This window comes from Rhinoraja longicauda, chromosome 26, assembly GCF_053455715.1.
Source record: "Rhinoraja longicauda isolate Sanriku21f chromosome 26, sRhiLon1.1, whole genome shotgun sequence".
Lineage (NCBI taxonomy): Eukaryota > Metazoa > Chordata > Chondrichthyes > Rajiformes > Arhynchobatidae > Rhinoraja > Rhinoraja longicauda.
Window position 1 is genome coordinate 15,852,273 of NC_135978.1, and position 492,093 is coordinate 16,344,365.

At 42.1% G+C, this 492,093-nt stretch overlaps 5 protein-coding genes across 8 annotated transcripts; 2 read left to right on the plus strand and 3 right to left on the minus strand.

Moving 5' to 3' along the window:
• Positions 1 to 12,108: 12,108 nt before the first annotated feature.
• On the minus strand, positions 12,109 to 60,657 carry dtx2 (deltex 2, E3 ubiquitin ligase). Of its 2 annotated transcripts, XM_078422271.1 has the most exons (9): positions 60,256 to 60,657; positions 40,467 to 41,046; positions 29,486 to 29,544; positions 25,777 to 25,932; positions 18,315 to 18,382; positions 17,245 to 17,403; positions 16,467 to 16,628; positions 15,015 to 15,104; positions 12,109 to 14,068 (listed from the first exon to the last, which is right to left on the minus strand). In XM_078422271.1, the coding sequence occupies exons 1-9, from the start codon at positions 60,578 to 60,580 to the stop codon at positions 13,844 to 13,846; spliced, it is 1,824 nt and encodes a 607-aa protein (XP_078278397.1). In that variant the 5' UTR covers positions 60,581 to 60,657; the 3' UTR covers positions 12,109 to 13,843. The 2 variants fall into 2 exon arrangements, with proteins under 2 accessions (XP_078278397.1, XP_078278398.1); XM_078422272.1 differs by lacking the exon at positions 25,777 to 25,932.
• Positions 60,658 to 65,822: 5,165 nt separating this feature from the next.
• Positions 65,823 to 72,246, minus strand: alkbh4 (alkB homolog 4, lysine demthylase). Its single transcript, XM_078422498.1, has 3 exons — positions 71,582 to 72,246; positions 68,801 to 68,998; positions 65,823 to 67,432 (listed from the first exon to the last, which is right to left on the minus strand). The coding sequence occupies exons 1-3, from the start codon at positions 71,690 to 71,692 to the stop codon at positions 66,794 to 66,796; spliced, it is 948 nt and encodes a 315-aa protein (XP_078278624.1). The 5' UTR covers positions 71,693 to 72,246; the 3' UTR covers positions 65,823 to 66,793.
• Positions 72,229 to 114,462, plus strand: lrwd1 (leucine-rich repeats and WD repeat domain containing 1). The gene is made up of 16 exons (XM_078422496.1): positions 72,229 to 72,367; positions 74,949 to 75,051; positions 76,339 to 76,573; positions 79,200 to 79,319; positions 81,987 to 82,139; positions 82,894 to 82,989; positions 83,212 to 83,529; positions 85,624 to 85,750; positions 88,730 to 88,839; positions 91,426 to 91,630; positions 94,331 to 94,403; positions 96,442 to 96,582; positions 98,691 to 98,794; positions 106,111 to 106,269; positions 110,539 to 110,648; positions 112,283 to 114,462. The coding sequence occupies exons 2-16, from the start codon at positions 74,972 to 74,974 to the stop codon at positions 112,421 to 112,423; spliced, it is 2,172 nt and encodes a 723-aa protein (XP_078278622.1). The 5' UTR covers positions 72,229 to 72,367; positions 74,949 to 74,971; the 3' UTR covers positions 112,424 to 114,462.
• A 12,889-nt stretch (positions 114,463 to 127,351) lies between these two features.
• bckdk (branched chain ketoacid dehydrogenase kinase) lies at positions 127,352 to 196,280 on the plus strand. Its single transcript, XM_078422497.1, has 11 exons — positions 127,352 to 127,914; positions 148,860 to 148,928; positions 152,007 to 152,117; positions 153,421 to 153,468; positions 153,564 to 153,683; positions 157,573 to 157,671; positions 159,124 to 159,197; positions 166,562 to 166,690; positions 169,430 to 169,519; positions 190,962 to 191,117; positions 194,136 to 196,280. The coding sequence occupies exons 1-11, from the start codon at positions 127,672 to 127,674 to the stop codon at positions 194,278 to 194,280; spliced, it is 1,284 nt and encodes a 427-aa protein (XP_078278623.1). The 5' UTR covers positions 127,352 to 127,671; the 3' UTR covers positions 194,281 to 196,280.
• A 1,025-nt stretch (positions 196,281 to 197,305) lies between these two features.
• On the minus strand, positions 197,306 to 346,379 carry LOC144606485 (lysine-specific demethylase 2B-like). 3 transcript variants are annotated; one of them, XM_078422648.1, is made up of 11 exons: positions 345,935 to 346,379; positions 285,817 to 286,041; positions 279,162 to 279,305; positions 273,082 to 273,168; positions 270,396 to 270,557; positions 262,297 to 262,335; positions 255,841 to 256,574; positions 215,229 to 215,392; positions 208,359 to 208,520; positions 206,763 to 206,975; positions 197,306 to 206,423 (listed from the first exon to the last, which is right to left on the minus strand). In XM_078422648.1, the coding sequence occupies exons 1-11, from the start codon at positions 345,974 to 345,976 to the stop codon at positions 206,227 to 206,229; spliced, it is 2,169 nt and encodes a 722-aa protein (XP_078278774.1). In that variant the 5' UTR covers positions 345,977 to 346,379; the 3' UTR covers positions 197,306 to 206,226. The 3 variants fall into 3 exon arrangements, with proteins under 3 accessions (XP_078278774.1, XP_078278775.1, XP_078278776.1); XM_078422649.1 differs by lacking the exon at positions 279,162 to 279,305; XM_078422650.1 differs by lacking the exon at positions 197,306 to 206,423 and having other exon boundaries at positions 206,801 to 206,975; positions 208,363 to 208,520.
• Between the last annotated feature and the right edge of the window lie 145,714 nt (positions 346,380 to 492,093).

Sequence of the window (492,093 nt, forward strand, 5' to 3'; positions counted from 1 at the left end):
AAGCAGGTCATTGTGTACCTTCAACAAGGCAGACTCTGTGCTGTGGTGGGCTCTGAAACCTGACTGGAAACTTTCCAGGATGGTGTTTTGGTGCAGGTAGGGCACTAATTGGTTTAGAATTGCCTTTTCAAGGACTTTTGACAGGAATGGCAGTTTGGAAATGGGTCTGTAGTTGCTAGGCAAGGTGGGGTCTAGGTTAGGTTTTTTCAGTAGGGGCTGGACCACCGCGTGTTTGAAACAGGTTGGAACAGTGCCAGTGGCCAGAGAACTGTTCATAATAGAGAGGATGCTGGGACCGGCTATTGCAATGACATCCTTCAGAAGGGCAGTGGGGGCAGGATCAAGAGGGCAGGTTGCAGGTTTCATAGCGGAGACAAGCTTTGCAAGGGAGGATAGAGTGACGGGTTGGAAGCAGTCCAATTTAGATGAACAGACTAGTGAGACAGCTAGGTCACGGGTGGGAGGGGAAATGTTCATTCTAATGTTCTCAACTTTGCTGGTGAAAAATTTAGCGAATTCTTCGCACTTAGCAGGGGACCCAACTAAGCTGGTACTGGGGGCGGGACATATGACAGAGGTAATAGTGCTAAATAGGACCTTGGAGTTATGAGAGTCTTTGGAGATAAGGTCGGAGAAGTATTGTGCTCTAGCAGACTTTACTGCTTCCTGGTATTTGAGAAGATTGTTTCTCAGGATTTCGAAGGAAATTTGATGCTTGTCACATTTCCACCTCCGTTCTGATTTTCTGCACTCCCTTCTTAGGGTTCTGGTGGTTTCATTGAGCCACGGCCGACCTTTGGGCTTAGGCTTTTTCATTTTAAGGGGAGCGATAGAATCCAGGATGGAAGTGCAAGTGATATTAAATAAAGAGGTGAGATCCTCAGTGCTGAGATAGGGGGGAGAAGCCTCAATAGTGCAAATGTTGGGGGCAGCTGTGAGAGCCTCGGAGAATTTACTGGCAGTCAATGAATTTATGTCGCGGGAGTAACGAACAGGGAGATGAGATTTTGCGGGAGATAAAGGCAGAGATGCGTCAAAAATGATAGCGCTGTGGTCCGATAGACAGGCCTCAGTAGTTTCAATGTTGTAGATTGGGAATCCGGACGATAACACTAGGTCGAGTGTATGGCCTAACTTGTGAGTGGGTCCCGTGGTGTGAAGAGTCAGATTGAAGGACTCAACCAGGTGCATAAATTCACTCACAAGAGGCTTAGTGGGACAGCAAACATGAATGTTAAAGTCACCAAGAATCATGACCCGGTCAAATTTGGGCAAAATGTTAGAGATCAGATCAGCAAATTCGGTGATGAAGTCCTTATGCATTTTTGGTGGACGATACACAAGAACAATGAAGAGGGTTTGGTGAAAGTAAACGATCAGGGTTTGGTGAAAGTAAACGATCTTTGGCATGGCGAGTGGATGTGTAATCTACTGACTATAAGGATGTTGCCGCGGACGTTGATCCCGCCCGCAGGCCCGGATCACCCGCCGCGGACACCGACAGGACCCGCGACCAACCGCCGAGAACGAGGGCCTCGCTACCAACCGCCGGGAACGAGGGCCTCGCGACCAACCGCCGAGACTGTCCAAGAGAGGACCTGGCGGCGAGCGGCCGTGGACGCGCCCGCGGTGGGTGATGGCGGTCAGTCGAGGACACGCCGCCAAGAGAACAAAGAGGGTCCCAGCGTGGGGGGATGGGGGGGAGCGAAAACAATGAGGGCCCACTGGGGACTGCGTTGAACACTTTGTAACTTTGTCGGCGTCCTGTACATGCAACTGTTTGCATACCATGTGTATGGTTCGCAAAGCAAAGAATTTCACAATGACATGTCACATGTGATAATAAGATATCAAACTGTACAATGGCGCTGAGAGCTAACAATCGAACCTGAAGCCCTGGCGGCTTGTGAAATGTAACTAATAACCTGAGAAACCTGTTCTGTTTGTTGGTCACAAACAAGCATTGTGCTTAGCTCCCTCCTCATCGAAGCTTTTACTCTCAGTGAACTTTGCATTTAGATGGTACTTTTTCCTCTCTTTACTCTTTGGTGACTGTGTTTTTTGGTCTTTGCTGTTCTTTGAATCCCAAGATGCAAGAATGGGTCGACTGGACTTGTATTCACTGGAATTTAGAAGGATGACAGGGGATTTTATAGAAACATCTAAAATTCTTAAAGGATTGAACAGGCTAGATGCAGGAAAAATGTTCCCAATGTTGGGGGAGTCCAGAACCAGGGGTCACAGTTAAGAATAAGGGGTAGGCCATCTAGGACTGCGATGAGGAAAAACGTCTTCACCCAGAGTTGTGAATCTGTGGAATTTTCTGCCACAGAAGGCAGTGGAGGCCAATTCACTGGATGTTTTCAAAAGAGAGTTAGATTTAGCTCTTAGGGCCAAAGGAATCAAGGGACATGGGGAAAAAGCAAGGTACTGATTTTAGATGATCAGCCATGATTATATTGACTGGTGGTGCTGACTCGAAGGGCCGAATAGCCTACTCCTGCACCTATTTTTCCGTGTTTGCTGTTAATGTCGAAACATAGAAAAATAAGTGCAGGAGTAGGCCATTCAGCCCTTCGAGCCAGCACCGCCATTCAATATGATCATGGCCTGTCATCTAAAATCAACACCCTGTTTCTGCTATTCCCCATATCCCTTAGCCCTATCAGCTATATCTAACTCTCTTGAAAACATCTAGTGAATTGGCCTCCACTGCCTTCTGTGGCAGAGAATTCCACAGATTCACAACCCTCTGGGTGAAGAGGTTTTTCCTCATCTCAGTCCTAGATGGCCTACCTCTTATTCTTGAACTGTGACCCCTGGTTCTGGACTCCCCCAACATCGGGAATATTTTTCCTGCATCTAGCCTGTCCAATCCTTTAAGAATTGTATATGTTTCTATAAGATCCCCTCACATCCTTCAAAATTCCAGTGAACACAAGCCCAGTCGACCCATTCTTTCTTCACATGTCAGTTCCGCCATCCCGGGAATTAACCTGGTGAACCTACACTGCACTCCCTCAATATCAATAAGGTCCTTCCTCAAATTAGGAGACCAAAATTGCAAACAATACTCCCAGGTGCGGTCTCACCAGGGCCCTGTACAACTGCCGTAGGACCTCCTTGCTCCTAAACTGAAATCCTATGTAAGTGCACAATGCATAACATTGACACGCGGCCTGGGCTTGGCAGTGCAAATGATTAGATTATTCATTTTGACATTACTTGAGGGACAAATATTACCTTCTACTTTGAACTTCAGACCTCTGTTAATAGTTATGAAATGTTCCTAACAATTGTTAGATAAGATAGCTGGGCGCCTGGATTGATAATAATCCAGCATATTCAAGGCAAAATGTAGAAACAAGGAACTGCAGATGTCAGTTTACAAACTCCAGGTAAAATTCAGTTTAATAAAATTGTAATAGAAAACTGGACTTAAAAAGGCTGGTTTGATCCAAGTGATCACAAAACTATCAAATTGCTTCAAGGTTTTGGTTATGGGTCAAAACCTATCTGGCCAGTGTGTGACTAGTTCTAAAATGAGTGTTTAATAGCGATCTGAAGAGGGCCACATGGTTACTCAGTTACCTAAACTTGCAAGTACAGAGGGCAGTAGATGATACATCCCTTGCTAATGGCACAATCTAAAAATCCTAAGGATCAAAGATAGGCCCAGTGATTAGTGAAACCATTCAGGTTGATTCCAAACCTGATCTCGGTGTCCTACAGTGTAAACGGAAACATTTCAGATAAAGACACAAAGTGCTGGAGTAACTCAGCGGGTCAGACAGCGTCCCTGAAGGACATCAACAGGTGACATTTCAGGTCATGAAACTTCTTCGGACCGACAGTCTGAAGAAGGGTCCTGACTTGAAACGTCACCTATCCATGTTCTCCAGAGATGCTGCATGACCTGCTGAGCTACTCCAGCACTTTATGGCTTTTCAAAAAATAAACCAACATCTGCAGTTCCTGGTTTCCAGAGAAACATTTCAAATGTCAGCACAGCAGCTGAAGGAAGTTAAAATAAAACAATGACCACAACACTACCGGTTTGCTGTAAGATCCATGCAGTCTCACTGTAGAGTATTCTGGCTCTGACCTACACGTGACAGGAATCATTCTAAAATGTGATTCAATGTTTACTGTTCTTGGAAATTTATTAACCAGGCCCTTATTTGTAGCAAACCATGATGTTGTCAAAATAAGAATAAAACCAGGGCATCAACCCATGCATAGTACTCACGCTGCTGAGATCTCAGTTCAGGCTTCCAGCACACGTATCCGACAACACCAGCCCTACACCACATGTGCTAGTTATTTGAATCTCTTCACAAGGTGACCCTGCTAAGGCCCGTCACAAATATTGAGATGCACACCTAAATTGAAAAGACGTGACTATTGTCATCACTACGCAATCATCTGGTTCGTCCAATATCCTTGGATTCCCAGTACGATCCCTGAACTTATCAATTTTCAGCAGGCCAGACCCACTGGAGATGGATGAGAGTGGTCCTGGGGAGCATTGACATTGACTGTAAAGCTCCATGAAGTCCAGAGGGATTATGTCAAGCACAGGAAAACTACTCTCACTTCGTGGATAAATTAGCATCTCCTTTAAACTTTGCCCCATCTCACCTTAAAACTACGCCCTCTAGTATTTGATTTTTCTCTCCTGAGAAAAAGTTTCTGACTGTCTACCCTATCTATGCTCTCATAATTTTGTACAATTCCCACAACATCCAGCGTTCCAGAGAAAACAATCCAAGTCTACCCAACCCTGCAGCTAATACCCTTTAATCCAGGCATCATTCTGGTAAACCTCCTCTGCACCCTTTCCAAAGCCTCCAGTCTTTGGAGTGTGAGAGGAAACTGGAGCACCCAGAGAAAACGAGCGTGGTCACAGGGAGAGCGTACAAACTCTATACAGACAGCACCCAGAGTCAAGAACGAACCTGGGTCTCTGGCACTGGGTCTCGCACTGTAAGGCAGCAGCTCGACCGCTGCGCCACTGTGTCGCTCTCACTTGGGCCTCATCTTTGGTAGGAAAGGGGAACGCCCTAGTATGGAACACCTCATCTTGGGCGCAAATGCCCAAGGGAGTAGATGGAGGAATTGGGAGTATGGGACAGAGTCTTTGCAGGAAGCAGGGTGGGAAGGAATGTAGGACCAGCTCCGCTAGGTGGAGTAGTGTGTTAGTAGAGGGAAATTGGATGGTTCTGCGGTCGAGGAAGAAACGGAGGGCCTTAAGGCCTTCCTGTTAGGGGATGGAGCAGCAGAGTGACTGAATGTTCATAGTAAAGATGAGGGAGTGAGGGCTCGGAAAGCAGAAGTCAAAGTTGGGAAGAAACTGTTCCCGGTGGATTTCCATATGAACGCAACAACCATCCAGCTACAAAGGGTAGCTTCCAGATTTTAAACTGATGACAACGTATTCATTTACAGAACACCTTTCATCTGTGAAAATGTCCCACGGCATTTTGTAAGAGTGCAGTAAACATGTATAATTGTGGCTTCGCTGTAACAGGCATTGGACATGGGAGTGACATGATCTCACTCCAGTTAGGGAGGGAGGATGGGTGCTGGACTCGTCCTACCTCATCTTATAGTTTGTCTTGAAAAAAATCAGCAGCCAAACAGCAGGGATTTATGTGACAGATTAGACCGAGTTCTGCTTCATCACGGGTTGATATCCTGGTCCCTACATTGACCCACACCAGCAGGATCAATGTGTGAAGCACATCCCTTTGGAAGTGGGTATCACAAAATGCTGGAGTTACTCAGCAGGTCAGGAAGCATCTCTGGAGAGAAGGAATGGATGACGTTTCAGGTCGAGACCCTTCTTGATTCCTCCCTTTGGAAGTATATCTCTCTACATCCCTATCTATATCGCACCTTTCACTTTCCCCTAACTCTCAGTCTGAAGAGAGTCTCGACCCGAAATGTCACCAGAGATGCCGTCTGACCTGCTGAGTTACTCCAGCTGTGTGTGTCTAACTTCCTTTTTGAGATCTATGGAACTGTTCACTTAGGGGAAAAGCACTGCCAAATCACAGGGACAGACCAGTTGTGGTAATTAGTTACATAAAGGTGTGTGACGTAGACACTTGAATGGCAGAGATGAAATTAGATCTTAATTGCAGAGCATTCTTGAGCATGAGAGGGAGGAACCTGCTTCAGGAAGGAAAGCTAATAATGGCGTCTGCAAATTTTTTAGAAGGTATTTGTGCAGCTTTTTAGTTTTAAAGTTATACGATACATGAAACTCAAGATCATCTACTTGTCGTGCAGGTGTTAGAAAGGATCGATTGTGCTTCATTCTTAAAAAGCACTATTTCCACTGACCTTAGTTTATTTACTTGGGGATGAGTGAGACAAATGTAGCATTGATGTCCCTCGCTCTGGAGAACTACCTGGTCCCCTCCAGCCATACCAATAACTGCATGCCACACATGAACTGCACACCAATAACTGCATTCACACATGAACCGTTTACTGTAGCACGCACACACACATTCATTCCTGCTGTAGCATCATTCCTGCCACAATTCAGTGTATGAACAAAACTCTTTAAATTTCTGAATAAAGTCGCAGTCATGAAACAACATAATACCACGCACTGTAAACCATGAGAAAGATATGGAGACATGGAAAAGGAATTCCAGAACGTGGAATGTCTACTAATAGTGGCCCTAAAGGAATGGATAACGCACAGCAAGCCAGAGTGGAGAATCCTTTGGGGTGGCAAGGATGGAATGGATGCGGCAATGGGGATTGTGAGAGTAATGGAGTTAGGGTGTGGTCGGCTGCAAAGGAATTTTAAAACAACATTGAGAATTTAAAATTGTTTTTTTGGGGGGGGCAGTAACCTTCAGCTGAGGTGGTCAGTGTTGGGGAGGTGGGGGGGGGGGGGGGGTCTAGCTAGGAGGGGTGGAGGCAATGTGTGACTAAAAACTTTTATAAGCAGCAATGTCTAGTGTGAGCTTAGGTTTATGAAGGAATGTTGTCCTCAAGCAAAAATCTTTCTGAAATGAAAGAAGCAATTCAAGGAGATGCACAAACAACCAATTACACAAAACCCTTTTCATTTTGTGATGAGTGAAAATTACAAATCATATGAAATATTATACCAAATTTATTAAGGGGCACTTTGCCAAACACCTTTGGAAAGTCCACAATGTAAAAGGGTGCTTCTGTTTGAGAGACCAAGACGTTATTGAGACATCAGTGGGACTAAGTGTAGACGAAATGTCAACCTGTGTCTTTCCCCTCCTCATAAAACTCATCTGCCACTTCCCCCTACTCCCATTTCCCTCCAACTATCCATAAACCTCTCTCCAGGATTTACCCCTCTTCTTTCCTTATCTGACATCATTTTCACCTCTAGACTTGTCACCATCCCCACCTGTTAATCATCTCCCCTCACCGCCATCCACCTATCACCGGTGTAAGAAGGAACTGCAGATGCTGATTTATACCAAAGATAGACACAAGGTATTTCAGAGTAACCCAACAGGTCAGGTAGCATCTCTGGAGGAAAAGGATGGATGACATTTTGGGTTGGAACCCTTCGTCAGGCTAAGAGTCTGAACTGGAGGTAGGAAGAAAAATCTCTTGCCAGGTTTTGCCCCACCCTCCCTCTTTTCTAGCACTCCATTAGTCAGAAAGATACCAACCCGAAACATTGTCTGTCCGATCTACCTTAACACAGAAGCTGCCTGTAAGACCCATCGAGTTCCTCCAGCACTTTGTTTTTGCTTTGATACAAAACATTTCGAGACTTGGGAAGATAATAAGCACGTCCCTCTGGGTCAGAAGAGTCTAAAATTAGGATTCACAGCCTCAAAATAAAAGGTAGGATAAATGGATGAAGTCCTTCTTCACTCAGAGGGTGGTGCTCAGAGGTAGTTTTCTGTGTTAAGTGTGCCATCTAGGGGCAGAATAATTAGAGCTAATTTGTTGAATTCTTCTGGTTATTTATTCCGCTCAAGGGAAAAAATATTAAGAAAGCTTAACTAAGACAAAATGCAAAAGGAAGGAACTGCTTCTATTCATGATTAACTATTTAAAAACCAAAGGAAGGTTTTTTTTTCCCCCCAATAGACATATGTAAAACAATATTTTGCAAGTTCATCAAACTGGCTTCTAGAATAGCAAGGAAGAGGGGCCTCAACCCGAAACATCAACTATCTATGTTCTCCACAGATGCTGCCTGACCTACTGAGTTACTCCAGCACTGTTTAGTTTATTATTGTCATGTGTATCAAGATACATAAAAAAAGCTTTTTGTTGCCTGCTATCCAGTCAAGGAAAATACCATACATAATAACAGCAGTGTACAGATATAGGATAGAGTAGTGTGTATGAAGGAACTGCAGATGCTGGTTTAAATCAAAGATAGACACAAAATGCTGGAGTAACTCAGCGAGACAAGCAGCATCTCTGGAGAGAAGGAATGGGTGACGTTTCGGGTCGAGACCCTTCTTCAGTCTGAAGGACAGGCCCAATGCCGACAAACGCTCATCATAGGTTAACCTACTCATTCCTGGGATCATTCTTGCAAACCTCCTCTGGATCCTCTCTAGAGCCAGCACACCCTTCCTCAGCCCAAAATTGCTCACATCCCTGTTTTGTGTATACGAACCCTCTTGAAATAAATGCTAGCATTGAGTTTGCTTTCTTGTGTGGATGAGGCTGGATCATTAAGATTGTTGAATTGCAAACAATTTTAAAAGTTGAGCAGCTCTGGAGAGAAGGAATGGGTGACATTATGACCTGAAACGTCATCTATTCCTTCTCTCCAGAGATGCTGCGCGGCCTGCTGAGTTACTCCAGCATTCTGTGTCTACCTAGGATAAAGAGGATAACGTTTAGGTCAAGATAATAAAGTCCGATTAAAGATAGTTCAAAGACCTCCAATGAGATAGATGGAAGGCCAGGACCACTGTCAGAACTGCTCTCTAGCTGGTGAGAGGGCAGTTCAGTTGTCTAATAACAACTGGTAAGAAACTGTCATTGAATCTGTGGGGAAGCATTTTCAAACTTCTCTACCTCTTGCCTGATGGGAGAGGAGGGAAGAGGGAGTGACCGGAGTGGTGTCCTTCATTCCAAGTTTGTCTTGTCCAATCTGATTTTCTATTTGCAGGAACGTAATAAACAGGAGGACAACCTGGCCATTCGACCCCCTGAACATGTTCCACCATTGGGCTTATATTCACTGGAACTTAGAAGGATGAGATGGTATCTTATAGAAACATATAAAATTCTTAAGGGATTGGACAGGCTAGATGCAGGAAAAATGTTCCCCATGTTGGGGGAGTCCAGAACCAGGGATCACAGTGTAAGAATAAGGGGGAAGGCCATTTAGGACTGAAATGAAGAAAAACCTTTTCAGCCAGAGTTGTGAATCTGTGGAATTCTCTGCCACAAAAGGCAGTGGAGGACAATTCACTGGATGTATTCATAAGAGTTATATAGCTCTTTGGGCTAATGGAATCAAGGGATATGGGGAGACAGCAGGAACAAGATACTGCAGACCTCCCAACATTTGATTTTACAAATTCAGAATTTTGATGTCCAAAATTCAGAATTTTACATCCAAATTCATAATATGGCGCATAATGCAACTTTTCAACAAAAAAAGTATGCACGCCAAAAGCGCGTACGCGTTGCGCTACGTTCATGTGTGAAAAACGACTATTATCTCCAACAGGCTGTAGTTCTTGGACTACATGTACAAAGTCAGGCCTATCATGAGTATATTCTGCTATTTATAGAAAGGTTATTGAACAGAAATACTTTTTACAACACAAAGAAAAAATTGTTTTGTTTTCTCTATTTTGCTTTTTCCTTACACAAAATGTATGATAAGCTATGAAGAAAGAGTTTCATTTAAAAATACACAAACCTAATTTCATTGAAGACAAACTTGCTCCAGTGGTCTTCAACAGCAAATCACAACAGTCCATGTCCCCCCCCCCACGATCATATTGAATGGTGGTGATGGCTCGAAGGGCCGAATGGCCTACTCCTGCACATATTTTAAATGTTTCTATTCAACAAGATCATGGATGATCTTGCTATCATTTTCCTGCCCTAGCCCATTATCTCTTGATTCCTCTAAAATTGAAAAAGACAATGTTCTCGCCTTTGAACAAATCAATGGATGATCATTCATAGCTTTCTGTTGGTGAGAATTTTGAAGATTCACCACCCCTACAGTGAAATTCTCCCCCAACCCCACATTTCAGATCTAAAATGTCCTCATCCTTATTTTGAGTCTGTGACCCCTGATTTTATACTCTTCAACCAGGAAAAAGTCATCCTCCCTATATTTATCCTTCAGCCTCCTGGTGCTGTGCCCCTTGGACTATTATTATCCATGGAGTTAGCCAACAGGATGAAAATCAAGAGTCCTAAGAAATACAACCTTCCCTCAGATCAGCACGATAAAGTAATAGATTTCTGGTCCAGAGAATAACTTGCAGGCTTTTGGCTTTCATCAAGCAAAATAAGACAGAAGAGTTTACGTTGATCATAAAGAATCAGCATCAGAAATTTAATAGTTAGAAATATAAAATTCAGCATATTTATTAAACCCCCCCAGCAAGAACACAGGATTGAGTAGAGATGGGATATTAGGTGCTCTGGGTACACACTTGCAATATTCTGCCTGAGGGCCGGGGGGGGGGGGGGGAGAGAGAGAGAGCAAGAGAGAGAGAGAGAGAGAGAGAGAGAGAGAGAGAGAGATGGAAAATGGCAGAGGGAAAGAAGGAATTTGATTTTTTTTAATGAATCAGTACGCTCACAAAAGCAAAGTGGGAGATTAAAAAAATCTTCAAATAAATAAGAGTAATTGGTAACATCCAGAGGTTTCACATCCCTGCTGGAAGAAAGAATTTCAGGAATTTGAAACATTTGCTGGAAGAATTAATGGTTGAGCCACATGGATTACTGTGTGCAATTCTGGTCACACTACAGGAAGGATGTCACTTGCCTGGAGTAGGTGAATCGAGGAACAGTGACATAGGTTTAAGGTGAAGGGGAAAAGATTTAATAGGAATCAGAGGGGGTAAGTTTTTCACACAAAGCTGCCAGAGAAGGTAGTTGAGGCTGGAACAATCCCACCATTTAAGAAATAGATTAGACAGGTACATGGAGAGGACAGGTTTGGCTGGATATGGGCCAAATGCGGCAGGTGGGACTAATGTAGCTGGGACATGTTGGCTGGTGTGGGCCAAAGGGCCTGCTTTCCACACTCTATGACGTGATTGAACAGATGATACAGAGGATATTTGCCAGGATTATACCTGGATTGGAACATTTCAGTTATGAGACTGGACCTTGCCAATTAGTTGCATCAAACACATGGTCATGCTACTTAACATTTTAACAGCACACTGCTGTTCATACAGCTAAAAAATGACTTAAAAAGACAGATGTTAGTTTTTCATTTGGAAGTCTACCTTTTCTGCTGCTGACTCAGTCTGGCATTGCCATGAAAGGTTGAGAACACATCTTACTCATCTACTCCACATTGACCCACCTTGGGGAAAAGGACTGAGAGCCTCAAAGGATTTTCATAAAGATGCAGACCTCGATCAAGGCACATTAATTCTGGTTATTTCTGGACAGCATCAGCTTTTCATTGAGGATCTATGAACGTAAGGATGTGCACAGACAATACCTCCAAGCCCCTAGCTTTCACGCAAAACAAAATTTGCAGTATCTTAAGATCACTGGCATTCAGCTGTTACCGCAATTTGCCTGATGCTTTGACACTTAAACAATATCATTTTGAAATAAATCTCAGCTGACAATCAATTGCACTACCAGACTGCTGAGGTGCCATCCTTTGGACGAGGCATCAACCAAGGCTTCTTGGTCTGCTCTCCCTGACAGAAGTGTTGCTGGAGTATCAGTCTGAAGAAAAATCCTGACCCAAAACATCACCTATTCATGTTCTCCTGAGACGTTGCCTGATCCGCTGAGTTACCCCAGTAGTGTGTCTTCTTTTTTAAGCCAGCATCTGCAGTTCCTTGTTTCTATAAATTGTTGATGATTATCTGATTGCTATCATGTTGCTGTGCGGTACAGGTCGGCTTTATAACGGTGAATGCACTTCACCATACTACTTCATCAGTTGAAATGCACTCGAGTATGTTTTTAAACAGTCAGGAAGGCACTGTAGAAATGTACATTTTTCTATTCCAAGCAAACTTCAAACTCACCAACTGTTTATACAAGGTCATTGTCAAGTCAAAATAATTAGAAGATCAAGACCCTCTTGACAGTTGGTAAATCAGATGGCATTTCTGTCAGTAATGTACTTTATATATACTTTAAATTTCTTTGAAGAGACTACACAGTCCTTGCATTCTTTTTATTAACAGTGGGACAGATCAACCTGTAGACCCAGTAGTACAATTATCTTTATTAAATTCCAAGGAACACCATATGTTTGGTATTACAACCATGATTCAATTTAATGGAAGATCGTAAGCTGCAGCAGATGGAAGATATTTCAAATTTTATTCAAGAGATCGACTGTAAAAACTACAGAAATATAACTTTTCCTGTCTTTAAATTGGGGGAATTAGTTAATGCGCGCCTGGAGACATCTGCTATTGTATCTAAGTGACTCAGGAGACTAGGCACTGTGGCTAACTTGGGGATTGAGGATCCCAGAAGTATCACGACTGACTCATTTAAATATTAAAAATATGGAATATTTGAATATAATGTGCACTTCTCCAAAAATGCTTAAACAACTTTGTTAATCCAAATGCACTAGGGACATACAAGGTACCATGATCACTAGTAATTTACCATCATTACACAAAGTAACTCATCTTAGGGCTTGCTTGAGATGTGAGCAAAACATGGGGAGGTGGAACTAAAATCGTTTGTAAGTAACAAGACGTTAACAGAATACAATTGATGCTAATTATTTTGTGTTTTTTTTAAATGATTTTATTACATGGAAATCATTGTTAATTATTAGGCCTCCCTGAGCACAATAGAAAAGTGATAATTTTTATTAAAAGTCATAGTACCTTGTCACAGGTATGAAATAGGCTACAGAAATGGGCACAGAACTAAACAATTTATGCACACTAGACTCCTCAGCTGCACATAACTAGGATTAGATTAGCAGTGCATGTTTAAAATTCCACTATTTCAACCTACCAGGTTCCAAATCCAGTGCGCATGTTGTGAAGGTCCATTGTCTTATTCCCCTCCAGGGTGAAAATAATAATGTACATTATAATTCTTCACTATCCAACCCTGCTTTGATCACATGGCACTGCATTGGCTCCAAGGTTCTGTTGTTGTCTCCATGTGAACTGCAGACTATTATTTTTAATGCTTATGGTTGAAAGGAGAATGTTGTACACGAGAATTCCCAGTTTCATAGTTCTTAACATTGCTGCCGCTGTGAAATATAATGCAGCAATGCCCAAGAAACTATGAAACCAAACAAGATTAGCCAAACTCCTTGCTGGTTAATAGTTTGCTTACGTAAACATTTGTACTGGAGGTGTTCCTAAGTGCCAGGAAGAGGGCAGGGGTGAAGGGAAAACATGCGAGTCCAGCTCAGCTCCTTCTGGTTTTGATCGGAACATCACCCCCGGCCACCAGTGTTGCAATGGCAGACATTAAGACTTGAGAAGATGCAGCCTGTGCACCCTCGTCTCACTGTTCAAGCTGCAGCAGCTGATAATGCATTACAAAGGATCAAGAAAAATAAAGCACAGCTAGTACTCTAAAGAGAGTGCAAAAGATGGAAGCATCTCCAGAAGCAGCACTGAATCAAAAGTTCATTCCAAATTACATTCAGTTATTGCCCAAGACAGTCCTGTGTCACACCCTGTGCAGCAAGCTCTCCAAGGACATTGTCTAGGTAGTTTGGGTCCGGGAATCCGTGGCCAGAGACATTGGATCCCTTCTCTGTTTTATGATGAATTTCATTCCAAACTACTGTGTCAATTTCTCCGGTTGTGCTTGACGTTCCCACAGTAAAAATCAGCCTTCTGTTCCATGCTACTTTCAGACGCTCCAGAACCTAAAGTAAATGATTCAGATTAGTTTGCATTCATTCTTTGATGGCTATGCATGCATGGCCATCATTGGAGAATACTACAAACGGAAGCCTTGGAACTGATTAATGTTATTAGTTTATCTAAACTGGCTTCCACAACACCAAATTAAGAACATTCTGATTTGACTTCCAATGAGGCCTGGTAGTAAACATAGAAAATAGGTGCAGGAGTAGGCCATTCGGCCCTTCGAGCCTGCACCGCCATTCAATATGATCATGGCTGATCATCTAGCTCAGTAGCCTGTACCTGCCTTCTCTCCATACCCCCTGATCCCTTTAGCAAAAAGGGCCACATCTAACTCCCTCTTAAATATAGCCAATGAACTGGCCTCAACTACCTTCTGTGGCAGAGAATTCCACAGACTCACCACTAGTCTAGTCTCCTAGTCTAGGAGTTTCACCAGAATGCCCACTTCTGAAGGCCACGTGAAGATCTTACTGGTCTACACTGCTTTCCGCCTTCTGGATCCACCCCTGATCAATGTGAAACAGCCCACTAATATACTAATTGATGAGATGTTAAAGAGAGTACCTTATACTGTACAACATTAATGACCAGATGTCATTGTCTTACTCGAGATCGAGTGACAACAACCACCTAATGCACAAAAGAATTCATACCATAGGGGCGATGTGTAAAAAAGGAAGGGTAAATGGCCTAATTCTGCTCCGATAACTTATGAACGTGCAATGTCATACTTTGCACACATCTTAACACGGACACTAGACTGCTGCACCTGATACTAGAAAAACTCATCTTTCAGGAGGTAAACGAGCAATAACATCTTTTAAGAAAACCTATAGTTACATTCTTCCAGTGAATTGCAATTTGAACAACAGTGGGAAATATTTAATAATGGCCAACCAGCAGATAACTCAAGTTCTTTAATTGTTGAAGCATATTGATTACCTGTCTGCCCTTTTCGTTATAAGGCAGGTAGCAATGCCGGGGGAAGCCACGGGCAGTGTATGGTTTTCCTGGATTTGGGTGCTCAGGGCCCTGTGAAAAATCAGAGGCATCACATGAATAAACAGAATATTCCAGCTGCCGTTCATTTCTAGGGGTTTCCAAAGCTTGTCAGACTGGTTTCTAAATGACTGCTCACCTTCAGTGGATTGCCTTAAGTGCTGATCAGCTTAAAGTCACTGGCAGTGTGCAGGTGCGGGGCAGAATCTTGGGGGGGGGGGATGTCAGAGGAATTAAGGGGAATGTCGGGGAAATATTTAAAAATCGTGACACGACTTGATTGTTAGTGCTGACTCAGTGGACTGAAGACCTGCTTCATTACGGCACGACAGCAACTCAACGCATAACCAAGTCTCCTCAATGTAACCTTGCTTAATAGCATTAGAACTTCTCCGAATGAAGTTCAAAAGTCTCAGTAGCTTGCCCAGGTTCCGATCTCCTTATGAAAAACATCGATGTCAAAACTCTATCTAGATCCTGAAGTTGGAAATGGTGCAATTTTTAAGCAAATGGTATTGGCAAAAGCTTGTCTTCACTCCACCCATTGCAATATATTGACAACACGTGTGTGGTAGCAGAGGCAACAGAACATGCAAATATGTTTTCACTGGAATACGTAAGAGCATAAACACAAATTAAAAATCAGCCTGTTATTTCAAACATCGCGTTTGAAATTTGACTTCAATTATTTTCTGATGATTAATGAACGTAGTGAATTCACTAACCGCGGTGAACTCGAACTGAGCTTGAACATCTGTCACATGAACTGTACATCCAAGAGATTACTCTGATCAGTATAGATAACTAATTAGAACAATCCATGTATTGATGGACAAGAAATATTAATTCTGTATAAAGAGGTGAGGAAGAGGGATGAGGCAGGAACAAGGGTGTCCAAGAGAGGAGAGGGGTGGAGATGGCAACAAAGGCTGGGAGCTGATAAAAGGAGACAGCAAAGGTTTGCAGATCATGGAATCTGCTAAATAGTGACAAATGGAACAAGATAAGGGAGTGATACTGGTCAAATTAATTTAATATATTGACTACATCTTCCGACAGTGCAAATATTATACAACCAAAACCAGCTATATACACAGCACTTGGGTCACATTCTTTTTCTATAAATAATTAATCGTTTACCATAAACAAAATCTTCTTATAGCTGTACAATTTCTGGGTAAATTAATGAAGTAGTCGAGGCAGGTATAATGAGAACATTTAAGGAACATTTGGACAGGTACACACGTAAGAAAGATTGAGAGGGATATGGGCCATATCTAGGTAATTGGAATTAGCTTAGACAGGGCATCTTCATCGCATGTATGAGTTGGCCCAAGAGGCCTATATCTGTGCTGTATGATTGTATGATTCTGGGAATGTCTAACAGATGGTTACCTGAATACCATGAGAGATGTTATACACAATTTGTATCGATCCAGTGTCTGGATATCCTGGCAACGACTGTGGTAATAAATAAATATCCATCCTTCCTTTAGGCTGTGTCCCAGTTTTTTCACCATAGATCATCTTACACGAAGGACATTGTAAACTGCCATCCTGAAAAGAAAAAAAAATGAATGCAGTTGTCTAGTAAACATCAGTAATTTGTAAATGATGACTATTTGTGGGACAACACAATTTTCCCTGTTACCAGCCAGCCAATAATTGTACAATCTCCATATGGCACTCTCAATTATGCAAGACAAACAATGCTTTATTGTCTGTGCTGATCTGGCAACTTTTAACTGTGTCAGTGCTGAAAGAACTACTTCTGTCTTGTGATTGTCCTTGGAATTCCTACTAATTTCTCTTCAGTAAAATCAGTGAATGTAGCATGTAGAACATATGAAGAACATTTAGGGGAGCAGTCTAAACAAAAAGTTCTGTTACACTGATCTAGGGCAAATGTTTATCATTTGGAAAACCCCTTATTGAAAAAAAACTCTCTTCCCCTTTGGGGAAGGCTGCAGGATCCTTTAAAAAAGACGACTAGATAATAGAAACGAGGAACTGCAGATGCTGGTGTACACAAAAGAATACAAAGTGCTGGAGCAACTCAGTGGGTCAGGCAGCATCTCTGGAGAACATGGACAAGTGACATTTCAGGACGGGACCCTTCTTCAGACTGGCAAATAAATTACGTTAGATGATAAAGTAGGTCAGTTCTCTGTACCTTGTTCCCATTTTCATACATGGCCATCATACACAGCAAGTGGAAGACATGGCCGCACCTTGAGAGCTTTCCAACTGCATTCGACTGAATGGTCCTTGTGCAGGACATTCCATCGTATCCAGACAAGGCACTCAACTTCTCCATGCAAATGATACAGTCCTTAAACACACAAAAGAAAAGCAACATTATTTAGCTTTAGCAATTCTGAGCAGAATGTCTTGTGCTGATTCACAGTTTGGAGTCTGTGTGTTCGGATGCCTTGGAAAATGAGCAGTACTGCACCAATCTCTTGAAACACTTTTTTTGCACATTAGTGCTCAGAAATTGCAGTTTCTGCAATTAAACACCAACAATAGATTGGTGCCAGTAATTGAGGACAGCGTTAAATGAAGCAATCAGCCTGTAATCTCTTTATTCAGATTAGTACACATCAGGCGGCACAGTGGTGCAGCACCAGAGACCTCAAACCATTTTCTTCAACTAATAATCTCCAATTACGAACAGGCACAGTAGTTAAGAGCAGGACCCAACCATTTGTCTTTTAAACCTTCTCATCAAGATCAGAACTGAAGTTCTACCTCGGTACCACTTTTCTCCATTCTCTCCACTTATACATTTAGTTCCTCAATGTCCAGAAACTTATTGATCTCTACCTTGAAAACACTCAAAAGATTCACCTTCATGGCCTTCAAGGTTAGAGAATTCCAAATATTCACTATTGTTTGTGAGAAAAGACACCAACCCATTTCTGCAAATCCCCACACTAAAATCCTGGCAGCATTAAAACTGGTGAATAATAGAAGACGTGGGGTTTTAGAAAAATAAAAGAATAAAAATAAGGTTTTCATAAAAAGGCATTCGAGATATTGACAAGGACTGGAGGTTGCACACAATGAAGAGAGAAACTGAAAACATTAAAAGTAATTACTTAATTTTATTTTTACATATTTGTGCTGTGCAAGGGGAATAGGCCAACCAAACTGAAACTGAAAAAGGAAATAAGACTTCCTGCTTAAATACGCTTTTTGTTTGCACAAAAAGTCAAAGCTACTCTAATACATTAATTTCACCTCATCCAGATGATCTTCCATTCTTGTCATGTATTTCTTTACTACACCTTCCGGATCTCTTTCGACCTCTGTAACGGAAGAAGAAACGTTATGATGAGACAACTACACAGAAATCTGAACGAAACCGCGCTTGTATCTAATGTTCACTCCAAACTACCTCGATTGTAGGAGACCGGGTAAAATTGAAACAGAATAGCCAGCAAAGCTTTTAAAGCACTAAGATAGGCAGTAACAAGACAAAAAGATAACTTTGAAACATGATAACTGATGGGAATGATTTCAGAGTAAATGAACATAGATGACGCTTCACCATCACCACTTTTCTCTGATAATAGAATGGTTTTGTTCAAAACAGACACAAAATGGTGGAGTAATTCAGCAGGTCAGGCAGCATCTCAGGAGAAAATGAATAGGTGACGTTTCGGGTTGGGACCCTTTTTTATGACTTTGTTATTCATCTTTCATGTCGGGTTTTAAATATTTGCATAAGAACTAAAGATTATTATTTATTACTAGCTTTTGACAGTACCAATGAAATCACCTGCTATCAATATTTGCCGCTGAATCAGATCATAGGAATTCACAGGCCAGATGGAGTCAATCAGCCCACGGTTATTTAGAACTACCGCTCCCACTTTTCTTGAACCATGCTAGGCTATGATGTATGAAATGCCACCATGATTCTCTGTGATATTTGCCATCTGCACCACCCTTGATATGAATTGTTTACCTTAATTCCCTTCCATTAAAGAACAAGGCATCAAAGGTTTGCGTGAGCAGCAGGATCGTTGCCCACATTCTCCACCAGGTGGCATGGTGGCGAGCGGTAGAGCTAATGCCTTACATCGCCAGAGACCCGGATTCAATCCTGACCACAGGTGCTTGTCTGTACAGAGTTTGTACGTTCTCCCTGTGGGTTTTCTCTGAGATCTTCGGTTTCCTCCCACACTCCAGACATACAGGTTTGTAGCTTAATTGGCATGGTATAATTGTATAAATGTAAAATTGTCCCCAGTGTGTGTAGGATAGTTAATGTGCGGGGATCGCTGGGCCGACGAGCCAGTTTCCGCGCTGTATCTCTAAACTAAAGGGCTCTGAGGAACTGCCACGTAGGCGAATTGAGACCTGTGATACATCACCCATGATCATATTGACTAGCAGGGCAAGCAGCCTACACTTGCACTCATGTTGTGTAATTTATCCACCAATTTCCTTTAAGCTAAAGCCAAAGTTATTGAACCCTGTTAAGGAATATTAAACGTGACGTAAACACTATCATGGGGAACACATTTTCCCTGTCGAGTCTAGCTATTTTGTTTTATTTCACATAACTTTCATGTTTTATTCTAAAGTAAATAGGTACAATCTTTCCCCCCCAAATAAAATTCAACCAAGCTTTAACTAAAATCCTCCTTCTCCAAAACAAAATTGTGCTTTAGCAATGGGTCAACTAGTATTTTACAGATTTCATGACAGATTTACTTGTGAAGATGTATGTCAACATCCATCTTATCCACTTCGGTGCACATTCAACCCATCCAAAAAAAATACCTTGCACATCTCTAGATTTAATTCAATTTGCAACGTTTCTGCTCACAACCATTGATATCTTTTCGTAGCTTGAATTTTTCCTCCTCACGATAAACCATGAATTGTACCAATAAATTGTGGTATTCATAAACTTCTTAAATGTGGTATTTACATTTAAGTTCATACTTTGAAAATATATCTTGCAGAGCCCAATCCTAAACAGCTTTCCAATCACTGATGCACTCAAACTCTGATTCGGTTGTTAATTTTGAAATTGTAATCCTCATTAAATCAGCCTTTTGTAGCCAGCAACAAGGATTTCTGGGAACAAAGCTTCTTATTGTTGTGTGCACATAGTTTAACTGGATTAGAGCACAGCAATCAGTGTGAGATACACTTCTTCTCCATATGGACCCACTCCAACTCGCTGCCCTGGATTCCTTTTAATTAAAAACTCCAAGCACAGCTTCTGGTGATGGGATGGAGTAGTCTGGAATGTATGGGGCAGTAACCTGCTGTCTATCAGATCCCAGTGCAGTTTTGGTTGTGACAAAGTTATTCCTTCCCAGAGTACATTATATTGCCGAGTTACACATACAACCTCTGCTTTTTAGTTCAAGTTACTTAACTGAATTGTCTGTTAATTCAAATTAAAATTATGTGCTGGATTCATCAGTTAGAATCAGGCGTAATGGGGAATTATGATCAGATTTCAAAAAACTGCTCATGCTACTTTCCATTAGCTTATTAATACGAGTCTCTGGCAGTCTATTCTCTCATTGCCTACAGGCTACAGCTACAGATGGCCAATAAATACCAGTCTTGACAACACCCAAATTAATATAACACATGTCCTTTCTTCTGCAGTAAATAATCCACTTATATTTTCATGCAATGGGCCACAAAAGATTATTCAGAAAGGAATTAAAATATTTAAAGAAATGTGAACACTTAAGCAAACATGAATGCCATCCTATCACCGAGAGCCGGTACTTCGGGAGAGGAGAAAAACAAAATGATAAGCCTCAAATTAACAATGCCTCAACTTATTTGCTGAGTAACTGAATCCTACCCTGGACCATTGCCCAAGTCACATAAGCCAATTTCAGAGATGTTTTCTATTCTCCAATGTCACGTGATACCCCTGGTAGTATTTATGCGCATTGTCCACCTTAACATCACTAGGCAAAGCACTCCCGCAGGCAATCCCCGCAACAGCAGAAACTAATATTTGCTGTTTTGGTCAAAGCCTCCAAATCCAAACATTCAACAACAAAGCGTAGCCGTTTCACATGGGTACGATCAGGACATTGCACAAATGCATGTACATCTGCCGCAACAACTGAATGTACAAAGCAAATTAAACCCGGTCCATCACGGGTATAGACCTTCCCACCATCAAAGGGATCTATAGCAGGGGCAGTCTCAAAAGGCAGCCAGCATCATCAAAGACCCACAGCGCCCTGGTTACTCTCTTAATTCACTCCTGTCATGGGGAAGAAGGTATAACAATCTGAAAATTGTGACATCCAGGTTAAGGAACAGCTTCTCCCCAACGACCATCAAGCTATCGAACACTACGAATGCCAACTAAACTCCAAACTATGAACTGCCTTGTTGCACTAGGGACTTTGGGTCTTGTTTTGTTTTTTTGAACTATATTGGGCTTTTTATTTATAGAATTTTTAAATGTTTCTTTATTATATTGTCTATTGAGTAATGTGTTCACAGAATTTGTTGTGCTGCTGCAAGTAAGAATTCCATTGTTCTATTTTTGTGACAATAAAACACTCTTGATTCATTGAACAAGAGTTCCTACTAACTGAAAACCATGCATTGTTATTTTCTACAGTCGGAACATTTTCCAGACCCCCACCCCAAGTCCATTTCCTACTCTTCAAACACCAAAGGCGCAGTTTATTACAGCATCAATAATTAGCTTTCTGTTTTACGCTTATCCAAACTTATGGAAGTTTGTCACACAAGCAACGTTTTAAATTGCAAAATGATACACATTATTTGGTTCATTGAAAGATTCTTTGCGACCATCATTAGAACTTTCCATGCAGAATTTGACACACATTTCTCCTGTATGAGCACCATGTATTATTGTTCCATGGAGAGAGATGGGTTGGTTCATCTCCAATTCTGACAAACCTAGGTCCCATGGTATTGAATTTTCTGTCACACTGCCGAGTCTCACTCCGGCTGCAAGCTGACTCCCAAGCATGCTGTTCTACTGCACATCTAGCATGCCTCTCTAAAGCTGACAAGGGGTGCTTATGTTTGAGTTTCATATCAAAACTCTCATTTGCTAAACAGCAGCCAGTGACCAACTTAGTGTACACCACAAGGAGGTTGCTCAGCTGCCAAGTGCAAGCTTTACATTGTTCATACTGTGACATTTCAGGGTCACTGGCCCCATGTGTGGAGCTGAAATCACAGCAGGTGACAAGGAGATCTTGGCAAAGTCTTCAAATGATGATGTGGGCCCAGACAGAACTGCTGGCAGTGTTTATAGTCGCATTATGTTCAGAATGTTTTGTTTGATACAAAGAATACAAATTGACAAATGTTTTAATAATTAACACTTAACTTGTAAAGCAGCAAATATTTTAAAACCAATAATGAGTCCAGACAACTGTAAACAATTAAAATCATTTCAAGCAAATATAAAAGCATCAGTGACAGTTCCCTTCATTTGAAGCAAGACAGACGACACCAGTGTTTATGAGAAGTAATCAGCAATTTTTGGGGGTTCTGGGATATCTGCATTTGAGTACGAGTGTGTGATTTCAATGTAATAGGAACTTCATTTAGAGAATTCATTTGCTATGTACATTAGGTCATTAGATTCTTGGTACATGGTAACGATCTGAATAGCAACTAGTATGTTAATAAACAAAGTCACAAATCTTTGAGAATGAGTGATTTTTAGTTGCAATTAAATTTTTCTTTTTTGCTCTGGTTTATTTTCACCCACATGTTTAGACCGTAATGTTGTATCCTTATTGTTTTGATGTGTTTATGCTTTATTGTTAAATGCATGTTTGTGTTGTCATTTGCAAGCGGAGCACCAAGACAAATTCCTTGTATATGCACATACTTGGCCAATAAACTTATTCATTCATTTATTCATTCATGATTCAATGATGAATCAATGATAGCAATAGCCAGCATATTATTTGGTCAAGCATGACTAGATCAAGCATATTTCATGTGAGAGGTGATTGTAATTCCAATGACAATAATAAGTGGTTAGATTCCGCCATGTTAGAGATGGGTGGCAAAAGCATTAGTTGCCTCCCCAAATGCAGTATGGATTTTGCTCTATGCAGATGCAGACCGCTTCATTTTCTAGTAGAAAGGAACACTTTTCAGCCATTGGCAAACATCCCCATTTCAGACGTTATGATGGAAGGCAAGTTATTCTGTACTGTTAACTGGATATAAAGCAAATGATGAATTAGGGAACACTATCTATATTATATGGACCAAATTGGTTATAACACAATTTTAATCAGAAACTAGAGAAGCATTTAAAAGTTACTTTGAAAATTAACAAATTGAGAAACAAAAAAAAAGGGGAAAAGACAGTTCCATGCATTTTGCTCACAGTAATCGGACACCATTGTCTCTTTGGAAGACTGTTGCTACTTTACCCGCAAGTGGCCACCAAAAATGAAATGCAATCGCTTGTGTTGGATCTTGTGCAATGACACTATTAAACAATGTAACATACACCCTTTAGTATTGTTAGCTAGCAATAAAAAAAAATTTGATAGCTAATAAAAATATGTTTGTTATTAGAAAAATAACTTAAAATAATCCTGTGAGAGAGATAACTTTGTAATTCCAGTCTGAAATTCTCCAGCCTCAAATCCAATTGATACAATTTTCTATAATGCGATGTTTCTTTGGAATGCAACTATCGAGTTAGAACAGAACTACCTGTAGCTGAGGATAGTTAGGCCGAGAACAATGCCCCAAGGAACTCCGGCAGTAATAATTTTTAGGTTAGGATGATTGATCTCCAATTATATTTCTATGTGTGAGATACGATTCTAACCTTGGGATGTTTTCCCCTGATGGCTACTGCCTTTAGCTTTACCGGGGAATTTTGGTCAAATGTTACCTTGATGTCAAAGGCAATCTATATTGCGTAGATGCTAAAATTCAGCTTATTGACTCATCTTTGGAGCAAGGCTCTGATTAGGTTTGCAACCAAGTTGTCCTTGCAAAACCCAAGTTAGGCATCAGTGAGGATGTTATTGAAGAGTGAATGCCACATGACAGCATTTTTAATGACACTATCCATCACTTTGCTGATGATCAAGACCAGATTGACTGGATGGTAATCAGGCAGATTGGATCAGCCCTGCTTTTGTTCACAGGACATACATGAGAAATTTCCCACCTTGATGGATTGATGCCAGCATTGTGTCTGTAGTGGAACAATTGGGGTAAGAGCCACTGCTAATTCTGTAACATGGGTCCTCAATACTGAAAGATCCCATTCAATGTTTTGATGGATACTCTTCAGCTTTTTGAAAAGATGACATTGTGGTTTGCACCTGAAATCTTCAAATATCGATCACATTCATTAAACTATCTAAAACTTTTCCTTCAACTTTATTCAGGAACAAAAACAAATCAAAATATTGTTAGTATTGAATAGTGGATTTGCAGGCTTTCCTGTCAGATGTTTCTATTTAGTTGGCTCATCTAGACCACAGTAACCTTTCCCTTAGAAATAATTTACAGTCAATTTAAAAGTTGTACCAACTTTTTCACTTCAAATTAACATCATTCCAGTTATGTGGTTATATCTGAAAAGCTCTCATTACTTGAGCAAAGGGTTTTACTTTCATCCTTGTGGGGTTTTAAGAAGTTGCCAGGCTTTTAAAAACTTGTCCAAGAGGTATTTGTTCATTTTAGAGCCTTTATTAATGTTGGCCACCAAAGGTTGTCAAGATTGACTCTGGAGGTTCTACTATTAAAAGGGCTATAATTTACAACACTGAGTAATTGTGATGCAATAAAGCCAATGCGTACAAACACACACACACATACACACAAAAGAATACATTTCACTTTCAATCCCCTGCACTTCTGAAGGGTTGCCTGGAATCAAAAGGAGTTTTGATAACTGACATCGGCATTTAGCATGGTGTTTTTACTAAACAGGCAATGAGAAAATTTGATAAATGTACACATTTGAGACCAAATATATACCTTACAGGATTACTTGGAAATACATTTTTTCCCAAAAGGCACTAATTTTAAATATTTTGTATAATAATTTTGCAAAGTTAAAAAAAAAATCAAATGGTTATTTACTCAGGGGGGTGGTAAAATGCTGGCACAAAATAATACACTGAATTCTATGCGAGTGAAAAGAAGCTTTTAATTTCAACCCTCGATGTAATTTGGAGTAAATGGTAATAGGCTAATGAGAATACTTGCATGAGATGAAAAGAAATATAATTGAACCAAAAGTAGACATTTTGAATTCCAAACTTAATGTGGCTACATGCAAACATTTGAGGCAAAGGTAGGTTTTGGTACCTTAGGTGGAAAGTAGGAGAGCCTGCATATGAAACTACTACCAATGCAGCTGTTTGACTAATTGCACCTTTCATCATTTCAATTCTACATGAAAGTGTCATGGCAGGATTTATGATTATGTGAAAATAATCACAAAAATTAATGCACCATAACAACTGGGTTGATGCCAGCAATCTCTTTGGTCCCAAAACTGTACCAGTCAGTGCTGTTATCAGAAGTAAGAATGAATTCATGTGGAGGTTTGAAGCAAATTAGAAGAATAAGGAGAAATAAAATCATGCCATATCAAGCTTAAAACTTGTCTCCAATGGGCAACAGAAAACAGACCAAACTGAAAGTAAATAGGAAATCTTTTTTTAACTACCTTTTTTGGACATTTTCTTCGATCTCTTAAATGACTTATCTCGGTCAGTGCTGAGCTTTTTATCCCTTTTCCTTGAGTCAGCATTGTCTACGGGTTTAGTTGCGCGGGTGAAGCACACAGGCAGTCCAGCAGCACACATCAGAATTGCGGTCATGCCTAAAGGTTCAGTGGTCATCAGCATGCACAGGGGAATGGTGTAACAAAAACAAAATAGAGCACATAAAAGTAAATTTAAAAAGGAACCAGAGGAAATAAAAGAAAGTCAACAGAACTGAAAATCAAAATCACCAAGTGACAAAAATTAATTCATGACACAAAAAGTGGAAGTAAAATGAGTCTGACATTATAGGCCCCTTCACCTCACCAGTGATTTGAAAGAGACTAAATGAACAAAACCCACAGGATAAGTAGACAGGCCTGTGTGGATACCAGGGCAACAGCAGCAGAAACAATGGAATACTATTTTAGCAGGGAAATCCTAGTTCAGATAAACATTTTAATGCCACACAGATGTGGTTCTAAACGAAGTATCTATTTAGAATTTGCAATAAAGTATGAAAGCATCAACGTCTAAGCAGGTCCAATATTCAGATTTTTCACAAAGCACAGTGCCTTGCACCCCTTCCATGCAGCATTCACTTTCTACAAAATCAATGTCTTCATCCTTTGTATTCAGCGTGGGAGCTCCATGTAGGGCTGTTCCCACACCCTTGCTCAATTAAATATGCAATTGAAAATTAGAGTATTGGTCATTATTACACAGTTGTGTGGAGTATTTGGAAGAATTGCCTCTAATTTTAAATCAGATTTTTCACTCCTGCAGAAAATCTCTACAAAGATTGAAAAATTTCCAAGTATTAATGCGTGAAGATGATTATCCTTACATTCTGTGTTTCCTGCTACTGTGATGTCACACAGAGATAATTGAAAATGTCACCTATTGAGGTCAGGATAATTAATGGTCAGTGATCATCAGAGCACAGAAAAGTGAACAGAATTTCCCCAAACTCCACAACTAATCTTGACAAGGTTTTGGAGAGGAAATTCACATTTGGTTAATGTATTTCTGTTTTTATACCATACATTATTTTCAAAATAAATGCTTAATCTTAGAAATTAGGTGACCAAAATCTGAAGGGGTCCACCACCGCGTAAGCCCCCTTTAAAACAGCAAACATTATCAGATAATAGATTTCTATTAACACAGGGGTTGACCAAAAGTTTGATCAGAGGTTGAGGTAAAAAGGTAAGTCGAGGAGAGGAAATTTCAGATCTTAGGGCCCTGACACCAATGATTAAAATCACAGAGAACATCACAGAAAGAGCAAAAGAGCCAAGATTAGGCTCAATAAGGGGGGGGGGGGGGAGAAGAAAACCCAGCAGAGACCCGGGTTCGATCCTGACAGCAGGTGCCATCTGTGCGGAGTTTGCCCGTTCTTCCTGTGACTGCGACGGTTTCCTCCGGGTGCTCTGCTTTCCTCACTCATCCCAAAGACATGCAGGTTTCCAGGTTAATTGGCCTCTGTAAATTGCCCCTAGTGTGTAGGGCATGGACAAGGAAGTGGGATAACATAGAACTAGTGTGAACGGGTGATCGATGGTCGACGTGGACTCGGAGGGCCGTATCTCCAAAACTAAACTGCATAAGAAGATGCTTAAAAACAAGGAAGAGAAATTTAAAGTGAAAAATAAAAAGAAACTACAGATGCCAGACAAAAACAGAAAATGCTGGAAGCACTCAGCAGGCCAGGTTGCATCTGTGGTAAGAAAAACAGAATTATCATTTCATGTTGAAAACAGAATTATCATTTCAGGTTGAAGAAGGGAATCTAACCTGGAATGTTAACTTGGCTTCTCTTCCCACGGATGTTGTCAGGCCTGCTGAGGGTTTCCAGCATTTTCTGCTTTTATATTGAAGATAATTTTTTTAAATTTGAGGGGGGGGGGGAAAACACCAGCTACCCAAATTGAATTGTTAAGTGCATGAATTGTCTGTTGAAAACATACCCCACCTATGAATGCATTTGAATGGCCTGATAAAAATTATGTAAATTTCAGAAGCTGATAAAATTACTTTTAATGGCTAAATAAAATGGTTGGCTAAAATAAATCTTATGTAAAACTAGAAAAAAACAAAACTTTAAAAGTTTACAGCTCTATAATTAAAAAGTGGAGAAAAATCAATAACCTTAGGCAGACGGTGCATCTAAATGGTGTTGAGACAGCAAAGTGTCATTTCGCTAACGTCTATGATAAGGATCTGATTTAAAGCAGTCAATTTGCTTTGGTCAGAAGAATCAGGCGAGGAAGCGACCACAATCTAACACCCTCTTCATTCAGGATATTGACAACAGAAGCTTTGGAGGTAATAAGAATATTGTCTTCCATTATCTGTCCACTGTGTAAATGGTAATGTATGTGACGACTGATAAGTGTATTAATCTTTTGCCTTAATTTTTGATAAATCACGAATTAATCAGCACCTTTTAAGTTTTTAATTTAATCACAACCAATTCCTGGCCTGTAATCTAACAGATGCACCACAGCGCGCTTACATTTATCACATGTATTGTTGGTTGGAGGATTCTAACGCAACTACTGTCAACGTTTTGGCTAGTTCATTTAATCTGAAGTTGCACAGGAATTGTATAATGCATTGATCAGATTTCCAATGGGACCTCCATTTTGGTGGAAAGATGCTATTAAGTATCAGTATATTTTGATATATCAGATTAAGCTAACTGATTCCAAGACTAAAGGGAATGCAGTTAAAGGAAAAGTTTTAAGAAGCTTGGAAATAGACACTGACTAGATTTTCTCCTGCCAACATAACCCGATTCTTCTCCAGCTCCTTGGATCAGACTTAATGACATTTCCCAGATGTGACAACCAACCCTGGACTGCAGCTCAGAATCTGACTGTTTAATTTGTGTTACCTGGCAGTCCTGTATTCCATATATTCTGTCAAATATTCATTTTCACTGAAGTCACCTTAATGGCAAGCGATCTTTTAACAATACAACTTAAATGCAACGATCAATTGCTCCCCACATCTTATCTTTCAAATTATGATTGTTAAATTTACAATGGCATAATTGGGTAGTGAAACAATAATCAAATGAAATGTTTATTTAAAATACAAATTTGGTTCACCAATCCTCTAATATTGAACCATGTCATATCCTCAGCCAAAATCTTTCAATAATGATATATAATGTGTCATAGAATATCAGGGAATGAAAAAAGAGCAAGGCTTACAAAAAACAAGGCGATGATTCAGAAAAAAAGGGGTACTGATTTTGGATGATCTGCCATGATCAGCTGGCTCGAAGGGCCGAATGGCCTACTGCACCTATTTTCTATGTTTCTATGAAATATTAAATCATAAGTTCAAAGTGGTACCTCACATAATTAGTATTCATCACTTAAACATTAATAGAAAACAGGCTGAGCTGTCTTTGATCGATAATTATGTATCCATGATCTTAGTTTATTCCCTCCTCTCAATCTGCTGAAGCTAACTTTGGCATCCCTAAAAGTTACACTTGTTGAGATCAGCTAATTTAACCTTTTAATTATGATTGTGCAGCTTGATATATGTTTTGTGTGTACAATGTGAACTACACAGATATTTTCATCGTTTGGGAAGAGATCTGGCTCTTTAGCTTTATTGAACATTTTATATTTTAATAAAATATTAAACAATTACCTGCAAATGCTGGGAAGACATTGTTTGGACCATTCAGCTGTATCGGCAATGTTGGAATGCTGGCAAAATGTGGGGAAAAAAGTGCAAATTACTGAAATTGGAGGAACTGAATAAGATAAACAATAAATCCTCCCAGTAGCTACTTATTATACTTTAAGAATATCAAATGACCTGGTACCTCAGTTTCTGTAGTGGAAAAGATGGTCACTACAGCTACACAGGGAAAAAAGGAGATCTGTATGTTATAATGTCTTTCACATCCTTGGAGGACTCAAAGTACGTTTGAAGTGCAGTCACTGCTGCAATACAAACAAATGCAGCAAGCTGTATTACCACAGAAAGATTCTATAAATCTCAACAAGATTGATCACCTGCAATCTCCTTTATTTGAGGTATAAATTGATGGCCAGAAAAGCTTCTCTCTGAGCAGCACACAATTTTGTTCTATATTTTTAGAATAGTGTTTAATCTTAATGGCAGCATGTTTGGAGAGTTGGTGGGGGAGGGGAGAGTGGGGGTGGGGAGGAAGCAGAAAAGAGAATATAGGGCTTTGAGCGACAGTACACTGCACTGCAGCTAAACAGTATTGCAGACTGGATTGCACTGGATGGCCCAAGAAAATGTATACACTGCAGTTTATAAATTTGGAATGATCGCCATTTACAGGGATATTAAAATATACCACTTGCTGTAACAAAACCTTTATTTTATATGTTATCGAGAGAGAGTAAAGCGAAAGCGGTACAATCCTTGTACAAGGAACATCAAATTACATTTAAATCTCAGGAACTTACTTTGGAGACAAATATATCAGCCAATTTTCACGCGGCAAAGCCCAGAAGATAACCAGAAGAAACACCCAGAAGATAAACTTGATTTTAATTCATTTTTTGAGATCTGTATGTTGAGAATCCCCATCTGCCATGGACTGATTGCCTCATCAGGCCATGTCACAGTCAACATTGATGGGTCTGGAGTCGCACATAAGCCAGAACAGCCTGAGTGACTCCAAAATAGCAGGTTTCTTTCCCTGAAGGACATTTACTTTATGGATTAATCTTTGCAATACCTTGTGCTCATCATTACAAATCACTTGTTAAAAAATCCACATTATTAACTGAAAAATTCCATAGCTGCCATGAGAGTTGAACAAGTTTTGCCCAAATCCAGTCTTCTTTATTTAGCAGAATCGAGATTGTCACCCACAAACCCTGCTCATTCCTCTCAGCCACCTAGCAGATCCAACAAAGACAACGATGACACCCATCACCCCTTTCAACAGTTTATCAGGCTGAATACAATATAATTATTTTCCACTGACACTATTTTTACAGATGAACTAGGGTGTTCTAAACCTCAGAAATAGATCTTTAGGATTCATTTTCTTAACTGCTGGTTGCTGTTCTTGCTTCAGTCATCAGCTGCCGTAACTTTCACTCACGGGTCTGTATCTGCCAGACCTGATGACTTCAATAACTCCCAGTCAACTTTCCTTTAACATTCTCAGTTTCTGGTGCTCTCTGGTGTGCACTCGCTCGGTTTGCCAAAGCCTGCAATTTCGAGATCTCAGTCATGTTTAAATCCTACTGCATTCGACAAAGATCACGTTGCTTAAATAATTCTGATTGATTCTGCATCATCAATTTTTAACGTTTCAGTATCAACACACATATCATTAACTGCTTGGTCACCAAACTGGGATCCCCTCTCTGAACCTTGTTTCCTCTCTCCTGCTCTTTGAAATTACATAAGTGGTGCTTGCTTTCATGCTTGTCATGGCATTTCTTCCCTGATTCATTAGCTGGAAATACGAGTGAACTCGAGGTTGCACTGGTGAAGAAAATGGGGTGCAGATGAAATAGATCAGTTGTTATGCTCTAAAAGCAGCAGACTGGGAAATATATGCTGGAGATATACAGGCACTACGAACTTCAACTCCGAACTATGAACAGCCTAGGATGCATTAGGGACTTTGGGCTTTGTTTTGTTTTTGCACCATATTCGGTTTATTCATTTAATGAACATTTTATTTTTGTTTGTTCATCACCTTGTCTATCGATTGCTGTGTTTATGACCAGTTGCGCTGCTGCTACAAGCAAGAATTTCATTGTTCTGCTTTAGGACATACGACATAAACTACTCTTGAGATGGTGACTTGGTCTAAGGTCTATAACGCTGCAATGATGCTGGGCAAGAAATCATAACAAACAACCAAGAAAAATTGCATAAGGTAGTACAACTGTCAATATAAATGGAAAATACCAGGACAGTACAATCTTTGGGGTAGCAGCAAAAATTCCTTCAACTCATTTATATTTGTTGACCTAACAGGTACAGAAAATGCTTTGCACAATTATCAAAAGATCTGAAATAAAACAGAAAATGCTGGAAATGTTCACCAAGTCAGACAGCACCTATGAGAAGAGGACCCAAGTTAATGTTTTAGGTCAATGACTTTACATAGGAACTGGGGAAAATTAAAGATAAACAACCATTGCAATGTAGGAATTGGGAGAAGGCGAAAAGAAGGATACTGAAAAGAAGGCAAGATGAAATGACAAAAGGAATGATCGTGCAAATGTGCTATGACATTAAGAGACAAAAATTGGTGACGGTTAAGAAGGAAGTTGAATAATGCCTGAAATTACAGTAAGACTGAGGCTGGAAACCAAAACGAAAGTGAAAAAGATAGAAACGCTCATTGTTTGAGAGTGTTGACCTTAATGTTGAGCCAAGGCAGCTGCAAAACCCCTTGATGAAAGACTGTTCCCCAAGATTACATTGACCTTCAAAGGAACAGGACAAGAGGCCTAAAGAAGAGAAACAAATGGGAATGGGGGAAGACGGCATAGCACAGAGCCACCATTACAAAATGAACAGACATTCTGCAGAGCAATCACCTAATCAGCACTTGTTCTGCTCAATGCAACCAAGACAATTTATGTAGTGTACTATATAATGAGTGCAATGCAGCTTAATTTTACTTGTCCCCTCAAGCCTGTTCCTTCATTTAATATGATCATAGCTGATCTGAATTTAACTTCAACTCTGCATTCCCGTTTACACACAGACACCATTCACTTTCTGCCTATCATGTACAATTATGAGAGGCATCGATAAGCTAGGCAGCCAGAATCTTTTACCCAGGATGGAAACATCAAATGCTACAGGGACTTAGCTTTAATGTGAGGGGGCCAACGTTTAAAGGAGACATGCAAGAATTTTACACGGAGGGTGGCAAATGTCTAGAATGTGCTGCTGGGAGCAGTGGTTGAAGCAGATACACTAGCAGCTTTAAAAAAACTATTGGCTAGGCACATGGTTATGCAGGGAATGGAGGGATATGGGTTATATGTAGGTAGATAAGTGATGGCCTTGGCATCATGTTCAGTACTGACATGGTGGGCTGAAGGGCCAGTTCTTGTGCTATACTGTTCTATTTCCTAATGTCAGCCAGGCAACAATTTTGGCGTTTATTTGACTGTGGACATCATTACCTTGATCCCATCCTTGCTCTAAGTGCACCATGTAGGAACAGATTGAGAATTAAATTTTAGTCAGGACTCTATAAGTAGTAGCTGGAGGTAATCTGAAACTTAAGCAGTGCTCCGATGCTAACCATTCTTCTATAAATCGAGGAACTGTATCCACTTCATTTACAGGACGTTTAACATTCCAAATTGCACGTAGATTGTTTAATATCTCGCCCAAACAACACTATATGGGACCAATCACTCGGCACTGAAGATGTTCACCAGGATTTCTGTAATCGGTACTCAGGAGTGGCACTTGCTCCCTTCCCTACTGTGGCCATGAATGATACAAATGGAGCCACAGCTGACAAAGTAGCCCGCAAATACAGAGACCGACAGGTACATGTGTAAATGCGCACCATCGGAAGCAGTGGGGAAGCAAAGAATACCAGAAGGAAACAAACTTTAAAGGGATGAATTGACAGCAACTTTTATTTCCAGTTTGTTGGGCAATAAATCATCATAAGATCATAAGTGATACGAGTAGAATTAGGCCATTCGCCCCATCAAGTCTACTCCGCCATTCAATCATTGCTGATCTATCTCTCCCTCCTAGCCCCATTCTCCTGCCTTCTCCCCATAACCTCTGACACCGACGACCGTACTAATCAGGAATCTATCTACTCTGCCTTAAAAATATCCACTAACTTGGCTTCCACAGCCTTCTGCGGCAAAGAATTCCACAGATTCACCATCCCTCTGACCAAAGAGATTCTTCTTCATCTCCTTCCTAAAAGCACGATATTTAATTCGGAAGCTATGACCTCTAGTCCTAGACTCTCCCACTAGTGGAAACATCCTCTCCATATCCACTCTATCCAAGCCTTTCACTGTTCTCTGCATACTGATTCTAGAGTGCCTGCGCTACAATGTTGAGCACTTCGTACATCTCTGTGTTCTCGAGCTAACGTCTGTTCCAGAAACTATGTAACGATTCCTGGCTTCCACTGGTCATGTTAGAGCTAATCTGAGACAGCGTGTCTGAGAAGTAGATGTATGGTAATACACTATACTACAGGGTGGTCAAATCTGGGACCTGAATATTCCAGTGTATTCGACATTTAGAAAGGTCAGGCAAAAAAGCAAAATGGAGATGGAGCAACACTTAATAAGAGATGCCATCTGTACAATAGTTAGAAAAGACTTTGGCTTGCCTTATCATAGAATTAGAATTAGCAGAGGCAGAAAACATTAGTGGGAGTTGATTATATGCCTTTGACTAGTAGTGTTATAGGGTGCAGAATAAATGAGGAAATTAGATGTGCATGTAACAAGAGTAATGCAATAATCATAGGGGACTTTAATTAGTACTTGCAAAGTACAGGGCAAATGCCTGGAATGCATACAAGATTCCTTGTGAAACAGACTATGGAATTGGCCATTTAAAATCCAACACATAAGAAATAATTAATCAATAATCATTGGAAAGGGGTTGCCTGGAGAGAATAATCGTAACATGATAGAATTTTGCATTGAATTCAAATGTGACGTAATTTAATCTGAAACTAAAATGCTTAATCCAGATAAGGGAAACTAGGTGGGTATGAGAGGCAGGATGAAAAGGACAGATTTGGAAATAACATTAAAGGATTTGAGTGGCCATGCAATAACTAGAATTTACAGAAATATGACACGAGTGGGAAAAATATACAAAGACACAACAGGGAAAGTGGTTCATCAATGGATTACAGGAGAAGATGAAGATAGTATTAAATACTAAACAAAAAGCTTGCTAAGAAAAAAAACCAGGTTTGAGCCCGAGGATTGGGAGCAATAAAGGATGACCAAAAGAAATTGGTAAAAGAGAGTAAATTTGAGAGGGATATAAAAGCACAGCACAGAGCTTCCGTAGGCATTTATAAAGGAAAAGATTAGCAAGTGTAAATGTGGAACACTTACAGAAATGGGGAAGTTATAATAGGAAATAAAGAAAACAGAAGTGAAACCAGATACTTTGTCTCTACCTTCAAAGGAAGGCACCAAAAGCATCCAATAAATACACAAGAACCTACCTCAAAGTCACAATGTGAAAGTGAAAAAAATCTACTGTTAATAGAAGATGAGCCTAAAAACTGATGAACCCAAGGACTCGATGATCTCCCTAGGGTCGATATTGGATGCTCTGATTATCATTGTTAAAAATGTTAGAGATTCTAGATTAGTAATGGAAGAATGCTGGCATCCATAATAAGACACTTAGAAAATAATAGATCCATGTTAACTCTCCTCGGACATATTAAGAAATCGTTTGATTGATCTATTGGAGTTATTTGAGGACATACCTTGTAGAGTAGATGGGGGGGGGTCAGAGTGTTGGTAAAGAAATCAGAGGCTTTCATAAGATAAGATCCGACACAGGAGGTTGTTAAAAAAAAAATTAGAACACATGGAACTGAATGCCACACACAAGCATGAAATGAAAGATTGTTAATAGATAGAAAACAAAGGGTAAGAATAATTGGGTCATCTTTGGGTTAGCAGACTACGACTGCATGTATTGGTGCTTGGACTCTAATCATCCACAATCTTGATTGAGAATTTAGTCAGGAAGACCAAATGTACCCTTTCAAAGTTTGCTGCTGATGTGAAAGCAGGTAGGGACACAGGTAGTCAGTCATGTGAATTAAAGGGTCTCAGAGGATTTGGCCAACCCAACAATGAGCAACACCATGGCAGATGGAATATTATGTGGAAAATTGAGAGATCAGCTTTGATCGAAAAACCCAGAAATGTGTAAAACAGTCCAGAAATCCCAAGGGCGCGGAATGTGTCTCACTGGATGACCATTCGTTCTCACAAGCCCATTAAAACAACCAAGCACACTGAAATGTTAAAAAAAAGTAACGTGGACATCAAAAAAGGGTGAATTAAAATTGTGTTGGGGTATTAATGGGAATACATCAAAAAACAATAAATGTCCCAATCTGGCACCATCAATTCCCAAGGATGACAAATTATTGAAGTTTTATGATATTCTTTTTAAATGGTAAATAATTGGGCAGAACAAAGTAACTGAAAGTACTTGTACATAATTCACAGGTGCAGTAATTGGGATAGCAATTGGTATACTGGTGTTTTTTTTTTAAGAGAACATGATCGATTCTGCTTAATTTATTGGCCTATTCACCAGGAAGCAATACATTTCCTAGTTCGCATGAAGCTCAGAGTATACTGTAATGATGGATACAGGCTATAAATACAACAAAAAATCCAGAGCAGCATTCTGTGAATCTGTGGAATTCTTTGCCACAGAAAGCTGTAGAGGCCAAGTCAGTGGATATTATTAAGGCAGAGATAGATAGATTTTAGGACTGAGATGAGGAAAAACTTTTTCACCCAGAAAGTTGTGATTCTGGAATTCTCTGCCACAGAAGGCAGTGGAGGACAATCCATTGGATATTTTCAAGAGGGAGATAGATTTAGCTCTTAGAGCTAAAGTAATCAAGGGATATGGAGAAAAAGCAGGAACGGGGTACTGATTTTTAGATGATCAGCCATGATCATATTGAATTGTGGTGCTGGCCCGAAGGGTTGAACAGCCTACTCCTGCACCCATTTTTCTATGATGGGCCGAATAGTCTAATTCTACTCCCATCACATGATATATGACCTTCCACTACCAATGTCAGGCAAAAGGTTTAGTGGTTCCCTGTTTTATCACTCCCTCCTCTCTTAATAATGCAGTCAGATTGGTAGGTACAATTCCAGAATCTATAACATTTTTAACAATGAGCATCCATTATCCCCCCTGGGGAGATCATCGAGTCCTTGGGTTCATCAGTTTTTAGGCATCAACTTCTCTAACAGACAGGAAGGTCTGGAGACTCTAGTTGGTAGTTCCAAGGAAAAGACATGTTCACTGAAGGACACCAGCCAATGGTGGAGACGAGAGAGAAGAGACTATTGGCTTAATATAGAACAGTACAGCACAGGGCCCATTGGCCCATAACGTCCATGTCAAACATGATGCCAAGTTAACCTAATCTCCTCCGCCTGTACGTGATCCATATCCTTCCATTGGTAAATACGAGGACAGGCAGAGATATTCTGGATTGCCTTTTTTCAAAAATCATATAATTATTATACCAATATCATGGAAGCTCGATTTATTAATGTTCAAGAGTATTATCTTGTGCACGATACCAACGCAACCTATAGTATGAATGAAAGATGATCCGGCAAGCTGAAGATGTTATTGAAACAAACCTAAAGGCTGATTCAATAGACAATAGGTGCAGGAGAAGGCCATTTAGCCCTTCGAGCCAGCACTGCCATTCAATGTGATCATGGCTGATACACACAGGTATGAGAGAATAAACACAAGAAATGGGAGAAGTAGACCATTTTCACTATTTAGTTAGATCACAGTGGAATGAAATGGTTGAAGCATTAAGGAGTACTGAATTTCAAAAGACATATGAATCTAGGACTAACTTAGTAAGAGACAAGGTTCTTAATGATTGTGCTCATCTCTTAATCATTGTTCTTTGCTAAGATACAGTCCAAGGAATTTATCTCTAAGCACCGGGATGCATGTCAGCTTTTCCCTTTCACTGGCCACACCACTTCCCCTTTCCAGCAGCTTGGCCTCTGCTCATGCATTCCAAGGGACTGTTTGTTAAGGAGCCCACGCCGAAGAGAAACTGTTTTGTGCAACAGCCTCGTCATCAAAAATTCCTTCAATGCCTGCCACATCACTCCCAGTCATAATCTTCAGTGCCGAATCCATTTAATTGTCAAATTCCAATTAACTCTCAATTCTCCTGAGTTGAGTTCATCCAACCCTTGGATATACCAAATGACACAGCATCCACAGCTGTCTGGAGAAGACAATTACAATGGTCCAGAACCAAGAGAATCTCTTATTCATGCCAATTTTAAAATCTTTATCCCCAGATTAGATCTCCTAATTCAAAATCCCTTCACTAAAAACTACCTCATTGATGACTGCTCAGAATCTTAAATTTCACCAAGATCATATTATATTCTAATCTTCAGTCTGGTCAATCTTGTCCTAAAGATCTCTTAATATCAGGAATTAATCCAATGTGAAACCAAAAATGGTGAAAATACTCAACAAGTCAGGCATCATTTATAATGACAGAGAAACAGAGTTAACACTTAAGGCCAATGACCTCTTGTTAGAACTTTTGAAAGTTTCAGTTCGGATGATAGGTTATTAACCAAACTGTTAACTGTTTTTAGCTTAACACTGTCTGAGCTGTTGAATATTTCCAACACACACACAATTTTGGAAATAGTTTGGTCAATGACATCCCCCCACCCCCAAACTATTGGCGTCCTAAGGACAGGTGGGCCGGAAGGAATCTGTCAAAAAACACGTCAGTGAATCACCATTTATGGTCCAATAATTCACTGAAAGTTTAGAAACAGGACCTTCAGCTGACCAGCTCCAAAATGGGAATGGCTAATGAATTGGTTTCAATTGGATTTGCTCAATTAAACTTCAAACAAAGTTAGACAGAGGTTCACATGCGCCTCCTCTCACTTCATCTACTGTTCCTGTAAATTGGTGAGACCAGAAGTAGATTTGGCGAATGTTTCGCTGAACACTTGCACTCCATCCATCTAGGCTTATGGGATCTCCCGGTTGCCAACCATTTCAACTTCTCTTTCCCTTCCCATACCGTCCTGGGCCCAGTCTATCGCCAGAGTGAGGCTACACGTCAATTGGAGGAACAGCACCTCATATTTTGCTTGGGTAGATCACAACCCAGCAGTATGAACAATGAATTTTCTAATTTTAAGTAACTTCATCTCATTCTCCCCTCTCCCTCCCCCCTTACCCCATTCCTCCTCCCTAGTCGTTTTACCCATTCCACAGTTCTCCACATCGTTTCCCTTGAGATCACACCTTTCCTAGCCAACAATGGACCTACCAGATAAAGCCCTGCCCAAGGACATTTGCGGCCACGCCTGACTTTCAGTCTGAAGAAGGGACCGACCCGAAACATCACCCATCCTTTATCTCCAGAGATGCCTGACCCGTTGAGATACTCCAGCACTTTGTGCCTCTCTTCAGCATATAATGAGCCAGGAGCGGGTTCACTTATCCACTATAGAATCTTTCCACATCTCCCCAATGGAGACACATCAGGCGTAATTCTTGCCAAGATCCTCAACTGAAACGAACTCATTCAGAAAGCAAGACTACATTGTTCCAAATTTCCCCTGGCGGGCAGAATTACCTTAGCTCCGGCACTTTGTATTCTTTCACTTGGGCAGAACAGCAAGTTCTGTCACTCATGCTCTGGCAGGTCACAGCATTCTGCTGCAAAATTAATATTGCCGAACAGAACACAGTGTATTAACGACTGCATTTGATTTTCTCAATGACTTCTACCGTTGGCAGCAAATGGGCTTCCAAATGCCAATTAACCATCCACCCAGAAAAAGGTGATTAATTTAAAACCATCTAATAATTAACCACTGGTCTCATAAATCAATCTTCAGCTGTAACCACCCACACAAGATAATTAGCATGTAAAAGAGCTCCAGAAGCAGGAAGAACATAATTAAGTACCATGTCAGTATGGTTTTGAAAATCAATCAAACCCAAATAATTCTGTTATACTACCTTGGCCAATTACCTACAGAGAGTGCCCTAAAATAACTTATTAAGGAAACAGAGATAGCTCTTTTGGCTGTAACTTACCGTATGAATGAACTTATTGCATTCTATCTTTTCATGCACTCACCACTGCTCCCTAAACAAAGCAATTTGAATAGTACCTTCCACAAGTTTGGGGGTGTTCCATAAATGTCACAGCCCATGATTTATTCATGAAGCATAAGTTTGGGAGCAACCTGTGCACAGTGAGATCCCAGACAATGCAAAAATATAAATGGGCAATATAATGGTTAAATTACAGGACTATATCCAGAGGCCAGAACTATTCATCAAGATATGTGAATTTGAATTCCATCAGTGCAATTGGGGGAATGTAAATATTTGTCAGGCCAGTAGATTCCTCTAAGCTACTCCTTAAAATCTTGTTTTTTGACCATTTGTTGGGATAGGACTACTCTGAAGTTGTTTCAGACTTTTCAAAGGCATTACAAGAATGCAAGGTGTGTTTCATGCATACTAATGCCAGATGTGGCATGAAGATGGGGCTTTTTTGCAATTTGAAAGTGTTCATTCCCAGGGCAACAATCAAGCTGCAACAGCACAACCATATTATTTGCTTCTGTAGTTTCAAATTGAAAGCAAGGTCTGTTTTTTTCCTTGAGCAGAGAAAAATGGGATAAAATGGGTATGTATGTCTTAGGCCTGTTGAGTGCATTCAGTACTATTGAGTTTCTCATGATTTACTACAATGTATTACAATGCGAGTCTTACAGTAAGCTACATGGGAACAATGACACTGTTCACAATGACTGTGGAAATGCAAGTGAAAAAACTGCTTTAAGTTTTAATGCTATACCTTGAACCATTGGAGATGTGCAAATTAGATGTTGTAGATAGCCCTGTTGCAGCTAATGCTGAGCGAGGCCAATTTTGATTTCCAACAGGCGCTGAACCGAGAGACAATGGCCTCTTACTGTAAGGGAAGTATCCATGGTTGGGAGACATCACCAGGGATGACCTGCTAAATGTCTGTTGAGAAGGTCCTGCTAGGTTATAGGCAGCATGCCGACTACGATTTAAAATAGGTCCTGAGCTTGTATAAGATAGACATTGATGACAAGAACAGTTTTGACCAATATGCGGTGGTCCTGAAATGGATGGCGGATAGGGTGCATCCGAATATCTTTGAATTCGTCTCCTGAATCCAGTAGATTTATTTATCTGACATAACCCAGCCAAATCCACCACATAGCTGTAACCAAAGTTTCCCAGATCAGCCACTTGCTGTCTTCCATTTATGCAATTCTCTATGAAAATAGAAATGGTTGTTTCATAGGTTGTCCATCCACCTTCATCGTTTTCCCATTGCCACAATAATCCTTGTCCTGGTGCAGATGACTGAGGATATAATTGCTTCCTAACTCTTCGCATTCTTCCTGCAAATTAAAAAAAATACATTAAAATCCAGAGAGGGAACACAGTGGGGAAATATAAAAGATAAAATAATCAGTATTTTTCATTAGGATACCTTGCTCAGTGACCTAATGGTTACTATATTTTCTCGAGTGTAAATTGTTTTCCGCCAAGCTTATGTAACTGAGGTACTGTACACAATTAAGATCTTATAATATTCCAGAACTGCTCTCTTTACTCATTTCTTCTAAAACAATTAGGAATATACCGGGAAATGCCAATTTGCAATTTCCCCAAGTTAGACATTATGTAGAGAATGAATGATTTTATCTTCTGCTTTTCACTTACATGTGCAAGATGAAAAATCAACCATTTTTCTTATGAGATTGCCCTGACCACAATTCTTCTGCAAAATTATAGTTAATTCTAGGAATCACTTGCCTACCCTCTAAGATGGTGAGTAATCAAAGGTATACAGGTTGACACAAAATGCTGGAGTAACTCAGGGGGACAAGCAGCATCTCTGGAGACAAGGAATGGGTGATATTTCGGGTCGAGACCCTTCTTCCTTCTCTCCAGAGATGCTGCTTGTCCGCTGAGTTACTCCAGCATTTTGTGTCCACTGTGGCGGCTCCCGAGGGTCGGGCCATACCACTCACGACCACCTCGGCACGGGAATGGGTCGAGCCAAGGAGGCGGACTTCGGCCGGGAGTATAAAGGTCAAGGACCGCATGACTCTCATTCCCTTTTGGAGTTCCAGAGATACAGTAAACACACTTTCGTTAACCTTGACTACTTGTCGTTATTTCGGCCTACTTGGCCCACTACATTGGTGACCCCGAACGGTCCATTATAGAAAAATGGACAAGACATGGAGCTCAGCCTTCGCCTCGCTGTCCGAGGGCGCTACACCGGCTATCGAGGCAATTTCTGTAGCCCTCCCTACCTTTTGGACCCACCGGCCCCACGTCTGGTTCCAGCAAGCTGAGGTATATTTCCAGCTTAAGTCCATCCGGTCGGATGATACACGGTTTTTCTACTTGGTTGGAGCCCTGGACCAGGACACGGTCCAGCGGGTAACCGAGTTCCTTGCCAACCTACCGACCCAAGGTAAATACGATGCGCTAAAAGTTCTATTGCTGGAAACTTACCGGCTCCCGAGAATGGAGCGGGCCAAAAGAATCCTCCACATGCCTCCCCTGGGCGACCGGCGCCCATCCGCGCTGCTTGGTGACATGCTCGCGTTGCTGGACGGTCACAAACCTTGCCTCCTTTTTGACTATGTATTTCTCCACTTACTGCCGTCCGACATTCGCATGCAGCTCAGTGAAGGGCCTTTTGATGATCTCCAGGCCCTCGGCAGGCGTGCAGACGCCCTTTGGGCGGCGCGCAGTGATGACGTCATGACGCTGCGCGTCACTCCGGCAGCGCCCGAAATAGCCTGGTCGGGAGGGGCGTTTGTGGAAGGAGTCAAACCTGCGCCCCGGAGGCCTGCACGGGCTCCCCCGGCGGCAGCCGCAGGTACTGCACCTGCTTTTCAACGACAGCAGGCTTCAGACAACACCTTGGTTAAGAACTGGTGTTATTACCACCAGCGCTGGGGTGCTGCAGCCCGACGATGCCGCCTGCCATGCGCGTATCCGGGAAACGCTGTGGCCGGCTGCCAGTAGACCCCGCGGCGGCCGGCCAGATTCACCGCCTTTTTGCTTGGGATCGGGTTTCGGGTAATCGTTTTCTTGTGGATACCGGGGCAGAGTTGAGCGTGCTGCCTCCTTCGATGCAGGACATTCATTCTGGGAAGCGCGGTTCCGCCCTCACCGCTGCGAATGGAACCAGCATTCGCACCTATGGTGTGCGCACAGTGAAGATCACCTTCGGCTCTTGCCACTTTACTTGGCAGTTCACCGTGGCCGACGTCTCCCAACCGTTGCTCGGGGCGGACTTTTTGCGGGCGCATTCCCTCCTGGTGGATGTCAGGAGGCAGCAATTGGTCCACAGTGCAACAATGCAGCCCATTACATTAGGGTTGGTCTGTCCTGTTGCTCGACCGCTGTCATCGGTCGAATCCACCTATGCTCGAATCCTGGCGGAATTCCCGGACATCACGGCGCCACAATTTTGTACGTCAAACCCCAAGCATGGGGTGGTGCATTTCATCGTCACGACCGGCCCACCCCTCCACGCACGAGCGCGCCGACTTCCGCCGGATAAATTGCGTCTGGCGCGGCAGGAATTCCGCGACATGGAATCCTTGGGGATCGTTCGACCATCGAACAGTCCATGGGCATCCCCACTTCACATGGTCCCCAAGGCAAGCGGTGGCTGGCGGCCTTGCGGGGATTATCGGCGACTGAACGCCGCTACCGCGGCGGACCGATACCCCGTACCCCACATTCAGGATTTCAACGCCCACCTCGCCGGGGCTACTATATTCTCCAAAGTGGATCTGGTGCGGGGTTACAACCAGATCCCCGTCAATCCGGACGACGTACCAAAGACGGCGATCATCACACCGTTTGGCCTGTATGAGTTTGTGCGCATGCCATTCGGCCTCAAAAACGCGGCGCAGGCATTTCAGCGCCTGATGGATGGCGTGTGTCGTGGGCTGGACTTCATATTTGTGTACCTCGATGACATATTGATAGCCAGCCGCTCGCGGAAAGAGCACTGTGCCCACCTTCGACAGCTGTTTCAAAGGCTGAGTGAGCACGGCTTGGCCATCAACATCGCCAAGTGCCAGCTCGGCGTGGAGACCATCGATTTCCTCGGCCACCGCGTGGCTTCGCAGGGTGCGGTTCCTCTGCCGGACAAAGTTGAGGCCATCCGCCGGTTTCCCCGTCCCTTCTCGTTACGTGGCCTGCAGGAATTCGTGGGCATGGTGGCTTTTTACCACCGTTTTTTGCCATCTGCGGCCCACATCATGGAGCCGCTGTATCATCTTCTGGCAGGCGGACGTAAGGACATTGCGTGGACCGATGAGGCGGCGACGGCTTTCGATGGCGCAAAGGAGGCCCTGGCTCGGGCTGTGCTGCTCGTCCACCCACGGGAAAATGCCCCGACGGCCCTTACAGTGGACGCATCAGAGGTAGCTATCGGCGCCGTGCTGGAACAACTGACAGACAGGGGTTGGTGTCCCCTGGCCCTTTTCAGCCGACACCTTACCAGCGCCCAGAAGAAGTATAGTGCGTGGTACGTCACTTCCGCTACTTTCTGGAGGGACGTCCGTTCACAGCATTCACGGACCACAAGCCACTAACTTTCGCCTTCACGAAGGTTGCAGACCCGTGGTCCGCCCGACAACAGCGTCAGTTGGCGTACATTTCAGAGTACACAACCTCCATCCGTTTCGTGGAGGGGAAAGAAAACCGGGTGGCCGACGCGTTGTCGCGCCCCGCCGTCGAGGTGGTTTTGGATGTGGCGCCTGGCATTGACTATTCAGCCCTGGCGGTGGCTCAACTGGTGGACGACGAGATACCCGCCTACCGGACTGCCATCTCCGGCCTCCGCCTTGAGGATGTCCCTCTCGGCCCCAATGGAGCGACAATTTTGTGCGACGTGTCATTGGGCCAGCCACGCCCCATCGTCCCTGCTGCCTGGCGCAGGCGGATTTTCGATGTAATCCACGGGTTGGCTCACCCATCCATCCGGACGACAGTCGCACTAGTGGCCACACGGTTCATGTGGCACGGTCTCCGCAAGCAGGTTGGCAATTGGGCCCGCACCTGCGTCGCGTGCCAGACGGCGAAGATCCAGCGCCACGTCCGGGCGCCTCTCCAGCAAATCGGTTTGCCAAACCGCCGATTTGACCACCTGCACGTGGACATTGTGGGTCCCCTCCCGACTTCGAGGGGCATTACTCACCTCCTCACGGTGGTTGACAGGTTCACCCGGTGGCCAGAGGCCATACCATTGACCGACACGTCCACGGCCACGTGTGCTCGAGCGTTGGCTGCAAATTGGATCGCACGCTTTGGGGTGCCGGTGGACCTTACATCAGACCGGGGACCACAGTTCACCTCTGAGTTGTGGTCAGCCATGGCTGAGCTGTTAGGGGTTCGGCTTCACCACACCACGGCCTACCATCCGCAGGCTAACGGCCTGGTGGAGAGGTTCCACCGGCAGCTCAAGGCTGCGTTGAAGGCACGACTCTCCGGCCCCGATTGGATGGACGCACTGCCGTGGGTCTTATTAGGCATCCGGACGGCACCCAAGGAGGACCTCGCAACGTCATCAGCCGAGCTCGTCTACGGGTCGCCGCTCACCGTGCCCGGGGAGTTCGTGCCCTCGTCGCCGGGGCAGGAGGAACCGTCCTCGTCCACCCTACAGCGCCTTCGTGAGCGAGTGGGAAAACTGGCACCCGTCCCTACGTCTCACCATGGGACGTTCCACCCGCACGTCCCGTTGGCCCTTCGGGATTGTGCCTACGTTTTTCTCCGCCGCGACGCCCATCGAGCACAGCTTCAGAGACCTTATGAGGGCCCTTTCAAGGTGCTGAAGCACGGTGAGACAACTTTTGTGTTGGACATGGGGGGCCGACCGGAGGCCGTGTCAATTAATCGCCTCAAGCCAGCGCACTTGGACATTGACCAGCCGGTGCGGGTTGCACAGCCTCGGCCGCGCGGGCGCCCCCCTTTACAAGTGCCTCCAACACCGCACCCGCCGATCCCCTCATCTCGACCGGTATTTGTACCCCCTTCTCCGCCCCCGTTTGTCCCTCCAGCAGTGCCCCCGCCAGCCCCCCCGGTTGTCCCTCCAGCTGAGCCCCCGCCAGACCCCCCGTCGGACGGGTACCGTACACGGTTCGGTCGACTAGTGCCTCTGGTTCTGGGGGGGGGGGTCCTGTGGCGGCTCCCGAGGGTCGGGCCATACCACTCACGACCCCTCGGCACGGGAATGGGTCGAGCCAAGGAGGCGGACTTCGGCCGGGAGTATAAAGGTCAAGGACCGCATGACTCTCATTCCCTTTTGGAGTTCCAGAGATACAGTAAACACACTTTCGTTAACCTTGACTACTTGTCGTTATTTCGGCCTACTTGGCCCACTACATCCACCTTAGATTTAAACCAGCATATGCATTAAACTATAACAGGTTCCTTTCCTTCCCTTACCAAATTCAAACCATGTGCAGGAAGTAAGTATCAGACCTGACACCCACTGTTACATTTTATCTTCTGCTTTTATTTTACATTTGTAGGATTTGTTGCATTTGTTTATTGGGGTGGGGGGAGGGAAGGAAGAAATCTGGGCATTGTTATCCAAACTTGCATTAATTTTCCTGTTTTCCATAATACTTCTGCAGCTTTGCAGTTATCCTGCACCACGCTTGAAGTTAATACTCCTAAATAATGGAAAAAGTGTGAGAGCATTAAGCTTGTCCATCCTATTTTTCTAACAGTGCTTCAAATAAATATGAAATTCCTCGTGAGAGGAAAGGTAGTGCAAATATATAGATCTAGACCAGCAGTAGAGGCAATCTTTGAACAAGCAACATGCATTCTGACTCTGGCATCTATCTTCTATATACTAAAACTCTTTGTTTGTTTGTTTGTTCCTGAACTACAGTCAAAACGGTACACAATAGTGCAACAATTTTAGGCCCACCTTACTCACCGTCGTCCCTTGGATGCTGATGGAAGACATTTCATTGAAATCAGTGTTATATTTTTTAAGTTATTCACAGTTGAAATCTATCTCCTATGGAGGGATGGGGGAGGGTGGTGAAGGGAGGGTGGTGAAGGGAGGGGGGGTGGAGGGAAAGGAGGCAGGATAAGGGGGATGGGATGGGAGGGCGGTTGAGGAGAGAGGGAGGGGAGAGGGAGGGGAGTGGGAGGGGGGTGGGAGAGGGGAGGGGGGAGTGCGGGAGGGGAGGGAGGAGGGAGTGGGGGGGGGGGGGAGAGGGATGGGGGAGTGGGGGAGGAGAGGGTGCTGCACCAATGCAGGAGAGGTTTGGGCCCAACAGGTCCACTTGGTCTAGTTCTAACTACAATTCCCCTGCATCTTGGGCAGAACAGTGGCAAAGTGATTTTTACTATGAACAGCCCCCCAGTTACCTTTAGCCGCAGCGAGTTGTTCCATTGTTACATGCCTAATGCCTGCTGGGCTTCAATAAGCCACATTGTGCCTTCCATAGCACTATCCGGTTTCCACAATAGAATTTATCACTTAAATTTATCATAAACCAGCATGTCATTGGAATGTCAGAGGAAATCGGAGCACCCGGAGGAAACCCACATGGCCACATGGAGAATGTGCAAACTCCACACACAAACACACCACCCGAGGTCAGGATCAAACCCAGGTCTCTGGCACTGCAAGGAAGCAGCTCGACCAGCTCATTTTACAATTGTCTAATATACAGAACAACAATAAAATGCAACTAAACCATTCTATGTATTTAACAATGACCCCCGCACATACAAATTTCCTGTAATTCTATTCAACATCCTGTGAAGGCCAATATGTCAGTGTGCAGACAGTCTATTAAAACCAGCACATACCATGCCAGCTCACAAGTCTGTCAAAGACTTCTTTATCCATTTTTCCGAACAGTCCCACCCTGGTGATTCCAAAACAATGTAACCTTTTTTCACACTTCCACTTGAATGCTCATGAAACAAGACCTTTAAACTGGCAGTGTGAATTTTGAAAATAATCAGTCTCAAATGTAGGAATAACTAGGTTCAGCGTGTCTGATGCAAAACTAGCATCAGTGGATAGTTGAGCTTAGAAACACACAAAGGCAGCTCCAATCAGTCCTCGAGTCCAAATGCCAATCCACCCTACATTTCAAGACAAGCTGGTGTTAAATTGTCAAAATAAGGGATTACAATGCTGGTTTACCCAAAAGGATACCAAGTGCTTGAGTAATTCCACATATCGTGCAGCATCTCTGGAGAACATGGATAGGCAATATTTTGGGATGGGACCCTTTTTCAAGGATGCGAGCCTTTTTCATTTCATGCAAAAGGCTGCCAGGGTAGCTGCCACAGAAGACAAGAAGTATGACAGGCATGTCATCAACAAATCGTTGTATTTAAATGTAAAGGAATGTGCCCATTCCTGGCATTCACTATCAAAGTAGAACAGGCTTTACCATTGCATTCTAGCATTTCATAATTAATGCAAAACAGGACCTTTTTGGGAATTTGCTTATTTTCTCTGTGACCCACAATGGAACATCTTTGGCTTTGAAATCACTTCCTAAATCTACTAAGAGGTTTAAAAGTTATTTGCAACCTCCAAGTTATAAAAGTTCCCTCAAGGTGACTGAAATAGAGCAAGACAGTTGTTTTTCCCTCAGATTGGGAGCCAGGGGAAAGAGAACAAAAAAGAGTGCTCAGGCTGCTCTCATTCTTCACTTGGTTTCGGCTACATGGATTGGCAACTTTGTGGATGATGCTCTCCCCTTGTGTGCTAAGGGAGACTGCAGGATTTTTTGATACTGGGAAGCATTTCTTTACCCAAGTACAAATCTTCTGCATCACCCCTGCTCTCCGCCCAAAGAGCTGCAGGGAACAGACGCTAAAGGGCCTGTCCCAGTTACGTGATTTTTAAGGTGACTGCCGGCGACTGTCAAAGTCGTAGCAGATTGCCGAAATTTTCTTTTACCCTACGACAATGACAATGCCGAGTCAGGTCGATACAAGTTACTTTTTGTGTGAAACTAGCACCTGGCTAAGAGATTACACCGTCTTTGGAAACATCGCAAAATTCCCACGCTTACCTGACCGTCAAACTGTCGTCTCCAATCTACCTGTCAAATGTCCTGACGGTAAATAAATTGGTTAAACAAAACTATCTTTTGGTATCTTCAAATGCCTTTTCTTAATTTAATATTACGTGCTTCTAAATGCATCTGCGACAACCTAGCAAACCTGGGGACAGCATGCGACAGCGCCCGCAATAAGCTACGATAGCTGGTGACAAGCCAGCTGTCGCCAAGAAATTTCTATCTGGAATTTTTTTCCGCGACGCGCTGAGATCCGCTACGATTCATTGAAGATTCTTCACGATCATGCCGCGACACCCCGGCCGGCGGCAGCCTCGTCGGCGGCAATCGCCTTAAAATCGCCCAAGTGAGACAGGCCCTTAATTCAGTTATAATTTTACCAAAAGGCAGAATGGGTTATGGGGATAGAATAACCTATTACTGCTCCAAGATAAAGTGGGATCAAAATCAAATCAATACTCAAATTAAAATCTCAAACTGGCACACATTGCTATAACATATTATTTAAGAAGGATCCACTTTGGGAGAAGGGATGAAGGCGTAGACTTTTTTCTAAATGGGAAGGGGATTCAGAAATCAAAGGTACAAAGGGACTTAAGAGTGCTGGTGCAGGATTCCCAAAAGGTTCACTTGCAGGTTGAGTCGATGGTAAGGAAGGCAAATGCAATTCATTTAGAGGGGGCTAATATATAAAAGCAAGAATGCAATGCTGAAGCTTTATAGGGCACTGGTCAGGCCACATTTGGAATATTGTGAGCAGTTTCTGAGGGATCTGAGGGAGGATGTGCTGGTTTTAGAGAGGGTCCAGAAGAAGTTTATGAGAATACCAGGAATGATTAGGTTACCGTTTCTGGGCTTGTACTCACTGAAGTTTATAAGGATGAGGGAGGAACTCATTGAAAAATACCGGATAATGAAAGGATTCGGATTAGATAGAGTGGAAAGGACGTTTCCAGTAATGGGAGAGTCTAGAACCAGCGAGCACAGCCTCAGGATAAAAGGATGTACCTTTAGAAAGGAGATGAGGAGGAATTTCTTTAGCACTAGGGTGGTGAATCTGTGATATTCATTGCCACAAACTGCCATGGAGGCCAAGACATGGGGTATTTTTAACGCGGAGATTAATAGTTTCTTGATTAGGAAGGGGATCAAGGTTATGGGGAGAAGACAGGAGAATTGGGTTGGGAAGGAAAAATAGATCAACCACATCATTCTACCTCTATGCCATAGGTGTCAGGAAATGAGTGTCTTAATCATTGCGCATTTCTCTGCTCCTTATGTCTTTACATTGCTGTCCAACTACCCCATTCTGACAGCAAAGTGGCATTAAATGAAACAATTGCCTTTTTTAATTAGAGTCTCAATCCGAATGATGAATTTCCAAATTATTGGCCTGCATTTTGCTGGAAAATGTTGTTAGTTGGTCAGGTTGGCATTTCTCAATGTAAATGTCTTTATGATTCAGAACTCCTGAATGAATGCAGTGTTAGAGTTGGTGCATCTAATATGGACTGTGAATCATTGACAGAATGAATGGATGCATTACTTGGGCTTTCAAAGTTTGCGAGAAATGCATGATGTCATTTTAGGCAGATTACTCTCTGGGAATATGAACAGAATGCAAAGATCATGCGCACAGCCCCAGCATGGATCAAAATCAAATCTTCAAGTTGTTTTTAGCAATTTACTGCTGGCAAGACAGGTATTTAATACACATCTTTAATTGCCCATGGGAAATTGGTGGTGAGCTGCTTCCTGGAGTTATAGTCATAGAGTACGGAAACAGGCCCCTCAGCCCAGTTCACCACGCCGACTAAGATGTTCCATCTATGCGAGTCCAACCTGTCCTCTTTTGACCCATATCCCTCTAAATCTTTTCTATCGATGTACCTGCCCAAATGTCTTTTAAATTGGGGTAGGGTATTGACATGGACAGAGAACTGGTTGGCAGACAGGAAGCAAAGAGTAGGAATTAACGGGGTCTATTTCAGAATGGCAGGCAGTGACTAGTGGGGTGCCGCAAGGCTCGGTGTTGGGACCCCAGTTGTTTATAATATATATGAACGATTTAGACGAGGGAATTAAATGTAACATCTCTAAGTTTGTGGATGACACAAAGCTGGGTGGCAGTGTGAGCTGTGAGGAGGATGCTACGAGGCTGCAGGACGACTTCGATAGGTTGGGTGAGTGGGCAGAAGCATGAAAGATACAGTATAAAGTGGATAAATGTGAGGTTGTCCACTTTGGTGGCAAGAACAGGAAGGCAGATTATTATTTGAATGGTGATAGATTAGGAGAAGGGGTGGTACAATGAGACCTGGGTGTGCTTGTACATCAGTCACTGAAAGTAATCATGCAGGCACAGCAGGCAGTGAAGAAAGCTAATGGCATGTTGGCTTTCATTGCGAGAGGATTTGAGTTTAGGTGTAAGGAGGTCCTACTGCAGTTGTACAGGGCCCTGGTGAGGTAGCACCTGGAGTATTGTGTGCAATTTTGGTCTCCTAATTTGTGGAAGGCCATTATTACTATTGAGGGAGTGCAGCATAGGTTCATCAGGTTAATTCACGGGATGGCGGGATTGACATATGATGAAAGAATGTGTCGACTGGGCATGTATTCGCTGGAATTTAGGATGAGAGGGGATCTTATAGAAACATAAAATTCTTAGAGGATTGGACAGGGTAAATGCAAGAAAAAGGTTACCGATGTTGGGGAAGTCCAGAACCAGGGGTCACAGTTTAAGAATAACTGGTCGGCCATTTAGGACTGATACGAGGAAAAGCTTTTTCACCCAGAGAGTTGTGAATCTGTGAAATTCGCTGCCACAGAAGGCAGTGGAGGCCAATTCACTGGATATTTTCAAGAGAGAGTCAGATTTAGCTCTTAGGGGTAAGGGAATCAAGGGATATTGGAAAAAGCCAGAACGGGGTACTGATTTTGGATGATCAGCCATGATCTTATTGAGTGGCGGTGCTGGCTCGATGGGCCGAATGACCTACTCCTCCACCTATTTTCTATGTTTCTATGATTTAGAAATAGTCTTCGGGCTCAACCAAGATTATGATCAAACTTATTGTCCCGGGATACAATTTAAAAAAAAATTGAACACAGATACGAGGTTACAAATGCTGCACAACAAAAGCACCAGATAACTACTAACCCCATCTACTTTAACAGCTGAATCGTGGCCATTCTATATATCTTTCTGGGTTCACAGTGGCTGCAGTTTAATTCAATAGTGTCCCATTGGATAAAAGCATTTATTATAATTGAAATTTTGTGGCACACTGCATTTAGCTCATCATTGATTTGTAAATTCTGCATGTGATCATTATTTGAACTCAATGCCAAATTTCACCAATAGGCACAACCGTTATCTCCAATTTAGCATTTATGGCTTTAACCAACACTTCGTTTTATACTACTTTCTACAAATTGACCTGCTGGCTTCTCAGTTCAAGACTGGAGTGGGTGCATATAAAATCATTTTGCCAAGAACAAAGTGAAACGGCAGGTAAATCTGTACAATCTACAACTGTAAATTAGAGAATTATTTTTCAATCCTCAAAGTTACTTGTTGCGATTCCCGAGTGGATAAACAAGGTGAACAACCCTAAGTTGTTAATGACCATTAACAATCTTTGTTAAGTTGGTCGGTTCTTTCCCTACGCAGAAAGGGGCTATCGTTAAAATTTCATTGCAAATTTATGAAGATTTGTGAAGTGTGGTATTAATTATGAATCAAGTTAAAGCTAGAGCCATGAACAAGTTAAAATATCCATCCCAATTGCATTTCTCATCCACAGCACTCATGTTGTGCAATGATCCTTTTACTCTACCCAATTGACATCTCCAGGCTTATTGCTGTATCCCTACTACTTTGCATTGTCCTTTCTCTGCTCAACTACTGACCCCCTTTTGCAATTACTGCCTCTCACACTCCCTCGAGTCACCCCTTCCCTTCTTTCACATTGGCTCCAGCAATCACATCTTTCAACCCTATTCAACCTCAATGTTTTAAACTGGTCTTGGATAACCTCTCAGAAGACTTGTGATTTTGTCAAATCAGCATTTATTTAGTACATAATCCTATCTTTCAGTCATGACACAAGCACTTTGAAAGTAACAACTTATTTTAAAATGCTAACAAAAGTAGAGTAGATGCGTTGGCGTATGTGATAACTGTGTACACTACAGCAGGCCAAAAAACCATTGTTACTGACCAATAACATTTTGATGGCACTTCTGGGAGGACTATTGGGCAGGATTATTGTTCAGCAAACATTAAAAATATTTAATGACCCTTGGTTTTCTGTCTCATTTGTACAATAGCACCTTCAATGAGCACTTATTTAGTTCTACATTGAAGTGTGCCAACTTCAATTTAATGCCTGGTGCTAGACTTCAATCTATAAACTTCTTCCTACTACCAAATTATATCAATGTTAAAACTTTCGTTTTCCCCCAACCCAGCATACCAGATTGGTTTCACATGAGACACTTTAATTTCCTGCCCAAAGTGTGAAAGTGTAGCACCACAGTGAATTTAATGTAATTGAGTGCATGAATTGCTGTACAGCTGTGCTAAATTATTAGCACATTTGTGTGCTGATGGTCTGCACAAACCATGTAGAAATCATTTTAGACTTGGGTACTGAGGCATAGAAACAATGGTACCAATTATTTTGTGTATGCTTTATTTGGCCAAACACATGTAGACATGCAGCTGCTGGCAACTACAGTCCCTCAAGTGCTTTACAATACTGCTTTCGGCCAAATATTTCAAACTCCAAGTATCCTGAAGGGGCTATGTCTGTCACACCGAGTTTATTATTACTTTGCCAACACCATCTGGTGTTTCTGATTCTTTGTTGTTTGTATTTCAGATTTCCAGCATATTGAAATTTAGTCTGGAGAAATACTATCCTCCAGGAAACATACATTTAAATAGAGCACTGAAAAAAGATCCAGGAATTCAGAGGCACAAAAAAAGATTTTATATTTGGAACTGGAATTGTTTTGTTGTCACATGTTCAAGGTACCAGTGAAAAAAAATTGCATACAGTCACCCAGGCAAACCATGCCATGTACAAGAACATCAAGGTGGTGCAAAAGAGAAAATAAAATGTAGTGTTATAAAATATAGTGTTACAGCTACAGAGAAAGGGCAAATAATTAAAAATGCAAGGGGGACAGCAATGAGGTAGATTGGGAGATCAAGAATTATCCTTAGCACATGAGGGTTCAAGTGTGTAACAGAAAAAAAGCTATTCTTAAATCTGATGGTGCGCTCTTTCAAACTTTTATATCTTGAAAGAATGACTGGGTTGTGCTCTCCCTACTTCTTTGAGGTCCCCACCTGCTTTAAGACAATTGTCCCAGGAAAAGAAAGGTTAGGTTGCGTGTCTTAATGGCTCCCATCCAACGCCTCTGAGACTGAGGAAATTTGGCATGTTTCCAGAGTCTCTTACAAACTTCTACTGATTCACCTAGAAAGTATCTCAGCTTGGTTTGAGAAGATAATATGAAAATGCAAAGAGTTGAAGATGTACCCAGTCCATCACAGAGCAGACTCCCCACCAATCGACTCCATCTACACTGCAAGCTGCCCTGGAAAAGCAGCCAACGTAGTCAAAGACGTCCCATCCTGGTGATTCCTTTTTCTTCCTGCTACCTGGGAGAAGGTATAGAAGCTTCAAAGCACACACTAACAGACTCAGGTACAGCTTCTTCCCCTGTGTTATCAGCCTTCTTAATGACCCTTCTGTGAGATAGCATACTGTCCAATTCACCTCTACTCCATTGGCAACTATGGATTAAGTCTATGGAACTGATGTGCTACAATGCGAAAACTATATTCTGCACTCTGTATCTTCTCCTTTGCACTAACTATTGTACCCGAGTATGACCTGATTGTGTTTATGTATGGTATACCTGATCTATTTATTCACAAAATGCTGGAGTAACTCAGTGGGTCAGGCAGCATCTCTGGAGAGAAGGAATGGGTGACGTTTCGGGTCGAGGAAGACTGGTTTGCGTGATGGACTGCGCTACATTTATAGTATAGGAAACAGTTTGTCTTCAGACTGATGTCAGGGGAGGGGGAGGGACAAAGATAGGATGTAGTCGGAGACAGGAAGACTAGTGGGAGAACTGGGAAGGGATAGAGAGGGAAAGCAGGGACAATCTGAAGTATCTCTATCCCCTCCCCAGTTCTCCCACTAGTCTTCCTGTCTCCGACTACATCCTATCTTTGTCCCACTCCCTCCTGACATCAGTCTGAAGGGTCTCGGCCCGAAACGTCACCCATTCCTTCTCTCCAGAGATGCTGCCTGACCCACTGAGTTACTCCAGCTTTTTGTGTCTACCACTTAAATCTAAACATCATGCTGCCTTAGGAAAACACAATGAACAACCTTTTTCTCTCGTCATTCCCTCTTCTCTACGCTCCCGTCCGGCAGAAGATACAAAAGCTTGAAAGCACATACCATCAGGATTCAGCAACAGTTTCTTCCCCTCTGTTATCACACCATTGAACTGTCCTCCCATAAGCTAGGGTGTACACCCAATCTATCCCATTGCAGACACTGGACTCCTTCTCAGAGGCGGTTATGCCACAATGCTGCAAAATATATTCTGCACTTTGTTATTTTTCTCTTTGCTCCATTCATTGTAGCTGTGTATGGTTTAATTGTATTCATGTGTAGTATTATCTGATTTAATTGGATAGCAGGCACACAAAAGCTTTTTACTGTATCTTGGTGCCTGTGACAATAATAAACAAATACCAATGTGAGTGGTCCTCGATTATGTTGGTTGCTTTGCCAAGGCAGCAGGAAATGTAGATGGAGTTGATCAGAGGAAGACTGGTTTGCGTGATGGACTGCGCTACATTTATAGTATAGGAAACAGTTTTAGCACTCTCTACAGAAGCAGCAGCCAAGCCAATGCATCAGCGTGAAGCAAATCAAAATGCTTGAAACCCTCAGCAGGCCAGGTAGCATCTGCTAAAGAGAAAGTTATTATTTCAGGCTAATGACCTTTCATCAGAATAACAATGGTGGTTAGACTCCCCTCTGTTGAAAACAATCACTTCCTGGCACTAGTTACTTGCCAGTTTCTGCATCCAGTGAAAGGAATTGAACATCTCAATGCACCATGGCAGCAAAACGACTACAAAGCAGCTGAAATGGTCAGGCTAAGGAAATTACACTGATAGACCCCTGCTGTGATATCTTGGAGCAGAGATTGCAAACATTGAAGCCAATAACCTCTCTTAGTTTTTGGTTTCTCCCTAGCTAGTAAAGAATTGTTCAATCTACGCTTAGAGTCGATCCTTCAATTTTAACAGGACTTCTTGATGCACAACCATCCAACAATGTTTTGATGTTAAAGGAAGACACCTATCTCATCTCTGGGCTTCAGATTTATTTAACCCACATTTGGAAAAAAATTTGTGATTAGCTCTGGAGTCAAAAGATCCTGATAAAGTAGACACAAAATGCTGGAGTAACTCAGCGGGTCAGGCAGCATTTCCGGGGAGAAGGAATGGGTGACGTTTCGGGTCGAGACCCTTCTTCAGACTGATAAAGTAGTCTCTGAGTTCAATGGATAATCCGATTAATTTGACTTCTGCGTGATCACAATTCAAAAGTGGAACTTTGGACAAAAAAAACCTAATCAGAATGTCAAAACACTGTCTATCTGGTACCATGCACAACTATTGTGCCTGTCTGTTACTGGGAGTAATCTCGATAGCTGGCTTTTAAGCAGAGCAGACCATCAAATAATTGACAGGGTTCAAAGGAAATTCTCCACTGGAGATGCTATCTGTTATTGTGCAAGAAGGAACTGCAGATGCTGGTTTAAACTGAAGATAGACACAAAAAGCTGGAGTAAGCAGGCAGCATCTCTGGAGAGAAGGAATAGGTGACTTTTTGGGTCGAGACCCTTCTTCGGACTGATTAGGGATAAGGGAAACAAGAGATATAGCAGTTCTGTTATTTTTGCTTTCTCTGTTATTAACTGATTGTCCTCTATAATTGAGTGATATTATCATTGTATGTAGATAAAACAAAGAACTGCAGATGATGGTCAATACACAAAAGGATACAAAATGCTGAAGTATCTCAGCGGGTCAGGCAGCATCTCTGAAGAACATGGATAGGTGACATCGGGACCTTCCTTCTGACTTATTCAGTCAGCTTGGTTACTCCAGCACTGTTTCTTTTCACCCTAATACTAGGTGCCGATGCCCTTCACCCACTGCACAGTCTAGTTGTTGCTGCTGCTCACTCTGTAGCCCCTGGGGACAGCCCTTCTCCAGGCCACCACCGACGGGGCGCGCTCGGTCACCATGGGGCTCCCTCCCCTCTCACCAGTTGCCGCTTCTTCCTGTTGGCTGACACTTTTTCCACTCCCCGCCCCACCGCCGTCACCTCTTCCGCAGTCGCTAATATCTTCCAAGGTAGAGTATGTTAGTGACTGCAGGGGAGAAGGCAGCGGTGGAGGAAGAGGGTGAGAGAACAGAGCGACAGGAGAAGGATGTGGAGGTGGTACAAGGCAATGGCAGACTGGAAAAAGCAGTTGTCGAGAGGGGAGGGAGGCCCATGGTGACCGAGCACAGCCTGTGGCCGTGGCCTGAAGAAAGTGTTGTTCCCAAAGGCTACAACGTGAGCCTCAACAAGTCGCATCAACCGGACCGTGCGAGGGGCAAAGAAGGGCTCTGGTGCACTTTGCGAGCCTGGGGTAGCGTCAGCAGGTCCATCCGCTATAAACAAGATCTGTTACAAAGCAGTCTGTTAAAACGAGGGTTTTATTGTATATGTGAAAATGTTGGTATTAAATCGATATAGCATATTTGGATTTCAAGAATGCATTTGAAAAAAGTGTCACATTAAAGATTACTGCGTACTGCATAGGTTATGGGGGAATATTTTGGAATAATAATCGATTAACTACAGAAGAGCAAGAGAAGATAAATGGGTCAATTTCAGACAAGCAAACGGCAACCACAAGGATTGGACTTGGACCTCAATTATTTAGAATCTATATTAATTACTTGAATTAAGGGATTGAATATACTTCTGCCATTTACTGATCATATAAAGATAGATATTTCACAAAATGCTGGCGTAACTCAGCAGGTCAGGCAGCATCTCAGGAGAGAAGGAATGGGTGACGTTTCGGGTCGAGACCCTTTTTCAGACTGATGTCAGGGGGGCGGGACAAAGGAAGGATATAGGTGGAGACAGGAAGATAGAGGGAGAACTGGGAAGGGGGAGGGGAAGAGAGGGACAGAAGAACTACCTAAAGTTGGAGACGTCAATGTTCATACCGCTGGGCTGCAAGCTGCCCAAGCAAAATATGAGGTGCTGTTCCTCCAATTTCCGGTGGACCTCACTATGGCTCTGGAGGAGGCCCATGACAGAAAGGTCAGACTGGGAGTGGGAGTTGAAATGCGCAGCCACCGGGAGATCAGATTGGTTAAGGCGGACTGAGCGAAGGTGTTGAGCAAAACGATCGCCGAGCCTGCGTTTGGTTTCGCTGATGTAAAGGAGTTGACATCTAGAGCAGCAGATACAATAGATGAGGTTGGAGGAGGTGCAGGTGAACATCTGTCTCACCTGGAAAGACTGTTTGGGTCCTTGGATGGAGTTGAGGGGGGAGGTAAAGGGACAGGTGTTGCATCTCTTGCGGTTGCAGGGGGAAAGTGCCCAGGGATGGAGGTGGTTTGGGTAGGAAGGGACGAGTGGACCAGGGAGTTACGGAGGGAGCGGTCTCTGCGGAACGCAGAAAGGGGAGGGGATGGGAAGATGTGGCCAGTAGTGGGGTCCCGTTGTAGGTGACGGAAATGTTGGAGGATGATTTGTTGGATACGCTGGCTGATGGGGTGGAAGGTGAGAATGAGGGGGATTCTGTCCTTGTTACGAATGGGGTGAGGGGGAGCAAGAGCGGAGCTGCGGGATGTTGAAGAGGCCCTAGTGAGAGCCTCATCTATAATGGAAGAGGGGAAGCCCCGTTATTAGATGGTTAATAGATGGTTATTAAATAATAAGGAGGGTATGATAGGCTTGGAAAGGAATGTGAATAGATTAACTGTGTCACCAATAAGATGGAAAGAAGTAAGATGTTGGAAAATATGAATATCAATATTTTAATGAAAAGATATGAAATATCAAGAGCATGCAAAAAGCATGCAAGTACAGCAAATAAAGCAATGAAAAGATGCCAATTATTGAAAGGCATAGCATAAAAACAGGGAAGATTTGATAACATTTTACAGGATCTTATTGAGACCGCACGTAAAGCATTGCTTACAGCTTTGGTTACTAATTTAAGTCATGATGTGTTTTAATTGAAGACGCCGCAGAGGCATTTCACGAGTGTGATTCCTGGGATGAAGCACAGGTTAGGACTACACTCATTTCAGTGTAGTAGAAAGGGAGGTGGTCTTATTGGAACCAAGTTTGAGGGGGAATGATAGTGTGGATGCTGAGAGAATGCTTTACCCAGTGGAGATATTTAAAATAGGCATTGTTTCAGAATAAAGGGTGAATCATTTCGTTTAGAGACAAGAGCAATTTCTTCACTCAAGCGTTTGTGAATTTGCACTCCTTCGCATCTTCCTTATGATTTGCTAATCATCTATCTTTGTACCATCAGAAAATGGCTGAAGTATAAGTGACCCCTTCATTCAAGACATCTTTAGAATTCTCTTCTCCAGTGAACTTTGGCAATATCATTGAATATGCTCAGTGGAAAATAACGGCTTCAAACTTCAAGGGGGCCAGGGAAGGCAGCAGGAAAGTGGTTGGATTAGGCACGATCTTAATAAAATGGTAGAGCAGGTCCAAGGAGATTACTGAATTACTCCTGCTTCTTAAGTTTCTACATGCAAGCAAAAACAGACTACTACAAACATAGCGTTTGACCTTGGCATAAGGAGATATTGATTTCATGTCTTTCTTCCCTGCTGGTAATTTTAAGGCATTTAAAAATTAAAAGTATTTTTAAACAGAAAAGTTAAAATATTCCCAATGAAACCATTCAATTAAAAAACAAACATCATAAATACACTGACTAATATGTACCGCCTGGAATCTATTATAACCAGGAGAAATGAAGTAATTGGAATGAAATCCATGAACACATCTGTTTCGAAACGTCAATAAACGATGATGCCCTTAATCGCTTATAAATCTTTTAAGCTCAATGTTAAACAAAAACAACAGATTTATTTTACCGGAAAAAAAACGAGAAGTGTTTACAAACAAGTACGTGCTTTTTTTGTTTGTTTTAAGTTTAAGATAGAATGCTTAAATGTAATCATCTCAGCCATAAAAAGCATTTTGAAAAGAAATAAAATATTTTAAGCCATCCTGGTGCAAGGAGTAATGGATATTGAACAATAATTAGACAAGGGGAAGAGGGTTACATGAAATAAGAACATTGGTGATAAATACGAGCGACGACGCCAACAAGAGGTGTGTGTGACCCTACCGGTGTCCTGTCGGAACTGGGTGAGTGTGGGGATATCGATGATGTAGGGTGCCAGCCAAGGGTCGGCCTGGCCCAGTGCGATGCTGTTGGTTCCTTTGCCGGCCGCCGCGGCTCCATGCAGCTGCTGCATGCTGCGCTCGACGTGCTCGCTCACCCGGCTGCTGTAGGGCCTCCAGCGGCCCGCCTCGTCTTCCCATTCCCACACCACCACCTGCGGCCCCTGGCCCCCTTGGCCAACCAAAGGGAAGCCTGGGCTAACGCTGCTGCCATTGCCACTGCCTCCACCCGCGGCCGCCCCTCCGCTTCCGTACGCCGAGGTCGCCATGTCCCGCTCCGTGCCCAGAGTAAACGGCGAGAGAAACAAACGCGGATAACTTTCCGATCCAAGCTCCTCCTCTGCAGGGGGAGGGGAATCGGCGCGCACGCTGCACGTTGGGAAATGTAGTTCCACATCGGCGGAGTTGCCGGAGACTTGACCGTCCTGCCCGTCCGGTGGCGGACCACAACTCCCATCAGCCCCCCTGGCTGCCGCCAGCACCCTCTGTTGACGGTTATCGGCAGGTGCGAGGACAACAGTGGAGCGGGGGGGGACGAAACTTGGTGGAGAACTTTTTATCGTTTTGTTATTGCAATTTGAATCGGGTACCATGGATAGAATTGCGTTTGGAATGCGAACCAGTCATGCGAACTGTACAATTACGACGATTGCGGACGTCAAACAAAAGCCAGACGGGCGTTGGGAATCTAAAATAATAACAGATAATATCCAACAGGCATCTATTGAAACAAGAATAATTTAACATTTGCAGGTCTAACATCTTTCATCAGAATCGCAAAGTGCAACTTTGTAGAGTGGATATCCATCTGTCTCTTTTTAAAGTGATATTTAGTTCATTTGAAGAAGGGTCCCGACCCAAATCTCGCCTGTCTATTCCCTCCAGAGATGCTGCCTGACGCGCCGAGTTCCTCCAGCGCTCTTTTTCCCTCAAGAGTCCAGCATCTGAAGTTCCTTGTGTCCTTAGCTCACGCCTAAAGTGTACACCTTAGTACACCTAAGTTCACCTAAAGTGTACCTCGGTACACGTGACAATAAACTAAACTAAACCTGCTTCCAACTGCATATTAATTATCTTCAGATTGATCCCAAATGTTCAGCGGGTTTCTGTTATTACAAAGATCTCGAAATTGCTTAGCGTACGTGAGCCAGTAAAGTTAACTCTTCAATAACACACATCTGAAAGCAGCAATCTGCTACAGGAAATGTATTCACGTAAATAGAGATACTACAGCGGCTTGTCAGTTCGTGCTGCTGCCCACATATCCAGCAACACAGGTTTCAACCAGACCACAGGTGCTATCTGGGTGAAGTTTGTTCCTTCTCCGTGACCGTGCGGCTTTCCAAATACTCATATTTCCTCCCACATCCCAAAGACATGCAGACAGATCCAATGTCTACTGTAAATTGTCCCTGATGTAGTTAATTATCAACATAGTGAAATAAGAGTATTTGAGCACCTGAGGCAGAATGTATCAGGATGCTGGAAATAAGAGGATAAATCTAATGGGATCACTCTGCTGGGATCTGGGGTGGGCCTAATGGATCTCCTGCTGTGTCAAGAGAGGGGAGGCTGGTTTGTGTGATGGACTTGGCTGGACCCACAACACTGCAGTTTTCTATGGAACAAAGCAATTGCCAAACCAAGATGTGATGAATCCCTTGAGGAGGCTTTTTTTGTGGCATCTGGAGAAATCGGTTAGGGTGCTGAATTTCCTTAGCCTTCTAGAGGCATTGATGTGCTTTCTTGGCTGTAGATTCAATGTGGTTGGACCAAGAAAAATTGTTGGTGATATTTATGCTCAGGAACTTGAAGCTTTCAACCATCTTGTCGACCTGGAATCATCGGTCCACTTCAGCACCATTGGCAAAATTTTCCTGTTAACTACAACCTTGTATATAGAGTTAGAGCAGAATTTGGCTGCACAATCATAAGTGTAAGGGGATATGATAAGGGGCTGAGAATGCATTCTTGTGGCGCACTAATGCGGAGAATTGTCGCGGAGGATGTACACACCTTGCCTCTACATCAGAATGATTTGTACCCAAAACCCCAAAAAAAGAACATCTCATAATTTAGGCTAGTGCAGTACTGAGGATTGCTTAAACTTTGAAGGTAGTAATCTTACTATAGGACTAATACCCCTCTGCAACTGGATCCTCAACATCTTGACCCATAGACCAGTCAGTAACAGGTGACAAGGTGTGCACCATGAAACTCCAGCAAACACATGCCAAAGCTATTTCATTCCTATCAAGTAAATTAAAATATTCCTTTGCCTTTCTCAAAAGAGCAGGAAATCTCTCATGGTGTCCTATCCCATCTCTTTAATTAACACCATCCAATAAGATTGGGATATTCATTTCATGTTTGCAACATCATGCTGCATGCAGTTTCATTGCCACGCTTACTAATGTCAATAAACAATAGACAATAGGTGCAGGAAGAGGCCATTCGGCCCTTCGAGCCAGCACCACCATTCAATGTGGTCATGGCTGATCATTCTCAATCAGTACCCCGTTCCTGCCTTCTCCCCATACCCCCTGTCTCCAAAAATATGATTGTGCCTTAAGATCCTGTTTCTGAAAATAACTACAAAAACATGTAAAAATCTTGGAAACCTCTGGGTTGGGGGAATCAAATTTTAATCTAGATTCATGTTTATTTCTAACAGTCTATTTTATGTTCCTCCCCTCATTCAACAAATAAAACTAATTTTGCCATTTGGTTTGAAAAAAAAAGAATTTTTAATCTTATTTTCCTATTAGCAGCAAACAAATAATATGTTAATGGCTGTTTTAGTGAATGCAATGAAAGCACCCCAACTCCTGCTGCAGAATATTCAACTAGAAATAGCCCAATTGAACTACCAAGGAAAATAAAATAATTTGAAAAATACTGGAGCTTGAAGATCTGAAAGAGGGGGCAGATAGTAGGCAGAGGGGTTCAAAATCTTCATTACCGAGACAAGGGAAACATGAGCTGGAGAATTATCCAAAGATGGGGAAAAATTGACAAAAATAATATTTGGCAAGCCTAAAGATTAAAAAATTAAAAGATCTACCATCTTGCAGCTCTGCAGAGGCACCTGTCGGTGAGAGCCCACAACTACACATGGATGCGTTTTTTTCCCCACCAGGAATCATAGAAGAGGTTGCAGGGGTGTTACGTGACAGGTAATGCAAAATATCTATCTTCTAACATCCATCATAGTGTCAACTAAAGGCTGCTGACTTCTCAAATATCTTGAGTTAAGATGCTTCATACTTCCCACATTCACAAAAGCGAGTAATCAATATTGTCAGTATATACAAGGGGGAAGATTTTAGGAGTTTTGCATAAAATGCTTGAATCAATAATTAAAATTCAATTTTAAATCAAATGTAATTAAATGCGCAGACTACTGAAACCGGAAATGGGTATTTGTGCAGTATTTGTGAGATATACCATTTTATTTTGAAGTCAATGACCTTGATCAAACTAGGAAGATATAGATAATTGCTAATGAGTAGGTACAAAGCTAGAAACAGAGGTATGAAAAAGTGGTCCACGTTTGGGTGGACGAAAAGCGGATAACATTTGTTCATGAGATAATGTTAATTAGATTAACAAAACAATATATGGCCATGAGCAGCAAAGTAGCATAAGTGAAAAATCTAGCTCTGAAGCACCAAGAACATGTCAGCTGAAGATTCCAGGGCCGAGGACTGTGCTATGGACCAGGAACTGGGAGGGATTTTCCCCCCAACCAAACTTTCCTGACTTCCCAGTGTCAAATGTGTTCCAACATTTATGCTTGAACGGCAGAGGTGGTTATGTGTAAGGTTTGTCAAAGTTAAAGTGGGAATACTGTTTAGTGCCTGCACAAATTTGTACGTAAGATCCGTTAACTAAGTTCCTTTAGCAGCTTGTGTAGGAAAGAACTGGAAAGAACTGCAGACGCTGGTTTAAATCAAAGGTAGACACAAAATGCTGGAGTAACTCAGCAGGTCAGGCAGCATCTCTGGAGAGAAGGAATGGGTGACGTTTCAGGTCGAGACCCTTCTTCAGACTTATGTCAGGGGAGGGGGTGGACAAAGATAGAATGTAGTCGGAGACAGTAAGACTAGTATGAGAACTGGGAAGGGGAGGGGATGGAGAGAGAAAGCAAGGGCTAACTGCAGTTAGAGAAGTCAATATTCATACCGCTGGGGAGTAAACTGAGGTGCTGTTCCTCCAATTTGCACTGGGCCTCATTCTGACAATGGAGGAGGCCCAGGACAGAAAGGTCAGATTGGGAATGGGAGGGGGAGTTGAAGTGCTGAGCCACCAGGAGATCAGGTAGGTTAAGACGGACTGAGCAGAGGTGTTCAGCAAAACGATCGCCGAGCCCGCGCTTGGTCTTGCCGCTAGTTTAGGGGAAACTAGAGTTTTTAAGCACCCAGCTCATTATTTCAATAAATGTTATTGATCCAGATGCAAACGTAGGCATGATCTAATTTGAGCTAAATTCCATTGCAAATTGGCCCAGTTTCTAGACAATGCCTTGTTGAAAGAAGCCTTCGGAAGTCGTGGAATACAGAGACATGTGGTTCAGAAAACCAATAGCATCATTATAGGGAAAGGAGAAATCTGGCAAGAATGGAACTGTGGGAAATGGATGAAACACTTTATTAGTGGATTAAGGAGACACCAATCAGGAGGTGTATTTCTGGTGACGCTTCTGGAATCATTCTAGATGAAATGGAGACTGAGAAAACGTCAGTTAATTATCTCGTTTTCCATCCTAGTAAAGACCTAATTTCTTTCCCCAGGCCTTAATAAAAAAGATTCAATTTTGACAAAAGCATATCAAGTCAATTCCTTGTGTCTTTGCTCTTTCTTTAGCCTGATCTAATATTATTCCTTGCACTTATTAATTTTAGTTTATATTTTTAGTAATTGCCAAATTTTGGTTCCGCTCCCCAATCCCATTAACTCCATACGAGTTTTTAGGAATTTAAGCACTTTGGTTTGTAGCAAAAAAAAGTTAGAAGTTTGAATTTTTTGCCACACTGTGTAAGCTTTCATCTTGTGCCTGGGACAGACCAAATGGAAGAACAATGGAGCAGCCCATCTTATGTCAAGTGACAATATCCATCCAATTAATTTGAGCAAACCGAATCGCATTAATATTTGGTTTAATTTGTACCAAAGCTACTGAAAAATTACAGAAATTATTGATTATACATTGAAGAATTTGTGAATGGAACAGTTTAAATGCTGATGTACTTTTAATTAATTTAATTACAAGTGGTATCAGATTGTACAAACTGTCAATCTTGGTTAAACCACTCCCACAGTCATTTTGAAGTACTGTATTTTTGGCAGAGACCAAACTGTAAATTTGATAATGAAAAGTCCATTGATCAAATTATATTACTGGATCCCCTGAAAGTTTGGAGAGAGGCATATCCAGTCAGCTGATCATTTACTTTCGTGAATGTATAGACCTGATTTATTTAAAATAAACATCTGTCAATGTATTCTGGATTAAAACAAAATCATCTTTAATAAATACAAAAAGTCATCCAAAATAGAAATATACAATTTCATGGAGTTCCAACACTAAAACCAGATTTACACTTAATTTAAGTTACTTTAGTATCCTTTTTCTCAACTGGCATATGTGATATGTAGCTGAAAAAGGATTGAAATTAATTTAAACTGAAGGTCATTTGGCAACAGAATTTCCACAAATTCCATTGCTACATTGTTGTACCCCAGGATTGAGGCTCAAATTATACTCGTGTCTGCTACATTGGGCAGACCATGGAACTCACAAGGCCAACATTAGACCCTCAAAACAGACATTTAGTTTCAGGTTGCTACAGCAAGAGATTAGCAGGTGGGAAGAAGAAAACTTGAGAGGATGTTTTCAAAGTCCCATTGAGAAAAATAAGGCTCATGACCCTTTAAATGAAGTCATACACGGAAACAGGCCCTTCCGTCCAAATTGCCCATGGAGAAAGTGCACTGGGGAACGTTGGTATTTGGAGAAGACCAACGTAAAGAGCAGGAGGAAGATGTATTTCATACTACCCACTTAACCAGCCTGCCAGGCATCTTCTGCCAACTCAGAACCTACCAAACCAGAGCGGAAACAAGACACCCTCACTCTCCAGGAATGCCAAAGAAGATTTGCCAATGCAAGATTTGGTGACCATAATGCCCTTCAGTGGCGAATTCTCAATGTTAGTGTGATTGAGGGTGCAAGATTTAGTGTAGAGACAGCAATTTATTCCCAAGTGGGGAGCAGGAAAACTCACATAATTCATAACTCTTGTATTTTTACTTTATGCTACTAAAGTTACTTTATGAAACTATAATAGCCTGGAGGCAGGTATTTAAAACCAGGCTACACGGTACCGAATTAGAATAAAATAACTTAAGCCAAGCTTTTATGTAGATATAACCCAGAGCTAGGTTTATAATAGATACTTTTTGATGCTTTAGCAGTTATATTACCCAGGAACACCTTTAAAGCTTAATGCAATATCCAAAAGCACTTTCCCCAATGCTTCTTGTTTACCTCCCTTGCCAAACTCTTCTGATAGCTCCCTAAAGGTACTGCATAATCGCCTTGACTGGATATCTTGTCTGTAAATTCCATGTTTCCATTTATATCGTGCATTTCCATACAAAACAATTAAAGATCGCCTCGGCATATGAATTGCTACCTCTACATCATTGTAAGATACAGACCTTTGACCTTTGCAATGATCTGAAGTATCTCCATGGAGATTACAAATGCTTTCCGAGTTACCATTTATGGGATCACATTGCTGAGCACTGGGCACCATTTCAGTCAAGTGTAGCTGGATCAAATCCTCTGAATCACAAGTCATTGATAATTTGGTTTCAGACAGCAGATTAATGCTGACTAAACGTTTGCCCCAGAGCCACCAGTCATCAAAGTGTGGATCAATGCCTGAGCCATGTTCTGGTCTGTAATCTAGGTTACATTGTTCCACAGGAAGGAAGTCTTTCAACACACTGTATTGTATCATTCGATCCACGAGCAAGAGGCTAAAGCACGGCAGGCCACTGAAGCATCCCACTTTCAACTTGTGCTTTTTAAAGTTCACTTTTGGGCCATAGTCCTACAAGTTGACAAGGAAATATATTAATAACAATAGATTAAAACAAATAATTATTTATCTATTCACTTGGAATTATTGGATGTTATTCTGACTGGATGTCTGTGACCAGTGGAATTCTGTGGGGGATCTGTGTTAGGATCTCGGTTGTTTTTGATAATATATATATATATATATATATATGTATAAATGATTTGGATGTAAATGTAGATGGGTTGGTTAGTACGTTTGCAGACAACACCATAATTAGAGGAGTTGGTGACAGTGAGAAAGGCTATCAAAATACACAGTAGAATATAGATCAGCTACAGAAATGAGTGGAGAAATGCGGGTGGCGTCAATGTGAGGTGTTGCACTTTGTGATGTCGAATCTAAGGCGAAAGTATACAATTAACAGCAAGACCCTAAATAGTATTAATGTACAGAGAGATCTTCGGGTCTATGTCTCTCCTCTCTGACAGTAACATCAGTACATTGAATGGTAAAGAAGGTGCATGGTATGCTTGCCTTTATTGATCTTTTCTTATTTCCTACAAACCGATCAGAGAATTAAAACATACTGACACCAATATCGCGAAGACCAATGTCGTCAGCGCCCAGATAGTGAAGAAAGTGAAGACAACAGTAAAAAAGGTATTTTGGACAGCATTCAAAATAAATGGATTACGGGAACTTCTTTTGCAAAAGGAAAAATCTGCAGATACTGAAATAAAACAGAAAATACTTAAATAGGTCCAGCAATATCAGTTGAAAGAGATGCAGAGTTAATGTTCCATCAGAATTAGAAATTGACTTTTCTGATGCAATGTTAGCTGTTTTTCTCTCTCTATGGATAGATACTGTTGGGCCTGCTGAGTATTTCCAGCATTTTCCACTAGGTTCATGAAGAAGCAAACATTACACGAGGCACATTGATAGTGCCTCAGTTTTATATAATTCCACTAATGATTTGAATAAAACCATTCATCAAAACAAAAGAATTCCATAAAGTATTTCCAGATGGGGGCATGGTGATCATCATGTTTCATGCTTAGAATCTCAAGGGACACAGTAAATTTCCAAAACAGGAAACTTGGAATGATCGGTTTCAGTCAGTTTATTTTAAATTTAGTTAAGTGTAAAGCATTTGTGTCAGAATGATTAATATTTGTAATGGAAAGTTGGTTTATGCACGCTATCAAGACAAACTGTTAAATACAAAACGGAAGGAAAGAACTAAAGTTAAAATTGGCTATCACATCTCGTCACTTAAAATAGAAGCATTAATATTCTATCATATTATGAAGATATGTACTGCAAAACTGGTATTGTTAATGTTGTCCCAACAAGTGATCTATAAATAGCATGTTCTTCACGATAGGAAAACCTAACCTGTTTCCTTCGTCCAGACTGGGACGGTTTCCACTCATTGTTGTCCATTAGGTTCACCATCTCCGCTTCTTCCTCTTCATTCACAAACTTTTCGGCTAAAAATACACCAGGAAATGGAAAAGCCCAACCAGTCAGACAAGTAGAGTAATCTGCAACTGCTAAGCCTGACTCCAAATGATAAGTGAAGTGGTACTTTCTCTGTAGGAAAAGATTTGATAACAATGTTTAAAATGCACACATAACTTTCAGGAGCACTTAGTAAAGTAAACAAGATGTGAGTCTCATAACATGCAATAAAATATATATCAATTCCACTCCTTCAGCCAACCTGTTCATATAAACCAAACACTGAACCTCAATGACCAGACTAAATAACATATTTAACACGTGGACAGAAGGAACTGCAGATGCTGGTTTACTAGAAAAGACACAAAGTGCTGGAGTGACTCAGTGGGTCAGGCAGCTTCGCTGGAGAACATGGAACGTCACCTATCCATGTTCTCCAGAGAAGCTGCCACATCCATCGAGTTACTCCAGCATTTGTTCTTTTTTAATGGATGTTTTCTCAACACTACTCAAATTTAATCCACTTGGAAAGAAATGCAATGCGTACAAATATAAAATGAAGCACAAGTTCATATTGATAACATCATAGATTTTTTTTGCTGATGTTGATCTGTTACGTATTTCCAAATATTTAACTTGAATTTTTTTCCTTTACACTTGAAGCTCCAGCATTGATATCATTCAAGAGCCAAGTGTTTTATTGTCATTTGTCCCAGATGGAACAATGAAATTCTTATTTGAATTTCAAATGAGTAGCAGCACAACAGAATATGTAAACATAGTACACTGTAAACAATATAATAAATGAGAAAAAAAAGGTCAGTGTGTGTACATACGCACACACACATACGTCACATAAAAAACAAACAATAATAATGCAATGTGTAAGAAGGAACCGTAGATGCTGGTTTAAACCGAAGATAGACACAAAAAGCTGGAGTAACTCAGTGGACAAGGCAGCATATCTGGAGAGAAGGAATAGGTGGTGTTTTGGGTTGAGACCCTTCTTAAATAATAGTCTATGTAGTTCAGAGCTTATTTAAGGTTGTCGTGTTTAATAGCCTAATAGCTGTAGGGAAGAAGCTGTTCCTGAACCTGGATGTTACAGTTTTCATGCTCCTGTACCTTCTTCCCAATGGCAGGGGTGAAATGAGTGTGAGGCCAGGGTGGTGTGGGTGTCTGATAATGCTGGCTACCTTTTTGAGGCAGCGACTCTGGTAAATCCCTTTGATGGCGGGGAGGTCAGAACCCATGGTGGACTGGGCAGTGTTCAACTTTTTGCAGTCTTCTTCGCTCCTGGGCATTCAGGATGCCGACCCAGGCCGTGATGCAACCAGACAATATGTTCTCTACTATACGCCTGTAGAAGTTCAAGAGAATCCTCTCTGACATACCGAATCTCTGTAATCTTCATCTTTCAAAGAGGATCAGGTTGCATAATTTAGTTGTTATGAAAATACAAAAAAAATGCGAATACTGGAAATCTGAAATAACAACAGAAAAGATTGGAAATACTTAGCATGTCAGATGACATCCATGGGAAGAGAAGCAGAGCTAATATTTCAGATCAAAAACCCCTTATCAAACAATCCATGTCTTGTCATGAAGGAATCATAGACCTGAAGCATTAGCCATTTCTCTTCATAGAGGTGGTCTGACATGTCGAGTATTTCTAGCATTTTCTGTAGTCGTTATCAATCCTAGTTCATGAAGTAATCTTGGCATATTTAACTGATTGGTGCTGTTAATTAGAAAATCTTTTCCTCCTTCATCTAAACTGAAAATCAGTGCCCTTTAAATTCAATCCTCTCTGATGCCACACTGGTTATCCAATTCTGTTACAACTCTTTCCTGAATACAAATTGGTTCCATACAAAAGGTCATTCATTCCCTCATGCCATATCTGCCATTTAACAAGATTATGGCTGACTTGGCTCTAACTTTACCACAACAGGTTGAAAGACAGTTTTAATCTTTAAGCCCCTTCAAGAATCCATCAATTTTTGCTTTTAAATATTTAAAGATCCCATATCTACCAACTTTTCAGGAAGTTTAAAAGTTCATGACAACTGGAGGGAGAACAATTTAATCTTATCTGTCCCCAACGGATGATCTCATTTTCAAACAGTCCTAGGTTCTCCCAGAATATGAAACTTCCTCCTCATATTCCCTTCTGTCAAGCTTCCTCGTCTCAGCTCAGGAGTGAAAATCAAGTCCCCTCTCACTCTTCTAAATGCCAGAGGATACAATAATAGCCTGCCCAGACGTTCCTCATTTGACAACTCTCCTGGAATGGCTTCCTGGGTTATGTCCCATGTAAAGTGAAGATGGAGACTCACTCTGTATGTAATCGTGTTTCCACCAATTTCTGACTTCCGATCTCTGACTAAAGACACAAAACGCTGGAATGACTCAGCGGGTCAGGCAGCATCTCTAGATGAAAGGAATGGGTGGTTTCGGGTCGAGACCCATCTCCAGACCCGGCCCGAAACGTGGCCCATTCCTTCTCCAGCACTTTGTCTCTATCTTCGGTGTTAATCAACATCTGCAGTTCCTTCCTACACATTAGAACTTTGGCTTCCCACCTTACATGGTTTGCATAAATCCCAATGATTGGTTCAGGCTTTTTCGCAGGTTGCATCGCGTCCATTTATTAGTATTATTTTCCACAGAGGCCGCTGTTTGCCTTTACTCACTTTACAGAGAGACACTCACCCGCTGTAACTTGGGAAATAGATCAACTAGGCCCCTGGCCTGCTCACAGCTCAGACACGAACGGATTCCTTTGCAGCCGCAGCCCAGCAGCACAGCCGCCTCCGCAGCCATTTCCACTTCACCTACCCAGCCCGACCCGACCCGCACCAGCGGCCGGCTGAGCGACGCGAGGGCACGGGCCGAGCCCGGACGGAACAAGCGCCGTGCGCGTGGGGAGCCCGAGCCGACCCGAACCGAGCAGGAAGCCTGAGCCCGAGCCGAACCGAAACAAGCGGGGAGACCGAAACGAGCGGCGCGCGAGTGCGGAGAGCCCGAGCAGAGCAGGAAGCCCGAGCCCGAGCCGAGCGGGGAGCCCTAGCCCGAGCGGGGAGCCCGAGCCCGAGCCGAGCGGGGAGCCCGAGCCCGGAGCCCGGAGCCCGAGCCGGGAGCCCGGAGCCCGAGCCGGGAGCCGGGAGCCCGGAGCCCGAGCCCGAGCCGAGCGGAGAGCCCGAGCCCGAGCCCGAGCCCGAGCCGAGCGGGGAGCCCGAGCCCGAGCCGAGCGGGGAGCCCGAGCCCGAGCCGAGCGGGGAGCCCGAGCCCGAGCCGAGCGGGGAGCCCGAGCCGAACCGAAACAAGCGAGGCCGAAACGAGCGGCGCGCGAGTGCGGGGAGCCCGAGTCGACGCAAGACGCGCGCCGGAGCTCGAGCCAAACTCGCCCGCGAGGAAGTGAAGGCAGTTGGCCGTGAAGTCCGCGGCTGGGAGCCGGCGGTGAAGGACGTCGAGCCGAGCGGCGTTGCCACTGTGAAAGTTAGTGAAAACCTCTCCTTAGAGTTGGCGGGTGTCTGCACAATGGCAGATCCCTCGTTGAACACGTGTGGCTCTGGCCACCCGCTGCTGCCCATGATCACAGACGGGCAGTGGGTACAGTTGCGCCGGTTTCAGTCAAGTTACTGCTTGTTGGCACAAAAAGCCGGAGTAACCCCGCGGGGCAGGCAGCATCTCTGGGGAGAAAGAATGGGTGACGTTTCGGGTCGAGACTGCTGGTTTATTCTTTCCTCTGTTATCAATGATAAAAACAAGTCAGCGCTCAGAGCTGTTTAGTGGTCTTACATGTTGCTGAATGTTTACAGCAGACCCTGTCTTATCTTTTTGTTTCACGTTTTCAGTTGTTCTTTGCCTTTCCAGCATAAGATCTGCACAGATGCGAAGTGCACTTGTGCATGTTCTGTTTGGTAGTTCTGGGCAGCTTAACCTGTAAGTCTCTGACTACAATAACCTCAGAACTGTTGCACTGAATGGAAATTTAAAATATAACTGCAAATGTTGCAAAGTTGAAATAAAGAGGGAAAATGCCGGTCTACTTAGCAGGGCAAGCATTTTCTGTGGAAAGCGAAACAGTTAAAGCTTCACCTTTGAGACACTTCGTCGGAACTGGGTAACGGGAAACAAATTATTTTGGATTCGCAGAGAGTGATGGATGGATGAATAGTCAAAGGGAATATTGTTGATATGGTGAGGCCAGGGATACAATGGATGTAAATTATTGATGATGTAATCGGTTGATAGATTAATAAAAATATTTAGGGAGAGGGAAAAATATACGAGAAACCTTAAATACACAGCTGCATGGAATGCCCAGGGTGTAAATCTAAGTTCAAACTCAAATAGATAGATGTCATTGAGGTTGCAGCACTAAGCATATCTTTATCTCCACTTTTAGCATTCCAAACAGATCATTCCCTTTGCGTTTCCCAATCCATCCTTATGACTCCATTGCCGTTGCCTTTTATACACCACTTTCTATAACCACAGGAGATGCAACATGTTTTTTTACCACATCCCTTGCGACCACCCAGGAACCTAAATAATCTTCACAAGTGAAGCAATGATTAATTTGCACTTCCAATCTAGTGTACTGCTCCTGCTATTCAGAACATGATCTCCTACGCATCAAATAAACCATTCTTTATATCAGATTTTTAAAAAAGAAATAGAGTTAAGGTTGTGTTCAGGTAAGGTAACACTGATAATAAAGAATGAGATATTGGAAGTTGTGATGATTAGAAGAACAGAGGAATGTGCAAGAAGATGGCAGGTGAAATATCTGTGAATATGTGAGGTTATCGTCGTCGTCGTTATCCCTCGAGGTCGTGGATGATGGTCTACGTTCCGATGTCAGAACGAAGACACTTGTGCGTGTGTTTGTTTAACGTGTACTTGATGTTGCACTCCAAGAATCACACAGTCCTTCACAAATCAATCAACTAATTCCAATGGCAAGGGAACCAAGACGATTGGAGCTGATAGATTTGTTGCAGCCTTCATCCGCCTTCACAGCCGTTGAGTTCAAGATATCCCCCTTCATCCGCCGTTGAGGTCTTGTACATTGGATCATTCTTGGTCTGGACCCTCACCTCGACCTTACCACCATGGGTGGCCCTACCAGAAGCTAGTGCTTCCGACGGAATCATGGGGGCATGCAAGCCTCTTCACCACAACAAGGTGAACGATCCGAAGAGGATGTGAGGTTATATGGAATAATTGTCAAGAGACATACAGCCGGAAACTGGTCCTTCAGCCCACCATGTTCACACTGACCATCCAGTAAGAATCTCCAGTACCGTTTGACCAGCAGTTGGGCTTTTACGCCTTGGAAATTGAAGTTCGTCCAGCTATCTCTTAAATATTATGATTATCCTAGCCTCCTCATCCACTTAGGTGGTGCACTCCAAACAAGGCAATCGAGGGCTACTTGAATAATAATTTAAGAGTCTGACTTTATGTGGGCTTTAAGCAAGAGTACCTTGCTTAAATGTAATTGTGCTCTCTCTGCTGTCAGTACTCAAGCCTCACTTACTGAATGTCTGCTTAATTTCACTCACGCCACTCCTGCATGAACGTCTATTTAACTGGCCACCCACTAGTCATTTACAATCCTCTCTTTGTCTTCCATAGTCATCTCCCCAGCTCTTCATCTGAGATTCTTACTCCTTCTGACGAATGGAGATTGGGGAGGACACACTACCTTGCATGAGATGTGTGATAAAATAATCAATACAGAGAAGCAAGCCTTGAGTTATCACAGGACAATTGTCTACAGCTCGGTTTCTTGGATTAATGCATTTTGATATACATGGCTTCAGTGAAAGACGGTATAGAATATGAGGCATGCGGCATCTTAGCCTTCATCATCCACTCAGGCGGTACATTTTTTCTGCAGGTTTGTAGATTAATTGGCTTCTGTAAGTTGTCTCTGGTGTGTAGGATTGAGCGAATGTACAGGTGATCGCCTGTTGGTCGCCGTGGACTCGGTGGGCCGAAGGTCTGTTTTCACGATGTATCTTTAAATTAAACTAAACTAAAGTAAACTTTTATTGATTTTCCACAGATTAGAGAACAACTATTTCAAATATGACCAAGATCACAAAAGAATTATTGGTTGAAAAAGGAACCCCAAAGCACTCAGAACTAGAACATATCAAGAAAATTAAGTAAGAATAATTGATCTGTTATTATTATTAAAGACCCAGAGTGTAAACATTATAATATTTAGGAAATAATGTTTAGTTGTGATATGTCCTCTAATTAAAAATCATTTGAACATAATCTCAAAGATGGTTCTGGATGTTTACTTTATTCAATCACAGATTGCAGGCATGCTGGCTGGCCATTGCCCATCCCTAATTGCCCTCGGGAAAGTAATGAGGTGCCACCTTTAAGATATAGGTGGTGATGGGAATTCCACAAAGTTGTTAGTTAGGAAATGCTATAATTTTGGCTCATTGATGAAGAAGGAGTAGCAATACACAGTACTCCAAGTTGGAGTGGAATGTTATTTCTGGGTGATCCTGCAGGTGGTGATGTCCGTCTGTGCCTGCTGGTGATATAGTTTGGAAGTTATTAACACAGTACTTTGTTAGTGCCAGCTATGTGGCAACTCTTTGCATACCTTGTGTATTGTATGCAAAATCATATTTTGCTTATAAACGGCATATAGAACAAATAAATGTAAGATATGCAAAAAGCAATGATGTTCAAGGAACGATGGAGCCCATAATCGTCCATTGTTGACTGCGGGGTAGATAATAACGAGTTATACAGATAGCAAAACTCAACAGGACAATAGTGAAACTAGTACAATGACTAGGGTGGGAGAGGGATGGAGAGAGAGGAAATGCAAGGGTTACTTGAAGTTAGCGAAATCAATATTCATACCGCTGGATTATAAGCTGCCCAAGCGAAATATGATGTGCTGTTCCTCCAATTTGCGTTTGACCTCACTCTGACAACAGAGGAGGCCCAGAACAAAAAAAGGTCAGTATGGGATGGGAAGGGGAGTTAAAGTGTTTGGCAACCAGGAGATCACATAGGCCAAGGCGGACTGAACGAAGGTGTTCACCAAAACGATTGCCCGGTCTGTGCTTGGCCTCGCCGATATATAGGAGCCCACACTTGGAACAGCGAATACAGTAGGATGAGGTTGGAGGAGGTGCAAGTGAGTCTCAGCCTCATCTGAAGGGACTGTCAGGGTCCCTGGACAGAGTCGAGGGGGAAGGTATAGGGACAAGGAGATGGTTAGCATTTCACTCTTACCAGTGATGTTGCCAATGATAAAATTGCAAAAGTATTGTGCAGGACAAATGCATTCTATCTTTTTAAGCAAACCAGTATTCAAACTAGGTACTGCTTGTCTATCACCTGGGCAATTTGCAAAATAATATTGATAGTAACATTTCTTTGAAATTTAGTTTTATTTAATTTTCCCTTTTTTTATTTAGTCTTTCTAACTTAAACCTGAAAACAAGCGATTTGGATCGAGTACTATTTTCTCAACTGTCAGAGTTAGAAGAATTGGATGTGTCTAGAAATCTGCTAACGGAAATTCCAAGCAATCTGGGACTTTACAGCCTGAAGTGTCTAAACTGTGCCAGTAATGACTTGGATCAAGTTGCGTCGCTTAGCCAGTTTGAGAATCTTGAAGATCTCAATTGTGAAGATAACTTGCATTTGACGGTAAGTGATGGTTAGCATTTTTGAGTTGAAATAAAATCTGATGTTGTGAAAGCAGACATGATTAAGTTTACTTGCTGAAATATTCTGGTTTTGAACCCATGTAACAGTATTGAAGAAACTAAAGTTTTGTTTGTTAAAATTTCCTATATTATTTATTCTGCCCAACTAATCAAGAGTCAATAAGCAATAGAATATGGTTGTCGCTTGAGCTTTTTAAGTGAAGGAAAATAATTCAGTTTGATTGTTTAGAATTAACTTCTGAAGGAAATTGCTGCTTTTTTGTTCTGAGATGTACCTTCCATTATATCATGACTATTGCTACTGCTTTTGAAGTAGTAAATCTCATGACTTTTGCTGCTTATTTTCCGCCATCTTCACTTTCACATGGTCCATGTCTGATACTTCCCTTCCATCTGTATTCCTCTCTTGTGCAGGCTCTCACAGCTATGTTGACTGTACTTCTTCCTAGTCTGTCTCCTGTAGAGACTTCATGCCATTTCCCAATCCCCATCACATTTGGTCCGATAACAAGACTTTCGACTGTGATCTCTTTGCTCTTCCTTCTTTTGGAATTGTGGCTCCCCCTCCAGAGCCCTTGACTGCATTTCATCTTATTCCTGTACCTCTGCTCTTACTCTCTCCCACTGGAGAGAGCCTGGATAAAACTCCCCTTTTCCTTACCATCCATGCCACCAGCCTCTGCATTCAGTGGAATATCCTCAATATCCTACTGCCAGCTTGAATAAGATTGTATGCCAAACAGATCTTCCTATCATTTCTCTTTCAGCAATTCAAATGGACCTTTCCCTTCACAATTCATTTGTCTGCTCTTCCAAATGCAACACTCACTCTCTTTCCTATGGTCCTTTGCCAGGCAACTACAGGCAATGTCATTTTCTTCCCTTCTCAATTGTCTATTGTCAATCTCCAGGCACCCAAACAATCCTTTCAAATGAAGCAGTTCACTTGCACTTCTTCTAATCTAGTGCATTGCATTCAATATTTGCACTGTGGTCTGCTCTACATTGGAGAAACCAAATGTAAATGGAATATTGCTTCCAGTCTATACGGGTGACTCAGAGATTCCTATTGCTTTCCAGTTGAATCCCTCATCTCATTTCCCCTCTGACCTATCTGTCTGTGGCCCTCTGCATTGTCCTAACAATGCCTAATGTAAGCTTGAAGTGCAGCACCACGTTTCCATCTGGGCATGTTACAATTACTGGATTCAAAATTGAATTCTATAACTTTCTGATTTAGCTTGACCTGCTGGGCATGTGTTACAACAGTGCATTTTCTTTTATCTGTTAGAAAATGGTACAAACACTCAGTAGGTTAGGAAGGAGAATATTTCAGGGCAAATACCTTTTATCAGAATGTGACCAGGATAAAGCAAAGTAGTTCTAAGTTGTAGTGGAGATGGGAATGGGTTCGATAACACAAAAGGAGTATTTCTGAAAGGGATGGTGTCAAGTGTGCTGTAGGAATAAGTTCCATAGGTCATCCAGCCGACAGTTTAATAATTAAAAGGTTAAAACAGAACAAAGCTGTGAGATAATGACAATAGAGTGTGAGAAAACAGAACAGGAAGTCAAGGATCCAGTAGCAGAGGGAGGTCCAGGAGTTTGGAGATGAAATTAGTTGGGATTACAGTGTTGAAGGCAGAGCTATAATCTGATGTAGGTGTCATTGTCCAGAAGTTCCAGAGTAGAGTATTGGGCCAGGGAGATGGCATCTGCCATGGATCTTTTGCAACGATCAATGGACTGCAGTGGATCAAGCAGGCTGAAGTTAATGTGAGCCATGACCAGTCTCTTGAAGTACTTTGTGATGGTGAAGAGTCACTCAGCACATGATCTGTAGTGAAAGTAATGGTGAGGGTCGAAGCATTGAATCTCATTGGTTGGGCAGTCTGCTCTGAAGAATTTTCAAGGTCTGTCTGAAGAGTTGCAAGAAACAGCTAGGGTTAAGGAAGAGCTTAGCAGCTGGACTTGAATGAAGTTTGGAAGTGACACTTGTACTTAGATTTCATTTTAGAAATAATAGAATTTATTCATAATTTTAAAAAAATCTGAGGGTTAGGGTGAGGAGATATAAAGAACGTCTCTCTAAAGTGGGGACAGAAGGGGAAAGTTTGGGAACGGTATATTTGATGCATTCATATGGTTTGATTTGGCCGTGCAGGCAACAGGTCAGTATTATTAAGATTGACACCACTAACCCAACTATGCCAACTTGCAAGGTACTTGAAACTGCAGTGGAACTGCACAATACTGTTTGATAAATTGAGGCTTGTTACATTGTTGTGATTGTGACTCGTGATCACAATTCTGACCTATTCGGACCTGTAGTGCGTGAAAAGACATGGCATTATACCTTCCAATTTCTTCACCCGTTTAATAGATGGACTGTTAATTTCTATTTTTATTATATGGCATTCGGCAGTGTATTTAAAGGTGTTCTTTAGAACCCATTGATAATTCATTTGTTTGTTTTTCTCATTAAGCATGTAAGTCTGATCTTGGTAATGGGGAATCTTAAAATAATGCAGCAAAAAAAGAGAATATACCATATTATATCTCCATTTTAAAATATCAAATTATAATCTTGATTACTTTTCTCACAGATCTGTGACACATACAAGCTGATATATTTATTACCTAATCTCCGGCAACTCAATGGCAGCAATATAACATCCAATGGATATCATCTGCGGTTTGTCAACAGTCGGCAGCTAAAGTGTCAAGTGAGTCCACAATAGGATTAGATGATGACATCTGGAATGAATTTAAAGATTGTTTTTAAGAGAGTTTCTCTTGGCCCTTGCAAACTAATTAAAATAATAGTCTCATAACAAAATATATCAGAAGGAAGGAATTACTGGAGAAGATTATCCACTGTTCTGGGATTGCCATTTGCTTGTGCCCCAGACCACGCTTTCTGTTAACTTCTTTGAATGGGACCCGGGGCTCTTGCACCATTAACCTGACATGGCAGATTTCATAGTCAAAATTGGGAAATTTGCAGAGGTTCTCACTGCCTCACTGAGTTCAGTGAATGAGCTAGCCAATAATATAAAAGTGGATAGCAAGAGTTTATTCAGTTATATAAAGAGTAAGAAAGAGGCAAGAGTGGAAATTGGGCCACTGTAGAATGATACAGGAGAAGTGATAATGGGGAATAAAGCAATGGCAGAGGAGTTGAATAACTTGTTTGCATCAGTCTTCACAGTGGAAGACACCAGCAACATGCCTGCAATTCAAGAAAGTCACAGGATGGAAGTTAGTGGATGGCTATTACTAGGAAGAAAGTGCTTGGGAAACAGAAAGGGCTGAAGATAGATAAGTCACCTACACCAGATGGACTGCACCCTAGGGTTCTGAAAGAGGTGGCTTTAGAGATTATGGAGACAAGAATCAAGAGAGACAGGAGCGGTCCCAGATGATTGGGGAAGTTGCCAATATTACCCTGTTGCACAAGAAGGGAGCAAAGCAGAATAGTGGGATCTATAGACTGGTTAATCTGACTTTGGTGTTTGGTAAGATTTTAGAGTCCATTATAAAGGATGAGGTTATGGAGTACTTAGGAGTTCATGATAAAATAGGCCGAAGTCAGCATGGCTTTGTGAAGAGGAGGTTTTGTGTAGATTGACAAATTTGCAGGAATTCTTTGAAGAAGTAAATAGCGGGACAGACAACAGAGAGTCAGTAGATGTTGTTTACTTAGATTTTCAGAAAACCTTTGATAAGGTGCCACATGTGAGGCTTCTAAGGAAGATGAGAGCCCACGGTATCAAAGGGCAGAAACTAGCATGGATAGCAGGTTGGCTGGATGGTAGAAGACAAAGAGTGGCAATAAAAGGGGGCTTTTTCAGGTTGGCTGCCAGTGACTAGTGGAGTTCCGCAGGGGTCGGTGCCTGGATCGCTACTCTTCACATTGTATATTAATGATTTGGACGAGGAGATTGAAGGCTTTGTGGCCAGGTTTGTGGATGATACGAAAATAGGTGACAGGGCAGGTAGTGTAGAGAAAGCAGGGACTTTGCAGAAGGACTTGGATAGGTTGGGAGAATGGCCATAGAAGTGGGAGATGGAATATAGTGTAGCAAAGTGTGGAGTCAAGTATTTTGGTAGTAGGAATAATGGCATAGACTATTTTCTAAATGGGGAGAGAATCCAGAAATCGGAGGTGCAAAGGGACTTGGGAGTGCTGGTGCAGGATTCCCAAAATATTAATCTGCAATTCAAATTGGTAGTAAAGAAAGCAAACTCAATGCTAGCATTTATTTCAAGAGGGCTTGTATACAAAAACAGGGAAATAATGCTGAGGATCTATAAGGCGCTGGTATGGCCGCATTTGGAATATTGTGAGCAATTTTTGGCACCAAATCTGGGAAGGATGTGCTGGCTCTGGAGAGGGTCCAGAGGAGGTTTACAAGAATGATCCCAGGAATGAGAAGGTTAACCTATGATGAGCGTTTGTCGACACTGGGCCTGTACTTGCTGGAATTTAGAAGAATGAGGGGGGGACCTCATTGAAACATACAGAATAGTGAAAGGCTTGGATAGAGTGCATGTGGAGAGGATGTTTCCACTAGTGGGAGAGTCTAGGATTAGAGATCATAGCCTCAGAATTAAAGGACGTTCTTTTTGGAAGGAGATGAGATATTTCTTTAGTCAGAGGGTGGTGAATCTGTGGAATTATTTGCCACAGCAGGCTGTGGAGGCCATGTAAGTGGATATTTTTAAGGCAGAGATAGATAGATTTTTGATTAGTACAGGTGTCAGAGGTTATGTTGAGAAGGCAGGAGAATGGGGTTAGGAGGGAGAGATAGATCAGCCATGATTGAATGGCAGAGTAAACCTGATGGGCCGAATGGCCTATTTCTACTCCTTATCACTTTTGTCCTGAAGACTTTAAGTACATTAGCATGGTGCATGTATACCATGTTCAGCATTGCAGTCTAAGCTTTGGAACAGCTTATTTGAGGTCTCATCTGCTGATAGATCTGGGTGCTCAGCAAAAGATCTGCTCTGCCCTACCTCAGTGCAATGTAGTTACATATCTATTAGAAAACTGATTTGATGGGTATTAATTATTTATCAATAAATGGTGTAGATTAAATATATTTGTAATATTGACTGCTTTTAAGTGAACAGTTCTTATGGTGTTCATTTGGCCTTTTCCTATTTTCAACTTCTTTTAGCATTTGCAATATTTCTTTTTTAGAGCTTCCTAGAAGTAATACTTCTGCCTTCCCAAAAACCTATATTTCTCATGCCAAGTAATATCGGTTCCAAAGCAATAATTTCTTCTGCTCTCTTATGCCAATTAAAAAGTTGGAGGACTCTGGAATAGAGCTTTGAAGAACATAATCTGTCAGTAACATTTTTTTTGCATTTATTTTTTTTAGGTAAATGCATATTGGGATAAAAATTACAAAGGTCGGCTCTCAGAATCATCAACTCCTGATGAGATAAGGGCAGTTGGAAATAAATTTGTGAAATCTGCTGTTGCTAATGTTAAGTATGGACCAAATTCTCTGAGTGAATTTACAAAATGGAGGGTAAGTAGAAGTAGTCAGAATCCCATTTCAGAACCAATAGCCCTCTTGGTCCTAATCTGCAAATCAATTGAAGCGAGTGGTATTTCCCACATTAATAAGTTAATCATAACAAATCCGTTTTCAAATGAGCTTCACTGTGGACAAGTTTCTTTGGAACTTGGGAAGCGTACTTTAGTTTTATTTTTCTTCAATTCTTCAAGGGGGCATTATGTTTTAGGCATAAAAACAGTTCTAAAAGGTTATAAATTTTGCTCTGGCATAGATTACTACGGCTAATTCAAGAGATTCAAGGACAATTTAAAAGCAGGAAAAAAAGAATTCGGGAAGAGAATGATGCAGCCTAAACCAATCTGTTGTTCCACACATTGACAATGATTTAAAGATCAATCCTTGACTGTGAAAACATAAATCGTTTGAGTTAGATTCAAGATAGCAGAACATGCAATGACATTGGGACCAAATTAAACCAGGGTGGCATACTCCAACATAACATGTCATGGCCATCTCGGTCATGACTGCGGTATGGAGTGTAGTTTTAAATAGGAATGCACAAACGTTTGGAATCTCATTCCATTTAATTAATGTTAATTCCTGCTTTTGGGTTGGTCGACCATTTTTAGTCTTAACGTTCTCAATCTATTGTGACTATTAAACATCTTTTCAAAACTTGCATTTTTAATAACCCATCTTAACATTGTTGTGGAGAGTATTGTGAGCCTCTTAACTGGTTATATTTCTGTGTTATGCCGATTAGGTAGAATTGATAGCTTCAGAGCTTCTGAACTCTCTGCTACAGCATAAGGAGAAATTCTCTGATTCAGAAAATGAGGACGACAATGAAACTAAAGATGTAAGAAGTTAAATTGTTTTTATGTATCAGTGTTGAATTGTAATGTTCTCTGTTCCATGTGCCATTAGTGGGAAAAGGTAATTGCAAGCTGCATAGATAATTTACTTGTATAGGTTGTTTGCAGTTGTCTGTAAATTCTAACAATTAACTTGTTTACTCAGCCATGAAAGTTTGTTGTTGAACAACTTTAGAATGCAGATCTTTTCAATTCTGTTTTGGCAGGTCCTTAACATCTCTGGTAGTAGTAATGTGTTCTCTGGGTCCTGCACTGAATTATGTTCAGATAGAAACACTTGGCTTCAGAGTGCAAAGAATATTGCCAAAAGTGCACAACATAGAAAAGCAATGGCCCCACAGAATGGTAATGACGAAATTTCTAAGGATAACATTCAGTCTGGGAAAGAAAGACAAACAAAACTAGCCAACCTAAGCAAGAAGGATAACAGAATTGCAATAAACAAGGAGGCCAAGAGAGAGTGTTCAGCAAGTTCAATTGCTGCCAGTAAAGAAAGTATTCCAAGGAAGAAGTCAAAGTATAGGGTAAGTGTCTTTGAATAACAGCAGCTTATTATTATTCTTGTATTTTGTATTAAAATAAATATTTGCAATTTTATTGCACTTTTCTTGTGCCTTTCAAAATGTTAATTGAGGGGTATTGGGTAGAACAGAAGGTTCAATACCCTTGTTGTTGTTCAAAATAGCACCATGGGAACCTTTATGACTACCTGGTTTAACATTTCATCTGAAAAATAATACCTCCAATACTCTTCAGTGAACTGACAAAAATATTTTCATACCAATGTCCTTGAAGGACAAGGAAATGTGTAACAATAAAATATAAACATTTTTATTTTACAATTGTTTTGTTCATTACAATTCTGCTGCCTTACCATCCTTTCACCTTTAATTAAAAAAAAAAATTTTTTGATTATGTTTTGGGTGACATTTCGGGTCGAGGGTCTGAAGAAGAAGAAGGGTCTCGACCCGAAACGTCACCCATTCCTTCTCTCCTGAGATGCTGCCTGACCTGCTGAGTTACTCCAGCATTTTGTGAATAAACACCTTCGATTTGTACCAGCATCTGCAGTTATTTTCTTATTATAACTTAAATATTGCTGTCTTAAATATCGTGGCCAGAATGGCAGGCCAAAGATTTGGTTTCTGTGCTGGTGGTCAACTGTCCATAGATTTTCCACCATCTACAAGGCTCAAGTCAGGCATTAATAGAATAAGCTCCATTTACCTGGACAAGTGTAGCTCTGAGAGCACTCAATAAGCTTGACACCGTCCAAGACAAAGTAATATTGGTAGCCAAATCTCTGCTCTAAACATTAAATACCTCCATTACTGTTGTACCATAATTGCAGTCCATGCTATCTGCAAAATGCAGTTTAAAAAATGCAGCAAAACATCACCAAGTCAAGCAATTCCTCCTTTGTCAAGGAAAGTAAGGATAGCTGTAAATACTGGCCTTGCCCGTAGCATCCTCATCCCATTAATGATTTTTTTTGAACGTCAGAAAGTAATAATTTCTCAAATTTATATTCTTTTGTATTGACTCCCTATAAAAATAAAATCATGCATACAAAAACAAATCATAAATAGTGGTTAAGTTTTAAAAGAGTTGGAGAGCAGCCATCAGTAGGTTTGAACCCCATCTGTTTTTTCCGTTACCACTGGTCTATAGTTTTAGTCTGGCCTGATCGTAAATTGAAATTGAATTACTTTTTTGTGGAACAGAACCAGAACTTATTTTTCAGCCTCGCTGCGCAGCTCTTGAAACTTTTGTTGTTAGTTATGCATCAAGCAAACACATCTCTTGATTTTGATGATTGTCCTGGGAATACAGACAAGCCCTGCTTTATGTGTTGGAAAGAACTGCAGATGATGGTTAAAATGCTGGAGTAACTCAGCATTTTTGGAGAGAAGGAATGGGTGACGTTTCGGGTCGAGACCCTTCTTCAGACTGATGTCAGGGGAGGGGGAGGGACAAAGATAGGATGTAGTCGGAGACAGGAAGACTAGTGGGAGAACTGGGAAGGGATAGAGAGGGAAAGCAGGGACTATCTGAAGTATCTCTATCCCCTCCCCAGTTCTCCCACTAGTCTTCCTGTCTCCGACTACATCCTATCTTTGTCCCACTCCCTCCTGACATCAGTCTGAAGGGTCTCGACCCGAAACGTCACCCATTCCTTCTCTCCAGAGATGCTGCCTGACCCACTGAGTTACTCCAGCTTTTTGTGTCTACCACTTAAATCTAAACATCATGCTGCCTTAGGAAAACACAATGAACAACCTTTTTCTCTCGTCATTCCCTCTTCTCTACAGACCCTTCTTCAAAAAAATTATGTTTGAATTAGGAAAGACCATTTTTGCTTATTAAGTTACTCCTCTATTATGCCTTAGGATTATGGAAAGTGATTTGGAGAAATGGGTTTGCAGAGAAGATGCTTGCACAAGAGATTATTGTGGCATAAATTGTTAAAAAGCTTTGAGAAGAGAACAAGGTTGTAGTCTCCTATAGTAAAAAGCCTGAGCAAAAATACAAGTGGGATGACAATATTTTGCATTGTAATATCTATGGTTCTATGTCCTATCGACTCTTATTATGCAATTATTTTAAACTTTTACCAGACCTCTGTTGTCCTAGAACCTCTGCATTATCTGCAGTGCCACAGCAAGAATAACAACCCTGAAGATTTCAACACTCAGCTTTGGGCCTGTGCTTTTGAACCAGAACTTGAAAGCTCCCAGATTCCAGGTGAAATAATATAATTGAAAAAATAAATAATACATGAATGGAGCAAGCATAACAGCAGACATTTAAAAAAATAATTGTCTGAAGAGCATATAAAGATGAATTACTTCCGCACAAGTAAAGCAGTGCGGAGTGCCTGCAGACATGGCAGTATTTATTTGGTTCCATCTTATTGTTGATAGAAATTTTGCTGTGTCTGATTTACTTACATTTTGCAAGTCGTTTGTTAAAATGGCACAATGATCATTTGTTCTAGAGTAAAAAAACAATGACCGAAAAATAAAGTTTTAAGATGCTTACATAGATAGACATAAATACATAGACAATAGGTGCAGGATTAGGCAATTCGAGTCTGAGATTTGAAAATTAACTGAAACAAAAACCATCCAAGATCACAAAACAATTTGCAACAACTAGATAAGCTTGCAGTAACATCAGTGTAGCTATTGATATTTGTGGTCTCAGTGCAAATAATTTAAAATTGGATATATAAACAAAATAAAGTTTGCCAATCACAGGAGATTGGTGCATTTATCAACGAGGAAAGAGTTAACAACCCAAATTAAAACTGAAATGAGTATGTTGGAATGCAGGTAGTTGGAAGGCAAATGCTAAGATTAGGAATTAAACAAGATAGACAAAGCTGGAGTAACTCAGCAGGTCAGGCAACGAGAAGGAATGGGTGACGTTTTGGGTCGAGACCCTTCTTCAGACTAGTCAGGGGAAAGGGAAACAAGAGATATAGACGATGATGTGGAGAGATATAGAACAATGAATGAAAGATGTGCAAAAAGGTAACAATGATAAAGGAAGCTGGCCATTGTTAACTGTTGGGTGAAAACAAGAAGCTGGTACGACTTGGGTGAGGAAGGGATGCAGAGAGAGGGAATGCCGGGGTTACTTGAAGTTAGAGATATCAATTTTCAATACCACTGGGCTGTAAGCTGCCCAAGCGAAATATGAAATGCTGTTCCCCTAATTTACATTTAGCCTCACTCTGACAATGGAGGAGACCTAGGACAGAAAGGTCAGTGTGGGAATGGGAAGGAGAATTAGAGTGTTTATCAACTGGGAGATCAGGTAGGTCTAGGCAGACTGAGCGAAGGTGTTCAGCGAAATGATCGCCCAGTCTACGTTTGTTCTCGCCGATGTATAAGAGTCCATATCGTGAATAACGGATACAGTAGATGAGGTTGGGGGAGGTGCAAATGAACCTCTGCTTAACCTCAAAGGACTGTTGGGGTCACTGGACAGAGTCGAGGGGGGAGGTATAGGGACAGGTGTTGCATCTCCTGCGGTTGCAGGGGAAGATACCTGGGGATGGGGTGGTTTGGGTGGGAAGGGATGAGTTAACCAGGGAGTTGAGGAAGGAATGGTCTCTGCAGAAGGCAGAAAGAGGTGGAGATGGAAAGATGTGACGAGTTCATTTTTGAATATTTTTTTTAAGACGCAGAGGTATATTGTACATTTCCTATGCACCAAGTTACTCTTTTAAAAAATATATAAAAGCAAAAAATTGCACATGCTAAACATCTGAAATGAAATCAAAATAAATTGCTGGAAATACTCAACATATCAGATACCATCTTTGGCAGGAAATAGTTAGTGTTCCAATTTGTTGACCTTTCATCAAAAAGCTATCCATTTAGTGCCACAATATAGAATGCTAACAATACTAATCCTTTATAACACTCTTGGAACAGGGGCAATTATTTTTATTTAAAGAAAATTAGAAAACAATAACAACTCCTCAAAACTTGCCAGTATATCAGCTTGGTGAATATATCGGTTATATTCATGCAAAAGGGAGCACTTCATGCCATTGATGCTCACCAGGTGCACTGTATAATTGATGGTGCACTGTATAATTCCCCTTTTAGAGTCCATTCTATTGCCATTCTTTTTTTCTGAAAATACATTCTGAGTGGAAAGTGAGATACCAGTGCGTTGAGACGAGTTAAATATACAAATGAGGCAAGATAGTATATTCCTAATACCCTCCGACATTTATGTCACCAACATTTGGGTTGCAAAGAGAAACAGTCCCGAAGAACTTAGTGAGATCCTACTGAAAAAAATCCTAGATACACTTTGAGGTGTCACAAACAAAAAAAAATCTAATTGATTATTTCTATCCACTCAGATAGCACTCAGGGTCCTGTAACAATTGCCCTTTTGTAGATTTTGTTTTGAGAATACTTGATGTCTATAATTTGAGTAATATTGTAAGCAGATTTCTTGTCAGATATAAACAACTGATATTAATCCATTTGATACAACACAAGTATAATGTGCTGTGTTACATTTCTGTGAGGAAAGGAGTTCATTTTCCTATAAAAGAAAATGAGTGCTTAGAGCATTCTATTCTCATGCAGCCCCTAATGACTGATGTAGTGAAACAGTGGTTTAGATGCTCTGTGCATGAAAAATAAAAATCCATGTTCTATCCTGATCCCCACAAAACATTATTGCAGCTTTTGCAGTTCCAGTTTTTTTTTAAAAAGGATTGAAACGCATTTTTCTTTTGTTGGTGGAAAACTGATCAGAATGAAACAGTTTGTAATTCTTCATATTTAAAAATACAATACTATGCAGCAAAACAAATTACAATTGCTACTTATTTCTTAGGCAGATACATGGCATTAAAAGTTAAATGGGTTAGCAGTGAGATATCTAGAATATTTACATGAGAATGTTGTTGGTGGAAGATGCCATGGTCGCATAAAAATTAATCTTATTATCTAATTGATTATCTCATTTTACCTGGACTTTGAGATGCTTAATAAAGAGACTAGGATTAAACATTCTTAGAGGTATCTTTTGACCTTTGAAATGACAGTCCTTGGAGAATATGTATTTGGTGAGGTTTCTGTTTTCCTGAGTTATTTCTCTGTTTTCATATTTTAAATAAAAAGTTAGTCAGAAATACTTGGGGAAAAATAACTTGCTCTGCATAAATTATTTAAGTAATGTTTGATTTAGATGTTTGGATGCAATCGTCTCGCAATGTGGCTATATGTGGAGGAGATTCAGTTTGTATCATTGACTGTGAAACTGGGATTGTTCATCACAAGTACAAATCAATTGGAGAGGTAAGTAGAATTATGCAGAAAATTACATTTAATTGAATAAACCCATAGCTTCTCACCCCCATCTCGAAAAACGTGGCGATCTTGCTGCTTGATTAAGCTACATTGCTGATTGTAATGCAGGCAACATGCCCACTTCATACTATCTGAATATTCTGATCATATCATATCATATCATATATATACAGCCGGAAACAGGCCTTTTCGGCCCTCCAAGTCCGTGCCGCCCAGCGATCCCCGTACATTAACCCTATCCTACACCCACTAGGGACAATTTTTACATTTACCCAGCCAATTAACCTACATACCTGTACGTCTTTGGAGTGTGGGAGGAAACCGAAGATCTCGGAGAAAACCCACGCAGGTCACGGGGAGAACGTACAAACTCCTTACAGTGCAGTACCCGTAGTCAGGATCGAACCTGAGTCTCCGGTGCTGCATTCGCTGTAAAGCAGCAACTCTACCGCTGCGCCACCGTGTATTTCTTGCATGCTAACCATACCGTTGATTGGCTTCCAATGCTCACAAGAACCTCCTGACATGTGATGACAATCCAGTGTGTTGGATACCTCTGGTGGGCATTACCAGGAGTCAAGTTCAAAGGACTTTAATGTAGTGCCACTAAAACTGAATGATGCCATCAAAGTAAATGTATCTTCAAATGGCCCACTTGTATTAGTACTTCTTAACCGACCAACCACCTCTCAATCAGTGAGCTGCTGGAGGAACTCAGTGAGTCAGGCAGTATCAATGGAGGTAAAGAGTTGCTTGACATATAGGATACTTATATGTTAATCATCCCTGTGAATTGAGCATACTTGCCTTCAAATAAGGGCAGGGAGGTTAAGCTGCAATTTGTTAAGCTACATTGATTTAGCCAGAACTGGAGTACTGCATTCAGCTGTGGTTGTCACATTGTGAAATTGAAAAGCCTGGGTTTATTCTCATTGGAGCAGAGGAGGTTGAGGAGGTATCTGAATGAGACATTCCAAAATTATGATGAGCATAGATAGTATTGATAGTAGGAAATGTTACACTCTAGCAGAGGTATCGTAAACTAAAGGCTATAAGTTTTGGTTAAGAGGAAGCATTTCGAGGGGAACTAAGGAAGAACTTTGTCATCCACTGATTGTAATGTAGGCTTGCTTTTTTACCAGTTCCATTTACCTCAAAAGTGCTGTGGAAGGTTTGACATAGGGAAGCAAATCTAAATTTGAAGCATATTTTATTCTTCCTGTAGATTCCTATTGTAGGCATGACCTTCCATATGGGGAAACCCACTAAATTTTATTATGAGATATCACCACCATCCATTTGCAGTATCCAGGGAAACGAAAGCTCAGCCAGTTTCACAACCTTTATGATTTGAAAGGGAGTTGCAGTTTCACCATGTTTCTGCTGATGGAAAGGTCACTATATTGGCATTTGTTTCACCCACTTAAACTTGCTCTCACCCGCTTAGCCGAACAGCAGGCAACATGCTATGCCTGGCATGGACTGTCAGCGATGTCTGGAATGCACTGCCTGAGTGTAATGGAGGTGGTTACTCTCACAACATTTAAGTATCCATTCAAGCACTTAAATCTCAAAGGCATGGAAGGGTACAGACCAAGTGCTAGTAAATGAGATTAGTACAAGTAAGTGCATGATAGGTGGTATGGACATAGTGAGTTGAAGGGCTTGTTACCGTGCTATATGACTCCAATATTCTTTGCTGATGTTCAGCACTGCATGCATCCTCGCCACAAACAACATCCGCAGAAAGACTTCCCAGTTTATTGTGGTCCATTCCTCTGCTCTTTCTGATGTATGTTGAATCTCAGGGGGAATGAAACCGTAAGTGGCAACGTCCGGTTTATGCAGCGGTCTTGAAGTCAGTAAAATAAAAATCATCTGTTTGTAATTTTTGCAACAAGACAAGCATGGTCTGCTTTCTGTTGATTATAACATGTTTAGAACTGCAACGTTGAGGGAGGTTGTAGACAAAATAATTATCTTCCAAAACAGTTTCACCGGTTTAAAATCAGCATCGCACACTGAATGATTTGTGTATATCCTGCTCTGCTGATTTTTGTTGGTTACTAACTTTGCTTCAGATAATGTCTTCATCAATGTACCATCCAGCACATTTCATTGGAGAAATGTGTGTGAAGTCTTTGCATGCCACTTTGGTCACCAGGTGGTGCTGTACTGTTCAGAGATTGGGTGCAATGGATCTTAAGGTAGTCCTCAAATCTGCAGTAAGTCAGACACGTGGAGGTTTCGGGTATTTATTATTTTTACAAGCTCCTCAGATTCTCTGTTTTCCCTCTTAATATTTACAATAAATATTTTGGAAAAATTAGTTCATCCAAATTTCTGAGATCAGTGCTTCAAGTATGTTTGATATCAAAGTTTCTTCATGATACCAGCAATTTTGTGATTTAAACATGATGTAGAAAGATTAACATTTAACTGTTATAGTTTAGTTGTTACGACAGATGAGATTTAAATGTTCTGATCATTAGTGATCAATTTCAGTGCCACAATACTTTCCTGTTCGATTTATCTTCAGAACCAATTGATAAAGCCTAATGATGTATTCTTCAGGATTTCTTTTCTCTGGCCTGGACCACCCTTACAGTGATTGACAAGAATCAGAAAAGAAAACTCAATGTATTAGCCGTGGCTGGCCGGATGGGTGTAGTAAAGCTGATTCACACAAAAGTAAACTACTGCTATGGAAGCATAAAGGCTCACAAGAAATCAATCTCGACGCTCTGCTTTTCTCCTAAAAGGGAAACATTTCTCTTCAGTAAGTATTAAACTTGATATGGTCAGATATTTTACAATGATTTCGTTTAAGTGAGGGAAGTAGAGTAAGTCTAATGTTAAATATTGATGGGGAGAATGGAAAACACATTAATAGGTATTACATAGAGTTAAAATGGTGGTAAAAGATCTGCTAAAATAAGCCAATTCTAAATTGTTCGTGATCTTCAGTACAGAAGAGAGAATTTAAGTTGGCATTTCTGAGTGAGTTTAAGAAATTAGTTCTAAATAATTTCTTTAATTGATTGGTAATAGTTCTGAACCACTGCACTTGTTATTGATGCTCATCAGAAGAAATAATCTTTTCTAAATCAAATCATCAAAGTCATTTGTACATTTAAATCTTCCCTTTGTTTCTATGTTCCGTGGGAAAAGTACCCAGTTTAACTGCTAGTAATTACGTTTTCATGACAGGCTGTATATGAATCTGAATTTTGCTCTATTTCATGGATGAGAATTTTATTTTTGTCGAGGGGTATCCTCATCCATATATTACTCTAAAATATGTAAACAAGCCCATTATTACTTATTTTAAAATTCTGCATTTTAAATGATTTATTTTTTATTTTTTTAATGTTTCTATTTACATTATGGTTTTCAGGAATTGTGCATTTGAATCCCCAGATATCTGTTCAGTCATATCTTGAAGCATCTTCCATCTTTTATCATGTTTCTTGATTTCACTTCTCAACCACGTCACATTGAATGTCATTCTGAGGACTGTTACCATCCTCCTTAGCATTTGTCAAACCCCTCTTCCTCACATTAGTTAAAATCTGGGCTCTAAACTTTTCACTTGACCAAAGTGTTAACCTCTTTACTACCACCTTGAATTTTTGTCAAATTCATCCACAGGTCATCATATCATATCATATCATATATATACAGCCGGAAACAGGCCTTTTCGGCCCACCAAGTCCGTGCTGCCCAGCGATCCCCGTACATTAACACTATCCTACACCCACTAGGGACAATTTTTACATTTACCCAGCCAATTAACCTACATACCTGTACGTCTTTGGAGTGTGGGAGGAAACCGAAGATCTCGGAGAAAACCCACGCAGGTCACGGGGAGAACGTACAAACTCCTTACAGTGCAGGACCCATAGTCAGGATCGAACCTGAGTCTCCGGCGCTGCATTCGCTGTAAAGCAGCAACTCTACCGCTGCGCTACCGTGCCGCCCTTTGAACTTTGTTTTTTTTCCAGTCCAACATTCTTGAACTTGTCTCTTCACTATCCTTTTTATTGTTACATCAAATCTCATTGTATAATAATATATAGGAATACTAATCCCTAATGTTACTTCAAACTTTTGTCCTACTTCATTTCACACTAATTCGAAGTGATGCTGCTTCCCTTATTAGTTTAGATAGATGTAGGTTTGTAGGTTTTCACTTAAACCTTGTAATTTCACTCCAGCAACTTTACTCATTCTCTGTAACATGGAAGATTTACTGCTGTAAAACATGACGACTAAAATGTAAAACAAATCCTGGTTCTGACTTGACATTGCATGCACTGGTCCATAAGTTCTTTGTCTCTTGGTAAACCCGTTAAATCAGATGTGTGTGGCATGCCTATAAATGTTTTTACAAGTGTCTGTCACTTCAGAGAGGGTGGGAATGAGGCCAGGGGTTGGGGTGTGTGTTGAGTTGGATGATAGGGTCAAGATCGAGAGTGATGGTTTGGGCATGAATATAGGAGGAGGGTCACAATTGAATGCTGGGAGTGAAATCAGGATCTTGATCAAATTTCATCCCCACCGAATCCTAGTCTATATATCCTTTGCTTGCAGCAAATCTGTTTTCCTTGGAACGTAATTTTTTAATGTGCACTCTGCTGAAAATATTACCTATCCCTAACGGACTTTAAGGAATGTGCTGCATAAAACTGAAGGATTTATATACTTTCATCTTCCAAAAAATAAGGCGATTGAAGTGTTTGAAAAGAACAATATGAACTTTGCTTTATTTTGAAATTGGACCTGATGCCAATTAAAAATATTGAAAAATGGGTGTTATCATCATGAAGCAATTCTTCAATTTCATAGATTTACCTAGATTTACAACGTCACAGATATATGAATGAGAAATCATCTGTTCTCCCCATCCTGCCTCATTGTTGTACCTGTTCAGCATATTTCACTATAAGTGCTTTGACAGTGCTGTGCTGCACACAGGGAAAATCTCTAAAATCTGTTTTGTTGCAGCTAGCCTAAAACATTTGATGTGTTCGATAGGATTTTGTAAACTTCCTTCATGGCAGACACAGAAAAATAAAAGCCTCTGCTATTAAATGGACAGTCCTTTGTAACATTTTAGTGGTTGAAAGGCTGTGTGGAGTGAAGTACAAGGCTCAGTGCTTGGTCATTTATCTTTTTTAGTTTATTAATGAATGATTTGGGCTTCAGTTGAGAACCCATAATTATCCATTTGAGTGGTAATTTTTTGTGTCATTACTTCTGAGAGATTCTTCTATTCACATTTTTATTTGAGTTCACAAATATTATGAATATGTGCCCAAAACATTTTAATGTTAATTTAATATTATAATCAGTTAAACTGGGCTGTTCACAAAATAACAAAAACGGTAGATCCATGAACTATTGAAAGGTAAGTCTTAAAATTCCCTCAGTTTCATAGCACTTCCGATTATAACGTTAATTCACTTTCTTTCAACAGCTGCTTCTTATGATCATACAATCATCTTATGGGATATTGGTGTTCCAGATCTAGATTACAGGTTTCGAGCGAGGTATGTATTATGCAGACTTGAACGGAAACAATTTCAAGGATATCTCCATCTAATCATCTTTGCAATTTCAGGGAATATAATTTATTATTTTGGGGAATATATAGGTCAACTCCGTGTTATGTGCATTCAGGTTGTGTAGGAAAATAACTGCAGATGCTGGTACAAATTGAAGGTATCACAAAATGCTGGAGTAACTTAGCAGGTCAGGCAACATCTAGGAGAGAGGGAATGGGTGGCGTTTCGGGTCGAGACCCTTCTTCAGACTGATGTCAGGGAGGCGGGACAAAGAAAGGATGTAGGTGGAAACAGGAAGACAGTGGGAGAACTGGGAAGGGGAGGGGAAGAGAGGGACAGAGGAACTATCTAAAGTTGGAGAAATCAATGTTCATACCGCTGGGCTGTAAGTTGCCCAAGCGAAATATGAGGTGCTGTTCCTCCAATTTCCGGTGGGCCACACTATGGCACTGGAGGAGGCCCATGACAGAAAGGTCAGACTGGGAGAGGGAGGGGGAGTTGAAGTGCTCAGCCACCGGGAGATCAGTTTGGTTAAGGCGAACTGAGCGAAGGTGGTGAGCGAAACGATCGCCGAGCCCGCGTTTGGTCTCGCTGATGTAGAGAAGTGCATTCAGGTTATGGAAGTTAGTCCTTACGGATTTTAAGTATATGGAATAAAATGCACTCGCAGAATTTAAATCAATAAATCACAATTTTTTTGTTTTCAACTAGGGTTTCTTGACATATGCACAGATGATGCAGCATTACATTATGGAAAATTGTGGTACAGGCATTTTCTAGGAATGCAACCCACCCTTCCCTCAACCCCTTACAATGCTGAGGGCCTCCTTGTATCCTCAAAATGTGGTTATGATTGGAATCATGTTATATACTGAACCAGTTACAATCTTGGATTTAGATGCTTTAATTACCAACAGTAAAATCTAAGTTTAGGTAATTTATCAGTGGTTTGTTTTCAATATTCTAAAGATTATTTACTAAAAATAGGGAAGTTTGTATCTTTGTGCTGATGGAGTGTAGGGAAGATTTCAGGCTGCAGTCTGCATAGACTACAGGCAGAAAACAGCCTGTTGAGTGCTCATCATCTGCCACTTGAAGTGGTGATTGCTCAGATTCTGAACAGGGCTGAATCCCACCTTCCTCAAAGACTGGACAGGCTCAGGAAAGGTTTATGGGATATTAAAATAGCCAGCAAGAAATAGGTGCTAGGGAAATTTGGAGGAAGCTGAGATTAAGTGATAATACAAGACCAGTTGTGGAGAATCTGATAAACAGGAATGGAGAGCTAGAGTGAAGATGTTTGGAGGGTGGTGGCAGTGGGTGGGAAGGGGGATTGAAAAGATCACAACTAGCAGCTATGTTTTGAGGGCATTAGCAGTTATATGAGGGCATTTCAAAAGCTATACCTGAAACAAATGAGGAAGGAGAAACGACACGTCATGGTGGAAACCAAAGGACCTGACGAAACTGCTTTGCTCCATGGTTCATGTTTATGTCTAAAGTTTTCTGCTGTTTGTAGTAATTTGCCACTTTTACTCTGTAAAAATAACTAGCTCATGTGCCACATGAACATTATGTCAAAGTACCTTCATCCATTTGCATAGAAAAGATAAAAATCAATACACTTCTGTAATTGTATTTACCATAATGGGGTGAATTAATTTTTCGTTGCAACTTGCAACAGAATGTAGTGCACTCTCTAAGTAAATATTTAATGGATATAAAACACGTTGATGTAGACTATCAGACTCAAGTAATCTTTTACACAATTGTGTCATTTCATTATGAGCACATTTAGATTTAATAAACAATTTTTGCATAATTGTTAATTTTCTGGGGTACATCTTTAAATAAACTATATATTATGTGATATTTGCAAGGAGTAGAGAAGCAAAATTACCATGTAAAGTACTAAGCCAAGTATAGGAAGAGATTATTTTGTATGATTTTTATTCCGCAAGAGAATAGGGATTTGAAATTAGAATGATAAGATTTAACATCTGTTGTTTTCTCATTGCAACAGTCGTTTGCTGGTTTTGAAGAGTGGTTCAACTCCTTTCAAGATGAGCCTTGTTCCAACTTGCCCTGATCATTACCTTATGGCTGCCTGTGAAGATGGTTGCTTTGCCTGGGACATTATGCCAACAAAACCTGAAGAAAAAAGGCAAGTAGTTTATTCTGTGAGTTAGCATTTAATTGTATTATTTCGTTAAGATACTTTTCCCCAGCCTTGTGAAAGGTTTCCATCTTGTTGAGATCCACACTTACTGCATCTCGTTCAAATACCACTATTCTTGTGCCAACATTCTTGCATTTCATAGGCAATCAACTGTATCTGGTTTACCACATCAGGGGTGTCACAGTGGTGCCTCACAGTACCAGAGACTCTGGCTCATTCTATGTGGAGTTTACATGTTCTCCCTGTGACCATGGGGTTTCCTCCAGGTGCTCCAGTTTCCTTCCTCATCCCAAAGACGAGAGGATTTGTAGAATAATTGACTTTGATGAAATTATAAAATTGCCCCTAATGTGTGTAGGGAGTGGATGTGAAAGTGAGATAACATAGAACAAGTGTCAATGGGGATCGATGGTTGGCATGGACTCAGTGCGCCGAAGGGCCCGTTTCCATGCTGTATCTTTCAATCAATTCAATCAATTTGCTCCACAATTCCATGATCCTATTCACTCTCAAAATCTCTTCAGAAATCCCCTTGTATTTTCACTTGTCTTTTACTATGTAGAACCTTTTACTATTTTTGTAGATCCTCAATTTTTCATAGACTCTGCATTCCCATTAACAAAGTCATAATATTGAAATTCTCATAGAATGATTGGAACATTATGACACAAAAGGAGGCTTTTATATCTGCACCAGTCAAGAGAGAGCTGTCCAGCTGAAACAAGGTCCATAGCCCTGCAGGTCACCGTTTATAAATGTGAAGAGCATTTCTGCTTCCACTACCCTTCCAGACTCATCACTTGCTAGGTGAAAAGATATCTTTTCTAATCCTTCTTTCAAGCAGATTAAATTTCTGCCTCCTAATTTTTTAACTCCTGTACATTAGCCCCTCTTTTTCTGGTTTTTGTTTCATTTCAACCTCCCAATGCCATTCCTATCCTACCCATGACATTTTGTAAAAATTATCCTTTAAACTCGTTTTCTATTCCCGTCATTCATGGGAACCCCTAAATTTAAATTAAAAGTGAATAATTGTGCAAAAAAAAACCCAATTTGGGAACACAGTAGTATTAATATTACTGATGCAAGAAGGACAAATATCCTATGTTCCATAGGAAAGATTCATTTGTTAATGTAACCGTTTCTACAAGTTGCAGGCAGGTGATAAAACACTGAATATCAATGGTAGAATTAACATCTAAAGATTGTTTTGGAATATTTACCAAAAATGTTCAAGTATTTGACATGTATCCTGAATAATAGTGAAGAGCTGATTGTAGTATTTTAGAAGTGCTTCTGTTTGTTTTGGGGGGGGCAAAGTAATCTTTATTTTTTTTTTTTTTTTTTACCTCAGATTAATACCTTCTTCTCCTCTCCCTTCCCCTCTTCTCTTCCCTCTTCCCGCACTTTCTCGCACCGACCCCCCTCCCTCGGGACTACCCAAAGTGATCATGTTAGACATGATCCAACTTAATTGCGGAATTCATTGCCACGGATGGCAGTGGAGGCAAAGTCATTGGGTATTCTTAAGGAGGAGATTGACAGATTCTTGATTGGTGATGGTGTCCAGAGTTATGGGGGAAAGACAGGAGAATGGGGTTAAGAGGGGCAGATAGAACAGTCATGATTGAATGGCGGAGTAGACTCAACGTGACATGCATTCTTCAGCAAATTCTACTTGTCTGAACTTAATTGTTTTACGAGAGATTATTTTTATTACAGTTTCTTCCCTTGGAAACATACCAATTGTGTTTTGAGGATGAAACTCAGTTCCTAGAAGGGCTACATAATGACATTCTGAGGTCAATTTTATACACTTGTTAGCAACTGACATGTACCAAGTTGCTTTTACTCAATCCGAAAATTAAATGCCAGAATTTGGGATTCAGCAAGAGTTGTAAAACCTGTATGCATGAACTCATAAAGCACCAAGAATATGTTGCACTCTATCACTTAGTTTTCTTTTATTTAGTAATTCATATTGATATAAAAAGTAATAAATTAATAATTAACTTGGGAAAGAAGCTCATCATTTGTGTGCTGCCGAGTACAATTCTTTATAGTTAATGTAGAATTTTTTTTTTGACTTCCAGAAACTTTGAGATGGAATTTCTTTTCCCAATTTACAATAAAAAGGATGTTGAAAATAATCACCATATAATTGATACTTTGGCTTTCTGCAGTGATGATCTTATAGGTAAGCAGACCTCCCAACCCTTCCAAATTTGGTGGAAAGTTTCCGCTTTCTTATTTCATTTCTGCCATTCCGATTTCGCCTCACATTTTTCCGCAAAACACATGCCTCGCCGCTCGCCCTGCCTCACGCCGCTGGCCTTGCCTCGTGCCACTGGTCCGGCCTCGCCGCTGGCCATCCCGCTGGCCCGGCCTTGCCTCGCCTTGCCCCTGGCCTCGCTTCGCCGTTAGCCTGGCCTCGCCTCTCTGCATAGCATGAGGCCCATTGATGTTGAGAGGGGATGGGGTGGGTGAATGGCAGGGGTGGTTGGGGGGAGGGGGGCAGGGGAGGGGGAGGTGGGGGTGGGGGGCGGAGGAAGGGAGGGAGAGGGTGGGGGTGGGAGGGGAGGGGAGTGTAGGTGGGGGGAAAGGGGGAGGAGGGGAGTAGGGGTGGGGGGGAGGGTAGTGGGTGGGGGGAGTAGGGTGGGGTGGACATGGACCGTTGTGATTTGCTGTTGAAGACCACTGAAGCAAGTATGTCTTCAATGAAATTAGGTATGTGCAGTTTTAACTCTTCATAACTTAGCCATAAAATGTATGACCATTGTTCTTTTATTCAATACCAAGAGAATTGGGATGTGTAAGGAAAAAGCAAATTAGAAAAAACAAAACAAAACAATTTTTTCTTTGTGTTGTAAAAAGTATTTCTGTTCAATAACCTTTCTATAATAGACAATAGACAATAGGTGCAGGACGAGGCCATTCGGCCCTTCGAGCCAGCACCGTCATTCAATGTGATCATGGCTGATCATTCTCAATCAGTACCCCGTTCCTGCCTTCTCCCCATACCCCCTGACTCCGCTATCCTTAAGAGCTCTATCTAGCTCTCTCTTGAATGCATTCAGAGAATTGGCCTCCACTGCCTTCTGAGGCAGCGAATTCCACAGATTCACAACACTCTGACTGAAAAAGTTTTTCCTCATCTCAGTTCTAAATGGCCTACCCCTTATTCTTAAACTGGCCCGTTGTTCTGGACTCCCCCAACATTGGGAACATGTTTCCAGCCTCTAACGTGCCCAACCCCTTAATAATCTTATACGTTTCAATAAGATCTCCTCTCATCCTTCTAAATTCCAATGTATACAAGCCTAGTCGCTCCAGTCTTTCAACATATGACAGTCCCGCCATTCCGGGAATTAACCTAGTAAACCTACGCTGCACGCCCTCAATAGCAAGAATATCCTTCCTCAAATTCGGAGACCAAAACTGCACACAGTACTCCATTTGCGGTCTCACTAGGGCCCTGTACAACTGCAGAAGGACCTCTTTGCTCCTATACTCAACTCCTCTTGTTATGAAGGCCAACATTCCATTGGCTTTCTTCACTGCTTGCTGTACATGCATGCTTCCTTTCAGTGACTGATGCACTAGGACACCCAGATCCCGTTGTAACTTATATACTCATGATAGGCCTGACATTGTACATGTAGTCCAAGAACTACAGACTGTTGGAAATAATAGTCGTTTTTGAATGTAGCGCATCGCATATGCGCATTTAGCATGCATACTTTTATTTGCTGACAAGTTGCATTATTTGGTGGGATACCTCAGAGATCAGTGCTTGAGCTCCATTTGTTCACAATTTGTTCACAATTTCAATCAACAATTTGGGCCAGGATGACATTTCCAAGTTTCCTGATAACATAAAAGTAGATTTGACTTTGATCATGGACAAGAATGTAAAAGGACTTTGCAGTTAAAAAAAAGCTGGGTAAAGAGTGAAGACGAGGCAGATGGAATGTAATGTTGAAAAACACGAGCAAAAACGTCCACTTTGATGCTTGTACGAGAAAAGTGGAGAATTTATTAAATAGTGCGAGACTAAGTGGTGTTAACGTTCAAAGGGACCACTGACATGCTTGTACACAAGTCATTGAAGCCCAACATGCAGGCAATTAAAAACAAAAGTGATATGTTTATCTATTATATAAGAATTGTGTACAGGAGAAAAAATTGTTAATGTGATTGTATAAGGCCTTTGTGAGCCTTGTTATACATGCAAAGATCCACTAGACTGATTCCACAATTGGCAGGTTGGCTATATGAGGACAGACTAACTAGACTGGGACCTCATTTTCTAGTTTAGAAGAATGGGATGAGATCCTACATCACCTCGTGGCACCACGGGAGAAGAATGAGGAGGAGATAAGACTTTGCCTTCCATCACAGTGAGGGTGTGCCTAGAGCAATCACTGTGATGGCTGTTTTGTGTAAAAAATTATATCTGTGTGTCTTGTGCTTTTTAATGTCTACTGCTGGACCCTGACGTGAGAGGACGCTGGCGTTGAGTATTCGCCGCTTTTCCGTCAGGATAGTTTGTCTGTTTGTTTCTATGTTAATTGTTTTTGTAAAGCGCTTTGAGCATGTGATAAGGCGCTATATAAAATAAATGGATTATTATTATTATAATGTACAATATTCGTAATGGGATTGACAGATGCAGGGAAGATGTTTTACTGGCTAAGGAGTAGACATGAGCCAAGTTTCAGAATAAGGGTTTCAGGCTTATGACTGAGATGAAAAGTTTATTCACAGGATTGTGAAACTTTGGAATTGCCTTCCCTGAAGGGCTCAGGATGTTTAGTTATTGCGTTTAATAACAACAGATTGATTGATTGATTTCTGGACCTTATCACAGAATCCTTTGATTATACATTAGTGCTGCAAAATGGTGCTTAGGAAGAAGATCAGCCATGATCTTAATGTAGAATGAAGGAGGTTCAAAGGGCCAGATTGCTCACTGCCGCATTAAAATTTGTGTCTGGCTTTTCAAATGGAACTGGATATCAGAATGCTATTGTACCTTCAACCAACAATTCTAACCAATTCAGCTTCTTCAAATAAAATCTTGTTTCCTAATTAAATAGAATATGGGTAATGCAAGTTTACCGTCCTATTGTATAGATTTATGGGCCACATAAATGGGGCTTTGTAGCCTTCAGTTTAATGGTTCTATGGCTACCATCTTGCTTCCAATTTATTGCATGATACAGAAAAGTACATTTCTATCCTGATTTCTACCGTCCACAAATGGGTCAATGTGCTGGAGCATTTATTGCATAAGTTAGCCGGGAAGCATCAGGAAAGGCATATGGTGACTTTATCCCTTGTTCCAATGTAATCAAATTGGGCTGCACAATTCCAGCTAAAGCACATATAATCATAATAGTAATTTATCATAATCATAATAGTAATTTATTAGCCAAGTATGTTTTGCAACATACGGGGAATTTGATTTGCCATACAGTCGTACCAATAAAGAGCAAAAAGACACCCAAATAAATTTTTTACATGAACATCCACCACAGTGACTCCCCCACATTCCTCACTGTGATGGAAAGCAAAGAAAAGTTCAATCTTCTTCCCTTCTTTGTTCTCCCACGTTTGGGGCACTCGAACCTTCCGTTGTCGGAGCGATCTTGGCTCCCGCAGCCGGCGATCGGGCCCTCCGCGTCGGAGCGATCAAGCTCCCACATCGGGGGGGGCCTCAGCTTCCCGCGCCGGGCGATCGGACCCCGGGTCGGGGCTGGTCGAACCTTGTGTGGCTTGGAACTTCCCGACATCAGTCTCTACCCAAGACTGCGAGCTCCTTGGTGTTGAAATCTGCAGGCCACGGTTGGAGCGTCGATCGCAGGCTCCGATGGTAAGTCCACGGTCCCGCGTTGGGGCTCAAAGTCAGTCTCGAGCAAGGCCGCCAGCTCCATGATGTTAGGCCGCAGTGCGACCGGAGAGATGATCAGGGAGCTGATACGAGCCTCGTGGATGAATAAAGAGGTACAAAATCTGCCAGGGCATGCAACAATGGCCTTAAATCCGGGGACACTGTAACATACAGTGTTGCCAGGTCAAACCTGAAAAAAGGCATAAAAAGGGCCAAAGACCTTCACAGACTACGTGTGGAAGATCACTTCAAAAGCACTGACACCAGAAGCATGTGGCAAGGCATCAGGGATATCACTGATTACAAGAGCAACCCTGCCTGCCCGTGCAGTGATGTCACACTGGTCAACGAGCTCAACACCTTCTTTGCGCGCTTTGAAACCGGCAACAACAACATGAGTGGTAAAATTCCGTCCTTGGAGGACGATCAGGTGCTCACATTGAGCACACATGATGTACAGGGCACGCTGCAGAGGATCAACCCATGCAAGGCTGCAGGCCCGGTCGGAGTCCCAGGATGGATACTTAAGGACTGGTGCTCAGAGAACAACCTGTCCCAAACACAACTAAGACCAAGGAGCTAATTATCAACCATAGAAGGTTACAGAATGAGGAATACGCTCCAGTCCTCATCAACGGGGACGAAGTGGTGAGAGTGTCCAGCTTCAGGTTTCTGGGCACACACATCTCACAGAACCTCACATGGTCCACCAACACTGCTGCGCTAGTTGAAAAAGCACAGCAACGGCTGTTTTTCCTGAGAACGCTACAAAAGGTTGGTCTGCCACAACAGCTACTGATGACCTTCTACCGCTGCACTACAGAGAGCATACTGACATATGTGTGGTATCTCAGCTGCACGGCAGCAGACAGGAAAGCTCTTCAGCGGGTCGTCTGCAGAGTGTAGAGGATCATTGGGATACAGCTACCAGCCCTGGAGGAGATATGATCTCTACAAGGCACGCTGCCTCAGGAAAGCCACCAGCATCTACAAAGACTCCACATACTCATGCCACTGTCTGTTTGAACTACTTCCATCTGGCAGACGTTACAAAGTCTTCTGCGCCGCACCTCCAGACTAAGAAACAGCTTTATCCCTAGAGCTATAGCTGCTCTGAATCGGTCCTCCTGAGAGCCCGCCATGATCTGTCTCTGCCCCCAGGGTCATCTGGCACAACTGACCCTTGTATGAACCTTTTTTTGCACTTTACCTTGTTCCTCCTTTTTTTTCCTCCCCCCCCCCTTTTTGTTGTTTTCATTTTCGCTGTGATTTATTTATATATTTGATTTGATAGCATTGATATGGAAGCAACATTCAAAATCTCGTTGTACTTGTACAATGACAATAAAGGATATTGTATTGTATTGTATCCGGAAAAAAATCACATCTCTGGCAAGTTAGGAGATTGAAAAAAGTTTCCCACGGCCCCCTCCCCCACCCCCCACATAAAACAAACCAGAGAACATTAACACAAACTTTTAAAACACACTAAAAATAACAAAAAAGACAGACAGACTGTTGGCGAAGCTTCCATCGCTGACGGCGCTACCAGTTGCTTTGTAACAGGAAGAACCTCCCCATTGGTGCTTAAAAAAATCATAAATTACTTGGAGATTTGATGCTAAAGGACTGCTAGTTGTTCAGAGTTGTGCTGCTTGCTATTTACAGAAATAGTGAAAGATTTTATAGTCTTCAAGAAGTACTGTGGCTGAGAACAGCATAAGGATTGCTTTGTGCTTGAGCACCTTGAGGCTGTGAATTTCTATGATGGAGCATCAGTATCAATACTGCCAACTTAGCATTAAAGTTCTTCCAGTGCTGTATCTAAACATAGCACAAAAAGTAAGGAAATTTGTGTTTGGTAGATTATTTCTTTGTTGTAACAATGCTTCTTGGCAATAAATCTTATACCGTTGGAAAGCCTGTTTATTTCCCTTTTAAATGGTGCCACATTTGTAAGGAACATGCATTTGTGGGATGAGCAGCAGAGCTGAGTATATGGGATGCGCCCATGAAAAATTTGCCAAATCTTCTCTGCCAATGCCAAACAGCTTATTCTGCTGTTGCTATTGACTCTTGTTTTGAGCTTCTGGTACCCCCAGGTGCTGACAAGAATGGGATGCCATCCCACAACAGTGTGTGACCAGGCTGGTGACCAGCATGAGGAGGAGGTGCCAGGCTGTTGTGGCTGTGTATGGTTCTTCCACACGCTACTGTGGCTCCTGTTTATTAAATGAATAAATTGTTAAATTGCCAATATGTCTTGTTTCTTCAGACCAATCATCCAATCCACCAAACAACACCGAACAAGAGTCAATGGCAGAATAAGCTGTTTGGCATTGGCAGAGAAGATTTGGCAAATTTTTCATGGGCGCATCCCATATACTCAGCTCTGCTGCTCATCCCACAAATGCATGTTCCTTACAAATGTGGCACCATTTAAAAGGGAAATAAACAAGCTTTCCAACGGTATAAGATTTATTGCCAAGAAGCATTGTTACAACAAAGAAATAATCTACCAAACACAAATTTCCTTACTTTTTGTGCTATGTTTATGTCCTTTGGGATAGACTCGTTGCATTGTCTCAGTTTTGCTTCCTCTCACTGCCTGTACCTCCCTGATCTCATATGTATAGACAATAAATCTCCCTCCCCAATCTACCATTGTTTCTAAAGTGATACCTGCCAATAAGAGGTTTATCACCTTGTCCTGGTGTGCCAGCACTTGATTCCACTATTTGCCCTTACAAAATACCTCAGCTTTGAATGGTATAATTTGGTTTTGTAGTTATTGCAGTCTGGCTTGAACTAGTTAAGCCACAGTTGAAAAATAAGCTATAGTTAGTGACATGTCTTCTCAATGATTAATTCCTGGATTGCCAAGCTGCTACTTATAATGGAAGAATGATGGCATTGTTGTGGCATAGAAGCGAGGAGATGTCAGAGATTTAATAGAAAAGTAATTGAGATGTTGTGGTGGGAATGAAGATTTGAAAAGGATAGCAAAGAGAATCATATGGATGGATGAATTTTAGTTGGTGGCATAGAATGACATATAGTTATGATGAGTATTGGTTGGAGGGAGCAGATGTTACTCGGATGTTTGGGGATGCAGGGTTGTACCTACTGTAGGTTGAGACAGTAGGGGAGAACCATCAGAAATGATGAAAGAAAATTAAAGAAGGCCCCTGCATGGAGAAAGTTGAAACTTCTGACTCTCCAAGAGTGTCTTAAGGTCCAGTCCTTAAACTGCCACGAAAACGGACCTCATTCTCCAGTCAAGACCTGTTGCAATGTTGTCACGGACTTTGGAAACCCGTGATAAAGGTTTGCATAAATGACAGGGACAAATGTTGTGAGCCGGTTGTTGTCTCAGTACATATCCAGTGGCCTCGGGTACAAAACTATCAACAATAACTTTGTCCCACTTTCTTCTCCATTGGCATGAAAATGGTTCTTCAAGCCCAGACGTTTGGGCAATCTTGATTAAAACAGTCATTTAATGCTACATCACTCGTCTGAAGATATCATTTGAAATTATTTGTAATTTACTTAATTGCTGCTTCTTTAATGATTATAGAATCTTTTAGACAAACATATTTTACCTTGTGATTGAACAGCTTCCAAAAGTTCCATGCAAGGTTCAATATACCTGTGGAGCTGGAATAAGACTTTACAAAAACGGAAGAAACAGAATACTAAGGTGCATGCAGAGATTCTGAGAGAGTTTGAGTGGTCCAACACAGAACAGCTTTACATAGCGCTTGCTGCTTGTCCAGGTGAGTACATAAGAAGTCTTGAACAACAACTTTTTCATGATTTTGCTATTTATTTATCCCAATAAACATTTGTTCATCTTCTGCCATTTTATGGTAATATTGTATTCAGTAAACTTTTTTGATGAATTTTGAAGTTTATTTAAATGTGGAATTCCATTATGTTAAATTATTACCCCTCTCTAAATAATGTGTTAAATTAAAAGTGCTTCCTAATATTTTGGTTAAGTTCTACAATTATTATGTGAACATTATTATTGTAATAAGCAAGTACAACTTTAGGTCTTCCAGTGCAGATGATGGGTTTTGATCCCAAACGTCAACTGTACATTTTCTCCACAGATGCTACTTGGCCTGCTGGGTTTCTCCAGGGTTTGTTTTGTTGCTACAACATTAGAACATAATGGTATTTTAGTTACCCATATTTACGGTATTTTATGTTTTCCTCGGCTGCTTATAATCTCTAATATTGCTTGTTAGAAATGGCCTCGTGAGATCCATTGTATCGAGTATCTGCTGTGGCATCATATGTCTGCTGTAGGCATGACAAAACCACAGCATTCTTTGAGTCCTGTGCAATGTTAAAGTCTTCAAAAGATTGAATGATTGGCATGAATGATGATGAACAATTAAATCTTGGGAGGATGAACATAGAACAGTACAGCACCGGAACATGCCTTTTAGCCCACAATGATCATGCCGAACACGGTTCCAAGGTAAACTAATCACCTTTGCATGTGATCCATATCCCTCCATTCCATGCACATCCATTTGCCTCTCTAAATTACAACTTAGCGAAAGTTATCAAACCATCTAAAAGCCTCTTAACTGCCATTATTGTATCTGGCCCCACCACCCCTGGCAGCATATTCCAGGCACCCATCACTCTGCGTAAAACTAAATAAACTTGCCCTGCACGTCTCCTTGAAACTTTGCCCCTCTCACCTTAAAGCTATGTCCTCTAGTCCATGATGTTTGCACCCTGTGAGAAAGGTTCTGACTGTCTATCTATGCCTCTCATAATTTTATATTCAGGTTTCCCCACAACCTCTGACATTCCAGAGAAAATAATGCAAGTTTGTTCAACCTCTTGTGACGATTACCCTCTCAATTCACTAGAGATTGGCCAGTATTCTAGTAAAACTCTTCTGCCCCCTCTCCAAAGTCTCCACATCCTTCCTGTAATGGAGCGAGCAAAACTGCACACAATACTATTAATGCAGCCTAGCCAAAATTTTATAAAGCTACAACATGACTTCCTGACTCTTATAATATTGCCCTGATCAATGAAGGCAAGCATACCATACACCTCCTTTACCATTCCATCTACTTATGTTAACACTTTCAGGAAGCTACGGACTTGGACCCCAAGATCCCTTTGTACATCAATGCTGTTTGGGGTCTTGCCATTAACTGTACACTTTCCCCATACCATTTGACCTCCAACGCCTCACAACTGCTCAGATTAAGCTCCATCTGCCATTTCTCTGTCCATTTCTGTAGATGATCTATATCCCGCTGTACATTTTAACAGCCTTCGTCACTCTCCGCAACTCCACCAATTTTAATGTCTGCAAACATATCAGCCTACATTTACGTTCAAGTCATTTATATATATCACAAACAACAGAGATCACTGCAGAACTCCACTGGTCATAGACGTCCAGACAGAATAATATCCTTCCACCGCAATACTCTGTCTTCACTGAATAAGCCAGTTCAGAATCCATACGAGCAAGTCACCGTGAGTCCCATGCATCTTAATCTACTGATCAGCCTACCATGCGGGACTTTATCAAATGCCTTACCCTGTTTTAAGTTTTTTATTACTTTTATATTCTTCAAGGATCTTGTCTAATTTCAGCTTCATAATCCTTACATATACTTCCTTTTTCTTTTTGACTAGATTTGCAACCTTTCTTGTCATCCAAGTTTACTGACACTTGCATCCTTGTATTTCTTCCTTGCGGGAACATATTGGCCCTGAATTTTAACCAGCTTGCCTTTAAATGACACCCACATGTGGATCTAGCCAAGAGAAATCCAGACGGCCATGGTGGTGCAGCGGTAGAGTTTCTGCCTTACAGTGCTTGCTGTCTGTATGGAGTTTGTACGTTCTCCCCGTGACTGCGTGGGTTTTCTCCGAGATCTTCAGTTTCCTCCCACACTCCAAAGACGTACAGGTTTGTAGGTTAATTGGCTTGGTGTATGTGTAAATTGTCCCCAGTGTGTGTAGGATAATGTTAATGTGCAGGGATTGCTGGTCGGTGTGGACTTGAAGGGCCTGTTTCTGCGCTGTATCTCTAAACTTTAAAAAAGAAGCCACTCCCCATCTACTCTCCGCAGCTCCTGCCTAATAGTGCTGTAATTAGCCTTTATCCAAGATAGCAGTTTCCCCTTATATTCAGACTTAACCTTAACTGAAAACTTAGCATTATAGCATTATATTCAAAGTGTTCTCCAACTGAAACGCCAATCACCTGACCAGATTCATTTCTCAATGCAAAGTCTATTATAGCCCCTTCCATAGTTGGACTATCATCATCCTTTGTCAAGTAATTATCCTGGCTGAACCTTACAAATTCTGTCCCGTCTCAGCTTCTGGTTCTAAGACGCCCTAATTAATATTGAGGACACCCACTACAACAACCCTGTTCTTTAATATCTTTCCATAATATATCCACATTTAAGGCTATCTGGAGGACATAGCTATAACCCCAAAAAGAATTGTTAGGAAATATTATAGGAATAAGGGACAAATAATGATATGGATAATTGTGCTCGGCTGCCTATCAGGAGATCGTCTAGATTACCTACCTATTTTGCATTCTATTGATTGAAAGTAAAATCAAGTTGTGTGTATAAATAAGTAGTCTGCCCATTCTTCATCATTGCATTAAAATACCACTGATGATGTACAATAGGATTGGAAATATTTTTAAACCACTAGTAATGTGTGGAGGTAAGGAAATGTATACATGGAATGTTCTGTAATGGTGTTGATTCCATAATGTGACATCAACCATCGGATGCCACCAGCAATGGCTGCTTCGCCAACAGTCTGTCTGTCCCTTCCTTCTTTGTTGTTTGTATGTGTTAAATGTATAATTTTAGTGTTCTTTAGCTTTTTTATGTGGGGGAGGGGGGAGTTGGCGGAAACTTTTTCTAATCTCTTACCTCAAAGTAGATGCGATTTTTTTTCTGTATCGTTTCTCCGTCCGCATTGCGGCCTAACATCGAGGAGTTGGCGGCCTTTGCTGGAGACAGACTTTGAGAGCTTCACCGCGGGAGCCTGCGGACTTAACATCACGGAGCTCGCGGTTTCTGCTTAGAGACCGACTTCGGGAACAACAAGCCGCAGGAGCATCTATCGCCCCGACGCAGGAGCATCTATCGCCCCGACGCAGGAGCATCTATCGCCCCGACGCAGGAGCATCTATTGCCCCGACACAGGAGCATCTATCGCCCCGACGCAGGAGCTTCGACCGCCCCGACGCAGGAGCATCTATCGCCCCGACACAGGAGCTTCAACCGCCCCGACGCAGGAGCTTCAACCGCCCCGACACAGGAGCATCTATCGCCCCGACACAGGAGCATCTATCGCCCCGACACAGGAGCATCTACCGCCCCGACGCAGGAGCTTCGACCGTCCCGACGCAGGAGCATCTACCGCCCCGACGCAGGAGCTTCGACCGCCCCGACGCAGGAGCTTCGACCGCCCCGACGCAGGAGCTTCGACCGCCCCGACGCGGGAGCTTCAACTGCCCCGACGCGGGAGTTTTGATCACCCCGATGCAGGGGCTTCGACCGCCCCGATGCAGGAACTTCGATCGCCCCGGCTGCGGGAGAATAAAAGAGGAAAAGGATTGGACTTTATTGCCTTCCATCACAGTGAGGAGTGTGGGGAATCTGCTGTGGTGGATGTTTATGTTAACTTTTATGTAGTTGTGTGTCTTGTTGCTTTTTTTTTAGTATGGCTGTATGGTAATTCGAATTTCAATGTACCTTAATTGGTACACGTGACAATAAGTTGGCCTTGAAACCTTGAAACAACATGGTGGGAAATACCATTCAGTCATTTTAATTGTATGCTTTTCATTGACTCTAGTTTCTTTATTTGATACTTTAACTTAAAACAAAGTGGTCAAAGTAAAGGCACTAAAACTTTTAAAATGAAACGTTAAAGAATTGTATTATAAATAGGAACTTTTAAAGAGATCAAGGTTGAAAATAATTAAATATCGCAAAAATTAAGCAGAATTCTTTCTACAGCTGAAAACTATCTTCTATGTGGAGATGAGAAAGGAGACGTTTGGATGTATATGTTCGATGAGATCAGCACTGAATATGTGAATTCTGGCAAAAAGACTTCACCAACGCAGGTATCTTTTACTGACACAAAATTGAATTAAAGTTAGTATCTAGATTTTAAACATTGTCGCCAAATGGTTTTTCCCAAGACATTGTTCATGAGTGGAATACAAAAATTGTAAGATTTCCTACAACCTTTTGAAGAAAATCCAATTTATCTGTTGCAGTTATTTTTAATGTTAGTGTTCAAATGAAATCATATCATATCAGATGGAGTGCCGTTCAAATTTCCCAACTCTCTCTGATGTATGGTTGCATTCTCACTATTATTACTGATGTGGGGAAAAGCTTTTGAAATACTGCATCAATCTTTGGATTTTGAATATGACAATTGTCTCTTGGATACCACTTATCCGTAGCAGGAGTATACCAATTGTGAATATGCCTGTGTTTTCCTGTGAGTCAAGATTATATCAATGCAGAATTTTAGCTTTTTTACCACATTTTTGTCCTACAAACCTTTTTTTTGCGCATTTTCTTAACAAGGAAGAGCTAATCTGGCTGTCAAACCGATAAAACAGTTTAGGCCAGTGATGCATATCTTTTGTTTGGAATGTAAATCCGTGAATCAGATTTACAATCCGAATCAATTTCCAAGGGCCATTCACAAGAATCATAATTTTTACTTTGCCTGAAACAGATATTTTGAGTGATTTTTTTTACAAATGCCATAATTCTCACGGTTCCCTTACCTTCCCTCTGTTCTAATCACTGTCTGCTTGCTATCATTCATTGCCGCATTACTGTTGCACCAGCTGCCTCCTTGAGGCTCAAGCCACTTGCCCCACACTGTCCCACTCTGCTCCACTTGCCAGTGCTGATGTTGGCCCTGGGAACTCAACATACAGCGGGACAGCGCCTTTTATAGTACTGTTCCTGGTTCCAAGGTGCCTCCTGTTCAAATGTCTTAGGACATTACTTTAAAGAGGTTGAACTGGTAGGTAATTTCCAGGGACTGTATGCCTGATGGAGCAGCAACTGACCAAGCAAGTCAGAAGCAAGAGTGCAAAGATTCCAATTTATTTGCAATAGAGTTGCTTAAGACTGTTTTAGCACCTGCATAATGTCCTCACTGAAAAGTTCTGTGTGAAGTAAATTAGAATATCTTTCCATTCTCAGTGAGATCTGGACTGGCTTTAGCTTTAGCTGATTAGAAATTGGCTTCCTGTTTATTTTAAATGTTATAACATATGCTTAGAACAATCTCACAGGAAAATATTGTATTCTTAGTGGAATAGCCTTTGAAGATACAGTGCTTGATTTTTAATAGCAGAGTTCTAAAAGAGTTATTGTACATATTCCATCACAGTTTGTTCTAATACTCAGTTGATTGTCAAAGTTGAAGGGAGAAATAACCGAAGCTATACTTCCAGATCATAAACTTTTATGTTAAATATCTTCAGAGGAATGACATTAGGAGCTTGATTTTCTCATAACCTTCCAATGAGTATTTTGCCAATGTCCATACATAGATGACATGCGAAGGAACGGAAAGGTCTATGAGAAACTATAACTTCAGTGAATAGCATTGAATGATTATCTAACTGCATCAAATAATTACATTGATGTACTTATAAAATACACTGTGAAGGATAGTTAATGCCTACATTTGCTCATCTGACTAATATCTTTGGGTATTTTGCAGATTCTGAAGTGGCCAACTATAGAAGCAAAAGGCGAAATAGTTGAAGGAACTTTGATAAATGTTGCAATTACTGATACAGAATTTAAATATCTTGTGGCAGCAACAGATAAAAACATTATCGTTATTTGGAAAAGAATATAATTATCGTCAGAAGAACTGGATATCCAGACCATAGCCACCTGGACTTTTATCGCAGGTAGACACAAAATGCTGGAGTAACTCAGCGGGTCAGGCAGCATCTCAGGAGAAAAGGAACGGGTGACTTTTCGGGTCGAGACCCTTCTTCAGAGACCCTTTTTTCCTGGACTTTTATCGCAACTGAACGATGCACTCTGGCATCCTAATGGGTCCTGCGATTTATCTCAGAAGTCAAAATGTTTGTATGAGAAATATGGATGAGGTATAAGAATCATTGAGTCACTGCAACAAATTCGAACAGGTTTCATGCTGCTAATGAAAGGTGATTTGAAATAAGTATAGTTAATATATAACGTGCAAGACATTATTTTATTACTGAACAGAAATGTGACTTTTAGTTCTTCTTTAGGCTGCAGGGTGTAATTGCTGTTCATATCATATCATATCATATATATACAGCGCGGAAACAGGCCCTTTCGGCCCACCAAGTCCGCGCCGCCCAGCGATCCCCGCACATTAACACTATCCTACACACACTAGGGACAATTTTTTACATTTACCCAGTCAAATTAACCTACATACCCGTACGTCTTTGGAATCAATGTTCCTTCATTGATTTATGGTCTAATGTTTTTAAGCAGATTTGAAATCTGACACTTTCTTATATATTCTCCCTTATGACCTCATTACTCCATAAAATTTAAAATTAATTAAATTGTCATTGGAAATATTTATCTGCATATTAGAAACGATTGCCTTTTGTGTGTACTTTTTAGAGTCCATCATAGTTCGAGTTTCATGTATAACACCATTGCATTTTTTGTTTACACTTCAAAAATAATTAATCTGGCCAGGAAGTGAAATATTTTATTGTTTTAATGATCGTAAAAACCAAAGATAATGTTATTGCTTCCAACCTAAAGAGTTGTCAAACTATAGCTTCATCTAAACAGTAATCAAACCTTGTATCCTTAAATAAGTATCTTAAAGTTAAACATTGACTTGAAGAGCAAATCATGTACTCATAATATAATATAATCATTGTACATTAAACATCTTGTATGTCATGTGGCTATAGCTTTATTCACCAGAATAAAACAACCATAAATGGAATGATGAGCAAAAAAAACAAACTGCTGGGGGAACTCTGCAGGGCAGGCAGCATCTTTGGACACTTCCCTTCATTCCAAATACATACAGGTTTGTAGGTTAATTGGTTTGGTATAATTGAAATTGTCCCTAGTGTGGAAAGGATAGTGTTAGTGTTCGGGGATCGCTGGTCAGAGCGGACTCGGTGGGCCAAAAGGCCTGTTTCCGTGTGCTGTATCTCTAAACTAAATGTATCTCTAAACTAAACTGTATCTCAACCAAAAAATGCTGCCTGACCGGCTAAGTTCTTCCAGCTATTTTTTTTGAAATTAAAGATTCCAGCATCTGCAATCTCTTGTGTCTTCATTGATGAAATGATCACCTATTATCATCTAACTTACAAACGAATTGTAATGGTCTAATGTTTTAGACCATCTAATGGTCTAATGTGGCTGTCAAAACAGCCACAGCCAGACATAAAAACAGCTTTTTTTCCGTGAGTAGTAGCTCCACTCAATAACCAAAAGTTTATAGTCTCTTTTTGCTCTGATTTATTTCACTCACATGTTTAAACTGTAATGTTGTATTCTTAATGTTTTATGCTTTATTCTTAATCGTTTACTGTATGTTCGTGTTGTTACTTGCGAGTGGAGCACCAAGGCACATTCCTTGCATGTGTACATACTTGGCCAATAAACGTATTCGTTCATTCATCATGTGTGCTATTGATATTTTCTTAATATTTCAGATACAAGAGTAAAATAATCTATTGTTAAAAATTATGCTTTGTATAGTCTGGAATGATTGAAGATGTGGTATAAAATTAGACACTTTCTGTTCTGCTTTATTATGTTTTTCTCTTTTTTTACTTTAATTTATTTGGGGTGCATTTACTTAAAGTAAAATAGGTTGCTGACCTGTCTTGCATATTAATTTATCAGACACCTATTTGATAGAAGCAATTCAATAACTGTCAAAAATAGAATTAAATAGACCATCATGAGCTTCATTGGCTTTTCTCGTAGTTATTTTGAAATAAATCCAGGTTTATGGTTTTCAATGTTTCACCTGGCCATTGCTGCTGATTTCTGATAAATGATTTTTTATGAGTTAGATTTTTAAAAATTGAGCCATAAAGAAAACTACAAATAGAAATCCAGAAAATTTCTCAGAACATTTAAAAACATCTTATCAAATTGTTAACTTTGTGACTGATGACATGTGTTCCTTCTTTTTCTCTGAGTCTGCAATCTGTTTCACTCCACCCACCTTCTGTTATACTGGAAGCTGGTACTGTACATTTAAACCATTATACAATACAATACAATACAATACAATACAATATATCTTTATTGTCATTGTACCCAGGGGTACAACGAGATTGGGAATGCGCCTCCCATACGATGCAATAATTTAAGTAATTTAGACAGCAGCAACCCAACGAAACGAAGGAAGCACTAGGTGGTCCTGCAGAGTGTACCGTAGAGTGCAGCTTCAACAGGACGTTAGAGTCAGGAATTTGCTGTGCAAGGGTTTTTGTTAGGAAGTGATTTTGCTCCAATGTTTGTCTTTAGATTTGCATTCAGAATTTAATATAACTTTACTGTTAGCCAATTGTAAACAGCTGCCTGTCGGTGGCAGTTAACAAGTAGTTACATAATAATTGATACTGCTAACAGGCCGAATCAGATTTGGGGAATTTGGGTATGGCTTATAGGTAGCAAAAATCCTCCTTAAAGAGATTGCAGTTTAAACAGGTATGAAGGTTAAGAATTTGAACAGATATGAAGGTTAAGAATTTAAAAGGTTGAGAATTTGTTGAAAAGTTGCAAGGGGTGTTGTTTGCTATTAAAAGTATTAATAGTTAAATTAAGAAAATGTTTATTTGATTAAATAAAGCAAAAAGACGTTAAGTGTTAACATGTGGGAGTTGGATTTTGCATTTTTGGTAAATAGAGGCTTTTTAGGGATCTTCAGTCCGAATGAATGTATATCTCACACCATGTGGGAAAACATGGACACTCCTTGGCTTTTGGGCAACCACAGGGAAGTGTCATCAATTGTTGGGCTGGACATTCTACTAGGGGCTAATGACACTATAGTGCATCTACATGTGTGAGTGCTATGTAGACAACACTTTTCAGAGATGGTTATTCCGCAGTTCCTTCTGGTAGAAAATAAATGGGTGACTACTAGGCAGTGGCAGATGACACAGGGATCCACAGAGTTTATCTTTTTTCTTTAACAGGTGATTATTTCAAATGCTGGAGAAGATGAGGATTCCTCAGTGGAATACAGTCAAACCACTGGCACATTGAGTGACTCAACTGTGCAGGATAGAGGTAAATGACAGAAAAGCTGAACTGATAGGACATTCAATATTTTAAGGGATAAACAGATTTAGATTTTTTTTTAGAGATACAGCGCAGAAACAGGCCCTTCGGCCCACCGGGTCCGCGCCGCCCAGCGATCCCTGCACACTAACACTATCCTACACCCACTAGGGACAATTTTTACATTTGCCCAGCCAATTAATCTACATACCTGTACGTCTTTGGAGTGTGGGAGGAAACCGAAGATCTCGGAGAAAACCCACGCAGGTCACGGGGAGAACGTACAAACTCCGTACAGACGGCGCCCGTAGTCAGGATCGAACCTGAGTCTCCGGCGCTGCATTCGCTGTAAGGCAGCAACTCTACCGCTGCGCCACCGTTCCGCCCTACTGTGGCCACTGACATTTTAATGGCAACTTCCAGACTTATCCAATAAATTATTTTCTAATTGCCATTACTACATGGAGTCGGAATGAACTTACGCAAATCCGACAGAACAGATCTTCCAGTCATTTTTCCAGTTTAATTAGTTGTTTATTGAAGTAGTTGTAGAAACAAGGAGATGAACATACCAGGCTGTACTTATTTTGCATACAAGTCGAAGCTGGCTGCTCTGACCCTGGTCTGGTCCCAGGTCTCCAAGTCTTTCCCAGGTCTGTTCCCCCGTCCGCTCACAGGTCTGGTAAGAACTATATACTCACCCTCCCTGTATCTGACCACTCCCAGTCTGTTATGCCCATATATACACCACCCTGTTCATCTAATGACCGCCCCCAAGTGTCCAAAATAATACGGCAAGATATATCTAGACAAAATAATATAATATGCCAACAGTAGCTAATCTAAACATAGATGGCTCCTACAGATATAATTACAGGATACTATGTTGTCTCCCTGTTGCCAAGATCAAGGATGTAGAGAATTTTGAGGAAGGATGATTGCAACCAGAGATGATTATTTATATTGATACCAAAAATCTAGTTGGAAGGAAGGATTAGAGTCTGCAGGCAGGTTACCGTGATTTTGGAATAATATGAAATCTAGGAAATCAGAAGTGATAACCAGTGGTTTATTGCCTTTGCAACTACCTTTGTATAGAAATGAGGAGTGTAGTGTAAATAAATGTGTGACTGAAAAGATGGTGGAGGAGGGAGAGTTTTATGTGTGCCACGTTTGGACTTGTGTAGGGGAGGTGGGGCCAGTACAAGGCATAAGCGTTGCATCAGAACAAGCGTGGAACCATCTCATTACCTAGAAGTTTGTTGGTACTTTACGGATGGATTTAGAGTGATACAGCACAGAAATAGGTCCTTCAGCTCTTGCCTAGACCAACCAAAATAAACCATCTACACTCATCTCACCTGCCTGCTTTTGGACCATATCCTTCTAAACCAGACCCATTGTCTGTGAGCAGATGGTGGGCCACATCTATCGCCATAGTTAATAAATGGAGTTAATAATAATACATACTAACTAAACTTTGACTTATATTCATATATTTAAGCAATATTATGTCTTCTGAACATAGCAGTTGTACCAGCATCTGCAGTTATTTTCCTACATAGAAGTTAGTTTGAGACACTGATATTGAATCTACCCTCATCCCTTTCTAACTCTCTGTTTGTCTGACTCGTAGCAGTTAGTGTGACACTTGGTGGTGTTTTTCGCTCGACAGTCTCTCAATATTAGGTATTTATTCACAAAATGCTGGAGTAACTCAGCAGGTCAGGCAGACTTCGTCAGACTGATGTCAGGGGGGCGGGACAAAGGAAGGATATAGGTGGAGACAGGAAGATAGAGTGAGATCTGGGAAGGAGGTGGGGAAGAGAGGGACAAAGGAACTATCTAAAGTTGGAGAAGTCAATGTTCATACCACTGGGCTGCAAACTGCCCAGGCGAAATATGAGGTGCTGTTCCTCCAATTTCCGGTGGGCCTCACTATGGCACTGGAGGAGGCCCATGACAGAAAGGTCAGACTGGGAATGGGAGGGGGAGTTGAAGTGCTCGGCCACCGGGAGATCAGTTTGGTCAATGCAGACCGAGCGCAGGTGTTCAGCGAAGCGATCGCCGAGCCTGCACTTGGTTTCGCCGATGTAAATAAGTTGGCATTTAGAGCAGCGGATGCAATAGATGAGGTTGGAGGAGGTGCAGGTGAACCTTTGTCTCACCTGGAAAGACTGTTTCGGTCCTTGGATGGAGTTGGGGGAGGTAAAGGGACAGGTGTTGCATCTCGTGCGGTTGCAGGGGAAAGTGCCCGGGGTTGGTGTGATTTGGGTAGGAAGGGACGAGTGGACCAGGGAGTTACGGAGGGAACAGTCTCTGCGGAACACAGAGAGGGGAGGGGATGGGAAGATATGGCCAGTGGTGTCTTCCCATCCCCTCCCCTCTCTGCGTTCCGCAGAGACCGTTCCCTCCATAACTCCCTGGTCCACTCGTCCCTTCCTACAAGAGGCCAGATGCAAGATGCCATCTAAATGGGCATCAGTCAGTCGGTTTCTTAATTTACTCTTCGTGTATTTCATTTTTGAGAAGAGTTGCTTGCACATGTAAGTACTGCCGAACATTGATGTCATTTTTTTCACATGATCTACCAAGTTGGCATACAGACCAGTTTCAAGAAGATATTTCCTGTAGAACTCTCGTAGAAATACGTCCATTGCATTAAATTTAGATCTTGATACATCGCTGCACTGCATCTCAATAAGTTCCATTTGAACATTTTCTGGTGCAATGTCGATGTCCACAACAATTGAAATGGCAAACTGCCTGAATTTACTTGTTTATGAGCGATTGTCAGCGAAACGTGAAGAAAACTCAGTTTCCAAGTCCCGTATCACAATCACAAATGTGTTGGTGTCTGTCCGTTGGGTCCCCTGGAGTCTAGGGAAATGAGCGTAGCATGATTTCTCAAGCTGGCATTCCCACCAGTCGTAGTTTTGTTTTGAAGGTGACAAATGTGTCCACAATCTCATGTATGAGTCGATTTATTTCCTGAAGTTGCAAGTTGAGGTTGTTTAAATGAGCTGTAAAATCTACCAGAAATGCTAGACTCGAAAGCCATTTAGGATTGCGAAATTCGGAGGCATTCACATTTTTACCTTAGAGGAATGTTGCTATTTCTTCCCACAGAGCATATACTCTTTCTAACATTCTAACATTGCACCTCGACTGAGCCACCGAACGTCGCAGAAGTAGAGCAGGTCTCCATACTGGGCCTCTGCTTCCGACAAAAGTTGTTGAAACTGACGATGGTTCAGTCCCCGAGACAATATCAGGTTTACTGCTCTTCCTACTACGTCCGTCACATCCTTCAAATTTGAAGACTTGGCACACGATGCCTCCTGGTGGATTAGGCAGTGTATTTTTTTTATTTTGTGGTTACTTCCAAGGCCTTCCATGTGGTTTTGAAGCAGAGCCATGACACCTTTCTTTTCTCCAACCATTGCTGGCGCTCCATCAGTTGCTACGCATACTAACTTAGATAGAACCAGCTCCATGTCTGTGGTGCACTTGAGCAATGCTTCAAGAATGTCTGCTCCTGTGGTTGTACCCTTCATAGGTACCAGTTGAACAAACTCAACAGTGTCGAAAGCTGAATTTACTCCACGTATAAACACTGCCAGCTGTGCGGTGCCTTTGGTATTTGTACTCTCATCGAGCGCTATTGAGAAGAACTGGAAATTTTTGCAATAGTGCTTTAAACAGTTTTTCACATCCGCTGCTATTTCTTCTATTCTTCGTGCAACTGTTCTTGCAGAGAGACTGACATTTGAAAATGAAATCTTTTTCTCGGGACACAGAATGTCCACAACTGCCATCAAACATTCTTTCACAAAATCTCCGTCAGTGAAGGGCTTCATTTTTTTGCTATCAACGTAGAACATGTCCTAGCGTAGCTAGCACATGTGCTTCTGATTCTACATTTTATTTCTTGAACTTTGATTTGCGAGGCTCCATTTAAGGTTATGAAGTCATGATTCCTTGCTTGCCTACTAATTTCACTGAATTTTGGGTGTTTTGTTTCATAGTGCCGCCTGATATTGAACTCCTTGCTCACAGTAACACCTGCGTGGCAGATAAGGCATGTGGGTGTGCTGTATAAAGAAGTACTTTTCTGTCCAAGTGTCTTGGAAGACTCGGCACCCAGCATCCACCTTCCTGCGTTTTGTAGCCATTGGGGTTTGCTGGATATTTCTTTGGGTTTAACATAAAAACACGTATGTAGACTTGTATGCAGACTTGTAATACCCCTGATACAAAAAATAAGTAAGAGAGTCACTTTCCACCACAGCTAATCATAGTTTTGCTGTGCTAACTGCCCTTGTTCTAGGATTCTAGATGACGGAAGTCCTAGATGAAGTCTAGATGATGGGAAAAAAAATGAAGGCAGTCTAGATGACGGAATAAAAATACGCCTGCGGTCTGGATGATTTTGAGTTACGGGCCGGATTTGGCCCATAGGTTGCCGACCTCTGTTCTAAACCTTTCCTTTCCATATACCTGGTCCAAATGTCTTTTAAATGTAGTTATTGTACCTACCTCAAATACATCCTCTGGAAGCTTATATAATAAGCTGCCAGAGGAAGCTTCCATATAACCATCACCCCCTGTGTGAACTAATTGCTCCGAGGTTCCTATTAAATCTTTCCCCTCTCATCTTAAACCTATGTCCTCTGGTTTTTGATTCCCCTACTCTGGGTAAAAGACTGTGTATTCACGCTGTCTTTTTCCATCGTGATCTTATACACAAAAATTAGATTTCAATGAGGAGGGAATCCAACTACAATTTCAATAGGGAGATCACGAAGTTGAATGCAGAAGGCAAGGGATTAGTAAACATTAGTAAACATTCTGTAAAACAGAAAATAATGGCAGAAAAAAAACAATTTTAACAATGCTTAATAGTGAATATGTGACACAATGCGTAATAGTGAATGTGTCCTGATGGACATGTGGGAGGATGATATTGTCTATTACTGAAAAATGGTCTAAGTTTGGCCTGGAATGACAGTTCCACATTCAGGTCCTGGATGGAATAGAGAGGCGTCAACAGGAAGAGGTGTCACATTGATGGTGAAGTAAACCACCTCTGTGGGGAAGAATGGAAAGCTGTAGATCAACAAATGAGCCCATGTAGGTTCAAATGAGATGAAAAGAGGCCAGTCATGGGAGTTGTATTTAAGATCTCAGTGTCCAAAGGGGGGTGGAAGTACAAATATAGACGTACAAAATATAGAAATCCAAAACGAAGGGAAGATTTGTAGTGGATTTTAACTGCCCCAGCATTTACTAATTCAATACTAGAGTAGAAGGAAATGAAAGTTTAGAATTCAGAATTATTTCAAGGGGACTTTTAAATCAGGCTAACCAAGAGAGGGTGCTGGGCTGGAAAGGTGAGCATTTGGGAGCGATCATAATTCAGTTAGATTGATCATAGAATGGAAAATAACAAAAATGTATAAGGAGTAAAAGTTGTAAATTGGGCTAAAGCCAGTGTTACAGGCTTTAGCCCAGATGTGATTTATCGATTGCAAATGGCTGTTTGAAAACAGATCCCTATTAGGTTTCAAACAATTTTATTCCATTTATGGTTGTTGGTTATGAAGTGTTTATGTTAGCAAGTTACTTGTAAAGTATCTCACTTACTTGAAAAAAGGAAACTGAGCATAATGTATCTTTAAGCAGAGAACATACTGTTCTCTGTAATCATTTTATGATTCTGTTGGACGGGTGAGTCAGAGGTATTCCTTCTTTGCAACAATGTAACATTGGTTTTGGTTTATTATTGGTTTATTATTATCACGTGTGCTGAGATACAGTGGGGAAAAAAATTGCGTGCTCTCCAGTCAAATCAATCTACACATGAATGCAATCAACTCATTATTTCATGTACAACAGATAATGTACAGAGAAGAATACCAGCGTGCAGAATGTAGTGTTACAGCATTCCAGCTACAGAGAAAATGAAGATAAAACAAAAATGCAAGGGCTGCAATGAGGTAGGTGGCAGATCGGAACTAAACCTGTTTATGAGAACACTGTTCAGCAGTTTATTAACAGTGGGAAAGAAGCTGGTCCTGAATCCAACGGGTATGTGCTCTCAAGCTTTTATATCCTCTGCTGGAGGGGAGAAGAGGGAATGACTGGGGTGTAAATGGTCCTTGATTATGTTGGCTACTTTTTCGAGGCAGCGTGAAGTGTAGATGGAGTTGCTGGGGGAGGAGGGCTGGTTTGTGTGATGGACTGTGCTACATCCACAACTCTGCATTTTCTTGCAGTCATGGGCAAAGCTTTTGCCAAACCAAGCTGTGATGCATCCCGATAGGATGCTTTATGTAGTGGATCTGTGGAAGATGGCAAAAGTTGTTGGAGACATGTCGAACTTCCTTAGTCTTCCAAGAAAGTAGAAGCATTAGTGTGCTTTCTCGGCCATAGGTTGAAAGTGGTTGCTCCAGGTCAAATTGTTGGTGATATATTTGCACCCAGGAACCTAAGCTCTTGACCATCTCCACTTCAGTACCATTGATGCTGATTGGGACATGGACACGACCTTGTTTCCTAAAGTATAAACCTGTGGTTTTCAAATGTTTTACTAGATAACCCACTATAACTGAATAGTTCATCCTCGCAACTTATTAATGAGTTCTGAGTTCTCTGGCCTGTACAGACCCATAGCCCCCACTTTAAAAACCAATGGTCCAGAATAGTCCACTAACAGCTTAGAACTGCAATATCTAAATAACTTTGTGAGTGATATCTTGCACATAAGTCACAGCCTCTGGATTTATAATTATGCCATGTCTCAATGCATTCATGAAGTGATTACAGCAAGCAGAAATTACTTTATTGTATTACAATTTTTTGAGTTGCATCCAAGTTACAAGTGATCATTTGACTGCCTACATATAATATTATATTCTGTCTGGGAAAATACTTATACTTTATGAACTGTTGGCCAATGGGCAATTTTGGTTAACTTGACTATTTCGCAATTTCCTCTACAATTTTTAAAGTTCTAAGGACAAGACAACTTTCTGAAAATTGGGTGAATTATCACATTTCGTTTCCACTATGTTTGCAATGAAATCTTTAACAGAAGAATTATTCTTTTCACAGAACCTGATTAACCTGCTCTGAATTTACTGTGATTTCAATTTTTTTTCAAATTTTCAGAATGTGTTCATTTTGTCCATTTGGATTATTAAAGTGACTATGTTTACAATGGACGTTGCAATGCTGGTACTTAATCTCTGCTTTCTGGGAAAGGAGGATTATACCAGAGTACCCCTGAAGTGCTACAGTTGTGACCAGCTTCAACAGAGAAGAGTCTCCTTTGGTAACAACAGAGCATCTTCCTGCAGTCTGCCATGGAGGAGGTGATTGCAAGTCCTCTGCAAACTTCATTCTTCAAAGAGAGGCTCCCCGTCCATCTGGAGGTACCGTGGGACACTGGGACACAGCGTAACTCAGCAGGTCAGGCAGCATCTCTGGAGAACATAGTTAGGGGTCGAGACCCTTCTTCAGACCCTGCAATGCTGCCTGACTTGCTGAGTTACTCCAGCGCTTTGTGTCCTTTTGTGTATAAACCAGCATCTGCATTGTTTCTACATGGAGGCGCAGTTAGCATGATTTTCACCATGTGATAACTCCAAGATTGCACCAGTCGGCCTCCTTCAACTTCAGTAAACCTTATTCCCCCTGAGTCATGGAGTTAGTGAAATTGTTCTCATATTTGGCTTCCTATGGTAATTGGTCTCCATCTTACATACGTTCCATAACAGCATGCAAGCAATGACACTAACCAGAGTTAAACAAGGTTGTGTCATCGATCTGTTATTTTTAACAATACTTTAACAATTTTAACAATACTTCTTGCTGCCATGTTGTAGCTCAACTTCAGGAGCTGATCTTCAATAGTAATGAACAGTTGTTTAACCTATGGTGACTACATTCCAGAACCAAGGTCACCCCAACCTCACTATCAAATTGCAGCATGCAGCTGGTGTTTGCACTTTCGTCCATATCTGCAGCACGTCTACCAAAGCACATGAGAGGCCCTCTATCAACACGCACTCACTGCACCACAATGTCCTCTGACAATAATGTTTGTGACGAGGGCCTACAAAAAGAGGACGACTTCTCACATCTCAAGAGCCTGGTCTTGGAGGTTGGGCACTGATGACTCAGGAGCTTTCCTCAGTCATTGCTTGAAAGGATATTTGAAGATCAAGACCTCAGACAGAGGACAAAACGCAGGGTTGACAGGGCAGTGGTGGTCTCTTCTCCACTCCATGTGTGAGATCCGAAATACCTACAAGGTGCCAGAACAATGCTACCATTGCTGTCTCCACAATATCGCAACAAATACACTGAAAGTTTAAGCAGGCCAGCATCAACGTCTTCTTCCAGGCCAATATCCCCAGCATTGAGGTCCTAGTTATTCACAGTTGGTTATATCAGTCATGCCACTTTGTTCATATGCTCAACACAATGCTCTCAAAAACAGATACTCAATTTCGAGTCCTTCTAGAGGAAGAGATTACCAGGCAGCCAGTGAGAAAGGTTCAAGGACATTCTCGAAGTCTCCCTGAAGGAATGTAACATCTCCACTCACTGCTGGGAAGCCCATGACAGCTCAAACTGAGAAGGAGCATTTGGGATGATATTAGGAATGTTAAGCACCCGCTCTTTGGGAACACACCGAAGCTTAGCGCAGTCTTGTGTTCCTTTTACCACTTTCCAAGAGGCAAAAAGAACACAAGAAATCACAAGCTTCCCTCCCTGCCAGCCACCTCCTACACCAATGTTGGAAGAGGCTGCTGTTCCCGAACTGACCTCATCAGTCACAAAAGAACCGACAAAACTGCAAAATGAAATTAAGCAATCGTCCATCGCAAAGAATTGCTTAAGATTTTGAAGAACAAAGGGAGATAGTCGCAAAATGCTAGAGTAGCTCAGCGGGACAGGCAGCATCTCTGGAGAGAAGGAATGGTTGACATTTCGGGTCGAGACCCTTCAGACTGATGTCAGGGGAATGGGCGGTATAGAGGTAAAATGTAGTCAGAGACAGTATGACTGGTGGGAGAACTGGGAAGGGGGAGAGGATGGAGAGAGGGAAGGCAAGGGCTCCTTGCAGTTAGAGAAGTCCATGTTCATACCGCTGGGGTGTAAGCTATCCAAGCGAAATAGGTGCTGTTCCTCCAATTTGCGCTGGGCCTCACCCTGACAATGGAGGAGGCCCAGGACAGAAAGGTCAGATTAAGAATTGAAGGGGGAGTTAAAGTGCTGAGCAACCGGGAGATCAAGCAGACTGTGCGGAGGTGTTCAGCGGAACGATCGCCGAGCCTGTGCTTGATCTCGACAATATACAGGAGTTGACACCTGGAACAGCGGATACAGTAGATGAGGTTGGAGGAGGTGCAAGTGAGCCTCTGCCTCACCTGAAAAGACTGTCGGAGTTTTGGGTCCTGGGCCTCCTCCATTGTCAGAGTGAGGCCCAGCGCAAATTGGAGGAACAGCACCTCATATTTTGCTTGGATAGTTAACACCCCAGCGGTATGAACATTAACTTCTGTAACTTCAAGTAGCCCTTGCTTTCCTTCTCTCTCCATCCCCTCCCCTTCCCAGTTCTCCCACCAGTCGTATTGTCTCCGACTACATTTTATCTCTGTACCGCCCACTTCCCAGACATCTGTCTGAAGAAGGGTCTCGACCTGAAACGTCACCCATTCGTTCTCTCCAGAGATGCTGTCTGTCCCGCTGAGCTACAATAGACCACATACAATAGGTGCAGGAGTAGGCCATTCGGCCCTTCGAGCCAGCACCGCCATTCAATGTGATAATGGCTGATCATTCACAATCAGTACCCCGTTCCTGCCCTCTCCCCATGCACCCTGACCCCACTATCATTAAGAGCTCTATCTAACTCTCTCTTGAAAGCATCCAGAGAATCGGCCTCCACTGCCTTCTGCGGCAGAGAACTCCAGCATTTTGTGTCTAACTTTGATTTAAACCAGCATCTGCAGTTCTTTCCTACACAAGAAGAAAGGGAGAGTACTTTAACACTAAAATTGCAAAAGCAGCATAGTTGAACTTAAAATATCCATTAATACCGTGATTTGCTGGGAAATCGCAATTTTAATAAAGTAATGCTGTTTAAATACAGAATCACATGATTCAATGTTTAAAGTTTCATGACTATGACCCACAAACCTGTATTCATCTCAAGTGGAGAGAGTTTACGACTTCAGGTTCCTGGGTGTTCGTACCTCTAATGACCTTTCTTGACACATCCCAACACATTGATACAATCATAAAGAAAGCCCACCAACCCCTCTATTTCCTCAGTAGATTAAGAAGATTCAGTGTGTCAACGAATATTCTCATCAATTTCTATAGTTGCACGGTAGTAAGCATATTGACTAGTTGTATCATGCCCTGGTTTGGCAACTTGAATGCCCAGGAATGAAGGAGATTTTAGTTTAGTTTAGAGATACAGCGCGGAAACAGGCCCTTTCAGCCCACCGGGTCCGCGTTAACACTATCCTATACCCACTAGGGATAATTTTTACATTTACCAAGGCAATTAACCTACATACCTGTACGTCTTTGGAGTGTGGGAGGAAACCGAAGATCTCGGAGAAAACCCACGCAGGTCACGGGGAGAACGTACAAACTCCGTACAGACAGCACCCACAGTCGGGATCGAACCCAAGTCTCCGGCGCTGCATTCGCTGTAAGGCAGCAACGCTACCGCTGCGCCACCCTAATAAGAAGTTGTGGACCTTGCCCAGTCCATGACAGGTACTGACCTCTCCACCATAGAAGGGATCTCCAGGAGGCGCTGCCTCAAACAAGTAGCCAGGATCACCGAAGACCCAAACTACCCTGGCCATTCTCTCATTTCCTGTCTCCCATTAGAAATGGGAGTCTAAAACCATGTCCACCAGGTTCAAGAATAGCTTTCCCCAACCACCATCAGGCTCTTGAACACTCAACACTAACCTTTGTACTATGTTCGGGTGCACTAAGGACTTTGGGCTTTTCTGTACTATTGGGATTATTAATGAATTACGTTTTGTTTATTATATATTATCTATGTGTATTGCGTTACAGGCCTGTTGTGCTGCTGCTGCAAGTAAGAATTCCATTGTCGGCACATATGACAATTAAACCCTGGACTCTTGCCTGAAGTTTAAATTGCTAGCGGTGGTGTTGCAATGATGTCATTAATTTTGCCTCTGTTTACACACCTGGTGCAGGATTAGGTCAGTGAAGCGGTCGACAATGCTCTATCCATTTGCAGCATTGACTAAATCAGGAAATTAAAAAAGTCACGTTATTTTTTTATTTATTTAATGCAAACAAAAATAACTGGGGAAAAAGAAGAAGAAAAAACAAACGAATCGACGTTTTAATGTGCTGCTGGAAATTTAATGTCAGTGAAACACAAAAATTTGATTTATCGTGACGTCTGTGGTATCCAATGGCTGTGGGGAAGATCCCTTCAAACCATTGGTGCCGTGGTTATTAATAATTGCACGAGAGGCTTGGAGCCAGCCAATGAATAAGACTGGGCAGTTGTTTGTCCTTGAAGGCCGACAGCAGAAATGTGCTGGCTGCATTAGCGAGCCGTGCAAGCAGTGCCTAGAGATGGATCCGAATGGCAGGGGCTGCTGTGCTCCACGGTGGAGGCACCATTGTCTGGAAAGCAAAAGTCACATGTGTCTGTTCGTGGACTAAAACCCACAGGAAACGGGTGAAAGGACTCTTCGGAAGGGTGCAAAAGGCCAAAGAGTCTGAGTGAGCACAGCTCAGTAGGTGGAGGCGATGGCCAGCGCTTGGAGAGGGCGAGCGGTGGTGTTTGTGTGGCTTGCCGGCGGCCGACGACCTGCCCTGTATCCATTCCCAGCTCGAGTCCTCGGCTTCGCTGCGACCCGACCGAGTGGTGGCGGCTCGACGAGGTGGCGGTCCACCTTCTCCATGACAGGCTATTCTGAACTAAGCAGGGAAAGATCTAAAACTGTCTCCTCCTTCTACAATCAATCCGCGATAGATGCAGCAGCTGAAAAGGTCACGATAACAAATCTTTTGTCTTTCTCAAGCTTCTGTTCTTAAAGGTGGGACCGGGGGGGGGGGTGGGTGTGGCTGGAGAGTTTTCAAATTGATTGTAGCAAATATTAGAATTTCTGACCCGTTGTTTCATACATAGTGGGTGAAATAGAAGCCCAGTTGTTTAAGCTTGAACAGGGGGTTCAATTGCTGAGGTTAACATTTCAATGCTTTTTGTGTAGGATGGATCCAGTATTTTGTGAGTCTATAATAATGTTTATTGCGGTACTGAGTTCTAAATTTGCTTCGACCTCACTTGTGACAGTTAAAAACTTTAGATCCCTGCCCTCCCCAACCTGTTTTCTGTATGCAGACTTTGTTTGCTCTGAATATTTTTTCCCTTCAAATTGCTGCTGTTCAGAACTGACTGAGTGTAGTATGTTCTGTCTTTTGTGATTGAGATTCACAATAAAGAGGTGTTTTAAAACGATTCTTAACTGCTTGACATATGTGGCAGCTCTGCTGTGCTCTCTGCTCCCAAGTCTTTCAGAGACTTGTTTACTTCAATGCTCACCCATATGAATCTGCTTGAGGATGAAATTTCCCCTCCCCCCCCCCCCTTGCAGATTTTTGGAAACTATTTTGTTTCTTCTGAAAACCCACACCGTGAGTCGTGGGTGTTGTTGAAATCAACTTCCCCCACCGACCCGGATATGGGTCGCTCATATGTGACCACCTTCCAAAATTATTTTAATTGTATTTTCTCCTCTCTTGCTATGTTTTCTAGTCTGTACACTAGCCCTGCCTGAATCAATATCTGTCAGGTACAGCAGTTCGGGCTAACCAGGGTGACATTTCACTCTTTACTCATTCACTCCCATGACTGTATCGAGCATGATATTTTAACTTTGTTAAATAAGTTAATTGGCTTCAACTTCAATCTGGTTTTGCTAGAATTTTACATTTTGGAACCATGTGATTCAATGATTTAAATTCTGAATCATTTTGGACCATAAAACATTGGAACAGAGTTAAGCTATTTGGCCCATCAAGTCTGTTCCACTATTTGTTCATGGCTGATCTATTTTTCTCAATCCCATCAATCTTCTAAAGCCTTCCCCTTGCAACATTTGACACCCTTACTAATCAAGAAACTATATCAATGTCTGTTCTTTGCCGATGAAATGGAGGGCAGGGATTTGACTTCCAATTTCTTTAACTTCTTCATGGCCTAAAGATAGTAAAGTGCAAATTTTTACCTGCTCTAACAGATCATCTTGTACAAAAATAAAGCCTCTCAATTGCGTAAACTTAAAAGTTTGTTAGGCTATTTCTGCATTATTGCTTTTGGGTCTGAAGTCGCACACAGACTGAACGATTTCCTTCTTGGAAACTATTGATGCAGGTGTATTTTTATTTGGATCCCACAACTTCATTGACGCCGTTACTTATGTAAGATTTTATTTCTTTGTTAACTGAATTCCTATCCCCTAGCTGTAATGGTGGGATGATCCTTTGGTCAAGCAATTTACCATGCAACCATATTCAATTAGCGAGTGGATTGAAACCCAAGAATTTTAACTTGCAGCCGGGCGCATGCTGTCCAGTTGGGTATTCAGGAGCGGGGGGGACTCAGTCAGTTGTGTGCAGTCTTGATGAATGTGTGGTACGAATTAATAAGTTGCATGGTTCAGTCTTGACAAGCATGAAAATTTCAGGGTGTATGATGCAGACTGGATCGGTACAAGTAGTATTGCATCACATTGGATTAATAATTAATTTGGGGAGTAATATGTCAAAATTTCATAACATCATTTTACATTTGCAGAGTAGCAAAGCACACTTTATATAAAATTCACGGAATGTGTAACATACAGGGAAATATACGACACATTTTGGAGCAATGAAATGCATTTGGGATTAGTGTAACACTTTTCATAGGGTGGTGCAACACTCCAGTGTGTTGCACATTTGTAAAATAATGCATTAAGAGCAAGCCATGGCCGTTCGTGCCATCCATTAGTGTATAATTCAGATTTTCTAATGATGCAAAACAACATCAAAGTATACAGGAAGTGTTCTGCAGGCTGAGCAGCATCAATTGAGATGTTGAGGACTCGTCAGACCTTAGTAAAAAGACAGCTGAGTGATGGGATGCAGTCTGAAGTTGTCAACATAACAAAAACTTAACCTGGAACAAATTGAGGGGGATTAAAAAAAATACAGCCGCATCGGTGGAAATGAGAAATTGTAAGGGTAAAAAGACCCTAATGGGAGTTATCTATAGGCCCCCAAACAGTAGCCTTGACATAGGGTGCAAGTTGAATCAGGAGATAAAATTGGCGTGTCAAAAATGTAATGCTACGGTGGTTATGGGAGATTTCAACATGCAGGTAGACTGGGAAAATCAGGTTGGAAATGGATCCCAGGAAAGAGAGTTTGTAGAGTGCCTTCGAGATGGATTCTTAGAACAGCTTGTACTGGAGCCTACCAGGGAGAAGGCAATTCTGGATTTAGTGTTGTGTAATGATCCTTATCTGATAAGGGGACTAGAGGTAAAAGAGCCATTAGGAGGCAGTGATCACAACATGATAAGTTTTACTCTGCAAATGGAAAGGCAGAAGGGAAAATCGGAAGTGTCAGTATTACAGTATAGCAAAGGGGATTACAGAGGCACGAGGCAGGAGCTGGCCAAAATTGACTGGAAGGAGGCCCTAGCAGGGAAGACGGTAGAACAGCAATGGCAGGTATTCCTGGGAATAATGCAGAGGTTGCAGGATCAATTTATCCCAAAGAGGCAGAAAGACTCTAAGGGGAATAAGAGACACCTGTGGCTGACAAGGGAAGTCAAGGACAGCATAAAAATTAAGGAGAGGAAGTATAACATAGCAAAGAAGAGTGGGAAGGCAGAGGATTGGGACTCTTTTAAAGAGCAACAAAAGTTAATTAAAAAGGCAATACGGGGAGAAAAGATGAGGTACGAGGGTAAACTAGCCAATAATATAAAGGAGGATAGCAAAAGTTTTTTTAGGTACGTGAAGAGGGAAAAAATAGTCAAGGCAAATGTGGGTCCCTTGAAGACAGAAGCAGGGGAATTTATTATGGGGAACAAAGAAATGGCAGACGAGTTAAACCGTTACATTGGATCTGTCCTCACTGAGGAAGATACACACAATCTCCCAAATGTTCTAGGGGCCGGAGAACCTAGGGTGATGGAGGAACTGAAGGAAATCCACATTAGGCAGGAAATGGTTTTGGGTAGACTGATGGGACTGAAGGCTGATAAATCCCCAGGGCCTGCTGGTCTGCATCCCAGGGTACTTAAGGAGGTGGCTCTAGAAATAGTGGAAGCATTGGAGATCATTTTTCAATGTTCTATAGATTCAGGATCAGTTCCTGTGGATTGGAGGATAGCAAATGTTATCCCACTTTTTAAGAAAGGAGGGAGAGAGAAAACGGGTAATTATAGACCAGTTAGTCTGACATCAGTGGTGGGGAAGATGCTGGAGTCAATTATAAAAGACGAAATTGCTGAGCATTTGGATAGCAGTAACAGGATCATTCCGAGTCAGCATGGATTTACGAAGGGGAAATCATGCTTGACAAATCTACTGGAATTTTTTGAGGATGTAACTAGGAAAATTGACAGGGAGAGTCAGTGGATGTGGTGTACCTCAACTTTCAGAAAGCCTTCGACAAGGTCCCACATAGGAGATTAGTGGGCAAAATTAGGGCACATGGTATTGGGGGTAGGGTACTGACATGGATAGAAAATTGGTTGACAGACAAAGCAAAGAGTGGGGATAAATGGGTCCCTTTCGGAATGGCACGCAGTGACCAGTGGGGTACCGCAAGGTTCGGTGCTGGGACCCCAGCTATTTACGATATACATTAATGACTTGGACGAAGGGATTAAAAGTACCATTAGCAAATTTGCAGATGATACTAAGCTGGGGGGTAGTGTGAATTGTGAGGAAGATGCAATAAGGGGCTGCAGGGTGACTTGGACAGGTTGTGTGAGTGGGCGGATACATGGCAGATGCAGTTTAATGTAGATAAGTGAGGTTATTCACTTTGGAAGTAAGAATAGAAAGGCAGATTATTATCTGAATGGTGTCAAGTTAGGAGGAGGGGGAGTTCAACGAGATCTGGGTGTCCTAGTGCATCAGTCAATGAAAGGAAGCATGCAGGTACAGCAGGCAGTGAAGAAAGCCAATGGAATGTTGGCCTTCATAACAAGAGGAGTTGAGTATAGGAGCAAAGAGGTCCTTCTACAGTTGTACCGGGCCCTGGTGAGACCGCACCTGGAGTACTGTGTGCAGTTTTGGTCTCCAAATTTGAGGAAGGATATTCTTGCTATGGAGGGCATGCAGCGTAGGTTCACTAGGTTAATTCCCGGAATGGCGGGACTGTCGTATGTTGAAAGGCTGGAGCGATTGGGCTTGTATACACTGGAATTTAGAAGGATGAGGGGGGATCTTATTGAAACATATAAGATAATTAGGGGATTGGACATATTAGAGGCAGGAAACATGTTCCCAATGTTGGGGGAGTCCAGAACAAGGGGCCACAGTTTAAGAATAAGGGGTAGGCCATTTAGAACGGAGATGAGGAAGAACTTTTTCAGTCAGAGAGTGGTGAAGGTGTGGAATTCTCTGCCTCAGAAGGCAGTGGAGGCCAGTTCATTGGATGCTTTCAAGAGAGAGCTGGATAGAGCTCTTAAGGATAGCGGAGTGAGGGGGTATGGGGAGAAGGCAGGAACGGGGTACTGATTGAGAGTGATCAGCCATGATCGCATTGAATGGCGGTGCTGGCTCGAAGGGCTGAATGGCCTACTCCTGCACCTATTGTCTATTGTCTATTACCAGTCACTCTCTCCTCCCACAGCACTCTTCTGTGCAACCAAGGGGATTGCAACACCTGTCCTGTTACCTTTTCACACCTTCCAGGGATCCATACGGGTAACACAAACATTCACTTGTACTTTCAAGTTTGGCTAATTTATTTGCTGGTCACTGATTTGCAGAAAAAAATCTCCATTCGGTTCCAGAGACAACCTTGAGCTTCCGGTCACCTGTCATTTTAATTATCTTGACCGCACTCAGCCTTGCATATTGCTCGAATAATAAGCTCAAGGAACAGCATCTCGTCTTCCAACAAACGTTACTATCTGCAGGACTTACCTGAAGTTCTTCAACTCAATATTATTTTTGCACAGATGTTGGCTGTCTCTCTGCAATTTTGTGCCTTTATCTTCTTGCTTTTCTACTTCTAATGAGGGGTTCTTTCCCCAAAATTATGACACACTCTTTTCGTTCACACTGAAGCTGCCTTAGAATGGTTTGCATGCTGAGAAATTACTGAGAGGTGCACGAGGTAATAATGGGGAACTTTAACCAACCATAATATTGATTGAGGAGTGAGTGTTGTAAGGGCTGAGGGGCCCACGATTAGGAAATGTACTTTTGTGAACAACGCGTTTCCTATTCTGTGAGGAGACATTATTAAATGAAGTGGGTCAACTGGAAAATTTTCAGAATAGCCAAACTCTCTGCAATAGTAATCATAAGACAAGATCATACTTAACTAGTTGAGGGCTTACAAGCTAATTTTAGGAAATAGTACAGACCACTCCTCGATAGAAATAAGAGTTAGTTTGGCAAGTGGAAAAGTAATGAAGAAACAGCTAGCTAAACAGGAGGTAAATGATGTATTCTTACAGAAGGAAAGATGCAGCAACCAAAATTTGAACATTAAGCTCCATGGGCAACTAAGAAGGTAGACTTTGGCGGTAGACTGCATAATTTCCACCAAAAACGAATTCAGAGCAGCTACCCCGATCCTGTGACTGCCCGAGGGATAGAAGCTGTCGTCTTGCCATGACTGACTCATCTCCTACTGTCTCTTAAAGCTTTTACCATCTGCAAGACACAAACAGGAATATGGTGGCTCTCCATTTGTATGGGTGAGTGTAGCACCAATTCCACAACCTCCAGTGTCCTGGAGGGGGTGGAAAGGATCATGTCTCCCTCCAATTCGCACACCATTGTGACTTGGAAGTGTATCATTGTCCTTTCATTATCACTGGGTGAAACTCCTTCCCCGACAGATCTATGAGTACATTTACAAGAGTGCTTCTGTGGTTCACAAAGGTAGCTCAACACATTCTTTGGGACAGTTAAAGAGGACAATAAATGCCCTTGCCAGTGACACAGGAGATGCGAATGAATAAAAACACAAACGTGGCAGGTCTCCTTGCTCTCTGTGAGTGGCACTGAAAGGGTCACTCGTACGGAAACCTGAGACTGCAGAGGTTACCAGCAGGATCCTGCGCTGGGAAAAATTCAATTTACAAACTGCCACAAGTGATCACAGATGCCTCTGAACACTGGCATTTCAGCACGGAAACTCTTTACCAGGCTGTTTCCCTCTTGCTGGATGCATATTTTAAGATTGATCTCCAGGCCGGGCATCATGGTAAAAGGCATAGAACTCCATATGTCTGTGAGACCCTGGCGTCAGTATGAGTCAGCGACACACACGCCCCCTTCAAATTTTCCCAGCACTAATGTCTAAAGGGCTCTGGTTTTCCAAGGCATTTGTTGCAGATGTGTGTCATTTAACAGGCAGCTCTCTAAATTGTCACACAACCTGAGGTCTCTAGAACCAGATGTTTCGAGGCATGCCCAGAGTATAGATCATAAGAGATAGCAGTAGAATTAGGCCATTCGGCCCATCAAGTCTACTCCGCCATTCAATCATTGCTGATCTATCTCTCATTCCTAACCCCATTCTCCTGCCTTCTACCCATAACCTCTGATACCTGTACTAATCATGAATCTATCTCTGCCTTAAATATATCCACTGACTTGGCTTCCAAGTTTGTGGCAAAGAATTCCACAGATTCACCACCCTCTGACTAAAGAAATTCTACCTCATCCCATCCCTAAAATAATCCTAGACTCTCCCATTAGTAGAAACATCATCTCCACATCCACTCTATCCAAACCTTTCGCTATTATGTATGTTTCAATGAGGTCCCTCCTCTCCGACGCTGGCAACCTCAACATCCTCATCCTACTTGACCTCAGCGCCGCCTTTGACACCATAAATCACTCCATTCTCCTCACCCGACTTGAAACCTCCCTTAACATCACCGGCACAGCCCTATCCTGGTTCAAATCTTACCTCTCTGACAGACACCAGTTCATCTCCATTAACAACTGTAAATCCCCCACCGCTCCCCTCCCCCAAGGTGTCCCCCCAAGGCTCAGTCCTTGGCCCCCTCCTCTTCATCCTCTACCTGTTCCCCCTTGGTCAATTAATCCGCCGTCATGGTCTCAACTTCCACTGCTTCGCCGATGATATCCAGCTCCTCATCTCCACCAAGTCAATCTCCCCCACCACACACTCTACACTGACAAACTGCATTACTGAAATAAAATCTTGGCTTCAATCAAACTTCCTCAAACTCAATTGCAACAAATCTGAAATCATCATCATTGGTCCAAAAACGCTCACCAAATCCACCCAAAACTTCATCCTCAACATTGATGGTCTCCCAGTATCCACCTCACCTCACATCCGGAATCTTGGAATCATCCTTGATCAAACCCTCTCCTTCGACAAACACATCAAACACATCACAAAGACAGCCTTCTTCCACCTCAAAAACATTGCCCGTCTCCGTCCATCCCTCTCCTCCACAGCTGCAGAAACCCTCATCCACGCCTTCATCACCTCCCGTCTGGACTATGGCGCACCCTCAAAAATCATCAATAAACTTCAATACATTCAAAACTCCGCTGCCCGTCTACTCACACACACCTCGATCCGTGACCATATCACCCTCGTCCTTTATAAACTCCACTGGCTCCCCATCCCCCAGAGAATCCAGTACAAAATCCTCCTCATAACCTACAAAGCCCTCCATAACCTGGCCCCATCCTACCTGACCGACCTCCTCCACAGGCACACTCCCACCTGCAACCTCCGCTCTGCCGCTGCCAATCTCCTATCCCCCCACATCCGGACTAAACTCAGATCCTGGGGGGACAGGGCTTTCTCCATCGCTGCTCCCACCCTATGGAACTCACTACCCCAAACCGTTAGAGACTCCCCCACACTCACCACATTCAAAACATCGCTGAAGTCTCACCTGTTCAGTACTGCCTTCAACCACTGAAGGTCACCTCACCTTTTGTCTCCTTTCTCTGTTCATTTATTTATTTACTTATTTATCTATTTATTCATTTACCTATGTTCTCAAAATCTCTGTAAAGCGTCTTTGAGTATATGAAAAGCGCTATATAAATAAAATGCATTATTATTATTATTATTATTATTATTCTTGTACACTCCAGTGAATATAAGCCCAATGTCGTCAAATGCTCATCATATGTTAACCTACTCATTCCTGGGATAATTCTTGTAAACCTGTTCTGAACCCTCTCCAGAGCTAGCACATCCTCAGATATGGTGCCCACAATTGCTCACAATATTCCAAATGAAGCCTTACAGAGCCTCAGCATTACATCAAAGGTAGACACAAAATGCTGGAGTAACTCAGCGGGACAGGCAGCATCTCTGGAGAGAAGGAATGGGTGACCTTTCTGGTTGAGACCCTTCAGACTTTCTTTCTTTCCTATTCAGCATTACATCCTTGTTTTTGTATACGCCCTATCGAACTAGCATTGCGCTTGCTTTTTTTACTACTGATTCGACTTGCAAATTAATTTTTTGGGAATCCTGCACCAGCACTCCCAAGTCCCTTTGCACCTCCGATTTCTGGATTCTCTCTCCCATTTAGAAAATAATCTATGCCTTTGTTCCTACTACTCTCTGCGCACTCTCCCAACCTATCCAAGTCCTTCTGCAGAGTCCCTGCTTTCTCTACACTACCTGCCCTTCCACCTATTTTCATATCCACAAACTTGGCCACAAAGTCTTCAATCCTCTCGTCCAATTATTAATATACAATGTGAAGGGCAGTGGCCCCAGCACCGAGCTCTGTGGAACTCCGCTAGTCACTGACGGCCAACCAGAAAAAGCCCCCTTTATTGCCACTCTTTGCCTTCTGCCATCCAGCCAACCATGCTCGTGTCTGCCCTTTGATACCACGGGCTCTCAACTTCCTTCGCAACCTCCCATGTGGCACCTTATCAAAGGCCTTCTGAAAATCTAGGTATACCACATCTACTGTCTCTCCTTTGTCTGTCTTGTTATTTACTTTTTCAAAGAATTCCAGCAAATTTGTCAGGCAAGACCTCCCCTTCACAAAGCCATTCTGACTACGGCCTATTTTATCGTGAACTTCTAAGTACTCCATAACCTCATCCTTTATAATGGACTCCAAAATCTTACCAACCACCGAAGTCAGACTAGCCGGCCTATAGTTCCCACTATTCTGCTTTGCTCCATTCTTGTGCAGCGGGGTAATATTGGCAATTTCCTAATCATCTGGAACCACTCCTGACTCCAGTGATTCTTGAAATATCACTATCAATGCCTCCACAATTTCTAAAGCCACCTCTTTCAGAACCATAGGGTGCAGTCCATCTGGTCCAGGTGACTTATCCACCTTCAGCCCTTTCAGTTTCCCAGGTACCTTCGCCTTTATATCGGCGAAACCAAGCGCAAGCTCGGCGATCGTTTCGCTGAACACTCAGTCCGCCTAAACCTACCTGATCTCTCGGCTGCTCAGCATTTTAACTCCCCCTCCCATTCCCAATCTGACCTTTTTGTCCTTGGCCTCCTCCATTGTCAGAGTGTGGCCCAGCGCAAATTGGAGGAACAGCACCTCATATTTCGCATGGGTTGCTTACACTCCAGCGGTATGAACATTGACTTCTCTAACTTGAAGTAGCCCTTGCTTTCCCTCTCTCTCTCCTTCCCCTCCCCCTTCCCAGTTGTCCCACCAGTCTTACTGTCTCTGACTACATTTTATCTCCCGACAGCTCACTCCCCTGACATCAGTCTGAAGAAGGGGCTCGACCCGAAATATCACCCATTCCTTCTCTCCAGAGATGCTGCCTGTTCTGTTGAGTTACTCCATCATTTTGTGTCCACCTTCTCCGTAGTAATAGCCACTGCACTAACTTCCACCCCGTGACTCTCTTGAATTTCAGGCAAGTTGCTGGAGTCTTCCAATGTGAAGACTGATGCAAAGAAGTTATTCAATTCCTCTGCCATTTCTTTATTCCCCATTATGATTTCTCTTGCATTGATTTCAAGCGGCCCAACATCCACTCTTGCATCTTTCTTGCTCTTTATGTAGCTGAAGAAGCTCTAGCTATCCTCTTCTATTATTAGCTAGCTTACCTTCATATTTCATCTTTTCTCTCCTTATTGCCTTTTTAGTTACCTTTCTGTTCTTTAAAAGCTTCCCAATCTTTTGGCTTCCCACTGATCTTTGCAATGTTATATGCCTTCTCTTTTAGTTTTATTACTATCCTTGACTTTTCCTGTCAGCCACGGTTGCCTTTTTCTCCCCCTAGAATCTCTCTTCCTCTTTGCAATGATAAGGTCCTGCATCTTCCGAATTATTCCCAGAAATTCCTGCCGTTGCTGTTGCACTGTCATCCCTGCTCGGGTCCCTTTCCGGTCAACTTTGGCCAGCTCCTCCCTCACGCCTCTGCAGTCTTGTACCTGTTCTTGCTCAAGAGAGCAGACCTGGGATGGTGCAGTGCACCAGGGCCTCCAGTATACAGCGACTAAAGCTCCATTCAGTTACAGGCAGAGCCCTTTCCGAGTCTTATGTGCCTCAATGAAAACGACATTGGAGTTCTTGCAACGAGAACCAGGGGCAGGCTGCTATCGTACGAGAACTGAAACTTGGCGCCTGTGAATAGTTCTGTCCTCTCGAGGATGTCACCAGGGACTGACTCATCTCCCTCGGGAGGAAGCTGCTTCTCCGCCCAAGCAGTCCACTGACCCCCAAGTGAACACAAAATCTCAGGGATTGGACAGCCGATGTGTGCACTATGCTCACTGGATATGATACATGAGATGGAAGTGGAGATTACAATCCAGTAATTTACACCTCTATGTTACCCATGGAGTCATAGTGATATGCCACCAAAACACAGCACTGAGACCATGCTGACCATCAAACACTCATTTACACTAATCCTACATTAATCCCATTTTTTATTCACTCTATATTTTATCATATCATATCATATATATACAGCCGGAAACAGGCCTTTTCGGCCCTCCAAGTCCGTGCCGCCCAGTGATCCCCGTACATTAACACTATCCTACACCCACTAGGGACAATTTTTTACATCTACCCAGCCAATTAACCTACATACCTGTACGTCTTTGGAGTGTGGGAGGAAACCGAAGATCTCGGAGAAAACCCACGCAGGTCACGGGGAGAACGTACAAACTCCTTACAGTGCAGCACCCGTAGTCAGGATCGAACCTGAGTCTCCGGCGCTGCATTCGCTGTAAAGCAGCAACTCTACCGCTGCGCTACCGTGCCGCCCATCAACTCTCCCCAGATTCTACCATTTGCTGACAACCAGAGGCAATTTGCAATGGCCTAAAAACCTACTGCCTTTGGTATGTGGGAGGAAACCTCAGCACCAAGAGGAAATCCACGTGTTTACAGGGAGAACGTGCAGACTCCATACAGACAGGATTGAACCCAGGTTTATGACGCTGTGAGGCAGCAGCTCCACTAGCTGTGCCTCTGTCCACTGGGACCCTGAGGATTCAGTTGGCCCTGGAGAGCACGACTGTGCTGTCCTCCTTCAGGATTTCAGGATCTCTCTTCTTCCCCCACCATTCCCCGGCTCGCCCACACACCACAACCAGCATTCCCACGGACGCCATTGGACGGCAGCCCCTCCAAGAGTGTGCCCATTGAGACCGCATACCAGATAACCACTGTCCCTCTATGGAGACGGGAACTCTTCCAACAGCCTGACTCCAGTCACACGTGGGCACTGCCATAGAGTTAAGCCATGTATGTCTAGCAGGCTGGCACTCACTAAAAGGTACAGCTGTAAATTATTAAACCGTACACCCATAATGTAGAAACAAGGAACTGCAGATGTTGTTTTACAAAAAAAGGACACAAAGTACTGGAGTAGCTCAGCGTGTCACTCAGCATCTCTGAAGAACATGGATAGGTGATGGTGTGAGCCAGGATCTTTCCCTTATATACACACATTTCGTTTTGATATTGTATTTATTATTTTGTGAATTATATTGATACTGATTTGACCCTGTCTCACCTATCTTTTATTTTAACTAGGACTTGGACTTAATGTTCAGGACACTTATAAAATAGTAAATGCATTGCATAATTATACTCGATTGTTATATTTAGCATTTGCTAGACCAAGTGGACCTGTTGGGCCCAAACACCTTCCCCCCTCCTCCCTCTGCCCCCCCCCCCCCCTTCCCTCCTCCTTCTCCCTCCCTCCCTCCTCCCCCTCCTTTCCCTCCCCCCCTCCTTCCCTAGGAGATAGATTTAAACGTTAAAATGTGAATAACTTTAAAAATGTAACTCCGATTTCAATGAAACATTTCCATTAGCAGCAAAGGGATGACGGTGAGTAAGGTGGGCCTAAAATTATCGTACTATCATGTACAGTTTTGGCTGTAGTTCAGGAACAAACAAACAAACAATCAAGAGTTTTAGTATATAGATGCTGGAATTTTAGTACAATGAAGGATATACTGATTGATAGTGATCAGCCATGATCGCATTGAATGGCGGTGCTGGCTCGAAGGGCTGAATGGCCTACTCCTGCACCTATTGTCTATTGTCTATTAGCACTAAGAACCCACTTAAGTTATTCAGACATGGCAGCCAGTGTATCCCCATCTCATCGTATTAAAGGAGATCTCCAAAACATTGCCGAAAGGGCTCTTGCACAATAAGTATCTTGAAGGTAGAGAAGTCAATGTTCATACCGCCGGGGTGTAAACCACCCAAGCGAAATATGAGATGACCCCAGTGGCAACAGCGCATATTGGAGGAACAGCACCTTGTATTTCGCTTGGGTAGCTTACATCCCAGCGGTAGCCTCTTCCATTGTCAGAGTGAGGCCCAGCGCAAATTGGAGGAACAGCACCTCATATTTTGCTTGGGCAGCTTACACCCCAGCGGTATTAACATTGACTTCTCCAACTTCAAATAGCCCTTGCTTTCCCTCTCTCTCCATCCCCTCCCCCTCCCAGTTCTCCCATCAGTCTTACTGTCTCCGACAACATTCTAACTCTGCCCCGCTCACTCCCCTGACATCAGTCTGAAGAAGGGTCTCGGGAGGGGAAAAAGTAATGTGAGTTGCATGTTCAATAAATTTGTGTTTTTAAATACAAATTTCTAAGCTTGCGTTGTTAAAAAAATTAAAATAGAGTTTAATTGTAAGGTGAATCAATTGTGCGGTACAGGTAGAGTCAAAAACACAGATATTTACTGAATCCTGGTCTTGATTATAAGCTCTTTTTAATAATGATTTCATGCCAGTTATGCTGTCAAACATTAAAATATCCATCAACATTATATAAGGCCAACTTAGAGAAGGAAGCCATTATTGGCTTCTTGCCTGGTTCATTTGAACAGAAACCAAGTTGTTAATAATAGCTGACAGACACAAAGCTGGAGTAATTCAGCGGGACAGGCGGCATCTCTGGAGAGAAGGAATGGGTGAAGTTTCGGGTTAAGACCCTTCTTCAGACTGTTTCTTATGCATGACCAAGATTATCAACATCTGGTTAAAGTAAAATACTGTACCTAGAAAATATTCATGATAGTCCTCCCTGCAAAAAGCTTTGTACTCCAGTGGAGCAGTGCGAAGGGATTAATTTGATGGCACAGTGTGATAATGATGTTGGCGGAAAAAAGGCTACAGATGCTGAAAATCTGAAATAAAATTAAAAGTGCTAGAAACACTCAGCAGATCAGGCAACATCAGTGGAGACAGAACCAGAGATAGTGTCCAATTCTGAGACCCTTTATTAGAACAGGGGCTGGAAAAACAAAACAAGTTAGCTTGGCTGCAGGAAAGGTGAGGAAGGGATAGGTAAAACAAAGGGAATACAAAATGGTTAAGTCTGTCACTTAGGTACCAATTTTTATCTCTGTTATGGGTGACTAATAGCAGAACTCTAGTCATGCCAAGACGTCAGGCTGTTCTGGTGGAGCGAGAATATCTGAGACAAATTTGCTGCAGATGACAGGCAGGAGTAATCAATTGAAGTTTATTATTGTCATGTATACCGAGGTTCAGCGAAAACTGTTTTGCAAACTATCCAAACAGATCAGACATACCATATTCATAAATACAATCAAGTCAAACTCAAGTACAATAGATAGAGCAAAGGGGACTGTACAGAGTGCAACAGGGTAGGGGGGACAATATGAAAGAACAAGTTTTCTAAAGTATTAAGATTGAGAGGAGACAAGAGTCAAGATGGTTTAATTGTCATATGCCCCAGATAGAACAATGAAATTCTTGCATGCAGCAGCACAACAGAATATGTAAACATAGTACACTGTAAACAAGATAATAACCAAGAAAAAAAAGTTCAGTGTGTGTGTATATATATATACACATACTCACATATACATATATTATATATACATCTACATACATATACACACACGTGCACACATATGTACACATAAAAAACAATCAAACAATAATAGTCTATGTAGTTCAGAGGTTATTTGGAGGTTGGAGTGTTTAATAGCCTAATGGCTGTAGGAAAGAAGCTGTTCCTGAACCTGGACGTTACAGGCTCCTGTACCTTCTTCCCGATGGCAATGGTGAAATGAGTGTGTGGCCAGGGCGGTGTGGGTGTCTGATGATGCTGGCTGCCTTTTTGAGGCAGCGACTCCGGTAAATCCCTTCGATGGTGAATCCCTTCGATGGTGGAGGTCAGAGCAGGTGATGGACTGGGCAGTGTTCACAACTTTTTGCAGTCTTCTTCGCTCCTGGGCATTCGCGATGCCGACCCAGGCCGTGATGCAACCAGTCAATATGCTCTCTACTGTACATCTGTGGAAGTTCAAGAGAATCCCCTCTGACATACAAAGTGCTCAGATGGAGGTTAAGGTTCCACATGCTTGCGATGGGCCACTGTATCACAGTGCAGGAAGCCACAGGCAGGGCAGAGTGGGAGGGAGAAATTAACCCATACCACAGATAAAAATCTGCACTTAACTGGCAGGCACCAGGAAGCTCAGGATCACTCCAGGGACTGAACACAGGTGTTCCATTACAGATGCCGTTCTGCAACTCACTAATTTCAGCGTTAAAAAAAATCCTCTTCAGTTGTCATCGTTCATCTATTAACTGCTCCACAAACATCGTGACTTTACCTGGAAAACCTTGGTTTCCTCCCATCACGGATCCTCCCTCTGACCTTCAACTTAACACACTTGCACTTTCTCACTTCTCCAGTTCTGATGAAGGGTCTCTGACACATGAACTCCACTTCTCCACGACAGATGCTGCCTGGCAGCCGAGTATTTCCAGCAGTTTTTGTTTATATTAGAGGTTTAAAGTGATGGCAGTGGAACTAAATGTGGCATGGCAGGAAATGCCTTTGAATGAATACCTGATTAACAGGGAGTATAAGAAAATAATTGCAGATGCTGGTACAAATCGAAGGTATTTATTCACAAAATGCTGGAGTAACTCAGCAGGTCAGACAGCATCTCAGGAGAGAAGGAATGGGTGATGTTTCGGGTCGAGACCCTTCTTCAGTCGGGTCTCGACCCGAAACGTCACCCATTCCTTCTCTCCTGAGATGCTGTCTGACCTGCTGAGTTACTCCAGCATATTGTGAATAAATACCTGATTAACAGGGGATTGGTGGTGAGTTTTGTAATTACATGTGGGATTTGGATAAACATTTAGGAATCCTCAGGAAGAAAATGCAGGGCGATTGGGTGAAAGCAGAATGATTCATTGAATTGAACTGCAGAAGATTTGGCACAGGTACAAAGGACAAGATAGTCTCTTCCTGTGCTATGTCACATTATGATTACAGTGCATTTGAAGGAATATTGCAACATTCTTAAGGGTTAGTGTTAACATTTTCAGGAGCTGTACAAATCAAGATTGTTGTAACATATCTTGGGAATGTACTACGCATTTGGATGGGGACGGTGCATTTGGTACGTTGGGGTAGCGCTTTCAAAGGCTGAAGTGTTTTCTACTGATACCACTGGGTATGCAACTGAGTTGTGGGTGGCCGGTATCTATAACGGTCTGCGGTAAACAGTGTCTATTACGGACTGATGAAAGCTGTTCACTCAGTTAAAGTGTCTTTGCAAGAGTCTACTTGATATATTAAGCAGAGCTCATGATGGAAATTGCAGCAGCTCTTCCAGTAGAACATTGTGTGCAATGACCCCAGCCAATGATGGCAGCCACCAGGCTGGAGGAATTACCCAGTCAGCACTGTCTGTCCACAATAGCTGTGTCACTATTTGCAGTCCAGTGCAGTGCACTTGTTGTGCATAAACCAGAAAATAGTTCACACAAATAGGGTTCTGTATCCTTGGAGAGAGGCACAAGTCAGTCAGGGAGTATTTTGAACATTTGAAATCCCATCTATCATGTTCAAGGACTAATTTCGCACACTTGGAATCAGAGTACCAAATCAAGGGAGCATGGATCTCCCAGTTGGATTATTGTAAAGTATCTCATAGGATGTGAGAAACTCGGGCTCAAGTGCATGCACCAAGGCAGTGTGTACAAGATATCACACTGGTCAAATAGACTTGGACCAATTGGGACAACATTCAGAAGAGTTGAGAGAAAAATTTAATTATGGCAACAGATATGTGGTTCAAAGGCACACTGACGAACGTGCAGACAGAGAAGTGAACTGTCTTCTTCAGAGGTGACAACGTCTTGTGGCAGCTCAGTGTGGAGCTGTGGAGATCAAAGTTGGCAGCAAGTGATTGATTGTAAGTTCTTGAGCTCACTTCTTGCAATAGAAACAATGTTCATTTTGAGAGAAAGGCGTTATGCCACAGATTTATCCCTGGCAGTGCCTGTGGCGGGGTTACGGGTTATTTATCATAATGGGCAGAATTATTATGCTTTTGGTGTGAGGTAGTTGTAATCGTATTTTTACTAAGTGTACAGTTGATCACTGCCAGTTCTGGATTACTTCACATTGTTCCATAAATTTGACCAGGCTATCCTTGGTTTAAATAACCAAGCAATCCTGACATTATTTGTACATTGGAGGTGCATGCTTGAAGGCATTTCCAATGCAGCACATCGTCTGCAGCAGTGCAGAATGGCTTCATCCACGTCATCTTCAAGTTAGGCACTACGTGGGTAACATGATCTTCCTACCCTTGTGCCAATCTATGATACCAGCCAGGTATATGTATTAGGTATGTGTAAATTTACTTGGACCATCTCCGACAGCTCCCTTCTATTTCTTGATCTATCCGTCTCCATCACAGGAGATAGACTATCGACTGACATCTATGTACCAAAATTCTTGTTTGTTTGTTTCTGAACTATAGCCAAAACGGTACAAGATAGCACGACAATTTTAGGCCCACCTTACTCACCATCGTCCCTTTGGTGCTAATGGAAGAAGTTTCATTGAAATCAGTGTTATATTTTTTAAGTTATTCACATTTTAAAGTTTAAATCTATCTCCTAGGGAGGGGGAGGGATGGAAGGGGGGAGGGATGGAAGGGGGGAGGGACGGAAGGGGGGAGGGACGGAAGGGGGGAGAGACGGAAGGGGGGAGAGACGGAAGGGGGGAGAGACGGAAGGGGGGAGAGACGGAAGGGGGGAGAGACGGAAGGGGGGAGAGACGGAAGGGGGGAGAGACGGAAGGGGGGAGAGGGAGGGAGGATAAGGGGGTTGAGGATAAGGGGGTTGAGGGGGATAGAGTGGGAGGGGAGGGGAAAGGGGGGGAGGGGTGGAGGAAGGGGGAGGGGGGTGGAGGAAGGGGGAGGGGGGTGGAGGAAGGGGGAGGGGGGTGGAGGAAGGGGGAGGGGGTGGAGGAAGGGGGAGGGGGGTGGAGGAAGGGGGAGGGGGGTGGAGGAAGGGGAAGAGGGGTGGAGGAAGGGGAAGGGGGAGGGGAGCGGAGGGGGGGAGGAGAGGGTGCTGCACCAATGCAGGTTTGAGCCCAACGGGTCCACTTGGTCTAGTCTATTATAAACCTACCGACTCCCATAGCTGTCTAGACTACACTTCTTTCCACCCAACCTCCTGCAAAGACTCTATCCCCTACTCCCAATTCCTCCATCTAGGCCCAAGATGAGGTGTTCCATACCAGGACATCTGAGATGTCCTCATTCTTTAGGGAACGGGGGGTTTCCCTCTTCCATCATAGACGAGGCCCTCACATGGGTCTCCTCAGTATCCTGCAACTCTGCTCTTGCTCCCCCTCACCCCAGTCGCAACAGGGACAGTCCCCCTGGTCCTCACCTTTCACCCCATCAGCCGTCGCATATAGCACATAATCCGACATTTTAGCCACCTCCAACAGGATCTCACCACTAGCCATATCTTTCCATCTCCACCCCTTTCCACTTTCTGCAGAAACCGTTCTCTCCACAACTTTCTGGTTAACCCATCCCTTCCCATCCAGACTACTCGCATGAGCTGGAATATCTCCCTCCCCCTCCCCTTCCCCCACCGCCTGTATAAATGCCTCTTTCAAATGCCAGTAATAGCCCGATTGTCGGTGACTGACCACATCAAACCCAACACTAGGCCTCTGAGCCCTGTGGCCTGACTCTGAACAGATGAACATATGAGACTAAAGTAGGACTGGGCCAGTCAGCTCCTTCCACTTGAACCTCCATTGGATGGCTGGCTCCAGCCATTTAACTTCAGCGGCCCTTTTATGCAGTATTTTTCTATTCCTTGATTCCTTTACCAATCAAAAATCTATTCACAAACAACAACAAAGCTTCCACACTACCTGCAGCTGGAGAATTCCGGAGGTTCACATGGAGAAGACGTTTCTTCTTATTGTCTGAAGAAGGTATCCGATCTGAAACGTTACCTACCTTTTTTCTCCAGAGATGCTGCCTGACCCGTTGAGTTACTACAGCACCTTATGTCTATCGTATTATCTAGATCCTGATTGCTGATCACTTCCTTTTGGATGCTGAACATAGGCACACAAAGCAGGATAAACATTTACTCTGCAAAATTCTAATGGATTTTGACATCTCAGTGAGATCACACCTCATTCTTCTAAACTTGAGACAAGACACTCAGTTTGCTTAATCTCTCCTCTATGGAGAAACCTCCATCTCAGAATGTAGTCCAGTGAACATTTGTGGCAAACTTTTGTTTACTTCCCATACAAGTACCACCTTGGATAGGGACACCAAACCTCTAAACGATATTCTAGGTACAGTCTCTCCAGGGTCTTGTATATGGCACAAGTAGATAAGGTGGTCAAGAAGGCTTTCAGCACATTGGTCATCATCAGTCAGAGTATTGAGCATTGACGTTGGGAAGTCATGTTACAGTTGTAGAAAACATTGGTGAGGCCATGTTCTGAGTATTGTGTTCCGTTTTGGTCACCGTGTTATAGGAAATATGTTGTTAAGTTGGAAAGGGTGCAGAGAAGTTTACACGGATGTTGCCAGGTCTCAAGGGCCTGAGCTGTAGGGAGAAGTTGAGCAGGCTAGGACTTTATTCCTTGGAACGCAGGAGATGAAGGGTGATCTTATAGAGGTGTCTGAGACCATGAGAGGAATAGATAGGGTAACTGCACAGAGTCTTTTCCCCAGAGCTGTAGGGGAATCAAGAACCAGAGGATGTTGGTTTCAGGTGAGGGCGGAAAGTTTAGTATGAACCTGAGAGGCAACTGTTTTTCCACAAAGGGTGGTAACTATATGGAACGAGCTGTTAGAGGAGGTAGTTGTGGCAGGTATTATCACAAGCAGATATTATATTTATAGACTCTGCTATTATAGACAGCAGAGAAAATTATCGGCTGTCCACTACCTTCTCTGAAGGACATCACCAGCTCGCGCTGTCTGAACAGGGCCAGAAATATAATCAAGGACAGCACTCACCCAGGACACGAATTGTTTGCTCTCCTGCCCTCTGGGAGGCGCTACAGGAGCCTAAGGGCCAGGACAAATCGACTCAAAAACAGTTTCTTTCCCTGGGCCATAAGAACAGTGAATGGAAGCACATGACTTGACTACTCTCATTTTCGTCGCACATTTTAAAAAGAAACATTTTGTTTAGAATTTTAGGTGTAAAACGTATTCATTATTTATTAGGTTTTTAAATTGGTTTTTTATTGATACTGGTATTTGTTGTGTTGGTTCATATGTCTGTGCAATTGTCTTTGAAAGATATGCACTGTCGCACTGTTATCAGGTGTAGCACTTCTAATTTCGTTGTACCTTGCGTACAATGACAATAAAGGCATATTAATGTTTGAAAAATATATTTGAACAGATACATAGATAGGACAGGTTTAGAGCAATTTGGGCCAAGCGCAGGCAGGTGGGACCAGTGTAAATGGGGCATGTTGGTTGCCGTGGGCAAGTTAGGCCGAAGGGCTTGTTTCCACACTATGACTAATTGCGATCTTTATTCTTGCACTCAAATCTTGCAATTAACGCCTTCTCTTTGCCTTTCTTCGTGTACCTCCGTGTTAATTTCAAGCAATTTGTGCAGCAGGTGCACAGCAGTAGAGTTACTGCCTTGCAGCATCAGAGACCCAGGTTTGATCCTGACTACGGGTGTTGTCTATATGGAGTTTGTACATTCTACCTGTGACCACGTGGTTTTCTCCGGGTGCTCCGGTTCTTTCCCACACTCCAAAGTCCTACAGGTTTGTAGGTCAATTGGTTTTGGTATTTCGGTAATTGTAAAATTGTTCCTAGCATGTAGGATAATGCTAGTGTACGGGGTGATTGCTGGTTGGCGTGGACTCGGGTGAGTCGAAGGGACTGAATGAATGATTTCATTTTCCTATTTTTCTAGGCATCGGTGCGACTGACACCCACCACCATGTTGTATTCAGGGAAATCGCCTGATGGAAGCCATATCCTGGTAAGCCGTGTATATTTTGGAATTCATTGGCCAGGGAAGGAAGGGCCAAGGGAAAATGACATGCACAAGTCATTGGTTGTTAGCCCAACAATATGATCAATGAAGTAGAAGGTGTTCAGAAGCATTTATGAATACATTATTTTAAAATGGTCAATTATGTTACGTTGTCAACAGAGATCACTTTGTCATCTTCTACAAATGAAAATGCAATTTATTTCAAGTACTATAACAGCATTTAAAAGACATTTGCTCAGGTGCATGGATAGGAAAGGTTTAGAGGGATATAGGCCAAAATGCAGGCAGGTGGGACAAGTGCAAATGGGGCATCAGCAAGGGCAAGTTGGGCCAAAGGGTCGGTTTCCATGCTGTATGACTCTGTGGGCTCCTAACAAAGGGCTCCGAAGCTTGTCTGTACAATGCAAAAAAAAACAGTTATGGAGATGGAGTCACAGGCCCTTTGGCCCTCGTTGCCAACGCCGACCGATGTACCCTATCTACACTAGTCCCACCTGCCTGCGTTTGGCCCATATTCCTCTAAGCCTATTTTATCCATGTACCTGTCTGAATGTTTCTTAAACATTTCCATAGTACCTGCTCTGACCACAGATGTTCGGCCTGTAGTTCCCCAGCTTTTCCTTGCATCTCTTTGAGATGGTTTTTTTTTAGCCAACTTTATGCAGGTTCTGAGAGTGATAATGTTCAGACATTGGCAGGAGAATTTTGCACATCCTAAAGTCATTTCTCCCATGTCCAGCATGCATATACAAAGGTATTAATCGCATATAGGTTTAGTTTGTTGGTCATCTTCTACAAATGAATTATTGGTCTTAATAACAATTCGTGGTGCTCGCTCCCAGAAGAGCCAGCTATTGATTATGCTTAATAATTAATTAAGTGTAATTAATTTCCAATTTTTTGAGGCTTAGGCTAAAGTTTACTTAAAACATCAGAGGCATCACTGTTACAGTCTTAGGGAAGATTTCAATGCAACTTTCTGTGAAACAAACCTTAAGTAGACTGCCCCAAACTACATTTCCAGTCGAATGTTAATGGCATAGGAGAATGTTTGTGCCATTCAAAAGGAGCTAGTCAGTCCAATGCCACCTTCCTGTACTAAATCTGTAATCATGTAGACAAGGCTCACGTACCATCCAAGTTGATTATGATGAACATTCTTTAACTCTATGCACTGAGTTCCAACTTCTTTCCACTCTCTGCAATGCATTCTTATCACTCTCTGCAATGAAAAATAATTAATTATCTCCTATAATCTTTTTCCCACTTTTTAATTCCATGCTCCCCATTTTGGCTCCATTGCCAAGGAAAATAGAGATTTCCTTTGTTTACTGTATCCATCATATCCATGCCAACACCCAACTGGGCAATCCTATCATCCTATTCTCCTTTTAATTCTAGGTTGTATCACATCTCATTGTCCCTCAATTAGACATAGAAACATAGAAAAACCGGTGCAGGAGTAGGCCATTCGGCCCACCGAGCCAGCACCGCCATTTCAATATGATCATGGCTGATCATCCAAAACCAGTACCCCACTCCTGCTTTCTCCCCATACCCCTTGATTCTGTTATTCCTAAGAGCTATATCTAACTCTCTCTTGAATACCTCCCGGTGAATTGCCCCCACTTTGAATGAGGTCTCCCCTCATTCTTCTCAACTCCAGCATGTATAGGCCCAATGTCGTCAAACGCTCATCATATGTTGTATACTGATGGAGATGCTGCTCACTTGAATTGTGTTGCAAATTTATTACTAATCACTGGAATTTATTCAGAAATGTTAATTTTCTTAACATTAAGGATGCTAAGGATTCACACCCAAGTCAGGAGTAATATATTGCACAGATTTAGAAATCCTACCCAAGTACAGGAGTAATATATTGATAATATAATCCTCTGTCCCTCTCTTCCCCTCCCCTTCCCAGTTCTCCCTCTATCTTCCTGTCTCCACCTATATCCTTCCTTTGTCCCGCCCCCTTGACATCAGTCTGAAGAAGGGTCTCGACCCATCACATTTATTTTGTGAATAAATACCTTCGATTTGTACCAGCATCTGCCGTTATTTTCTTACATGGAGTAATATATTGCACAAATTTAGAAATCCTTTAGACTTGGGGTATCACAAAGTGCTGGAGTAACTCAGCAGGTCAGGCAGCATCTCAGGAGAGAAGGAATGGGTGACGTTTCAGGTCGAGACCCTTCTTCAGACTGATGTCAGGGAGGGGGCGGGACAAAGATAGGATGTAGTTGGAGACAGGAAGACAGTGGGAGAACTGGGAAGGGGGAGGGGAAAGAGAGGGACAGAGGAGCTATCTGAAGTTTGAGATATCAATGTTCATACCGCTGGGGTGTTAGCTGCCCAAGCAAAATATGAAATGATATTCCTCCAATTTGCGGTGGGCCTCACTCTAACAATGGAGGAGGCCAAGACAGAAAGGTCCTCCCACTCCCAGTCTGATCTTTCTATCATGGGCCTCCTCCATTGTCATAGTGAGGCCCAGTGCAAATTGGAGGAACAGCATCTCATATTTTGCTTGGGCAGTTTGCACCCCAGCGGTATGAACATTGACTTCTCCAACTTCAGATGTTTCCTCTGTCCCTCTCTTCCCCCCCCCCCCCTCCCAGTTCTCCCACTGTCTTCCAGTTTCCAACTACATCCTATCTTTGTCCCGCCCCCTCCCCTGACTTCAGTCTGAAGAACGGTCTCGACCCGAAACGTCACCCATTCCTTCTCGCCTGAGATGCTGCCTGACCCGCTGAGTTACTCCAGCATTTTGTGATACCTTCGATTTGTACCAGCATCTGCAGTTATTTTCCTACACTATTAGACTTGGGATACCTTCAGTAAGAAACGGCAAAGAATAAGACCTTAATAAAGAAACGGCAAAGAGACCCTGCAGAAATCTGAGAGGTGTATTGAACTTTACCTTAGAAACCTGACTGATGGCATAGGTCAAACAGGTTCCCACGCTGATTTTTGAGTAGGTGCAAAGATAACGCACATTCATGCATGTCAGAGTCATTAATAATTTAAGGCTTGCATTTCTTATTGATTTTTCAGAAGAGTGCCAAGTACCTGTACAAAGAATTACCTGTCCGCATTGCCCATCGGATCAAGGGATTTCGGAGCCTTCCTTTCATCATTGGCTGCAACCCCACAATTCTGCAAGTGGTAAGTACAACCTACTGAAGAGCAAAGCACATTAGAACGACTGCTAAACTCAATGTTTGTACTGAATGGAGGGAAATTTTGAAGTTCCAGAGCTTAAAGCATCATTTTATGCTCGACCATCCTAAAAACAAAGGATTAAAGTCTATTTTATGTGAATAGAATAAACACATAATGTTAATTCTATTATGTAGAATAGAATATTATGTAGAATAGAATAATTGCTTAAATCACTCATTTAAGCAATTTAAACAGGCAAATGGGAAAAAAAACAGGAGCCATTGAAGGAGGTACTTGCAGGATAGGAGAGACATTTAGAAATATCCAGAGAGGACACTGAGAAGACTTCCGCTTCATGCAAAGTGATACATGACCTGAGAGGACAGGATTGAATGTGGTCTTGTGCTGTGTGGCAATGCTCTAGTAATCACTGGGTCAACAATTTAGCCTATGGACATGCCCTCTGCTTAGAAACGTTTTTCACTTTTTAAAAAGTTGCAAAGGCTATTTGCTATTTGGAGATATTTATAGCAAGCAGTCCAGCAAGCAAAAAGAATGCAATGACTTCATTAAGATAACATCATCAAGTATTCACAAATAGTGAATTGCATTGACTGGGTTTGTTTCTCTTGGGGGCTGAGTGGGGACCTGATCGAGGCACACAAAGTTCTGAGATGTATCGGGAGGCTAGTTGTAAGGAAATGTTCTCTCATCAGAAGATAGACACCAAAAGGCAGAATAACTCAGCGGGTCAGACAGCATCTCTGGAGAAAAGGAATAGGTGAGCCTTCTTCAGACTGAGAGTCAGGGGAAAACGAAATGAGAGATACAGACGGTGATGTAGAGAGATACAGAACAAATGAATGAAAGATATGCAAAAAAGTAACGATGATCAAGGAAACAGGCCATTGTTAGCTGTGTGTTAGGTGAGAACGTGTTAGACAATGAGACTCAACAGGATGACTTTGAAGCTGGTTCATCGTGGTTGGTGGGATGATGGAGAGAGAGGGGGGATGCAAGGGTTACTACATACAGGTATGCAAAACCAGGGGTTGTAGGTATAGGTAAGAGGTTGTGCCAATGGGGAACACTTCATCAATTCACTGCTGCACCTCCTGCAACCTCTTCATTTTTGCCTGTCACTAACATGTTTGTGAGCAGAGCTATAATGCCTCGTGCGTGGACCTGTTACCCTGCTATGACCACACACTCAGCCATGTCACTTCTGAATGACAGAAGATGATGCTGCTGATATTTTGTTTATTGTGGAAAAAGATTTGTTGATGTGAATGCTTGTATTTTTCAGCATGAATTATACATCAGAGCCTTCCAGATGCTGTCAGATTTCCCACCAGTGAGTATATCTGAGCCCGCTTTCTCACCGTCCCTTCTACTCTTCATTATTCTTGTGGTAAAATAGCAACTCCCTTTTTACGATCATTCCCTCAGGTCACCGATGGGAAGACAGAGACTCAGTACGGAAAGTTGGTCCGGCAGCTTCTAGACGATCACAAAGATGTTGTCACGATGCTGGCTGAAGGTTTCAAAGAATGCCGTAAACATATTCAGGTAGCAAGATTCTGTCGTTGCATATATACTCTCAATAAAGCATTTGACTGAGCTCTCGTGTCCATTCCATATCCCCTTCCCTGCCGAAACAAGTGGGAGAGTCTAAGACCAGAGGCCATAGCCTCAGAATAAAAGGACATACCTTTAGAAAGGAGATGAGGAGGAATTTATTTAGTCAGAGGGCGGTGAATGTGTGGAATTTATTGTCACAGAAGGCTGCGGAGGCCGTTAATAGATATTTTTAAGGCAGAGATTGATAGATTCTTGATTAGCTAATTGTCTCTCGTGAGTAGGATAGAACTGATGTACAGGTGATCGCTGGTCAGCGTGGGCTCGGTGGGCCGAAGGACCTGCATCCACGCTGTATCTCCAGACCAAACTAAACTAAGGCAGTGATAGATTCTTAATTAGTACTAGGCCAAGTGGACCCGTTGGACCCACACCTCTCCTGCATTGGTGCAGCACCCTCTCCTCCCTCTCCCCCTCCCCTCTCCCTCCCCACCACACCCCCTCCCCCTTCCCCTCCCCCCCACTCCATCCCCCTCAAGCCCCCTTATCCTCCCTCTCCCCTCTCCCTCCCTCCCCCACCCTCCCTCTCCCCCCCTCCCTCCCCCTCCCTCCCTCTCCCTCCCTAGGAGATAGATTTAAACTTTAAAACGTGAATAACTTAAAAAATATATCACCGATTTTCAATGAAACTTCTTCCATTAGCACCAAAGGGATGATGGGGAGTAAGGTGGGCCTAAAATTGTCGTGCTATCGTGTACCGTTTTGGCGGTAGTTCAGGAACAAACAAACAAACAAACAAGAGTTTTAGTATATAGATGGGTGTCAGGGGTTATGGGGAGAAGGCAGGAGAATGGGGTTGAGAGGGAAAGATAGATCAGGCATGATTGAATGACGAGTAGGCTTAATGGGCTGAATGGCCTAATTGTGCTCCTATAACTTATCAACATGAAATTAAGTTCTTAGCGGCAATTGCCAGCTGTTGGAGTGGCATAATACACCCATGGTGAGGAGGGTGAGATGAGAGACGCTGTGCCAATTAATACAGCAGCAAACTCTCCAGATTTGACCTGGAGTCTTCAGTAATTTATGAAAATTATTACAGTTCCATAGATTTCCTGGAGCCCTCGTCATCCCTTGCCTTTTCCAACTGGATGTCCCAAATGTCACGTCATTGGGCTGCATGCACCCCGATGGGTGTCTGAAGATTTATGGTCCACTCGTTGTAAAAGTCCCTGTTGATGACAAATCTGCCCCTATCCATATGCAATCATAATCCTGATTGTACCTTGTCGGGGGCAGGGAATTGGCTGAATTACTTGTTGCAGAACTTACTCGTATAATCAGATTTTTCACATGTGGCAGCTCCAGTTGATGGTGGAGCCATCAACCATCAACTCGCCACTTGCCTGGATGTTGTCATTGGTAAAAGGAGGTGTTCTTTCCTTTGACTTGTTTGGATGGACATTTTCTGGCACATGTGTGATGTGAATTATACTTGCTGCCTGGAGGCCTAGGTCTGAAAGACCAGGCTGTTTTCTCTGCAACTTGACACATCGCACATTATCCGATGAACTGTGAATGGAATTGAACATTGTGCATTCATCAGTCGACTTATAACCTTACGATGGAGGAGAGACCAATATTGTAGCAGCTGAAGGTGGCTGATCCCTGAGGACCTCTCACTAGCAGCATTCTGGGTCTAACTTTAAAAATGCTTCCAAAATATAGAGATAGAGGAGATTGCAGATGCTGGAATATGTAGTAAAACACAAACCGCTGGAGGAACTCAGCAGGTCAAGCAGCGTCTATGGAGGCAAAGGTATAGTCAACGTTTTGGGTCAAGACAGAGTGTGGGGGGAAATGACCCCCTATAAAGAGGTGCGAAGGAAGGCTGGAAGGCTAGCACGTGATAGGTGCATCTAAGTGAGGAGGGAGATGATGAGCAGAATGAAAGGATGACACAAAAAGCTGGAGTAACTCGGCGGGACAGGCATTATCTCTGGAGAGAAGGAATGGGCGACGTTTCGGGTCGAGACCCTGAAGGGACTCAACCAGAAACATCACCCATTCCTTCTCTCCAGAGATGCTGCCTGTCCCGCTGAGTTACTCCAGCGTTTTGTGTCTATCGTGAGTGATAAGTAGAGGCAGATAAAGGAGAGAGAACATAAAAGGGAGAAAGGGGACAGATGGAGCTGGGCAGGGGGAGGGGAGGCTGGGAGGCAACTGCAAACTATATTACTTCAGCTAAACAACCACAGATGCGTACACAAAAATGGTCAAAAATAACTTGTACTTGTAACACTTGTAGATACTGTAGGTTGTTTCCCCACCGCCCCCCCCAAGGGAAATGTCCGAAGACATCTTGTTGCTTTGCCAGGAATTGCTCTGAAGGACATTGGAATAGCATTGATGTCATAGAAACCAACTGTGCATGGTCTGACCATCTGAGGTAAAAAAGAGCACAGTAAAGACAGATTAATTAGCATGAGATCAATGTGTTAAGAGGGAGTCGTATTCTGATGAAACGTCACTTTACATTTGGATTGAAATTTGCAGTCTTCATTAAAACGTCTGCCAATGATAGCAAAACTGGTTGTGTGTTTTATATTGAGGAGTGATGTCCTACGCTGCTCAAAGTATCAGAGGACAGGTTAAGTGTGCAGAGAATTGGCAAGCGGAGTTCTTTCTGGGCAAATGTGATGAGATGCTTTTGCGAGGGCAATACACAGATCTCGGAAGGTTTTATGAGAAATAGATATGAAGTGTTTTGGATACTTGCTTTTATAGACCAAGGCATAGTCTATGGAAATTGTTTCATGTATTTTGTGTTTTATGACTGTTGGCAGATCAATTTCCCTCCTTGGATAAATAAAGTTCCATCGTGTAGTATAAAATGTAAGAGGAGAAATGTTACAGAACCTAATTAGGTAATAGCTAGGGAGCCCTGTGTAAGTTCCAGACTCCTTGTTACAGGATGGAATTGAGAAAGCGGCAGAGGATCCTAAGGAGACGTATGGGGGTGTCATGTACGCTGTTTCTCGTTATGAAGAAAGGCTAGCTTGACTGGTTGTCGTCTTTGGAGATCAAGGGAAGACTTGATTGCGGTGTTCAAAGAAACGAGAGGCCTAGACAGAATAAATAGTTAGTACTTGTGTCCCTTTAGAGAGAGTTTGATAACCGGGGGGAGGGGGGAATGTAGATGTAAGATGATTAGATAATTGGCAGAATGGATGGAAGAGAAATTGAGGATATTAAAGAACACCTGAAGTAATGAGAGTCTGGAACTCTCAAAGTGCCTGGATGAGCATTTGAACAACTTACATGGCTAGGAAAAGCTGCAAGATCTAATTGCTGGTAAATGGAAATCAAAAGAATTGCAGATATTTGGAAATCTGAAATAAGAACAGAAAATGCTCAGCAGGCCAGGCAGCATCTGTGGAAAGAGTACCAACCAATGTTTTGATTCTACCACCCTTTGTAAAAAAGAGGTTTTTGTCCGTGACCAGTTTTGGCAAAAGGCCACAGACTTGCCGTTTGTCTGTTTCGCTTTCCACAGATGCTGCCCGACCTGCTGTGTTTTTCCAGCATTTTCTGTTTTTGCAACGTGATTGCAAGTCACTGACCTAAGTGCCTTTGAAGCTGGGTCTGAGGGAGGTGAATAAGAGTGAGCTGGGGTGCTAAAGGCTTTCCTTTCATATGGTCCTGTGCTCTATTCTGCTACTGGCTGCAAAGTGGTCAGCACCAACCTTGGTTCAGTCAGTGGGACTAATGTAACATAGCTGCCCGGCCTCACTCCCCTGCAACCTTCGCAGTGAGCTGTGGACTCCCCACAGGAATGTTCCCCTCAAACTTCATTTTAAGGAGCTGCTTTGTTTTGCAGGATGAATCGTTAATCCGATCTTTCCTGGACAACACCTTGACCTCCCGGTTGGGAATCCGTATGTTGGCAACACAACACCTGACCCTCTACGAGGATAATGTAAGTACATAATGGGATGGTAAAAATGGATTGATTGATGCTTGGCACAGTGAGATTCTTTGTTTGCATACAGTACAAGTATGCAAGAGTCAAGGGCAACGACAAAGTTACAAAAGTATTCAATATCGCCCCTCAAAACCCCTCAAAACAGCAATCAGCAGACAACCCAGCAGCAGTCGAGCCTACCGTAAACCTGTCACTGTCATGTTACTTCAATACAAGTTTAGTTTGAATGCATCATTTGCACAGCTATGCCCAGCTTGCTTATCTCTCTGGCAGAGTTTCAACAAGGCTTCCAGGAGAAGTTTACTCGCAAAACAATTTGCTGATTAATGGCAGCTGTCACCCAGATTTCACCGACGCCAGCACTCTAGCCTAAAGGCAGTACGTGACCGCAGTAGTACTCTGATAATCAGGCACCCTAGAAAGTGCCGCCTCAGATTTTCCAGACTATAGTTTGCCATTTTGTAAACTTCCTACACAGTAACATAATAAATGTTAAAGTGGACCCTCTGAGTTTAAAGCCAGTAGGAAATGTACGAGCCTGTTGGACCTCAGTCCTGGCTGTAAACCGACCCTCACCACCATGAGCCTGTGGTTCCAGACCCCAAGTGGTGACCAGAACTGCACACAATACTCGCATTCCACAGCAACGGTCCAGATAATTCATGTCCCCTCTAACTTGCCAGGAAGCAGGTCTCACATGCATTGTGAAAATCTGTTTCATTATCAGTCGTCTGCATTGTTCCCACATCTCACACACTTGCGAATGCCGCTCAAACATATGTTGAACATCATTGGATGTCACTGAGGATGTCCATGTTTTATCCAGTTATATGTACAGAAGATCCAGACCAAAAATGATCACCAGTGCAACCTATGTACTAAGTAAAATAAGAGCAGCTGATTTTAATCGTAAATTTAATGCAAAACCATTGTGCTAAAATGTCTAGGTCAGTACTTTGGCAGCCTTGGTTTTGTGCTCATGTTCTTGTACTTGTGAAAATACTGATGACATTACTCACCCTGTTACTCATTCTTTATGTGAATGGTTACAATTAATTATTTAGCTCTGTCAAGAATAATTTTTATATATTGTCATATCTAAGTCCAGTTGTAAAGCAGTAAATCTAAGTGTAAGAGACGAAGATGATCTTCAAATGTTAGGATGCCTCAAAGTTATAATCATTCATTCTTTTCCCTGTTCCACGATAGAACTCGCTCATTTATCATTGCCTGAATAAATTCTATGCAGATAATTGAACTAGGAATTGCTGCTGCAGATTTGAAACAATCTGTTGCTGGAGTGAGTTGAAGTTTGGAGGGAGGATGCTCCAGTTTGGCATTAACACAGGCTATTTGGTCTAAATGACAACAGTGCTGTAAACTCAAGAAATTGCTTTCTTCAAATACTTTCCTGAAGAGTGCTCCTCTATTTTCTTTCCTCTGTAGCCTGACTTTGTTGGAATTATCTGCACACGACTTTCTCCAAAGAAGATCATTGAGAAATGGGTAGACTTTGCTCGGTGAGTGTTTCATTACAAGAGTGTTTCATTGGGAGGGATCCTCTGACTAAAGGCTGTTGGAGTGACACCATGTGAATTGCTGACACTTCTGCCTGGGAATTTTCTGTCTGTTGAAGTTAGTGGATGTGAAATTGGGTTTGTGCTTTTCCCACAGTTCATAGCCATTGGGATGAGGATTCTCTCTGCCTATTCACACTTCATACAATGGCCCAATCCATCAGCCTCTGTTACAAGTGTCCATCTTCACCCATTCACGGGTTTATGTTCATCAGTCTTTATCATCACTGCTGATCTCCAATGGGGATAAGCACTGATTGCTTCCAATCCCTCAGCCTCCACCATTTTTCACATCCATTACATGTGTGTCCATGACACAATGACATTTGCACATGAAATACCCGCTGGACATGCTTGGGCAGCTTACAATCCAGTGGTATGAATATTGATTCCTCTAACTTCAAGTGACCCCTCTCTCTCCGTCCCTTCCCCAACTGGTTGTTATACTAGTTTCACTATCATCCTGTTGAATTTCACTCACAGCCAACAATGGACCATTGTGTGCTCCGCCATTCCTTGATCATCATTGCTTTTTGCATATCTTTCATTTGTTCAATGTGCCGTCTACATCTCTCATTTCCCTTTCCCCTGACTCCCAGTCTAAAGAAGGGTCTCGTTCCGAAACCTCACCTATTCCTTTTCTCCAGAGATGCTTCCTGACCCACTCCAGCTTTTTGTGTTTATCATTGGCTTTCTGAATATTGAATATTGTTTTGCTTATGTATGTAGATTGGATTGTGAGTTTAATATGAGCACAGTGTACCTGAAAACCAGCGGTTATAGCAGAACGTGCTGGAGATATTTAAGCCTAGCAGCGTTGAGTTGGGCAACAGATCAATCAATTATTTAACCCTCTGAAGCTAGTTGGTGCATGCCTCCCGCTGAATAAGCCTCACTGAGTATTGCCACAAGGTTTAGTTTGTTTTTTTAGATCTCCTTCATCTGCTATCTGTTGGTTTTTATTTGAAAATCACAGTTGTCATGGTTTACACTAATTTCTAAATAGATGCAAAGGGGCATACCATAGACAGATTATTTGACTCATTTGAAAATAAAACTTGCATTTTTAGAATATGTTTTGCATCCTGTGATTGTGCGCAGTGCTTGAAAGTTCACAACGTAGAGAGATTTGGGAAACATAGAATCTCGTTTGTGATCAACTAACTGCAGTGCGTTAATGGACCTTTATTTTTCTTTGGTGACATTGGTTGAAGGGTCACTGCAAGCTCCCTCTTGTTAGTTAGATTCCCCTCTCTTTAGATTTGTGTGGCTGTAAATTTAATGTCCATCTCAGTTTAACATCTCATTCAGAGAGCGCCTCTGATATTATGCCAGACACTTTGTGCTGCATGATAGACCTGTCTCGTTCAGTGATGAGTTTGCCCTCCTTCAGAGGTGGCAGATTTGGGAGATGACCAATAGCAAGGCAGTGGCATGTTGTGGTTTACTCATCCAACGGCACTTGGACCTGAGAACACTTGAGCAGGTTTACTGCAAATGCCAGGTTCACTGAAAATGGATGATACAAGAGTAACTTAGCATAAAGGTCCTCAACCTTTGACCATCCCTCTACCTCCACAGATTCCTGACCCACTGAGTTTCACCAGTGTTTTTTTTGTTGTTGCACCAGATTACAGTCTCCACTGTCTCTTGTGCCTCTGAGTTTATCTTAAGAGTTTTAAGAGATTGCAAATGTGCAACACTTGATCAGAAGCTCTGACTGCGTGACATTTTGGTGTCTGGAAGTGGAATGGTCACTGCAACCAGCTGAACAGGAGAAGGTCAGGTGTGAGCTTGTCGATGACCCAGCAGTTTGTGACAGACCAAGGGTTGCATTGAAGGTTGATAACCTGCCCTTACTTTTCATGTGACACAGAGCCTGTTTGTTTTTACAGGGTCACTCCATAACAGTGTTTCAAACACTTGCTGAAAGTTAACATTCTAGTTTCTGGGAAGGAAGATTACACCTCTAATTTGCACAAGTTATTGGAAATTGCTGAATAGCCCAGTTCCTTGGCTTTTTAAGCTCAGCTGCAGAATTAATGTATTGCAAATGAATTTGTCTCATATCATAATCTTTGCTGTACTTCTATCTATTATTCTTGTCAATATTGAATTCTAGAATAATGGTTAAACCTCTTGCAACTGCCAAAGTAAATAGCTCCTGAGCTTGTTAACACTGGGAGGCATTGAACAGAACCTGTGGAAGGGTGCAGAGAAAATTATATTATATTAAATATTGTATGCCAAGCAATAATGATTTGAGAGTAAGTCAGTGTCCAGGTCTAAAAATGTAAATAACATCATGAATGTCCAGAAGAATTTATATATAAATGGGAAGTGAAGCTATTAGTTAAGGATAAAGAGTCACCTTTGCTAAAACATTTAATTAATACATTCTTTAATTAATACATTGTTGAAAACAGTTAAAGTTAAGGATAAAAGATTTTTCTTAACAGCTAAAACTCCATTAGTAAAAAATGGATTATTGCCGTTTGCTTGGAATAATCAAATACTACAACTCTGGGAACGGAAGGGTATTAAAAATATAGGAGACTGCTATGAAGGGAATATCTTTTTGACATTTTCGCAATTGAGAAATAAATATCAAATTCCAGGGAATAGTATTTTTTTCTATTATCAATTACAATCTTTTTTAAGGGAAAAGTTAGGTAATTCAATGTCTCTATTTCAGATTAAAGGAATCGAATCCTTGATTCAGGGCAAGGGAATGAAAAAATTTATATCATCAATGTATAAACTACTACAGATATCTAGTCCAAAGATAGGAATTCATAAAGCAAGACAAAGATGGGAAACAGATCTTAATATTATTATTGATGAACCAAGTTGGGAAAGACTGTGTTTAGATAGTATGAAAAATACTATTAATGTGAGATACAGCTTAGTACAGTATAATTTTTTGCAGCAACTATATTTAACCCCGGAAAAATTAAATAAATTTAAACCAAACTCATCTGAAAGGTGTTTTAGATGCAACCAAGACGTGGGCACTTTTATACACTCTACATGGGCATGTCAGAAGGTAATTCCTTTTTGGCAAGACCTAAAAAAGTTTTTAGATCAATTGATGAATAAGATCATACCAATGGATTCAAGGTTGTTTTTGCTCGGAGATACAAAAGGAATAATACCAAAGCTAAGTTTGGATAAACATCAAGAAAGATTTCTCAAAATATCATTAGCAGTAGCAAAAAAATGTGTTGCGGTCACATGGAAAGAACAAAATGAAATAAGATTTGAAAGATGGCATGCAGAAATGCGGAGTTGTATCCCATTAGAAAAAGCAACGTATAATCTGAGAAATGGATATGACTTCTTTTTGAAGGTGTGGAACCCATTCATGGCAAAGCTAGGATTAAGAATAGGAAGTAGTTAAATTCAGGATTGCTTTGATACCTAACAAGAATTTAAAAAGAAACTACTCGGAAGTGACTCCCTCAGGACTCCAGGTTTTTCTTTTTCTTTCTTTCTTCTGCTTTTTCTTTTTCCTTCTTTTGAACTGGGGGTGGGGGGGGGGGGGGGGGGAGGGGAGAAAATACAGAACAATACGTGTATAATCGAAGTTATAGGTCAGTGACTATTGTTTACTAAGGAATGTAAAATGTATAACGTATGGGTTCTGTTAAAATTTAAATAAAATATATATTTTTAAAAATGAATGATGAAGTGGGAGATTAAGAAGAAAGTGACAAAAGTTCTCTTTGGCCCTGGTTAGCCCATCTCTCCTGAAAGCATTAACTGGTACAGGTACATATCCTAATTTTCCTCAACTAATTGTGTACATGATCCAAGTCCAAGTCTGAGTCAGAGCAGGCTTGTCTCGTGGTGATAACTCTAGGAAGGAGTAGCTGGATAGCATTTTGTAGGAGCAAACCTGGCTGATCTCCCTCGCTGCTGCAGAAACGTCCATCTTTGTTGAGATCCATTAGCTCAGCATGCATCAGGATTAGAGCCGAGGAACTTCCCCTGTTCCTCATGAACTCAGCCAATCCAAGATTTGCATCTGAACAGGAAAGTATTAGGAGGGATATGGGCCAGGCCCAGGCAAATGGGATCAACTAAGTTAAGCAATTTGTAGTGTAAGAAAATAACTGAAGATGCTGGTACAAATCGAAGGTATTTATTTCACAAAATGCTGGAGTAACTCAGCTGGTCAGGCAGCATCTCAGGAGAGAAGGAATGGGTGACATTTCGGGTCGAGACCCTTCTTCAGTCTGAAGAAGGGTCTCGACCCGAAACGTCACCCATTCCTTCTTCAGACTGAAGAAGGGTCTCGACCCGAAACGTCACCCATTCCTTCTCTCCTGAGATGCTGCCTGACCTGCTGAGTTACTCCAGCATTTTGTGATGTTAAGCAATTTGGTCAGCATGGGTAAGTTGGGTCAAAGAGCCTTTTTCTGTGTTGCATAGCTCAATCACGTCTCCCCTCTGCTCATTCACTGCATTCTAAGACTTGTTTTTATTTCTAAAGCATTCCCGTTTCTGATAGAAGGCCATAGACATGAAACAGTTCTTCTCTTTCTGTAGACACTGCCAGCACAGTGGAATGTTTCCAGCATATTTTGTGGTTGTTTCTGGGTGGGCGGTGTGAATGCTGATGGGTAGCTGACCATATCCCTTTACATCCAGGAACCTGTAGCTGCAGTGATACGTAGAATGTTCCTAACAAGCTATGGGGTCACACAGCGGTGAGACTGCATCCAGTATATAAATAGCATAGTAGAACATCGAAATACATATCTGGCTCCCCATCCCCCAGAGAATCCAGTACAAAATCCTCCTCATAACCTACAAAGCCCTCCATAACCTGGCCCCATCCTACCTGACCGACCTCCTCCACAGGCACACTCCCACCTGCACCCTCCGCTCTGCCGCTGCCAATCTCCTATCCCCCCACATCCGGACTAAACTCAGATCCTGGGGGGACAGGGCTTTCTCCATCGCTGCTCCCACCCTATGGAACTCACTACCCCAAACCGTTAGAGACTCCCCCACACTCACCACATTCAAAACATCGCTGAAGTCTCACCTGTTCAGTACTGCCTTCAACCACTGAAGGTCACCTCACCTACTGTCTCCTTTCTCTGTTCATTTATTTATTTACTTATTTATCTATTTATTAATTTCCCTATGTTCTCAAAATCTCTGTAAAGCGTCTTTGAGTATATGAAAAGCGCTATATAAATAAAATGTATTATTATTATTATTATTATATCATGAGCAGCAATCCATTACTGTGAGCTGCCAGTCTTGACCTTGAGTGGACACCAGCCACTGAGACATTCCGGTAGTGGGCATGAAAAAGAAATCAGAGGCATCTTAGTTGTTGACACACTGACTGATGACACTGAGGGATTTAGTCTGTGTCTCTCAATGGATGCAGTGGTTGGAAACTTAAGCAGTAAAACGATTGCAGAACATAGAAACTCTGCTTTTGATGTGATTCTTCTTTTAGTATTTGGACTGTGATTCAGTTGGGAGATTCACTGGCTCGGTCGAAGACTAGTCAAACTCATGGGAGTAGGCACGAGAAAGAAATCGGAGGCATCTTAATTGTCGACACACTGACGGATGACACTGTCTCTCAATGGGTGCAGTGAATGTGAATCATACCAGGCGTCCCGTCCCGCTGGTGAGGCACCAGTAAGCACGCAGTAATGTTTGCTGGAAATACCCAGATGAGGCAGATTGTGTCACGGGTCAGTGTGGAACATTGAATTGAAGCCAGGGCTTTCTAACTGGAGTTCCAGCCAGATTCCCGCTCTCGGATTAAATCTGCTAGGCAACAGGAAAGGCGGTCCACCCCCACCACACACCGGGCAACAACATCCAATCATCACAGGTTATGGGGCCTCGTCATCTCTCCTTCACTCATGTTTGGTGCATTCTGCACCGGTTTCCACTTCTATTACATCTCAAACACTGTCAAATACTTTCCACATGACGAATGTCTTTGAACTGCAGCAGCTGCTGGTCAACACAAAGCAAGACAATGGGCGGCACGGTAGCGCAGCGGTAGAGTTGCTGCTTTACAGCGAATGCAGCGCCGGAGACTCAGGTTCGATCCTGACTACAGGTGCTGCACTGTAAGGAGTTTGTACGTTCTCCCCGTGACCTGCGTGGGTTTTCTCCGAGATCTTCGGTTTCCTCCCACACTCCAAAGACGTACAGGTATGTAGGTTAATTGGCTGGGTAAATGTAAAAATTGTCCCTAGTGGGTGTAGGATAGTGTTAATGTGTGGGGATCGCTGGGCGGCACGGACTTGGAGGGCCGAAAAGGCCTGTTTCCGGCTGTATATATATGATGATATGATGATGATGACTGCATATAGTAATATTCCCACTGACAGAAAATATTGAATGCTGGTGGTGATGATTCTGGCTGAAATATTGATCGAGACACCAGGAAATTCCCTCCAAATGGTGCCGTACAATTTATAATAATCGATATGGCAGCCAATAATGGCAGCCAAACGATGGATTATTGTTATTTGAAGTAGAGCTAGAGGAATGTTTTAATGTAAATATTGAAGGGCAGAGACAGAGCAGGAAAGGGACTGAGAAGATGCTTTGATGCACAAGCTGTGATAACTGGGTAACCTCTGACCGTGTTGTTGCACCGTTGATTCTGTGAAGGTTGAACACAAGAAAATTGGAGCAGGAATTGGCCATTCAACCCGTCAAGCCTGCCATACTATTTAGTACACGAGGCTTCAACTCTTTTTCTAGGCCAGTTCCCCAAGTTCTTAATTCATTCATCTTTAACCAATATACCTACCTCCTCTTTAGGTACCCTCATGATCCTCCTCCACAACCCTGGGTCAGAGAATCTCGCAAGTCCACCACCATAGAAGCTTGATCGAATATTCATCAATTTACCAAATGTTCTCAATCTTCTAAGGAAGTGGAGGCAGAGATGAGCTTTCTGTGTGCTTGCATCGATGTGCTAGGTCTTCAGAGATATGCACGGCCTGCAACCTCAAGCTATTGACTTTCTCCTTGCCGTCCCGTCGATGAAGACAGGTTCACGGATCCTTACACAACTGATACATTTTAAACATCACCAAGCAGCACCTTGCATTGCCACAGAAGGCCAAGTCAATGGCAGAGATAGAAACATTCTCAAATAGTACAGGTGTCAGGGGTTACGGGAAGAAAGCAGGAGAATGGGTTTAAGGAGAGATAGATCAGCCATGATTGAATGGCGGAGTTGACTTGATGGGCCGAATGGCCTAATTCTGCTCCTATCACTTATGAATGACATGTTTTACCCATGATTGCAGGCGACTGTGTGAGCATCAATATGGAAACTCTCCTCGGGTGCGGATAAATGGTCACGTGGCAGCGAGGTTTCCTTACCTCCCCATGCCGTTGGACTACATCCTTCCTGAACTGCTGAAGAATGCAATGAGGTGAGTGCTGTCTCTCCACGTGGCAAACAGCGCTGATGTGACCTTGCGCACCAGAGTGTGGGACGGCAGAATCTGCAGGACACACTCGCTTGACGCCAGAAGGCGTCATCCAGTCTGAGTGCGGAGCGGCGCTTTGTCACGGGTGTGCTTTCTTCCCCTGGCCTGGAACCAGGCCACTGATCTGTGGTGAGACTGAGATCACACGCACGCATGATGAGACTGCACAGCAGCAGATACAGAGTTTGTCACAGTGTTGTTTAAAGAAACCTTCATGATCAGGTCCACAATCCAGATCATAACCAGTAGATCGATTTCAACACAAATGCAAAGTTATTTTTTTTAAAAGCTGATTTTTTAATGCTGAAGAGCTGGCAACGGCTGACACCAGTAAAATGTATGTTGATCTTTAAAATGGATCAGTTGTGTACAAAAAAAGTGTTTGATTTTATGGCAGGAAATAGAACATGAAGAGGAGAAATTCTGCTGCAACTATAGTCCAATGTAGATGACATTGGCTGCATTATGTTCAGATCTGGGCACCATATGTTGTTAGAAAGGTTTGATTAGCTGCAGACTAATAGACAATAAGTGAAGGAGTAGGCCATTCGGCCCTTCGAGCCATTCAATGTGATCATGGCTGATCATTCTCAATCAGTACCCCGTTCCTGCCTTCTCCCCATACCCCCTGACTCTGCTATCTCATCCTAAATTCCAGTGTTTACAAGCCTGGTCGCTCCAGTCTTTCAACATATGGCCATTCCGGGAATTAACCTAGTAAACCTATGCTGCACGCCCTCAATAGCAAGAATATCCTTCCTCAAATTTGGAGACCAAAACTGCACACAGTACTCCAGGTGCAGTCTCACTAGGGCCCTGTACAACTGCAAAGGACCTCTTTGCTCCTATACTCAACTCCTCTTGTTATGAAGGCCAACATTCCATTGGCTTTCTTCACTGCCTGCTGTACCTGCATACTTCCTTTCAATGACTGATGCACTAGGACAACCAGATCTCGTTGTATGACCCCTTTTCCTAACTTGACACCATTCAGATAATACTCTGCCTTCCTATTCTTACCACCAAAGTGGATAACCTCACACTTATCCACATTAAACTGCATCTGCCATGCATCCGCCCATTTACACAACCTGTCCAAGTCACCCTGCAACCTCATAGCATCTTCCTCAGTTCACACTACCACCCAACTTTGTATCATCTGCAAATTTGCTAATTAGTCTGAAAGGTTAATGATTAGTCGCAGACTTAGGTGATGATGCAGACCACATGTGGCTGAGGATGGTTGTAAGTCTTATCACAAAACCATACTCCAAATGCTGGAAATTTGAACTAAAACCAGAAAATAGTCTCCTTTTATTTCCCTCTCCTTATCTGTTTCTACCTGTCACCCGTCAGCCTGTCTCCCAACTCCACTCCTCCCATCCCCACCCCTCCCATCCCCCACCACTCTTCATCTGTCCATCTTCCCCCTCCTTACCTGCCTCTCTCCTCACTCTCAACTCTGTATACTGGCTCTCTCCCCTCTACACTCAGTCCTGAGGCTGGGTCCCAACTCGAAATGTTGACATCTCCTCTGCCTCTACAGGTGCTGCCTGACCCGCTGAGTTCCTCCTGCAGATTTTGTTCCATATTCTAACACCAGTTCTAGATTCTCCCACAAGAAGCATCCTCTCCACACTGCCTCTGACAAAGAACCCTAAGAATATTGTGTGTCACGATCAAGGCCCCTTTGAGACTCTGTCACATCGACTGTGAATTTGTGTCGAAGTGGAGAGGCACAGGAGAGAGCCAACAAGGCGTTGAGAGCTAAAACTGCTCAATTTTGTTACGCCCTTTGTAAATAGTTCTTGTACTTTTCTCCATGTCTTTATGTACAACACCAGTTATACCTTTAAAAAGCTGTTATGGCGCTCGAACAGGGCAGTGGGTTTTATTTCTTACAATCAATTATTCTTTATAATTGAAATATCCACTCGACAAGTGGCAGTGGGCAAATGTTTAAATGATGAACATTGCATTTCTTTGTCCACTGGGGAGTTAGTCATACAGCACGGAAACAAGCACTTCGGTCCAACCTGTCGACACTAGATGCCCCATCCACACTAATTCCACCTACCTGCCTTTGGCCCGTATCTTTCTAAACCTTTCCTATCCAAATGTCTTTTAACTATTGTTTTAGTACCTTCCTCAACTACCTCTTCTGACGGCTCGTTCCAAATACCCACCACCCTCTGTGTGCAAAAAGTTGCCCCTCAGGTTCATATTAAAATGTTCCCCTCTCACTGTAAATCTATGTCCTCTGGTTCCTGATTTCCCCTTCTCTCAGTAAAAGACTCCGTGCATTCACGATAACTATTCCCCTCATGGCCTTGTACACCTCTATAAGATCACCCCTCATCCTTCTGCACTCCAAGGCCTGCTGAACTGCTCCCAATAGCTCAGGCCCCCAAATCCTGGCAACATCCTTGCAAATCTTCTCTGCACTCTTTCCAGCTTAATACCAGCGTTCTTATAACAGGGTAGCCAAATCTAAACACAATGCTCCAAGAGAGGCCTCACCAATGTCTATACAAGTGTAACATAGCATCCCAACTTCTACACTCCATTCTCAGACTGATGGGAGTCCAACATGCCAAAACCCTTATACAATGTCCTTGTAAATCTCTGTAATCTTTCAAGCTTAACAACATCTTTCCTAACTATGTGTCTCTCCTCTCGCAGAGCGACTATGGAGAGTCACCTGGAGACTCCTTACAACGTCCCTGACGTTGTGATCACAATTGCCAACAATGATGTTGATTTCATTATCAGGTAAATAATTTATAATCGCATACTAATGCAGATGGATGGGTTATTCAACTTGTACCTTTATTTTTGCGTTGATGGCCTCTCCCCTTACACACAGATACTGCCTGTTTGAACATTATCTTTGTGACAACAGTGCTTTTGGCAATACCTTCATTGACTTGGGGGCATTGCAGTTGGAACAGCGTGGTGAAATACTGAGCAGCAAGGTGTGCTACCAACTTTCTCTCTGTGCTTAGCTCTTCACTTGACAGCCCATTTTTACTTGTTGATTTCCACAAATAACTCATCCTGGCTGCTTCATTAGTGATGCTCCTCCTCTCGTGTATAAAAACTCAGCCGTTCCGCCAGTGGGATTTACAAATCCAAGTGAGGAAGGAGCCAACTGGTTCAGCCGTGAAGTCTCCAGATGACCTGTGGGCTCATTGAGCATCTCCTGAGGTTAACAGCAGCCTGTGCAGCGTCCATGGCTTTCAGTGGTGATAAGTAAACCAGCAACTGTGATGTTCAATGGTGCTTTATTGTCACATGTGCAAAGTGCAAACGCACAGTGAAATTCATTTCTTACAAAGTTCAGTAGCATTTCACACCACCCCCGATTAGCAATTGTACAGAAATAGTCTACTGAAGCTGCAAGAGGCACCAGTTTTTTTCACCATTTTCCAAGCCCTGTCATGTGTGGAGTTGTTCCTCCATATGCGTTGCCTACTTACCAAACTTTCAGCTTTCAAATTGCAGCTGATGTAATTCGCTTCTTGTTTAGTATAATATGGTTTGGCATTTATTCTGTTAATTGCTTGGAAACAATTCTGCCTTAAGTCTGGGTTTAGGATTAAGAGGTACTGACTGAAATAGTCATAAGGCATGGAAGCAGGTAATTCGGCCCACCATGTTCATGTTGACCATAGATACATTGAAAATAGATGCAGGAGTAGGCCATTCGGCCCTTCAAGCCAGTCAATGTGATCATCCACAATCAGTACCCCGTTCCTGTTTTCGCCCCATAGCCCTTGATTCCACTAGCCCTAAGAGCTCTATCTAACTCTTTTGAATGCATCCAGTGAATCGGCCTCCACTGCCTTCTGCGGCAGAGAATTCTACAAATTCACAACTCTCTGGGTGAAAAGTTTTTCCTCGTTTCAGTTCTAAATGGCCTGCCTCTTATTCTTAAACTGTGGCCCCTGGTTCTGGACTCCCCCAACATCAGGGACATGTTTCCTGCATCTAGCGTGTCCAAACCCATAATAATTTTATATGTTTCCATAAGATGCCCTCTCATCCTTCTAAATTCTAGTGTATACAAGCCCAGTCGTTCCATTCTTTCATCATATGGCAGTCCTGCCATCTGGGAATTAACCTCGTCAACCTAAGTTGCATTCCCTCAATAGCAAGAATGTCTTTCCTCAAATTAGGAGACTAAAACTGCATACAATGCTCCAGGTGTGGTCTCACCAGGGCCCTGTACAACTGCAGAAGGACCTTTTTGCTCCTATACTCAAATCCTCTCATTATGAAGGCCAACATGCCATTAGCTTTCTTCACTGCATGCTTACTTTCAGTGACTGATGTACAAGGACACCCAGGTCTCGTTGTACTTCCCCTTTTCCTAATCTGACACCATTCAGATAGTAATCTGCCTTGTTCTTGCCACCAAAGTGGATAACCTCACATTTATCCACATTATACTGCATCTGCCCACTCGCCCAACCTATCCAAAACACCCTGCATCCTCATAGCATCCTCTTCACAGTTCACACTGCCACCAGGCTTTGTGTCATCTGGAAATTTGCTAATGCTACTTTTAATTCCTTCATCTAAATCATTAATATATATTGTGAATAGCTGCGGTCCCAGCACCGAGCCTTGCAGCACCCCACTAGTCCCTACCTGCCATTCTGAAAGGGAACAGTTAATTCCTACTCTTTGTTTCTTGTTCACCAACCAATTTTGTATCCATGTCAATACCCTACCCCCAATACCATGTGCTCTAATTTTGCCCACTAATCTCCTGTGTGGCACCTTATCAAAGGCTTTCTGAAAGTCCAGATACACCACATCCATTGGCTCTCCCTTATCCATTTTACATCCTCAAAAAATTCCAGAAGATTAGTCAAGCAAGATTTCCCCTTCATAAATCCATGCTGACTTGGACCGATCCTGTTACTGCTATCCAAATGCGCCGCTATTACATCTTTAATAATTGACTCCAGAATCTTCCCCACCACCGATGTCAGGCTAACTGGTCTATAATTCCGTGCTTTCTCTCTCCCTCCTTTCTTAAAAAGTGGGATAACATTAGCTATCCTCCAATCCACAGGAACTGATCCAGAATCTATAGAACATTGGAAAATGATCACCAATGTGTCCACGATTTCTAGAGCCACCTCCTTGAGTACCCAGGGATGAAGACCATCAGGCCCTGGGGATTTATCAGCCTTCATTCCCATCAGTCTACCCAATACCATTTCCTGACTAATGTGAATTTCCTTCAGTTCCTCCGTCACTCTAGATCCTCTGTCCCCTAGTACATCTGGGAGATTGTTTGTGTATTCCTTAGTGAAGACAGAACCAAAGTACCTGTTCAACTCGTCTATCCATCCATATTAAGCAGATCTTCCAGCACTTGGCCTATAGCCTTCAATACCAAGGAAATTCCATTGCTTATCTGGACATTTCTTAAATGCTGTCAGCAGCTCTGCTTCCTCCACTCGCTCCACCAGTGCATTCCAGATACAGATCCACCACTGATTTTACATCAACTGGTGGTCCGGCACCATCTTTAATCCGGCCTCATTGGGACTTCTGTGCTGATTGAATTTGTCCCCTGCGGCCGGGGCTCTGGAACTCCGACCCGGACCCCTTCCCGTAGCCAACGTCCGAGGCCATCTCTGGAGAACATGGATAGGTGACATTTCGGTTTGGGACCCTTCTTCAGGCAGCCAGCACTTTGGGACAATCAGTCAGAAGAAGGACCTGAAACATCACCTGTCCCTGGTCTCCAGAGAAACTGCCTGACCCGAGTTTCTCCAGTACTTTATGTCATGTTTTTGTAAACCAGTGTCTGCAGTTCCTTGTGCCTCCATGCTTGAGATTAGATTGCTTCTATTTCAATGTGTGTCACAGTGGTCAGTATTGAAAGCATGTTGTTGTTCACAGTTACCGCCCTTTAGTTATTACTAGCACGAGTGTGCCCGTTGGGCCCGTCCACGTAGGGTTTCCATTGTAACCGGGAGGGGAGTGGGAGGGAGGGAGGAGGGGAGGGGAGGAGGGAAGGGGGGAGGGTGAGGGTAGGGAGGGGGTAGGGGGAGGGAGGGAGGGGAGGGAGGGAGGGGAGGGAGGGGGGAAGGAAGGGGGGAGGGAGGGGGACCTCCCCTTTTCCCAGTACCCCTCTTTCCCCGTTGGGCCCGTCCTCGTAGGGTTTCCATTGTAACCGGGAGGCGGGGAGGGAGGGAGGAGGGAGGTGTGGATGGAGGAGGGGGAGGGGAGGGAGGAGGGGGGAGGGAGGGGGACCTCCCCTTTTCCCAGTACCCCTCTTTCCCCATTGGGCCCGTCCCCGAGGGGTGAGGGAGGTGGGGGGGGGGAGTGGGGATGGAGGTGGGATGGAGTGGGGAGGAAGGGGTTGAGGGGGGAAGGGGGACCTCCCCTTTCTATTTTCGCAACACTTGCCCCGGTGGCCCACGAGCATAGGGGCCCCATGCTGATCTGTGTATGTTAAGTGACTTGCAATAAAAAACACAACTTTAAAAAACAATCAGTTGCTTTTCGCAACAAAGTAGCCCATCTCACCCAAGCATTGTGACGTCACAAGCTGAAGACCTTGAAATAAAAATAAAAAGATGTAAATTTGTAAAGAGTAGACACCCAATAGCAGCTGCTTGTCCATTGTGACATCACACGCTGAAGGGGGGGGGGGAGAGAGGGGGGTCAGCTCTAGCTCATCTCACAGGGGCATTGTGACATCACAAGCTGAAGACTAAATCCGCACCGCAGCGCCCCCCTGAAAAGGGGGGGGGGGGCAGCGCTTTAAAACCTCTGTAACTTAAAAAAACATGCGACTAAATCAAATGAAAATATCACGGCCGGTCGTTTGGGAGGTTGGCGATTAAGGGGGGGGGGGGGGGCGAAAACCGTCACGCTACTGTTCACCGTTTTGCCGGGTGTGGGAGAGAGGAGAGAAGCAAGGGGAGAGAGGAGAGGGGAGCCGGTGATCGCGGGCTTGCGCCGCTAACGGCGTCCATTTTTTTGGTGCGAGTGAGGAGATGCCGCGCATGCGTGCCGAGTACAGATTGAGGAGATTCCGCGCATGCGTACTGAGCACAGCCGCACCACAGCGCCACCTATAGAAACCTCAAAAGGGGGGGGGCAGCGCTTTAAAACCTCTGTAACTTAACAAATATGCGTCCGAATTATAAACAAACATCATTTTCCAGCAGATGTCCCCTTGGTGATTAAGGCTGCGCAAAAATCTTGGCGCTACGGTTTACCGTTTTGGAGAAACCAGCGAAATAAAATATACATACATATATATTACCATACAAGATCTGAGTTTTAGTAGTATACTAGAACAAGTGTGCCCGTTCAAAGCGGGCCCGTTGGGCCCGTCCCCACACCCCCCATTCTCTCCTCCCCCAGCCCCACTCTTACCCGTTGGGCCCGTCCTCCTGATCTGTGTATGTCAAGTGACCACTATATTTCCTAATCAGATGTGCAGCACTTTGGTCAACGTGGGTTGTTTTTAAATGTGCTATACAAATATAATTGACTTGACTTGACTTGACTTGACTTGCAATAACAAAAAACAGCACTTTAAAACAATCCTGGAAATGTTCGAAACAATGTAGCCGTCACAAGCTGAAGACCAAATCTGCACTGCAGCGCCCCCCTGAAAAGGGGGGGGGGGGGGGGCAGCGCTTTAAAACCTCTGTAACTTAAAAATCACGCGACCAAAGTAAATGAAAATATGACGGCCGAGCGAGCGCGAGATTGGCGATTGAGGCGGTGCGAAAATCGTCGCGCTACGGTCAGCCTTTTTTCCGCAATCGATGTTACGTACGGTTCAGGTCATTCTCAAAAATATACACAAGATCTGAGTTTTAATAGTATACTAGAACAAGTGTGCCCGTTCAAAGCGGGCCCGTTGGGCCCGTCCCCACACCCCCATTCTCTCCTCCCCCAGCCCCACTCTTACCCGTTGGGCCCGTCCTCCTGATCTGTGTATGTCAAGTGACCACTATATTTCCTAATCAGATGTGCAGCACTTTGGTCAACGTGGGTTGTTTTTAAATGTGCTATACAAATATAATTGACTTGACTTGACTTGACTTGACTTGCAATAACAAAAAACAGCACTTTAAAACAATCCTGGAAACTTTCGAAACAATGTTCGAAACAATGTAGCCGTCACAAGCAAGCGGGCCCGTTGGGCCCGTCCCCACACCCCCCATTCTCTCCTCCCCCAGCCCCACTCCTGATCTGTGTATGTCAAGTGACCACTATAACTTCCTTCTTTTTTTTTTCCTAATCAGATGTGCAGCACTTTGGTCAACGTGGGTTGTTTTTAAGTGCTATACAAATATAATTGACTTGACTTGACTTGACTTGACTTGCAATAACAAAAAACAGCACTTTAAAACAATCCTGGAAACTTTTCGAAACAATGTTGGAAACAATGTAGCCGTCACAAGCTGAAGACCAAATCTGCACTGCAGCGCCCCCCTGAAAAGGGGGGGGGGGGGGCAGCGCTTTAAAACCTCTGTAACTTAAAAATCACGCGACCAAAGTAAATGAAAATATCACGGCCGAGCGAGCGCGAGATTGGCGATTGAGGCGGTGCGAAAACCGTCGCGCTACGGTCCGCCTTTTTTCCGCAATCGATGTTACGTACGGTTCAGGTCATTCTCAAAAATATACACAAGATCTGAGTTTTAATAGTATACTAGAACAAGTGTGCCCGTTCAAAGCGGGCCCGTTGGGCCCGTCCCCACACCCCCCATTCTCTCCTCCCCCAGCCCCACTCTTACCCGTTGGGCCCGTCCTCCTGATCTGTGTATGTCAAGTGACCACTATATTTCCTAATCAGATGTGCAGCACTTTGGTCAACGTGGGTTGTTTTTAAATGTGCTATACAAATATAATTTGTGCTATACAAATATAATTGACTTGACTTGACTTGACTTGACTTGACTTGCAATAACAAAAAACAGCACTTTAAAACAATCCTGGAAACTTTCGAAACAATGTTCGAAACAATGTAGCCGTCACAAGCTGAAGACCAAATCTGCACTGCAGCGCCCCCCTGAAAAGGGGGTGGGGCAGCGCTTTAAAACCTCTGTAACTTAAAAATCACGCGACCAAAGTAAATGAAAATATCACGGCCGAGCGAGCGCGAGATTGGCGATTGAGGCGGTGCGAAAACCGTCGCGCTACGGTCCGCCTTTTTTCCGCAATCGATGTTACGTACGGTTCAGGTCATTCTCAAAAATATACACAAGATCTGAGTTTTAATAGTATATAGATAGATAGACTAGAAAAGAGGGCCCGTTGGGCCCGTCCCCACACCCCCCATCCTCTCCTCCCCCAGCCCCACTCTTACTCTCCAAGTGTGCCCGTTGGGCCCGTCCTCCTGATCTGTGTATGTCAAGTGACCACTATAGCCTTCTTTTTTTTTTTTTTTTCCTAATCAGATGTGCAGCACTTTGGTCAACATGGGTTGTTTTTAAATGTGCTATACAAATATAATTGACTTGACTTGACTTGACTTGACTTGCAATAACAAAACAATCAGCGCTTTTCTGGAAACTTTTCGAAACAATGTAGCCGTCACAAGCTGAAAACTAAATCCTTTTCTGTCTGTCAAGTGACCACTATAACTGTCTTTTTTTTTTTTTTCCTAATCAGATGTGCAGCACTTTGGTCAACGTGGGTTGTTTTTAAATGTGCTATACAAATAAAACTGACTTGACTTGACTTGACTTGACTTGCAATAACAAAAAAGACTACTTGGAAGCTTTTCGAAACAATGTAGCCGTCACAAGCTGAAAACTAAATCCTTTTCTGGAAACCTTTGGAAACAAATGTAGCCGTCACAAGCCACAAGCTGAAAACTAAATCTGCACCGCAGCGCCCCCCTGAAAAATGGGGGGGGGCAGCGCTTTAAAACCTCTGTAACTTAAAAAACACGCGACCAAATTAAATGAAAATATCACGGCCGAGCGAACGCGAGATTGGCGATTGAGGCGGTGCAAAAACCGTCGTGCTACGGTCCGCCGTTTTGCTGCAATCGCTGTTACGTATAAATATACGATATATTCAGGTCAAACCCCAAAAAAATATATAAACAAGATCTGAGTTTTAATAGTATACTAGAACAAGTGTGCCCGTTCAAAGCGGGCCCGTTGGGCCCGTCCCCACACCCCCCATTCTCTCCTCCCCCAGCCCCACTCTTACTCTCCAAGTGTGCCCGTTGGGCCTGTCCTCCTGATCTGTGTATGTCAAGTGACCACTATAAGCTTCTTTTTTTTTTTTTTTCCTAATCAGATGTGCAGCACTTTGGTCAACATGGGTTGTTTTTAAATGTGCTATACAAATATAATTGACTTGACTTGACTTGCAATAACAAAACAATCAGTACTTTTCGAAACAATGTAGCCGTCACAAGCTGAAAACTAAATCCTTTTCTGGAAACTTTTCGAAACAAATGTAGCCGTCACAAGCCACAAGCTGAAAACTAAATCTGCACCGCAGCGCCCCCCTGAAAAAGGGGGGGGGGGGCAGCGCTTTAAAATCTCTGTAACTTAAAAAACACGCGACCAAATTAAATGAAAATATCACGGCCGAGCGAGCGCGAGATTGGCGATTGAGGCGGTGCGAAAACCGTCGTGCTACGGTCCGCCGTTTTGCTGCAATCGCTGTTACGAATAAATATACATACGATACAGGTCAAACCCCCAAAAAAAATATATATATATATTCACAAGATCTGAGTTTTAGTATTATACTAGAACAAGTGTGCCCGTTCAAAGCGGGCCCGTTGGGCCCGACCCCACACCCCCCATTCTCTCCTCCCCCAGCCCCACTCTTACTCTCCAAGTGTGCCCGTTGGGCCCGTCCTCCTGATCTGTGTCTGTCAAGTGACCACTATAACTGTCTTTTTTTTTTCTTCCTAATCAGATGTGCAGCACTTTGGTCAACGTGGGTTGTTTTTAAATGTGCTATACAAATAAAACTGACTTGACTTGACTTGACTTGACTTGCAATAACAAAAAAGACTACTTGGAAACTTTTTGAAACAATGTAGCCGTCACAAGCTGAAAACTAAATCCTTTTCTAGAAACTTTTCGAAACAAATGTAGCCGTCACAAGCCACAAGCTGAAAACTAAATCTGCACCGCAGCGCCCCCCTGAAAAAGGGGGGGGGGGCAGCGCTTTAAAACCTCTGTAACTTAAAAAACACGCGACCAAATTAAATGAAAATATCACGGCCGAGCGAGCGCGAGATTGGCGATTGAGGCGGTGCGAAAACCGTCGTGCTACGGTCCGCCGTTTTGCTGCAATCGCTGTTACGTATAAATATACGATATATTCAGGTCAAACCCAAAAAAAATATATATATATATTCACAAGATCTGAGTTTTAGTATTATATACTAGAAAAGAGGGCCCGTTGGGCCCGTTCCCACACCCCCCATTCTCTCCTCCCCCAGCCCCACTCTTACTCTCCAAGTGTGCCCGTTGGGCCCGTCCTCCTGATCTGTGTATGTCAAGTGACCACTATAGCCTTCTTTTTTTTTTTTTTCCTAATCAGATGTGCAGCACTTTGGTCAACGTGGGTTGTTTTTAAATGTGCGATACAAATAAAACTGACTTGACTTGACTTGCAATAACAAAAAAGACTACTTGGAAGCTTTTCGAAACAATGTAGCCGTCACAAGCTGAAAACTAAATCCTTTTCTGGAAACTTTCGAAACAAATGTAGCCGTCACATGCCACAAGCTGAAAACTAAATCTGCACCGCAGCGCCCCCCTGAAAAAGGGGGGGGGGGCAGCGCTTTAAAACCTCTGTAACTTAAAAATCACACGACCAAATTAAATGAAAATATCACGGCCGAGCGAGCGCGAGATTGGCGATTGAGGCGGTGCGAAAACCGTCGTGCTACGGTCGGCCGTTTTGCTGCAATCGCTGTTACGTATAAATATACGGTATATTCAGGTCAAACCCCAAAAAAAAATATAAACAAGATCTGAGTTTTAATAGTATATAGACTAGAACAAGTGTGCCCGTTCAAAGCGGGCCCGTTGGGCCCGTCCCCACACCCCCCATTCTCTCCTCCCCCAGCCCCACTCTTACTCTCCAAGTGTGCCCGTTGGGCCCGTCCTCCTGATCTGTGTCTGTCAAGTGACCACTATAACTGTCTTTTTTTTACTCTTCCTAAACAGATGTACAGCACTTTGGTCAACGTGGGTTGTTTTTAAATGTGCTATACAAATAAAACTGACTTGACTTGACTTGCAATAACAAAAAAGACTACTTGGAAACTTTTCGAAACAATGTAGCCGTCACAAGCTGAAAACTAAATCCTTTTCTGGAAACTTTTCGAAACGAATGTAGCCGTCACAAGCCACAAGCTGAAAACTAAATCTGCACCGCAGCGCCCCCCTGAAAAAGGGGGGGGGGGGCAGCGCTTTAAAACCTCTGTAACTTAAAAAACACGCGACCAAATTAAATGAAAATATCACGGCCGAGCGAGCGCGAGATTGGGGATTGAGGCGGTGCGAAAACCGTCGTGCTACGGTCCGCAGTTTTGCTGCAATCGCTGTTACGTATAAATATACGATATATTCAGGTCAAACCCCAAAAAAAAAATATATATATTCACAAGATCTGAGTTTTAGTATTATACTAGAAAAGAGGGCCCGTTGGGCCCGTCCCCACACCCCCCATTCTCTCCTCCCCCAGCCCCACTCTTACTCTCCAAGTGTGCCCATTGGGCCCGTCCTCCTGATCTGTGTATGTCAAGTGACCACTATAGCCTTCTTTTTTTTTTTTTTCCTAATCAGATGTGCAGCACTTTGGTCAACGTGGGTTGTTTTTAAATGTGCTATACAAATAAAACTGACTTGACTTGACTTGACTTGACTTGCAATAACAAAAAAGACTACTTGGAAGCTTTTCGAAACAATGTAGCCGTCACAATCTGAAAACTAAATCCTTTTCTGGAAACTTTCGAAACAAATGTAGCCGTCACAAGCCACAAGCTGAAAACTAAATCTGCACCGCAGCGCCCCCCTGAAAAAGGGGGGGGGGCAGCGCTTTAAAACCTCTGTAACTTAAAAAACACGCGACCAAATTAAATGAAAATATCACGGCCGAGCGAGCGCGAGATTGGCGATTGAGGCGGTGCGAAAACCGTCGTGCTACGATCCGCCGTTTTGCTGCAATCGCTGTTACGTATAAATATACGATATATTCAGGTCAAACCCAAAAAATATATATAAACAAGATCTGAGTTTTAATAGTATACTAGAAAAGAGGGCCCGTTGGGCCCGTTGGGCCCGTCCCCACACCCCCCATTCTCTCCTCCCCCAGCCCCACTCTTACTCTCCAAGTGTGCCCGTTGGGCCCGTCCTCCTGATCTGTGTATGTCAAGTGACCACTATAGCCTTCTTTTTTTTTTTTTTTTCCTAATCAGATGTGCAGCACTTTGGTCAACATGGGTTGTTTTTAAATGTGCTATACAAATATAATTGACTTGACTTGACTTGACTTGACTTGACTTGCAATAACAAAACAATCAGTGCTTTTCTGGAAACTTTTCGAAACAATGTAGCCGTCACAAGCTGAAAACTAAATCCTTTTCTGTCTGTCAAGTGACCACTATAACTGTCTTTTTTTTTTTTTTCCTAATCAGATGTGCAGCACTTTGGTCAACGAGGGTTGTTTTTAAATGTGCTATACAAATAAAACTGACTTGACTTGACTTGACTTGACTTGCAATAACAAAAAAGACTACTTGGAAGCTTTTCGAAACAATGTAGCCGCCACAAGCTGAAAACTAAATCCTTTTCTGGAAACTTTTAGAAACAAATGTAGCCGTCACAAGCCACAAGCTGAAAACTAAATCTGCACCGCAGCGCCCCCCTGAAAAATGGGGGGGGCAGCGCTTTAAAACCTCTGTAACTTAAAAAACACGCGACCAAATTAAATGAAAATATCACGGCCGAGCGAGCGCGAGATTGGCGATTGAGGCGGTGCGAAAACCGTCGTGCTACGGTCCGCCGTTTTGCTGCAATCGCTGTTACGTATAAATATACGATATATTCAGGTCAAACCCAAAAAAATATATAAACAAGATCTGAGTTTTAATAGTATACTAGAAAAGAGGGCCCGTTGGGCCCGTCCCCACACCCCCCATTCTCTCCTCCCCCAGCCCCACTCTTACTCTCCAAGTGTGCCCGTTGGGCCCGTCCTCCTGATCTGTGTATGTCAAGTGACCACTATAGCCTTTTTTTTTTTTTTTTTCCTAATCAGATGTGCAGCACTTTGGTCAACATGGGTTGTTTTTAAATGTGCTATACAAATATAATTGACTTGACTTGACTTGACTTGACTTGCAATAACAAAACAATCAGTGCTTTTCTGGAAACTTTTCGAAACAATGTAGCCGTCACAAGCTGAAAACTAAATCCTTTTCTGTCTGTCAAGTGACCACTATAACTGTCTTTTTTTTTTTTTTCCTAATCAGATGTGCAGCACTTTGGTCAACGTGGGTTGTTTTTAAATGTGCTATACAAATAAAACTGACTTGACTTGACTTGACTTGACTTGCAATAACAAAAAAGACTACTTGGAAGCTTTTCGAAACAATGTAGCCGTCACAAGCTGAAAACTAAATCCTTTTCTGGAAACTTTTGGAAACAAATGTAGCCGTCACAAGCCACAAGCTGAAAACTAAATCTGCACCGCAGCGCCCCCCTGAAAAATGGGGGGGCAGCGCTTTAAAACCTCTGTAACTTAAAAAACACGCGACCAAATTAAATGAAAATATCACGGCCGAGCGAGCGCGAGATTGGCGATTGAGGCGGTGCGAAAACCGTCGTGCTACGGTCCGCCGTTTTGCTGCAATCGCTGTTACGTATAAATATACGATATATTCAGGTCAAACCCAAAAAAAATATATAAACAAGATCTGAGTTTTAATAGTATACTAGAAAAGAGGGCCCGTTGGGCCCGTCCCCACACCCCCCATTCTCTCCTCCCCCAGCCCCACTCTTACTCTCCAAGTGTGCCCGTTGGGCCCGTCCTCCTGATCTGTGTATGTCAAGTGACCACTATAGCCTTCTTTTTTTTTTTTTTTCCTAATCAGATGTGCAGCACTTTGGTCAACATGGGTTGTTTTTAAATGTGCTATACAAATATAATTGACTTGACTTGACTTGACTTGACTTGCAATAACAAAACAATCAGTGCTTTTCTGGAAACTTTTCGAAACAATGTAGCCGTCACAAGCTGAAAACTAAATCCTTTTCTGTCTGTCAAGTGACCACTATAACTGTCTTTTTTTTTTTTTTTCCTAATCAGATGTGCAGCACTTTGGTCAACGTGGGTTGTTTTTAAAACCTCTGTAACTTAAAAAACACGCGACCAAATTAAATGAAAATATCACGGCCGAGCGAGCGCGAGATTGGCGATTGAGGCGGTGCGAAAACCGTCGTGCTACGGTCCGCCGTTTTGCTGCAATCGCTGTTACGTATAAATATACGATATATTCAGGTCAAACCCAAAAAATATATATAAACAAGATCTGAGTTTTAATAGTATATAGACTAGAACAAGTGTGCCCGTTCAAAAGAGGGCCCGTTGGGCCCGTCCCCACACCCCCCATTCTCTCCTCCCCCAGCCCCACTCTTACTCTCCAAGTGTGCCCGTTGGGCCCGTCCTCCTGATCTGTGTATGTCAAGTGACCACTATAGCCTTCTTTTTTTTTTTTTTCCTAATCAGATGTGCAGCACTTTGGTCAACGTGGGTTGTTTTTAAATGTGCTATACAAATAAAACTGACTTGACTTGACTTGACTTGACTTGCAATAACAAAAAAGACTACTTGGAAGCTTTTCGAAACAATGTAGCCGTCACAAGCTGAAAACTAAATCCTTTTCTGGAAACTTTTGGAAACAAATGTAGCCGTCACAAGCCACAAGCTGAAAACTAAATCTGCACCGCAGCGCCCCCCTGAAAAATGGGGGGGCAGCGCTTTAAAACCTCTGTAACTTAAAAAACACGCGACCAAATTAAATGAAAATATCACGGCCGAGCGAGCGCGAGATTGGCGATTGAGGCGGTGCAAAAACCGTCGTGCTACGGTCCGCCGTTTTGCTGCAATCGCTGTTACGTATAAATATACGATATATTCAGGTCAAACCCAAAAAAAATATATAAACAAGATCTGAGTTTTAATAGTATATAGATAGATAGATAGATAGACTAGAACAAGTGTGCCCGTTCAAAGCGGGCCCGTTGGGCCCGTCCCCACACCCCCCATTTTCTCCTCCCCCAGCCCCACTCTTACTCTCCACACACCCTCCCCTTCGGCGGAGTCCCACTCCCCGGTCCCCATTCTCAGTCCCCCCCCCCATTTTCTCTCTCCCAGACATACTCTTAGCATCATTTTGGGAGAGAGGAGAGAAGCAATGGGAGAGGAGAGGTGCCACGCTGAAAGCCTTCAATAAATCAGTAGGAGGGGGGTTGGGCGAGTTTTTTGACGTCACACGCTGAAGGCAATTGAAGAAACTTTTTTTTTTTTTTTTTTACTAAAACCTCTAACTTAAAAAATACGAGACCGAATCAAATAAAAAAATCATTTTCCAGCAGCGTTCAGCGTGGTGATTAAGGCGGTGCAATAATCGTGCCGCTACTATTCACCGTTTTTGCCGAAATCAACCGAAATAACTGAGAGGAAAAATATTCTGACTTTTAAACCTCTGTAACTTAAAAAATAAACGACCGAATTAAATAAAAAAATCATTTTCGGCAAGCGTCCAGCGGTGTGATTAGGCGGTGCAAAAATTGTGGCGCCACGGTTTACCGTTTTGCCGTAATCAGCCGAATCAGTGAAATATATGTACAAGTGAGGAGATGCCGCGCATGCGTACTGAGCACAGCCGCACCGCAGCGCCCCCTATAGAAACTTCAATAAGGGGGGGGGGCATCGCTTTAAAACCTCTGTAACTTAAAAAATATGCGACCGAATTAAATAAAAACATCATTTTCCAGCAGCTGTCAGTGTGGTGATTAAGGCGGTGCAAAAATCGTGGCGCTACGGTTGACCGTTTTGCCGTAATCAGCGAAATCACAGATACATATATATAAATTTAACACAAGATCTGAGTTTTAATAGTATACTAGACCAAGTGGGCCCGTTGGGCCCGTCCTCGTAGGGTTTCCATTGTAACCGGGAGGCGGGGAGGAAAGGGGGAGGGTTGGGGGAGGGGGACCACCTGTTTTCCCAGTACCCCTCTTTACCCGTTGTGGGATGGGAGGGGAGGGGGGAGGGAGAGGGGAGGGAGGGGGTAGGGGGGAGGGAGGGGGGGAGGGAGGGGGGAGGGAGGGAGGGGAGGGGGGAAGGGGGAGGGGGGAAGGGGAGAGGGAAGGGGGGGAGGGAGGAGGACCTCCCCTTTTCCCCGTACCCCTCTTTCCCCGTTGTGCCCGTCCTTGTAGGGTTTCCATTGTAACCGGGAGGAAGGGAGGGAGGGAGGAGGGAGGAGGGGAGGGAGGGGGGGAAGGGGAGGGCGGAAAGGGGGGAGGGGGGGAGGGGGGAGGGTTGAAAGAGCATCCCTCTCCCCATCAGAACTGCCTCCTCCATCGACTCCTTTAAGTCCAGGCTCAAAACCTATTTCTACTCCCTAGCTTTTGAGGCTAATTGAGGAGGTACTGTGAACTGTTTGGGAGGGGAGGGGAGGGGGGAAGGGGGGAAGGAGGGGGACCTCCCCTTTTCCCAGTTCCCCTCTTTCCCCGTTGGGCCTGTCCTCGTAGGGTTTCCATTGTAACCGGGAGGACGGGAGGGAGGGAAGGGGGAGGGAGGGAGGAGGGAGGTGTGGAGGGAGGAGGGAGGTGTGGAGGGAGATGGGGAAGGAGGGGGGAGGGGAGGGGGTAGGGGGAGGGAGAGGGGAGGGAGGGAGGGGGGTAGGGGGAGGGAGGGGGAGGGGAGGGGGGAAGGGGGGAGGAGGGGGACCTCCCCTTTACCCAGTACCCCTCTTTCCCCGTTGGGCCCGTCCTCGTAGGGTTTCCATTGTAACCGGGAGGAGGGGAGGGAGGGAGGAGGGAGGTGTGGAGGGAGGTGTGGAGGGAGGAGGGGAGGGAGGGGGGGAGGGGAGGGGGGAATGAGGGGGTAGGGGGAGGGAGGGGGGAGGGGGGGTAGGGGGGAGGGGGAGGGAGGGGGGAGGGAGGGGGAAGGGGGGAGGGAGGGGGCTCTCCCCTTTTCCCAGTACCCCACTTTCCCCGTTGGGCCCGTCCTCGTAGGGATTCCATTGTAACCGGGAGGAGGGGAGGGAGGGAAGGGGGAGGGAGGGAGGAGGGAGGAGGGGAGGGAGGGGGGGAAGGGGAGGGCGGAAAGGGGGGGAGGGGGGAGGGGGGAGGGAGAGAGGGGGAGGGTGGAAAGAGCATCCCTCTCCCCATCAGAACTGCCCCCTCCATCGACTCCTTTAAGTCCAGGCTCAAAACCTATTTCTACTCCCTAGCGTTTGAGGCTCATTGAGGAGGCGCTGTGAACTGTTTGCGTGTACTGTATATTTCATTTTTTTCCTTAGTACCTAATCAGATGTACAGCACTTTGGTCAACGTGGGTTGTTTTTAAATGTGCTATACAAATAAAATGGACTTGACTTGACAGCTCTTCGCAACAATGTAGCACAGGGGCATTGTGACGTCACACGCTGAATACCGCTGGGGGGGGGAAGGGGGGGTCAGCTCGAGTTCATCTCACAGGGGCATTGTGACATCACAATCCGCACCGCAGCGCCCCCCTTCTGTCAAAACTTCGATAAATCAGGGGGGGCAGCACATTTAAACCTCTGTAACTTAAAAAATATGCGTCCGAATTAAATAAAAATATCATTTTCCAGCAGCGAACCGCATGCTGATTAAGGCGTTACAAAAATCGTGGCGCTACGGTTCACCGTTTTGCCGGAATTGCCGTATTCAGCCGACATCAGTGGAATATATATATATAGATACAACATCTGAGTTTTAATAGTATACTAGAACAAGTGTGCCCGTTGGGCCCGTCCTCGTAGGGTTTCCATTGTAACCGGGAGGGGAGTGGGGGTAGGGAAGGGGGAGGGAGGGAGTAGGGAGGTGTGGAGGGGGGAGGGGAGGGGGAGGGAGGGGGGGAGGGGAGGGGGGAAGGGAGGGAGGGAGAGGGGAGGGAAGGGGGTAGGGGGGAGGGGGAGGGAGGGGAGAGGGGAGGGAGGGGGGAAGGGGAGGGGGAGGGAGGGGGGAGGGAGAAGGGAGTGAGGGGGGAGGGAGGGGGACCTCCCCTTTTCCCAGTACCCCTCTTTCCCCATTGGGCCCGTGCTCGTAGGGTTTCCATTGTAACTGGGAGGAGGGGAGGGAGGGGAGGGGGAGGGAGGGAGGAGGGAGGTGTGGAGGGAGGAGGGGAGGGGAGGGGGAGGGGAGGGGGGAAGGGGGGAGGAGGGAGGGAGAGGGGAGGGAGGGGGGTAGGGGGGAGGTAAGGGGGAGTGAGGGGGGAGGGAGGGAGGGGGATCTCCCCTTTTCCCAGTACCCCTCTTTCCCCGTTGGGCCCGTCCTCGTAGGGTTTCCATTGTAACCGGGAGGAGGGGAGGGAGGGAAGGGGGAGGGAGGGAGGAGGGGGGAGGGAGGGGAGGGGGGAAGGGGGGAGTGAAGGGGTAGGGGGAGGGAGGGGGAGAGGGGAGGGGGGGGAGGGGGGAGGGAGGGGGAAGGGGGGAGGGAGGGGGATCTCCCCTTTTCCCAGTACCCCTCTTTCCCCGTTGGGCCCGTCCCTGTAGGGTTTCCATTGTAACCGGGAGGGGTGGAGGGATGGTGGAAGGAGGGGGGAGGGGGAGAGGGATGGAATGGTGGAGGGAGGGGGGAGGGAGTGGGGGAGGGTGGGATGGAGGGAAGGAGGGGGGGGGGAGTTAGGGGCTGAGTGGTGATGGAGGTTGGGATTGAGGGGGGAGGGAGGGGGGGAGGGAGTGGGGATGGAGGTGGGAAGGAGGGGGGAGGAAGGGGTTGATGGGGGAAGTGGGACCTCCCCTTTTCCCAGTACCCCTCTTTCCCCCACCACCAAGCCCCCTCCGCAACGACCCCTGTTGTCCCCAGTCCCCATTCACAGACCCCCCCCCCCATTCTCTCTCTCCCCATACACACTCTCAGTGCTTTTTTCGAAACACTTGCCCCGGTGGCCCACGAGCATATGGGCCCAATGCTGATCTGTGTATGTTAAGTGACTTGCAATAAAAAAATATACTTTAAAAAGAGATAAGTGCTTTTTAAGTGCTTGTTTTGAAACATTCGCGGTCACATAGTGCTTCTCACTGTAGCACCCATCTCAAGTGTGCCCGTTGGGCCCGTCCTCGTAGGGTTTCCATTGTAACCGGGAGGAGGGGAGGGAGGGAAGGGGGAGAGAGAGAGGTGTGGAGGGAGGAGGGGAGGGGGAGGGAGGGGGTAGGGGAGGGGAGGGGGGGAAGGGGAGGGGGGGAAGGGGGGAGGGAGAGAGGGGGAGGGGGAGGGAGAGAGGGGGAGGGGGGGGGAGGGGAAGGGCGGAGGGAGGGGGACCTCCCCTTTTCCCAGTACCCCTCTTTCCCCATTGTGCCCGTCCTCGTAGGGTTTACATTGTAACCGGGAGAAGGGGAGGGAGGGAAGGGGGGGAGGAGGGAGGTGTGGAGGGAGGAGGGGAGGGGGAAGGGGGAAGGGGAGTGGGGGGAGGGAAGGGGGAGGGAGGGGGGAGGGGAGGGGAGGGTGGAAGGGGAGGGCGGAAAGGGGGGGAGGGGGGAAAGGGGGGAGGGGGGAGGGAGAGAGGGGGAGGGTGGAAAGAGCATCCCTCTCCCCATCAGAACTGCCCCCTCCATCGACTCCTTTAAGTCCAGGCTCAAAACCTATTTCTACTCCCTAGCGTTTGAGGCTCATTGAGGAGGCGCTGTGAACTGTTTGCGTGCCACTGTATGTTTCATTTTTTCCTTAGTACCTAATCAGATGTACAGCACTTTGGTCAACGTGGGTTGTTTTTAAATGTGCTATACAAATAAAATGGACTTGACTTGACAGCTCTTCGCAACAATGTAGCACAGGGGCATTGTGACGTCACACGCTGAATACCGCTGGGGGGGGGGAAGGGGGGTCAGCTCGAGTCCATCTCACAGGGGGATTGTGACATCACAATCCGCACCGCAGCGCCCCCCTTCTGTCAAAACTTCGATAAATCAGGGGGGGCAGCACTTTTAAACCTCTGTAACTTAAAAAATATGCGTCCGAATTAAATAAAAATATCATTTTCCAGCAGCGAACCGCATGCTGATTAAGGCGGTACAAAAATCGTGGCGCTACGGTTCACCGTTTTGCCGGAATTGCCGTATTCAGCCGACATCAGTGTTATATATATATATAACACAAGATCTGAGTTTTAGTAGTATATAGATAAGACTAGCAAAGCGGGCCCGTTGGGCCCGTCCCCACACCCCCCATTCTCTCCTCCCCCAGCCCCACTCTTACTCTCCAAGTGTGCCCGTTGGGCCCGTCCTCCTGATCTGTGTATGTCAAGTGACTTGCAATAACAAAAAAGACTACTTTAAAACAATCAGCACTCTCCAAGTGTGCCTGTTGGGCCCGTCCTCCTGATCTGTGTATGTCAAGTGACTTGCAATAACAAAAAAAACTACTTTAAAACAAGCAGTGATCTGGAAAGTGCTTTTTGGGAAACTTTTCGAAACAATGTAGCCGTCACAAGCTGAAGGCTTAATCTGGAAACTTTTTGAAACAATGTAGCCGTCACAAGCTGAAGGCTCAAGCTGAAGGCTGAATCTGCACCGCAGCGCCCCCCTGAAAAGGGGGGGGGGGGGGGGGGCAGCGCTTTAAAACCTCTGTAACTTAAAAAACACGCGACCAAAGCAAATGAAAATATCACGGCCGGTCGTTTGGGAGGTTGGCGATTAAGGCGGTGCGAAAACCATCACGCTACTGTTCACCGGTTTTCCGCAATCGCTGTTACGCGCGAACATATCAAATAATTCAGGTCAAACCCAAAAAAAATATATATACAAGATCTGAGTTTTAATAGTATATATAGATAGATAGATAGATATTGTCAGCCCTCAACAATGCAAAAGTTTGTTGTTGTGGATAAAAGTTTGATATTACAAGGTTAATTTCACAACAGTCGGCTGACTTAAGATTAATGTGTGACCAGGCATATCATTGGAAAGCTGTAGATTATCTTCAGCGGTTGCTGGCTTTGAATATTGAATTTTGCGATAGGGTGTGTGTTCTGGCAAGGAATATCCTAGCTGGCACTGTGCCGAGCTTCTCATTGGGGGCAGCTCATTACCCAGCTATTGCGTTGCAAAATAACAGATCAAAACAAAATAAATTAACAACATTATCAAGATGGTGAACATGCTTAGCAGTGCTTTTTGTTTCACTCATTTTCATTCCCGTTTCTGCAGTAACTTTTTGCTAACCGAATAAACCCAGCCAAACACTTTGGCTCCAATGTTAAAATAACTGAATGTAATGTGGACTGCTGGATGTATGGCCACGGATCCAGACTAAATCATGGGAAACACATCGAGAGATTTTTCTGAAGGGAGCAGCCACCAGCTGACACTTTCTTAGAGAGCAGCTGAATCCTGAGGGTCTCCACAAAGCAACCCACTTCCTGTGTTCTGCTGCAAACCTGCATAATTTGTGACCAAAGGTTGTCATGTAAACTGTCGGAACGCTGGGAATTGTAGCTGCTAATGTGAGCATTGATACTCGCAAGTCAGTCATCCCACAAATCTGTGGATTTAAGCAGACGGGCCAGGCACCACTCACTCCCCTTTGAATGACGTCGTTAGATCTTTTTCCATTCATCTGAGAGGAGCTCCTGGTGTAACGACTCAAAAGAAGTGATGTCCCGGCCAATTTTAAATCCCCGAGGACTGTACTGGAGTGTTAGACTGGATAAAATGCTCAATCCATCAAAATAAGATGACGTTCTTTAAAAAAAAAGTTATACAAGACATTCTGTGCTGCTGAACAAAACCTCATGCAGGGATCTGATATTCCAACCTGAAGTAATCTTTAACTTAAACCCTGAAGGAGGGAGCCAGGACTCTGCTGGAAATCTGAAATTAAACCAGAAAACGTTGGAAATATTCAGGACGGGCAGCGAATATGGAGAGAAAAACAGTTAACATTCCAGTTCCATGTCAAAGACTCTTAAGGTTATCTCCACTTCTCTCTCGGTAGTTGATGTCCTGTTGAGCATTGTCAGCATTTTCTGCTTTTATTCCGTATTATATTTCTGTTTAAAGCGCTTCCAATGGGCAACCTCGGGTGTGAACAACCACTCAGCTGGACTGCCAGGAGATTAAGTGGTCTGTACCATGGTTTTCCCGGTTGGACTGCTGTCTCATCGTTTCTGCATCCTGCATTTACAAAACAGTAGGTAATGTGAGCAGCAAGTGGCAAACTCAGTGGGTAATGAAGTGAGCAGTTGTCTTACTGATTCGCCAAGTACATAACAACGCCCCTGTTGATAAAGGCAAACATCACAAGGCCAAAGCTCTTGAGCAGAAAAAGCTGTACAAAGTGCAGTGTTGGAGAGTTGAAAAGCAAACATTGCTTTCTACCCTGGCTGCACGCATTAGTAAGAGTTAAGTGGATTGTGCTTGTAATTTTGAGCATCATACTCGTCAAAAACAGATAGAGAATTGCAGCAACTGCTGCACGGTGCACAACACACCCCATACATCGTGGAACCATAAGCATCCTATGTGGCACAGTGCAATCTATCGGGTGCTGTTAGCATCCTAAAGAATATAAAGGCAGTTGGGGGGAGGGTGGGAGAGTGTGCATGCCATGCATTTCCAATCTGAAATAAAAGTGGATAATGCTGGAAACATTCAGCAGGGGTTGGGCATCATCTGGTCAATTTTTCTGATTCAGAAGGATCTCTGACCTGAAACTTTAACTCTGTTCTTATTTCAACTTACTTGTCTTTCCACAGATGCCACCTCTCCTGCTAATATCAGTGCATTATCGGTTTATATTTTACATTTCCGGCGGATTTTAATTTTCGATGAATGGAGAGGAAATTTGCCTTTACTCACCGACACCCAGCAGGGACATGTTGGGCTAAAGGGCCTGTTTCTCTGCTCACTGAATCGGAGTCTGAGCAGCAGTAATGGTCAGAGGTGTCGGATCATGCTGAGGCCATGGTTTGTGTTTCCTTGCTGCAGGATTTCGGACCGCGGAGGTGGGATTCCACACAACATCATCGGCAACGTGATGAACTATCACTTCACCACAGCCGAGGAGACCAGCCAGGATTCCAGAACCAACCCGTTTTACGGTCACCTGGTCAGCAGCGGCCCACAGTCGGAGCCCATGCACGGGTAAGGAAAGAGTGGGGAAATGGTGAATATCGTGCAAGTAATGCTTTCCGATATGGAAAATCACCAGCAGGTTTATGACAATTTTTAAAGATTTCAAGGTCAGCCATGACATAGATACATAGACAATAGGCGCAGAAGTAGGCCATTCGGCCCTTTGAGCCAGCACCGCCATTCAATGTGATCATCCACAATCAGTACCCCGTTCCTGCCTTCTCCCTATACCCCTTGATTCCACTAGCCCCAAGAGCTCTATCTTACTCTCTCTTGAATGCATCCAGTGAATTGGCCTCCACTGCCTTCTGAGGCAAAGAATTCCACAAATTCACAACTCTGTGTGAAAAAGTTTTTCCTCATCTCAGTTCTAAATGGCAGTTTTTCCTCATCTCAATTCTTAAACTGTGGCCCCTGGTTCTGGACTCCCCCAACATCGGGGACATGTTTCCTGGAGCATCTAGCTTGTCAAGTACCTTTATATGTTTCTATAAGATCCCCTCTCATTCTTCTAAATTCCAGTGAATACAAGCCCAGTTGCTCCACTCTTTCATCATATGACAGTCCTGCCATCCCAGGAATTAACCTCGTGAACCTACGCTGCACTCCCTCAATATCAAGAATATCCTTTCTCAAATTAGGAGACCAAAACTGCACACAGTACTCCAGGTGTGGTCTCACCAGGGCCCTGTACAACTGCAGAAGGACCTCTTTGCTCCTATACTCAACTCCTCTTGTTATGAAGGCCGACATGCCATTAGCTTTCTTCATTGCCTGTTGTGCCTGCATGCTTACTTTCAGTGATGTGACTGATAGCTGGAATGTGCTAGATGTGGCAAGCTGCCTTTGTTGTTGGTGATTCTCAGGCAGTGGTCTGGTGTTCCCCGTCAGTGTATGATCTCCCACCCAACACCTGACCAGACAGCGAGTGGACAGGCAGAGCAGTGATCATTCACAAATTATACTGGTGCTGGTAAAACATTAGTATCATAGCTAAATGCCCTTGCACTTACGCCTGTGCAATGCTGAGTGTTGTACCTGTGGAGATGCTTTGTTTCAGCCGAGATCTGTGGGCTTAAAATTCCCCAGCACTGTTTGAAGGGCAGTGGGGTTCCCCAATTTATCCTGGCTATAATTTATCTTGCACAAGCGATTATCTGGTTTTACTGTGCCAACAGACACCAAACCTAGATTAATTGATTGTGCCAAATGTGTCACTACTCCGAAGGTGTTTGCCAATTAGGAAAGGTTGAGCAACATTAGGGTTCCCTATTCCCTAAATGAGGAGCAGAGCTAAAAAGGGGTATTTACAATTGTGAAGAGTTTGATTGAGGAGATATAACAAAAAGGTTTGCACTTCAAGGGTTAACCAAAGCTGGAACCATATACATAAGATGCTCTCCAATTTCAGTGTGGTATTGAGTAGCAACACCTTTACTTTGATTGCCTCTAGAACATGCTGTCATCGGAGTACTTGAGGCAAATAGTGTGGTGATGTTTAGAAAGGAAGATAAGGGGATGACGATGATGAGAGAGGCTGATGTGAAGCATAAGCGCTGGCTTGTCATTTATGTTCATGTATTATCTAGAATTCTGGATGGTGGTTGCAGCAGCTTTGTTAAATTGGAGATCATCACATATATTTAAGCAAAGAAAGTAGATTGCCACTATACAAAGTCCTCATTATTTGTGAGGTCATAAGACATGGATTCCCTGCAGGTCCAGTACCACAGATTGTTGGCAAGAGAAGCAAACTCAATACTGACCCAGATCCCACCCTCGGGCAAATAATCTTAATGAGTTAGTCATACAGCACGGAAACTGGCCCTTCATCTCAACACATCCATACCGACAAAGGTGTTCCAAAGTTGATCCCACTTGCCTGTGTTTGGCCAATATACCTCTAAACTATTCTTATCCACTCAACCTTCCAAATGTTATTTTAAACAGTGTTTGAAGGAACTGCAGATGCTGGTTTAAACCAAAGATAGGCACAAAAATCTGAAGTATCTCGACTCAAACGTCACCCATTCCTTCTCTCCAGAGATGCTGCCTGTCTCGCTGAGTTACTCGAGCATTTTGTGTCTTTTATTTTAAACAGCATTGTGCCTGCCTCAACTACTTGCTCTGGTAGCATGTTCCATATAACCATCAGCCTCTGTCCGGAAAAAGTTGCCCCTCTGGTTACTTTTAAGTTTATGCCCTTTCATTCTTGATTTCCCTACCCTGAGGAAAAGATTATGCATTCACCTTACCTATTCCCCTCGTACCTTTATACATCCCTTTATGATCATCCCTCAGCCTCTGGCACTCCAGGAAATAAAGTCCTAACCTGTCCTAACTATCCCTTTAGTTCAGACCGTTGAGTCTAGGCATCATCTCTGTAATTCTCTGCACTCTTTCTAGCTTAATAGCATCTTTCTTATGGCACGGTGGCCAAAACTGAACACAATACTCCCAAGAGTGGCCTCACCAATGCCTTGTACATCTGTAACAATAACATTCCAGCCTCTACACTCAATTCCCTGACTGCTGAAGGCTAACATGCCAAAACCCTTCTTCACCACTCTAACTACATGTGATGCCACTTTCAGGTAAATAGTGTTTCACGAAAGTACATGAAGAAGAAAGAATGGTGTAATGGTGGGAGAGGAGGATGTCAAGTATAACCTCTGACTTGCCAGCTTAAAACATCAAGGTACATAGAATTTAGTAGACACCACAGAAGAGGGTTCTGCACAAACCTGTGACATTTACTAACACTTCCAGTAACATGCATGGATCAGCGACTAGCAGGTTTCTGGCTGATGTTTAATTCACGATAAGCAACAATCAACTAACGTGGATTAAAATGTGCATTCATCAGCATGAGCTAATATTCATGAGAGTATGAAGGGGTTCCACTTATGTTTATTATATGTGGTGTAGAATGCACTTAGCGTGGGGTTATCGAATGGTACATCTTTCCTTTGAGTCCTATGGATTCTATGAACAGGCTGTAGTAATTAAGATTCCCTTTTTGTCTAGGTTTGGATTTGGGCTGCCTACCTCTCGTGCTTATGCAGAGTACCTGGGAGGATCTCTCTCCATTCAGTCCTTGCAAGGCATCGGAACAGATGTTTATTTGCATCTAAAGCACATTGACGGGAGGGAAGAAAGCTTTCGCATTTAAACTGGCAGCTGGGCAGCCAGACATGGTGGACATTGTTACTAAGGGGCTGTACAGTAATTCGAGGTTCCAACTGAATTATGCTTGCTGTAATTGGGGTATAAATGGAAGTATTTCTGGAAATCTGTTTTTGAATAACAAGAAAGTAAAAAGAATTGTAACGATAACCCCTGTAGTTAGCATCACCTGAGCTGCAAGGACCGGTGAACATTATTTACAGGATTAACATCTACACAATTGAGAATGGATTTTCATTGACCAGACTGACAAAGAAGCCAGCAATCACTGGTCAGGCAGCAGTACCCTCTGCTGCGCCGTACCTGCAGTGACAGACAAAATGGTTCATAGTCTTGAAACTGAAGACTAAAAGGCCAAACCTGTACATAAGGTAGAATATGTTTGATATAGAATACTTGGAATATTCAAAAAGATTTTGTTGCCACTTTTTGAAGAGGTTATGTTGGTAATTGTTTCTGGGTTTGATAATCAGAGACTGCCAGCTATTTTTTACTGAGACCTCAGTTTGTGCAGTATTCCACTGACTCAAAGTTAATACACGTCTCTGGTGGATAACGAGAGGAACTGCAATTTTCATTCCAGATCATGCCAATTAAAACATCACTTACCAATGCAGAAAATACTCAGGAGGTCAGCCAGCAGTCATGGAGAGAAACAAAATTAACATTTTAGGTCAAAAACCTTTCATTATAACCATTTACTTTGTCAGCTTTAAGTTGAATTTGCTATATGACTCAATGCTGTTGCAGCATATATTCACGAGAAACATGCGATGTTTAGTCAACTGAGAAGGAGCTCTATACTAGTTGTTTGTTCAAAAGAAATAACCAATTTAGAATCTGGTTTTCAAGCAGTTAATTACAGATTCAGTTTTTAAATCTCAAGCTGGAGTTCCTACCAAGTTTGGATCTTTCAGTTAAAACTAACTTATCAACCAATGTTTTCTCATTTTGCAATTCCTTTCCACAAGCTAAGTCAAATTGAGTTCATTATTTCTGGAAAGTGGTACTGCACAGGAGCAAGCCCCCTTTACAAAACAAGGCCATGTTTGCGAAATATGCAGCTTGAGCATGACTGAGAACCCTTAAGCATTCAGATGTAACCATAAGACCATTAACATCACATGAATTCTCATCCATTTCTCTTTATTACAGTGGTCAAAGGTTCTGGTCAGTTTTACTGTTGCTAAGGAAACTAGGAGAGCAACCCTTAATAGAAAGAATGCAAGATTTGAAAGGATAATTTCTCATTAAACAAAATATATTTTAATTGGATCAGAACTTTTATTTTGTGTGAATAACCTTCTTCCTTTCTGTACCTCATTTAAGTAAAACATCTAGTATAGAAGTTTATTTTATTCTCAAGGGTAAACAGCTAATTCTTATTATTTTAAATTACATTTAATACTCAAAGCAATAGCTTGGACACTAGAGTGCTTTACACAAAATAATGTTTAACTTCAACAAATTTTAGCTATTTACCAGTTTAGCTCATGAATTTCATTGAAGACTGCTTGCTATTCATGCATTTGTCATATTGAATAAAAGGAATAATTATCAGTAAGTTGTCAGAAATTGGAAATAAATCTATGGTGCTATAAAAATACAACATTGTGGCCTTGATCAATGAACCTTTAGCTGAGTCAGAAAAAGAAAAAAATCATAAATCAAAAACCCTTTTCAACAATAGAAGTCTGTTTTCTGTGTTAAAAACAGAACATTTTAAGTAAAGGTTAACAATAAAACCTGGAGTTTAAACTAGCATTTCTTTAGCTCTGGCAATATTGTGGTCTTTTTAGATTCACCAATTGTATCCTTTCCCATCAAGGCCTGTTTATTTCTAAATATGACATTTCCTAAATCCTGCCTCTTCTGACCTCTGACATTCATTGTATCGTTTGGAACTGAATGTGTACTTGGATCAGGAGAGCTACGTGTAATTGTGAATGAAATGTTGGTTTTAATAAAATTTAGTTTTTAATCTTGCTTCCCTGGCTTTGTGCAGTTAGACAGTGACCTTTTCAGTCTTTCTATAGCAAGGACCTAGCTATTTTACTGTGTATTTTAATATAGGAATTTCACTAGTACAATCTGAGGTGTACAATATAGAGTGAGGTATGTGTTAATGATTACACTATGGTTATACAAGAAGGGTCTCGCCCCGAAACGTCACCCATTCCTTCTCTCCCGAGATGCTGCCTGACCTGCTGAGCTACTCCAGCATTTTGTGAATAAACACTATGGTTATACTATCGTTTCACTGGAAAGTTATGTCATTCACTAGCCAAGAAATAATTTGCACATTTTCTGGCTGAGTTTTTAAAAAAATGATCAGGTGCAAGTTCATAAATATAAACCCCCAAGAAATTTAAATGCAGTAACAACTAAAACAACCTTCAGACTCCTGTCCTTAGCACAACTCTGGGAGACTAGTGGGTGATGCTGATCTGATGATTTATTTTGCCTCTGCTCAGACTGCATCTCCCACACCGTCCTTATCTGTTGGTATCAGGTGAGCAATGGAGTTGACCTGGCACCCATGCACTGAACAACAAAGAAGATGGGAGAGGAACAGTTTCCTGGGAAATGGATCTTGCTCTGTGTTTGTTGCACATGATGCAAAATTAGCTGGAGAGACTCACATTTCCGAACCTTTTCCATTCAGGAAATTGGTCATGAAATTTGGTTGCCTGTGCGCTTGACGTCTTCCCGGTGGCAAATGTGCTGCCAGTGACCTCACTTGTGCCACACATTGTATCAGCGTCAATGGGAGTACAGAGCTGTGGGCAAGACCACCCTAGAATACTCCGGAAAACCAGAAGAGCAGCAAAACTACAGAGAGGCTGGTGCTTCATTACTCTAATCTAAAGATAAAATTCACAGCAAGACACCAGGTCTCTGTGAAAACTCCCCAAAATTAGAAAAGTTGGAATAACTTTAAATTTAAAGTAAAACTTTATTCAAGTATAATTGAGATTTCTGAAGTACAGCATGTTTTGTGCAGCTACAAATTCAAAATAAGAGTCGGCTGTACAAGGATTAAGAACCAACCAGCAAAAACGTTATTTACAAGTGGTATAATCCTATAAAACATCAACTGAGAAAATACTCAAATCTTTACAAAATTCTGCATTTATTTTCTATTAACAAGGAGAACATCAGGAACAAAACTCATAACCTGAATTAGGCGTCCCACACAAATTTATGTGGCCATTGCTAAATATTTTGGTCACTAAATGTAGATGACACATGTACCTAACAATAAACTTAAGCTTTGGGAGGTGGAGTGTCCCTTTAGCAACCCTCTATTTTTGTTCCCACTTGAAGATCAGAATGTACTTGGTCAATATCAATGCTGGACTCTAACATTGGCCCAGCTGACCAACGAGCTGACCATTAAACCAGTCCAAACAGTGCTGCCAAAACATGAACGAACATGGGTAAAACAGGCATGAACAAAAAAATCTCAATATTCCCCCCACAATATCAGATATAACATACTGGGCGATTGAGTGGGAATGCTCACTCATGTTCTAGTCTATCATGTTTCATACAAGGATACAAGGTAAGCAGGTTAATAAGAGATAAATTAATCAATTAACAAATGTAGATGATAGTGTCCAATTTGGTTCAAATGTTGCAAACAGGGAGATTCACTAAAGTTGGACTAAATTTAAACAGAATTCCACCATAACAATAGCTCCCTTTGAGTACATTAACCAGAAAATTGAGTTATAACCGTTTAAATATTCCACAGTACATGGTTTCAGAAGCATGAATAGTAACTAGCAAGCAAGAAACAGTTTAAAGGCATGGGTTAAAAAACAGAATGTCCTTGTGTCTTTCCATTAAATTGGGGGACATATCTTGGGGACAATCCAATTCCATTAAATTGGGGGACATATGGCACCTAAAAAAACTGAGACAGCAATAGTTAATTTAAAATTATAACCATTTTAGAGACTATCCAAAGGACTAGACCATAGGATTTAGACCATGGAGGTTCAGGTAAGCAACAAAATAACATTAAATAGTTATTCTGCAAGATACAGTATATGATATTTCGACACATGCTCCTAATAAATATTCCACCAGTTACAACTTTAGAAATATCCTACACCCGTATAACAGGAGAGTGACACCGCAATGAGGACCCTCCTTAGTATTTTTCTCTTGACACACTATTTCATTTTGATTGTTCTTTTGTGAAGTAATGTACATATAGAAAAGCACAGGCAGATGGGAAGGTGAGATGGAAGGGAAATACAAATAGGTTAATGACTTTCGTGGTAACAGTTGGGATGGTTCTTGTTCACTCGACTCAAAGATTATTACAGGACACGTCTTACAACTATTCCATGCATTATTTCTGATAAGTCAGGGCAACTGATAAAGATTCAATACATTTTATGCTGCTACCATCTTGGAATCTTCCAAAGCCACCATTTTTTTTGCTTTATAAGCAAGCCAGCATCTTGAACAACCAACATAACAATGGCAATAACAATTTGTTTTAAACAAAAAAAAAAGAAAGTGACAAGGAATTAAATGGCACAACACAAATTTTAAGCAAATGCAGTGGGGCTGCTGTGAAAAATAAATACCGTCACCACCAAAAGCTTCTCAGTGTCACACCGGCACATCAACACCGTTGTTAAATATAAAGTAAGCAGAGGACCGTCAGAGGAATGCAGTAAACACAATTGGTTTTGACATCCATTGGTTGGGGAGGGAGGTCAGAGGTAAATACCTCAGGACTGGAAGTGCGCAAATTTACAAGCAACAAGATTTGCGGTTTCAATGCAGAAAGCTTTTGCTTATGCATTGAGCCCAGCATGCATGATGATGATTTAAAGTCCACTGACAATCGCACAGTAACCATTAGGGCAGAATTCAATGGAACCCCTACATATTCAAGAGCAACAGAGAGGTGAACATATGTAGACCCTACAGACAAAAGTACTGGCCTAGGATATGATTTCAAAGTTATGAACATTATAACTATTTCACAAATTCAAGCTGCCAATGCAACTTTAAAACGTATGTCCTGAGAGTGGGAATGCTTTGCGATAAATTGCAATTGTTTATCTTTAGCAGTATTGACATTCAAATTGCTTTAATAGCAGAAGTTTAGCAGATCCACAAAATTGTGGTTACTGCATTCCTCCAACATTCCTCTGCTTACTTTACATTTAACAACGGTATTAACCTGCCTATATTATAGGGTTAACATGCCTGCGAAAATAAGTAAAGAACTTCATATCGATTCGAAGTATTTGTCCATTAATATTAACAGTCATATCGTTGGGATAATATCATATTTACAAGCTGCAAACTATCGGGCAACTGTTTCAATACTGTGAAGAGCCAGCAGTAGCAAGTGCAGATTTATAAAGGAACATACTTCATAAATCTGGTTGGAAGATGCTTCAAGATATTGAAGACATTATTCTCAAAACTTGATAGAATCATTCTTAGCTTAGCAAATACAATATTAAAAATAACTAATTGATCAGGACACTAACTTGGCATTTACACACAACTTTTTAACTGATGGAAACTGCTTCAAATTTCCAAGTCAAATTCAAAAGTTACTTGGACATGGAGTGTGCAGTTTCTCTGATAATACCAGCTTCTTCTGTTTAACATTTGTCAATAGCTGTAGGATGATATTGTGGGATTGCTGCAGTATGTTATAGCCATGGACAAATATCCCAGTGCTCAAAAGATGAACAAATCTAAAGTAAAAGTTTTCAATGGCTAGAAGATTAAATTATTAGAAAGTCTGGCGTCAATCAAAGGTTCCTTAATGACAAGAAACAGTGCATTATAAACTCAGAAAGCCGCAGGGCAGAATATTCATTGGTCTAGTTTTAAGAGGTTATCTTCCAAAGGCTAGAATTCAGGCTTTATGAAACAAGAAACCACATTCCCCACACAGAAGTTCTTCAAACTCCTGACAGCACATTATATGAGCAGGCCAATCCAATCAACCCTTTAATACCCCCAAGTCAATCTGATTCAAGAAAGACCAATGAAACCTACTAAATGTGGGTTGGCTGTACAGCCCTTCATTCTCTGTAACACCAAAACATTGAAAGCAACCAGTGCAAGTGATAGCAGTAAATGGTGCGGGTGGGGAAGCTAGGTTTACAGGCAACATATTCTCAGCTCTGAAAGGGCTACTCAGCGTTTGGCTGGGTGTGCTTTCAAGTGCCCGATTTTATCCTGAGAAAACACCAAATTGAAGCTGCGATATCCTCTGTAGAGATACACCACTGCCAATGCTGCCTTAAATTTGGAAACTCTACCGAGTCAGTGAGGTTGTGGAGAAGAAAGCAAATCTCGTGAATATGTTTTAAAGTAAAAAATGTGACTATGCTAATTTAACTCCAAAAAATTTAAATGAAACTTGTGACAAGTTCATGGATACATTGATAGTTTCTTAGAAACAGTTTTATGCATATAAAAAAATAGAGGAAATTATCAATAAAATTAAATTGACAGCCAAGTGAATAACTTGCAAATCAGGCAAAGTGATAAACGCTCCTCCAACTACTTGTTTAGAGATTGTCACAATTTAACAAGGTAGCATTGAATGGATAATAGCATTGTGGGGTTGGGGAGAGATGTAGGATGTCTGCATTACTCATTAACACTGTTGTTGCCTCCTTATTCTTTACCAGGGTAATCCTATTGGCATGACTCACTTTTCCTGCCGTGAACAATGAATAACTGCACAAATATAAGTGCAGACAGAGACCTATTTTGCTTCCCTGACACTTGGAACAACATTGGGTCATAGGGGGAAAAAAAGTGTCCTCAAATAGATACCAAAGTGTGAATGAGACCGTGATAAACTGTGATTAATTATATTTCCATACAAATTGTAAGAATGTCCTACAAGTCATCCAAGGTGGTCTCTCTTTGCAGTAGAGCTCAGTATGAAAAGTGATGAATTCCATATTTCATCGAAATGTGCAGGCGAATGCAAAGACACTAGAGCAGATTATTTATGGAGGATTGTTGGTATGACATTAGAGAGGCTATAAATGCAAATAGTTCACTGCTTCCACCTTCACTTCAAGGAAAGCATGCAGAAAATGTTCCACGTAATGCTGTATTAATTAACGCCAAGATTGTTTTTACATTTTGGCCTTGGTTTACAGGAGCCAGGCGTTGGTCCATTTTGATAGTTTTGCATTCTATTGCTGGGATGAAGGAGGTAAATACAAGTGTTGACGTTGGGCACTGAGACAACTACAAAGTTAGCTGAAGAACAAAGGATAGTGTCAAAATGTTGGAAGTGATTGTTTGGTTGAATACGAAGAGTTCTTGATCTGATGGCACATTAGAACTGCCGTGGGATTGAAAGCTATCAGCAATAGAAGGATGAATTAGCATTCTAGAGTCTAGATTGTTTCACGAGAGGAAAGAAAGACTAGACAACAGCAATCTTGCAGGATGTACGAGCAATATGTTTGGCAGGAGGGGGTTTAACACACAACCACTCACGAGTTAATACCTGCTGGTGTCTATGGTGAGCTTAATGGCAGGAAAATGACATTGATGCAACCAAATAGCAGTAGGGAGAGTGGCAGAGGTACTGAAGGAAAACAATGTTCAACTTTCTTGTGGACAACTTCACTAATAGCCAGACACTCTGCTGTAAATGATAAACTATTCGAGTGACATCCAGTGGTGGGAGACTAGAATGACGGTAGTTTAAAAAAACGAAAATGGACATTACTGTCAAAACGAACCAGAGATTTTAAAACCAACCAAATTGTTCTGCCTAGAAACATCAAAATACTGCTAGCTACAGCTTACAAGTCCAACAACAGCTGAATATTTGCAGATAGATGAACAAAAAACTTACATTTGAGTGCAAAAACCTTTCAAATTACTTATGCACACACCCAGTCTGAGAGGACTGACTGCAGATAGACGTTAGAAAAGTGTAGTGGCTTCATATCCTTACAGCCCATTTGAATTAACCTTTAGTTTTATTAAAAAGCCCGCCTCTGACCAAGTCACAATGGCAGAGTGGCACTGTACAAATTTTAGGGACCTTAAGGGCAAATCATAGGGCACCAAAATACACAAAAATAAGGTCATATTGAACTGCACAAATTAGGCATCCACCGCGAAAATTACAAGAAAATATAAACCAGCAGTTGCAAGAGTAATATTTCTATAGTTTACAGGTTAAATTTCATAATCCACAAACTGAATTCATTTAAATATTTGATAGAAAAATATTCACAAAGCAAGTCTGACAAATTTCATTGAGAGGTTTAAGAACTAACTTTTTTGGGTGCAAATATTTTTGCACTTTCATGGTAAATTGTAACTTGCATTCTTTTGAAATTATATATATTTGGGACATAGTTAGTGAGCTGGTGATATTAGCAGATTCATGTGGAAGATATTGTACTGTTGACATCTGAAAATGCATTGGGTTAAAAATGCAAAAAAACAACAGGCAGAACAATGTCTTACAAATTATTTGAATATTGGCAGTAAATCTGGGAATTTCTACATCTAGATTCATGTTTTGGAGCTCTGCAATGTGCTGGAAAACCAGTCCACTTCCTTAAGGTCAAATGGCCCAGTGATGTGTGTCCACCAAGTTAAGCAAAGCTCTTGCCTGATTATGCATCAATTGATTGAACAGTTTGTCTTAAATGAGCAAACAACACACTTGCTGCAGCTGAGAGACGAGCAGTTGAATCCTCTCAATACCAAATCCAGCATAGTCTATATCTTACTTATTGCCATCAGCTTTTAGCTTTTACTGTCTTTATCACAATCACTTCTCAAAGGATTTATTTTATCCTTTTGAGAAAAGAAACATCAAGTTTGCAGAAAAGAAACATCAAGTTATAATGTGCAGAAATAGGCAAAATCAAAAATATTGTGAATCTTACAAGAGATAAATTTAAGAGATGTAAACTGTCCAATTAAAATATATTTTGAAATATGTTCCAGGTCCTGATTTGGATTTTTTTTAAAGAAAGAAAATCAACCTTTATAAGGTTTTCAATTTAGCACAAAGTTCTTGCGAACTGCATTTTTCTGGAGCAATTTACTCATGTCAACAATGCACTGGGAAAAATCTAATAGAAAATTTATGTCAATTCTACATTGGGGATTATTGCAGACCACAGGAAATTTGCAAAGTAGTATATAACATATGTTGAATGTCAAACATTCTGCAATTTGTGTAAACATGTTATTATAATAGGGTCAATAACGTACATATTAAGATGACTTCCTTACACCTTTAGACAAGTGTATGAACAAATGTACTGATGCTTATTATGCATATAAAATGTATTTATACACAGAGCTTGATTTCATAGTGCACACATGTAAACAGAACAAACTATTAAACCAAGTTGCCACCATGAACCCTTGCACAGTACAGTGCCATCTAAATCAAAAGACACAAGTTGGTGGGCAGAAATGTAGGAAAAGCCTATTACAAAGAAGAAAAAAAACGATGAAAATTTCGGGACTATTTATATCAGGTATTTTTACAGCATAAATGGTGGATGGCTCAGCTGCGACACTCAGATGCCCATGTGTGGAACATTGCCTCTCGATCAACAAGGTTATGAGCCTGTACTACAAATGGGGAATAAAATTTCTTAAGAATATCATACTTTTTCAGATTGTATCCTGACCATTTTACCTTTTGATTTAACAAACCAAAGCTTTGCCGTTAGCTGTACATTTATTACATATCTTTTTTATATTATAATCTATTTCAAATCCCATTGGAATTAAGCAACATACTGCAAGGATCTTTATATCTGCCACTGTCTTGAGTTGGTCCATGTGCAAGTACCATCTGCAGTTTCAAGGGCAAATGTGAAAGAAATATAGTGTCTTCTCAGATAATTAATCTATTTTCTTTTGTTAGATGACATTCATATCAGGTATTACCCATAGGTAGCATTCTGTGGCCAGTACTTAGAATCATACACTGCTAATACTTCTAGTTGAAAAGCAAGGCAGACAAGCATATTTCTGCATTGCTTTTGATGTCTGACATCAATTACTCTCCATCAATTAAATTCTCCCTCCGCAGGGAACAGATTAATGACTGAAACTTAGAGGGTGCAATGTATTGGCATGATTTTACTTGGTGGAAAATCGAGCCAATAAAACACAGAACTCAAGAATCTTTGTTCTTAGGAAGGACACACTTTTAAATTAGTAAAATAAAGTGAGTGTAGCAAATCACCAGGCCAAACTAGAACCAAGCCCTGAAAGCTCCACCAGAGCTGCAGAAATTACAAATAAGGATGGGTATTTCAGAGCTGGCCCAGTCTACATGGTGGCTTCTCATCTTCAGGGCAAGAACAAATTAATTCACTCAGACCTTTAGAAGTTAAAATCCTTTAAAAAAAAATGCTATTTCTCCAGTGTTCTTTCTATGGTAACAACTGAAAATAATTATAAAATGTCCATTTAGTTGTGTTTGGCAGCATTCTTAAGTTAAAAAATAATTTCTGCTGTTATTTACAGGCTGGTTGTTACCGATCCAATTTAAAACCTATTGTTAGTGAACCAGTAATGTACAATGGAACAAACGGCACCCCATTTTGGCAAGGGGTGTGTTTGGGTAGGAATGGTTTATAATTATTAGTTATTATAAAATCCAGTACCTTACCCAACGCACGTCCTTTTTAAAAAAGACATTGCCAGTGCAAAAACAAAACAAGACAATGAACCTGGCTAAAATTCCCCAAATTTCTGTTCCTTGGCTAGAACTGCAGTGATGGAATATAACAAGCTGCTATATATAGGACTCTCAAAAATCTTACATATCTGTTTACTTAGTGGTCTAAAACCTATCATGCTTTTATTTTCTTTGAAGGAATAGCTTTTGTCCACTGCACATTTCTTTTTTTTCCCATTAAAGCACTATGAACTCAATTAGATAATTTGGGTTGCCATGAAACATTTTTACTATTAAAACACATCCCAAAATGTTGTAATAAAACATATTACAGGAAAACAATATAGCCATGAGGACTTCCATTTTCAAAACAGGTCCTTTCTCCACAATTTTGAACAGAACTCAAATCTCATAGCAACTAATGTAACCTAAATAAATGAGCTTGTTTGTTTAGACCAAGGAATAGGAAGCCACTGAGAAAAATCCATTGAAGGAATGAAACAAAGATATTAATTACAGGAGTTATTTCACCAATGAAGTTTTGCAATCTGACTGACCTCATTTCAGTATTAAGGTGCAGATTCATGCACCACCTATTCATCAAGATTTGGAAATGCAGTGTGATAAAACAGAACATCTACTGAAACAGCGGGCATTTCAGTGGAATAAAATAAATGTAATTAAAATGTACTGTTTTAGAAGTAATGAGTATTATTTTGGACTGCAATCAAGTTTAGACAGAACAGTTATTGTCTTTTACAAAATTAAATTACAGCCTATCTTTAAGCCCATGTGTTTTTATTTCCAAATAAGCATTATATCAGAAATTTTATGTATACTTCCAAGTTCTGTGTATTTTTAAATATTTTCTAAATCTACACTTTTTTTCTTTTGAGGGAAGAGAAAAAGAGGAAGGAATTATTACCAGAGCGTAATGCTTAAAACCCTGTATTGCAATATAAAAACATTTTTGTCCAAAAATCATGCTTCATTTTTGAGGCCAAGATAATTACACCAGTAATTTTCCTCCAAAACTATGCAGCTGTCATTGAATCACTGACTTCAGCAGCAGTGAAGGACATGATTGCCATGACGACTCCAGACCGTCACAGCATGGTCCATACAGACACACAGAAAGCAATCGGCTAGAAGAGTGGAGGCATTCCCCCAGAGCTTGCAATTGCGCTGTCTCAGTCAGGACTTGGAGGAACATTCTGGCAAGGCTTATCGGCGTCCATGAGGCTACTTTGTCAATTGTAAACTGCTTCTTTTTAACAGTTTGTCTTCCACGAGTTCAAATGAGGTGACACCTGCAAGCCCTTCCACAAGCTGCTGGCAAGCCAGGGGAGAAATCAGTTTGCAATTCCGAAGGTCGATTCGATTAAGGTTTGGGCAGTGTTGAAGCAGCAACAGGCACTGGTCTGTTATTCGATGGCAACCTGAAAGAAGCAGATTAAAGGTGAATTATTAACATATGTTGACAAAACCCATTACTATTGCAATTTTTTGTATTTTACAGCTGTTTTCATTGTTTTGGGAGAGCAATGTCTGTTCTCCTGCATGAATATATTATATGATCTCTTAAAGGATCACTGGTGGACAATTAACAAGAGAGATGATTGGTCCAATTTCCCCATTTTCCAAAGTGGATTCTTTAAATAGTGACCTGCTTAAATTAGCTAATAGTTTTCACCACCGACTATGTTTAGCCTTATCTACAGGATCATATTCCTGCTTTCAGAGACCATAGGAAATAAAAGATGCCGCAAGTCCTTTACCTGAAAGGTTAATTTCAGTCAGTGTTTCCCGTGTGGAAGATCCAGCAGCTGTCAAGAGGGCAATGGATTGATCAGTCACGTGGTTACACTGACTCAGGTCCAGCTTGTTTAGCATTGGCATGTAGCGTATCATCAGCGCCAATGAGCAGTCAGTAATATCCAAACCCGCTAAGTGAAATTCTGTCAGGTTGCACAGTTTGCTCTGGTTATGACCTATAGAAAACAATGGAAGAGCATCTTCTTTAAAAATATTGTGCTAAAATTAGTTAGAAAGTAGAGAAAGGCATTTGCAAAAATAAACCTGAGACGGGTGGGAAGTCAGAGAGGGAAAAGGAAAGGGTCACCCTTACTGGGGGAGAGGGGAAAACATATGGAAGTGGCAACAAGGCATTAAACTTTACCCTGTCCAACATTTTAACAACTGGCCTTAGAATGCTCTTACGGAATGTCGACTTTCTCATGGAACTATCCTCGTGCTCTTGTCAACTGGCATTAAAATCAGGACACTTCCCTGAACTCTACAAGCTCTCCATTGCTCAATGCCATATTCCTTTTTTGCACTAGTACTTAATGAGATTAACTCTTGGCGATATCCAAAACAGCTCCGTGAAGATGTCACAAAAAAATTAAATAGGGAAATTATGTTTAATTAAAATAACTACAACAAGGTTGAAACTTGTAAATACCATTGAGCCGCCATGCAACAAATATCTTACCAAAGTGGATTCTACTAGATTACAGTCCACAATTTTTTCCATCAGCTCGTTTCTCCATATTCCACATTTGTTGATGAAAAAACTATTTATATATTTCCCATCATGGCAAAATGGTATTACACACAAACCATTCAATGCAGTTTCATATCTTTCCTTTAAAAACTGCACAGCCAAATGTATCAGAGGTAGAGAGTCATTTTATTCAAAAATCAGTGGTAGATTCAGGGAGTTTAAATAGAAAAATGATGATACTCTGGTTTATTTGTATCCAAACAGATTTAGTAGCATTAATTGAGTGCCCCAATTACAGATCAACACAATCCAACCCTGCAACCTTACATGACTAATCTTTTGCCTTCCTGAAATATCAATAGTTAATGGAGACTTGGACACAGGCAGGGTCTAATGTCAAGTATATCATTCCCAACTTGAATCATATTCACTTACTTTCTGAATCAAGCTCATTTTTTAAATTTATTTCATTAACTGGGGATATGTCTACATTTTTCTTGGAAGAAAGGTAGGAAGCATGGAAGGAAACAAAAGTTGGGGAGATAGTGTTGCTTTTCTACGTAATCTTTCTACGTAATCAGGCAACCTCAACCCAGCAGAAATGATGAAAACTATTTGCATTGGAAGGAACTGCAGATGCTGGCTTAAACTGAAGACGAAAACAAAAAATCAGAGTAACTCAACGGGACAGGCAGCATCTCTGGAGAGAAGGAATGGGTGACGTCTTGGGTCGAGACCCTTCTTCAGACTATTTGATCTTTATTGCCAGTAAGGTGAGTGCTAATGGGCAAATCAGGAACATATTTACAAAATCATTGTACAAATTGGAACTATGCAGCTTGCACCTTGCACTACACCTTCAACTGACCTACTCTGCAATCTGTAGGTGGTGAGAGCAACTCCCTCATTTGCGAGTCTTTGAGATCCTCCACCCAACGAAGATCGAGCATACGTAGAAGAGGACAACTCGATGTACAAAGTGCAGAGATCGCACTCCAGATGCATCCTGCTAGTGCCAGAATTTTTAAATCTGTTAAAAAAATTACAGTTAATATTACTTAATTTAAAGAAACATGAAACATCTACACGAGTTGCTCATATCTTGTTAACCAATGCCATTCTCAGAGCTACCAGAAGCTTATAAAAGATTGTATACTTTGCAATTATTCTTGAACATATACAGTACCTCTCACACACCAGAACACAACACAGGGGAAAGGGGGAGGGGAAGGTGAGGAGGGGAAGAGGGGAGGGGAAGGATGGAGGAGGGGGGGGGGGGGCGGAGGAGAGGGGAGGGGGGAGAGGGGGAGGAGGGAGAGGGGAGGAGGGAGAGGGGAGGAGGGGAGGAGGGAGAGGGGAGGGGGGAGGAGGGAGAGGGGAGGAGGGAGAGGGGAGGAGGGAGAGGGGAGAGGGGAGGAGGAGAGGATGGGGGGAAGAGAGGGTGCTGCACCAATGCAGGAGAGGTTTGGGCCCAACGGGTCCAGTTTATTGTTAATTCCTCGAGTATAGTAAACATTTGTTTTAATTTATTGGTAAAAAAATGGAAACACTCTACTGGTATCTCAATGAATATTTACCCTACAATTCCTGTCAATAGAGTCAATTGATCTCTATATTATTAAAAAATACAAAAATGTTTCTGTTTTTTGTTGTATACTCTCCGCCTCACAATTTTGTATCACAAGTATGACAAAATCACATTTCATGACATAACTGAAAGTTGACATAATTTCTATGACACAGTTGACAGCTTTAGTTTGTATTTTGTGTTGTCGGCAAGAAATGAAATATTACTGAGAGGCCCTAACAAGTGGTGCTGCAGCTCTAGTTCTCAATTTATATTAATAATTTGGATGAGGAGATCATGTATAATACAGCCAATTTGGTGATGATACAAAGCCAGGTGGCAGTGTGGGCTGCAAGAAAGAAGCAGAGGAGTGTTGGGCCAGGGACAAAGACAAACTGATACAGAAAGATTAAGTGAGGACAAGGATGTGGCAGATGGAATGTTACCTGGAAAAATTAGGTAATCTACTTTGGCAAATAAAATTCTACCTTTACGTTTTTCAAATGACAGCAGATCAAAATATATTTATGGCTGGAGGGACCTGGCTGTCTTTGTACATGGATCACTGAAAGTTAAAATGCTGGTTAAGCAAGCAATCTGGAAAGTATGGGAACATTACACATAGGCCTGAAGTAAAAGCCCAGGATATGCTTTCGGTAAAGGGAGTACAGTGAAGGTTCAGAAAAAAAGATTCTTTGTATTATTTGTGCAAGATACAACATTAACGGCAAAATAGGTTGTATTTTCATATCCTATGTTTGTATTAAAATTAAAATGGACCCAATAATCAGAGAATAAACTATAACGTTACTAACTCATCTGGGTGCACATATAAGTGCTACTGTCATTGAGAATGTAGTGTGCTTTGTTCAATATCTTCATTTTTAGAACATAAGAAACAGGATCGGTTGCAGTTGAGCTACCAGATACAATTTTGTTGCAATTGAGAAGCCACAGCTAACAGAAGACCACTTACAACATTATATCCCATATATTAGAGAGCATAGGTTCAGAACCTGATACTAACTAAACTGTGTGTAAAGACAGAGTTTTCAACCATCACAAGATCATCAAAGGAGAATTATCCCTTTGAATTGGACTCTACTTTAAGGTATGTAGGAGAGAACTGCAGATGCTGGTTTAAATCGAAGGTAGACACAAAATGCTGGAGTAACTCAGCGGGACAGGCAGCATCTCTGGAGAGAAGGAATGAGTGACCTTTCGGGATGAGAGTCTGAAATCTTGACACGAAACGTCACCCATTTCTTCTCTCCAGAGATGCTGACTGTCCCGCTGAGTTACTCCAGCATTGTGTTTACCTTCTACTTTAAGGTATGCACCCATACACCAATTAGCTTTCACCACTGCAAACATCCTGTATGTCTACAGCTGTGACATTAGGATCACTTAAAAGCTCTTCATTTTGCATAACCATGTGACATAAAAACCACACGGAAATACAAACTGAGCTTCTGAACAGCAACAAATGCACTGCGAACAGAATCAGTTTAAAATGGAAAATTTTGGGCATTAAAATTGGTCTTGGATAAACTACAATTGCCAGATGCATATGCAGTATCTCCTTTATTTTTTTATACGTCCATCTGTAGATGTTGTGTCCATCATTCTCTGGTAGACACAAACAATTAGCTGTCTTTTTTTTAAAAAACCACACAAAGCTGCTGAGTCATTGTGTGGTGCTTAAATTTCAAATTTTAATCACAGCAAGCTGTTCCACTTTTAGCTCCACACTTCAATTTTTCCACATAAATCATCCTCTGCTCTTCAAGCTTTTCACAACATTATGATTTTCAGGGAGAAGCAATCACTGACCACTTCTAATCAGTTTCTTCTTATTTCTAAGAATTAATTTATCCTCCAAACCACTTTGCCATCTTCCCAAAGGACAGCCGGTCACCTTACTTTCATTAGAAAAAGTATAAACGTACAGATAAAAATTTCAGCGGCATTTAATAGAAGGCACACTTAATATAGTCAAATGCTCATATTACATATTTAAAGTGCTTCTGTAATTTCAGTGTATGCTGAAATGATCTGAAGACAGACATAAACCCTTCTAGTTCTGAGGGAAAATGCTACCTCTGTTCCTCTTCATCCCTGCCCCCTCTCCTTTTTACTGTTTTGCAGAATCAAAGACAATCTGCACAGATCTATTTTTGGCAGTAGGACAAGAATGAAAACCAGAGGGACGAACTGTTCCTTCAGAATTAAATCTTTCCAGGCCAAAATAGTGCTCAAGGCTTGGATTTTCAAATTGATTTTAAGTTGCATTATTCAGATTAACCAGTGACTGCTGTATTCAAAGACAAGTCAAATTCTGTAGCTAAAATAAACACATCTAAGATGTGTGCTCATTAGTTTCATGGTCATTAGATATAAACCAATACTTTTGGTTGTGTTTAATTTGTCTTGCTGCATCAACATTTCGTGCAACATTGGGAATTTGAGTTATTTATAAGCATACACTCAAAAAAGAGAACTCTGCCAAACTACCATTTCCTATGGATACAAAGCAGCACTAAGCTTCCATTTTTTTTACTGTTACAGCTGGTGTGTAGCACCACAGAGATGCACTGTATATGATTAATTGGTGGATTGCAGACTTCAGAAAAACAATCATCCTCGTGAATGGAGGCACGAATCCACTTCATACAAGGAGGAAGGCTCAAGCTAAAACACTTAACACCAGTCTGATTTTGGTCAGTTTCTGAACTTCTTTAAAACTTATGTCATAGACTAATTTGGAGTGCACTCGTCTTTGTTGTATGCCAACAGCTAAAATGGAAATATAACTAATTTAGACAAAAGCTAACAATTATATGCTGAACAAAATGTTTTCTTATATGCAGTGTATACATCATAACTGCATAAACCATTTAATCCTCTGATTTCAAGGAACAACATAATTATCAGTTGTTAATTTGGTTAAATCAAAATCTCCTTCAGTCATAGGAGAGAAAGTTGTACAATAGAGAAACAGGCTATTCGGCCCATCGTGTCCATGCTGACCATCATGGCCATCGGTACTAATCTCACTTGCCTGTATTAATTCCACATTCTTCTATGTCTCCAAGAAGGGTCATGGCCTGAGACATCATCTATTTCCTTCCACAGAAGCTGCCTGACACTCAGTCCCTCCAGTAGTTTGTTTTGTGCTCAGGGTTCCAGGCTCGGCACTCTTATCTCCCTCTGCCTTGCTTATTCAAATATCTGTCCAGATGTCTCTTAAATGTTATGAGTGTTAAATGTTGTCCTGCTTCCACAATCTCATCTGGAAGCTTGTTCTAGATATCAGCTACCACGTTGGGAAAATGGAAACCTCCCTCTCATGACACTTTGGCTATATATTCTATCATTGCATCTCAACTTTACACACCACTATTAGGTCACCTCAGCCTTGTTTGCTCCTGGGTAACAGATCCAGCCTATCCAAATCTCTTTATAACCTAGACCCTCCAATCCAGGCAACATCCTTGTGAAAAATGCCTGCACCCTTGCAAGCTTAATCACATCTTTCCTGTAATGTGACAACCCAAACTACACACAATACTCCAAGTGTGCCCTAAGCAACAATTCATACAACTGTAACATAACATCCAAACTCTCATCCTCAATTGATGAATACAAGCATTCCATAAAACATCTTCATCACCCCGTCAAACTGTGTAACCACTTTCAGGGAACTATGTAGTTGTATCCCAAAGGTATTTTTTTCAATAATAATCCACTGGGGTCTGCCATTCATTGTGTATGTCCAGTCCTCCTTTAACTTCATAAAATGTATAATTTTGCAGTTGTCAAGAGTTGCATTCAATCTGCCATTCCCTTGCTCACTTTCTTAGTTGATCTAGATCCTGTTGTAACCTTATGTAACCTTCTTCATTGTCCACAATATCATCCTTTTTTGTATAATCTGAAAAACAAGATCTCATAATATTTTCTATTACAGTCCAAGAGTGAGAGTACCTATAGAGTGCCAATAGCGTCAGCCAGATGCCAGTGTCCTCACACAATGTTCTGCCAATAACCTCCAAGTTAGGTGCAGGAAAAAAAAAACATGCACTTGGGTTTACATTGGCTGTGACTGGGTCAGATTATAAATGAGCAAAATGAATTCCCATTCACATCAATGTAAAAGTTGCACATTAAACACAGAATTTCAAAAGAGAACTATGAGAAATGCTCATGCACCTTTGTTAACAAGTATGCATTTTAACAAAATAGCACCATCATCTGAAGTCCCAGCAAACAAAAACAGCACTTAAATTCTGTCCTTAAAGGGATGGCAATTCTTATTGGGCAAAAGTAGCACCATTCAAATTTCTGGCCCGAATTAATTATTTCAGAAGTCAGGTGCCAGACTCAGTGGAATCAAAAACTTATGGCCCCACTGTAGAGACTTGATAACATTTGGGAATTTTAGGCAGAGTGCTGAACTCACCGATCCTTTTTAGATGGGATATCAAACTACGGGAAACGTCTGCCATTCTCCGATGGGCAGATATCAAAGCAGAATAACTGCAGGGACTTAATGGCTGAAGTTGTAATATTCAACTGTAACAAACAAAATAGACAATAGACAATAGACAATAGGTGCAGGAGTAGGCCATTCAGCCCTTCGAGCCAGCACCGCCATTCAATGCGATCATGGCTGATCACTCTCAATCAGTACCCCGTTCCTGCCTTCTCCCCATACCCCCTCACTCCGCTATCCTTAAGAGCTCTATCCAGCTCTCTCTTGAAAGCATCCAACGAACTGGCCTCCACTGCCTTCTGAGGCAGAGAATTCCACACCTTCACCACTCTCTGACTGAAAAAGTTCTTCCTCATCTCCGTTCTAAATGGCCTACCCCTTATTCTTAAACTGTGGCCCCTTGTTCTGGACTCCCCCAACATTGGGAACATGTTTCCTGCCTCTAAAGTGTCCAATCCCCTAATTATCTTATATGTTTCAATAAGATCCCCCCTCATCCTTCTAAATTCCAGTGTATACAAGCCTAATTGCTCCAGCCTTTCAACATACGACAGTCCCGCCATTCCGGGAACCTAGTGAACCTACGCTGCACGCCCTCCATAGCAAGAATATCCTTCCTCAAATTTGGAGACCAAAACTGCACACAGTACTCCAGGTGCGGTCTCACCAGGGCCCGGTACAACTGTAGAAGGACCTCTTTGCTCCTATACTCAACTCCTCTTGTTACGAAGGCCAACATTCCATTGGCTTTCTTCACTGCCTGCTGTACCTGCATGCTTCCTTTCAGTGACTGATGCACTAGGACACCCAGATCTCGTTGAACCTCCCCTCTTCCTAAAATAGTAGTAATTTACCTTCTGTGGTTTAAGACCTTGCCTCGAGCAAACTAGTTGCCACAACAGTGATTATTTAATAAAGCTTTAGTGAACGTGAAATGCCTTGGAAAATCTTTACATTTTGGAAAGCATTAAACGAATTTGAACTTCCTGAATTGGTGAGTGTCCATACACTAGTAACATGGCCCTGCAAACTGTACAATGGCAAAACAAAACAAGCATGTTGCAAAATAATCTATCCATATATCATATCATCATATCATATCATATCATATATCTACAGCCGGAAACAGGCCTTTTCGGCCCTCCAAGTCCGTGCCGCCCAGTGATCCCCGTACATTAACACTATCCTACACCCACTAGGGACAATTTTTACATTTACCCAGCCAATTAACCTACATACCTGTACATCTTTGGAGTGTGGGAGGAAACCGAAGATCTCGGAGAAAACCCACGCAGGTCACGGGGAGAACGTACAAACTCCTTACAGTGCAGCACCCGTAGTCAGGATCGAACCTGAGTCTCCGGCGCTGCATTCGCTGTAAAGCAGCAACTCTACCGCTGCGCTACCGTGCCGTGCCGGCTTGTTGGAAATAATCTTCATTACACTATTCCCATATTAAACTTAAAAGAAGTTCTGGACAAATCGAATGATCTTAAAATTCATACCCAAATTTAAATGAGTAACTTGTCAAATTGTTGAACACTTCTAATATTTCAAATATTATATTTTAAATTTGATAACACAGTAGCCTTTTTTGAAATGAAGATTTATAAAAACACAAGACCCAATACACCTCTTCTTATTTGCACAAATAAACAAACCAAAACCACCCTTACTTTGCAACTTGTTTATGAGCCAACTGAGTTGTTTCTTTGAGACATTTGTCCAGCTAAGGTCTAGAATGATGGGCTGTCTCCTGATGATCCCACTCAGCATTGTTGGAGTGATCGATTTGCAGCGGCTCAAGTTAATGGTGGTCCATAGCCGCTTGTCACAACACCTGCAAACAATAAGAAATTAGCCAGCCGGCGAAACCATTCAGTAGACTGGTTAAAAGTGATCAAATATGCATTTTGACAAAATACCACCATTATATACAGTCCCAGCAAATAAAAACAGCACATAAATTCTGTTCTTAAAGGGATTCCAATTCTTATTACATCAGCACAACTTTTAAAAGCAATTTGTAACACTGGCCAGAGGTTACATTAAAGTACAAATGCTAAAATGTAACACAATGCAAGTATTCACATTGGAGAGTCTTACAAACCACATTGGTTTGTAAGACTCTCCAATGTGAATACTTACATTGTAACTTCAAACAGTGTAGTTTACAATTATTTAACTGCATGCAAGTTCACAGAAATTTGGAACATACATTGGAAACTCAGATATCTTGGGATTTGAAAAATGTCTATGAAGCTTTGATAAATATTATTACAATTATCACATGATATTAAAATAACTTTTCCAATACTGGACGATCATTAGAAAACATATTACTGTGCAAGTTGGCATCAAACAACTATGACAGTGTGATAAAAAGCCCAATACTACAAGTGTGCTGTGCAAAGTGTGCATTCCATTTCCATCTCAAAATAATAATGCAGATTTAACTACCAAAATTCATATTCCATATTAATAACATTAGAAAGCCAAGCCAAGATCTTGAAGTTCACAAGTTGTTGGTATTATTCAATTTAGAGGTACAACACTCTTAATTTTAGAGACAGATTTCTAAAAGTATGCATAACGATGTATACTTTAAATTTTTTATATTGGGTTTAGGTGTGTTAATACTAAAAACAATAAAAACTCCGGTCAGTTGCACTTTAAAACTGCTCAATCACAAATATTGCTGAGGAATCAGCTTGTACAGCACATTGTCAGATTTCTGTTCCACTTCTGCTGGTGTTTTATACCAGAACCATTGCAGCACAGCAGCAAGTAACTAAAAGGGAACTGAAGCAATTTTGGTGCATTTTCAGTTTTGTGATTCTGCAATAAATACACAAACACATTTTTGGCCAATGGGGCGACACCCACATTTAAGGATATCATGTACAATTGCATTTGACACTTATTTATTATTGATAACACTAATTTCCAGTTTCTTGAGCATGCAATGGTAAAACTGGAATGTAATCCAAAGTTCACCAGCATGTGGCAGCATTTATATACCAGCAGTAAATTGTGCAGCAAGTTAGCTGACCAATTATGTCCAAGATCCAATGTCAACAACATGTTGTCTTTACAGTCACTTCATGTCATTCTGCTCTTCCAAATGGCTGTCACCAACAAGATTTACAAGTAAGCATTGTATAAATGAGTCATTTTAAAAACATATTAATTTCTTTGAATTCAATTCTAAAATGTATATAAGTAGTTCATTCTTTGATATTTCTTTAAAAATCTATTTGGCATATCTTTTATATATTTTTTATGAGCTATATTAACATTAAATTAACTGGGTCATGGGAATACTTTCTCCAAACAAAGTTTTCTTTTATCTTCCTCTGGATGAAACCCAGTGACGCACCCTCTCCAACTGTCAACTGATAAAAATTAAGAAGTGTACCATTAAATAACAAAGATTTCAACACAGTTTTTAAATAACGTAGCCAAGGTGGAAGAAATAACAAGACAACATGAATAGTTGATGAGCAAAGAGTGCGATAATGCCCCAAACAGTTACGTTTTGGCTCAATTGTTCCAAACCTTTCTTCACCACTATATCACCTTTACCTTCCAACCTCTCTACAGCAATCGTGACATTATAATTAAACCTGCCGACAAGGGAAGTGCCGTGGTCATCTGGCGCGCTGACCTCTACCGGGGTGAGCCCAGGCGACAACTCTCAGACACCTCCTCCTATTTATCCTTGGACCATGAATCCCACAGATGAGCACCAGGCCTTAATCTCAAACACCATTACTGTTTTCATCACTTCTGGCTCTCTGCCTTCCACAGCCTCCAACCTTATCGTTTCCCAGCCCCACACAGCCAGATTTTACCGTTTCCTCAAAATCCACAAACATAACTGCCCTGGCAGACCCCTTGTTTCTGCTGGCATTGATCTCCACGTACCTCGACTCCATCCTTCCCACCTGGTCCAATCTCTCCCAACCTATGTCCAAGATACCTCACATGCCCTTCATCTCTTTAATGACTTCCGCTTTCCAAGCCCCCACTCCCTCATCTTTACTACGGGCGTTCAGTCTACACCTCCATCCCCCACCAGGAAGGCCTTAAAGCCCTCCGTTTCTTGCTCGACCGCAGAACCATCCAATCTCCCTCCACAAACACTCTACTCCACCTAGCGGTGCTGGTCCTCACCCTCAACTACTTCTCCTTTGACTCCTCCCACTTTCTCCAAGTCCAAGGCGTAGCTAAGGACACCCACATGGGCCCCAACTATGCCTGCCTCTTTGTAGGGTACGTTGAACAATCCCTGTTCCAGGCGTACACTGGCCCTATCCCCGAACTCTTTCTCCGTTACATTGATGACTGTATCGGTGCTACCTCCTGCACCCATGCAGAACTCGTGGACTTAATCAACTTCACCACCAATTTTCATCCTGCACTCAAATTTTCTTGGACATCTCCAACACCTCCCTCCCCTTTCTTGATCTCACAGACTCCATCACAGGAAATAGACTACTGACTGACGTCTATTACAAACCCACCGCCTCCAACAACTATCTCGACTACACGTCTTCCCACCCTGCTACCTGCAAAGACTCTTATCGCCTACTTTCAATTCCTCCAGGTAGACACAAGATGCTGGAGTAACTCAGTGGGTCAGGCAGCATCTCTGGAGACAAGGATGGGTGATGTTTCGGGTCGAGACCCTTCTTCAGACTCCTCCATCTACGCTGCATCTGCCCAAGACGAGGTGTTCCATACTAGAACATATGTCCTCATTCTTTATGGAATCCCATCATAGATGAGGCCCTCACTCGTGTCTCCTCGGTACCCCGCAGTTCAGCCCTTGCACCCCCTCCCCCTGGTCGCAACAGAGACAGTCCCCCTAGTCCTTACCTTCCACCTCATCAGCCATTGCATACAACACATAATCCTCCGAAATTTCCGCCACCTCCAACGGGATCCCACTACTAGCCACATTTCCCCATCTCCACCCCTTTCCACCTTCCGCAGAGACCGTTCCCTCCGCAACTCCATGGTTAACATCCCTTCCCACCCAAACCATCCCCTCCCCAGAACCCTTCCCCTGCAGCCGCAGAAGGTGCAACACCTTTCGCTATACCTACTCCCTCGACTCTGTCCAGGGACCCAGACCGTCATTTCAGGTTAGGCAGAGATTCACTTGCACCTCCTCCAACTTCCTACTGTATCCATTGTTCAAGATGTGGACTCTTATACATCAGCGAGACCAAACGCAGACTGGGCGATCATTTCGCGGAACACCATTGCTCAGTCCGCGTAAACCAACCTAATCTCACGGTTGCTGGTCACTTGAATTCTCCTTCCCATTCCCACACAGACCTTTCTGTCCTCGGTCTCCTCCATTGTCAGAATGAGGCTAAATGCAAATTGGAGGAACATCATCTCATATTTCGCTTGGGCAGCTTTCAGCCTAGTGGTATAAATATTGATTACTCTCACTTCAGGTAGCCCCGGCATTCCCTCGCTCTCCATCCCTCCCCCACCCAAGTTGCACTAGCTTCTCATTTTCATTCGACAAACAGTTTACAATGGCCTGTTTCCTTTATCATCATATCTTTTTTGCATATCTTTAATTCATTGTTCTTTATCTCTCAACATCACCGTCTATATCTCTCGTTTCCCTTATCCCTAACCAGTCTGAAGAAGGGCCTCAACCCGAAACGTCACTCATTCCTTCTCTCCAACGATGCTGCCTGTCCTACTGAGTTACTCCAGCTTTTTGTGTCTATCTTCGGTTTAAACTAGCATCTGCAGTTCCTTCTTATACATCACCTTTTACCTTCCATACATTGGAACTCTTCCAAAATTGTTCCCCATACGTCATTCTTCATTGTGTCATTTACCCATCACAAAGATCCCGTGCTTATTGAATTGCACTGAGCACATGGCCAGCAGCACTTCAATTTTTGTCCTTACTTTAACCTCACCATGGTCTTTGAGTTATTTGCATTTGATTGCAGTTGATCATCAGCACAGTGAACCCAGCACCTACAGTGTGCTTCGTCTAGACAAGATCCCTTGCCGGCACAGATAACTCTCCGATCACTGGCGTGATCTGTGTGTTTGGTGAATCAGTTGGTCATTGATGTAAATGTTAAAGACTAGGATTTCCAATACACTTCCTCCGGGTAGCTCAACACTGAAAGATTTTTCTGAGTCTGACATCGGAACAGTTTTCCACAAGTATATGGACTAACTGGACCAGCTGACTGTCCTTTGCCATCTTATAGATCTTCCAAAGCAACATTTGATTATTGACAGAATTGCCTGTTACTGAGAGCCTAATAAGTGATCACATTGTCTGGAGTCTAGAGTGTGGTTCCACTTGTGGTTTGTGGAAATGATAAATCAAGGGAACTATCCAAAAGCTCACCTGATCTGAGGGATCTTCACTCAGATTCAGCAGTGCAGCTATGCATATTCATCTCCAGACATCAAGGTGTTGACCAGTCTCAGCAGCTAATCCCTCACCATTGATCCCAATTTATTTGTCTGTTCACTGTGAGCTTTTACTGTTATGGACTGTGGAACTGCTGGTCTTTACACAAACTGAAATGGAAAAGGTCATCGATGACATGAAGTGGGTTTTGAAATTACTTGCTTTACATCCCTCTCATTGCATTTTCTTTTTCTACTGTCCGTTTGAGGCTTGCCATTTTCAAGTAGTAGGTGTGTTACTGTTTATCTGGTGCAATAGAAATTTGCACATTTTCTGGGGCTCATTGCTCAGCCATTTAACTGTCGACCAAGCTTTCTTGCTGTTGTGAAATATGTGTGATTTCTTTCGGTTTCCTCAATCATTATGTTCTGTCAGACCAACTAAAACCTTTTTTTCCCCTTTTTGCGATAGAGTCTTCTGCTAAAGGATTTGTACACTGTCGAATTAGTGGCTAGGCCCAGTGCAAATCACAGTATCAGGTTTGCTCAAAAACTCTGAAACTGGCAGTGTATTCCACCTCATTTATAAACCACTCTGCTTCCTGCCTGAGCACATATCTATTCACGATCAGATCCTCCACACTTACTCGTGTAACCCTAGTACTGTGTGCACTTGCCCAGTGTAGGATCACTGCGCCTATGCAAAATAAAACAAAAACATTGGTGTTGCAAGGGCAGCTGCAGAAACACCACAGACTGCTTCTGCCAATGGACAGCTTCATATTATGCATCCTCACTGGAAAAGCATCACCAAAAAAAATGTTTGATTGCATCAGCATCGTTTTTCACCTTCTATCACAGTGAGGGATGTGGAGGAGTCACTGTGGTGGATGTTCATGTTAAAATGTATTTTGTGCGACCTGTTGCTTTTGACTGTTATGACTGTATGGCAAATGAAGTTCCTCGTATGTTGCAAAACATACTTGGCTAATAAAGTTTTATTGTGATTGTGATTGTGTGCTTGTGAAAACGGTGGGGCAGTGTAGGAAATCATCGATAACAAATTCTGGGTTTCTGTAGTTAGAACAGCACAAATGCACATGTCAAACCTTTTGTCAGTTCACACAAATAACAATGCCAACTCAACAATTTTAGCATCATTAAAATCACATTACGACTGAATAAAAGTCCAGTATTTGTTGACCAAATCTCCAGCCTTCTAGCTTAATGCCAGATGAACTTTGTGGAATCTTTTGCAATAACAAAGGGGCAGCCCACCCTTATTTTTTTGGGGGTAGTGATACTTAAATAGTAGTAGTAGTAACAAGGTAGTAACAAGCTTCTGGCAGGAGAAATTCCTCCTTATTTTATAGCCAGTGGCAAACCTTTATTGGTATTAATACTGGTACTGGTTTAGTATATTTGTCACGTGTTCGAGATAGTGAAACACTTTGTTTTGCATGCAATCTAATCAAATCATGTGGACACAAAATGCTGGAGTAACTCAGCGAAACAGGCAGCATCTCTGAAGAGAAGGAATGGATGACGTTTCGGGTCAAGACCCTTCCTCAGACTAATCAAATCATGTCATATACAATTACAATCATGCTCTACATAAGTACAGCAGGTAATGGAGGGAGAAAAATAACGAGTGTAGAAGAGTGTTACAGCATTCCAATGTTACTGCCACGAGAAAGTGGAGATTTTAAAAAGTGCAAGGGACACAAGGAGAGCAAGGGAGGTTAGCTTGTGTAATGGACTGCGCTGCACTATTCCAGTTTAACCCACCAGGAAAACATTTCTACTCAGTCAAGCCCACTCAGAACCTTTTATGCTTCGATAAGTTCACTTCTCATTATTCTAAATTCTAGTGATCATTGGACAAATCTATTCAAGCTTTCCTGATAAGATAACACATTCTGCTCAGGATTCAATCCAATAAACCCTCTCTGTACTGCCTCCCAATCTGAAGAAGGGTCTCAACCCGAAACCTCACCTATCCATGTTCTCCACTGATGCTGCCCAACCTGCTGAATTACTTTGCATCTCTGTGTCTCCGAGGCAAGTATTTTTTTCCGTAAATAAAGAGACTAACCTTTGACATTGCACCCAGATGTAATCTTGCCAAATACTACACAACAATAACAGCTTTAACAGCATGTGCTAGGTAATTAGCTTGATATAGTTAATCCTGATTTCAGGTGGTTTATGAGAATTGAAGCATCAATTGCAATAGAAATGGCAATGACACCAGAGCTTACCCAACCTAAATCTGGACTCCAGCCACTTATTTCCATCAGTGGTAGAACTCCATTTATGTTAACACAATATCTGATAAAGATGCATTTTGGAATTCCACTCCAAAAACCACAAATGTAAAAGCAAAGGATTTGAAAATCAAATCTCTCATGAGCTATGACTTTCCCCTCACCAACCAAAACATCTTCTGTGCTGCCAACTGGCCTGTCTCTTATATTCCCTTAAATATAAATAAAGCCATTCACAAAGGTATCCAAAGTATAACTAGTTGTACAGTTAGGTTGATCCATTATTTGTTGGAGTCTCAGTGTAGAAAGACAAGCAAGCAGCAAGCACAAAGTGGTTGCACTACTACGAATCTCTTCAAAAATAGATTTATATACAATTACACAGGACTGAGTTTTCAGAGCAGCCCAATGTTGAGATGATGCAATACATCTCAAGGACATTCAGGTTTAAAAAAAATACAAATGCATACAAAGATAGGGTTGGTTTATTTTATCAATCATATGACAATTTATATCATCATCATCATATCATCATCATATATATACAGCCGGAAACAGGCCTTTTCGGCCCTCCAAGTCCGTGCCGCCCAGTGATCCCCGTACATTAACACTATCCTACACCCACTAGGGACAATTTTTACATTTACCCAGCCAATTAACCTACATACCTGTACAGTTCAGCATTCAGAATGTCTTGGTTGAAGTTAAAAATTAAGCAAACGAATTAACAATGTTTTTAGTGCATTTCAAGATATTCCACTGTGGCTAGGAATGTGAGAATTACTATGGCTGGTCATTTTTTTTGGTTAATTAAAATGAAAAATAAAATTTCAAATTAATTAAACCTCAGTTAAGAATGTTAACATTCTAAAATATTTCTGCTTTCTTCAAAAATATTAACATGCAAGCATTTAACAGCAGCTCCCAAGTGTTGATTAGAATTGTGTGTTGAAAAACGGTTATTTATTCACATAATGTACTGGAGCCAGAAGAGCTCACAAATCTCAAAACTATTATCCAATTATGTTATTTGCTTCAAAATGCTCTTCCCCCTAAATAACCATACTATGAATATCCTTTGGTGTCTGTTGAGTGGGAAAGGTTGAAGTTCCTGTGCTAAAACTAGAAACTATCAAAAATACTTTAGATCTCAAATCCATGTGCTATGCAACATCCACCTTATTCCACTCTACCCTCAAAGCAGGGTTTCTCAACAGTTTCTAAATATAACATGGACAGACACTGCAGCTCAAAATAACCTTCAAATAATGGTTCAGGAGCTGCGTTCAGCTATTGAGGCAATACAGCACATTTCTCCAGCGTATATCTGGAGTATATCACTGAAGCTAGGAATAAGATTCCCTGCTCCCTCCATGTCTTGCAACGGAACAGAAACCATATATTAATGGTGGACTAGGGATTTGATGGTCATTAAAGCACGTTCTGTAATATAAAACACCAACACATATCGCTTAGATTTTCTTTAAATAGTGCACATAAATTTTAAGTCATCCTGAAAAACAACTGTTCAGGACACTCATCAGCAACTGGAGTCAAGCTGGCCACAAACTCTTCCCTGACATTTGAAACCAAGACTCAAAAGGCAAAGACAGAAATGTGACGAGTAAACAATGAAAGACTCTATGCAGCAATTCTATTTTGTATCTTAAAAGACAAAGCTAAAACCCAACAACAAAATAATACATCACGTGGCCAACCACATCTGTCAAGATGAAGCAAAATATCATCGCATATATGATGCACAACGTCACAGGAGGTCCAGCCAAAGAACTTAAAAAAATAGAACATCGTGTCTGCGGCAGTCAAAAATGAGCAAACTTTAATCCCATCTTTCTTTACTGGGGCTTTTAAATTAGAAGTTTTGTGCTGACACCAACCAATTAATCTTCCTGCCCACCATCCATTCCCTCCCAATCCTCGACTCCTCCAATAGGGAAACAGGTCCTTCCTATTTACACTATCGCGGCTCTCTCTCCTCTCTCCCCTCCCCTCCCGACTTATCCAGTCATCCATAATTTTAAATGCTGAACAGCATGTTTGTTAATCTACTTCACAATCACTTATTTACTAACAATATGTTATACCAATAACTAGCTTTGTGTAATATTTCACAATCACCTTCTTGCCATTAAATTCTATGATTCAGCTACGAAAGGGTGCAGCCTGTATACATTACGGTCTAAACCAGCGCTTCTTAAACTGGTGAATGGTTCACCCAAGGGTGAATGAAACTAGAAGGGTGCATGAAGGGGTGAATGACTTAATATATATAAAATGATACACGACGAAAATTACCAAAAAACATAAGAAAAATTAGTCAAGGGCGAATGAAATTTTGTGATAAAGACTCACGGGTGAATGAGTTTAAGAAGCACTGGCCTAAACTGCTACATTTAAGGGTCAAAGGACATTAATGCCAAAGTCCAAAAAATGAATCATCAGAATTACTGGGGTGCATTTAATTTGATGATTTGTGAAAATAAATCTCGAGTACTTTGAGATCTGTTTATAATTAAGATTGCAGAGATCAACATTGGGAATTTCGATGCAATCTTTAGTTTTTATTGATCGTCAAATCTGTCAGCAAGTCTATAAACTTTTAATTTATGCATAGGTCAACACTGCAACTGCAGTATGAATCAATGAAAGGCAGGGGTTCCATTTGAAACAGCCACAAGTAGCTTTTAATTTCTGTCATTCTTATGGCATTGGAATGCCTCATAATAGCAATGCCTCGGCCTTACAGATCAACAGCACAGCCAGAGTTTCATGGCATTAACCCTGCAGTCAGCAAAAATTAAGGTACAATTTGGCTCAGGTTGAATAACTCGGGTATGATTGGCATAAAATGAACTGAGAAAAAAAATTGGTCAAGTTAATCCTCTAAATGGACTACTGGCTCTCCACCCCTCTGATCAGGTACATTGTTTGGGAAACAATAACCAGTCACCTCCATGTGTAGAATGGTCGTACTTGAGCAATTGATTGATATGATTGAAAGGTAAAGCATGGAAACAGGCCCTTTCGCCCACTGAGTCCACATTGACCATCGATCAGTGGTTCTATGTTATCCCACTTTCACATCCACTCCCTACACATTTTACAGAGGCTAATTAACCTACAAATCCACATGACTTTGGGATGTGGGATGAAACTGGAGCACCCAGAGTAAACCCATGCAGTCACTGGAAGAACATGCAAACTCCATGCAGACAGCACCAGAGGTCAGGATTGAACCTGTCTTTGGTGCAGAGGCAGCAGCCCTACCATCTATGCCACTGTACTGCTGTAATGTAAAATTTAATCTTCCAAAAATCATTCTCTACCTCACACAAAGGAAAGATTTTTTCTAGCATCTTTAAAATAAAGTAATGTCGACTTACTCGAATGGAAGAATACTCTGATTTATCTCTAGATTTTATATTTTGTTAACCCAAATTGTTCTTTTTAATTTCACATATTCTTAGATCAAATGTTTACATTTCAAATGAAAATTGCATCGAAATAATAAATAATTACTTTGAGAATTAATTTAAGCTGCTCAGACAGTTATATGAGCTAAGTTACAAAGTAGGCATGAGATTCTGTGATCTATTTGCAGGTGAACTGTATCTGCAAAGCATGCTTTCGCACACAGTGCAACTCAAATTTCACGCAGTTTCAGTACAAAAATCATCAAAAGGCAGTAGCATTCAATGCAAAACTACATTAGAACATGATTCAATATAGCTAGAGCAAATGGCTAACTAGGAGGAGAATGGGTCCCCTTAAGGATCAGTGAGTTCTTCCATGTGTGGCGCCATGGGAGATAAGTGATGTTGCAAATGAATACTTTTTATTTGTGACGTATGTAATGTGGATACGGACATGGTACATAGGGAAAATCATGGAAGAGAACAGTGTCCCGAAACATGTCAATAAAATGAAAGAGAATTCGTCAGCGTCCAATGCATCCTAGTCTTGAATAGCTGATCCCTTACTTTCATGACCCCTGGTTCCAAACACCCCTTCAGTAATTGTCAACTCTGCATCCATCCTGTGAAGACCCATAATTTTATGTGTTTCAGGGAGATCATCTCTCTGAATTCTTCAGGAATACAGTTTAGGATGTTTAATCTTGCCTTACAGGACAATCTTCACATCCCAGTAATCAATCTAGTAACCCTAAAGTGCACTCTCTCCATTGCAAGTATATCCTTTCATGGGCATGGAGACCAAACCTGTACACAATGATGCACAGTCACAGCAGTCCTATAATTATAGTAATAAATCATTATTCTGGTAATTAAAACTTGCAAAATTCAGAGTTTCTTTTCCAATTACTTGCAGCAACTACAGATTAACTTTCAGTGATCTCACAGCAATCTTTCTGGATATTTGAATTTTTTAAATATTAAGCCATCAATGCTAAACTTTCTGAAAAGAACATTCATCCTTATGCAACTGCTTGCCTAACAATCTCCAAAGCACACCATGATTTGCATTCATTACATTGTCAAACAATATCAGTACAGCACAATGCGTAACCCTTGGAGGTGTGTGTTTAAAAAAACATATTTGCAGCAGATGTCAAGTCAAGTCAAGTCAATTTTATTTGTATAGCACATTTAAAAACAACCCACGTTGACCAAAGTGCTGCACATCTGATTAGGAAGAAAAAAAAGAAACATACAGTGGCAGGCAGCCAAACACAACGGCGCGGCCATCTTGAACAAAATGTTTAACTAAAGCAGAGTGAAGGATGCCGATCACTAAAGATCCTAGCTGCACTTTGATTTTTGATCCAATTGTTTATGCATGCGACACAAAATATTGTGCACATATGAAATAAGATCTCCAAGAATTTGGATCTTTGTCTATTTTTGGTTGAGTATGTTGTTCTCTGCAAATTTGATTTCCCATAAACATAAGAAATTGGCCAAAATTCATTGTCAATTGGCATTAGGGCAAGTTACACACATATTCCGGACAGTACCCAATTTCAAAACCTTCAGATATCTTAATGTGCAGAAATGGTGGTGCACATCAGATACAAAGACGATGGGAGCAGTCAATATCTTTGCTGTGGCACTAGCATTCTACACTCCAGAAATAGCCACACTTCGAGGCAAGCTACTCCTATAAAGTAATACTGGAATCTAACCAATGTGGGCAATTGTCCAGGTATGCCCTGTTCACAAAATCCAATCTGGCTAATCAAGTCTACTTGAAGCTGTCATCAATGGTACTATTAAGTGGCACTTAGTCATCATTAACCTCCTCCTCGACAAACACTTTTGGTCTTACAGGACCTCCTCAGTCCAAACCTCATCACAGTCTTGGCCCAAACACAGAACAAAAGACCCAAATTCAAAAATACGAGTCAGCAGCATCAAATCTACATTTGACCTAGTATGGCATCAAACTGCACGTAAACTGAAATCAATGGACATCAAAAGAAAAGCACTTGGATTCATACCTCACAGAAATCAAGCTGGTTGCAGTGATCAGAGGTCGATCATCTCAGCTGCAGGACATCATTGTAAGAGCCCCTTAGGATAATGTCCCAGACTTATCTATCTTCAGCTGCTTCATCAACAACTTTACTTCCATTATATTGGAGGTGGAATTGTTTGCTGATGATTGCACCATTTTTGGCAACTACTAAGCAAATGAGGAAGCCCTTACTTGAAGTCATCAAGAGCTGGACAACATTTGGGCATGAGCTAAAGACAATTGTCCAGTGACATTTGTGCAACAGAAGTAGTAGGCAATGACCAGTTGCAATAAGTCAAAATCTAACCAACTTTCATTGACTCTCAGTAGCTCTACCATTGCCAAGTCTCCCATCATTAACATCATGGGGATCACCAGTGACCACAAACTTGAAAATCATGGCAACAAGAACAGGTCTTAGGAGGAGTATCCTACAGTGAGTAAGTGACTTCCTGACACCACAAAGGCTTTCCACCATGAATGAGGCACATTCCAAGAGCTTATTGCTAGGTCTAAATCCTGGAATTTCTTCTCCAACAACACTGTGGGAGTATCTTCATCGGAAAAACTTTGGTAGTTTGAGGCGGCAGTGCACAGTCTCTTTTTCAAGGGCAATTATGGATGGGCAATAGATGATGGCATTGCAAATGAAGACCAAATCTCAGAAAATGTACAATTAAGAAATCTGGAAATGGCAACAGCCTCTAAAGCCACTCTCCCCATGACAGCTAGATGGTAGCCACACGTAGTATAGCTGCACTGAGAGAGCGCCAAGGGGGAGAATGAAGCTTAAAATTCACTCTGTCCCAGTCATAAGTGCATGCTATAGGGAAGATCCTGTGCATCAAGGAGGGCCAGGAGGTCGCACAGAAGAGCACAGTAGAAGTTGTTTCTCCCCCATACAATGGAGCAATATAAAAAGAACATGACATTCTTGTGGTCTATCAGGCTGAATCACACCCCTTCAGCAAATCACTGAAGTAACATGGGTTCGCCACCCGAATATGGGCACATTATGTTGCCGGCAATGATTGGCATATACCAAGGGGAATTAAGTAGCCTGCATTGGGAACTAAAATTATGAGGGTTCCTTTGGAGTTCCTTGTACCTGTGCCAACGTATTTCTTTCTGTCTGGCTAATAGAACATCACTGGCTGATAGATCATCACAGCACATCACTGGCAACTGTCTCCCGGCCATTCAGGACATTTTCTACCGGCGGTGCCTGCGGAAGGCACGCAGCATCATCAAGGACCACAGCCACCCAGCACGCAGGCTGTTCTCCTTGTTACCGTCAGTCAGACGATACAGGAGTATGGCTGCGCGTACCACCAGACTTAAGAACAGTTTCTACCATCAGGCCATCAGGCCATCAGGCTTCTGAACTCAAACACATTTCACATCATATCTGTTAATTATTTTAATATTGTCTTTTTATCTTACTAATGTCTTTTTTATCTTATTTATCCTTGGAATATTACTGCTGAGGTGACCCGTTGTCTTGTCAAATACATTTCATTGTACCGTTGACCCTGTGCCAAACTACATATATAACAAATAAAATTAAAATTAAATCAATTAAATTAGATGAGGCTGTCAATCTCTTCTAACTTGTACTGGTCTTCATCTTCTACCTCATCATTTAAAAATGTGCAACTTAAGACAACAATGACAACTCTGAACTGGTGCAGAAAAGAATATTCCATCTTCAGGGTTCTTATGGCATTTTCCACCTCTATTTGTTTAGTCCTCCTTGCACATTCAGTTAGGCTACAGTGTTTGGAGTGTACACAGATGCAATCCTTATGCTATCTGGCATTACTAGCTACTGAAAATTTCCAGTAGCAAGGCCATGCATAGGATGAAAGAGTCATGTGTAATTCATTGCAAAAATGGCACTTGCTATGCTGAAGTTCTTCCAATCCAGAACAAGCTGCATGTTGAAAGTTTTATAACTGAAATCGCTAAAATCAAAATAGTCAATATCATCCCTCAATATCCCTTCCGATGTAATATTGAGCAAAGGGAAATTGTGAAACCTGGGAACTGTCTTCTGTGGCCACTCAGAAGGATCCTGCTGTGAGGAAGTTGTGTCAATTTGACCTTGGCCTCCATGGCGAGAGCAGTCTAGGCACATAAGTGTGACCAAAGGTCATTTCACAGAACATCAGACACAGCCGTGGAAAAATCAAATTTGCAAACACATGGTCCATCTGTGGGAATCGTCCTGGCCAGCCTAAAAAAATATGCTGAACAATCCATAGATACTCGAAAACAGAGTCTGGAAGCAGGCATTTTAACTGCCCTCAAATTATACATTATTAAAATATACTCTTGAGATAATTAGGTTGATCATTATAAATTGATCATCTAGAATATTTCACACATACAAAGAAAAGTACAACTATTCAGCAAAGTGATTCATGAATATTAGGTCCAATCCCATTTTGAAAGTTCCCAAGATGACTGAGCTGGCCAATCAGAATTCCTGACGGCTCACATATCAGTGTACACATTTCTCAGCATATCTATTTCTGAAAGGAATAGCACCTATACAGCATGAAAGCAATGCACAGTATTCAGCTTCTAAGCTACTGAGCTGAAATATTAGTATTTCACGAACCTTGGCGATACACCAAGCAGACATTGTGCAACTCAGTCTGCTAAAAGAAAATTGTTTAATAAAGGTGGGCCGTTATCTGATGACAACTTTTAAGACTCTTAATAGGATATGTTTTGCTCTTTATAGAATAAATTGTCAGTGACAGTAAATTAAAAAAATAATGATATAGCTTACTTTACAGGGATATAAATGCGACTACTTCATAAACAACTATAAAAGTTAGAAAATAATCAGATAGTTTACGAGTACAATGGATCAAGGATGCTTTGAAAGTATTGGAGAGGATAAGTATTGTTCATTTATAATACACTGAACACTGCTAAAGATGCTTTCTTGTGTCTAAATATACTTTTTTATCAAATGGGAATCTGTGTTGAGGTTTACTGAAAGACAGAAGTATGACTGTCAGACCTATTCCTATCCACAATAGCCCTTTCTTGTGATTCTCACTGAGCAAGCTTACAAATCCAAACTGATTTCCTCTGGCCAGAGGATCAGGGTGACAGTAGAAAAAACAGTAACATTGTATTGTTCCAGATGTTTCCTTGGTTGAGATCAGCAAATAAAGCAAGCCTCAGACACGCCGATCCAACTTTAATCAGGGAATGAGATTGCTCTTTAAGCCATGTACAAGATCAAACAATAATAGATATAACAATAGATTCACTGATAACTATAAGCTAATACCTTCCAGCCTTGGGTAGTTTTCTGCATGCACCACTTATACATTAAAACTCGCAGTGAATTCAGTTAGCCATTTAAAACACTTTTCCAAGATTTTTTCAATGGCCCTGTCATGAAAACTATGACAACATACACTTCTCAAGGTGGATTGAAACTGCAAGAATAGATTCATACTAATACAAAATATAAAACTGTGGAAATGCCCAAGAGTTAAAAGACATAAGATGTAGCTGTTTAACATTTCAATCAACAACCCCATTTTTTAACAAACACCTTGTTCTATACAGCAAATCTTTCTTTGCAGCCAATTACATTGGTTGCTTCTTTACTTTAAATAAACAATCACCAGTTCTCACACCAAATTCAGTATGTACAGAGATAAATTCTTTAATATAACTTACTAAGTGTATAAACAGTACTTAAAATTGCAAGTTTGCACCATATTTGTTGAGCAAATTATTTATCCAGTGATTTATTCAAAATAGGCTAAGTATTTTCTGAAAACTCAGTAATCTACATTTTGACTGTTTCTGCAAAAATTGAACTGGAATTTCTGATGAATGTCATAACTGTCAAAAATAATACATTAAACAATGCCACATCACAAGCCTTTGTACTTCATCAGCTGCCAGATATCATGTCAAAGTACGAGTGTAGACTAGCACATTAAAAAAACAAGCTTAGGTATAATAAGCAGACATAGCACAATTGGTAACTAAATAGCTCACTTCAGTCAACAGAAAAGGGGGCCTCTAATATTAGACATATTGGAAAGATGGGGATTACTGAAATGAGAACCTGATGGGCATTGGTTGCAAACAGAAAATATGTAATTGATAAATTAATTGGATTTGTGTCAGTCAGAAATTGGCAAGTATCCACCAAATGGGAATTAAAAAAATAATATCCCAAATTTGCTTTGATCTAGGGTAAACTAAAGATTCTAAGGTAGTGAACAATTAATACGAGTCCAATGCAAATTATTCCTAATGCTGCTCCCCCATGAATAGAGTGCGCACTTACATTTCGATGTTGCATGGTTTTGCAAATATGCAATCACTGACCAGTTAAAGCTGAGCTATGAATTTTGATTAAATTGGAGGGCTAAAATTGAAGTCAAGGATTTTCAAACATAAAATTGTCTTCCAGTTTTTTTTTCTGTACGCAAGCAAAAGATGATGCATTGTTTAATAGGGTATTGAAGTCAGTTAAATCAAACTTTATGCATGGAATTCAACACACACCCTAAAATAATTAATGGAGCTTATTAAATCAAGGACATCCACTCTGACGATGCTGAAAAAGTTGAGGTTTTATACCCTTAGTTTCTTGTGAGATTACACATTGAGCTGTCTTCAAGTGAAATGGATAGAGGTGGATGAGCATTAAAATGTTAGATAATGGTGTTGAGTTATACTTTCAATGCAGCCTATGGCTGTTGTAATAGTTGGGTCATGCTAGATGCCGTAACAATGCCGTAACAATCCATCTTTTCTGCATCCTATGCTTGGATAGTTTGGTAGACTCTTTCAGTTAGACTCAGATTGTTAGTGAGTATGCTGATGTTCTGTTGTTATTGGGAAACCAATCCGGTTTAAAGTCTGAGCTGCTTAGCATGATATTTTTTTCAGAAATATCACGGTCTTGTTCACAAATGAGTGACCAACATCAGACATTCAAATGAGAGTTGATAAAATACCACATAATAAATTTGTCATCAGGACTGAATAAATGGTGCTTTAGCATAATTAATCGAAGTTTGGCCAGAAAACAAGAAACAATGCAGTCTTCAGTGAAGTCAGAATGGAGCCAACTAGTTGTCCACTACCCAGAATTGAAATTTGATCCACTAATTTATCTGCCTTTTATCCTTTGGTCCACACAAATCCTCCAAACTCACTAGCTTCCAATGCCTCCTCCAATCCCTCAAAGACACAGACAGGCTAGGTCACCAGAGACCCACTAATCCATTTGCAGAGTTGTACAAATTCTTCCACCACTGATACACATCTGTATTTCCAACATCTGTATAGCCACCACCCTTTTGTGAAATTGTTTTTCTCTCCCCCATTCTCAGAACAGTTACTAGACATTCATCTACCAGCAATCACTCACCGACCATTTGCCCATAGCCAGCAGAGGTTCCGATTTAACTACAGTTCGCATACCGTCCAAACAGGTCCACGGATGATGCGGTCTCCCAGGTTCTACACACCACTCTCTCTCATCTGGACAGCCAGGGGGGCTATGTGAGGATGCTGTTCATTGACTTTAGTTCAGCATTCAACACAATAGTCCCCAGCAGACTGGTTGAGAAGCTGCTGGAACTGGGTCCTGTACTTTCTCACTGCCAGGCCCCAAGTGGTCAGGATGGGGGAACATAGGATCCCCCCAGGGGTGCGTCCTTAGCCCCCTACTGTACTCCCTGTACACACATGGCTGTGGGGCCAGGTTCAGCTCAAACTCCATCATCAAGTTTGCTGATGACACTGTGGTGGTGGGCCGGATCTCCAACAACGATGAAAAGGCCTACCGGGAGGAGGTGGCTGATCTGGCACTCTGGTGTCAGGACAATAGCCTCCTCTTGAATGTCACTAAAACAAAGGAGCTGATTGTGGACTTCAGAAGGGCTAAACATCCAAGGACGTACACGCCACTGGAGATAAATGGGTCTATTGTGGATAGGGTGAGCAGTTTTAAATACTTGGGAGTCCGCATCGCAGAGGATCTGACGTGGGCAACGCACATTGCTGCACTGGTGGGTAAGGCTAAGCAGCGCCTTTACCACCTTAGACAACTGAGGAAATTCAGAGTGTCTCTGAGGATCCTTCATTGCTTCTACTCTGGGGCTGTAGAGAGCATCCTGTCCGGCAACATTACAGTCTGGTTTGGGAACAGCTCTGCCCAGGACAGAATGGCCCTGCAGAGAGTAGTGCGTTCGGCAGAACGCACCATGGGAACTACACTCGTCCCCCTGCAGGACCTATACATCAGGAGGTGCAGATCCAGAGCAAGCAAGATCATGAGGGACCCCTGCCACCTCAGTAACGGACTGTTCCAGATGCTACGATCAGGCAAACGCCTCCGCTGTCACGCTGTGAAAACGGAGAGGATGAGACGGAGCTTCTTCCCACAGGCCATCAGGACTGTCAACTTTTATAACCCCAGAGACTAAATTTTTGTCGACACTAATAGTAACTTATTAACTTTATTTATATGCTGTAACTGTAATTCTTTTTGTGCACAACCCCCAGGCATTGCCACTTTCATTTCACTGCACATCGTGTATGTGTATGTGACAAATAAATTTGACTTGACTTGACTTGAGCTGTTGATTCAACTAACCACCCATTTGTATCCTAGGGAACAAATGAAATTCACACTAGTGGCCTCAAGGACAAAAATCATTGTTGGCACCCTGTGTACCATTCATCCACTGCACCCATCTGAATATACCAGAGTTGCGAGTTCAAGACCATTTATTTGACGCATGCACAGAAAATGAACCAAAATAATGGATCAATGACTTGCTGCATCAATTTCTTTGCAGTTGATTAACTACTAACATCAGGAAAATAAAATCTGCTCCTGAGCGAGATTATTTTATAATTCATATTTTAATATTACACAGGCTTTTTAGATCATTAACTGTGAGCCATACCCATAGTGATTTTTAATTTTAAAAAGCATCATAGGTCTAGCTCAGTTAATCGTCTAAAAAAGGTTGTGTAATATTGAAACAGGAATTGTAAAATAATCTGTCAGCAGATTATTTTATTTTCCTGATGTTAGCAATTAATTAAGTGTTGACACTCTCCATCAGTCTAGATTGAGAGATCTATACCACTTAGCAGGGCCCAGTTTCACGTAATGTGGGTTTAAGAAATATTTTCTACCACAATTACAGAGGACAGCTGATGTTTCAAAAGCTGGGATCAGCAAATCAACTATTTACAAAATTAAACATAGCGTGACACTTACTCAATTATTTAAAGTGCATTTTGCTCATTAAGATAAAATTTATGAAGGGATTTTTTTGTATGCAGAATTTTTAATCCAACTAATTGATCTCCTGAGATGCTGATCATGGAAAAAAATGATCATTTTAGCAGGCATTTAGCAAACATCAGTTTAGTTATTAATATGTTTTATTTCCCTTCACTTTTTATTTTCTCCATTTGAAGTAATTTTGCTCAGTGGCATTGCTTTTTATGCTTTTCGTTAGGTTTATTGGTTTCTGCTTTGCATTTAATTAATTTGCACCAGATTTTTCTTCAATTCTGTACAAATTGTTATTTTTGCTAATACACTGCTTAATACAAGAATTCTAAGCATAGATTAAATGTCCTCAAGGTGCAATGCTAAAAACTGCACAATGTGCTGCTGTTGTAAATACAAGTAACACTTTTAAAATAGCAAGATATCTGTCAGGAACTTAGTCATATTTAATATAAACTGTATTTGTGTGTAATACAAGTAGTTCTGCTACAATGTAATAGTTGCGCACCTAAGAAACCTGTTATAAAAAATCACCTTATAAAACCATGTTATGGAAAATCACTTTATAAAATCGATTGTGTCATTGGGAAAAGGAGAGTGTGGAGCGAGGAGTTTCACTCTAAATAACAGATTCTCTTGTCGGCCTTTCTAATAAATTTAAATTTACTTTTATTATTGCAAGCTAAAAATCTAAAGGCTGCATAATACATTGTTAAATAGAGTATCATTGCATTGCATTGCATGTCAATTTGGGGCTTATTATGGCAATGCTAATAAAATGCTTTCCAACATAATCAAAACTTTATCGAGCCACAAAATGACTTCATGCATTATGTAATAAGTGTGGAATTTAAGAACAAAACTGACTTGAATTTAATTAGTTAACCCCCAGATTTTTCATATCGTGGCAAACCTGTATGGCAAAATTTCATATTTAGAAATACATCTCAGCCAGTTTTGAAACCAGAGCGAGTTGGACTGGAAAATAAAGTAAACTGTTTATCCAACAGAAATGATCCTTGCTATTTTAAGAGCATTTCCATAATAGTTTTTTTTTCATTTTCCCAATCATTCTTCCGATCATTTTTTAAATTAAGTTAACCAAAATCTCAAAGCATCTCCAAAAAACATAGGCAGCATCCCATTAATGGTTGGCCTTTCCCCACAATTATGGAATCCCCTTTCAGATTAAGAATGATAAGTGAATTGCTTCTTATTCAAAAATGTTTTTGCACAAATGTTACAAAAATAACTTTTCTTCATCAACGATGAAATCAACATCACATACTTTCTTAAGGAACATTATATTTGCCTATGTTGCACTGATTTGACAACATTTCAAAAGCTAAGATCCAGCCAAAACAAAAGTTTATAACAGTTTGGAATTTGCAGTCAACAAGAGAATGGCACATACTTTCACAGTTGCATACCGAGTTTCTGGGAATATACGAGTGATGACATTAGCACAGGAATGGGCTGGATCATGTAGCCCAATCTAGAATTGTTAGGAGTCCACTATCTACATTCGTACAGATACAGAGGGCCTGTCTTGTTGAGTTCTGCGGTAATGCTTTCAGTCAGATTTCCATAAGCCAGATCATTTGTAACCTAGGTAGCCCCAGTATTCCAGCAGTTCTATTCAAAATCCCTGGCAATAATCAGCATAATACAGAATAAAGAACGATTGGAGTAACTCAACAGGACAAGTAAGATCTCGGGAGAGAAGGAATGGGTGAGGTTTCGAATTGAGACCCTTTTTCTGAAACATCACCCATTGCTCTCCAGAGGTGCTGCCTATCTGGCTGAGTTACTCACGCATTTGGTGTCCATCTTCGGTGTAAACCAGCACCTGCAGCTCCTTCCTACTCAGAATAAAGAACTATCTGCATTAATCCATTAATGGTGGATTTATGACAGTATGCCCTTTCACACTAAAAGAATGAAGTACTGTCACAGAGTTGCTGAGTTAAAGCAGGAAATCTAAATGACACTTGATTCACATACAGAAAATTAAAAATATTTGGAAAGAAGATTGGGATTAGGAAGATTAAAGAGAAAAAAAGTAAATAAATTTAAACTTAAGGAAAGAGTTCCTCAATTGCCAGATTAAATTTTGAGAAACAAAGCAATTGATTATATTTATACAGTAACAATGGGTACAACAATAAATATACCAATGAATGCAAAACAATAGAATCATGCAAAGATTGTAGTGCAATCTAAAGTAGAGCAAAAGCAAAGTACAATAACAGAACAACTAGATGAGATAGGATTAACAGTAAGAATGTACTATACAGGAATGCATGAATGTATGATACAGTTCCCAATGTTTTCAGTGCTCCGTTCCATCATTGTTGATCTGGCTGATAAATGGTATCTCAGCCTGTTCTGTAATCCATTAGGTAATGGATCCAACATTACAGGTGGTGGTTCAGGAAGGGTCAAGATATGGCATTGGACCATAGATCTGAACATACTTCAAGGCTCCCCTTTCCATTTCTATGACATTATCAGACTTCTGCTCCTGCCAAAACTCAAGGTGTTAGTTTAAGACTCCTGGCTCAACTTGAATAATAATAATAATAAACATAGCACAAAAAGTAAGGAAATTTGTGTTTGGTAGATTATTTCTTTGTTGTAACAATGCTTCTTGACAATAAATCTTATACCGTTGGAAAGCCTGTTTATTTCCCTTTTAAATGGTGCCACATTTGTAAGGAACATGCATTTGTGGGATGAGCAGCAGAGCTGAGTATATGGGTTGCGCCCATGAAAAATTTGCCAAATCTTCTCTGCCAATGCCAAACAGCTTATTCTGCTGTTGCTATTGACTCTTGTTTTGAGCTTCTGGTACCCCCAGGTGCTGACAATCAGGTGCCTGATTGGCACCAGATTGGCAGCATCTGTGAGCATGGGCCCAGCTACAGTGGTCAGTAGGTGTCTGCTCCAAGAATCGGCATGCCACGTTTGACTGATCTGGATAGGGTCCGTGCGATAGGGCAACCTCAAGCTGGTGTTCCGCAAAACCAAGTTGCGGCATTATTTGGAGTGAGCCCTAGTACCATCTCCAAAGTGAAGGCCAAGTTCCATATAACGGGGGATGTCAGAGACAGGCCGCGAAGTGGGCGTCCCAAGAAGACGACACCCGAAGAAGACCGTTTCCTCACCCTGTCAGCACTTAGGAACCGTAGGCTGTCTTCTACAGATTTGCAGTCAAGGTTTGCAGGACGATATGGCCGACGGCTCTCTGCCCAGACAATTCGGAACAGACTGCACGCAGCCGATCTCCGGTCTCATAGGGCTGCCAGGAGGCCTGCCATGACTGCCCTTCACCGTCAGGCCCGTTTGCGCTGGTGTCGGCAACACGTGCACTGGAACCTGAACATGTGGAGGAACGTTATGTTCAGCGATGAGTCCAGATTCTGCCTAAGGCAGTTGGATCATAGGGTCAAAGTGTGGAGAAGACGCGGAGAACGCTATGCTGATTGCTGCACCGATAGAGTAACATCTTTTGGTGGAGGCAGTGTGATGGTGTGGGGCGGCATCTCCCTCACTGGATAAAACGAGGCTTGTCATCATTGGAGGCAATCTCAATGCAGAGAGATATCGAGATGAGATTCTGCAACCAGTGGCAATCCCATATCTCCACAGTCTGGGACCGAACTTTATCCTCCAAGATGACAATGCTCGCCCCCACAGAGCAAGGTTTCTCAGAGACTACCTCCAGAATTTGGGAGTGGAGAGGATGGAATGGCCTGCCAGCAGTCCTGACCTCAACCCCATTGAACACTTGTGGGATCAGCTTGGGCGTGCTGTTCGTGCCAGAGTGACCAACACAACCACGTTGGCTGACTTGCGACAAATGCTGGTTGAAGAATGGGATGCCATCCCACAACAGTGTGTGACCAGGCTGGTGACCAGCATGAGGAGGAGGTGCCAGGCTGTTGTGGCTGTGTATGGTTTTTCCACACGCTGCTGAGGCTCCTGTTTATTAAATGAATAAATTGTTAAATTGCCAATATGTCTTGTTTCTTCAGACTTCAATCATCCAATCCACCAAACAACACCGAACAAGAGTCAATGGCAGAATAAGCTGTTTGGCATTGGCAGAGAAGATTTGGCAGATTTTTCATGGGCGCAACCCACATACTCAGCTCTGCTGCTCATCCCACAAATGCATGTTCCTTACAAATGTGGCACCATTTAAAAGGGAAATAAACAGGCTTTCCAACGGTATAAGATTTATTGCCAAGAAGCATTGTTACAACAAAGAAATAATCTACCAAACACAAATTTCCTTACTTTTTGTGCTATGTTTATATTCCTTTATTCGTCCCACACCAGGGACATTTACAGTGTTACAGCAGCAAAGTGGATAGCAAGAGAGCAAGAGATCATTCATTATAAATAGAAGATACATATATTGGCATCAGTTTTCCGTGTGTTCTTTGCTGTTCTTGTTGACTCGTCTGCTGGGAGCAGTGCTGGTTGTGCAGTCTCACAGCAGCGGGAAGGAAGGACCTATATCTCTCCTTCACGCACTTGGGGTGAAGGAGTCTGTCACTGAAGGAGCTACAGTGCAGTGACAGTGTCCTGCATGGGGTGGGAGTCGTTGTCCAGCAGCGATGTTACCTTTGCCATCATCCTCCTCTCTCCCACCACCTGCACTGAGTCGAGGGGGCAACCCAGGACAGAGCCGGCCTTCCTGACCAGCTTGTCGAGTCTCCTCCCTTCTGCCGCTGAGATGCTGCTGCTCCAGCAGACGACTCCATAGAAAATGGCCGGTGCAACTACCGTGTTGTAGAAGGACCTTAGGAGTTCCCCCTGCACTCCAAAGGACCTGAGTCTCCTTAGCAGATAAAATCTGCTCTGGCCCTTTCTGTATAGCGCATCGGTGTTTTCAGTCCAGTCCAGTTTATTGTTGAGGTAGACACCCAGGTACATAGGAATCCACCCTCTCGATGTCCATTCCCTGGATGTTCACCGGTGTTGGGGGGACCTGGCTGTGCCTGTGGAAATCTATCACCATCTCCCTGGTTTTCCCCCCGTTGATCCGGAGGCAGTTCCGCTGGCACCAGTCCACAAACTCCTTGATCAGTTCTCTGTACGCCCTGTCATCGTCGCCCATGATGAGGCCGACGATGGCAGAGTCGTCGGATAACTTCTGTAGATAGGAGTCTGCAGAGCTGTGCCTGAAGTCCGCAGTGTACAGGGTGAACAAGAATGGAGCTAGCACTGTTCCCTGCGGAACCCCAGTGCTGCAGACCACCCTGTTCGAGGCCAGGTCCTTTGTCCTCACATACTGTGGTTGGTTGGTGAGGTAGTCCAGAATCTAGGATGTGAGGTGATGATCCACTCCTGTGCGCTCCAGCTTGCCCCCCAGAAGCCCCGGCTGGATGGTGTTGAATGCACTGGAGAAATCAAAGAACATGATTCTCACAGTGCTATCCGGCTTCTCCAGGTGTGAAAGAGCTCTGTTCCGCAGGTAGATGATGGCGTCCTCCACCCCGATGCGAGTCTGGTAGGCGATCTGCAGCGGATCCATTGATGGTGTCACCAGGGGGCGGAGATGGGCGAGGACCAGACGCTCCAGTGTCTTCATCAGGTGTGATGTCAGTGCCACCGGCCTGTAGCTGTTGAGTTCCTTCGGGTGCTGCGTCTTTGGTACAGGTACCACGCAGGATGTTTTCCACAGCTGTGGAACTCTCCCCAGTTTCAGGCTCAGATTGAAGACGTGCTCCACTATTCCGCACAGCTGGTCTGCACAGGACTTGAGGAGCCTCGAGCTGATGCCGTCCGGACCAGCCGTCTTCCTCGCCTTCCTCGCCTTCCTCGCATTGATCTTCCTGAGCGCATTTCTCACCTGGTCTGTGGAGAAAGACAGATTGGAGCACAGGGGCTGGATGCTCAAGAGTGTGGGAGGAGGGGGGGTTGTGGTGGGGTTGGGGCAGGAGAAGCAGAAGCAGTGGGTGGTGACTGTGACCCAAGTGCAGTGGGAGGGGAGGTGGGGCAGCGTGCTGGACGTGCAGACAAGGGGGGCTGCAGCAGGGGTGACTGGACTGGGGGAGGAGTAGGTGACTGATCGAACCTGTTGAAGAAAAGGTTCAGATCGTTCACCCACTTCTGGTCCCCCACGACCCAGGAGTCTGGTTCCTTGTACCCAGAGATGGTTTTGAGGCCTCTTGTCTCCACTGATGTTGTTCCTCTGCAGCTGGTCCATCTTCTTCCTGTAGCTGTTCTTCCCCTCTGATCTTCCTCCTCAGCTCCTTTTGCACAGCCTTCAGCTCCTCCTTACTTCCCGACTTAAAGGCCCTCTTTTTCTCCTTAAGGTGATCCTTTACGTCAGGGTTGACCCAGGGTTTGTTGTTGGAGGAACACCGTACAGTCCTGGTGGGTACAGTGTTCTCCACACAAAGTTAATATAGTCCGTGATGCACTGGGTTAGACCATCAATGTCCTCCCCGTGGGGATCACAGAGTTACCCCCACACAGTTGTTTCAAAACTGTGTTTCAGAGCCTCCTCCGTCTCCTCAGACCATCCTCTAACTGTGCGGGTCACCGCTGGTTGCCTGTGCACGAGAGGTTTGTACACAGGCTGGAGATGGATCGTGTTGTGGTCAGATCTCCCCGGGGGAGAGAGAGGTGCTGAGTTATATGCCTCCTTGGTGTTGGCATAAAATAAGTCCAGTATTTTGTTGTCTCTGGTGCGGCAGGTGACGTACTGGGTGAACATGGGCAGAGTGGATGATGGGGGTGTGTGGTTGAAGTGCTCGGAGATTAAAGAGAGGGCATGTGGGTGCTGTGTTTGCAACCTGTTCACAGCTGAGTGCAGTACATCACAGGCCTTGTCGCCATTAGCAGAGGGGAGGAATATATGTTGCTATCACAACAACATGTGAGAATTCCCTCGGTAGATAGTAAGGCCTCATGCTAACAGCCAACAGCTCGATGTCTCTGCAGCAGAGCTGCTCTCTAACAGTGATGTGCCCAGGGTTACACCATCTATCATTTACAAACACAGCCAGCCCTCCTCCTTTTCTCTTACCACTCTCCACTGTTCTGTCCGCCCGCCTCAGGTGAAAAATGTCCAGTGAGGCGTTCGTGTCTGGAGTTACGTGTTGAGCCAGGACTCTGTAAGCAGCATGATGCTGCACTCCCGATATTCCCTCAGGTGCCGGGTCAACGCCGCCAACTCGTCCATCTTGTTGGGGAGAGATCTTACATTTCCCAGACGGGAGCTCTGGTCTGTTGCGTCTCCTCCCGACTCGACGCTGGATTCCAGCAGGGCACCCTCTTCTCCTCCTCCTCAGCTCACGGGGGACGTCGGGTCTCTCCTGAGGCAGCACGCTAACAGCTGCTCCCTCGTGTGAACAATCGGGCCCTGGCTGCGCGCGGGATCTCCGGACACGGTAGGTGAAAATAATAATGCAAAAATGGCTTTAGTCTCCATACCGCGCTAAAGTTACACAAAACTAATACACAAAACTAATACACAAGAATAGTGAGAGAAATAACTTAACTAAGAGAAAAAACGCTCACCTGTGAGCAGGAGCTGCTGCAACAGCTGCCGCACAGAGAGGCGCCATCTTGGAAGTCATCCAAAATTTTGCTGTGGTGTTAATTTCTACCCAGATCTGATCATTCATCATATTTGGTTATGCAGAGGCAATTGTGAATTTCACATACTGGTTTTTAAATCTATCTCTTGTCTTTCTACACTCTACCTTTGCCAGATATTGTTGAACAAAGTCAAAGCTATGAAACATTCTTTACCCCTCCACCTTTAAGTTTCTAATTTCTCCACCTTTGGATTTATCCATCTTTGGTCAACATTACCATATCTTCTAATTTTGGTTTCTTAATTTGTTTGATAATAATCCTGTGAAAGACTATCTGCTCATAAATACAAATTATTGGTGTTGCTGTTTTGACTTTACCACTATTATCACAAAAGTATAAATTCAAAAGGATACGCACTGGAGCCTCAAATATATATTTATTCTATATTGCATAAAAATAAACTTGGAATGCTAACCTGCATTTGTACTTTTCAATTCCATACACAGAGTTTGGGGAAAAAGGAGGAAGTTTGTTCGAGATGTGGAGTGTTTTTAGTTTGCTACAACTGAAAACTATGTTGCAGTCTCTACAACAGAAAGACCAGTTCTCTCAGGTTACCTCTGGAGGTTCCAACTCAGGCAATGAAATTGAAAGTTATCCCTCGTCTATTAATCATGGAACTACAGATCTAATTTACAGATAAATTAAACTTGGCTCAAATTATTTCCAACCGATTTATAAAGTCTTCTTACACTTAAGATAGTTAAATTTAACTGAAAAGAAAGTCCCTGCAGATTACAAATCCGTTGATCAAAGTAATAAAATTTAAATTTTGTGATTGCTATATTGTTAAATTATATCCTATATTTACTGCAAAATCAACTTTTGTAGCTGATGCAGAGAACAATCAGAATACTAGTTTCTCAACTAAATACACAACACAACCATGTATGGAAATAAAAATATTTATACACCTTGTTCTTGCATCTCCTAATTTGAATTGTTCTGCCACTTGTATTAGTCACACTGGTTAATTGTGAATGAGGAGGAAATTTCCTCATTTCTTATCCATCGCCATCTATCAGCAACCATAATGAAGTTGAGCCTTTGATTACCAAGAGCAGGCTTCGATATCTAGAATTATTGCAGGAAATGTAATCAGATCACATTTCATTTGAACTTACAATAATTGGACATGGTACACAGCTAGAATGAAAAATGATACTTTGAACAAAATTGCAGCACATCTTGTCCATAGTAAATTCCATTACATCATGACTGTATCCATGGAATCTGCTGTCTCAGTTGTAACAAAGATTTAAACTCTCAAGGACAGCAGTATTATTTTACACTAAGACAGAAGACAATAATATAGCAAGAAGAAAAAAAAGACAAGGCTTTATTTTCCCTATTTCAGTTGGACCAGCAGATAAATGACTTTGTTCAGTATTATCTTCATGTTTCAAACTAATTTAATCTGCAGAATACATTGATATAGAAATTCCTACAAACCCTGTAAAATGAAGTATTTGCAAGATTGTTTTAATGAAGGCATGTTGTGTCATTTTCTAAATAAACTTCACTGTGCCATAGTTATAAAATCAACTGCAGAGCCTCTCCAGAGTTTTTTGTTCTCGCAGTCAATAAATGTTTAAGAGCATTTTGGGATCATTCTCATATTAGGGCAGGATGTGACCTTTGGATGACTGACAATCCTACCGCAGAAGTTTGTGAAAACAATCAAGTTTGAGTCAAACATAACATCATATTTTCTTGTTACAAAAGGAGGCCCTTCAGTCCATCAATTTATGTTAGCACAGGAGAATATTTCTAAAAGTCCAATTCTTTCAACCATCTTTCCATAACTTGTTATCTCAAATGACCATGAGTGTTTTTTCTAATTAAAAAAAGCAGTCAATTGACCAACCAAAAAGTCTCTGGGATTGCAATGCCATTGTTTTCAGCAAATATAAATAGTCAGTGTCCAATAATTTATGACACATGCATATAGGGTTATTTTTAGCACTGCAACAAGCAAGTAGTATGAATGCAAAAAGATCTTGATTGAAACAAGTACCTTTCAAATGATTTCAATAAGTAAATGTCACAACAGAAACATGCGGCTCTGTGGAATATGTGCAATATCCTTTGATTCAGTTCTACTTAAACTTTTTTCTCTACCTGGTTTACTAGTTCACCAATGACTTCAATACATCCCATTTCTTCCTCATATCCAAATCAGAAAATGTCATCAACAAGGCTGCCAATTTTCATTTCTTTCTCTTCCTTAACTTTTCTATCCAGCACACCAGTGCCCAGTTCATAGCCAGTGACTATATACAATACAGCTACTAGTATAATACCTCATTAAACCCAGATTTCTGTGAGGACGACATTCCATTCTTGTTGCCAATTTTGTCACATTTGTTCACCCAGAGATTTGTGAATCTGTGGAATTCTCTGCCACAGAAGGCAGTGGAGACCAATTCACTGGATGTTTTCAAGAGAGAGGTACTGATTTTGGATGATCAGCCATGATCATATTGAATGGTGGTGCTGGCCCGACAGACCGAATGGCCTACTCCTGCACCTATTTTCTATGTTTCTATTGTGGCGGGCTGAGTCATTTTGGCTTTGAACCGTCGTTTGTCGGGCTCGAACTCTCGCATGGACTGGGTGTGATCTGGGCCGTGTGTGGCCAGGGAACAAAGCAATTGCCGTTAGAATTTGAACTCGGGCTTGTGCGAGTGAGTGAAGGGGCTGTATCGGTTAATTATTAAACGGAGTGTTTACGCAACGCATGGACCTCTACAGTGGTGACCCCGACGATCCAAAACAGCCTATTTTGGATTGTATCATGTCTACAGCCGACAGCCCAGACCAGCAGAAAGCAGTTTTGATCAAGCTGCCTACTTTCTGGACATCACAGCCCCACGTATAGTTTCAACAGGCCCAGTTCCACATCCGCAAGATCATCGCCGATGCCACCAAATATTACTACATGGTCAGTGCGCTGGACCAGGAAACTGCCGGGCGCATAATCGATTACATTCACTAGCCACCACGCTTTGGCCCTGGGTGTCGACTACACGGTCGTGGCGGCCGCCCAGCGAGAGGATATGCTCGCCGACCGCACCTCCATCTTAGGCCTGTTGTTAGAGGATGTGCGATTCGGGACCGCTGACACCATGCTCCTTTGCGACGTGTCTACTGGACAGCCAAGACCCATCGTCCCCGTGGCCTGGTGCCGCCGGATTTTTGACAATGTTCATGGTTTGGCTCACCCTTCCATCCGGGCAACAAAGGCACTGATGACAGCCAAGCCCAGGTGGCACGGGTTGCGCAAATAGGTCGGCAACTGGGCCACAGCGTGCATCCCCTGTCAAACCTCAAAGATTCAGCGACACATCAAGGCACCGCTGCAGAATGTCGCCCTGCCACACTGGCGTTTTGACCACATCCATGTCAACATCGTTGGACCTCTGCCTCCATCCAGATGTGTCACCCACTTTTCCACCATCATGGACCGATTCACGAGATGACCGGAAGCCATCCTGCTCTCGGATACCTCCACTGCGACGTGTGCACGTGCCCTCACTGCCCACTGGATCGCCCGCTTTGGTGTGCCGGTGGACATCTCCTCCGACAGAGGTGCGCAGTTCACCGCCGAGTTGTGGTCAGCAATGGCTTGGCTGCTTGGCACTCTGAAGGCCCAGAACCCTCAAGCAAATGGCCTTGTGGAGCGTATTCACCGGCACCTGAAAGCATCACTAAAGGCACGGCTCACGGGCCTGGACTGGTTGGACGGGTTGCCGTGGGTCCTGCTGGGCATATGCATTGCCCTAAAGGAGGACCTGGCAACTTCCTCGGCCGAGCTGGTGTACGGCTTACGGTCCCAGGGGACTTCATCCCGGCTGCACGTGAACATCAGGAACCGGCCACGACCATGCTGACCCTCCTCCGTGAGGAGGTGGGCACACTTTCTCCAGTCCCAACGTCCCGCCACGCACTCACCACCACGTACATCCCACCTGCCTTCCAGGACTGCCAGTACGTTTTCCTTCGCCGCGATTCCCACCATATGCCACTGCAAAGGCCTTTCGAGGGGCCCTTCAAGGTACTGCAACACAGCACCACAACTTTGTCATCAACATGGGCGCCAGGCACGAGACTGTCTCCGTGGACCATCTTAAGCCGGCACACTTGGCAGAAACAATAATGGTTGGTAGGAGTTTTACAATTGGAAGGTAGTAACCAGTCAGGTTTAGAGGTCAATGCTCAATCACTTGGTTTTTTGTAAAACATTTTTATAATTTAGACTTAAACGAAGAGTGTGTGATAAAGCAGCATGCAGATGATAAAGATGAAAGCTTTAGACTGCAAGAATGTGTAGATATCTGGCTAGTTGGTCAAAAATATGGCAAATTGAATTTAATCCAGTGCAGAGCGAGGTCTTGCATTTGGGAAGGGGCAACAGTGCAAGGGTCTTTATGATAAATGACATGATAATGTGTCATCCAGTACAAGAGGATGTTTTCGGAGTTATATGTACACAGATACTTAAAGAAAACAGATGAATTAGATGGTTAAAAAGAGAATCCTTCCCTTAATCAGCTGAAGTACATAATAGAAGAGCAAGTAGGTAATGCGAGATATGTCTACAACTGGTCAGGCCATTACAGTGCATGGTCCTCAACACCACATGGCGGGAAAGATATAATCACACTGGAAAGGATGCAAAACAGATTTACAAAAATGTTGCCAGAATTGGAAGATTGTAGGAAAGATTGGATAAGTTAATGTTGTTTTCTTTGGACCAGTGAAGACAGAAGTACAACCTAATTGTGGTTTTTAGAATTTTGATAAGTCTGAAGTGAGTAAGCATGAAAGACCAATTTCCTTGAAGAGTGGGGTCAAAAAACAGTGGGGTGAAATTAATTGGTATAATTACAGATATGAAAAGCTTTTTATCTTAAAGTGGTGGGGGTCTGGAAGTCCCTGTGCAAAAGAGTGCTGCTGCCTCATAGCTCTAGGGACTTGTGTTCAGTACCGAAGTTGGGTACTATTTGTACTCAATTTGTATTTTTGGCCCATAACTGTTGATTTCCATTGGGTACCTCAGTCTCTACATCTCAAAAACATACACTGGCAGTTCTATTGGCTGTTATTTTAACCCTTAGACCAAAAGAATCAAAGGGAAGTTGATGGCCAAGTGAGATAGAATAAGTTGCAGGGCTACAGAGAAATATTAAGCAGAAGGAAATGGGACTGTCTGGATTGCTTTGCTGGGAACTGACGTGGGGTCGATGACATTTGGGCATAGGAAATACTGAATGTAACTTCAGTACTTCCTTCTTGATCCTTTTCTATTAATCTTATAATTCTGAATCTAATATCCGGGAGCATTTTTTAGATCTGTGGTGTTGAGTGACAAGATTGTTCTTTGTATCAAATCAATTTATAATATTCAAAATTAAACATTTTAAAAAGTTAAACAATCCTGTTTCATCAGCTGGATATTTTTATGATTCCCCAAAAAATAAGGTCTTGATGCATGTCGTAATCTGAATCAGAGAGGAATACATTTTAAGCCCTTTGGAGACAGGGAATAAGATGGAAATGTACTGAACCTGATCAACAATTTTAAGTTGTCAGAAAAAGAAAGTGCAACCAATGACAGAGGTGTGCGCGTCTTGTTGCAACTTTAAAACTGTCATCATAAATATTACATTCTAGTCAATGTGTGCCGAGAAGATGCACGAGGTACAATCAATCTAAATGAAAGACACTCAGATGGTGATTTTCCAGTGGAAGAGGATCCACTGTTACAGTCATGTCTGCTCGGGCCTATCTGTGCTCCCTGCTAATTCCTTAGCCAGCGTGACCTTGCGGATAACTCCAGCTAAAGCCATCAGCAAAGTCATTGATGCTTGACACAAAAAGCTGGAGTAACTCAGTGGGACTGGCAGCATCTCTGGAGAGAAGGATTGGGTGATGTTTCGGGTTGAGATAGGATCACCCATTCCTTCTCTCCAAAGACGTACAGGTATGTAGGTTAATTGGCTGGGTAAAAATGTAAAAATTGTCCCTAGTGGGTGTAGGATAGTGTTAATGTACGGGGATCGCTGGGCGGCACGGACTTGGAGGGCCGAAAAGGCCTGTTTCCGGCTGTATATATATATGATATGATATGATATGAGATGCTGCCTGTCCTGCTGAGTTACTCCAGCTTTTTGTCTATCTTCAGTTTAAACCAGCATCTGCAGTTCCTTCTTCCACATTGGATGCTTGAGTTATTTTCCATTACACCTTGCCACACAGTCTACCTTTTAATGCAAGGTGTCAAGGTAACAGGGAACTAGGACTATCTTTGCAACATTTTTCCTTTATGGGCATGATTTTACTAAGAACTGGCAAGCAGCAGGTTTTTCTGGCCAAATTTGAAAGCTTTGAAGCTTGTAACTCCAGAAAGTCATTTTGGTACGATACGATAGAATTTTATTTATCCCAAGAGAGAAATTGATATGCCAATAGTCATCATAAAACACAAAATATATGAAACATGAAATTAAAGTAACGAGTGGAAAGGATTGGGGATGTGCAAAGATTGTGGGTGGGGTTCAGTCAGAAGGGGGAGGAGTTGTACAGTTTGATAGCCACAGGGAAGAAGGATCTCCTGTGGCGTTCTGTACTGCATCTTGGTGAAACCAGTCTGTTGCTGAAGGTGCTCCTCAGGTTGACCAATGTGTCATGTGAGCTGTATTGTCCGAGATGCTCCACAGTTTGAGGAGCATCCTTCCTTCCAAGACCACCTCCCATGAACCCAACTCCGCCCCCAGGACGGAGCCAACCTTCCTCATGAGTTTGTTAAACCTATTGCCGTCCACAGCCTTTGCCCTGCTGCCCCAGCACACTACAACGAAGAAGATGGCACTGGCTACCACAGATTGATAGAACATATGCAGCATCTTACTGCAGACGTTGAAGGAACGGAGCCTTCTCAAAAAGTACAGCTGGCTCTGTCCCTTCTTGTACAGGGCCTCAGCATGCCTGGACCAGTCCAGTTTACTGTCCTGCACATCCACACCATTCATGGAGACAAGGGACAGGGGTGTTCTTCTCCTCCTAAAGTCCACCGCTAACTCCTTAGTCTTGACAGTCAAGTCAATTTTATTTGTATAGCACATTTAAAAACAACCCACGTTGACCAAAGTGCTGTACATCAGTGCAGGTACTAAAAAAGAACATACAATGGCACACAAACATAACAACACATACATAAACAGTTCACAGCGCCCCCTCAAAGGGCCTCAAATGCTAGGGAGTAGAAATAGGTTTTGAGCCTTGGACTTAAACGAGTCGATGGAGGGGGCAGTTCTGATGGGGAGAGGGATGCTGTTCCACAGTCTAGGTGCTGCAACCGCAAAAGCGCGGTCACCCCTGAGCTTAAGCCTAGACCGCGGGATAGTCAGTAGCCCCAAGTCGGCCGACCTGAGGGACCTGGAGATAGAGTGGTGGGTTAGAAGATTTTTGATATGGGGGGGGGGGGGAAGCCCGTTTAGGGTGACAAGCCAGACAGTGTTGAGCTGCAGGTGATTCAGCCCACACCACTCATCAAAGTCGTTGACTACACCTCTGTATTCAGCTTCCCTCCCCTCACTGATGCCGCCCACAATTGCAGATTCATCTGAATACTTCTGCAGGTGGCATGAATCAATCAAAATTGTAAAGGTGCTTTTGGGCTTCCCACTGGGTATGTGCCTGTTTGCAGATAAACAGTTCGCTCATACAATCCCCACATGAGTCTCACACAAAAAAAAATGTGTCAACTATGCACAGACCAATTTTATGCCTAACTTAACCTCAGGCACCCAAGCTACATTATTTTAACTGAGAAAATATTAGTTCCCACTGTTAATTTACTACTTCCCCTTTTAAAGGACATTATGAATAATGGTGGGGAAGAGGACATTTAGGTTGAGGATAAGGCCAATATCATTGACTTTAGTAAAGCAAGGATATTTTTTTAAATGCTGATTTTGACATTTTCACTTTTTTTGGTGAGACAGTTCAAAGATATTTTTATTTTTCAGATGAGATTTGTAAAGTTTTAGGTAGTTTTCGTGAGCATGGGGTATTAGTTCTCCCAACCACAGCAGCATGGATAGTAAGAAGGAAGTGGTACGATAGTGGAAGTTCGTATAAGGTTAGTATTTGTTTTGTGAAGATTGTAATGAAGGAGTTTCTGTGCACACCCATTGCCATAAGCATTAAAAAAAGGTGTCATTCCAATGTAGGCGATGGTGTGATGTACTTTGGCAAGATGTTCCAGAACCAGCGGCTACAGTCTAAGAATAAAGGGGAGACCATTTAAAACTCAGATGAGAAAAAACTTTTTCACCCAGAGAGTTGTGAATTTGTGGAATTCTCTGCCACTGAAGGCAGTAAAGGTCAATTCACTGAATGAATTTAAAAGAGAGTTAGATAGAGTTCTAGGGACTAGCAGAATCAAGGGATATGGGGAGAAGGCAAGCATGGGTTACTGATTGTGGATGATCAGCCATGATCACAATGAATAGCGGTGCTGGCTTGGAGGGCCAAATGGCCTCCTCCGGCACCTATTTTCTATGTTTCTATGTGCTGATATGGCAGATACCGACGATGAGGAGAGGTAATAAATATATGGTTTTTATACCCCCAAGAGTGGTCTTGACCTGCATGAGGCAAAGACATCCAGTGGTGTGGAATGCCAGGAAGGCAAGAATCCTAGTAACATGATGTTATGAGTGGCACTAATAGGAAAAGGTGGAGGTTGCTGTCAATTTGATCCAAAGATATCATTGTTAAATTATTTGGACTAAAAAGAAAATGCATACAGTGAACTATCAAATGTTAACGGCTAATAAGCCTCGCAAACGCTATCACAGCCAGTGAGATGTCACCCAAGTCTGACAACAGCAATCTGATTTTTTTAAAAGGCAATGTCAAATGAAAGGCATGTGGTCAGGCTTAGTAAGTCTGCAATGTTAAAAAAGAATAATGAAGTAGATGAATATAGTGAGGATAATATTGATGAAGGAATAATGAGTTGGATGTTATAGGTAATAATGAAATTGCTGGTCCAGTTATGATGGCAACATCCTCCCTCATATAAATTGAGTGCAATGACATAGGTTCTCACAGTAACTCAGCAGGTCAGGCAGCATCTCAGGAGAGAAGGAATGGGTGAAGTTTCGAGTCGAGACCCTTCTTCAGACTGATGTCAGGGGGGAGGGACAAAGGAAGGATATAGGTGGAGACACGAGGTTAGAGGGAGAACTGGGAAGGGAAGGGGGGGGGGGAAGAGAGGGACAGAGGAACTATCTAAAGTTGGAGAAGTCAATGTTCATACCGCTGGGCTGCAAGCTGCCCAAGCGAAATATGAGGTGCTGTTCCTCCAATTTCCAGTGGGCCTCACTATGGCACTGGAGGAGGCCCAAGACAGAAAGGTCAGACTGGGAGTGGGAGGGGGAGTTGAAGTGCTCAGCCACCGGGAGATCAGGTTGGTTAAGGCGGACTGAGCGAAGGTGTTGAGCGAAACGATCAACGATAGTTTGGTTTCGCCGATGTAAAGAAGTTGACACCTGGAGCAGCGGATACAATAGATGAGGTTGGAGAAGGTGCAGTTGAACCTCTGTCTCACCTGGAAAGACTGTTTGGGTCCTTGGATGGAGGTAAAGGGACAGGTGTTGCATCTCTTGCGGTTGCTGGGGAAAGTGCCCGGGGATGGGGTGGTTTGGGTAGGAAGGGACGAGTGGACCAGGGAGTTAGGGAGGGAACGGTCTCTGCGGAACGCAGAAAGGGGAGGGGATGGGAAGATGTGGCCAGTAGTGGGGTCCCGTTGTAGGTGACGGAAATGTTGGAGGATGATTTGTTGGATACGCTGGCTGATGGGGTGGAAGGTGAGAACGAGGGGGATTCTGTCCTTGTTACAAATAGGGGGAGGGGGAGCAAGAGCGGAGTTGTGGGATGTAGAAGAGACACTAGTGAGAGCCCCATCTATAATGGAAGAGGGGACAGCATCTGCAGTTATTTTCTTACACTAGGTTCTCACAGTAGATCAATTTGTCTATCACAATTAATAAGCAAGGCCAGTTACTTGTGGCCTTATTTATAAAAGTAGAATCATTTGATAGAAATCAAAAATGGGGCTGTAAGAGCAGTCCCATTTAAAATTAAACAGTGAATTAACCATCCACTTTCACCTATTTTATCATGATCATCAGAGCCAAATAAGAATGGCTTTGACGTCATGTTCAGCACTTGTCTTTCCCAATGAGATCGTATTTATGAGCAATTTTCACAAGGGCATGGCTAGAAACCCTAAAATAGTGGATACATTTTGTGGTCGGGCACATTTCAAAATACTAAGACAACAGTTGGTTGTCATGATGGTCAAAAATAAGATTTTTATTTATAATACCAAGAAATGGAAGATTAACAACATAGAACTTGATTTTATTACTCCAGGATCATATGAGAAAAACATGGAAACCAAGATTGACTTGTGGATTGGGAGTTTTAGTGAAGATTTTGATCTTCGATTTAGTTCAATGATTATGGACAAAACCTGCAAGCATTGTCAGTTGGCACACAAAACCGTGGGGCAGTAGAAACAGGAACTGCCATGTTTTTAGATCCTGGCAGTAAAAATGCCCCCGATTAAGAGACATGACTGAATTGTAGAACTGTTGTGAAACTAAATTACCAAACATGAATAGTTTGATTTTGAAGAACTTCAGTTTTTAGATGGAGATGGAAAATCTAACATCCATCTACATCTAATGTAGATTAGATTAGATCTAATCTATTCTAGTCGCCATTTAAGGTGGTAAACACATCTGCAGTCATTGATGTTACAGTTTGGTTTGAAGATAATAATGACTCTTTGGGCAAGGTCTATGTTCAGAAGACACGCAAATATAACCATTCAGAAGATACAATTTTGGAGCATTGCTCGGTAGAGTTTGTTAGCTTTTACAATTTTGCAAGGGTGTGTGGAATGGCCCCTTGAGAATGATTTTACTGAACACAAGATCACAAAATTTAGAGGCTTTCTTCACGTTGGGACTAATAATGGGACTTAATAATGGGACTTAATGGGGCCATTTAAAAAAAAAATTGGACAATTAAGTTTTATACTTTAGCTGTTTGATTCTGTGGTTGTGTTGGGTATTTGCTCCAGTTTTTCTACTTTTATAATGTTTTAAACCTTGCACTAAAGTTTCTTCATGTGTATTATTTTAAAATTAACACATACAAACTAACTAGGCTGGACTTTCCGCTCAGTACCTCTGGTGGGTGCCTGGTTTTAGTGCCTGGTTTTGGGTTCTGTTTTTAAAAAAAAATGTTTCTGTTCCTGTCTGAACACCTTGTTAGTGGTGACTCAATTCAAAGATGACCTTCATAAAAGTCGACAGAGATATCAGTTTGGGCACTTTATTGCAATAGTCCACCTGTTCTTTCACCTTTTCCCTTTAACCAGTGACCCACTAGTTCTTTCAGATGAAGGCGGCAATTCAAATTGTACTTTTTTCAATTTCATATACTGCATTCAGTACTCAGTGTGGTATTTTCCACACTGGGAACAAACAAAAAACAAATACAGATTGAGTGACCGCTTGATAGTATACCTCCATTTCATAAATAATGGTGACTGAGAGCTTCCAGTTACTTGCCATTCTAATTATCTATCCCATTCCGATTCTGACATCTGTCTTTGACCTTACACTGGGGATTGGCAAAACAGTGTATGCTTAAAGTACAGCATATCTCCTTTCAGCTGGGAATGCTACAGCTCTGAACTCAACATCAAATTGAACAATTTCCAGAAAACCAGGTTTCTTCAGTGTATTACAATCAGCCAGGAAGTTTGTATTAACAGTGAATTAATTGATTTAATACACCATTACATCAGATCTTAATCACCAACTGCTTACTAACCATCATGAAAATTTAAAACTGATCATAACATTGGTGATAATTTGGTTCTCACATGAATCTCACACAGCAAGATAGCCTTGCACTTGATGTTGATAATTATATTATAACAGCATTTATATTTAAACCTGTTCTCATTGAGAAAACATTAATAGTAGATGCGGGATTAATAGTGAGACGTTAAGAGATAGTGGTGAATATTGGGCTAACTGTAATGATCCAATTGTCAGGTATAGGTGTGGTTTTAGTGTTGCAGCCCATTATTTCAACCCACTAATCCCTCCGCCATTTGGTTCCTCTTATTTTTCCTCTCCCTCAATGTCACTATCCATCACACACCTCGCCATTCCCTCTCACCACTTTACACTAGCCATCTCCTCTGCACACTTGCAATCATGATATAAGATCTTGACCTGAAACTTCAACCATTCATTTGCTCTACAGATGCCCTCTGATCTGCTAAAATCCCCCTGCAGTTTGTTTTTAGCTCCAGATAACAGCATCTGCACCCTCTTATTCTCCAACCCAATTTCAAAGGCTAGTTTATCAAAAATGGCAGCATTCAATTTTTAATTCAAGCTATAGATATATAAATTGTTATTAGACAAATATTTTTAAAAATCGTAGTGACAGCATTTTCTATTTTATAAGCCATAAATTCTTAGCCTTTATAGGCTTGGGGAAAAATATAACTGACATTTTTTGGATAATCCAAATGGTTCAATCTAGGTAAATTCACATTTGCAATAACAAATGTTAACATAATATTCTTGCAAATTCCCCACATTAAACTTCAGAACACCACATAATTCAAAGTTAAATCAGCAACTATGGTCGTCTAAGTAAACAGAGTTATCCACTCATATTTCAACAGTATTGTCACCAGTATTTAACTGATTTCATATTTTCTCAAAACACAGAAGTCATCCATTTGGCCCAGTGAACCTGTTGAGATTGAATATTCCATAATCCGCAATTTGCACTTGCCCATTAACTTCTCCTGATCCTCCCGCCATAGAGGCAATTTACAGTAGCTAATTAATTTAACATCCAGCACAGCATTAGGATGCAACAGGAAACTGGAGTACCCAGGAGAAACCCACATAGCCAGAGAGAACATGTAAACTCCACACAGACAGTACAAGAGATCAGACCCTGGTAGCCACACTTCATTGCCTGGAGTGCCACCTTGCTACCCAGGGTAACTGCACAAATTATAATTTGTCAAAGATAGATCACAAATTACAGTACATTTCTCTCAGTTTTTACACTTACCACTTATTCCACGTCTTGCATACTCTCATACAGATGCATAGGTCCCTATGGCTCAGGTAACTGAATATTGCCAGCCACACCTCTCTTTGCACCACATGTTCTGATCCACTGGTAAGTGGTAAAGAATCAGGTTCAGGGCTATGAGGCGGAGGACGAACCACATGTCTCTCCATTTGAAATGGCTTGGGAGGAGACTGCACAGGGAGTTTGCTTAGCATCCGAGGACGAGTTATATTTCCAAGAACCTTGTGACAAAGCTGACTGGATGGTCCATTTTTCTTCTTTAATGAAACCTCTACTGTCCTGAAGGAGTTTTTTTGAATATTTTCTCCTCTTAAGGAATAATAGTTATTTTCACCAACTTTTGAAGCCAAGGAAAGCAAATTAGATTTTGTATTCCTTGCATTCTCTTCATCTTCATCTTCTTCTTCTTCGTCATCCTCTTCACTAAAAATGTCATTGGAAAATCTTCTGAGCTTAGACCTTTGGCTATCTGTCTTTGCAATGGACCTCGGACTAGATTCCCCACTGCTTCCTTCGGATCTCTGTAGACTGGATTCCGAACCAGAGCTAGAATCAGAGTCAGAATCTGAACTGGAGCTGGAGCTGGTCGCTTCATTTCTGTTGACACGTTTCATCATTTGACGTATCCGTTCTATCCTATCTGCATGCTCTGACCTTTCAAGGTGGTTTACTTTATTAGATTCTTCAGAGTCTGGAGTCACTTTCCTTTTCTATGGAACAAAAATCAAATTTAAATAGTTAAGTAAAACAAAATATACGTTCAAATTCTGAACTTCATAATCGTGTAAAATTTGATCGTATTCTAAATGAGAAAACAAAAACTTCCAATTAATTTTTCTTTACAGCACTCAATAAATTGAGAATGTATGTCCCCCCTTCTGACTAATGATTAACATTAACATTTTCAAGTTTGTGCCTACGGAATTTGCAATGATTTAAAAAAATATATTAAATTCTATGTATATGAAATTCCTGTCAAAGTAAAGTTTGACAAATGTCAATCAACATGGGAACCAAAACCAGTGCATCCAGTTTGATATTTCTGTTGTCATTAAAATGACTACGATTCTAGCGTGCCTCAAAATTGTTCACTTAAATTTTATATGCTAAATACAGTGGCCATATTACAATCAGCAATGTTAGAGCTTTGGTTGCACCTGCTGAGGAAGGGATACCGACCAGCAAACCATGCAATTGGTATCTCGTCTGAAGTACAGGCTTTACCGCAATGCGGTGATCATTAACACTGCACATATAGGACTGGAAAATTTGTTTTGATATTAATCTCGAATATCATTGGAGCCACCTGAAGCAGTTTCAAAAGGATCTTCAAAAGAGCCCTCTTGACAAGGAACACAGAAATGAATAGAAAGTGGTTTATGCACTCTTTCAATGTCTCATTATATTTTTAATGTAAGCATGTCTAAGTGTGATGAAAATATTGACCATTATTTCTTGCTCTCTGTTACTGTTGCAAAATGATATGGTTTTACTAATTAAAATTAATGTGATAAAAACAGATAATGTTTAGAATTCAGGCTTAGAATTGGATGGAAGCAGCTGGAAATGAGACATAGATTCGCAAAATAATTTAAAGCATTTTAAATGGACGATGGGATAATCATGTAAAATCTACTTGAGACATTGTTGTATTACTGTCCTGAGATAGTGATTCCATTCACCAATTGGGATTCCATTCACCAATACCTGCCAAGATTTCTGATACCAACGACCATTATGAGTATATTAAAAGCATAAGAGCCAACATGATTTGCTTCACATTTAAAAGTGGGATTGCAGTATTAAAATTTAACTCAACAGAAGAAAGTGAAACATTAACCAAAGTACCTTGTTAAGAAAAAAAGCTGCTGATTAAGGGAATGTGCAATAAAACTAAAATATGCACCAAAAAATATGTGGCTCAGCATGGATAGGTGGTTGATTTACTGCTTCAGATCAGCAAACTTAAGATAATGGTGGCTCAGTAGTGACATTTTAGGATGCGTGTCAATTTTACAATTTCCATTCAAGGGGCTTAAGAGATGTCTTTGTTAATGTCTATCTCGACTTCAAATAAAACAATTATTTAGTCATCAGCACATTGAAGTTTGAAGATCAGGTCACATTCAAATTAGTTATCACATGTTCAACAATGATGACAGCACAAAAAGCATTTCATATACCATACCTGTAAAGTTGAATGGCTGAGATTGTTAGTGCATGAAGGAAGGGACTATTTTTCTCATATCAAATTGAAATTCCAACCAATGGTTCAACATGTGAGCTATGTGCGGGGGAGGGGAACGGGACAGGGACGGACTGCCTTTGCTTAAAGTTTAGAATTTTTGCAAATGAAGTGGTCTACTTTACTGTGTGCTAACAAAAATGAAAGAAATGTAATAGAAAATACAAAACATAATGCAACAAAGCAATGGACAACATTTGTGGTGCAGCGTACTCACATTTCTAATTTATCACAGAGGGATAGAAGGGCATGGAGCAAGGGCAATAATACATGACCTATAGATGATTTCAAATACTTTAACATTGTCAAGATAATTAGTCAGAGATCAAATGCCGAAAACGCAAGATTTCATTTTATGATTACATTGATTGCATTATGATTATTATGGTTACATTATGCTAAAATTAAAAAAATATGCTTGTTTTTGTTATATACTAGCCCGAGTGGACCCGTTGGGCCCAAACCTCTCCTGCATTGGTACAACACCCTCTCCTCCCCACTCCCCTTCCCCCCCCCACTCCCCTGTTCCCCTTCCCCACTCCATCCCCCTCAATCCCCCTCCATCCCCCCTCCCACTGCATGCCCCCCTCAAGCCCTCTTATCCCCACCCTCCTCGCCTCCCCCCTCAGCCACTCACCCACTCCATCCCCCTCAACCCCCCTAAACCACTCCTGCATTGGTCTAGCACCCTCCCCTCCCCAACTCACCCCTTCCCCTTCCCCCCCTGCACTCACCCACTCATATCCCCCCTCCCACCCCCCAGAATCCCCCTTAATTCCCCTCCTCCCTTATCCCCCCACTTACCCATTCCATCCCCCTCTCCCCTGCCTCCCCTCACCGACCATCCCCCTCAACCCCCCTTATCCTCCCTTATCCCCCCCCCCTTCCTCCCCTCCCCTCTCAACCCCCCATTAAATATAGATTAGGTGCAATTGAGAGTGTTTTATAAGGGACAAGGTACTACATTAAAATAATGTATACAGTAATATAGAGAAGAATTAATTATTGTTATTTACAAAGTGAATAGTTGTCATCGATAAATAAGCAAATTATATTTCATAGTATCAGAGCATAGAAATAGGACCCCTTGTCCTACCATGTTCTTGCTGACCAAGTATACATCTATACTCATTTCATTTACCAGCACTTGGTCCATCGCCTTCCATATACTTGTCCAGATGCTACATACATTTTGTGAAAGTACACGTCTCTGCCAGCCACATAGGCATGGTATTCCAATTGCCAACTATCCTCTGATTGAAAAAATATTCTTCCTCAAATCGCATTTAAACCTCTTACTCCTTACCCTAAAACCAATGTCTTCTAGTTTCAAACATCTCCGTTATGGGCAAGATTTTCCAACTCTCTACCCTATCTATGCCCCTCAATTTTGTATACATCCATCAGGTGCCTCAGCCTCCTCTGCTTCAAGGACAACTAACCCAATCTATCCAATCCTGCCTCATAACTGAAACATTACACCCCAGACAATACCTTGGTAAATCTCTTCTGCACCTTCTTCAGAGCTATTGTCCTTCCTCCAGTGTGGGAACCAGAACTGCACGCAATATTCCGTTTGTGGTCAGAGAAATGTTTTGTCATGATGTACATGGCCTCTATACTTTTATATGCACATACCAAGTAATGGAGGCAAACATCCCTTATACTCATCTCATCTACCTGTGCTGACCTCTTTAAAATCCACAGACTTTTTCACCAAAGGCACCGTATTCCTTAATCCTTGGCCCCATCATTTCTTTATGTCCTACCCTATGTTGACATTGCAAATAAGGTTAAATTTGTACTTTTTGGGATTAAATTCCATCTGCTAGAGCTCTGCCAAATCTGCTAACTGATGATCAATATCATTCTGTGGCCTAAGACTACTTCCCTACTACCAACAACTATTTTTTGTGTCACTTGCAAAGACAGACAATACATTATCCGATATAAATTTTAATTTTGCACAAAATGTATGACCCACTGTCTTATGAATTAAAATCAGATTCATAGATTAATTAGATGCCACCGTAATGACCTGCCTGCCCAATTAATAGTACGAGTAAACATTAATGTAGCAAAATAAATATTTTCTTAAACAGATTACAATTGCTGCACACCCAATGAGATAACAGCCTCTACGATATTTACACTGTGGATTTCGACAGTCCAGTTCTACTTAAAAAATTACACTTGGATTCAATAGGAATAAATATTTTCCTCGGATTCTTATCTAACTGATAACAATTAGTTACCACTCCCATTTGTGAATGCTATATAGAAAAATCTAAATTATCTAAAATTAATTTAGGAAGAAAGGTAGCAATATCTGAAGACAGCAGACAGCCATTCTTGAAAGATGCATGTGAACAAGAGCTAGAGCAACACAGGAAATTCACGGCAACAGGTTCAGAGATATGGTATATTTTTGTGCAAAATGCTGGAGTAACTGCTGGCAGCTGCCTGTCTCGCTCAGTTACACTAGCATTTTGTGTCCATCTTTGGTGTAAACCAGCATCTGCAGTTCCTTCCTACACATTTTTGTGCAATATGCAAATACGCAATGCAAGTATAGAACATAATCACATCATAGAATGTGGTATCACATGTTGGGAGTGCCTGGCTGTTAGACAAGAATAAAGTAGAAAGACCTGTTTGGAAGTTCCCAAAATGTCCTGTCGAAATTGTGGCATTTAGACTAACACTCCCCAGCACAGTATCGGGTCCTATTGCAAATACATTACAATAGGCATCTAAAACACTATTTTGGAACCCAAAAAGGATGGAATTGTATTTCCTGGAAATACTATATAAAAAATGGTATCATAAAAGAAATAAGTTGCCTGGTTGAGGTCCATACAGTATTCTGAGGCCTGCAAATCTACTATTATAAACATGTTCAATGCCTCTGGGTTATATTAATCCAAAAGTATTTGTAGTTTTCCTATGAACATTGTGACTCACTTTTGGTACAATTAACATCAAAAACTATTCTCTGTCATCTAGGGTGACAACTAGTATGTGGATTAAGAAATTTTACCTTTTGCAATTTTGCAAGGTACAAATCAGTTGCTAAGTTGTTAATATTTCAGCATGGCACTGATCTGAAAGGATTTTCTAAAGAATCTACAAAGATTAGATTAGCCTTTTTATCTACACTAAAAACATATGTTTTTTAAGTTCAAAACATATGCGTTTTTTAAGTTCAAACAAGTTGAACTTCTGAAATTTCAATTAACAGAGTGGTTTGTTAATTTCCCATGATTTTCTTTTACATCTCAGAAGCTAAAAATCACTCCAGCAACCTAGGTAAATGATCTGAAACAAAAAGGTTGCACAACCCATAATTACTGTACTTAATTCTAATTAACTTCATACCTCTGCAATTGGAAATGGACCCAAACAGTATAGCACAAGGGCTATCATTTATGACATGATGGGCATACACAATTGAACAATACGCCAAAACTCATGGCATTAATGTTAAGGTTCATGAAACAAAAAAACTGACCTGTTCCTGTATCACCAACAAAATGAACACCTTTCTGCACATTAGCACATGATCAAATGCACATAAGACAGTTGGCTATTTTGTAATCATCTTAGCTCTTCAAAAAAAATACACCCTGGTAACACAGTTCCAATAAATAGTTACAGGAGTGGAAGGGGAAATATTTTCAGATAATTCTCTCTACCACAAGGAAGAAGGTGCAATTTTGCATTCAAAGTTATCAGATGAATGCAACTAATGGAGTTGCTCACAACCAATCACTGCACCCAAAGCATGAAGTTCCATGCCATTGGATTTTAAGAAAATTCTAAACAAAACAGGATGTATCATTATGCTGATAGATCTTATTAAATTATTTGACACCCAAAATTTTCAACTGCATTAAAAGAGTGACTAATGCACAGAACCCAGAAGAGTAACGGCCAAAAAAGGTCATTCAACCTGGAATTAGTTCAGCAACCTGCCACTGTGGTTTCCACAAAACTGAAATAGTAATCCAAAATTCTTAAAAATTGAACAGGTGTTCTCAAATTAAAAAAACAAATGGTTTAAAAGCAGTTTAATGCCCATTCCCTACTGGTGTATAAAACTGTTTCACAAAGGTGCTAATATTAGTTTACTGGAGACAATAAAACCAAAACACATATTATTTTCTTCTAAAGACAACATTGCCTACCTTTCTCTTTTGAAGTTTGTCATCTTTTCCTCCTCTCAGCTAAAAAAAAGTACATCATGATCTGGTTAGAAATTTTCATACAACTTTTTTCACTTTGCTACATTATCCATCATTGCTTATACAAAAATAAATTGCACACCACACTATTCGTCAAAGATCAGTAATTAAAAACTTTAGATAATGGATTGTAATTTCAGAGAGTTAAGTCTTAATCAGATGTACTATGAATTTCATTTTTGTCCTTGAGTAAAGGAACCTGGGAACATTAGAGAAAGCATTTCACCCTTTGAACTTTTTTGCCATTAGACAAAATCATGACTGATCTGTGACCTTGCTCCATAAAAATAACTTTGCTTAACTGAATGCATTCATAAAAACCTTTCTAGCTTGACTTTAAAATTGACAACTAATCGAGCATTCATTGGTTCCAAAGTTCTACCAATCTCATCTTGAAACTTCGATCTTGAAAGCTTTGATTTAATTACCTTTTTCAGTTCCTGGGAATGTCGCTCTTGCTGTGCAGCATTCTCTCATGGTTCAACCATTCAATTCCGATTATCATTCTAATAAATTCCTGCTGAATATCCTCCAAAAACATTCCTTCCTTCATACAGTATGGTCGGCAGCTTTCAGTATCTGCTGCTTAAATGGGATGTTGTACAACTGCAGCAAAATTCTTACCTTTTGCATTCTGATTCTCTGGGCTAAAGACCCATCATTAAATTAGCTTTTCTGATGATTTCATGTCTCTGTAGATACATTTTAATGATCTAGATTCATGAATGTCAAACTTATCTACCCTCAATGGATGAGATAGCCAAGCTTTAGAACTCACTACTTTCCCAACAAAAGTAGCAAATATTTTAGTAAGTGAGGTTATAAAGAAGGTGATGAGAAGGGCTAAGTTGTGACTGTATTTAAAAAGAGACAAAGAAAAGGGATAAGAAAGTGCTCGAATTATCATGACAGTTACAGTTTGAATAGGGGATTATTCTACATACACTTTACACTGTAGGAAAAACATTGAGACATAAATATGCAATCTGAAAAGTATTCAAAAATGTATTTATTTTTGTTAATTTTCCATACATAGTTGATGTGACATGTTTATGAATGACCAATAATAGTAAATTAATAATATGTTTACCAGAATCTTTAATTCAGGACAATATTAGAGTTTTCATTCATCTATTTGACTGAGTGATTGGATTAAAGCCACTCCTTGAATTGAACAAAAGGCAGATCAAGACATTGTAAAAAAAGATTAAGATGATCTGATGGAAAGTCATTGATCCAGAAGCATTAGTAATTGTTTCCCTTGTCACAAATGCTGCCTGGTCTGCGGAATATTTACATCCTCTGTTTTGAAATATAGGAGACATAAGCTTTTGGTTCAGATGCAAAACTGTTAGGTGTCTGCTTGCTCAAATGCACTGAAAAGGTCATGTCAAAGTACTATGCAAACTATTGAGTCCTCAGTATACTCTGAACTAGTGCAGACATTTATATGGCTAGAAAAACATCGATAAGTATTCAAACAGATTAAAATGTTAAAGATTGAGAGCAGACTTCAGAATTAATATTTTTGCATTTTTAAGAATGCCATTCCATGGAAATCCCACTATATACACTTGTATACTTCCTGGATACATATACAAAATGTGGGACACCATTAAATAGAAAATCAAATAAACTATTTCTTCTGGAAGTAAAGCTCATGCATCTTAAATAAGTTACATATCTAATTAGATTCCTACTTGTACTGCATGCACAACATTTACTATATTTCCCTTTGTATCACCTCTTCCAACATTGGGGATTTTTTAGATTCATCTTTTTTTTAGAAGCGATACATCAGTAAAAGTAACTTAAAGAAATCAGCTGACAAAAAAAAATAGAATTTCCTGTCGACAGTGGATCGGCACCTAGCAAATATTCTAGCAGCAATGTCCTGATAAAAAAACACCTGAGGTGGACAGAGGTCCTGCAAAAAGCAGGGTTTTCTGGCAGTAGATGGCAAGGCATGCCTCCAGAAAAACTTAGGAATCCAGCCAGGCCATGTCCTCAGGTTTTTCTGGCTATGAAAGCCAGCAACCACTTACTGTTTGTGAATGATTCTGATATTCAGAAATATTTTTAAAAATCATTAAATATAATTTACATCATCTCCTTTTAAATATCTAAAACAAGATTGAAACACAAGTAAACAATTTAACTCAATTTAAAAATGTAAATCTGAAATGTACTCTGCTTTCCAGGTGATCATTTCCAAATAAATAAATTTGATCACCGAATCTACACCATCTAACCTAATGAAGGTTCAGCAGCCATAGTTCCCAGCATAACTGTTAGGAATTTAAAAGTTGGATCCAAGTGACTGCAATGTATGGGGAGACCCTGGAATGCAGTTTGAAAATCTGCCAGAAAATTCAAAACATTTGCATTTATGTGGAGTCTGGGCTTTAAGATAGTTGTGAAGGTATATTCTGTTGGGAAGTCTCAGAACAATGTGAACCAATTGCAGCATGAACAATGCAAACAAAAAATCATCGATATTTCATACTCCAGAAATATATTGTTCCTATAAAATCTAATCATATGCATGATTACACCATGAACAGCTCTCCCTCAGTCACATCTGGTTAAATTGCCAATGATTGAAATGGTCCAGGAATTATTATCACATTTCCCTGCAGAAAATATGCAATTGAATTTCAACGCAAATCAAGTGTAAAAATACTTAACTGGAAAACGCTTCTAATTTTAATGAATTGAAAAAGTATGACCCAGGTCAATGCTACTTAAAAACTGGTTAACCACCACTGCAACTGATTATTAGGAAGCTTTCAAATAGACAAGAGTTCAAGTTGAGTAAACATTCTGACAAACTTAAGGGAGAACATTCAAAGTTAGAATTCTACAAATGACTGCAAAAGGAGGTGATTTACAAATTTAAGGTTGCTAATGCACGAGTGTTTTTACTGTTGATTAATGAGGTGTGGTTCATGTTAATGTGAACTTTAATAAAATATTCCATGAAAAAACCTTAATTTATAAAATTAAATCCCTTGAAAATAAAAATAAAGTGGCACTGTGGATGCAATATTGGGTAAGGGATACAAGAGTCAAGAGAATCAAGAGAGTCAAGAGTGTTTTATTGTCATGTGTCCCAGATAAAACAATGAAATTCTTACTTGCTGCGGCACAACAGAATATGTATTTGTATATACATACATACACTCCAATAAATCCCTTCGATGGTGGGGAGGTCAGAGCCGATGATGGACTGGCCAGTGTTCACAACCTTTTGCAGTCTTTTCTGCTCCTGGGCGTTCAAGTTGCCGAACCAGGCCATGATGCAACCGTCAATATGCTCTCTACTGTACACCTGTAGAAGTTCAAGAGAATTCTCTCTGACATACCAAATCTCCGTAATCTTCTCAGGAAGTAGAGGCGTTGATGTGCTTTATTTATAATTGAATCAGTGTGCTGGGTCCAGGAAAGATCTTTGGAAATATGTACACCCAAGAAATTGAAGTTTTTGATTCTCTCCACCACCGTCCCTCCCATTGATATAAACAGGATTGTGGGTCTTCATCTTTTCTCTTCCAAAGTCCACAGTCAGTTCATTGGTTTTACTGATATTGAGAGCCAAGTTGTTGTGCTGGCACCATTTGGTCAATCGGTCGATATCACTTCTATACTCTGACTCATCACCATTTGTAATTCGTCCAACAATGGTGGTGTCTTGAAGATGGAGTTCGCAGTGTGTCTGGCTACACAGTCATGAGTATAGAGTGAGTAGAGCAGAGGGCTGAGCATGCAGCCTTGAGGTGCTCCCGTACTGATTGGTGGAGGAAGAGATATTTCTGCCAATTTGAACAGACTATGGTGTGTGGATGAGGAAGTCGAGGATCCAATTGCAAAGGGATGCATAGACCCAGTTCCGCGAGCTTGATAACCAGTTTTTTTTCAATCAAAAATATTTATTCAAATATTAAAATAATATATACAATACAATAAAACCAAAACAGAACCCACCACCAGAATACTATACAAACAAATATACCAATTGAAACTATTATACAATTATATTACAATCCCCATCCAGGATACATCCAATCCCCGCGGTGCCCAGCGGTCCCGGGAATCCTCCCGGGTGCCCGTGGACAGCGCATAGTCCCTCTCCAACACCACCCAGGCGCGAATGTAACCCCGGAAATGGGGTAGGCAGCTGGCTCGGGCAGAGCCCTCTTCCGCCTGGCACTGTGAGTCGCGGATGGCCAGTTTGGCAGGCCCTTGATAACCAACTTGGAGGGGATGATGGTATTGAACGCCAAGCTGTAGTCTATAAACAACAGCCTGACGCAAGTGTTTTTATTGTCTAAGTGGTCCAGTACGGAGTGGAGAGCCAGTGAGATCGCATCCTCCGTTGACCTGCTGTGGCGGAAGGCAAACTGTAATGGGTCGAAGTTCTTGAGGTATGAGTTGATAGGCACCAGAGCCAACCTCTCAAAGCACTTCATCACCACGGATGTTAGTGCCACTGGTCGATAGTCATTGAGGCACGTTACCTTACTCTTCTTGGGCACCGACCGGTATTATTGATGCCCTCTTAAAGCCGGTGGGAACCTCAGACCTCAATAATGAGAGGTTGAAAATGTCTGCAAAAACTCCAGCCAGTAGGTGTGCAGTTTTGAGAACTCAATCGGGTACACCATCAGGTCCCGGCGCTTTCCGAGGGTTCACCCCCCAGAAGGATCTTCTGACGTCGTCTTCTGTGACTGCAATACCATCAGGGCATATGGGGGCTCGGGAAGGCACATCAGTATTCTCCCTATCAAAGCGTGTGTAGAACACATTGAGCTCGTCAGGGAGTGATGCTTCACTGTTGCTTAAGCTACCTCCTGATTTCGCCTTGCAGGAGGTGACGGCATTCAAGCCCTGCCACAGTTGCCGAATGTCCGCCCCATCCTCCAGCTTTGAGCAGAAGTCCCTTTTGGCCTTTTCCATGGCCTTGTCAAGGTTGTATCTGGACTTCGTATAGACCTCTGCGTCACCAGACCGGAATGCCCGCGATCTGGTCTTCAGAAGAATGCGGATCTCCTGGTTCATCCAAGGCTTCTGGTTAGGAAACACTCGGATGGTTTTTGTAGGAACACAGTCCTCCACACATTTCCTTATGAAGTCTGTAATGACTGTGGCAAATTCATTCAGGTCCGCTGCCGTGTCCATGAACATTGCCCAATCTACTGACTCCAAAACAGCGAAGGTAAAAATCCTGGCAAGCACTTCCTCCTATGCTGCATTATTCTGATTCTAAAAGCTGTTTTAACAGCATAAAAAAGGCACAGCTCCAAGATGACGTAGTTTGAGATCTACACCCTCTTGCTTTCAATTCATCCCTTCAGTGGCAGTTCAACATTATTTTCTTGGTCACATTTTGCCCTCTTAAGTTTCATTTCATCATTCAAATTGCAAAATGTTTAATACTGTTCGACTGACCAATCAGATAAAATTAATGTGATTCAAGGTTTCATGAAAAACATACTCAAACCTAAAATAGGCTGCCACTGCAGCATCTAAAAATACATCACTTTCTGCCAGCAGAGAACTGAATTGAACAGGCAGAATTTTAAAAAGGCAGCAAAGTGTATATTAATACAATTTGGGGAACTGGCCTTATTTAAAACAGTACAGCATCTCCCTATACTTTACTCAATGAATGAAGATTCAAATTCACAACAGAATGTGAGGAAATGCCTAAATATTTAACAAACCTATTTAAGTTGTATCACTCTAGCCACCCTTCCTCCTCAGAGTCAAGCAATCCAATGGTAATCTATGCATTAGTCTTCCCGTTGGATTATTTTAATGACTATCCAGCAGAAAGGAAGAATTGTGCATGTATCGCTCTTTAAGTATCTCTAATTTGCATGTGTTTTTGATTTCAAGATTCTGAGGGGCAAGGGTCTGCTGCATAGATTGGGAGTTGGACGGGGGAGCTGCAACTGTCAGTTGGAGAATCAGTGGAGAGGGCCATTGAAGGTGGTAATTGATCTGAAAGAAATTTCTGGTCGGGCAAAGCAGGTGGAGACGGGATTGGGTAAAGATTGAGAGCTTCAGGATTCGGTTCTGGGAGTGGGTGGGAGAGATTGCTGATGGATCATGCAATGAGGAGTGTCCCTAGAGGGGGGCTGGGAAAGCAGACAAAGGGGATACACCAGAATCTAGGTTACAGCGACAGCCAGGAACATACGTCCTCTTAACTTAAATTAGCATCACAAAAGACTGGACTGCTTTTATGAGTTGCCTGTGGACAGAATAGGGCGTACTTATAATGAATGGGGAGGGGGGGGGGGGGAAACGGACTCTCAGATGTTTTATAACAACATTTAAAAGACATTTGGACAGATATGTGGATAGGAAAGGTTTAGAGAGATTATGGGCCAAACACGGGCAGGTTGGACTAGTGTACATGGGGCACCTTGGTCGGCCTGGACAAGCTGAATCGAAGGCCCTGTTTCCATGATGTATGACACACTGTGGATTAAACATGGTTGAATGCTTTTGAACATGACCACAGTCTTACATACACTTTTGCATGAGACATTGTGATGACCCAGAACTAACGGAGGAGTTCCTATTTGAAATTCCAAATGTGAAGCAATGTTTACTTTTCATGGAAATTGGAAAATGTAATGCAAAAACCGAGATGCTAAATGACCCAGTTTCTTAGCATATATATAGATTTGCTGATGACAAAGCTAACTCACATAGGTAGCAGTGTAGATGGCAACATTAAATTACAAAGACTTACAAATAGATTAAGGAATAACAAAAACACTGGATAATGAATATTGATGCAAGTAAATGTGAGGTCACCCACTCTGAATTTAAGAAACAATGAGAACAATGATATTGCTAAAAGTTGTGTTCAGTTTTGGCTGAAACACAATATCTAACATGTGTGGGACATGATAAGAAGAAGAATTTAAGAAAAGAGTGATGATTAAAAGGTACATCAATGGAGCAAAAAAACTAACTGCTGGAGGAACTGAATAGGTTAAGCAGCATCTTGGAGGCAAAGCGATTGTTAATGTTTCAGGTCGTGACTTTGCAACAAGACTTAGAGTAGTGTGCAGTTTTGGTCTCCTAATTTAAGTAAGGATATTCTTGCTATTGAGGGAGTGCAGCATAGGTTCATGAGGTTAATTCCCAGGATGGCGGGACTGTCATATGATGAAAGAATGGAGCAACTGGGCTTGTATTCACTGGCATTTAGAAGGATGAGAGGGGATCTTATAGAAACATATGAAATTATTGAGGGATTGGACACGCTAGATGCAGGAAACATGTTCCTGATGTTGGGGGAGAGTTCAGCTGAGGTATTAAAATCCAGGGATACAATCTTTAAAAAAAGTTTAAACCTTTCAGTGAAGGATTTGTATAATGGTAGAACTTTGGAACACTCATCTACAAATAGCAACTGATAATGTTTAAATTCTGAGTTTATTATATTTTTCATAACCAAAACCATTAAAAGATATGCTTGGGGTGAGGGGCTTGGGGATAAAGAGGCAGGTAAATTGAGTTAGGTTATGTTTTAGTCATGATCTATTTAAATGGTAGCACGAGCTAGAAATGCAAAATGGTTTTGTCCTGCTCCAATGTTCCATCATCATCACTGGGGCTTACATTTCCTACTAGGTCTTGCGTATTCCAATAACCACAACTCTTTATATTCATAAAATTGGTAGTTAGGAACTGCAGCTCAAAATTAAGTTATTCTTTGATCTGGACATTAATGAAGATAAATCAGATATTGCTGCAGCTCATTTCCTGTTTCAACTAATGAATTTCACATACTCCAATACATCAATTGATGCAAGGTCAGTACAATTCACAACTTGCCGCCCCCCCCCCCCAAAAAATACCCCAAACTCCATGTATTCTTTCAAAGAGTTTGCAGATGTGCAATTAGTTTTGTAAAACAGTATCCTTATAACGTAAATTTCTTTATGTTTGTATCTGGGTGGACTTTTAAAAAAGGTTAAAATATATATTTTTTAAACAAAAACATTAAAAAAATGCAATACCTTTTTTCTTGGGCCCAAATCTGTAGGCAGATCCTTGTCTTTTCTTCGTTTGAGTCCCAGCCCATCATCAGATTTCCGTCTGTTGGAATGATACTCCTCCATTCTTGGACGTCCAAGATCTTCAGATTTTCGTCTCCCTCCATCTTCACCTTCTTTAAACTCCTTTAAGAGAGACCCAGGAAGATTGGAGGCGAATTTAAACCCAGGGCCTCTCTTCTGCATGAAGATCGGAAATGGGAATAAACGCACTTTACCACCCGCTGTTGCAGAGAAGCTTGCGCTGCGCTGCCTGGTGTGGTATGTGGTCTACATATATTTTACTTTAATCCATTTCCCCCCCGTACTTTATTTATAACTGTAAAGCTATACATGTTGGAATATTTAAAACAAAGTGATACATTCTAGAAAATAAAATTCCATATTAACACATTAAATACCTGGATTTAACTTCACCCCAGAAGATTAAAATTGTATTGAAAAATAATCCTATTTCCCCAAAACTGGTCTGAAAAAAAATACTGCAACTGTTGTGTGGAGCTTTACATTCTGTTTCACTTTTCAAAATATTTCTGACTACAAAAACAGATCTATAAATATCGTGACAAGAGTAAAGATTAATTATGCGCATGCATTCCTGGTGCTGCTGAAATCTAAAGATGGTTTTATGTATTCACTGTATCACATGTATATAACATTTAACATGGGTCTCAAACACCTGCTTGCTCTCTTTTATGCTTCACAATACAAATAATTGTTCATTTTAAGTAGCTTGGGTTGTACAATAGAAAGTGGGGAAGATTGTCAGTCAGGTGATCGACATGTATGGATACCTATCATGAATTTGAGTAGGAAAATAACTGCAGATGCTGGTTCAAATCGAAGGTTGACACAAAATGCTTGAGTAACTCAGCGGGTCAGGCAGCATCTCAGGAGAGAAGGAATGGGTGACCTTTGAGTCGAAGAAGGGTCTCAACCCGAAAGGTCACCCATTCCTTCTCTCCTGAGATGCTGCCTGACTCGCTGAGTTACTCCAGCATTTTGTGTCTACCTATCATGAGTTTGATCACCCAATTCAACCAAATGATATGCAGGCAGATAAGAGGTGGTCTTGGCATTATGTTCGGCACAGACATTGTGAGCCAAAGGGCCCCATTCTTGTGCTGCACTGTTTCATATTCTATCTGCCAGCTGGATTAGTTATGGCTTCACACTTTATTCCTCTCCCAATAAATGGAAAACTGCTCTCAAACAATAAAGCTAATTAGAGGAGAACTACTATAAACCGCTCAAACTCATTGTGTCTTAGTCAGATTACTTAATTTGGAGCTACCCACAGACCAGTGAGAAAAACAATCTCACATTCTTCAATGGGGAGGTAGATACAAAATGTTGGAGTAACTCAGCGGGTCAGGCAGCATCTCGAGAGAGAAGGAATGGTTGACGTTTTGAGTCGAGACCCTTCTTCAATGGGGATATCCCTTTATATTCTAATCTGATTTATCAATCATCTGCATCATGACATTTTTAACATTTGCCAATCTTAAACATTCACTTGCCATAACTGGTAGTGGGTGGAATCAATTACAAATTATATATATTTGTGGATAGATTTGTTCCTGAAATACAGCCAAAACAGTACACGATAGCGCAACAATTTTAGGCCCACCTTACTCACCATTGGGCTGCGGTTCAAATGGTTGTTGTATTTTAAAAGTTATTCACTTTTTAAACTTTAAAAAATCACTTTTTAAACTTTAATAAATTTGATTGCCTCGACCACCTCCCCCCACCTGGGGTCCAGCACGTCCCGATTGGCTACCTCCGTGTTTGATGTCACAATGGGAACCCAACGGGTCCGCGCATGTGCAATTGGGGCCCATTGATCTAATACTTACGTAAGATGGCCGTCGGATCCTCGCGTGGGCAGTTGGGGGTAGGGTTGCCGCTCGGAGGGGGCAAGAGCCACCCGAGTGACGGGAGTGGAGTCATTGGGGGGGGGGGGGGGGGGAGGAGAGCTCTCCTGCTGTAGGCCGACGCGATGGCGCATGGGCCCGGGGTGAATGGCTCCCTCTCCATTTTCCTCTCCCCCCTCGCCTGCCCCCGGCCGCAAGGAAGTTTTAAGGGGGGTTGAAATGGGTGAGTGTCGTCAGTTGGGAGAGGTTTGCTGGGCCCGCAGGAGATGTTTGGACCCAACGTGGGTTGCCGGACCCGCAGGAGAGGTTTGGGCCCAGTAAAGATTAAAGATAAAACAAAAAAAAACTAACGTTGAAGTACCACTTCCTCAGACATTTCTCTGTCCCCTCTTTCTGGACAATATTATAACAACCTTTTTGATTGGGTTTTGAACTAATTGTTAGTGATTTGTGTACATAAACATTGCTTTAAAGTATACTAAATAAGGAAACATTCTGCTTTGAATTTTTAATGTTTATAATGTGGACGGGAAAGAAATAAGGAGGGCGAGTGGAAAATGGAAATTTTTGATTGAGGGTAACATTGGGAATTATGCAAGACAATTAATTTATAAATACATCAGTGAGATTATGCAAGTATTTATTTTATTTTAAATTTTAGCTACAAATTATATCTAAACCAAACAGTTCGACATAGCAGTGCCTATTAGGTTTAAAATTCTATTAAATCAAAAAAATTCCTTGTAAGCAAATCACATTTTGTCAGTACTTACTTTGCCAGTTTTTCCCTCCTGGTTACACTTTGGACATTCCCAGCAATTTGGTAACTCATCATTTATAACCCCTTCCAACTCTTCCACCTGATTCAAAAAATAGATATGTATTAATTACTGTATTTGATATACCTGCAACAATAACAGACCAAGTGCAAATCACAAATTTTCTGCATTGAATGATGTAATGTACTAAGTTTAGGGCCTATCCCACTTTAGGCGATTTTAAGGCGACTGTCAAACTGTCAAAGTCGTAGCAGATCGCCAAAATTTTCTTTTACCCGACGACAATGACCACGACAATGCCGAGTCAGGTCGAGATTACAGCGTCTTCGGAAACTTCGCAAAATTCACACGCTGTCAATGCTTGCCGTCCTAATTTTCGCTGAAATCACTGACAAGTCGGTAAGTACTTGAGTTTTGAACTATAACATCTTGTATGGGTTACTTAAAAACCAAGCATCGCTGTAACAAGGCATGAACTGGATTTACTTCCAGTTTACTAATAGCTGTATTAAAAAAAATAATTTAAAAAGTGACTAAGTGGATTTTTGTGGAAAGTGCGTGGGCATTCTTTGAAAATGTACGGGAGATGCATCTTTGGGTTGGGGGCCACTTTAAATGTAATGGCTGATGGCCATAAACATCGCAAAATTCCCACGCTTACTTGACCGTCAAACTGTCGCCTCCAATCTACCTGTCAAATGTCCTGACGGTAAATAAATTGGTTAAACACAAGCATTTTATGGTATTTTGAAATGACTTTATTTATTTTAATATAATGTGTTTCTAAATGCATCTAAGAGAACCTAGCAAACCTGGGGACACCAGGCAACAGCGCCCGCAATAAGCAACGATACCTGGCGACAAGCCAGCCGTCGCCGAGAAATTTCACTTCGGATGATTTCTCAGCAACGCGCTGAGATCCATTACGATTCTTGGAAGACTCCTCACGATCATGCCCGCGACACCTGGCGAACTGTCGGCGACAGCCTAGTCGCCGGCAGTCGCCTTAAAATCGGCTAAAGTGGGACAGGCCCTTTAAACAACCACATTAATGATTTAAATTAAAGAAAATTGTAATTTGAGGGGAAGTGCTGAACAGCAACAAATCAATTTTGCAGTAGCATACCAGACTTTTTAATAGCTCAGCTGCTACAAAGTTTGACATTATCTGCAACATGTTTTTCAATGCAGGTATATGGCTTGATGATTTTTTCTCAAGTAGGAAGAACACTTGTCAAAGTCATAGAATCATATAGCACGGAAACCGGCACTTCATGCCGACGAAGATGTGTCCCATTTACCCGCATTTGGCCCATATCCTTCTAAACCTTTCCAACCCATAAAAAACTGAACCTTCCAGATCAAGACAAAACATTCTGAAATCTAAGCTCTTGTTAATAAGGCTTACATTGCAAAAATCAAAATATGTCCAGATATTAGCATAAACATAAATGAAGTTTACATCAGTAGATTGCAAAGTTTATTTTGTTTGACAGGGGAAGCTACATACATTCAGGGCAGAGTAATTTGAGAAAGGACATCCTTACTATTGAGGCAATGCAGCGTAGTTCACGAGAATCCCCGGGATAGTGGGATTGTCATACGAGGAAAGATTGGAAAGACTGGGCTTGTATTCACTGGAATTTTGAAGGATGAGAGGGGATCTTATAGAAACGTATAAAATTATAAAAGGACTGGACAAGCTAGATGCAGGAAAAATGTTTCCAATGTTGGGGGAGTCCGGAACCAGGGGCCACAGTCTAAGAATAAAGGAGAAGCCATTTAAAACTGCGGTGAGAAAAAAAATTTTCACCCGGAGAGTTGTTAATTTGTGGAATTCTCTGCCACAGAAGGCAGTGGAGGCCAATCCACTGGATGAATTTAAAAGAGAGTTAGATAGAGCTGTAGGGGCTAGCAGAATCAAGGGATATGGGGAGAAGGCAGGCACAGATTACTGATTGTGGATGATCAGCCATGATCACAATGAATGACGGTGCTGGCTCAAAGGGCCAAATGGCCTCTTCCTGCACCTATTTTCTATGTTTCTAAGTAACATCTTCTACCTGGAAATGGGAAATGGCAAAACTTCAACACTTCATCCTGGTGAAGAGAGAGCTCATTTGCACACTCCCACCTACATTCCCAATTCTTCTTTCACACCCATCCCCCAACTCCTGTGCAGCTCTAGCAACATCTGTGGATTGTCTCCTTGGATAATAGCAGTTGATACAAATCACAGAAGTAGACGGTCCTATCTACATGCAATCCATGGAATTCATCCTCTGGTTTTAAGTCGACAATGGGCAGTTCATTAAATAAGGTAATTCTACAAACTCAAGGTGAGCTTTTATTGAGTCTGTGTTAGAAAATCAAGGTAGGTTTTAATGAGTCCGTGTTGGAAAATGAAAGGATTTATAGGAAAACCAAACAAATTAAGATGAATACTAAAAATGTACAATGTATACATTGTGCATTTTCATTGTTTTTGATTTCGTTAAATTCTCATTCATATTTTCTTATGATACAGAAGGCCAGTCAATCCATTAAAACACAATGGCACAGAGGTAGAGTTGCTGTGCCAAAACCCAGGTTCGATCATGACTACAGATGCTGAATGCATGGATTTTGTATGTTCTCTCTGGTACTGCATGGGTTTTCTCCAGGTGCATCAGTTTCCTCCCACATTCTAAAGAAGTGCAGGTTTGTAGATTAATTGGCTTCTGTAAAATGTCTCTAGTGAGAAGGACAGAACTAATGTACAGGTGATCCCTGGTCAGTGTGGGATCGGGGGGCCGAAGGACCTGGTTCCACGCTGTATCTCTAGACCAAACTAAACTAAGGCAGTGATAGAGAGATTCTTGATTAGTATGGGTTTCAGAGGTTATGGGGAGAAGGCAAGGGAATGGAGTAGGAAGGAGAGATAGATCAGTCATGATTGAATGACAGAGTAGACGATGGGCCAAGTAGCCTAATTCTGCTCCTATCACTTTTGATCTGATGAAACTAAGCCTCACTTGGGGATCAATAGAATTGCAATTCCCAGTAAACTCTCACAGATGCCCATCAAATCCATCCTGATTCTCCTATCATTGGGTAATTTATAGTTGTTAATTAATCTATAAATTGGCTAGTATTTTGGCTATGGTAAGAAACTGGAACACCTAGGGGAAAGCCATGTTGTCACAGGGGGAACACCAAAATTTCATGTAGACACCACTAAGTCACGATGGAATGTGCATCACTGGATCTATGGGGCAGTAAGAGGTTCTGAACAATCGCAACACAGGATTGACTTTCGCTTATATTATAACCCATCGAACCACAAGCTGATATCACAAAACATGCCCCAGAATTTCAACACCATATTCACTGGAAAAAGGAAATTAATAATATTCATTTGCACATATACAATTTTGGTCACTTTCCTGTTATTAGTTATGTCTTCACATGCCAAAAGCCCTCATCTTCAAAATTCACTTTCAATTTTTCTACCTCTCAACTTTCATTTGCTCATTTAAGAAGTTCCAATGAAATGCCTGGGATACAACCAACATTAAGGTGCTATATGTACGCTACTGTCATGCATAAAATGACCAAATGTAACCCATAATATTTGGCAGCTTCAAATTACATAATAAAGCTCAAGGTACTCCAACAATTGTGGTTTAGCAACATTGTATTAGAAATGCGTTATGCAAATAATCCTTGCCAATGTGACCCAGCACATACCTGAAATGCATCCATGCAACTCATTTTAATGACTGGAACAAACAACTAACATCAACAGTTTCTTTAGATGCAATTTCATGGGTGCAATTCCAGGAGTTGTTAGCACCAACTGATCCAACTGAAGAAATTACTGCACCTCAAAGGGGAGATGCTTATTGCCTCCTTTCGCATCTGGAATACACGCTGCAGAATACAGGAGTTGCAGTAAAATGGGAGACTCGGGATTGTCCTGGCGTAAGACAATAGGATTTATGACCAGGAAGATAATAATTTTACATTATTGGGAATTCAGGGGAATATCGAAGTCAAGACCTTGATGAGGCGTATCGGAAGATAAATGATCTCAAATGGAAAAAGTGGTCATCTCCTATAAAAGCTCATGGCCTGACTATGGCAACATATGAAGTCATCTGCCTCTACTTCTATTGTTACTTAGGAAGGAGAACGATGTTCATGTACTAGTGTGGAAGTTCAAACACCTGCCATGGAATGTCATTCTTGTGGCATCACAACGCTGGGTAGAAACCTAGAGCTATTTTAAATTGTCAACTCCAGCAATCCGGCCATCACAAGATATAGAAGCAGGAGTAGGTTATTTAAATCTCTATTTTTGTCAAGATCATGATTTATTTTCTACCTCTGTGCCACTTTCCTTTGCAATCCTCACATTCCTCATTATCTCAGAAACCTATCGTTCTCCATTTTGAATTAACTCAATGAGCTTTCAGTTCTTGGAGATAGAAACATTTCCTCAAATCAGTCTTAAATGGCCTATCCTTAATTCCAAACTGACCGTTTCTAGACATCTTATCCCATGGAAACATCCTTCCTATATCCAGCACATAAAGCTCCATCAGACTTTTGTAAGTTCAAATGAGAGATCCTATCATGCTTCTAAACTCTAGGAAATGCAGATCTCTTCTACTTAATCTCTCATCCTTTTGCAAACGTCAGTCCAGATCAAGTCCAAGAAATCTTTGTTGTACTCTTTACAGCAAATACATTCTTTGCAAACTGTACATGATACTTCTGCTGACCAAGGATTTCATAAATGCAGAAAAATGTCGTTATTCCAGTACTCAGATTCTTTTCTAACAAAAGGGCAGAATGTATAGATTGTCACCTGGGGTTAGTGACAACTCTGATGTAATGGAGACTTTGCTTCTTTATTTTTATTCATTAGTAGAATGTGGAAGTTTATTAGAGGCAGCACATAATAAGATGTATGTGGGTGTTTGAGACATACAATTTTGCCATTTAAGAAACTTTTTGATAGGCATGTGGATATGTAGGGAATGGAGGGATATGGATTATGCACAAGTAGATAAAAAATGGCTTTGGCATCATATTTGGCGCATGCACTGTGGACCGAAGGGTCTGTTCTTGTGCTGTACTGTTCTTTGTTCTACACTCCATCTGCCATTCCTCAGCTCAGTTAAATATGACCTCGCTGTTATTGTAGATTCTTCACTTCAATAATAGTTCCAATTTTAGCGTCATCTACAAACTTACTAACCATGCCACTTAAGTTCACGTCTAAATAATGAACGGAGAACCCAGCACCAATTCCTGTGGCATACCACTCATTACAAGCCTCGAATCTGAAAAAAAGACCCAGACGATTAACGTTGAATCAGACTCTTGGTCGATACCCTTTCGCACAATCTTTCATCAGCCTTCACCGGTTCTGGGCTGGATGCCCAGTGTATCAACAATAACGCTCCCATTTTGGAGATAGGCAAGAATTTCTATCCTCCCTGCCTTCATATAAAAATATTACAGTATGATTAGGGTATTCTTCCTGCAAGACCCTGCTTTCAATTCACAACTTACATAGTGCATTAACTAGATGGCTTTACGTGGTGCATTAACTAAATGGATTGCCACAACAATTGACATTCTCACGTCAATGCTACACGCTCTTTTACCAAACCAAATTTCAGTAGTAACACAAGAGGCGAGATAATTAGCTTGAATGAAATTCTGACCAAATTGGCATCAAAGACGGGGGAAAAAAAGGCATGAAGGTCTAAAGGTTTCATTAATGGAGTTATTCAGACTAGATGCAAACTTTAGGAATAGAACTTTCTTTGCAGAGCTTTATTCAATAAAGCCAAAAAGATCAGTACTCTACTGCAAACCAAAAAAAAAAATTTTCCTTGTGTCATTAGCTGTTGTACATGCTGTGAATATGCATGATCTCACTGACATTCAATTATTCACAAGACATACTGTTGATCTTTCATTATTTGAATTAATTCTATAAAATTATTTCAAAAATGAAAGATACAAGATCATTTTTTTTTCTAAGTTCAAAACCATCAGGTCAATTAAATCCAGCATACCTTTAAACAACCTGGGTGTATTATTTCATTGCAGATGGAGCATTCCATTAAGCTGGCATTAAATTTCTCCGCTTCATCCACCACATTGTCCTCCTTTCCTGCCTCACCGCAGATCTTGCATACTGCAGTGTGTGGTAGCACAGGCTGCAATAAAGTAATAGAGGTCAATAGATTCTTCTCCACAATAATACTCAGCATAAAATATTCATAAAATCACCATTCAGGTTTTTTTGCCTACTATTTTAGAAACAGCGTAAATTTGGTGATGGCAAAGTTTGATACATCACTATTGTTCAAGTTTGATTTCCACCTTATTCCAATCTCAGAAAACAAGCTTTGTTATCCATTGTTCAGAGGCCAGAAATCTCCATAGAGAGTAGGGAAAATTGGATTGAGTCACCATGTCAGGCTGCACTGGGGTACTCCACAGGTACTCCACAGTATCCTGCCCCCCTATATGCACTGGGGTACTCCACAGGTACTGCTTTATGAAATTTGATTACATTCTTACACTATTCCTCATGGAATCACTAAATCTAAAGAGAAGGAGCAACTGTTGAAGGGATCTACAAAAGGGTACTCCCCCTGGAGCACAGGAGGCCGAGGGTGTCCTTTTAGTGGCAATCATGAGGAATGTAGATAAAGAGAATGGTCACAGTCTTTCTCCTAAGGTAAGGGAACCTAAAACTCAAGAACATAGATTTAAGGTAAAAGGGGAAAGAAACGAGAGCGATATAATTTATGTCTTAAAACACCCTGAAAATGTCCCTCTCTGGCAGAAATAAAATGGGTTGGACGACAGATTTGTTCTCTCTACACTCCACTGAAGGGGCCTGTATATGGTTCAATAGTTTGATGGTGCTTTATCTAACACATATGCAACTGCACAGTGAAATCTGTTTTGCATGTATTACACATGTGGGTGCCGCCAATTTTGGTGCCATTATTCAAAGTCCTAAGTCCAGTCAGCCCGCGCACTCAATGTACTGGAGCTGGTCCCACGAACTGACGTCTCTCTCCTCTCCTCGCCCGGCCATCTTTGTGTCCCGGGGTCGCCTCCTGCAGCCTACCTTGAAGGCGTTGGAGGCATTACCCCGGTTCACCCTCCGACCAGCCCATTCCCAGCACCCGATTTCTCCAGCTCTCTCCCCCCCCCCAGTTACGCTGCCGCTGAGACCAACAAGCCTTCGGGCGGGTTCATGGTCCCACTGACCGTCAAGCCTTCGGACGTGCTTCGCGGCCGCCAGAAGGCCTCTGCCATGCGGCACCTCCTGGGACCGCAGTAGGGTGGTGTATGAGAATGTGACGCGGTGCTGCCTGATTTAGATTTAGCTCTTAGGGCTAACTGAATCAAGGGATATGGGAAAAAACAGGAACGGGTTACTGATTTTGGGTGATCAGCCATGATCATATTGAATGGCGGTGCTGGCTCGAAGGGCCAAATGGCCTACTCCTGCAACCTATTTTCTATCTTTCTATGTTTCTATAAAAGTAGAGATGGTCAAATGATTTTAAAACAGGAAATTGAATAGGTATTCAAGGAAATAAACTTGCAGGACTGTTGGAATAGAATAGAGCAACGAGAGAACTAGATTGGTCAACAGCAAGCAAGCACAGAATCATTAGGCTGAATGCCCCTATTCTGTGCTGGGATGACTCCAAGACCGGCTCCAGGATGATCTATAATCATTTGGCATACAGCAAGCTCTGTATTGCAGAACATCCTAAAGTACAGAAAGCTTTGACAGAATGTATTATCACTTTCAAAAGACGACAAAGCTAGCCATTTAACCATGTTAATATTTGGTAACTAATATCTACCCACTTTCAAAAACCTAATTACTGTCCAGCTATGAGACAACATTTCATGACAATAATTAAAGATCCTGCATGTATAATGAATTTCATGCGTATCCTAAAGCTTTTCACAATGAATTAATTACTATTGAAATGTGACCACTATCATATTAAAAGCAAGGACCACCAACACCAAATGAAAAAGACAGCATGTTATTTAATTGATGATCATGTAATTTAAATGTGAATTGCTAGCCAGAACAGGAGAATAACTTTGTTTTTTGTTGAATAGCGATACATTTCTTTAAACTCTATTACCTTCACCTAAATGGGTGGGCAGGACCTTACTTGAGGTATCTCACAACATGACAGACTGCACTTCAGAGAGCGAAGCAGTACCTCAATATTTCCCTGCGCTGGCCTACATGATGTGTTTGGTGCTGCATTGAAGGCTGAACTCTTAATCTCTAACTCAGAAGATTGAGACATACTGTCAATTCCCCTAGTGCCCTTGAGTCAAGAATAAAATCCGGAAGTATTTCATTACTAAATTGTTTTTGCACACCCATTGGGAGCAGCTTACAGAACATTTAGTCAACAAGCAGATTCCATTCTGATTAGCTGTTTAAATTCGATTTGTGTGATTATTTTTAGAATTGGTGGCAAAGACTCAAAATTTGCTTGTGCAAATATGGTGTCAAACAAAATATACTTGTCCACAAAAACCTTATAAAAGGTGTGGTTAAACTAACTGGCAATCTTCCATTTAAAATTATACAAATGAATTCCTGAACCATCTCTTAAAAGAAATGTCGAATCAACCTTGAAAATGTTTATCATTATATTACTCGAGTGAAATGTGGATAAACTTAATCAAGTCAAATGAGCTCATGATATAACAAGTTTCAGCAGCCAAGGAGCCTTGGAAAGTTCCTGCTGGTTAAAATAATATGGAATTGCTGCCATCACAGCACTCGATAATTATATTTAAATAATAACTAATCTATGTGGACTACTATGAGAGTTTTCAACATGGTATCTAATTAAAAAATATATATTTGAGACCCTGCATTCCATTATAAATCTTGAACTTGCACATATCGCTCAAGGTTTAAATGATATAAATTAGGTAATTTAATGTGTTTATTATAAACTTATTAGAAAGCAGCCATTCATTAATGTTATGACATTAGTTAGCACCTGCACTAATGCAAAGAAAAACATCAGCTTTATGTTTTTCAGAAGTCCTCATAGGATTTGATCCACATGTCCAACACACCCTCCAAAATAACAGGAATCAAACTACATTTATGTCTGGCTGTGAAGTGCTTTGGGTCATCCAGAGTTTACATTTTCAGCAATTGCAAAATTGTGTTTGGATTACTGTTCAATTATACAAAACACGAATATGTGAGGAGGCTGAGGTGAGGAGACTACGCCAAATGTTGGAGAGGATGAGACGCAATGAAGAAATCACAGGCAAGCTGATTCAGTGTGATACTTGCAGGATGTGGGAGGTCAGGGACACTGCTGGTGCCTCTGGCTGCTACAACTGTGGAAAGTGTGTCCAGGTTCAGCTACTAAAGGACTGTGTTAGGGAACTGGAGAGGCAACTGGATGACCTCAAGATCATTCGGGAAAACCAAAGTTTCCTGAACAGGACCTACAGCGAGATCGTTTCACCGAAGTTACCGGAAGAGAGAAGGTGGGTGACGATGAGGAAGGGATGGAAGCTTGTAGTACAGGAGACCCCAGGGTTTGCACCTTGTGAAAACAGGTACACCCTCTTGGAAGCTGTCGGGGCAGAAGACACTGCCAGTCTGAGCGGCGGACAGGTCTGCGAGTCAAAACGTGGCGCTGAAGCAGAGCCATGATTGTAGGGGACTCCATAGTGAGAGGTACAGACAGGGGTTTCTGCGGCAACAGGTGAGATTCAAGGATGGTGTGTTGCCTCCCTGGTGCCAGGGTCGAGGATGTCACGGACCGATTGCAGGGCAACCTCAAGGGGGAAGGGAGGCAGCCGGAATTGGTAGTGCATGTCGGCACAAATGACGTTGGGAAAAAGAGGAAAGAGATTCTGCAGCAAGGGCTCGGAAGAAGACTGAAAAGCAGGACCTCCAGGGTGGTTATCTCCGGTTTGCTTCCAGTTCCTCATGCTGACGAGGGCAGGAACAGGGAGATAGGGGATCTGAATGTGGCTGAGGAGCTGGTGCAGGGGGGCAGGGATTTAGATTCTTAGACCACTGGGAACTGTTTTGGGGCAAGGGTGAATTGTAGAAAAGGGATGGGTGGCATCTTAACAGGCATTCTGGCAGGCAGGTTTGCCACTGTTACATGGATGGGTTTAAACTAAATAGTGTGGGGGGGGGGGGGGGGGGAGAGAGAGAGAGAAATTGCAGATTTCAATATGCAGGTAGACTGGGAAAATCAGGTTGGTTCTTGACCCCAAGAAAGAGAGTTTGTAGAGTGCCTCCGAGATGAATTCTTAGAGCACCTTGTGTTGGAGCATACCAGAGAGAAGGCAATTCTGGATTTAGTGTTATCTAATGAGCTGGATTTAATAAGGGAACTTAAGGTAAAGGAACCGCTATGAGGTAGTGACCATAATATGATACGTTTTAATCTACAAGTTGAGAGGGAGAAGGTTAAATCAGAAGTGTCAGTGTTGCAGTTGAACAAAGGGGACTATGAAGTCATGAGAGAGGAGCTGGCCAAGCATCGGAGCAGGAATGATGGTGGAACTGCAATGGCAGGAATTTCTGGGCATAATCCAGAAGGTGCAGGATCATTTCATTCCAAAGAGGAAGAAAGATTCTACGGGGAGTAAGAGGCAACCGTGGCTGACAAGGGAAGTTAGGGACGGTATAAAACTTAAAGAAAAGGTGTATAACATAGCAAAGAGTAGCGGGAAGCCAGAGGATTGGGAAACGTTCAAAGGACATCAGAAGGTAACAAAAAGGGCAATACTGGGTGAAAAGATGAAGTACAAAGGTAAGCTCACCAAGAATATAAAGGATAATAAAAGCATCTTCAGGCATGTTAAGAGAAAAAGATTAGTAAAGACAAATGTGGGTCCCTTGAAGGCAGAAACAGGTGAAATTATTATGGGAAACAAGGAAATGGCAGAAGAGTGGAATAGGTACTTTGGTTCTGTCTTCACTAAGAAAGACACAAACAATCTCCCAGATGTACTAGAGGACAGAGGATCTAGGGAGACAGAGTAACAAAGAAATTTGCATGAGGCGAGAAATAGTATTGGGTAGACTGATGGGACTGAAGGCTGATAAATCCCCAGGGCCTGTGGTCTGCATCCCATGATACTCAAGGAGGTGGCTCTAGAAATCGTGGATGCATTGGTGATCATTTTCCAATGTTCTATAGATTCTGGATGAGTTCCTGTGGATTGGAGGGTAGCTCACATTATCCCACTTTTCAAGAAAGGAGCAACAGAAAAACAGGGAATTATGTGAGGTCATTCACTTTGGCGGCAAGAACAAGGGGCCAGATTATTATCTCAATGGTGTCAGATTAGCAAAAAGGTAAGTGTACACCAGTCACTGAAAGTAAATATGTAGGTATGGCAGGCAGTGAAGAAAGCTAATGGCATGATGACCTTCATAATGAGAGTATTTGAGTATCGGAGCAAGGAGATCCTTCTGCAGTTGTACAGGGGCCTGGTGAGACCATATCTGGAGTATTGTGTGTAGTTTTGGTCTCCTAATTTGAGAAAGGACATCCTTGCCAATGAGGGAGTGCAGTGTAGCTTCATGAGGTTAATCCCCGGGATGGAGGAACTGTCATATAAGGAAAGATTGGAAAGACTGGGCTTGTATTCACTGGAACTTAGAAGGATGAGAGGGGATCTAATAGAAACATATAAAATTACAAAAGGACTGGACAAGCAGATGCAGAATAAATGTTCCCAATGTTGGGGGAGTCCAGAACCAGGGGCCACAGTCTAAGAATAAAGGGGAGGCCATTTAAAACTGAGATAAAAAAACCTTTTCACCCAGAGAGTTGTGAATTTGTGGAATTCTCTGCCGCAGAAGGCAATGGGGGCCAATTCACTGGATGAATTTAAAAGAGAGTTAGATGGGGTTCTTGGGGCTAGTGGAATTAAGGGGTATGGGGAGAAGGCAGGCACGAGTTACTGATTGTGGATGATCAGCCATGATCACAATGAATGGCGGTGCTGGCTCAAAGGGCCGAATGGCCTCCTCCTGCACCTATTTTCTATGTTTCCTTTTGACACTTTTCAGCACCTTTCTACATCTCTAACTTCATGTTGCAAAAGCACCGACTTGCTCCTCCATTTTATAAAGCTTCTTTTTTTAATTGTGGATATTAACAAGGATTTTAATTTCTATGGAGTGTAGGAATCCAAGGGATGATCTTAGAGATGTATAAAATCATGAGGGGAATTGAAAGGGCAAATGCAGAGTCTTTTACTCAGGGTAGGGGAAATGAAGAAACAGAGAATATCGGTTTGAGATGAGAGATTTACTAGGAACCCAAGGGGTAACCTTTTCACTCAGAGGGTGATGGGAAATGAAACAAACTGCCAGAGGAGATAGTTGAGGCACAAATAACATCAATCAAAAGATATTTAGACTTGTGCTTGAATAGGAAAGGTCTAACCAAATGGGACTGGCTTACATGAGGCATCTTGATCGACATAAGACAAATTGGGCCAAAGAGCCCTTTCCATACCATAGGATTCTATATTCTTAACCTTGAACTGAACCGGAGAGGTTACACCATTCTCAAAATGAAGCAAAGAATAACATCATCCTCACCGAAATAGGTTTCCATGCTGCCCACTGCCAGAGTAATCAAAGCATTATACCCTTGCACTTACAGCAATACATTGCCTCTTGATACAGGACTGCTTCATTCTGCCAGGGCCTCCAAACTTCTTCATGTCTTTGCAGAAGTTGCATTCTCCACATTCCGTTCGCAAGCATGCTTCGCATTTGCGGCATCGTGTTCTGCGTCTGCGTGCACCACTGGTTGATTTGTGAGGAAGGAGTTTGGGACCTGATGAAGGGGCTGGCCGAGGTTTTAGTCTTGCTGAAGCCCTGGACTGTAATAAAGCAATAAAATATCTTTACAAAAACATCCAACATTCAGACTAAATATTTTATTCTACATTGTAATTGTCACATTTTTCCATTCAGAACAAATTAGCAGTGAACCTAATCATTAGATCATATAAAACGAGAGTACTGTTCTTAAATCGACTGGGCCATTCACCACTTAGCCTCTCTGCATCAAGTGCAGCATGCAATTTCCTGATATGCTTCAGTTAATTAAGAATTTGACGACATGAATGAGGAACCTTCAATTCTTTTAACAAATAATCCAACAAGAAAAAAAATGTCAGAGCCAAACCACCTTTAAGTGTTACAGTTTTGTTTGGTCCATTCAGAACATAATGACTTAATATGCAATGTTCCCAAGTCTTATCTGACTGGTTACTCTGGTGAAAAACAATTTAGTTTCGATTATTGTCACATGTACTGGGGACAGTGAAAAGCTTTTTGTTGCGTGCTATCCAATCAAAGACCGTACATGATTATAATTAAGCCATCCAAAGTGCACACGTAAAGGATAAAAGGTACACATTTAGTAAAAGATAAAGTCCAATTAAAAATAATTCAAATGTCTCCAATGAGGTAGATGGGAGGTCAGGGCCATGCTCTAGCTGGTGAGAGGACAGTTCAGTTGCTTGATAACAGCCAGGATGAAACTAGCCCTGAATCTGGAGGCATGCATTTTCAAACTTCTGTACTTCCTGCCTGATGGGAGAAGGGAGAATAGAGAGTAACCAGAATAGGACTTGTCTTTGATTATGCTGGTGGCCTTGCTGGGGCAGCATGAAGTGTAGATGGAGTCACTGCAAGGGAGGTTCGTTTACATGATAGTTTGGGCTACATCCACAATTCTCCGCAATGTCTTCCGGTCTTGGATGAAGCTGTTCCTAAACCATGCTGTGATGTATCCCGATAAAATGCTGAATGGTGATGGATGAGCTTTAACAATGCAGCAGGTTTTGAAGGTGGGACTCGGAGTGAATCCAATAGAGTTATTCAATGGATTACCTGTCAGATACGACAAATTCGATGACACCTTCAACACTAGATAATCAACATCTTTTGGAGAAAGACTTAAATCAATTGAGTGACTGACTGAACCAGTGCTTCAGTATTATTTGACATCCAGGGCTAATTTGTAAACTTGGAATCGCGATACTCCAAAAGACAAATTACAGATGCAAAAAGTGACACATTCCATGTTGCTGAGTGAACAAAGAAAAAAAAATGGTAAAAACCACAAAAAGTAGAAGCCTTAAAATAGCATCAAGTTTAACAGACTGCTGGTAATGAACGTTGCCAAAGGATTATAATTAAACTCTGATAATCCTACATCAGATTGCTTGGAAATCATTTATAGTTCCCGAATGCAAGCCAGGGGTCCACTGTGCATGTGGGCTGTGCAGCCAGGGGCAGGATCCAGGCCTAAGCAGGGTATGCAGCCAGAGCTGGATTTGATGGTCAGCAACATGGGCAGGTTTGCAGCTGGAGCACTTTGTGCATTTCTCACTCCCTTGAAACTTATTGGGTTCACTGGACCGTTCATTATACTACTGTGTAATGTATCAAATAAAGTGAAATGGAACGGTCTTCGGGTATTAACAAGACTCAAAGGTCTGGAAAATCTGCTTTTCCAGCACCAAAGTCCCAAACGCATCAGATCATCAGCTTTTCCTGTGCCATTTTTAACTATGAGCCTCAAACAGCAATGCAACAATGCATGCTGGATATCCTGAAAAGAAACATATACGTTGCAATGTATAACCACCAGCTGTGAAAAATCTGATAGGCATAGACAAGTAGTGGGCATCTCAAATTGCAGCAGTGTTTATACATAGTCTCCCCCATTTCAGGGCACCATAATGTTTGGAACACAGCAATGTCATGTAAATGAAATTAGTCATGTGTAGTATTTTGTTGCATATCCTTTGCATGCTTGAAGTCTGCGATTCATGGACGTCACCAGTTGCTGGGTGTCTTCTCCAGTGATGCTCTGCCAGGCCTGTATTGCAGCCATCTTTAGCTTATGCTTGTTTTGGGGGCTAGTTCCCTTCAGTTTTCTCTTCAGCATATAAAAGGCATGCTCAAATGGGTTCAGATCAGTGATTGACTTGGCCACTCAAGAATTGACCATTTTTGTGCTTTGAAAAACTCCTTTGTTGCTTTTGTAGCATGTTTAGGATTATTGTTTTGCTGTAAAATGAACCACCGGCCAATGAGTTTTGAGGCATTTGTTTGAACTTGAGCAGATAGGATATGTCTACACTTCAGAATTCATTATGTTACTATCATCAGCTGTGGAGGTCTTCCTTGGCCTGCCAGTCCTTTAGCAATTAGTAAGCTCTTTCTTCTTAATGATGATACAAACAGTTAATTTTGGTAAGCCTAAGATTTGGCTGATGTCTCTAACAGTTTTATTCTTGTTTCTCAGTCTCATAATGGCTTCTTTGACTCATTGGAAACTTTTATTGCTGTTTATCAACATTAGGACCAAAGTTGTGCCAAAGGCGATGGAAAGACTGGAGGAAAGACTAGATGCTGAGAGCTCTCTTATACCTGCATTAAGGAGGTATTTAAACACAACTGAGCATTTACAAACACCTGTGAAGCCATGTGTCCCAAACATGATGGTGCTCTGAAATGGGGGGACTATGTATAAACACAGCTGTAATTTCTACATGGTGAAACCAAAATGTATAAAAATACCCTTTAATAAAATCTGACAATGTTCACTTTAACCACATGTGATTTTTTTTCTTACAAATCTCAAATTGTGGAGTACAAAGGCAAATAAATAAATGATTGGACTTTGTCCCAAATATTATGGAGGGCACTGTATATTTTTAATGGCAAAACTCTTAACAGCATCGATGTGCAAATGTCCAATTTAAGAGGGCATAGCTATAAGGTGGGGGGGGGGGGAGAGAGTTTAATATAAGTGTCTGGGGCAAGTTTCTTTTATACAAAGAGAGTGGTGGGGGGCTGGCGTGCACTGCCAGAGGTGGCTGTGGACATAGATATGATGGTGGCTTTTAAGAGACACATGGAAATCCAAGGACTAGTGAGATATGAATCATGTACAGGCAGATGCAATTAGTTTAACTTGGGTTTGTTCCTGTGATGTACTGTATGTTCAATGTTCTATAAAATAAATCACAGATGCTGGAATCTTAAGCAAAACAAAGCTGAAATAACTTAGTGGGTCAGACAGCACCTGTGGAAGGAATGGACATATGATGTTTTGGGTCAGGACACTTCTTCAGACCCAGTGAGTATGGGTGGCACAGTGGATCACAGTATCTGGAAGCCTAGGCTATTGATCTCAAATAAGAGTTCAAATCTCGTTGCAGCAGCAGTGAATTTATTGAATTAACACGAGTTATAACAAAGGTGTTCCTTTCAGAAACAAAAATACAACAGGATTGGGAAGATTTTTGTTAAGGGAATGAAGTTCTGTGGGCAGAGACCTGAAGGCCCCTTCAGTATTGTCCACAAATGATGACCGTTGAACCCTTTGGAACATCACTAGAAATAGCATTTGTACTATAAATTAAAAGGCTATCAAACATTGCCTTTAGATCACAAGAAGTGAATTTGTTTTGGGTCTAATTTACCATTCTCACTTTATGTGCTTGGACTACACCAAATGCACTGACCATATCAGCCTTTTTTGTTATCACCTTAAAAAATTAAGGAACTTGTTTAATTAATCCATGCTGACTGTACTTGATTCTTCTGTCCTTCCCAAATAATATCTAGCTGCCTTTTTCTTTCAGTTCCCTTTTCTCCCTCACTGTTCCACTATCCTTCTCACTTTCCCTCATCCTCCACCTGTCCCTTTTCATGGTGTGACTGACATTTGGAGGCCAATAAATGCATTTTTTGCCCTTTTAACCTAACTTCTCCCCCATCCCTACTGATTCTACTTTTTCTTCTATGGGGCATTATCAGGTTTTGTACTGTCTTTCCATAATTCTTCAATATTAGATGTGCCTCCTCAAATTTATTTTTGTTTGACCTTCCAAAACATCAAGTCTCTTGGAAAATTTAAATTCTATTCTTTATCTCTGAGGTAATTATTAGGTCCAAAGCACTTGTTTCTATTGTTACCATTTAATTCATATTTGTTTAATACCTTTGCCCTTTCCTGCAGTTGCCAGGAAGATGACTTCCCCACAAGGATAGAAAGCATTTGCTCCTAACATCTTAATATTTAATTAAGGAATATTTTTGCCTATGCTTTTCTGGATGTCTGATATACAGTCTTGAGGTGCTGTCTGTACAGAGTTTGTACGGTCTCCCCATGACCTGCGTGGGTTTTCTCCGCAAACTTTAGTTTCCTCCCACACTCCAAAGATGTACAGGATTGTGGGTTAATTGGCTTGGGATAAATGTAAAAATAATTGGCCCTAATGTGTGTAGGGTATTGTTAATGTGCGGGAATCGCTGGCTAGAGCACTCAGTGGGCCGAAGGGCCTGTTTCCACGATGTTTCTCTAAACTAAACTAAAAACTAATGGTGCACCAATTTACAGGCATCTAGATTGCACTAACAAAAACAACAGCAAATACTGTAGTCTGAACTAAAAACATAAAATTTTGCGTCAAGCAATAAGTATAAAGAGATAGAAAGCTAATGTCATTGATTTATATAAAGATTGCAAACGACACCGATATTACTGGAGTCGCGGACAGTGAGCAATGTTTCAAAATATATAGCTGGAAATAGATCAGCTACAGAAATGGGCGGAGAGATGGCAGGTGGAGTTTAATCCAAGCAAGCGTGAGGTGCTGTACCTTAGGAGGTTGAATGTAATGGGAAGATATATGTTTGATTTTAGGTTTAGGTTTAAGTTTATTATTTTCCCTTGTGCTGAGTGTAGTGAAATAAATTGATAGCATTGATGTACAGAGAGATTTTGCAGGCCTATAATTCCCTGAAGGTGGCAACAGAAATAGAGTGGTAAAGGAGGCGTATGCTCTCCTTTGTCCTATTTGGTCCTGGCCAAGTCAAGTCAAGTTTATTTGTCACATACACATACAAGATGTGCAGTGAAATGAAAGGTCATCCACAGTCCAGCAATAAGAGCAATAAAAATAAACAATTTCACACACAATCACAACCAACACAACACAAAAAAAAAAAAAAGAAACATCCATCACAGCGAGTCTCCTCCAGTCACCTCCTCACTGTGATGGAACTTAAGTATAAGAATCAGGAAGTCATGATGCAGCTCCGTAAGACTTTGATTTGGCCGGATTTGGAAAGATGTGGCTTTGGAGAGGGTGCAGAACAGGTTTACCAGAATGTTGCCTGGGTGAGGAGTTCTTAGCTACATGGAAAAGTTGGACAATTTGAATTGTTTTCTCTAGAACACCCGAGGTTGAGGGAGTCCTGAAAGTGTCATATCATATCATATCATATCATATATATACAACCGGAAACAGGCCTTTTCGGCCCACCAAGACCGTGCCGCCCAGTGATCCCCGTACATTAACACTATCCTACACCCACTAGGGACAATTTTTACATTTACCCAGCCAATTAACCTACATACCTGTACGTCTTTGGAGTAAGCATGCAGGTACAGCAGGCAGAGAAGAAAGCAAATGGCTTACTGGCCATAGAGAGAGTATTTGAGTATAGGAGCAAGGAGGTCCTACTGCAGTTGTAAAGGGCCCTGGTGAGACCACACCTGGAGTATTGTTTGCAGTTTTGGTCTCCTAATTTAAGGAAGGACATTCTTGCTATTGAGGTAGTGCAGCGTAGCTTCAACAGGTTAATTCCTGGGATGGCGGGACTGACATCTGATGAAAGAATCAATTAACTGGGCTTATATTCACTGGAATTTAGAAGGATGAGAGGGGGTCATAGAAACATAAAATTCTTAAAGGATTGGACAGGCTAGGTGCAGGAAAAATGTTCTCCATGTTGGGGAAATCCAGAACCAGGGATCAGTTTAAGAAAAAGGGGTAGGTCATTTAGGACTGAGATGAAAAAAAACTTTTGCCGATGTAAATAAGTTGACATCTTATGATGAGTTGTGAATCCATGGAATTCATGGCACAGAAGGCAGTTGAGGCCAATTCACTGGATGTATTCAAGAGAGAGTTAGATATAGCTCTTAAGGCTAACTGAATCAAGGGATATGGGGGAAAGCAGGAACAGGGTACTGATTCTGGATGATAATGTGGTGCTGGCTCGAAGGACCGAATGGCCTACTCCGGCACCTATTTTCTATGTTTCTTATTCTTTTGGATGGATGCTGCCAAGGGATAGAATTGTGATTGGATATGAGTAAAGGACCAAAGGATTGACACTAAAGCTCTAGAATGTGTGGCGTGGGTACAGTCACAGTCATACAGCTTGGAGGCAGGCACTTTGGCCCGACTGATCCATGCCAACCTAAGATGCCTACCTATGGTAGTTCCATTTGCCTATGTTTGATCCATATCCCATTAAATCTTTCCTATCTATGTTCCTATCTATGTACCTGTCTAAATGTCCCTTAAATGTTGTTATTGTTCAACTACTTCCTCTAGCAGCTTATTCCATATATGTGCCACCCTCTGTGCGGCAAAAGGTTTCCTCGTTTCTATTAAACCAATCACCTTAAATGTATGCCTTCAACTTCTTGATTCCCCAACCCTGGGGAGAAAGATTGTGTGCATTCACCCCATCTATGCCCCATGGTTTTATACATCTCTAAGGCCACCACTCAGTCTCCCAAGGAATAAATTCCTAGCCTGCCCAACCTCTCTCTAGAACTCTCACTAGGGTCTCTTTTACATCCCGCAGCTCCGTTCTTGCTCCCCCTCCCCCCACTCGTAACAAGGACAGAATCCCCCTCGTTCTCACCTTCCACCCCACCAGCCAGCGTAGCCAACAAATCATCCGCCAACATTTCCGTCATCTACAATGGGACCCCACCACTGGCCATATCTTCCCATCCCCTCCCTTTTCTGCGTTCCGCAGAGTCTGTTCCCTCCGTAACTCCCTGTTACTCGAGGGAGTTACTCGTCCCTTCCTACCCAAACCACCCCATCCCCGGGCACTTTCCCCTGCAACCGCACGAGATTTAACACCTGTCCCTTTACCTCCCCCCTCATCTCCCTCCAAGGACCCAAACAGTCTTTCCAGGTGAGACATCTGCACCTCCTCCAACCTCATCGATTGCATCCGCTGCTCCAGATGTCAACTTATTTACATCGGCAAAACCAAACGCAGGCTCGGCGATCGCTTCGCTCACACCTGCGCTCGGTCCGCGTTAACAAATCTGATCTCCCGGTGGCTGAGCACTTCAACTCCCCCTCCCATTCCCAGTCTGACTTTTCTGTCATGGGCCTCCTCCAGTGCCATAGTGAGGCCCACCGAAAATTGGAGGAACAGCACCTCATATTTCGCCTGGGCAGCCCAGTGGTATGAACATTGACTTCTCCAACTTTAGATAGTTCCTCTGTCCCTCTCTTCCCCTCCCCCTTCCCAGATCTCCCTCTATCTTCCTGTCTCCACCTATATCCTTCCTTTGTCCCGCCCCCCTGACATCAGTCTGAAGGGTCTCGACCCGAAACGTCGCCCATTCCTTCTCTCCTGAGATGCTGACTGACCTGCTGAGTTACTCCAACATTTTGTGAATAAATACCTTCGATTTGTACCAGCATCTGCAGTTATTTTCTAATATCTCTCTCTCTCTAGAACTCAGTCGCTCGAGGTCCAGCAGCACCCCAGTAAATCTTTCCTGTTTTCATTCCATTTCCAGCTTAATAGCTGATTCACAGAGTAAAATCATTACTGCTGATTCTATGTGTAGATGAGCCAAAGCATTCTAGCAATCTCTTTGGCATTCTGACTCTTGCTACTCTTAGTTCAGCTATTTCCTCATGTCCACTAGCTGTGGTGTCATCAGGCTGAGCGAGCCAAGCGCATTAAATAGCACATTCATGCAAATAGAGGGAAAACAACAATGCTGCAACTCTGATATTCATATTGATCATTTTCTTTAGTTTTCTAAAATGATATGTTGCGATAAATAAAGATCAGAATATAAATGTACAAATGAAGTAGAAACTGAAATATCTCAACTAGACTTTTCAAAATGTCATCCAATATCACACAAACAACTTATACCACTGGTGCATAATTTGAAATGAAGTCCGAATGTGAAAATGTGGAGAGCAATGATTTTGGTAAGGCATTTGATAAAGTCCCCCATAATAGGCTGATCCAGAAAATTAAAGCGCATGAGGTTCACAGTGGCTTGGTCTTATGGATTCAAAGCTGGCTTGCTGATAGAAGATAGAGGGTTATGGTGCAAGAACTATATTCAGGCTGGAGGTCTGTAACCAATGGAGTTCTGCAGGGATCTGTGCTGGGACATCTGCTGTTTATGATATATATAAATGACTTGGACATAAATGTACATGGGTTGGTTAGTAAGTTTGCAGATGTCACCAAGATTGTTGAGGATGCAGACGGTGAGTAAGGCTGTCAAAGTATACGGCGGGATATATAGATCAACTACAGATATCGGCGGAGAAATGTCAGATGTCAGAACGTATTTTAATTGGGATGCATCACAGGTTTGTTTGGGAACTGCTTTATCCAAGACCTCAAGGAATTGCAGAGAATTGTGGGCGCAGCTCAAATCCTCACACAAACCAACCTCCCTTCCATTGACTCCATTTATACCTCGGCAAGGCCAGCAGCTTAATCAAGGACGAGTTGCACCGTGGGCACTCACTCTTCTCCCCTCTTGCAAAAGGTATAGAAGTGTGAAAACGCACACCTCCAGATTCAGGGACAGTTTCTTCAATCAAACAATTGAACAATCCTACCACAACAAGAGAGCAGTCTACCACATTGGAGACCCTTGGACTATTGATTGGATTTTACTGGCTTTATCTGGCACTAAACATTATTCCCTTATCATGTATCTGTACACTTTGATTATAACCATGTATTGTTTTTCCGCCGACTGGTTAGCACGTAACAAAATTAATTCACTCTACCTCGGTACACATGACAATAAACAAAACTGAAGATGGAAGTGTGAGGTTAAATGTAAAGGGAAAATGTACAATAAATGGCATGACCCTTAACATTGATGTACAGAGAATCTTGGAGCTCATAACTCCCAGAAAGTGGTGACACAAGTAGATAGAATAAGAAAATAACTGCAGATGCTGGTACAAATCGAAGGTATTTATTCACAAAATGCATAGTTTCGCTCAAAAACCAAACGCAGGCTCGGCGATCGTTTCGCTCAACACTTTCGCTCAGTCCGCCTTAACCAACCTGATCTCCCGGTGGCTGAGCACTTCAACTCCCTCTCCCACTTCCAGTCTGACCTTTGTCATGGGCCTCCTCCAGTGCCATAGTGAGGCCCACCGGAAATTGGAGGAACAGCACCTCATATTTCGCTTGGGCAGCTTGCAGCACAGCGGTATGAACATTGACTTCTCCAACTTTAGATAGTTCCTCTGTCCCTCTCTTCCCCTCCCCGCTTTTCAGTTCTCCCTCTATCTTCCTGTCTCCACCTATATCCTTCCTTTGTCCCGCCCCCCTGACATCAGTCTGAAGAAGGGTCTCGACCCGAAACGTCACCCATTCCTTCTCTCCTGAGATGCTGCCTGACCTGCTGAGTTGCTCCAGCATTTTGCAAGTAGATAGAGTGGTAAGCAATCATTCCTTCATTTACTGCATCAAGCCTTGCAAGGATTCTGTCTTGTTCTTCTAAATTCATTAGAAGTGACTCGGTCTGCTTAATATCTCCCACAGCAAACCAGGAATCAATGAGTAAACTGGCAAGAAACAAAAAATGAATTGTAAGAAATTGTACATGTATGAAAAGTACAAACAACCAGTAAGGAAAAATGTGGTTGCCTTACACAGAGATGGGAGCTTTATACTGTAGAATAAGGAAGTGGCAGCGAAATGAAACAATTTTGCGTCTGAATTAACAAAAGGCGCAAAAAAGCTGCGAGAAATATACAGAACAGTCTTTTGAGAATGAGGGATTGGAAGTAATAATAGTACACGAGAAGTTGATGAAACTCAAAGCTAATACATTGCAAAGATATAGTGATGTATATGCCAGAGTTTTGAAAGAGGCAATTGATCTGGCTAACATGTTCCACAACTCTTTTGATTCTGGAATTGTCTATGTATTGGTAAATGTGACTGCATTATTTAAGGAAGAAAGGAAACTGGAAACTATCACGGCCTAAGATTGGTGCTTGGGAGCCCATCTATTCATAGAGGCAATTAAAAATTTGGCTGAGGGGACCAAATATCATAAAATATCATATATGAAAGTTTGTCAATGATATAAAGGGGGATACAGAGAAGCTGCAACTCGCACTGTCCAATTTTGTTATTATAATTTTGTAATTACTATACCAATTTAGTAATACATTCTAGCAATTTCTCAATTACTGATGTCAGGCTAACTGTTCTTCAGTTTTCCATTTTCTCTCCCCTTCTTCAATACGGAAATTATATTTTCGACGAGAGTTTAGCAACATGCTCTCTCGCTGCTCCCCCTCTGTGATTTCTCCTGCCCTCCCTCTTCGACGAGAGTTTAGCAACATGCTCTCTCGCTGCTCCCCCTCTGTGATTTCTCCTGCCCTCACTCTTCGACGGAAATTATATTTCCTACCCACTGAACTTGAAAAGTAATCAGGACAGGTCATGAAAATAATAGTTGGAATGTTTTACTTTATTAGTTGAAGCGTAGAAAGTAAAAGCAGGGAAGTTATGTTAGATCTGTATACAAAACCAGTTAGTCCATGATTTGACTGCTGCATACAATTTCAACCTCTATTACTGAAACACATGAAAATTGCAGTAGGCAGTCACCTGGCTCCCTGATCCAAGTTTTCCATTCAATATGATTATGGCTAAACTCACCCAGGCTTCAGCTCCTCTGCTGTGCCAGTTTTATAGCACTCAATTTATCTACCTCTTAATAGTCTCCAGTCATCTCGCCTTCATAATCCTCAGGGGCAGAGAATTCCACATTCTCTAGCCTTTGCAATAAAGACAGACCTACACAACTCAATTTTAAACGTTTGAAACTCTGCCCCTCATTGTTTCTCTTGAAACTCAGTCCCTCATTGGATACTCTATTAGTGGAAACAACTCAATTTCTACCTGCCCACTTAAAATATTATATAGGTTTCAATAAAATTACCCCTTATACTTCAGAAGAATGCAGATGTAATTTTTTTCAGCCATTAGTCGGAACTCTTTCATCCCAAAGATTTGCCCTGTGAATCTCTTCTGGAATGGCTCCAATCTTTTCAGACTGTGGAAGGCGCAGAACAGATTTACAAGAATACCAGGGCTGGAAAATCATTAAATTATGTAGGGGTCTAGTTAGAATATATAAAATTGCCCTTAGCAGAGATGAAAAATAATTAGGGGTTTGCAAATTTAAAGCAAGTAGTAGGATTAGAAGTGAAAGAAGGGTTAGAGATCTGGAATTAAGTCCATGAAAGTGTGGTAAAACCTTCAGAACACATACCAGTAAATGCACTTGGAGACTGACAGCCTGATGCTTATAACAAGGGATTGTTTCCTCATCTCGGAACCAGGAAGGAAGTAGAGTTTCAGTCCTAATTTAACATCCCTTTAAACCTGGGGAAATTATGCAACGGTTTGCAAATCTATCAAAGTCTCTACCCAGTGGATGGTCATTTGATGAATTTAAGGATTTTTTGCTTTTTATTAGTAAACAAGAAAATCAGGTAATTTTGGCTGTTAAATCTTTGAGATGCAATTTATTTCTACAAAATGCAATTAAATTAAAATTAACAATAACAGAAAATTCTATTAACATTAATAAAAAATAATTCACCATTTATGCCCCAGAGCATTTTATCTTCAAAAACAAATTAAATATAAAATCATAGATGATAAAAACATACTGCACAAAAATAAGCACTTTTGGCCCAACTCATCCATATCAACAGCGATGCCTGTCTGTGTTAACCCTATTTGGCCATATTAGGCCCATATATCCCTTTACGCCTTTCCTTACCAAGCACCTGTCCAAACATATTTTAAACATAGTAATTGCATCTGCTTCTATCACCTCCTCTGGCAGCTCATATCAGATATTTACCACAATGTTTGGAAAAACCTACCCCTCACAACTCCTTTAAATTTTCTCATCATCTTAAAACTGCATCCTCGCATTCAAGACATCACTGCCATGGGGTAAAAAAAGATTTTGACCATCGTATTTCTGACCCATGACTATTAAAACTTCTATACCTCACTCCTCATGTTCCAGTGAAAATAAACCCAGCCGAAACAATCTCTCCTTATAATCACAGCACTCCATTGCTGACAGCATTCTGGTGAATCTCTTCCGCACACTTTCTATTACTACTTAATTCTTCCTTTTGTGTAGTGACCAGAATTGGTACATAATATTCTAAGTATGATCTAATCAATGTTTTGTATAATTGCATCATGATGCCACAACGCCTCAGCCTGCAAAAACAAGCATGCCCAATGCTTTTGTCAGTATCCGTGTTCGGGGATTAATGGTACTTGCACCTCAAGGATTCCCTATATAGGGCCCTTGCTCTGTAGGTCAAAAGGTGTGACGCACGGAATCGCTCAAGCGTTCTGGAGGACAAGCAAGCCCCCGGCATACACTCGTCTGTCCCGCTGAGTTTTGTCTACCTTCAATTTAAACCAGCATCTGCACTTCTTTCCTCCACATTTTGTCCGTTTCACTGCAAAATCTCCTCAAGGTATGTCTACTTTGAAGAAGTTCTCCTCCTCTCTCCAACGAGAGTTCAGCAACATCCTCTCTCACTGCTCCCCCTCTGTGATTCCACTATATTATTTTGTCAGGCCAAACCCTTGGCCAGCCTTTTCTCCTTAACTTCATCCAGCCTGGCTCCACTCCCTGTTTCCATTGTCTTCCAATTCCAGCATTTAAGTGAGCTGGTTTAAATCCCTCCACCACTGGTATCCATAACCTTAAATGCTTCACAGGAATATCTTTTGAAATCTAACCAGAGCCACTGCAATTGGTCTCCAGTGTTCCAAAGCAAGAAACAGGAACTGTAAAAAAAAAGAAAGCTCTTTTTCATTGCCTTAAGGAAATACACAAAGTGCTTGAGTAACTCAGCAGGTCAGGCAGCAACCCGGGAGAACATGGACAGGTGATGTTTTGTGCCTGGACCCGTCTTCAGATCAGTCTGAAGGGTTCCGAAACGTTGCCTATCCATGTTCTTCAAGGATGCTACCTGACCTGCTGAATTATTCTGGCATACGTGTCTTTCTCTGGTATAAACCAGCATCTGCAGTTCCTTGTTATTACAAGCCCCAAGGAACAGTGATTTGTGAGTTCTGCAGCTGGTATCTGGATTATCATCTGTCATCAAAAGAGCATTTTTAACTTAAATATCATCTTCACCATAAAAAGAGGTCCCAAAGAACGCTATGACAAATGGCACAAAATAACACATGGACAAATGAGTCCACCCAATCAATGAGTAAGGGTGGGGAGAATGTAGGAAAGAGGTTGCCGGGGTTATGGAGAAAATACCAGAGCTCAGAGTCAGAGATGAATTATTTACTTTGATACAAAGAATTAAAACAAAAACAGATTTATTAAAATGTTAACATTCTGCTAAATATCACTGTAAAGAGTTACAAGAGTGCTAAAACATTGAAAATAAAAATGCTGTATGTCAAATGGTGTTTTGGCCTTTATTTCCAAAAGGAAAAAGAAAAGCAGAATTTGAAACATATAAAGAATAGTGAGAACACTCAGCAGTCAAGTAGCATTACATAGAATCATAGAGGAATATCGCACCAACAGGCCCTTTGGCCCATCGTGTCTCGCCGACCATCAACAACCTAGCTATATTATTCTCATCTACAGTACTTCATTTATACTCTTTTATGCCTTGCCAATTCAAATGTTCATCCAGCCCTGTCTAATGTCTCTCTGACAATGACCAACATTGTATCCTCCATAGAGATCAGGCCCTGCAGGAAAGTCTCTCCCATTTTCATTATTTCTTGCTACCTCTAATTGCAGAAACTTGTCTTCTACAAGAATGAGGAAATGTTGTGGATTATACTGGGGTGGTGAGATTGACATGGTTCAACAGGCAATATATGCATGTTGTGGTATGTAGCACGAGGTTTGCAGCTGCACTAAGTTTATTGGGATGAAGTTAAGCAGCCTGATGTGATTAAGCACTGTAATTATGTGGTGCCTTTCATAAAGATTTTTGGTTGGGACTGAGGTGTCGCCATTACTGCCGATTTTGGCTTCACAGTCTCTGGCAGAATTCAGGCAAAAAAATGCGACAATTCAACAGCTACTGGGACAGAAGAAGGTCCTGCTGTACTGGCAACCATAGTAAATGCTTGCCTCCAGTACACTGCTAATCATCCAGAAGGCGTTGCGTGGCAACATTACGGATCAGGGGTTGTGACCTCGCCGCCCGTGCAAGAACCCTATATCAACACTCTCAAGGTCCTACCAGAATCTTTGCCAAATCAGTTAAAATATACAAAATATGCCAAAAATATATTCACAATATTTGCATATAGATATAGGTGTACATAAAAGTATAGTAAGATTGAAGCACTTCCACGATTAGGATTCACAAAATCCATTATAGTAAATACTGGAACATTTTTTCAATGTTTCAGTAGACATCAATATTCATTCTGTGTAGTTATTAATAACATTGTTAACAATAAAAAAGTTGGCTAAGTTTTGGCTGCTGCGCATAATCCTTTCCAGCACATAATGCACCAACATCCAGATTTTTAGATACTGGAGTGATTACACACTCCATGGAGTGTCTGTGGCATCCCTTAAAGACTTAAATGTAATTCTCACTAGTTCAGAAAAATTACTTACAAAAGAGTGAATAGTTTGAACGTTAGCCCAAAGCAAATCTATACCTTCAATTGTAGTATCTCATCAAATCGCCTCACTTGTGGCCTGCCATTTTGCGAAACTTTAGGGAGAAAACATTCATAAAAGATGCTTCAAATCTTTCTACCTTTTGTAAGGCTTTATTAATTCTGAGATAATGTTCTCTGTGATACACCTAAACTGGCAAGGTAAACAACAAACACTATTTTTCCCTCAGAATTGATCATGGCTCTCACTTTGGGGTTTCAATCTGAAGGATGTCACCTAAACAGAAGCCAGATACTACAACAAAAAAAATCACCAAGCAAGTGCAACTGTTCGAATCACTTTCAATGCTAAACCCATTTCCTTACAGATTGCAAGGTAGGGTTGCTTCAACTACCTTGCAACTTTGAATAAAGCAATTAATGGCAAAATTCACTCTTTCGTTAAAAATCTTTTAAATTTAGTTTAGCATGTGGCTGTGTTTCCTCCAAGATCAGGGTACTTAGGTTTCATGCCATGGATCAGTTTCACATAGCTTGCAGAATCAGTGCACACGCATACTTTATTAACCCATAACTGAATGTCCAGAACTTTTTTCCCCAAAGAAAGGTTACATGAGAAAATAAACATTTTCACAATTTCATGTCAATCATATCATGTTCCTTCCATTTGTAAGATAGTCATCCTTCACAACTGCAAATCCAGCAAGCCAGTTATCCAGAAACCATAGAAATGCCAATTCGTCAGTAATTATTACAGGCATGTTCAGAATTTGTCTTAATTATTTCTTCAGCAAGAACATTTTGTTTCGCACCTTTGTATGTTTTAAAGAAATTTCCCATCCATTTACATCTTTGTTTTTACTTTTTATTTTTGCCACCATCGTTGCACTTCTGACCACACCACCCCACAGGCAAATGAGATTGGCTGGTGGTGTATCCGCCCATTTTGAAAGATGTGCATTTTTAAAGCACGAGGGTGAAAATGCAAATTCTGCATGGTCAAAATTTTACTGCTGGCAATGAGCTTTAGTATTGAACAGAACAAAAGAAACTTGTTTTTTAAGCAGGTCTTCAGAGGCATTGATGTATTGGTTGAAAATGAAAAGCTGAAAAAGCCTACTTATATTCAAAGTTGGGCACATTAGAGTTTTAAATCTCTATGGAATCAGATGACATGGGGATTGGTGGGAAGTGGACCAAAATCTTATTAATTGGTGGAGTAATCTCAAGGGGCAATAGGTATTTCTTTATGCATATAACCAGAGCTGAGGTTCAGATCAATGCCATCACAGACAACTTACTCCAGTCTCTCCAAACTGCTCAACTACAGCCTTGGCTCAGATCATCTGCAGCCAAAACTCATATGTACATTTCTGTAATTTTGTGATCAAACTATTCTGAGGAAATGCTGACTGGCTCCAAGCTAGATATCCAAAACATTTGCTACCAGCATCTTTGCATTTCACTATACATCCCAAAACGTCCATTGACTCCTGATTATGCAACAACTCACTCATTTTAAATCCCTCTATGGACATTGCCATCCTCAACCTCCTCCAGTCCACAACTTCCAAAATAAAGCATTCCTCCAATTTTGCTGTGAAGCATCTCCAGATTTAATTATTCCACCATTCCTGCCAAGTTTTCAACTGCTAAAATTGAATATGTAGAAAGCATGATTAATAGATACATAGAGGACATGCAAATTTGTTGTATTGTTGGTGGCGAGGAGGATAGCATTACACTACAGGATGACATTGATCAGTGGCTAAAATAGATCCAAGCAAGGCGGATGCAATTTAATCTTGATAAGCGAGTGGTTGTGCTCTTTGGGAGGTCTAAGGGTAAAACACAACACCATGCTATCCAAGATGGAGCATTTCAGTTGTGGAAGAGACTGGGGAGTGTCGCTACAAGGCAAGAGATTTGAAAGGTATTGGAGGAAGATTTTGTCACCCAGCAGGCATGGGCATATGTGAATTTCAGCTGAAGCTGAGTTGCAATGCACTCCGAGCGAATGCGGGGCAGATATTCTCACAATATCCAGATGAGTATCTGAATCGCCGAGGCTACATGCTAGGTACTGATAAAATTCCATTTTTATCGGTGTATACATGATCTGTTCAGACAAAGTGGGCCAAAGGGCCCATTTCAATGTAGTATGATGCTAATACTTGATCACAGAAAAGATGTGATTGCAGTTCACGAGTATGCACCGGTGATTTACAATGACGTTGCCAGGACTGGAATACTGCAGCTGAGGGGGCAAATTGAATAAGATAGCATTGTTTATTTTGGAAGAGATGAGCCCGAGGGAAGACTTAATTGAAGTGAATAAAATAATGAGCTTGGAGCAATAAAATCTATTTCCCTTCGCAGAGGTCAAAAGCCCAGGGGCATAGATTTAAAGTAATTGGTATAAAGATTAGAAGTGAGATGAGGAATAAGAAAATAGGGTATAGTTGAGGTCTGGAACTCACTGTCAGAAAGGGTGGAACAGATAGAAATCCTCATTACATCACATGAAGCTCCAAGGTGAGGTAATAGAGGCAAGACACAGAGGCTGGCTGAAAGGGAAGACAAGTGACAGATGAAATGTAATAGATGGTGCACCTTGGTAAAAAGAATAAAGCGGAAACAATACTGATAGATGGCACAGTTTAAAAGGTTGTGCAGTAATAGAGAAACTTAATTGTATACACATATAGATGCTTGAAAGTGGCAGATGTTAAGAGAGCAGTTGGTAAATAAAGCAGTTTGGGGATACTTCGCCATTGGAAACTCCATCAAAATCTTCAAATAGCCCTTGCTTTTCCTCTCTCTCCATCCCCTCCCCAGTTCTCCCACCAGTCTTACTGTCTCTGACCACATTCTATCTCTGTCCCACCCACATCAGTCTGAAGAAGGGTCTCGACCCGAAAAGTCACCCATTCCTTCTCTCCAGAGATGCTGCCTGTCCCGCTGAGTTACTCCAGCAGGCTGTGTTTACCTTCCATTTAAACCAGCAGTTCTTTCCTACACACTGGCACCTTGCATACTGGAAATCATAAATATAGACAGACTTCAAAACTAGGGAAGTTATGCTGAATTCATATAAATATCAGTTAGGCCACACCTGGAGTACTGTGTGCAGTTTTGGTCTCCAAATTTGAGGAAGGATATTCATTTGGATAGTAGTAACAGGATTGTTCCGAGTCAGCATGGATTTACGAAGGGGAAATCATGCTTGACTAATCTTCTGGAATTCTTTGAGGATGTAACCAGGAAAATTGACAGGGGAGAGCCGGTGGATGTGGTGTACCTCGACTTTCAGAAAGCCTTTGACAAGGTTCCACATAGAAGATTAGAGGGCAAAATTAGAGCACATGGTATTGGAGGTAGGGTACTGACATGGATAGAAAATTGGTTGACAGACAGAAAGCAAAGAGTGGGGATAAATGGGTCCCTTTCAGAATGGCAGGCAGTAACTAGTGGGGTACCGCAAGGCTCGGTGCTGGGACCGCAGCTATTTACAATATACATTAATGACTTGGATGAAGGGATTAAAAGTACCATTAGCAAATTTGCAGATGATACAAAGCTGGGTGGTAGTGTGAACTGTGAGGAAGATGCTATGAGGTTGCAGGGTGACTTGGACAGGTTGTGTGAGTGGGCGGATGCATGGCAGATGCAGTTTAATGTGGATAAGTGTGAGGTTATCCACTTTGGTGGTAAGAATAGGAAGGCAGAGTATTATCTGAATGGTGTCAAGTTAGGAACAGGGGACGTACAACAAGATCAGGATGTCCTAGTGCATCAGTCGCTGAAAGGAAGCATGCAGGTACAGCAGGCAGTGAAGAAAGCCAGTGGAATGTTGGCCTTCATAACAAGAGGAGTTGAGTATAGGAGCAAAGAGGTCCTTCTGCAGTTGTACAGGGCTCTAGTGAGACCGCACCTGGAGTACTGTGTGCAGTTTTGGTCTCCAAATTTGAGGAAGGATATTCTTGCTATTGAGGGCGTGCAGCGTAGGTTTACTAGGTTAATTCCCGGAATGGCGGGACTATCATATGTTGAAAGACTGGAGCGACTAGGCTTGTATACACTGGAATTTAGAAGGATGAGAGGAGATCTTATCGAAACGTATAAGATTATTAAGGGGTTGGACACGTTAGAGGCAGGAAACATGTTCCCAATGTTGGGGGAGTCCAGAACAAGGGGCCACAGTTTAAGAATAAGGGGTAGTCCATTTAGAACTGAGACGAGGAAAAACTTTCAGTCAGAGAGTTGTGAATCTGTGGAATTCTCTGCCTCAGAAGGCAGTGGAGGCCAATTCTCTGAATGCATTCAAGAGAGAGCAGGATAGAGCTCTTAAAGATAGTGGAGTCAGGGGGTATGGGGAGAAGGCAGGAACGGGGTACTGATTGAGAATGATTAGCCATGATCACATTGAATGGCCTCCCCCTGTACCTATTGTTTATTGTCTAAATGAAGTATTGCACCAATTTCTATTCTGCTAATTTTAGGAAGGAAGTGAAAGTCCTAGACAGGGTTCAGAAAAGTTACTCAAATGTTTATAAGGATGAGGGATTTCAGCAACATTGTTAGAATGAAGATGCTGGAACTGTTCTCCTTCGACTCGGAGGTGGGGAGAAGATCTAAACAAGAGTTAATCAATGATAAGGTAGATAGAGGGAAGATATTCCCATTAACCGATGATTTAAAGGCCTTAAAATACACAGAGTTAAAAAAAACTCTGTTTTATAATCTGTAATTCACTGCATGTACAGTTGGTTGAAAGAGAACCAAATTAGAAATTTCAAAATAAATTGAAAAGGCACTTGAGATAATAATGTGCAAGCCATGGAAAAAAGCATTTTAGAATAGGACTGTTCTTCCAGAAGCCACCATAAAACATGAATTGAATGGCCTCCTTCTGTGCTGCGACAAATCTCTGATATTTCCTTGGTCAGAAGGAATCCTAGCATTGCTTCAATGCTGGGACAGCTGTGCCCATTAAAAGAATCAGAACGTCACCATTTCCCTAGAATGGATCTGGAAATACCATCTTCACAATCAAAACAGGTCATAAGGACAAAATTATATTTGACAAGAATGCGAGATAATTAAATTTACAAAGCATGAAATTAGTTTCCATTCTGCTCAAAGTATCCTTTTCAGCACAGTATATTTATTTAATTACAAATAGTAGTAATCCACTATCATTTGGATGATTTTTTATTTTAGAAATGAGCCTGGCCAGTATTTTTTAAACAGGAAGTTCCATATTTTGTGGCAATTTTTCATTTCCATTTGAAAAGCGAAGAAAGGACTGCAGGATTAGTAAATGAGAGGATGGAATCAAAAACAGATATTTAATTGAAAGCATGTACCCCAAGTTTCTCTGTTCCTCCACACTATCTAAACCTGAAACCATCTAAACCTAAACTGAATAAAACATGACAATTTTACAATACGTTCTGGAAACAATAACCACATATATTTGAAGGACAGAGAACGCTACATAGCTGATCAAACGAAGATGAGAATAGACAACCTATGCAACAATATTTGAATGTTAATGAACAAAAAAAGCGTTGAGTAATGTTATCTTTTCCAACTATAACGGCTAATTAGGAGCCAGAAGACATAATTTACACTTGACTAATGACTACACATTAAGAAAATCATTTACGATTTCTACTTTATTGTCTGATATGCCTGCCAATTGACATGATAAAGGTGAACTCTCTTCTGCAATTTCAGGAAATAGCCAATTCATACAAATATGCCAATTTAGGGCTTTTTAAAAAAAAGTGAGACACTGCTAGCCTTTCCTGCTAATGCCACTCAGAAAGAGAGATATAATATTTCTTTAATGCATACATATCTGAAGACTGGTCAAAATTAGCAAACAATTTTCTTAAATGGCTGCTTAAAGGACACCTTATATTGCAATGAACATGAAAGACTTTAAGTCATGGAGTGATACAGTGTGGAAACAGGCCCTTCAGCCCAACTTGCCACACGTGTATCAACTACACTAGTCCCACCTGCCCGCATTTGGTCCATATCCCTCCAAACCTATCCTATTCATGTACCCGTCTAACCTGCTTCTCAAACTTAGTTCAATTTCATTTCAAATTGACAGTTGTTCCTTGTGGTGAATAGTAATATCCTTTAATATTACCGTGTAAACATTGCATTACATAATCCTTGAAGAAATGTTTTCTCCAAAATTCTTGCAGAATGTCAAAAGAAAATGATTTTTTGACTCACTGGGGGCAGATTTCCGCATGCTTTCTAAACCTTATGAATTGCACTTTGTGACTGTCTATTTGTGATTAATCTTTGGTAAATGAACTTGGCACACAGTATCTAAAGATTACAGATTCAAGTGCCGCTTCATATCTTGACATAGATAATGAGTATTCTTATGCATTACAGCAGGAACACGTTGTTATCCAAATTATATCCTTTCAGGCAACATGGTCAACTGAGATTCTGTTGCCTTGGTTATTCAACTACCATCCTTAAGCAGAACTTCAACCTTGCTACTTTTAGTTCTCCTACTTATAGTTTATGCAAATGGACTACAAAACTTGATTGTTAAACATCATATTTCACAATAACCCACTGATTTGGAATTGCTTTTAGATATCTGAACATCCAATAATAGGGATTACATGAAGGTCCATAGTTGAATAAAGATTAAAAAGAAAAGTGACATTTCTCTGGGAAACAAATAATCCGAGTCAATCCCAATATACAGCTGCTAATGAGATTATTTGGATTGAATTTTAGTTCGGAGCCATCTCCTGAATTGCCACTGTCTTTGATCAAAGTTTCATCATACGAAAAAAAATCGTGAAGCACAATTGCACAAAACTGCAATGGAACTTGCGGTAGAGTTGCTGCCTTACAGTGCTTACAGCGCCGGAGACCAGGGTTTGATCCCGACTACGGGTGCTTGTGTGTACGGAGTTTTTACGTTCTCCCCGTGACCGTGTAGGTTTTCTCCGAGATCTTAGGTTTCCTCCCACACTCCAAAGGCGTACAAGTATGTAGATTAACTCGATTGGTATAATTGTAAATTGTCCCTAGTGTGTGTAGGATAGTGTTAATGTGCGGAGATCACTGGTCGACGCTGACTCGGTGGGCCAAAGGGCCCGTTTTCGTGCTGTATCTCTAAACTAACAACTAAACTAACTGCCAACCATGACCCAAGCATTTATGAAGAAACCAGGTCTATACTTGGGCAGGCCAACCAAACAGATCTTGAAAGGATCTCTAAAGGAAATTATCCTCCCTACGTGTTTTTTAGCCACAAGTCATTCAAATAAATGTACATATCTGGAGATAAATTAATTCACTTGGCCATGACATTTTAAAAGAAAACTCAATACATGCTATTAATATATCCACAAGTTCAAATACCTAAAATATTCTTGCTAGATAATTTTCCAAAATTACAAAAGTTCTTCCCAAAACTAAAAATGCATTCATTGTGCCCGTTTATTTGTTACAACATGGGAGGCCATTCTGCGCATCAGGTCCATCCTCTCGCTCCTTATTTTCCCTGTAGACACATCCACTGAGGGATAACTTAGAGCAGCCAATTAACCTACTTGTGGATCTTTAGGATGTGGGAGGAAAGCAGAGAACCTAACATAAACACCTGGTCATGTGGAGAACAAGCAAACTCCCAAGAACGGAATCAAACTCGAGAGCTGGTGTTTGAGGCTCCACAACTTGTGTTAACTACTATTCCAGTGTACTGCTCTTCAATGCGCTGAAGGTCACCAAGCCTCTATTTCTCCCAACTAGCTATGTTAAAAGCAAAACCTCACTTGGCGCCACAGAGTTGAGAAATTATTTCTTTATGCAAGGTCAGAAGACAGATGAGGGGAGGTAAATGTTTACCTACTGATGAAATTCAGGTTAAATGAGATAACAAAATGTTCATTATTTCTTATTTATCTTTCTGGATGTGCATGTCATTGAAAAAGCTGGTATTTATTACTTACCTCTAACTGTCTGTAAAAGGTGGTAGCAAGCTACTTTCTTTAAACTATGAGGTCTATAAGTGGAAGAACCATAGTGGAAGAACCCCCGCCTAAGTATACCTCAAGCATTTGAGATAATGCTTGTTTTGTGCTTTCATAGGCTAAATGCGTGTAGGGAAAGTAGGAAGTGCTAATAAGTGTGACGAGTGTTATAGCCTTAGACCTTATAACTTAGGCAAAAAGTTGTTCCATCATAACTCAATTTCAACTGCACTAAATGTGACATAAATTAATGAAATAAAATGAATGAATGAAATCCTGTTCTAATTACTTACATCCTTGTGCAAATTACTTGAAGCAACTACATTCTTGGATATAACAAGTTAATATAAATGCCACAAATCTACCTTTTATTCATTATCATCACACAATAAAGTCTTTTTTACATTACATGCCTACCATGGATCTTTATCCAATATTTGACATGGAATCAGATTCTGACAGTTCAAGAAAATTTTCATCTTGATGCCACAGCTGATGACCTTTTCTTTCAGTCTCTCCTTGATAATTGACCACAAATTCTCAATCGGATTCAGGTCAGGCAAGTTACCAGGCTAGTCCAAGACCCGCATTCCCTTCTGCTGGAAATATTGAGTCACCATCTTTGAGGTCTTGCTGAAATATCTCAGATCCATTTGGAATAGTCTTAGCCATCTAACACCATTCTTTTCTGCAATACATTGATATATTACAACATTCTATCAACTGGGTACAGCAGACAAACATGGTGGCAGCTGAAACAACCCCTGAACATTATTTAATCAGGTCAAACTGGTCGATGTGGCATTTTCTCACTGTTGACATATTGACTATATTGGCCCCGAACTAGGAAGTGGCTGTCGACACTGGATAACTCCTTTAGTCCTCACATGTGCAATCTTTATATTTTAAAGCCCACTATTACTGTTTCTTCATCGCACTAGTTAGGTGTTTCTTTTTTCCCCACAGGTCTTCTGTCCATATGACCATCTTCAGTGAGGTGTCAGTACACAGTGCTGGACCTTTTTGAGACTCCTGCTGCCTCAAAATCTTTCTTCAGGGCATCACTTGTCTTTCATTGATCATTATTAGTTTCCCAAATCAGCAAGGCCTCATCTCTCAGAGTCGTCTTCCTTTTGCAGTCAAGCCGGCCCAATCTCTAGGGCAATAGTGATTTTGTTTCCGATCCTTGCTTGAAGCTTGGCTTATCATTACCAACTTTGCGATCTCTTGCTGTGACTTTGAGCAATGTTAATGCAAGGTTATGATCTTTGTTTGCCTCCTTGGAGTGATATCCATTTTGTGAATTGCTTGATATCCAGTTTATGCATTGCTCGAGTTCTTCTTAAATGATAATAAAACACTGGGCAGTCGCAATTTATTTTGGATGTTATCAGATATAAATATAAGCACAAATGATGGACATAGAAACTAATCATTTGAAACAATAGCAAAATCAGTTCATGATTCAATTAATTTGCTCAAAAATGTTCAGTTCCTCATGAGTGGCACCTCATTTAATGACCTAAATCTCTGCACAAGATAAGTTTTCAGAGAGGATATCTGACCTGTAGGTATAAACAGTAGTCATCTCAACATAGCTTATTTTTCTCTCAGCATTTAACCAGTATGTAGAGATTCTCACTCATGGAGGAGACTACCATAGCTACATCTTGCCAGGAGTTGTTTCGTGGGCCTCATTCATTTTCTGGTCTCCCAATACGAAGGACTTTCTCCCATCATAGTTCTCATTGATCCAGATTTCAATGACGAGAGATTATAGGAGATGCCAAGTTTTCCTCTGATTTTTGTATGCAGGCACCCTAAAGCCATGTCATCTAGGAATGCGTCAAGAAACGCAAGTTGAAAAAACATTCTGTATTTACTTTTCATCCAAATTTTATGACAGTGAATTATCTGTTTCACAGATTTTTAGGCAACGAATTATGAATTCTGAGGGGGCAAATTTCCATTGTCTGGAATGCAACAGTCGGCTATACTCTGTGGCAACCAAAGTATAAATTGTTGCTGTGCAGCTGGCAAGAAAAGTGGGCCTTCAAAGGGAATGTTCTACTGAATGTTACACAACAAAGTGGAGTATGCTAAATTAGGCAAGGTCCTGTGGGGAAACATGCAGGTTCTGTGTCAGTGCTTGCTTCCAGAGGGAAACCAACATAATGTCATATCAATTTGATTTTGGCCAATTTCACAATCTTTTACAGGGATACAGAATGAGCATTTGCACTAAGCACAGCCATATTTTAACACAGCAATGTCTAGGCAAGTATTATTACTGACAATTTCCCACAACGATACATGTCAAATGAAGGAAAGATGGAATCAAGGCCTTTTGTACTTTTACCATCTCCTTTTATTTCCTGTTATTCAACACATTTGATTAAACCCAGACAGAAAACATTTCAAAACAGGGGCAGAATTGATATCAAAACAAGGAACTGCAGATTCTGGTTTATGAAAATAAAGAAATTAAGTGCTAGAGTAACTCAGTGAGTCAGGCATCATCTCTGGAGAACATGGGTAGAGTTGATATGCTGTCATGATTTTTGAAGGATAGCCATACAGTTTTTGCTGCGTCTGTTCATGGTGTGTATAACACTACGACATGCAAATCAATGACTTTTGTCCCCCTGGAAGCAGATATTTTAAAAATAGGCACAGCAATGATTGGGATAGCATTGTTCAATGTTTTACTGCATTGGGGGATGACCTAAATTAATGATGTAAACTATTAATTCGTAAAAGATTTCAATTAAGCAACAAGTTTTTTAAAAATCACAGTAGAATTGTCAAGCAATAAATTATAGAAATGATCAATACGTTTATTTTACCTGCAGGATATCCTATGATCTTTGAAGCAATCCAATTGTACAATACATAAGGCCTAGGCAGATGTCACAAAAGCCTTGTTTAAAAAATCTACAACCCCAAATACAGTTAGAGATGTGAAGGCAAAGGAAAATGGCAGAGTGCGTAAAATTTCAAAGATTTTATTTACTAACTGGTAGCAATTTAAAGGAAGATTCTCAACAAGTTGAATTAAAGATTTGAAACTGTCCGTATCACAATTTGCCTTTGTTGAAAAATGAGTTGCACATTAGTTGACTTTTCCAGAAGGGAAATATCTTAATATTAAGGCAAAGGACAACTCTGGCATCACAAGACTTAAAAAAAAATGTCAACCATTTATTAGGTGTTTTCCAAAATATTTTTGTTCTGCACGTATCCATTTCAGAAGCATATAATAGTTGCGATTTGATGGACATATAAAAAGTTCTTAAATATCTCACCAAATACTGATTCTGTGGCTCCTTTGAAGATTAGAAGCAAAAAGTAAAAGTACTACAATTATTGAGGCCAGATGATGATCACAATTATCGTAAACTCTCCAAACACAATGTGTCCCAGTTCTTGTAGCTGCTCAAAATATTGTTATCGCACAACAAAATTCAGAGTATACTGCTGGGTTGGAAGGTTACTAAGCTAAGGCTATTGTTGAGTTTCAAAAGCTACAAGATCCAATTGTGATAGTTGATTTCTGCACAAATCCAAGAATGTGAGGGCTTTATAATTTGTCGGCAATTTAAAAGATTAAAACTGAAATAGTAATCCAATTATCAAACTATTTCTCGCAGTCAATAAATGAGATCTTTGACTTTTAAAATGAAATTTCATCCTTAGAAACAAACAAAACATGCTCACTCAAATTATACCGATCCAATAAACATGCTCGGTATTGAATTTGTTTCCAATTTCAGCCAAAATAACATTAACATTCTCAAAACAATGTGATGCTGCTAGACTAGGCAGCATTGCAATTAATCATGCTATCGGAGTATTAATTGAAATCTTGAGAATGCATACCCAAATATCATGGCACTTTGCTCATTTGAAATGTGGATTAAGATGACAATTAAAAACAATAAAGCTATGAATTGTCACTACAAAATCTACCCTCTATTCCTGCAGTCTCCAAACAGATTCTATGAATTACCATCAAGAGGCCCAACTATTGGGGACAAGCAAAAATGAAGTGAACTTCTCTGATGGCACATGTACATCAAGCACAGATTAAAATAATATCTGATATACCTCTGCCTTAGATGCAGGTAGAACCGTTTCCTTCCAACCCAGGAACAAATTTACAGTAAATTTGCCCTACAATCTTCTAGACATTCTCATCCAACTAGTCCAAGTTACCCTTTTTAGAGAAGGCAAGAGACTATTCACAAATGTTCATAACTTAAAGGATTGATGGGAACGAGAGAGTGAAGGAGACCAAGTTTACATTCTGCTCTTTAAGAGGGCGGCATGGTGGCGGAGCGGTAGAGTTGCTGCCATACAGCGCCAAGGACCCAGGTTCGATCCTGACTACGGGTGCCGTCTGTATGGAATTTGTACGTTTGCCCCGTGATCTGGCGTGGGTTTTCTTTGGGATTTCCAGTTTTCTTCCACACTCAAAAGACGTACAGGTGTGTAGGTTAATTGGCTTGGTATAATTGTAAATTATCTCTGGTGTGTGTCGGTTAGTATTAATGTGCGAGGAATTGGTGGTCGGTGCAGCCAAAGGGCCTGTTTCCCTGCTGTATCTCTAAACTAAACTAAAGTCACCAACAGCCATGACATCCATTGGTTCCACGGTCCAACATCGAAGCCCCCACTTGACAGAGCCATGTACGAGTGAATTCATCATCGACATATAGTCAATACAGACATACAGAGACCTCTTTAATTGACAGTTTTCTAGGCAAGAATCTTTTGCGAGCCAGTTGTGCTGCCACATGTGACCAAAAGGTTGAAAAAGTCATACTTCAACTCAAGAGATAACTAGATCTTCAGAACTAATGACAAGTTGTTCAAACAATATCAGTTATATTCCAGAAACAAGGTTACCCTAAAGCAAGTACTTGAGGTGCAGCACACAAGGTTGAGCCTTGTACTCAACACCAACAAGATAAAAGTCCTCTCCCAACTCCCCCTGCTGCACGACATTACCCTTCAACAAGGCAGCTCAGTGGCGCAGCTGGTAGACTTCCTGCCTCATTACACCAGATATCTGTGGTCAATCCTGACCTTGGGTGACTTCTGAGTGGTTTGCACATTCTCCCTGTAACAGCATGGGTTTCCTCTGGGTGCTCGTTTCATTCCCTCTTCCCAAAGACGTGCGGGTTTGTATGTTCATTGGCCTCTAAATTCCCCTAGTGTGTAGGGAGTGGATGCAAAAGTGGAACAACATAGAACTAGTGTACAGGTGATTGATGTTGGTGTTGACTTGGTGGACTGAAGGGCCTGTTTCCACGCTGCATCTCTAAATGAACCCAAAGCGATTGAGAAATTTAAGGCCATGCAATTGCGTACAAAGAGATAGCGCAAGGTGATGGAAGCAGACAATTTCACAATACCCATTCCATTAGCCAACACCTCCCCCATCTGTAGAAAAGTCTGCAATTCACACATTAGCCTCAATCACCACAAACCCCACAAAACCAGAGTGGAAGCATAATCAAACCTTAGGAACTTTAATAGAATTTTTTTTTAAAAATTGTCCAAAATTAGTCAAATGAAACTGCAAACATTTCTAAAGCCAGTTCTTCTCCCACCCCCAACATTAGTGTACTATCCCTACTTAGAAAAGTGACCACTTAAAAATGGTTGAGGGGAATAAAAGAAACGCTGCTGAATTATAGGCCACCCAGTTTTACAGAATGGCAACATGCATCAAAGCAACAAGAAATACATTACATTACCTATTTCTGACAGCTGGAAGAGCAATAAGTAATCTTCAAAAGCAAAATCAAGTTAATGGATCTAACCATTTATCCGAGTTGCCCCAAGGACAAGGATAACAAAAACAAAACCCTAGTTGGACCATCTGTTACAGGATCAAATGCATTACAGGAGACTCTTGATATAGTAGCAAACAGATATTAAAGGTTTTGTGACATTGGAATTGCTTCATTTTCTTCTCTGGATCCAATCACTCTACACTAACCAATTTCCTTTGCAATGCAAGGCTCTTCTCTGGTCAGAGAATTCAGCAAATCTTGGACATCAGTGCACATGCTGATCAACATGAAGTTTGAGATTTAAGGTCATTGAGAGATATAGCATGGAAACAGGCCCTTCAAGCCACAGAAGATGGACACAAAATGCTGGAGTAACTCAGCAGGACAGGCAGCATCTCTAGATAGAAAAATGGGTGACATTTTGGGTTGAGACCCTTCTTAGACCGAGTCTGTACTGATCATTGACCACCCATTTACATTAAGCCTAAATTGATCCCATTATATTTTTCCCAGATTTCCATTAATTCTCCGCAGATTCTCTTTGATACCTGGTCAAACCCTACAGATTTCAATGGGGATTTTAGAACTGCTGATGAAAAGCAAAGTGTGGGCAATTTTTTTGAAACAGAAACAAATAAAATAAAATTTAAGTCTTATTACCTCTGATAATTTAATTTCAACTTTAATAATTTTTAGCAACTTTAATACTTAAAGCCTTCAGCAGCTTTGATAGAAACAATAACTCCAGTTTAGCCTTCTGGATACATAATTTAAGGCCTTGTCATTGCCAAAAAACCATGCTATCCAACTTGAATCTACAAAGGGAAAAATAATTTAGGCCTGTACCTCCTGTTCTGAGGATTTGGGGGTTGGGGTAAAAGTAGGGAGAGCACTGGGACTGCAATCAGCAATTCCATACAGTTAAAAAACGTATTGGAGTAACCAAGCGAATCAGGCAACATCTCTGGAGAACATGGGTAGGTGACGTTGAGTCAGTTTGGCATGACATTATGTATAGCGTGGATACTGTGGGTTGAGAGGCCAGTTCCTGTGCTGTACTGTTCTATGACTCAAAAAGACTCGCCATCTGTGCTTCCATATAATGTGTCTGCGGACACCAACTAACGATTAAATTTTGGGAGCCCAAAATGAGATCCTACACTTGATACTGCTCACACCCTAGATTGAACCTTTCATTTCTATCTGTATAAATAACTCTGCATTTTCTAATTCGTCTGGTTCCATACTTTTGATTTTTTAAACTTCAGAATTTTTTTTAATTTTAAATTTTAAAAATATATATTTGTTTTTTAAAACTCCAGAGATGCTGCCCAACCGGCTGATTCACTCCGATATGGTGCCTTTTTTTGTAAAGCAGCATCTGCAGTTCCTCATTTTAAATTCCATACAGCTGGCAGGATTCAATGAGATCCAGCCAGATGGTCTTTAAACGGCCACATATCTGACAGAACAAAAAACTTTTCAAAACAAAAGATTTGTTTTTCAATTTTTTTTATTTATTCATAGCAGCTTGGCTGTAAGAAGTAATCCAGCACATTACTGCATGCCAGAAGTAACTGATCCAAATGGCAAAATTGTGCTTGGAGGAATATCAATCCAGTTTTTGAACCCTATACATAGGATATTAGTCCAGCTAGTAGCTGTTCAGTCCAATGTACCTGCAGTAAACAATCTAATTAGATCACTATAGCACTTGTTTTATTGCCAGTGGGCAATTTTTTCCATAATAACAAATATTTAGTCTTAAATTCATTGCAAACCTTTGTCTTTTTCACATATTCTAATACTCTACTTAGCTCATTTTCAATAAAGGTATAATGTAATTAATAAATCAAATTATAGTAAGCACAAAATACAAATATCTCTAAATAGGGTATGCCTACATTTCTTCAAATCTGCAGTTCAAGAATAATACTTTTATGAATTACTCCTAACCATGTATGCTAATTTGCCTTTAGAAACATAGAAAATAGGTGCAGGAGTAGGCTATTCGGCCCTTCGAGCCTGCACCGCCATTCAATATGATCATCCAACTCAGTATCCCGTACCTGCCTTCTCTCCATACCCCCGATCCCTTTAGCCACAAGGGCCACATCTAACTCCCTCTTAAATATAGCCAATGAACTGGCCTAAACTACCTTCTGTGGCAGAGAATTCCACAGATTCACCACTCTGTGTGAAAAAAACTTTCTCATCTCGGTCCTAAAAGACTTCCCCCTTATCCTTAAACTGTGACCCCTTGTTCTGGACTTCCCCAACATCGGGAACAATCTTCCTGCATCTAGCCTGTCCAACCCCTTAAGAATGTTGTAAGTTTCTATACGATCCCCCCTCAATCTTCTAAATTCCAGCGAATACAAGCCGAGTCTATCTTCTGAAGCCGAAGTGAACCTTCTCTGTACTCCCTCTATGGCAAGAATGTCTTTCCTCAGATTAGGAGACCAAAACTGTACGCAATACTCCAGGTGTGGTCTCACCAATGCCCTGTACTACTGCAGCAGAACCTCCCTGCTCCTATACTCAAATCCCCTCACTGCACCTGCATGCCTACTTTCAATGACTGGTGTACCACGACACCCAGGTCTCGTTGCATCTCCCCTTCTCCTAATCAGCCACCATTCAGATAATAGTCTGCTTTCCTGTTCTTGCCACCAAAGTGGATAACCTCACATTTATCCACATTATACTGCATCTGCCATGCATTTGCCCACTCACCTAACCTATCCAAGTCACGTTGCAGCCTCCTAGCATCCTCCTCACAGCTAACACTGCCCCCCAGCTTCATGTCATCCGCAAACTTGGAGATGTTGCATTCAATTCCCTCGTCCAAATCATTAATATATATTGTAAATAGCTGGGGTCCCAGAACTGAGCCTTGCGGTACCCCACTAGTCACTGCCTGCCATTCTGAAAAGGACCCGTTTATTCCTACTCTTTGCTTCCTGTCGGCCAGCCAGTTCTCTATCCACATCAATACTGAACCCACAATACCGTGTGCTTTAAGTTTGCATACTAATCTCTTATGTGGGACCTTGTCGAAAGCCTTCTGGAAGTCCAGATATAACACATCCACTGGTTCTCCCTTATCCACTCTGCTAGTTACATCCTCGAAAAATTCTAAAAGATTCGTCAGCCATGATTTACCTTTCATAAATCCATGCTGACTTTGTGCAATGATTTCACCACTTTCCAAATGTGCTACTATCCCATCTTTAATAACTGACTCTAGCATTTTCCCCACTACCGATGTTAGACTAACTGGTCTGTAATTCCCCGTTTTCTCTCTCCCTCCCTTTTTGAAAAGTGGGGTCACATTAGCTACCCTCCAATCCTCAGGAACTATTCCAGAATCTAAAGAGTTTTGAAAAATTATCACTAATGCATCCACTATTTCTGGGGCTACCTCCTTAAGCACTCTGGGATGCAGCCTATCTGGCCCTGGGGATTTATCGGCCTTTAATCCATTCAATTTACCTAACACCACTTCCCGACTAACCTGGATTTCACTCAGTTCCTCCATCTCAGGAACCTCCGTAGTCAGGATCGAACCTGAGTCTCCGGCGCTGCATTCGCTGTAAGGCAGCAACTCTACCGCTGCGCCACCGTGCCGCCCTTGCCGTGTTAACGTAACTTACAAGAAAATTTCCACCACCGGGGCGAAACCAGGACCGCCATCATCGGTCGTTCATTCGTGGGTAGTGGACAAGGCCCCAGTCTTTTGCAGTCAGGCTGTAAGTGGGTGTTAAGTGGTGATTGGAGAGGGGTGGGTGGGGAAGGGTTCAGTCTTTTCAAACTGGAGTTAGGCAGTGAGTAGGTGTGAAGTGTTGGTTGGGAAGGGGGGGGGGGGGGGGGGGAAGGGCTACCAGGGTTAAGTTTCTGTTTCTCAAACCTGCAGTAGAACTTGTTCAGGTCATTGGACAGCTGACAATAGTCCAAGGAGCAGGGGGTTTTCCTCTTGTAGCTTGTGAGTTCTTGCAAGCCCTTCCAAACTGAAGTGTCATTAGCTGAGAACTTGCTCCTCAACTTCTCAGACTACCTTTCCTTGGCAGCTCTGATTCCCCTTCTCAGCTTGTACTTGGCCTGCCTGTAGAGGTCTGTATCCCCGCTCCTGTAGGATCTACCCCTGCAAGCGTCAAAATGCCTAAAGTCTAGTCAACGCCATATAAAAAACGGAACCATTTGGTGAGTGTGTACGGGAGTGATATATTCTCTACAGCCAATTGTGTGCTGTTTTGCAAAGCATGTGAGAAAGCAGTGAATCAGAAGAAATATGTCTCCCAGCATGTACAGACAGCTAAACACATTTTAAACCATATTTTGGTGGTGGAAATACATGCCTTTTTTTTGTCAATAAATGCCTTTTTCATGCCTTTTTTGTAATTTTATTATGCCTATTTGCCTGCCTATTTCAGAGATTTTTAGTGCCTAAACATCCTGGCTCTACTTATGAGTTAGAAGTAGAACATTCACATCACAAAGCAGGAACTTCCAACCAAATGCTAGGTAATGACCAATAACAATGGAGAATGCTATAGGGAGGTGATGGGGGCAGTGTTCTCCATTGACGAGGAACTCAACTGGACCAGCCATAAATAACATGGCTACAAGAACAGAACGGGGGCTGGGTCTCCTGCAGTGAGACACCTCCTGACACCTCAAAGTTTTTCCACCCTCTACAAGACACGTGAGCAAATTGATGAAATATTTTCAACTTGGCTGAACTTTCAGAAACGAGTTGTTCAACACCATTAAGAGCAAAGCAGATAAAATTACAAAAAAGGCACGAAAAAGGCATTTATTGACAAAAAAAGGCATAAAAAGGCATGTATTTCCACCACTAAAATATGGTTTAAAATGTGTTTAGCTGTCTGTACATGCAACAGTCTTTCCAGGTGAGACAGAGGTTCACCTGCACCTCCTCCAACCTCATCTATTGCATCCGTTGCTCTAGATGTCAACTTCTTTATAACAGCGAAACCAAACGCAGGCTCGGCGATCGTTTTGCTCAACACCTTCGCTCAGTCCACCTTAACCAACATGATCTCCCGGTGGCTGAGCACTTCAACTCCCCCTCCCACTCCCAATCTGACCTTTCTGTCATGGCCCTCCTCCAGTGCCATAGTGAGGCCCACTGGAAATTGGAGGAACAGCACCTCATATTCCGCTTGGGCAGCTTGCAGCCCAGCAGTATGAACATTGACTTCTACAACTTTAGATAGTTCCTCTGTCCCTCCCTTCCCCTCCCCTTCCCAGTTCTCCCTCTATCTGCCTGTCTCCACCTATATCCTTCCTTTGTCCCGCCCCTGACATCAGTCTGAAGGGCCGCGACCCGAAACGTCACCCATTCCTTCTCTCCTGAGATGCTGCCTGACCTGCTGAGTAACTCCAGCATTTTGTGAATAAATACCTTCGATTTGTACCAGCATCTGCAGTTATTTTCTTATTACACTACCCATTCCACTCATCAATTTGCAAACTTTTTAACAAGTATGCAGTTAGCAACAATGAAACTTAAAACAAATGAGCTGACCACTAATCCTCCACAAAGTCAAATATATGAACACTTAACACCCTGATGCAAACTGAATATAATCGTAAAACACATGCTGGAAAAAAACTGGTTCATTGACTATTTCAAAAACAGTAAAGTGCCATACCATGCGATTCGAAAGGCAACTTTGGCATATTTCAGCCAGGTTTGAATAAATAAATAAATGGCTCTGGGGGGGAGGATGTAAAAAAGATAGTAAAGGGGGTGGCTCAAACATTAAGCATATAGTGGTCTGGATCTGTTAGGCCAAATGGGCGTTTGTGTTATGTTGACAAAGAATCTATAAATAAGCACTTCAAAATACACTGTTCTAACCAGAATCCAATCTTGCTTCCAGCATTCCATTATTCAAAGCATAGCACACCTTTCCAAGAACAACAAAATTGACGAATATGATGTAGTAGAGCCTCCGCAGAGCATTTTCTTGGCATGTGCACTGAACATAACAGTGAATGAATAATACTACAAAATAAATCCGCAGAAATGCTGACTTTGATAACATGGGCATCAACGGGAAATCAAGCATTTAATGCTTGTCCTCATTTCCCATTAGCAAGGCAATGATGGTGATGAAACATCTTCTCAACTATATAATCATGGTGATGGCACAGCCAAAATGCCATTTGGAGTGGAATTCCAAGATTTTGAAACAGCAACAAGACAAATATATTTCCAGGCCAGCAAATTACATATTTTGAAGTAAACTGCAGGTCACCAATTCTCCCACTTATCCTTTTTGAGGAAGTGTTTAATTTTGTAGAGTTGCTGTGCTATATATTACTTATTCTGCAAACTAGGACCATAGAAAACCAGTGGTGGAAGGAATGAATGGTGGGTTGAGTGGCACTTAAGGAAAATACTTTTTCCTAGATGGTATTAAGCTTCATGAGCTGTTGGACAGACACTCACCCAATTAACAAGGAAGAATTCTATCACATTTCTGACTTGTACTTCAGACTGTGAAAATGCTTGGAAAGTCAAAAGACCACTTACTATGGAATGCTCAACCTCTGATCTACTCTTTCTAATTGTATTGGTTCTATGAGTAGTACATTTAGAGTTCTGGTGAATGGCAGCCCCAGATTATTTAAGAAATTCAGCAGATGCAATGTCAAGGAGTGCTTGTTCAATCTCCTACAAAAGATGGCCATTGCCTGAAACATGCGTTTAGTTCTGTTACTGAATGCAAGAACACATTCAAGCCAAAAAACACATACAAGAGTCTTCAAACAATAATAAAATAAATGACCATGGTGATAATAATAATAATAATAATAATACATTTTATTTATATAGCGCTTTTCATATACTCAAAGACGCTTTACAGAGATTTTGAGAACATAGGGAAATTAATAAATAGATAAATAAGTAAATAAATAAATGAACAGAGAAAGGAGACAGTAGGTGAGGTGACCTTCAGTGGTTGAAGGCAGTACTGAACAGGTGAGACTTCAGCGATGTTTTGAATGTGCATTGGTGATGACTGAATGTTAACTGTTCGCCAAAACACCAGCAGCTTTCACAGCTCTTCTTCAGACTGCTCGTTAAATTGCAGTTTTGCAATTTTATACCCAACCAAGAGACCATATTTAACTAACTAATGAAATCCAGCACTCCCAATCTTGGTTAGGTAGAGAATGGCTGAAAAATCTAATTTTTCAGGGGGGGCGGGAGAGGGGAGGGAGGGGGGTGGGAGAGGGGAGGGAGAGGGGAGGGGGGCGGGAGAGGGGCGGGAGAGGGGCGGGAGAGGGGAGGGAGAGGGGAGGGAGAGGGGAGGGGGGCGGGAGAGGGGAGGGGGCGCGGGAGAGGGGAGGGGGGCGGGAGAGTGGAGGGGGGGCGGGAGAGGGGAGGGGGGGCGGGAGAGGGGAGGGGGGGCGGGAGAGGGGAGGGGGGGCGGGAGAGGGGAGGGGGGGCGGGAGAGGGGAGGGGGGCGGGAGAGGGGAGGGGGGGCGGGAGAGGGGAGGGGGGGCGGGAGAGGGGAGGGGGGGCGGGAGAGGGGAGGGGGGGCGGGAGAGGGGAGGGGGGGCGGGAGAGGGGAGGGGGGGCGGGAGAGGGGAGGGGGGGGCGGGAGAGGGGAGGGGGGGCGGGAGAGGGGAGGGGCGGGCGAGGGGAGGGGGCGGGCGAGGGGAGGGGGCGGGAGAGGGGAGGGGGCGGGAGAGGGGAGGGGGCGGGAGAGGGGAGGGGGCGGGAGAGGGGAGGGGGCGGGAGAGGGGAGGGGGCGGGAGAGGGGAGGGGGCGGGAGAGGGGAGGGGGCGGGAGAGGGGAGGGGGCGGGAGAGGGGAGGGGGCGGGAGAGGGGAGGGGGCGGGAGAGGGGAGGGGGCGGGAGAGGGGAGGGGGCGGGAGAGGGGAGGGGGCGGGAGAGGGGAGGGGGCGGGAGAGGGGAGGGGGCGGGAGCGGGGTGGGGGCGGGAGAGGGGAGGGGGCGGGAGAGGGGAGGGGGCGGGAGAGGGGAGGGGGCGGGAGAGGGGAGGGGGCGGGAGAGGGGAGGGGGCGGGAGAGGGGAGGGGGCGGGAGAGGGGAGGGGGCGGGAGAGGGGAGGGGGCGGGAGAGGGGGGCGGGAGAGGGGAGGGGGGCGGGAGAGGGGAGGGGGGCGGGAGAGGGGAGGGGGGCGGGAGAGGGGAGGGGGGCGGGAGAGGGGAGGGGGGCGGGAGAGGGGAGGGGGGCGGGAGAGGGGAGGGGGGCGGGAGAGGGGAGGGGGGCGGGAGAGGGGAGGGGGGCGGGAGAGGGGAGGGGGGCGGGAGAGGGGAGGGGGGCGGGAGAGGGGAGGGGGGCGGGAGAGGGGAGGGGGGCGGGAGAGGGGAGGGGGGCGGGAGAGGGGAGGGGGGCGGGAGAGGGGAGGGGGGCGGGAGAGGGGAGGGGGGCGGGAGAGGGGAGGGGGGCGGGAGAGGGGAGGGGGGCGGGAGAGGGGAGGGGGGCGGGAGAGGGGAGGGGGGCGGGAGAGGGGAGGGGGGCGGGAGAGGGGAGGGGGGCGGGAGAGGGGAGGGGGGCGGGAGAGGGGAGGGGGGCGGGAGAGGGGAGGGGGGCGGGAGAGGGGAGGGGGGCGGGAGAGGGGAGGGGGGCGGGAGAGGGGAGGGAGAGGGGAGGGGGGCGGGAGAGGGGAGGGGGGCGGGGAGGGGGGGGGGAGAGGGGAGGGGGGCGAGGGGAGGGGGGCGAGGGGAAGGGGGGCGGGAGAGGGGAAGGGGGGCGGGAGAGGGGAAGGGGGGCGGGAGAGGGGAAGGGGGGCGGGAGAGGGGAAGGGGGGCGGGAGAGGGGAAGGGGGGCGGGAGAGGGGAAGGGGGGCGGGAGAGGGGAAGGGGGGGCGGGAGAGGGGAGGGGGGGGAGGGGGGGCGGGAGAGGGGAGAGGGGAGGGAGGGCGGGAGAGGGGAGGGGGTGCGGGAGAGGGGAGGGGGTGCGGGAGAGGGGAGGGGGTGCGGGAGAGGGGAGGGAGAGGGGGCGGGAGAGGGGGCGGGAGCGGGGAGAGGGGAGGAGGGGCGGGAGCGGGGAGAGGGGAGGAGGGGCGGGAGAGGGTAGAGGGCGGGAGAGTGGAGGATGCTGCACCAATGCAGGAGGGGTTTGGGCCAGTTTATCTTAAAATTCCACCATCTTAACACAGCTCACCCACATGAACTTTATAAAGGGCATGTGAGCACATCCTGTGAAAAAACTAATAAAAGCTGACTTCCCTGTCAGTGGCATCTGCACCCATCAGATCCCAACTGTTACACCTACTCTGTTGTATCACATTGCTGGGCATGAACTTCCTCAAGGAAGCTGGCTTCAACTTGAATGGCAATAAATAACCCAGAGAAAAGTTTCATAGCTGTTCAACACTGAGGCTGTACTGGCTATCAACAAACTCAAAGAACTGGAAGGTTTATTAATATCTCCCATGTTCAAAAATATAATTACAAAAAAATTGTAAATTACATTAAAATATCAAACACAATAAAAATTTACAAAATGCAAGACATTCAAACTCTCTCTTGGCTGTAAGGATGTTCATTTAGCCACAGAGATAAATCCAGCTGTTGCATGTGGAACTTTTTTAAAAACAGAAGTTTCAGGCTACTGCGTTATCAAAGCTCCTGACAAGTAATCAAGGCCACAATTGAAGTATAACTATAATGATTACAAACAGCCAGGAAGAGGAAGCTGTTGGTTTCAAGGTTTTTTTTTCTCCCCAAACAGGAAGCAAACAAATTCAGTTAGAAAGATTTCTGACCAAAACAAAAAAGATCCACTTAAATAATAATTGATAGAATGCCGAAGGAACAATATTGCACTATCCTCATAAAAGTACACAATCAGTATCAAATAAATTCACTCAAATCACAAACTAGTTTGCTTTCTTGCATTAATCATATTGGGACGTGTTGGGGAGGCCCGCAATAGGTCAAATATCCTCTATACAATTCAAGCCAAATCTTGCCAACCTTTCTACGTTAACTGAGACGGGTACATAGAAACCCTTTATTAAAATAAACCTAACTTTCTTAGAATATTCAGATGTCAATATATTAAAGCCATTGAGAAACGAATTAACTGAAAATGTCAATGTCCTGGAGATTCATTCTTGGTTCATCTTGGCAGAAAAGCCAGCAGATTATACACACATCAATTATGGTGGATTTCAGGGCAGCCCACAAGCTCTGGACATTACATCCTACGATGGTTGGAGCAGACAGGTTGCTTTTAATGACGCCATTGAGAAGAGAAATCTTTGATTTTCTTGCATCAACATTTATACAGTTAGAGTTATACAGTATGGAAACAGGCCCTTCGGCCAAACTTGCCCACACCAATCAACTTGTCCCAGCTGCATTAGTCCCACCTGCCCACATTTGGTCCATATCCCACCAAACCTGTCCCATCCATGTACCTGATTAACTGTTTCTTAAACGTTGGGATAGTTTGTGCCTCAATACCTCCTGGCAGCTTGACCCATACACCCACCACCCTTTGTGCGAAAAAGTTACCCCTCAGATTCCAATTAAATATTTTCCCCTTCACCTTAATCCTATCTCCTCTGGTCCTCGATTCACCTACTCTGGGCAAGAGACTCTGTGCATCTACCCAATCTATTCCTCTCATGATTTTATACATAGATACATAGGCAATAGGTGCAGGAGTAGGCCATTCGAGCCAGCGCCGCCATTTAATGTGATCATGGCTGATCATCCACAATCAGTACCCCATTCCTGCCTTCTCCCGATACCCCTTGATTCTGCTAGCCCCAAGAGCTCTATCTAACTCTCTTTTGAATGCATCCTGTGAATCGGCCTCCACTGCCTTCTGAAGCAGAGAATTCCATACATTCACAACTTTGTGTGTAAAGGTTTTTCCTCATCTCAGTTCTAAATGGCCTTCCCCGTACTCTTAAACTGTGGCCCCTGGTTCTGGACTCCCCCAACATCGGGAACATGTTTCCTGCATCTAGCTTGTCCAATCCCTTAATAATTTTATATGTTTCTATAAGATCCCCTCTCATCCTTCTAAATTCCAGTGAATACAAGCCCAGTCGCTTGATTCTTTCATCATATGACAGTCCCGCCATCCCGGGAATTATCCTCGTGAACCTAAGATCAGGGACTTCATATCATCTGCTCCTGGGAACAGATCTAAGGTTGTGGATTCGTGACTTGAAGCTTTTCACAGACACATTTTAGATGTTCTGTGGTTATACTGTCTATTCCTAAGGCCCTGTTTTATTTAAGTTCTCGTGAACCTATGCTGCACTCCCTCAATAGCAAGAATGTTCTTCCTCAAATTAGGAGACCAAAACGACACACAATACTCCAGGTATGGGCTATATCCCAGATAAATAAAACAGGGCTTTGGGAATAGACAGTATAACCACAGAACATCTAAAATGTGGCTGCGAAAAGCTTCACGTCACAAATCCACAACCTTATCATCTGCCCCAGGAACAGATCAGGGATGTCATACATTCCATAATTGTGCGCATTGTCAAAAAAAGCCCAAGACCATCTGTGATAATTCGAGGATTCTTCCTGCTGTTGCCTATGGGAAAAGTTGTTGCCAGGGTCCTACTCCAATGACTTATCACAGTTGTCAAAGAGCTGCATCCTGAAATGCAGCGTAGTCTTAATTCATCTTGGAGACACCAAGGACATGATTTGCACTGAGTGACAAATTCAAATGAAATAGAGGGAACAGTAGATGGATTTTTGGAGTGAGTTTTTCATTAAAATCTTTGGCTTCAAACAGGTGCAACTGGAGTACCCTCCTTAAATTCAGTTCCCACAGAAATATGACTCCAATTTATGTTTGTTTTCTGATGATGTGCGAGTCATGAGCCTCAGTGAAGACTGCCACTGTATGTTTCTTTTTTTTTCCTAGTCAGATGTGCAGCACTTTGGTCAACGTGGGTTGTTTTTAAATGTGCTATACAAATAAATTGACTTGACTTGACTTGACTTGGTGTCAGACAAGGCCTTTTCAATCTTTCGTGTATACAAGAGTCATGATTGATTCCAAGCTGGCACAGCTGATCCGATTTGCCGTACTACAGAATTATTAGTATGTTAGTATCAGTGCAAATACAAATATTTTAAAAACCATAATTGTGTCAGGTATGGTACACATTAGAATGGTCATGGGCCAAGATTCCCAAGGGAAGCCCAACAACAAAAACCTTGGTTGGCATTCCAGTGCAGTCTTGTGAAAGAACTGCACATGGAAGAGATGACACCCTTCAAATCAATGCCTTTTTAATCCTTAAGTACATATTAAGATCCTAAGTTATTATCTCCAAAAGGATTGGAATGTTATCCTTGGTACATTGTCACTTGTGGTAGTTTACTGTGCACTTACCAGCAGCTGCACTTTTCTAATTGTAAATAACATCTAAATTTTAAAATATCAACTTGAAATAATTTTGGGGTGAATCAAACCTTTAAAAGTCCATGGAAAAATGACAGTTCTTTTTCTCGTGCCGTTCTATGGGTAGTTGAAGTATATCAGTCGCAAATATGGCAGGAGTTAATACTCATCAAGGTTGGGAAGTGTGGTTTTCTAATTTGCTTGTAGAGAGGCAAATAAAAGCCACATTAAAGTGCATGCAAGGACCTTGGCGGCAAAAACAAGGAGGCAGGTTATTATCTCAATGGTGTCAGATTAGGTAAAGGGGAAGTGCAACGAGACCTAGGTGTCCTTGTACATCAGTCACTGAAAGTAACCGTGCAGGTACAGCAAGCGGTGAAGAAAGTTAATGGCATGTTGGCCTACATAACGAGAGGAGTTAGTATAGGAGCAAAGAGGTCCTTCTGCAGTTGTATAGGGCCCTGGTGAGACCACATCTGGAGTATTGTGTGCAGTTTTGGTCTCCTAATTTGAGGAAGGACGTCCTTGCTATTGAGGCAGTGCAGCGTAAGTTCACGAAGTTAATCCCCGGGATGGCGGGACTATCATATGAGGAAAGGTTGGAAAGACTGGGCTTGTATTCACTGGAGTTTAGAAGGATGAGAGGGGATCTTATATAGACGTATAAAATTATAAAAGGACTGGACAAGCTAGATGCAGGAAAACTGTTCCCAATGTTGGTGGAGTCCAGAACCAGGGGCCACAGTCTAAGAATAAAGGGGAGGCCATTTAAAACTGAGGGAGAAGAAACTTTTTCACCCAGAGAGTTGTGAATTTGTGGAATTCTCTGCCACAGAAGACAGTGGGAGGCCAATTCACTGGATTAATTTAAAAGAGAGTTAGATAGAGCTCTAGGGGCTAGTGGAATCAAGGGATATGGGGAGAAGGCAGGCACAGGTTACTGATTGTGGATGATCAGCCATGATCACGATGAATGGCGATGCTGGCTCGAAGGGCTAAATGGCCTCTTCCTGCACCTATTTTCAATGTTTCTAGGTACAAAAACAGGCCCTACGGCTAACAATGTCCTTGCCGAATCTGCATGTGATCCATTTGCCTCTACTTCTGACATATCCATGTGACTCTCTAAAAGTGTCTTAAATGCCACTATTGTGTCAGCCTCCATCACCACGCCTGGGAGCGCATTCCAGGCACCCACCATTCTTTGTGCAAAAAACATGCCTCGCACATCTCCTTTGAACTTTGCTCCTCTCACCTTAAAGCTATAGACCCTGGTCTTTGACATTTTCACCCTGGAAAAATGTTCTGACAGTCTACCCTATCCATGCCATTTATAGGGCATATACTTCATATTTTATATACTTCTATCAAAGTCTCCCCTCAACCTCCGAAGTTCCAGATAAAACAATGCAAGTCTGTCCATATCTCATATAGTTAAAATGCTCTAATCCAAACAATATTCTGGTAAACTTCTTCTGCATCCTCTTCAAAGTCTCAACATCCTCCCTGTAATGGGGTAACCGTTTCAAACAAAATTTGACATTATCACAGAAGTAGTGATTTGTTTTTCAGAACGTGATGCAGAAATAGCAGGTGCATTCATACAAGTGCACTGAATGTATTCAGAATATTTAATTCTAAAAAATCATTGTAAATTTAGTGCAATGGTTCCTGGTTTACTTCTAAAGGAAGAGCAATGTGCTGGTGGAAAGAAACAAGTGAAATAAAGTAGCATTTTGCTCGCCAGATTTTCATTACAACTTCCCAACAATAGGCAAAAAGCACAACAGAGAGCACTGGGATATTCAGCAGCAAACATATTAATGGACTGTGGTTTTGCCTGGCTCAGTGTCAGAAAAACTGACTGTACAAAAATATTTTAATTAGGGACAACTAACATTTCATGGAATTTAAAATAATATGGTTTATCAAATATTAATCTTGTTAGATCTTAATGGCTGCCTAAATGCTAAATGTCATTGTTAATGCAAGCCATTTAATTTGTGCACACTTTCTACAGATTCCACAAAATTTAAATTGCAACACATTTTTCCCCAAACAGTAATCAGGTTCAGCATGCAGCCAGGAAATGCTGAACAAGCAAAGCCAAAGCTGGGAAGTTCACTTTTAAATGCACGTAGAGCAGACAAACAAATCAGTGAAACTATCTTTAAAACCAGTATCCTTTCCATCTGGTTAAAACATTTTCCAATGTCAAATATTTTTTCTTTAATAACTAACATGAATGCATTAAAACAACTGCCTGTTGTAATATCGTTGAAAGGTTTGTCATACAGGAAAATAGGAAATGGTAACAGTGTTTAAATTATTGAACTGGTACCCAGAGGCCAAGACTACAGTTTCAAGGCACAGATTGAATCCCAACTGGGGAATTTAAATTCAAGTAATTAAATAAATCAGGAATTAGAAGTGGGCATTAGTAATGGTCATGAAACTATGGATTGTCATGTGTCGAACCATCTGGTTCATCAACATTCCTCAGGGAGGCAAAATGTCATCTTCACTCTGTCAGGCCTATTGGAAACAGGCTTTCATTGTGACTTTTTATTGCCTTCTCAGTTAGCGTGGACAACAATTGATGGTCTTGCCAGTGACAGCCACATTTACATTTGACACCTAACTTCAAAACAGCCGTCTATAGTAAGATAACTTTGTTATAGTTAGTTATGGACTAACTATGACTATTTCATTCACAAGAGATGCAGCTGGTTTAAACCTTCAACGTCATAGTCCATACATATTTCCTGTTTATTCAAATAGGTGGTAATGCTTAAACATTTGTCAATCAATAGCCTTGAAATATCCATAAAAAAAGACCACACATCGTTAAAATGAAAGCTTCAGTTCTTCACCTCATAAGTATTTTTCCCGTAACTAATTTCGTACTGCTCAAGCTTCACAATTGGGAACTTTATCTGTGCAATATATTGGATTCAGTTCAAGAATGGACGTGCCTATATTTGTTGAAAAACTGACAGAGCATCTATACGCTGATACATCTTGATTGAATGGGAAAAATATTCGACTCCGGATAATCACTTTTGGGTTTGAAAATTTTAAAATAAGCACATTAACCACTTATTTTAACTTTTTGGAAATGTACTGTAATATTTTAACAATCATTTCCATGATGTCTCACATCACTCCAAACAGTTCTGAATTTTAGCCACCTTTGACTGTCAGTTTCCATAATAGTCACATCAGGTATTATGCCATTCTCATGCAAATCCTTTGAAGTTTTGAGGAACTTGGTCTAAATTGTCTCTGTCATAGAAATTTCATGGGTCAACAATATTTGAATTATTGTAACGGCCGTTTGAGTTCCCTGTAGTTCAAGTCCTCCACGTATCTTTGATCCTTCTCCAATCATTTCTCTCCCGAACTGCTCACCCTGTCCTGACATCATTCCTCCCATCCACTAACTCAACTGATGATTCATTCCAAGACCACTTGCACACAATCCAGCAATCCCAAAACTCATCAGATTTATCTCTCCCCCCACATCCCAATCCTATTCAAATTTCCACATACTTGTGCCTCTCCACTCCATTCATTTTCCTCAGCTCCTTTGATGCAGTCTTTTGCCCAGAGTAGGTGAATCGAGGACCAGAAGACATAGGTTTAAGGTAAAGAGGAAAAGTTTAATAGAAATATATGAGGGGTATCTTTTTCACGCAAAGGGTGGTGGGTGTATGGAACAAGCTGCCAGAGGAGGTAGTTGTGGCAGGGACTATCCCAACATTTAAGAAACAGTTAAACAGGTACATGGATAGGACAGATTTGGAGGGATATGGACCAAACTCGGGCAGGTGGGACTAGTGTAGCTGGGACATGTTGGCTGGAGTGGGCAAGTTGGGCAGAAGGGCCTGTTTCGTGACTCTGTGACAGGTCAGAACCCAAAGCTTCCAGCCATCCTAACCCACAGAATTTCCAGCAGCATATTTGATGCAACTGATATTTTCAGCAGGAGCCCAACAACCAAAATGTTCAATAGCACCCTGCTTCAGCGACAAATTAAAGTGCAGTTGAAAATATTGGCATAAAAGTACACTAAACTTTTCTAAAAAAGTGAGAGATTTAAACATAATCATGCCTAACAAAATACTATACACTTTGTAAGGGCCTATCCATAATTTCAAATGTCTAACTTTTGCAAGGTTTTCTTCGTTCAAATTTGAAATAGTGGGGAGTCTACTCAATGACTTGGAAGAAGAAATAGCAGAGAGTACATTCAAAACTTGAGATGACACCAGGTAAGGAAGAATGAATAAATAACGTGCAATGGAGGACAGTGAATTCAAGGCTGTTAATGTTTCAAATGCAGAAATACACAAGGAAAAGAGTTAGGGTTAAAATAGGGGGAAATGCTTCCAATACTCAGAACAGGTAGCATGTGCAGAAAGAAAAAGAGAAAATGATTAAGGTGAATCAAAATAATGATTGACCCGAAACATAAACTGTTGACATCTCAACAAATACTGCTTGACCCGAGAATTTTTAGCATTTTCTGCTTTTAAAAATGGATTTGAGCATATTCTGGTTTTATTACAGATTTCCTGCATCTTTTTGCTTTTATTGCAGATTTCTCAATTAAGTTGCTTGTTACTATGAATAATTTTAGGCATTCATTATCAAAGGCCACCTTTATTGTCACAAAGATCAAAAAGTTAATGGAATGTAGACCCGTTATCTTAACTCACCTTCTATGATCTATGTGTATGTGTATATGCAACTTCTCAGAATAATGGGATTGTTAAATGGATAAAATAAATGTTTTATTGGGCAAGGAGATAAATTTGCTAGCAGTGCTATTTCCACAAAAGTCAATTCTAAACTACTTAGATGCATTCAAATATTTCATACTTCCCAAATCCTAAAATTCTGTCTCAATATACTCTCGTTCAATCTATTATTAAACAGTGCAGAAAATTGTTTTAATAGTAATATGATAGTTTCTTAGAATGACAATGTCCATGTCTTCCTTAAAATTAGTTGTATTTCAAAATACATTGGTACTTGATATTTTACAAATCTCTAATCAAAAATGAGGAAGTTCAATTATCTCATTTTAGTACATCCATCCAGAACATTTTTGCCTAGTCATTGCAACCACATGTTATTAAATAATCTGAAGCTACTTCCATAGGAATGCAGAGAAAGAAAAATGGCATGAAGCTGTTGGACTAAATAGCCTTCATCTGCATTGTTAAGAACTATCCTATCTGTACAGAAAACCTTTGGACATGTTGGTCCAATGACGAGGAGAAAAAAAATCAGGGAAGAGAGTGGTGGTGATGGTTGGAAAAGGAACAGCAAAAATTATGAAAAGCAAAATAGAGTCTGGAATAAAATGAAAATAATTGAAATAGCCCATAACCTAAGTCATGAATAGATTAAATATGAATAGGGACTTGAAGCTCCTAACCATGTCCACTTCAGCACCATTGATGGTGACAGAGACATGCACATCACCTCACTCCCACAAGTGAATAACAAGCACCTTGGCCTTGCTGACACCAAGGGAGACGCTATTGCCTTGACCATGCTCTCCCTGTCTCCTTTCTGTACTCGGTCTCGTCATTGTTTTAGATGCAGCCCACTAGTTTTGCAAACTTGTAAATGGAGTTGGAACAGAATTAGATGGCATAATTGAGAGTTGATAGGGAATATAGTAAGGGACTGAGAATGCATCCCTGCGGGACATTATGTTAAGAATCATTGCGAAGAATGTTTTGTTGCTTAATTTCGCTGAATAGTCTCTCGGTCAGGAAGTCGAAGATCTAGTTGCAGAGGAGAGCGTGGACTTCTAGGTCAAGGAATTTGAAACGGAGTTTAGTTGGAATTATCATATTGAAGGCCGAGTTATACATACACTAACGAACGATCCTTGTTATCTAGATTCTTCAGGGACGAGTGTAGGGCCAAGGAGATGGTGTCTACTGTGGACCTGTTGTGAATAGGCAAACTACAGCAGGATCAAGGCCATCTGGGAGCCTGGAGTTAATGTGCATTATAACCTGCCTCTTGAAGCACTTTATGATGATAGACCTCAGAGCCATTGGACGGTAATCATTAATTAATACTACCTTCCTATTCTTTGGTAGCGGAATGATAGTAGTATCCTTAAAGCTGGTGGGGTAGCAATGAAGTAGCAAGAGTTTAAAGATATCTGTGAAAACACCTGCCAGCTGGTCCTCGCAGGTCCCAAGGACTCGGCCAGGGACTCCATCCGGGCAAGATGCTTTCTGCGGGTTCACTCTCAGGGTGGCCAATCCGACATCTGCAATAGTGACTGTGGGCACAAGCGCACCAGAGGCTGTCGGAGAGGATGATGTTATACCACCTGAGCTTCAGTTCAAAGCAAGCATAGAATGCATTGAGCTTGCCAATATCCCCATCAAATCTACCTTCTTTGCCAACATATTGTACTTCACATCCAATAAGTTGCCAACTAGGGTGCAGCTAATAGTCAGGACAAGTGAGAAACTATTCAATATTTATGACCTTCACTTTAAAATCAAGGTCACAACCTAACATCATGCTGCATACAACTACGGCGGTTTGCTTTTGTGCACATTCATGGGTCAAGCTTAAGTCATTGCGAATTTGTTCATTGAAACATACCCAAGCACAAGTCTTACATGACATTCATAAAATAAAAGGTCCACTTGGTCTAGTCAATAATGAAATTCATCACCAGTTCCACCCTGCCAGCACAACTTAGTGCTGTGGAAAATAATCTGAAATTCAAGGCCTTAAGCTTGGCACTGAGCTCATGATTTAGTGGGCAGTAGTTACCATGTTCCCAAATACTTCAGAGGGAATGCTCTACCTCATATTAGGCACCTCAAAATATTGGGGAGGTACTACCAACATTGCCTCAACAAAATCCTAGTAGAACAAGCAAAGTAATCTCCTTTCCCAAAGCAAAGCTCCCAGCTACGAAGTGCTAAATACAGTAAATGAAGAAACAACACAATCCAAGTTTGTATGATGTCACTCCCAAAGGATTAGTTCACTGTCAGAGGAGATGTTAAGAAATCCCCTTTTATCTCTCAGATGGATAGAGGCCATTCTTCCAGTCCAATATTTATCCCTTAATTAACATTAAGAAAAGTGTATTCTGTTGGTTTTGTTGGACTTGGCTATCCAAAAATTGTCCGCCTCATTTTCTATACACCAGAGTTCAAATAAGATGCAAAAATAAACATGGACCCAAATGCTTATTTTTTGGCAAATAACTAATCTTAATTATTAAAAAAATGGAAATAAAATGACTTGTATAAAAAATTGCTTTTGTCCAAGACAAAGACTGCAAATGTAATTCTTGATGCTATAAAGCACAAATAAGTAAGCAAAACTAGAGCTCTGCTTTGAAAAATCATTACACTCAATGTTTGAATTATAATCCAGAAACACCCTTTGGAAAAATGCATGCATTTCAACTCACGTGGAACAGCATGTTGATCATCATATCAAAAGATGGCAGTGCTGTTTACAGAGCTTTAGACTGTTGCATTAGACATGGTGGGGGCAGTTTAACTATGCATTGCAATGTCTTATTTCATAGTGGTACACTTTATAAGAGACAGAAATATGAACCATGCAATTGAGCACTTTTCTTCTATAAACACCATATCAGTTCCACCACATAATCATTTCTTCTCCCGTCTTTGCTTTTGTGCATGTTATTTCCGATGTGATACATGCATAGGCCGCAACAATTTCTAGAATTAACTGCGCATTTAAAGATAAAAATTAACACATAACCGGTTATTCATACAAAATCCAAGTATCAATGAATTATATCAATTAGAGGCTTTTAAAAAGATTCTACAATATTGTGGATATGGCTTTAGGTCAATTAAGAAGCAATTCATATCAATATATTTGTTGTAAAAGAACGCGTCTTGCATTCCTTAAAATGGAACAACAGATGCAATTATAGGTGCTCCTCAATTTACGATGGGGTTACGTTCCGAGAAAACCATCGCAAACCGAAAATATTGTACGTCGAAATGCATTTAATACACCTGATCACGTGGCCGGAAGTGAGCTGCGGCTCACTATGGGTCGCTGCCGTTTGCATCATCGCAAAGTCGAAACATCATAAGTCGAAGCATCGTAAGTCGGGGAGCATCTGTATTCTAAACACAAAAATCCTGATGGAGAAGGCAAATGGAATCCAAAGCAATTTTCTTTCAACATATTGCCTTAATTATTGCAATTTTATCACACTGGTTTCTAGCTCCAAAGGACAGCACTGTTCCCTCAGCTTTATGAATTTTTGCAATAACTTAACCCTGCAAAAGACAGAAGAAACTGAGTCTCCAAACAGAACAAAATAAAATTAAATAAATTGTACCAAAGTCCACTCTGCATGCTTTTCCATTTCCATGTTAATTCCACCCTATTCACCCAACTGAGCTCCACGCTTAGCACTCAAGACGCTAACTACAGGATAGCTAGCTCAATTCTGCTGTTGCTCAATATCCATAGACACAGATGTTGTTTCCAGAGTGAACAATTCGATAGAACTAGTCTCTACCAAATTAGTTATAATTCAATATAGACTAGCTCCACCAAGAATAGTAGTGGCAAGTAATAAACAGAGTGTTAGAGGAACTAGTGGGCCAGGCAGCAATGGAGAGTTAGACAGATGAATACGTGTCAGAAATCACCCTCACACTGATTTGAGAAGGAAGGAGAAGACTAGAAGCCAGAAGGAGGGCCAGGGGTGGAAGATAGAAGGGGGACAGGAGACGAGCATTTGAAGAAGGGAGCAGCATGACTTAGGTGGTGGGAGAAATGTGTGCACACCATGCTTTGGGGGGAGAGGGGACTAACAACCAAGAGCTCTAGCAGCCTTTGACAGTCCTTTGTCCATTGACAGTCCTAGTCCAGAACTAGGGGTCACAGCTTAAGGATAAGGGGGAAGTCTTTTAGGACCGAGATGAGAAAACATTTCTTCACACAGAGAGTGGTGAGTCTGTGGAATTCTCTGCCACAGAAGGTAGTTGAGGCCAGTTCATTGGCTATATTTAAGAGGGAGTTAGATGTGGCCCTTGTGGCTAAAGGGATCAGGGGGTATGGAGAGAAGGCAGGTACAGGTTACTGAGCTGGATGATCAGCCATGATCATATTGAATGGCGGTGCAGGCTCAAAGGGCCGAATGGCCTACTCCTGCACCTATTTTCTATGTTTCTATGTTTCTATTGCCTTCCTAGATTTTGGCTGACCCTCTACGTTCTTCCAACACTTTTTGCAGATTCAAGTGTCTCCAGTAGCAAGTAAAGCTCAGTGCATTTTTGTCAGCCAAAAATTATAATTGAATGGTGATTACTGAAATCAAAGAAAATCTATGAAGCAATCCTTAATTCATTAGTTCCAAACGAAACGACAGAATACCACAATTGTAATTTAGTTGTAATTAGGGTCTGCAGTTTTAGGTCTTAAAAACACTCATTTCAATGAAACTGGAGGAAATGGTTTCATTTTTATTTTGATATAACTCACTATACTTTAAATCAATTTTCATTATTGATTTTTCAAAAATATTTCTCCTCTGGTTGCTTTTCAATTTTTATTTTTAAGCATTAAAAACAAAATAAATCAATGCAAGCCCAGTTTCAGAAAAAATTGTACTTTTAATTTTGAACACATCTGAAGAAACTAGCAAGTTAAATAACAACTAAATTTTATTTGCATCGTTCATAGGCTCCACATTCCATTATCATGGCAGTTCTAGAAAAAACTTAGTTTTTGCCATCACAAAACGCATCTACATGAATAGAAAGTTTGAGTCTGACAGTGGATTGATTGTTCGAAAACTCAGACGTAAAATCGTTTTTTGCCCATCTTTCATTGATCTTGAACCAAGAGCATACTTAGCAATTATCAGACAGTGCTTTAAGAAATAACCTAATTGGTGGGACATGGTCCAAACTAGGCAAGCATGACAGGTTTTCTTCCCCTGAAGGTTGGTAAACTAGTAAACATGATAGGGAGTGTCAATAGTGGGTTACCTACAAATGTAGCATATTTAGATTTCCAAAAGACATTAGACAACATGCCACATAAGAGGTCGGTGCATAAATTAAGAGCCCAAGGTATTGTAATAAAAGTGCATTGAAAATTGTTTGTCACATATAAAACTATTGAGCTGGAATAAATGGATCTTTATCAGAAGGGCAAAATGTAATCCAGTGATGACAATTTCGCACTTACATAATAATTTGCCATTTACATTAAATGACCTGGAGGAGGAAACAAAATCTAAGTTTCCAAGTTTTCCAATGATATGAAAGTGGGTGAAGGGCACACTGCAATGTGGACATTGCGATTCCACAAATACATATGGATAGATTGAGCAACTGAACAAAAACCTTGTAAATTGAGTTTAATGTGGGCATGCATGAGGTCAAGAAGAATCAAAAGGTGGATTAACTAAATGGAGAGATTGCAAGACAGTGAAGCAGATGAATCTAGATATTCTGGTGCATGGACCACAAATGTTAGCAGTCAGGTCCAACAAGTAGTTAAGAAAGTGTATTACTTTTTGACCTTTACAACAAATTAATTGAGTTTAATAGGAAGGTTTTGTTACAGCTGTGTAGTGAGACCACAGAAGGTGTACTATGCAGTTTCAATCGTACTTCCTCAAAAGATATTGTAGCATTACAGGCAGTGCAAGGAGATTTACCTGGTCAATTCTGGGATGAGCGAGACATCCTATTAAAAGAGGCCAAAGAGTTTGAGACTGTAGTCCTTGGAGTCCGTAAGAATGAGAGATGGCCTTGTTCAAACATACAAGGTGCTAAGAAAGCCCAATGGGGTGGATGATGAGATATTTTCACGAGTGGGAAAGTCATGAGCAAGGAGACAGTTACAGAACCATGTATGACTTTTCAACAATCTAGTAATTTTATGGTCATTAGTGATTTTTGAAAAAAATTCAAATGAGCAAATTATGTTAAATTCCGCAACTAAAATGGTAGGATTTGAATTCTAATCTTTATTCAGGCCTCCAGACTGTAGTTCCATAATTTAACTGCTGCAACAACATTGACGTACAATTTCTGAATATTTTAATGTATAAAAGAGTAGTTTTGGAAAAAAGGGCTGTATCCAATAGAATACGAAATAATATGTATGGATCAATGTCACTGAAACTCAAATGTCATACAACGCATTTCATTGGAAAACAATAACCATGCTGATGAAAGGTCATTGACCTGAAATATTAACTCGTTTCTCTCCACAAATGCTGCCTGTCTTGCCATGTTCAGGATTTTGTTTATGTAGTAACCATTTTGTACTGGGTTCAAAATACTTGACTACCATAACAGAATTGGTGTTGCATTTAATATTCAAAATGTTCCATATCCAGTTCCCAGTAAAATTAAATTTCTCTCAAACATCAGCAAAATGGTGCTCTTGACAATGCAATGAAGCAGCATTACTCTCCAATGACAGCTTTCAAATTTGTCTCAGATTATTTGGTTCTAGATTACAAACTTGGTCCAAGTATTGAAAAATATTGCAAAAGAGAAGGTGAAAATAGCTGTTCCTGATATCAGGTTACAAGTGGTCAATGGAGGCATTTAAGATCCCTAGCAAAATTGTAATCAATGAGAATCAGGAAAGAACATTCTCTATTTGCTCTATCAAATGTGGCACAAAATGATCTGGTAATGATTGTTATAGATCAGTAATCATGATGGGAGAGGATGGGATTGAACAACGCTGAATTCCATTTGTAGGAAGTGAAGCAGGCTTGTATGTCTCAAGACAAAAAAAAACATGTAGGTATTGTCAAGTTACATAAATGTGAGGCATTGAACAACTTTCACTTGACAGTCAAACCACTAACTATTATAGTCATGAGATTATCGCTGAGTCCTGAATTTCTGGACAGGTCACTTAAATGCTGAGGCTAATAAGAACAGGTCAAATGCTGAGCAACCCACATTATGTAACTTGCTCTCCAAATCGCAACGGCCTTTCCACCAAGTGCAAGGCACCCTCAGGAGTATGAATTAACAAATTCCATTTGGATGGATGAAAACATTCAAGAAACTAACTCCATCCCAAACAAAGAAGCCCATTAACCAACCTAAATATTCACTTTCTTAAACGGCTACATCAGACAGCTACATCAGCAGTGTAATTATTTGGTACTGCTCCTTCAACACCACCTCCCAAATCTTCGCCTCTTAGAAGGGCAAGTAAAGTAGGGGACAGGGAGAACTGTTGTTTGCAAGTTTCCCTCCAGGTCACACTATCCTAGTCTGAAAAGATAACGTCATGTCTGTGTCCAAACCCAAACTAAATAAGACCGTGGAAGTACCAACATCATGAGGACTATGTTGTATCGGCACCACCTTCACAAGGGCAAATAAGGATAGACAATAAATTATGGCTGTGCCGGTAGTCTCCTCATCCCATAAATGAACAAGAATATCAATAAAATAATTAGCTTAATGTCGTTTATTCCTGCAATAAGGATATAACTGAAGAGAATTTCCTGGTTATTATATTGGAGAAATTTCTCATCATAAAAAGTTACAAACGAACATAATACAAGATATCAAAGGGCTCTGCAACCATGAATACACAGAGGCAATTCAACGAGGAATCCCCATGTGCTGAACTTCTTATCTCATAACATGCAATGCAAGCAGCAGAGCCAAACATCTCCTTGGGAAAAGGCAAGCACAAAGAAAAGTCTGATCAAGGAAGTGCTGGAAAGTACATCATATGTCAGAGACTGAAAGATACGGGTTTGGATGATTAAAGGAAAGAAATAAAGGGGTTCCAGAAACAAACAAAGCAAGTTTCTCCACTTTTTTCTAGGGAATTAAAAAACATGCAAGATGTGACAAACTGTGACAAAATACTTATCAAAAAAAAAAATCTGATTTATAAAATAGCACAGATTCGGTACTGAAAATTAGATAGAGATCCTGTCTACTGAGTATTCCTGAGTTTGCAGGAATGAATCATATTATTTCCTTTAACTGACCGTTCATCACAATCAAATTCTTCAGTCACAAATCACTAAACCTTTAGAATGATCGTCAGTTGATAACATAACTTACTCCAAGTGGCAACTTTCTCAGAAAGCATCTTAAAAGACCCATACAATAAAAGGTCCAAAATGAAGTAAAATCACTCACATTAAATTGATCAAAGAATCACAGTGAGCCCCAACTCATAGCTCAGATAATTTGCAAACTATTTTTGGTAAAAGTCCATTAATGCAGCACCTTTGGGACAAGTAGATTTTCTGAATAAGAAGATAACTGCAGATGCTGGTACAAATCGAAGGTTTTTATTCACAAAATGCTGGAGTAACTCAGCAGGTCAGGCAGCATCTCGGGAGAGAAGGAATGGGTGACGTTTCGGGTCGAGACCCTTCTTCAGACTGAATTATTGGACGATACCCCTATTATTTCTTATATCATTATATATATAATTTCTTATATAATTATATCAATAATTATTTCTGAATTATTGAACGATACCCCTATTAATAGCCAAACACTTTAACTTCATTTTAAAAAAAGAAACATGTTAAACAATAATATTACATAGAACAGTACATCTCAGGATTTGCCCCTACAGCCAACAATGTTTATGCCAAACATGATGCCAAGTTAAACTAATTTCATCTGCCTGTATATGATCCAAATGCCTCCCTGCATTTCCATGTGCCTATCTAAAAGCCAGTTAAACATCACTATCGCATCAGCCTCCAACACCACCCCAAGCAGTGGATTCAAACACCCCACGACTCTGTAAAAAAAAATGTTCCCCCACCCCCCATTTAAACTTTTCCGCTCTCATCTAATAACAATGCTCTCTAGTGATGCACGTTTCCACTCTGGGGAAAAAAGTTCTGACTGTCTACCCTATCTATGCCTCTCATCATTTTTATATACATCTATCAGGTTTTCCCAAACCCTCTGAAGTTCTAGAGGAAACAATCCATCCATCCATCCAACCTCTCTCTCCCTGTAGCTAAAACCCTCTGATCCAGGCAGCAGTCTGATAAACCCTCTCCAAAGCCTGCACATCTTTCCTGTAATGGGCCAGAACTTCACACAATAATCCAAATGCAGCCTAACCAAAGTCCTACAGAGCACCATCATGACTTCCTGACTCTTATCCAATGCCCCTAGCAATGAAGGGAAGCATACCATACACCTTCTTTACCACCCTATCTATTTGTGCTGCCATGTTAAGTGAGCTTTGAACTCCCTTTACATTGCAACACCTCACACTTGCACAGGTGAAACTCCATCTGCCATTTCCCCTGCTGATATCCTGCTGTATCTTCTGACAACATTCCTCACTGTCTACAACTTCTCCAGATTTGGTTCCGTCAACAAACATACTCAGAAACCTATCTACATTTGTGTCTTGGTCATTTATATATATCACAAACAACAGGCAAAGATCCCAGCAGAATTCCACTTGTCACAGATCTCCAGCCAGAATAACAACCTTCCACCACAATCCTGTTTTCTACCAATAAGCCAGTTCTGAATCCATACGATCAAATCATGAATCCTGTATATCTTAATCTACCGGATCTGCCTACCATGAGGGACCTTATCAAAAGCCTTACTTAAATCCATGTATACAACATCCATCACCCTACTATCATTAATTTCCTTCATCACCTCTTCAAAAAAATGTAATCAAATTAGTAAGACACAACCTACCGTGTATAAAATCATACTGACTCCCTAATTAGTCCAATCCAAACAGGTCTAAATCCCATCTCAAAGAATTCCCTCCAATAGTTTCCCTACCAGTGCTGTAAGGCTCACTGGCCTATAGTTCTCTGGATTCTCTCTAGAATAGATTTTGCATGTACCTAGTGAGTTTTTAAGGGAGCCAGAAATATACAAGTACTCCTGCTGCAAACCCACCCACGTTCCTGACCCATTGGTATTCCTGACCACAACTTCAGCTGTATTCCATATCACAGGGTCTGAGAGCACATCCTCTTTGTGCTCGGGACCCCCAACTCACTCCCTGGACTAATAAGTCTAATGCCAGATCATCAGGATTTCCAAACAATTGGACGCGAGAATTTGGGAGTTTCACTGTAATTGACACGAGAATTAAAAGTTAAAACCCAAACAATTCAGTTTCCGAATACACTTACTTTCAAGTTTACATAAAATATGTAAACTTAAACAATTCAGGACCACAAAGGTGCAGCTGGAAAGACATCTAAATAAAAAACATTAATATAAATATTAACCATAAAAAAAGAAAGCATTGAAATGCAAAGACTGTAATTTCAAGTACAGCAACATTCTCACAAACAAACTTTGGTGTTGCAAAGGCAAGGCTCAACATGTACTTAAAGAGGAAGCAACCAAAATTGATACAAAGTTCGAGTGGAATGAAGAAAGCATTTGCTTTAAAATTTTAAGTCTGCCAAAAAGTAACTGAAATTGTTCAGAATGAGAGAGTTTGTCACTTTTAAACTTCAACTATATAACAATCTATCACATAGCATTGCAGTTCCATCAAAATCCATCTCAAGAAGGCACAACCCTCACAGCTACATAAACTCCAGTGGCTTTCCACACCACGCAGTTGATTTCAAAATTCTTGTACTCAATCCTTCTGAGCCTCGCCCTGCCGAACTTGGTATTCTCCTTGCACTGTTGATGTACCCTTTGTATTCCGCAAAATCCTTCTCCAAATTCCACTCCCCCATATCCACAATCTAGATTCTCATTCAACCAATATCTCCTAGTCCACCTCTCTATCTGATGCCTTCCACCCTGCAACTTGAACCTTTCTTCAACAGAAGAAAAAGGGCAGTAGACCATTTGGCTGCTTGTGCCTGTTTTGCCAGTCAGTAAGATCATGGCTGATCTTTTACCTCAACAGCATTTTCCCCATCTCTATTAATCTCAATTTTCCTGCTTTGTCCATCCTACATTATTTTGAAACACCTTGTGACCCGCAAACACCTTTACTGTAAAATTTGCTGTAAACTACAAGGTACTAATATTTGATAATTAGTCAGAGTATCAATATTTTCTGCCATTCCGAGTAAAAAATACACCCATAATAGCCCTGTTGGAAAAGAAAATACTAAAATAAATAGCGCTATGTCTTTGGGGGTATGAAACAGAGTATCTCAGCCTGTTTGAATGTAATTTTTCCTCAAATAGACTGGAATAGTGATAGGGATCCTGACTAGATTCCTGCATTGTATTACAGGAATGCAATATGGGAATGATATGTGGCATCCAAACAATTGGGTTTACCACATCAAAAGCTACTAGGTGACCTACTGTCATCTCAGTGACGTAGCGCAGTGGAACATGAAAGCCTTTTTCCCTATCTGTCAGCATGGAGGGGAGTCAGGCGATGAAATTGTCTCATTTGTCCGCTCTTTCCCATAATCCCTGAAAATTAACAATTTCCTTTTAGAAAATTACTATGCTATCAGCTTCCATCTTATTTTTAGGCAGCGATCTAGCTTAAAACATGCAGTATAAAACACAATCGCTGCGTTAAAATTCAGAATATTAAAGTACTGAAACATGAATAAATGACATGCAGAGGTTTGAAACAATTATTACACTCCCACTATAAACTTTAAACTACTTCCGCAGTTACAGCACCAGCTGACAAGGAACACACTCACCAATATAGCAACCACAGAAATTCTGCAGGCACCCACAAGACAGCAGCTAAGATTAGTGTTGCAACAAGGCAACACGGTAGCTTGGACAAACGAAATCTGCTCAGGTTACTTCTCAAATCTTACCCTGATAAACCAAATCGTAAAAGCAATCAAAGCTGTCCAAAACATTGCCAACTGGTCACAAAGGAGCTTACTGAGCCATCCACACTGCCAAAATTAAACCTTTACTTAGTGCTTTGCCAGACTAAAACTAAAGTAAACAAGCATCTATTAATAAAAAGTAAATAAAATGCAACAAAAATGAAGAGGACAGTTTGAAGTCTGTACTGCATAGATATCCAGTTATAGCTCTTGCTGCACAACATAACCATATTCAACAAATGCATTGATAGGCCCACTTTTAAACAAGATTGTATTAATTATCAATATGGTAAGTAATTATATTAGGTGCCATTGTGATGCTGCAGGACAAACACTGAGGTACTTGAGGGTCCAATCCCAGTGGCCATAAAAATTATAGCTTATAACTCATCGCAACATTTAAAAATTTTCTTTGAATAATAGCTGCTCCACATTTCAAATTCAGTTAAATCATTGCCCATTCCTCACAGCTATTTCCAGTTAAACATGACATGGGATAGCTTGGATGTTTTGATGCAGAGATTCACGTTTCAGCATTTGAAAATTAAACTAAAATTGTTTAGAACCTGGGACAGGTTACAAAATTAGCTTTGGCAAGCTTAATGGCTGCCAACTTGAGACAGCAGTATGTCCAGAGGACAATAACAGATAAGAAATAAGAAACATACAAGGTTTTGCTCTAGAATCTGCATTTCAGAAGTCACACTATGCGATCAAGTTTCCTTTAAATCTAAAAAGGAAGTGAGAGCACTTCACAATCATCACAAGAAAATGAAACTGACCTTTTCTGCAAAAATACAAAGAACAAACTGTCCTTCACCATCCACACAATATAGCAAACAAGTCAATACAAAACTTCCACAAGAGCCATCTTAACACTTCAGAGTCCCATGCAAGATAATTATTAGCTTGCAAAAATGCAGCTCAATGTCTTACATATATTGATCCTTCAGTAAAGTTAGGAACATACAAAAAAAAACTGTATCCCTGAGCCTCTTAAGTTCTTGCATTGCAGAACAATAGACTTTTGGTAAAACATTAGCTAATTAAATTTAAAGGTTAATTTTGTAGGTTCAACGATTATTTTATTTCCTTTTTGATGTCAGAATAATAATGAAATTCCCTTCCTAATAAAATTACTCCTAGAACCAATTCAAAAAAAATAATCACAGACATATTAAAAACTGTCATTAAAAATTGCAATGAGCATGACATATTGAGACAGTAATGCTTTAAAATTTAATTCAAACACAAGGGCATTGCTGATGTAGATATTTAATATATTGATATAGCAAACCATCACCAATTAACCAATCATTATTTTAGTTAATTTAATGTGAAAAGGTTTCTGCAACGAGATCTAACATTGGCTTGAACCACAAATATTTACAGGTTTAAACACTGCATTTCATAACGTTTCAAAATACATTCAAAATGATACTGAAGCACATGGGAACCTATCTAGAGTTACAACTATTTTTTTTAAATAGCACCACAAAAGAAAGATCAGTTACACTCATTCCATGTGTACACCATCTTTATGTACAGATGATGCACAACAAGGCGATATCCTGCTACCTCATGTATTCTCTGAAAAGATTTATGACTCATTAAAGCAAATTCCTGCACGGTTAGCTTGAATAATCAATTAGGTCACTTTTTTTCCCCCAAATGGAGAGATTGACACCTTGAGCTACAAACTATCCCACTTGCTTGAACCTTTCACTTGTCTCTGAAAAGGATACCATTATTTCCCAGTGCTGCGTGTTTTGTAAGAGTGGTATGAAAAGGCCTTGCCCAGCAGCAACAGCAGACACTACTAACTGAGACTTTCTCCTCATATTACCACACAACACACGCAAGCACATTAAGCCTTTAAGTAAAGTAGCAAAATGATTCTTAAAGGCTGACCTGGGAGGTGTCATAGTCTTCATCATCAGGACTCAGTGCCATGACCTTTCACAATTCATGCTGCCCAGCCAAAGAAATCCAGTCATGGCTCTATTAGCAGACTCTAACAGAATACACTCAACATTCACTAAGGAGCTTCCTCCATCTACTGCTGCTCAACCTAACTTCACAATGAAAAAAAAGCCTCGGGATCTGATTAACTGACGCGGGCGTTGTCTAATCGGCGCTCGGATCTGGCACGATTGCCCGCCCTCCGTGGTCACCGTCGCCAATGACAAGGGGAGGTGGGCGGAATCAGCGTTGCACCATTCGGCCGAGGTGGTGTTTTCGCCGCGTCAATCATCGCGCGCGGGCGGTGCGTTGATCATTCAAAAGTGAGCACGCGCGGAGAGGTGCACGCGGTGACGGACAACATTCCCCGCCCGGCATCTCCCCCTCCCTCCGCCCAACCGTAACCGCTGAAGGTAACCAAGTCCCGCCTCCCACGCCCTGCGCGTGACGTCACCCAGCGCGTCGACATCAAAGCCCCCACCCCGATTGGCCGCTGTGCACGTCAATCATATACGTCTCACGTTGAATTGAATGACGCGTTCAAGCGCGATGACGTTCCCCGTGGGGGGGTTGTCCCAGGTCCAGGGTTGGACGAAAATTCTGGCCTGCAATACGTGAGGTTTAGTTTTCCTTTTGTTTGCTTGAATGTTGCAGTTATTTTAAAGGCATATTACACCTCGTAAACATAAAGAGACATCGAGCAATGACATCATCTGTAGTCCCAGGCCTACCTCATTCCTTTCATTGGATTACATCAACATTTCAACGTCAGGCTAAATGTTTGACCATAATATTGTGAATTGCTCCGTTGCCCTCGGTGCAAATCTAGGGGTTACCATCTGTACCCTATCTGCCCAGTAAAAGATACGTATCCCCCCCTCCCCACAAACACCATACTTTAATCATGATTTTCATCCTGATGTAGTTTAGGAGTGAAATGTAGGCATGGGTGATGCCATTTTGGTGAGACAATCATTACATGCAGACTTCTCTTGGATCTTATATTCCCCTCTTTCCCACCACCACCAAAGTAATCTAAGAGCTCCTGATTTTCAAGCAAGGGACAGTGTTTATTTGTTATATGCACCAGGACCAGAACAATGAAATTCTTACTTGGTGCATGTAAATTAAATGAATCAAGACAAATATACAAACTATCAGTTATTTTTAGATAAACTAGGTGAAAATGATGCAAGCCCAAGTATGTAGAGCAAACACACAAAGTTCATAGTAGTTCAATGCTGACATGGCATGGTGAGGATGTGCAGGGTTGTTTAAGAGCGTGATGGGAAGAAGCTGTTCTTGAACACTGAGGTAACAGTTCCCAAGTTGTTATACCTTCTTCCCAATGGTAGAAGTGAGAGTGACCTGAGTGGTGTGGTTCTTTGATTATAGTTGTTTTCTTGAAGCAGCGATTCCTGTGGATCTTTTTAATGGTGGTGAAGTCAATTCCTATGATGGACCGGGCATTGCCTACCGTTTTCTGCAGCCTCCTTCAATCTTGAGCATTAGAGTAACTAAACTAAATCATGATGCAACCAGTCAGTATAATTTCCACCACGCACCTTTAGAAGTTCGATAAGAATATTCAACGACATGCCGAATCTTCTTAAACTTCTGTGGAAGAAGAGAAATTGATGAGTTTTCTGTGTAATTGCATCAATGTTTTGGGCCAGATCAAATCATCAGCGATGTGCAGCTCAGGAACTTGAGGCTGTTGATTCGCCCCACTGCCATCCCACTGTTGTTGTTGTTGTTGTTCGTCCTTCGGGTTCGAAGATGACCATGACTTCACTTTCAGTTGGAGGATTGGTGACTGTGGGTCCGGAAGTGACTGGTGAGGCCAATCCGGGCCCGGAAGGCACGCCCACACGTAGGACACAAGTGGATGGCTGCTGCAGTGGAAGTGGAGGTAGCCCGGGCCTTGCGCGCGGTGCGTTTCCTCTGGGCCTCTGCAGCGCGTCTGTTCTCTGCTGCACGGGCTCCTGTGGTGAGCTTGCTACGCCAGGTTGGACGGTCCAGAGCAAAAGACTCCCAAGTGCTGAGGTTGATGTCCAAGTCTTTGAGGGACACTTTGAGGCAGTCCTTAAACCGTTTCTTCTGTCCTCCTACCGAGCGCTTGCCCTGACACAGTTCTCCATACAGAAGCTGTTTTGGCAGTCGACTCTCGGGCATTCTGACGACATGGCCTGCCCATCTGGCTTGGGCTTTCCGTAGGAGGGTGTGGACGCTGGGGATTCCGGCCTGTTCCAAGACCTCTGTGTCGGGAATTCCCACTAATGAGGACAGGTTCCCAGAAACTCAGCGTTACCTTCCTGTTGTCAACACATATCCTTGAACTTGCTAACATTGGAGGAGCAGAGACCCAATTCTGTGTATTTGACATTGAGTTTGAAAGGGATAATGAAGATGAATGCTGAGCCATGGTCAATGACGAACAAACTGATGTACATTTTTCTGTTGTTCAATTGGTCCAGTGGGGGGTGGAGAGCCAGCGAGATGGCATCCGCTTTCGATCCGTTATGACTGATTTTGAAGTTATCCATAGCGGGGGAGCTTTGAACTGACACATTTCATATCTGTTTCAGTCAATTTAAGAGGATTGGAGAGAGTACATTGCAGAAGATGGGGATCTTCAAGCACCACTCCTCTGTAGCCAAGAAAAATGGAAAGGTGAGAGTCTGAGCTTCCATATTTTCTTCCCTTTCTTCTTTCCATTCACTTCCAATTTCAGCATATGGTTCTGAGGAAGAGCAATCAATTTGCATAAGAAAGTGATTTTCTCATTTAGCTGTTTTAATCTATATCTATATATATTACTCATCGTGTATGAATGTTCCCGAAATTCAGTCAAAACGGTACAGGATAGCGCAACAATTTTAGGCCCACCTTACTCACCATTCGCTTGCGGTGTGCAGTATCAAGTTTTGTTATATTTTATAAGTAATTCAGTTTAGAAACTTTAATAAATGCGCTCTCACTTGCCGGGCCAGGCAGCCGCACCTGCGCAGTTGGGGGAGGGTTGGCGGGCCCGGCGGCGGCGCACCTGCGCAGCAGCACCGGGATGACCGGCACCCGTCCTGACCTTCCTCCCGTGGTGCAGCGCGTCGACAGAGAGAAGGTGAAAGAAGATGGCCGCCAGCAGGACAAACATGCGGCAGCTCCTTGCGGCCGCTCTCTTGCTATTGACTGTAGTGATGGCTGTCCTGGGCCAGGGTGAGTGGTTCCTCTCCCCTTTACTCTCCTCCCTCGCCCACCCTGGCCCCGGAGGAGACTACGAGCAGGAGGAACATGGTCTTCATCCCTGTCGTCTCATCGTTCCCCTCCATATCCTCCAGTGCCCGCTTCAACCGATGGCTTCGTTGATGACTCCAACAACAATGGTGGCTGCTCGCCTTCTTCCCCTCCTCCACCCGCTCCTCCATCGTGTGCGCGCCTCCCGCCCGGCCCCAGCGCCCCGGGCTACAACCCCCGGCGGGCAGTGTGGCACACACACACCTCCACGGTAATAATAAAAATAATATTAAAATAATAATAATGATAATAATGATAATGATAATAATAATAATACTAATAATAATACTTCAAATATAATAATGTAAGAATATAAAATGTTACATTGTATATCTATTAATATATATTAATCTCTTGCCGGGGAGGGTGATGTGGGGGGTCTGACTGATTTTGGGGGATGAGAAGGGTGCTAGACCAATGCAGGAGAGGTTTGGAGCCAATTGGGATTGTGGTTCAAATGCAAGGGTTATTTAAGTGTCTTTTTTTTCATCAACCGCTGTCATAAAGGGGACCCACTTGCCGGGCCCGGCAGCCGTGCCTGCGCAGTTGGGGGAGGGTTGCCGGGCCCGGTATCCGTGTGTCCGTAGTTGGGGGAAGGTTGCCGGGCCCTGCGGCGGCACGCCTGCGTAGCAGCGCCGAGAGGACCGGCGCCCATCCTGGCATGCCCAGCGCCTGACTTTCCTCCCATGGTGCAGCGCGGCAGCAGAGAGAAGGTCAAAGAAGATAGCCGTCGACAGGTCGAACATGGAGCAGCGCCTTGCGGCCGCACTCCTGCTGCTAGCCACCGTGATGGCCGCCCGTGGTCAACGGGACCCAATGGGTCCACGGGTCGTCTAATTAGGTATAAGACTCAGATATTTTTTTCTGCTACGAACATGATGACTGTTCATATTTTCCAGCCTCAGGTATCTCAGCAATGATAGTAAGGTGAGAAGATGGAGCTTTTTCAATTTTATTTTTCGGGTTACGAGACAGGTGGTGCAGCGGTAGAGTTGCTGCCTTACAGGGCCAGAGACATGGGTTTGATCCTAACTAAAGTGCTGTATGGATGGAGTTTTTACATTCTACCCGTGACCTGCATGGGTATTCTCCGGGAGCTCCGGTTTCCTCCCTCATTCTAAAGACATACAGGCTTGTAGGCTAATTGACTTGGTAAAATTGTAAATTGTCCCTAGTGTGTGTAGGATAGTGTTAGTGTGCGGGGATCACTGGTTGGCGTGGACCCAGTGGGCCAAAAGTCCTGTTTCCACGCTATATCTCCAATCAAAGCTAAACTAAACCAAGAATTCACTGCTGATCTCTCCACACCTTCTATCAATTTATGTATGATTTTCCCAATCTTTCTCTGATGTAATGCCCACCACTCCATCTTAAGTTTGTCTTTCTAGTTCTTTATTTCACCAGAAGACCACAGCTTGTTTTTATGAGATGTTAGTGTCATCGGCAAAGCCAAAGTATTTTCTTCATTTCCATTTCAGAGAACAATTAAAAATTAGCTGCAGGAATGAAATCAAACAAAGGCCAGACCATGTTTGATACAAATATGTCTAGATGGTTTTTCAAAACAATTCGATACATTTCATCTCTTTATTGATACTAACTTTTCATTAGTGATTTATTTAGAGGAATTATTTTATCTAGAGAAAGCTGAAATAAGGTTGATGAACATGCCTGACATATATGTTCCTGGTGTCCAAGTAGTCCTGTGCAGGATGGAGAGCACAGCGAGACTGCATTCACTGTCGATCTGTTGTGCCAGATTTGCGGCAAAGCTATGCGCTGGCACCTTATCACTTGCCTCCATCCCCAATGTTTTCTCCACCCCTGATTTTTCTCTGCAATTTAAAATCTGTTTGATTTAGAACATCGAACAGTACAGCACAAGAACGAGCCCTTTGGCCCACAATATCTGTGCCGAACATGATGCCGAGACTATCACTAATCTGCCTGCACATAACCCATTTCCTTCCATTCCTGCATATTGATATACCTATCCAAAATACCTTTAAATGTCACGAATGTATCTGCTTCAACCACCACCCCTGGCATCATGTTCCGGGCACTCATCACCCTCTGCGTATAAAAACTTGCCCCACACATCTCCTTTAAACTTAACACCTCTCAAAGCTATGCCCTCTAATATTTGATTTATCCATCCGGGAAAAAGTATTCTGTCTGCTTACCCTATCTATGCCTCACATAATTTTAAATACTTCTGTCAGATTGTCAGAGAAAACAATCTGAGTCTGTCCAACCTCTCCCTGTAGCTAATACCCCTTATCCAGACATCATTCTGGTAAACCTCCTCTGCACCCTTTCCAAAGCCTCCACTTCCTTCCTGTATTGGGGCAAGCAAAACTCCTCACAATACTCCAAATGAAGCCAAAGTCCTACAGTGCTGGATCATGACTTCCTAGTGCTTATATTCAATGTTGTGACCCTTAATTAACCCTTAATTAACTGCTAATTTCTAACCCTTCAACTTGACCTGAAATGTTAATTCAGTTTCTCCTCCACAGATACAGAGCGTCAATGTCCACATTTCTTAAATAAGGTGAGTTTAATCTGTGTTATTTTATAATTGAATACAATTGACATGAAATTTTGATATGCTGGGTTATTTACTTTTCTTATCAGATTATTGGATTTTTAATGCAAAACAGCAACATTATGAATATGTAATACTGTACAGCATTATTAAATATTTGTCTACAATTCCTTTCTTTTCCCTTTTGTGAAATGTCGATCTGCTTAAAATAAATATTAAAGGATATAACTTCAGACTAATGCAATGACATAAATGCATGCAGATAAAACACTTAACAATATCAAGGCTAAGGAGACAAGCTAAATAGTAACTACCTTGAGGATGAAGATGTGTAAAATGATTATTGCAGGTACACTATTGAATGAGTAACAGGAATGAAAAAGCTTGGTGCAATGAAGGGACTTTGTATTGTCTTTCCTCCCTATGTTTTGCAAATCCACCGTTTCATTGGTCTTCAGTACCTTTGTCTTGGCCATCTGCTTTTCTTTTCAACAATTTGCATCCTATTCATTTTCACATTTTCTAAAATATTTTACTTTCTCCCATTTGCTTACATGCTTTTCCATTTGTCGATGTTTTGTGCTGAATGTTAACAATTACAAAGTGCTGGGAATGGAGGAGTCTACCTCCAAGTAGGAGATATAAAATTGTCTGCAATAGATTTATAAAAACTGTTCAAGCTGCCTAAGTACAACGATGACACACACAACTCTGTTTCACATCCACAATTATGAGCTACATGCAAACATTACACAACAGAGAAGAAAAGGGAAGTCTTAGAATGCACTGAAAACTTGTCCGAAGAAAGCATATTGCCTGGTTGCATCACGGCCTGGTTTGGCAATTTGAACATCCAGGAGCAAAGAAGACTGCAAAAAGTGGTAAACACTGCACAGACCATCACGGGTTCTGACCTCCCCACCATCAAAGGGATTTACAGGAGTCGCTGCCTCAAAAAGGCAGCCAGCATCATCAGAGACCCACACCACCTTGGCCACGCACTCATTTCACTCCTGCCATTGGGAAGAAGATACAGGAACCTGAAAACTGTAACGTCCAGATTCAGGAACAGCTTCTTCCCTGCTGCCATCAGGCCATTATAAGCTCTGAACTATATAGACTTGGAAGCATTGGTTTTGTCTCTTTGCACTATTATTGTTTGTTTGTTTTTTATGTGTATGTATTATATATATATATATATATATATATATATACTGAACTTGTTTTTCTTATTTATTATGTTTTTAAAGTACTATGTCAACATATTCTGTTGTGCTGCAAGTAAGAATTTCATTGTTCTGTCTGGGACATATAACAATAAAACACTCTTGACTCTTGATTACATTGTTTAATACTATGCTCGATTAGGAGAAGGGGAGATGCAACGAGACCTGGGTGTCGTGGTACACCAGTCATTGAAAGTAGGCATGCAGGTGCAGCAGGCAGTGAAGAAAGCAAATGGTATGTTGGCATTCATAGCGAGGGGATTTGAGTTTAGGAGCAGGGAGGTTCTGCTGCAGTTGTACAGGGCATTGGTGAGACCTGGAGTATTGCATACAGTTTTGGTCTCCTAATCTGAGGAAAGACATTCTTGCCATAGAGGGAGTACAGAGAAGGTTCACCAGATTGATTCTTGGGATGGCAGGACTTTCATATGAAGAAAGACTGGATAGACTCGGCTTGTACTCGCTGGAATTTAGAAGATTGAGGGGGGATCTTATAGAAACTTACAAAATTCTTAAGGGGTTGGACAGGCTAGATGCAGGAAGATTGTTCCCAATGTTGGGGAAGTCCAGAACAAGGGGTCACAGTTTAAGGATAAGGGGGAAGTCTTTTAGGACCGAGATGAGAACATTTTTTTTCACACAGAGAGTGGTGAATCTGTGGAATTCTCTGCCACAGAAGGTAGTTGAGGCCAGTTCATTGGCTATATTTAAGAGGGAGTTAGATGTGGCCCTTGTGGCTAAAGGGATCAGTGGGTATGAAGAGAAGGCAGGTACGGGATACTGAGTTGGATGATCAGCCATGATCACATCGAATGGCGGTGCAGGCTCAAAGGGCCGAATGGCCTACTCCTGCACCTATTTTCTATGTTTCTATGCTGCAGGCCATCTGCACTGCAGGATTATGATTTTAATTTCTATGGTGGAAAGAAGCCTGCAGATACTAGCAAAAAGGTATGGCATGAGGTAGGAGTAAATCTCACCCATTTCTGGACCTAATGCTGGAAGCACTTTAATTCTCTCTGGGTTAGGAAGAAAAAACACAATGGCACATTCACTTTTATCCTGATGTGGCAATTGCCCATATCCACTCATTACACCTACTAAGCAATACTCCAGATCATCACTTCTTACAGCCACATGAGGGAATGATCATTCCTCTGTAATGGCAGTTATGTATTTGGGAGATATTATTTTAAAAGTCTTAGCTAGTAGCATGTTGGAGATAGTACACATTGCGGCTAAAATTATTTTTTAAGGTTGAATATTGGCCGCCTTTTATGTGGGGTGGTTAATCCTAAATTAACTTGTGTTTCTTCAGTTTTGGAGCTACCATTAGCTTACCACAGGAAAGTGATAAAAATATCTGGAATGTCACCTGCACTATCAAGCCTTTGCTGAAAGTTGTCCAGGCTTTGATATCAAGGGCTACAATCAAGCTACACATATTATCCAATGATCTGCAGCTGATGTTCAGTTTGCATTTTGTCAGAACCACTCAGTTCCAATCTCATTACAACTATTGCCTAAATGTGGATGGAAGAATTGAAGTTGAAAGCTAAAGTGAGAGTGATTGTCCTTGACATCAAAACCTGGCTGCATTTCAGGCATGTAATGGCAAGTGGAGATTATTTAATCACATGGCTGCCCTGTGCCAAGTTGGTGTTGAAAGTGCATTGGGAGTTATGGGTTACTACAGGGTTTCCTACAGGGTTTCAGGTCAATGACTTGCTGTTAGAACTATAATATTCAATATACAATACTCCAACCTTCTTTCATATGGCATCGAGTCAAGTCATGACAGCAACTGTAATTTTATATTTAGATCCTTAAAACAAGTAATGACTCTGGTGATAGCAGAATGCATCAGCTTACTTCATTCATGTTCGTGGATTAAGCAATGAGTCATACGTTTTCATAAAATAAAAACAGAAAATGTGGAGATGTTCAGCAAGCCAGGGTCTGTGGAAAGAGAAACAGAGAAATGTTTTAGGTCAAAGACTTTGTCAACAGTGGAAAAGAGAGCAAAGGGTTGGTATTATAAAATAGAGAAGATAGGGGAGGGATGGATAGGGCAAAGATAGGGTGAAGCCAGGGCTGTGTTGGGGTTGAGCTGTAGATTGAGTCATTTAGTAGATAGGGTAATGAAGGCAAATAGAGAGAAGCAGTGTTAGCAAAGGAAGTTGTGAAATGAGGGTGATTAGAGAGAAATAGAGAGCACAAACAAAAGAATGTGGAAAATTGAAATGCAGAGCTGTAGGAAATCCCCAGCAAGTCAAGGAGTGCTATGGGAGAGGAAAATTAACCAGCATTACAGATGGAGACATGAGAGACTGTAGATGCTGGAATCTTGAGCAGATGATAAACTGCTGGAGGAATTCAGAGGGTCAGGCAAAATTTTCTAAAGAGAGATCCTGACCCAAAATGTTGTATTTTCATTATGTCACACAGATGCTGCCTGACCCAATGCGTTCCTCCAGAAGTTTGTTTTTAGATCAGGTTTACAAATGGATGAGCTACAATACGACTGGTCACTTCTGAAGCAGTGTTATTTTTCCATAGTGTATTCTTAATTACTGATTGTACAGTAGGAATGTTTATGCCATGATCAGCCATGATCACATTGAATGGTGGTGCTGGCTCGAAGAGCCGAATGGCCTCCTCCTGCACCTATTGTCTATTGTCTATTATGCTTTCCATTTGTGCTCCCCAATTTATACCTGCTAGCTTCTAAATGTACCCTTATTTTAATTTTGCCAATTATCTGTTTTGAATGTGTTGAAGGCATTGTGAAGTTAAGAAACACATGGGTTAAAGTGGGGGACTTACCTCAAGCTCCTGCATCAGGTCAACTTTGGAATGGTTTTGGTGCTTCTACTATCAAGATGGGAAGCAATCTTCAGAGGCACAGGTCTTTCATGGACATTCAATTCATGAGGTCTTCACTGTCTTCTTCCTTTGCATTGTTACTCCACATCGTGTAGAAAGCTGGGACTAAGGACTGTGCAAAGATGTTTGTGTGTGTTGCTGTTGTTCTTCCTCAATTGGAATCCGCCAGCTGCATCCAGATGACAGTGTTTGTCCTTTCCACAACACAAACTAATCCCACATCCTTCTATTACATGGCATTGATCTGTTGCCCCCCCATTCCATACAAGTTGAAAACTAATTTGCTTTCCAATTACCCCAAATATTTCCATCAAAAAGATAGCATCAAGAAGCAATTTTTGTGTGTGTCTGAAGAATGGAACAGAATATAAGTGTCGGATCTTTCTTCAAAAATGAGAGAAGATCAGAAGTCAGTGATCAAACAAGTTTTGAGATGTTAATAAATAGGGAAGGAAAAATTAGATCGCAAAGAAAGATCTCCGAAAGGCTGGAGGGAAGAAGAGATTAAATGACACATTGTTGATACCTTAGGGGAAAAACATAGGATGATAGAGGCAATTGTGAATAATAAAAAATAGGTCAGGAGTAAGTATGAAACAGAGATTATTGGTAATTCTATAAGATTTCCAGCAGCAATACAAAAAGTAGTGACTGCTGGAAATAGTAGATTCCAAGGCTGAATACTAATTATATGAAATTGTTCATCTCAGTGGAGTCTGGAACCTGTAATACGTGCATTCTTCTGCAATCCCAAATCTTGACTCTCTTTTCTACACTTGATGTATACTTGATGTTTAGCTTCAGCAGATGCAGAGACAGACTACTCAGAACTGTGCTTTGATAGCTGAGATGATCATCAGAATTTACCAAATTCTTAATAAGATGAATTTATCAATGCCCTGGAGGGTTCCACTAAGGACAGCATCACCTGCACTGGTGTTGAGGCAGATTTGGCCATCAAAAATCAGCACACTAATCAGCCTGTGGAATAATAACAGAGGCAGGGAACAACCATTGATAAGGGAATGTACTTTGGTTAGAGTCCCATGTTCCCAGTCGACACTTTCCTCTCATGACTCCCCAACACTTCCCCACTAGCGATATTTGCATTGGGACCAGGTCTTTCAAGGTGTGCTAATGTGTGTGCTAGACATCAGATACATATTTACTTACATAGTAAATGGTACGCCCTGGAGAATGTAGTAGAACAGAGAGATCTAAGGGTACGTGTTTAGAGCTCCCTGAATGTGGTGACTCAGATAGAGAGGATAATGAAGAAAATGTTTGGCACGCTTATTTTCATCCTTCAGGCATTAAGTAAAGAAGTTGGGATCTCATGTTGCAACTATAAAGTCAGCGGTGAAACCACACTTGAAGAATTGTACATGGGTCTGGTCACCCAGCTATTGGAAGAATGTCAGTAAGCTGGAAGGGGTGCAATATGATTTGTGAGGATGTTACTGGAACTGGAGGGTTTTAGTTGTAAGGATAGGCTGGGATTTCTTTCCCTGGAGTGCAGGTGGCTGGGGGGTAACCTTATAGAGGTACGTAAAATAATGAGGACCGCATATAAGGTGGATGGTTGCAGAACTTTTCTCAAGGATGGAAAAACTAGAAGATTGAGATTTCAGGTGAGAGGGGAAAGATTTAAAAGAGACATGAGGGGCAACCGTTTAATACAGAGGGTGGTGGGTATATGCCAGAGGAAGCCGTAAAGGAGGGTACAATTACAATGTTTAAAAGATATTTGGACAGGTTCGTGGAGAGAAAAGATTTTGAGAAAAATAGGTCAAACACAGGCAAATGGAACTAGGTCAGATAGACATGTTGTTCAATATGAATGTTAGGTTGAGGGGCCTGTTTACATGCTGCATATCCCTAAGAACCAGTGGCACTGAAGAGGCAGAGTGTTTGAGTGAAGAGCAGGGAAAGTGAGGCCCGATCCTGGACAATATCTCAAATTCATTGCCCCCATGGGTAGTGGAGATCACATCGTTAAATATATTTAAGATGGAAATAGATAAATATTTGAACGTCTAAGGGTGATGGGGAAATGGCACAGAAGAGATGTTGAGGCCAGTATAAATCATCCAAGATGGTGGGGCAGGTTTGAGGGGCCTGGTGGCCTACTCCCAATCCTATTGTGTTCTTGTGACCATCTAGACAGATCTGGTCAACTGAATCCAGAGCAACATTTGACATAAACCTGAATGTAGAGAGTTTGTTTAAATGATCCTAGATATCCCGCTATCCCATTCCCCTCCCTCCCAGCAGCACGTGAGGAAAATTATACACCAACCTGGCTACCTGCAGGTCTATAACAACTGCTGGAGCTTATATTCCCTGAGCTGCTCAGCACTCTGCTGCAAATTAGTGGGGTACTGATAAGCCAAGGCAACGATAGTCATTGTCCTATCAAAGGTGACATTCATATTTTGCAAGCTCTTGGTTGAGCCTATGCATATGTTCTGTGTTTCATGCCCATGCAGACATCTGCACTTTCCATGAGCAATCATCAAGAAGACCTGCAACACCATGACTCTTATCTTGAGATGGAATTTTATGCTATCTCTGCAAGGGTGCCCAGCACAGCTGAGATTTTTGACATCACTTAACAGATGGCTTTGCTGCTGCACCAGACATTTTTTCTTCAGCTCATCTACAGGGTAGTCTGCTTACACAACAAAACTAAAGGATAAATGTCTTTTCATGCCTGAGAGCGAAGACAGCAGTGGGCCAGGTCCATATTAGTGAGTTGCTCTCTGTTGACGATGCCACATTAGCATTGCATGCCAGGGAGTACCCCCAGCAGTCAATGGATGGATTTTCTCAGACGTGTAAAGTGGGTGGCTGAACATCAAGATGCCACTCTCCTTTCCTTGATCAACTTCTGAAGATTTAACCACTGCCTCCCCCTGCCCCCATACACTTCCAAACAGACCACACATTGGGGTTAAAATTACTTCTTTATCTCTCTTTAGTTGTACTTCTTTACTTGATGTATTTCCTCTGTAATCTTTGACCCTTTTGTAAGAATATACTGTTGAACTTTTAGCCAGGACACCTCCTCATCCTCTTGGATGCTTATAACCACTGCCAAGGAAACTAAGACCAGATGTTCAGTATATTGTTACATGGCTGCTTCATTTAACATCAGATCACTTGCTATGTACATTACATTTCAACCCTCAGTGGGCCCCACCATTACTGAAAAGCAACATGTTAGGTTATGGAGACAGACAACAGACAAGTTATGGAGCTTTGTGTAATGAATCCCGTATATCTAACTTGAAAATGGCTGGCTTTCTGATTAGGAGTGAAAATTGTTCATGAAATTACTAAGAAAGGTTCCATTTATAATACTAGAATTTTGTATTTCAAATAAATGGTAGTTTGGATCTCCACCCCTCTCCATCCTCCATCACTGATATCTACCCCAGAAGAAGATGGAAGTTTACTCCCTGAACCAAGATGGACAGACACTATGTGTTACACCAGCTTTAACTTCACATTCAGCAATAATGTTAACTAAGAAAATTATTTCATTTTATTGCACTAGCCAGATTGCAAACCTTTATTTGAGAACCAGAAGATTTGTTGATATCTTCAGACAAACGCTGTAATTTAGTGTTTTAGATGTTGTTATTTGATCAGGCCTTTTCCCAGCCTTACTGTAGTCTCGGTAATTTTCCTGCCCAATCATTATTATTCTTCCTTCTTTAAGTACTAACCTAGCATTCAATGATTTCAAAGTATTTGCTTATTAAACTTTGTAAATGATTTTGTAAATTATTTGATATATTGTTGGTCATTGACAAATTTATTTTTATGGTGTTCCTATTCTAAGAATAACCCAAAGTACTTTCCACCCAATTAAATGCTTTTAAAGAAAATGCTCTGCAAGTCAGACCACATCTGTGAGAAGAGAAATAGGGTCAATGTTTTATGTCAGAGTCCATTGCCAGAACAGTTAGTCTTTCCACAAATGCGGCCTGACTGGCTGAGCATTACTGGTGTATTCTGTTTAATTTTAGATTTCCAGCATCTGTTGTTTTGTTTTGATTTTCAAAGCATGGCCGGTTACAACCTAAACATATTAGATGACAAACCCATTTTTTATGTCTCGTCTTCGAGCTAATAGCGCATAGGAACAATTCTGGTCTCCTTTAAAATAGTGCCATGTGATAGTTTGCTGCCTCTTGTACAGGCAAATGGTTGCTTGATTTGACTTCTTACCTGAAATATGGTACTTCTGACGATATAGCACTCCCTCACCTTTGCACTCCACTGAGGTATCAGTCTGGATTATAAACATAACGAGTTTTGAAGCAATAGAGCTGAGTACAAATACCTATAAAAATACAACATTAAAGATAAGGTGCAATGTGCCACAATACATTTGTAAATCTACTTTGTACAGTATTTTTTCAAAGACAAAACCAGCCTATAAATACATGAGCAAGTTAGCAATACATATGGTGTGCTAAAGCTGAAAAAATGGAGCCAGATTTTTGCAGAGAAAATTGAATTCAACAACTTCCTTCAGTAACTCCATTCTCAACTCCTCAACTTAGCACACAGAAAAGTTCTTGACCCCAGACAAACTGCTTAACCTCTTTGCTGAACCCTATGTTTATGGAAGGCTTTTAAGCAATACTCAATTAACCTGTAGTGACCCACGGTACATTAAAGATGGTCAAGTAAAGGTTATCTAAGTTAATTTTAGAATTAGTAATAAATACTTGCAAATCTTCCACCTGAACATGTTGATGTTTTGACCGTTTTGAAGATATCTCCTAACTTTGAAAAAGTGGTTGCCTCCTATATTACAGTTGTAATTCAGGAAGTAAATGAAGTGGATAGCACATCATTTCATCTGTGTGAAAGCTAACCCTGATCAGTGACAAAGATTTTAAAAAGTTGACTGTTGACTAAAGTCTACAGTCACAGTCAAAGGAGTCAACTTGAGAGTATTTTTTGATGTTCTCAAAATTAAAACTAAATTCCCATTAATTTTACTTCTAAATTGAACTGTATTCTTCCTGTATGTGGAGAGTTTTGTTGCTGATAAAGACAATTTTAACAATCTGAATATTTACAAGGGCGACACAGTGGCGCAGCAGTAGAGTTGTTACTTTACAGCGCCGGAGACCCGGGTTCAATCCTGATCTCAGGTGCTGCAGTACAGTTTTGTATGTTCTCCATGTGACCGAGTTGGTTTCCTCCAGGTGTTCCGATTTCCGCCCACATTCCAATTGTCCCTAGTGTGCGGGATAGAACTAGAGTATTGGTGATTATTGGTCGGCATGGATTTGGTGGGCCATAGGGCATCTTTCCACGTTATATCTCTAAACTAAATTAAACTAATCTGAACTGATATGGATAATTTTTCTGAAATTATATTCTGATGGGTGATTCCAGTTTACTTGATCAGACATCAGTTTAAACTGTACAAAGATAGGAATAGACAGGGTTAGGCTGTTCTTGTTTTCCCATATAGTTGTGAGTCTATGAAATGCCTTGACAATAATCATGGCAAATGATTGGTCACTTTGTTTCTGGAGATAGCTGGAGTGATTCTTGACTGAACTACATGTCACAGCAGACCTATGGAATTGACAAATCCTTGTCCCATGGGATCATAAGATCTTCTGGACTAATGTAATCACCTGGGTGTTTTTTAAAATTGACCCAGTGTTTACTTTTCTCTTTTTTTCTTTGCCTATCACTGGATTAAATGTCTGCACATGAGGATGCAAGGTAGAGTGATGTGGGAAATCAATGTTTCATCATGAAAAGGAGGAGGCTTATGTCAGGAATATGCAACTGGGATTGTGAATCCCTTGAACAGTATAAAGGATTTAGGAGTACGCTTAAGAAAGAAATTAGGAGACCAAAAAGTGGCATGAGATATCCCCGGACCATTTTGGCCCATATCCCTCTAAAGTTATCCTATCCAGGTACTTGTACTTGTAATGTTGGGGCGAAGGGATTGTCCTATGAGCATTTTAGTTATTTTCTCTCTTATTAAAACATTTATGATTCTGGATAGCTTTACAGGATGGAAGATGTGAAGACACAGGGTGAATCTAACTTAGGGCACAGTCCTAGGCTGTGGGATCACCCATTTTTGATTAAAGATAATATTTTTTGATGAGAGGATTCACTAACCCAGAGAATTATGGATGCTGAGTCATTATATATAGTCACAACAGACCAACATCAAGAAAAATTGCGGGAAACAATACCAACCGTGGGCTTCGTTGACCTTACTCAGCCTTTGACTTCCTCAAACAGGAGGCACAATGGAACCCAAATTTGACTGCCTGCAGAAATTTGTCTCCATCTTATGGTTGTTTTATGATAGCATGCAAGCCATAATCCTAACAAGTGCACCAATCTCAGATAAGCCCAGTATCAAATAGGGCTGCGTTATTTTTCCCTCACTTTATTCAATCTTTCTTACCCCCGCTTCCAACAAGCTTCCCACTGATTGAAGCTAATTAACATGACTTTCAGGGGACTGTGCAATCTATGGTGGCTTTACTGCAGAAACAAAGTCGCCATAAACTCAGCGGTTTGAGCTGCTGCACATTTACACTACATCTATACATGTTCAGAAGATGAGCTCCAAACAACAGTGTTTTTTTCAATGAAGCATAAGAGGATGGCCCTCTACCAGGCTTTGTTGAGAAACACCTCCTTCTGATGATGAAGTTTCAGAATCATGAAGGAGGACAGGGTTCACTGTTACTCTGATGTACAGAGAGTTCTTCGGGTCCACGTTCATAGGTCTCTGAAAGTGAAAATACAAGTAGCTAGAGTGGTAAAGAAGGTGTATGGAGGGATCAAACTCATTAGTCGGGATCGAACCTGGGTCTCTGGCGTTGCAAGTGCTGTAAGGCAGCAACTAAGGCTGCGCTACTGTGGCCCCACTTGATATCAGTAGCATTGTTGTCACTCGGTACCCACCACCCTGAAGATCATAATTGACCTGAATCTCAATTGGATGAGTCACTTAACTGCTCAGGTTATAAGAACAGTCAGAGGTTTGGCATTCTGTGGCAAATGTCTAACCTCTTGCCACCACAGAGCGTTTCCATCAATAATTCACATCAGGAGTGTGATGGGATGCCTACTTCAATGAGTGCAGCTCCAATAACATCCATGAGACACAGTACTATCCAGGACAAAGCAGCCCACTGGTTTGGCACCTACTTTACCACCCTAAAAACCATTGATCAAGAGCTTCAAAAGCATGGGAACACTAACATATCCTGGTAACCCTCCATGTCGCACATCATACTGTCTTGGAATGGCCATAATTTCCTGATGGTCGGCATGAACTCGGTGGGCTACAGGGCTATGTCCATGGTGTATCTCCGAACTAAACTATTCAAGAAGGCAGCTCCTAGCCAGCTTCTCAAGAGCAATTATGGGTGTCAAAAAATGTTGATTTTGCCAGTGATGCCCAGGTGTTAAAAAAATAAAAGAAAGGATTTCATAACCACATAATAGACAAGCTCTGGTGCAATACTCCTTCTTATGCTCCATTATAACCAAATGAAACAAAAAGAATGAATGAGTGGGATGGCAAATAGAACAACACAGAAAGAGAGTGGGGGGCAAACAGACAATGGTGCGTTTAGAGTATATATTTGTCCATGAACAATGCAATGAGAGATTAACCAGTTTTATTTTAATCATTGTAAATACTAAAGGTTGAAGGTACGTGGGAGTAATGTATCAGTACCACAAATTTTTAGCTACTCTGAGTCAGCTCATAAGTATTATCTTTGACATACTCCCACAGACCAAGCATCATGGCAAGAAAATGACAGGAGACAGCAGCCAGCATGACAAAATTTAAGAATTCTGAACAAGCAAAAGAACTGCTCTCCTCCATTTTTCTGTCATTCCTGTGGTGATTAGTATAAGCAAAACCGCAGTGAATAAATTTGCCTTAACTGTGGAAAAAAACACTTGATCATGACTATTGTGAAGTATTTATTTTTTGGTTCTTCCTAAATCAAATCATAAATGAATATGGGTGAACCTTACGTTCTGTTTGCACACTGGATGCTTCAGTTACTAATTCAGTCCTTGTTGAAGTACTGGGAGGTTGTGAGTTCAAGTCCCATTCCACGGAATTAAGCATAGAATCTAGCCTAGTATTTTAGTCCAGTATAGAGAGAGTGATTCCTATATAAACATGATGACTACATTTCTAAAATATTTGATTGTGACACCCTTTGGAATAAACTGAATAGTGAGAGATGTTGCATGCCCAGAAGGCTTCCTTTTTACAATTCTTACAAATAGTGGTAGGTTCCCTGTTTTTGAAGTAGCTTCTATAATGTATCAATTTGTCTAAATCTTGGGGAGGAAGAAAAACTTATTGTGCCCCAGAAAACACCCAAAAGTTGTTTTACAATGATATTGCTTCTCTCCAGGTGTCCATGATGTGAGTTACTTCTCCTTAATCATGGTCCAGAGTTGGGTTAATATTTGCAATTGGACTGTGAGAGTAAAAAATCCTTCAGGTAAGTACATCATGCATATCATCAGACCAGTTAGCCCAAAGTTTTGAAGGGGTGATTGAAGTAGTGTACAGAGAATTTAAGTGGACTTTTAGAAGCCTTCAAATAAAATTTAATTAAAGTTGAAGCCAAGAGTCAAGAGTGTTTCATTGTCATATGTACTGAAACGGAATAATGAAATTCTTACTTGCTGGAGCACAACAGGTTTGTAAACACAGTACTCAATAGATAATATAATAAACAAACATTTAAAAAGTTCAATATATTGAAAAAACAATATAGTGCCAAAAACAAAATATACACCAAAGTCCCCAGTGTAACCAAAGTAGTTTGTAGTTTAGTTGGACTTCATTGTGTTCAATAGCCTGTTGGGAAGAAACTGTTCCTGAATCTAGACTTTACAGTTTTCAGACTGCTATACCTTCTTCCCAAAGGCAGGAGTGAAATGAGAGCTTGGCCAGGAAAGTGTCGGTTCTTGATGATGCAACTTTTTGAGGCAACGCCTCCTCAAGATCTCTTCGCTGGTGGGAATACTCCCATTAAGAGAGAAGGACAGGGTGGGACACAGGAAAGAGAGTGGGGGGGGGGGGGCTGTAAAGTAAAATTGGAGAATTCAATGTTCATACAAACAATTCCCAATAATTCGGGAAGGAAGCCAACATAATGTAGGACCTTTCCCACCCAGCCATTCCTTCTCTCTGCTCTCGTCGGACAGAAGATACAGAAGCTTAAAAGTGTGTGCAAACCAGACTCAGGAACAGCTACTTCCCCTCTGTTATCAGACTTCTGAATGGTACTTTCATAAGATGGGGTACAGTCCCGATTTTCCAACCTACCTCATTGTGGACATTGGAGTCATCCTCTGGAACTGTTATGCAACAATGCTGAGAGCTGTATTCGACACTCCTCTATCTTTATCTTTTGTACTTGTGTTTTGTACTTGTGTTTACATCTCTGTCTGTATCTTTCTCATCTTCCTATCTTATGTGATTGTGTTTGGCTTGATTATATTCATACAGAGTATTATTTAATTTGATTGGATAGCAAACAAACAAAAGCTTTACACTGTATCTTGGTACCCATGACAATAATAAACCTAAACCTAAAAGTTGAATTAGATTGAAAAATAGTAAATGCATTCCCTTTATTGAAAGAGAGAGAAACAGATGGCAAGAATCTACAGGCCAGTTCTGTATGTCAGCAGCTGTCAGGGAAATGTTAAAAATTATTTTTAAAAATGCTACGGCAAAGCACTTGGAAAACTCATAATTTGGCAAAACTCACATTGTGTTGTGAAAGGGAAATCATGTTTGAACAATTTATTGAAGTTCTTTGAAGAAATAACATGTGCAGTAGATAAAATGGAACCAGTGGATATACTTAGTTTTCCAGAAGGCATTTGATAAGGTGCCAGATCTAAACTTATTGTGAATATAAAAGCTCACAATCTGGGAGGTAACATATTGGCATGGATGGAATGTTGCCTGGCTAACAGGAAACAGATCAGCATAATTGGGTCTTTTTCTGGTTCCAAGATGTAATGAATGGTGTATAAATAAAGCAAAAAACATGACTGCTGGATTTGCTAGTGTTACAAGCATAGTTAGGAAGGCAAGCTGTAAATAGGAATCAAAGGGTCTACAAAGAGAAATGAGTGGGCAAAGATCTGTCAAATTTTGTACGTAGTGTGGGAAAATGTGAAATTGTCCATTTTGATAGGAAAATGAAAAAGCATATTATCTAAATGGTGAGAGATTTCAGAGCTCTGAGAAGCAGAGGGGCGTGAGTGTTCTACTGCATTAGAGTCATCGAGGGGCCAAGTGGTTGACTCCTGCTCTTAACTCAAATGAGAATAATTTCCTGAAGCAGTGCGCATCAAATCTTTCACTTCTCTAATGTTTTGTTAGGCATTCATGCAACTATCTTTGGTATATTATTTCTATTGAACAGATTTTGAATAGTATTATTGGGCAGCTTATGGCAACAGCTATTCTAGTCTTGATTTCCTTTTCAGATCTTCTATTTTGGTGATATCCAGATTATTTATAACTTGTTACTCTTTCCAATTTTTTATTGCTGATCTTCCTACATCGTTGCTCTTGGTGATCGTGAGGATTAAAAATCACTTTGGTTTTCTCAGCAGTAATTTTACATTGCAATGCATTTTGCAGTTTTGTTCAGCATTTATAAACCAGCTTTTCCTTGCTGTCAGATTTATTTAATCAGTGAAGCACAGTTGTTGATCTTGTGCCCTCTAATCACTTGCAATTCTCAAAGACATCAGGTATGCAATGTTTGATGAAGAGGCATGTTGAGAGTAAGTTGGCACACACCTCCGGAAGAAATATTACAATAGGACTCAGCATCATAATCAATCAAAAAGTTGGATTGATGAACTATGAACAAGTCAAAACTCTCCAATGAGAAACAAAAATCATCAGAAAGCAAACTGATTAAATTTCTCGATTCCAAAGAGACCAATCAGATTACTCATATTCAGAAATTTTCAGCCATTAGTCTATTTATTTTCTCAAGATTGTGCATGCAAGTAAAAATAACAATTTTTTTTAAAATTCACAATCCTGAAAAAAACTTTAAGCATCAATACAAACTGGATGATCAATGGCTCATCTTTTTCACATAAGATAGACACAAAAAGCTGGAGTAACTCAGCGGGACAGGCAGCATCCCTGGAGAGAAGGAATGGATGACTTTTTGGGTCGAGACCCTTCTTCAGACTGGTTAGGGATAAGGGAAACGAGATATATATATGCTGATGTGGAGAGATAAAGAACGATGAATGAAAGATATGCAAAAAAATAATGATGATAAAGGAAACAGTCCATTGTTAGCCGTTTTTAGGTTGAAAATGAAAAGCTAGTGCAGTTTGGGTGGGGGAGGGATAGAGAGAGAGGAAATGCCGGGGCTACCTGAAGTGAGAGAAATCAATATTCATACCACTGGGCTGTAAGCTCAAGTAAAATATGAGATGCTGTTCCTCCAATTTGCATTTAGCCTCACTCTGACAATGGAGGAGACCTAGGACAGAAAGGTCTGTCTAGGAATGGGAAGGAGAATTAAAGTGTCCAGCAACCGGGAGATCAAGTAGGTTCAGGCGGGCTGAGTGAAGATGTTCCGCGAAACGATCGCCCAGTCTGCATTTGGTCTCGCCGATATTTAAGAGCCCTAACCAGCCTGAAGGCCGAAATGTCTCCCATTCTTTCTCTCCAGAGATGCTGCCTGTCCCGTCTGTTACTCCAGCTTTTTGTGTCTATCTTCGGTTTAAACCAGCATTTGCAGTTCCTTCATACACATCTTTTTCACATAGTTGGATGTGAGGAATGAGCTGCCAGGAGAAGTTGTAAAGGCAGATATAGTTACAATGCCCATTTTGGCAGGTTCTGGGATTGAAAATGTTTAGAGGGATATTGTCAAATGCAGGGAAGCGGGACTACCTCAAATAGACATATCAGTTGGCTTGTACAAAATTGGACCAAAGGGCCTGCTTCCGTGCTGTATAGCTTTATCTATAATTATATCGTCCATTATTGGACCACCAACATGATCCAGCCACCAGACATATTATTTCTGCTTTCTACTTTCGGCATTCTGTAGGGACTGCTCCCACTCTAATGCCTGGTCCCCTCTTCAAACCTCTCTGATACTCACTTGACTTTTAACGGAACATTTCCTTGCCACTACATGAGAAATGCAACATTTGTACTTTTTCCACCTCCCCATTTTCCAACCACCCAAACACTCCTTCCATGTGAAGCAACTGTTCACTTTGTTTCTACATTGAATTGATTGATTCCAGATAATCAGCCTTTCCAGTACCTTGTAATTTCTGCTTTGCAACGTTACTGGTTTTTTTTAACGCATTGCTGCCTGACCCCATTGATTATTTCTAGAATTTTCTATTTTAATTTCCGCTTTCCAACATCTGCAATATTTTGCATTCGGTTCTCCTTCCGTTTCAAGCAGTTGAGCTGGACATTTTATCCAAACATAGGTACTCTTGAACTTTGTGGAAAGGTATGAGACAGGGAGGGAGGGAGGGAGAGGTAGGACTGGTTATTGAGATTCATGTGACTTGCAGTTTGTTTCCTTTATTAAACCGTAAGACTATATCTAGGGCAATGTGTTAATTTAACATGAAAATCTGTTTCTTTTCCCCTGTTGCTTCATGGTATTGTGGTCTGCTGGGAAGCCCAGTGAATTTTATCTTCTCTTTCTCACTTCCTTCATCTAAATTACTGATAAATTATAGTATAAAGCCAAGGCACCAAGTAGAGGTCTCGACAAATCACATCCACAAATTAGGGGACGTACCTTCCGATTATCTATGATCTGTGTCTGCTGCCTCCGAACTGATTAAATATTATATTGCAGATTGCCTCCAATTTAACATGCTTTCATTTTTCAAAATTTTATTAAGAACTTAATTCAACATCTTGTGGATGTCTATAGAAATATTATCCATATTCACTTGTAAATGAAAATAAAAACTGCAAATTCCGGAAATATGAAATAAAAACAATAAATGCAGGGTTCTTTGCCTACCATCTATTTTTTATTTTATTTTTTCCATATAGTCAGATTATACATTGCACAGACTATATAACAGCAACACATTACATAGAAGCTGATTTTAAACACCCCATTATTTCAGTCTGTCAGAGAAAGAAAACTTCTGTTCCACCCATTTCACTCCCCCATCTGCTTTGCTAACTAGACTAACTTGTTTCTCTCTTTCTTGGTTCTGATGAAGGGTCCCAATGCTGAAACATTAATTGTTTCTTTCTACGGGCATGGCGACTGCTGCTGAATGTTTCCACCATTTTCTGTTTTTAGTCCACAGATGATTACAGTAGTAGCCTTCTCATGAAAATCAGATCGGCTGGTTAGACATTGACCTATTTATATTTTACAAATCCATGCTACCGCTGTTCAATTCATATTTGTCCGGGTGCTCTGAGCAAATGCTATATCAGCAATAATCTTAAAAGAATGTGGCCCACAGTTGCTTAAGAAATTGACAGAGTTACTTCAGGAGGAAAAAGCACCCTGGGACTTGTAGGACACTTGATTTACCTACCTGAGCAAGCATGAGGGGGCCATCGTCTGTGATGATCACAGATGAATCTCTTTGCTCATGACTGCTTTTACAATCCTCCCTAGCATCCTGTTAAATAGATTGAGCATTCACCTTTGAAGGATGCCTAATCCTTGAAAGCCAGTGGCATTTCCGTTAAGGGCGTGGAACATTTGATGTGATTTTCACAAGACAACTCCAAGAGAAGTGCCAAGCAGCTCACTACTTTTGTCAATCTCACTAAAGCTTTAAACACTGTTTGTCAGTAGGGCTTATGGAAGATCATGGCAAAGTACAGCTTCCCCGAGAAGTTTATCACTCCATGACAATTCCATGACGGTATGTTTGTCAGAGTAATGGATGATGGAGAATCTTCAGATCCATTTCAGGTCACCAATGGTACGAAACTAGGCTGTGTGCTCTACCCCACATTGTTTAGTATGATTTTCTCTGCAATGCTGTCTGATGGCTATCCTGATAAAGAAGATGGAATCAACCTTAGATACAGGCTTGCTGGTGCTCTTTTTAACCTAAGGAGACTCTCAATCAAAACCAAAGTACGAGAAACCACCTTAAAGGACTTTCTCTTTGCTGACGACTGTATACTCAATCCAATCTCAGAAGCTGATATGCAGGAAAGCTTGGTAAAGTTTGCCAAAGACTGTGGCAACTTTAGTTTAACAATTAGCAGAAGAAAATAGAAAATATGCACCAGCCTACATCGAACACCCCAAACACAGACTCAAACATTCTTCATCATAGGCAGAGGCTTTCTATAGTGGACAGGTTCACACAACTTGGCAGCACTCTTTCAAGATCAGTGAACATTGATCAATTAACAACAGGATAGCAAAAGGGTTTTGGAAGACTGAGAAGTGTAGGAATGAAGAATCAGCTTATTTACCAAACTGAAGGTGTATTGTACTGTCATACCCACCTTACTCATCCTAGTGAAAATGGACAGTAGAGAGCAGACACGCCAGACAGCTTCACCACTTCCATCTTCGAACATCCCTGAAGATTTTCAACAGTGACACCTACCATTGGAAACAATAAGCATTAGATCATCCTGTTTGGTATACCTGCATATAAAGTGGTGCTTGTTCATATGAGGAAACTAGAATGGAGGAAGCAAATAGGGAAACAAAATCTCAAAAATCAAGAACCACTGATACAACAGCATCCCTATACCTCTGTCACTTGTGTAGAAGGAACTCTTGACCCAGATTGATCTAATCAGCCACCACCATACACCACAAATCTATCAACTAGATGCCATGCATTTTACTCAAGAATGAGTGACGAACAACAACAACTTTCCCATTAAATTCAGAAAGGTTAGTTACACTTGACCTATTTACCCTTTACAATATTTTGCAACCACTGTATGATTCATATTTGTCTAAGTGCTCAGTTACTCGGTCTAATTGTGGATTCCATTTTCCCACAACAGATGTTAGCCCAACAGTTCAACAAGTTTTCTCTCCCAACCTTATAAAGTAATGGAATGACATTTGGAAACTTTCCAACCGAAGACAATTCCTGATCCAAGAGAAGTCTGGAAACTCATAACTAAAGCTCATCATTAAAACTGTTTTTAGAAACTATTTTCACAATAGTCTTGAATGACCCTTTGCCGATCAAGCACTAGTTGCTCATGTTTAGTTTCATTTTCATGTACATTTTTCATGTACAATTGATATTTTCTAACAACTTTGAAAAATATTCTAACAATTATTTTGCTTGCTATTGTCTGACACTGGAAACAAGCCATAATATAAAATACTTGTAGCAGAATAGCAACGGTATAGTGTAATTCATAAGTTCTCTGCAGCACAGACAATATGTATGATTATGGATCAGGGGAGTTTGGATTTAAGTTAGTAGAGGCATAACAGATGCTGGGTAAATAATAACTATTATGTACGTATTATCTTTGAAAAATTAAAGCAAATAAATCTGGGTAGCAATGAGATAAATTCCAAGAGTCCACTTTAAATGAGTCTTTGGTAAGTTTTTGGTGTTTTCACACCAGCTTACTGATAACATACCAACAACATGAAAAAGTAGGACATTCCTGACAGAATTGGTGAAATTGTTTTCTGATTTTGTGCTGCCGATGCATTGTCCTTCTTACGGGCACCAGCTCATGGGATGCTGTGGGCAGCGCCACTGATTTCTTAATTTGCACAGCTGGTAGATAAGCCCTTCTCTACATTATCGTATTCCCTACCTTGTTGCGTGGGTATTCCAGAGTGAAAGAAAAGCACTGATTTATTTTATCACTGTTTATTTTTTCATTCTATCACTAACTCCATTCACAGATACCATTCCTCAAAACTAAGGAGTAATAACTCTGTGAAAAAATGGCTGACAGCGACTCTTTAGCCGTGAATGTGAACACCACAGTATATTGATTGCAGAGCACATAAAAAGTGGCACAGACAGTAATTGAATCTCAAGTTTCTGATGATGTTGAGAATAATTCTCTGGGTATTCAAAACACAAGTTCTTCAATTCAATTACTTCTGTATCTATTTATTAGTATCTATTTATCATTTATGACCCGAGCCTCTGTACCAGATAACTGCATCATAATCACTTCTATACATATGTCTCTGCCGGAAGCCATTCTAAAGAGTAGAAGATCAGATAACATAACTTTTTTTCCATCATACCCGTGCTAACTTAATGTAAAGATCAATAGAATTAATAGTAGAATTAGTCCCACGACGACCAATTTTCTTGATTAGTACGGGTTTCAGAGGTTATGGGGAGAAGGCAGGAGAATGGGGTTAGGAGGGAGAGACAGATCAGCCATGATTGAATGGCGGAGTAGACGATGGGCCGAATGGCCCAATTCTACTCCAATCACTTATGATCTTATGACTGGTCTTTTCCCATTTAATAATAATAATAATAATAATAATAATAATAATAATAATAATAATATTCATTTATTGTCATTGCAACAAGTACAACGAAATTAAAAAATAGCCAATCCTGACGGTGCGTAAAAACATATATGCAATAAATGCAAAAACAAATAAATACAATTATATTAAGTACAAAAGATTTTTTAACAGTGTTGCCTAGTGCAGAAGGTAGTGTTCAGTTCTCGTATGGCCCTGGGGTAAAAACTGTTCTTAAGTCTGTTTGTTCGGGATTTGATCGACCTGAAACGTCGACCAGAGGGCAGATGAACAAACAGACGGTGGCCGGTGTGGGATGGATCTTTTATTATTTTGCCTGCTCTACTGAGGCAGCGTAGGCTGAACAGGTGCTCCAGGGAGGGCAGTGAGCAGCCGATGATCTTCTGGGCCGTCGTGATGACCCTCTGAAGGGCCTTCCTGTCCTTTTCTGAGCAGCTGGCATACCATGTGGTTATACAGTATGCCAGCACACTCTCGATGGAGCAGCGATAGAAGGACATCATGAGCTTCAGGTTGGTTTTCCTGAGGATGTTGGTTTATTCAAATATTAGTTGACAGAACTATGTTCAGTTTTGAAATCAAGTACATTTGAGGTCGCTTGTTCAATTTTAGGATTGTGTAAAGTGAAAATTATTATTGGCAGGGGTAGCTGAGACTGTTTTCCTTGATTATAATGAAGGCCCAGTGATGGGTTAGAGCCTTACTGGTTAGTATTGCAGATCAGAGAATGCACATGTGTCAGTACATCCAATACACAATGTAGGACTGAAAAGTCAGAACTTCACCAGATAAGTAACCTCTGCACTGGTGATCCAAACAGGGCATCATAGCTAATTAGAAGGCATCATAACCCTGTTAACAAGCCTACATTTGTCCTCTGGTTGTGAGTAATGGATATTGCCATGAAAAACAAAATCCAAATCAGTATTTTTTTTCATATTAGGATTGAGTCACAGTGTAATACAATCTCAACAATCAACATTGTTGTGACATACTCATGATATCTGTTGAAACTAATGTATTGAACTTTGTAACTCTGTGGTCCAACCAGCTTAACTGGAAAAAAAAAGCCAAATATTTTAATATTGAGTCTGCATCTGGGTGTCATTTGTGCTGAGTTAATTAGATTCTTCCAGCACAGCATTACTAGCTTTGCAATTGATCCCAGCATCCTGGAAACAATATAAATCAGGATTTGGGTTCCTGTACACTCGTCAATGACTCCTGCTGGGACCCACATGCATTGTTCAACTGAGGAAGGATTGGACTGTGATGTTATGCATTTGGTGGGCCCCTTAAATTTGCTCTGCCATTCAATGAGATTGTTGCTGATCCGATCTTGGCCCCAGCACCACTTTCCCATTCTCTCCCCATATACTTGTAAATTAAGTCTCTGTCAGTCTCCATCTGGAATATATTTAATGACAGAGCCTCCACAGCTCTGTGTGTGGAGAATTCCAAAATACACTCAACATTTTGAGAGAAGGAATTCCTTCTCTGTTTAGAAGTAGAAACAAGGAACAGCAGATGTTGGTTTTTTGGGATGCTGGGACTTTCCTTCGCCCGGTGGGGACTTCAAAAATTGGGAGCCTTGATCGCCTCGTGGCGCCACGGGAGAAGAATGAGGAGGAGAGAGGACGCTGACGTGAGAGGACGCTGGCGCTGTTTATTCGCCGCTTCTCCGTCAGGATAGTTTGTCTGTTTTTATGTTATGACTGTTTTTGTAAAGCGCTTTGAGCACCTGGTAAAGCGCTATATAAAATAAATGCTTATTATTATTATTATTATTATTATACCAAATTCAGACACAAAGAGCTGGAGTAGCTCAGTGGGTCAGGCAACATTTCTGGAGAAAAAGGATGGGTGGAGGGCGGGGGGAGGGGGTGGGTGGTGAAGAACTGGAGGCAAGAAAAGACCAGGACCTATCAGGGCTAGCCACAAATGACCTCACGCGCCTGGTAAACCCATTGGTGGCTCGGGAAGGTGTAATCTCAAAAGGAAAACAATAGGAGAACTGCGGAACTGGTAAAACGACTTGGATGGAATTGTTTTGAGAAGTGGCTTTCCCACACAGCTTTACTGCCTCTCCCAATTTCAGCATATTTTTCTGTTTTTATCTTTCTCTTTCTCCAACTAACCCTGCATTTGATTAGATATTATAAGTATTATCACCTGGACAATCTTAGTCTTCACCTGGTCACCCTACCACAGACACTCTGTTCTATCCATTATTCGCTCCCTCTGCAATTTAACACATATTTGTTTTTCCTCTTCTCCTTATCCAATGAGGGAACATTAACTGTAACAGCACAGTGGTACATCGGTTATTGGTGCTGTCAGACAGCTCCGGTGACCTGGGGTCAGCACTAGGTGTAGAGTTTGCATGTTCTATCTGTGACATTGTGTGTGTTTCCCTAGTGCTCTAGTTTCCTTCCACATCCCACAGATATTCGAGTAAGTTAATTGGCCACTGTGTGGATGGGTGGCAGAAGAACAGGGGGTAGTTGATGACATAAGAGGAAGACAGGGAAATAAGGGATTGAAATTGACAGGATTGTTCTGAGCGCTGACATGATGAGCCCAATGTCTCCTTTTGTGTTTTGAGAAAATGGGCCTCTGCTGAATTTAAATCCAGCTAATGGATTAGAACTTAAAAAGACAACTGGCATTAGTAATGATGAGCACAAAACTAATGGATAGTTTTGAAAAAAATAAAAATTAGATCCACTCACGTCCTTTAGGGGGAAATCTGCCATCCTTATCAGACCAAATGGGACTCCAGACTAACCAACGTAGTTGTCTCTTAAATGTCCTCTTGCAGTTAGTTCAATCATTGGGCCAATGAGGGAAGGATAATAACATTGGCACCCAAATATTTTATCCAGTATGCAGTTCCAATTCCAATTCAATGCAGAGATCTCCAGTATGCTCCAATGTACTTGTCCTCAATCACATGCCATTATTGCTGTTGCTGACTGCCTCTTTTCATAATCTCTTGAATGAATGTACTAGTTACCATTTTTTAAATTCATTCTCAGCATGTGGATGCCAGCAGAAAGTTCAGCATGTATGCCCTTTGGGTATCCTTACAACTGAATTTATTCAAGGGTCAACAACAATGCCACAGATGAGCCACAGCACCAGAGACCCATGTTCGATCCTAACCTCAGGTGCTGTCTGTGTGGAGTTTGCACATTCTCCCTGGGACCAAGTGAGTTTTCTCCAGGTGCTTCTGTTTCCTCTCACATCCCTAAGACACGTGGGTTTGTAGCTTAATTGGCTGCTGTAAATTGGTCCTATTGTGTAGGGATGAGAAAGTGGGATAACATAGAACTAATGTAATGAGTGATCAATGGCTGGCGTGGACTCAGTGGCCTTAAGGACCTGTTATCATGCTGAATCTCTAAACTCTAAACTAAATGTAAGTTTGATACTTCTGTCAGGTATGGACCAAAAAAAGGGGAACTATGCTGGGTTTTATCTCTAATGTTATTAGCGAATATGGAGTGTTTATAGCAATAGGGTAGCTGCTAATTATTATTCCACCACATAACTGATAAATCAGTGCATCCAACTGCAATAATGGTCATATTTTTTAAACTATGGGCTCCCTACCTAGTCGGAGCATGGTTAAGGCAGTCTGAAGAAAGGTCTTAGCCCAAAACATCACCTAACCCTTTTCTCCAGAGATGCCGCCTGAGCTGCTGAGTTACTCCAGCATTTTGTGTCTATCCTGGTTAAGATTAAATGTAATATAGAACCCTTACAGTATAGACACACAAAAGAAAGTTTGATCTTTACAACAAAGGCTATATTTGAAAAGTCCAAATAATGTAAGGCCAGTGTTTAATGCAACTCACCCCCCATCCCCGCTATTACTTTCTCCAGAAATGCTACCCCACCTTCCTACTCACCATCCCCCATCATCATTCAACTGCACAGATTTGATATGTATATCAGACATTAGCTTTATAAATATTTTCCTTTTAATTTAATTTTTTCAATTGTCACAATACGCTGCTAGCAGGGTTGCCCCTTATTTAATCGAAGCGGAAATAATGTCAAACTTATACAAAGCTAATTATTATGTAATAATAAAAAATATATTTATAAGTAATTATATTTCATTCATCAGAATCTAGTAGATTAAATTTTGCATGTATTTCTCTGATCATATTGCTTCTATTGGAAGTTCTGATAACTAGATTTCCTAAATATGTATTTTTAGTCAGAGAATTTTCATTTCTTTCAGCGATTTATACCACCTCCTTAACCTTGAAGATTGAGATAGTTTGGCCATCTGGGCAACAGATGTCTCCCCAACCATTGTGGTGTTCTGCCAAAATGGATTAAGTGAAGGTATTATCATGTGGTCCCCTCAGCCTCTACTCCTGAAATATTCAGCTTATTTTACTCAATACTATCTAATGACTTTCCTGATTGTACCAACAAATTGCACTTTCAAGAATTTGATTCAAAGATCTGCTGAAACTTGTTTCCAAATATATGATCAGAGGTTTAAAAATGATTAAACTCACCATGTATATCATTCACTAAAACAAGAGTGTTTAAAAAAAATTCTCCCCCGTGTGTTTATTTAGTTTCCCCTTAAAGATATATGATAGTTAATGGCTAAAGGGATTTCCCCTGAATTCCCTATTAGATTAGTTGATAACTGTCCAGTTTTGATGGCCTCACATATACTCTAACCTTTCAAACTATTTTATATCTCTATTAGCATATCCCTGATCCCTTCCTGGGAAATGTTCCAAATTTTCTCATGATCTCTATTTCCTGCGGTGATTCTACTTTCCCAGAGGTTTAGGAAACTTTAAAACACACCCACGATTGAATTCGTACTCGCTTTAATTTATTTTAGCTTCTAGTTTTATCATGAATCTCCATGTTTCCTTTTTGCCTTTGAACTAAGTGGAATTGCAGGACACCAGAATGTAAGAGCTGGAAAGGTATCACCTCCATAATGGAGTGTCCCTTTAAGAGCTATATCCTCCCAATTAGAGGACTTCCAACACACTAAAAGAGAAAACCACTCTGAAGCTGGCATGTGGAAAACAGACAATGTTGTTATGTGAGCTTTACAATTCAAGGTTTCACGGGGTAATTGCCAAAGGGTCAAAAAGACCTGAACAGGCTGGAAAAGAACATATCTGCAGGAGATATGTTCTTAGTGTCTGGATGCCCATGGAGTCTTTCAGGACAACAGCTAGTGACTCATGGAAGGAGATTGTACTCTGAGGACAGGAATGAAGTCTAGAAATAGCAGGAATTGTGGAGAAGCCAGTAAAACTTGTTGCCTGCTCCTGTGAGCTGAAGGAAAAGTAGACAAGGACTCCTATCCTTGTTTGAGTTGCCTCACTAAAGCAAATGTGAGGCAGCCAGTAAGGTGTGGCAGAGATCAGCAGTAGCATCTTGGAATGATTCTGAGACCATAAAGCTGTGAATGATAACATTTGAGAAATATCCTCTTGAGGGCCTGTCCCACTTAGGCGATTTTTTAGGCGACAGCCGGCGACTGTCAAAGTCGTAGCAGATCGCCAAAATTTTCTTTTACCCGTCGACAATGAGCACGACAATGCCGAGTCAGGTCGAGATTACAGCGTCTTCAGAAACATCGCGAAATTCCCACGCTGTCAATGCTTCTCCAGCGTCCTAATTTTCGCTGAAATCACTGACAAGTCGGTAAGTACTTGAGAGTTTTGAACTATAACATCTTGTATGGGTTACTTAAAAACCAAGCATCACTGTAACAAGGCATAAACTGGATTTACTTCCAGTTTACTAATAGCTGTATTAAAAAAATTAATTTAAAAAGTGGTTAAGTGGATTTTTGTGAAAAGTGTGTGGGCATTCTTTGAAAATGTACGGGAGATGCATATCTGGTTTCTGGGTTGCATATCTGGGTTGGGGGCCCACTTTAAATGTAATGGCTGATGGCCATAAACATCGCGAAAATTCCCACGCTTACCTGACCGTCAAACTGTCGCCTCCAATCTACCTGTCAAATGTCCTGACGGTAAATAATTTGGTTAAACACAAGCATTTTATGGTGTTTTGAAATGACTTTACTTATTTTAATATTATGTGCTTCTAAATGCATCTAAGAGAACCTAGCAAACCTGGGGACAGCACGCGGCAGCGCCCGCAATAAACAACGATACCTGGCGACAAGCCAGCCGTCGCCGAGAAATTTCACTCCGGATGATTTCTCAGCGATGCGCCGAGATCCACTATGGTTCTTGGAAGACTCCTCACGATCATGCCCGCGACACCCCGGTGAACTGTCGGCGACAGCCTAGTCGCCAGCAGTCGTCTTAAAATCACCTAAAGTGGGACAGGCCCTTTATATTGTCTCCCAGCCTAGTACTGGCTGAATTTTAAATGCTCACCTTTGCCTCTGTGGCCCTACACCTCTGTCTTCTTCAGCATCACTGCATTTCTCCACTGTTGGCCACATGTGTCCTTTATTTTATTTTGAGCCAGCCAGATGTGGATTCAACAAATTAGACACAAAGGAAAAAGAGAAAGTCTTTCATCTATATGCTTTACACAATCTCCGAAAGTGCCTTACAATCATTGAATTACTTTTGAAGTGCAGTCACTGTTCTAATATAGGAATAGCATCAGTCAATTTAAACAGAACAGGTTCGCACAAACAGCATTGTGATTATAATCAAATAATCTTTTCTTTGTTGTTTAAAAAATATACATCTGCTAGGACACCTTGGATATCACACCTGCTTTACTAGGAAATAGTGCCTTGAAATCTTTTAAGTTCATCTGAGAGTTTACTTTAACTGAAAAATGGCAAATGTAACAGGGCAGCATTCTCTCGGTATGGCACATCAAATTCTAATCTAGATATGTGCTAAAATCTGGAATCAGATTTGAATTGAGACTTAAAGGCAGCCAACAGAGGTGAAGCCGACACCTCATTCATACTTCCCTTTCTTTATTGCACCTGTTTCCATAGTTATGTTGCGCACTTGGAAATGGTGTTTGTAATGGGTCTGATAAAGAACTTTGAGTTATTTTATTATCTGTGAACATAGGTGTTACTGTGGTTGAGATTGATATCAAGTTAAAGGATGAGTTGCTTTTCACAAACATACTGTCATTATCCTGTTGCCAGCCAAAAGACCATATTCCATTGTGTGCAGCCGGACAATCCGAAGGCCATTCACCTACCAAAGCATCTCACACAGGATCTGGTCTGAGTTGAATCGCACCATGCCAGCTGGGTGGTCTGCAAGTGAAGATGAGGAAAACCCTTCGTGTACTGAAGCAGCTCCCACAAACCCTCCCATAATTCTTTATTCAATTCTTAAAAGAACATTACACCTTGGAGACCAAAAGCAGAAAACTTTGTCTTAAACTAATGGTAGGATAGGAAAAAATCTGTGCAAACTGCTGCCTTTTGTTAAATTCTACTTATGTTATATTTGGCAAGATAAAGTGCTCAGTAATGTTACGTTAAAACATTCAGTCACATCAGAGAATACCCTTATGTTGACATTCAAATTGTATTACAGTTTAACAACCAGTAATTCAAAGGGATACTGTGCCCCATCAAGGCTATCAAAGGAACCCATTTTAAACCAAGCAACCGATCCTAGAGGAAACATTCGCAGAACCAATTATCCCTCAACACATGAATTGCACTAATTAACTGTGCTCTTTTCATAACCTTTGTTCACTTCCCTTACTGAACGAGACAGTGCATCACAATTGTCTCATTGCTCTTCCCTTTATGATCCCCTATTAAGGATTTTATTTGGTTTCTTTCTAGGTGACCTTTTCAGCCAAGGTTGTGCCTCACTAGAGAATGAATGAAATGCTCTATAATAAATTTTGATCTTTTTTAATTTGTGAGGCCAGGAATGACTCATTATCTCAATGGCTTCACCCATCTGTCTGTAAATCATTTTATCCGAGTGATAACAGCTGTCACACCACATCGAAAAATTGAACATTTGGCGAACTATCAGATTACAGTAGCGGAGACAAAGTCTTGCAATTAAACTTCAGGGAGCTCAATTGGTGTTGCCCTATAGGCATCAGCAATCGTGTGCTGGAGAGAGTAAACAATCTATGATACGGCTGGAATTCTCTGCCTAATTAATAAAAATCATAGAATTATTACAGTCCAGAAAATGTCCATTTGGCGCTGTGCCGACTATATATAGAACAAAAGAAAACAAAATGCTGGAATAATTCAGTGGTCAGACACAGCATCTCTGGAGAACATGAATAGATGCCATTTCGGTTCAAGATCCTTGAAGGAATCTGACCCAAAGCATCAGCTCCATGTTCTCTAGAAATGCTGTTTGATCCACTGAGTTAGTTCAGGACTTTGTATCTTCTTTTGTAAACCAGCATCTGCAATTCCTTGTGCACATATTGATAAAACAAATTGGTCAGTCCCAGTGTATTCTTTTTCTATAACTCTCCAATGCTCATCCAGTTCCCTTTTGAAGACTTTTTTTGATTTGCTTTACCACCCTCCATAATTTTCTAGCACCTATCCAATTCTCCTTTGAAATATTCTATCAGAGTAGATGGAAACGTTTTGGTGTGTCAAGAGTGAGTCATTCACTGACTTGCTCATTTCCATAGTATTTATATGGCTGATACATATGAATTTCTGGTCAGTAGTGACTGCTAAATTAATGATGCTAGGGGACTCGGTGATGGTAATACCACAATATTAAGGAATGGTAGCAAGATTTTCTGCAAAACACATGCCTCGCTGCTGGCCCAGCCTCGCCGCTGGCCCGGCCTCGTCTCGCCGCTTGCCGCTGGCCTGGCCTCGCCGCTGGCCCGGCCTGGCCTCGCCGCTGGTCTGGCCTGGCCTCGCCGCTAGCCACTGGCCTGGCCTCGCTGCGTAGCGTGAGGCCCGTTGATGTTGAGAGGGGATGGGGTGGGTGAATGGGGGGGGGGGGGGTTGGGGTATGGGGGTGGGGGGAGGGGGAGGGGGGAGTGGGGGTCGGGGGGGTGGGGGGCGGAGGAAGGGAGGTGGGGGTGGGGAGGGGATTGTGGGTGGGGAGGGGAGTGGGAATGGGAGGGGAGTGGGGGTGGGAGGAGAGTGGGGAATGGGAGGAGGGGAGGGGATGCTGAGGAGGGGAGGGAGGTAGGGGAGGGGGAGGGGAGTAGGGGGGAGGGGTGGGTGTAGAGTGGGAGTGGGGGGAGGGGGTGGCGGTGAGGGGAGGGTAGTGGAGGGGTTGGGGCGGACTTGAACCGTTGTGATTTGCCGTTGAAGACAACTGGAGAAAGTATGTCTTCAATAAAATTGGGTATGTGCAGTTTTAAATGAAACTCTTTCTTCATAACATAGTCAGACATTTTATGACCATTATTTTTTTATTCAATACCAAGGGAATTGGGATGTGTAAGGAAAAAGCAAAATAGAAAAACAAAACAAAACAATTTTTTCTTTGTTGTAAAAAGTATTTCTGTTCAATAACCTTTCTATAAATAGCAGAATATACTCATGATAGGCCTGGCATTGTACATGGAGTCCAAGAACTACAGATTGTTGGAAATAATAATCGTTTTTCACACATGAATTCAGCACAACACGTATGCGCATTTGGCGTGCATACTTTTTTTTTTGCTGCAAAGTTGCATTACGCACCATATTATGAATTTTGGACATCAAAATTCCGAATTTGTAAAATCAAATGTTGGGATGTCTTTAATTATTTATCACCATTCAATACCAGGTATGGCTGAACTACAGAGCCTCGATCTGTAGTTTTGGTTGTAAAATTGCTTAGCCCAGTCTATTTCATGCTGTCTTTGCTATTTAGTGTATTCATAGATGCAGACTATCTGGAGCTGTTCTCAGTATGCCCTGCACACGTCAGTGTAGAAGCTGTAGAGCGAAATAGTGCGAGGGATATGCTGGGACACAAAGCTACAGATTGTGGTGATGTACATTTCCACTGCTGCTGATGATCGCAGCGCTTCATGGATGCCCAGTTTTCAGCTGCTCAGTCTATCCCATTTATCACGATTATCATGGCACATGGAAAGTGTCCGTGTGGATTTGGGACTGTCTGCATAAGGACCCCTTGCCGATAATTTCTATAACTGGATAGACGCAAGAGTTACAAGTTGAAAGTGAAGAGAAGGTCAAGTAGGTTAATCCCTTGTGATGGTCCACTCACCTATGTTAGAAATCCAGTCTGGGAGATATGACCTTTGGGACTCACGCAGCTCAGACAGTGGTGGCACTACCAACCACTGTTAGTGATGGGCATTGAAGTCCCTCATTCTGTGTCCTTGCTACTTCCAGTACTCCTTCCAAGTGTTTTTCAACGTGGAAGAGCACTAATTCATCAAATATAGGAAAACAGTAGATGGTAATCCATTTCCGTATTGGACTGGATACCACAGACTTTATTTGGTCTACAACCAATGTCAAAGATTCATGAGGCTATTCCCTCTAGCCTGCATACATGGGCCAGCCCTTATCCAGGGAGGATTGTAATCATGTATTGTCTTTCTGCTGACTGGATAGCAAGCAACAAAAGCTTTTCACTGTACCTCGGTACACATGACTATAAGCTAAACTGAAACTGAATGATTCTGAGCACAGATACACTAATCCTATTTGCCAGCACTAAGTCAGTATGGGCCAGCCAGTATCCAGGGAGGATTATAATCATGTATTGTCTTTTATACCGTACCTGTTTGTGTATGAGTGAATGCCTCTTAAACTTGTAATTCTAAACTTGTAAAAGTAACTGTGTTTGATTTCACAACCTACACTGGCACCACCATTTAGATATCAATCACTCTTTCCCCACAAATCCCCGTTAAAACTCCTTCCTCCCAACTTCAGCCTATGCCTATGTCTGAAGAAGGGTCTCGACCTGAAACATCATCCATTCCTTCTCTCCAGAGATGCTGCCTGTCCCGCTGAGTTACTCCAGCATTTTGCGTCTACCTTCAATTTAAACCAGCATCTGCAGTTCTTTCCTACACATTAAGCCTATGCCCTCTTGTTTTTGGTACACACTTGCTTTTGGTACACATTCATGGGAATAAAGATTTTGACCATCCACCTTATCTTTGACTCATAATCTTATATACGTCTATCAGTTCACTGTCAGCCTCCTTTTTTCTTGGAAAACAATCCTACTCAATCTCTGTCCACAACTAGCAACATCCTGATGAATGTCCTCTGCATTCTATCCAGCAAAGTCACATCCTTTGTGATTCTTAGACAATGTTAGAAATGTTAGGTTTTTACCTTGAACAAGCAACCAGCAGTAGTAGTGTCCATGTAGGACGACAAAATAAATTCAAGTGTGAAGAAGTAATCATCACCCTTAGTTTAAAATGAAAATATGTGAGTGTGTTATTGTTACAGTCATGCCAAGTTAGATTTGCAAGGAAGCTCTAGTTATCCTCTGTGACTTGGGGATAGAAGGAAATATATTAATCCCATTTCTCAATGATGATTGATATTTAGTAATCCTGTCTGCAAGTGTGGGAAAGTCAGGGGAAGATGGGATGGATTCAACTAATGATGAAATAGCCTGAAAATGTTTTCCCCATGTGAGGATGTTGGAGGATAGCCAGTGTCCATGGAATCAAACCAAGAATAAATCACTGCTTTCAGGGAAAGTGGAGAGAAACTTAGAAACTCAAATAGACAATTAAATTGTCTTTAAATTAATTTACATTGATTGCTTAAACTAGGTTTGATTAGCTATTTACCAATACTGTCATTACTTGCTTCATTGAGCAATTAACATATTTGATGGTATGTTGACCCATGATAATTGTGTGCCATTCGATATCTTCGATGTATTCAAGAGAGATTTAGAAATAGCTCTTAGGGCTAATGAAATCAAGGGATATGGGGTGAAAGCAGGAACAGGGTACTGATTTTGGATGATCAGCCATGATCATGTTGAATGGCGGTGCTGGCTCAAAGGGCCAAATGGCCTATTTCTGCACCTATTTTCTATGTTTCTCTGTTTCTTTTTGTGAAGGGAACTTGGCCTTAATTATGAAACTTGCCTAATAAGTTATCAGAAGCAGCTCAATACTTCATAGAATAAATAGAATTGTGATAACATAAAAGGAGGCTGTTCAAAGTCTATGCCCATTCCTAGTAGAGCAATCCAGTCCTAATCCTCTGCTCTTTCCCAATAGCTCTACAAATTATTCAGTGCTTAACTGGTTCCCTAAATAAAATGTTAAAATACATTCCCTGTAAATAACCTTTAAACTATTTCCTCTCACTTGTGTCCTCTTGTTTTTGATGCCCCTACCATGGAAAAAGAATTTTGACTATGTACTCTATGGATGCCTCAACAATATCCTTTTGAGGAAAAGCACAGTCCAATTGAAGTTGGATTCAGGAAATGTATGTAGCCAATGTATACATGGCAAAATCATTTCTGGTTAACCTACTTAACAAGTATGAAGTCGTGTTTAAAGGTTACTTTGATACTATTAAAGGCTGCATTGTGTACATCCACATTAAACCAGGTGTTTATTGTAAGTGGTGACCCGTTCCTTCCACATGGAAAGTCCAGGATGAACAGGAATTGGATTCATTGTAAAAGCAGAAGATTTAATGATCACAGATCAATTGTGATTGTTGGGTTCCAAAAGCAGATAAAACAGTCAAACTGTGTGGTGACTGGAACTTCAGTGAAACGGTTGACAAAGTACTGTGCCCGCAATGTTTATCACAAGACCTTAATGCTAAGCTGGCTGAAACTATGTAATAAATAAGTAAGATTTGTTCATTACACCTATGCAGCTAAGGGTAAATTAGGATAGCCAACATCATATAACTGGCGTTACAGACAGGTGACTATTGTCATTAACAAACTTCTAATATGGTATTAAATCATTGTTAACTGGGGCCACAACGGACAAAATTTTGCAAGGAATTAATCTCTGACCGTGTAATCAAGAAGATGTTCTGATCACTGTGTACTGAAGAAGAACACATTAAAAGATCAGCAGAGATATTGAAGCAATTACACAGGCATAATGTGAAATTAAAGAGAAACAAGTGTACTTCACTACAATATGAAGTGGTTCATCTTGCTTCTGAATGGATGCACATAATTTACAGTCTATAAAGGAAAATGTACAAGCCATTTTAAATACACTGAAACCTGCTAATGTATCTGAACTGAGATTGTTCCCATGAATGGTGCAATAATGCACATGACTTTCTGTTGAATTTGGCATAATATTTTTGTCCTGCCCTTTTTTTGAAGAATGTCCCATGAACCCAGGGACAAAATCAACAACATGCTTACAGTATGGGTTGGGTACAGTCAGGAGCTTGTCCATTATATATTTGTGAATTAGGCAGACCATGGCCATGAGAGAAAAAAAAAATGCTTTTGTCTCCTGCACTTTGACAAAAAACAAAGTTGTGTTCAAACTGCTCAGGATATAGGTGTCTAGTTTACATAGGTTCAGAGTAATAGTTCAGAGAGGACTTACACCTGTATAATATTTTCTGTCTTTCCCAGTTGTGATGAAAGGTTGTCAACCTGAAACATTAACTCTATTTCTCTTTCCACAAATCATTGCTATAATTCTGGACCCAGAATTGGTTACACTACTGGTGAAACAGTGGCATTTCTCTTATGCCAGTTTGAATACAAGAATGCAAAGGCAGATGCATTCTCTAAAATACCCCATGAGATCTTAAATATGCAATGTGAAAACATTGCTTATATCCTAAAGCAAGTGAGGTGACGACTTTCTGATGACAGCTGGGGAAATTGAAAACAAACACAGAAAAATCGAGTTGTGAGTCATGTTTATGAACATGCAATCAGGGGATAGGCGGTGTTGGAAGAATGCACAAATGCAGAACCAGAACCATTGCATTTCTGCCTAAAAGTAATTATTCATACAAGGGCGTTTAAAATATGGCCTGCTTATATTCCTGCTGTTTTAAGACCAATTGTACTGGTCATCTTGTGTGTGGAACCAATTGGAAGATTGGAAACAAAGGCAATTGCTGGCAATTTAGTGCACTGGCAAGGGTTGGATTGAGATGTAGAGGAGTTGACAGGTTAATGTATTATCTGTCAGCAGTGCAGATCGACTTCCAGGAAAACAAATTTGGGCATGGTCAAAAAATCCTTTTCAATGTGTATACTTTGATGTTTGTGAGAAAGTCGGGACCTTTTCTGAGCTATTGTAAGTGGTTGGAGCACTCCTTGGGTGAGCTAAGAATAATTTTTGTGTGTCATGTATATCAGAGGTAATAGTTTCTGGCAACACACCCAGGGCGTCGTTCATGTCACAAAATGCTGGAGTAACTCAACGGGTCAGGCAGCATCTCTGGAGAAAAAGAACAGGTGATGTTTCTGGTCAAGACCCTTCCTCCGACTGAGAGTTAAATGGTTTTGTGAGAAGGAATATTATCGCATATACCTTAGTATCCCTTTGTCATCTGGTATCCAGAAGGATAGCGCAGTGGTGCAGCAGTAGAGTTGTTGCCTTACAGCGCCAGTGACCTGGGTTCGATCCTGACATGGGGTGCTGTCTGTACGGTATTTGTACATTTTCCCTGTGACCGCATGGGTTTTCTCCAGGTGCTCTGGTTTTCTCCCACATTCCAAAGGCATGCAGGTTTGTTGGATAGTTGGCTTCTCTAAAGTGTCCCGGATGCGCAAGATAGAACTAGTGTGCGGGTGATCACTGGTGGGCTGAAGGGCCTGTTTCCATGTTGTATCCAGAAACTAAACTAAGCACCGTTGAATGATTTATCAGAATTGTCAATGATGCCTTAAAAAACATGTGCTTCGGGGATTTTCTTCTTCGTTATCAGTTGTCAGTTCTGATTGGCAACTTTCCTATAAAAACAATGGAGTACTACACACAATGCCACAGAGTACAGGGCAGCAATACTTCCCATGAAAAGATGATTGCAAATCGTCTGGTTCTATTACGTCTGAAGAGTGGAACAGAAATTGAGGAAGAAAATACTGGAAACACTTAGCATATCAGGCAGCATCTACGGAGAGGGAAAGAGATTTCAAGATTCAGGTCAGTGTTTCTCTCTCCACAGATGCTTTGTAGCTTGGTGAGTATTCCCAAAACTTTCTCTTTGTCGTTCAGATTTCCAGAGTCTGCAGTGTTTCGGCTTTTTGATTAAAGCAGAACAGAAATGTTGTTGCTCGAAAATAGGAAGATTGCAGATCTCTGGTTATATTTGGGGTTTTGAATTCTGACAAATGTATGCACAAACAATAAATGTGAAATTAGAACAGCTGTTGCCATGCTGATATTTTGTTCCAATCATCAACAAAGTCTGGGATGTGCACATGGATCACATGGTTGCATGATAGCTGGTACCAAACCGTTAATTTACAGTTACATTTAGATTATGGAGAGAAGAGAGAATAGATAAGGAGAGAAGAGGAGCGAAATGTAAAGTCAGAGGGAAAATATTGGTGGGGGGAGGGGGGGGGGTGTAAAAGAGGGAAAGGATAGTTAAATAAATGAGTGTGCACTGAGCGGGCACAGGAAAGATAAAAGGGGTTGAAAACTAAACAACATTTTCAATTATAATGGCGTATCAGGAACATACCACCATGGTACACTCAGCTCTTGAAGGCACGCTCACACTCATACGTGAGTGTGCCTTTTAAAAAAGAACAAATAAACCCATGTCGGCCACTAACTATCTACTTGATAAATTATTGCATATTACTTAATATGTGAACTTGTAGAGTTAATTATTTATTTACAGAAATGTATATACATTATATACAGTATATTCAAACCTCAAATTCATTAATTTTCTTAGCTTCTGTGAATATGAAGGTGGACGCTAAAGAGACTTGTGGGGGATGTGGACAAGCTGAGTGAATGGACAAGAACATGGCCATTGGAATATAATATGAAAAAAATGTTGTTTATGCAGAGCGAAGTAGGAATAAGTGCAAGGCACATAGAAATGGACCATTCGACCTTCAAGTTTGCTTCCATATACAGCAAGATCGTGGCTGAGTGATGTGATATAACCACTTTGCAACAGCATCAGTAGGCTGCAGAGTCACAGTGGAATAAGAATTTGTGGGGAAATTAGAACATTAGAAATAGAGCAGGAGTGAGCGAGGTCATGCCTGGCCTGCCAGTCAGTGAGATCATGGGTGACCTTTCACCTCAGCACCATTCTCCTGACACTAGTTTTGCAGGATTGAGGGGAGACACTTAAAAATGAGGTGCACAAGAATGTCTTGTAAAGGATAGTGAATCTCTGGAATTCTCTATCCGAAAGATTATTAAAGGCCAAATCACTGGGGGGTTCAGAGGAACTGACTCAGAAGAGATGAGACCTGGTACAAATCAACCATTAATACAGAGCATAGTACAGCACAACACAGTAACAGGCTCTTCGGCCCATAATGTTTGTGCCGAACATCATACTGAATGCTGGGGCAGGCTTGAGGGGCTGAGTGGCCTACTCCTGCAACCATTTTCATATGCACTAACTCCATATGTCTTGATTCCTTTAACTCGCAGACACATGTTGATCTATGATGGAATGAACTCTTTGACTAAACATCCACAGCCCTCTGCGGAGTGCTCCTGATGGAAGCACCCACCCTCCTGCATTCACTCTGGTTAAGCCCTGTAATGAAACCATTTCACTTTTGTCTGAACTCTTGAGGATGCAGGCCCAGTACCTGCAATGTTTCCTCATACAGCAAATCTGCCATCCCTGGATTTTCACTGCACTCCCTTATTGCGAGGACATCTTTTTTTTGGAAGGAAACCAAGATTGTGCACAATACTCAATATCTAGTCTCACTGTAGCCCTGGGTAATTGCAGTAAGACTTCCTTACTCCTGCACTCAAACACTCTCATTATAAAGGTTAACAGACCATTTAGTTTCTTAATAGTTTGTTGCACCTGCATGTTGGCTTTCAGTGGTTTAAGTACAAGCACAATCAGGTCCCTTTGAACATCAAATGACCTAACCTCTCATCATTCAACCATTGCTCTTCTGTTTGTGTAGCAATGTGGATTACTTCTCATTTTTCAAAATAATATTGAAACTTCCCTTTTCTTGCCCACTCACTCAGTTTATTTATATCTCCTTAAAGCCTTGTTACATTCTCGTCCTACTCAGAAACAGCCTGCATTGCTTTGTATCATCAGCAAACTTGAAAATATGACATTTGGTTTCCCACAGCTGAATTGCTGGCTTGCGTTGTGAATAGCTGGGGCTCTGTGGCAGTTACGTGTCATAGACTGCCAAAACAAGAAGAATCTGGTTATTCCCATTCTTTCTGTTGGACAGCTAATTCTCAATTAACATCAGTATACTGCCCCCAATTTCATGTGCTATCACCTCATTGACCAGCCTTTTGTGTGGGATGTTATTAAAAACCAAATACACTACATCCACTGGTTCCCCTTTATCTATTTTACCAAGTACATCCTCAGAGAACTGCAGCAGTTTAGTCAAACACTTTCACTATTTTCCCTTCGCAAATCTATGTTAACTCTGCATTATCTTAATATTTGTGTGGATCCCTGAATGTCGGGAGGGGAAGAGTAAAAAGCACAGATGTGGCATCTTTCATGATGGTATGGGAAGGTGAGAGGGTGTTGGAGGAGCTAAATGAACGTAAAAAGGAGCTGCAGAGAGGACAATCCCCTTGGAATGCTGAAAGGGAAGGAGAGGGGAAGAATTGTCTGAAGATGTGGCAGAAATACAATATGATACAATAGAACTTTATTTATCCCAGGAGGGAAATTGGTCTGCCAACAGTCATAAAACACAACAAAATACATGAACATGAAATTAAAGTGACGAGTGGAAAGTCCAGGATTGGGGATGTGCAAAGATTGGGGGTGGAGGGGGGAGGGGAGGGGAGGAGGGGAGTCGGTCTACCCCATGATAGGGGAGAGGAGTTGGACAGTTTGACAGTCACAGGGAACAAGGATCTCCTGTGGCATTCTGTGCTGCATCTTGGGAACCAGCCTGTTGCTGAAGGTGCTCCTCAGATTGACCAGGATGTCATGGAAGGGTGAGCTGTATTGTCCAAGAAGCTCTGCAGTTTGAGGAGCATCCTCCCCTCTAAGAACTCCTCCAATGAATCCAACTCCACTCCCAGGACAGAGCCAGCCTTGCTGATGATCTTGTTGATTCTGGCAGAAGATAATCCATTGAATGTTTGTGGGAAGGAAAATGACGAGAAAAGGAGTATTATCCCACGTGTGGGATGGAGGATAGGGGTTGAGAGAAGGAAATAAAGCAAAGTCTACATCTTACTCTGACAGCTTTATCTATTTTGCTTAATCAGTAGCAGTTTATCATAATGCTCTTCCCACCACATCTTCAGCACAAGGTCTAATTTAGCTTGCCATTAATCTTTCAGCTATCTGTAGTCCCTCTGCAAAAGCTACTTTAAAAATGTACGTTCGGATACAGTCTTTAAGCATGGAGTGTAGGAGGTGACTCTGTAAAATATTTCACGATTGCGCATATATATTGCACATATTGACTTTTATTACATTAAATATGCCACATTAATGTAAGATGAATCATTTGAAAGATAAGAGAAATATATTGTTCAATTGTTACTGGGCTGATTCGCCACATAGCACTAAGTATGAACTGCCAGAGTGAGGCCACAGGCAAACTGGAGGAACAGCACATCACATTCCGCTTGGGTAGCTGTCAACCCAATGGTATAAATGTAGAAATCTCAAATTTTAGGTAACCTCTGTCCGTCCCCGTCCCCGTCCCCCCCCCCCCCCACCTAAACATTAATTTATCCCTTCCCCTCCACCCACATTCCTTCCTCTGGATTCACAATCGCAAATCTTCTATCCTTCTCGACTCACACCTTCTTTCATCTCTGGCCTTTGTCCAACCTATCAACCCCCGCCCCCCACCCCTCTTGCCTGTCTTCACATATAACCTGCAAATCTTTGTCCTGCCCCTTATCTCTTCTAATCCCTCCCCACAGTCAATCTGAAAAGGGTCCTGACCCAAAGCGTCATCTATCCGTGTTCTCCAGATCTCTGAGTTACTCCAGCACTGTGTGCCTTTTTGTAAACGAGCCACTGTACTTCCTCATTTCTACAATCTGACATTCCTGCCTTTTGCATATCATTCAGTGGTCTTCAATCTTAGAACTGTGGTTACTCTTGTTGTAGGATGGCAAGTGCTAATTACCCCTCTCCTTAATAAATCATAGGTGACACCAATTTTATGCCTTGTTTACAGATATCGGAGGTGAATGTACATGGAAGTTTCATTTCTTCTGCGTTTTGCTTGTCAGATCTTGCAAGGCAAGACAGGTAGAATCACATTTTTCTTTTCTGTATAATCCAACCATCTAATAAGGCTGGACTTGATGGGACTCATCATGACTGTGACTGTCAGATGCATCCACCCCTGCCAGTTACATCTGCAGCAAAATAATGAGTAAGGAGCTAAACACAATCCCAGGCTGAATCAAGGTCTCCAAAATAGTTGCCTCCCCAATTCAAAAACTAATTTTCCTGAGATATAAAATACCGAGTGCACACAACTGAAGCCAAACCTGACAGCTCCATTTCATAGGACAGGTTAAATAGATGCACACATTTTAAAATCTTTTCCTCAAGAGTTTGCCCAATTTTGTATTGGAACAATGGCCTAAAATTTAAAGCCAGTGAGCACGCTGCATCATTCCTCTGCAGTGATCTATCAGTTGCTCAGTTAGCTACTTTCACAATGTGAAAGTATCCCAAAACACTACCAACGCACAAATATTCTGATGGTGATGCTACAATATTGGGGAGGTGGCATCTCACCAACCTGCAATAACCTGTTCCAGGTAATGGGTGAGGGATAGTTACTGACCAGAATATTGGATCAATGCTAATGGTCTCACCTGAACAGTGCAACCTGCTGTCAGTCCACTAAAACTCTGATAATCTAACATCCAATTAATTAGAAGTCTCGATTGTTGTGTAGGAAGGAACTGCAGATGCTGGTTTCCACCGAAGATAGACCACAAAATGCTGGAGTAACTTAGCGGGACAGGCAGCATCTCTGGATAGAAGGAATGGGTGAGGTTTTGGGTTGAGACCCTTCCTCAGCCCTTCTGAAGAAGGGGTTTAACCCAAAACGTTATCCATTCCTTCTATCCAGAGATGCTACCTGTTCCGCTGAGTTACTCCAGCATTTTGTGTCTATTATAATTGTCTTGCATCTGGCTCCAGAATGTGATTAAGGAATCCAGAGTGCGAGTGGAGTGCACGATCCCTGCTGGGGGTGCAGAGTGTGGCCGGAGCCAGGGTTGGTCCACAGCATCCAGAGCTCAGGAACATGGGTAAGTTTGTAGCTAGAAGCAGGGTCCGGAGGGCTTGTATATTTCCCATTCCGTGCTAGAAAATGTATTATACTACTGTGAAAAAAGTATGAAAAATGTGCGTTTGAACATAAATAGGAATAACACCTAATAGTCTGAAAAATCTGTTCGTATTAATTCACCAAAGTCCCTAATCAGCTGGATTATTGGAGTTTTACTGCTTGATGTTAAAATGCAGTTACATTATGCAGTCATATCTGAAGTTGATCTTGAACCCATGATGCCTAAGTGTTGCCACTAAGTGTGGGCCACTATGCTTGTCAGTTGTGTTTCACCTCTGAAGGCTGTAGGCTCAAAACCCACATAATCTAGATTATGCGTCTCAACCACATAATCTAACATATATTTAATCAAAGAAGCATGAATCAAGGCAGTGTCAGAGGCACCATCATTCAGATGGGATGTGAAACTATTGGTCATTCTGCCATTCATGTGTCTCAGCGATCCTCTGGTCCCAATCTAAAGCGTTCTGTGCTGTCCTGTTGATCTCCATACGCATCGGGGGGACCTCAGCTCCCCGCACCGGGCGATCGGACTCCCTAGTTGGGGCTGGTCGAACCTCCTGCGGCTTGGAGCTTCCTGACATCGGTCTCTAGCCGAGACTGCGAGCTCCTCGATGTTGAAATCCGCAGGCCGTGGTTGGAGCGTTGATCCCAGGCAAGCGATCGCAGGCTCCGATGGTAAGTTGACGGCCCCGTGGTGGGACTCAAAGTCAGTCTCGAGCAAAGCCGCCAGCTCCATGATGTTAGGCCACAGAGCGACCGGAGATACGATCCAGAAAAAAATTGCATCTCCGGCAAGGTAAGAGATTGATAAAAAAGTTTCCCCCGACCCCCCGCCCCACAATAAACAAACCAGAAAATATTAACACGTACTTTTTAAAATAACAAAAAAGATGAAAAGACGGACAGACTGTAGGCGAGGCTGCCATTGCTGATGGCGCCAACACCTTATGTTGACTGGTTTAATTTCATGAAAGAATTTCAGTTATATTTTACAACTCAGTACTAAAATCCCTTGGAGCCGCCACCTGTCTCAGTTGTATTGGTTCTAGACCAAAATCGCATGTCATAATAGAGGTCACATTCACATATGTTAAAACAAAGAATTTGCAATATCCATGACCTCAGGATATCTCAGAGTGTTTAACAGCCTATGCAAAACTTTTGAAGTGTCATTGCTCTGCAACATAAGAAATGCAGCAATCAATTTTAAACAGTCTTACAAACAGCAATGCAATAATGACCAGATAATTTGTTTTTGTTTATGTTGGCAGAATGTACATCCTTGCAAACATACAAATCAGGAACATGAGTAGACCACTAGGCCCAGCAATGCTGTTCTGCCATTTAATAAGATCAAGGCAGATCCAATTGTAACCTCAGTGCCCAAGTGTGGTAATTGTGTGGTAAATTTCTTTAGTCAGAGGATGGTGAATCTGGAATTCTTTGCCACAGAAGGCTGCGGAGGCCATCAATGGATATTTTAAAGGCAAAGATAGATAGATTCTTGATAAGTGTTAGGGGGAGAAGGCAGGAGAATGGGGTTAGGAGGGAGAGATAGATCAGATCACCCATGATTGAATGGCAGAGTAGACTTGATGGGCTTAATGGCCTAATTCTGCTCCTATCACTTATGACCATATAACTGTGGTTCTACTTCTGTCTTAAAAAAATATTAAAAGACACTGCATCAACTGAGGATAAGAATTCCACAGAGACCCGCAACCCTCTGGGAGAAAATAGTGACAAAGAGGATGAATATTGGTCAGAATACTGGAGGAAAAGCACTGCTCTGAATGAAATAGTGCTGTGAGATGCGAGTGGGCAGACGGGGCTAGATTTAACATCTCAAGTGAAGGATGCGATTTTTGGTATTACTCCATTGGAACACCTCCCTCTCCTCTCCTGGATCAGGGCTCAGGTTGACAGATAAATAGTGGAGCCAACTCTTGTACGAAGATCTCGCTATACTGCAAATGTTAACATCCATCAGCTTCAAGTAAGCTAACAAAACCGAATATACTGACAAACAACGTCACATTTATATTGTAAAATTCTACATCAGGATAATTATTGGGTGAGTGTCTAAGTGGCTTATTCTCAGTGTTAATTAGCCATAGTGTATTTATTGCATTATGATATCACAGTGTTCATCTATTGTGCCGAGAAAGGGAACCTGCATGTACCCCATGATCAGATGTGGGTGATTATAACCAGAAATCATCCACCATCTACTCAGCTGCGAATAGGTCAAGGTTATAGAGTTAATAGCACTCAAAATAACAACATTTTAGTCTCAAAATTGTTCCTCACCTTAACTATCATGTTAAAGCTACTATGTGCAGGAAGGCCAATGCATGTTAGTAATTGGACTTCACACTAATATTCCAATATGCAAGAAATGCCAAGGTGAGATGCACATTAGATGGAGGGAAACAAAGTCTTTTCACCACTTGTACAAACTCCGCCGTTAGGAATGGATGAGGATCACTGATACCAGTACTTGGGATTGAGATGCAAATAAGAGTTGGGGAGCGTATTTTTTGAGGTTCGGTTCGGTCGGAGATGAAGGGTGAATTGGATCGTAAAGGTTCAGGATTTGGAATGTTGAGAAGGTCCATTGAGGGATTGCTGTAATTAGTTTGGGATACAGGGGGGGGGGGTTGTGATTGTCTAGTTAGGGAAAAGGTGGTTATTAGAATGGAGGTCCAGGAGCGGGGGTACTGAGGAACAGCTCCTTTAAGTAGGGTAGGAACAAGTAGAAAACTTTAAAGGGAGGATGCGTGAGCCAGGCTCAACAGTGATGGAGCAGGTCAGACTTGTCCTCCCAATTTGCCTTGTGCAGACCTGCTTCTGCATGTGCCCTGTGTCAATCACACATCAAGCAATTTACATTTTAGTGAGTCACGTCAAAATGTGCTTTGCATGCCATTTGACACCACCATGCAAGTCGGGGCAACTCGTGCCTAAGTGCATCAGATCAAATTTCTGGCCTATCAAAACCATGCAACACATACCCAATTGCTAAAACTGAGCACTACTTTGGTTAAACTCATCTGCATGGTCCAGAAAAAAAAATCGCTCTCTGTAAAGGAATGTCCAGGCCCTTGCATTTCTACAACACATTCACCATAGTTACACCTCCCAAGAATCTTTCACAGAAGCTTAATCAGGCAATGATTAATAGGAGACAGGCCACAAAACATTTTGATCATAGGTATATATTTTAAGGATTAACATAACCGCAGAGAGAAGTGATGAGGTTCAGAGACAGAATTCCAGAATATGGCACTGAGTGACTCATGGGGGTTATACAGGAAGCTGGGGCTAGAGGAATGTAGCAATACTGATGTGTGACGTTTACTAAGGTGAGAGGTTTTGAATTTGATATGCTGCAGAGCTAGGAGCCGAAGGAAAGTGATAGATTCTTGGTGTGAGTTAGCATAGTGACAGCAGAATTTGGATCAATTCAAGTTTATGGATCGTGGAAGACAAGAAGCTGTCCAGAAAAGCATGTAAATAGTTATAACTAGAAATAACAAAGGACAAGTCTAAATAATGGAAAGTAGAGCAGCAGCAGCAGCACAAAATCTGTTTCCGAAAGATCAATGGTTTAATAGTTTACTTTTATTTTTGTTGTTCATTTCACACAGGAAGAAATAAAGCAAATGATTTTACATCTCAGGAACTGGACAAAATATCTGAAGAGGTTGGTGCCTATTATTGTCTTCAAAGAATCTTATTGCTATCATTAATGACCTAACAGAAGGGGACTGTAGGAGTGGGGATGGACCATGGTGGGAGATTATATCTTTACTTGTTGAGTGGTGCTGTTCAGTATTGTGTACACCAGCAGGTGTAGGAAGTGAGTTCCACCCTCTATTGTTACAGGGGTTGTAGGGGGAAGGGTCTCTGCCCATTCCAATGCTTAGTCAGACTGCTGGTTACTATGGGAATGTAAGCAGATAATCAGGTCATCATTTAGGGATCATTATGGGAATGAGCTCTGGCAATACCAGCTTTGTGGACTCTTGCACGTTTCAGAGTAGAGGCGAGAGCCGGTACTTTTTATTTTGAACGTCCATTGTTTCCACCTTTTAGAAACAGTTCCATATAGTGTACTTCTGAAGCGATAACCTGGCCTTTTCTCCTTTCAGATGCTGGGTGTTATTTATTTCCAGAAATATTTGTCATGTTACAGCATTTCCCTGTGCATTGGTGCTGAGGACCCACCATTTTACCACAGCACTGATGTTGAATTGCTGCTTTTGAGTGAAACTTTGCACGATTGCTCTATCAAATTTAAGGCCATGCACAACTGAAATCTTTGTATTTTCTCATTCAATAAAGAGTGGAGTTAAGAACTCCTGCTACGTATGGGGATAGGCTGTGCCAGATTACTAGGCTGAACAGGCAGATGAAAAGCTCAACCCACTTGTATGATTGCCAGCTCAGGATGGGTATGTTTTTGGAAGTTTCATTGCAAAATGCCTTGACTCCAGTTGTTTCATGTCTTCTCCCCCGCCTCCCAGTCTCACTATTGGTCACCAAATTCAACGTTATTATGGTGCACAGCCTTTCCGTATGAAGCAAAAAGCAATCAGAAGAGATTATTTATTTCTTGACTACCAGTCAAACTCGCTCACAGCACCCTCATCCGAAAATTAATTTTTAATTATTTGACGTTCTTGGCAACTTAACCCACTTATGATTAACATCTCACCTGTTGACCTGATGCAAGAATTTTCAGAAGCTTTCATAACATTTTTCAATTTGCCTTCAGGATCTACAGGTTCCGGTGCTAATCGGCCCAAACTGTGAGAAATGCGCTCCTTAGAATATTGTTAGTCCCGGCAGTGAGTTCATGTTTGTATATGGAATTGTTAAAATAATTGAATGCAGGTTGGAGTGCAGATCCCTTTAGATGATACCATAGTGTGCTGATTTCTCCTATTTCTCTTGGAATCTGTGCAGTGGGTTTCAGAAAACAGACGTTCTGAATCAATATACAGTAAGTCTGTTCAACGTCACAACTTTCAATGACCATTAAACAAACTATTCACTACACAAAATGAAGTTGTGTGGAGTGATCATCTTGTTCTCATTTTTCAGAGATGCCTTATTGAAATGAGCAGAGTAAAGGGGCATTAATCCATGCAGAAGATGAGGTGTACTTTAGATAAATGTTGATAGTTTCTCAAAGTGATAAAGTCACCCCATCCTAAAGCTCTGGGGTAAAGTGGGGGAAATGTCCCACTTGTACATATGATGTAACTAATGGGGAAAAGCTGATGCCAAAGTCGAGAAAAATAGGCATCTTTATCAGCCATTCACACTCAAGTGACAGGTGCTTTAGAGAAAGTGCTTGTGAAAGGTACCATATAAAGGGAAGCCCTTTCTTTAGGATATGAAGCTCTACACATTAATTGCTTTGACAATCACTTCCAAGTTTGTTTTTAATAGTATCTAATTGTTACAAAAACTCTAGTGTAAAGCTGTCTTACCTTTTCCAACATTCTTTTCTTTGTTAATTTCCTCTGCAGACCAGTATATAATTCAATCAATCTGGATAATTTTGCAACACCTTGCTTCTGAGACCATCACATGACATTTTTGCAGTGAAAATCCCTAGAATCTCCTCCATTAACTTAACTACCACTAAGTTCCCTGGCTTGTCCTGGCTGCCCGAGTTAAGTTGCCACATTTTGTTCCCTATGTTGTACGTCACAGCCCAATTCCTTTGGACCTTGCACACTGCAATCTATAGGCTTGTGCATCTTTAATACTCCCAGGAATGCCCCAGTCCTTTACAGAATCATCAGAAGTGAAATGGCTACTATTCAGAAAGATGGTTGCTTTCTTTTAGCAGGGGAGAGGATCTTTGATGCTGAATGCATGTTATTATCTGTTGCAAGATTAAAAGAGAGATTATTGATTTCCATCTTGGTATCAGATGCCATCTGCATTTGATGGTGACTGACACATCATTTGCCTACTCTTGGAATTTATGGTGGACTCTGGCACTGCAGAAGCATTATTATCAATTGGAACCAAATTACAGATGCCCTGAAGTTGAATTTTGCCATAGGAGAGTTTAAATAAGGAAGAATAAACTAATGTATGAATTATATAAATCTTTAACAAAACAATGAAAAGTTTTAGTAAAAATGTATGGGATTACAAAAGAGATAAAAACAGATGTGTTGAATAAAAAGTATATAGTTTATATATTCCAATATTAAATATTGGAAGAATTAGAATCTGCACATAAAATTGAACTTCCACAGTCCAAGAGATTGTTTAACATTAATTGTGACCAATCAACCGTTAAAAGTTTAGTTAATTGCAAGTACACCAGCATAGCTTTTTGTGCCATGTTTAGGGAATAACTGGTAATTCTGACAGGTTTTGAAGGCCAGGAAGTGCATAGCATTGCGCTGATTTTAGTGGCATGTCCCCTTGTGAGATACAGGAGAACATATGGGAGAGAAGCGAGGTGAGGCAACACCTTCTGGATATCTCCAATAAGTTGTACACCTACCGTTTCCAGTTGCTCACTGAGCAATGTGCCCTGTTGGACATGACTATATTCCTAAAGCAAAATCCTGATCAGTGTTCTGTGTTATTAAAATAATGCCTTTCATACTGATGCAGAAACTAATGGAATCTTCAAATGCAACCTGATCAATAAAAGAGAAGGACTCATAGCATTCAGTACAATGATGCAGCTTCAGCATTCTGCAGCTGGATGGAACAGAGACACGATAGAATCAATATTGATCCAACATAAAGCATTAGCCAAGTAGGGGAACCTTTATTAACTGAGCTCTTTAGAGCAGCTCAATATGTAGTTCACGTTACCTGCAAGCTAAATATAAAGCACTGGTCTTCTTGCTGACAAGATCTGCACAGGTAGATGTGAGATGAAGGAATTACCTTTGACTAACCGAGACTGTTAAAATATCATTGTCGTTGACCAAAGCAGACCCCACTACCTGGCATAACAGACCCCACGTGGGCCACAGATATTGTAGCCACCTGCTCCACAAATGAAAGCTGCTGAATAACTCAAAATAGGTGACAAATGATAGAACACAGCACATCAACCTGCCCACTGGGGTCTGATTCTGGAGGATTTTTGTTTCTCAGGACGCCATCAACTGGCCATCCCAAGGTGAAGCTTTACACGTCAAAGTGATCAATGTCTAGCAATTAATCAAGTTAGAGAAAATGTCATCTGAGATAAAACCCGAGTGGTGGTGAAATATTAGCGAGAGGTCCGCAGGAGAGATTTGGACCCAACGGGTCCACTTGGTCTCGTCTGAGATAAAGCCCGAGTGGTGGAGAAATATTAGCAGTAAATTCTATGCTATCCCTGACCTCCAAAACCAGGTATAGGGATTGCGATTAACCTGTCCCCATTGTTTGTTTTTTTTAGTTAAGTTTGGAGATACAGCACTGAAACAGGCCCTTTAGCCCGCCAAGTCAGCACTGACCAGCAATCCCCACACACTAACACTATCCTACACACACTAGAGACAATTTATAATTATACCAAGCCAATTAACCTACAAAGCCTATACGTCTTTGGAGTGTGGGGAGGAAATCAGAAAACACGGAGAAAACCCATGCAGGTCACAGGGAGAACATACAAACTCCATTCAGACAAGCACCCATAGGATCAGACCTGGGTCACTGGCACTGTAAGGTAGCAACTTTATCGCTGCGCCACTGTGCCTTACTGCTCTTGATGCAAATCATACCCTGACCATTCACAGTGTAGTTATGTGCAGCCATTCCTAACTCAACCCTTCATTGGCTGTTCACTTCAATAGGTGGGCAAATTCGTGAACGGAGCCAGTCTGAGCATAAAGGGCCACAAACTGTGTCCGTGGTGGGTCCTGGCTGACATAAAGCAGGAAGATGTTCAAGAATGCCAAATCCCGGGATGGAATGGATCAGCACAGGAGGTCTAGGTGCAGCAGGCAGAGAGGAGTGGAGGCCTCCCATATCAACAGGAGGGCAGTGACCTATCACTGGTCAGGCAGCAGGAGCAGATTTCCCAGGCAGTCCATCCCAGGAGTCAAGCCCTGAGGAACAAGACTCATTGATGCAAGAACTTAAATGGCTTCACACTCAAGAGTAAACATCTTCAAAACCACACCCCAAGAAGAGCAGCCCCAACTTTAGACACAGCTCAACGCACCTCACTTCTTTCACCCATCTACCAGCGATGCATAGAAACATAGATCAATAGAAAATAGTTGCATATCAATCAGGTAGCTAAAATTAATTGGCTCCACTGCACCCTCAAATGCCATTAAGTTATAGTGAAATAGAGAAAGCTAAATAGAGAAAACAGGCTCTTCAGCCCTGTCCGTGCCAACCCAGTTGCTTAACTCAGCTAGTCCAACTTGCCTGCAACTGACCCATAATCCCTTCAAACCTTCCCTATCCATATATTGGGCCTTGTCATTCAAATGTTGTAATTGTGCATGCCTCAACCACTTCCTCATATACTCCATGGATATATCCATGAATGCATATTCCATGAATGTGCTGACCTTATTGTGAAAAAGGGCCCATTAGGACCTTTTAAATCTTCTCTCTCTCACCCTAAACCCAGGTCTGCTAGTTTGAGACTCCCCTAGCACGAGGAAAAGACTGACTTTTCGCCTTATCTATCTGTGCGCCTCATGAATTAAAAAAACTTCTATAATGCCATCCCTCCAACTCTTACAAAGCAGGGAAAAAAGTCCTGGCCTATTGTGTACCTTGATAACTCAAATCCCCCAGACCATGTACATTTTTAACACCCTTGTGAATTTATTTTGCACCTTTTCCAGTTTAATGACATCCTTCCTACAGCAGGGAGACCAGAACTGTACACAGTACCCCAAATGTGGCTGCACATGGGCACGGCCTGGTTCATTACCTAAGCTTTGATGTCTTGTTCAGGCTTCCCCCTACTAGGCAATGGACTGTGCAACCAGAAGAGGCTTCTGCCTTGTTCATCACTCTCCTCCTGCTACTACTACCCAGCTGTTGACAAGGGCTGAGCCTACACGACTGACTGGTTGTAGCTCGCCATCGGTCTAGTGATGCTCCTGATGTGGCCGCAAACCGTCCATAGAGCAAAATCATTCTATGTCCCTCAATATAAGGACCTCCACTATATTTGATCCTTGGGCTTGTACTGCGGACAAGGGTCAGATGTACATGAGATAGTTCTTCATCCCTAGTGGGCACACATTCATCCAAACAGTGGCTTTATGATAGTAGGCACAGCTTACCGGTGCAGGATGAGGTTAGACGAGTCCTCAGAACTTTCCACATCTGGTCGCAGAAACGTTGATTATTACTGAAGTCTTGCAATGTATTCCTATATTATGTAGACAAGCCAACTAGATAAGGCCATTGTAACCTGTCAACCCTTCGCCGATAGGAAGCCCTGTGTGCAATGCCCCGCACAGTGCTGACAGCTATTCTCAAGCCAAGGAGAAGGGGAAGAATTTGCCTCTCCTTGTGCAAAAAGCATCTGAAGACAGGTGTGGATTGTTTGCTTTGATACAATGGTGCAGTCACTGGCACAGATCAGGAATCACCCTGAGGACCACCAGCCGCTTTATTGCCACTGGCAGTGCAGTCCCTGCCTGGCTGTGCAGCAGCAGCTTCAGACTCCATCACTGTCCCTCTGGCAAGTGCAGTCTGCCTCATTCCTGTGTTCCCTTTTCTTATAGGATCTCAAATTTGGCAGCAGAACAGTGGGATGGCTGATCACTTTTTTGCTGCCATTGATGTTATCATTGCTCCTTACTTGCACAGTGACTTGCAGGAATAGTTGGATTCAATGGCGGCACGGTAGCGCAGCGGTAGAATTGCTGCTTTACAGCGAATGCAGCGCCGGAGACGCAGGTTCGATCCTGACTACGGGTGCTGCACTGTAAGGAGTTTGTACGTTCTCCCCGTGACCTGTGTGGGTTTTCTCCGAGATCTTCGGTTTCCTCCCACACTCCAAAGACGTACAGGTATGTAGGTTAATTGGCTGGGTAAATGTAAAAATTGTCCCTAGTGGGTGTAGGATAGTGTTAATGTACGGGGATCACTGGGCGGCACGGACTTGGAGGGCCGAAAAGGCCTGTTTCCGGCTGTATGTATATGATATGATATGATATGATATGATCATCTCCTGGCATTAAGTGACATTGGTTCAATTTTAGCCACTGGGTGCCACAATGAGTCAATTGTTTACAACCTTTACTAATGATTCAAGCAAAGTGACTGGCAGTGCTGTAGCCAAATTCACTGACAACATGAAGGTGGATGGGAAAGCAAGAGAGGTACAGTATGAGAAATTGCAGACATTTGAATCTTGAACATAAATCAAAGTGCTGGAGGAACTGGGCATGTTTTGGGTCTGCCTGCCTGTCTATTTCTCTCCACAGATGCTGCCCGGCTTGCTGAGTTCCTCCAGCATTTTGTTTTTTGCTCTAGATGGGAAAGTAAGTTCTGAGGAGATGCAAAGAGTACTTAGCTTCAGCTCCTAAACTTTTGCCTCTGGTCAGAGCCTTTCTTCACCTTCTTCTCTGCTTCCACTAGCAGGTTGACCGGCTCAACTCTCTCATGTGAGAAATCCAGACTGACAGTCATCAGCGCAACCACACCTGGCATCACGCTCAGTAGTTTGTGTTATAACCCACGGTAAACTCAGCTGGAGCTGCACTACCCTCTGTGGAGCTTACAGAGCTATAACAAATCACAGCGATGACTGACCTAAGTGCATACCATTGAGGGGAGGGGAGAACAAAATGGGTGAGTGGAAGATTGGTATACATTGGTGGCTGATGCTCGGCACACTCAGTAAGCCTCTTCATGCACAATATGATTCTATAAATGCTAACAAACCTGTGGGGTTCCCTCCAAAAAGAGCAGGTAGCGAAATGGCTGTGTTTTTTTCTGCTGCTCAATGCAAATTGTATAAGTTACATTATTGTTTTCCAGTTTGGCAGGACTGGGGTTAACTCAATGCTCCCCAAGGATTTACACAACCTACCAGTGCTATCCAATTTTCTGGCAAGCATGAGTGACTCTCATAATAGGCTCCTACAATTTGCAGTTGAAACTGGAAACAAATTCTGCAGCCTATAGGGTTGATTAATCTGATAGGGTGTCTTCGAATTTTGTGGGTGTCCAGACAATTTCAAATGACCATAATCAGTGATTAGAAGTCAAGTTACATTCCAGGTTTTCACATGGATTTGTCCTTGTGCCCTTTAACATCAGTTTCACCTTTTCAGCAGAGGAACCCCTATCTGCCTCCACTGACTTCCTAGGGAGTCTTCTCCATTGACGAGCCACTTGCTCACTGGAATATTGTTTTCCACTGCAATTTCAGGCACAGCCATTTCCGCTGGTTTTACTGCACGAGATTAAATAATTTGTCATTGTCTACATTGGTTGGGTGCATAAATAGTTCAAGATGCAACGGTTGAGAGCTTCAGTTTGTAAATGTTATATATGACATTCTTTGGTCAGAGGAGCCACTCAATGCATTGCTTTCTTGACATAGTGATGTTAATTCACCGAGACAACATACAGGAAATAGGCCTTTGGGGATTACCGAGCAGAGGAGGGGGATATTGTACATCTTCTGAGATTCGGAAACACTGAGTACACAGAGCCAGACATATTGGCATAGAAATTAATTTGCTCATGAAAGAAATGTTCAACTGATGAAGAGCATCAGTCTGAGCTGGTGCTGCGGCTGTGGAATTTGGTGAGAGTACATGCTTTTTGGAGTGACCACTCTTGCAATTCCTTCACGTTGGAGCACGTTAACTTCAAAGGTTCAGGAGAGCCACTGACCTAAGGACACAGGAATGAGAGCAGGAGTCAGTCATTTACCCACCACCCTGCTCGTTCGGCTGACCAAATCTTGGCCTCGGCTCCACCTTCCTACCAAACCGTATCATTCGTGATTTTCTGACAGATGGTAATATCTGTCTACCTTGCATGCATCCGCATGCATCCGCATGTGTGTTGTGTGCGGGTTGTATGTATGTGTGCTTATGTGTGTGTATTCATGTTCATAGTGTGCGTTGTATGTATGGGTATGTTCATTGTGTGTGTGTGTGAAAATGTAAGTGTGCCTGCGATTGAGCCTGGCCTCCAATCATTCGGGACCTCCTTGCCACTGGACCAAGACCCCATTCTGTGCAGCCTGTGTGGCATCCAGAGTGCAACAGCCACCCATTGTTAAAAGAATTCACACTCCAGTATCATCCACCCCTCAAAACCGGAGTGAAGGCAAATCCTGCACATAATGAGAGGAGTTGAGTATAGCAGCAAAGAGGTCCTTCTGTAGTTGTACAGGGCCCTGATGAGACCACACCTGGAGTATTGTGTGCAGTTTTGGTCTCCTACTTTGAGGAAGGACATTCTTGCCAGTGAGGGAGTGCAGCATAGGTTCACGAGGTTAATTCCCGGGATAGCGGGACTGTCATATGATGAAAGAATGGAGTGACTGGGCTTGTATTCACTGGAATTTAGAAGGATGAGAGGGGATCTTATAGAAACATGTTAAATTATTAAGGGTTTGGACATGATAGATGCAGGAAACATGCTCCCAATGTTGGGGGAGTCCAGAACCAGGAGCCACAGTTTAAGAATAAGGAGCAGGCCATTTAGAACTGAGATGAGGAAAAAAAAAATCACCCAGAGAGTTGTGAATTTGTGGAATTCTCTGCCTCAGAAGGCAGTGGAGGCCGATTCACTGGATGCATTCAAAAGAGAGTTAGATAGAGCTCTTAGCGCTAGCGGAATCAAGGGATATGGGAAGGAGGCAAGAACGGGGTACTGATTGTGGATGATCAGCCATGATCACATTGAATGGCGGTGCTGGCTCGATCGGCCAAATGGCCTACTCCTGCACCTATTGTCTATGTACCTATGTAAGGGACTACACAAGAAAGAGAAGGAACACCTGAAAAGAGATAATAGAAATAGAGAGGGAGAATGATTAGAGAAGAAACTCCAGAGCATAAAGCCTTGGCTGGTTCCTGTGGGAAAGTGATTAAAATCAAGTTGAACAAGGCTCCAAGGTCGAGAGGGTTGACCAGCTGAAGAAGGTCACTTAAATTGAGAAGGGTAGTGGTATGGAAGGGTAAGAAAACAAGGATGAGAATATTAAACTCAAGGGGTACATAGAAATAGCTCACTGTTTGGGAAATAATCAGGAGGTTCGAATGGGTTAATAAGTGGAATAACAGATACCTACGATGAATGGCTCGCTGAAATCTAATTGAGCAGCTCTGATGGTTTATATATAGAGCAAAGGATAGTTGGGAGTGATTACAGACTAGAATCTAATTAAGGGATTTGATGATGATGGACAGCTGGGAATCATTAGACGGACTGTAATGGAGACATTTGAAGGCGCTAAATGGCTGGATTAATGAAGGATGCGGCTGGAGGGCCTGAGGTAAGAAGAACAAGGGTGGAAGTCATGGCCAGAGAACAGTTGTGTGTGGAGAGACAGCCAAGCGGATGGAGTGTGCAATGTTTTTCGTGTTCTCTCTTTATATCTGAATAAATGGCAAGAACATGGGGCCAGATACTGAGAAAGCAAATGTGTTTGATTTAAATTATGGTTTAATTATAGAAAGGTTTATTCTTGGAAGGGGATGGAGATGAGTGTGTTTGCGCCAGGCCTTGCATTAATCATTTGAAAAAGACCCACTTAATCAGCCAGAGACATACCACACAGGGGATTCATTCTTTTACTGCAGTTGAGATACGCAGCGATAATTCATCGATTGGAAGCGAGCAAGAATTTATGTTTCTTATTCATCATACTTAAATTAGATAATTAGCCAGTGCAAAATTTGATGCCATTTTGATCTCTCTGTTTTAAACCCCTCTTCATTGTCATCAAGATATTCGGTGAAGCATCGAAAGCCCCATCATGTTTCCTTGAATTTCTGTGCACAACTGGTTCATCTTGCTCCTGCTTGCAGCTGGAGAATGCAAACCTTGTTTTGCTCATTCGTATATACTTGCATACTGTTTTTAAAACAACCATTTGTATTCAACACAATGGGAGATGCCCGTGTGGGGAAGGAACATTGTTCTTGAGTCAGCATTGCCAGACTGCTGCAATCCCCTAAGGCAGCGTACATCTCCCTTGGCTTGTAGTTGCAGCTTCAGCAAGAACACATGCACGATGAACTGAAGTTGACCGAAAATTGACTACAATTCCTTTCCCAAAGTCACTACTGAAACTTTTGTACACGCCTAAAGCTGGGGAGGAAATCCTGGAGAATTTGTGCAAGCAGACACGAGTATTTCTTCTGGATCGCTGCCGTGGGACAAGAGTACTAAAGTTGCAGGTTATCACATAGAAAACAAAGTCGTTCCATTGTGGTGAGTCTGTCCTCAACAGGGGTTTGCAGGTGTGAATAATAGGAAAACATTTGTGAACTGCTTTTAGACTGCTACACAACTCAAACCTTTCCATGTCAAAGCATCCTTTATTGCGCCAATATTTAAACAACAAGCATTCCTACATTGGACAAACAGAATGGAGATGGTGCAATCAAAGTAGGTGGAAGGGCATGTTAACTCTAAGAATACCGTGACTCTGCAACAGGATATAGATAAATTGAGCGAGTAGATGTAGGTGACAAATGTTTTATGTGGGAAGTGTGACGTCATGTACTTCATTATGGGAAATCAAAAGGAAAGCTATTATCTAAGTGGAGAGAGACTGTGAACGCATGGTTCAAAGGGATCGAAGCTTTCTAGTGCATGAATCACAGAAAGTAAGCAGACATGTCCAACTAATAGTTAAGAAGGCAAATGGTATTTTGGCCTTCATTGCAAAGGGATTAAAATAAGGAATGTTTTGATGCAATGCACTGGTTGTTGGTGAGGCCACACCTCGAATACTGGCCACACTATTGGTCCACTTACCGATTTTAAAAAATGTAACATTGGACACGGTGCAAAGGCATACCTTCAGTAATTTCATGTCACCTCCTAGACTGTATTGTTCGCAGTGTTTGTATTTATATTATTTTACTTAAGGCTTTTGGTCTAGTTTTAAAAGATTCAGGATGTGCTGCTCTGAACCTTGACTAATTTCCCAGAATGAGTTCAGGCGGAGTCAGAAGAAAGGTTTATAACCTACGGGGCTGTAACCTCGGATGGAGACCACTATTACATCAACACTAGCACTTCCATGTTCTTGAATGGTATTATGATATTGGCTTAGTTAGCAATCAGAGTCCATGGAGGTGGCACCTGTGGATCATTGCTCCCAGAAAGCACCTGACTCCCTCTTGTGTTCGTCATATTCAGAGCCTCCAACCCCTCGACGACTTGTTGGGCTGGAAATGCATGGAATTTGCAAACTCCCAACAGGAAGAAATGTGCTGTAAATGATTGGAAAGTGAAGAGGAAGAGGCATTGGCCCTCTGAGCCATTAACTTGAGGATGTCTCAAAGTCCCTTGTGATAAGTGAAATCCTTGTAAAGTGTGGCCTTGCAGTAGATTCCAGTGATAGATGGGATCAGTTGTCTGGACTTGATCCTGGATTTCATAGAAATCCTACCGAGGAAGTTCAACAAGATTTGATGTAAAAACAAGGAACTGCCGAAGCCGGTTTACAAAAACAAAGACACAAAATGCTGTAATTGCTCAGCAGGTTAGGCAGCATCCTTGGAGTACATGAATAGGTGACGCTTCAGATCAGAACCCTTCTTCAGACAAGGGTTTGATTCTGTGCCAGATCTGTTGAATTACTGTCCCCAGTTTTAAGTTTCACCCAACTGAAACACAGGAAAGTGATTGCAATTAAAGTGATTTTCCATTCATTCTTTGTGATGAACCGCAAGTTTGTAAGTTATATGGAGCCCTTCGCATTTTCAGAACATCCTGCAGTGTTTTATAGTCACTGAAGTACCCCAGAACAGTAGTCAGTGCCATAATGAGGCCAACCAATGTGCCTACATCATTGATATTTTTCAGTCTGCTGAACTTTGCTACAGTGAGTAAAATTTCAATGCGACACAAAACTAAGAATTGTAGAAATTTGTGGAAAAGCAACTGACTAAGGGGAAGTCGTGGAGTGGTAAAATGGGCAGACACATATAAGATAGAGACAGGATGCTGGAGTAACTCAGCCGGTCAGCTGGAGAAAATGGATTGGTGAGGTTTTGGATCAGGTCCCTTCTTCAGTGATTATGGTGGGGGAGGGGGGGGGGACTGGAAGCAGAAACAAAATCTGGACAAATCAGGGCTGGCAACAGATGACTTCAGGCAGGGAGATTCCCTGTTAGCTGGAGACAAGTATGAGCCCAGCAGAGATACAGAGCTGGAACTGGTTAACAGATTTTTAATGGGGGAGGGGGAGGGGGGGGGGGGGGCGCAGGGAGAGGGAAGGGAGGTGTGATGGCAGTGTTTATGTAGAAGTGAACTAAAACTGGAGAATTCTGCATTCATACCGCTGGGTTGTAAGCTACCCAAGCAAAAATATGAGGTGCTGTTCCTCCAATTTGCGTATGGCCACAAACTGGCAATGGAGGGGGCCCAGAACAGAAAGGTCAGTATGGGAATGGGAAGAGGAGTTAAAGTGGTTAGCAATCAAGGAGATCCAGTAGGCACTGGCGGACCAAGCATAAGTGAATCGGTTGCTGAGTCTATGCTTTGTCTTGTATGTACAGATCCCACATCGGATGCAGTAGATGAGGTTAGAGGAGGTGAACCTCTGTCTCACCTGGAAGGTCTGTTGGGGTCCCTGGATAGAGTCGAGTGATGAGATACATACAAAACATGTATAACCTATCTGTGGACTCTACTTAAATTTGGAAGGATTTTAAAGGGTCATATGCAACAGACAGATTTTGAAGATAGACACAAAATGCTGGAGTAACTCAGTGGTCAGGCAGCATTCCTGGAGAACATGGATAGAGGAGGTTTTGGGTCAGAACCTTCTTCAGAGATATAAAAGTTCATATAAACCTGTCAGAGTGGCTTTGGTGGAGGAGATTCGGATAGAGTAACAACTGAGACACTGTTTCCACTGGACTGACAGCTAAAACCACAGGTTACTTTAATTAGGTTAGATGAAAAGACTTTTATGTTAATATACATTCTTATGAGATGCATGAAAGACTAGTGGGAAGAGATTCAAATTTCAAAGGACGATTGGAAATTATAGGAATTTAAATAAAAGTACAGGTTTGTAGTGTAGATCTGGGGAATGGAATAAATTGACTGGATGTTTGGGAAACCAACACAGGCTCTACATTGTATGATTCTACAATCCTTATCTATTCAATTCATAGAAACTGCACAATCAGAGGCAACCCAAGTTGACACAATCCTGACCCTCAAAGATAATCCAATAAATCTCCAGGATATTAATCTAGTTTTACAACCAACACTGTTCAACCCTAGCCAGACATATTCCCATGAGTCGTTCATCACTCCAGCCACACAGGGAATATCGTGCTTTGGTAGAGAATTGATCTATGCTTTTTCTTATCAGTTCAGATCCAATCCTCATTCAGACAGTCATCCAGCTCTTTTATGACGAAGTTTGACACAGCAGTAATTGCTTCTTCAGATAGACGGTTCCGCAGTTTCACCTTTGTGAGAAAAGTGCGTGAACTATTTACCAGAAAACCTCAAGATAATGTAGTACAGACAGATTTGTTGTCCAGGCACAAAACTATATGCAGTGCATAATCCGAATCTCTCACTTGCACTGCTAGATTCTAACAAACTAAACAGCCGGAAAAGTGGACTGAAAGTGGATATATAAAGTGACCAGTTCAAACCTAGTAATGAATGTTTTCTGTACGAAAGCTTCTTGTGGTAATGCTTTCTAAACTGGGATTTATGACTTTCCACATTAATGTTTTTCATAATTTAAGTTTCTGCTCTCTGAATTATAAGCAAAAGCTTCCTAAAGAAGTAAAAAATAAGCTGCAGGCTTTGGAAATTAGAAATAAGAACAGAAAATGCTGGGAATTCTCAGTTTGTCAAGCAGTTAACAGTAGGGTATACTGTATGTTGCTGTTGTCCTCAACCTCAAAAAGTTCCATAAGAAATGTTTTCCAAACTGATTTCTAGAATAAAACTTGAAAACTAAGGATTCCTGTTCTCACTTTTTCCTGAAGTAATTGTTAAAAATCCCTTCTAAACTATCTTTCATGTTAAAGGTTTTCATACTAAGACTATTTAATTTAATTAGTCCACACAAGATTTCTATACTTTTTTTTATGCTGAAACTTTTGGCACAAATGTTTTCCATGCCAATCCTTCACTAATTATTCATGTGCCACTTGAAATGCAAGGATCAATATTTTGCAAAATGTTTGGACCAACTGTCGAGTTCAACAGTTATATAGTTCTAGTACTTCCTGAGGAAGCAGACAGTAGTCAGACGTGTGACAAACAGATTGTCCTGCATCAAATTAGCTGTAGGGCAATTCTTTCATTTACTATTTATGAAAGGGAAAGTTGCACCTTACTCCAGAACTACAAGATGCATCCCCTGGGCTTCTGTGTATGTTGATCAGCCAAAACACTATGACCACTGACAGGTGAAGTGAATAACATTGGTTATCTTGTTACAATGGCACCTGTCAAGGGGTGGGATATATTAGGCAGCAAGTGCACAGTCATTTCTTGAAGTTGATGCGTTGGATGCAGGTGAAATCGGCAGGAGTAAAGACCTGAGCGACTTTGACAAATTGTTATGGCCAGACGACTGGGTCAGAGCATCTGTGAAACGACAAGGCATGTGGGGTGCTCCTGGTCAGCAGTGGTGAGTACTTACCGACAGTGGTCCGAGGAGGGACAAACTGCAAACCGGCGACAGGGTGTTGGGCGCCCAAAGCTCATTATTGCGCGAGGCAAACAAAGGCTATCCCATCTGGTCCAAACCGACTGTGGGAAGACGACAAGCCGGTGGAGGGAGTGTAATGCTCTGGGCAATGTTTTGCTGGGAAACCCTAGGTCCAGCCATTCATGTGGACGTCAATTTGACACGTGTCACCTACCTAAAGATCGTTGCAGACTAGGTACACCCCTTCATGGCAATGGTATTCCCTGATGGCAGTGGCCTCTTCAGCAGGATAATCGCCCTGCCACACTGCACACATTGTTCAGGAATGGTTTGAGGAACATGATGAAGTGTTCACGGTGTTGCCTGGCCTCCAAATTCTCCAGATCTCAATCCGATTGAGCATCTGTGGGATGTGCTGGATCGACATCCAGTCCACGGCAGCTCCACATCGCAACTTACAGGACTTGAAGGATCTGCTGCTAATGTTTTGGTGCCAGATTCTACAGGACACCTTCAGGGGTCTTGTAGTCCATGCCTCGGCGGGTCGGCACTGTTTTGGCAGCACACGGAGGACCAATAGCATATTAGGCAGGTGGTCATAATGTTTTGGCTGATTGGTGGATAGTGGTGTGCTCTTTTGGTGAAGCTTTTATCCTGGGGGACCCTTAAATTCTTTTGGCCAATGGAAATGTTACTGCTTGATTCTAACCATAACACAGCTTAGCAAGACACCTTTGAGCCCCAAGTGCACTAGTAGTAGGTTAGCCACGATGAAGTCATAAAGGGCGGCACGGTGACGCAGCGGTGGCGCAGCTGCCTTACAGCGAATGCAGCGCCGGAGGCTCAGGTTCGATCCTGGCTACGGGCGCCGTCTGTACGGAGTTTGTACGTTCTCCCCGTGACCTGCGTGGGTTTTCTCCGAGATCTTCGGTTTCCTCCCACACTCCAAAGTTGTACAGGTATGTAGGTTAATTGACTGGGTAAATGTAAAAATTGTCCCTAGTGTACGATAGTGTTAATGTGCGGGGATCGCTGGGCGGCGCCAACTCGGTGTATCTCTGTATCTCTAAATCTAAATCTAAAAAATCTAAACATGATGGGCTGAAGAGCTTGATCCGTGCTGAATGACTCTCGGAGCACAACAAGATCTCATGATTGTTGATAGGAAGATTTTGGAGAGATCAGGTAGAGTGAAGTAGTGCAGCTTCTCAACCTTATATTGATTTAGATACATAGATACATAGACAATAGGTGCAGGAGTAGGCCATTCAGCCTTTCGAGCCAGCACCGCCATTCGATGTGATCATGGCTGATCATCCACAATCAGTACCCCGGGAGCAGTTACACCAGGCCATTGGATAGAGTTCTGTTGTGGTTTTAAGCGGTGCTAGAGTTAATGTCCAATGGCTTTGAGCCTCACTTCATGTCATTCAGTTGTGTGCTTACTCAGAACATTCTGCCAGGCTCACCTTATGCTGCTCACCTGGCATCCCTCTCCTGCCAGGTATATCACTCACTAGGACCTTGATGTCTCTTCTAGGGAAACACTGCGTTCTCTCCCTTGCTCCATGGGCGTCATTGTATTTTTTGTTGTTGCTGGCAGATGTAGGGAATGTGCACTTAAGGCTGTGGTGAACAACCTGCAGCCACGGGCAAGAATTGGCGGAGGAGAAGGTTCCAAGCATCCGCATGCACATGTCTCAGGAGTCCCTGAGGTCCACCTGGCCCACCTGAACATGCGCCACATGCTGCCCCACCCATTACATTGGGTCCAGGGAACAGATAGATCTGGGGATGGGGATTCGGGCAGATCTGGGAATGGGGCTCCAGATTGTCCCAAGGACCTGAGTCCCGACATGTCTGGAGGTCTGGAGATCAAGGTCCAGAGGTGTGCATGGGTTGGTGTTCAAACTAATTCAGGGACGGGGGTCCCTGAATAGCCCCTGGCAGTGTACATGTGTGTGTATATCCATGTACACGTGTACTGCATGTAAATAATGAACATATGTCAGGTTACTTGCTTACTTGTCCACGAAGAAATAAATTATGTAAATAAAAGCGTTACAGATTGCATATTCATTTAAAACAAAATAATTGACAGTTTGGGTGATCAGATATGTTATCTCAAACTCTACTGTTATACCTTTGGAAGATTTTGGAACCTGCAGGTCATTGTTGCCAAAGCCTTGCAGGACATTCTAGAGACTGAAACACAATGGGATATTGAGCAATTGGAGATGCAGCTATTGGCTGTGACAAGACTATGCTCCTAGCATTCATTCAAGAGGAAGACTCCACTGGAATTGGCCTTCCTTCCCTCCTTGCTGATCAACCTTTTTAAGGGTATCTACCCTGACATTAAAGACTCTGGGAGATCAGCTTCCCTCGCTGTGGGAAGGGGCTAGGGTATTTTCAAGCTTTGAGCAAAAACCCTTGATCTTAGCTATGAATTCCAGGGTTGGGACATAGACATTAGTCGACAGTAGTGTGCTGGTTCCACATTGGGACAGGCCAGATGGCCACAGTGGAGGGGCCGGGACTCCAGAGCGGCTCACTTTATAGAGAAGCCCATGCCATGAAGACAGTCTTCCTCTTCCAGTTTGCCCATGTGGAAGGCAGCCACTGTCTTGTTCTTTGGGCCAGTCATATCCAGTCTGTCCTGCCTCAATGTTGGGCAATTTCAATGTCGAGCACCTAAGTTCCCACAAAATACACTATCAGACTGAACCAAAGGAAAACATAGATGTAGTTAACAGTCCTCTGTGTGCAATGTAAGAGCATGGTGCATATCAGCCAGCAGTGAAACTGTGAGAGTTCAAAGAAACCAGGTCAATGACATCCCAGCTGCTCTTGTAACCCCGGGCCAAGTAATGACGTCTCTGTATTTTTTGCTTGTTCGCAGGACTTTGCTGGTAACGCCAGCATTTATCGTTCATCCCCAATTGCCCCTGAACTGAGGGGGCAGATAAGGGGCAATCATGTGGATGGGTCTGGATTCATAAGTTGACCAAATCAGGTGAGTTCAGTTGATTTCCTTCTCTGGAGGACTTTACTGAGCCAGATGTGTTTCTGGGACTGTCCAGTAAGTTAAAGGTAACCATTACTCAGCTTGGCTTTAAATCAGGATTTATGACTTGAATTTCTTGGCTGGTGCAGTAGGATTCAGGCTCATGGCTCTGGGTCAATGATCCAGAGTCACTGAATGCACCAGCTGAACAATTAACACAGCCAGCTCACTTAAGGAACAAGCAGGTCTCTTAATAATCATTTACAGCACTGTTGTGCTCCCAGCTCTCCTTTATTGATACTTCAGAGATAACTCTAAGCATCTTCACTTTGTCAGTACAAATAATAGCGGTGCAGTGACAATGCAGATAGTGTTCGATCTTGACCGAAGGTGCTGCCTAGGTGGAGTCTGCATGTTCCCTCGAGTGCTTCTTATAGGTCTCCCACCTAGGGCCACCTATTTCCCTCAAGTGAGGTTAATTGGCCGCTGTAAAATGCTGCTTTAATCCTGCACACTGGAGGAGAGACCAGTACATTGAATTAAGAAGCCGAGCTAATTCACTCCTTCCACCCAAGAGGCATATAACTTCAGTTAGCCCTCATTTACTGTACTGTTACACAACCAAACAGCACCGGACCAAGCAAGACCCATTACATCTTTCAGAAACGGATTACAAGATTTGGGCGGCAAAACCTTCAAGTCAGACACAGTAACAAATAATTATTACAGATCACCTTTACAAACTGTACAATTAGATTGACATCCCCTTTAAGATATCAGAGTGGTCAACTAATTGCAAAAATAATTGATAGTCTTGTTGAGTAAATGATTTATGCAGGATTTAATTATTTTCTTCTAAGTGGCTGCCTAGTTCTCTCTTAAAATGAGGGTGCCTTTCTTCAGGATCCTTTGATCTCTCCTGATTCATGGCGTCCCCTCACAGCTGCCTTTGTTCATGGTCTGACAACGTTAAGGTTGCTGTTGCCAAGCATTTCTTCTGAATTTACAGCTCTGACTAACCACACAACAGGAAACTCAGCCTTAACCTCACTAAATCCTCTTATACGGCTCTTGTCAATAAGTTAAGTGACCTCAGCACGGCAGAAAAATAAAATGCCCTCACATGACGGAGGATAGACAACGAAGGCAAGTGATCTAGAGGATAGACAGATATAATTAACGTATCCACAGCAAACTTTCAGAAGCTACAGAAGGCCTATTTAGCCAAAGGCTCAATTGTTTTGAGCGTTTGATATCCATTTCAGAAGCTGGTGAGTTAAGATCAATCCGCAGAGCTGTTCAAAACCAAACTTGTTTGGCATGGTTGGTTGACATTTGTCGGAAGCCCAGCAAACTTCTGTTGGTGGGGAGGGAGGTACAGGGGCATATTGGTGAAAGATGGTAGGGTTTATTGATTTACAAAACAATGAACTTGACTTCCCTCAGTAATCTCCAGCTTTAACAACACATAGCTAGGAGCATTTCCTCATGAGAAACACAAGGCAACTAGGAGAGGATTTTTGAACCTTAATCGGTTTCAGACATTGTCGCCCTGCTGAAAAAGTCAGCTGTGCCAAAGGCCCAAGGCTGGGCGATTTTTTAATTTCCTTTCTTTTTGTGAGATTTGGGCATTGCCAGCATTTATTTCCCTTCCTTCACTTTGGATATTTTTGGAGCTGAATTGTGCCAAGCAGTCCTGTTTGAAAGGAGGGTTCAGGATGGTGCCAGGCTTCACTGGGCCTGTGGAAGGGCTGAGGGGTGGGGAACGAATGGTGGACGGGTAATCTTTGGACGATGGGAAGGGAGAGAACTCGCGACGGAGGTAGTGGCCCTACATTGAGGGTAAGTCATTGTCTGAGCAAGCAGTCTGTCACTTGCTCAGAATACCAAGTTGCCCCGAGAATGCCCAAGAAGGCTCCCCACTGGTCCACGAGTTCCAAGCACACAGGGCCGGCTCCAGTTCCAGCTCCTACCCCCTACTGAGGAAATCACATGAATTGAGCCCAGTCCAATTTCCAGAGTGACTCTCAAGATCTGGAAAGGATTGTAATTACATTTCACTCCAGTAACATCAATTTTCAATTCGGCTGCTCAGCTGGTAAGCCGCTACCACAACTGTACCAGAGACCCGAGTTCAACCCTGACCTTGGGTGCTGTCTGTGCGGAGTTTCTCAAAATGTACAGCTTGGTAATTGCCCTTGGTAATTGGCCCCTTGTGTGGGTGAGTGGTAGAAAACTGGGGGGAGTTGATGAGAATATGGGATTAAAGTAGAATGAGATTGATAGTCGACATGGACTCATTGGGCCGAAAGGCCTGTTTCTATACAGTATCTCTTTACAACTTTATGACTCATGACAGAAAAATAACTGCACTTTGCAATTGAAATTGTAGGTAATTGTTTCCACTGGCAGGAGGGTCCATAATCAGAGGAAGCAGATTTATGCAGCAGGAAATTTACGACCAGTTCTGGGCACCGTACTTATAGAAGAACATCAATGCTTGGACTGGAGGAGATTGACTGGACTTGTACCAGGGTGAATGATTTCAGCAATGGAGTAACGGTGATATTTGGCTGTTAAGTAGGGAAGCTCAACAGGAATTGTAGTTTCTGGATTGGTTTCTGAAATGGGTTTTGATGTAGCAAATTGGGAGGAACTATTTCTCTGGTTGAAGAATCAAAGCCAGAGGGCACAGGTTTATGAAACGAGGCATAAAATAGGCATTAATGCGGAATGCAGGGCTTGAAAATATTACGAGAAGTCGATCCTATTGTAACTTAAGGCATGGCAGATGTACAGTGGGCTCCTTGATAAGATTAGGGAGCAGAGCTAAATCTCCTTCCATTTGGTGGCCTCTGCCTTTTTACATTTTGTCTCCACTTGACCTCTGGCTCCCTCTGCAATGGATATGTGTGTGGACGCATACCTTTGCTTTCAATCTATGTAGAGTACAAAGGGAAATACAAAGAGACACGGAGAGGTGCAAAAACATGGTGTATTTAGTTCTCCAGCCACATCGCTAGTCTGTAGAAATACTTCTGCTGCTTTTACAATAGACAATAGGTGCAGGAGTAGGCCATTCGGCCCTTCAAGCCAGTACCACCATTCAATGTGATCATGGCTGATCATTTTCAATCAGTACCTCGTTCCTGCCTTCTCCCCATACCCTCTGACTCCGCTATCCTTAAGAGCTCTATCTAGCTCTCTCTTGTATGCATTCAGATAATTGGCCTCCACTGCCTTCTGGGGCAGAGAGTTCCACGGATTTACAACTCTCTGACTGAAAAAGCTTTTCCTCATCTCCGTTCTAAATGGCCTACCCCTTATTCTTAAACTGTGGCCCCTGGTTCTGGACTCCCCCAACATTGGGAACATGTTTCCTGCCTCTAACGTGTCCAACCCCTTAATAATTTTATATGTTTCAATAAGATCCCCTCTCATCCTTCTAAATTCCAGTGTATACAAGCCTAATTGCTCCAGCCTTTCAACATACGACAGTCCCGCCATTCCGGGAATTAACCTTGTAAACCTACGCTGCACGCCCTCAATAGCAAGAATATCCTTCCTCAAATTTGGAGACCAAAACTGCACACAGTACTCCAGGTGCGGTCTCACTAGGGCCTTGTACAACTGCAGGTGGACCTCTTTGCTCCTATACTCAACTCCTCTTGTTCCTCCTTTTGATACTCTGGAGAACCCTGCAATGCTTGGAGACTCTCTTAGATGTTTTGCAATGTCGCCATCATTGATGCACAGCCTTGTCGTAAGGAGGTTTAGGCCGTTTGGTCCAACAAGTCAACTCCGCCATTCAATCATGGCTGATCTATCTTTCCCTCTCAACCCCATTCTCCTGCCTTCCCCCATAACCCTTGACACCCTTACTAATCAGAGAAGTCAGATGGAAAATGAGGTCAAAGGCGGCAGAAGATGCAGAAGGGATAGAGAAGAGGTGATGGAAAGAGTCTCTTATTGCCTGGCTGCCAGTGAAGGACCTATCCATACACTACTTCAGCAACCGTGCAGCTGTTCCCCATTTATCAGCACACCCACTCTGACCTTCACTTTGTTCACAATGTAAGAAAATTTCCACCACAAAATAGACATTCTAAATCAAATCATGCATTGTTCTGAACAAAACTCAGTGAATCATCCTCGTTCAATGTGTTAACACCTCCTTTATGTGTGCCTTTGTGTGGTTTAATGCTGCAGTGTGGAATGGATGGTAGCAGGCTGCTAGCTTTCAGCGCAGACTGCAGCAGTGCTTTCTGAGTGCCCTCGACCAGTGTGCTGCTGGTCTCACACTAGCCTATGCCTTCCCCATAGCCCTGTAAGTTTATCAAGAACAGATGCATTGGGAACTGTCTCTTTGCCCCCTAGTATGAGGTTGCGCAGTGGTGCAGCAGGTGGTGTTGCTGCCTCATAGCTGTGGTGATCTGGTTCGAGCTGGACTCTGGGAGCTACCTGAGTGGAGTTGATGCATTCTCCCCGTGACCGCCTCCTTACTCCCATATGCTCCGGTTTCCTCCCACATCGATGATATGTTGATTGCTAAATCACCACTAGTGTAGTTGGGTGGTAGGACAATCATTTCCTGGGCATTTGAGTGAGAGTAGATCATGGGGAAAGAAGTAGGGAAATGAGACCCTCTGACATGATTTAATGGGCTTAAGGGACTTCGATAAGAAAATATGAGAGTGTTTCAGCTAGATTATAGATGATATTAACTACAGTTATAAGACAACAAATACTGGAAATATTCAGCAGGACTGGCTGCATCTGTGTAAAGGTAAAGTGAGTTAATGTTCTGACAAGCAGTCTGTGAGCCAAAACATCACCTTTGTTTCTATTCCCACAGATGCGGCCTGACCTATTGAATATTTCCAGCATTTTATGTTTTTATTTTAGATTTCCAGCATCTGCAGTTTTCTTTAACTTTTCCTTTTAATTACAGTTATCTGTCTTAGTTCTAAACTCCTTAAATCCTAACAGAAATCCCCCAATCTCAGTTTTGATAATCTCAGTTGACCTCAGCAGCTTTTTTTGTGGGAAGAGTGTTCCACATTTCCATTAACTGCTTCCTGATATCAATCCAGAATAGCCTAGCCCAAACATCAAGGTGTTAAGAACGAATAGTTCTTATTCGTTAGAACGAATAATCTTTTAACTTTTTCAAAACCTTTTGCATTTTACCGCTCATTTTGGCCCTTCCTCCACTACCCTTTCAACCAGTGGACTCCACATGGCAACAAATCTCATCTCTCAAGAACTCTGGTCAGCTACCTAAAATTCCTACCGCTCACCAACGCTCCTACCTTGGCAAGCAGTTTCACTTTAAAACCTTTCATTGGTTTCAGCAATTTTACCGACTCTCCCATTGAACCTCTGTTTTCAGGGGGAAGCTATTCCAGTGACAGTGGTTGGTGTGTCCGCATTGATCGTTGCATTCTGTGTCATGTAAATCTAATGCAAGGAAAACAATACGTTTGCATGAAAAATTAGAGATGACCACCGTGTGTACTGCAGGGAGAAATAAATAGGTGATGTTACATTTCATCAGCAGGCACAAAAATACTTTCTGCCTATTGGGAGATTTATAGCTCAATATAGTCCCTTTATTTGGCTGCTCTTTCACACAATGAATATCTTTATCCAATAATTGGATACGCAGCATGTGGACAATAGTTCCAAAGTATTCCTCTGAGGAATTTTGTTAAGTGCGCTCTGAGCAATAGAACAGTGAATGCAGATTTAATAGCATCCCCTGTAGTTCCCTGCCTCCTGGGGCTACAGCGTTTCTCACAGTAATGGCCATGCACTAATTCCCTTGCTTAACTCTGACATCATTCCTCGTCCACCTTCAGGTAACGTGGAGGGGTAACAGGATGAAAATGGATTTACTAGTTTTACTACTGTGGCTTTTCATTTCAGCAAATTGCCTCTATTTCTTGTACGTCTCCTGTCCCAATTTCCCCTCCATTTTTCATTACATCACTTTTGAGCTCATCAAGAATATATAATTTTCATAGTCAGATAAGTTTTGTTGAAGATTCTGTTCTCAGAGTCTTTCTCGAGGGTCAACATATTGAGCACAAAGGCAGCTTTTGTAAGGGAATGGTCCCAGAGGACCAATAAAACACTATGAGTTTTGCTGAAGGTTCCTCAACCTGAAATATTCACTGCTTCTCTTCCCACAGATGCAGCCTGACCTGCTGAGTATTTCCAGCATTTTCTGTTTTCATTTTACAATAAATTAGTACAAAAGGCACATGAGGGCAACATTATGAACCTGAAAATTAACCCTAATCCCTACCACTTCCTATGCCCCTGACTACCTCACCCCTGTCACCTTGTGTAGAGCAAGCACCAGTGTGACTGAAATGTGACTGGTATCTTTCCCCTTTCATCGCTGTTGATCCAAACTTCACAGTCAATGGTCTCTTTATAGCTGAGGCCTTCTCAGTCACTTGTCAGGACAAACCTGTAGACAAGTGGATCGCAGGCTAACAGAGGCCCAGCTGCAGGCTGCTACACATCATCTGCAGTGGTTTAGAAGGGGCAGGGGAACACTTTCAGCCCCACATGGGAGATTAGCGCTTCTTCTGCCATAGATTTGCACCCTCCATTCATGTACCCAACGAAGGACCAATTGCAAATGTGAAAATCAAAGACCGATCTTACTTTTTGAATATCGAGGGCCAATCATCTTATTGAAAATTAAGGGGCAATCGCATCTGGAAATCAAGGCCCACTCATTTCTTTGAAAATTAATGGCCAATTATTCTTTCTAGTGGCAACTGAAATCCTGATCCTACCAGTCCACAGGAAGTGGGTTGGATATAAGCGGACTTTGGATACTGTTTCTGTAATAATTGACTGAGCTATCATGCTCTTGGACACTGGTATTGTGTCCCTTGTATATCACATCTGTGTCTCTCTTATAAAACCAAGGCCATTGTTGTTCTCAGTCTAGCAGCATCAAGGGTCAAGAGTGTTTTATTGTCATATGTTCCAAAATAGAACAATGAAATTCTCCAAAACAGCACAACAGATACAATGCCACTATAGTTACTCTAGTATTCCCACGATAAGAAAAACATCATTCAGCTGGGTTCTTATTCTTGATTATAGTCCATCGGTGTTTGAGATGGTTAAAACCATTGAATATTGCAATCTAGGGTAAGAACGCACCTGAAGGTCAATTGAGCCCAAAGCCAAAAACTACAGGTGCTAGGAATCTGAAATAAAACTGAAAATGCTGGGAATACTCATCAGGCCAGGAAGCATCTGTGGAGGGAGACACAGAGTTAACATTTTAGGTGCATGGGAATTGCATTGGGGAAAAAAATGTTTTAAGGGGTAGAAGAGGAAGTAATGGAAAGAACGAAGGGAATCATATCATATCATATCATATATATACAGCCGGAAACAGGCCTTTTCGGCCCTCCAAGTCCGTGCCGCCCAGCGATCCCCATACATTAACACTATCCTACACCCACTAGGGACAATTTTTACATTTACCCAGCCAATTAACCTACATACCTCTGGTGGGGTGAAGAGATACCCATTGTTCCTATAGCAGCTTTCAAACAGCCACAAAATGAACTCCCACCGAGGGATATGTAACTAAACAAGACCATAGAAGATGACAACTGACACCTGGATCGACCCATTGGTCCAAGAGGGTCTTCAGAAATGAGGGCAAAGGTTGGTGGAGAAATATTTCTGCGAAATTCTCAGATGGATGAAGCTGAGAAATTAATTGCAGTTTTGATTTCAGCTGCAAAATCTCTTGGATACTGAGAGATAACAGGTCACGCGTTAATGCAGCTATAGCAATTTAATATAAGTAGATATTTTAAAGCCAAGTTAGAATGTTAATCATTGCTATAGATGGCTTGCATGCAGGCAAGAAAATCCTATTGACCGAATTGCTGAACTGTGTAAATAAACAGGTGTGATCTATGAACAGATAAAAGCTAATAGGGGACCAAAGGAATGTTCTCAATATAATCAGCAAATCAGTGATGGACTGTGCTTATTCTCAATAAAATCAAATATTTTTCTCATTTTCTGCAACCTGCACTCACAGACTTGGTGTGAAATAACAAACATTTTCTTATTGATTAATTTCTTAGGATTTGAGTGTCACAGGCAGAGCTAGTATTTATTGTCCATTCCTATTTGCCGTCGAAGGTGGTGGCAAGCTGCCCCAAGCAAGTAACCGCAGTGCATTTTTGTAGCTGGTACGATCTGCAGCCATTGTGCACTGGTGGTGAAGGGAATGGATGTTTCGGGTGGTGGATGGGACACTAACCGTGTCTGCTGCTTTGTTCTAGATAGTATAGGGATTCCTGAGTGATGGGGGATCTGCAGTCTTCCGGGGCATGGAGAGTGTTCCATCACATTCCCGATGGCGTTTGTAAATGCCAGAAAGAACCTGAGCTGTTGCCCGCTACAGGACTCCCAACCTCGTACCTGTTCTTGTAGCCGCACTACACTATTTATGAGGCTGCTCCAACTGAATTTTAATCAGTAGTGACAACTAGGATGTTGATAGTGGGTGGCTGAGTGATGACAATTGCCAGTAATGTCAAAGACTCGCATGTTGGAGATGGTCTATCGTCAATGAAAACCTAATTTCTGATTTTATAATCAAAGGTAAGGCCAGTGTCCTGAAGAAATCCTGCAGTGAAGTCCTGGGACTGGCGTGATTGACCTCTAACACCTCAACCATCTTGGTCTGTCCAAGGTATGACTTCAACTATGAGAGTGTCTCCCCCTTCATGCTGATTAATTTCCAGTGTTACCAGAGCTTCTTAATCCCATACTTGGACAATTATTGTCTTGATGTCAAGGGCAGATTTAAGAGGAAGAAGCCTTAGAAATATATGAGAATGACTAGAATGTAATGATGCATTTGAGGAAGATAGACACAAAAAGCTGGAGTAACTCAGCGGGACAGGCAGCATCTCTGGAGAGAAGGAATGGGTGACGTTTTGGGTCGAGACCCTTCTTCGCCCATTCCTTCTCTCCAGAGATGCTGCCTGTCCCTCTGAGTTACTCCAGCTTTTTGTGTCTATCTTTGGTTTAAACCAGCATCTGCAGTTCCTTCTTACACCATTTTGCATATGAGGAAGTCCTGGGTGGAATGAGTCACTTACTGAAGATCCTACTCAGCTTATATTCTTCTATCACAAAACTGATGACCTAAACTATTTGCAGGCATAATTCAAAACTTTCCTTTTAATTCAAACACAGAACATAGACATACATCCCTGGCATGGTGGGCATTTTTGACCATTCCGAGGTGTTTTGAACTGAACATTTCACCAAATAAATAATGAATCGACATGAAGCTTTGGGTTAGACTGGCGAATTATGGTAGAATTCTTTCTCTGAAGTACATTAGTACAGAAGAAATCCTGTCTCTAACTTGATAGAGATTTTTGAGGAGGTAACTAAGAAGATTGATGAAGGCTAGGAGGTCGATGTTATTAGCATGGAATTCAATGACCATATAGGTGGGACGAAGAAGAGGGCAAAGTCAGGGCATAGAATATAAAAGTTGTGACATTATGTTGTAACTTTACAAAGTACTTATGAGAAATATTGTGTGAAGTTCAGGTCACCAGACAATAGAAAGGGTGTGATTGCACTGTAGAGTTTGCAGAAAAGATTCGCCAGATGTTGCCTGGAATGAGGGACTTTAGTTATGGAGAGATATTGGGTAGGCTAGGGTTTTTTTTCTTGGAGCGAAGGAGGCTGAGAGATGACATGACTGAGGTATGGAAAATTAATTCACACCGAGGCACAGATAGGGTAGATAGTCCAACCCTTTTTTACCATGAGATGCATATTTTATTTTGGAGCTCCTTGCATCTCGTGTGACTGTACATCATGCAATGGACTTTGTTGGGGATTGACAGACCACTGAACACACATGCTTACACAATGGTGGACAATTAACTATCCGGAGAAGGAAACTCGAAGAATATCATCATTGGCTATCATGGTGAAACTTGGCACTTTTGAATTTTCAGGCAGTGTTCGAATCCAAACCAGACTCTGGGGTTTCAGGCTGGGTCCTGTGCCCACAAAGGCAGTGCCTTGGCAGACAGGGGCATGATAGTGTGAAGACTGTTGAGTCTTAGCCAGACTCAGTCATTCAAATAGCAAACCAGTTAAAAATGGAACATCACTCCAAAGAATAACATTAATGAAAAACAGATTTTGAATTATGATTCATATTAAAATCCACTAAAATTAATATAAACAAAAATGAAATGCACAGCACGCCCTAAATACTTGGAGATTAAAAGAAAGATAAGAATTTTTAAAGCACTTTTGTATCCGTCTTCAGATGTTATCTACATTTCCTATAATTCCCTTATGACATGCAACGAGGCCATTCAGTCCATCAAGTCTATGCCATTATCACAGCGCAATCTCATTTGTCTACTAATTTTCCCTAGAACATAATCTCTCCACATTCTCAAACCCTACTTTACTGGGGCAATTGTTATTATACTGTTGCCAATGAATCCATCAACCAGCATGTCTTTAGCTTGTGGGAGGAAACTGGAGCATCAGGAGGAAACCAATACAGGCATAACGACAACGTGCAGACTCCACACACATTGCACTGGAGGTCGGGATTGAACCTGGCTCACCGGAGCTGTGAGGCAGCGACTCCACCAAATGCACCATTGTATTGTTAAGTCTGCTTGGAAAGGTTGAAGAACTGGATAGTGTGAGGGAAGAAATGCAGGAGCAGAGGTGATGCTGAATTATGCCAGTGCTTCTAATTGTGAGTCACTAATGATAGTCTACGTTTGTTCACAGCCAGCCATGACATTTCTGTCTGCTTCTATTGCTGATTATGCTGTCAGCACTTGTATTTGAACAAAACATTTGTCAGAAAACAAAAGGTTTTGCTTTATTTCTGGAGGCTGCTATGATAAATTCTCTTTTATATATTTGTCTGGCCTGCACACACCACTTCCAAACTGTCAACCACCCCTGCAGCAGATGAGCTGACTCCACCTTTCCAAATGCTCTTCCCAAAACATAAGTGGCAGAGTTTTGCTCCGAGCAACCCTGTCTGATTAGGGAATTTCATCTCACTTCAAGGAATGAGTGCAACTTGCACAAAGTCTGCTCTGAATCCTAAGCTCGACCGAAACTCTGGGAGTCTGCGGCAGCCTCACTCACCCGCTTACCCTTTACTTTTCAGTTTACTTTAGAGTTACAGCAGGGAAACAGGCCCTTCGGCCCACTAAGTCCACACTGACCAGCGATTCCAGCCCGCTAACACGATCCTCCACACACGAGGGACAATTGACAATTTTATCAAAGCCAATTAACCTGCAAACCTGTATGTCTGTGGAGTGTGGGAGGAAACTGGAGCTCCTGGAGAAAACCCACGCAGGTGGTCATGGTGAGAACATACAAACTCCGTACAGACAGCACCCGTGGTCAGGATTGAACCGGGTCTCTGGCACTGTGAGGCAGCAGCTCTACCGCTGTACCACCATGCCTGCCCTGTACTCCAGCTGACATTAATTGCCTGTCCGGAAAATCCTCACTTCCTAAATTTTCATTAAAGTTGCCCCATGTCACCTGCTTCAGACCTACAACCATCGAAAGACCACATTGCACCAATTCTGCTTTATTCTGTCTCCTCACATTTCTTTGCTCCTTCAATGGTGTGTCTTCGTCCGGCCTCTGGATACTATGTTCTGGAATACTATCTCCAAACCTCCTTGCTTCTCTCAATCCCTCTCTTCAATTTCAACTATCCCTAAAACATATCATCTGACCAACAACTGCTTCTACAGCTTTATCTATTGTTTTAACACGGTCTTGTGAAGTGCCTGGGGGATATTTTACCTCATTAAAGGTCCTCTGTAAAGGACAGTTGCTGCCACTGCTGCTTTTTATATATTACCATCTTGCAGCTGTCAACACTGGGAAGAGGGTCGCCCAGCCCTGTTCACATCATGCTCTCATTATTCATTTGGTTTCAAAAGGATTTTGTGGAGCACTTCAAAATATTGTGTTTCAGTCGCACAGTGATTAATTTGCAGAACTAAGAATTGAGAGGACATGGCCATTTCAGAACTAGAATTCCATTAAAAAACATCTGGGAAATATCTGACCATGAAGTTGTAAGATTGTCAAGATATCCAGGTTGAATGATTGATATAATTTGTTCAGTTTTGTTTAGAGATACAATGTGGAAACAGGCCCTTCGGCCCACCAAGTCTGCGCCAACTAGCGATCCCCACACACTAACAGGATCCTACACACAAGGGACAATTTACTGTTACATCAAGCCAATTAACCTACAAACCTGTATGTCTTTGAAATATGGGAGGAAACTGAAGAATCCTGAAAAACCCCAAGCAGGTGTCGGGGAGAACGTACAAACTCGATACAGGCAAGCACCTGTAGTCAGGATTGAACCCGGGTCTGTGGCGCGGTAAGGCAGCAACTCTACCGCTGTGCCATTGTGCCGGGGAACGAACGGCGGAGGAGATTTGAAGTCCTCCCCGTCTTGTTTTTATGTGTCTGCAATTTAATAACAGTTTTGATTCCCCGTCTCTTCAACACACGAAGCCCTGATTCCTGCTTCCATTGAGCACAATGGGGCTCTGGTCCCTGCTCCCCCAAAAATCACCTGGTCTGTTTCCTGCACTGCCTGTCTCACATTGGGTCACTGTTCCTATATTTGCTTGAACACAAGCCACAGTTTCTGCAGGGCCCACTTCCCAAACTTCCTTTTATACATCAGGGCTTCAGTTCCCTCATTCCCTTTAACACACTGGGGGCAAATTTATCGTACTTATTTTTAAGCACATTGGAACTCCATTTCCTATACGGTGGCACAGGGCATAGGGGTAGAGCTGCTGCCTTACAGCGCCAGAGATCCAGGTTCAATCCTGACTACAGCTGTCTGTACGCAGTTTGTACATTAACCCTGTGACCAGGTGGATTTTTTTCCGGGTGCTTCCTCCCACACTCTAAAGACGTACAGATTTGTAGGTTAATTGGCTTCTGTAAAATTGTAAATTACCCCTAGTGTGTAGGATAATGCTTGTGTGCCGGGTGATCACTGGTCGGCGTGGACTCAGTGGGCTGAAATGCCTGTTTCCGCGCTGTATCTCTAAATCCTAAAGTCTAAAGACAAAAAGTGCTGGAGTAACTCAGCAGGTCAGGCAGCATTTCTAGAGATCGTGGACAGGTGACTTTTTGGGTCGGGACCCTTCTAACCAATATCTGTAGTTCGTTATTTCTACTTTCCTTTCATCTGATTGGGTTGGGTGGATAATTTATTATACTACTGTGTTGCATCTAACAAATAACAAAATAGAAGTGTGTTGTAACATAAATTGGGAATAACATCCATTAGTCCGGAGAATCTGCCAGTCTACCACCAGTAAAGTCCCGAGCGTGTCCTATAATCTGAGTTTTACTGTGAGCAAGGCCTTCGTGAGATCCTACACATTTCCTCTGCTCCACTGCAAAATCTCCTCAAGGTATGCCTACTTTAAAGAAGTTCTCCTCCTCTCTCCGACGAGAGTTCTGCAACATCCTCTCTCGCTGCTCCCCTTCTGTGATTCCTCCTCCTCTGCGACTCTACGGCCATGTTTTATCATGTTACTTTTTTGCATTTGTTTCATTCATTTGTTCTATATCTCTCTGTAGCACTGTCTATATCTCTCATTTCCCTTTCCCCTGACTCTCATCTGAAGAAGGGTCTTGACCCGCAACGTCACCCATTCCTTTTCTCCAGAGAGGCTGTCTGACCTGCTGACTTACTCCAGCTTTTTGTGCCTATCCTCGGTTTAAATCAGCATCTGCACTTCCTTCGTACACACTTGGAATGTTGCGTTCAGTTTTAGTCTCCTTACCTGAGAAAGAGTATACTTACCACAGACGAGATGCAGTGAAGTTTACCAGACCTTCCTGGGAGAGTATGTTAAATAAGCCAGTGTTCACGAGAGTTTAGAAGAATGGGGGGAGATTTCACTGCAAAGTGCAGGGCTAAGTAACTAGGATGCAAGGAGGATGGACCCCTGAGGAGACACCTGCACTGGGTTATGTTAGATTAGATTAGGAAAGGTTAAACTAGGTTAGGTTAGATTAGGTTAGTTTGCATTATGGCAACAAATAAATAATATTCAATTTTTTTAAAGAGTTTAAAATATTGGATATATAGATATACCATAGGTATACAATTATTTATAAAACAGAAAAAATACAGTGACCACCATTGGGGGAGAGAGAGAGGAGAGAGAGAGAGAGGGGTAGAAGGGGGGGAGAGTCAGAGTAGAGGGAGCAGCGGGTGAGAGTGGGAGCGCGCGGAGGGGGAGGGTGACAGAGGGTGTCAGGTGAAGGAGCGCTGCCACATGCGGAGGCTGCTCCCTCTCTTTCTCCCTCTCTCTCCCCTCTCCCTCTCTTCCAGAGCCAGCGAGATCTGCGCCGCTCCCCCACTCTCTTCCCCAGCCCCATCTCCCTCTAACGCAGCGAAATAAGAACAAACACAAGTGTAGTTGTTGTTCAGAAGCCCCGCATCCCTGAAGTGAGCGGCGGCGGCGAGGAGAGGAGTTTCACTTGTGTTTGTTCTTATTTCGCTGCGTTAGAGGGAGACGGGGCCGGGGGAGAGAGTGGAGGAGCGGCGCAGATCTCGCTGGCTCTGGGAGAGAGGGAGAGGGGAGAGAGAGGGAGGGAGGGAGCAACACCTGCAAGTGGCGGCGCTCCTTTACCGGGCCCTCTGACACCCTCCCCCTCCGCGCGCTCCCGGTCTCTCCCGCTGCTCCCTCTACCCCGACTCTCTCTTCCCCCCCTCCCCCTCTCTCTCCCCGAGGTGATTGGCGGCAGCGGCGGTGGCGAGGAGGGAAGTTTCCTTGAGTTTGTTGTTTGCGAGGGGGCGCTGCGATCTCTCGCCTTGTCCTGGCTCTGGGTCGGTGGCGATCCGCTCTCTGGTGAATCTTCGTCGGCAGCTTCTGCCTCCAGTCCCCGCCACCTAAGAGCTTGCTGTGGGCCGGATAAAATCTCATGGCAGGCCGGATGTGGCCCGCTGGCCATAGTTTGGAGATCCCTGGTATAGAGCAAACAATCCAGGTTTGTCCAACCTCGTTATAGCTAATACCCTCTCATCCAGGCAACATCCAAGTGAACCTGTTCTGCACCCTCTCACAAAGCCTTCACATCCTTCCTGTAATGTGACGACCAGAATTGTGCACAATACTCCAAATGTGGCCTAACCGAAATTTTACACAGCTGCAGCAGGACCTGCCTATGTCCTATGCTCAATGACTTGTGCCTTGTCGGTGGTTAAAAAGCCTTGGGGTGTCCGGAGGGGAGTCACTCACTAGGATAACCAGACTATGACCTGCTTTTGTAGCCATGGTGTTTATGTGGGTCTCATTGATGATAATGCTATTGAATGTGAAGGGCAAGTGATTCGGCTATTTAATGTCAGACACGATTACTGCATGATGCTTCTGATGCTAAAGTTGCTGAAGTCTTTCTGCATGCAGACATGGAATTATTCATTTGGCGAGGAATTGAAGGTAAAAGTGAACACTGATGAAACGGCTGGCAGTGATTGGGGATAGATGCTCTACCCTGAAGAGCTACTGTCTTGGTACTGGGACACCTAACACCCAACAACCCTTTTCCTTTGTGCAAGGAATGTGTCCAACTATTGAAGAGTTTTTTTCTTTCATGCACATTGACCGTTTTACCAGGGCAATTTCATTGCAACACTCAGTCACATGCTGCATTGACATCTCAGCTCTGGAACTTAACTCTTTGGTCCATGTTTGGACCAGGGCTGTGATGAGATCTGGAGCTGAGTGGTCCTGGTGAACCCAAAATGGACATCGGTGAGTAGGCTGTTAGTGAGTAGATGCCACTTGATTGATCTGTTGACAATGACTTCTATCATTTTGCTGATGGTTGGCAGCAGACTGATTGGTTGGTGAGGAGAACATTTAGATTTTTTTCCTTTTTTTTGTACCTTGTATGTACAGAATGTACCTTGGCAATTTTTCACATGGTCAGACAGATACCAGAGTTGTAAATGCACTGGAATAGTATGTTTTGAGATGCAGGTAGTTTAGGAGCTTAGGTCTTCAGTGCTCCAGTTGCACTCCTGTTGATGCTATAGCCTTTTACTGTGTCTGGTGCTCTCACATGTTTCTTGATATCAGGAGGAGTGAATCAATTTGGCAAGCCTGTCATGGTGGGGATCGCAGGAGGAAACAGCTGGATCATCCACTCAATAATTAATTCTCAGCTTTAACGCTCACATGCTGAGGATGGAGATGTGAAAACTTCTCCCATTAGCTGTTTGGTTGTCCACCTACTAGATGTGGTAGAACTGCAGAGGTTTGATCTGATCGTTTTGCAGTGATATTTCTGAGCTTTGTCTGTTGCACGCTGTCCCAACTGCATTGAGCAGATGGGAATTCACAGGCTGGGAAACAATGGTTAATTTTGTGCCCTTTATTTTGAAAAGGAGAGTTAATCATAGTAATTCCATTTAAGGTCAGAAACATTCCCGCCTTAAAAAAAATTCTTCTATAACCACAATAATTTGTAATATTAGCCAAATATTTGTTGGCATGTGGATTTGTCTTTTTAAAATTCCATCTCCACAGCTCCGTAAACATTTGATTACTTTAGAGATTTTAGTTTAGAGATACAGCACGGAAACAGGCCCTTTCGGCCCACCGAGTCCGCACCAACCAGCGATCCCCGCACACTAACACTATCCTGTACACACTATGGACAACTTTTACATTTACCAAGTCAATTAGAATTAACCTACAAACCTGTACGTCTTTGGAGTGTGGGAGGAAACCGAAGATCTCGGAGAAAACCCACGCAGGTTATGGGGAGAACGTACAAACTCTGCACTGAAAGCACCCGTAGTCGGGATCGAGCCCGGGTCTCTGGCGCTGCATTCGCTGTAAGGCAGCAACTCTACCGCTGCACCACCGTGCCGCCCATCCTTTGTGTCCATCCTTCCAAATCAGGAGTGACTGATTCTGAGATGTAATCTCCATCTAAAGTCATTCTTCAAGTTGAGTTCTGTCCAGATTTTACTAAATGTATTTGGAAGAAATTATTGGTCTTTGCTTCAAAAGCGCACAAACTAAACATTGAAGTGAAATGGACCCTTCAGCGCTTCTCACTGATACAATGGTGGGAAGCGTCGTGTTGAGGTTTCCAATCCAAACCAGCAGTGCTCTGGGCATAAGGTCTGCCTTGCACTGAATTGTTGACTTCAGGTTTAAAAGTAGAGACAATATTATTTATTTAAGTTTGCTAAATCATTTACCTCACCTGAACAAATACTGATTCCTGATCGACAGTGGGAAGGAATAGTGATGGACTGGTGTTTTATTCAATGTCACAATGGCCTGCTGATATTCTCTATTGAACCCAAGACTTCCAACCTGCATATGGTTGCGGAAGGCTGCTAAAAGCAATGGTAAAAGAGAGTCAACTGTGTTCCAATAAGTCCACCATAACCCAGGATGAATCAACCATTAACCAATATGATCTGCACCAGTTAACCATATGCCAATATCAATCAAGCACAACCCAACAGCAGTCACCCATAACCACACATATCAAATATATTTCAACTGTGTTAACCATAACCCAGCATGAAAACATGGCTTGAAGGAAAAATGCAATGAAATTAAAGCACATAATTATAGTGCACACAGTACATATTGCCTGTAGACATACAATAATGATTAGACTCAAAGGCAGTTGCCCAGGTAAAGTATCACCAATTTCTATTCATATTGGCACATTGAGACACTTCTGAGTGATGAGATTTCGTTTTTTAGTTTAGTTTAGAGATACAGCGCGGAAACAGGCCCTTTGGCCCACCGCCGACCAGTGATCCCTGCACCAGTGATCCTACACACACTCGGGATAATTTACATTTATACCACGCCAATTAACCTACAAACCTGCACGTCTTTGGAGTGTGGGAGGAAACCAAAGATCTCGGAGAAAAACCATGCAGGTCATGGGGAGAACGTACAAGCCCCGGAGTCAGGATCAAACCCAGGTCTCTGGCGTAAGGCAGCAAATCTACTGCTGTGCCACTGTGTAAGTTAAAATCTTTAATTTCTTAATAAGAATGGCATTTTATTCTCATCTTCTCACAACAGTGGGAATTCTTGCATCTTATCAAGATGGAAAATGTTAAACATGAGTGAACTGGGGCAGAGAGAAACAGACTGCCCAAAGTGGGCTGAATGGTCTGTTTCTCTACTGTATATTTAAAAGTAAGATTTTAAGGGTAAGTATTGAGATGCATTACGAGTGGGAGAATTAGAAATAAGGGATGGAGCTACAAAATAAGAGAGCAGTCATTTAAAACGGAGGCATGAAGATTTTTTTCTCTCTCAGAATGTAGAACATTTCTCGAAAACTCTATCCACAAGGACAGTGGAAGGCAGATCATGACACATAGTTAGAGATGGTGAATAGATAAATATTGGAAGATCAAGGAATTAAGGGTTATGGGGAATTGAGGGCAGGGGAATTGAGGCCAGTGCAGAATTGCCATGACCTTATGAATGGTGGGGTAGTCTTGTGGGCCTATGGCCTGTGCTTATATTCCTGTGTTTACAGGAGGCAGAATATGGGGGTGGGTGACTGGACACAGCATTTGGTGAATGATTTACAATGCATTAGGTCCAGGGCAACCTTCTTGCCTGTTGGTGAATGTAGGTGACAAATCTCACCAAGTGCAACTGCTGTTGACTAGAAATTGTAAGTCACCTGAAAGATTTTGTCAAATTGACATTGGTAGGTAATTGTGGGAATCAGCCATCTATACACTAAAACCCTCGTTTGTTTATTTGTTTGTTCCTGAACTACAGTCAAAACGGTACACGGTAGCGTGACAATTTTAGGCCCACTTTACTCACCGTAGTCCCTTTGGTGCTAATGGAAGTAGTCTCATTGAAACCAATGTTATATTTTTTAAGTTATTTACATTCTAAAGATTAAATCTATCTCCTAGGGAGGGAAGGGGGAGGAGGAAGGATAAGGGGGGTTGGGATGGAGTGGAGGGGGAGGGGAATGGGGGGAGGGGAAGGGGGAGGGGGAGGGAAAGGGGGAGGGGAGGGGAAGGGGGGAGGGGAAGGGGGGAGGGGGAGTGGGTAGAGGGGAGGCGGGGAGGAGAGGGTGCTGCACCAATGCAGGAGAGGTTTGAGCCCAACGGGTCCACTTGGTCTAGTTTAAACCAAAAATATTAAGGTTCAAACAAAGTTTAGAATAAACTAAGCAAAAGTTTGAAGCAGTTTTGAGTGGGGCCCATAATAATAAAAGTCTACTTTGCATAGAGCCTGAGGCAATGTGCGATGGGACAAGTCTTGAATGCTTTGTGTGCACAAAAACCTTTCTCAGCAGCCCCTGTTGCAGGGAAGAGTCAGAGAGCAGAGGGGGATGTAGAGTGGGCTGGGGGTTGCAGCCAGGGATTCAGGTTGCTTGCAATGATGAATAGGCCAGGCTCGAGCTTTACGAGGCTTGGGAAGGGGCAGGAGGACAGGTGACCGGTTATGTGTCGACATTAATTGACCAGCAATCAAATGTGGGAGGTCAGGCAAGCAATCGGATGTCAAGGTGGAAATTAGTCAGGCAGAGGGCTGGAGATCGGAAGTGAGAGTCCTAACAGTAACTGGAGCTTCAAGATGGAAGTCAAGCAGAAGAGTAACATGTGGTCACACCACATTATCAGAGACCCCGGGCTCTTTCTCCACCCTTTGCCAAAGAACATTGGCAAAGGGTGAGGAAAGAGGATACACCCTAAGCAAACCATGTTGCATCATGTGATTAAATTCCTAGTGCCTTAGAGATGTTTCTGAAATGCAATCAGCGAGAACATTTAACTTCTGCAGCAAAACTACAGTAGTTTATTATTTAAACATTACAAACCGTGCAAGATTGCAAACATCGCAAGGAGGTGAATCACCCTTTTTTGGAATTCTGTCACACAATGCTACATTATTAAGATTTTATCAGAAATCCAATCAATAAAGGCTATTGGATGTTCAGAATATCAAATAGCGCACTTTTAATGAAATATATAATTGTTTTGGCGATAGGACATAGTACAGGAACAGGCCTTTCGATCCACATTGTCTGTGCCATACCTGAGGCCAAGTTAATTAACCTCCTCCGCCTGCATGTGATCCATATCTCTCCATTCCCTGCATTCTATCATCCATCCTTCTCTCCTTTTAATTCCTTGTGCAACTTAATGCCAATATTTGTTTGATGATTCTCCACAAAGTGCCTTTGGAAATTTACCCTGTTAAGGGTATTGTATGAACACATTACTATTGTTGGGTATCTGAAAAAATGGAACATAATTAATTCACTTTATTTCTTGCTTGCTTTCTAAAATAAATTCTAACTTTTGTATGAAGTAGAAGCCATGTTTGTGGGATATTTACAGATTATAATTCCACAGTGGAAAGTGCAAGTGAGCTTTCGTTTGGCTCTGCACCAACACGTCCCTATCTTATCCCCCTGGGAGGCATCTTCCCCCTGTTTGACGGCTCTTCTTTATTAATTCAACTGCGGTTCAGAGATCTCTAGGCAGTAAGTAGAATCAGTACACCATGCTGGACTGAACTCAGGCACCAGGACCTTCATTTGCCAAGCCATGACTATTGCTACTAAGTTCCACTGACATGGCACTTCGAGGTTATAGAAAGCAAGGTCCAGACCTTGAGGAGATTTCATTTCAGTTCTCAACAGACCTAAATACAAAGTGCTGGAGTAACTCAGCACATCAGGCAGTGTCTCTGGAGAGGGCCTGTCCCACTTAGGCGTTTTTTTAGGTGGCTGCCGGCAACTGTCATAGTCGTAGCAGGTCTCCGAAAAACCGGAGACTGGACCACCCCCTACGACAATGTCTACGACAAGCTATAACAACCTACCGCCTAGTCGACGTCAAGCTACGGCAAGCTACCGACAACCAGCGACCCAATCTCCGCGACTTACGATGACCGCGGCTACGACGACCCACGACAACGCAGGCGACAACCTACGACAAGTGACGTCAACCTTCGTCTACCCGCGACAAGCTACGTCCCTGTCGGAGACAACTGAAGACATTTCACGTCATTTTGGCCTTCGGTTTTGACGCCGGTACCTGTCGCTGGTTGACGTAGGTGGTCGCCAATGGAATTCACCGAAGTCAGCACCGGCGACAACCTACGTCACCTGGCGACAACATGGCGACAACCTACAACAGCAGACTTCAGGAGACGTCAAGCTTTGATCATTGGCGTCAAACTAACAGTCGCCGAAAATGTTTAAACATTTCAAAATCCAGCGGCGACCAGAAAAATATTACGACTCTTTGGAGACTACTCACGACCATACAGGCAACACCCTGGCGACTGTGTGGCGACAGCCTAGTCACCTGTAGTCGCCTAAAAAAATCGCCTAAGTGGGACAGGGGCTTCAGTGACGTTTACAGATTGTAAACATCTGGAAGACAGCACCTTTCCATGTCCTCCACATGTTTCCAAATACACAGGACAAGATGTTAGAAATCCAAAGTGCCAAATGTCAACTTGCTCCTGGTGGTGATGGGAGGCTTATGCACTCACCAATGCTCCTCCGATGTTGAGAAAGGCTAGGCAGACACGTCATTGGGGTTATCAAGTGGGCACCTACTTTCATCGACGTTTCGCTGATTGGACCCACGACGTCTCCAGTAGGCTCAGCAGTGCATTCTGGCGTCCCAGAACCACCCCCCTCTGCATCTGCCTAGCCGGCTTATTTGGGAGACCAGATGGGGTCTTTCCTCTTCAGCCAGAGCCACTGGCTACTCCGCTCTCCCACCTGTGATGTTTCCTTGATAGCCTGGCGTAGGGCTTGTCCGCTGATCCCCAGGTCCTTCACATATGCTGTCTGACTCACTGAGGTGCTACAGCTCTTTGTATTTAGATCTCCATCGGTCAGGATTCCATGTTTTGCTTGTTTCCGAACAGACCAAAGATGCCTTAATGCTTTTTTTAATTTCATAAATGCAGCAGTCATACCATTGCAGTGTAAAACACTTCCAACTGGGAATCCCAGTGTCTTTTTGTGCATGGCTTGTGTGGACTTGGAATGGTTTGGTAGAGGAAGTGTTGTAAGCAGGTCATGCTGAGAAAATTCCACCTACTGGCTGGATTGACAGAGCTGATATTCCAGTGAGGAGTTATCATGAGCTCTGTGGAATCAGGATTGTTGAACCATTCCTGCTCCCAATTCCAATTGAACTGGACTCTGAGCCAATAACCTCAGTTCAAAGATTTGTTCTTATGCATTCTGTTACTCCTCATTTCCCTCAGCCTTTCCTTCTCCTACAATCCGGTTTTAGACAATAGACAATAGACAATAGGTGCAGGAGTAGGCCATTCGGCCCTTCGAGCCAGCACCACCATTCAATGTGATCATGGCTGATCATTCTCAATCAGTACCCCGTTCCTGCCTTCTCCCCATACCCCCTGACTCCGCTATCCTTAAGAGCTCTATCTAGCTCTCTCTTGAATGCATTCAGAGAATTGGCCTCCACTGGCTTCTGAGGCAGAGAATTCCACAGATTTACAACTCTCTGAGTGAAAAAGTTTTCAAGTGCAAGGTTGGTGGAGACATGAGAGGCTGTGGTTACTGGATGGAGCCTGTTGTCCAATAGCTCCCAATTCACTTAATCTCTTCTTCAAAGCCATTCAACTTTACCTCCACCCCTTCAAATTAGCTTCTGAGGAATGAGATCCCTTTGCCCATTACATCATGGGCGAACATGTGGAAACCACCAAGTTCCAGTAAAATGCTCCATGGGGTTGAGCAAAGTAAAGCCATTCAGCCCTTCACTCACATGCTGTCATTCAGCTGATCTTCACCTCAACATCCTGTTTGACAACCAGACGTTACCGAAACCTAACTTCATTCTGCTGAAAGGATCCCGGAATCATAACATCACCTGGCCTTTTCCCTCCACGGATGCTGCCTGGCCCACTGAGTTTCTCCGGCAATTTTGTTTTTTGCTCCAGATCCCAGCATCTGCAGTCTCTTGTATCTCCCACTAAAATCATCCAGATTGTCTTAACAATGCGGTATTTTAAGAGAAACAGTCATCCTGCACGTGCAGATGAGCTCCCTGATTTCCCTCCTGAATGACTAAGCTCTATATTTAGAGAATGATTCTATCATTTTGATTCTCACTTACCTCGCATGTACCCTATCAAGTCTTTATAACATTATGAAGCACCTTGATCAGAACATCTAATAATCCCTACCACATGATCACAAGCAATATAAGCGGGGGAGGGGGGGGGGGGACACACTTATTTTCCTCTCCCCCCCACCCCATACTTAGAAGAGCTGAGACAAAAGAAAATGGACTCCTCTGAACAATTTGCCTGTTAATCGACACTTTGTTTTAATTAAGGGCTGCGGCTCTTAGACTGGGGGATGGAAGGTTCTTAGAAGCATTTACCATTTAAAAAAATGAGTAGCTTCCTCCGCTATTGTTGCCAGCCTCTAATTAGTGCACAGTTCAGTGAGAGCTGGCCCAACTCCAGTGCAATCCCACTGAGTGTTGTCATATTTTCTGCGTTTCGCCGTCAGTGCAGTAGCACTCACTGAACCAAGATCGATTCCCACGGTGCTTTAAATCTCTGTGTGTCTTGGAACAGAGTAGTGGAAAGAAATAGAAATAGAATGAGAGTGGCCAGTGATTCTTGTCAGCTGCTCCCCATGACTCTGCAGCCCCAGGCCGAGCCAACGACCACGTTCAACAATGATCCAGTTTAAAGCAGAAGCAGTAATTTTCCATTGATTTTGGAGGTGTAATGAGCGACGCTGGATTTCTGTGTGTTATATGATCCAGATTACATTGCAGGACCAAAGCTAATGATGTGGGTGTGAAGGATTTGTGTTAAACCAGGCCTGATTTCTTCCCCAGACGCTGAGAAGAGGAACCAGTTCCCAAAGGCAAAAAAAAACAAAGCAGCAAATCTGGCACGATCGTATCGCACGTGCGTGGGAGAAGCAGGAATGCCCTCCGAGTTGAGGGGAGTAACAAGCCTCTGCTCTCTCCAACAGGCCCACCAACAATGGTCTGACGAGGCCTCTGATCCATCCAACCCCCCAAATACAACGCGGCTCCAGACATCTTTCATCGTCAAGCCCAAAACTGGGAGAGGGGAAGGAAAAAGATGAAAGAAACATTTTCATTTGAAGATGAAGTAAAGAAGGACGTTTGTTTGAAGATAGTGATGTCAGAAACAGGGCTGCTGACTTGTTCACCAGCAGATAATCGGTCTTATTGACTTTAGAACATTCTTTAATCGCACCCACCCAAATAGCTTCACCAAGCACCAGGGGAGGGATGGGAGGGAGGGGGGAGGTGCACCTCACGGAAGAATGTTTCTTCAGAGAGAAAAGCTGTTCAGCTTTGGGCTGCTGAGGAGGGAATGGGCAGGTCAGAGATTGAGAGGTGAGGGGTGACGGCTGCTCTCAGGCACCACCTAGTGTTGGAATGGGAACTGCAGAATGGTTTGCACTGTGCATCATCCACATATGGTTTATGATGTGGGTAGGGGGTGGGTGCATTTCTTAACCAAGGTTTTGTTTTTACACTTTACCATGCATCCTCCACCACTCTGGACAATACTCTAAATTTTTAATGATGTGTAAACCGCTTCATTTTGTGTTGTAGGACTTGCAGCTCCATAGGTCTTTGGTTAGGCCACATTTGGAATATTGTGCGTAGTTCTGGTCACCCCATTGCAGGAAAGATGTGAGAATTTGGAGAGGGTGCAGAAGAGGTCCAGAATACAGTCTGAATTAAAGGATATTAGCAATAAGAGATACCAGACAAACTTGGATTGTTTTCTCTTAAAGAAAGAGAAGATTGGATTTAGAGGGATATGGGCCAAACACGGGTGTGGGACTAATGTAGATGGGGCATCTTGGTCTGCATGGGAAAGTTGGGCCGAAGAGCCTGTTTCCATGCTGAATGACTCTATGTCTCAAAGGGCAGGGATCTGAAGAAGGGTCCCGATCCAAAACATCATCTGTCTATTCCTCCACAGATGCCCCCTTACCCACAGAGTTCTTCCAGCACTTTGCTTTTTGCTTAAAATACAGTAAAGAATACGCTTAAACAGTTGAAATGGAGCTGGTTGCTTTTAAACTTTATGCCAACGGGTTTTGAGGGTTCCCCATTGTTACTGCTTGGAGCTTTGTAGATTGCAATGCCTATGGACTGGAATTAAAGAGAAGTTATGACACTGAGCCAGGAAACCTGATATGTGACATATTGCTCTTTGCGAATATCATGAAACTTGATGGAATCCAGGCCGCTATCATTTATATACTTCCTTACAGTTCTCCTTTTCAATTTTCTTATCCTTTTCTACCCAAAGTGAAGCAATCTATTCTTTAGTACCTTACGACATAGAAGGAGCCAACTTTAACCCTTCAAATAAACGTCAGCTCAATTCCATTCCCCACGAATATTCCCTGTAACCTATTCTCCTTTCAATCCCATCAACTAAACAGTCACTCATCTCTTTTAAACTTTCTCTAAACTTTCCCTAATTGTAGTAAACTTAAAGCCGACCCAATGGAGATCTTTAAACTTAACCCGAGCAGAACTAAAAGTTATTTTCATTGGAAGAACCAGAAAATAACAGGTTTTAGAACCTATTTACTCCGTTTGACAGTCATCCTTAATACATTTCCTTTACACTTACTCATCTCTCTGGGACAGTGGTTGCATAATGTGTAGGAAAGAACTGCAGATGCTGGTTAAAATCCAAGGTAGACACAACATGCTGGAGTAACTCAGCGGGTCAGGCAGCATCTCTGGAGAGAAGGAATGGGTGACGTTTCGGGTCGAGACCCTTCTTCAGACTGAAGTTACATAGTGTTAGGTCCTTAACTACAAATGAATGATCGCTTAGACATGAATTGATCGCTTAGACTTCAAATCTGGAAATAATCTCTCAAGAAGAGACTTTGCAACAAATCCCTGGTACCAAATAACTACGGCTGTAATAATGAATGGAGTAATAAGTCTGGAAATGTAGCCATGTGTGGAGTTCCACTAGGCCACTCAGACTTCTGCCTTAACAAAACGCGCAAAGAATGTGCACAAAATGACAGCATTAACCATCTTCCACGTGGCCAAGCTGACTAATTGACAGGTAACAATTTAATATGTGTCTCAGCCCCTCTGTTCCAGTCTGTTCCAATAAGCTTTTCAATTGTGCATTGCTTACTACACACCTAGTTTTGTCTGACAGATCCTCCCAAGGAAACTTGACAAATTAATCTACAATCTGTCACTAACAGGAAGGTTATCTCTGGGGTGGACCACCTCTTCCTCATTTCCCCCATTTTTCCCCCTCAGTGCATGAGCATGGGTTCACTGCAGTTACGGTTTATGTAATATCAAGTTCCCGATTTTGTAAATATATTGCGCATAGCATTATAACTTGAAAAGCCACAAGGTGATGGATTAACTTAGTGGGTTAGGCAGCTCCGCTGGAGAACATGTTTAGGTGATGTCTAGGAACTGCAGATGCTGGTTTAAACCAAAGATAGACACAAAATGCTGGAATAACTCAGCGGGACAGGCAGCATCTCTGGAGAGAAGGAATGGGCGACGTTTTGGGTCTGAAGAAGGGTCTCGACCTGAAACATCATCCATTCCTTCTCTCCAGAGATGTTGTCTGTCCCGTTGAGTTACTCCAGCATTTTGTGACTATTTAGGTAATGTTCTGGGTTGGGACCCTACTGCAGACTGAAGAAGGGTCCCAACCCGAAATGTCACTTATCAATGTTCTCCAGAGGTGCTGCCTGGTGTTTTACTCCAGCACTTTATGTCTTTTTTTTTGTAAACCAGCATCCACATTATAACTGGATAATGAAGTTCTTTCATCAGAATAATTCTACCTGCTCACTGAATTATCTCTGTATAACTGCAGGCTCTAGCATGAAGGGACTTGCTAAAGGGAGCTGCCTGAAATGATCTGGTGTGCCTGGCAGGAAGATTTGGATTGGTTATATTTGTGTATCCCATGGTTACGAATTAAAAAAATCGAGAAAGTCTTTCCATCCAGAATTTTTCTCACGCTCACATTACAGTTTGTAAAAATAACAGCAAACACTTCGTAAATATTGAAAGCACAATGGGGAGCGGGTTGATGTCATTCATGTCTGTAACAAATCTCACTGCATTCCTTTAATCTAATAACATATTTCCAAGAAAGCCTTTTATGTCCATGTTCATAATCTGTACTTCCCTATTTAGCATTGTGATACTTTAGTAACATTACAATATTTTAATGTCACGAATATTTCATACATGTTCTTTAATATTGCAATGCGTCATGCATGATTTTTACTTCAATATGGTAAGGTAATGCTAATCCTAAAGTGGTACCACAAAGGAAAAAGCCATTTGCCCCACCAGGTTTGTGCCAATCATCGTGCATGCATTTAACTCCAATCCTAGATTAATCCCATTTTACTCCACCATATTTCCAACAACTCCCCCCTAATTCTACCACTCATCTAAACATGAGGCTATTTACAGTGGCCTCACCGCCCTGCTTGTCTTCGAGATGTAAGATGAAACTGAAGCATCCAGAGGAAACCCATGGGGTCACAGCGATAAATTGCAAGCTCCTCACAGATAGTACCTGAGGTTAGGTTCAAACCCAATTCACTGGAATGGCGTGGTGACAGTAATTGTTTGCCCAAAACACACTTCCTTTATTTGTATGGTATTCTGGACAAGCTACAGTGCATTCAGAAAGTATTCAGACTCCTTCACTTTTTCCACATTTTGTTACATTACAGCCTTATTTTAAAATGGATTAAATTCTTTTTTTTAATCAACAATCCACACACAATACCCCAGAATGAAGAAGCAGAAACAGGCATTTAGAAATCTTTGCAAAGTAATTAAAAAGAAATAACTGAAATGTCACATTTACATAAGTATTCAGACCCTTTGCTATGACACTCAAAATTGAGCTTATGTTCATCCTGTTTCCATTGATTATCCTTGAGATGTTTCTAAAACTTGGTTGGAGTCCACCAGTGGTAAATTAAATTGATTGAACATGATTTGGAAAGGCACACACCTGTCTATATAAGGTCCCACAGTTGACAGTGCATGTCAGAGCAAAAACCAAGCCATGAAGACGAAAGAATTGCCCGTAGACCTCCGAGACAGGATTGTGTCGAGACACAGATCTGGGGAAGGGTATAAAACAATTTCTGCAGCATTTGCAGGTCCCGAAGAGCACAGTGGCCTCCCTCATTCTTAAATGGAAGAACTTTGGAACCACCAGGACTCTTCATAGAGCTGGCTGCCTGGCCAAACTGAGCAATCGGGGGAGAAGGGCCTTGGTCAGGAAGGTGACCAAGAACCCGATGGTCACTGACAGGGCTCCAGAATTCCTCTGTGAAGATGGGAGAACCTTCCAGAAGGACAACTATATCTGCAGCACTCCACCAATCAGGCCTTTATGGTAGACTGGCCAGACGGAAGCAACTCCTCAGTAAAAGGCACATGACAGCCTACTTGGAATTTGCCAAAAGGCACCTAAAGGACTCTCAGACCATGAGAAACAAGATTCTCTGGTCTGATGAAACCAAGATTGAACTCTTTGGCCTGAATGCCAAGCGGCACCGCTCATCACCTTGCCAATACCATACCTACGGTGAAGCATGGTGGTGGCAGCATCTTGCTGTGGGGATGTTTTTCAGTGGCAGGAACTAGGAGACTAGTCAGGATTGAGGGAAAGATGAACAGAGCAACGTACAGAGAGATCCTTGATGAAAACCGGCTCCAGAGCGTTCTGGACCTCAGATTGGGGCGGAGGTTCACCTTCCAACAGGACAACGACCCTAAGCACATAGCCAAGACTACGCAGGAGTGGCTTCATGCCAAATCTGTGAATGTCCTTGAGTGGCCCAGCCAGAGCCCGATCGAACATCTCTGGAGGGACCTGAAAATAGCTGTGCATCGACACTCCCCATCCAACCTGACAGAGCTTGAGAGGATCTGCAGAGAAGAATGGGAGAAATTACCCAAATACAGGTGTGCCAAGCTTGTAGCGTCATACCCAAGAAGACTTGTGGCTGTAATCGCTGCCAAAGGTGCCTCAACAAAGTACTGAGTAAAGGGTCTGAATACTTATGTAAATGTGATATTTCAGTTATTTCTTTTTAATTACTTTGCAAATATTTCTAAACACCTATTTTCACTTTTTTTATTCTGGGGTATTGTGTGTAGATTGATGATAAAAAAAAGAATTTAATCCATTTAAAAATAAGGCTGTAACATAACAAAATGTGGAAAAAGTGAAGGGGTCTGAATACTTTCTGAATGCACTGTATTCTATGGACAATGCTCACCCTTCCTCATCAATTGTCCCTCCAATTGTTAGATCAAGTCAGAGATTGCAGAATGGTGCGGTTGGAAGGTTGCACCTGCTGGCTGTGTGATGATGGATCAACATTGAGCAATTGGCACTCTGCCCAGCCTGACACTTTCTGACCGGAAGCACTGGTTTGCTCTGTGATTGCCGCTCTGGGGCCTGTCATCTTGTAATTTGTTTGGATTGTGCTTGTAGATGTATGCATCATTTGAAGACTGACCATGTCTTGATGTTGAAGAGGAGGCTTATAAAAACAATAGATGACTTGCAAAAGTTTTTCTGAGCAATCATCTCAAGTCTAAAATAGGGCAAATAGTAGGTGGCAATGAGAAATTGCCTCCAAGTTGAAGGGGTAATGTGTTGTCATCTGTTAGCTGAGGACAGGGTTACCTTAAGGCTGGTGGCTTACCACAACCTTAAGAGACTGACTGACATGGTCATATCTTACAACACAGTTTGGACCATGCTTGAAGTCCACAGGAAGACCGACTACCACAGTGAATAGTGTAGGAAGGAACTGCAGATGTTAATTTATACCAAAGATAGACACAAAATGCTGGAGTAACTCAGCAGGACAGGCAGCATCTCTGGAGAGAAGGAATGGGTGGCATTTCGGGTGAAGACCCTCCTTCAGACTGAAATCTGAAGTCTGGTCTTGACCCAAAACGTCACACATTCCTTCTCTCCAGAGACGCTGCCTGTCCCGTGGAGTTACTCCAGCATTTTGTGTCTATCTACCACAATGAATAGTCCTGTTTGCTTGCTATTCCAATTGTAAGTGAGAGGAATGTCAGTGAAACTTAGCACGAGACCAGCTCAGAAAAACACAGCACTGTGTCTAATGACATTGTCAGCACTGTGATGTATGCTGGAGCGTTAGTAAAGTGTGCCAGAAACTGGTACAGGGCCAGCGGATGCTTTGTTGCCAGAAAGAGCGTGATTGCTCCTTGTTGACCAGTGGGAGCCTTTTTCCTCATCGCCATCTGATATTGTCTGATTTTTCTTGCAATTCTTTAGATTTTTCTGTTTGACTGTTCCCCTGGGATACCATCGATGTTCTATTCAAATCCATGCTGCATTGCCAGCTGTTCCGTCATCCCTTCTGGCTTAGGTGTGACGGCGTGCAAGGAAGACACACGAGCCCTTGGTATTAAAGTAGCCACTGATTTATTATCAGTAATCTGTGGAATGGGCGCTCCCTCCAGCCCCTCACACATCTCTCACCGGGGCACCTTCAGTTGAAATACAGCTCCCAAAATGACCCCTTACACACCCACCCCTGGGAGCACCTGGAACTCATAGACGGGTACAACACTGAAACAGACCCTTCTGCCCACCGAGCCCATGCTGGCCATCAACCAGCCATTTATACTAATTCTACATTCATCCCATTTTCTATTCTCCCCCCATTCTCATCGACCCCCAGATTCTATCCCCTCCACCCCCCACCTGCATCACCTACACATTAAGAGCAATCAACCTATCAACCTACACGCCTTTGGGATGTGGGAGAAACCAGAGCACCAGGAGGAAACCCACGCGGTCACAGGACCGAGGTTCAGATTCCAAACGGACAGCATCCAAGCTTGGGACTGAATGCTAGGTCTCTGGTGCTGTGAGCCAACGGCTCTACAAGCTGTGCCCCTGAATGCAAATACGGCTCCAATAGGAAGATAACGAGAGCCATGAAAGAAAAGCCATGAAAAGCTATTTTAAAGCAATAAAGGGAGGGATTGGGATTGTCACGTTTCCAGGGACACAAAAGTATATTCCTCATAATTCCTTTTTCATGCTCTTCCCCTTGTAAAATGGAAATTCCGGATTACTTAGAACACCTAGAAGGCAAGAATATAAATTGCAGCAGAATGCTTGTTTATTTCCTTCTTTAAGCCTTCTGATGGCGTTCTGGCAAAGTTTCAACAATAAAGCATTGCTCCAAGGAATTTCTTTCCTTTGTGAATCAATACACAGCTGCAACTTGTAACGATCACTTCATTATTTTCTAACTTTCAAAGCAGCCAGGACATATCTATTTAGAACAGAGATGAGGAAAAACTTTTTTAGTCAGAGAGTTGTGAATCTGTGGAATTCTCTGCCTCAGAGGGCAGTGGAGGCCAATTCTCTGAATACATTCAAGAGAGAGCTAGATAGAGCTCTTAGGGATAGCGGAGTCAGGGGGTATGGGGAGAAAGCAGGAACGGGGTACTGATTGAGAATGATCAGCCATGATCACATTGAATGGCGGTGCTGGCTCGAAGGGCCGAATGGCCTACTCCTGCACCTATTGTCTATCGTCTATTATCAAGTCGACTTAAAAATGGCATCTTGTGCTTCCATAATTAAGAGTCACAATCTACACACTCTTTTTCTGATTCGGGATCTTCATTAGCAATAGTTGTTGTTATTATAAATTCTGGATTTATGGGCATCACGAGCAAGTGTAGCATTGTAAGTTGCGCTGATGAGGGAAAGAAAGAAGGATTGGCATTTATATAGTGGTGGCCGTGGCCTGCCTTGCTGAACCTTTCTGACTGTGTCTAAAGGTATTCCTACACCTGTGGAGGGAGTTCTTGTGATTTGGTTCTGGTGAGATGAAGGAAAAACAATTGGTGCTCAAGTCAGAATGACACTTGACTTGGATGGACGTGTAGAGGTGGTGAAGTACCCATGCACCTGCCCCATTATCCGAAATGGCACAGATTGCTGTTCGGAGGCAAAGTCGAGTATTGTGAACAGAAGTATTTTGTCAGAAGTGTGTTGAGTTTTGAGATCTTTGACCCTTGCTCCTCTGGCGATTTCTCAAAGCCTTTCACGTAACATGGAGTGATAGAGTCACAGTCTTACAGTGTAGAAACAGGCCCTTCGGCCCACCCTGCCCATACTGGCCAACATGACCCAAATATACAAGTCCCATCTGCCTCCATTTGGCCCATATCCCTCTTAACCTGTCCTATCCAAGTACCTATCTAAATATTTCTTAAATGTTACGCTAGTACCTGCCTCAACTACCTCCTCCGGCAGCTTGTTCCATACACCCACCACCGTTTGCGTGGAAAAAGTTCACAGCCGAGGACAGGAATCTGATTGATTCCACCTTTGGCTTCAATCTTTTGTAATGCCACCCAAAAATACATGAATGGCTAATCTAAGATAATTTCATTATTGCAGATGCCATATAAAAGTGGAACACATCGTTCTATTCTAATGGGCAATCACAATTTCCTGTTGGTCTTGTGCCAAAGCAGGACTATTTAACGTTGCACAAACCTTTTTACTCCTCTGGCAATTGACCAGATCTCTGCTATTTGTAAGTTGTCATTTGAAGCTCATCATGCCAATAATATGGGCATGTCATTAGTTGGCTTTTATGACACTGACTACTTGCTCAATTGTATTTCCCAGTAGGGCTGTACGTTTTCTCTATTTTGCTACGTGCTGAAGTAGGCAGGATTTTTTTTCTGGTAACAATGTTATTGTGCTGACAGCTCATGTACAATTATTAGACTTTCTCCAAGGAGCTAGAGAAAAAAAAACACATTAAGCTGACAATCTGTTATAAATGACAACGTCAATGTTGTGGGGTTTCACCATCGTGGAATCTAACGACTTGCTTTCTTTGGCTACAACTTTTCCAAAAATGTAAATTGAAAGGGTTCTTTGATTTCGTATTTCAGCCTGAAGGCCACAAGCTTAATAAAATGGGAAAAGCAGCGAGTCGGAAAGTATTTTGAAGGTGGCAATCTGCCGTGCAGCTGCCTCATTTACTTTAGACTTTAGACATACAACGTGGAAACAGGCCCTTCTGCTTATAGGCATCACGAGTCCACGCCGACCCGCGATCACCCCGTACACGAGCACTATCCTACACGATAGGGACGATTTACAATTTTACCAAAGACAATTAATCAGCAAACCTGTACATTTTTGGGATGTGTGAGGAAACCAGAGCACCCGGAGAAAACCCACATGGTGAACGTGCAAACTCCATACAGACAGCATTTGTCGTCTGGATCAAACTCAGATCCCTGACTCTGTAAGGCAGCAGCAACTCTACCTCTGTGCCATTGTGCTGTCCCTGCAGAAGAAATGTCATCCATAATTGTTCTGGCCTTACTGTATATTTTTAAGGAGAGAGAACTAAGACCACTTTAACATACCCATGAAAACCTTCAACCTGTTTGACATTGGCAATCACCCTCACCGAGTTAGGGGAAGTTGCTTGATGGGCAATATTACAGCAAACTAGGGCACAAGATTGATCCCTAACAATTAACAGATTGGTAGAGAGTGCACTAAAATTGGTCTTTGGGTCCTGGTCTAATTAATATTAGCTGGATATCAATGAGTAGAATCATAAGGTTCACAGTTCATATCTTCCTCCAGACTACAGGTTGACAGATCAGTGTTCAGTGGAGAAGTTACTCTGCAACAGAGATCAATGGTGGCAATTAGTGGTGCAGGCAGTCCCCGTGCTATGACAGGGCTCCGCTCCTGAGGACTGTTCATAAGTCAGAAAAGAACAAAAACAGTGTGTGGGAGAGGATCCCAGAAACAGCTGTGGTGGCAGATCTAGTAGACACAGGGAGAGCGGCCACCTGCCAGCCTCACTGGCTCAGGGAGTGACCGAGTGGGTTTGCTCAGTGCTCCCCGTTCTGCATGGCCTAACTCAGCTCCCAGTTGTTGAGGCCCAGGGGGATTGAGGGGAGGAGAAATCATGCGGAAATGACCCGTTCCCACCCACCAGAAGTTGTCTGCAGCCCTGTTGCAGCTGGCAAATCCATCCCCATCCATCCCTCTGGTCTCTCAAAATGCAGGTTTCTGGGAGAACTTGGGTGTTATTTAACTGAAAGCAAAGGAAGTTAGTTGTAGTTGCTGGAAGTCCAACAGGCTGAACAAGTCCGAATCTAACACCACAGCAGATCCTCGACCATCAGCTACTTTATCAATGACCTTCCTCTCATCATAAGGTCAGAAATGGGGATGACTGCACAGAGTTTGATTTCATTCACAGCTCCTCAGTAAATGAAGCAGTCTCTTCCTGCATGTGGCCAGACCTAGACACCATTTAGGCGTGGCGTAATAGGTGGAAGGAACATCCACGGCACACCACTATCAGGCAATGGCCATCTCCAACAAGAAAGGGCTTACCCACCATACTTTGCCATTAGTGACAGTACCGTCACCTTATTCGCCACCAGCAACGTTCTGAAGAATAGCATTGACCAGGAACTCAGCCATATAAATCCCATGGCATCAAGAAAAGGGCCTGAGTATCCGGCATTGAACGCCTCGCCTTCCGACACCCCAAAGCTTTTTCATTATCTAGCCGGTGGTGGCACGGTGGTGCAGCGGTAAAGTTGATGCCTTACAGCGCCAGAGACCCAGGTTCGATCCTGATGAGGGGTGCTGTCTGTGTGGAGTTTGTACGTTCTCCCCGTGACCTGCGTTGGTTTTCTCTTGGATCTCCGGTTTCCTCCCACACTCCAAAAGACAAACAGGTTTGTAGGTTAATTGGCTTGGTATAATTGTAAATTGCCTCCAGTGTGTGTCAGATGGCATTAGTGTGTGGGGATTGCAGGTTGGCATGGACTTCGTGGGCTGAAGGGTCTGTTGCCGCGCTGTATCTCTAAATCTAAAACCAAAACTAAAGCCTTCTCATATTATTATAACAACATGGTGTTGAGGGAAATACTGACCTCTCGGCTTTACTGAACCAGAGACCCAGGTTCGATCCTGATGAGGGGTGCTGTCTGTGCGGAGTTTGTACGTTCTCCCCGTGACCTGCATTGGTTTTCTCTGGGATCTTCGGTTTCCTCCCACACTCCAAAGACGTACAGGTATGTAGGTTAATTGACTGGGTAAATGTAAAAATTGTCCCTAGTGTGTGTAGGATAGTGTTAATGTGCGGGGATCGCTGGGCGGCGCGGACTCGGTGGGCCGAAGGGCCTGTTTCCGCGCTGTATCTCTAAATCTAAATCTAAATCTAAACACAGATTACCTGGGTTATTATTACGTTGCTGTTCAAGTTGGCTTATACCTACATTACCACTATTATACCTATATTACAACAATATCTACATTTTAAATGTGTTTGTTTGGCTAAAGGCACTTTGTGGCATTCCAAGGCTGTGGAAGACACTCTACATGCACAGGCCTTTCTTATTTTGAAATTATGTATTCATTTCAAAAATAATCCTGGGAGCCCCAGGCACCATGTTAGGGCATAGTGTGAACTGGGGCTGTTGAGTCATAGGAGCGAGCAATTGTCTGGGGAGGAGGGACTGGCTGACCACATCTCCCCACCTCTGGCTCCACATTTCAGTACATGTAGAGTGCAAAGACTTACCTGTTGTTTGTTGATGGCTTTCAATAGTTCCTGTAAGGACCACTGGTTAAGCTGAATAAGTGTATGGTTTTGTTGAGTGCAGTTTCCTCAACACTTATTGCATTCAAGCCCCAACACGAATTGTATTCAAGGTAACCAAAGACTGGTTTGAGTGGCAAAATCAGGTGTTCATTTAAAAAAATGAAAACTTGGGAGAAGGCATGTACATTGTGCCTTTCCCATTGCCTGATCATTCCAAAGAACTTGACAGTCAATTCTTTTGATGTGCACTCCAATTATGTCAATAGGTCAGGACAGCTCTCTTGTGGTGAGGACGGTTCAGTTGCCTGATAACAGCTGGGAAGAAAACTGTCCCTGACTCTGGAGGTATGCATTTTCAAACTTCTGTGCAGAAACTTGCCTAAAGAGAGAGGGGAGAAGAGGAAGTGACTGGGCGAGATTGGTCCTTCATTATGCTGGTGGCCTTTCCGAGGCAGCATGAAGTGCAGATGGAGTCAATGGAAGGGAAGGTTTGCATGATGGGCTGGGCTGCATCCACAACTCTGTGCAATTATAGACAATAGACAATAGGTGCAGGAGTAGGCCATTCAGCCCTTCGAGCCAGCACCGCCATTCAATGCGATCATGGCTGATCACTCAATCAGTACCCCGTTCCTGCCTTCTCCCCATACCCCCTCACTCCGCTATCCTTAAGAGCTCTATCCAGCTCTCTCTTGAAAGCATCCAACGAACTGGCCTCCACTGCCTTCTGAGGCAGAGAATTCCACACCTTCACCACTCTCTGACTGAAAAAGTTCTTCCTCATCTCCGTTCTAAATGGCCTACCCCTTATTCTTAAACTGTGGCCCCTTGTTCTGGACTCCCTCAACATTGGGAACATGTTTCCTGCCTCTAATGTGTCCAATCCCCTAATTATCTTATATGTGTCAATAAGATCCCCCCTCATCCTTCTAAATTCCAGTGTATGCAAGCCTAATTGCTCCAGCCTTTCAACATACGACAGTCCCGCCATTCCGGGAATTAACCTAGTGAACCTACGCTGCACGCCCTCAATAGCAAGAATATCCTTCCTCAAATTTGGAGACCAAAACTGCACACAGTACTCCAGGTGCGGTCTCACCAGGGCCCGGTACAACTGTAGAAGGACCTCTTTGCTCCTATACTCAACTCCTCTTGTTATGAAGGCCAACATTCCATTGGCTTTCTTCACTGCCTGCTGTACCTGCATGCTTCCTTTCAGTGACTGATGCACTAGGACACCCAGATCTCGTTGAACATCCCCTCTTCCTAACTTGCAGGTCTTGGATGGAGCTGTTCCCAAACCAAGCTGTGATACATCCCGATGTGTATCAGTTTTGAGTCTTAACTGACTATTTTCTTGCCTTTTTTGCTGGTATCTCAACTTGTTGCTGATTCGCTACAGGTCTCTCGTCCTGGAGAGATATATTTGTATGTTGAAATACGAGAAAACAAGAGAAAATGGTTAAAGTGATCAAACCTTCCTAGTTTATCAGCTTGCCGAATGCAACTGGACAGGCTAACGAAAAAAGCCTTGCTGCTCACATTCGTTCAACCTGTGAGAACAGTCTATCATTGGTGCTTGGTCAATGACCACGTGGTACTTAATGACTCCTCTTAAGGCTGATATAATTAGCACACTTCTTCCTGGGAGCACATCCTGAATGCTAAGTGAGTTACCAATGTGCCAACAAGGCCAAAGACATGTTTTCAGCTCCTACTTGAAATTGTCTTTCCTACTTGTCACAATGGAAGTTTAAGTGCTGATTTAACAGAACAGAAACATGGGTGGTTTCTTTGAATTTATGTAGCAGTATGTTTGCAATGAGGGCTTGTCTCTGGGAAACACCTCTGCCCTGTGAAATCATGCCGTCTGACAGCAGAGATGACTCTGGGCCTGCGATGCATAAATCTGATCAGATCACACTGTCAAAGGAAACCAAATGGCACCTCGTGAAGAGCAGCACTCCGCCATCTGCTGTTACCAGGTGTCGGCATTACTGCCATTGAAATCTGGAATGAAAACCCACCCTCGGTTGAAGCCAAAACACGACTGTCCTACCCCACAGCGTCATTAGTGGATACGGAAATGAACATCCTGCCCTGGCAAGACGAAGCTGGGCTAATTAGATATCTCCCTGAAATAGGTATATATTGCTTGGAAAGAGTGTTATCCAACCTGCCAAAAGTAGTACACCCCGTCTAAACACAGTCTCACTCTGATTTACCATTTACAGTGGCAGCTCTGCATCTTTGGGGATATAAACTATTTGTACAGGAAATGCATGGCATTTCTCCCCCTGAAGTAACACCCTCTTTGCCTTCCTCGTTCCCAGTGTTACTTCCCGCTCTATCAATGAAGGTGCAGTGTGTAGTACACAGCAACACATGGTGAGACATGTGCAAGCCCTGGATGATTGGATTCCACAACGTCGTCGTCAGATTTTTTTGTTTGACAACCGACATCATAAAAGACTCTAAGAGAGCTTGTTATGTCGACTAAGCAAACAGAGAGAAATGCATCTGTGTTTTCATTGCGCTGTCTGCAAGTATTTGGGTAGTCCACTATTGCCTGGGTCTAGCCAGCTGTCTGGAGTCATGTCCCAACGCGAATCTCTGTCACCATGACAATGCTGCCTCTGCTAGGATGTGACTTGACTGAGTCCATCACATAGACTAACAACAATAACTGAGCACTCCTTGTGAGTGCCTGAACTCACAGTGAACATCAAGCTGCTAAATCCAACTACTTCCAAGCACAGCACTGACAAACACACAGTCTGCAAGACTGGCTTTTGCGTGTATAAATCTGGCAGCCAGGCTGTGCAACGTAAATAAAAAGCAATCAATGTTGAAGGTACTCAGCAGGGCAGTCAGCAGCTGTGAAGAGAAAAAGTGAGTTAATGCTCTGGATTGAAAACAAACAAACTGCAGATGTTAGAAATCTGAAATAGAAAGAAAATGTTGGAAGAAGGGTCTGAAGAATGGTCTCGACCCGAAACGCCACCCATTCCTTCTCTCCAGAGATACTGCCTGTCCCACTGACTTACTCCAGCATTTTGTGTCTATCTTCGATTTAAACCAGAATCAACAGTTCTTTCCTACACAAGAAAATGTTGGAAACAGTCAGCAGGTTTGGCAGCATCTGCCAGTACAGAAAGAGAGATGTGTATATGTAAAGCTGGAGGATTTGATCCTGAGTCTGGAAAATAGATTGAAGGCAGACACAAAATGCTGGAGTAACTCAACGGGTCAGGCAGCATCTCAGGAGAGAAGGAATGGGTGACGTTTCGGGTCGAGACCGTTGCTCATCATCCCACTCCCATTCTGACCTGTTGTATCCAGCACTGAAACAACAAGGTTAAACTGGCCTTGAGATCAGGAGAGGCTGGATAGGCTGGGACTGTTTTCCCTGGAGTCATGGTCTAAGTACTTGTCCTGTCATTCTGAGTAACTTCTACTAAGCCAGCCATGTACGGCACATTCCCAACAATGGTGTCCGACACGTTCCCACTAATGGAATCTAACAATGGATTCCTCCTCCCACCATCCCCATTCTCATCTACTCACCATCCGTCTCTCTCTGGTTCTACGTTTTACTTCCCACATTCCTCTTTATTGGATTCCACCGTTTTAACCCTTATGTCTTCTCCCCCCTCTCTCCCCCACCTAATTATTTTGCCAAATCATCCCCTCCTCACCAGGATCCACTTTCTCGAGGAGACAAAGGAAGTGCAGCATGTCTCCAACAACTTTTCCCAACTTGTGCAGAGGCACCACAGAAAGCATACTATCGGGCTGCTTCACAGCTTCGTTTGGGAACAGCTCTGCCCAACACCGCAGGAAATTGCAGAGTTGTGGATGAAGCCCAGGCCACCACACAAACCAGACTCCCCAATATTGACTCCATCTACACTTCACATTGCCTCTGGAAAGCAGCCAAGATAATCAAGAACCTTTCCCACTGCGGTAATTATGTCTTCCACCTTTTCCCATTGGGTAGAAATACAAAAGCTTGAAAACACGTACCAGCAGATTCAGGAATGGCGTCTTCCTCTCTGTTATCAGACCACTGAATGGTCCTCCCATAAGCTAGGGTGTCGTTCCCATCTTCCAATCTACCTCATTGATGATGTTGGACTTTTTTCCTGTAACTGTAATGCAACAATGCTGTAAAACTATATTCTGCTCTCTGGTATTTTTCTCTTTGCACTACCTGTTGAACTTGTGCATTGCTTGAATGTACTCATGTATAGTATGATTTGATTTGACTGGTCAGCATGCAAACAAATCCTTTACACTGTATCCCGATATACACAAACCACTTGTTCCTGCCCCAATCCATCCCGTTACCGTTCTCTACCAGCTATATCCCTTCTAATCCATTAGTTTGAAGAAGAGTCCCGACCCAAAATGTCACCTGTTAATTTCCCTCCACAGATGCTAACTGACCCACTGAGTTCCTCCTGAAATTTGTTTTTTTGCTCAATGGAGTCAGGCACATCCCCAACAATGGGGACTGTCGTATGTTGAAAGACTGGAGCGATTAGGCATGTATACACTGGCATTTAGAAGGATGAGAGGGGATCTTATTGAAACATATAAGATTATTAAGGGGTTGGACACGTTAGAGGCAGGAAACATGTTCCCAATGTTGGGGGAATCCAGAACCAGGGGCCACAGTTTAAGAATAAGGGGTAGGCCATTTAGAACGGAGATGAGGAAAAACTTTTTCAGTCAGAGAGTTGTAAATCTGTGGAATTCTCTGCCTCAGAAGGCAGTGGAGGCCAATTCTCTAAATGCTTTCAAGAGAGAGCTATATAGAGCTCTTAAGGATAGCGGAGTCAGGGGGTATGGGGAGAAGGCAGGAACGGGGTACTGATTGAGAATGATCAGCCATGATCACATTGAATGGTGGTGCTGGCTCGAAGGGCCGAATGGCCTACTCCTGCACCTATTGTCTATTGTCTTAATTTATTCAGTCATTCCATCATTGTACTTTCATATACTTTTGCACAACTCGGATTTTGCACGACAGTCTTGCACTATTTTGTTGTTTTACACTCATTATATTTATTATTGTATTCATCATTACTTATGTATACTGTTTACCCTGTGAGCTTCACGTAACCGAGGAACCTCATTGCACCCTGATACATATATATAACAATGAATTAATCTGAATGTGAACCTGAAGTCAACACATCCCCAACAATGGGGGCAGATTCATCTTCAACAAATATATGCAATTATCCAGGCTGAGCATTTTGCAAAATTGATTCACAATCTAGACCATTTAGATTTTGTAGTTGCCACAAAAAAAGTATTACTTTCAACAAGGTTATGCATAGGCTTTTAATTGAGGCCGACAATCACAACTGGAGAACGGTTGTGTCCTGGGGTTATGCACAATTTGTGCAGGAGAATTCTTCTATCGCTGCCTGAACCAATGTTCTTTTGTGCAAGTGGATAATGGGCAGCATCTGAGAATACTTGCTGTATCCATTAGCAACCATACCTGCTTGAAAGGGATTTCTGACTGGAGGCAGTGTTGCTCCTTTCTCCTGCTCTGTAGTATATTCCTCATATTACAAACAAGCTCAGAATCAGTCCTTCATTTGCAGCCATCTCTTTGTGTAGCTTTTTTCTATTTTCCTTCTCTATTTACTTTTGATTCTTCTCTCCTGAAGGGATATGAGGGAAGACGGGTGGCCAGGTTGAAGGAGATTGCCGAGCGGTCCCCCATTTGACTGCCTGCTCTCCTGATCCTGGTCGCACCACTTGGGCTGAATCTCCCAGGCCTCATGTTGGCGGGCTGCCTCCTCCATCAGGAAGCCCAGCCCTGCTGTGATCTCTCAGTACGCCGGAACGCTGGTAACAGAGTAGAAACTAGGTTGTTGAGTTCAATAGATTTCAGGAATGTTTGGGGGTGAAACCTGTTACAATCGCAAGGTTTAAGAAACATTTCGACAGGTACATGGAGAGGTCAGATTTAGAGGTATATGGACCAAGCACAGGCTGTTGAGACTAGTGTAGATGGGACTTGTTGGCCGGCGTGGGCAAGTTGGGCCGGAGGGCCTTTTTCCACGCTGTAAGACTCTATGACTCTATGAATTTATGACAGGCCAAGTACAGAAGTCCTTATTCAATGAAGTGAGATCTGGGGCCTCAAAACAGAATTCCCCGAAAACTGAGAGTATCAATAATTGTGTATGAAAGCTGGGATGTCACATTACAGCTGTAACAAACATTGGGGTTAGACTGCACATGGTGCCTTTCTAGTTGCCAAGCAACGGGAAGGATATGATAGCAATAGAGAGAGTGCAGAAGAGATTTAAAAGGATATGTCTGGAACGGAGGACCATAATTGTAAGGAAAGTTTAGATAGGCTGGAATGTATTTTCAATTAAGATGGGAGGCTGAGGGGTGACCTTAGAGAGGTTTATAGAATTATGAATATGAACGGCATAAAGGCTATGAGGGACGTAGATAGATATATAAGGATAGATAATTAGAATCTTTTTTCCCAGAGCAGTGGTGTATAGAATTAGAGGACACATGTTTAAGAAGCAAGGGGAGAAATATAAAGGACATCAGTGGTTTTTCACACAGAGGTTGGTGGTTGGAATGGAATGAGCTGCCAGAGGAGATGGTGGAGGCAGATACAATTACAATGCTTGAAAGTCGTTTGGACGGGTTTTTAGGTAAGAAATGCATAGAGGGATAGGGGCTTAATGTGAACAAATGGGATTAGTGTAGGTAAGCATCATGTTCAGCATGGTCGAGGTGGCAGAAAGGGCCCTTTCAGTGCTGTACGGTTCTATGAATTCTAAGTAATCATGGGTTGCATACATCAAGCGGTGTTGATGTGCAAGACCGAATAGACCAGGCTTGTCAAGAGCAGAATATTTTCATAGAGTTGAGTCTAATATAACCTTAACTAATAAAAATTAAAGGGTGACCATTGAACCTAAAGTACTTTTCACTCAGGCTTATAATAAATGTCAGCAGTTGAGACGTTGCTTACAAAGGAAGCCATTTATTTGTAGTTTGCCAAATTTGCTTCCTTTGATCCCCATTTCAAGCACCACTCAATACTAATAATCACACATTATGTTTGAATTGATGGAAGCAGCACGATGAATATATTTACTGTAGGAATTACACAATCCATAGAGATATTGATCACAGTGAAATCCCTGCAGATTGCATCTAAAGAAGGAGTTAACCGCGAGTGAACAGAATTGATTTGTAAATATCTGTGAATAAGTTATAATCTCAGCAAGGAAGAATTCTGAATTGGCAATTGATTGAATAGATCTGAAGAGAGTCTAGCAATGACTGAAAAGCAAACTGCAATATGGCGAAGAGAAAATTCAAAGAGAGGATGGATTTAATCTGGAACAGTGATTCTAGTGATTACATCTAAAACAACAATAGAACCAATATTGAAATGCAGGTGTGCAGGAGAAAGGTATAAACCAAAGTGTAGGTCAATATTGAGACAGAGGAAATCTATAGGATTTCTCAGTCATTCTCCTCTCAGTAATTATAGACTCTCGGATAACAAGCAGATGATTCAGTCCAGCAGGTTTGTGCAGATTAACTGCACTGCTCTACTCTCTCAACATCTTCCTTCAGTGTTAGATATTATTTTGTTTGCCCGTAAAATACAATTGTTTAGTTAAACCATACCTCGCCACAACGCAGTCAGTGGCCCAACAAGTCACTGGGTGAAGAAATTTCTTACAACATTTCACTGGCTTTTGAATAAGTCTTTGATCCCTACTAGAGCAAATGGTCTTTTCCATCTGATTCTTCAGACAAAAGTTGCAATTTGCAAACTTCTGTTAAATCTTGCACTGTTGTGGAAAAAGTCCAAATGCTTCACGTCATTGCTTCTAAGAATAAGTTCTCCTTTTATGCTGGAGTACCCGCTGAGTACTCCAAGCGTTTTCTGTTTTTATTTCAAAGTTTCATTATTTACGTTGTTTCATCTTTGTATCCTAATTCTTTGTTGACATTTAACAGTCTTTCATATTAGACATGTACACAAACTTTCCTTTCCAGCAATTCTTATGCATAGGGGGGTACAGTGACAAAGCTGGTAGGGCTGCTGTCTCACAGCGCCATAGACCCGGGTTCCATCATGACCACAGATGCTGTCTGTGTGGAGTTTGAACGTTCCCCCTGTGACCACGTGGGTGTCCTCCAAGTGCTCCAGTTTCCTCCTACTTCCCAAAGTTGTGCAGGTTTGTAGGTTAACTGGCCTCTGTAAATTGCCCCGAGTGTGTAAGAAGTGGATGAGAAAGTGGGACAACATAGAACTCGTGTGAATGGGCGATCAATGGTCAGCATGGACGTGATGGTCTGAAGGGCCTCTTTCCTTGCTGTATCTCTAAACTAAATGCTTTCGGAAAACCCACTATTTGTCTTTTATCCATTCAATATCGTCCCTTCAAAACATCAACTTGTTTCTGTCAAATTATTCATGAACTTAATTTAATTGTACCAACATATGCTTTAGGAGTAGGTCACTTGGCTCTTAAGCTTGCTCTGCCATTTAATAAGATCATGACTGATTTGATTATTACCTCAATGCTGCATTCCCTCTACTTGTGGTTATCTTTTCATCCACTTGCTTGTCAAGAATTTATCAATGTTTACCTTAACAATATTCAAGGTAGAACTCTGCTTCCACTACCCTTTAAGGAAAAGATCTTCTCAGAAAATGTTACCACCCCTATCTTAAATGGGAAACCCTTTATTTTAAAACAGTAACCCCTAGTTCTAGATTTCCTCACAAGTGGAAGCATCCTACCCACATCTATCTTGTCAAGACCCCTCAGGATCTTATATAATTTTGATCAATCTCTCTCACTCTAAACTCAACTAAACTCCAGCATTACGAGCCTGGCCTGTTTAACTTTCCCTCATAAGACACTTGACATATGGGTCAAGGAAACTTTCTCTGAATTGCTTCCCAAGCATTAACCTCATTAATAGAAGACCAAAACCGTATGCAACACGTGCAGTTTGTCAAAGTCCTGTATAACTGAAGCATAATCTTCCTACTTCTGTATTAAATTTTCTTTGCAACAAACAATAACCTCCTATTAGCTTTCCTAATTACTTGCTGTACCAGCATACTAGCCATTTGCTCATCATGCACGAGGACACCCAGATCCTTCTGTATGTCAGAGCTCTGTGATCTTTCATCGTTGGGTAAATACTTTTCCTTTTACTTTTTCATATTACAAACCATTTACCGGATCTTTTCCCATTCACCTGATTTCTATTTCTATTTTCCTTTGTAACCTCCTTGTGCCCTCTTTACGACTTACATGCTTATCTATCTTTGTGCCACCAGCTAATTTATCAAACATGCCTCTGGTATCTTCAACCAAGATAGTTAAGTAAATTGTAAAAAAAATGGAGTCCCCAACACTGATCTTTGTTTCAGACAACTTGTTACATCTTACCAACTAGAAAAAAAGCACATCCATGCCTGGTCTATGTTTGCTTTTAACTTACTCGTCCTTGTCCATGCCAAAATATTATGTCGTTCGCTATGAGATTTTACTTTCTGCTGTAACCTTTGATGCAGCACCATACCAAATGCTTTCTGAAAACCTTTGTGCATCCTCCACTTCCCCTTTATCCACAGAACATGTTACTTCTTCAGTTGAGCTTATAGGACTTGGTATTACAATCCCTACTGTAATCGGCACCTTCTTAATCTCTTGAGTGGGGGTAGGGGTAAAGACTTCATTGGGGTCAATAAACAAACATGATTTCTCTGTCTGGTTATCTTGACTTTTTATAAGTCTCCTGCTCTAAGGAGTTTAATAATAGCTTCTACCATTTTCCTAACAACATATATTACACTATTTGGCTGGTGGTTTTCTGCTTACAGTTGCCATCCTTTTTTGAATGATGGAGATACATTTGCCAATTTCCGATCTAATAGAACCATTCCCAGATCTGAGAAATTTGGAAAATTACAACTGACACATAAATTATCTCAGCACCTGCTTCCTTTATGATCCATAGATTAAATCACTCGGGACAGGGAGACTCATTATCCCACAGCTCCAACTATTTACTCGCCTTCTATTTCCCCGCACATTCCGATTTTTTCTGAATTCCACCCTTCCATCCAATTCCTGATTTAAAGCTTTTTTTCTGGGGATATTACTTCTGCAGTGAAGACTGATACAAAATACCTGTTTAAATCATTCCCACCTCCATGTTTTCCATTATTAATTCCCCAGATTCATCTCAGAGAGATAGATGGGTAATGGGCATTGAAACTCACAGTATCTTTTTATAATTTGCACTAGCTTTATCTCATACATTTGTTTATTTTTCCTTTCTGATGAATCTGTTATTCATTCTACGAACCTGCAATGCGCCTTTCCTCAATTATATGTTTTTCTTTTAGCTTAAAGCTGTCTTTAGCATTTATAGTTAATCACCCCTTGGAATTTTTCTTCCTCAGAGGAATGCATCTGATCCCCTGAAATGTCTGCAACTGCATCTGGACTAATTGATTCCTCAGCTAATTACTAAAGGGCCTGTCCCACTTAGGCGATTTTAAGGCGACTAGGCTGTCGCCGACAGTTCGCCGGGTGTTGCGGTCATGATCGTGTGGAGTCTTCCAAGAATCGTAGTGGATCTCGGAGCGTCGCTGAGAAATCAACCGGATTGAAATTTCGCCAGGTATCGTTGCTTATTGCGGGCGCTGTCGCATGCTGTCCCAGGTTTGCTAGGTTGTCTTAGATTGTCTTAGATGCATTTAGAAGCACGTAATATTAAATTAAGTAAAGTCATTTGAAGATACCATAATATACTTGTGTTTAACCAATTTATTTACCGTCAGGACATTTGACAGGTAGATTGGAGGCGACAGTTTGGCAGTCAGGTAAGCGTGGGAATTTTCGCGATGTTTATGGTCATCAACGATTACATTTAAAGTAGGCTCCCAACCCAGATATGCAACCCAGAAAGCAGATATGCATTCCCGTACATTTTCAAAGAATGCCAACACTCCGCACAAAAATCCATTTAACCAAGTTTAAAATTAAATTTCTTAATACTGCTATTATTAAACTGGAAGTCAATCCAGTTTATGCCTTGTTACCGTGAAGCTTGGTTTTCAAGTAACCCGGGCAAGATGTTATATTTCAAAACTCTCAAGTAATTACAGACTTGTCAGTGATTTCAGCGAAAATTAGGACGCTGGAAATGCATTGATAAGCGTGGGAATTTTGCAATGTTTCCGAAGATGGTGTAATCTCGACCTGACTCGGCATTGTCGTGGTCATTGTCGTAGGGTAAAAGAAAATTTCGGCGATCTGCTACGACTTTGACAGTCGCCGGCAGTCGCCTAAAAAATCACCCCAGTGGGACAGGCCCTTTAGTCACCTCAGCAAGTAATTCCTAACACAAGATAATTTCCCGCCCCCCCCACCCGGTTATCATAGATGGATCCCTCACCCGTGTCTCCTCATGTCCTCTCATGCCTTGTAGTTCTGCTCTTGCTCCCCCCCCCCCGCCCCAACATAACAAGGATAGATTTACGAAAATAGAACAAAATGCTGGAATAACTCAGCGGGTTAGGCCGCATCTCAAGAGAAAAGGAATAGGTGACGTTTCAGACTCTGAAGAAGGGTCTTGACCCGTAATGTCACCAATTCCTTTTCTCCGGAATGACCTGTTAACCCGTTGAGTTACTCCAGCATTTTGTGTCTATCTTCGGTGTGAACCAGCATTTGCAGTTCCTTCCTGTACAAGGATAGAGTTCCCCTGCTGTTCACCTTTCACCCCAATAGCCTCTGACAATTCCGTCACTTCCAACGTGATCCCTCACAAACATATAATTGAGGAAAAGCACATTGCAGGTTCGCAGAATGAATAGCAGATTCATCAGAAAGGAAAAATAAACAAATGTATGAGATGAGGATAGCGCAAAATATAAAAAGATACTGTGCATTTCAATGTCACATCTTCCCATCCTCACCCCTTACCGCCTCCCGCAGACACATGTGTTTAAAGCTTGTCCCACACTTCTTTAAACTTTCCTCCTCTGAACTTAACACTATGCCCTCTAGTCTTTGACATTCTCACCCTGAGGAAAAGGTTTTAACTGTCTACCCTCTCTATCCCTCTCATAGTTTTATATAACGTATGACTAACTCATTTACGATATCACCTTTCCCCTTTCTAAATTCACTCATTTCATCTTTCAATGCCACATCCACCTTTTCTACTTTCCCGATAAGTACTGAAGCAAAATAGTGATTTAATATTTCTACCCATTTCCTCATCATTGCCAGTAATATTGTCCTATATGTTTCTTAGTATCATTATTCCTTCATGGATGAAGTCATTTGGCCAACAATGTCTATGCTCTGTGGTCATATCTCAGGGATTGGCGGAGAATGGGTGGTTAATACAAGCACGTTGACAACACATGCCTTCTAAGTAACATTCAGTGCACAAGAAAAAAGTGATGGCCACCTTCAACCACAATACACTCATAAATTTTAAATCTTGTTCTCATTGCGTCAGTCTGGAGTCGGTGCTGATAGATCTGCCTCATATCTGCAGTTATGTTGGCAAATTATCATGAAATTCAGAAGGAAGTACATGCAAAGATTACAGAACTGTAGTTAATGATAACTAATGTGGTCCTAAGTCAATTAAGCAGGACTCGTTACAGGACCTTGGCATGCGTTTTTACAGTTGAAAGATGGGTGATAGGAACTAGGACCACAATTTCTCAATTCAATTTAGTATTGAGATCAGATAATTAAATTGGAGTTTGGCTGAAGAAACATCCATGTTCATGAGGAAAAGATAGATCAACCAATTGATACAGAATACTTAGTCGAACATTAACTGTGGCCAAGGTTTTAGAATGTATGATTCGAGGTTAAATTGCCATGTTGAAACAAGGAAAAGCAGATGTTGGTTGGCCACATAATATTCCATCTTCCTAATGTAAATAATTAGCTATTATAAAGGGCTGTTATTACCAATACCCCTCCCCACTCCCCCAACCCCACCAACTTGCCCACTCAATTTAAACAGTTAAAAAACTTTTTTTTTTAAAGACACACAGTGCTGGAATAAATCAGCGGGTCAGGCAGCATTTCTGGAGAACATGGACAGGTGACATGGATCGGGGACTGCTCACACTCTGTTCTGCAGCAGAGATTTCTCTTTAACGAGGCAGACAGCATTGTAAGGTGTATGCAAAATGATTTACTCCTGGCATAAGGATTTGCCCATTGAAGAAAGTTAAGCAGGCTGGGACAGCATCTTTTGAGTTGAGAAGAGCGAGGGGCGATCTCATTGAAACGTATGCAATTCTTCCAGGGCTTGACAGGATAGATGTTTCTCCGGGGTGTCCAGGACATGGGATCACAGTCTCCTCCATTGCTGTCCTTCAGAACCAAGATGAGAAGAAATTGCATTATCCAGCAGTTAGTGATATTTGGCCAAAAGACCTGTGGAGGCTCAATCACAGTTTACATTCACGATGGAAGTTGATGGATTTTTAGATTTTGGAGTTTAGCAACATGGCGTTAATGCAGGAAAGGTAAGCGGCAGAGCGAACACAGAGCACTAAATAACCCTCTCCAGCTTCTATTTGTTTTTGTGTTTTTATATAATTAATGAAATGCTTGAAGCATTGTAAAGCCTGCCAGAAGGCCCCAGTTTAAGCAGGATGGAGTGGACTGACATTCTTGCTCCATCCTCAGAGCCCATTTTTCCGACCTGGAGCCATGGTTCCAGCACGATGTCGGGTCATGTAGATGTCCAGGAGTCTGTCCTGCAACACAGTCCCAGGACTGCTACTCCATGGAGGACACACAAACATTTTCAGCAAGATCACAGCTACTTGGTGGAGCAGTACCGTAATGAATGCCTTTGGAGCAAATAATGCTACAATCCAAATGACTGTGGTGGGAAGAGACTGGAATCTGTCTCTAACCGGTTCTTTGTGGACAGCCCAGGCAGTGACGTCTCGTCCTCAGCTCATGTTTATCTGGCTGGTGCAAGGGCTGTTTCCTCAAGATGGCGAGGTTGCACAGGATACAGTGGACCATCATGTATTTTGGCAACCACTCTGCTGCGTAACATGGGGTTGTTTCTCGGATGTGGTTGCACACTAGCAACCTGCTCCATTGAAATTCAGCATGGTTTAAACTGTGTCAATACTGGCCATGTATGTGTGGATTATGCAGCAACATTTTATTGAGACATATAAGATTATTAAGGGAGTGGACACGCTAGAGGCAGGAAACACGTTCCCGATGTTAGGGGAGTCCCGAACCAGGGGCCACAGTTTAAGAATAAGGGGTAGGCCATTTAGAACGGAGATGAGGAAAAACCTTTTCACTCAGAGAGTTGTGAAGCTGTGGAATTCTCTGCCAGAAGACAGTGGAGGCCAATTCTATGGATGCTTTCAAGAGAGATTTAGATAGAGCTCTTAATGATAGCGGAGTCAAGGGATATGGGGAGAAGGCAGGAACGGGGTACTGATTGTGGATGATCAGCCATGATCACGGTGAATGGTTGTGCTAGCTTGAAGGGTCGAATGGCCTACTCCTGCACCTATTGTCTATTGTCTATTGTCTATAAGTTCAGTAACTACTGTTTGTTGACTCAAATGTGGGTGCAACAACTGACCACCGTAGAATGAAGGTATTGCGACTGCAGCACATAGAGCAACGGTCCGGATTATTTGTGCAGGAAGGAGTCGTAGATGGTGGTTTACACTGAAGATAGACACAAAATGTTGGAGTAACTCAGCGTCTTTGGAGAAATTAAATAGGTGATGTTTCGGGTCGAGACCCTTCTTCAAATGAAATGTCACCTATTCCTTTTCTCCAGAGATGCTGCCTGACCTGCTGAGTTACTCCAGCATTTTGTGTCTATCTTCGGTCCGGATTATTTTGCTGCCTACAGTCACTGAGGGTGTGCTCTCACTTTACGTTCCAGTATGGGGCAGAGTCTATGTGAGACTGGTGTAGAGTGAGGTGAGAGCCATCAGTGATGCTCTTGTCCATGAGGAAGGCAGCGATGCCAGCAGAGGCAGAGGATCTCTTTGCCAGCTTGTCTCTGGCAAGTCCGAGTGAAATGTGATCTGTATGCTTTGAACAGAAGACTTGAGGAACATTCATAATGCAATAGTGGATAGCAAAGGTGTGAGGTTTTTCAAACATCACCATCTCCGACAACAAAAGAACTTGGCAAATAAAAACTCAAAGCCACAATATACTTGACAGCCAAAGACATACTAGATTGAAGAAGGGTTCCGTCCCAAAACGTCACCTATTCCTTTTGTCCGGAGATGCTGCCAGACCCGCTGAGTTACTCCAGAGTTTTGTGTTTATCTTCGCTATAAACCAGCATCTGCAGTTCCTTCCTAGATGCACTGGACCCATTCTAATGACAAGACTTTGGCACATGACTTGGGCATCCCATCAAAGTACAGAAGTTTCACAGATTGTTCCCCACTGAGGTTTGGGGAGGAGAACCACTCCTTAAATGCCGAAGAAGGGTCCCAACCCGAAACATCACCTATCCAGAGCTGCTGCCTGATCTGCTGAGTTGCTCCAGCGCTTTGTGTCCTTTTGTGTAAAACATCACCTGCAGTTCTTGTTTTGACTCCTAAAATTCACTGCTGAGACTACCCTTGCCCTTCTTCCTCTCCCTTCTTCCAGCACTTTGCATCCACTCTGTGTGTTGTCCCGTTACTTTAACAGTGAAGTTATATTGCAAAGGGAATGGCCACTTCTGAAACCAAAGGCATTCTGTCTCCAGGGGGAGCCTGCGGTATGAACATGACTCATTTGTACAAAGAGTGAAGATCACAGAAGAATTCTGCAGAAGGCAGTAGTATATATTTATATATACATATCAGCAATAGATATCAGTAAGCACCGGAGATATCAGTATTGCCATCGGATGCAAAGCTGTAGCAGTGTATAGTAGATTCATTTGATATTTTCAACATTATAATACGACCTCGTATTTTTGTTGAATCAGGCAGTAAAATATTCCAAGTTGCTTCGTGGGAACATTGTCAAATATAATTTGATACTGAGCCACATAAGATGAGATGATCCAAACCTTAACCAAAGAGGTACCTTTTAGTGAGTGCCTTAAAAAAGGAGAGAGTTAGAGAGGCCAAAAGGTTTATGAGGGAATTCCAAACTCGGGCAGTGAAACCAAAGCTGCCAATAATGGATCAAGTTAATAGTGTCGCGCATTGCCTCATATTGAATTCCTGAGCAAATCTTATTCTAATTGGATTCATTTTGTAATTATAAATGCTGAACATTTTAAGTCTCAGATGATGTTCAACTTTGCCTGGAAATCATTACAGTGTTACACTTGGCTATTTTCAAGGAAGTTAAATTTCTATTAATAGTTCCCAACGGGACTTTGAAACAACATCTAAATGTCCTCCTCCGCATGCTGGAGCAGTGTTAGGATTCTCAGGATTCCTTTCCTTGCCACTGCTAACTCGCTCTCCCACAGACTTAGTTCACTTCCTGCGGTGAATGTCTGAAGTAGCACTCTGCTGAGGAAGCAGGATTCCAACAGCATTGATGTGCCAAGAAGATCACTGTCAGGCCAAGGCAGCCTATGGATTAAGGCTTGAATCCGTGCATCCTCCTTGTATAAGTTGGCTGTGATTTGAAAGGGATGCCGTACGGCAGATATCTATTTCCAGGGATTGCATTGCAATCAACTGGGACCTAAATCAAAGTAAACCGCTGATCCTTGTCCCAGCAGCAACTTTTGTCTTCTTGAGAGGATTTGATTCGGAACCGTGTGTCAAAGCTTGGTTCAATGGTCTCTGGTTTCTAATGAGATTAAATGAGCAAGGTTGGAACTTGGGGCACTGATATTGACATCCCAAGATGAATCTGATAGCCATCATCAACCACTTATATGTTCAACTTCCAGAAAGATGCATTGTCACGGGACTGCCGGGAAAATGTACAGGAAACATCATGTTATTGTAGTAAACAAATAATCCAGACCTGATATGCCATGTTCATTTCCCTCCACGGATGTTGCCCCAGCAAATTGTTTTTTGCTCAATATGCCAGCATCTGCAGTCCCTTGTGTCTCCATTTATAGCTTGTGACAGGTGATCGCTTCAGATGGATACAGTTATGAGCCACGGTTCTGTAATATAATACCTGTCTCTCAATCAGAAGGTTGAAGTCCCCATTCAGTGACATCATTTTCTGGTCTAGCATGGTACAGAGGGAGTGCTGCAGTGTGGCAGGTTGTTGGTCATTTGTTGGTAAGATATTAAACTGATGGCCTGACTGCTCTTTTTGGTGGGTACAAAATAACCCATTGTGCTGTTTGGAAGGTGACCAGGTGAGTTGTCCCCGTAATCTGGCCAACGTTTACCTTTCAACTAATATTTAAATACATGTGATCTGCTCATTCCCTTGTTATTTGTGTGATTTTGCCCATATTTCCCATCTTCTCACACTTCAATATTGGCATCTTACGATGACTGGAAGTTATAGAGGCTTCAAGGTTATCTGTCTTTCATAACACAATATATTTTCAAGGCCAAGGTCAAGGTCAGTTTATTGTCACGTGTACCGATTAAGGTACAGTGAAATTCGAATTACCATACAGCCATACTAAAAAAAGGCAACACAACTACATAAACAAGACACACAACTACATAAACGTTAAAATAAACATCCGCCACAGTGGATTCCCCACGTTCCTCACTGTGATGGAAGGCAATAAAGTCCAAACTTCTTCCTCTTTTATTCTCCCACGGTCGGGGCGATCGAATCATTGAACGATTGAAGCTCCCGCAGCCGGTGGTCAAAGCTCCCACGTCGGGGCGATCGAAGCTCCCGCGTCAGGGCGGTCGAAGCTCCTGCGGCTTGGAGTTCCCGAAGTCGGTCTCTAGAGACCGCGACCTCCGCGATGTTAAAGTCCGCAGGCACCCGTGGTTGGAGCCCCAAAGTCGATCCCCGACTGGGATCGCGAGCTCCGTGATGTTCAGTCCGCAGGCGCCCGCGGTGGAGCTCTCGATGTTGGTTTCCAGCAAATGTTAGGCCGCAATGTGGATGGACATACGATAAAGAAAAAAAATCGCATCTCCGTCGAGGTAAGAGATTAGAAAAAGATCCCCCCCCCCCCAACCTCTCCACATAAAACAAGCTAAAGAACCCTAATTCTCTGCCTCGGAAGGCAGTGGAGGCCAATTCTCTGAATGCATTCAAGAGAGAGCTAGATAGAGCTCTTAAGGATAGCGGAGCCAGGGGGTGTGGGGAGAAGGCAGGAACGGGGTACTGATTGAGAATGATCAGCCATGATCACATTGTATGGCGGTGCTGGCTCGAAGGGCTGAATGGCCTACTCCTGCACCTATTGTCTATTGTCTAAAAACATACATTTAACACATACAAACAAACAACAAAGAAGGAAGGGACAGACAGACTGTTGGCGAGGCAGCCATTTCCATTGACTGATCCATTTAGATGGATAATGACTGGAAGTTATAGAAGGTTCAAGGTTATCTATCTTTCGTAACACAATATCTAGAATTGTCGTTCTGATCCATTTAAGTGGATAATTTTTACATAACACCCATTAAATGGATCCCTGATGGCTTGGTTGCCAATAGAATTGTTTCCATTAACCCTGAATTCAGGTAGCTGGTCTTCTCACCCCTAAAGAGAGGAGGAATAAATAAATCTGCCAGCAACCATGCCTTAGTTTCCAGGGTAATATGGATTGGCAATGCGCCAAGCATGGAGAATGGTCAAGCAAGGCATGGAACTACTCTAGCTTGAAGATTTCAGATGGATGGGAGCAAAATTCATCCCCTTGCTTTCTACTGGAGTCCTAATGCACGGATCCATAGATGGGTGGGATGTGGATGTACAATCTGTAAAAGATCCGAAGGCATTATTTTGGAGAAGAGCAAGGGGGCTCACAACTAATATCAATTTTTACAGGTAACGTAATCGTTATCAAGCCAAACATCACAGAAACAGGCCCTTCAGCCCACTAAATCAATGCAGTCATACAATCACCCATTTTTGCACCAATCCTACTCTAACCCATTTTATTCTCCCCACATTCCCATTAACTCCACCCTGGATTCTACCACTCATCTACACACTAGGGGCAATTCACAGCAGCAGGAAATTGGAATACCAGGAGGAAATTCCAAGAGAGAACATGCAAACTCCACGTTGACATCACAGTTCAGAATCGAACGTGGGTGATTGGAGCTGTGAGACAGCAGCTCTACCAGACCACCCTGCTGCCCATCTTTTGTTGTTTGTAAAATCAAATTTGGATGATCCATTTCCCTCAGTTACATTAAGTATGTTTTAAAGGTATTTAATTGCCTGTAAAGTATTGGGCAGCTGCTGCCCTACAGTGCCAGAGACCCAGGTTCGATCCTGACTTCGGGTGCTGTCTGTCTGGAGTTTGCACATTCTCCCTGTGACCGCGTGGGTTTCCTCCGGGAGTTCCGGTTTCCTCCCGCGTTCCAAAGTCGTGTAGGTTTGCACATTCATTGGCCTCTGTAAACTGCCCTTGGAGTGTATGGAGTGATGCGGAAGTGGAATAAGATCGAACTAGTGTGATCGATGGTCGGCGTGGACTCGGTGGGCTGAAGGGCCTGTTTCCATGCTGTATCTCTATATCTAAAAACTAAACGTTCTTGGGTTGCCAAGTGCTGTGTAAATGCATGTGCTTTCTTTTATTATGAGCCAAGAAACATTGTTTTGGATATCCCCGTTCCTGTTTATTGAATAAAAGATAAGTTATGATATGAATATGAAGTAAAGCTATGATGCTGATAGTGTTCAGTGTACATCATCTTACTAGATCTCATATTTGTTCTGGCTACAGGGCACGACTGCCAGTACTAATGTACATTGAAGCAATGGAGCTGATATTTTAATGTGGCCCAATCTCTTGTACTCAACCTTTCCAGAGCCAGCTTGTTTCCCACAAGCACTAGCCACTTAAACCCCAGTTCTACGCACAGTCAGGAAATATCATCCTGTAAACCTGCCTTGGCATCTGAATGCAACGGTTGGAAAATATGCTTTTTCCATGCCAGGTGTGAAGCTTCAAAGAGGCATGGCATCCGTTCTGGTTGGCACAGGCTGTGTGGACTCAGTGCTGTCTGCCGGCTGGTCTTCTTTAAGCACAACACTGCAGCCAGATGAACCTCGAGCCTGAAGGGATGTGTTCTGTGTGTGGAACAGACTCCAGTTCATATGGTGAGCTATGTTTACTGCTTGTTCTTTTAATCTTTTATTATGTGACATGGTTTAGAGTGCTCCTACTGTAAACCTTCTTTCTGAATGAATTTTGCTGACGAACAGCAATCTTCATCATAGAGATAGAAGACAGAAAGTGGGGCTTTAGTCCATTGTGTCGGTGCCGACCATCATCCACCCATTTATACTTATCATATATTAATCCATATTTTTTTCTCCCCACGTGCTCATCATCTCTCCCCGGAAACTTCCACTCACCTGCACACTAGGGGCAATTTAAGAGGCAATTAACTTTCCAACCTGCATGGGATGTGAGAGGAAACCAGAGCACTGGTGCAAGCCCACGAGGTCACAGGGAGAACGTGCAAACTCCACACAGATAGCACCCAAGTTCAGGATCAAACTCCTGTCTCTGGCGCTGTGAGGTGATGGCTCTACTAGCCATCACTGTGCTGCATGTGTGACCCAGGAACCAGGCCTGTCTATGGGGCCTTCATGTATGGATCATCTCATGCATTACATACGTTTGGAAGGTCAAGGGACAATTGCAATTGGGAAGGCAAGTGGTTGAGTTGCTGTCCTACATTGCCAGAGATCCGGGTGGGATCCTGGACATGGGTGCTGTCTGCACGGCGCTTGTACGTTCTCCCCGTAACCTGCGTGCGTTTTTTTCTGGGTGCTCTTTTTTCCTTCCACACTCTGAACACGGACCGGTTTGTAGGTTAATTGGCTTTGGTAAAATTGTAAATTGTCCCGAGTATGTAGGGTAATGTTAGTGGGTGGGGATCGCTGGTCGGCGCAAACTCGATGGGCTGAAGGGCCTGCTTTCACGCTGTATCTCTAAACTAAACTAAACTAAACTAAACTCCATGTGCTGTGATAAAATGGAAGAACTTTGAACGTCGAAACAAGAGGCTACAAAAACTGATTTGGGTCACAACCTGAAATATCATCTGCTGATTTCCATCCACAAATGCTGTCCGACCCGCTGAGTTCCTCCAGCAGAATTTTGAATGTGCTCGTTCAAGAATGTAGGAAAATATGAGAGGAATAGGCTACCGGGCACTTCATACCTGCCCCACCATTCATGTCTGATCATGGCTGGTCTGCCCCGGGCTCAACTCAGCTGTGCCAATAGCTGTCAACTCAGCTGTGCCTGGATTTCCCAAGTTTTCAAAAAATGATCTACCTTGACTGCAATCCCCTCATTGATCTAGCCCTGCAACCCCTCGAGAGTAGAGAATTACAGACATTCAATAGTCTCCACAAGAGGAGAATATGTCAGGCAAGAAATAGTAGAAAGAAAGAACATTTAAACATTTTTTACACAAAGGGTGGTGGGTGTATGGTACGAGCTGCCGGAGGGGGTAGTTGAGACAGATGATATTGCAACGTTTAAGAAAAAATTTGTACAGGTACATGGATAGAATAGGTTTAGATGGGTATTGGCCAAACGCAGGCAGGTGGGACGAGTGCAGTTGAGGCATGTTGATTGGCATGGGCAAGTTGAGCTGAAGGGCCTCTTTCCATGCTCTGAGTCTTTCACTCTATGATTCAGGACCTTTGGATATTCCAAAGTGCTTCACAGCCATTTTTTGTCGAATCGGGCCTGCATTAATGTGGTAAACAGGGCAACCAATTTGCACAGCAAGTTCCTGCTGGGACATAATTATTTGTGACATTGAGGACATTCTTCTCAAATAGTACCATAGGATCTTTAACATTAACTTGAGAGAGCAGACATTGGCGTACTAACTCCTTGTACAATAAGAAGGTGCACAGGCACATTGGAGTGTCAACGTTGATCATTGCAGTCTTTAGACAGAAGTGGGAGGGCTGTCTAATGAACCATGGGTGACATTTAACAACATTACCACATTCATCCTGCTGTTGCACATATATTTCCCATGGAATTAATTAAAACAAAGATCCACCTACAGCAGCCGTAGAGTCTGAATGAAAAAGAGTGAAGTCATGCCAACAAAATGTGAAGCTGTCTCAGAGACTCCACTCAAACTTCAGGTTTCAAAATTCAAAATTCAATTTTTCACATGGTGGAAATATCCAACATTAGAGTCCATAGCTATAAGGTGAGAGTGGGAAAGTTTTAGACACCGAGTGGTGGGGGCAGGTACAATGGTGACATTTAAGAGGCTTTTGGATAGGCACATGGAAGTGCAGGGAAAAGGGGGATGTGGATCATGTACAAGCAAATTAGATCAGTTTAACTTGGAAACATATTCGGCACAAACATTGTGGGCCAAAGGGCCTGTTTATATGCTCTATTGTTCTGTTCTATGTTCAAATTGTGGTCTGATTTGTCCTTTTCACTTGTTAAAAATAGTGGTTTGCTTCTGCTGCAGGCACTTTATCAATTTGGACAACTAACCAGTTGCTTTGTCAATATAATGGGGATCATGGGAAAACAAAAGCACACAAAGTGCTGGAGTAACCCAACGGGTCAGGCAGCATCCCCAGAGATCATGGATAGGTGACATTTTGGGTCGAGACCCTCGTGGGAAAGCCCTAATGGAGATCCTTCGTTCCAACCCTTCATTTTCACGGCGATAGTTCCAGCTCCGCTTTTCTTTTCCATCACTCATCCTCAAATTTCCGGCAAAGGATAAAGAAATGTAATATGAACTTCCTTTGGTCATGGCAATACTGTGAACCCAATTTGACATTCACGTGCATTTGTGGAAAGCAGCTTAACCAATCCATCTCCTGGTGTCACATTAGTGCCTTTGATTCCGGGCCAGAGATCAGATAAAGTGAGATCTTTGAAAGAGCAGAATTTTCAGGTAAGTAAATAACAGAAGTCCGACTAGGTCGGAAGGTGGATTAGTGCAGAAGTAAGCCAAGGACAATTGTGTTCACACACAAGTAGCTTCAGCATTTTGTGAGCTCGTTTTGGACCTTTAATTTTAGACTACTTGCCTTATTTACCTAACTAATGTCATTTTAAAAATCTTATTCATCCTTGGAATATTACTGCTGAGGTGAGCCGTTGCCTTATCAAATACATTTCATTGTACCGTTGACCCTGTGCCAACCTATATATGACAAATTAAAAAAATAATATTATTATTATTATTATTCAGTTACATAATGAGGAGAAATTCTTGATTGTCAACAGAAGTAGTTTTGAAAGGGGGAAATGGTGTTTTGCCCTTTCCACAGACCATTAAGCTTCCTTCAGGAAAATTCAATCCATGAGGGATCTAATGCTGAGGCTCTATAAGGCGCTGGTCAGGTCGCATTTGGAATATTATGAGCAATTTTGGGAACCATATCTGACTAAGGATGTGCTGGCTCTGGAGAGGGTCCAGAGGAGGTTTATAAGAATGATCCCAGGAATGAGTGGGTTAACCTATGATGAGTGTTTGGGCCTGTACTCGCTGGAGTTTAGAAGAATGAGGGGGGACGTCATAGAATTGTATAGAGTGAATGTGGAGAGGATGTTTCCACTAGTGGGAAAGTCTAATACTAGAGGTCATAGCCTTAGGAAGGAGATGAGGAATTTCTTTAGTCAGAGAGTGGTGAATCTGTGGAATTCTTTGCCACAGAAGGCTGTGGAGGCCAACTCAGTGGATATTTTTGATTAGTACAGGTGTCAGAGGTTATGGGGAGAAGGCAGGAGAATGGGGTTAGGAGGGACAGATAGATCAGCCATGATTGAATGGCGGAGTAGACCTGATAGGCTGAATGGCATGATTCTGCTCCTATCACATGACCTTATGAGCGAAAAGTAAACTTAGAGGAACTCAGCAGGTCAGGCCGTATCTGTGGAGAATGAAGAACAGATGACGTTTCCTGTTCAGGACCCTTCTTCAGACCCAAAGCATCGTCTCTCTATTTCCCTCCACCGATGCTTCCTGACCCGCTGAGTTCCCCCAGCAGTTTATCTTTTGCTCAAGATTCCAGCTTCTGCAGTCACCTTTCTTTACATCCAACTGTGGTTTGTGGACCATAAGAATTGCAACAACCATCGTTTGAATTTCGGGGATCTGTTCTGCTAAGTGCGGTTGCTTCATTTGCGATTCACATCTAAATTAGGACATCAATGTCAGCTGCAATTAAAGCTGTGGCTAAAACTGATCTTCCTGTTCTGACATTGGGACCACCGGTGCCATGAAATGCATCCAAGAAGCCCACAATCTTGTTTTTGAATAATCTTTGCCTTTATTTCGATCCTCGGCTCCAGTTTGTTCCTCCCTTCTGCTCTTTTGCCAAAATGCAGACTTGTGAATTTTTTTTTGATAAGACACCAAATCTTGCTCTATTTTACTTGGCATCTCCCTTCATTCCTTGCAAAGGATTGTGTTCTTCCCGACGAATCAGTTTCACACACACAATGTGTTGAGCAAAGAATTCACACAGAATGCAGTGGGAATTGGATGCTACAGTGGCTATTACCTGGATTCACTCCAAACAGACTGTTTTGGTTCCAAGTGCCAAACCATGTCAATGCCCCAGTGACAATCCCACAATATGGATCTTTCCTAACCTACGTTTTATCTGCAAGAATACAGCAAGTCTAACCCAACCTATTGCCCTGTTGGCCTCATTCCCACTGATCAATAAAACATTAATCACCGATCATTAGATTGATTGCAAATACCTTAATTGTCACCGGGCCAAGTACTTGGAATTGCCTGTGTCAAGCACTATTAGCTAAAGGAATGTAGAAGTCCAAAGAGAGGGCCACCATATTCACAGGGCAACATGTGAGATCTTAAAAGTGCAACTCACACCCTGATAACAGGACAGTTTCAGTCCAGTTCCTGGTGGGGATGAACCCATAAAGACACAAAGTACTGGAGTAACTCAGCGGGTCAGGCATAAGTTCATAACATCATAGGTTATAGGAACAGAATTAAGCCATTTGGTCCATCATGTCTACTCTGCCATTCAATCATGGCTGATCTATCTTTCCCTCTCAACCTCACTCTCCTGCCTTCTCCCCATTATCCCGTACACCCCTTACTAATCAAGAATCTATCACTCTCTGCCTTAAAAATATCCATTGACTTGGCCTCCACAGCCGTCTACAGCATCATTGCAGGACATGGATAGGTGACATTGTGGGTCGGGGGACCCGTCCTCATACCCAAGCTGTGCATTCAGAGGGGGAGAGATTGGAGTGGGTGAGTGGAGTTGAGAAGTCAAGATGGTGAATGTCGTCCCGGCAGTTGGAAATAACAAGGTCCAGAGAGGGTAGAAGGCCAGCATGGAGGGTTCCAAGAGGAGAAGGGGTCACCAGTGGGAGGCAGAGGCAAAGGCGAGTGAAGAAGAGCTCTACATCATGGCAGGCCCGAAACCCATGAAGGGTTCCCATGTCTTTTTTTTACTGTCTTGCAGAATTTATGTGTAATTAATGTGTAATTGATGTTTTTGTGTATCTGAGTCTATGTTCGTACGGTGCTGCTGGAAGAACCTCACAGAACTTGTGCATGCGCCAATAAATTCAACTTGAATGGACTGAATTACTCAGACAGGGAAGTGTGGCACATTACAGAGAGAGAGAGAGATGACATGAGTAAGCAAACAAAAACATTTGTCCCATGGAAGGAAATTGACTGTGTCAGTTGCATCAAATTTGAATGCACAGATTGGGAACTTTGCATCTTACATACTGCACTGTCCTGAGATAACTACCCCAGTGAATGCACCCCCATCCCACCCCACCAGTCGTGCTCCACCCAGGACTGGGGAGAGGGAACCGGAAACAAGAGGCTTCTTCATTCAGAGAGGATGTTACTGTGAAGAATGGAATGACCTAACTCTGAGTTACCTTCCGAGCTGCTGGAGTCCGTCTATGGGAAGAATACACCCTCTCACTTGCTCTCCCTCCTACCATCCCCAAATCAAAACCATTATCCACTAAAATCTACAATTGTAAAAAAAATAGAATGAAAAACAAAAGTTCCCTCTTCCTTGCTCACATTCCGCATTCATAGATCTGTCATTACATTTGAACTATTCTAACTGAAAGATTGCAATACGCACAGTAAAACTACGACAGTCCGCCTTCTGACTATTTGATTAGAGTAAAAACTACAATTATATAAAAAATAAACACCCAAGGACACATTTCCAAATGCATTATTATTTTGTTTTCCCAAAGGCATTCGACGAGTGGCTTACCTTTTATCTGCTTTGCCTTAGTAGGGTAAAGGTGACAAAATGGCACTGGTGGATTCTGAGCATTTGGGGTCAGCTCAACAATCCAAGTTCACCTGCAATGAAATAAAGCCAGGTCAGACTCTCAGGTGAAGCAGTTAGAGCAACAAAGTGCGGCTCGATGTAAAATTAAATTTAACTGCTTGTTTAAACCTTTATTGTGATGATTAGAAATGTTAATTACTGTTGACTGTGGGAAACAATAACTGGGTAGCTCGATGCCAGGGTAAGGCACATGGAGCAAGAATTACAGCTGTTGGTGTGAGGCGCAGTGCAGCGAGTTTTCAAACAAATGTTCAAACACAAACCTAATTAAAGATACAATGGATTGATCAAGATCTGGGGGGGGGGGGGTCTGTTTCTCAGTTGTGTCCCAACAGTTTTACTTCCCTTTCTGCCCCTCATTAAAAAATAAGGACATAAGAAAATGAGAAAACAGAAGCAAACTCGGACAGTTCTTCCACTCATGGCTGAACTTCTACCTCAGCACCATTTTCCTGCACAATCCCCAATATGCCTTGAATCCCTTCATGTCCAGATATTTCACTCTGTTTACAAATGAACAATAACTGAGATCTTACGGTCTCTAGGAGTAGAGAATTCCAAAGATTCACCACCTTCGGATGAAGAAATGGTCGGGTATATGTATATATATGATTGGCCTAATGTATGTATATATATCAGATGTAGTTAATGTAGTTAATATAGACATTATTGTGTAAATAGGTATATTCATATGATTGTAGGGGTGAGTGAGTATATATGTAGTTATATATGTATTTTAGGTATTAGTTATTATAGATAATACTTGATAAATATTGATTAGGGAATGGGGGTAGGATTAAATATGGGGGTAGGATTAAATAAGTTCACACTCTTTTCGCACATCTAAAGACGTTAAGTAATGGATGAAATTCTTTGTATTTCTTCTGTTTTTTTGTTTATTTTGTTTTTTAATTGATGTCTTTTAACATGTACGAAATAAAATGATAGAAAGAAAGAAAGAAAGAAATTTCTCACCTAAGCCCTAAATGGCCAAAAAAGTGACCCCCTGGTTTTCAGCTCCTCTGCCAAGGGAAACATTCTCTCAATATCTAACCTGTCAACCCACACAACACTAATACAATGCTTCAGCCCATCGCATTCGCATTAACCAGCAAACACCAATCTGCAGTAATCCGATACTAAACTCTCAGTATTTTTTGTGTTTTAGTGAGATCTTCTCAGATTCAAGATTGTAAAGAGCAGAGTCAGGGCCAGATAATGACAGAGCAATCATCTCAGGAACCATTCTGTTGAATCTCCACTGCACCATCTCTCTGGTAAGTATATCCTTTTTTAGATAAGGAAACCAGAATTGTATACAATGCTCCTGGTGTGGAATCACCAAAGCACTACAACTGTAGTGAATCATGCATTATTTGAGGAAAGAGAAGCAACGTTAACATTTAATAATGAAACCCTTCTTTGCCTCTCCTCCTCTCTCCACAGGTGCTGCCTGGCCTGCTGTGTGTTTCCAGTATTTAATGAGTTTTTTTGAGGTCTCCAGCATCTGCAGTGTTTTGACTTTCATTAATTGAAGTAAACCTGCTCCATGACCAAGCTTTGTTTTATCACCCCTTCTTTGGCTTAAGTGCATACCAGTGCTTGCGAAATGTATCTAATTGAATGATGCTTGTTAAATCAAGCTGCCGCTGATAACATGTGAGCCAGCGATGCAGAAAATCAGTAGACACAAAGGGAGGAACTTCTGGAAAGAAAACTAAATCCTGTTTACCAGAGGCACTGACTTTATAAACTCGCACCTGATTTTAATCAGGATTATGAGACTGCACAAAACCCACTTCCTGTTTTGAGGCCCAGAACGGGAGAAGGTTCAGCCTGAGAGTGAGGGTGGTTAGATCTATGCTGGATCTATACACCAGTCGTTAAGTTCTGGCCCAGAGTATAATGTTGCTGAAACCATCCCCAGAGTGAATTCCATTTCCAGCAAATGCGTAAAAGAATTGTTTCGCATTGAACCTCCAATGAAATCTTAATGTTTTGTTCCTTCCAATTTTTCAGGCTTATCTTCCTTTAATTTAGACCTTAGCCAATGCTGGGATGGGAGGCCTTATCTGGAAGTTCATAAACTACCAAAAGTCTTCTAACATTCAAAGGGTGCATCTCAGGCACCTGAGAGGAGAGACATCACCAATGCCGTCTTGGACAAGTCATCTGAAGCACTTATGATCTGGCCATGTCACCTACGCACCTGCCACTGAACTTCAGGGACTGGTAACTACTCCCAGCTTTGTCTCGTGGGAGCATTGGGGAGGGAATGAGAACCTTGTGCCTTTCTATTGAGAATGCAGCAGAAACGGTGATGCACGCTCCCGTCCCACCAAACCCCTCCTGTCTCATGTGTGTTAGAATTTACTGGTCCCTACCCTCCCATACCAGGACTGGAGTGGGGACAAATCATCCTCAATCCTAAAAGGATGAAGAAAGTTCCCGAAACCTAACGACCTATTAATATGTATCGTTGATCTTGCATGTGAGATATTTATTGGCCTGAGCATGAGGAAGAGCTCTTGGGGCTAAATTGGACCAGGTAGGGTGGTCACCTTGCAAAATGATCCAGGATTGGTCAGGCTAGGTGTGGAATTTATTTAAACATTGCCCACTGAGGGTTTTCCAAGGAGGGAGGCTGGTGAGAGTCATAGAGGCTGTATGGCAGAAATAGGCCTTTTAGCCCTACCATGCCCACCTAAACAAGCTAATCCGTCTCTCATCCAACACTGCATCTAATATTCAAATGGACAGGTGGAATTTGCTTCAGGTGAACCATGGGGCAGGCAAGCAGGGAAGAGGGATGTGTAACACCCAGAGGGCAAGGTTCAACAGAAGATTAAGGCAAAGCAGTCTGGAGAAGGACACTGGGTCTTTTCAAAGCAGAGATTAATAGGTTCTTGCTTAGAAAGGGCACCAAAGATTACAGGGAGAAGACAGGAGAATGTGTTTGAGAGGGAAAAATAGATCAGCCATGATTGAATGGAGGAACAGACGTGATGTGCCGACATGATGCACTCTGGAATAACTGTGTTTATCTGAAATCCCTCACACCTCCTGAACCAACTGCTGCACCTTTGGAGCCCAGCCCTCAGCTGATTTCCCTTGAAGCTTTAGCCCAGGCTCTGAGCCCATGTGCTGCCTGTGGCCAAGCTGCGTTGTGACTGGGGGACTTCCTCGCCCGATTCTCCATTACACGTTGCTGCTGGCCAGTGCTGTTGGATGTCCCCAAAGAGTAGCTGGAGCACACAAATGGTTAGCTGCGATGGCATTCGAGCCCTTTTCGCCCACACACCAGGCACATGTCGTGGTATACACAAGCAACGCAAGTCTGGCCTGCTAATTATATAATGGTTGTAAAGTTGCATCAATGGCCAGGTGAGAGAGCACACTGGAAGGTGAGAGATGGATAGTTTTGCCGTAGGGTTATGGAATACTAAGATGCACCCTTTGAATGTTAGAAGACTTTTGGTAGTTTATGAACTTCCATGATTGTGAGGATGTCTAGACTGATCACTCCGTAAAACTAAAGGATGTTGTTAAGGAATGTGAAGGGAAGCTATGAAAAAATCCTGGTATGAACAATCATGCTAGCTGATGTTGCTGTTAGTGCACACGAAACTGGTATTCTGTAAATATGCTTGCACAGCAGTTGCAAACACATTGCTGACATCTAATGATGGGGGAGAGGAATTACACACTGGAATAATGGCCAAACTGGCTATCTTGTTTTGGTATTGTCTCATTACCATTCATAGACGAACATTGTGGGAGTGTCATTTTCAGTGACACTTGTTCATACTTCAAGTGTCAGTTTTAACAAGTTGAAAATTTTATTGTGAGTTCAACTCAGATGGAGGAGGGGTGATTTTCTTTGCATGCTTTACTCATGAACAAGTCCCTAAGAGGCACAAGATAGAAATGTTGTCTGATTCTCTAGCCTACCAGTGTTTAGTGCAATATATCATCTTGCAAGATGTCACTTGACTAAACTGGCTATGTGCTTTAAATACAGGTCATCTCAGGAGGAAATTAAGATACGCTTGACACTTCTGGCTGAAGATGGCTGCAAATTCTTCAGCCTTGCCTAAGGTGCCTGGGTACTTTGTCCACCATCACTGAGGATGGGAAGGTCCTCGGATCTTTTGTCCCGTTAGCTGTTTGACTTTTCACCACCACTCGTGATCAGATGTGGCACGACCATGGAGCTTGACTGGAATTGTTGGTTGAGGATCAACAATTCACCACCATTCATTTAAAGCTCTTCGATCAGTTAGGCTGTACAAGTCTACCGTATACAGCTAACAAGGAGAAAGAGAATGCCTCAACATGCACACTTTGCATGGGTCCCCTTAGATAAGGCAGATTCAGAGAGGGCATGAGGAATGCAACGTGCAAATTCTGCTCTGGTGGATGTGGTACATCCTCAAAGCCTTTCTAAGTCCATGTGGACAACATCTACTGTGCTGCCCTCATCAGTCTTGTAGGTCACTGCTTCAAAAAGCGCAATCAAATTCATGAGACACAATTTCCCATGCACAAGGTCATGCTGACTATCCCAAATCATTCCTTGCCTTTCCAAGCACACGTAGATCTGTCGCTCAAGATCCCCTCCAGTAAATTACCCCAGCACTAAGCTAAGGCTCACTGGCCTGTAATTCCCTGGCATTTCCGTGCAGCGTTCTTAAATAGAAGCTCATATTAGCCACCCTCCAGTCTAACTGCACCTCGTCCGCAGCTATCGATGATACAAATATCTCATGCCAGGGGCCCTGCAATTTCTTCCCTGTTTCCCATAATGTCCTAGGATGTGCCTGATCAGGTCCCGGGGATTTATCTAACGACATCCATTATGTCCTCCAGCACTTCCTCTTCTGGTATGTGGACTCTCTTCAGGACATCACTGTCAACTTCCCTGAGTTCCCTGTGACGTTGCCTGTGGCTGAAAGGAGACTGCAGTCAATTACTGCAGTCAGTTTTGTCTCCTTTCTTGCGGGAACAGCAAAGTACCTTCCCCCTGTGACTGTATTTACTCCAGTTGCTCCGGTGTCCTCCCACACTCCAAAGATGTACAGGTTTGCAGGTCAATTGGCTTCAGTAGATTGTAAAAGAATTGTCCCTAGTGTGTGTAGGTTAGTGTGCACGGGGTGATCACTGGCTGGCGTGGACTCAGTGGGCCGAAGGGCCTGTTTCCGCTGTACCTGTAAAGTCTAAATCGAGGTGCTACCAGCGGAGCTGGGATTGGATAACTTTACAGGGCACATCACACGTCAAGGAAGTTCTTACCACTGGGAATCCCAAAGGAACGCCATCGAAGGGCAGAGCATGGAATCTTTACAGATGTTTGGTGATATTTTAAAAATATTATTCCTACTGGAATTGTTTCCATTAGAGATTTACAAAGCATGCAGCATGTGCACGATTATGACAGATTTATTAGCTGTGTGCTCGCCATCAATATCTACAGACGTGTCATCTTTAAAGCACTTAGCTGTTTTCATTGCATATTTTTTCCATTTGTTAACCTTTTATTGAATCTCATTTACCAAATCCATTTCCTGAACGTGACACGCTATTACATTGCTAATGAAAGGTTCCTATAATTTGTCCTTAAAACCAGCTTCTCTTTGATGTGCCGCTTACTGTGGAGTCTGAATGGCCTCTTTGTATTCCTTTTGAAGATGGAAGAACTCTGCTTTTCATCCTATGCTTCCATTTTCAATTTGAAGAACGACTCTACTTCACAATCATTTCACAATTTAATCTACTTTGCCTTCTCTTAAAAAGGAAAGTCCTATAATTCTGTCATTCATCTTAACGGATTGATCGCTGTTCAATGATGCACATATGAGTAACTCCCGTGATAGGTGCCCAGAGATCACATTGATAATGTTTTAGTTTGCATTTGCACCATGGAAAAGAAAGTAACAATAGATTTCTGCCGCTGACTTAATACAATTACAAAATGATTTCACTGCTTTGTGAGCCAAGTGCTGTACACAGGAAAGAAAGATTCCATTCCAATCTGAAACCTGGTTAGATTTTTATATGGACAAAGATTTGAAGCTCATTATTTCAGCTTGCTCTGTTTGACCTCCTGGACCTATGTCTGAAAATCCATCACTCTGTTAATGATTTAACTCTAAGTATTCTATTTCACCCCCGTAAGGCATAAATAAATTAGTTTCACATATTTAGAAATTCTAAGATTGTGACCTACAAAAGCCATTACGAATGCCTAGACCTTTCAAGTATGTAACCACTTTTCGGTAAGGCTTTTCTTCAAATTATTGTCGTTTGATTCTTAATTCAAATCAACTGCATTGCTCCTTTAATGCCGAGTAATCTGGACTCATCGGTTTCAGCTGCTACCCTAAACAAATATATGAAATGAAATGAAACTGGAATGAATACTGTACATAGATCACTAAGCCTCGAGCTAAATAAGCTATCTAGTTGTCTGTTTGCCGTTCTGAAAAGCAGTCATGAACCAGCCATGTAAGACTAAATTGGATGATATGATAAGCAGTTCTCAATTAATTTCTGGATAATTAAAGTCCTTGGAGATTTGTTCAAGCAAACCCAGCATCCTCCTGACCTCCCTTCCCCAGAAATTCGCAGCAATTTTTAATGCCCATCTTCTAGCTGCTGCCTCCAAAAGTGCCTCATACCAATAGTTCCTCATTTTAACCATGTCCGAACGAAGCCTGTATCACAAGATTCATTATTATCGTTTCCAGCCACACTCAAGTGATGGATTCTTTCCACTTACAAATACAAAAGAAAGAAGGAATTTTAGCAGTGCTTTTCATAACGTCAGCATGCCCCAGAGCACTTTTAAACCAATTATGAATGTTTTGAAGTGTAATCCCCGTTGCACTGGAGAATCCTGGCAGTCAGCTTTCACAAACAGCAATGTGATTATGGTCAGATTGTTTTCAGTCATGTTTGTCGAGGAATGAAAATTGTCCAACTCTCTAAGTAGAACTCCCCTGTTCTTTATCAAATTGCTGCCGTGAAAACTTTCACCACCTTTTCAGAGCACAGATAGAGCCTCCGTATGATGCCTTATCTGAAAAACAAACATCTCTGACAGACAGCACAACTTTAGTGCTGCTCTGAGCTACAGATATGAGGCATCTATGCGTCTAGCTTGTCATTGCCTTGTGACCTAGATTCCCTTCTTCCTCAGTAGTGTACCATTGTCAGCTTATTGTCAATGTAATTGGAATGGTTGACATTTGTATTTCCCTACAGGAAATGGGGCCATCGACTTAACTATCAAATAGAAGAGCCTGTGTGCGATTTAATTTAGTGCAGGGAAGCCACTGCCATTTCAACTACATGATCCTTGGCAGATGACAAAATGTGAATCTAATGGCAAGGTTATATCAAGCCAACCCATGATTCCTTCTCTGTTGCATCCATTAGCACCCATCACACCTAATGAGGAGTGAACACTTCTCATCTGTCTGCTTTGCCCATGAGATCCTGTCATGGAATCTTTGGAGTGGGATCTTGACGTAATGACAGTCCGTGGCACTACCAGAGTGCTAAATACCAGGCAGCATCTCACAGATTCATTCAAGTCACTCTGCCACATCACAGAAAATTTGGATGTTTAATTGAAACTAGCAACGTTAATGGGCCATAGATGGCCATATTGCTCCTCTGTAACTATTTAGCAAAGTTAATATGGCACAGAGCATTGTTCTAAAATGGAGCAACTCAGCTACACCCAATTCTGTAGTCAGAGAGTTATAGAGTTGTACAGCATGGAAACAGTCCTGTGGCCCAGCTCAACAATGCCAACCAAAATGCCACATCCAAGCTCATCCCATTTGCTCATGCCTGGCCTATTCCAGGCCATTCCTGCCTGGCCTATTCCAGGCTATCCCATTTGCTCATGCCTGGCTCATCCCATTTGCTCATGCCTGGCCTATTCCAGGCCATTCCTGCCTGGCCTATTCCAGGCTATCCCATTTGCTCATGCCTGGCTCATCCCATTTGCTCATGCCTGGCCTATTCCAGGCCATTCCTGCCTGGCCTATTCCAGGCTATCCCATTTGCTCCTGCCTGGCCTATTCCTCCGAAATCTTTCCTAAAAAATATCACAGTGACTTGTCACATGTGACAATAAAGTATCATTAATCAAACAATCAATTAATTAATTAATTAAATAAATAAATTAATCAATTAATTCATTCACTTGTCCAAATGTCTTTTAAATATTGTTATTGCAGTCTCCCAACATCCTTACTCACTGGGTTTGAACATCAGTCACTAGATTGTGCTTAAAAGAGGGGACCTTGACTTTTGTCATGAAACAGATGTAGCTCCTTACCACTCCGCTGGCTGGAGTCGGCTCAGTCTGCAGGGTGGGAACTGAACTGGTATGTTCCTCTTTCTGTTGCATAGCTGTTGCCAAAAATTGAGACAGCTTCCAGCATATTGGAAAGACAAATGTCAAATTTAGGGAATAGGTCAATTTCCCATCTTTTCCTGGAGGTTAAATGGCTGCCTGGGGTCAAAAACTAAAAATAGTAGAAGTAATATTCTATAAGAGTTGTAGATGTTTTTAACTTCATCATTAACAGGGATCGTTAACAATTAGTCCTGGGGACTGCAGAACAGTGCATTGAGGACTTTTATGAGCAGTTAGAATTGTTTGCCACTTGTTGGGGCTGTGTTCCCAACACCATTCTCTGATCTATGTACCTCCCTCTCCCTGACATCAGTCTGAAGAAGGGTCTCGACCCGAAATGTCACCCATTGCTTCTCTCCACAGATGTTGCCTGTCCCGCTGAGTCACTCCAGCATTTTGTGTCTGCCCTTCTCTGATGTTAACATTTAAGTGGGCACACAGTTCACATGTACTAATGTTAAAAACTAAGTGCCATGGTATTAAATAACAGTGCTATCGCATGTCGAAGATGATTCTAATATGGACCTTAATACGAGCTCTGAATTTTCCCTTCACTTGCTGTCTGACTTTACACCACAATGATGCCAGGATTAGGTTAAAACCGCGGCTACTGTTCACATTTTAAGGCGAGAAATATTCTGGTGTGTTTCCTGTTAATAATCAATTCCAACGTGATGTGTCAGTTAACTCCCTATTCCAAGTAGACAGGTTCTGTCACTGCTGAAATGCTAGAGGCAAACCTAGGCCAAGTTCCCAGTCAGGTTCTGTTGTTCACTGTTGTTCTCAATACCACATGAAGGTTTAGTCGGTGCTTTTCTATTTTAATTGGGTTGAGTCAATCCCGGGTGTAATTTGGGGATTTTAGTAAGCAGTGCTCAGAGAGAGAGGGGGGAGAGAGAGAGAGAGAGAAGCAGCTTCAGTTAAGAGTTAGGTTGTGTAAGGGTCAGAGGCAGATCAACCTGAGTTGTCAGCAAGGCAAGTTCGATCTCACACTATCTAGAGTTAGAGAATAAGTAATGTTTAGAATTAAAAGGGTAGCTTGCAAGGTAACTGTAAACAGGGTTCAACCCCTATAGGGAGAGAGAGAAGCCGGTAGCTGTATTGAAGGGGTGAAGTGTGTAAGGCACAGCATAAGGCTCAGTACGCTGTGTGCAATAGTTTGTAACATTTTATACCATGTCTTTGTTAATTCCAAGTAACATCACACATAATATCCTTTGTCGTGCTTGTATTTGTGTTGTTTTGCTATTGAGGGCGTGCAGCGTAGGTTTACTAGGTTAATTCCTGGAATGGCGGGACTGTCATATGTTGAAAGACTGGAGCGGCTAGGCTTGTATACACTGGAATTTAGAAGGATGAGAGGGGATCTTATCGAAACGTATAAGATTATTAAGGGGTTGGACACGTTAGAGGCAGGAAACATGTTCCCAATGTTGGGGGAGTCCAGAACCAGGGGCCACAGTTTAAGAATAAGGGGTAGGCCATTTAGAACGGAGATGAGGAAAAACTTTTTCAGTCAGAGAGTTCTAAATCTGTGGAATTCGCGGCCTCAGAAGGCAATGGAGGCCAATTCTCTGAATGCATTCAAAAGAGAGCTAGATAGAGCTCTTAAGGATAGTGGAGTCAGGGGGTATGGGGAGAAGGCAGGAATGGGGAACTGATTGAGAATGATCAGCCATGATCACATTGAATGGTGGTGCTGGCTCGAAGGGCTGAATGGCCTACTCCTGTACCTATTGTCTATTGTCTATTGTTTTGTTTGTGACATTTGGTCAGTGTTTAATAAACTTTTTAAAAGAGTTCTGAATTTCTTAAGCTGCTGGTCTGGAAATTGTTCTTTTAAACCTGAGGAAATTCTGATATACATTTACTTCAATATTGACTTTTATTGAAGGGTGTGGTTGAAAATTTAGACAGGAGAATATCTTATCACATTGCCTGGCCTACACACGGCAAAGCTGAAGCTGCTTTCTGCTGTTATCTTAGAACATCTGTGCTTGAGGAAATAGAACAGAGCCATTCGCAGGCCCACAAACCCATTCAATCTGACCAGCAAACAACATTTCGACTTATCCTACATGAATCCCCTTATAATTCTCCTCACATACCCATCTACTACCCCCCGGCCCCCTTGATTCTTTGATTCTACCACTCACCTGTACTCTAGGGGGAATTTTCAGTGGGCAATTAACCTACAAACCCATGTGTCTTTGCAATGTGGGAGGTGATTGGCACTGGTGCATGAAGGAATTCATAAAGGAACCCCATGTAGTCACAGGGAGAATGTGCAAACTCCACACAGACAGCACCTGAGGTCAGGATTGAACTTGACTCTGGTGCTGAGCTGCACTGGATCTATCAGGTGCTGCCCTTAACTTCATGATAAAGGGCTGATTCTGTTAGGGCAGTAGCTAGTAGCTAACTTGCCATCCTACAGATAGGACGGCCAGTTAGAGCCATTTCTCTGCAATGTAATTCTTTTTCTTCAAAGTTAGAAGGTGTTGGTGCTCAGAGGGGCCTGGGTATCGTTCGTAAATCACTAAATGACAATGTGCAGGTACAGCAAGCGTTTCAGAAGTTAAGCAATATGGTAAACTTCATTACAAGAGAACTTTGTAATCATTTAAGACCATGGTGAGATTACACCTGGAATACTGTGCACAGCGCTGGCCCCTTCTCAACACTAGGAAGAATACATTGCAACAGAATCCGTCAGACAGATTCCTGGAATGGCAAGTTTGGCCTGTGAGGAGAAATTAATCTCTTCTGGAGATAAGATACAAAATGTTTTGGGTTGAGACCATTCATCAGAGTCACAAAATACAGACGTGTTTTCCTTCTTTTGCAGATAGCTGTAAAACTCAAAACAGTTGATTTCCACAGTAAATTAAAACTTAAACCATCTTTACAAAGAACAAGGAAAAAGATTAAAAAGTATGTGGAGCCTCACACAACTCACATTCAAGAGAGCAAGAGTCAAGTGTCAAGTTCATATGGCTTCTTGAAGGAACACTGCCTCTTGTTCTGCCCCTTTAGTTTACATTATGTAATTCAGAAAGTTTTCCTTGATCACATCCTATTTCCTGGAACATAATACAGACATCATCTCAACACAGCCTTTTTCCCCTCCCCCTCTCCCCTTCCCCTCCCCCTCTCTCTCTATAATGCAAATCTTGCTTGCAGCAGCATCACAGACTCAGATTTCATACAAAAACATAAATTATACATTAACTAATCATAAATTCTACAATAGGAAGAAAAAAACTGTACACAAACCAATTAGTGCAAAAATGCATTATTTGAAAAACAAGGACTCTTTCACTCTCACCCTTTCTCTCTCTTACTCCTTTTTATAGCTCTCCCTCTCCCTCCCTCTAGCTCCCTCTCACTCATTGTGTGAATCAAAAAGATCTTACAAGCTGCAACATTTTACAGCTCAGCCTTTACACACCAGGCTCGTTCTGAAAAATGACACATTTCACGGGTAAAACAGACAAGACTGCTCGAAATACATAGTTGAAGGAGAATTTTAAAGTTTATGGCTTTGGAAGAAAGAATTGTTGAAAGTTTTTGATCACATAAACATGAATGCCTCCATGGCATCTTGATAAATACTCTCAAATGTTTATTCAGACCTTCCTCCAATAGTGTCTGTGTTCCACATCCATGTCTTTCTGACACAGCTTAACTTTAAAATCTCCTCAACGAACCCCACTTGGCATCCTTGTGCACTTTAATAATGATTCTTTAATTCAGCTTCACACTCCACAAGGATCTAATGGTAATTGTGCAACAACGTTGGTGTCTATTGTCTCATACTTGGTAATATATGATACCCAGTGTTAGTTATGTAGGAAAGAAAACTGCAGATGCTGGTTGAAATCGAATGCAGACACAAAATGCTGGAGTAACTCAGCGGGTCAGGCAGCATCTCTGGAGAGAAGGAATGGGCGACGTCACTCCTGCTCTCCAGAGATGCTGCCTGACCCGCTGAGTTACTCCAGCATTTTGTGTCTACCTCCGGTGTTAGTTAAATCCATTTAGGGTTGCCCTTGTAATATTTGTCAATTCATAAAATTGTTTTATTTTCAAGATTTAAATTAAATTAACTCAAGAGACTCGTTCAGGACACAAGCCGTGATAGATGCAGAAAAATTGGTTACAAGCACAATGGATCCAGTACGTAGCAATTAGTACAAAGAAGCTGTATTTAAAATACATAGTCACGGCCTGCACAAAATACAAAGTGCTGGAGGAACTCAGTAGGTCAGGCAGCATCTGCAGAGGGAATGGACAGACAGTATTTCGGCCTGGGTCCCTTCAGACTGGTGGAGTTGCGGAGATTGCTAGAAAAGTGACGTGGGGTGGGCAAAGCCAGGCAAGTGATAGGTGGATACAGATGAGGAAGGGTTGTGATTGTCAGATGGGTGGAGTATTTATCCAAGGCTAGAGGTGAACAGTACAGCACTGGAAGGAGCTCAAAAGGAGACAATGGGGCGCGTGATGAGGAGAGAAGAGGCTGAGTGAAATGTAAAAGGATATGGTTAGATGGGGAAAGAAGTGGGATAAAACCGATATGGAAGACAACAAGATGGGAGGGGTGGGTGGGGGGTTGGAAGGGGTGGGAGTTGAGCATATGGAGGTGGGTAAAGGAACAATGTAACCGGGATGATAGGGAATTTAGGATAAAGGTATTCAACTTTCCCACCAGCCTTTGTATCCGACACTTCATTCTCCAACATTTCTGCCACCTTCAACATGATCTCACCACCAGTCACATCTCCCCATTCCCAGCCTTTCCACTTTCACCAGAGACTTCTCTGTCCGCAACTCCTTAGTTCACTCATTCCTTCTAACTCAACCCCCTCCCCAGGTACTTTCCCCAGTGACCACAGGCAATGCAACTTGTCCCTACACCTCCTCTCTCACTTCCATCCAGGGACCCCAGCAGCCCGACTAGGCAGAGACAGAGGTCCACTTGCATCTCTTGCAACCTCGTCTAATGTATTTGGTACTCCTGATATGGTCTCCACTACATTGGGGAGACCAAATGTAGACTCGACAAAAACCTATGCTCTGTCTGCAATGTCCTGCTGGATCTCACCGTTTTCCTGTCCATCTGAACTCCCCCTCTCATTCCCACGCTGACCTTTCTGTCCTTGGTCTCCTTAATTGCCCGTGAGTGAGGCTTAATGGTATGAACACCTCATTCTCCAATTTCAAGTAATAACCTGTTAATCCCTTCCCTTCTCCCTACCCCCTTCCCATCTCTCCCCAATCCTCCTCTTGACCTCTCCCCCCCCCCCCCCCCCCCCCCCACCCCCGACTCCCTTGGTTCAGTTCCCACAATACTTTCTCTGTGACATTAAGATCGTTTAGCAGTTTGGTTAAATTAATCAAAATCATAACATATTCCCCCAGGTTTAAATTAGCCAATTAGATAAATCACAATTCCTCTCTTTTCCGACTGTAAGAGTTGTTGGCTTTTTTATGTCACAGCATGAAGGTCAGGGTGTATAACTGATCATGTCAGGTTATTTCCTAATCAGTTGCGATTTTTAATATGTCCCATTTCCCTTCATGAAGGATAGCTCTTTTAAACCTCAGTTGCAGCAGCACTCACGGACTCTTGCAAAAACCTCTTCAACTGTACTCTAAGCCGGTCTAACAGGGAAAATTTAAAAAATCAGTACAAAAACATCTGACAAAACAAGACATCTGGGTGTACTTGTTTACTCTGCCATGGTATTTTTCCTAAATAAGTGGTTTGTGATTCCCAATATTTCACGTTGGTTGTCCCAGTATCAAAGCCTAGCCGCAGGGTGAGAAATCCCACAGTTGCATGAGTTCACTTCATCTGCAGAACACAGATCATGTGGCACTGCCACCACTCTGTTTTCGTTTGTGACACGGGCATTAAGGTTACACAACCCCCACTGTTCATTTTTCAGACCCGTACATCCCTCTACCCACCAAATATGCTTTTGGATGAGGTTCAAGGCTTGTAGTTGGGAGCAGAGTGGAGCAAGCAACTCAACCCTAAGCCCCAGAAATCCTTACAATTCTCTAACAATTCTCTGGTTTCAACTTCACTATACTGTACTTCATTTAAAGTAACATTTATTCACAAACCAGCCTTAAATGCTGAATACTCAATTTACAAAAAAGATCAGTAACTCAACTTTAACTGCTTCTGTAGAAAATGTTCAAGTTTATACGAAACAGATGACATATGCAGCTCACAAAACAGATGTTGTTCTGTCACATTATATAATTGTACTCGAGGAGACACGATAATCTTAATGTAATGTTAATGCTAGTTTATACAGAAAATGCTGGAGTAACTCAGCAGGTCCGCATGGTGGTGCAGTGGTGGAGTTGCTGCCTTACATCGCTTGCAGCGCCAGAGACCTGGGTTTGATCCCGACTACGGGTGCTGTCTGTACAAAGTTTGTACATCCTCCCCATGACCGCGTGGGTTTTCTCAG

Excerpts from the sequence above, each read along its gene's own strand:
- dtx2 (XM_078422271.1), bottom strand. The coding sequence starts at position 60,580 with ATGGCGACCTCGGCGTACGGAAGCGGAGGGGCGGCCGCGGGTGGAGGC. Across the intron at positions 16,629-17,244 it reads TGTATGAAAATGGGAACAAG|GATGGCAGTTTACAATGTCC; the intron begins GTACAGAGAACT and ends TTTTCTTTTCAG. Across the intron at positions 15,105-16,466 it reads ACATCTCTCATGGTATTCAG|GGCCCTGAGCACCCAAATCC; the intron begins GTAACCATCTGT and ends GATTTTTCACAG.
- lrwd1 (XM_078422496.1), top strand. The coding sequence starts at position 74,972 with ATGACCAAGATCACAAAAGAATTATTGGTTGAAAAAGGAACCCCAAAG. Across the intron at positions 75,052-76,338 it reads GAACATATCAAGAAAATTAA|TCTTTCTAACTTAAACCTGA; the intron begins GTAAGAATAATT and ends TTTTTTATTTAG. Across the intron at positions 83,530-85,623 it reads GGAAGAAGTCAAAGTATAGG|ACCTCTGTTGTCCTAGAACC; the intron begins GTAAGTGTCTTT and ends AACTTTTACCAG.
- alkbh4 (XM_078422498.1), bottom strand. The coding sequence starts at position 71,692 with ATGGCTGCGGAGGCGGCTGTGCTGCTGGGCTGCGGCTGCAAAGGAATC. Across the intron at positions 68,999-71,581 it reads TATTTCCCAAGTTACAGCGG|AGAAAGTACCACTTCACTTA; the intron begins GTGAGTGTCTCT and ends CTTTTCCTACAG. Across the intron at positions 67,433-68,800 it reads AGTCTGGACGAAGGAAACAG|GACTATGGCCCAAAAGTGAA; the intron begins GTTAGGTTTTCC and ends GTCAACTTGTAG.
- LOC144606485 (XM_078422648.1), bottom strand. The coding sequence starts at position 345,976 with ATGGCACTGAGTCCTGATGATGAAGACTATGACACCTCCCAG. Across the intron at positions 286,042-345,934 it reads AAGACTATGACACCTCCCAG|TCCAGGGCTTCAGCAAGACT; the intron begins GTCAGCCTTTAA and ends GCTTTATTACAG. Across the intron at positions 273,169-279,161 it reads TACACCCAGGTTGTTTAAAG|GTGGAAGAGTTGGAAGGGGT; the intron begins GTATGCTGGATT and ends TTTTTGAATCAG.
- bckdk (XM_078422497.1), top strand. The coding sequence starts at position 127,672 with ATGGCCAGCGCTTGGAGAGGGCGAGCGGTGGTGTTTGTGTGGCTTGCC. Across the intron at positions 159,198-166,561 it reads AAATGGGTAGACTTTGCTCG|GCGACTGTGTGAGCATCAAT; the intron begins GTGAGTGTTTCA and ends CCATGATTGCAG. Across the intron at positions 191,118-194,135 it reads CAGTCGGAGCCCATGCACGG|GTTTGGATTTGGGCTGCCTA; the intron begins GTAAGGAAAGAG and ends CTTTTTGTCTAG.